Here is a 576,716-nt window from a genome sequence, read left to right as displayed (position 1 = left end):
ACCTCTGAGGAATAGTGGAGAAGGGGAGAGGTGTCACAGGACTGGAGAAGCAAATGCAGTCCCTATTTCCCATAAGGGAAAATAGTAAATTCTGCAATTATGGATCGGTGAACCTGACATTAATCCCCGTGCAAAATTATAGAATGGATTATTAAAATGGATGGGTTTTAAAACAGCATAAAATGAGAGCATGTAAATTCTTACATAAAGGGAAATGGTATTCGCTAAGACCCAGCATGGGCTCATTAAGATTAAGCTGTATCAGACTATCTTCACTTTCTTTTTGGGTAGGTTGACTACCACTGTTAAGAAGAGCTAATATTTCTTCAGTGCTTATTTGATATTAGGCTCTCACTTAAATGCTTTATATACATTTTAAAATCTGATCTTAAGTATTATTTCCCCTCATTTTATAGATGAAGTAACAGAGGTTTAGAGCAGTAAATAGCTCAAGATCACAAAGCTAAAACTAGGGAACAAGAATTTAAGCATAGGTAGTCACGTTATAGGCAGTGCTATAATGCCGCTAAAGAGTACAGGATGAGTATATCCCAAGAATGCTATTGAAATGGTACACCTGGATTATGTTAATGGCGACAAGATAGAAAAGGATGAACTAGCTGATGGTGCACTTGGGGTGATCCATAAATGATAGAATGATCATTTTCAAAGAGCATCGATTAATGTGTCATTGTATATTAAGATAGAAATCTCCAGTGATCTTATTGCAGAATCCCATCCTTGACCTATTGTTGGTTGACATTTTTATGAACTTGGCTAAATAAATAAATGGCATCATATCAAAATATGTGGATGACCTGAACTCTGATTGGCTAGTATCTGATGACAGAATTGGACCCCCCAAAGATCTTAGCACAGGTTCAATAAAACAAGAGGCAGTATATTAGGACTAAATATAAAATCTCTCACTTAGGTTTTTAAAAATCTACCCAATAATACATGGAGAAAAACAGAAGAGCTAACAACAGTTCATGAGTAGCTTCTCCTCATGGGCCAGAGCCATGGTATCACAGCCCCAGGAAAAGGGATCTCACCAAAGCAAAAAGTTCAAGTAAGGAAGCTTAAGATTCAATCACTGAACTGACTCTTTATGGAAAGTCCCCCCTAACAGGTAGAAAAACAGTGCTAAGAGTTAAGTCCAGAGAGTAACACAGGGGAAAATATTAGATAACAAGCAAACAGCAAGCTTAGTAATTGTGAGAATTTGAAGCAGGAGAGGGGGGAAGATTTCAGAAAAGTCAAACTATTTTATGCTCATTTTTTCTTATACATACACTCTTTATTTTCCTCTCCTCTCTTACATGTGTAGTGTAATAGTGGAAGGCCTTCAATTACTGAGGGCTTTGATTATTTTCTTTACCTGTGTTATAAGCAGGCCTTCAGGTGGCTTTTGTAGCAAAAGTTTCTTGATTTATTACTTTAATGTTTAAAAAATTAAATTTTTAGTTTTTTAAAAAAATCTTTTCACATGTGAACTATTTTAAATGATTTTAGGCTTGAATATGCATGTGTCCCTCGATGTTAAGGGAAGCTCATTTTCAGACTATGGCAGCTGTGCTGAAGCTTCTTTTTATTTAGTTCCTGGTAGGTGTTTGGAGAAGTATGTATAGCAGCTCTAAGGAGCTTTGAATCTTGTGAAAAATACATTTGATAGAAATATGAGTAAAGAGTATGATGTGGCTAGCAAAAAAGCTAAGGTGATGTGATACTATGTTCATAAAATTGTATATATAGTAAGAAGGAGCTAATTATCTCTCTCTCCAAGGAACTAATCATCTCTCTCTCTCTCTCTCTCTCTCTCTCTCTCTCTCTCTCTATATATATATATATATATATATATATATACCTAAACCCACACACGGATGAATACCTAGTTCTGACATTTTAAGAAGATGAATAGAAATACCCCTGTATTTCCAGAGGTGACCTGGGTGATGAATAGATTTGAAATCATGTAATGTGAGACACTCTTGAAGAAATTGGGATTTTTTTCCTGGAGAAGGTATTAGTCACTATTTATCAAACTGTAAAAGTGATTGGAGTAATAATAGGTTGTAAGAGCAAATGGAAAAATCAGATCTTTATCACTTTACAGAGTAGTGCAGTGGCTGAAAGCACAGGTTCTAGAGGTAGACTGCCTGGATATATATAGCCCAGTTCCACAACTTACTAGTTGTTGACATGGAAGCAACCTAAATGTCCATCAACAGAGGAGTGGATAAAGAAGATGTAGTATATATATACAGTGGAATATTACTCAGTCATTAAAAAGAATGAAATCATGCCATTTGCAGCAACATGGATGGACCCAGAGATCGTCATACTGAGTAAAGTAAGTAAGACAGAGAAAGACAAATATCATACGATATTGCTTATATGTGGAATCTAAAAGAAAAAAGTGCAAATGAACTTAATTACAAAACAGAAATAGAGTCACAGATGTAGAAAACAAACTTATGGTTACCAGAGGGGAAGTGGGGGGGGAGGGATTAGTTGGGAGATTGGGATTGACATATACACACTACTACATATAAAATAGATAACTAATAAGGACCTACTGTATAGCATGGGGAACTCTACTCAATACTCTGTAATGGCCTATATGGGAAAAGAATCTAAAAAAGAGTGGATATGTGTATATGTATAACTGACTCACTTTGCTGTACACCTGAAACTAACACAACATTGTAAATCAACTATACTCCAATAAAAATTTAAAAAGAAAAACTTACTCAGGTTACTTAACTGCTCTGTGCAATAGTTTTCCCATCTGTATAATGGTCAAGATACAGCTGACCCTTGAACAACTTGGGTTTGCACCACATGGGTCCACTTGTACTTGGATTTTTTTCATCCGTAAATACTACAGTAGTACGTGGTCTGTGGCTGGTTGAATCTGTGGATGTGAAGGAAGCGTGGATATGGAGAGCCACTGTAAGTTAAATGTGGATTAACCACCACATTGTTCAAGGGTCAGCTGTAATAGTACGCACATCATTAGGATTAAATGAATGAAACACAGACAATGTTCACTGGTACATGTCAAGTACTTGATACATTCTAGTTACTAATAAAGCACAATAGAAATTTTCTTCTTGTTGGATAACATAAACTAATGATTAGACTTTTGATGATGGTTCAGTTAGGAAAGAGAGTGACGGGGACGGAAAGAATGGCAATGGTCAGGTTTGAGAATTTGAGTTTCCTTGTGCTTATCATGGAATAAATCTGGCTGAAGAAAAATGGATTGTAATTACTAAAGTTAGGATATCTTCAACTATCTAGTGAGGTCCCATACCTCAGCAAAATCAAACACAAACTGATTACTATTTGATTTTTAAAAATTGGATTGTCAGGGCTTCCCTGGTGGCGCAGTGGTTGAGAGTCCGCCTGCCGATGCAGGGGACATGGGTTCGTGCCCCGGTCTGGGAGGATCCCACATGCCGCGGAGCGGCTGGGCCCGTGAGCCATGGCCGCTGAGCCTGCGCGTCCGGAGCCTGTGCTCCGCAACGGGAGAGGCCACAACAGTGAGAGGCCCGCGTACCGCAGTTAAAAAAAAAAAAAAAAAAAAAAAAAATTGGATTGTCAAGAAGATAAGTAATTTCTCAGGCCTGGGCAAACTTCTTGAGTTTTGTGTAAAGAGGCAGGACAATAAAACCTGTTGAGAATATCCTATTAAAATTTCTATGAAAGTTACCTCTCACTTTACTATGAGCAGAGGTGGCTCATTGGAATGAATTATAGTACCTGTGGATTACCTGAAATAAGGAAAACATGTATATACAAATGAAAATGCTTCTATCATAAAATAAATTTTATTATATCTCTTGGCAATTGACATTTTATGTTCCCTGTGCGCTCTGCCTTAGACCTTCCCCCAAATGACAAATTTTAGAAATAGAAGCCTTTTATTTGACAAAGGAAAGAGCTGGACAGCAGTTAATTGTCTCTACTTGGACTTTTAATAAGGTTTTATGTTGAAACAAGGACACCAATTTGAATAATAATGGGTTTCAATTGTATCCTGGATATTTTGTCAGGCTAGAAACTCTGGGTCCCAGAGGCTCCTGATTCCTTCGTTCCTTTTGCAATTTTTTCTTAAACATCTGCTATGTCCCAAGTTCTTTTCCAAGCCCTCAGAAAAGAACAGGAACAAGGTACACAATGTCAGCGCACCCATAGAGCTTACCTTCTAGTGAGGAAACGCAACAAATAAACAAGAAAAATTCCAGAGAGTGATAAGTATTAGAAGAGAATCAAATAGGACATAAAGATAGGGCAAGGCTAGATGTCTACTTTGTATTGGGTGTCCAGGGAGGCTTCTCTAAGGAGCTGACATCTCACACGAGACACAAATGACAATAAGCATTCAGAAATGTGAGGAGCAAGAAAGAAAATCATTCCAAGGAGAGGGAGTAGCTAGTACAAAGATCCCAAGGGCAGAGGGAAGGCCAGCTTGGCTGACCTTGGTCAGGATAGCTAATATTTATGGGAAGTTCAGAGATGCAGAATCCAGGTCATTTATGACATGGTAGGACAAGGTAAGAAAATTGAGACTTTGACTGAGATCAGAAGCCAGGCATTTGGTGGGTTTTAAACAGAGGAGTGACATGATCTGATTATGTTTTAAATAAATTGCTCTTGCTGTTACATGGCGTTTAGGTTATAGAAAGCAAGAGTGCACACAAGGAGACCAACTGGAATGTTATGGCAATATTCCAGACAAGAAATGGAAATGACTTAGAGGGAAGTAGTAGTAATGGACAGAAAAATAGTCATTTTTGGGGAAACTTTGGGAGTTAGAGGTGAGAGAACTTGTGGTTAGATTGGGGAGAGAGAGAGAGAGAGAGAGAGAGAAAGAGAGAGAGACAGAGCACTAAATTATGGAGCTCTTCTAAGTTTCTGGCCTGAGAAAATTAGTAGAAGTGCCATTTTCTGATATTTGCAATCTTGGGGAAGAAATGGATTTGGGTAGAGAAATAAAAAGTTCTTTTTATAGACAAATTAAGCTTTAGGTGCCTATTAGCCATTCAAGAAGAGCGGAGACGTATGAAGCTGGATATTTGAATCTAAGTTTCGGCGGAGAGGTGACAAATGGAAGATATTGATTTGAAAGCTTAGACTACCTGAAGCCATGAAAATTAGTGATACTACTTGAAAGAATAGGGCCAAGTTACAGAGCAAATGGGTACTCTAACATTTAGAGATTGGGTAGAGGAGGAGGAGAAGCCAGAATACAAGACTGAGAAGTATCAATCAGTGAGTTAGGAGGAAAAGCAAGAGAAATACTAACCAGGAGGCCAAGAGAAGAAATCATTTCAAGGAGGAGGGAGTGGTCAAATGTGTTGAATGCTGCTGAGAAATGAATTAAGATAAGAACAAATCAGAGGCCATTGGATTTGTCAGTCCCAGTGGAATGGTGGATCCCAAAGCTCAGTTAGAATAAACTGATGTGTGAACATGAAATGAGGAAAGAAAGAGAGCAACTACTGACAGGAGAAAGTACCTCCAGATGTTGTAATCCTTAGAGGCCCCTGAAATGGAAAAGGCCCACTTATGATATTGGAAAAGCTCAAAGAAAAGTTTACAATTAAAATGAGGGATTTGTGCATCTGTTTGTGAGTTGGACCAGATGACCTTGGAAATATCTATCATGCAATGATGTTCTAGGATTTTTTTTTATTCTACAGTATTTATCTGATTGCCCTCTTGCTTGCCTAAATTGTCAGTGCAGTGTCCACAACCTGATCCCTCTGCAACCTTGTCAAGGATAGATAAATTATTTTCATTAGACTTTATAAAATACTGGAAATAACTCTTGAATTTTTATTACTTTCTCAGTAGACTCTAGATTGGAAAAAATTGGTCTCATTCAACTGTCTCATAATGTAGATAAGGCAGTTAAGGCTCTGAGAAGTGAAATGATTAGTCAAATATAAAATTCAAAGATAATAGCAAAGCTAGGACTAGAACCCAAGTCTCCTAGTTTCATTTCTCATCATCTTATTACTTCTCCATTTTTGGTTTATAGCTTTCTAATTTTATAAAACTATCCACTTACAAAAAGAACTTTCAAGGTTGTATTGTTTAAAATAGCAAAATAAAAAGCAACCAAAAAACAAGGAACGCGAAATTCTCAGCATCAGAGAACTGAAGTTCCTTCTTTGGGAAGGAGCTGGGGCATTTAATCCTCCAGCTGCTGGAGGACTGGCAGCTGATGGCTGTCAGCCGAGCCCTTCCCTTGGGGTGGCTGCAGCAGCAAACTATCATAAGATGAAAGTGGCAAACCAGCACCAAGCATAAGTGAGATGGAAGGCACAAGTAAGCTGCATTGCACCTCTCCCTCGGCATGAACCTACGGCCACATGAGGGGGCCCTGATAATGAGCTCACGGAGAAGGAAAAAGCCCAACAGATGGTTCAGAGACAGGTCATCCTGATATGAAGTACAAGCTGAAAATGGACTGCTGTTGCACTACAGCCTCACTCAATGGTGTCTCCAAAAGAAAGCTGTGAAGGAAAATCCTTCCAATGGGCAGACCTTCAGGCATTGCATCTGGTCATCCACCTTGCATGGAAAGAATGGTGGATCAAAGTCAAGTATGAGCAGAGGAAAATGATTGAGCTGGTTGTTCAGAAACCTGGAAAAAGAAAAATTAAAAGACTGGTGACAAGGGTGTTTGGAGAAGCTGTATGTGGGGGCCTGTGGGAATGAGGCACACAGGGAATGTATCACAGGTTAATGTTCTCTAGTGTATCCTTCCCTCCATCATCCTTCATAGAAGAGGCACTAAACAACCAAAAATACAGAATGGTATGGAAAATTGCTGTCAGCTAGCCTCTGTCATCAGCCATCTCAGTGCTGATATAATGGTCATGTAAACAGAGAAGCCACAGTGGCAAGGATGGAGGTTATGCATGGACTCAACAGCATGACTTCCACTCACCAAGGCTAATCTAGCTACTGCCATTGCCAAACATCCCAGCAACAGAGATCAATGCTAAGTCCTCATATAGCATAATCCTCAAGGATATCAACAAGCTACTTGGTGACAAACTGACCACTCTGAACTCCTTCCACTCTGCAGGGGGAAGCAATTCATCTTGGCTGGAATCAACACATATTCCAGGTATAGGTTTGCCTTTGCCAATCACAGGACCTCAGACACCACAGCTATTCAAAGGCTTACAGATCGTCTGACCCACTGACATAGGACCTTGTACAACATTGCATCGGTCTAAGGGACCACTTGACAACAAAGAGATAGGGCAGTGAACATAGGACCTTGAGATCCACTGATGTGATCACATACTGCACCATCCAGAAGTTGCCAGTGATAGAAAGAGTGACAGAATAGCCTTTTGAAAGTATAATGGAGGTACCAGCTTGGATATGAGACTCTACAAGAATGGGGGGCGGGCTTCCCTGGTGGCGCAGTGATTGAGAGTCCGCCTGCCAATGCAGGGGACACGGGATCGAGCCCCGGTCCGGGAGGATCCCACATGCCGCAGGGCGACTGGGCCCGTGAGCCACAACTACTGAGCCTGCGTGTCTGGAGCCTGTGGTCCGCAACGGGAGAGGCCGCGATGGTGAGGGGCCCGCGCGCCACGATGAAGAGTGGCCCCCGCTCGCTGCAACTAGAGAAAGCCCACGCACAGAGATGAAGACCCAACAAAGCCAGAAATAAATAAATAAAAATAAATTTAAAAAAATTATCTCTGTAGTCAAAATAATTCTTTAAAAAAAAAAAAGAATGGGAGGCTTATGCGCTTGTACCTAGTTACACCCTAAAACAATGTCTATTATATGATGCTATGTTCCCAATAGGTAGAATGTATGGGTCTGTGACCTAAGAGAATGAAGTAGTATCCCTGCTAACTATCCCTCCAAGTGACCAACCTGTAGAATTTGTGCTTCTCATCTCTACAACTCTAGACAATGTGGGTCTAAATGTTCTACCCCCAGATTGGGAAATGTTCCGTCAAAAGACATAACAAGACTCCCATTAAATATTAAGTTCAAACTACCACTGTCACTTTGGGGTTCTCATGACAAGAAGAAAGCAAAGAAAGTAGTACACAAAGAAAGGTGCCACCACCTGGCATCAGGTGGAGGTAGACAGTTCCTTCACAATAAGGGCCAGGAGGACTATGTTTGGCACCCACCAGTCCACTGGGAAATCTCTTGATGTACTACACTGCCCAATTGCGACAAAGATTGGGCAAGTACAATAGCCATGGACTGAGAAAGTCATGATGACTGGGCTCAGACCCATGAGGGTTGAGGATCTGGGTCACCCTACCATGTAAGCCACCTAGATCAGCAGAGATGTTAGCCAAGAGTGAGTGGAATCTAGATTAAATAGTAGAGGAAGGATACAATGAGCACGTAATAAAAGATAAAAGTGAATTCAAGTGTCACAGGAGATAGACTTTAGCAAACACTATTTTAAGTCACCCAGATTCCCCCTTCAGGACTGAGGAATCAGTTGCTGGTAGCATTGACAACTATGGCTCTCAGCTGAATTTCTATCTGTCAATTACCCTAAGCTGAAAAGAGCAGTTTTGCCCAAAGTCACACCTACTCCTGGGGCACAGTTCCCACTCAATTACTAGATGATAAGAGTATTTGAAGACTCAGCCCCTCTGCCTCAAGGAGGAACAACTCTGAAGGGCCATCCCAGCTCCAGAGCCGCCCAGGTTTTTTCTGCAACTTCACTGTCGTTCTACTCTTCCCTCAACCCAAACCTACTTCCTTTACTCGCCCATATAAGGGTTGGTTCCAAGGCCACTCACCAATACAATTATTGCACACAATACAAATCTTTCTTAGGATCTATTTCTCAGGGACAGCTAGTTCAAAAAGCATATGGCATGCATGCCCATGTGAGATAATATTTGTTAGTCATGAGAATGATATTGTAGAATATTTCATGATATTGAGAAAATTAGATTAGGGCAATTGAGAAATGTTTGATCCCACTTTCATAAATGTATACAAATGTATGTAAATATATCCTGAGAAGAAGCAGAAAGCAGCGAAACATTAACAGTGGCTGTCTTCGGGTACTAGGCTTGTAGCGTTTTTATATATTTTTAATAAGCAACACTAGATAGTTATTTTCAATCAGGTAAAATATTTAGTAATAAAGTTGAGTGTATAATATACTACAAACGTAGAGAAGTATGTATAAAGCAGAAGGAAGTAGAGACAATAAACACAGAGTCCAATATAATTATTGTTTATTCCAGATGACCTTGATTTAAGAATGAAAAACAATTTACCTCTCCTCCCTAATTCATCCACTGGCTTAACTGAAGTTACCCTGTGAGGTGGACAAATAGGAAACTAACATCTAGGAGTGGGATTGGTGAGTGATATTGTTACTCTATGTTTAACCTTTTGAGGAACTGCCAGACTGTTTTTCAAAGTAGCTGCACCACCTTACAGTCAGCAGTTATTATAAACCACATTATTTTTCCACCCTAGTCCAAGCAGGTTTCCCTTATCATCTGAAATATTCTGCCAGATGCAGATTAGTCATTTCTCCTAGATGGGTCTGTGCAGGGTCCCTACCAAGAGAAAGACTTCGAAAAGTCAAAAGAATTTTGTCAGTACCCAAGGCATCCTACGTATGCGAAGAATGAGTCAAACATATTAGTTTTTTTCAAGACTGACACTCAGCTCCTAGTGTATCCCCTCACTATTGCTGTTTAGCCATTTAAGGTGTGCATTCATTAGTCAACCCACTCAAGCATCACTCCATTAAAAGTGGGGACATTCTCATTGTCTTGTCTATCCCTAAGATCCCCTCAAAGAAAGGAGGCTCGTTACTGTCCATTCAGTTGTTTTGCCTTGCACAGGAAGCCAAATTTTAATTAGAATCAGGAATTGTAAAAGTTGCTAATCAGTAGAAGATTGTTTTGCTTGCTTTTTAAAAAATTATGCTGCACAAATTTTATAAACAGGTGATACTTGCTTTTCCTTTCTCCTCTCCCAAGGCTAGATCATTCCAAAATTTGTTAGGAAATTTGCCATATACTATGGTAGAACATCAAATTCAACCCCCAGGTTCTTGGCAGCAACTCCTATCTGATAAAATGAAGTCTACAGTTCTTAAAAACCTTTTCTGGTACAAAAATTTAAATGGGGAAGTTATGATTTATACAAAGGGCATCAAGGAGCCCAACGGTCACAATGTCTTCTAACAGTTTCAGAGAAAAAGCAGAAGTGTTCTTCAAGTGGGTGTTACTTGATCAACTCTCAATAAAAACCCAATGAATCACATCGAAATATTTTTTCTGTGAAGTTTTGTTTGAGGAGGTTAATCAAATGTAGTTCAAGAGAGATGCAGCTGCATTTAATGTGATTATGAAGTTCACTAATTTGATGTGGTATAAAACATTAATAATGTCTGTATGTATATATTTTGAAATAATCTATATCCCTTCCAAGTGACTGAATACATTATAAACTAATGTTTTTGTTATTTTAATTAGGAGGTGGCAAATTAACTGGCAAAAGACCCACCACCCCTTGTCAGGTCTTGAATTATTAGAAATAAGTGAGGTTTCCAGAAATGTATCATTCATATTAATGCAGCTACCCTGTATCTAGCTTTCTGGTGCTCTATCTGCATAGGCGAAATCCTTAATCTCTTAGAGACATGGGTAGGTTACATACTACATATTTACACATTATTACATTTATGTGTCGCATATTATATAATTCTTGGCCAGTAGTTAAAATCCTAGCTGAACATCAGAGTTACCTGGAGGAGTTATTTGTAAGCCATATATTGCCATGAGTATTACAGAAGTAATATATTTCATTTATTTCTGAATACATAATATTTTTACTTGGCTCAAATTTCAAAAGGTACAAAAGGTTATGCTGTGGTAAAATCTCTCTCTCACTCCTATCTGTCAACCACCCAGTTCTCTGCAGAGGCAAAACCAGCATTATTGGCTTTCTGTATAAACTTCCAGAGATGTTTCACACATATATAGGCAAATATGTATGTTCATCCTTTTTAACAGCACTGGTAACAAATGATCCACACTCTTTGCATGTTTCACTTGATAAAACATCTTGAAGATGAGCCTATATCCTCACACAAAGAAGTTCCTCATTCTTTTTTGCATATGCGTTGTATATTACTGTATGCATGCACCGTAAGTTGTTTAGTCTAGCTGGAAAGTTTTAAAAAATTTTTGTTCCTGGGCCCTCTCATAGATCTACAGAATCAAAATCTACAGGCCAGAGTCTGGAATATGTATTTTTAACAAGCTCCCCAGGTGGCTCTCATCCAGTCAGCCCAGCAGATTGGTTCTGGGGATTCACCATTCTATGTTACCTATTCTGAATATCACTATTTCCAGTCGAGCTTTTTACTGAGGCTAGAAAGCAGAGGTCATATTTTCTGGGAAGAGGCTGACTCAGGGTAGTACATGTTTTTATTGTTTGGTTTATAAAACAGTATTTTCAGGAAAAAAAATTTGTTCCTATAGATGGCTGCCGGGATAGTTAAGTCACCTATTGATTTGCCCCATATCACACTCAGCTGAAATGATTCTCAGTGAACTCAACTTTTCTTCTGCTGCATAATTCCCTGCAGCACTTATGTTTTCCCTGATTCGGCGATTCTCAGAGGAGACAGGAGCACAGGAATAATGATGGCCACAGGTTTTGTAACATGGAAAGGCCACAGTAAAGACGCTGATCCAATTCCCAAGGGAAGTGCACCCCCCTCAACCGGTGGAGAAAAACTGATTTTGATTCTCTGAGAAGGCCATAAAAATCTCCTAGGTCATCACTATATTCATTCAGTCAAGAGAAAACGATTTATTGTATTTTTATCAAACAGAAGAATCAAAGGCAAATGATGACATAGCTGTATCTTCACTCTTTTTCCCCCCTCTTACAAGTATTTAACATCTTTTTGCCCCCGCCTGTTAGCTTGCGGTACAGGATAGTACGTCATTCAACTATATCTTCCCCTAAAGGCCCTAACAATCTAATTCAGTAGTAATGAGTTTGGGTTTTCGTCAATGTTTCACGTAGGTACAGATTTAGAACCACACAACTTACCTAACAAAATGTAAAAGTAATTAAAACAAAAATATATACACAGGGTCATTTTGATTTGGGGCAAATGTAAAATGTCTGTGATAACATTGTATAAACCCCCTCTTTCCATCCATCCCTAAAATGAACCTTTCATTCTTTAATATTTGCTTCCCTTCTGATTTTATCAGGCTCATTATCAGTGGGAAGGCATAAACAAAATGGTTCATCAGCTGATTTTGCCTGGAGGCCTTGCAAGTAGATTTAGAGCTCTGGTATAATTAATACATTGGTTTTGTCTGAGCAATTTGAAAAAATAAATCGATTGCTTAAAACAACTAAAATAAAAGATGTGATGCTCCTTACAGCTTTGGATGCTAATGCTTCATGGATTCTCAGCATCTTAATCAATGAAAATGACCTTTGAGATGGATTTTATGAAAGCAGGAAAGGAAGTAACCTGTACTGATTACATTCTACATAGATTACTTAAACTAATTATATAAGGTGTAATCACATGTCCCCATTTTACAGATGAAGCGATGGAGGCTCAAAGAGGTTAAATAACTTACCCAAATCACACATCTGGTGAATGACATAGCTAGGGCTGGAAATTAGTTCTGATTCCATATATCATGCTCCTCCTACTAAAGCATGTTCACTATCTAGACAAATTATACAATTCAGAGACATATTTACAAGAAAAAAATAGTCAACATATTTAGATTAAAAACCTATTCAGTATTTCACTATGAATCCCCAAATTGGATAATTGAGGTGATTCAATTTCCTAGACAAGTATTTCTGTGGCTGAACCAATTGTGCTATCAGATCTTACAGGTCACAGAAGAGCGGCTATTCTAGATATAGTACTATACATATATTGCACGAATTTAGTTTTAGCTATAACTGAGTATAACAGCTTCTTGAGGAAGCTTCCAAATGAAAAAGTGATTTGCACTTTTATCGTTAATGTGTAGTCCTACACTAAATTTAATCAAATATTTAAAAGTGTGCAGATTTAAATATTGGCTTTAAATATAGATCACTGACACACACTATCTAGTGCTTCTGTAACAACATCACACAGAAAGAAATCAACCTCAATAAGAGGTTGATTTTTTTTTTTTTTAAACAAGCCTGCTTACCTGTTCTGGACCTCTCTGAGTTCAGGAACGTTGATGTAAGGTTTACCTAAGTATCTATACTTAAAAAAACCTGGAGAAATTATAGAATATCAGACTTTTATAAAAACAAGAAAAGAGTTTGTTTTAAAAGGATTGAAACTACAGTATTTAATGAGAGTAATATATACTCTACCCCTAATCTAGTCACAAACATATTTATGCATATATGTGTATACATGCATGTGGTATGTGTATGTGTGTATATGTGTGTGCATGTATTACATGGTGGATATTGGTATCATATCACCTTCCAGCCCTTAGCTAGGTCACATCTGCACTTTGGTCTGTTTCGGATTCTTCTTCCATATTCTGCTTTATCCTCTTCCTAACATCTCACCTTCTTGTCCTAAATGGATGGGGTTTTAGGACCCTTATTTTCATTACCTATTTAGCATTTATAAAATTATAAACAGTATCTCTGAGTGTAGTGTTTTAATTTTTTAATATTTTAGTATACATAAGAAACACGCATGTACCCAACTCCAGGACCCATCAAATTTACTATTTTGCTTTACTTTCTTTCATTTTTAAATTACAAAACATAGCTATAGTTGATTTTGAAGCTCCCTTAAACATTTTACTAATCCCATTTCCCTTTCTCTCTCCCCACATGATAACCATGACCCTGAATTTGGTGTCAGTCATTCTCAAGCATGTTTTAGTTTGCTTACTTAAAATGTTTATATATATAGACAATATACAGGACTCCAGTTAAACATGTCAGGTTGAACATACACATTTATCTTCACCCCTTCCTGAAGCCCAACTGAAAATGCAACAAAGGCATAATCACACAAAGGGACCAAGTCGTGCTTTGCCCAGTTAAAGGCAAAGGTGGGAAGTATGTGGAGGGAGAGCTTTTATACCATCAAGATAGAAAAAAGAAATCTAAAATATCTGTCCCTTTTATCAGGAATGCAAAAACTTTCCCTGTTGACTTTTGCTGTTGTGTCACTGGTGAAAACTGAGTCACATGACCGTTACAAGCTGCAACAATCCTAGGACAGAAAGTATTTGCTTTTTCTAACGTTAAGGCAGAAGCAGGCCAGTGCATACGTGTTGACTAGCCAAACTACTGAGTTTGCCATAGGAACCAAGAATCCTACTTGGCTGAGAGGAGAGACTGGAATTATCAGTTCGGTTATAGGAGACTGCTACCTTACATAAGTTTCATAAAATGCAAAGTTCCTGCTTTGCTTATTAACACTGTCTTTAGCTCAGATTTCCCTTAAGGGTTCTCCTTGGAACAGGATTCAGTGGAATGTTTTTCAAGCTTATTTGACCATGGCATTACATAGTCAAATAAGCTTAAAAGATTAGAATTGACTTACTACATTGTTAAAATATATTTGTACAATATTAAGGTGTATGTAATTTCTCTCTGTTTCAAAATTCCTATTTCTAATGTATTCTTTGGCAGGAAGTTACTGCTCATTACTGGTTTTTCTTTCCTTTTTTCAGTATGTAAATTTTAAATTTTATACAAAACCATATCATCTCAGGCCTCAACTCTAATTCTGTTCTTTCATTCTAATTCCCTCAAGTAATATAAATCCAAAACATGATTTTATTGTCATTTTAGATTAAAATAATAGGACTTCATCTTCTTTCCTTCCAACTATTTGTTATTGTTTGACATTTTAATTCTATTTTAATTTATCACAGTAACACATGTACATAGTTTATGAAATCAAATAGTCCTAAAATGTTTATAACAAAAACAGTGGTTCTATGCCTTATCTCTTTCCTCCTCCCATGAGTCACTAATCTCATATTTATACATCTCTGTATTTATAAATAAAATATATATATCTCTTTTCCTCCTTTTCTCCAACTCATTTTTATCTTCTATTTCAGAAAATTTCAAACATGTGTAACAATAACAGGAATAATTGAATTAGCCCCCATGTACCCATCATCCAAACTTAACACATCAATTTATGGCTAAATCTTGTTGCATTAAATCCTCACCTACTCTCTCTTCTCTAGGATTATTTATTTTTCCATTTAAATATTTTTCTTTGAAGTATAACACATATAGAAAAGTGCAAGTATCAAAATGTATTGCTCTCTCAATTTCCACAAAGTGAACACACCCACGGAACCAGTACACAGATCAAGAAACAGAACATTAGCAGCCCCCAGAGCCTCTCATTAGAGCCCCTCACTCATGCCTCTTTCTGGCTAATACCCCTCCAAGAGCAACCACTCTTCTAACAGCATAGATTCATTTCCATTTTTTTGTACGTTATGTAAATGGATTCACACAATATGTACTTTTTTTGTTCTGACTTTGCTCAGTATTACATTTCTTATATTCATTCCTATGGTTGTCTGTTTTAAGTTGTTCTTTCTCGTTACAGTTTAGTATTGGATTATGTAAATATACCACAGTTTATTTAGTCATCCTACTGTTTGTTGATGAACATTTCAGTCAGATCTGCTTTTTAGCTGTTTCAAATAGCGTGGCTACAAACATACTAAAACATGGTTTTGTTGATCACATGCTTGCATTTTTGTTGGGGATATACCCAGGAGTGGAATTGCTGGTTCATAGAGTATGTATATTTTCAGCTATAGTATATACTTGCAAAGTTTTCCAAAGTTGATTGTCTTAATATCAATATATATCCCCACCAGCAGTGTGTGGGAGTACCAGTTATTCCACATTTTTTGACAAAACTTGGTTTTTTCTGTGTTTCATTTTAGCCATTCTGGTGGGACTGTAGTGGTATCTCATTGCTTTTTAAATTTGAATTTCTCTGTAGACTAATGAAGTTGAACATCTTTTCATATTTGTGTTGGCCATTTGGATATCTTCTTCTGTGAAGTGTCTTGTCAAGTCCTTTGTCAGTTTTCCTTATTGACTTGTAGAAATTCTTTAAATGTTTTGAACATGAGTCCCTTTTCGGCCAAATCTCCTCCTACTATTTGGGTTGCCTTTTCAACCCCGTAATGGTATCTTTTGGTGAACAGAAGTTTTAAATTTTAAAATAGTAGCATTACTTTTTAAAATTTTGGCTAGTGTTTTCTATGTGCTGTTTAAGAAATCTTTGCCTATCTCACTGTCATAAAAATGCTCTTTTATGTTTAATTCTGAACTGTTTAACGTTTCACATTTAAAACTGCAATCTAACCAGAAATAAACTAATCCAGCACAACTTATTGAAAAAAATTCCTTTCTCCATTGCACTGAAGTATCATATTTGTCATAAATCAGCTGACTATATGGATCTTTCTGAACTCACCTCTTTTCTGTAGGTTTGTTCTTATTCAAATACCAAGTTTTAGTCACTATAGCTTTATAATAGGTATTGGCATCTGTAGTGTAGGCTTTCTCCTTTTTAAAGTTTGTCTTAGCTCTTCTGGCTTACAGCATTTCCATATTAACTTTAAATTAGCTTTTTAACTGTTTGAAAAAAAAAGTAATAATAACCTGCTGGCATTTTTATTGGATTGAGTATATAGATTAATTTGGAGATGAACCACTTTACAGGATTGAGTCTTCTGACCCATGAACATCTTGTATGTCACCATTTACTTAGGTCTTATTTACTTTAAAAATATCTTGCATTTTTTAGTGTCAATGTTTTGTACTTCTTGATTAGATTTATTTCTAGGTATTGTTGTTTTTGATACTATTGTAAATCATATACTTTTAAAATTTCTGTATTCTCTCTTTATGTGGATGGTGTACAGAAATACAACTGAAATTTGTATATTGACCTTGAGTCAGCAATCTTGTTAAATTTACTGATCATTTAGACTCTCTAGCTTCTTTAGGTACACAATCATGTTATCTGCAAATTACAATAGATTTCGTTCTTTCCATCCTCTTTCCATTCTCCTTTTTCCCTTCTAATTTTCCTGGCTAGGATCTCCACTATAATGTTTTATAGAAGTGGTGGTAGCAGGCATCTTTGTCTTGTACCCAACTTCACAGGAAAAGTTTTCAATATTTCATAAATATCATATTAGTTACAGGTTTTTGTAGTTTAAAAAATCACATTAGGAAATTTTCTTTTATTTCCAGTTTGCTAAGATTTAAATCATGTATCACTAAACATATCTATCTAGATCAGAGGTCATAGGACTATGGTCCGTGGGCTGGTTGCCTCTTTTTATAAATAAAGTTTTACTGAAACACAGCTATGCCCATTCATTTGTGTTACCTATAACTTATTTTGCACTCCAGAGAGTTGAGTAGTTGCAACAGAGATCCATATGTCTTTCAAGCTTAAAATATTAGTAATCTGGCTCTTTAAGAAAAGTTTGTCTCTCCCTGATCTAGATGCTCATATACTTTTACTCCTTTTTCTATTATGGAGAAAATCACTGATAAATTAGAATGGTAAACCAATCTTGCATATGTGGAATAAAAACCCCGTTTGGTCATGGTTATCCCTTTTATATTTTGCTGGATTGGATTCACTAATTTTTATGTATTTAATTTTCCCTTTTTAACTGCACTATAATTTTCATAGACTGAAATGCATACATTTTAAGCATAAGTTTTGAGAAATGTATATATACATGTAACCCACATACCTATCAAGATATAGAATATTTCTATCACCCCCAAATGTTCCCTCTTGTAACTCCCCAGTCAACTTTCACCCTCCCACACACCCCACTAGATGCAGTCTGGTATTCTGAATTCTTTCATCACAAATTAGTTTTGTATGTTCAAGAACTTCATATAAATCATATCATAAAGTATGTATTCATTTGTGTCTGGCTTATTTCACTCGGCATATTTTTTGAAGTTCATCCATATTGTTGCATATAAAAGTGGTTCATTCCTCTTTATTGCTGAGTTGTATTCCATTGAGTACACATATCATTATTTGTTTATCCCTTCTTGTATTGACAGATATTTGATTATCATGAAAAAGGCTGTTATGGACATTCTGGTAGGACTTTTTGTGTCCATATGTTTTCATTATTCTTAAGTAAATTTTAAAAAGTGGACTTGTTTTTTAGTATAGCTATGTATTTAACTTTATGAGAAACTGCCAGAAGTATTTTTTAGATGTACTATTTTATATTTGTACCAACAAAATATGAGTATTTCACATCCCTACCAACATTTGGGACAGTCGGTTTATTTAATTTTAGCTATTCTAGTGAATATGTAGTGGCACCTCATTGTGATTCCATTTGCATCTCTGATGAGTAATGATATCAAGCATTTTCATCTCTTTATTGGACATTTACATGTACTATATTCAGAAGTGTGCCTGCTAAAGTCTTTTTGCTCACGAAAAAGTTTTTTTAAAGTTTTGTTCATAAAAAAGTGGGTTGTCTTTTTATTCTTTAGTTTGAGGAATTCTTTACATCTTCTCAACACAGGTCCTCTGTCAGAAGTTGTGTCTTGCTATTTAATTTCTTAATGGTGTTTTTTTTATTGAACAGAAGAGCCTTATTTTGATGAAGTCCAACTTATCCATTTTTATTTTACTTTATAGTTAACACCTTTTTTGTCCTGTCAAAAAAATCTTTGGCTATCCGAAGGTTAAGTTTTTTCTTCTGTTTTCTTCTAGGAGTTTTAAAGTTTTAGAATTTACATTTAGGTTTATTATCCATTTTGATCTCTTTTTGTATAGTGTGAGTCCAGGTTCATTTTTTTCCCATACAGATATCCAATTATTTTAACACTATTAGTTGAAAAGACTATTCTTTCCCTCACTGAATTGCTTTGGCATCTTTGAAGGAAAGCAGTTGACTGTTAAAGTATGAATCTAAATCTGAGCTCTAATCACTTACATATTAGACTATTTGCTAATGATCTACAAGTCTCTGAGGCTCTATTCATTTTCCACCAACTGCGTTTCTGACTGTTATTCAGATTTGATCATTTCTGTTAATCTGTCTTCAAGTTCCAAGATATTTTCTTCTTTGGTATCTAACTGCTTTTAAACCCATGCAGTGAGTTTTTAAATTTCAGATATTTTATTTTTCAGTTCCAAAATCTCCATTTAAAAAATAATTTCCATTTCTCTGTTAAGATTTCTTATTAGTTCCTTTCATTATGCTTATGTTTTGCTTTGTATCCTTGGAGATATCTGTCTTAACAACTCAGTCGGATAATATACAATCTGTCATTTCTGGGTCTCTGTATTATTGATTGATTTTCTTCTTGGTTGAAGGCCACATTTTCCTTCTTCTTTACATGTCTGGTAATTTTTTATTGGATTCTGGACAATTTTGCTCTCTTTTATAAAGAGGGTTGAACTTTGTTATGGCAGGTAATTAATCTACTTGTGGGTCAGCTTGGTAATTTAGAGGATTGTTTATAAGCTTTGGTATAGAAGGTCTAGTCAAGGGCTAGAATGGTCTACTTATTAGATTTGGCCTTTCTTGAGTGTCAGTTGAATGCCTAGGGGTTCACTGAGGTCTGCCCAATCTAATGAGGCAGAACCCCAAATCTCCCAGCCCTGAGCAAGCTCTGGAATCTCCCTTCAACTCAGTTTTTCTTGGCCTTACAGAGTCTTAACCTATGCTTGCACAGCTTCCCCTTTGGCCAAAGATTCAAGGGGATCAAATTCAGGTTTGTGAAGTTCCTTCTCTCTTTTTTTTTTAATAAATTTATCTATTTTTATCTGTTTATTTTTGGCTGCGCTGGGTCTTTGTTGCTGCACACGGGCTTTCTCTAGTTGCAGCACGCAGGCTTCTCATTGCAGTGGCTTCTCTTGTTGTGAAACACAGGCTCTAGGCGCGTGGGCTTCAGTAGTTGTGCATGGGCTTCAGTAGTTGTGGCTCGCGGGCTCTAGAGCACAGGCTCAGTAGTTGTGGTGCACGGGCTTAGTTGCTCCGCAGCATGTGGGATCTTCCCCAACCAGGACTCGAATCCCTGTCTCCTGCATTGGCAGGCGGATTCTTAACCACTGCGCTACCAGGGAAGCCCAAGTTCCTTCTCTTTGCAGCTCTCTCCTCTTCTCTGCACTTCATATTTCAGCCATCTCAGAAGCTGTTATTCTTCTCCTTATTTTCTTAAAATTGTATTGGATTCAACTGTGATCCCTTTCTATTGCTTGTTTTTTAAGTGAAAATTGTTTCTTTGACTTTCAGAATGTAGAGGTAGATCAGGATAATTTTTCTAGTGGTGTGTCTTTAGGATGCTCTTTTCAATTTTTTTCTGGAATTAATAAAATATGTAACCTTTTACTTATTAAAGTCTGTTGCCTCTCTTCCTCCTTCCACCTTTATCTGGAACTTCTCTTTCCCCTTCCCCACTGTTCCTGTCTTGCTCAATTTGATTTCTATTCCAAGAAGTTTCTCCTAAGTGTGAGTTTGTCCTAATAAAGGGCTTAGGTCTTTTGGTTTTAAGAGGTCTTGGGGCCATACGAGTCTAACATTTCAGAGCTTACATTGACTCCTTTACCCACTCCAGTGCATTGAATTGTTTCAGATTCTGTTCTCAAAATGTCCCCTTCTAGTGAGTACCTGTTTGTGAGTTTGAGGGTCTCCTATTCTCAGGGACAGCCTGATGCCTTCCCTAGTTTTCTCTTTCATAGATGCTGATGGATCTTATAGCTGTGAGTTATCTGCCACCACTTGTTCATATTTTAGGTTCATGGGAATACTTTATCACTTAGTTTTGTCACAGATGTTGTGCTCGGGTTTTTGCTTTGGTTATCCTATTTGCTCATATGTTTTATGATTTAGGGAAGTTCACTGCCAACACAATCAGCCTAGAATTCTCCTTTATTTATTTCTTAATCATATAAATGAATATTTTTGTCATGTAAAAATGGAAGATATACTTCAATTCATGCACTGATTAAACTTTAGAATCACTAATATAGTATTGGGTAATGAAAAAAATCCTATCAGGATTAAGGGATAGAATTGTTTAGTTAAATGTTGACCCAAAATTGTAAATGCATATTCTAAAATAGGATTGGAATGTGTGTGTAGTAAAGAATCAACTTTACCCAAAGAGAGTTCTGGCCTTTGCCCTCAGCTACTGGGAGATCTCTAGGCCCCTGGAATATCTTACTTGATAGGAGTGTCTGTTTGCCTGAGGGTTTTCGCCACTGAACAGTCTAGCAATGTGATTTATGATAGGGGTTTTAAGACTTGCCATATCAGTTCAAATTTCTGGAGGAACCGAAGACTAAAGGTATTAGCCAGAACCTCCAGGGGTGGCTGGAACATAAAGGTCAGTCACATGGGCAGTAAGTGATCAATCCCCAATAAAAACTCTGGTCAACAAAGGCTCAGATGAGCGTTCCTGTTTGGTAGTACTACGTGTGTTATCACAAATGGAGGGCGATGTGTCCCTGAAGCTGACGGAAGCTTCATGTTTGGAACCTTTTCAGACCTTGACCTATGCCTCTGTCCCTTTGGCTGACTTTGATTTGTATTCCTTTGCTTTAGTAAAACTGTAATCATAAATATGGTGCTTTCCTGAGTTCTGTGAGTTGTTCTAGAGAATTATCAAAACTAAGGGGATAGTGGGAAGCCCTGACTTTGTCGCCTGCTGGCTGTAAGTGAGGTTGGCTTGAGGACTCCCAAACTCATGGCTGGTGTCTAAAGGGAGAGTATTCTTGTGGAGGACTGTGGCCTTTACCCATGAAGTTTGGCCCAACTTTCTGGTAGGAAGAATCATGGCTTTTGGTGGAAAAGGTTGGGTATCAATATATTACACAAATAAACACAGATTCATTATGGAGTAACACAAACAAATTAAGGAAGTATATGCTAAAAGGGCATACAAGTATTGCAAATGGAAATATTGGACAATGAGAGAGAATCAAAAACACATGAGAATCAAACATACATATGCTAGTTTTATGGCATTATTGCTATGATTCTAGAATGCTTAAATTATTTCTTGCTAGTCATCCCCAAATCATTCATCATGCATCTCTAACAATAAAGATCAGTAGGAAAATGGGAATCAAATGACAATCCACAGCTACCCTAATGCATATCTAAAGGAAACGAGAGGGTCATTGGTTCACTAATTACATAACTGTCTAGAAGAGCACCAGAGGGGAAAGGATAACCAGGGAGACAGGTCTTGTCTAGCTCTGTTTAGCCTATGGAGAAAAGAGAGCAGAAAGTACAAAAGAAAAAGGATATATATCATGTACCCATGCATCTTAAGTTTTAATCAACTCACAAGTAATCAGAGATAGTCTTTTTCTTGGTCCACTGAGTTATGTTTTCTTCTAACTAGAGCTCTCTTTCCTCTCTTTGGCAAATGTGGTAGGCCATGCCAGACACATTGTACTGAACGCTTAAGTAGGCTCAATGACGTAGTAAGAACAGCAACATGGAAGTATACATTCTGGCACAGCAGATTTCTTATATGAAAACAATGTGCTTTCTACCCAGCCTGAGTAGCACAAAAGACCACAACCAGTGGCTCTGTGGCCACCAGCTTGGCAGATTTTATATTTATTTTGGGCCATACTAATCACCAAACTTCATGTACACCCTCATGAAAAATAGCAGGAGGTACTATACTAGAAAGGCATGACTACTCATTTGCATTTTTTTTTTTTTTTTTTTGTGGTACGTGGGCCTCTCACTGATGTGGCCTCTCCCGTTGCGGAGCACAGGTTCTGGACGCGCAGGCTCAGCGGCCATGGCTCACAGGCCCAGCCGCTCTGCGGCATGCGGGATCTTCCCGGACCGGGGCACGAACCCGTGTCCCCTGCATTGGCAGGCAGACTCTCAACCACTGCGCCACCAGGGAAGCCCTCATTTGCATTCTTTACCGCAGATAATTTTGCACTTTATTTCATATAATTTTGCTGGTTTGGTAATTTACAAAGTGAAAGTCACCTTGGACTAGGTCCAGCTGTCATTATTATGAATATTATCAATATTTGAACTTAGAACACGTGTTCTGGTCTAGAGCTGTGCGTTGTTACCAATAAAGTTAATGGCTGTGGGTGCAGAGTATGACTGTATGATCTTCAGGACATTCTATTTGCTATAATATACTGCGTATAACATGTAGTTTACCTTCCTACCACATCTGAGATTGTTTCAGTTTCTAGTTTAGGACTGATTTATTTTCTGCAACCTAAAGGAATTGGGATAGGTACAGGGTTAGAAAGGAAGGAAATGGGAAGCAATGAAGAACAGTAAGAGATAAGGCAGTAATATCCAGTCTTTATTAGAATTCTTCTAATATTTTGTTAAATGTGCTATTCCAGGATTCAATCCACCTAACTGGGGGATGTAAACTGTTCCTGAGTGGAGGGAAGAAGCTAAGGTCCACAATTCACTGAGTGGTCCTGAAACCTTCATTTCCCTCACGGAGGGTCATACCCATATTCACTTCCCCATCTCATCCATTTCTCCCAGCAGCCATATCTATCACTGCCAGTATGAAGAATGCAAAAATAGGACACTCAGTTTGTAACTCGAGATTTAGTCTTATTACTGAGCTTTATTAGAATTTTATTGGTTTACTAGAATGTTGGTACAAAATTAGGCACTATTTCTATGGGATTTTCTATTCTGCTGAGAATCTTATAGTTCTAATATTTCAACTGAGGAGATGCACTTGAGAACTAACAACCATGATAGGTTCAGCCTCTGAATATTTTCAGAGACACATATTTCCTTACTTCTTTGTGAGGAAAACCTACAAAAAGTTATTCTCTGTGTTAATATTTGCCTTTTCTAAACTTCCCTCTGGAACAATGCATAATAGATCTAATTCCTTTTCCAGAGGGCCAGATTTGAATATATAAAGACAGTTATATACTCTTTTTTTTTTCAGGCATTATAAACGTTTCCAATAACTTTATATGTTCCTTGGAATACTTCTAGGATTCCATAAACATCATCCCGGCAATTTCATCAACTGGTAATTGAGGCCCAGACCAGTTGATAAGGGAGCACTCTACTATAAATGCCAGTTAGTAAATGTAGGAGGAATAACAGAATTAGTAAAACTTCATTTTACAAACTTTAGCTAATTTATCAATTCAGACAAGGTTTATCAAGGTTAAAATCATTAGGTAAATGGTTGATGGGAACCTGGACATTAATTTGGTGCCAAACTAATATCACACAGAATATGTTCTACTCACAAGAAGTTAAATCAAATTATACAATAGAGAGTTCAGACTGCCATCACTCCAGTGCAGCTCAATTTTAGCAAATTAATTGTAGATGAACTAGAAGTTCCATGTCTTCTGATGTGACACAACAAGCATGAATTATACAATATCACCTATGATATTCTATCCATAGTGTTTTACTTGAATCCACCAAGCCTTTAAAATCACTCACACAGGGGTTAGAGTAAAAGAGGATGTAACCAGATAAATCCAAAAAGGTGGAACATTCTGAAGGTCGATTGGCCTTCAGTCTTCAATGGTCATAAAAAAAGGGACTGCTCTAGATTTTAAAAGACATAAGAGATACATATATATTTCAAAGATACATACTAAGATGTTAATAGTGTCAATCACTGGATGGTGGGGTGTGAGATTCTTTTCTTTGTCTTTGTATTCTCTATTTTTCTACAGTGAATCAATTATGTATTCTCTCTATAATAACAAAACATCATTTAAAAAATTGATCAACCTGGCTAAATGATTTGCTCAATCCATGTGAGATGATTTCTAGACTCCTGCCATACTTACCCTCCCCTGGGTTAACTCTTATTAGCTATTATCCTTTTTGAAATATGATACCCATTATTTGGCAATATGCCTCAGATGTAATCATATGGGTACAAGGTAGGAATAAATGTAACCAATGAGGTACAAGACCTATTCTGTGAAAGCTGTAAAAATTGCTTAAGAAAATTGAACACAATATAAATAAATGAAAAGATATCCTGTGTTCATGGATTGGTGAGTTAATATTTTTAAATGCCAATACTACTTAAAGCAATCTACAGATTTAATGCAATCCCTATCAAAATACCCATGACATTTTTCACAGAACTGTAACAAATAATCCTAAGATTTGTGTGGAACCACAAAATAGTCAAAGCAATCTTGAGAAAAAAGAACAAAGCTGGAGGGATCACACTCAGTGACTTCAGACTATACTACAAACCTACAATAATCAAAACAGTATGGCACTGGCACAAAAACAGACACATAGATCAACGGAACAGAACAGAGAGCCCAGAAATAAATCCATGCACATATGGTCAACTAATCTATGACACAGGAGGCAAGAATATACAATGAGGAAAAGACAGCCTCTTCAATTATTGGTGTTGAGAAAACGGGACAGCTACATTTAAAAGAATGAAATTAGAACATTTCCTCATAACATACATAAAAATAAACTCAAAATGGATTGAAAATTTAAATGTAAGATCTGAAACCATAAAACTAGAAGAAAACATAGGGAGTACACACTTTGACATAGTTCTTAGCAGTATCTTCTTGGATGTGTCTCCTCAGGCAAGGGAAACAAAAGCAAAAATAAACAAATGGGACCTAATCAAACTTAAATGCTTTTGCACAGCAAAGGAAACCATCAACAAAATGAGATGGCAACCTACTGAATGGGAGAAGATATTTACAAATGATATGTCTGATGAGGGGTTAATATCCAAAATATATAAAGAACTCATACAACTCAATATCAAAAAAACAAACAATCCAGTTAAAACATGGGCAGAAGACCTAAATAGGCATTTTCCCAAAGAAGACATACAGATGGCCAACAGGTACATGATAATTTGCTCAACATCACTAATCATCAGACAAATGAAAATCTAAGCCACAATGAGCTGTCACCTCACAGCTGCCAGAATGGCTATCATCAAAAAACAACAAATGAAAATGTTGGCAAGGATGTGAAGAAAAAGGAACCCTAGTACACTGTTGGTAGGAATGTGAGTTGGTACAGCCACCATGGAACTCAGTATGGAGGTTCCTCAAAAACTTAAAAATAGAACTACCATATGATCCAGGAATTCTACTCCTGTGTACATATCTGAAGAAAATGAAAACACTAATTTGAAAAGATACATGCACCCCAACCTTCAGAGCAACTTATTTACAATAGCAAGATGTGGAAGCAACCTTGGTGTCCACCAACAGATGAATGAATAAAGAAAATATGGTATAATATAAAATGGAATACTACTCAAACCATAAAAAAGAATGGAATATTGCCATTTGTCTTCACCTGACAATAATTATAACACTGTATTTCTATTTTTCTTATACTGTGAATTCTTTCATTAACTCACCAACACTGGATCCTTTGAATGTTTAGGACAAACAGAACCAGGAAAGCACCCACTTGCATATAGTAACCCCAAGACTTCAGGGTAAAATTTAGGAGTCTTGCACGTGCACTGACATTCTATGAAAATACACAAAAGTTAATGAGTCTCCTGGATGACTGAACGCTCTGAGGAACTCCTAAGGGCCACACAATTTGCTCTGTGTGGGGTTAATATACTCACAATCAGTTAGTGGAATCATGATACTCAAGATGAAAGAGGGAAGAAAAACCTCAGAATTTTTCAGAGTATCCATTAAAATGCAGAAATAGATGGTTTTCTGTGTGAGAGGTACACTGACAGAGAATATTAAGTTTTAAAATAATGGATGCTCCTCCAAATGCCAAATAATTAGCTCAAGAACAGAAAAATACAGAGAAGCTGAATTACTTCAAAGTAAAACATTTTCTTAGAGTTTTACATTAGATATTTTACTAATCTAAATGAAATTGCTAATTTTGCTGTATATTAATCAGGATTCTTTCCACTGCAAGTTACAGAAACTCAAGTTATTTAAACAATAATGAAATGTATTGACGTACATAACTGGAAGTCCAGAAGTATGGCAGACTTCAGGACTATATCAATCCGGCAGGGCTAGCTTTCTGTCCCAGGGATGGTTCTTTTGCCTCTGCCCTCATCTGTTTATTGCCTTCATCAAATGGTAGTCCCAGCTTTACCTATACACAACCTCTTTAGCCCTCATTCTGAGCCAATCATTAAGAAGGAAGTGGAATTACTCCTGAAACACATAGCTTTGGGTAAGGGAGCTGTGGATAAATGAGTGAAAATTGGGGTGTTCTTGGTAGGAGGGGAATCAGTGTTGGGTGGGTAATCAACAGGAGTAACTTAAAATATTTGGAGGCTGGATGAAGCAGGGAATTATTTTATTTTCAGAAAATGTTTTTCATACAAAACTTGGCTTTTAAGCAATTATGAAGGAAAAGAATCCAAACTTTTTCCCATCTAGTTTTCCCCTTTGCTGAAATGATAATAATCATTTAATATATTATAATATATTAATATATATATTAATATATTATATTACATATAATATATTATATGTATATTAATACATATAATAATCAATAATAATTTTGAATGGGAGTAACAATATTACTATATATCCTATCTGTAGCCAGGTTTCAGAATTCCCAAATAGCTCTCAACACTTTCAAAATATTTGGAGTCTGGAGAAACCTAAGTGGTAATTTGCCCTTAATTTTCAGAACATGGGATTTTTAAAAATGGAGATGCAATCTGTACATAATAACCTAGATTTCAAAATGTTGTTATGTAACAGCTATTTGATGTTGACAAGTTTTTGACACTCTTTAATGAGCTTGTTTATATCTTTAATCTTAGAAATAAACTTACCAAGCATAAATCTGAGCACCAAGTGTGATAAATTCAGCATTTTATCCTTGAAGAGGTGGAGTGGCATCTAAATTCAGCAAGCCGCTTCTTAATTTTCTTAAAGTGAAAACACACCTATATGCCTTAATGATTTCCAGCTCGGTGCCTTTTCTTTGGCTTTTTCTTTTTAAACCTAATTAACAACTATTTTCCTGTTTCTAGGAACTTCTAGTTGTTTGTGGAGAATAGTTTAATGATCTGAAGTCAGGAGAGCTGGATACAGGTGTCAAGGTAGTTGTGAGAAAAGCCATTTTCCCCTCCAAATCACAGTTTTCTCCTCAGGTCATTAGACTCCGTGAATCATTCATTCATTAAATCAAGGCATATTTATTGACTGCCTATCATGGTGCTGGGAATTAAAAAAAAAAAAAAAAAAAAAAACTTGGTATGGGCTTTCAAGGAGTTCATAATAAAGTAACACAACTGACATCTAGCACAAAGGAATTTTACTTAGAAGGGATACTTAAGTCGCCTTAAGTCTGGAGATGGATCAAGGGAAAGTTTTCTTGGAGATGATGATATTTGAGCTGAATATTGAAGGATGAGTAAGCATTAGCCAGGCAAAGGCAGGTTGGAGAGAAGATGAAGATATTCAGAAAGAGAAGTGTGATCAAAGGCATGAAGTGAAGACACAGCCTTGTGTGGGGAAAATGATAAGCAATCCATGTTATTGGGGAAAAAAACTGCAAAGCAGGGAGTGGGAAAAGGGAAGGCTGGCAAGGTGTGAAGGAACCAGAGGCCGTGAGAGATATTCTTCCCTGTAGGTAGCAAAGATTCATTAAAGGATGTTATTTAAGGGTTAGACTGAAACAATGTCAGAGTTTTTCTAACCTCTCAATCTAACCGCTTTAATTCTACTTGTGGAATTTATCTTTACCATTTAAAACAATCTGAAGGAAGTGGTCTACGGTTTATTCTATAATTTTCTGCCTTCCCAACCTCACTGCCACTACATCATTTATTAGTATGATGCTAGGATATTTATTGAAGCCAAGCTGCTTTCTCTTATTCAACTGAACCAAAATAGTTGGGAAGCTTTTTTGTTTCAAGCAAACACAATTGTGAATTAGTGAAGGGTTTGTCAAAGGAGTTTAGCAAAGCCTCCACTATTATCGTGGATTGTTCCACCCTCAGTTCAATCTTCTTTCCATTTTCATAAGGTTAACTGTTTCCCAAATAACACAAACTTAAGAACTAGCAGAGTAATCCATTGCCTTTGCACTCTCGGATACATACAAAATTCTGGGTATTAAAACCAACTTTCCTCTTCTTCCCGATCCAGGTCCTCCTTTTTTTACTTAAAAAAGTCCCCTATTAAGATGCAAATTCTTGAAGTGGAATTCATTAAGCTATTATCGGATGATGGCAGCATGAATTGGTTGACTTATTAGATGCCCAGTCTAATGAGTTGACTAATTAGATTGCCCAGAAGGGAAATGTGCTTGCCATCCACAATCAAGTGGCCAGAGGTGGAAAAAGGCCTGGAAGTCCGAGAAGGAAGGACCAAACATTGGCTCTGCCTTTTCACTGAAGAGAGCCATTTTCAGCCAGTATGGTTTTTTTCTAGTAAAGCAAGCCAGGGTCAAGAAGCGCTTAATGCTTTTTAACAAAATAATAGAAGGGTCTATTATTCAGAAGTGGGTGAGTCCAAAGTCACTAAATAGAAGCGTGTTTCCTCGTTATGGCTGCAGTCAGTACGGTCTTGATGCTTGCCTTGTTGATGTGCTAACCTTTCTTAGTGATGTGGTAGGAAAAGTATTTGCAGCTCTCCACGATGGGGAAACTGTCCTGAAATTGGAGCATCCACGGTCATCTTCATCCTCGTTTATAGGGTGGGTTTGTCCACCTCCCAACACTCCCACACTTTAGCTTGAATGAACATATAGATTCCAAAAATCCTGGCAAAAAGTAGAATACATTTCTCTCAGAATTTCCCAGGAGGACAGGTAGGATCACAAGAGGCCCTGAAGAGGGTTCTACATGGAGGTTTGAAAAAAGAGAGAAAGGTGTGGGTTATTTATAAGATAGGGAAGGAGAGAGCATAAAAGGGGAGCATTTTCCTGATGAAGCTAAAATCCGGAAGAGCTTTCCTGTAGGCTGTGTCAAAGAATGATTAAGTCAGAGGGAATTCCTATGATCTCTAGTCTTCTTTATTGCCCTATAAGGCTAGCTTCCCGGACGCGCTACCTGTGCCATCTTACTTTTTTCTTTGTGTTTGATAAGTGACAACGGAGCATATGCAGAGGAGACGTCCAGTGTGGCAATACGCATTCATGCCGCCATTTTTTCGCCGCCCCACTCGCATCTAGTGTTTAGGATGCCCCGTGAAAACAGAATTCCTCCCAACCACAGTGAGTGGGTATTCACTGAGATTTAAAGCAAGCTCAAGGTAAACTTGTTACATTTGTGTCTAAGTAAGTAATGGCTCTGACAACCACAAAAGGTCAGGCTTTCATTTGAACTAGAACTTGCTTCAAATACATGAAAGAAAGCAATGATGTTTAAAGAAACATGAACTACCCAGTATTAGATCCTTTCCTACTCACGTTACTTTCCTGAAGTAGCTAACCACTTATGCTAAAAATGATGTCAGTCCTCTTTACTCATCAATAACTTAGAAAGTGTTGGAAGAATGTGCACAGAGATGAAAATGAAAAACAGTAGTTTTGTGCGGTGATTCCTGTTCTATACATATGCAACTATGAGCTATGAAACACGAATTATGTAATTTCAGTGATTCTGCACACAAGTTCAGTGCTCTTATATTTGCATTTAACACTGGTACTGTACAATATAAAGAATAGTAAAATCCATGCTAATTATTAAAATTTAAAATTTATCTTTAGTTAGAACAACATTAAATAACAAAAAAAATCCACGATGACAATTTGGAAGACTTTCAGAAGAAAAGAAAAAGCCTTAAGTTGTAATACCTTTAATAACACTCTTTTCCTGCTTTTTGAATAAGCAGGAAATCCACATTTCTGTTTTACACTGAACTCCACAAATTATGTAGTCAGCCCTGTAGCTCTCCTTCTAGAGATCTACTTGAATTTTCAGTAAAAAAAAAATGTTGTATATCTTAATAGAACATGTTTGTCTAGCAAGATCTTGCTTTCCAGCATGGCTCACATCACCCATCCCGGTCATCCAGCTTCTTGCCATCAGATATTTCTGATGGTGGGGAAAGCACTGCACCCCAACCCCTACTCTTAGGCATTATAAATTAAGCTGTCTCTCGTTAACTGAACTGTACGGAGATCCCCTTGGCTTAAGAGACAATAGATTAAATTCCTTGATGGCTTCTATAAGTAAGCAAAGTACAACCTTCGAAAAAGACAAAAGGGGAAGCCCAGCCCACCATTCTCTTTATTTAACTGAACATATTTGACATATAACATTGTATAAGTTTAAGGTATACAATGTGTTAATTTAATACATTTACATACTGTAATGTCTGCTGTTGTAACGATATTTAGCACCTGTATTACACAAATATCGTTTCTTCCAGCCCACCATCCTTAACACTTGTGAGTAATTGTCCCCCACCAGCATATAGTGGCCTACATATTTAGCTCTAGATTTTACTAGAAACAATCAAGGCTCATCTGCAACAAAATTCATGCTCCTAGCATCTTGCCTCCAAGTTCAAGAAATGCTATCTCTATTAGTTAAGCTTTTATTCAACTGCAAGTGACAGAAAGCTCCCCCAAATAGTGGCAACAGCAAGTTCAAAGTGCTTTTCTCTCCAATTTATGTCTGAAAGTAAGACTTACAAATTGGAGAGAAAGTGAGAGCCACCCTGGTCCCTTCTATTTTGTTCCTCTTCTACGCACAGCTTCCATCCCAAGGCTACCTTGAGATTCAAGATGTCAGTAGACATCAAGCTTGTCTGCAGAATAGCAGGAATACTCAAAAGAAAGATGGGAATGCTCCCTTTCTTTAAGAAAGTTCTAGAAATTGAACATAACACTTCCACTTACTTACATCCTACTAGACTGAATTTAGACACACAGCTGCACTAGGTGCAAAAGAGGCTGGAAAATGTAATACCATGTTCTTAGCTAAAAATATAGGGTTTTGTTACCGAGAAAAATTAGGAGAATGGAAGTTATGGGAAACCATCACTGTGCCATATTTTCAAGTCACCCATAACCTCACCTTTCTGCAAAGGGTTCCCCTATTAGTAAATCCATCCAGTGCAGTGCTTAATATCAACACATAGCATAGTAGGTAATTAATGGATGCTGTTCACTTGGTTCATAAACAGTGATTGTTTAAATGTATAAAGTTTCCTAATTTCTCTAATGTCTATTCGTTTTGGTTAGTAACTCAGGAGCAGAGAGAAAAGAATATAATTCAAATTCAATAAAAATGTTTTTAAAAATAATCACACTATGTTGTATGTTTTAGAAACCAGAGTATTTTCTAATATCACTTATCTTTAAAGTGAATTGTATCTGAAAATGATAGACAAATAATGTGCACAGATAGTTGTCTTTTTTTTTTTTCCTAGGGAGCTTTCCAGAAGACTGACTTCTGGTTTATTGACAAAGATTCTGATTCAGAAAATCTGGGGTGGGGCCCAGGAATCGGAACACTCAGCGGGTGCCTAGGGTAATTACCATGAGAAAAACTTCCACAAAACGTAGCAGATTGGACTAGGTTTGCCTATAGCTTTACTGCCACAGAGCCCAGCACTGGACCCAATCTTTAAAGGTATGATTATGAAGTCCAGAATATCATCTTTCTTCCTGAACCTGCCGTAAATTACTGCCAACTCCAGGCCCTTGTTTTTGGAGTTTCCTCCCTGTTAGCTACTCCTTCATATTTCTGCTTGATTCCTGATTCTTTCCCACACAACACTCTCAAAGGCCTCCACAGCCCAAGAAAAGAAGTGTGAGATGCCTCGATGACCCACCTGAGGAAGTCCTGGGTTGGCAAAGCCACAAGTGAGAAGGAAGTGGATGCTACTTCATTCTCTCATTTGACCACTAGATCAGTGAAATAGAAATTTCTTTACTCAGTGTATTACTAGTTCAGCTAATAAATATGTATCCTAACGTAATACTTATGCAATATTTCACTTCCGATAGAATATACTACAAAATAGTCTTGATGATTTTATCTTATGATTCGGTGTTTCCTAAAGTGTGCTACACATATCTTATATACATGAGGTGGTTTTAGGTTGTACCTTTGACAGTTTTAAATTCGAATAGTTTCATATTTATTTTTATTCTTACCTTGCATTTGTCAAACAGCTCTGAATTTCTATTAGTAATATAAAGCTTTCTTTTACAATAATTTTTAAGTAAAAATGAGTTAATTTAATGAAGAATACTGAGAGTATTTAACCAAAATTAGAATCAAATTCTAAGAGTTGAATGAATTTATCAATTAATCTCTTTAACCCTGTTTCTTCATGTGTAAAATGGAAATAATGATAACCAGCTCAGAGGATGATTGTATTAAATGAAATGTTTCATGTATATAACATCTTCAGTATTGATAACAATTATTATTGTTATTAATATTATTAATGTGAATCAAATTGTCATGTGCATTTTCTTGATGTTTAATATGAAATCTCGCCGGACATTGAAAGAGGATTACCTGGGCTTGCAAAGAAAAATTGGCCTCTTAAAGGTGGGATATTAGGGCTTCCCTGGTGGCTCAGTGGCTGAGAGTCCGCCTGCCGATGCAGGCTCATCTGCAACAAAATTAGGGAGCTTTCCAGAAGACTGACTTCTGGTTTATTGTGATCTGGTTAGTGCCAGATCACAGAGAAGCTTGATGTCACACTAAGAGATGGGGTAATAGTGTGCCACTAGCAAGCTTCAAGGAAGGAAGTAACATGGTCAGGACCGTGGTCTTGGAAGATCACTTTGATGACAGTGTGGAGGATGGTTAGTTGTGTGAAACAAGAGGTCATTACTACGGTCTAGAGCAGAAATGAGGAAAAACCCTAAGCAAAGGCAATTGCAGTGGGGATGGAGAGGAGGAAGCATGGAGAAGCACTTGGTGATTACTGGAAGTTGAGGAAAACTGAGAAGCCAAGGCTGACTTCAAAAGATGGTCAAGAGACACATGAAAATATGTTCAACATTGCTAACTGTTAGAGAAATGCAAATCAAAACTGCAATGAGATATTACCTTACACTGGTCAGAATGGGCATTATCAAAAAATTGACAAACAATAAACACCAGAGATGGTGTGGAGAAAAGGGAACCCTCCTACATTGTTGGTGGGAATATAAATTGATACGGCTACTATGGAGAACAGTATGGAGGTTCCTTAAGAAACTAAAAACAGAGCTACCATATGATCCAGCAATCCCACTCCTGGGCATATATCCAGAGAAAGACATGGTTCGAAAGGATACATGCACCCAGTGGTCATTGCAGTGCTGTTTACAAAAGCCAAGACGTGGAAGCAACCTAAATGTCTACTGACAGATGAATGGATATAGAAGATGTGGTACACATATACAATGGAATATTACTCAGCCATTAAAAAGAATGAAGTAATGTCATTTGCAGCAACATGGATGGAGCTGGAGATTATCATACTAAGTGAAGTAAGTCACACAGAGAAAGACAAATATCATATGATATCGCTTATATGTGGAATATTAAAAAAATGATACAAATGAACTTATGTACAAAGCAGAAACAGACTCACAGACTTAGAGAATGAATTTATAGTTACCCGGGCAGTGGGGAAGGGGACGGATAGACTGGGAGTTTGGGATTGACGTGTACGCACTGCTGTATTTAAAATAGATAACCAACAAGGACCTACTGTATAGCACAGGGAACACTACTCAATATTCTGTAATAACCTAAATGGGAAAAAATTTTGAAAAAGTATAGATATATGTATAATTGAATCCCTTTGCTGTACACCTGAAACTAACACAACGTTGTTAATCAACTATGCCCCAACATAAAATAAAAATAATAATGAAAAAAGAAACCATCTTTGTGACAGCTGTGGAGATGGTGAGTACAGTTTGGAACTTAGCGTGTCTGAGTGCCTAAGGTACATCCAAATGACCATGAGCCATGTGGGCCTATGGGTCTAATACTCAGGGGAGACAGAGGTATGAGCCTGCTGCCTCTCAGTCTTAAAATCATCTCACATTAGTACGTTCCGGTAAAAGCCTGTCTGATAAAGTGTCTTTAATAATAAATCAATATAAACGTGAAAATGACCTTTTATTTTGGTCTTGTGGCTTGTCTCCAAGTTGCTTTCATCATACTTCAACTTCACAAAGGGGCTTTGGTCTAACTGCTTGAAGAATCATTCATAATAGCTCTAATTTCAGGCCCCTCTGTTTGACATTGATTAGTGGTCCAAATTCTCCCATCTGACCAAGATGTCACAGTCCGAAAGTTATGCCATAAAAGGTTCTGGGACATAATTCAAAGGTTCTGAGAGTGAGATGAGCCTGTTTGAATAGGGTACCAAAATGAAAAAAATCTCGCAATGAACAGCAAATTTGTCTTTCTGGTACCCTGGTCATTGAATTTACAGAAACTCTTGATTTTGTAGTTCTTAAAGAGAAGAACGTTTTTAAAGCAACAGTAAAATCTAGAAGACTTTTTGACAGGCCAGATACATTACAGTGAGGAAACAGTGTGGCATGCCTGTGAAAGCTTACAATTCTACTTGGCTTTGCCTGGTGTTGAAAGTGACCAAAACTAATCAGGTCCAGAAGAGTGTTCAGTAAAGCTGCTTTTCTGACTCTCTGCCTCTGCCCTTCCTGCTTCTGCCGTGGAGCAGATTGCAAGAGACTGGTGCCAACTCTACATCGCTTAATAATAATTCTCATTAGCATGCTGCCTTGGATGTGTATTGCAGAGCAAAATATAGCTCCTCCTCGGTGTGAATCAAGAGAAGAGCCATGAAATTCTCAGAGTGTGCAAAGGTTGGAAGATCTCAGAAGAGGGGACACCGTTGGATGGTCATAGCACCTTTCCCTCCACAACACAGGTGGGATAGACAAAAAAGGAATTTTAATACCAAACTGGGAACCTTGTGTTCTTTTTGCTTCTTCACTTTCTGCCTCCAGGATTTTAGCCGTTTGTGGTTTCTTACTGCACAATCTGATAAATTCCAAAGTCGGCCGCTGGTCCGAGCCCAGCACCCCTGCAGAGTGGATACTATTAGCTCTGGTCTCTGCATTTGACCGCATGGGCAATGGGCAGCATGCACCTGCAGCTCCATGACTTTCCTGAGGTCGTTCACATTAGCTTTCATTCTGAAAGTGAACGGGATGCTGTTTCCTCTCCTGCAGATGCCGGGGTGACTGAATGACACTCTGAGGAGACACGCACAACATTGCACGTTCACAGCCTATTTAACAGGGGCCATATTTCCCACAAAGGCTTTCACATGCCATCTGCTGTCACATGATACCACGTGCCAGGTCCTTATATGAAATGTATCTGATCACCCAGTTTCTCCCTTCTCCTTTAGAGATGGCAAATTGAACAAGACACTAAGTAGGTTTCACACTAAAGGAATTATGTGCATATCAAATGTAGTGAATTAAAAGGGAATTTTTATTGTAATCGCCTGCTGCAAAATGGCAATCACGCACCCTGATGAAAAATTTAGAGAAGTTATCAGACTTAGTGGCTGGCAGCAAAGATCCTTAAATTTTTTGTGAATTTACTTGTCAAACAGAATAACAACAATAAAAGGTTTAGAAGGGGAGTCCAAGGCATCTTGTGCTTCCATATTTTTTTCATTCTCCTGTCGGCATATGATTCCCCTTGTCTGATGGAGTGTTGAGCTCAGTGGTAGGGAAGTGCCACATCGTGAAAGGGTGACAGAACACAGGCAGGAGAGAGAACTGCAAAGTGTCCCAGAAAACAAATGAATTAGTATATCCTGTCGGGTCTCACTCATGAAGGACGGCCCCCTCTTTGTTAATTGAAAAGAAATTTAAAATGGGGGAAATAGCCAAAAAAATAATAAAATAAAAGATTTCTGTCTCTTCTGTCTCTCGTCTCTTTCCTGACCTATGACAGCACTCTGGAATGTTTCACAGGCTCACATTTTCATGTATTATTCTGATACTGTCTGTAGGGAGCCTAGAACTGGCTGCCAGAGAGACCGTCTGTAATTGAAAGTTCTTTCAAGAGAAGCACTTCTATCAGGCCTGCCAAGGGAATAGGAGCTCCACCTGCTGACTTTTTTATGTTTGCCGACTCTGAAAGAATGCAAAGCATCAAGAAATTGAATGCCAGTTATTTCTTTTATAATTTCTCTGTGGAAATATAGTTTTCAAAACTATTGATAAGATGTACCAATCTAACCAGGGCTTTCAAGATGAAATTGCAGTCTATAGCTTGTTTTAAGAGTGGGGATTATGTTGGGCTTCCCTGAGCTAGTCTAAGTAATTACTTTAATCTGTAACAACATATAAATTCGTAAGCTGTTGTCACCATGGCTCTTAGGGAGTACTTGACTTTTCAAATTCTGCATCTTGAAGCCATAAATTTACACTACAATGATGGTCCACGTGTGTGTTGTTTTAAGCAGCTGTAGTCCCTTATTATAGATAGTTTGGGGGAAATGCTAGGTGTTTTTGATCTAAGGAATAAAGGTCAAATCCTAGTGAAAACGTTGTATTTTCAAGAGCCTAGACATGATTTGACTGTTTGTTATCTGCATTTCAGAGAGAAGCTTTGCAGCTTAAAAAACCATAAGCGGTTCATTTGTCTTTTCTTTGGTGAACATTGCCATGAGAAAGCATGGAACGCACTACAAATATGCTTGGTTGCTTAGCTCCCTAGATGGTGAGATCCTTGAGGGCAGACACATCTCCTGGCTCTGTACAATCTCAGTGTGATGGGTTTCATTTCTTATCATTTGTTAATGAACAAAATCTAGATAAGCTAATTCCTTGCAGGATTCAACCAAAAAAAGGAACCCTATATTTATGGCTTGGGTCTTGTGCTTAAAAAGACATCTTTGTATATTCTTACGTGTGAATATTGTAAATCCTTTTCTGTACTCGTATGAGCCACTGGAAGTGGAAAAGGTATCCACACTGAAGTATCCCCTCAGTCCCTACACCAAATAGCCAGGTTCCTGTGGAAATCTTAGTCAGCTGGTGTTTGTCTTTTTAACAGTCTTTCCCATGACCCTTCCTCTGGAAACACACTATGAACCCCAAGAGCTGCCATCTACCCCTTTTTCAGGGATGGTCATATGACACAGACCTGGCCCCATCCTCCTGGTCCAATCAGAGTTCTTCCCTGGGATTAACATATGGACAGTGGGAAAAAGATGCTATCTGCTCTCTCAAGAGTTGCTAGGCTGAGGCTGACTGTGGCCGTGTTCTGTGCCACGTGGTCACAACCTGGCTGAAATGGAAAAAAACAACGCAATCCCCCAAGCGAAGTCAAGACTGACGGAGACGAGGGCCACAGCAGGAGAAGGAAAGCCTCAGCAGGGTCCCTGAGGCTCTGGTTCCTACAGCCTTTTCTTTGTTTCTGTGGGCTACACTCATTGTCTCCCCATGAATCCCATTTCTGGATTACATCACTTTGAGATAGGTTTTTGTTATTTGTAACCAAGACAGACCTGACTACCATAGCTCCATACAACAGAAGTGAGAGTGATGAGGCTGACAATCAAATACTTTTGGGGAAGTGAAGAGGCCTAATTTCCTCTACTGAGACTAGAATTGCAAAGGATGGAGAAAGAGGAACAGAAAAATTTCTCAAGAGTATTAGATAACAACAAAAACCAGCATTTGTGTAGGGCTCTACAGTTTTCAAAGTACTTTCATGATCATTTTCTCATTTGGCCCTCACAATAATTCTGTGAAGTAGAGGAAATACAGTGTGTAATTATACACATTTACAAACATAACAGAATGGCAAGTGGAAGTTTTTCCTGTGGTTTTAGAATTATAGTGAAGGCCCATAGCTCAGCACAAAAGATCCTGAAGTGTTTTACATTCTGAGGTCAGAGGACCCCAGTTTTGGGGGCCAACCCCTCTCTTCACAAGTTTACTGGGAAGGCCAGTTCAGAGAATCAGCGCTGTGAACCTCAAACCTCAGGAGAGCCAAAAGTATCACTTGTGAATATGGGGCATCTGTAAAAAGTAGAGGGCTTCCCTGGTGGCGCAATGGTTGAGGGTCCGCCTGCCGATGCAGGGGACACGGGTTCGTGCCCCGGTCCGGGAGGATCCCACGTGCCGCGGAGCGGCTGGGCCCGTGAGCCATGGCCACTGAGCCTGCGTGTCTGGAGCTTGTGCTCCGCAACGGGAGGGGCCACAACAGTGAGAGGCCCGCGTACCGCAAAAAAAAAAAAAAAGTAGAGACTGGCATACCATTGTCCAGTTGGACATCAGTGTCAGCAGAAGTCCCGCCTTTCTGTCTCTAGTCAGAGAGAGAAAGCAGAGTGGGGAACCCGTGTTCAGTAAGGTTTCTTTCCAAGGCCATAAACCAAGGTCGCAGCTGAGCTGAGGTTTGAATATAAACCACTGATGCTCACACTTCGTTGTGCGTCAGCACCGCGGAGGATGTGTGTGACATGGGGAGAGACTTGTTATAACAGATTGCTGGATCCTACCCCCAGAATCTCTGATTCAGGGAGTTTGGGGAAGGGGCCAAGACTGCATTTTTTTTTTTCCCGGCCACACCATGTGGCTCGGGAGATCTTAGTTCCCTGATCAGGGATCAAACCTGGGCCCCCTGCAGTGGAAGCACAGGGTCCTAACCACTGGACTGCCAGGAAATTCCCCAAGACTGCATTTTTAATAAGTTTCTGGGTAATGCTGATGCTCCTGGCCCAGGGACCCCACTTGGAGAGAACCACTAATATAGATCATCTCATTTCAAATTCTGGACCTCTTATGTATCTTATACCCTCCTACACTGCATCCCTTTAACAACACACCAAGGAGCATTCATTCCCTGTCCTATTGTACTACTGATATCTAATCAATATTCTGAAATATAATTTTCCAAGAAACAATATTTCATATCAAATATACACTTTTAGTATACCTCTGCAATTTTTGTGCTGTATAACAAATGCCATCCTTGATATGAGGTACAAAAGCTCAGGTTGTAAGTAAAAATTCTAAAGTATGAAGTCTATGTTACTTTGAAGTGTACTTTATTTAAGAATAGTATGGTTTAGGAGCAGGGCTAAACAGTAGCAGTATATATTGGAAATGGTAACTTCGGCTTTGCACATGAAATGTACATCAGGAGAAAAAAATAAAGCAGAAAATAAACAAGATGAACTCAAAATACTGTAGCAAATGTTGGGCTGAAACACTGCCAGGTGTGGAGGTGTAGAAAAATGAACACACATTTTGGTGGCAAGGCACAAAACTGTTTAAATCCTTTTGCAGAAGTTTCTGAAAACTGTAATTTTGGCATGGCTCTATGAGCAGAGCTACTGGATTTATCACGTAGGCAAACCGACAATGTTCTGTGAGAACTGCCCTGTCCAGCCTTGAACGTTGCATAACTCCTCTAAAACATCACCTCCACACGTGCCAAAGAATGGAACATAGTGAAATGAGTTTTGAAATTTTTTCTATACAATAAAAATATACCAGAATGTGGAATTGTCAATAAATGGTAACCCTTAACAAAGTAATATTCCTACAAAGGACTCCAACTGATATTTGGGGATATATGAGAATATGTATACATAGATGTCTGTAAATATATTTTTCTTTAAAACATTTTATGAAGTTTAGTTTACTACAAATTCTAAACTTTATAACTTCTGGTCAGTGTTGATGGCCGAGGAAAAGTTTGAGGTGAGAGAAGCCAGCATACACACGTATGGTCGTGACCAGCAACTTTAAAATAATGACATCTCCAATTTTTATTACCTAGAAAATGGCTGATGAAGGGCAGGAGTGGAGGCAGGTGCCCCTGAATACATTTGTTCGGCAAAAAAATTAATGAAGTGTTTTATCCATAATCTAGCAATTGCTACCCTGGGATATGTTCATATTAGCCTCAAACTTCTGATTATTGAACTTAAGGATGCTCAGGAACAAGGGAAGGCAGAGGCCAGAGATCTCTCCCAGGTGCTTCACGCCCCTCACTATGTTTCTGACTCTGGGGTCAAGACCAAACCTTATACAGAAGTGGAGAAAAAAGCCCCTGACTCAGCGACCTATCTTTGTGTCTCCTAGGCCTATCTGGGCAGTAGATTTCCAAACATTGAAACACTGTTTGAAAGGAAAATAGAAAAAAAAAACATGGGATGCTGAGACCATGAGGAAAGGAAGCATGAGAAATTTGCTTACTGGTGAGGAAGTTTAGAAATGCCTTGGAGTTCACCTAAAGCTTTCTCCTTCAGCTATGTCATCTGACTAGGTTTAAATGTAATCCAAAGAGATTTTTACTCTTGCAAGCTTAATAATAATAATAATACCAATAGAGTGTGTGTATATATACATGCAAAGACATATATACACACACTACTGGATGATATTATCATACAATTTATTTATATATAAACAAATTATCTATGTGCAGACTCTTACTGATTTCTAATCATCGCTACAGTGTTCAGAGGGAGGTATTATCTTATACATGAGTGACACAGGGATGATTCAAAACCAGCTCTCTGACTCTGGGGCCCTGATGTTTCCAATGTACAATAGTGCTTCCATATCTTTGGGGGATTTTAATGGGATCTGGGAAGTGAAGGTATTTCTTAGTGGTTAACGTCTTGTGGTGGATTTAGCAACAGCTATTTGAGAGCTGGGACATGGCATAAATCTAGGATAAGGGAAGGAGAGAAAGCAAAGGGAGAACTTAAGAATGACTATGGAGATGGCCCTCCTGGGAGGAAGGAACCAATAAAATTAAACCATTTTTTTAAGCTTGTCTAGGACTGTCTCTGGCTATGCTATCTAGGGCATGTATTAATTAACCAATTCAGCACATCTTTACTGGGTGCTTATTACATATTAAGCCGTATACTTTGGTTTATAAGACATAGTCCCTGTGTTTATGATGGGGTTCTCAAACTATTGCAATCAGAATATTCTGAGAACCTGGTAAAAGGTCTGATGCCAGGGACCCACCTCCAGCTATTTGGATTCTCTTCCTCTGGGGTGAAGTCTTGGTATTTTTTTTTTTTAAGAAAAAAACACTTCCCTGGTGTTTCTAATGTACAGCCAAAAGTGCAAATCTTTCTAACGGGTGAGGTAAATTCCAAATGGTAGGGCAGGAATGGGTTACGGGAACACTGAGATAATGTGACCCTCAGCTTTTGTAGTGGCTATACAAGTATCATTTTCTATGTCTGCTATGATATGTGAAAGGTTGGGAAACACTAAAATTGTTAGCAAATGAACCGTTGGCCTACATCACAGTGTATGGGTGGGTATTTGGGTCCACGTGTTGCTACAGAGAGGTGTTGAAGGAAAATGTGATCCATAATTTAACCTAAGCGTTCAAAGCAGTCTTTTGCAGAATCTTCCTTAGTAGGGCATAAAACAAAATCAGAGAACCAAGGGGTCTTAGAAGTCATCTTCTAGCCCAACTCCTTTGTCTCAGAGATAAGGAAACTGCTTCCGATCACAGAACGGCTCAGAGGTGGAGACTGGCCATGGACCCCATTCTCTCAGACCCTCTCCAAATAGCTTAATGTAAATCACAACCCTGCATAGGATGTAGTATTTAAATGCATAAAGTAAAAAATTAAATATCTGCCCAAGTCACATTTATAACGAAGCATCACCCCATGAGTACTTCGCTTCTGCCTTTGTTCCATATACTGCATTCTAAGTAAAGTGACAGTCCATGAGATAGACACTCAAGTAAAAGGGTCTCCAGAGAGACTGATGATTTCCTTAAGCCTCACAAGAAAAAAAAGAATGACACACAAAGCTTTCCCCAGGTAGGTAAAATGCCAAGTTCCTGCCAAGTCTTCTTCGTTCTCCCTGAGTTGCCTTTCCAGCCCCTCTGCCAGCTGCTGTTTTCGTAGCTATCATTATTTCTGTTTCTCTGAGGATAGCAGAATGCTGCCAACCTGTTTCTGTCCTCCTCAGACTCTCTCATCTCACTGTTTTCTAAAGAGTCTTCCAACCAGCCCCTAGCCCATTTCTTTTCTTTTACATCTTTATTGGAGTATAATTGCTTTACAATGGTGTGTTAGTTTCTGCTTTATAACAAAGTCCCTAGAACATTTCTATCTCATTTTCCCTGAGGTCTTAACTATCACATCACTCACTTTCTGCCACTGTAGCTATTGCTGCTGCTACTCTCAGCTGGCTTTTTGACTTTAAGCACCACCATTTCCAGGGGAAATTCTGGCTATCCTAAATGTAAAATTCTGAACACTGCTCCTCCATCCTCAATTATGGTGGGTCTCTGCTAAAATGGGTTCAGAACACGTATTGGGTGGAAACTCTCATGCTCTGGCTTAGGTACACTTGCTACCACCAACCCCAGGGAGTCTGCTCCCAGGACCTGGCACCCTGCCCTTTCTCTTCTCTTTAATACCCTTCCTTAGTATCTTCTTCCACACATAGTATTTTTAGCTTTTTAAGAATCCCCCAAACTGTTTGACTGCTACCATCTTGCATAATTGTTGACTCTAAGGACTTGGGCATCAAACATCTTAAGTCTGAACGCCAGTTATGTCACATACTGGATGTGTGACCATGGGTAAATCACCAACCTTTCTGAGCCTTTTTAAATGGGGACAACAATGGTACCTACATCGTAGTGTTGGGAGGACTTATCCTGGACTTTTCATTTTTTCTTCTTCTGGAATTTAGACATCAAGATGAAATAGCTTCAACCACGCAGATGAGAGCAACACCCTAGGATGTGGTTAAGTGGGATAATGAACATGAAGTACACAGCATGGTATTTGGCACATAGTAACTGCTCAATAGCATCATCTGTTATTATTTGACTGTACCCTATCAATTATCTGTGTACATATTATGATCTGTGTAAACTATATACAAATTAAGAAGATCACAGATAACCAGACTCTCATCATTCATATGCTTGATGTCAATTAACTGAGAGAAGTTTTGTCATTAGCCAAAAGTTTCACATCAAATTTGCACATTTGCTGCTACTGAGTGCAGCTTGGTAACCTTTAACTCTGTTGATTTTCTTCTCTATGGTTCCACAGGCTATTCCTTAATTTTATGATTAATGGGTATAAGTTTATACACTCCCAGATTCCCATGAATAATTCTGTCATATAAACCTTCTTCCCGAAAATCACCATCCCTCAGAGATCAAACTCACATTTCCTGGAACCATTATTAGTCTTATAAAATATCTTAAAATTTTAACCCAAATATTCCATATTATTTTAGTTATTGTACAGCTAAACTGCTGTAACAAAGAGACCCAAGTACAGTGACCTATATATTATAGAAATGTATTTTCTGTGCTGTAACAGAGGAACATGTGTGGTCAAGGGCACACAAACCACAGGTCTTCCATGACCCTGCGTTCTGTCTGCCTTTTTGTTCTACTACCTCGTAGGGTATTGCCCTCAACTGTGTAGTTGAGGCCACTTCATCTTGATGTCTAAATTCCAGAAGAAGGAAAAAGAATAAGTGATTTTATCTTTAAGGAAGTGACCTTAAGGAAGTTTCACATGTCAGTAATACATCCATTGGCCAAAACTGAGCCCTACCTAGCTGGACACACCTTTCCAAGAGGCTGCACAACATAGTCCCTCTATTACAAAAATAAAAGGGAGAATAGATACTGGGGACACTGAGTGGCCTCTGCCATATGTACGCATGATTAAAAGTTCAACTAGAACAGAGGGGTGAATTATGACGATACCAGTCACCTTCCCTACCTTTTCTTATCCTCAACATCACTCCCCTAAAGAAACCACTAGAGGAATCCAACTCTGTTGCCTTTTAGCTACCTTGATGATTAAGATATCATTTAGAGATAAACAGGTATAGACTTTAAATAGTCTATCAAAGTAATACATATCTCTACCTAATACCTTGTTGATTTCCTTGAACATCTAACTAGGCTTTTTTTTCCCTCTTACTGAAGACAACTAAAGAAGTTGGATGAAGAACAAAAAGCATCTTCTTGAAAGCATCAAAGACTTGGAAGATAGTGAGGAAATTTGTGGTCAAGATATAGAAGACAATAAGAAACCAGAGGGATAAACCTGGCCCTCAAAAATGCGTTTTTGCCTGAGGGCTTTTGCCAGGTCTGGGGAGGCACCTGCAAAGCTGAGCCACCCTTTTGGTGATGCCCCCAGCAATGAACAAACAGAAGTTGAAGACTGAAGTCTGCGAGGAAGAGGGGTTCGATAAATCAAGCCCCCTTTGAGTTGAAAATCTGAAGGGCCAGACTCTCAATATGAAGAGTAACTCTAAGTAAACCAGCCCTTTCATGGATTTGCAATTAGCTTTGCATCATTTAATGGTACAAGTAAACTCAAACTCTTATGTCAAGATATTCCTGGAATGATACCCACTGCTATTTGCGGAAGCAAATGACTATCTTCTCAGGAGGAAGACATCACCATACCAGGCCTCAAAATTTCCCCCAAATAATTTGTAAAATATACCACCCAACATGCAATGAAAAATAACCAGGCTTATAAGACAATAGGATGCACTGGGTGAGTAACAGAAGAAAGACAGACAACAGAAAGAAGACCCACAACTTGAGTTCTCAGAATTATCAGACATGGTTCATAAAATAACCATGCTTGTTACAATTATGATATAAAGTCTAAGTTTAAAAATATCAGAAGTAAACTGGAAACTCTAAAATTTAACGTAGCACATTAAGAAACCCAAACTTTGGGGCTTCCCTGGTGGCACAGTGGTTGAGAGTCCGCCTGCCGATGCAGGGGACGTGGGTTCTTGCCCCGGTCTGGGAAGATCCCACATGCCACGGAGCAGCTAGGCCTGTGAGCCATGGCCACTGAGCCTGCGCGTCCAGAGCCTGTGCTCCGCAACAGGAGAGGCCACAACAGCGAGAGACCCATGTACCGCAAAAAAAAAAAAAAAAAGAAACCCAAACTTTGAAAAACGTAATACTTACAATGAAGATAGGTTTAAGGGCAAATTAAATGTAGCTATATTAAAAATCTATAAAATGGAAGAAGGGGGAAATGAAAATATCCAGAATGTAGCACAAAGGGACAAAAGGAAGGAAACTATAAAAGAAAAGGTAAGGGGTATATGGGATATCAGTGAGACATTGTGGCTGAAAAAGGGTAGAGTGAGAGAATGGAACAGAGGTAAAATTTGAAGAAGAAATAGCTCCGAATTTTTCAAAAGCAAGAAAGACATCAATACAAAATTCCAAAAAACTCAGTGAACCCTAAACAGAATATATTAAGATAAATCCACACTTAGACATTGTTGTGAAACTGCAGACAACCACAGAAGAAGAGAAAATCTTAAAAACAGTCTGAGAAAAAGAAAAATTACTTTCAAAAGAAGAACAGTTAGACTGAAGCTAACGTCTCTACCGTAACAAAGGAATTCAGAAAGCAACAGAATATTTTCAATTAACATTAAAGTTTGATACGGTAAGAAAAGTTATTTGTAGTTAAACCCCCTCAAAAAAATAAAAGATTACAACTTGGAAGCTAGTAGAGAAAAAAATTGGAATGTTAAAAATGGTAATCCAAATAGAACACTTGGAATAAGTAGCACAAAATATGACCACAGATTTAACTCAAATATCAGTAATTATATTGCAAATAAGAGGACCAAATATTCAGTTTGAATGAGTAGATGTGCAGAATGGATTTTTTTTTAACATGTTTACTGGAGTATAATTGTTTTACAATGGTGTGTTAGTTTCTGCTTTATAACAAAGTGAATCAGCTATACATATACATATAGCCCCATATCTCCTCCCTCTTGCATCTCCCCGGGAAGCAGCTGCAGAATGGATTTTAAAATAAAACTCAATTAGATACTGCTTAAAGAGACATGTTTAAAATATAAGGATATGAGAAATTTGAGAGTAAAAGAAAAAAAGAGAAGTCAATTAAACGCTAACTTAAAGAAATCAACTATAGTTATACTATAGCAGAGTAGACGTTAAGGTGAAAAGCATTAGCATAGATTCTATAGCAAAAGGGCCTTTCTACAGAAGGAAAAAATGTCGTATTGTCCATGAGGAAATAAAATTTAAAATTTGAATGTGCCTGATAACATGGGCTAAAAATATATGAAACAAGCATTGACATAACTAAAATGAAAAATAGACAAATCCACAATTATAGTGAGAAATTTTTAGTACATTTTTCTCAGTAACTGAAAGAACAAAAAGGAAGGAATATACAAGACTTAAACAACATAATTAACAAAGTGACCTAAAAGACAAGCTGCAAAATACATATTCTTTTCAAGTATGCACAGCCATAAAATTCTCAATAGAAGGTATTTTCCAATACAATGAAATTATTGTAGATATTAAAAAAATAAGTAGAAAATTCTGCTAATTATGGAAATTAAGAAATACATTTTTAGCTGTTGAGTTTTCCCATCACCACTTATTGAAGAGACTGCCTTTTCTCCATTGTATATCCTTGCCTCCTTTGTCATAGATTAGTTGACCATATGTGCGTGGGTTTATCTCTGGGCTTTGTATCCTGTTCCATTTATGTATATTTCTGTTTTTGTGCCACTACCATGTTAACTTGATTACTGTAGCTTTGTAGTATAGTCTGAAGTCAGGGAGTCTGATTCCTCCAGCTCTGTTTTTTTCCCTCAAGACTGCTTTGGCTATTTGAGGTCTTTTGTGTCTCCATACAAATTTTAAGATTTTTTGTTCTGGTTCTGTAAAAAAAATGCCTTTGGTAATTTGATAGGGATTGCATTGAATTTGTAGATTGCTTTGGGTAGTATAGTCATTTTCACAATATTGATTCTTCCAATCCAAGAACATGGTATGTCTCTCCATCTGTTTGTGTCATTTTGATTTCTTTCATCAGTGTCATATAGTTTTCTGAGTACAGCTCTTTTACACCCTTAGGTAGGTTTATTCCCAGGTATTTTATCATCTTTGATGCAACAGTGAATGGGACTGTTTCCTTAATTTTTCTTTCTGATCTTTCGTTTTTAGTGTATAGGAATGCAAGAGACTTCTGTGCATTAATTCTGTATCCTGCAACTTTACCAAATTCATTGATTAGCTCTAGGAGTTTTCTGGTGGCATCTTTAGGATTTTCTATGTATAGTATCATGTCACCTGCAAACAGTCACAGTGTTACTTCTTCTTTTCCAGTTTGTATTCCTTTTATTTCTTTTTCTTCTCTGATTGACACTCCCTAACACCATGCACAAAAATAAACTCAAAATGGATTAAAGGCCTAAATGTAAGACTGGACACTATAAAACATGGGAAAGAACACTCTGACATAAATCACAGCAAGGTCTTTTTTGACCCACCTCCTAGAGTAATGGAAATAAAAACAAAAATAAACAAATGGGACCTAATGAAACTTAAAAGCTTTTGCACTGCAAAGGAAACTATAAACAAGACGAAAAGACAACCCTCAGAATGGGAGAAAATATTTGCAAACGAATCAATGGACAAAGGATTAATCTCCACAATATATAAACAGTTCATGCAGCTCAATATTAAAAAATAAAACAACCCAATCCAAAAATGGGCAGAAGATCTAAATAGACATTTCTCCAAAGAAGACATACAGATGGCCAAGAGGCACATGAAAAGATGCTCAGCATCACTAATCATTAGAGAAATGCAAATCAAAACTACAATGAGGTATCACCTCACACCAGTCAGAATGGCCATCATCAGAAAATCTACAAACAACAAATGCTGGAGACGGTGTGGAGAAAAGGGAACCCTCTTGCACTGTTGGTGGGAATGTAAATTGATACAGCCAGTATGGAGAACAGTATGTAGGTTCCTTAAAAAACTAAAAATAGAATTACCACACGACCCAGCAATCCCACTACTGGGCATAAACCCAGAGAAAACTATAATTAAAAAAGAGCCATGTACCACAATGTTCACTACAGCACTATTTACAATAGCCAGGTCATGGAAGCAACCTAAATGCCCATCAACAGACAAATGGATGAAGAAGATGTTTTACATATATACAATGGAATATTACTCTGCCATAAAAAGGAATGAAATTGGGTCATTTGTAGAGATGTGGATGGACCTAGAGACTGTCATACAGAGTGAAGTAAGTCAGAAAGAGAAAAACAAATATCGTATATTAAGGCATATATGTGGAATCTAGAAAAATGGTATAGATGAACCAGTTTGCAAGGCAGAAATAGAGACACAGATGTAGAGAACAAACATATGGACATCACAGGGAGGAAGTGGGGGGGGATGAATTGGGAGATTGGGATTGACATATATACACTGATATGTATAAAATACATGACTAATAAGAACCTGCTGTATTAAAAAAATAAAATTTTTTTTAAAGTCCTCATCACAAGAATAAAAAAAGACAAATTTTGTAGCTATGTGCAGTAACAGATGATAACTAGACTTATTTTGGTGGTCATTTTGCAGTGTATACAAATATCAAATTATTATGTTGTACAACTAAAACTAATATAATGTTATATGTCAATTATACCTTAACAAAAAAAAGAAATACATTTTTACATAATTAACAGATAAAAGAAGAAATCACAATGGAGATTAAAAATAATTTGTACTAAACTCTGAGGAAAATTCAATAAATCAAAACTTATGGAAAACAGCTAATGTACTACTTAAAAGGAAATTTATAGCCTTAAATGAATATGTTAGAAAGGAAAAAGGGCTAAAAAGTCAGTGATCTAAGCATTGTATCTTGTAAAGAAATGATTAAATTGAATTAAACTCAGAGAAATAGAAAGGAAAGAAATAATACTGATTAGACCAGAAGTTAATTAAAAAAAGAAGACAAACATACAGTAGAGAGCATCAACAATTCAAAAGTTGGTTCTCTGAACAAGATGTTGAAAGAGATAAGGCTCTGGTAGGACTAATTTAGAAAATAAGAGAAAAAGCACATTTACCAACATCAGGAATGAAAAGAGGGTACCACTACAGATTCTATAGACATTAAAAAAATGAAAAGAGAATTCTATGAGTCACTTACATTGACATATTAAAAATTTTAGATAAAATGGAGACACTCCTAAGCAAATTAAACTTACCATTCAAGAAATAAGGACTATGAATAGTTGTATAAAACTGACAGAAGGATGAAAACCCTTCCTGTAAATAAACCTCTAGGGTCACCCACATGGTTTCAACAGTGAGTTCTACCAAACAATTAAGGAAGAAATTATTACAGGCTTTAAAAACTCTGCCAAAGAATAAAAAATAGGCTGAAGTCTCAATATCACTTTACAAGACTAGTATAACCTTGATACCAAAATCTGACAAGTGCAATAAGGAAATGTTATCAGCCACTCTCACTCATGATATAGATGCAAAAATCCTAAATAAAATATAAGCAAGCATATGACCAAGTTATATTTTCCCAGAAATATGAGGAACAATGTCATCAAATTCAACATCCACTCATAATTAAAACATATAAAAGAAGGAAAAAAGTGAACATTCCTGTGTTGATAAAAGATATTTTCAGTGTGTGGGGGGGAAGAAACCCTTATAACAAAATTCTTAATGTAAAAAGTTAGAAGTCTTTCTGTTAAAGTAAAATGTTGAAAGTTTTCCCTGTAACATCAGGACAAAGTAACAGAAAAAAGATACTGTTTATTTAACATTATGCCTTTTAACATTACCCACTGGTGTAGCAAGGCAAGAAAATGAAATAAAGGATTGGAAAAGTAGGAGAAAAACATTATTTACAGAATATATGATTGTATATGCAGAAATTAAAAAAGAACATAAATTATTCAAATTCATATTTGAGTATTTAAGTTTGCAGGCTAAAATTCAGTACACAAAAATCAACATTTTCTATATGTCATCAATAACAGAGAATGAAATATTTTAAAGGTTCAATTTGAAATTACATCAAAATACTATGTACACAGGAATACATACAAATAAAATGTCTAATGCCTTTCCGGACAGAACTATAAAAACGTATTAAAAGCCATTTAGGACTCCCTCTTGTGAGAACACCAGAATCACAACTAACTGCTGAACAATCATCAACAGGAAGATACTGGAACTTACCAAAAAAGATACCCCACATCCAAAGACAAAGGAGAAGCCACAATGAGACGGTAGGAGGGGCGCAATCACAATAAAATCAAATCCCATAACTGCTGGGTGGGTAACTCACGAACTGGAGAACACTTATACCACAGAAGTCCACCCACTGGAGTGAAGGTTCTGAGCCCCACGTCAGGCTTCCCAACCTGGGGGTCCGGCAATGGGAGGAGGAATTCCTAGAGAATCAGACTTCGAAGGCTAGCGAGATTTGATTGCAGGACTTTGACAGGACTGGGGGAAACAGAGACTCCACTCTTGGAGGGCACACACAAAATAGTGTGCACATCGGGACCCAGGGGAAGGAGCAGTGACCACACAGGAGACTGAACCAGACCTACCTGCTAGTGTTGGAGGGTCTCCTGCAGAGGGAGGGTGTGGCTGTGTCTCACTGTGAGGACAAGTACACTGGCAGCAGAAGTTCTGGGAAATACTCCTTGGTGTGAGCTCTCCTAGACTCCGCCATTAGCCCCACCAAAGAGTCCCCGTAGGCTCCAGTGTTGGGTGACCTCAGGCCAAACAAACAAAAGGGAGGGAACTCAGCCCCACCCATCAGCAGACAGGCAGATTACAGTTTTACTGAGCTCTGCCCACCACAGCAAAAACCAGCTCTACCCACCACCAGTCCCTCCCATTAGGAAACTTGCACAAGCCTCTTAGATAGCCTCATCCACCAGAGGGCAGACAGCAGAAGCAAGAAGAACTACAATACTGCAGCCTGTGAAACAAAAACCACATTCACAGAAAGATAGACAAGATGAAAAGGCAGAGGGCTATGTACCAGATGAAAGAACAAGATAAAACCCCAGAAAAACAACTAAATGAAGTAGAGATAGGCAACCTTCCAGAAAAAGAATTCAGAATAATGATAGTGAAGATGATCCAGGACCTTGGGTAAAGAACAGAGGCAAAGGTCAAGAAGATGCAAGAAATGTTTAACAAAGATTTAGAAGAATAAAAGAACAAACAGAGATGAACAATACAATAACCGAAATGAAGAATATACTAGAAGGAATCAATAGCAGAATAACTGAGGCAGAAGAACAGATAAGTGACCTGGAAGACAGAATGGTGGAATTCACTGCTGCAGAACAGAATAAAGAGAAAAGAATGAAAAGAAATGAAGACAGCCTAAGAGACCTCTGGGACAACATTAAACACAACAACACGCGCATTATAGGGGTCCCAGAAGGAGAAGAGAGAGAGAAAGGACCCGAGAAAATATTTGAAGAGATTAGAGTCGAAAACTTCCCTAACATGGGAAAGGAAATAGCCACCCAAGTCCAGGAAGCGCAGGGAGTCCAATACAGGATAAACCCAAGGAGAAACACACTGAGACACATAGTAATCAAATTGGCAAAAATTAAAGACAAAGAAAAATTATTGAAAGCAGCAAGGGTAAAATGACAAATAACATACAAGGGAACTCCCATAAGGTTAACAGCTGATGTCTCAGCAGAAACTCTACAAGTCAGAAGGGAGTGGCATGATATACTTAAAGTGATGAAAGGGAAGAACGTACAACCAAGATTACTCTACCCGGCAAGGATAGATTGATGGAGAAATTCAGATTTGATGGAGAAATCAAAAGCTTCACAGACAAGCAAAAGCTAAGAGAATTCAGCACCAACAAACCAGTTCTACAACAAATGCTAAAGGAACTTCTCTAAGTGGGAAACACAAGAGAAGAAAAGAACCTACAAAACTAAACCCAAAACAATTAAGAAAATGGTAATAGGAACATACATATCGATAATTACCTTAAACATGAATGGATTAAATGCTCCAACCAAAAGACACAAGCTTGCTGAATGGATACAAAAACAAAACCCATATATATGCTGTCTACAAGAGACCCACTCCAGACCTAGGGACACATACAGACTGAAAGGGAAGGGATGGAAAAAGATATTCCATGCAAATGGAAATCCAGAGAAAGCTGGAGTAGCAATACTCATCAGATAAAACAGACTTTAAAATAAAGAATGTTACAAGAGACAAGGAAGGACACTACATCATGATCAAGGGATCAATCCAAGAAGAAGATATAACAATTATAAATATATATGCACCCAACATAGGAGCACCTCAATACATAAGGCAACTGCTAACAGCTATAAAAGAGGAAATCAACAGTAACACAATAATAGAGGGGGACTTTAACACCTCACTTACACCAATGGACAGATCATCCAAACAGAAAATTAAGAAGGAAACACAAGCTTTAAATGACACAATAGACCAGACAGATTTAATTGATATTTATAGGACATTCCATCCCAAAACAGCAGATTAAACTTTCTTCTCAAGTGTGCACAGAACATTCTCCAGGATAGATCACATCTTGGGTCACAAATCAAGCCTCAGTAAATTTAAGAAAATTGAAATCATATCAAGCATCTTTTCTGACCACAACACTATGAGATTAGAAACGAATTACAGGGAAAAAGCATAAAAAACACAAACACATGGAGGCTAAACAATATGTTACTAAATAACCAAGAAATCACTGAAGAAATCAAAGAGGAAATAAAAAAATACCTAGAGACAAAGGACAATGAAAACACAACGATCCAAAACCTATGGGATGCAGCAAAAGCAGTTCTAAGTGGGAAGTTTATAGCTATACAAGCCTACCTCAAGAAACAAGAAAAATCTCAAATAAACAATCTAACTTTACACCTAAAGGAACTAGAGATAGAAGAACAAACAAAACCCAAAGTTCACAGAAGGAGAGATATCATAAAGATCAGAGCAGAAATAAATGAAATAGAAACAAAGAGAACAATAGCAAAGATCAATAAAACTAAAAGCTGGTTCTTTGAGAAGATAAACAAAATTGATAAACCATTAGACAGACTTGTCAAGAAAAAGAGAGAGAACTCATATCAATAAAATTAGAAGTGAAAAAGGAGAAGTTACAACAGACACCACAGAAATACAAAGCATCCTAGGAGACTACTACAAGCAACTCTATGCCAATAAAATGGACAACCTGGGACTTCCCTGGTGGCGCAGTGGTTGAGAGTCTGCCTGCCGATGCAGGGGACGCGGGTTTGTGCCCTGGTCTGGGAAAATCCCACATGCTGCGGAGTGGCTGGGCCCGTGAGCCATGGCCACTGAGCCTGCGTGTCCGGAGCCTGTGCTCCGCAACAGGAGAGGCCACAACAGTGAGAGGTCCGCGTACCGCCAAAAAAAAAAACCAAAAAAACCAAAATTAATGCACAGAAATCTCTTGCATCCCTATACACTAATGATGAAAAATCTGAAAGAGAAATTAAGGAAACATTCCCATTTACCACTGCAACAAAAAGAATAAAATACCTAGGAATAAACCTACCTAGGGAGACAAAAGACCTGTATGAGGAAAACTATAAGACACTGATGAAAGAAATTAAAGATGATACCAACAGATGGAGAGATATACCATATTCTTGGATTGGAAGAATCAATATTGTGAAAATGACTATACTACCCAAAGCAATCTACAGATTCAGTATAATCCCTATCAAATTACCAAAGGCATTTTTTACAGAACTAGAACAAAAATATCTTAAAATTTGTATGGAGACACAAAAGACCGCAAAAAGCTAAAACAGTCTTGGCGGAAGAAACGAAGCTGGAGGAATCAGACTCCCTGACTTCAGACTATACTACAAAGCTACAGTAATCAAGACAATACGGTTAGTGGCACAAAAACAGAAATACAGATCAATGGAACAAGATAGAAAGCCCAGAGATAAACCCACGCACCTATGGTCAACTAATTTATGACAAAGGAGGTAAGGATATATAATGGAGAAAAGACAGTCTCTTCAATAAGTGGTGCTGGGAAAACTGGACACCTACATGTAAAAGAATGAAATTAGAACACCCCCTAACACCATACACAAAAATAAACTCAAAATAGATTAGAGACCTAAATGTAAGATCAGACATTATAAAACTCTTAGAGGAAAACATAGGAAGAGCACTCTTTGAAATAAATCACAGCAAGATCTTTTTTGATCCACCTCCTAGAGTAATGGAAATGAAAACAAAAATAAACAAATGGGACCTAATGAAACATAGAAGCTTTTGCACAGCAAAGGAAATCATAAACAAGATAAAAAGACAACCTTCAGAATGGGAGAAAGTATTTGCAAACAAATCAATGGACAAAGGATTAATCTCCACAATATATAAACAGCTCACGCAGCTCAATATTAAAAAAACAAACAACCCAATCAAAAAATGGGCAGAAGACCTAAATAGACTTTTCTCCAAAGAAGACATACAGATGGCCAAGAGGCACATGAAAAGCTGCTCAACATCACTAATTATTAGAGAAATGCAAATCAAAACTACAATGAGGTATCACCTCACACTAGTCAGAATGGGAATCATCAGAAAATCTACAAACAACCAATGCTGGAGAGGGTGTGGAGAAAAGGGAACCCTCTTGCACTGTTGGTGGGAATGTAAATTAATACAGCCAGTATGGAGAACAGTATGTAGGTTCCTTAAAAAACTAAAAATAGAATTACCACACGACCCAGCAATCCCACTACTGGGCATATACCCAGAGAAAACCACAATTCAAAAAGACACATGCACCCCAATGTTCACTGCAGCACTATTTACAACAGCCAGGTCATGGAAGCAACCTAAATACCCATCGACCGAGGAATGGATAAAGAAGTTGTGGTACATATATACAATGGAATATTACTCAGCCATAAAAAGGAACGGAATTGGGTCATTTGTAGAGACATGGATGGATCTAGAGACTGTCATACAGAGTGAAGTAAGTCAGAAAGAGAAAAACAAATACCGCATATTAACGCATACATGTGAAATCTAGAAAAATGGTACAGATGAACCGGTTTGCAGGGCAGAAATTGAGACACTGCTGTAGAGAACAAACGTATAGACACCAAGGGGGGAAAGCGGCAGGGGGTGTGGGTGGGGGGGTCGTAGTGTGATGAATTGGGCGATTGGGATTGACATGTATACACTGGTGTGTATAAAATGGATGACTAAGAAGAACCTGTCATGTAAAAAAATAAATAAAAGAAAAAACATAAAGCAACAGGACTGCTAAAAAAAAAATTAATACGGAGTTGACGTTGAGTCAATTACCCTAAAAATGCCAACATAAACACTAGATCAGGACCTCTTTCATTCTCTTTCATTACGTACAATTTAAATATTTCAGTGTATGTTGATGTATTGAGGAACCTACAGATGGCAAAAAAGATATTACCAATTGAATAACACATTTTTTAAAACTTTTTGTTTTGAGAAAACTGTAGATTCACATGCAGTTTTGAGAGATAGTACAGAGAGATCCCATATACCCTTTACCTAATTTTCCACAAATTTTTTTTTTTTTTTTTTTGTGGTACGCGGGCCTCTCACCGCCGTGGCCTCTCCCGCTGCGGAGCACAGGCTCCGGACGCGCAGGCTCAGCGGCCATGGCTCACGGGCCCAGCCACTCCGCGGCATGCGGGATCCTTCCGATCCGCGGCACGAACCCGCGTCCCCTGCATCGGCAGGCGGACTCCCAACCACTGCACCACCAGGGAAGCCCTCCACAAATATTTTTAAATAAAGTCATTTCTATTTATGAAAAAAAAAAATTAAAAGCCATTTAGGAAGACCTAATAGGTATCCTATGAACATAGTCTGGAAACTGAATCCCATAAAAACTGTAATTCTTCCAACATTGACATATAGATTCAATGTAATCTCAATCAAAACCCCAAGAAATTGTTAAAGGAATTGGATAAACTGATTCTAATTTTAATTTGAAATACAAAAGGTTAAAAATAGCCAAGATTTTCTTGAAGATGAAGAACAAGATGGGAAGACTTGCTCTATCTGATACCAAATGAGCGTGGTATCAACATAAGGATAGACATATGGACCTAGGGCAGGATGAAGAGGCAAAGAAACAGACATACCCATATTTGGACACTTCTATTATGACAAAGGAAGCATTGCAGGGCAGAAGGGAAAGGAGAGTCTTTTTGAAAATTGGAGTTAGGGCAATTAGATCTCCAAATGGAAAAAAAGAATGAGATTATAGCCCTACAGCTCAACATAACTAAATCCATACTAGAGGGATTATAGACCTATGTGGGAAATGCAAGACAATAACACTTACAGGTGGTAACCTAGGAGAATATCTTCATGATGTTGCATTAGCGGAAAGGTTTTGCCCCTGCACCCAGAGCGTGTGCTGAGAGTGATGGAGTCGTTGTCGGGGAATTTGGTCAGTCTGTATTGGAACCCTTGCCAGCCCTGTAGGAGCAATAATGTGTCCCATGCCACGCGTCTTTACGTTACCGCCACTTGGCTACTGCCTGAGTATGCTTCCCCGCTGTGCCACATCAGGGCCACTAGACCAAAGGGAGCCCAGGGGAGATGGAGGAGAGCCCCAGCATTTTTATCTGTGGCTAGAACTGGGCTTCTTAATGTATTGGAGCCTGAGAATGTGAGCACTGGATGTCAACTCTACAACAAGGAAAGCTCGCACTGCTGTTACTTCTTTCCGTCGATTCTGCATATTCTGTGTCAGTCGTTTGTTGTTTTGTGTACGGTGTGGGGTCGAAAGCAGAAGAAAATGAGGTCTCTGCCCAGGTGATAATTTAAAAACCTCTTTGGTGGCCTACTTAACTGTAATTTGTTTTAGTTTTAAACAGCATGTAAGCAAAGCAAACGGGATTTAACAGACCTGGAATGCAAAGCACATGGAAGAGTCAGGTTGAGCCTGAGGTGGATTACAGGTTGGGCAGCTTTCCATCATCTGGAAATAACTAGCTATTAAAGATAGGCAACATTAAAGACTGTCTTATTGGAAAGATATAGAAACACCATAAACTATTTCTCTCCCTTTCCTCTTCCCCCATCCCCCATTTCTAAAATGTCTCAGACCTTTTCCATGGTTTTTGAAATTTCACCTTGGAGGAATTTCTTTAAGTTTTGATCCCTGTTACAACATGAGGAAAACCAGCACGATCACCAGCATTTTGGTGTAAATAACTTACTCCAGAAAATAGGTTTTGATGAGGAGAAAGCATGAAGCACTAACAGGAGTGAAGAAATGGGTTTCCAAGGGGCAGAGGCACAAAAGCAAGAAGCAGAACTGAAAGGACAGGTGGCCCAAGAAAAAGATGGGAACAGATGTAGCTCAACCTTGGAGTTAAGCAGGAGGATCTGCGTTAGAATTGTGACTGTATTGGGCTAGTGACTCAACCAATTAGAGCCTCATTTTTCTCAGCTGTAAAATGGGACTATGCACCCTGGGACCCTGTTTAAGAATTAAATGAGATAATGCTGTTGAAGCACCTGATGGAATGTTGGTCCCAGCACAGGAGTTCATTAAGTGTTAGCTCCCTGTTGCCGGGGTTCTGCTTTTTTCTACCAACACTAATCTTTTTCAGTGCCAGTTCCTTCATGGTTATCTATTCATTCACTTAAATATTTTCATGGCTCTATGGCTTGTAGATGACTTAGGAAAACATTCTTTAGAAAAAAGTAGGATGGGCCTATTTTGTATTCCTCATCACTTAATATTTTTTCACATTCCGTTTCAGGAATTGGAAGAAAATGAAAGTATCAATTTGCTTTCACATTCTTTTCCTTACTTCAACTTGACAATGTTTCTTACATCTCTCTCCTGATGAAATGTATGGAAGTATTGATAAAGTACATCATGAACTGAAATAATACATGAATAGTTTGGACATGACTCAAGGACAAGGATATTGAGAATGAAGTCTACCTTCCCAGAAGCAATGACGCTGTCTGAATGAACAAGGCCAAAAGAGAATCTAATTTATTGAAAAGGAACATAGGTATTTCTTTCCTTTTAGAGCAGTGACTTTTAAACGTTTTTCTTTTTTTTAACCTCAACCCACAGCAAGAAATACATTTTACACTGTGACCTGATACACACATATGCATTGCATGTATGTGTCTGTCTGAAATAAGAATTTCATGGAATAAAACTTACTATATTTCATACACTCGGAAATGTTCCTTTCTACTCTAATCTTTTAAAATGCTGTTGGAGACCATCATACGGACTGTATGTTTCCCTTTTCAAAAACCTTTGCTTCAGGGTTTAATTTATTTTGCTTTTTTGAGTGAAAAGTCTCCTCATGTTGGTTTTAAATGCATTTAATTTGGTGCTATTCCCATTTTTGGGGATCTGTGTCTCCAAATATAAATATTAGCTAAGATGGAAGAATACAGAGAAAAATCAGTTTATGACTGGCTTGGTTAAATTACCTGCCACACAAGCAAATGCGATAAGGGAACTCTTACCATCTTCTATATTTCCTGTCCATTCAACTTCCTTTCTTATCCTCTAGTTCTTTCTTATTTTCCCCAAAGACTAGTTTTCAGTTTTTATTAGGCATCACAGGATTATTTAAATGAAGGGAGGGGACTAACATTTAATGAGCAACTTACTATACATTATTTCTTCTCAATAACCGCTCAAGGGATTTTTTATGCATTTCTTTGTACTCATAAGGAAACCAGGATTTAGAAAAGTAAAGTAACTTCCCTAAGGTCAAAAAGCTCAAAAAGCGGGTTCACAGTAGAACTAACGCACAAACCCAGGTCTGGCTAACACCAAAATTACTGCAATGTATTTCCTTTATGTCAACGTAAAGTTAAAACCACACACACACACAATTAGATCTTATGCTTTTAATCTGCTAACTCTAGTAAAGCATGCTTGTATCACTTCCCTTTGAATTGTTTTTGTTGTTGTTGTTGTTAGACTCTCATATTTACCAAGTATTATACAGAACATATGTTGAACTTTCCAACATGTATTCATGCATTCATTCTCCCAGCACACCATTTATTCATTTAGAGCACCCTGGAGCTCACAACCTACTTACGTAATTTTTTCCCACAAGGATTCCATGTTTTCTGTTGGCTTCCAAACCCAGGATTCTAATTTATCTCTGCATTACAACATTTGCTTTTATAGTAACCACCTCAATATTGAAGAGAATATTAAAATAAAAACTGCTTTCTTTTGTAACCTTTAGTTCTCAGCAGAGCCCATTAGGGACTTTAAAATAATCACATTTAAAGCTGATTCTTGCATTGGTAAACACTTTGCATGAAGTTAAATAAGCTTTGCCTGTTCTAGGAGAGAGAGTGGATTAAATTAACCAACAGTGCATGTCACTTGCCTGAAGCGACAAGAATAAAGAAGAGATTGTACCCACTCCTCTACTCCAGTTAAGCTGCCTCTTTCTCCTGAAATTGGATTGAGATTCCAGGGCACCTCTTAGCCTACAGGAGACACTGGATCTAAAGCAGAAGCAGGTACCCAGTGCCTTCTTTAAATTAACAGCTCTATCGAAATGTAATTTACATACTACCACCCAGGACTGTTTCTACCCATAAGAAAATTTCTAACTCTGCAACTTGCAAAGAAAGGAATAATAAACACAAATTTCATGCTTTGCCAGTTCACACTCCACCAGTCTCTGTTATAATTTCACTCACTCCCTCTTTCCCATTTTTCTTTCCCACTGCTCCACTCACAGTATATTGACACATCCACCCTGGTATTTTCACTCATGGCCTTTCAAGGACTCTGTACCAATTATGTTTTATTCCAAGGTAAGAGCAGCTATAAAATAGCATCATTAAACTTGAACATGCAATCATCCCCGTGTTAGGGCAGAACTACAATTACACCTGATGCTTTCTCTTCAGAGAGAAACAAATTGGCAGGAGGAGTGGACTCTGAGATATAATTTTTCATATCACCATTAACCATTAATATCAAGTTTTTCCCTTACAGGATTTGGATGGTTGCAGCAATAGAAATGGACTCCAGTCCAGTGACTAAACAAAAGGTGGGAGTACCATCATACACGTGAGGCCATTACATCAAAGTGAGAACACCAGTGTGATTTTCTGAATAATGTCAACGGTGATGTCTTTCTTAAATTTTGATACTCCTTATGCCAACTTTCTAACTCATTCAAAGCCATCAGTTATATAAATTGTTTTAGTATCCAAAAGATCCTACGAACCCCCCCACCCCCCAAAAATAATGTTCAGCCTTAGCTGCATCACATTTTGAGTTTACGTTATACTCAGGTGACAGTGGGAGATGCCATATAACAGGATGTCCTGCTGGAGATGAATTAACCTGTGTTTTTTACTGTTCTATGGAAAAGGAACACCCAGAAAACAAACTCTGGAGAAGGGAGGTGAGGACGTCCTGGAATCATCTGGAAGCTAGCTTTACTTCAATAGGTTGGGGCAGGGCAGATCATCCTGTTTTGAGGGGAAAGAGTAAAATGAATACCTGTGCACCCAGCAATGATGGAGGAATAGAAGTTGAGTACTCTTTTGTCCCCAAGAGGAGGTTTAATCAGGAAGCTTATGTTTTCATGTCAGGAAAGGGAAAGTTATCTAAACCTTGAGGGTGTAGATTCCTGAAAGGAAATGAGATGAGTGAAAAAGCTGAGCCTCAGTGAAGCAGCTGAAGAACCAAAGTGGAAGGAGCTGTATCTCTTAAAGGACCACAGAAGCCTGGTTGGGAATCTGGACAGTAAGCCAGCATCTCAGAGTGAACCAGAATCTTCTGTGGGACTGCAAAGGGCAAATTCACCATAGTAACATGGCTGAAGAGCCAGAAACATCTCAGGTGTAGAAGTTGTACTGACTGTTTTGGACTATACAAGGTCCAGAATTTTTTTTGGGGGGGGGGGCTCCTTTATGGAGACAGGAGATATTGGTTTTCTATTGCTGCTATAACCAATCACTACAAACTGTAGCGGCTTAAAACAACAAAGCTTGATTATCGTACTGTTCTGTAGACGTGCAGTCTGAAATGAGTCTCCACTGGGGTAGAAGCAAGGTGTCAGAGCTGCATCTCTCTGGGTGCTCCCAGGGAGAATCCATTTCCTCACGTTTTCCAGCGTCTAGAGGCAGCCCACACTCCTTGGCTGGTAACCCTCTTGCTCAAGCACGTCAGACCGACCCCTTCTCTCTGGCTCTCTTTCTTCTGCCTCCCTCTTCCACTTGTAAGGACGCTTGTGATTATATTGGGATCACTTGGATAATTCTCTTATTTTAAGGTCAGCTGATGAGCAACCTTAATTCTATTTGCAACCTAAATTCCTCCTGGCCATGTAACCTAACATATTCACAGGTTCCAGAGATTAGGAGGCAGACATCTTTTGGGAGGGGCCTCATTCTGCCATCCCCCTGGAACTCCAACAGGGAGATGCTGAATGTCCTGATAATATAGTAGGTGGGTAAGGAGTGCAAGCAAGCTGAGGAAAGGACTCAACCCCAGGTCTCACTACTGGCTGTACATAGAATCGTGTGGAAGGAAACCTTCAAAAATACTAATGCTCAGGTCACACCCTCACATGTTCTAATAGGTTTGGGATGGAATCCAGACATAGTGATGTTGGGATATTTAGATCTGAGTGACCCAGGTGATTTTTATTTGCAGGCAGGGTCAAAAACCCCTGATCTAGGAAATGGGAGTTGCTGTTCTGACTCCAGGGGATAAGACAGAAACTCAGATCACACATGTCCTAAAGTCTTGTGTTCTTTTCTGACTTGTCAGTTACTTCTGCTATACATCAAGCCCCACTTCTTGAATTTACCTCTATCAAATTTAATATATGGGTTTTAAATATTCTTAGATGTAAAGAAATCTTCCCTTAGAAAAACTATTAAAGTTTCATTTTATACATTTTAATTTACTTTCCCAATCTGTCTAAAATTGTTTTCTAAAAATACTTTTAACTGAAAAATTACATCATTAAGAGTTCATCAATAATAGTTTATTTCACTATGTATACCTTGCTCATTTGTAATGAAGAGTTAAACCATATTTCATTTACCTTAATGAAACCTACTTTCATGAGTATTCACTCTATAGTGTTTACTTCATAAACACTTCATGGTATTTCAATCAGTTTATGCTTTATTTTGTGACTTTTCTTATTTTATTTTATTTCATTCTTGCATATAAAATTGTTGGTAGTTGCCATGGTAATTCTAATTGATTTCTTTCTGCTGTTTTTGTAGGCTTTTAAAGAGATTTGCACAATACATCATTCACATTGTTATTTTTATCTCTGTAAATTTGTAATGGCCTCTCCAAAAAAAAAGCTGTGTAACAAGAGCATCAGATGTTACTTTGCTCAGTGGTGAAGGCTGTGAAGAACAGAAGGAAACTGAGGAAGAAAAGCCAAGCCGGGGGGCTCCTCTGGTGGCGCAGTGGTTGAGAGTCCGCCTGCCGATGCAGGGCACACGGGTTCGTGCCCCGGTCCGGGAAGACCCCACATGACGCGGAGCGGCTGGGCCCGTGAGCCATGGCCGCTGAGCCTGCGCGTCCGGAGCCGGTGCTCCGCAACGGGAGAGGCCACAACAGTGAGAGGCCCGCGTACCGCAAAAAAAAGAAAAAAAAAAAGCCAAGCCGGGAAGAGAAATGAAGAGGATTAGAATTCAGTACTAAAAGTGTGTGCCATACAAAAGGAAGAGTTCAGGCACCCGAGTGACCAGCAATGTGAGGGCCAGAGATGTGCTTTTTAGAGAGGATTGAACCTGTCAATGTGACTTAGCTCTGGAAGACCAATAAATGAGGGAGGGAGAGGCAGGAGAAGCAACCAGGTGACAATGTTGCCATGTTCTTTGTTTATCCCCTGGTGAATATCAAACCTTCTCTGCTTCTGCCACACACACACACACACACACACATGCATGCACGCACACACCAGCATGCACTCATGGAATGCATCAGTACATCTACTGTCAGAACCAGCTAACATTCTCATATCAGTAAACCAGAGCTATGTTCTCTGACAGATGCTGTGTGTTGTGATTAACTCTCTTCTTCTGGGAATGAGAGACCATACCATTTGCAGCCCTAGAGATCGTCAGAAAATGAGCATAAAGATTCTTGGGGATCTGGAATGACTTGGAGTTGGTATTAGGTTCACTGTAGAATTCCATAAAGTTTACTTTTTTTTTTTTTTACTTATACCACGTCTTTTCCCGAAACCCAATTGTTGTGGAGTGCAAAAAAAAAAAAAAAATCAATACTGTACAAGCAAATAATAAGAAAGTAAAGGTAATTTCAAACCATTATGTTGTACACCTGAAAGTAATATAATGCTATGTCAATTACACCTCAATAAAAAATGTAAAGGTAGAAGAGTAAACTGAAGTAAATTTAGGACACTGCCAGGTGCACTATGTGAGTTCTGTATAATGATTAAAGACCAATTGTGAATTTGCCTCTCAGCTTCCTGGTGGCAAAGCAACGAGGAAAGCAAGATCAGAGTCAAGACGCTAAGCGCCTGTGAAGGAAACATTTATCAGGTGCACTGGAGGAACACAGCCTTTCAAAGAACTGACACAAGTAAGAAATTCCCCAAGTGAAGGGGATATTATAATGTAATGGACAATCACCTCACCAACACTCCTGCAATAAGAAACAGCAAGTTTCACATAGCCATTTTTTAAAAACTTGCATCAGCTGAAGTCAACAGCTATCTGTTGAACATAACGCTGGAGCACAGCTCAGAGAGAGCTCTTTAATGAGGGTGAAGAGTTCTGAAAGCCAGCTATCCTGCTCTCAGATGATGTTGGGGATCCAGGAAGCCACTCTATGTGGAGAGGACTACATAGCCAGCATACCTGTTTTGGAGAAAGTTTATACCCCGTCCCATTGCATGGTAATTTCAAGAGACCCGATGAGATTGTATCCTACAAGCGTTTTCAGATTCTCACCTTACAACAATGAAACATCACCCCATCCTTGTGTACCCATGAGAAAAGATCTTGGGAATAGCAAACGTGATTTATCTGAGGAACCCCTTGTAAAAATTACATTACACAGGCCTATGTGAAATATGCAAAAGCTTTGGAAAACAAATGCCTAGGATAATCCACCATAAAACTTTTAGATAAATTATTATGACCCTGTTCCTCTGGTACAAGCATAAATGTGTTTCCGATAAACGCATTTTATTATGTTTTGCTTCATAAGACCACCCGATTATAAATTCAGGATGGTTAAAAGAAAAATTTAAGATCCTCTCTTCCTTTGGCAGTCAGAACAAGGTTTTTAAAATCAAAAACATATGTTTAAATTTAGCTCCACATGTGCCAGCTAGTTATTGACTGATTACTGACATGTGTTTGAGCTCTAGGGAGCTCAGATCTCTCTCTGCTTCTCTCCCCAGCTCCTCAGCACCACTCATCTCACGCACACGTGCACACATGCACACATGCATGAACATGCACACCACGCATTGGGAATTCTGATATTTAGTAGGTAACTGGGACCTAGTATTCAGAGTAAACATGTGCCTTGATAAAAGAACAGTATGGGATACTGTATGCGGTACCCTACCTTAGGGGGCACAAATGAATGATTCTTGCCAAAATCTAAATACCCTTGAGTTTGTCTTGTTCTTTAGCAAATTGTTTTCCTCTGAATGTTTCTCGGTTATGTCCACGACATACCAGAAACAATGTATTTTTAAATCAGTTCTTCCCTAGGTAAGTGAAAACAACATTCTGCTGGTGGGATCAGCCCAGCAAATTACAGTGGGAATACGGCTTTGAAAACCATCTGGTTTTGTTCCTCTTGGTTGCCAAATCCCAGGTCTGGTGGCAATGGTAATAGGCCTCGCAGACCCCCAACAAGGGGGAGCGAATTGACCAAGGCCCCAGCTGGGACGCTGTGAAATCCATCACCACACTGTGATTGGTGTCACTCTTGTCACGCTGTTCTCAGCCAATGGCTGAGTGGGCAGGGATGCTCAGGCAGGCCCATTCCTGGGAGACCCAGAAATCTTCTGACAGCTCCAGGACTCCCTGACAGCCTTGCGTCTTGGGATGCTTCTATTCCGTCTTTCCTTTTTCTCTCCTTCACTTAGCATCAGACTTGCATCAGGTCTGCAGACTCGTTTTTCAGCTCCCTCCCCATTTTCTCTCACACAGGCAGTTCCCCTAAGAAAACCTTTGCCTGTTTACTCCTGCCTTGGCGTCTGATTCTTGGAGGACCAGGACTGATATAACATACTGTTCAGTTTTAAAGGTAGGTTGTGTTACCTACACCTAAGGAAATAACATCTTCATAGAGTCAAAAACTGTGGCTCTAAATTAGTCTTCTGCTGGAAAAAGATGTATTACATTTTGAGCATCATATTTGGAGCATAATATTGCCATGCATAGATTTGGATCCTGAATTGAACCAGGTTAAAATTCCTTATAAGTGATGTTGCAAAATAAATCTCTAATTCGTTTTCTTGTCCAAGAAGCCACAGTGTTTCCTCTGATCCTAAAGTCATTAATAATCCATCTATTCTTCCCAAGAATGCTGAGATTTTGTTTTCTAGAACCCCACTTTCACATAAATCATACCTGTTCATTTCTTTTCCTTTTCCATTATGGTTTATTACAGGATATTGAATACAGTTCCCTGTGCTATGCTAAGTAGGACCTTGTTGTTTATCTAGTTTATATATATTAATAGAAGTTTGTATCTGCTAATCCCAAACTCCTACTTTATCCCTTCCCCACTCCCTTTCCCCTTTGGTAACCATAAGTTTGTTTTCTGTTTGTAAGTCTGTTTCTGTTTCATAAATAAGTTCATTTGTGTCATATTTTAGATTCCACATATAAGTGATATCATAGTATTTGTCTTTCTTGTACTGACTTACATCACTTAGTATGATAATCTGTAGGTCCATCCATGTTGCTGCACATGGCATTAGTCCATTCTTTTTTTATGACTGAGTAGTATTCCATTGTATATATGTACCACATCTTATTCATCCATTCATCTGTTGATGGACACTTAGGTTGCTTCCATATCTTAGCTATTGTAAATAGTACTGCTATGAACATTAGGGTGCATGTATTTTTTTTTTTTTTTTTTTTTTGCAGTACACGGGCCTCTCACTGTTGTGGCCTCTCCCATTGCAGAGCACAGGCTCCGGACGCGCAGGCTCAGCGGCCATGGCTCACGGGGCCAGCCGCTCCACGGCATGTGGGATCTTCCCAGACCGGGGCACGAACCCGTGTCCCCTGCATCGGCAGGCGGACTCTCAACCACTGCGCCACCAGGGAAGCCCACATGTATCTTTTTGAATTAGAGTTTTCTCCGGATATATGCCCACGTGTGGGATTGTTGGATCATATGGCAATACTACTCATACCTATTAAGTTTGTCAATTAGGATGTGCCAGTTAAAATACATACTGTAGCCTAAATCTCAACCTTTCACATGATTGACAACATTGGCAATATTGAGCTTTATATTGTTGCTTACATGAGAGATCCATCCTGAAATCGTGTGGACAGGTCAGTACTAATTTAAGACCACTCAAGGAAACGCAGCTTTTTGGGGTTCTCTGAAGTAGCAGGCAAACCCTATTCCCTCTCTGAAGTTGGAACCATCTAAAAAATTAGACAACAGAGCCAGATAGAGACCAAAAGATCATCTTTTAATGTTTGGAACATCTTGCGTCTAGACCGTGGGTTGCCCATCCAATCTAGGTAGTACAAATGGAAACCGTAGGACTCCCAGCTGTAGGACTGAGCACAGCAAAGGATGGATTGTTACATGTGGCCAGTGGGAGATTCCAAAAGAAAGAGCAAGTCCTATCCGAGAACAGCTGAGCTCAAAAATAAAACCATCAGTCTGTTCTCTACCTCACAACTGAGATAAGTGGTTTGTCCTCTCTTGGGGATCAGTGAGTGAGGGATAGAAAGAAGCTTCCTAATTCTTCTGAAAAGACAGCAGTTTCATTGTGTGGGTCATGGTGGAAAACCAGAGAGAGAGAGAGAAAAAGAGAAATAGTTTGTCCTACAAAATCCAGTCCTTTATCTACTGACGGGGAGGTCAGTGGCATTAACTCTGTGTGTGAAGGACAGAGCCCACTGGGCCACCTTAGCTACGGGTCAGCCAGAATAGGCGTTACACAGAAAGCAAAGCAAACTCTCCTTTCCTTCATTTCATTACTATTCACATGTTTCAGAACAATTCATTCAAGATTCACATAAAGTTAGCTATGGGCTTTTCTAAATAGAGCTGTTACAGCTTAAAAATAAATCGGAGGTTTTAAAGCTCTGTAATTATCTTGTCTATTATCTCATCTGCTGCTTCATCTTTCATTCCCTCCCTTGATCTTTTATCTGTATGGGGGTTTGCCAGTTTTGCATAGTTTTTAAAGCAAATTCTGGATATTTTCAGAGATGGGGGGTAGGAGAATAGACATGTCACAATTTGTGTTACTCACTTTTTTCGGTAATTAACTCAAGAACCTGATGAGTAACAAGCACCTGGGCATTTGGAATTTGAGGAAGAATTTCAACTGTATCATTTCATTGCTGTGATCATACTTAAAGATGAAAATGCTTACAGTTTCCTGCACTGTGGCATTTATATCTTTATTTAAGTCACATTTAAAAATTGCATATTCTTAGGGACTCCATCCTTAGTGATGTATATAAATAATTTAGAGCTAGTGACCTCTGTAAACTAACTCTTCTGACGGGGAAAATGTGTAGAAAGAACATGATATATTTCAGAAAAAGTTGTGTTTGACTGAAATATCACAAAAATAGATGTAAATTTATGTATAGTTTTCTGATTTAAAAAGTATTACATACTCATGCAAACTTGAGAAATTACAAAAAATATATAAGGTAGAAGAAAAAGAATATAAAGGAGAATAAAACCCATCCTTCTAATTATCATTTGATACAACCATTAACATTTTGGTGTCTTTCTTTACAATATTTTACATCACACATACACACACAATGGATCATACTAAGCAGAGTTTTATATCCAGTTTTTTTCATGTGTGAGCATTTTCCTATATCATTTTGTAGACACTAAAATATGTTTTTTAATGATGGCATACATAAGAATTTATCTTCAAGTATCTTGACAGACCACTCTTAAATATATAACATTTGTTACTCCAAAATTTTCATCATTGTAACTAATGCTGCCATAAATATTCTTATACTAAGTTTCTGACTGTACTGCTGATTCTTTCCATAGGAAATTTTAAAAAAATTACTGAATTAAAAGGTATTAACATTTGAAAGGCTAAGATCAAATAACTTACTTTGAGGGAGAACCCATGGTGACACTTCCTTTCCGGTTTCAGTATAACTGTGAGGCCAAACTAATAGTCAGAAGTTCCCTCAGGGAGTATAGAATCAGGGAAAGAGGTGGCGGTCTTAAAGGATATTTCATTCAGGTCATGGTGAGCCTGATATCTATGACTTCCTCAGTTGAACTGATGTCTTTACACTAAAATCTTTTGTCATCACAAACCTTATTTATACTGCAATTTAGTTGGCTCTTGGCTTGCAATATTTACCATATTATAAAGCACTTTAAAACTCTGCATGTGCACAGATTACTCTACCCAATCAACAAAGGGCTTCATTTGTCCCAACTGAAACACCAGCTAAAGGGCCACTGCTGGGCCTTGGGCTTTCAGACGAGAGCACACTGATATAAACCACTAAGAGACCAAGGCACTCTGGGGAATCAAAGTTAACTAGGAGGACTGAGCATCTAGCCTTGAGGGAGACAGATTCACATGACAAAAATCAAAAAAGAGAAACAGACACTGATTGCTCAGTTGTGTTTATGACAGATACATCTACTGGTAAAAGATATAATTTCTATTTTTTTCACATTTTACATAAATAACCAGTTTGCTATATACTTTTGACTATTCTATTATTCTTCTGACAATTTCAGTATCTTTTCGTTTCTCTTGGGAGTTGGGGGAGTTATGGATGTATTTTCCGCTAACTCACCCGAACTCTCAGCCAAAGGTAGGTCTGGAGTCAGATGTGAAATCAAATTCAAATATATGTGCACATTGAGCAAGAAACTAGCCAGAAAGAGAGTCCAGGACTGTTCACACCTGGGAAGTCCACTGCTGTCTTCCTAGTTCAACACAGATATGTCTGCATGCCTCAGGGCCACACAAGAATGTCAGGCGCTCTGATGTGCCGCTCTTTGGAGGCTAAATTAGATTGATTAACTTGGGAGTTTACAGGCCTTGGGAGTATCCCTCAACTAGACAGATCTTAAAAAATGCAGATAATAGAACCAATATTTAACAAGTACAGGGGGAACAGATATTTGGTGAGATGAGGAGTGTGGAGAATTCCCAGTTCACTCAGTCAAAAACTGTGATTCATTCATTCCTTCAGCAAATATTTACTGAACATCTACTATAGGGTGATACTAAACTAGACACTATGGATTTAGAGATAAGCAAGACAGACAAGACCCTTGTTCTATTTTCTAAACTTATGATGGAGGGGATAGAAAATAAACATACACAAAGGCAGTGCAATTTTGAGTAGTGGTAAGTGTTAGAAAGAAAAATGAAGCAGTGTAAAGGGATGGAGAGTGATGGGCTGCTACCTTAGTTAGGGGAGGTCAGACCTGAATGCAGCGAGGGAGCAAAGCTATTAGGAGGCACAGAGGAAGAGTCTCCCAGGTGGAGGGAACAGCAAGGTCAAAGGTCCTGAGGCAGGAGGAAGCTTGGCATGTTTGAGCTATGGCATAAAGGCCTTTGTGGTAGACAGAGCAGAGAAAGCAAGGGAGAGAATGCTAAAAAATGAGCTCAAAGAAATGGAGGAAGCCAAGACCTTCTACAAAAGGAAATGAACAGAAGTCTAGGTTTTATTTTCATTGCTCTATAGAAAGCCTATGGAGGGTTTGATCTGAATAGTAACATAACCTGATATACTGTTGGAAAGTATAACTCTGCCTGTTCTGTGGAAGAGCAAGAATAGAAGCAGGAAGACCATTGGCGGGTCCTGGTGATGACAGAGGGTGACTGGGATTACAAGGATGGTAGGAGAGACAGAGAGTAGTCAGGTTGATGACAGGTTTGGAAATAGTTAATACAATTCGTTGAAGAATATGGGTTGTGAAGAAAAGAGAATAGTAAGAGGGTGAAGCATACTTTTTTACTCCAGCAGCTGAGATAATGGTGATGTGATTTCCTGAAAGTGGGAACACCCAGGGAAGGATAGGTAAAGAATGGAAGATAATTAAAAGCTCTGTTTTGGACATGTTAAATTTGAGATGCCTTTTAGGCATGCAAATGGAACTACCAAATATGCAGTAAAGGTGAGTTTAGAATTCAGGGAAGATGCCAGAGATGGAGGTATAAATCTGTGAGCCAGAATGTAGATAATATTTAAAGCCATGGGATGAGATGACTTATGGAGAGAGTATGGGAAGAGAAGAAGGGAAGGGAAGGGGAGGGAAGGGGAGGGAAGGGGAGGGAAGGGGAGGGAAGGGGAGGGAAGGGAGAGGTGATTTAAAAGCCTGGCATGTGCCAACATTTAAGAGTCAATGAGAAGCATTGCTGGGAAGTTGAGAAAAATAGTACAGAGAAGTGACCAGTAAAATTTGCAAGATGGAGGTCATTGGTAGGATGATCTATAGTCCATGTAATTTATAGTTCAAGCCATGATTTTTTTTTTAAAAAGTGAAAAGGGGGCTTCCCTGGTGGCACAGCGGTTGAGAGTATGCCTGCCGATGCAGGGGACACGGGTTCGTGACCCGGTCCGGAAAGATCCCACATGCCGCGGAATGGCTGGGCCCGTGAGCCATGGCCGCTGAGCCTGCGCGTCCGGAGCCCGTGCTCCGCAATGGGAGAGGCCACAACAGTGAGAGGCCCACGTACCGCAAAAAAAAAAAAAAAAAAAAAAAAGTGAAATGGAAGTTATTAATAATTCTACCAAGACAATAGGTGTAACCTGGGACTGTCCTGGGCAAACAAGAACATATATAGGGTCCCCCTACCCGCTGGTGACCTCCATAAGACTGGTTTCATTGGAGTTGTAGTGATGGCACCCTGATTGGTGTGGGCTGAGGAGAGATAAAAGGTGAAGAAATGAAAACAGGAAGCATAGGCAAACCTTTTGAAAAAATTCACAATAAAGAAGCTAGTAGAAAAATGGGACATGGCTAGAGGGGATATGAGATCAAGGAAAGGGTTGATTATTTAATGGAGCTATTATAGCATCTATGTATGCTAGTGTGAAGGATCTAGGGGAGAGGGGAAATTTGATAATGCAAGGGGAAAGGAATAGCAGCAGAGGCAGAGCACAAGAGTGGGATTCTCTGCACAAGTGTGCAAGTGGAGTGACATTCGATGTCAATTAATTCTGTTCACCCATTGAAATGAGGAAATGTGGACTATGTGGATACAGTTGCTAGACTGGGCTGTGGGAAAAGGAGTTAGCTTCTTAGCTAAAGCAAGAGAGATTTCACTTTTTGTGAAATCCTCTGTCTCTCCCACAAGAAGTCACAGTTTACCATTTGGGGGCAATTTTCTTCTTAGGCGTTAAGAAGAGATACGTGAGCTATTTCTTCTCTCAGGAAAATGCTCCAGTATGGAGCCATTAATAGTTTACCAGCAAATGTGAAAATTCTCCCAGGTCCAATTTAGATCTGGCAGAGAAGATGAATATTACTAGTCAGTCGGCAACTGCCTATAACAGATGTTTTTGTTGAATGTGAACATTAACAGCTCTATTTGGCCTTTTCAGAACTTGAATTAAGAAATAGAAGAAATAGCCAAGGGTATATTGAGACCCAGGTGGAAAAAAATCCTTTGATCCGAAACACAAAATGTAACATCTAGTGGGAACTTTAGCACCCAAGAACAGTGTGACCCTGGGGAAATCACTGTGCTCTGACTGAGCTGTAAGAGGGAGAGAAAAAAGCGCAAATGTGTAGCAGAATTCAGGGTTTTGTGGACATGTGTAGTCTCTGTCAGATAACCATTAGTAGGAATTTCAGGGAACTGTAAGCTTTTGAGGGGCAGCACAAAATAACCATGCAAATGAGTATTTCTAGTGATTTAATGTCTAGGAATAACTCAGTTCAATTGACTCAGCAGAGAAAACCAGAAGTAAGCGGTTCAGATTCCAAATTACGTTCTTTCCAAAGCTGAACCCCCTTGAATCTGCTCAAGGGCAGGGATAATAATAAAGACCATTCTCATTCTCTTATGAATTAAACCGACATTTCTCTAGCAACCAGGTACAGTTGCTGAAAGATAATTTACTAATCAGGAAAATGGGTCTGAGTAGTCATTTCCAGGTGTGCCTTTAGTCACTGCAGACACTGGCCCACGGCAATAGAATTATAATGCAGGTCACCACTGGCGTTCTCCAGTGTAACAATCATACCTGTTAAGGTACTGCAGGTAGGACCCAGACCTTCACCAATGAGATGCCGCTGCTCACGCTGCTAATCTACTACCTACGCATGCCACTGCCATAGTGAGAAATCAGCTAGACTCAGACAAGATCAGTGCTCTGTACGTTAGTTCATTACATGGTTAGAGTCCCTAAAAACAGGCTTTTTAAAATGGCACAACTGTCACAATTTATGGATGCTGCACTACAAGACAGTTTAAAGAACTGTCTGATGTTCTTAGTTATTGATCCTATAGACCGTTCTGTTATTCAATGATGAAGTTATCTGTACTTCTTATCCATTGCTTCCAAAGCCAGCTTCCCCAGGCTCAGCTGGGTAAAAGCAAAGAGTACAATTTACAAGCATTTGTAGATAAGATCAGCTCATCATCTGATAACGCCAATTAATGAGAAACATTTACTACGTGACTATATGCCATCAAGCATTTGTTTTAACTGAAACTTGTTCTTTAAACGTCCGATTTTTAATGAACACAACATTAACTAAAAAACAAAAGACTAACTAAGGAATATAGCATCTCATGTCGAGTTCTCGTTTACAGTTCAGGCTTGGATGTTTATAAACCAGTGCAACTGTAGCCATTTCCTATGGACACTGACCCACCATTCAGAATTCACCTGTGAGTTGCAGAGATAATGGTCAGCATGATGTGAACCATAACTGAGCATGCAGATGAGGTTGTTTAAATCATTCACAGGCTCTATGAAAACTTACTTTTGGAGGCCATCTACATTTTATTACAGATATTAAAATGCACTTAAATGTAATATACATAGAAGAGCTAAGCTGAGTTGCCCTCAACTAGTTGACCTAAATGCCACAATTTAGAGACATTTAATTAAACCCTTGGTCATTTCACTGCTGCTAACTTCCTTGCATATTGTGGAGCCAAGAAAATATTTTTTATGCTTGAAACATTTTTGTAGAGGTTTAATTAAACATTTGCTGATTTTAATATTGTAATTTTCTTTTCTTATTGGGGAGTCAATGATTTTCTAGGGGGTAATATCTCAAACATGTTTAATAGGCCCCTGACAAACTCAGGGACCCTGGGCATGGCACCTTAGTGCTTACTGGGTAAAATGGATGTAGACAAGGACCTTGGCCCTGAACAGTGTTTGAAGCTTTAGCTATGTCAAATTTCAGAAAAAAATTGTACTGGGATGCAAATTCTTCACATGGCGTTCCACTTTCTAGTTATCAAATGCAATGAAATACTTCTTTATAATTTTTCCATCCAGATTCTTCTTCTACCACCTTTTTTAGGTCTCTATCACGTCAGACACAAACTATTACAAAAGACTTTTGTCTCCCTGCCTGAAGTTCTCCCCTCCTTCAACAGAGGACCAAAAGATTAGGCTTGCTAAAATGTTAGTCAACCAAATGACTAAGTAAAATTCAATTAAACAATTAAGTAATTAATTTAATTGAATGACTTGGATGTTTTGTAGTAATGTTCTATATATTCTTGCTATTTAAACATAAATGTTTGCCTTTAACTTCTAACTTCCCAATAAAGCTTTTCTCCTTACTTTTCTTTGAATATGCTAAACACATTTTCACCCTGTTTGTTAATGAATTCAGTCATTCAAGAAATATTATTAGTACTTACAGAGTCCCAGACATGTAATAGTCACTGAGAATACAATGATGAGTAAGAGTAATCCTTGCCCTTAGTGTATCCCTATTCTAGTGGAAGACAAATAATAAAATACATATACCTGAAATGCTACAGGTGCTTTGATAGAGGTTAAGTATAGGCTATGGTGAAAAGCACAAAGGAAGAGTGGTCAATTCTGCCTGAGGAGAGTGGGTAGGAGTGGGTGACTCAGGAAAAGCTTATTACTGGAAAATGTATAACCATTTACCTGGTGTACATTTGGGCAAGGGCATTCCAGGCAGAAGTAGTAATGTGAGCAAAGCCATCAGGGCAAGAGATGGATTCTGACAATATTGAATTAATGAGTTTGTATTCATCAAAGTCGAGACAGTAAAATTATAATAAATTATGTTTATGGTATAAGCAAACTATTCAAACTTAAAATAATATTTTAAGTTTTAATATGCCTACTCTTTGACTTTTCAATTTTTTAAGCTGTCTTAATGTTCTAGAAAACAACCATTTAAAAATTACATAAAAACTCATATCCAGGGGCACACGTGTTTACTTTTGTCTCAGACTCTAATGTGGTTTAGCATGGCACTGTCAGATTCTGTTTTTATTTAAAATTTTGACATTTTGTTCATCATGGATTTTTTGCATTAATTTTTACTTTAAATTTTTTTATTAAAAACATTATTATCTTGACTATTGAGTTTTCTAGCAGGCCCTTAAATTTTGCACACAAGTGCTTCACTCACCTCACCCTAATCTCATTATAAAGCCATTAGATCTATATTTTAAAGATCACTCTCTCACAGTGCTGAGAATGGATTGCTGAAGACTTTGGTGGGTAATATTGGAGAAATGGGAGGAAAGTTAAAGTCTATTATAATAATTTAGGTAGAAGATGATGGAAGCTTGAACAAGGCAACAAAGGGGATAGAGTGGAGGCGGGGTTGACAGAAGTGTCAGGAATGAAGAATGGGGAGAATGTGATAAAAATTGGGTATATGGCAATGTCCTCTCTCCTGGGATTTGCTCTCCAAATTATGACTATCAAAGCCCAACAGAGTCTCCCTCCTTCAGGAATCCTTTTTAAGCCATTTCCCACCATGGAAAATTTATTTCATCTCCATTTTTTATCTCTTAAGTAGATTATAATCTGCTTGCTACCAAAGACCATATTTGCTTCTCCTACAGTGTTATAAGCACAGTAGATGCTCAATAAATACCTGTTGAAAGAACTAGAATCATCAATGATTTTGAACATTGCTGCAAGGCAAGTGCCCATAATTATTAAGCCAACAAAAGAAGAGTTTCAATCTTCTTTGAATATATTTTTAAGGTTAGGATACTCATTTATGAGTCCAAGATGGCATAAATGACTTCATAGGGCCCTTTCCAATGACATGATTAACAGCCCTTTTTGAGAAGCGTTTTATATATGTTACTCTAATAGGTAGAGAACTTCTCCTGGGGCCTTTTTCCTTTTTACATGATTACACTGGTATTTTAGAGAAAATGAAATTACTGCATCCCAGCTGGGAAGTTCTTTTGAATTTATAAAATGCAGAGATTGCAATAGGACTGTAAAGTTGAGGCAGGTCTCTTATCCAATCGTCAATAGATAATTTTGGTTTTTTATAATTCTTCTTACAAAAGTTCTGTCGCAGTTACCCATGTCCAAAATTTGACATTACTGTTGCCCTTGACAACTGAACCAGAGAGTTTCTCTGGAAATTATTCCAGTTATAGTAAAAAGATAATTATGGTTGTAGAAAATTTTGAACTTAGTATATCTGAGTGTGGCTCTGTCAGATTTTCATTTCTGGTGATTCTTGATCCGTTTTTACCAGAAATTACTATTGTTGTTATTATTATTATGACTATTATTTGGGAAAAGGGGCTTTTAGTAAAACTCTTTCAAAAGGAACTAGATCAATCCTGCATGGACCCTTTGTCCTCTGCCTCTCCCCTTCTTGACGAAGGATAAAATGCTGAAGCAGCCACCTGCCACAGTGGGGGAGCTCTCATACCAGCCTTGTGTTAACTGCATCTAGGCTTCTCACTTCATGGAAAAAACAAAATCATTAATATGTTTATGCTACCATCTTTCAATTTTCTATGATTCAGAGTTGAATATAATTTCTAACTGATAACAGAAATTGGTACCTAAAAATGAGATGCTTTAAGCAAACCTAAAATGTGGAATTGACTTGGCAGAAGAAAATGGGGCTTTGGGCAAAAAGATCTTAGATATTTTAAGAAGGAAAGCTGTAGATCTTTGTTATGAAATGGCAGAAAATTTGATGAAATTATTGTCTGCTTGACTTGGAATGCAGGCCTGGGCTAACTGAGGCTGTACAATTAGGAGAAATGGTAGCAAATATTTTATATATTGGCATGTGCTACTTCTAGCACTTTCAGCAAAATCCTACTGAAGAGATGACATCAGACTACAGCTACTCAGACTGCAAACAGAGAGGGGAGGAAACACCATTTTCCCAGTGGAATCTTTCCCTGCCTGTGGTCTACACGTCATGGTGAAGGGAGTCTTGAAACCAGTGGCTTCTGTTCTTCAAACTTGAAGCAATTATAAATAGTGATGGGCAAACAGTAGCCTAAATACTGGTGCTTCATTGAAAAAAAGAGCACCACCTTCTGGCAGTGATGGGCTTGAGGATGTTGCCTTCCTGCCAGAGCCTGTTGACTCTGTCTCAAGGCGGCAGCTATTGAGTCTAGGACAAAGCAGATGAGCAGAACAGAGAGACCTGTAATTAAAGGAGGAGATTCCTCAGGCTTAAAATCTACATCTGAACAATACCCTTAGCTATTATTTCTTAAATTACCAGAAGCAAATGGAGCAAAACTGTACTAAGTTTATAGGGAACTGTATTTCCAAACTACTTCCCTGTCTCCAAGACTGGCCTGAAAGAGCCTATGGCTAATAAATTCCTAATACAGTCCCTTGTCTCAAACTAGAACAATAGGAAGTTGGCTTTGAGGGCTTTGTAACCACAGGAAAGGCATTTTTATCAAGCCACATCAGAGGGAAGAACCAGAAGATGAGGGGAACAGGGATCAGGGGAACAGGGAGCTCCTCTCAGAGAAAGTAACCAGGTTCAGTGAGATCGACCGAGCAAGGAACTCATCCCATGGCAAGACAGGGAGTCCCTGCTACTCCTGCCAAGTAGAATTGCTTAATTGCTATGGATAACTGATGGTTCTGTATTTCCCATCATCTCTTTTTCGAATGGGACCTTATGGCGGTTATCTTGTTCCTTCTCCACTATTGTATATTAAGGGCACAACATTTGTCCTTTGATTTATAGACCTGTAACAAACCAAACACACCAACAACTTTCTATCTGTATCTGATGGAAAGACTATCACCCAAAGAGCTTGCATTTTGAACTGGATGCAAGAAATGCAACAGACTGAGGTTCTCTCTCTCAGGATGTTTTTTCTGGGAAAAAACTGGTGTCATTGATAAATGTTTAACCACTGGCTGGGGTAGGGTTACATATATTTATATACCTACATACATTTATATAAATTTTATTGATATAAAGGATGTGTAGTATATAATTTACAAACAATAAGATCATACTCTTTATTATAAAATCCTTATAGCCAATTGATTCTTACAGACTTTTTTGACAAACAAAGCAGTTGACAAATGAGTAGAGTTCTGACATGAATGTTGGTTGATATGTTTGTTCATGTTAACAAGTAAAATGAAAGTGAAACGATAAAGAGGCATGTCAGAATTCCACTCGTTCATCAATAATGTGAGCAACTTTCAAATACTGGAAATCTCAAAGACTACAAGAATGTTTCCTCACTTTTTTGTGTTATTCACAAAGCAAGGGCTATTATCACAACATAGTTTTAAGTTTAAGTTGCATTAGTAACATTTTCTTTATCATTCTTAAGTCTAGACAATCAAAAAAACAATAAATCAAGCCCTAATTTATAGCATTTGCTGATTTCCATGGCATAAATACTCCTACTGTGGCTGATATTAACATAACAACTTGATGTCACTGAGGGCAGAGTTGGGAACAGATGTGCTGTATCATTCCATTTTAAAGTATCCCCACCATATAGGTATGATAGGTGCAAACTCCAAGACCAAGGATAAGAGCAAAATGTAGTAAAACAATTAGGAAGTGATGAATTTTAAATATTGCCTTTGCTTTTAGTGTACTTTACATAGTTATACTAAAGTTTATATAATTTCAAGTTTATGTAATTTCATTTTTGATAATGACTGTGTCTAACCATGAATTCACAAAATGCCTGAAATTTCAACAACTGGCTTTTGTGAGCTGATACAAGGCTTATTTCCATACCACTGGAAATAAGAGTGTATCCGAATGATAGGTAACCAAAGGGATGGCAAACAATGCTAGTTATCTAGCCAGTAGCTATTCTTCTATTTTTCCTTACTACCAAAATCTTATTAGATGAAGCATTTGTCAAATTAAGAAATGATATTTAGTAACCTTCCATGTAGATAGGTATGGCCCTATAACTGTCCTGGCTAATAAGATGTAAGTGAATGATGTTGAATGAGAGTTAAAATCTCCTTAAAAATGGGCAGGAGGAAGCTGACATGTGCCTTTTGTCTTTTGCCCTTCCCATTTGTATCAGTGAGGTTAGGCTCAATTATGCTGCAATAACAATTTAATTGCCAAATATTTAGAGCTTCAACACACAAAAGTTACTTTCTCATTTCATGTCCATTGCCAGTTGCTGGGGCAGCTCTGACCCATGTACCACTCAGGGACCCAGGTGCAGTGCCTTCACCAACTTGCTGCTGTACCATCTGGAACACACAGACTCTTCAGGTGATCTGACTGAGTTCTATGCCTTAATTTCCCCATACAGCCTATTGGTCAGAATTATTCTTACAGTTCTGTCTAACTGCCAGGGAGGCTAGGAGTATACCATCCTTAAGTAGGAAAAATAAAACCTCTAATTTGTTTCAGACCATTATTTCTAGACTTCTGTCCTAACTAAATGCAATTCCTAAGCAATTCAATTGGTACCAATTTTTATGACTTTACTGTAGGTACAGTCAATGGCCTATAGAGTGTGTTATATTCTAATCCTGCCGGAAGTTTATACAAGACCAATAAGAGGAAGAAAGTGGGGGTATAGGAAACCAACACCAACACTCCTTTTGTCAGGGAGGAAGACGCACACTCTAACAAGATACCACAGTTCTTGTGGACTCCTAAAGCAGAGTCATGAAGAATGCAGTTTTCACGTGAGAAATAATTTTACACATTAAGGTGGCTTTCTCTTTTGCCTTTCTAAGTGTCTTTACCTAATCTGCCCCGGGTATCCATCTGCCTGAGAAGAGATTAGGAATTAAAGCAGAAGGTATGCAAGAAGAAGGAGGAGGGAATATTCAGCTCTTGACGTTAGAAATCGGACTTGCAACAAGAGAATGCCCTGGGCCAGGTTATTTTCTTGAGAAAGGGTTTTTCCAAATTCCTGCCTACTGCACATAGCATATCAGAGCCAAGCCTGTCCTCAATCCGATCCGTAGTCAGAAAGAGAAAAGACATGACACAGAATTCATAGGAAAACCCACCCACCTGGTCCCTGGAAAATAGTAGGGAGAGGGAAGGAAAGGAGACAGGCAGTGGGAGGGCTGTGACCAGATACGAATGTCCTGCTTTTGTCCTCTCTGGGTTCAGGCTGCCGGGCACAGGGAAGTGCACTGAATCAGTGATGACAAACCTGAAGGTAAAGCTGGGCGCCAGCCACAGAAACACAGCAAACAGGGTTAGACAGGAGCGCCTGTGGTTTAGCATTTCCAAGCTGCCCTTAATTCTTATGGGGTGCAGGTATTGAGTTGAAGCTGGTGGGCATTCTATGGGGTCTGTCACGGCTGGGTGAGATGCTGGGGGTGAACTGCCAAGTTAGAGGACAAGACAGAAGACACAGCTAGGGGCTCAGTGGGAATTGGCGCTGCAGGAACTGAGCAAGGAGGAAGAGGCACAGAACACCACGGGAGCATCACTTGAGTCAAAAGAATGGACCCTAAGTCAAATCAGCCACAGAACGCAGCCTCTGAAGACAGCAGGGCAAGGAATACATAGGTGGGCAAAGAACATCGTCCCAGAGACCCAGTGGATCCTAGCCAGTGCACACCCAAGGAACAACACGTCTCTTCCCTACCCAACTTCACAACCCCCAAGACACACCAGCTTCCTCACCCCTAAACACATGGATGTCATTTCAGAGAAAGGAGCGGAAGAAAGAGCAGGCTCTTTGGAAACATGAACATTTTTTTCCTAGAGAGACTAAATTTTACAGCAAGGAACCATTTAAATGATTGGGTTGGACTAAATTTAATCTAGATCAGATGATTTGATTTACATGCCTACTAACCAGTTAATTTATATTGATCTTCAGGAGGATCACAGGTAACTATAGACAAAATTAAGGAACTAGCCTATCCTCAGTGGTGGTGAGAGCTAAATTCTGTGACCTCACCACAGCATATTTTTGCTGTCAGCCTCTCACAAGAAGAATATTTTGCAAGGTATGCTGCTGATGCTGTCCGGGGTGTAAAATGAACAGATTTGCCCCAACGCAGGGCTGGTTGCTCACTGGCAAAGATGTTCGATTGTGCCCCATACCTCCAACCACTCACTGAATTATCTGGTGAATTACCTGGGATACACCAGTACACAAACACAATTTTGCCCTTAAGTCATGAATAGGGTAAGGACCCCTTCTAGTCCTAACGCATACATATATTGAGAGTGTGTGTGTGTCTGTGTGAGTGTGTGCATATGTGTAAGACTGGCTACATAATTTGCAGGATCTGGTGCAAAATGAAAATGCAGGATTCCTTGTTTGAAAATTACTAAGAATTTCAAGATAGCTGCAGCAGAGCATAAAACTAAGTGTGGGGTCCTTCCAAGCAAGACCCTGTGAGCTGGCCCAGGTTGCTCACCCATGAAGCCAGGCCTGCGTGTGTGCTGTTGAGGACTGCACTGTGCAGTTCTTCTTGAAGAACTGTGTGGTAGAAAGATATTGATTTTTATTCACTTATACTTCATCATTTCTTAGAGTTCAGATAGATCTGCGTATGAGGGCTTTCTAAAAGAAAATAACAGGTGTTAGTCTAGGACAGTGTTTCAAATTTCCACTCACTAGTTGCAGGTTCACGGGTACATTACTTATTTTCTCTGTGCCTCAGCTTCCCAATCTACAAAATGGGGATGGAAAAATATACCTAGCCATGGAGTTATTAAGGAGATTAAAGTAACTGAGCTAATATTTAGGAAGTGCTTGGAGCAAGTCTTGCCATATAGTAAGCACTAGGTAAGAAAAAATTTAGAGGCTTATCGTGTGAGAACTTAAACCTAACTCGCCTCCCCTCTTCCAGACTATGGAACTATTCACTTTCTCCAGGAGGAAACCATTTACGGTTCAAAAACATTATAGTCCAGAGGCTATCTGGGTCAAGAAGGGCATGTTGATCTGAGCATCTCCTAAAATGCTAAGGGATGGGAACAAAAGACTTCCTATTTGGGGAGCAAAGACACCTGGGGCTGACTACCCCCAACCTGCATTGATGCTTCCTGCTTTCATTAAATGTAAAGTAAATAAGTCAAAATAAACAAAAGAAAGCCAACAACAATAAAACACCGATACATTCTTGTAGTTGCCATGGCTCTGAAAGGACTGGAGTATTGCAGGAAAGAAAAAGCCATTTGACTCATAAACCCTTAAATGATGTTATGGATACTGCGGTGCAGGAGAAGCACTAAGGGGTTATAGTGCCTGGCTCAACAGCCTGGAATTTGGCAAAGTTATGTCTTGTAATGTCTGGATAAGGAAGAAGACAGAGTCTATGGCCTGAGAAAAAGAGAGAGACAGAGACAGAGACAGATTGAGAGAAAGAGATTGAGAGAGAGAGAGTCTTACACCTGTTGATTTACACGCGTGTGTGGAGTCCAGATAATTGCCTTAATCTCCCTTTATTTGGATCATCAAGCATCCTTTGATTCCATACAGCCCCAGGTTGGTATCGTCCTTCCTTGTCTCCTCCCTTCACCTTGCCTTGGGTCTTCAAAATCAGCTTTAAATGGCTGATTCTGATGAGCTAATTTTTTCTCTAAAAATTATATTGAAATAAATATACAAATAGTTAAACTTGATAAAAATGTTTTCCATATGCCTCCTAAAATTATCTCCTAAACTACAGGGGTTCTGATCTAAGAGAGGCTAGAATCTACAAAGGTGAATGCAGCTACCTGGTGTCCCGAAGCAAGAAGCATCGTAAAGGCTTAAAGGGGCTGTTGGACTAGGTGTCAGGTGACGGTCACTCTCCCGGAGTGGGGTGTCGGGCAGGTCCCTTCTCCCTTTTCTCCATGAAGAAAGCAGATGGGCAAAGGGTGGGGTGAGAGTTCACTCCAGGCTAAGAATTGGTGGGAGGTGTACTGGGCAGCAATGAGAAACAACAATAACAAATAGGGCTGGATTAAGTCATGTCTAACCACTGAGCTCAGGTCTCAGCAGCAACAACTTGAGGACTTCAGGAAGCTGCTGAGCCTTCACAAAGTTTCACCCTCAGAGCCTCTGCTGCAGTAACAGGAGTGGTGGGAGAGCAAGAGTGTCAGAGAGGTTCCAGAGTCCTAGAAAGGGCGGCATAAAAAAGTGGCTGGGCAAGAAGACCTGGGGATCCACAAGATTCTGATGGACAAGGAGAAGCAAGGGTGCCTCTGGGTCAGTGTGGGACGAGGAAGGTGTTCAGTGAGAATGAGCAAATGAGAGGATCAAAGTAAAGCACACACACCCACCTCCCCACACACTTTTCTCCTTTCCATCTAAGACGATTTTTGAAAGTCGATAGGCCTTCCATTTGATCTTAAATCCCCTCTTAAAAAATAATATAAAGGACATCCTGACTTTTGACATAAGCTCTGAAATGCCTAAGTTCCTTGTAAAAATTTACAGTCTTTTGTAAAAATTTACAGTCATTTTGAATGGATGTTTTTTTAATATTTTCAATTACAGATTTATGGCGGAATTTTTCATAGGCCCGAATAGTCTGTTTAATATTAAAACGATTCTTGTAAGGAGCCATCTGTTATGTGATCAGCCATGGAAATTCTTTACAGGGCTTTACATCAGCACTCGCTCCAATATTTGTCACGCTTCAAATATCCTCAGGCACTTGTGTTTCCACTTAGAAGAGCAAGGTGAAGGACTTAGAGGTAGAACATGATGTCTCCCTGATTATTCAGTGGCTGTTACTGAAAACACTGTGTTCAGCATATGGTTTGCTAAATTGTCTTTTTCCCTAAACTACCCTCAACATTTTCCTTTCTGATGGCAAAATAATACCTTGAGAAAAGGACATTTTGATAGTCTTCGTATCTACTGTCAGAACAAACTTTGCTCATTGCATTAATCAACTCATTTTTTTCTTCGAAACCTATTGTTCTATCTTTTTCAAAAGTAATATATTTCAGCTTACTTTTCCCCTGAGTGTTATTATAGTTGAACTAACTCTATTTTACCAAGTAGGTTTCATCACAGATGCTCGCTCTGAATCACTGAGCTGGGAGCTGCCTAAAAAAGTGTGCTGGGAAAGGTTCTGAGGCTGTGTTCATGCTCAGTGGGAAAGAGTATCATGATTGATTACTTATGTCTGTCATGGGCGTGGGAGAGTGAGGATGGGCCAAGTGAACCATTTATTTGCCATCTCTGGCCTATTCTTTTTCTCTGTCCCCCTATTATTGTGCTCACTAATAAGCATTGTGAAGTGGCTGACCTTGGGGCAAGCATACAGAGTAAGATTAACTCCTTTATCTGGAAACCAAACTTGAACCTGACACCACAATAATATTAACAGTGAAGATGATAGACGCTACATTTGTTGAGCATTTGCTGTTATAGGCATCACTGTAGGTACTTTATAAACATTAAATTATTTAATTTACTCTTCACAAACATTCTACAATAGAGACATTATCCCCCAATTTCAGGGGATAATTTTTGCTCAAAGCATCCTCATCGATTCATCCACATGTTTCCCAGAAGAGGGCTTACACAATTTTTTCCAGTTTTATTGAGATATAATTGACATATAACATTGTATTAGTTTAAGGTGTACAACATAATTTTATATATATATATCTATAAAGTATATATTTATATATTTTTATATATGTAGTGAAATGATTACCGCAATAAGTTTAGTTAACACCCATCACCTCACACACTTACAGTTTTTCCCCCTTGTATACAACTTTTTCAATTGAACCATTTAAAGAACTGTCTAATGTGGAAAAGATGGATGAAGTAAAGCTTGGCTTTTTATCCTTCCTATTCTCTTTCTGAATTGGAAATTGTAGGTCAGTGCATTTCATCTCACCTCGTCAATTCATTCAAGAATTCATTAAGTACTCATTTACTGAGTGTTTCTTCATATGCCAAGTACCAGGGATTCAGATACATGGCAGAGCTTCCTCCCATCTAGCCCACCAGATACTTTCCTGTCCTCAGGAGCAGTCCACACAGAGGAGTACTCCCTCCTGGAAACACCCTTCACATTATTCCTGAACACTACACCCTTCTTATTTTCCTTCTCCCAGACCAGCCACTTTTTCGCCTCTGTTGCTGTCATTTTATCCTTTACCCAGGCTTAGTTAGCCCAGGCCATCTTCTCATCCCTGTGTACATACCCTTTCCAGTGCAGGGCTATCCAATAAAAATATAATGCAAACCATATAGGTGGTTTTAGATTTTCTAGCAGCTATGTTAAAAAAACTAAAAGGGAAAAGGTGATATTAATTCTAACAGTTTTACTTAGTGGAACCCAATATGTCCAAAATATTATCAGTTCAACATTTAACCAATATAAAAATTATTAATGCAATATTTTACATTTTTTGTACTAAGTCTTCAAATTCCTGTGTGTTTTTTAACACTTTGCGCTTCTTGATTTACACGCTAAATTTTCATTGGAAATACTTGGTTTGTATTTAGATTTCATAAAATTCACAGCGGAAAAAGCAGATTCACATACCCAAGTTTTTTCCAACATTTTTACAAGTCTACCAGTAATTGAAATATGTCAGTTTTTATGTTTAAATTACTTAAAATTAAAGGTTCAGTTTCTTAGCCACACTAACCACATTTCAAGCGCTTAATAGCCACACGTGACTAGTGGCTACCATGTTGAATACCGCAACTTTGATTATTCTCATATATTTTCAAGGTTTTGAATACCTCATATGCCGACTAATACAAGAGTTATAGCTCCAGCCAGACCTGTCCTCAGTTCTGAATTGTATACTGAATTATATGAAATACCAACTTGGATGTCTCACAGCCATCTCAAATTGGTATTTCTAAAATGGAACTCTTGATATCCGACCCCAAACCTGATCCTCTGTAGTTGCTTAGGTTGGGTTTCCACAGAAACAGACTCGGAGATGAAGATTCTCCCTGTAGGAGGTTTATCAGGGAGTGTTCTCTAGACCATCACGTGGAAGGGTAATTATCACAGAAATAGGAATGGGCAGGGGGAAATGTTGAACCGTGCTGGCACTGTGACAGGCTTCCCCTAATTCTGGGGAACTCCAGAGCTGGGAGGGCCCTGCAGAGATGTCCCAACCTGAGATGAGGGGGCTAGGCTCTGTACCCCTGCCTCGACCAGGCATTGTCCGTGGTCTGTGCCTGAGGAGGGGTGTTACTTGGGTAAGGGCAAGTCCCAGAGAGTGGTATGGTCGTAGCCCTTAGCAGCGAACGTCCCCTGCAGCTGGGGGAATAAGGGCCAAGTTCAGCAGGGGGTCTGAGAGGCACGCAGCACCCACCACACCAGTCTTCCCCACATGGAGAGTGCCCTGATTCCCCACACATTTCCTAAAGTCAGAATCCTAGGAATCAGCCTTTACTTCCATTGCCAAATACTTATAGAGTGAATGACTGAAACAACATTCAGTCTTCCCCTTTATGTTTACTCTTCCTGCCTCCTGGAACCCTCCAGCCCACCCACCCACATATGCACCCATACATACCCTCTTTCTTAAGTTCCAGGTCTCAGCTTAATTGTCATGTTTTCAGGAAGACTTTACCTGACTTCCTTACCTAAAGTCAGTCGTTTCAGTTTGTAATTATTTTATATTTGGTTTGCTCGTTTATTTTCTGACTCTCCCACTAGAACTGTAACCTTCATGAATGTGGGTTTATTTGTCTGTTACCCCTGCACCTAGTACCATGCTTAGAGCCTAGAGACTCACAGTATGAGCTTGTAGAATGTATCATTATAAAAACAAACAATTTGGCCTTCTCTGGTGGCGCAGTGGTTAAGAATCTGCCTGCCAATGCAAGGGGCACAGGTTCGTGCCCTGGCCGGGGAAGATCCCACATGCCGCGGAGCAACTAAGCTTGTGCTCCACGACTACGGAGCCTGAGCTCTAGAGCCCGCAAGCCACAACTACTGAGCCCACGTGCCACAGCTACTGAAGCCCGCACGCCTAGAGCCCGTGCTCCGCAACAAGAGAAGCCACGACAATGAGAAGCCCGCACACTGCAACGAAGAGTAGCCCCCGCTCACCACAACTAGAGAAAGCCCACACACAGCAACAAAGACCCAACACAGCCAAAAATAAATAAATAAATTTTTTTTAAAAAAACAATTTAAGTAGGATAGGCAGAGGAGAAAGACAGTGGTCATAAATGAACATGACCTGGTAGAGGTAGGTCAAGGTGCTATGAGAGCACAGAACTGGAACATGTAACTAAAAGATTGGGAAGAATGTTCTGCAAAGGTAATGTGTTAGCTGAATATTAAGCAAGTAATGGGGATCTGCTGGACAGAGAAGGGAAGAAGGTGGGCATTCGTGGCAGAAAAAACAACTGCCTCATTTCTTTTTTTAAAAATTCTTTTCCATTCTGTTTATTACAGGATATTGAATATAGTTCCCTGTGCTGTACAGTAGGACCTTGTTGTTTATCCATTCTATATATAATAGTTTGTATCTGCTAATCCCAATCTCTCAATCCATCCCTCCCATGCCCCCCCCCCCGCCCACTTGGCAACCATAAGTGTGCTCTCTATGTCTGTGAGTCTGTTTTTGTTTCATAGATAAGTTTATCTGTGTCATATTTTAGACTCCACATATAAGTATGTATGTGGTATTTGTCTTTCTTTGACTTACTTCGCTTTGTATGATAATCTCTAGGTCCATCCATTTAGCTGCAAATGGCATTATCTCCTTCTCTCTAATGGCTAATAATGCATTGCATATATATATATATGTATATACACACACACACACACACACACACACACACACACACACACACACACCACATCTTCTTTACCCATTCATCTGTCGACGGACTTTAGGTTGTTTCCATGTCTTAGCTATTGTAAACAGTAACTGCCTCATTTCTTAATGTGATTCCTAGGCCTGCTCCTTTCTTATTGTTTTGGATACCTAGAACTACCACCCCCTTCCATACCCACTCAGTCATTTTCCTCCTTACATTCAAATCCCAGCTCAGTCTTGCCCTCTTACATTTCTCCCTGCCTGGAAGACTCCCTTGGTAAAGCAGAGAAATGCCAGTCTCAGCTCAGCCAAGTGGGATACTCTCTGAAGTCATCACGAGCTCTTCTCTGTGGCTATGACATATGACCCCCTATGACCCATTTTGGATAATTCAGCCAAACCAGCTGTCAATTCAGTTCGATTTTTACAATTCATCTTTTAATGATTTTGTCAATTGTCTTCATTTTGAATTTAATTAAATTGTCATATATTTCAATTGAGTAGTTAAGTGGATTTAACCAGAGTTTTTTAGTAGTTTGTCAAAGTAAATAACCAATGCCATCAATCTAAGGGTCCTTCTCAGAAAATTAGTTGTGATCTTAGTGAAGGTAATATGGTGAAATGACCTTATGGTCATATCCTTCCACATAAGAGTGAGGCAAATAATAATTTTTAAAAGGTGGCTCTGTCCAGTTCCCTAGTGCAGCTCTTACTGCCAAGAGAGCGAAAACCTGGACCTGTTGATCACCAGCTTCAAAATCCTCCAGTACAGGTGTGAGTCAATCATAAGGTGATGTAGAGTTTTGACTATAGCCTCCATTTACATCTTGTCAAGAACCAATAATAGTTCACTTCCTCCAGAAAAAAAGTAAGCAAATAGCAAAAGAAAATTGCCTTTATGGGCAGAAGACAGAATTGGATGAGTGGTACACTGTTGTTTATATGCAAATCAAATAACAGAAAAGAAAAAAATCTGCCCAAGCTAATAATTTAGGTTCTGTTTATGTGTCTGTTTTCAAAGCTGTTCATGCTATTTTGCCTAAGCAAAGCTTTTGTTTGCCTTGTTAGGGCTAACTTTGCTTTGAGATGTTAGTACATAAAAGGGTTTGGCAAACTTACCTCTTTGAGGCAAAATTTGAGAAGTAAGAAATTCAAACACTTGTAAAATGCAAAGATATTTGCTTTTACTAAAGTCCATTTCCGAGTCACCCTCTTTTTATCCAACAATTATTTGGAAAAGATGTGTGAACTGACCCAATTCACAACCTGATTTCCTATACTCCCAGGATTCCTATACTCCCAGTGTTTGAGCTTCGGCACTGATCTACCATTAACAAATTAAGGAGGCTAGTTGACTCTGCTGTACTTTTTTTGTGAAAAAATGAAAATAATGCAAAGATGTTTGCATTAATGTTTGCTTTTCTCTATTTCTCTGCTTTTCCCAGGATAGAAAGATATATTCTTTTGTCTATCATTTTAGTGGTGAGTTCAAATTCTACCATCACAATGGCTTTCACTTGAGTTCCCCAGCTTACTGAGAGTCTGGCATCTTTTCTTAATCTCCCATTACCTAGCTTAGTATAATCTAAAGGCTTTTCTCCTCTCAGTTCTAACAATATATGTATTCTTCCAGGCCCAAATAAAAGAAGCTTAACACTGTCTTTTACCCTGCTGCTGCCCACTTCACATATTTGGATCCTTACCAAGTGTTACATCTTATTTTCATATCTAACTAAATTACTTTTTTCCTTTCTCCTCTGCCCACAGACTCATTTTCCATTTATCAACAAGCATGTCAAGTTCTTTCAATCTCTCCCCTTACATTCTACTTCTACGTCCTATACAATTAAAGTATGTTGAAACAGGATTTCCCATCTTTCCTACCACTTGGATTGTGTCATATTTTTGTGTGTGTGTGTGTCATATTTTTTAAAGATACTAGTGACATCTCCAATTGTCTCCACATGCAAGTTACATGCTCTGCTTCAAAGGTCTCAATATTATCCCTTCCCCCACCACATGATCCCAAGTCCTTCTGCCTTGCCTTCATTTCCCTTTAAATTCCACAACCAGACTGTTCCTTGGACAGGGAGGGGGCCATCATTCCCCCCAAATCACCTCGACCTCTCCTGGTATGCCTCTCAAGGCATTCTTGCTTACTTGCCAACTGGAATGATATTAAAAGGATTTTACATGAATAGGGTCTCTCATTCTTTCCAAGTTCTTCAAAGAACTACTTCTGGTTAAATCATTTTTGAATTAGTTTAGTGGTAGCCACTACTCAAAGATAGACTTAAAATCCTTTAATCTATTTTTATCCCTAATTCTTTCCCATTAAAACCTTTGTATAATATGTTAGTACATTTGGTACATTTTTTTGACTTAGGAACTAATTATAAATGTTAGAAAGCAATTTTGGGTTATGCTGCTTGAGGCTGGTGGTCTGTTGCCTTTTGATTTTCCACAGTACATGAAAGAAGAATATAGACAGCTTCCCCCTCTTGGGAGGGAGGTGGGACAGTGTGTCCCCATCATCCGAGGGTGGAGTATCACACCCGAAGAGTCTGTAAATTTTTTGTGTCCGCTACATCATGTACCTGAAAGAGGCAAAAATAGCCCCTCCTCTCTCGAGTTCCACAAAGGAAAGTACTCTGTGTAATTAGCTCACATTCATAGACATTAAATTAGAGAACAAACTACTGGCTCATTCTCTCCTTTTTGCCTCCCCACAGTTGAAATCAGAAGTGTTTCATAGTTTACAATTCAGTCATATTCTATCTAATCAACTGACAACTCTCCTTGCTAATGCTGATAAAACGTCTATCTTAACCCATCTTTGGAAAGTGTTCCCACAGGAGGATAGGGGTCAAGAGAAGGAATAAAAAAAATCTTAGAAAGCTAATGTTTAGCAGTTTTAGAGGAAAGTGAGCCCAGTTCCACTCAAAAAATTATGTGAGAAACATTTCCCCATCGGCTGTTTTCAGCTAATCCCTTTCAGCTTTGTATGGATATTGATCTATAGATTTCTTTCTTTATCTCTTATTTGTCTCTTTTCAGAGACATTATTTGGATAGGAAGGTACCCTTTTGATTTCAAGATAAGTCATCTTCTGAGAATAAAAGAGAAAATCAAATAATGTTGTGGAAAAATATTTCAAGACACAGAATGCTGCACATGCTATATTCAGTGAAAAATATTATAAAGCAACATGTATTGTGCAGTCTCATTTTTATCTATCTATCTAACATCATTCACACACACACACACACACACACACACACACACACACACACATAGGGAGAAAGCCATATAAGGCAATATACAAATTCTTAGGAGGAAGTTGAATTATTATGGCTGATCCTTATATCATTTTCCCCAATTTTTTTTCCAGAGATGATGTATTGTTTGTATTAAAAGTATTTTTAAAAGAAAATAGTAACTTTACTTTTCTTTATCACATGCTGTGGATTGTGACCAGCAGAAACTGTATTAGAAAGCTTCCATCACTAATGATTTTGAAATATAAAGACTGTCCTTTACTGCATGCCTCTCTTGAAAAAAAAAATTTGCAACTGGTAATTTACCAAAATCAACAAGGAAAACAGGCTAACAGAAGGACAAGAGAGAGTCATTTCACTTCTCATAACGCACTAAACAATTAGAGAACACATAGCTCTCTGCCAGCTGTCTGCTCTAGCAAGAGTGGCAGAGAGATGGCTGTTCTGCTCCTGACATGAAAAGAAGGTACATCAGGGTTGGAGTGGATTGGAGCCTCCTCTCCTATTCTTCTGGAGTCCTAGCCTCAGAAATGTGATAAAAAGCTAACATTTGTTGAGTTTACTCTGTGTATACACAGTTCTAAGAACTTTTTATGTGTTAACTCATTTAATCATCCCCTAAACCTTATATGGTGGGACCTATTATTACGTTTAATAAGTAAGGAAACTAGGGCATATAGACACAATAATCTGCCCAACATCTCAGCTAGTGGGCAGCAAATCTGGGGTTTGAATCAGGCAGTGTGGCTCCGGAGCTCATGCTTTTAAAGGTTCCTCCTTTGTGATCCTCTGAAGTATCACAAAGAAACTGTCACAGACCTGCCCCACTCAGGGATGGGGAAGCTTAGGTATTCATCCACCAACAGCATCCCTTGTTGGTCAAAGATTTCCACTGAGAGCCACAGATCCCCAAGCACTTCTGGGTGGCTCTACAGGCAGGCTGAGCAAGACGCCCTGGTGCTGGAGCAAGCCCTTGGGCAGAGAAACTGAGAGGCTTGTGGACTTGGGTAGGAAGTTGTCCCTATGTAACAGCAACTGCCCACGAGAGCCACAGGAAAACTCAGAGGTAAGCCATGAGTTTTGGGGTAGGGCCTCAACAATGCCCCAACAGTGCACTCATCAAACCAATGCTGGGTCAATGTGTCTCAAGATGTTGTTAAAGGAAAGACTGGCGAATACTCAGGGGGTCTCAGAGTAGTCCCCAGACCAGCAGCATCAGCATCACTTGGGATCTTGTTAGAAATGAAAATTCTGGGTCCCTCCCCAGACCTTTTGAACTGGAAACACAGGGAATGTTGCCCAAAAATCTGTGTTTTGAAAACCCTCTAGGTGATTCTGATGAACATTAAAACTCTGCAAACCACAGTTTTAAAGATGGAAAGGGCTCCATCCATAAATTAACTTAAAGATGGAAAGGGCCCCATCCATAAATTGATTTATCTTCCAAGGGAAGATGGAGATTTAGAACTTTTCCAATGCCCAATATCTAGAACCCAGGTCTCCAACCCTAGTTCCTCACAGGAATGATTCAGACATTTCCCCCCCATAGGTCTGTGTATTAGTTATTGTAAATATTAAGCTGCTGTAACAAAAAGAAACCAAAAGACAATGGCCTAAATGAGACAGAAAAGTATTTCCATGTAACAGCCCAGCAGTATAGGCTGGCGGGGCAGTTCTGCTCTACGAAATCATTCAGGGACCCAGGTTCTTTCCTTCTTGGGGGCTCTGCCATCTCCCTGGGTGGTGTCTCCATCTGGGTAGTCAAACTAGGTTGCTGTCTTATCCAAATTCTGGCCATAGGATGTGGCAAATAGAGACAAAGTCCAGAGCCAGAGGCTCATTTTACTTTGCATGTGACACAGTACTTGAAAACATCATATCCTCAAATATACTGTTGTTCCAAATGACCTCACGTAACTGCAAAGGGCACTGAGAAATGTAGTCTCCAGCTTAGTGGCTTTGTTTCCAGGAAAGAAGGATCTGGAGGACAACCAGCAGACGGTCACAGCATGTGCCACAATGTCAGACTGATGTTGAGGTCTTACTGCTGTTACTGTTTTGTTTTGGTTTGGTTTGGTTTTACTTACATCCCACCACGTTCTAGGAAGACCCTAAGGCACTTTCAGTATGTGAGTTAGAAAATCTCGTTCAGATGGCTTACGAAGACACACAAATGATTTTGAACTGGGGGAAGCACAGTCAACTAATATCTTTCAAAGAAATCCATGCTCAGGTGTAATAGACCAGATACCTGTCATCCAGTAAAATGGTAAGTTACTGTGAGAATGGGATTTAGATCAGAGCTGCTCTGAAGGGAACAAAGGTGCACAAGAGCATCAACATTTCTAGGTACAGGGAGAAGGAGAGGGAACAGAGAGAATAAACCCAAAGGAGGATGATAGTATCTAAAGTCAAACCTGTTCTCACTGCGATTTTGCCCAGACTTGGCAGGGTCAAGCGGTGGGTATATCTGTTCCTCATCTATGAATACCAAATACACCCAGCCAAGGCACTTATCCAGCAGGTTAATTCCAAGGTTTGGCTTAGAAGGGACTGAAATTGGATGAGCGAGGTATCTAATTCATGGCATATCAGGGGGAGTCAGAAGTCTGAGTCAGGGCTGAAGTGCTATAGGACCCCAAGGGTCCTTGGATGAAAGCGTAATAAACTGCAAGTCCAAAAGGGGAAAGTTCATCTTAAAAAAAAAAAAAAGGAGGGAGCAAAAACCAAGTAAAAGGCTAGGTGTAAACAGAGCAGAATAAAACGAGGTGGAAAGCAAAGGGAGATGGGTGATTTCTGAGAACGGAACTGGATGGTCACACTTTCTGGTTGCTGGGCAAGTTCTGTGGATGACTTGGAATCTCGACAAGAATCAGGGTTAGTGTGGGAAAGGAAAGCACAGAAACAAGGGTTTTGTGAACTGTGTAACTCTCAGAGCCAGAGGCACAGAACCAGATCCCTACACTTCTAAGGTCATATGTCACCTCAACACACTCTCTGGGCACGGATTTAAAATAACAACTTAGAATAAATCATAATTAGAAAGCTAATTAACTGAGGCGTGCACAATAGAAGACATAGGCCTTCAGTTGTGCCCCCAAAGCCAGCTGACCTGTGCATTTGCATTTTTTTTCTTCCAGGAGTATAGGTTATATCTAAATATATCTCAGTAAACCTAACAACTAAGCATGAGCACAATTAAGCCACTCCACATAAAGCAAAAAGCCTCACCAGGGTCAGCAAGGGGCAACGTCCTTCTAAAGTTAAAGCTTCTATAAAGCCTAAAAGGAAATACCAATCAGCAATCCTTTATCCTTTTAATGAAGGCCAGCAGCTCTCATATTTTTATCTGTCTTTGCTCTACACTACACAGATCTAGCCTCTGAGTGTGTTGTGTTCTCTCTGCTCACTACAGAATCAGCAGATTATATAACCAAAACGATTACTCTCTATTCCTTCCTTTCTTTTGAGAGACAAGAAATCTTCAGCACTATTTAGTTAGGCTCGCCTATAAATATAATACGTGGAGTTTCAGATATGCAAAAGAAACCGAGTTTTCTAGATATTTTAAAGATGCCAGCATGCTGTGTGTTTCCATGACTATGCACAGCTTTGCCCCCTGCAGAGCAGCAGGGTCTGGTCTCTTGTACCTCTCCTCCTCTCCCCTGTGCCGTGTCTTCCTCCTCCACCTTCTGCCTGGTTCATGAGGCTTTCTCAGTGTGATGGAGGGATCTACAGCTGAGACTCCAGAGTTACGCTGCCTGAGGTCACATTACAACTCTACCATTAATAAATTGGTTGGGCGAGTTACCTAAGCTCTCTGGACTCATTTCCTCATCTATAAAATGAGGACAAATCTACTAAAGGTGCTGTGAGGATTAAGTGACTGAATATTGTAAAGTCCTTTAGAACAATTTCTGACACACGGTAAATACGCAGTGTGTTAGATGCTTTTCCATCTCTGATTGCCCGGTACCCACACGAGTGAGACTGGATGGAAGGGGAAAGGGCACAACCATTAAAAGAATGAGGAGGGGGACCCAGCCTGAGAAAAACAGGATACAACCAAAACAGGCTGGAACCAGCTAAAACCAAGATGGTATCAATGATGGCCCGGTCATTAGCTTATTATACCTTCATTATAATACCGATTATAATACAAAGAGTCACCCCCCTTCGTGCCATGACAGTTCTGAGGATGACCATAAAAGGCCAAAAAGTGAGCCATGGCCCAATTCCTGAAAATCTCTGCCCCCTCCCCCAATAGAATATTCCTCCCACTCATTAGTGTATAAAATTACCCGATCCATTTAAAACTACCAACGCCATACCACAGAGCTGATCTCACCTTCTGAGACAGACCACACTCTATATCTATGGAGTGTGTATCTCTCTGAATAAACCCACTTTCACTCTACTTCTGCCCGCTCTTGAATTCCTTCCTGCGTGAAGCCAAGGACCCTCACTTGGCGGCCCCTCCCAGGGACTTGCTGGAGACCTGGGATGTGACCATCCTCTCGCGGCCCCTTCTCCTGCAACACCATGGCACCCAGCCTTACCTGAGCCATGACAGTGGTCCAAGCCCTCAGATTATCCCGCCTGCCTTAAGTTTCAACTTCCTTTAAGTTCTTCTCTCCACCACTTGATGGGAGAGCAAGTTGAGCATGGATCAGAGCAGGCTCAAACTTGTCCACACAAATCACTTGGGGAACTTTTGTTATCAGTCAGGTTTGGATTCGGTAGGTCTGGAGTAGAACCGGAGACTCTGCTCGTGCTGCTACTCCGTGGACCATACTTTGAAGAGCAAGAGGTTGGTGTCATCTAAATCTAGATTCCAATCCTCTCAAGAGCTCTTGGACCGGGGCAAGTTTCTCAGCTTCTGCCAGTCTGTTTAAGCTCAAAGGTACCTAAGCGGATCAATGGGAGGACTAAATGAATTAATGGATGTAAAATGTTCAGCAAAGTACCTGGCAGGCAGCAGTACACTTCCGATGATTGGTACCTATTAAGTTGTTAGGAGCAGGGTTATTAGACATTAACTCCTAAGGGAATTTGTTTTAAAAGAGATGACTTATATCAGTTGAGTTTAACTGCTTTAATTCCCACTTGTAATATCAAGTAAGAAAACTGTAAGATAACCCTGGCCACTGGTATTGCAGCCAACTTCCAGGCCAAGGGCAAAAATATACAAGAAAAGCTCTCTAATGCCTAAACAAAATTTCAGCTCTGCTACCAACAGACAGAATCTATAACTCTTGAATCTCTTTTCAGCCAGCAACACAGAATCCTTCCACTTCCAAACTTTACCAGTGACTTCTGGCCAAAATGGAATAACACGGATAGTTATTTCCCACCTGAAATGTCCAAGCAAACAAACAAAAAGACAAAATATATAAAACAAAAGCTTTCAAGACAGTAGAATCAGACAATGAAAGACAGTAATCCTTGAGAGAAGAGAAACAAATGAGGTGAGATCTATGATTGCTCCAGCTGACTGACTGCCTTGAGAGAATTTCCAGTCCACCGTACAGGGAGTGAGAACCCAAGTGGAGCTCAGGAGCTTCCCTCTTTCGGTTGAGGAGATACGGCTGGAACCCAGGGAGAGCTTGGTGGCTAGAGTTTTCCGAATAGAGTACCAGAGAGGAGAGAGCTGCACAGAAAAAAGATCTCTGGACATCTAGAAAATACAAATTAATCTATATTGACAGAAATTGGATCAAGGAATAACGGGAAAGAAGGGATTACACAGGAGCAGTAGGAATATTTGGGGGATGGTAGCTATGTTCATTGTCTTGGTTCTGGTGTATACATATGTCAAAGCTTTTCATACGTAAACTTTATATGCAGTTTATTGTAGGTCAGGTATCCCTCAATAAAACTATCAAACAAAAAACTTCACCTGCAACCCTGATTTCTGACTGTTTACCTTACAGTTCCAGGACATGGCAGAGATTATGCAGAAGGGGGACGGCCACACAGCTCAGACATGATTCACTCTGTCTTCTTGATTCTCTAAACTCTATTCCTGAATCGTGTCAAGTCTCTGATGCTATCCCTTAAAAGCGACTTCAGGATTACAATTTCACTTCATATTTTTGCCTTTAACAACAGGAAGGATGTCTAGCATTTTAAAAAGTAACTATCACTAAAGAGCCCCAGAAAATACCTCCTGAGAGTGGGCCTGGATCTCATAAATACAACAATAACAATTTTTTCTGGCACACCAGCAAGGGCAGTCTGCCTAAAAGGTCTTAAACAAAGTTTGTATTGACATCCAGGATAGTGGGGCCCTGGAATTTCTTGTGGACTCTTGGGTCCTTGTTATGTGTGCTCCCTCCACTCCTGCCCCCATCAGCCCTAAACATACTTCCCATTATCTTGTTCCATAAACTCTGCAGAAAGATACACCAGATAATTCACTCCTAGAGTTTAAATGTTGGATAAAGTTTAGCTCCAGACGAAAAAGTAAACATCTTGTTATTTGATATGGAGAAGTGGGGAACTAAATACATTTTTTTTGCTTCTCCACACTGTGAGAACATGACCCAATTACATTTGCTGTTCCACTTCATTGCTTTCACCTTGAGCCAAGCAAGCATCACCATTCACCTGATTACTGAAGCAGCTCCTTAACTAGTCTCCCTGGGTCCACCTTTGCCCTCCTGCAGTCTATTTGCAACATAGCTTCCAGAGCCATCCTTTAAAAAACATAAGCCAGATTGTGTCACTTCTCTACTCAAAGCTTTTCCTCCGCTCCCGTTTCACTTTGAGAAAAAATCCCAATTCTTCAGTGTATTCAAAGCCCTTCATGACCTGGCTGTTGTTACCTCTGACCTCTTGTCCTGCCATTTTTCCCCAGTCTCATTCTTCTTAGCCCCTCTGGCCTCTGCCCCATTCCTGGGACTTGCGAGGTACGTTGCTGCCACGGGGTCTTTGCACTTGCCATTCTTTTAGCTTGTGAAATTCTTCCCACAGCCATTAGCACAGCTAACTCCTTCCCCTTCTTCAAGTCTTTGCTCAAATGCCCGACCTCATGAGGCCCATCCTGACCGTTCCAATTTAAATTGCAACCCACACCCCGTTTAATTTATTGATTTGCTGTTTATTGCCTTTCCATAAGGGCAGGGATTTTGATGTGTTTTGTTCTCGGATATATCCCAAGCTGCTAGAAAAGAGCCTGGCACATAGTAGAAGCTTGATAAATATCTGTTGAATGAGTTATGATTATACATTCCTCGATCTAGACATGAATACTTGAATGAACTTGGCCTGCCTATATGTAAATAGGCCAAGGTGACCTTCCATTAGGAGGAAAAAAACCTGAACTCTGATTTTAGGCAGGTTAGGGTGAGTAGAGGTCACCTCTGGTTGAATTTCTAGCAAACCAGGCAGTCAGGCTCTTAGCATTTTAACCATTCTCCTTGACTTGTTTTTACAGTTTTATTATCATGGCTACATTGCTTGTTCCGAGAGGCCCATCTGTCTCATAACTCTTCTCCACTCCATCTGGCTTCTCATTGCATGCTCTCTCTCCCACTTTCTCTTTGACCTTATGATTTGAATAAGAGCAAAATGTCTTTGGCACTATCCAATGTGAATTAAAAGCTGAAGTCTCTGTTGATACAACAAAGGGAAGCCAAGGAAATCAATTAGAGGAATGGGGTTGGAGGGGTGGGGTGGGGTGAGAAGTTTGTTTGCTTGTTTGTTTATTTGTGTGTGTGTTTAAACTTCACTTCATTCTAAAAAAAGAATTAAAGCCAAGCCAAGGATAGGGTTTGTTTTTTTCTTCTTTTTTGAGTCTAAAGCAGGGAACTAACAATTTTTAAACATCTACAAATTGTGAAAGGTAATCCATGCACACGCACATATAAATTAAAAAATATACGTTACATATATAAATATAAAATGTTTTAAGTTCAGAAGTTTTTGCATTATGAAAAATCTCAAGTATGCAGAAAATCAGAAAAATGAACACATGTACTAGCTATCCACAGTCATAGTTTTCAAAAATTGGCCATATTTGTTTTATCTATCTAGATAATTTTTGCTGAGCTACTAAAAATAAATTACAGACATCATGACAGCTCACCCATAAGGATTTTAGCATCCATTTCTAAAAATTAAAGAAATTCCCTGCATAATCCAAGACCATTATCATATTGAAAACTATAATTCCTGATATCCATAAATTTCCCTATTTGACCATTGATCATTATTCTTTTTGATATTCAAATTATTCTAACTTTGGTCTGTGCAAGCTCCTTACATCTGGCCCCTTTTGACATTACTACATTAATCTTTAAAAACTTCTTAGCTTTCAGGTTCACCTTGTACAATTACTGCCACAGACCAGAAATCACTTTTTCTTTCAAAAGCTCTGATTCCTTTTAGTAGGAAATAGTATTTAGCAATGTAAGTGTCCTTCAAGAGACAGACAGACAAAAAAGGATGTGGTATATACATACAATGGAATATTAGCCAGGAAAAAGAATGAAATTTTGCCCTTTGCAACAACATGGATGGCCTTGGAGGGCATTATGCTTAGTGAAATAAGTCAGATAGAGAAAGACAAATACTGTATGACGTCACTTATCTGTGGAATCTAAAAGATAAAACGTACCAGTGAATACAACAAAAAAGAAACACGTACAGATACAGAGAACAAACTAGTGGTTACCACTGGAGGGTAACTGTCTGGGCCCAGATCAGCAGCGTTAATACCACCTGGGGGCTGGTTAGCAATGCAAATTTTCAGGCCCTACCCAAGACAATCAGAAACTCTGGTGTGGGTCCCAGTGATCTGTGTCTGCACAAGCCCTCAAGAGCTTCTGATTCATGCTGAATTTTGACAACAAGTGCTCTACACCTTAAGATTTCTGCTCTGGAAAGTAAAACTCCCAGAAGCTTCCTAGGTAACAAAGGGTTTTTATATTTTTAGTTCCCCACCCCACATGCATATAAACTTATCCATAAATAATACATAGAATTTTTTCTATGAATATATTTTAAATGAACATACATGATACTATTCCATACATCTCATTCCAGTTACGTTTTTTTACCCAACAGTATGTTCGATATATATGAGTATAGGTAACTTTTGTGATAATAAAAGGATCGGAAATGGAGGATATGGAATGAAGAATAGAAAAATAAAATAAAAGAGAAACTTACATGGATCAACAATGATGGTGTACCACAAATTGAGGAATGTGATCATTCTGAAGCACTTAGATTTCAGTTTTTGAAATCCAGCAACACGGAGTTTTCCTTTCAGTGTCATGATCAAGCTTGCTCCTAATGAAGAAACATACTAGTTTAAAGTATGTCAATGATCAGGTTAGTAGTACATGAAGAAGCACTATGGTGGGATCCTAGCATACTTATTTTACCCCTTTAAAGCACCTGCACTTTTTTGTGATAAGACGGTTATTGTTGATTATGTTGTCTCAGCTTGTACATATTTATGTTGCCATGTTGTGTTCTGCTTTCCCCATACTCAGCAGCCCTTGGCACTCAAAATAGTATGACTGGTGAGGAAGGAAGATATTCTGAAATTCTCAAGTATTAGGCATAAAGTCCACCCCCAATAAAAATCAGCCATCACAAATTTTCTGTCCTCATTACTTTTCTTTCTCTACATTTGAGGGGGGGTCATTTAAATCATTTGCATGGTGTCACCCATCACCTCTCTGCTGGTAATTCACAAACTCACATCTCTTGTCCACCTCAGACCCACATATCTGACAGGTGTGTGGACATCTTTGAGTCCCAGTGTCCATCAAACTCAACATTTCCAACACACACCCATTACCTGCCTCCCAGAATCCCCCCATCCTCTGGTCTCATAATTTATATAACATCACTCTTCTCCTAGACAGCAAGGCTAGAAGCTTCTGATTCCTCTTGGCTCACCAACTGGTGATGAAGTTATTTCCAATCTACTTTTAAAATGTCATTTGAATATAATCCCTTTTCATGCCTACAGTCTCTTTCTAAGTTTAGGACTTTATTATCTCTTATCTAGACAATTGCTATAGCTTACTTTTTTCCTTGACTTCCATTTCTTACCTTATTTCTTCTTCCAGAAAATATCTAACTAGGATAACGAACATTCATTGAGTATTTACTGTTTACAGATCACTGTTCCAAACACTTTCCATGTATTATCTCATTTAATCCTATAAGGCATGTATTAATATATCACTTCATTCCCCTGCTCTAAAACCTTCAACATCTCTCCATGACTTCCCCAATAAAATCCAAGGCTTTCCTAGTGCTGCCAACATATGTCTCCAGACAAATCTCCTACCATCCCTTCCCATATTCACTATGTTCCAACCAAACAGGATTGCTGATCATTTCCCTAACACTTCATGTGTTCATGGCTCTACTTTTACCGGTGGGACCACTCAGCCTTTCCAATTTTTACCATCACCTTTTAAACTCCAGTTTAAATGGTATCTCCTCCACCAAACTTTTTCTATCTCTTAAAATAACTCTCTCATCATTGTTCTTCCCTTTGTTATTCATTCAATAAATATTTATTTCCTTCATTATTCTTTCAACAAAAGTTTTACTGCTAGGCATACATACTCCTATAGCACTTTGTATCTCTAGCATATTCCTTAGAAACCTGTCTTACAGTGAAGGTAAGATTAACATGTCTGTTTCCTCCCCGTGATTATAGTCTCCTTGAGGATAAAAGGCATCTCTTCATTTTTGTAGCTCCACCTACCACCCCTTTGATACAGTGCTGAGAATTCATGTATGCACGTGTTCATTCACTCAAAAATATTGCTTAAAAACCTATTATGTTCTAGGAACCGGCAGTGAACAACAAATAACACTGTGATTGCCCATTGGAGTTTATAGTCTAGATGGTTATAAAAACCTGTTTATGAATAATTAGACTGCAATGTAGCATATGCAGGAAAAATGGCGATTAAACATGACTTCGCAGGGCAAAGGCAGGTGGCAAAGGGCATTTGAACCAGGTCTTTAAGAATTGAGTAGGAGTTCACTACAGGAAAAAGACAATCCAGAAAAATCAGTAGCCTGTCAAGGAGGACAGGCATGAAACAGCATGATGGGTTTAAGTAAAGGTCAATAATTCTGAATTACCTGAACTCAAAGGGCCAGCGGAAGGAGATCCTGCAGGCAGGTAGATGTCACTCAGGTTATGGAAGGCCTTAGATACCATGCCAAGTGAACATCATTGTAGGAAATTTAAGGTAACAGTGGATAAACATTTGCTGGAGACCTGAACAATGCTTGCTCCCATATGTGCGGTTCTAGAATCTTACACCACATGATGAATCAGCTCCTTTTATCTACTTGCATTTGTGGTTAAACCCGAACTTTGCAGCCTCTTCTCAGACTCCACAGTGTTCACATGCACAATTCACACCCACCGGCAAAAGCTGTCATGAAATTAAGCAGTCATTCTAAGAAGAGAAAGGGGCGTGTGACAAGCTTGAAATAGGAAAAGGCAGCCTCCTCTCAACCCAGGAGATTCCGATGCAGTCCTCTAAGGATGGCTGTAGTACTGAGAACAGTGGAACTCATGTCACCTTTCTATGTGTAATGTATTGTTGTTTGGCTGCTTGTTTGTCTTAATGTGGGAAGAGTTTGTTTTTTAAGATGGTTGAATTATCAGTAAAATTATTAATTTTCCTCAGCAGTATAATATGCAAGAAATCTAAGCCTCAAGCTCAACTGCTCAGGTCAGCATTATTTTTCCAATTATGTTTGAGCCCCAGACCTGCCCTTTTAAGAAAAGCTAGGATCAATCATTTGATGCACACCCACTCCCCTTCCCCTGCCAACATCCCCAGACATAAAATGTCCAAGCACCTGGAAGACTTATTTAGACAAAGGAGAGATTGGAAAGTCCTTCGGTCTATAGGTGTCAGTCTTCAGCCAGTGTGGCCATTGAAACCTGGTCCTGCCCTGTCCCAGGGGATGCTTCGACACTCCTGTGGAGATGCTCCTGCTTCAACATTATAGTGGGCTTCACAATTAGGTGTAGCTCACTCTCCCGAGCTGTGGCCCCCTTAATCACTACCCCATAAGCAGACCTAGAAGAACTTCAGGTTGTAGCCACATATTATGACAAAACCAATCTCCCTAGCCCCGATGTTGGGCTCATTGGGCTAAATAATCTGCCCAAGGTTACACAGCTAGAGAGAAGAAAGTCTGGATGCAAAGCCAAGTCTTCAGATTTCTACTGCTTTTCCCATTAAGCTCTGCTACCTCCAATAAGAAACGTGTCTTAATTCTAGGGATTGACAACTAGGAAATAAGCCTTGATATCTACAAGGGATTTTGTGAGATACTTGAGCCTTCAGGATTATTAAGACCCGGAACAGGTTACTAAGAGCCTCTTATCATGTCCAACCGATTTTCTTTTGAAAGGAAGGATTCCTTGCGTCAGGAGTGGATAGTCTCACGCTGTATTTGGTAGCTTAGAGCCCATGACCTTGAATTTGAAGACATCTTGGACGTGTCTTCCAACACTTCATGCAAAGCTATGTTTCCACCTCAGTGGCCTGCTGGCATCATGCAGGGAGAGGCTTTTTAATGCTGCATTTGTTCAATCAAAATATGTACTTCATATAAACATGAGGGATGAGCAATCATCAAGATTTCAGAATACATCATATTTAGATGAAAATTCTCAGAAATTACTTTTAGCAGTTGAGATGTATAGTAGTATATAAATCATTAGCAATTTGTTTGTCCTTCAGCCACAGAGTAGAACATACATGCCCAACCACATCAATAAGGATATCATGACAAACCTTTCAAATTATAATGTTCTGTATATAATGTAACTCTTCATTAAAACATATAATGAAATAATAAACATAGATGGATTTGGGGGTTAAGATCAAAGCACACTTTCTCTAATTTGAAAAAGAAACTTTAAAAATGATAAAATAAATGTATCTTCAAATTGAGTTGTTTCTCAAATTACCAATGTTTCAGTATATCCCTTCTCCTGCCTCCCACATTTTAGTCAACAATTTACCCGAAATTCCCAACGGTGATGTGGTCCCCTCTACAAAGACACAGTACATTCAACATGACCCAAGGAGGGCAAAGTGAGGCAAAGGATGGACAGCTGGACCGGGAGGGAACAGACCTCTGTGCTTGGCTTTGCGACATTGGAATTATCAACCAATTCTAGGTTTCAGTTTGCTCATTCGGGAGGAGCAGGCGGTGGAAGAACTGAATTAGACAACATCTAAGATTCTTCCCACCTTTGAAATTTTAGATGTCTGCTTGGCAAGTTGATTAAAGTCTCAGAATGCCAGCCTCCTGATCCAGCAGGTGAGGACTACCTCGTATGGCTGTGCTGAAGATCCCCGCCTTCGCTTATGTGATTGCGCGTGTCTACATGAGCTCCTGTAATCCCAGTGCAGAGACCAAATGGCTTCCCACAAAGCCGAAGCAAACCTTTGGAATATATAATGTTTCTCATGAAAAATTTTTAGTGATTTTTTTTTTTTTTAGAAATAAAGGCATAATTCTTAGTTTTGTGGTGATAATAAAGGGTGAGGGGAGAGAGAATAAATTCAACACCACACATACATCAACCTTAGAGATATAAAAAATATCTCTGGTTCAGGCAACAAAGACATAAAAGCCAGTGATTATGGTACACAAACTACTGATAGGCTAACTGGCAGAATACTATAAACTGTTTAGAATTCGACCCTATGATAACTCTGTCAGGTACATTCCCTTCTGGGTGATTACAAATAGGTACTTGGCATTACCACGTTTATAATCGGATGCCTGGGTGCACCCCCAAAATGCCTCCATCCCCCCCACGTCATCTTTTACACTAACAAGTTTCTTTCCTCTCCTGCAAGCTGACAAAACAAAGCCTGCCTTCTGGGTCACATGTACCACATGCTGGCCACATACAGGGGTTTATGAAAAGGCAGACTTTTGTTGCATAGAAGAGCATTTTAGCTGCTACTCAGGGTTTATACAGACAAGTGATTACCTGTCAACTCTGACTTTAAATTTGGGTTACATAAGAAGGCTTATTTGTCCTTCATAACTCTTCTATAAAACAATATTAAGTAATTACCCAATCTGAAAGAAAGTTACAGACCTTGATTTATGAATCCCTGAATTCCTAAATAACACTGTTTGTGTCTAACGGGATCCTAGCACAGATATAAAAACGTGTAGGCACACACGTTTCTTAATCTACCAACAGAGATCACCAAAATCAGGTTTGTTTAGAGGGCTATGGATGCCTCAAGTCTGTAACGCGAACGAAAAAGGCACTTAGGAGGAAAAAAACCCTTTGCCTTGCTTGAGAGAGGAGCAATCCAGGGGCTAGCCTGCAAGGGAAGTCTGTGGCTCTAGCTGCATTTCAATGCAGTGCTTAGTTTATTCACCAGGGGTCATCAAAGGTCTGGATTTTCTTTGTCTACTTGTTGACTCATATGTACACTGTATACTCAAGAGCTACTGAATTCTTTCCACTTGTGCATCAGGAAATGTGGCCTGCAGTTCCTCCCCACACCATGACAGGCCCACCCCCACTATTTAGCACTGAGCTGTTATTCTTCATAGACCTCCACCAATGCATTGCAGCGAGAAAGTCAGTTAGATGTATAACGAAAATGCCTTTTCTAACTAAAACAATCTATTAAAAAGAAGAAAGAGAGGGCTTCCCTGGTGGCGCAGTGGTTGAGAGTCTGCCTGCCGATGCAGGGGACACGGGTTCGTGCCCCCGTCCGGGAAGATCCCACATGCCACGGAGGGGCTGGGCCCGTGAGCCATGGCCGCTGAGCCTGCACATCCTGAGCCTGCACATCCGGAGCCTGCACGTCCGGAGCCTGTGCTCCGCAACGGGAGGGGCCACAACAGGGAGAGGCCCGCGTACCGCAAAAAAAAAAAAAAAAGAAGAAACATGATATTTAATTTTTTTGTTTTAATAAACTTTGCTTCCATATTTTAAAGTTGGAAAATGGAAGGCTTAGCAAACTACTGTTTTCTGGATCCATGAACTGAATTGCACACTTGGAAAGCAAGTGGGTCATGACACCCTTTCATCAGATCATACTCCGTAGCTGGGTTCCTAGAGGGCCAGAGGAGGTCAACAGAAGAACAAGTTAACGTTATTCTGTGAGACTTTTTCAGCCTCATTGAACAAGTAAATAATGGAAGTTTTTGATGAAGATTTGGCCCTGGCATGAAGGAGAAGGATCCCACAGGTCGTGGTGTTCCTGATGGTGTCTGGACTGAAGACCTCCTTTTGAGCAGCTCAGGGTATTTATCTCAGTTTTTCTGTGGCAACCTTAAATGTCTTTAGCATGAGGCTTTGGAGCCAGATGTATTCTTTCTTACCTGTATCCTCTGAATAAACCAGATTGCATCCTTTGAAAGCTCGAAAGTGAGCCATGCTTCAGCCACAATGAGGAGTAAATTCAGGTTGCAGAATTCTTTCCAGGGCTGCATAGCTCCTATTTAAAAATCGACAGTGGCTTCACATACCCTTCCTCCTGCCCACAAATAGGCAGAAAAACAGCCTTGTTATTCAAGGTATCTGATCTATATTCCTTCTCTGCTCTATTTTAAAATGCAGAAGTCACTGGTCATAGAATGTAAGAGCTGGACGTGGCCTCAAAATCCAATTCAATCCTCTTATCTCACATGTTTGCAAACTGAGTCTCAGAAAAGGGAAAGTACCGCTTCGAGTCAGTTGGTGACAAAAGGGGACCTATTCACTTTATTCTACGGCACTCTTTCCAAATAAAATGTGGGCAAGATTTACAATCCAAAATATATAACCATGGGTACTGTTGAAAAAGGCAGTCCAGAGGATGGAAAGAAAGAGGGGATCAATTCTGACCAATGGCACAGTTGATAAATCTAGCTCTGAGCACCGAGGCCACAAGGTAGCAAAGCAAGACTCCTGACCCCAAGACTGCTGGTCATCCGCTTTTGCGCTCGTCAGTGGTGAAATAAAAATATTATGCGACACATGGGGATCACAGTTGTGTCAACAGAAGAAGATGGCTTGCTAAGGCTTGTTATTAAGAGAGGTTGGGAGAGTTGATTCAAGATGGGGAAACCTGGTTAGGCATAGCCCACTGAGAGTCCAGAAGCCTTTGGAAATCACCACTCCACACCGGTCTAGAACAAACATTTCTGCAAAATGTACAGCAGCATAGTGCCTGGCTTTTACGTTAATGAACCACTACTCATGACCTATTAAACTCGACAAAACAAGGATTTGTGATCCAAAAAAAAAAAAAAAAAAAGTGGGGGGGAGGGGGAGTGGAGGAGGCCAAGGCAAGATGAGTTGTTTTTATTTTCTCTTCACACAAACTCTTTCTTAAATGATGAGCTAGAAAGCCGTTAAGAAGCAGGACTTGTCTGCCGACCCCATGCTGTTTTACACGAAATCATATAACCCAACATCAACTCCTGCAAAAATACTACCTTTTTCAAACATTCTCAAACTAAATAGCAGGGACAGTTATTTCAAAGTGACATTTATACTGTCAATGGGGAATGAATGGCTAAAGGGTAAGATAGTGATCAAGAGAAGATTTAATCCCAGGACCAAGAGGAGGCAGATACCTGTGAAAAAGATAAGAGAGCCTGGAGCTGCCCATAGCTTCTTTTTTTTAGACAATTGGGAAATACTGCAAGTTGCAAGGCTTTACTACTGCATGTGTGTGTGTGTGTGTGTGTGTGTGTGTGTGTGTGTGTGTGTGTGTGTGTGTGTGTGTGTTGGCTTGGTCCAACATTTCTTATTTGTTTCTCCATTATTTCCTCTGACAATGGGTGATTTGCTTATCCTCAGATGCATCAGTTTTTGCCCCAGTCTCCCCACACCCAGAAAACTGTCAGTCAACGTGTATTTTACTGAGGCCAACAGGTTACCAACACTATGGGGAATGTGATCTTTTTTAAAAACTCATATGTCTTATCTCATTTTAGTTTGGAGGATTTAAACACTCTGGAATATATTTCAAAAGTCTGCCCTCTCACTAGCCAAGTTTTTGTTTACTTGCTGGTTTGTTTTTGTTTTGGAGACTGTTTCCATGCCTCCTATTTGATAGAGATTAAATGTTTTTAAGGGGCTTTAAAGAAAGATGCAAAAAAACAGTTAGCTTCTGTTTTGTGAGGAGAAGGCTTCAGAGGGCACTCATGGTAACCATCAGCTATAAAAAGTATAATTATAGCTGATGATGACCCTCTGTTTCCTGTAAGGCACAGCATGATGAAATGGGTTTTTGCAGAGACGACTGCTGACAATTTAGAATGCATCAGTGAGTAATCAGGAGGGTGAGAGGACCGGGAACGACCTCAAAAGAAGAATAATTGAAAGATCTGGGGGTGTTTAGCCGAAAACTGCGAAGATGTTAAGGCAGCACGTTAGCTTTCTATCATAACCCAAAGGGCTATTAAGAGGAAGTTCAGCTCTGTAGAACCATAACCTTGTAGGTGCAAGTTTTGAAGAGCCAGGTTCAAAACTAACACAAGGAAGCCCTTCCCATCAACTGAAGGGGCTGCCATATACCTTTTTTTGTGGTACGCGGGCCTCTCACTGTTGTGGCCTCTCCCGTTGCGGAGCACAGGCTCCGGACGCTCAGGCTCAGCGGCCATGGCTCACGGGCCCAGCCGCTCCACGGCATGTGGGATCTTCCCGGACCGGGGCACAAACCCATGTCCCCTGCATCGGCAGGCGGACTCTCAACCACTGCGCCACCAGGGAAGCCCTGCCATATACCTTTAATACTTTCTTACCAAAGTCTTTTTGCAGAGGCTGGATTGGCCATATTACAGGGATGTGGTAGAGAGGACTCTTGAAATGGACGGATGTAGCATTAGATGATTGAAAAGTCCCTTCCTGTTCAAATATTGTAGACTCGATATAACATTAGATGTGAATAATCTACAATAGCAGCCTACTGAGTGCATTTACACTCAGAGCTAAATCAGATGTGAAACAACTAAATATGACTGCCTTGCTTTTTGTAATTCTATTTAATATCAAACTTGAGCCTTTTATCCTCCCTGTCCCCCCCGCCCCCGACATTGCTGACCCATTTCCCACATCCTCATCATCTAAAGCAATGAGCAAAAATACACTTGAAGAATAACAACAGATTTTCAGCAAATCTTAGACGGTATATGAGACATAATTATGCTATATATTCCAGAAAATGCCAAATAACAGTAGCTTTAATGGGATAATTATTTATTTGTCTATCATGTAAAGAAACTCAAGAGTAGGCATTTTGAGACTGGTATGGGAGTTCCATGGTCATGGCAAGAACCCGGATGCCTAGTTTTCTTTCCCGCCATCTGAGTGTGTGGTTTTCACCTCATGGTCCAAGATGTCTGCTGGAGGCCCTGCCCACATCCCAGACAGCAGGAAATGGGAAAGAAAGAGAGGCACACCTCCGCCCGTTTAAGCAGCTTTACTTGAACCCTCACAGAACATTTTCACCCCACCTCATCAGCCAGGTATAGATTCAAAGAAGGCTAGCAAACAAAATGATCTATCTGGACAGCACTGGCCCAGCTAACACTCAGGCTTCTGTTATTGTGGGAGAAGAAAAGAGCAGATACCGAGATGTGGCTGGCAGTTTCTCCTAAAAAAGGTTCAGGCATTGTAAAAAAACAACATAGTATTACTGTCTGGATTTCTGTCTCCTCAATATTTTAAAGTAAATCCACCTAAAGCAGAAGCTATATTTTTACAGTAAGTAGTGACGGAAAAGTTTCAGGTGCAATTTTACCTTGAAAACTGATACTAAAATTCTGAAAATTAATTTATTTTATTTATTATTTAACATGATTTAGGTTATATTCCTTATTCCTTAGTTTTTTCCAAGAATGAGTGAAATGGTGATCATTTAATCTGACATCATTTTGATGAGAAAATAATATGATCTAATACTTCTTTGTTTCCATTTGTCTTCTGCTATATGATCTTGGAGAGAATCTCTATGTGAAAATATACATCACTTTTACCAAGAGCCTCTCTTAGGCCTTTGATATTCATCATTCTTAAAGAGTCTATCCTAGTATCAAAATTCCAGATGTTTTACTTCAAATTTTTCACTGGTCTACCTCTGCTAGATCCTCATATGCCAGGAACTTTTGAGAGTGGTATGATGAGTTTTTCAACATCACTTTAATTAGCGTCATGAAATCTTGTACCACTTACAAGATATGCAACCTCAATTTGCAATCGATTTTTATTACCAGATGTTCACAATTTACAATCTAGTAGAGACTCATCTACAAATATTAGGATGGATTGGTAGAAACAGACACTACTGTTTAGCAGGGAGGATTTCTGAATGTGTATTGATATTATAAGTGGACAGGTCATTGGTAAATATTTTTGTATTATGAAGACTCTTGTTTCCATTGACAATCTTATAAATACGGGATTTTAGTTAACAAAGTTTTGGATAATGAGGACTTTCTATTTTTCGCCCTGTATGTTGTACTTCAGTTATGAAGTTAGGAAAACAAATAGAAATTATGTTGTGTATAAACACAAAGAGAGAGGGAAAATTAATCTACCATAGAGCAGGTACTATGCTGGAAGAATTCTGCATGTTATTTCATATAATCCTCACAACAAGGCTATAGAATAAAGTCTTAATTTCCATTTATAAATCGGAAAATGGAGAATCTAAATAATTTACAAGTACAGACAGCATTGTAGAGCTCTAATTTAAATCCAGGACTGCTTGCCTCCAACGCCCATGCTTTTTCTTTAGAAACATGTTATGCTTCAAGGTTTTGATCAACTTGTTTTTAAGGAGTGTCATTGTAAATGGAAAGAAAAAGAAGGATAGAAAGTTTCTTTCTGGTTAGCTTAACATAAATCATGCTTGAAACTTCCTGGAAGGCTAGAGGCCTTTACATCTTTATGTGTTTCTCAGCACCTATGAATATAAATTAAGAGGCTTTCAGCAGCAAGTAACTGAAACCCTTGGCAATTGACTTTCAGACCAGTGACTATCAAAGTGGGATCCCCGGACCAGTAACATCAGAATCATCTGGGAACTTGTTAGAAATGCAAATTTTCCAGTTCCACCCAGGGTATACTGAGTCAGAAACTCTGGGGGTGGGCCCAGAAATCCGTGCTTTAACAAGCCCCCTCAGGGGATACTGATGAAGGCAAAAGTTTGAGAGCTACTGTTTTAGACAATAAAGAAATTACTTTCCTCACTGAGCTGGAAGTACAGAGTATCTCTGGGTGCAGCAGGATCAGGGCCAGGTTTTACTTCTCTGTTTCCCTTACTTTTGTCGTTCTTCTCAAGCTGACTCCCCTCATGGCTGAAAATGAGCCATTTCTTCCTTTGTCTTTTTCAAAGAGTGGAGACACCTTTCCCAGAAGTCCTCCCAAGAAGCTTGCCCTCATGGTTCAAAGGCCAGAATTCTGTCACCCAACACCACCTTCGGCCAATTATTGGCAAGTTGAGTGGGACCAACATGATTGGCTGAAACCAATCAAGACTCACCCCCTGCCACATGGCCATGCCAAGGATGTAGCATACCTGAGTAAAAATGAGGTTCTTGCTGGGGGAGGAAAGCAGAGCAAGGAGGTGGTATATGGCAATAGATATTGTATAGACGACCAAGAGTGTCAGCTACAGTCATGAACACGATTGACTCACACTGCAGAAAATTCTTAGCCACGTAAGAACTTCAACTTGGAATCTGTAAATTTGTTTCAATAATCTGATTATCCTAATTTCTTAACCTTTTAGAATTCCAGGTCAAAAGCAGCAACGTACAGGTCATGTTTTAAGTTTTGGTGATTATAGTCTGACATTTAGAATCAGCTAGGCATAATAACGTATTAGAGTCCTTTAGTGGCATCATTTTGAGATCTGTTTTATCTATTTTAGCTAAATGTTCTATATTTTTATACCAGAGCTCTAAGATAATTATAATTAAAAGGACACAAAATTATGATTAAGGTACGTATTTTCCCTCTACAGTCTTTGTGCTTCTTCAAGTGACAGGTGTTTCTTCAGAAAGGAAATTCTGCTCATTGCTATCTTTGCTATCTTTCCTATAGCAAAAATGAATTTTAAATATTGACTTTTCAGAAGAGAGAAAATCTGAAATGATGAGAAGATTGCTTTGATCACTGCTTTGCTGAATAAAACAGACAGTTGTTTGGAGACAGGTTGCAATGCAACAAACATTTAATTTTTGCTTGATTCATAGATGAAGCAATCAGTCAGGAAGGTTAGTAATTACCAAATCCTCAATTCAATCAGACATGAATGCCACACAGCCCTGTGCTTGTTTAGCTGTAATACGGAATTGATCTCAGCAGATGTAGTAAACTAAACTAGTTCATATCCATAACGCCTGAAAAAATTCACACAGCCTGCATTTCATTGTTGCTCTGTACTGTAGCCCTCCCCAGCTCTCCCATTTCTTGAGATTTTCAATTAAGTGCTTTCCTCATTTATATTCTACATCTGATCAAATACCAAAAAATGTGGATTAGTCACATTCCTACATAAATTGAAACATTATGTAACAAGTGTCCCAGCAGTTTGAGAAGGAACCTCAAGGTGGCATGTTCGAAAGAGCCCTGGACTGGCTCTTTCTGGCTTCTCACTCCAACTCTGCCACCAACCTGCTTGGTGATTTGCGGTGATTTAATGTACACTTCTGGACCTCAGATGTCAGCGGTAAAGTTAGAAGACTGGCATTCATTGTCTCTCAATTCTCTGACAGTTCTAACTGCCCCAACTGGAGAAAGATCAGAGCAGAGGCAGCCTGTCATAGTGTGAAAGACCCTTAAGTTCAAATCTCAGCTCAGCTACTTATTAACTATGTGACCTTGAGCAAATTATTTAAAATCTGAGAGTGTTTCCTCATAGGTAGAATAGAGATAATATCAACCTACCTCTCAGGTTGTTATGAGACTTTGAGAAAAATATTAGAAGAGGCTGGCATTGTTGATGCCTGTGGTCATCACTATTATAATTTAAGTGAAGAGGAAGAATTCTACCTTATTTGTTTTTTCTCAATTCTTCACTACTAAAATTCTTGCAACAAAAAAAAGAAAAAAAAACAAATGCACACCAAAAAGCAGGTGGAGCCAATATCTCCATTTTTTTTGCCACCCTCCCATTCATTAATCCTTTACACTCAAGAAATTGACACCTTGGACTAATACAATGTTATATGTCAATTATACCTCAATAAGAAAAAAGAAAGACAAGAAAAGTCTGATTGTGTCAGAGCATACCTTGAAATGCCTTGTCTCCAAGAAAAACTCAGAAAGGTCTCTATCATCTTCACTCTATTAAAAAAAAAAAGAAGAAATTGACAGTTGAGTGCATTTTTCTACTCTGGGCTTTACTTGAATGTACTTCAGAATCACCTGCAGGGCTTGTGAAAATACAGATTGCTAGGCTCCAGCCCAGTGGTTTCTGGCTCAGGGGATCTGAGAACCTGGATTTCTTACACAGTCACAGGTGCTGAGGACCAGTCTGAGAACCTCTGAACTTGTCCACACCAGGCTGATCATCAGAATTTCTTTGAGAAGTTTACAAAAGAATACAAGAGAATCCACCCTTGGAGGTTCTGATTCAGTAAGGCTGGGCTAGACCTTAGGAATCGGTTTCTAAATGCTCCCCAGGTGATTTTCATGTTTAGCAGGTTTGGGGAGGCTGCTCTAGCTGATTTTAGCTCTGTGAACGTGCTTCCCAATGCTACCTGGTGATTTTGGTGGTACAGCAATTTCCTCTTAAGATTGTGAATCTTTCTGGGCCTCTCCTCCAATTTCACAATCAGATTATCATCGTTCAGTGTCACCTCAACTTTCTTGATTTCCAGAGGAACGCGATTTCTTGTTTTGTTCCCTGCTATTACCAGAAGTTGGAAGTCCTAATGACTTATAATACAGTTTCTGCCTCTCAAGGCATTTATCTTTCTACATCGTCCTTTTAATTTAGGTAATTTTGATTTATAACATTATATAAGTTTCATGTGTAGAACACTGTAAGTCGACTTCTGTATACACTACAGTGTGCTCACCACCAAAAGTTGTTTTCGTCCGTCACTGTGCACTTGACTCCCTTTACCCATTTTGCCCTCCCCCACCCCCTCCCTTTCTGGTAACTTCTGTTACTCTGTTCTCTATATCTATGTGTTTGTTTGTTTTGTTTATTTATTTAATATTCCACATATGAGTGAAATCATACAATATTTGTCTTTCTCCATCTGACGTATTTCACTTAGCGTAATACCCTCAAGGTCCATTCATGTTGTTGCAAATGTCAAGATTTCATCTTTTTTATGGCTGAGTAGTATTCCATTGTGTGTGTGTGTGTGTGTGTGTGTGTGTGTGTGTGTGTGTTTATGTGTGTGTATGCCACATATTCTTTATCCATTAATCCATCAATGGGCAGTTAAGTTGTTTCCATATCTTGGCTATTGTAAAGAAACTATGTACATATTTTATTTGTGTTGTTCATTCTTCTTCAACCCGACTCCTCTCCCCAGCAGGACTAATAAGGTCCTTCAGGGCAAGGATTGTGTTCTGTTCAAGGAATACCCTCGTATAAAGCCTTATAAGTAGGCAATCAAAACAAAGATGTTGAACCAAAATGCAAGAAAGCCAGTCCCTATCACCTCCACTACCATTATCATAAACCCGTTTTCCCCAAAATGTTTAGCTAACATTTATTAAGCTGACTTTATGGGCTTTCTGAGTGTGAGACACTGTTCCAAGCACTTAGTCTGTATCAACTCACGTAATTCATTTAATGGGCTCAAAGCATCCTGCAGTCATCAAGTCATTTTCTCCCCTTAAACTACCCCTATGAAGTCAGAGCCGCCACAACCCGCTTTAGCAGGTAAGCAAAAATGAATGGACTACATGAGAGATAAATGAGGAAAAGCCAGAAGTCATAGCTGAGTAAGGAAGCTATATCTCTACCATGAGTCAGCAAATCCTAACTGCTGCAATGTTGACTCAGCACCCCCTAATAAGTCTGAAAAGGCTACCACATGATGAAAACAAGTCTTTTTTTTTTTTAATAAAATCTGAGCATGGGGGAAGATTCTAAACCAAATACAAGAAGATATGGGTCAACACCACTAATTACGATCCATGTGAGTTAGTTAACCTCCATGAGCCTGTTTCTTTACTGGTAAAAAATGAAAATAATAGTCTCTGTCACTGTGATGATCCAATGAGATCATATCATTGGAAAGGGCCATTTTGGAAACTTACTGTACAAAATTGGTGGAATTCAACAGTTGTAGGGGCTTTGTTTTATCACAATGATTTTGGATGCCTGTGATTTAGGGAGCATTGGATTTGGCGAGGATCAGAGATGCCATATATCCTGCAATGTGCAGACAGTCCTGTACAAGGAAAAATTGTTCTGCTTTCAGTCAATTTTCTAAAGTCACAGACTTCAATTTGAGAAGTCAGACATTTGTGTAAGTGAAAAATGTGTTTATAATAATCTGAGTGTAGATCCTTACTTGGATTAATATATAAACACCAAGTAGTTTTTCATGGTTGGAATGTGCACTGAATTTTCCAGATGAAAATTGCCATGTAAATTGAGGAAATACAGAATTTAGTTTTGTTTACAACTTTTCCAGCAAAAGCAGCATTGAGTCACAAATACAATACATGTGTTTCAGTTTACATTTGTAACTGTAGTATTTACAGCAATTTGTATATACATACATATATATAAATATACGTGTATACACACGTATATGCATTTATATACATACACATATATATGTATTGGGTTGGCCAAAATTCGGGTTTTTCCGGAAGATGATACAGAAAAATACCGAACAAACTTTTTGGCCACCCCAATACTTACATAGCCTTTATTTTTCAAATGTGAAAAAAAGTTTAAACAGGAAGACTTCAGTTGAATATTATCTTAATTTCAAATTTGTGAATTTTAAGTTTGTGCAAGCATTTAATTAACTACTTCTTGATTCTCTTAAGTGTGGTGTTCCTCAGTATTTACATATTGAAACACATATTATCTGATTATACATTACTTTTTCATCATTGTCCTTCATGCTACAGTTAGGGCATCTACTGAGATTTTTTATGCTTGTAGATAAGCTATTTTATCTATGAATTTGATTTCAGAATAGTAAAAGGGCAGCAGAGAATATGTGCTTTATAAAGGGAGAGCTGGGACTGAGAAGGTTGAGGACTACTACACGAAAGAAATGTGAATCATTGCTATTTGTCCTTGGTTTTGCACAAGAGACTGACTGAATTCGAATTAGCCAGGGAGAGATGGCTCTCTGCTCTTTATGATGTCAAGGCTGCTACATTAAACATCTCCCTACTGGCTTCTTTTGTCCTCTAGTGTGTGTCCGTTAGTTACGGTTTGCTAGGGTAATCTATGGACAGATCATAGACAGTTTTCTGAAAGAAAAGTCAGCTCTGGGTGTGAGAGGTAATATTAAGGAACCTGGCTGCTGGCACAACTGGACCCTTAATTTGATATCCACATGTGCCTGTGTGCCCGGGGGCTTCATGAGAACGCAGGAGTGTCTTTTGTCAGCAACTCCACTAAGTGCCAATTACTGCATTCTAATGCGGTTATATCCTGGGCTGTGTTTAACATATTGTTCTACTTCTAACCACTCAATGAGAAAACTTTTTCCTTCAAATGTGTCATTAAGTATGTCAAAATGTATCTGAACATTTGAGGAGAGAAAAGAAGACATAAACCAAAAGTCAAGAATGAGACTCATTTCCCAACCTTAGCCCATGTGCTAGAAAACTCCACAGACAATAACTTCTTCACTCTTAATCACTCTATGGACTGTGAATTATCACCTCAATTTATACTTGAGGAAATCGAAATTAAAAATAAGGGGTACAGCTAAAGCTCACAGATACGTGCAACATTTGGGAATCAAAACCATGTTATCTGATTCCAAACCTGACAATCTTTCCAAGATATTTCTCTACTCTGTGTCCCTAGCCTATACAAATGGATTCATTTATCCAAATGGTCCCTGAGTCCCAACTTTGGGAAGAAACAGCAATGGATATGAGCTTGGCTTTGCCTTTTGAGAAGCTCACAGAATTATAGGGTAGGCAGACAAATAATAAGAGAATATTGCGACCATAAATTTCAACACAGTTACAAAGGACTGTCTGTAAAGATGGCCACCATCAATTTCTTCTTCTCTATCTGGGCACGACACTCTTTCCATCAAGAGGTGAAGTCCATCTCCCCTCTCCTTGAATCTAGGCTGCCCCTGTGGTCTGTTTTGGCCTTTAGAATGCAACAGAAGTGCTACTATGTCAATTTAGTACCTAGACCTTAAGAGCCGGAGAGATTCCATTTTCATTCTGCTGGAGCCCTGAGCTACCCTGAAGAAGTTCCTTTCTCCATATTTCTGTTTGTTCAAACTGTTTGTTCATACCCTTCTGGAATGAAGGCTTGACCATCCTCCATGTATCCCAGCTGCTCCAGCTGAGATGTCACACACGGGATGAAGCCTTCTGGGATCCCCCAGCCCCAGTGGATCCACTAATACCACACAGAGCAGAGATGAGCCATCCCTGCTGAGCCCTGCTAAAATTCCTCACCCACAGACTATCAAGCAATGAAATTGTTTTTGCTTTAAACCATCTATTTTGGGATGCTCTATTATAGGGCAGTGGGCATCAGAGATAGAAACACCACAGAACACCTGGAAGTGAGAGAGAGACTACTAGGGGACTCTGAGAGGGATTCACCAAAGAAGTAGAATTTGAGGTGGACTCACAGGCATGAGTGGACCCTCAGGGAGAACTTTCTATAGCCCCGCTCAGGAGCACATGTCCTATCTTAGAAGCAAAACACAACAAACAGCCATTTATAAAAATATAAGAAAAACGCTCAAAGAACCAGAACTTTTGCCTTCGAGACAAGGAAGAATGCCTCCCTTCTGCCACAATCTGAAAGAGACCTTTTAGGAGTAAACAGCCTTATTGCATACATGTATTCAAAGACATCCCCCAGCTCAGTGTTCCTTTTCAAGTTTTCCTCTACACTGAGGTCTGTCCCCTATTTCTCTTCAAAGATTCCCCATCAACCTCACCAAGGTACTTTATTTGCAGCCATAAAAACATGCTAAGACCATTTTTCCCCTAGTTAGTTTCTTAATTTTTATGACTTCCAAAGGAAGCAGTTCCCAGTGCCTTTTCCCTAGTAGGTACTCTTGAAATGGGTGTTGAATTACATGGTACTGACTATACAATTAATTTGTCATAAAGAAAAGAAAAAATTTTTTTGCAAAGGAAGCAATAAAAGTCAGTGACTTTTGCTAAATTTCTTCTCACCATTTCTAATGAGTCAACATGTGCTGAGAAGAAGAAATTAGTTAGCAAAGAATGTATCCTATTATACAGCTTCACTTTGGTGAGGGTGAGTCAGCGATTCCCTTGTTGTGGTGTTCTGGGCACCTGGCTGGGATGAGTAGGGTTGGGGGTGAAGAGAAACTCTTTCTTGAAAGACTTAAAAGGAAACTAGCAGAAGTGTTTAAACAGCTTCCAATTGAGAAAAAGCAAACCATAGCCAGACTTTGGTCCTATTACTATAGAAAAATATATGACATTGTTTTCTCCTATCCCATAAATCATCCCAACTTCTAATTGGCCTGAACAAAGCCACTAACCCACTACACAAGGTTAAACAGGAGCAAGATAAGCATTCAGGGTGGTGATTCATAGTAGACCTGACCAGACAAACCATCGTTTGATCCAGTGTATTCTGCATGTGCTTTGTTTGAGGAACTGCTATGTGCCGAGCACTAAGCTAGGGTGAGGGAGCCCAGGATAAGTAAGCTCAGCAAGCCTTCTGAGGGGGGCGATATTTCAGGGAAAGAGATAAACAACTACGTATTACAGGAATGGGAGTGAAGGGGGCAAAAGAACATGAATTTGTGGAACACAGTCTGAGAATGGAATTCGTCTGCCCCCACTACTTCCAAATTTAAATGAGAGATTTTTTTTGTTGGAGATACTTTTAAACCCTACCCTGACAGTGTAACTTGAGGGCAGGAGAAAGGAATGTGGCTACCTTCTTAGATTTGGACAACCATATCTACATTAAGCATATTTCTGGAACCAAAGATGGAAACCTATTATCTAACATATTCTGACAAAATTTTTGAAGTATGTGCTATAAAGGGAATGTTATGGACCGAATGTTCCCCCAAAATTTGTATGTTGAAACCCTAATACCAATGTGATGGTGTCTGGAGGTGGGACTTTTGCGAGGTAATTAGGTCATGACGGTGGAGCCCCCATGAATGAAATTAGTGCCCTTAGGAAAAGAGGTTGGACAGCTAGCTCTCTCTTTCTGCTATGTGAGGATACAATGAGAAGACAGCAGTCTGTAACTCAGAAGAAGGCTCTCACCAGAACCCAACCATGCTGGCACCCAGATCTCGAAATTCCAGCCTCCAGAACTGTGAGAAATAGAGTTCTCTTCTTTATACGCCATCCGGTCTGTAGTATTTTGTTACAGCAGCCTGAGCTGACTAAGGCAGCATGAGATCAAAGGCTGCAGCATCCATTGTACAATAAGGAAGAAAAAACGTGTTCACTTCAAAGCCGAGTTCAGGGCCCTTGTCAATCTGTGTTACTGCACACAGTTAAAAATGCTTTTAATAAGCCTTACCACTCCAGTAATTAATAATACTAGGGCAAGGACTACAGTGTGTTTGAATGGTGGGTTTTTTTTCAAAATCTTAATTATTAAAAAAAGATTGTACTAGTAACTGGAAGGAGAAACATATGGGAGGGCACAGAAGTGGTAAGCAATTATTTTTAAGTTGGATATATTCAAGCCTCACTTCGGCAAGGACCCAACCAGTAAATATCACTGTGGGAATGCTAACATGGAAACTGGTTTCATCTTTGTTTATTTTGTATTTAATAAACATTTATGGGGAAGCTGTGTGCAGGGTATTGTGCCTCCTACAGACCTGCTCTTCCATCTGCCTGGTCAACCTTTCCACAGAGATAGATTGCCAGGACGCAAGCTCAGCAGGTCCAAAACAAAACTCATCTGGCCCCCAAACCTGTTCCTCCGCCTGTGTTTCTTATCTCAGTAAATGACATCACCCTCCTCCCAAATGTTCAGGCCCCCACCTTTGGAATCATATTAGCCTTCTCCCCTCACTGTTCCCACATATCCCATCCATTGTCAGATATGATCATATTTCCTATTCATCCCTTCTTTCCATTTAATTTTTCTAGCAACTTCTTGTCTGATCTGCTCAACTATCCCCTACACGATCTGGACATGGACAACTCTCCATTTTTGCCACCCACCATCTATTTGCTTTCCCGGTCAACCAGTAGTTGTTGGGGGAAAGAGAAACTCTTTCAGTTCTTTCTGTTCTCATGGATTTGAGGAAAAGAGGCTGTAAGATCTACACTGCTACAGTGGTCTTATGACCATGATGGTGAGCCTTGTCAGAAAGTGGAGCTACTGCAGAGAAAGTGCACTTGGTCCCACTCCTCTGAAAAGGACCCAAATATAGTTGTATACCTACTTTTCCCCTCCCCCTTTCGAGCTGATCCCTGTAATACAGCTTATTATCACTCTACCATAAAGTTCTAGTCATTTCTCTGGTTAAGACTTATCGTGAATCCCGACCAAGCAAAGAATAAATTCTAACCTTTTTGGCATTTCCTAAAATCCTTATACAATCCAACTTTAATCTAATTTTCTATCACTTTTTAATTTTCTTTCAAAATATTTTAAGTGTCTCCTACCAGCTTAAGTCCTCCAAATAGGCACTAAACCCTCATGCTTCTGTCATTTTTCTCCCCAGGCTTTTTTATGTCTATTTGGAATGTCCTTTTTCCATATTTCTGTTTGTTCAAACCGTGAAGCACATCTCAACTGCTACTATTGAGGTGAAGCCTTCTTTGCTCCAACTCCCCATTCTCAGGCTTAATTAATAGTTTCCTCCTCAGTGTATATCCACCACTATGGCACTTACGATGCTGTGCTTGGTGTTGCTTGTTTGTGTACCCGCCTTTCCCCTTAAATTGTGAGTTAGCTCTCATGTCTCTTATCCTTTCAGACCCCATAGTCCTTCAAATGTTTGTTGAATTGTTAAATCAATGAATAAATAAATAACTAATCCTATTTTCTTCCAACACATAAGTATTCTAATCTTTAGCAACACCTGATCCCAGACATGCTTTTGCTTTTACCAGAATAATAACAATGACAAACACTTATTATAACACATAATAATGTTATTACAACACATAATATGTTATTATAACACATATGTTATTATAACACACAATAATGTTATTATAACATATAATATGTTAGTATAACACATATGTTATTATAACATATAATAATATGTTATTATAACATATAATAATATGTTATTATAACATATAATAATATGTTATTATAACATATAATGTTATTATAACATATAATAATATGTTATTATAACATATAGTAATATGTTATTATAACATATAGTAATATGTTATTATAACATAATGATATATTATAACATAATATGTTATTATAACATATAATATGTTATCATAACGAGTATGTTATTATACACACTCGTTATGTGCCACATACTGTTCTAAATGCTCTATGTTTATTAAGTCATTTAATCATCACAATGACCTTATGAGGTTGGGCATTATTACTATCCAACTTACGATAAATGTGAAAAATGAAGCACAGAAAGGTTAAGTAACTTTCCCACAGTCATACAGCTAAACTGTAGAGCTGAGACTTGAACTCAAACACACTAAATCCAAGGTCAGCACTGTGACCACTACACTACCCCACCACTCATGAGACTTTGAGGAAAATATTCTGGCTCACTTTTAACCAATGCAAATCAAACAGTTAAAATTGTGCAAATCATTTGATAATCCCATATTTAAGAGTCTGACGAGTCCAAGTGTTGGTGAGGATGTTCAGTGATGGGAACACTCATTTGCTACTGGTGGTAGTATAAATTGGAACAACCACTTTGGAAAGTTGTTTGGTATCATGAAGTAAGGTTGAAGATTAATAAAACTTATGATCCATCTATACCACTCTCAGCCTCAGATAGCTAAATAAATCTGTGTCCACATGCACCAGGATAAAATGTACAAGACTGTTTATACCATCATTGTTTTTAACAGTCCAAATGTCCCAGGGAGCCTTCAGCAGTAGAATGGATGAATATATTGTGTTATACTCATACAATGGAATGCTACATAGCAATGAAAATAAATGAACTGTGGTTTCACCCAACCACAAAGACAAAATGCTGAGTGAAAGAAGCCAGTTACAAATGAATACGTGTTTGATTTCACTCACATAAAGTTCAAAAACTGGCAAAACTAAACTATACTGTTTATAGGTTCATCTTTGGGTGATAGAATTAAAAACTAGCAAGAGAGTAATTACCTACAGAAGTCAGGCTAACGGTTACCCTGGGGAAGGAGAGAAATGCAGTCAGGAAGGAGTATTTAACAGGAACTTCTGGGTGTTGGCAAAGGACTATTTCTTGACTTGGATGTTCGTTATACATGTGTTCACTTTCAAATAAAATTAAACTTTAAATATAGCACTTCTCTGCTCTTCAACTAGATTTCACTATAAATAATGATTTTTTAAAAGGATAAATTAAAAAAAAAAACAGAAACAAAAACAAACAAACAAAAAAACGCCCAGAGACAGAGAGACAGAGAGAGAGAGGCAGAGAATGGGAGGAAAGGAATTGGGGACATTAGCTATCTCTTGTCCCTCTGTCTTTGGGTCACAATCAAGATGCAAAATCCCAGGAGAGAGCATCCTATTGGTTTAGTCTATGCCATGTGCCTGAAACTGTGCCAGGGCAGGAACAGGGAGGATCTGGGCTATCATGTGGGGTCCTCCAGAAGGCATATTCGGGTATTAACAGGAAGGGGGATTTGAATGCCAGAAGGTCCCCAAACTAATAATAAATACCCTGTAGAAATTCTTGAAACTTCAGTGTTGTTGTTTTTTTTTCTCCTGTTAAGTGGGCGATAATAGTTCATATCCTCATTATCTCATCTTAGTGAGAGGGGAGACCTAAAATTACTCTGAAAATCCAAAAGCTCTGCATAAAACACACGAGACTCGATTCACAATAGCAACCCAGGGAGGCTTAGCCAAAGACGTGCTGCATTATATTTTATGGTAAACCCTTGAGAGAACTAACCCCATTTCTACAAGGCCAGGCTGTGGCCAAATTGGACAAACACACTGACTGGAAAAGAACTGTGAAAACCAGCAAGGAAATTAAAAAAAAAACCAAACCCATTTCATTGTTTCTGTTCTTCTTGAGCAGAGAACAATGAAGCAACAGGCCGGTGAGTTTTGGCAACTCTGCCACAGACCAAACCACAGGAGCACGTTGCCCTCTAACACACACGATTATGGTCGTGGTTGTTTTGAAAGTTGGAACCTGCTGTAACATTCATTTCAAAAAGCTTTTAGGGCTTTTGCTTGTTTTGCTCTCCCTTTCCACAAGAAAATCAGGGAACAACAAAATTCCATAAATTCTTTCATATAAATTATTGACCAGCTTTTAGGGTAACCTTTGTTATGCTAGAGTTATCTGGTACAAATGCACTTCCTGGAAACAAAACAGAAAGAAATCGAATCCCTAGTCACAACTTCGGTGCAGGCACAGTCTGTGGTCATCTAGGTATTGGGAGGCTGGAAGCTTCTCCTCCCACATGTTTCTATTAAAAGGAAAATGATGACATCGATTCAACACCCTTCAAACAAGATCAAGATTTTTTTTGCAATTTTTTTTTAGTATTTTTTGATTGTTTTACTTTTTTTTCATTTCCTCTTCACTCAGTTTGTTCTCCCCTCTTGGGTAAATTTGCCAGTCTGGAATTTGCCAATCTGAAAATTTGCCAATCTGAAAGCATTAACACCAAAGCAAGGTCAGTACCCTATTTAGAAGGAACGCGCTGAGGGAGAATGTAAAAGGCTGGGAGTTTATGAGGCTTATGTTTTCCAGATTGTATCACAGCATAGATACAACAATTTTCCAAAAAATAACATCCCTCTTTGAACAAATAGGTATAGTTTAAGCACAGAATAGTGTAACAATCTTTAAAGGATGACAAGTATTATTATGAGAAAAATATAGATGCATTTCAGCACTGAGGGTTAATGTGTTCACATTTGGGACTTCAATTTTTATTTAGGCATATCTTGAAACTTCCGGTGAGATATGTCTTACAGGGTTAACATTTAAAAGCACATGTGAGAATGAAAAATCGCTTATAAACCTACTACCCAGACAACCATGTAATACTGTGATATACGTCTCTTCCATAATATTTACTCTTTTCTGTTTCAAATTTACCCTGTCCAAAATATCCTGGTCTGTCTTCTACTGGAAAGGGCAAAGTTCTGCCAGCAACTCCTGATTTTCAAAGCCCCTGGATTCACATGCTGAGAAAACACAGGTTAATCCTCAATCACTCCAGCAATTAACCTAAATAAAATAACCTCCCACGCTTGACGGTCCACATGTGGTCAGTCTTGACCATAGCAGAAACGATTGCCACTTGGCGGGGAAGAGAGATACAGTTGTTCCAAATATCCCCCCCAGTATACTGTTTGCCTTTTAATCGGGCTTATATTGTTTTTGGAAGCAGAATTTGATTGAGGTTTTTTTAGCTATAGACATTTTGCTCTGTGATTTTATTCCATTGCTTAAGGTGTTTCAAATTTAATTTTCAGGCAAGTTAGAAAATGCTTATGTGAGGGGTGTTGCTAATCATATCCCAGCCCAGATGTTTCCAACTACTCAATTCAGTGCTCTCATCACCATCAGTACAGGGATCCAACTCTCTCCTACCCCCCACCCCCAGACACAATTTCTGGGCTGAAAACTATGTGACGTTGTAAGGAGGGGGATGCCCATACCGAGTAGCGTGACAAAGACCAAGCCTAGTCTCAAGACACAGATGGGCACAGCCCCTGATGATCAGGCAACTGGTGAGGCCCAAATGGGACCAACTTCTCACCTGCACCTACTGGAGAATTTACTGTCACAGGCCCGCATTCTGGTGATAGGAGAGTCTCATTCTTTGGGCCTGAGCCCAAACATGATTTTCAAAGGGCTAGTGAACATAAGCCCTTTGAATATTGTCCTTCTAAGTGGCCCTTCTCCAAGGCCACTAGCCCCCTTCTATCTTTTTATTTTTTTGGCTACCTTCGCAGGATCAACTCCCAGATTACAGTAATCTGTCATGTGACTTTCTTGCCTTCTCCTTCTTACCCCAAACCTCCAGTCCCCAATTCTCACCTCACAGAGCAAAGAAACTGTCTATTTCACTATCTCTAAATCTTGAAACAGAATCACTAGCAACAGAAAAGCCAATTCTTTGTCCTTAGGGCTTAATCTTCATACTCCTCTGAGGAATATTTGTAAATCAGCCTACAGGGAATGCTGTTCCCTCCACTAACTTAAAATGGATTAGAATCTTCTAATGTTGTAAACAAAGGGAAAAAAAAGAAAATATGTAGGTTTCCATATTAAAATAGGTTAAATAAAAAGAAAAATAAAATTCATCTATGCAGTGCAACTGCATTTATACAGGGTTTGTTTCCAAAGTTAAAATCCAACATTAAAAATTCTTTAAATAAAAGTAAGTGATTTAAGTGATTTAGAGGATTTTAAATCACTCCAAGTAGAGTTTACTTACATTAAACATACTAAAGTTTGAGATTTATTTTGTAAACTAACGGAAGGCATTAAAGGATAATCTATATGCAGACATACAGTCATTCAAAGTATTCTGCCTTTAAAATAACAATGAAATCCCTAGTAATAAATTGAGGAAAGAGTATAGAATTTTAAAGTGTTTCTGCTTTCCTTCAGACTTCATTCCACTCTATTTTGATACTAAACCCTATAATCAGATCCATGTTAATACATGTGTTTCTTACTCTGGAAATTAAATGATAGTGGGGTAGCAGTTTACCAGGAGTTAAATTATTAAAGAAACAAATAAATTAAATATCTATCTATCATCTATATATGTATCTCAATAGAGAGATTAGATAGACAGCTAGACAGACTCTACTGTAACCCTACTAACAAAATATAATTACTGTTAATATATTAGTGTTTTCCTTCTAGATTTTTATACACACATATTGTATATATTGCAATGAACCTCTTGTAGATAAATATTTTCACACTCCCTAATTATTTCTCAGATTCTTTATCTTTGGAATTTGTATATTCTGTTTTGGGACATAAAAACTGAAATTAAAAATTTTTTGTCACCAGATTATAAAATTTAAAATTCATGCCATTTCTGTTTGTGCAATGTTTTTACAATGTCTTTGCACTTTAAAATAAAATTAATATTAATCTATGCTTTCTCCTATTAATTTATTATATCATGTGTTTTTCCATTTATATCCCAGCTTCCTTTTGGTGTAAGATGTATGGTAAGGAATGAAGCCTTTTTCCCCAGAGTGTTAGCTGATTTTTATAATCATTATTTATTTAATAATCTATTCTTTCTCCACTATTTGAAATTTATAAATTAAATTCTTATTCTATTCTTAGAGTTTTATGACATTCCAGATATGACTGTCTATTCCTACACCATATCACATTGTTTTAATTACCAGAGTTTTATAGTACATTTTATTAATCAGGAAAATCTATTTGTTTTTCCTGTATAAATATTTTTCCCTAGATTGTAAGCTTATTAACAACAAGGACCATGTCACTTAAATACTATATTTTTGATCCTGTACATGGGTCCAACACAGTATTAGGCAATAAAAATACCTCTTATATATAGGTTATTTTGGTTTTCAAAGCTTTCTTTATATACTTTTCATATGAGTTCTTCCACATCTCAATTCCCTTACCAGTATGATCAAGGTTAGACCAAGTGGTCTAAAGCTTATTTATGCCTCAAAATACAGGCATATAGTAGGTGCTCAGAGAATTCTTATTTGTTGGTGCATATTGCCTCCTGTCCTGTTCAAGAAGGACAAGCTGAAAGACTACGAGAACCATGACTTATAGCCAGTGACTTAACATTTTGATGGAATAAAGTGTTAAAAAAAAATTCTGTCCTGAACCTAAACAAAATGAGAAAACTCCTAAGACTCTGCTAGATTTGTTGTCCTGAACCGCGAGTGCCCTGAACAAATTGCTCGGTGTCTATGAAACATCACAAAGACAGCAGTGAGTGTAGGAGTCTCCTATGGCCACTGTAACAAATTACCACCAACTCTATGGTTCTGGACACCAGAACTCTGATATCTATTTCCCTGGGCTGAAATCAAGGGCCACACACCCTTCCAAGGCTCTAGGGGAAAATCCACTTCTTTGCTTCCTTCTGTTCTCTAGAGCTACATTTTTTTCATTTCTTAGCACCTGGCCTCTTCCTCCGTCTTCAAAACCAGCACTGAAGGCATCTTGCTTCCATCCTGATACTGGCTTCTTCTTCTGTAGTTAAATCTCCCTCTGCCTCCCTCTTATAAAGACACTTGTGATTATATTCAGGGCCTACTCCAGATAATCCAGAATAATCTACTCATTTTAACATTCTTAATTTGCTCACATCTGCAAAGCCCCTTTGGCCATACAAGGTAACATTCACAGGTCCCAGGGATTAGGAACCTTGTGGGATGATTATTCAGCCTACTACAGTGAGCGATCCCAAGCCCTCTGAGTCACGGGTTTCAGTTGATGCGCCAGGAGAATGTATCGTTCTCCCAAGGAGGCATCTCTATCATGGAGATGCTGCTTCTTCATTTACTACAGAACAGGATATGAGGAGGTATGGAGGTTACAAAAAAAACTGACCTAGTCCCTGCCTTCAAAGGGCTCCACAATTTTGTTGTTGTTTTTATTTTTAATTTTTATTGTTGTTGTTATTATTTAAATGTAGACTCTATATCCTTGGAAGTAGAATTCATTGATGGTATTATTTTTGCTGTAGGGGAGAGAAAAAAATCTTTTTCTCTACCCTTTAGGTTTAGCTGCTAGGGCATGTAAATTGAATTGATGAAAGACAGATTAACAGTAGAAGAGGTTTATTTCATATGCACATAGGGGAGCCTCACAGAAAAGAAGTGAAAACACCCCAAAAACAGTCATGGGAGCTTATATACCATTTTAACAAAGGATGATGAATTTTGGAGCAGTGACAAAACAAAGGGAGAGGGATTCGTGTTTCTCAAGGCAGGAAATTTGGGGAAGGTAAGTATGTGGGGAAAACTGATGAAGAATAAGGGTTGTTTCAGTAAGGTTTGTTTGTGCAGACCCATCTCAGGGCAGACTTTCTGTCTCCAGTAACAAAGGCTGCCCTCCTGGAGCGGGAAAGGGGAGGGGGACCATCTTCACAAAGGGAAATTAATATCCTGCTTTTCAGCAGATAGGAGTAGGGCAGAAAGCTCTTTCTACATTTGCTGCTTCTTAATTGCCTTTAGCTCAAAATAATCCTTAAGCTGAAGTGGTATATTTCGGGGTGGCACATTCTGAGCCCCTTCATTGAAGATGTTTCCAAGTCTCTCAGTCTTGAGGACTTGTTCTTCTTTCCCACTATTCTTATCTATCTGAGCCTTATTCTCTTCTAACTTCCATTCTGGCTGCCAGAGAATGATCTCACACTCTCTCTCTCTCTCTCTCTCTCTCTCTCTCTCTCTCACACACACACACACTTAACCCAATAAATCAGCATATAAAATAACAGGGAGTAGTAAGAACTATTTTTAAAAATTAAAGTAAGGGAGATAGAAAGTGACTGAGCAGGGATGGTGGTACCATCTTATGTAGGAGAGTCAGGGAAGACCTCTCTGATCAGATTACATGACCAAAAAGAAATCTAAAGGAGAAAGTCAGACAGCTAGCTAGGGGAAGAGTATTGTAGGCCAGGGAACTAGCTTGTGCAAAGGCCCTGGTACTTTGCTGTGTTTAAGGAATAGCAAAGGGACCAGTGTAACTTCACCCTCTCTAATACCCCACAACTACCCCCCTCCAGGTTCCCTACTTTTCCCTTCCTGTTTCAGCCCACTCAGTCCTTTACATGCCATTATTATTGTTTTTCTGAGTTAATTCTCACTGATCGCCTATCGTGTGTTAAGTAACATGCTAACCACAATAACAAATTTAATTCCCTTTAACAAGTAGGCGACCCGAAGCAAGAAGAGGTTGAACAACTTGCCTAAAGTCATACAGCCAATCACTGACATAGCTGGGATTTGAATCCAGGCAGTTTGGTTCCAGAGTCTGACCACCTACATCATTGCCTATCATTTCCACAGACGTCAAAGCTTTTGTCTTTCCCTAGAATGCTCTCGTCTACCCATGGGACGATCCTTAAGATTCAGCTTTTCTGGTTCCTCTAAACCACTCCCATGAGATTTTCTCCCAACTCCCTGCTTCATGGCATTGAGCCCTATCCATGATATTTATGTGGTCATAATCTTATCTCTCCCAAAGGGACCATAAGTTCTCTGACACCAGGGCCATGTCTCACATTTTGGCCATTAGCATCCAAAGGGGTGGGCACACAAAGTGCAGGGAAAAAATCGTGGACTAATGACCACTTTTCATCAATTCCAAGGTGCATACTCTTCCATCACATTGAACATCTCTGACATCAGTCATTCAGTTGATGGTTTGTCAGGGTTAATTGGCAGGTTTCTTTTCTTTCTTAGCACCCTCATAGATTTGATCAAATATAATTAAAATCTTGGCCCTGCCCCTTCCTTTGGTGACTTGGTATTATGAGAATTACTCAGCATGGTGGAATGAAGAGGAAGTGACCTTGCTCTATCCTGACCACACCAGAGCTGCACCAGAAAGCTCTTTGCTGCTATGCAACATCCCTCAGTCAAATTCCACTTACTAGGCTATTTATGGGACATCTGAAATGAAGGAAAACCATTTTACATGTAGAAAATAGTGGCGAAAGACTCAGGACTTTGGTTATTCGAGGCCCGCATACAGACAATGCAAAGAGGAGCCTCCCAACCGACAGAAAGTTTTTGAAGGGCACAGATACCACCTCCTACCATTTATTTTCGCTGCTGAGAAAAGAAACTCATGCAGGAAACATTTAAAAACCAAGTAAATAAAACAGAGATGCCCGCGATTTCCTGCACGTCTGATTAAAAATAGGAACTCTGCAATCATGAAAGTCGCTCATCTGGCAGCTGCAGGGCCATATACCTTGGGAAGCTGAAATCACCGGCGGCAGCTGGGGAGAGCAGTGCGCGGCAGGTGTTCATACAGGCCCTTGTTGGGGGAGGGGGAGAGGCAACATTTCAGACGTTTATGTGAGCAAATATATAAATGACTTCTTAACAATAAGAAGTAGGCGCCAAAAAAATTATTTCTCTCCTCATTTCCATCTCCACCCGTCCTCCAGTGTCGCCCTATCCATGTTGGCCAACGTGAAATTATAATTCCTTGCCCCTAAGAGGTAGACTGAAATTCCCCCTAAAAGGGGGGCTGCAAAGAAACATCGGAGTTTTACTCTCCCCTCCTCTACCGTACCAAAAGCATCACAAACGTATGCAGACGTGAGCTCCGTTACAAATATTTATGACTTTTTTTTCCCCCTGCCTGAATTACAGGCGCACGGATTGAATCTTCAAAGCCACGTACAAGGTTCAAGCCGAGCAATTCTCATGCAAGTCTGTGGGAGGCACACAGCAAGAATCCTGTGATATCTCAGAGGATTTATTCCTTTTTAAGTTCTTTTATAAGAAGGCTTTGCTAAGGGATTTACAAGAACTCAAGATTCTTTCGTGATAATAGATGAGAAATGTTGCTGGGAAGTGTAAAAGGCAGCCACATTCCCACCAAAAGAATTCCTGATAAATAATGTCATTATGGTACGAAGAATACCAAACGAGCTTAACCATTTGCTTCTAATTAAAGGGCTCTGTCAAATTTGCTTTCTCTGTGCTACCTTAGCTGTTTTCCGTTCGGCGGGGCTCCGTCAAATGCGGACAAAGAGTAGGTGAAGCAGCGTGATGAATCGCTAAACTGGCGAGACAACGCTGGACCCCTGGCTTGGTGGTGGGAGGTGGATATTGCGTCTTGCACTTGCCTTATGCCACCACACTTGCCCATTAACTCCCAGACGGGGCTCCTAATCAACCGATTTTGGCCAGTGAAAGTCAAATAGTCCCTTATTGAGGGATACCAGGGTAAGATTCTCCTAAACAAAGCAAGAGACAAATAATCCTTGCAGATTGAAACAGAACACTGTCTTTGAATGTTTTCACTGGGGAAAAAAAAAAAGTAACTCAATTACTTGCCACATTTTTTTTTAAATTTATTTATTTATTTTTGGCTGTGTTGGGTCTTCGCTTCTGTGCGAGGGCTTTCTCCAGTTGCGGCGAGTGGGGGCCACTCTTCATCGCGGTGCGCAGGCCTCTCACTGTCACGGCCTCTCCCGTTGTAGAGCACAGGCTCCAGACGCGCAGGCTCAGTAGTTGTGGCTCACGGGCTTAGTTGTTCCGCGGCATGTGGGATCTTCCCAGACCAGGGCTCGAACCCGTGTCCCCTGCATTGGCAGGCAGATTCTTAACCACTGCGCCACCGGGGAAGCCCACTTGCCACATTTTTAAGATAAGCACTTTACAGTCAAATTAACATTTCTAGGAATTTTTTAAAACATCTTTATTGGAATATAATTGCTTTACAATGGTGTGTTAGTTTCTGCTTTATAACAAAGTGAATCAGTTGTACATATACATATGTTCCCATATCTCTTCCCTCTTGACTCTCCCTCCCTCCCACCCTCCCTGTCCCACCCCACCTAGGTGGTCACAAGCACCGAGTTGATCTCCCTGTGCTATGCGGCTGCTTCCCACTAGCTATCTATTTTGCATTTGGTAGTGTGTATATGTCAGTGCTACTCTCTCACTTTGTCCCAGCTTAACCTTCCCGCTCCCCATGTCCTGAAGTCCATTCTCTAGTAGGTCTGTGTCTTTATTCCCGTCTTGCCCCTAGGTTCTTCATGACCATTTTTTTTTTGTTTTTAGATTCCATATATATGTGTTAGCATACGGTATTTGTTTTTCTCTTTGACTTACTTCACTCTGTATGACAGACTCTAGGTCCCTCCACCTCACTACAAATAACTCAATTTCGTTTCTTTTTATGGCTAATATTCCATTGTATATATGTGCCACATCTTCTTTATCCATTCATCTGTCGGTGGACACTTAGGTTGCTTCCATGTCCTGGCTATTGTAAATAGAGCTGCAATGAACATTGTGGTACATGACTCCTTTTGAATTATGGTTTTCTCAGGGTATATGCCCAGTAGTAGGATTGCTGGGTCGTATGGTAGTTCTATTTTTAGTTTTTTAAGGAACCTCCATACTGTTCTAGGAATTTTTTTTTAAGATTTATTTTTATTTACTTATTTATTTATGTTGGCTGCTCTGGGTCTTAGTTGTAGTACACAGGATCTTCTAGCTGCAGCATGCAAACCCTTAGTTGCAGCATGCATGCGGCATCCAGTCCCTCAACCAGGGATCGAACCTGGGCCCCTGCATTGGGAGCACAGAGTCTTACCCACTGGACCACCAGGGAAGTCCCTCTCTTGTTTAGGAATTCTTAAAGAGAACATGTATATACACAACTTTATATATAAATCCTCATAAAGTCTCAATTACCCAGAAAGTTCAGGACCCAAATCAAGTGAATTGTGTAATTAATTAAATAACCAAAATTTTTCTCATTTAAATTTTTGAAAAAACTCACTTGAAAGTGTTTATAAATTCATCACTCCTCTTTCTTGTCTTATTCAGTACAGTAGTAGAATGACCACAGTTGATTCTTTTGATAATTGGGGATTTTCTAGTTACTCATGATTATCTTTTGACCATCAGCTCTATTTCTACAGAATTAGAGGTCTAGAAGGCAGATTGATTCTAAGAAAAGTCTTGGAAATTGTTTTAAGATCCTGGATGTGAGTTCTTAAAGCATCACCCTCCCCCACTCCCCCGTTCTAAAAAAAGAAAGAGGGAACTTCCAGTTAATTGGAGGTCCTGGTTAAAACAGTTGAAGGTGTACAATTTCACACTCTTCTACTCACCCAATTCTTGCCCACACAAAACTACAGTTGAAATTTTTACTTCAGGATATTCAAGTAGACTGTATTCCCTTAACCATGAAAGAGTTCATTGGAAACTAAATCTCTTAAATTTACCTCCTAGGTAACTGTTATTATGAGAAATGGCGAAATGCTTTCATTTTTTCACTGCTGAAGCCAATGCTGAATCAAGATCCTCTGCTGTTTCCACATTTTGCAAGGACTGGGATGTTTGTTTGTGGAACTGAGACAGGATGGCTGGCTCACTGACAGTTTAGGTGAGAGCACAGCATGCCGGAGCCATCTGTTTTGTTACCTCACCGCAGGAAAAAGGGACGCTCTCCTCTGAGAACACGTACTACTTGATAGACCCTAAGATGAATACAGACCTTTTAAGGAGCTTCACGTGGAGCTAGACAGTGGACCTCACTGGGCTCTTGGACAATGAAGTATTACTTACAGAGCGAATTCACTCAGGCCTGTGTACAGCTGGCCCTCTCAGGGAAATGGCAACATTGGACATGCAGAGGAAGATTTAAAGGACCAGTGTTTCTAAAGTAGTTATCTTCAAGCCAGTCAGTGTGTAGGGAAATAATATATATCACATTCCACTCTAGAAATTTCCATCTAAAGCCACCTCTGGGTTCCCTGTCACTCCTTCATAGTCTGGCCTTGCAGAAGAAGGCTTAGTCTGTACAGGTGAGAAACAAAAGAGGGAAAAAGGAGATAAATAAGCAACCTCTTAGTCCTACTTTCCCTTTTTTCTCAGGGCCCAGAGGTGAGTATAGAAAAAATTCAGGGATTTCTCCGGCTATCTCACCCATACTACTTATCCCAGGTAGTTTCATTCTTCTGTTTGATTCTAACTTCACGAAAGATAGAGACACATACAATCTTCATTCCCTTCCTCTAACATGGTGGCCGAGATGTAAAGTCACCCTGTGGGATCCAAAACATTTTGGAATTCAAATGGAGTTGTTTTCAAACAGAAAAGGCAGGAAAAAAGATAGAAGAGTATAAGTAGATCCTGTGAAATCATTCATAATTATATAGAACGTTCTGTTTTCAAAGCGCATGGGGGTTCAGATGCTTGAAGGATACTTGTGGAAGTTGCGTAGTCAAAGGGATGGACTGTGCCATTGATCTGCTTATTGTCACCTCGTCTCCAAATCAGCCTCCTTGTCTGCTCTGTGTAAATGGACCTTTCCCTTTTAAATATTTTTCCTGTGCTAGCTGGCACAATGTTTCTTGATTGTATGGAGGTCTTTTCCATTTTAAAAAATTGAGACAAAATTGATGTAACCTAAAATTCACCATTTTAAAGGTATACAACTCTATGGGTTTTTAGTATAGTCACAATGCTGTGCAACATTAGCACTATGTAATTCCATAACAGTTCCGTCACCCCAAAAAGAAGCCCTGTAAATGTTAGAAATTCCAGTTGCCTCTCATTCCCTAACAACCATTGCCTACTTTCTGTCTCTGTAGATGTGCCCATTCACGCAATATGCTGCCTTGACTCTGTCTGGCTTCTTTCATTGAGCATTGTTTTCAAGTTTCATCCTTGCTGTAACATGTATCAGTACTTCATTCCTTTTTTTGGCTGAACAATATTTCATTTTATGGTTAGACCATATTTTATTTATCTACATTTTTGTTTATTCAGTTGATAGACATTTGGGTTGTGTCCACTTTTTGCCTGTTATGCATAATGCTGCTATGAATATTCATGTTCAAGTTTTTGTGTGACTATTTGTTTTCAATCCTCTTAGATACATACCTAGGAGTGAAATTTCTGTTTCACTGTTTAACTTTTTGAGGACCTGACAAACTATTTTCCACCTTACTACAAGAAACTCAATTTCATTTCTTTTTATGGCTAGGTAATATTCCATTGTATATATGTGCCAGATCTTCTTTATCCATTCATCTGTCAGTGGACACGTAGGTTGCTTCCATGTCCTGGCTATTGTAAATAGAGCTGCAATGAACACTGTGGTACATGACTCTCTTTGAATTATGGTTTTCTCAGGGCATATGCCCAATAGTGGGATTTCTGGGTGGTATAGTACTTCTGTTTTTAGCTTCTTAATGAGCCTGCATACTGTTCTCAGTAGTGGCTGTATCAATTTACATTCCCACCAACAGTGCAAGAAGGTTCCCTTTTCTCCACACCGTCTCCAGCATTTACTGTTTGTAGATTTTTTGATGATGGCCATTCTGACTGGTGTGAGGTGATACATCATTGTGGTTTTAATTTGCATTTCTATAATGATTAGTGATGTTGAGCATTCTTCCATGTGTTTGTTGGCAATCTGTAAATCTTCTTTGGAGAAATGTCTATTTAGGTCTTCTGCCCATTTTTGGATTGGGTTGTTTGTTTTTTGGGTCTTGAGCTGCATGAGCTGCTTCTATATTTTGGAGATTAGTCCCTTGTCAGTTGCTTTGTTTGCAAATATTTTCTCCCATTCTGAGAGTTGTCTTTTTGCCTTGTTTCCTTTGCTGTGCAAAAGCTTTTAAGTTTCATTAGGTCCCATTTATTTCTGTCTTTATTTTCATTTCTCTAGGAGGTGGGTCAAAAAGGATCTTGCTGTGATTTATGTCACACAGTGTTTTACCTAGGTTTTCCTCTAAGAGTTTTATAGTGTCTGGTCTTACATTTAGGTCTCTAATCCATTTTGAGTTTATTTTTGAGTATGGTGTTAGAGAGTGTTCTAATTTTATTCTTTTAAATGTAGCTGTCCAGTTTTCCCAGCATCACTTATTGAAGAGGCTGTCTTTTCTCCATTGTATATTCTTGCCTCCTTTATCAAAAATAAGGAGACCATATGTGTGTGGGTTTATCTCTGGGCTTTCTATCCTATTCCACTGATCTGTATTTCTGTTTTTGTGCCAGTACCATACTCTTTTGATTACTGTAGTTTTGTACTATAGTCTGAAGTCTGGGAGTCTCATTCATCCAGCTCCGTTTTTCTTTCTGAAGATGGTTTTGGCTATTTGGGGTCTTCTGTGTTTCCATAGAAATTGTAAAAGTTTTTGTTCTAGTTCTGTGAAAAATGCCATTGGTAATTTGATAGGGATTACATTGAATCTGCAGATTGCTTTGGGTAGTATATTCATTTTCACAATGTTGATTCTCCCTATCCAAGAACATGGTATTTCTCTCCATCTGTTTGTATCATCTTTAATTTCTTTCATCAGTGTCTTATAGTTTTCTGCATACAGGTCTTTTGTCTCCTTAGGTAGGTTTATTCCTAGGTATTTTACTCTTCTTGTTGCAATGGTAAATGGGAGTGTTTCCTTAATTTCTCTTTCAGATTTTTCATCATTAGTGTATAGGAATGCCAGAGATTTCTGTGCATTAATTTTGTATCCTGCTACTTTATCAAATTCATTGATTAGCACTAGTAGTTTTCTGGTAGCATCTTTAGGATTCTCTTTGTATAGTGTCACGTCATCTGCAAACAGTGACAGTTTTAATTCTTCTTTTCCGAATTGGATTCCTTTTATTTCTTTTTCTTCTCTGACTGCTGTGGCTAAAACTTCCAACACTATGTTGAATAATAGGGGAGAGAGTGGGCAACCTTGTCTTGTTCCTGATTTTAGTGGAAATGCTTTCAGTTTTTTACCATTGAGAACAATGTTAGCTGGGTTTGCCACATACTGCCTTTATTATGTTGAGGTAAGTTCCCTCTATGCCTACTTTTTGGAGGGTTTTTATCATAAACCAGTGTTGAATGTTGTTGAAAGCTTTTTCTGCATCTATTGAGATGATCATCATATGGTTTTTATTCTTCAATTTGTTAATATGGTATATCACATTGATTGATTTGCGTATATTGAAGAATCCTTGCGTTCTTGGGATAAACCCCACTTGATCATGGTGTATGATGCTTTTAATGTGCTGTTGGATTCTGTTTGCTAGTATTTTATTGAGGATTTTTGCATCTATGTTCATCAATGATATTGGCCTGTAGATTAATTTCTTTGTGACATCTTTGTCTGGTTTTGGTATCAGGGTGATGGTGGCCTCGTAGAAAGAGTTTGGGAGTGTTCCTCCCTCTGCTATATTTTGGAAGAGTTCGAGAAGGACAGGTGTTAGCTCTTCTCTAAATGTTTGATAGAGAAGAAGTAGCAGAAGATGGCAGAGTAGAAGAACATGCTCTCACTGCCTCTTGCGAGAACACCAGAATCACAACTAAATGCTGAACAATCATCAACAAGAAGACACTGGAACTCACCAAAAAAGATACCCCACATCCAAAGACAAAGGAGAAGCCACAGTTATACAGTAGGAGGGACACAATCACAATAAAATCAAATCCCATAACTGCTGGGTGGGTGACTCACAAACTGAAGAACACTTATACCACAAAAGTCCACCCACTGGAGTCAAGTTTCTGAGCGCCACGTCAGGCTTCCCAACCTGGGGGTCTGGCAACGGGAGGAGGAATTCCTAGAGAATCAGACTTTGAAGGCTAGCAGGATTTGACTGCAGGCCTTCGACAGGATGGGGTAAACAGAGACTCCACTCTTGGAGGGCACACACAAAGTCGTGTGCACATCGGGACCCAGGGGAAGGAGCAGTGACCCCAGAGGAGACTGAACCAGACCTACCTGCTAGCGTTGGAGACTCTCCTGCAGAGGCGGGTGATGGCTGTGTCTCACCATGAGGACAAGAACACTGGCAGCAGAAGTTCTGGGAAGTACTCCTTGGAGTAAGCCCACCCAGAGTCTGCCATTCAAGGGCCCAGGTAGGCCCAAAGGGCCCAGGTAGGGCCATCAAAGGGCCCAGGTAGGCTCCAGTGTTGGGTTGCCTCAGGCCAAACAACCAAGAGGGAGTGAACCCAGCCCCACCCAACAGCAGACAAGTGGACTAAAGTTTTACTAAGCTCTGCCCACCAGAGCAACAGCCAGCTCTACCCACCACCAGTCCCCCACATCAGGAAACTTGCCCAAGCCTCTCAGATAGCCCTCATCCACCAGAGGGCAGACAGCAGAAGCAAGAACTACAATCCTGCAGCCTGTGGAACAAAAACCATATCACAGAACGGTAGACAAGATGAAAAGGCAGAGGGCTATGTACCAGATGAAGGAACAAGATAAAACGCCAGAAAAACAACTAAATGAAGTGGAGATAGGCAACCTGCCAGAAAAAGAAGTCAGAATAATGATAGTGAAGATGATCCAGGACCTCGGAAAAAGAATGGAGGCAAAGATTGAGAAGATGCAAGAAATATTTAACAAAGATCTAGAACAATTAAAGAACAAACAAACAGAGATGAACAATACAATAACTGAAATGAAAAATACACTAGAAGGAATCAATAGCAGAATAACTGAGGCAGAAGAACGGATAAGTGACCTGGAAGACAGAATGGTAGAATGCACTGCCATGGAACAGAATAAAGAAAAAAGAATGAAAAGAAATGAAGACAGCCTAAGAGACCTCTGGGACAACATTAAATGCAACAACATTCACATTATATGGGTCCCAGAAGGAGAAGAGAGAGAGAAAGGACCCAAGAAAATATCTGAAGAGATTATAGTCGAAAACTTCCCTAACATGGGAAAGGAAATAGCCACCCAAGTCCAGGAAGCAAAGAGCCCCATACAGGATAAAGCCAAGGAGAAACACGCCAAGACACATATTAATCAAACTGGCAAAAATTAAAGACAAAGAAAAATTATTTAAAACAGCAAGGGTAAAACGACAAATAACATACAAGGGAACTCCCATAAGGTTAACAGCTGATGTCTCAGCAGAAACTCTACAAGTCAGAAGGGAGTGGCATGATATACTTAAAGTGATGAAAGGGAAGAACCTACAACCAAGATTACTCTACCTGGCAAGGATCTCATTCAGATTTGATGGAGAAATCAAAAGCTTCACAGACAAGCAAAAGCTAAGAGAATTCAGCACCACCAAACCAGCTCTACAACAAATGCTAAAGGAACTTCTCTAAGTGGGAAACACAAAAGAAAAGGACCTACAAAAACAAACCTAAAACAATTAAGAAAATGGTAGTAGGAACATACATATCGATAATTAAACAGGAAAGGATTAAATGTTCCAACCAAAAGACACAGGCTCATGAATGGATACAAAAACAAGACCCATATATATGCTGTCTACAAGAGACCCACTCCAGACCTAGGGACACATACAGACTGAAAGGGAGGGGATGGAAAAAGATATTCCATGCAAATGGAAATCAAAAGAAAGCTGGAGTAGCAATACTCATATCAGATAAAATAGACTTTAAAATAAAGAATGTTATAAGAGACAAGGAAGGACACTACATAATGATCAAGGGATCAATCCAAGAAGAATATATAACAATTATAAATATATATGCACCAACATAGAAGCACTTCAATACATAAGGCAACTGCAAACAGCTATAAAAGAGGAAATCGACAGTAACACAATAATAGTGGGGGACTTTTAACACCTCACTTACACCAATGGCAAAATCATCCAAACAGAAAATTAAGGAGGAAACACAAGCTTTAAATGACACAGTATATCAGATAGATTTAATTGATATTTATAGGACACTCCATCCAAAAACAACAGATTACACTTTCTCCTCAAGTGCACACAGAACATTCTCCAGGATAGATCACATCTTGGGTCACAAATCAAGCCTCAGTAAATTTAAGAAAATTGAAACCATATCAAGCATCTTTTCTGACCACAATGCTTTGAGATTAGAAATCAATTACAGGGAAAAAAACGTAAAAACACAAACACATGGAGGTTAAACAATATGTTACTAAATAACCAAGAGATCACTGAAGAAATCAAAGAGGAAATCAAAAAATATCTAGAGACAAATGACAATGAAAACATGACGATCCAAAACCTATGGGATGCAACAAAAGCAGTTCTAAGAAGAAAGTTTATAGCAATACAAGCCTACCTCAAGAAACAAGAAAAATCTGAAATAAACAATCTAACCTTGCACCTACAGGAACTAGAGAAAGAAGAACAAATAAAAACCAAAGTTCGCTGGAGAGAAATCATAAAGATCAGAGCAGAAATAAATGAAATAGAAACAAAGAGAACAATAGCAAAGATCAATAAAACTAAAAGCTGGTTCTTTGAGAAGATAAACAAAATTGATAAACCATTAGCCAGACTCATCAAGAAAAAGAGGGAGAGGACTCAGATCAATAACATTAGAAATGAAACAGGAGAAGCTACAAGAGACACTTCAGAAATACAAAGCATCCCAAGAGGCTACTACAAGGAACTCTATGCCAATAAAATGGACAACCTGGAAGAAATGGACAAATTCTTAGAAAGGTATAACCTTCCAAGACTGAACCAGGAAGAAATCCAAAATATGAACAGACCAATCTCAAGTATTGTAATTGACACTGTGCTTAAAAATCTTCCAACAAACAGAAGTCGAGGACCAGATGGCCTCACAGGTGAATTCTATCAAACATTTAGAGAAGAGCTAACACCCATCCTTCTCAAACTCTTCAAAAAAATTGCAGAGGAAGGAATGCTCCCAAACTCATTCTATGAGGCCACCATCACCCTGATACCAAAACTAGACAAAGATACCACAAAAAAAGAAAATTACAGACCAATATCACTGGTCTGAATATAGATGCAAAAATCCTCAACAAAATACTAGCAAACAGAATCCAAAAACACATGAAAAGGATCATACACCATGATCAAGTGGGATTTATCCCAGGGATGCAAGTATTCTTCAATATATGCAAATCAATGTGATACACCATATTAACAAACTGAAGAAAAAAAACCATATGATCATCTTAATAGATGCAGAAAAAGCTTATGACAAAATTCAATACCGATTTATGATAAAACCCCTCCAGAAACTAGGCATAGAGGGAACTTACCTCAACATAATAAAGGCCATATATAACAGACCCACAGCTAACATCATTCTCAATGGTGAAAAACTGAAAGCCCTTCCTCTAAGATCAGGAACAAGACAAGGATATCCACTCTCACCACTATTATTCAACAGAGTTTTGCAAGTCCTAGCCACGACAATCAGAGAAGAAAAAGAAGTAAAAGGAATCCAAATTGGAAAAAAAGAAGTAAAACTGTCACTGTCTGCAGATGACATGATACTATAGATAGAGAATCCTAAACATGCCACCAGAAAACTACTACAGTTAATCCATGAATTTGATAAAGTAGCAGGATACAAAATTAATGCACAGAAATCTCTTGCATTCCTGTACACTACTGATGAAAATTCTGAAAGAGAAATTAGGAAACACTCCCATTTACGAGTACAACGAAAGGATAAAATACCTAGGAATAAACCTACCTAGGGAGAAAAAAGAGCCGTACACAGAAAACTATAAGACACTGATGGAAGAAATTAAAGATGATACCAACAGATGGAGAGATATACCATGTTCTTGGATTGGAAGAATCAACATTGTGAAAATGACTCTACTACCCAAAGCAATCTACAGATTCAATGCAATCCCTATCAAATTACCAAAGGCATTTTTTACAGAACTAGAACAAAAAAAATCTTAAAATTTGTATGGAGACACAAAAGACCCTGCATAGCCAAAGCAGTCTTGAGGGAAAAAAACAGAGCTGGAGGAACCAGACTCCCTGACTTCAGACTATCCTACAAAGCTACAGTAATCAAGACAATATGGTACTAGCACAAAAACAGAAATATAGATCAATGGAACAGGATAGAAAGCCCAGAGATAAATCCACACACCTATGGTCAACTAATCTATGACAAAGGAGGCAAGGATATGAAATTGAGAAAAGACAGTCTCTTCAATAATTGGTGCTAGGACAACTGGACAGCTACATGTAAAAGAATGAAATTAGAACACTCCCTAGCACCATACACAAAAATAAACTCAAAATGGATTAGAGACCTAAATGTAAGACCAGATGCTATGAAACTCTTAGAGGAAAACATAGGAAGAACACTCTTTGGCATAAATCACAGCAAGATCTTTTTGATCCACCTCCTAGAGTAATGGAAATGAAAACAAAAATAAACAAATGGGACCTAATGAAACTTAAAAGCTTTTGCAAAGGAAACTACAAACAAGACGAAAAGACAACCCTCAGAATGGGAGAAAATATTTGCAAACAAATCAATGGACAAAGGATTAATCTCCAAAATATATAAACAGCTCATGCAGCTCAATATTAAAAAAACAAACAACCCAATCCAAAAATGGGCAGAAGACCTATATAGACATTTCTCCAAAGAAGACATACAGATGGCCAAGAAGCACACGAAAAGCTGCTCAACATCACTAATTATTAGAGAAATGCAAATCAAAACTACAATGAGGTATCACCTCACAACAGTTAGAATGGGCATCATCAGAAAATCTAAAACCCACAAATGATGGAGAGGGTGCAGAGAAAAGGGAACCCTCTTGCACTGTTGGTGGGACTGTAAACTGATACAGCCACTATGGAGAACAGTATGGTGGTTCCTTAAAAAACTAAATATAGAATTACCATATGACCCAGCAATCCCACTGCTGGGCATATACCCAGAGAAAACCATAATTCAAAAAGACACATGCACCCCAATGTTCACTGCAGTACTATTTACAATAGCCACGTCATGGAAGCAACCTAAATGTCCATCAACAGACGAATGGATAAAGAACATGTGGTACATATATACAATGAAATATTACTCAGCCATAAAAAGGAACAAAATTGGGTCATTTGTAGAGACGTGGATGGATCTAGAGACTGTCATACAGAGTGAACTAAGTCAGAAAGAGAAAAACAAATATCGTATATTAAAGCATATATGTGGAACCTAGAAAAAAGGTACAGATGAACCGGTTTGCAGGGCTGAAATAGAGACACAGATGTAGAGAACAAACGTATGGACATCAAGGGTGGAAAGCGCCGGGGGTGGTGGGGGTGGTGGTGGTAGTGTGATGAATTGGGTGATTGGGATTGACATACATACACTAATATGTTAAAATGGATAACTAATAAGAACCTGCTGTACAGAAAAATAAATTTTAAAATAAGCCTGCAGTTGACTCAACTGGAAGAACAAAAATAAATAAATAAAACAAATAAAATAAAATAAAATAAAATAAATGTCTGATAGAATTCATCTGTGAAGCCATCGTGTCCTGGGCTTTTGTTTGTTGGAATATTTTTAATCACAGTCTCAATTTCAGTGTTTGTGATTGGCCTGTTTATATTTTCGATTTCTTCCTGGTTCAGTCTCGGAAGGTTGTGCTTTTCTAAGAATTTGTCCATTTCTTCCAGGTTGTCCATTTTATTGGCATAGAGTTGCTTGTAGTAATCTCTCATGATCCTTTGTATTTCTGCAGTGCCAGTTGTTACTTCTCCTTTTTCATTTCTAATTCTGTTGATTTGAGTCTTCTCCATTTTTTTCTTGATGAGTTTGGCTAATGGTTAATCAATTTTGTTTATCTTCTCAAAGAACCAGCTTTTAGTTTTATTGATCTTTGCTATCATTTCCTTCATTTCTTTTTCATTTATTTCTGATCTGATTTTTATGATTTCTTTCCTTCTGCTAACCTTGGGGTTTTTTGTTCTTCTTTTTCTAATTGCTTTCAGTATAGGGGTAGTTTGCTTATTTGAGATTTTTCTTGTTTCTTGAGGTAGGATTGTATTGCTTCCTCTTAGAACTTCCCTCTTAGAACTGCTTTTGCTGCATCTCATAGGTTTTGGGTCATCATGTTTTCATTGTCATCTGTTTCTAGGTATTTTTTGGTATCCTCTTTGATTTCTTCAGTGATCTCTTGGTTATTTAGTAACATATTGTTTAGCCTCCATTGTTTGTATTTTTTTTTTACAGATTTTTTTCCCTGTAATTGATATCTAGTCTCATAGCATTTTGGTTAGGAAAAGATATTTGATACAATTTCAATTTTCTTAAATTTACCAAGGCGTGATTTGTGTCCCAAGATATGATCTATCCTGGAGAATGTTCCATGAGCAGTTGAGAAGAAAGTGTATTCTGTTGTTTTTAGATGGAATGTCTTATAAATATCAATTAAGTCCATCTTGTTTAATGTATCATTAAAAGCTTGTGTTTCCTTATTAATTTTCATTTTGGACGATCTGTCCATTGCTGACAGTGGGGTGTTAAAGTCCCCTACTATGATTGTGTTACTGTCGACTTCCCCTTTTATGGATGTTAGCATTTCCCTTATGTATTGAGGTGCTCCTATGTTGGGTGCATAAATATTTACAATTGTTATATCTTCTTCTTGGATTGATCCCTTGATCATTATGTAGTGTCCTTCCTTGTCTCTTATAACATTCTTTATTTTAAAGTCTATTTTATCTGATATGAGTATTGCTACTCCAGCTTTCTTTTGATTTCCATTTGCATGGAATATCTTTTTCCATCCCCTCCCTTTCAGTCTGTATGTGTCCCTAGGTCTGGAGTGGGTCTCTTGTAGACAGCATATATATGGGTCTTGTTTTTGTATCCATTCATGAGCCTGTGTCTTTTGGTTGGAACATTTAATCCTTTCCTGTTTAATTATCGATATGTATGTTCCTACTACCATTTTCTTAATTGTTTTGGGTTTGTTTTTGTAGGTCCTTTTCTTTTGTGTTTCCCACTTAGAGAAGTTCCTTTAGCATTTGTTGTAGAGCTGGTTTGGTGGTGCTGAATTCTCTTAGCTTTTGCTTGTCTGTAAAGGTTTTAATTTCTCCGTTGAATCTGAATGAGATCCTTGCCGGGTAGAGTAATCTTGGTTGTAGGTTTTTCCCTTTCATCACTTTCAATATGTCCTGCCACTCCCTTCTGGCTTGCAGAGTGTCTGCTGAAAGATCAGCTTTTAACCTTATGGGGATTCCCTTGTATGTTATTTGTTTCCTTTTCCTTTCTGCTTTTAATATATTTTCTTTGTATTTAATTTTTGATAGTTTGATTAATATGTGTCTTGACATGTTTCTCCTTGGATTTATCCGTATGGGACTCTCTGTGATTCCTGGACTTGATTGACTATTTCCTTTCCCATACTAGGGAAGTTTTCAACTATAATCTCTTCAAATATTTTCTCAGTCCCTGTTTTTTTCTCTTCTTCTTCTGGGACCCCTATAATTCGAATGTTGGTGCATTTAATGTTGTCTCAGAGGTCTCTGAGACTGTCCTCAATTCTTTTCATTATTTCTTCTTTATTCTGCTCTGTGGTCGTTATTTCCACCATTTTATCTTCCAGGTCACTTATCTGTTGTTCTGCCTCAGTTATTCTGCTATTGATTCTTTCTACAGAATTTTTAGTTTCATTTGTTTTGTTGTTCATCATTGTTTGTTTGCTCTTTAGTTCTTATAGGTCCTTGTTAAACGTTTCTTGTATTTTCTCCATTCTATTTCGAAGATTTTGGATCATCTTTACTATTATACTCTGAGTTCTTTTTCAGGTAGACTGCCTATTTCCTCTTCATTTGTTTGGTCTGGTGGGTTTTTTTTTACCTTGCTCCTTCATCTGCTGTGTATTTCTCTGTTTTCTCATTTTGCTTAACTTACTGTGTTTGGGGTCTCCTTTTCACAGGCTGCATGTTCGTAGTTCCCGTTGTTTTTGGTGTCTGCCCCCAGTGGGTGAGGTTGGTTCAGTGTGTTGTGTAGGCTTCCTGGTGGAGGGGACTGGTGCCTGTGTTCTGGTGGATGAGGCTGGAGCTTGTTTTTCTGGTGGGCAGGACCGCATCCGGTGGTGTGTTTTGGGGTGTCTTTGACCTTATTATGATTTTAGGCAGCCTCTCTTCTAATGGGTAGGGTTATGTTCTTGTCTTGCTAGTTGTTTGGCATAGGGTGTCCAGCACTGTAGCTTGCTGGTTGTTGAGTGGAGCTGGGTCTTAGCAATGAGATGGAGAGCTCTGGGAGATTTTCGCCATTTGATATTATGTGGAGCTGGGAGGTCTCTGGTGGACGAATGTCCTGAACTTGGTTCTCCCACCTCAGAGGCTCAGGCCCCACACCCGGCCGCAGTACCAAGACCCTGTCAGCCACATGGCTCAGAAGAAAAGGGAGGGGGAACAAAAGAAGGAAAGAAAGAAAACATAAATGAATAAAATAAAGTTATTAAAATAAAAAATATTAAAAAGTAATTTAAAAAAAAAGAAGAGAGCAACCAGACGAAAAAAACAAATCCACCAACGATAACAAGCGCTAAAAGCTATACCAAAAAAACCAAAACAAAATGGCAGACAGAACCCTAGGACAAATGGTAAAAGCAAAGCTTTTGGGAAGTCTGAGGTCTTCTGCCCGTGTTCAGTAGGTGTTCTGTAGGAGTTGTGCCACATGTAGATGTATTTCCGATGTATTTGGGGGGCGGAAGGTGATCTCCACGTCTTACTCCTCCACCATCTTGAAGGTCCCCCTCATTGTGGTTTTGATTTGCATTCCCCTACTGACTATTTGTGTTTGTATGGCTTTAGTTTTGTATTTTGAACCATCTTTAGGCTTACAGGAAATTTTCAGAAATAGTATTTGAGTCAAATTCTGAGCTTTCCATTCTATCCCATTGATCTATAGTATTTGTCTACTCATGTGTCATAGCACCCTGTGTTAATTATGGGAGCTTTACATATGCTTTAATGTCTGTTAGTGCTAGTCCTCCCTTCTAGGTGTTCTTTTTCAATATTCCCTAGTGACTGTTGCATGTTTGTTTCTCCATATGAACTTTAGTATCAACTTGTCTATAAAATAACTTCTTGGTATTTTTATTGGAGATGCATTCAATTTACAAATTAACTTCAGGGGAACTGACAACTTTTTAATGTTTTCATCCTAGCCAAGAACAAGGAATGGATTTCCAATTGTTCGGGTCTGCTTTTGTGTCTTTCAGGAGTGTTTCAAAACTGTCCTCATATAGGCATCACCAAATTTGATGCCATCAGAATTAAAAAGATAGGTTTTGCTCATTTCTGGTTAAATATATTGCTATGCATTTCATCTTCTTGGCTGTTATTGTAAATGGGGTGTTCTTTGCCATTATGTCCTCTGTTCTTTTATATGTGAAGGCTATCGATGTTGTTTGTTAATTTTATATCTTGCCACTTCACTGAATTCCCACTCTTCGAATTGGTTTTATCATTGATTCTCTGGGTTTTTCAGAGTACTGTCATATCATCTTCAAATAGAAGTAGTTTTACCTTTTCTTTCCCATTCGTATACCTCTAATTACTATCTCTTGTCTAACTGCCTAATGTTCAATTCTTGCCTTGTTCCTGGTCTTAATGAAAATACCTCTAGTGTTTCCCCATTAAGTAGAATACTAGCTTTAGGACTAAGGCATACATATTTTATCATGTTGAGAAGGTATCCCTCAATTCCTATTTCCTTAAGTGTTTTTATCATGAATGGGTAATAAATTTAGTCAAAGGTTTTCTCAGCATCTGCAGAAATAGTGCATTCCTTGAGTATATCCTACTTGGCCGTATTATACTATAACATTTAATGTGATGTTGGATTATGTTTGCTAATATTGTTTGTTGGTTCCCTTAACTTTTCCATTCCTCTATAAAGACTCCATTCAGTAAATTTTCTTCAATCCCAGCAGGATTGGGAATTTTTGGATCAGAATTTTTGCCTTTGTATTCACAAGCGATATTGGTCTATAATTGTCTTTCTTTGTATAGTCTTTAGTTTATGCATAATTTTATACTTGCTTCATAAAAGGAATTAGGAATTGTTTTTTTCCTAATATTCTAGAATAATTTTTAAAACATTGGAAAAATCTGGTCTTTGAAGATTTGGTGGAAATAATTTGTGAAGCCAATTGGGTATGGTAGCATTTTTAGTGTGGGCTAGTTCCTTATTAACACTATTTCTTCTGTAGAAATTAGTCTCCTTAAACTTTTAAATTCTGATGGCATCAAATTTGGTAATTTGAATTTCCTTAAGAAGTTATCCATTTCATCTAGGTTTTCAAATTTACTTGCATAGAGATCTTGAAAGTTGTTTCTTATACTGTTTTTAATTTCTTCTGCTTCAATTGTTATTATCTCCCTCGTCATTTTAATTTGTATGTTTGTGCTTACTTTCTTTTTCTTGATCAAGTTAGCTTGTGGTCTGTCTAGTTTGTTAATTTTTTAAATTACAATTTTGATTTGTTGATTAGATCAGCTGTTTTTCTCATCCTTGGGTATTCTATCTCAGCCCTAGGGGTGTGACTATTTTCACACGCCTGCTTTTCCTATATTCTTTAGAGTTCTCCTTACTTCTTACCAGCCAATTCCTCGTTGGAACTGAAACTTTTCCCATTCAAATTATTGTCCGGTTCTGTCTCCTGATTAGACCCTGACTAGTACATTTGCTGTCTCTTGGATTTGTTCACTTTTTTCCACCCACTCAGTGACCAGCTTCCTCCAGCCTTCCCAAGTCTAGATAAATGCAATATTCTTGTAAGAGCTTGGTGATCTCCAAGTCTCTAGTTAGGGCCCCATCTAACCTATGTTTCCTGATGACATCAGATTACTACAAAATGCTACTAATCTAATCATGCCACTCCCCAATTTAAAAGCCCTCAATGGGTACACTACCCTAAATATGAAGTCTAAATTCCTAAGCATGGAACACAGAGCCCTCTATGCTCTGGTCCCTTCTTAACTCTTTTTTTTTTTTTTTTTTTGGTGGTACACGGGCCTCTCAGTGTTGTGGCCTCTCCCGTTGCGGAGCACAGGCTCCGGACGCGCAGGCTCAGCAGCCATGGCGCACGGGCCAAGCCGCTCCGCAGCATATGGGATCTTCCTGGACCGGGGCACGAATCCGTGTCCCCTGCATCGGCAGGTGGACTCTCAACCACTGTGCCACCAGGGAAGCCCGGTCCCTTCTTAACTCTTATTAACCAAATCTCTTGTGTTGTCCCCTTTCTATTTTCCTTCCTTTTGTACTTTAGGCACAATAGACAATTTGAATTTCCTTGAACAATTGGATTATTTCTCTCCTCTTTCAACCATTGTTAAATTGCTCTCTCTGCATGGAATTCTGTCTCTGACCCCTGTCTATTTGGTGAACACACCTATTCATCCCTCAAGACTCAATTCCAGGATTCATTTATTTAGGTCCATCTTCATCTCCTAGAATGGAAAATTTCCTCAAAGATAGGAATTGTGTCTTTCTTGTCTTGAATTTCCAAATTCTTCCCCAAAGTAGAATGTGTTGAATGCTGAATGAATGAATTTTTATAAACGTAACTCCTCTTGGTACAATGCTGTGAAGCTGAGATACTTTCAGATGTCTAAGAAATGGCTAAGGACGCAAGAGGGCATTGTTATTCCAAGACATTTTCTATTCTCCATGAGGTGACTTGATGAGGGCACAGAGTTTCAAGTCTTGAGGCCATTTCCTGGCTCCTCTACATTATAAGTTGGGTGTTATTCTGTAAGCCATTCTGAGAATGATACTTTTACATCACAATTACCTGTAGAACCCAGGATTCCCAGCAAGAAATAGAAAGTGCACTCTGCTTGGATTTTGAAGAAAATTAATTACTGGAGTCTCTGTACAGGTATGGAAGGATTAAAGAAACCAATAGGGGGGTATTGGGCATTTAGAGACTAGCAATAGTGAGAAGCCATTACCACTTAGTCCTAAAGGGACAGGTGAAGAAACAGTGTTCCTGGAGCCTGATGTGAACTGGAGCTATAAAGAGAGGCTCCCTGAAAGAAGGTGTAGACTTAGAGATGCAGTCACTGCCAGAACAAAGCACAATGCAGCAGAGTAGCAGGGGAAGAAATACCCTGACTTCTCTCTCGGTCTGCCCTCCAATCTCTTGCTAGCACTTCCCCCTTGACTCCTTTTCTCAACCTGCAGTTATTGGTGAGGGTGCCTGAATGACACGGTCTGGAGAGCCAGCCCCATCCTCCTCCAAGCATAGAGCAGGGTGGAGAAAGGCAGAGATCACATGGGGGAGTGCAAGCAAAGAACCACCAGCAAAACACCTCATTTATTTCTGTGGGGAGTAAAATACCTATGAAAGTAACATATCAGTTATAAATTGTATGCAAAAAAAGAATATTTCCTAAATTCAACATCATCAGAAATACCAAATATTCAATAGTTTATTTTCTTCCAGAAGGAATGTTTGGGATAGGTATGGGAGCTCTGATTATTTGTGCACAGTCTGTGGTTAATAGCTCTCTTGGTTAGAGCCTGGTGTTGATGAGGCCAAATTAAGAGATTCAGTCACATGAGCACCAGCGTTATGTGGACACAGGCTACAGTCCAGGCTTCGGTCTGGGGTCCTGCCATTATTTCATCCTGAGCACACCGATCACCATCGCTTTTCAAATAATTTGTAGAAGTGTGTGTCATACTGTAGGTCTAAGTCAGAGGTGAGATACTCAGGCATTAGAAACAATCTTTACGCGATATTTCTAAAAGCTTATAAGCCAGTCCAAGTAATTAGCTAAATATCATCCAACCACCCAATCCAATACTTCCCGTAAAAAATGCAAAGAGCAATGCCTTACAGAGGATGTCAGAGTATAATTCCAGGGTATGATCTGAGGACTACTCCAAGGAACTTCCCCCCAAAAGATTCACCTTATGCATTGACCCTGCATGCTAATATGAGAACCTCCTCTTGATTATTTACAATTGCTTCAGAAGTTCCATCCTAAAATATGCACAAGGTACTTAGGATTGGTGACCAATTTGCACGTAGCCCTATGATTTCACTTATCAGATCAGGTAGAGCACGTGTTCATTCATTCAACAAGTGTTTGCTGAGAGCTTACTCTGTGCGTTTACACAAAGTGAGAACAGCACGATGGCAGAGAGATCACAAAATGTCCAGAGCAGGGGGCCTTATCAGAGAGAACACAATATTAGTACCTTGTTAGCCTAATTAGGGAGTGAAGGGAGAAAGTTATGAGACTGGGGCAGAGATAAGTAATGTGACCTCACTTCAGTTTGGCAAAGAGACATGTATGAAGAGGCTGCATAAATATAATGATTTGCACAATTATGTGAGCACTTATGTGCCAACAGAGTGTTAATATGTTAGAGGTTTCTTTATCCTGAATTCTTCCCTTACATGGTGGGTATTGTGAAACCCTTTTTTTTGGATGAGAAAATTGAGATTCAGAAAGGATATGATTCACCTATATCCAAAAAGCTGACACACGGTAAAGTCAGGAATCAAATTCAATTCTGTCTTCAGAATCTGCACTCTTTCCACTCTGTAACATCAACTTGAATTAGTAAAACATCTCCTACATCTAAAATTTGGTCATTAAAAAATTGCTCAGACTTTAGTGGTCTCTTGAAAACAGCAAATAGTAAAGTGAACCTCTCATACTTACAGAAGGCCTGTCATGGTTCTGCCCTCATCGGTTTTGTTTTCTGAGGAAAAACTAAGAAGACCCACTAACAGATTACTCAGCAAATGTTTGGTGAGTGAACAGCACCATAATTAAGCAGTTAGAAGTCACACAACCCTTTCTAACACGTAAAACACAAGAATATGTATCAATTCCTCCCTAAGACTCATTTCTCATTAAATCCTAATTTTCCACTTGAACTGCAGACCCTCCCAGTATCAACAAAAATTAGGCAGTATTTCCTTGCCAGACTGATGCTGTTAAGAAGCAAACTGTAACAAATTGGGGCTGGACCAAGTAAAAGACCAATAAATGAATAACTTTGCTGCATGACCTGCTGTCTTTCTTGGCTTGGCACATTCCACAGAGAAATAAAACAAGGCAGAGAAGTTGAGCAAAGAGTTTCAGGAAGTTGTCTTCTTCCTTGGAATTTGTCAATAGGGTTGGTTCCCGTGGACGGCCTTTCTCTTAATGACGCATTGGCAGGCTCAGAACCGTGCAGTTCCTGAAATAGGTGGGCCTACAGACAAACATTTGTCCCTTCAGCTAGCTGAATGGAAGCCACCAGAACAATGACTACAACAGGCAAGGAACAAAATCCTAAACCAGTCGCTTCTGGACATGTGGCTTGCGTCTCACACCCACTGTTTGTCTCCAAGGCCTGGCTGACGTAACAGTAGCTAGCATCCTCTCAGTGTGAAAGTGACAGAAATAACGAGAACACAATTTTCCCAAACAAAAGTAGCAAAGCTTGAAGATGCCTCAAGCTTGGAGAAGGACCTTGTACTTCTCTGGCCCAGCTGAAACACCATCTCTACTTCAACCCTCTGGAAAGAAGGCCATTTCATGTGGCTTCTCCTGTGTAACCAATTCCCTGAATAATCCACTGTCATCAACTCTTGCAGTAGTTCCTGTTTTCCTGATCAGACATTGACTGATACACGCGTATTCTTCCCTTTATTTTGAAGACATTTAACACAATCTCAAGCCATCTACCTTCTGGCCAGCTAGACTGTGACTTCACGCCAAGAGTGAGGGAAATTGGAATTGCACTTAGAGGGCTCTCAAAGAGCATCTGTCAAGCAAATAAGTCTCTCTGGCATGTTGCAACATCCTGGCTTTCATGTGTCCTCCTGGCCAGAAGGGAGGCGATGAAATTCTGTGAGGAGGGGGTTATAGCTCCATCCAACTCTGACTTGGGGTAATGAAAAAAGCTTGGTGTTCTATAAAATGTTCTATAAATAAAAGTTACGTTAGGACACGTGTTATGACACTTCATTGCAATAAAAGATAGAAACCAAATCAAGTTAATTTAAGCAAAAAAAAACCAACAACACATTATTGGTTCACCTGACTGAGAAGACCAGAGGTTGCACAAGGTTTAGTTACGGCTGGGTCCAAGGGTTCAAACAATGGATTCAGGACTGCTGCATCTCTCTCCATCACTCTGATTTGCTTTCCTTTGCCTTCGTTTCATTCTCAGATGGACTCTTCCCCATGATTGCAACAGGGCTTCCAACAGCTCTAAGTTACATGGGATTTTAGTGCTCTCAGTCTCAGAAGGACAGACATTGTACTCTCTCTGTGTGTCATTACTATCTCTTAAGAAAGGACTCTGGCTGGCTCTGCTTGGATTTCATACCCACTCCTGGCCAATCACTCTGTCCTTGGGTACCAAAGGCTCTGGGAGTACCCTACTCCTCAGCCACCTGTAGCAGGGGAAGCAGAGTCCCTGGACCGAAGAAGGAAAAAGGGAAAAAAGAATACTGGGTAGGTGACAACAATTCCAGGTGTAGAATATCACGAGGCAGCTGGGTACTGAGGGCTAAGTACCTGTATTAAGAGACTTGAAATTGAGCTCTGACTCCATCACTGATTCACTGTGACAGCCCCGGCAAAGTATTTCACCTCTTTCATCCTTGCTTTCCTCGTTTGTAAAATGTGTGGATTAGGCTTGGAACAGGAATCTGTAAGCATTTTTAACTACAAGACTCTCAATTTAAACAAATCATTGTACAAAACACACAGGTCCTTAGTGAAGCTGGCTGGAGAGGTGCTTGGGGGGGCTGGAGCCCCACTTGCTCCCCTCCACCTTCTATCCTCCTGATGGGGCTGCTTGAAACTCCTGGGGCTCCTCAGAACACAGTTTGAGAAACCTTGAGGTAGCTGATCTCCACGGCCTCTTCCAGCCTGAATTTTGAGGAAGTCTATGGAGATGATCCAACGCTCTTTAATCTAATTTTTCTCACTTTCCCTCTTTTTATTTCTGGGCTAAAATCATGGGTGTTGGCTATGTGTGCGAGGCCACTTAGGAAAAATAATCATTTATTCAAATACCCAGCCAATTTACTTTGGCCTGTTTGGAGATTGTTTTTACTCGTGGGGAGGGAATACATTTCCAAAACCCACTTGTAAGTTCAGGCTAGAAAAGGTGAGTATACAAGTGAGGAAAAATGGGCAGCGGAAGTTGCCAACGCTGAGCTGAGCTGGAAGCAGTAAATTCAAACCACCTCAATCTCCCTGACACGTGTGCCCCGCTGGGCACTCAAGGCCAAGTGTACGCTCTGGAACGGATGGCAGAGGAGGATGTTGTAGGTTTTGGCTTCACCACTTGTGAAAACTTACTTGTGGGGAGACACGTTCGGCTCCAATCGGATTGTCTTTGATTGACGCAGAGCGTCAGGCAAGAGGAAGGGGACGGGCCTTCCCTCAGCCAGAAGGCAAGAGGGGAGGGGCTCCTTTGATCAGGCAGCACCGGGGGTGAGAAATTACTGCTGCGGTGATTTCAAAGGAAGCCAGGACCTTTGCATCCCTTTTCCCTGTGACTGTTTAGAAAATATCTAGAGAGAGGCTGGTAGATGTCAGACAGTCCTTTGGGGAACAGGTATAGATAAGTGGTGGTCTCTAGCCTGTGGGACCTTAGAATCAAGAGAGGAGGTGGGCAAGTCAATGCGTGACACTGTACAGGAAGGCTGTATCCAGCTGTCCTGCACCGGCTGCTTATGGCTGGTGTCTAATCTGATAGGTCGGTGTCCTAGTATATAGTTTAGTACCATCCACACTTTGTGATGTGGGAGCAGTCCAACAAGATACATGTGTACACTCTACCATGGTAGCACAGAGTAGGAAAAATAACACTGGGGTAGTTGAAGATAGCTTTCCGGGTGGCAGCATTTGATCTGTGTCCTACAGGAAGAGTAGGACATCACCCAGAGGGGCGAGAAGGGAGGGGGCCTTCCAGAGCCCAGTGGGAGCAGCACATCTGTGGCCTGAATATGCGTGCAGAGGTTGGGAAGATGAGCACAGGGGCTGGCGAACTGAGCGTAAGTTGTTGGGGAATAGCTACTGAGGAGACGAGAGTGGAGTGTGATGGGCCTGTAGCTGCTGCTTAAAAGCCCGGCCTTGCTCGTGGGTGCTGCTGGGAGCCACTGCACGTGAGCGGCTGGGTGTCATGATTAGGCCAGTGTTCAAGAAGCTTCATTAGGCCCCCAGTGAAGCTGCAGGAACAGGAAGTGGGAAGACCACCCAAAATCACTCCTGCTGAAGTGCCCAACAACTGGCTACATTTTTCTCTCTGTTTAGTAAAAGCCAACATTTGCTGAGCATTTACTCTGTGCCCAGGCCTTGCAAAATGCTTCCTCGTACATAATCCTCCGCACAGTCCTGGCTCTACTGACCCCACGTTACAGATTAGGAGACTGAGGCTTAAAGATGCTGCCATTGGCCCATTGGAAGGCCATGTGAGGAGGAAGGAGCAGAGTGACCCAGAGGCTGTTGCAGAGGAAGGGAACCCTTAGTGGGTGCCGACTACGTCTCCGTGGGATGTGCGTCCCATTTAATTCTCGCAAAACAGTAGCATTCTCCCAGTTGCTCAGGACAAAAGCTTTGGAGACATCCCCCCTCTCTCTCTTTCACACCCCATGTCCAGTCCATCCAGCTCGCAGGTTAGTCCTCTACCTCCAAACGCATCCAGAATTCAACCACTTCTCTTCCTTCACGGCTGCCAGCCTGGCCCAGCCTACCATCTCTCTACCCGATTCTGCCCCTACAGGCGGCTCTCCGTACTGCAGCCTGGGTGAGTCATTGAGAGCCCAGGTCAGATCACCTAACACCTCTGCTTGAAATCCTGCAGTGGCTCCCATGTCACTAAAGTAAAGCCGGTGTCCTGACATTTGTCTCTCATGGCCAAGCTAATCCCAGCCTGCCGTTACCTCCTGACCTCCCCTCTCACTTCTCCCCCATTGCTCACTTCACTCTACCACTCCAGCTTCCTTTCTCTTCCTCAAATTCACCAGGCACACTCCTGCCTCAGGACCTTTGCTCCAGCTGTGCCCTGTGCCCGGAACACTCTTCCTCCAAGTAGCCCCCCTCATCTAAGTCTCTCACCTTCAGGTCTTTGCTCCTGAGGGTGGTGCTGAGTACCCTGTTGAATTTTGCAAACTGATCTCCCATTACATGGTGAATCTATCCCCCTTGACCTGATTTATGTTTCTTTCTCATATCAATTGCCAAAGAAGCGGTAGAGCCAGCGTTTGTACTCAGGTCTGCCCAATGGCAAGTCCTGGGCTCCTGCTGTCACACCTGAGCGGGGAGGAAAGCCCACCAGGAGCCTTGATGGATAGCAGTGCGGGCAGGCGGCAGGAATGACGCTAGTCATGCTGACATGGGGCAGCGTGGCAGATGCTGCAGCAAAGAGTAAAGCAAGCTTTTCTCACTCAATCTTGTTGCTGTAGTTTTTTAAAAAAATAATAAATAATGAACCTCATGGCTGAGAAGACACGCTGCACACGTGTGTGTGTGTGTGTGTGTGTGTGTGTGTGTGTGTGTGTGTGTGTGTGGCGGTGCTGGCCTTCATCCTAGAGCCTTACCTCATTCAGCAGGCATTGAACAAAGGCAGCATTATTGAAAACCAACTAATCATCTGGCAACAGAGGGAGAGACTGAGAGATAGATGGGCCAGAGCGCACCTGACGGGATGAAACACAGACATCCTCCAGAAAGAGGCATCGCCAAAAAGTGCTGCTTTCGGAGTGCCCCACAAACCCTTTACTTCCCGTAAGTTTTCTGAACCTGAGAGGCAAGGCTGAATTTTCAGGAAAGAGCCTCAGAAAAGGCAATTCCAGGCTGCTCCTAGAGTTGCTGCCCAGGACCCGTCCTGCCGTCACCACCTGCCATTGGGCTTTGGAGCTGGGGCCAGGTTACCTGTTTCTCTAGGCTCCAGGTTAATATTGTGCTTCCACTCGTTAATACCAAGGACTGTCCCCGAGGGTGGAGAGAATGCCACTTACCACAGTGGCCTTCTCTAGAAAGAAGGCTGGACTGGGGGGAGGCAGGTAGGGCACACACGCAGAGAAATCGAGGTCACTCCTCGCCCTGGCCGAGGGGGTGGGTTTCTTTCCTCAACTTTATGTTCACTCTAAATGTTCAGGCTCAGAGGTGTGCTGGCGGTGGAGAGTGTTTTGCTAAAACACTTGGGCTTTGGTCAGAAATAAACCGCCCCTCCCAGGTGCGGTGAGGCATTAAGTGAACAAGGCCGCCAAGCACTCTGAGCGATCAAAAGAGAAAAGGAGGTACTCCTGGCTTCTTCCAGGTTACAGGCAGCCCTAGAAGGTAGGATGCTGCTGGATAAGCTGCTGTTACGATAGAAACAAAATTTATTTTACACAGACAGCAAATGATGACCTCCCCCAAACCTTCCACATTACTAGACTGAAACCATCCAAGATGACATCAAAATGTGAGCGCCCGAGAAAAGTATTATGAAGCAACTACAAGTGATTTCACCCACAAAAGAAACATCCAAATCTCCACCCCCTCTCTTAGGATCCCAGCTTGCTTGCACTGCTGTGCAGAAAAGTACAGGCGTTCTTTAAGTCCTAACCCTGTTTCGGTCTCCCCACTTGTCATACTTGCTTATTGTACCCCTTGAAATGTTCAGCCTCTGTGTCATGAAACATTCCTGATAAGTCCCCATCCTGGTCTTACTATGGCTTTTTCAAATGTTCTCATTATAAATGCTGGTCATGTCTGCTCTACAGTCTACAACGACTGTGGACACCCTCTATGCCAGGAGTTCTCAAGCTTCAGCTTGTTTTCAAGTCTCCTGGAGGGATGGTTAACATACAGGTCTCTGGGCCCCACCCCTACAAGCTCTGACTCAAGAGATGTGGGGCGGGGCTTGAAAATGTGCCTTTCTGACAAGTTCCCAGGCAGGGGCTGCACTTGCTGCTGCCTCTGGTATCATACACTTTGAGAACTTCTGCCATGCTTTGTACTTGGAAGGCTCCTTGAAGGAAAACCAAACGGTTGTTTCAGAATTGAACCCAGGTGCTGTTAACAAAGTTAGCACGGGTATGAGACCAAACAGCAGCACCAGGACAAGCTGGGAATTGAGGGTTGGGCATGGAGATGAATGAAGGTGGCTGTTCATGTTTCTCATGGTTCCTTGGAAGATCTTTTTTTCATAGGGGAAGAATCCAAACAGTGAATCATCAGTATTGGTTTGAATTCTTTCAGTTGCAAAGGACCAAAAAAAAAAGAGGGCATTTATTGGCTCATATAAATGAAAAGCCCAAAGATGGACTGAATGCAGGCATGGCTTGATCCAGAAGCCCAAGTGAGTTTTTCTCTGTACCTCTGTCCTCTGCCTGTTCTCCATCTGCTGCATTCTCAGATGGACTCTCAGATCCTGGTGGCAAGATGAATGAGAACCAGTTCCTCCCACTGACCAACTTTTTAGGAAGCCTCCTATGTTACAGCTGCTTATGAAACAGCTATGGGGGTCACCCCCTCCCCATGTTCCCAAACAGAGAAGAAGAATGGGAAGGAGTGGACGGATCCACAGTATAGTAACCACAATTGTTATTACTGCTTGAACAGGGAGGAAAGTTGGGACAATGTAAAAATAGCACAGCACCATGTTTATAACCAAAGCTTCCCATTATGCAAACCCAACCCCATCCAACTAAGGAAATGACAACTTTTCCCTTGGGAATTTTCACACAACTTTTACCTCCTTTGCCATCATCAAATGTGAAGTGTTTTATTGGTGGGCTTCGTGGTGGAAACCTGTCATTTTAACGGGAGAGGGGTAGCATAGGCTAGGTGAAATTGTAGCCATCATTTCCTCCAGATTCACAATAATTAAAAAAAAAAAATCTTTCCCTCTGCTGAAAAACACCTGTCTAGCTACAGAGTCAAAGAGGAGACTCGGAGGGGACATAATCCCATCTGAAGTGCTATTTTCAGTCCTGTAGAGTTTTCATTTAGTTCTTCATGTAATAGGCACAGGTACAAAAGCAATTAAACTAGAAGAAAGCAGAAAATAACAGCAGGCAACTTGCTGCCTTCAGTCACTGTGCTCCCAGTTGGGAACACTGTCAGTCACCGGTGGGGCCTGCAGAATTCAATTAGTTGGGGGAGAAAAAAAATTTTTTTGGCCGAGTCAGCATCCAAACATAGGAATCCTTCTGAAGGACTGCAGGTTTCTCAGAGGGCTATGCTGGAGGAAGGGGGTAGACTGATTTTTAAAAGTCTACCCAGGAAGAAAAAATTATTACAAAATGTGCAAGTTTCCTGAGTTGTGGTCTGGAGAAACCATTTCTGGCCCTGGAATCTTGCCTTCCTGTTTGAGACCTAGACTTTGTCTTTATTTCATTTTGCTAAGCCAGTACAGTAATCATGTTCCTAGGATGATATAATCTAAAGGATGGGTTGTGGTTGTGTTTTAGTAAAGTTGGGCTGTTAAGTAATGGGAACTCAAACTCACTTAAGTATTAAGGGGGTATGTTAGAAAGACCCTGGAGGTTAACAGAATCAGAGGGAGAGAAACTGCTGGACTTAAGGGATTTGCTACTGTCAGGGGCCACTCGGACACCTTCTCCCCCATCCTCTCTCTCATCTCCACTCCACACAGTTCTGCCTGGCTTCATTCTCTCCTGCTGGAAACAGATTTTCACAGATGATGGAAGACGGCCACCAACAGCTTCTAATTCATGTCCTCCTGCTTCTGTAACCCGAAATACAAGACACACTCTCCCCCTCTCCACTTGAGGACACAGCCCAGAGAAAAAGGAGTCCACAAAGGAGATGAGAGAGGGGTGACCTGGGAGAGCTATGTCACAGAAACCAGAGCAGGATAGAGTTTCAAGGAGGAGGCATCAGACACCACAGAGGGATCAAGTAGAATGTGATGGAAAAGGTCCTTACAAGATTAGTCACACAAAAGAGTCAGAGTCACACTTATCTGTGCACATAATATTGTGGATGTGTAAACATCACTGTTACAGCCCTCTTCTTGAATTTTGGTGCTCCCGTGCTGTCACATTAATTTGGATAACTGTCGTAAATGTGCGGCTCCATGTAGAGGTGGTTTAAAAGTATTAATTAACATAAAAACAAAATCTGATAAAGGACCCACGAACAACAATGAAATAAATCTCAGAGAAGAACCACAATGGGCCCAGTGTAGGTCACACACCTGCCAAAGTGAAAGAGTAGGTCAGGCTGGGTCACATCATGGCTATTCCTGTGAGCGAGGGGCCAAGTACTGTGACAGGCAGCCCCACCAGGATTATAGAACTGGAGTTGGGGAGAAGCTGTTTCCCAAGGAAGAGAAGGAAGGAAGGTGTGTGGATGACCAACACAAATGGTTACAGGTGCACAGCTAAGTGTAAACACATCCCAAGATCGCCAATTATACCAGTTATTAGTTATACATGTCAACATTTATGTTGTACCTACTACATAAGTGTCATATCTGTGTTAGGTCTTGGGTATCACAAAGATGAGTGGGGGCAAGATCTTTGCCTTCAGAGTTCAGGTAGTTGATGGATAGACGTATGTGAAAATAAACTGGGCACTATGGAATGAGGACTACGGTAGAAGAATTTGGAAAGTAGTGTAGGAGAAGGAGAGAGAAAGGGATGAATTCCGTTGGGGAGGATGACCAGGGTGAGCTTCATGAGGAATCCAAGTTTAGGGGAGGGCTTTGAAGGAGGTGTAGGAGACTTCCAGGAGGACAGACGAATTCCCAAAGAAGACTCCCCAAATGAATTGACTACTAAGCCCAATTTAACTGGAGAGTATTACAGGTTTGCAATACATAGGTCAACAACTGGGAAATACAGAGCTAGTCCCAATTTCACACACAGAAACTAAAGCTTATAGAGAGAGTAAGTGGTCTGACCAAAGTAACACAGCTAGAGAGTGGCAGGCTTAGGGTGAGACACAGACTTCTTGATGACCCGAGTAGTGCTTCTTCCATTCTTCCACGTGAAACCCCGAGTAGCCAAGTCAAGAGGTGGGCTGAGCCCTGCCCTGGTTTTTGATGGGCACAGTCTAGAAGGCCAGATCCACCCACAGCTATGGCCCGCCCACGGCTTGACCAGCTCATCAGCCTCACCTGTGCAAATGTGCTCTGAGTAGGAGTGTCAGGGATAGCACAGGCATCATCTTTCACCATGAAGAGGCTCTGAGAGTAGTGATAGAGGAATACAGACCAAGCATCATGCATTTGTGGATGGCTGGTGAGAGGCAACACGAACCTCCCCAAAGTCTCAGTGTAATATCCTGTCACTCCAGAGAAAAGATCAATGCTCACAATTGTCAGGAGTAGGGGAAAAATTGTCAAGAGCACAATAAACCAGCCATGTAAAACGTGAAACGAACCATCACTCTCGCAGTGGGGTAAAAATTCCAAATTGTCATCAGAACAGAAGAGAAAAACAAAACCTATTAGTGGCACCTCTATATGGAAAGTCCTAACCCAACCAAGCCCAAAGTCTCTGCCAGCCTCAGCTTCTCATCCCTGTTGATTACATATACATTTTTCATGCTACAATAATGTTATTGGTCTGCAATGGGTTGGAGAACTTGGAGCCATTTCCTGAGAAGGACTGGGCTATCTAGAAATATTTGCTTGATTATTTTTTGTGGTTTTATACACAGATTCTCCATGGTATGAATCCTGGCTCTGCCATTTATTGGTTGTGTGACCTTGGATAAGTTACTTAACTTCTGTGAAACACCTCTCAGAAGTCTTGGAAAATGATGATTATATGAGATAAATCTATAAGGTACTGAGCATAGCACTGGAACAAATGCTCAAAATGGTAGCTGTTAATATTGTTTTCATTATTAAAACACAGTCCTTGCCTTTGAATAGCTCACAGTCTAATGGGAAAAGCAGACCTAGTTGTGACTCATGCAGGATATAATAGAACAGCTTTATAAGTGTAGGTTGTAGTTATTGAAAATCACTTCTGTATAATCTGTTCAAGTAGATGGTGACAGCATTTGCAAAAAATCCAAGGAAAAATCACAAAGATTCTCATCAGGCTAGGAGAGTGTTCTAGATTCTAGAACATATCAAGATCTTTCTCTAATGTGGAAAGACAGAGGAGACCTAGCAATGCTAGATGCTAGCACCTTCAGGCAGCTTGGATCTCAACTTTGCACCATGGACACTTAAAATTCCAGTGCCCATTCAACAAATATGCCAAGACAATTCAATGAAGAATAGATAGTCTCTGTAACAAATGGTACTTGAACAATTAATATCAAAATATGCAAAAGCTCACAACATAGATAAAAAACAACTCAAAATGGATCATAGACCTAAATGCAAGAGCTAAAACCGTAAGACTTCTAGACACAACATAGGAGAAAGCCTACATGACCTTGCGTTGACCAAAGAGTTCTTAGATATGACACAAAAGCACAATCTGTAAAATGAAAAACTGATATCTTGTACATCATCAGAATTAAAAGCATTTGCGTTTCAAACAACACCAATAAGAAAATAAAAAGATAAGTCAAAGACTGGGAGAAAATATTCATAAATCACATTCTGATAAAATTCTTGTTTCTAGAATATATAAAGAACACTTACAAGCTACTAATAAGACAATCTGATGAAAACAATGGGCAAAAACTTTGAATAGACATTTCACCAAAGAAAATATACACATGGCTAATAAGCACTTGAAAAGATATTCAATATCATTTGTCATTATGGAAATACAAATTAACAATTAAAAACACTGACAATACTAAGTGTTAGCAAAATGAAACCCCTAATCATCACTGGTAGAACTGTAAAATGGTGCACATTGGAATAGAGTCTGGCAGTTCCTTAAAAAGTTAAACATAAACTTACCATATGAGTCAGCAGTCCGGCTCCTAGAAATATACCTAGGAGAAATGTAAACATATTTCTACACAAAGGCATACACACAAATGTTCACACTAACATTATTCATAATAGCCCCAAACTGGAAACAACCCAAATGTCCATCAACTGCCAAATAAACGAAATGTGGAGTGTTTATAGAGTGGGATACTGTTCATCGATAAAAAGGAACATGCTACAACACAGATGAACCTCAACAATATTATGAAAAGTTAAAGAAGCCAGAGGCAAAAGACTGCACATGGTCTAATCCTGTTTACATGGATGCCCACAAAAGACAAATGCATGGAGATAGAAAGTAGATTAGTGGTTGTCTGAGGCCAGAAGAAGCAAGCATTGACTGCAAACTGGTAGGAGGGAAATTTGGGGGATGATGGAAATGTTCTAAAACTACGTTATGGTAATGGCTGCACAATGCTATAAATATATATTTTTAAATAATTGAATTTATAATTATAATGGGTAAATTTTATGCTATATAAATTAGATGTCAATAAAGCTGTTTAAAAAATCGCAGTGTCCAAGATTTCCTCCAGATCCATTACATCAGAATCTTTGGGGCTGGGATCTAGGCATCAGTACTTTTTAAAGCTCCCCAATATATTCTGATGGACAGCCAATGAGAAACACTGAGGCAGAGGAAAAAACAGTTTGCACTGTTGCTGTTTCTCTGATGAGAACTTGACCTTGTTTTCATCATCAACTACCATGGCCATGAAAGAGAGAAAGTGTGCTACCCAACCTTGGCTGTTGTGTCACTGACTCCCAAGTCAGTGTACTGTGAATCATCTGATTGGTGGAGACTAGGTCAGATGATTTTACCTGGCTGCTAAGGTCTCTGGGAAGGTGAGTATGTGGCATTTTGGGTATTTCTAATGGAAGAAAGTATCCTCAACCAAGACTCAATAATTGGAGAATTCCTGACTCAGATAGAGCTTTAGATACAAAGGAGCTAGAGTGAATTACACATGTCCACCTCATGTTAACGATCTCATCTAATTCTCACAGCCTCCTGCAGTTATCCTCATTTTACCGAAAGAGCAACTGAGGCTCAGAGTTGCCTTGCCACGTCCCAAATCTAAGCTCTACAGAAATATACAAGCAAGCAAAGATTAGTGTCCAAGCATGTTCTCTGTGCATTGTCAGGACAAATTAATTGAAAATAAACCAGACGTCCATCATTAGGTATTTGTTAATAAATTGTGCTACATTTATACAATGGAACACTATGTAACGTTTTAAAAAATGAGGTAGATTTTATGTGCTGATAAGAAGAGACATTCAGGATATATTAAGTAGAAAAAAAGTTTCAAAACAATATGTATAGAACTCCAATACAGTTCTAAGACACTAAAATACATACACACAGACACAGACACACACACACACACACACACACACACACACACACACATATATCCCCATGTCTACCAAACTGTTAACAGTCGTTGTCCCAAGGGGATGTGAATAAGAACCTTCACTTTTTCTATTATCTATTTTTTGCAAATTTAAAATTTTTTACAGTAACTATGTATTATTTTGTAAGCAACAGAACATGTGACAAATGCATTTTTAATTGAGCCAACTGATTAGTTGCTAAACCAGCCATAAAGGCAAGGGTCTCAGCTGTTTAGAGGATGGAAGGGTGGAGATGGGGAGATTGTCCATGTTACTTAAGGGCTTTTTTGCCTCTAGGACAGAGATATTGAAACGAAAATCAATGAGTCACTCAAAGAGTACGGTCAGTGGGAGAGGGAAAAGGCAGGGAGCTCAGCATTCCATGAGAGGCTGGGTCCTCAGCCACTGGGGCCAGAGGGTCTACCTGCAGCTGAAGTCATGGAATAATGAGAGCGTTCCAAGCAGCAGAAGAGTCAGTGGTTGGTCCCAGATTAGGAGATCAGGCAGAGGGATCAGGACCAGTGCCATGTGTTACAGAGGCTGGACCCCCACTGGAGACTGGGCGAGAGGAGCCTGGAAGGCAGGGACTGGGGCCAGGCTGGGGGCAGGGCCAGGTTTTATTCTCAGGCACAGCTGCTCAGGCAGGAAGCTGCAAGTTATGATGTGGAATTTTTCTTTTTAATGGTAAATATTCCTACCACAATTTATTGTTGATGAAAATTGTTTCTAGCTATAGGAATCCTATATTCCATGACCACAGATGGTACAGTTAAATGTACAAACACTGAAAGAGAGGCAGTAAAGCTTAGTGGGGAAGACTGTAGATTTGGATTTGGTGGTTTCTCAGGCAGCGTAGGCAAAGAGTTGACGCTGGACGACTCTAGAGGAGAATCTCTAATCAAATGTTTGGCTTTTGGCAAGTCCTCCTCAGAAGAAATGGCTTCAGTATTGATGGGAACATCCCAACCCAGGCTTCCCCCTGATTGGTGTATGGCCTGGGCTTTAGCTGCGGAGTTGTGGTGGTGGGAATGCCTCATGCTCTAACCCTGAAATGCTCAGGCTTTTGCTATAAAAGAGCAAAGAAAGAATGGCTACTATGAACCGGCTCCAGTTTGTGCTGTAAGTCCTGTTGATGTGTCTAGAGAAAGTCAAAGGAAGCAACATTGCTCCTTAGCAAGTCAGAATGCCTGACTCCTACTGTTGGGCTGCACCCCACAGGCCTGTAAGCCCTGTACTTGCCCAGCCTCGAGATGGAAGAAAGAGCCCAGAGTCGGTGACAGGGACATCAGTGTTCTAATGGATGGGGGAGCTTACATGTCTGAAGCGAGGTCCTGGAGCGACATCCCACAGAGAGCAGACGGCAGACGGCAGCGGGCAGAACATGGCGGCAGCCTTCACGACTCGGGGAGGGGAGGTTACCGGTTACAGGAGGAATTGACTTCAGGCTGTCTTGTTGGTTACCAGGGAAACTAGCAGAGGGGCACGTCCCTCACCGCCCCTTTGATCAGCTATCAGTGGAGAAGTTCTAATTAGAACAATAATTACCTGGGGCTGGAGGCAAGCACATGGGCATTTTGATTAGGCTCTATGATTAAGCGGGAAGGTCAGTTAGGTGAGTAGGGTATAGGTCAGGCAGGGACTGATCGAGCAGGGGATGTACAGAGAGCAGGAGAACAGCCATCCTGGGTGGCCTGATCAGACACCTACTCGAAAGGAAGGACACCCTGGCTAAAGGGTCCACCATATTGTCATCTTTCCCTTTGTTTGAGGCTTGACGTTAGCAGCTCACTCTCCAAACTCCCCGCCGTACTTGTGATGACTGTGAATGCAGATGTCACAAATCACCCGCATTAAGGAGCTGTGCTTACAGAGGCAGAAGTCTAGAAAGATCACTTCAGGCAGTGAAGGAGGACAGTTTCCCCTGGAATGATCCTTCAACACCCATGTGAATTTTTGGCTAAGTCTCCTTGGTCAGTTCCCATGCTAAAGACATGACTTTGGGGCAGTTTACAGAACAACCTGGCATATATCACACTTGGGGTTTTTTCCGTCCCATTTTGTTTTGCTTTGCTTTCCAATATCAAAGCAATTCTAAGCCACCAGACAGAGCTTCTATCCAATGACTTCAGATGAACAATTTCCAGATGTGCTACCTGTAATCTGTCCAAAATATAACAGTTGTAAAGATGTAAATGTCATCAATCCCTGGGGACACTATAGCATAACATTCTAGAGTGTAAGCTCAGGAGCTTACTCAGGGATTGAACCCTGACTCTACCACTAGGGCAAGTTTCTAACTTCTTTGTGTCTCAGTTTTCTCATCTGTAAAGTGATGATAATTACAGTACCAACCTCATAGGGATGCTGTGAGGATTAAAGTAGTTAATTTTCTTTTTTACAAAAGGGTATGTAGAAGAATAGTGCCTGTTGTAAGTGCTCGAGAAATAGTAAGCATTGCTATTACTCAAGAATCCTGTCAGCTGTGTCTACAGTACCTCACAGGGCAGGAGTAAGTGGATGAATGGGCCTTGGGTATCATGGTGCAATGCTCAACTTTATAGATCTAGAAAAGTGACCACCTCAGGGTGATCACAGTTAAAGGGACCCAGGGGGATTATCCCACACAGACTAGGCTCACAAACTCACAAAAGGGTTTCTTGCCCCTCTGCCAATGTGTCTACCTACAGCAAGGCAAGGAGGCCACCCAGATCTTCATGTCATTGTATCCTTCCCTTATATGAAACACTACGTGGGAAAAAAAAGAAGTTTTAACCATATTTCGAGTTTTAATTCGAAGTTTACTTGGTGAACATGGCAGTAGAACTGTGCAGATTTAATGCAGACATCCCCACCACATGAAGAGAATATTGGGTATTTGCGTACAAAAGGGGATGAATCTTCCAGCTGTCTGGTCAGGAAACTTCCTCTTGTGAACAGGGCTGACACAGCCCTCGTTCTGGTTCCACATAGAATGCCTCATTGTGATAATATACTTTCTCTGGGATTGTGGAGAAAAAAAAAAGGGGGGGAGGGTCAAGAGCTTTAGATATGCTAATGCTGGACCCTGGGTACATCTGAAACTTTTTAGACATTTCTGGCAGAGTGGAATTTCCAGTGCACTGAATGAGGAGGTGAAGATTTTGATGTATAGTAGGATGGAGGAATTTGTATTTACCTGAACTCTTCTAAAGGACAGCCTTTTGTAGAGTTGAAGACTGTTTTATGAGCCACTTGACATCAATGTGTGTGTTTTTTTGGGGTGTGGGGAAGTGTGGATACGCTCAGAGAGCAACAGGTAGTCAGTGGACTGCAGTCTGAGCAGTATGGTTCTAGTCACTACAGGGCTTTCGTTTAACAGAGTTGGAAGCCAAGTTCAGACAAGTGAGTGCTATGTTAGGGTCAGAAGAAGTAGGACCACGTACTAAAGAGGTAGCCAGGAAGAGATGGACTTGTCAGATGTACATGTTTGAGGTTGTTGCCATATGGGGTTTGGGGTTATAAAGAGAAAACTTTCTCTTACTTCACGTCTTACCCTCCTCTTCCAGTACAGAGCGCCCTGCAGTGCCCACTGCCCAAGTGTTCCGGGATGCTGCCTGTTTTTTCAGCCCCATTCTCCACCTTTCCAATGATTTTGTGAGCTCAGCTGCTAGTCTTTCTGTGAATTCCCTTTTAAATTAACTAATTAATTTATGGTGAAGCTAATTAGAATTGGTTTCTTTGTTTGCAGCCAAGAATTTTGAATGATACATTCTTATTTTAAAACATATCCTCTTTTCCTTGCTGTCCCTTCCTCCCTCTCTCTTTGTCCCACTCTGTCTGTTTCTCTGTCTCTCTCTGTCTGTCTGTCTCTCCCTGTTGGTGATTTACACAAACACACAATGGCAATAAGGGAGAAAATCATGGCAAAGAGAAAATTATTTAAGAATAGGACACAGCAAGAGGTGACTTCAATACACAAAATTCATGTTACGCATTTCATGCCTTTTGTTTAGGTGGGAGCACATTTGAATCTAAGCTTCCTAGTAGCCAAAGTGATGATAGGAACACAATTTGTTACACAGTTCTGTGCCCACAGGAAAAAAACATAAACCAGTAGCTCCAGGAAGCCATGGTTCATGCTGACACCAAAGAATAATTTCTCCCATGGATCCGCCTAAAGAGGAAACAGTATGAAAAAGTAAACAACATCCTGCACGTTACCTATGCACTAAATACAATACAGGTTCATAAAACTGCAGACGAGAAAAACTGAAGCTAAATCTAGCCCTTTCACCAAAGCATAATTCAGTGAGATCACTTCTGTGTACAATAAAGAAACACATCCCAGTTATTGGGATGGGGTCTGGCTTAATTTAGGGATAGATTTGAAAGAGTAAAGCTTCAGGCAGTTCTCATTTCATAAGGTATGTCTTTCAACTGATCTTTGGAAGGATACTGAGCCACATTAAATTTCAGATTATACTTTCTGACAAGTACCTGGAATGCAGCTATTCAGTGTTTGGAGGTTAATTATAAACTTATATGTTTCAACAGCTAACAGAACTGCGGTGAGGGCTGACATTTTTTTGTGAGATGTTAAAAATCTGAGGAGGCAATGTGCTTGAAGGGACAACCAACCCAGCTATTATCAGAGGTAGATCAAGGCAGTACCTATGCAGAAGGTCAAATCTTCTTAAAAAATAAATTAGGTGTATACACATGTTCACATCGGCACTATTCACTGTAGCCAAAAGGTAGAAGCAACACAAGTGTCCATCCATAGATGAATGGATAAACAAAATGTGGTATATACATACAATGGAATACTATTCAGCCTTTAAAAAGGAAGGAAATTTGAGATATACCACAACATGGATGAACCTTGAAGACATTATATTAAGTGAAATAAACCAGTCACCAAAGGACAAGTGTTATATAATTCCTTTTATATGAGATGCCTTGAGTAGTCAAATTCATAGACAGAAAGTAGAATGGCGGTTGCCAGGGGCTGAGGAAGAGGAGAACGGAGAGTTAGCGTTTAATGGGTATAGAGTATCAGTTTGGGAATGTGAAAAAGTGCTGGAGATGGATGGTGGTGATGGTGAATACAACAAGGTGAATACACTGAATGCCACAGGTCTGCACACTTAAGTATGGTTAAAATGGTAAATTTCATTATGTATATTTTACCACAATTAGGAAATAAAGCATGGAAAAAAGTAAACCAGGAATCCTCCAATAAACGGATGAATGGCCTCAAAATTTGACACCACAGAGCCTCACCATATAATTTTAACTTGACAATCTTTAAAAGCAGGCATTGCCAAACACCCACCTTGGCTATAAAAAATCCTAATAAATCTCCCAGGTTTAGAACGTTTAATTGTGAGCAATGAAGTTTCCTGGTGAGCTCTCCAAGATAAGCTGATTCCAAAACACACATTTGTGTAAATGGATTTATTGGCTTGCTGTCTTGGGCTGTTCACTAGAGCCAGTAGGGGCCATGATCTTATTAATCCTGAAAACAACCCTGGATAAGTCAGGTCCATTTTGCAGATGAGCAAACCAAGACTCAGAAGACCAAATAGCTTTCATAAGGTCACCTAGCTAGGAAGCAACGGATCTTGGATCTTGTCCACATAGGCTACAGGCGGCCCATTATGTTTTATTACACCTAATGAATCTCCAAGCAGTGGAAATTTTCCCCTGTATCACTTTGCTCGGTTTTACAGGGGGCTAGTACAAGACAAGTGAATTATAACTAAAAGTAGCCTGTTCTACCTCTCTGCCAACACCCTCAAAACTTCCATAGGGGGTGAGGACAGACAGGATATGCATGAATTTCCTTCACCATTTCATTTTACTTTAGTTTCTCATTAGTAAACATTACTGAAAATCTACTACGTGTCATACTGGCCTAGAAACTGGGGGATTAAAGCAATTCTCAGAGGAAATATTTGGTACATTTGAGTAGGAAAATCTCCTTTGATTTTCCCATCTCTGTCCTCAAGCTTTAGAGCACAGAGTCCACGGCAAGTCAGTTCAGAAAAGCCCCACTGGCTCACCTCCCACAATTCCCCAGGGAAATTATTACCCAATCAAGCCTGTTCCACATTCTATCCGCTCCCCTCCAGCCCTTGCTAATTGCGCCGAATTACATACCTCAAGAATTTCTCTCTCTCCGGGGCGTGTCCTGAAAACACATTGTGTTTTGTCTTCTCCTAGGCTAATTAGGATTTGCTGAAGGAAGCAGCGGGGCTTGGAGCCCTGTGATCTTCCAGAGAGGCCCTGCCCTCATTTGTGTTCCTCATTGAATTCCCTTGACTCTGTCTTCCTCAGTTTGGACACCTCAGCTTCACTGGGAACCGGGTGCAGCCATCCTGCGGTCGGATATAAAGGGTCTGTCTTCCCTTTGTGCAGGTGCCTTGTACCTCGGCAGCCTAAAGAGTACTTGCTGAGTGTGCCAAAAGCTCAACTTATGCCGCTTTCTCCTTTTTGCTTTGCTTTACAACAAGTTGTACCTTATGAAGTTCCAGTGATATTTTTCAAAGCAGAAAGTAAGTGGTCTCCATGTATTCTTTATATGTGTAATGTGAGCACCTCTGAATTTTTTATACAATGTCTTCTGCCACACTGGTACATGCAATATTTATTAACTAACTGCAAGTTTATATTTGCCCAACTTTTAAAAATTGATTTCCTCGGGCTTCCCTGGTGGCGCAGTGGTTGAGAGTCCGCCTGCCGATGCAGGGGACACGGGTTCGCGCCCCGGTCTGGGAGGATCCCGCATGCCGCGGAGCGGCTGGGCCTGTGAGCCATGGCCGCTGAGCCTGCGCGTCCGGAGCCTGTGCTCCGCAGCGGAAGAGGCCACAGCAGTGAAAGAACCGCGTACCAAAAAAAAAAAAAAAAAAAAAAAATTGATTTCCTCTTGATGGTCATTAGAGGCAAAATAACTAGGTGTTTCATACCTTCTGTGTCCATGTCTTCTTTCTGGTCATGTCTTTTTTGTCTGGCCCTCCTGCTATTCTGCAATAATATTGTAGAAATATCTCAGTGCTGTTAAGAGTTGCTGTGCCGGATCAGATTAGGCGTACTGCCCCAAGTACGTTTAAAACAACAGTGGAGTATATTGGAAAGAGAAGCGGGCGGAAAGTCAGGAACCCAAGGTTCAAGTTATGATTCCATCATCAATATCCTTGGGAAAGTTACTCTACTTCTCTGAATCTCAGCCGTGCCATCTCTACAGTGAAAATGTTTTATCAGATGACATCCTGTTACTCTGTCTTCCTTTTGTTTCATCGACTGCTTGTTTATTTTGAGTTAAGAGATTTGGCGAGTTTTGTTGACATACAAATTGAAGAAATTTCGAGTTGATCATTATTTAGCCTTATTCTCCTCCCAACAAATGGTTGCCTTGAACCACCTACTTCAACCCAGCCAACTTTTTAAATTGACCCCGAATGAAAAGTCCTTTCGGCCCCACCTGGATTTGAGACTTCGCTTCTCTACCCTCCACCTCCTAGACTCTCCTGGCTCTGGATCACTGCCCTTTCTCTTGGAAGACAGGTTCTCTGCTTTTTCTCCTGTGGGAATTCATTCTATCCCTTCTTCAATGTTAATTTTATCCTACTCAATAGCTAAAAACTCACCCATGTTTCTGGGAGAGATCTTTAAAATTCAGAGAGTCCTATATGAAGGTAAAACTTAAAGTAAATTCGTATTAACATTTGATATTAATCACACGAATCCAGAAATAGACTCTTTTTAGACAGAGAGGTACCTGCTATAATTCTGCTACTTGCCTTGGCTTGGAGGTTGCCATTTTGGACAGCAATGTGAGTTTCCTTTCTTTTTTTTCCTGCCTCTGTGAATAAGGAAATGCCAGAGACCTTCCCACCCCCTCAGCCAACCCAGTACTCCCTGTTCAGGTGCTTCTGCCAGCTAATTAACACCTCCTTCGCAAGCTGTAAATTGGACAGCAGATGCACATGAATGCAGAACCCGCTGGGGAATATCATGCTTTCTCTATACATATATTTCATGAAAGGCAGGAAGTGAAATCAAGTAGGCTGATGGGAAATTCATTCTGCCAGAATGGCCAGCCCCAGAATCTTAAATAAGTTTATGGGGCTTTTAATGCAATAGACATTTCTTGTATCTCTGGAGGAGAGACCCTTTTTTGTTGTTGTTTTTCAAATGTAACCCAGTGGGTTCTCGAAATTCTGAAAAATTATTGAACATCTTTGGGCAGCCCTAGGATGCTACCAGAGATGCAGGCACATTTGCACCCCTACCCTGGGTCCATTGAACATTATTCTTCCAGCCTCCAAGAACCAGGGTCTGGATCATTAAATCCCTGCCTCTAGTCTCAATCTGCTCCAATCTATCCTTTATTTTGCTGCCAGTGTTCTGTTTACAAGCCAAAAAGATAATGTTACAGGCTTAACACAGTTTAATACTTCTCCAGATCTCATAGAATATATTCTGAACTATTTAGTAGGGGTCCATGGCCCCTGAGGATCTGTTTCCTGCTTACCTTTCTCTCCTGATACCTACTCACATTGTACACACCAGCCAGACTGAACTATCTGTAGTCCTTTGCATGGGTGATCTCTCACAGCTCTGCATTCTAAATCTGTCCGTGTCCCATTCTTACTCCAGAAGCCATAATTTCCACTTTCTCCAAAGAACATGGAAGTAATTTTTTCATTCACCTGCAATTCAGTTTAATTCAATTCAACAAAGTTTATTACGGACCTTTTCTGTGTCAAACACTCTGCTATGCTCAGAAAATACAATGATGCATACATAAGTCATAAGCTCTCTGGGGAGCTTACAAAATAGTGGAATAGGGCAGACATCAGTAAATAACTATAATAAGCTTCGATGGGTCCTCATAGGGGACATGCCCCAAAGCCTGTGGCAACACAGAAGGATTTATTCTTCAGAAATGGTAGCGAGGGGAGGGGAGGGCAACTGTGTTGGGGGGAAACTTCAGAGAGGGGGTGAACATTCGAATGGGTCCACTGTAGCTTTCTTATCTCTTTGCTTTGGTCTCATAATTCCTGGTGGGTACCGGGCAACTTTTTGTGCAAAACAGGAAGAAAACAACACAGAGATGGATCAACCAGATCGCATGGGAGGATATTAAGTATCATGAATATTGGAAAATGTGAAGAAATAATCCCCCCAATATGTCAGAAATTGGCTAATTTCCCTTTAAGTAGAACTTATCTTCCTTTCTGAGGGAGAAATGTCTTTCTCTGTACATGTGCACATCCATATCTGTAACAAATTGCTAAACAGTCTGTTATGTTCAAGCAAAAATGTAGAGGTTTGCAATCTATTGCTGAAGGAGTTTTAACTAAAATTTCAGAAAATTTTGAACATCTAGATAAATGTGTGAAAAACTGGAATAGGCAGGTGGCAACAAATACAAAGCAGGTGCATTTAAGATTTTACTTTTTCCTTACTAAGTAGCAAGTGATGACCTCAGCCAGGGTGTGCAAGGGAATAGACTGTGTGGATGTGGCCATATGGTAGCGTCCACTCCTGATTTAGGTGCCGGTCTTTGTCTCTGCATGTGGTTCTCGATGTGTGGTCCCCAATTAGCATCACCAGCATCATGTGGGTGCTTATTAGAAATGCAGCATCTCAGGCCATTCCTCGAATCTACTGAATCAGAATGTGTGTTTTATCAAGATCCTCAACTAATTTAAATGCACATTAAAGTTTGGCCATAACCCAAGAGGGGAAGGGGGGTGTGGGATGAATTGGAAGATTGGCATTGACACATATACACTGCTATGTATAAAACAGATAACTAGTGAGAACCTACTGTATAGCGCAGGAAACTCTCCTCAATGCTCTGTGATGACCTAAATTGGAAGGAAAACCAAAAAAGAGGGGATATATGTATATGTGTAGCTGATTCACTTTGCTGTACAGCAGAAACTAACACAACATTGTAAAGCAACTATACTCCAAAAAAAATTTTAAAGAAAGTTTGACCATCACTATGTTACCTCATTCAAACTTCACAACATCCCCATGGGGTTCTCAACTCTGGGCCTCAGGCCTCAAGTACACAGGAAATGCCTGACGAAATCCCTTGCAGTGCGTGCATTCACATGTATAAAGCATCTTAGTTAAGAGAGGTGCCCCAGATTGTACTTACTTGCATATCCTCCCCTATCACATATGTTTACCACACACATTTTGAGAATCAATAAAAAATGTTTTCCCCATGAAAACTTCTCCCCCTGACTCCCCCCCCCCCCCCCACACACACACGTACACACAACTGTTATCAACTTTTAAGTAGCATTTATAAAGTCAGTGGGCAGGAAGGGGATACTTGTCAAAGGGGTACCTGATTTGTCTTGGTGGAATAAAGAAAACTTAAATTCCTGCACACAAATTGTAGTGAGAAGGGAAGCCTATGAGCCCTCACACCTTTATTGTTTGTTTCTGTTGTTGTTGTTTTCTTTTAAATGTTACCTTATCAGTGGAAGACAATTGCCAAACCACTCCTAACCCCACTGAGGGAGACCAGCAGTAACCAGGACAGGCATGCCAGCAGCCCGCATTTCTTGCTTCAGCCCAAAGATACCTCAGTTCTCAGCTGTATTTAGATCGAAGAAGTAATGTATACAGACTGTGAACAGCCCAGTAAATTTGCTCAACAAATTTCATTTCTTCTCGTTCTCAAAATCTCTCTCCCTACTCTTTCCTCTTAAAGCAGCATTACTTATCTCTGAAGGGGAGAATTAAATACTGAGGAACTATTGGAAGAAGCAGGTCTGCCAGACAGTAGTCAACTGGGGCAGGTTTGGAGAAGCATCCTGCTGTCTAAGGGTCGCTACCCACTTATTACTAGTATACGGTAATCCTGGCACGACTGGGCTCCTCTTGATATTAGATTCATGATTTTGGCTTTCAGAGTGCTAGGCTGCCATGGATAACTTTTAGAGCCTATGCCAGGAACACAGAGATCTCCCTTTATTGTCCCCTCACTCATTGGAGGGGGGGGGGGTGCAGTCCAGTTAACTAAACTACCAAGCTCCGGGAGTAATTGATCAGACCAGAGGTGGGTACCTGAGTCAGGATGGATACCTCAGAAGGCCTTCTTTGTGGATTTGAAATCCAGATTGATAGGATACATATCCGCATCTATATGTCTATATCTACATCTACATCTATATTTATCCATGTGTGGAGAAAGGTTGACTGATTGACTCTCTTTCTTTATGCTGGTAAAGCATAAACCTTGAGATGTAGGATGCATGGGCATCATTTGCCGGTTGTGTGGATCAGAGAAGCAGATGAGGCAGGTCTGCAGAGACAGAAGAATAGAACAGCCAGGCCAAAATGAGTAGAGATGAAAGATGAGAGAGGGAGAGAGAGCTGGGTTAGCATTTCAGTTCCATTCCTGGTATCTCCTTATTTTCTACCATGTCTTTTCAATAACTTTCCCTTCACTGCTTAAGCAACTCAGCGTGGCTTTTGTTACTTATAAACAAAGAGTATATAAGTTCCACCCGGCTGTGCAGAGCTGTTCTTTTACCTGACAGCTTGGCTTTAGCCCCCAGTACTCTGCTCTCTGCACCTGTCCTGAGATTGCAGCCCAGAGGAAGGCAGGCCAGGAAATGAAGTCTTGGTATTGTTCTGTGGGCTGCAGCCTCTGAGTAGAGGCTCCCCTGCCTGCGTGATCCCTGTGGTTCCCATGCCTCAGGATGGCATGTCCCATTGACTTCAGAGCTCTCCTGGAACTTCTCTCAGGCAGCATCTTCTGGGTGGATCATTAATAGAGCCAACCGCCAGGTGGATGACTCTGGCTGCAGAGCCCTTCATGGCCTGGGAAGGTGACGGACAACACAATTTCATAGCAAATTTTCCAGTGAACACCGCAGGGCTGAGGTGTGAAACGACCCCAGAAGGAAATCAATCATGGATCCTGGGAAAAATCCTGGAATAGGAAGCCAAGTGACAGCGTGAAAGCATGTCAGAGCTGTACAGATCATCTGCTTCCTCTCCTTGAAGTTTACAGTTGGGGAAGGGAAACCAAGATTTACTAAGGGCCCAGCATGTGACGGGCACATGAATCCCTAAGAAGCCCATGGCTCAGGTTATTATACTCATTGTGTAGATGAAGAATCTGAGGTTCAGAGCAGTCAAGTAATTTGCTTAAGTGGTGAAGATGGAGTGGATTCTGAGGCCATCTCACGCTAGAGCTCAAGCTCTGGTCAGAAGTGACTTGGCCATCATCACCCAGAGGGAGCCCGGTCTCAGGAGCCCAGACCAGTACTCTTCACCTCTCTCCATGCTGCCTCTATCACGGTGCAACTGGCATGGCTGGAGAAACACTGATCTCAGGTCTGATGGTCAGAGCCCAGCCAGGCAGCCTGAGATCTATTGCAAAGAGAAGAATGGAATAAGAGACCATGAGTTCCCAGAGCAGCTTTGCCTCTACTACGAGCAGTGAGCAAGCCTGACCACTAATAGCTCAGCACAGCCCAGTCAGATTTTGATAAGGGCAAAGATTCTAGAAAGCCTGGGAGCAGAGGAAAAGTGACCACAGTATAAACAGAAGAGCCCAGGCTTTCTGGTCTGGTCATCTCACTTACTGGCCTTGGACAAGCTGCTGGTGCTGCATCTTGGTTCCTGGGCAGTAGCAAAGGCACCTGGACCGGATAGTGTTCCGTGATGGAGCTCTGGATTACTCAGGCATCCATGGGGGGCTGGAGCACAAATGCACCTGTTCCATCATGAACCCTAGGCCTCAGACATAAACCCTTCTGTGGACATGAATCTGGCCTTTTGAAAGACTAAGCAGGAGTGAGCACAGGGTACAAGCTAGGGAGAAGGGAGGGGATGGTTTGGAGTTGACGATGGAAGACCCAGCTGTGTGGGTGGGCTACACAGATGTGCCCCCCAGTACCCCAGAGAGACTGTTAGCTTAATGTGCCATGCAGATGTGGAGACAGGGGTGAGGGGCACCCTGTGAAGCAACTCTTCAGTGTAATGGGTCATGAGCAACAAGGACTGAGCTGTACAGATGTTCCATGGACCACACAGGGACATGGTCTAGAGATGTTCACTGTGGACTGAAGAGCACAGCCAAGTCAGGAAGCTCTTGGATTAGAAATAACGATGCATTATTTTGTTTTTAAAAGCGTCAGACTACAACAAATGTTTGCACTGTACACCATTTGCTGTCTGGCAACTGTCTAGGTATTTGTTGAGTCCTGATGCTCTGACATTCCTTAAAGAGTTTTCACGGGCTTTCGAAACTCCACTGCACACCTTCTCTCCTGGTACTTTGGGGGCCTACTGACTCCAGGCTCTAAGCATTCCCCCAGGCCCACCTCTAACATTTACAGGGCCCCAGGGTAAGATTGCAAATGGAAGCCCACAAACTCAGAGATCTAAATATTTTAGAATTCCAAAGAAAGCTAAAACAATTGTTAACAAATATACTTTCATAACGACCTGGAAGGCCAGGTTTGATTTAGAATGATCAGAGACTCCTTGGATTTCTTGGCCAGAACCTGGTGGTACCAGGAAAGCCAGTCCGGCCTCCAGCCTGTAACCCACCCCTCTTCTCTCCAAAATGCTGGTTCTGTTTTCAGCCATGAGGAGGCTTTATGCTCAGTTATGGACAGCCCAGTCTCCATGTCTAGTTTCACCCACAGTCCCTCTAACAGCCACTCTCTGGCTACCTCGCAGGCCCAGGGATGAACACACTGAAGACCTGATCCACTCTTGGGAGGATGGGCTTTAGGGAGAAGACTGTGCCGGCCCTGGAAGCAGCGTGGGACCATTTGGACTGGGAATTCGGAGTTTACAGGTACCTGGGCTGGGTCTAGAAGTGGAAGGAAAGTGGGTTTGGGCTGGAGACATACCTTTGGTCACATGAGCTCCTCACTTTGTGGGGCAGGGCATGGCTGGAGGATGGTCAGAGGGGAGCCTTTGATGCACAGGACCCAGCACAGAAGATCCTCTTGTTTGCTTCCAAAGGCAGTACTATCTATCCTGATGGTCCCAGGAAGACGCCAAAGAGGTGTCTGTTTGTACTACAGGTTGCTGTGAGCTCTAGATACAGAGAGACTTCTGTGGGCAATGTCATCTGGGTGATTTTATGATTTGCTTGCTCTCCAGACTAGCTCATTTCCTTACTGCTTCCATGCACTCATCTCAGAACTATAATCCTTTCTGTGGTCTCCTCACAAATTATCATTCTACTCTGGGTGCAGGATCAGTAATTTTTAAAAAATGGTGGTCACTCTTTAGCAAGTACGTTACATGTAACTGGGACTATGCCAGATATCTGCGTGATCTCACTGCCTGTGAGATGAACGTGATTACTCCTGCTGGAAGAATAAGAAATGGACTCAGGGAAGTGCAGCTGAGGAATTATTTCTGCTGCTGCAAAGGCTGTAAGTGACAGAGAACAAGGTCTGCCTGACACCAAACCTGTGACAGTCCTTGATGCCTCCTGGATGAGAGAAAAAGCAATAGGTCATCTACTTCCTTATCTCCCTCAAAATTTCTCACCACTCTTTCCCAGGAAGGAGTGTGCTAGCCTTGAGAGAAAATAGTCTTGAGATGCTGAAATCCCAGTGACTGTGTGTGTGTGTGTGTGTGTGTGTGTGTGTGTGTGTGTGTGTTTTAGAGCTACCGGGGAAGGGCTGAGTCAGAAAACCATTTTCAATAGTGTGTGTGAATGTATGTCCCCAATACGCTATTTATGACAAACTGGGAAACAAAATGATGGGGGACCTATGCTTTTTCCTAACACCCTCTGTGGCAGGAACAGAGCTATGCTGTTCAGACCCCCAGCTACATTGTGTGGGGTTAGATGGCACTATTAACTTCTTCAGTGTCCTCTCAGCTTTCTGGCTCTCTGGAAGGACCTCAGCCAATGAATGACCAAGACAGTGATAGCCAAGACACACCCTTCTCAGGATGGACTTCAGCAAGGGGGTGGTACAATGACCTAGCTATTCACCTAGCATGGCACTCTTGTAGTGGGTAAGAGCAGTCTCTGGCAGAACGTCTGTCCAGTTAGCATCACAGTCTGATGGTGCCTCATGCCCAATCCAGCTTCAGCCCCTTTCCTTTCACTGGGGTCACTCTTCAAAACTTCTTCAGAATCGTTTCCACTGCCAACTCTGCCTCAGCATCTGCTTCCTGGAGAACCCAACCGTCAACGACCTTCCAGAGCCTCATACTTCACAGACAACCAGAGCAAACCATTTGAATCTCCAGTCCACTGGAATACAATGACATAAGGACAGGGATGATGCTGTGTTTCCTTTCTTGCATTATCACAGCACCTAGAACAGTAAGAGGCACACAGTGAGGGGTATGGAGCTCAGTAAACAATGGTTAGGTGAATGAACAAAACCCAAATCTCTGCATTTGCACACATTGGGATCAGCGGGGTCTATGCCAGTGCCTCCCGTTTTCCCCTCCAGTTCACCACCTCTTCCTTCTGCTACACTGACATCCACCCCCTTCCTTCTGTCTGCCTTTCTCTCCCTTCCTCAGTTACCTGAGAATTTATGTCGGGCACGGTACCCTGCGCTCAGAGCCACCTTCTGCAGTTGCTCCAAACGAGCTGGCCACGTCTTCTTCTGCTTCTCGTCCTCTTCCGCTTTCTCTGCCAGCTGGTACCATTCACAGCACCCACTTCCACCTGTCGGGGGCCAACACCCACCCCGAGGGCTCTACTCACCTGTGTCGACTTAAAAAAATGTATAACATGAGAGTTGTGAGTTAAGTTTTATTTGGGGCAAAATGAGGACTATAGCCCGGGAGACAGCATCTCAGCTCTGAGAAACTGCTCCAAAGAGGTAGGGGGGATGGTCAGTATATATGTGATTTTGGGTGAAAGGGGAGTACATGCAATCAAGCACTTCTTTTTTTTTTCTTTTTTTTTTTAACATCTTTATTGGGGTATAATTGCTTTACAATGGTGTGTTAGTTTCTGCTGTATAACAAAGTGAATCAGCTACACATATACATAATCCCCATATGTCCTCCCTCTTGCATCTCCCTCCCACCCTCCCTATCCCACCCCTCTAGGAGGTCACAAAGCACCGAGCTGATCTCCCTGTGCTATGCGGCTGCTTCCCACTAGCTATTTTACGTTTGGTAGTGTATATACGTCCATGCCACTCTCTCACTTCATCCCAGCTTACCCTTCCCCCTCCCTGTACCCTCAAGTCCATTCTCTGTGTCTTCAAGCACATATTTTTGCAGAAGGTTTCTGCTAGTCTCATGAAGGTTTCTGCTAGTCACGAGGAGCAGTCGTCACCATGAAGGATTTTAGTGCTTTTGTAGATTTGAGGAGATACAAGAATTGGGCTCATAAAATCAGCTCCTGAGAATATCTAACTCTCTGAAGACCTGTTCTGCCAGTTTTCCCCAGAGCACAGAGTGCCTCATTTCCACTCTCCACCCTGAACTCCTTTCAGGGGGTGTTGAAGGTCAGCAGCTGCAGCAGCACATGATGTAATCCTTGTAGAGGTAGATGGCAAGTGCCAGTTTGCAGTTGACACCTGTCTCTGGAGTCACGTTCCCAAACTGTGTCCTAAGGAACACTTACCTAACAAGGCACTTATTTTAAAAATTGTCTTCTGGGTGTCAGGCACCCTATTACGCACTCTGTTTACATTATACTTTTTTTAAAATTGTGGTAAAATATACCTAACATAAATATACCTAACATAAAAATTTACCATTTTAACCATTTTTGAGTGCACAGTTTAGCGACATTAAGTACAGTTGTCCCTCAGTATCCTCGGGGGATTGGTTCCATGGATACCAAAGTCTGTGGAGGCTCAAGTCTATTACATAAAATGGCAGAGTACAGTTGGCTGGCTCCAAACCTGTGGACACAGAAGGCTGGCCGTACATTCAGTGTTGGATAGACCACACTTTGCTTATCCATTCATCAGCTGATGGACATTTAGATTGTTTCTACATTTTGGCTACTGTGAATAATGCTGCTAGGAGCATTGGTGTACATGTATCTGTTTTCAGTCCCAGTTTTCAATTCTTTTGAGTATGTATATAAGGATGGAATTGCTGGATCATATGGTAATTGTATATTTAATTTTCTGAGAACCTGCCAAATTGTTTTCTACAGTGCTAACAAGGTACTTTTTGGAAAAAAAGGGTTCCATGGTCAATAGACTTCATCCTCTAACTCTTTCTTGGAGAGTCACAATGCACTTTAGCATAGTAAAGTCTCTGAGAGGTCCCACAGAAAAGAAAAAACAAAAAGACAACCCCCCCCACCCCGTGAAAAAAAAACCCAACTTTGACCCACCATTCCCCAAACTAATTTGAAAGTGGAACCCTTTTTTTGCAGAGTAACTGGTAACATACCATCCCCTGCTGGTTTGGGAAACAGTACCCTGAGCTCAGTGGGGCTGACACAGGAAGGGCTGGGGCTCAGGGCCAGAGAAGAAAAATCACTCACTGCCCAGAGACGGGACAATCCCCAACTCTCCAACTAGCTTGTTGGGTGACGCCTGCGAGTTACTGTCCTTCCTGGCAGCTCTGCAAACGTGCCATTTTCTGCCTGGTACACCCTTCTCCTGCTTCTTTGCTTCTTGAAGACTAACTTGACCTTTAGGACTAACTCAGGCAGTCATCCCATCCCCCAGGGAACTGACCCCACTCTCCTGTCTCCCCAGGCAGGGATTGGAAGGCCCTCTTTGTTAGCTCTTATTAAACTACGTTGCCTTGTTAAATGGTCAGCCTCCTCCACTAAATCAAGGTCGGGGGGGGGCGGTCAAAGTTAGTTTCCATAGACAGCCACCTGGAGAGTTTATTGAAGAATGCAGATGCAACCATCTTACCCCTAAAAATTCCAACTCAGTAACTCTGGGGTTTGCATACAGAAGCTCTAGAGTGTGAATTTTGAATAAGCACCCGGGCAATGTTCTTGGGCAGATGATTCTTGGAATCTTCTGTTGTCAGCTATGTGAGCATGACAGCCACTTCTACGTCTGTGTATTTTACACAAAAAATGTTAAAAGAATGAATGAATGAACAAATGAATGAAACAACCTCAATTTCCTCCTCTGTAAAAGATAAAGTTGGACTGGATGTTCTCTAAGCTTTCTCTTGGTTAAACTTCTCTTTATAAAGTTCAGATTATTTCACCCAAGACACTGTGTTCCCTGCAGCTTTAGTATCCAAACCATACACAACACACAAAGCCAAGCACACAAAACCGCCAGGGAGACCCGCTGAAGAGGATTTAGTCCATGCTAGTACTTAAAAAACGCCGCAGGACTCGTGAACAACCATACTTTTAAAACTATCGATGTTATCACAAGCTAGAGATACAGAGAGAGTATACACTCACGACCATGTGAATTGAGTCTCATTCTCTATCATGAGCATGAGCGGCTGACAGGCAGCACTGTCAGAGCTGACAAACCCTTAAGTTTGGGAATTGGGGAGCTAGGCATTGCGGAAAACCAGAGGCCAGAGAAGGTGCTGGGGTGTTAAGCCCCTTCTCCTGCTCTGAGGAGAGGGCACAGACTGTTAGCGCTGTCAGTGCCCCCTGACTCTGCTCCAGACATCTCAGTGGAATCTTTGGACATAAAACACTGACTCTCCTCTCCCTGAGAACGCTGCAGGTTTTGAGAGGCAGCTCCAGCTTCTCATAAGAGCTATGGCCTGAGAAAAATGAAGTCTCCCATTACTTATAACCTCTCAGCATTTCAGAGGAAACGGCTGGCTATGGCTGCCAAGAGCCAGCAAATATTTGGTTAGCTTGGAAAGAATGGGTGCTCATTTTCCAATTCTCACAGATTTCTGTATGCCCAGTTCTTTTTATTAAAAACTTCAAATCCAGAGATAAAGTCAAGTGGCACTCCAGGCTCTGAGCATTCATCTGTATCCCAGGGAGCAGAACCCAGAATCTAAACAAACAAAAGCTTAATCAATAGAACTCATGAATTTCCTCCAGGAATAAGACCCAGCATAGCCGAAGAATAGGCAGAGGGGCTCCTCACTGTGGTTTTCTTTGGGCAGATATTTATGGGAAGGGCAGGGGAATGTTCCCTCAGTTGACTAGAGACAGAACACTGTGGCCCATGGCAAATCCTGCCTGCTGCCTTTTTTGTTTCTTTTTGTATGGCCTGTGAAATAAGAATGTTTTTTACATTTTTAAATAGTTGACAAAAATCAAAAGAAGAAAAATATTTCATGACATCTGAAAACGATAGGAAATTCAAATTTGCGTCCATAAGTAAAGTTTTATTGTAACACAGCCATACCCATTTGTTTGTATATTGTCTATGGCTGCTTTTGAGCTACAACAAAGTTGTGTAGTTGAGACAGAGATCATATAGCCCTAAAAGCCTAAAATACGTCCTATCTGGCCCTTTGCAGAAAAAGTTTGCAGACCCTGGGGGTAGAGGATATAAGAGTTGACCTTCCCATGCATTTGAACTAAAAACTAAAAAAATATGTATGCGCAGTTAAATTACAAAACAAACACCTGTTAAACCTAACACATGGGTCAGGATATAAAACACTGTTGGTCATCACCCCGGGAGTACTCTGGGTTGCCCTTTCTTCCTGACCAGAGTTCATCAGTACCTGGACCTTTGTGGTAGTATATTCCTTGCTGTTGTTTATACTTCTGCCCCCTAAACTCCATATTTGAATTTTGTTTGTTTTTGAACTGTGTATAAATAGAATAACACTGTATATTTTCTTTTCTGTCTTGTATTTTCTTTCAACACAGTTCATGAGACTCAGCTCTGAATTACGGCATGTGGCTGCAGGTCTGTGACTGCCTTTGCTGCACTGCATTGCATTTCATTACTTTAGCACAGTTCACTTATTCTTTTTACTGTTGGTGGACAGTTGGGTCATTTCCAGTTTTGGCCATTATAAATAGCATTGGACATCTTATAACTGAGCCACCATTGACTCCCAAGAGAGAAATGGAATTGTTGGATAGCAGGGTATGTGTATCTTCAACTGTACCAGTTAATGCCACACCGTCCTCCAGAGAGGTTGGACCAAATCACCCTCCCACCAGCTGCCTCCCTCTAGGGAGTAGAGACACTTTGTGTCTTGTCAGTCAGCACTATTTTCACCTCCAAAGCCTGAACCACATGAGTTTGCTGCACGTTCCCCCAGCACCTTGAAGAGCCAGATGAGGTGCATGGGAGCCATCATCCCTTCTGCTTTGTATCTTCCGTGAACATAATTCTCGAGTCTTAAAAATTCAGTGAGAAAACTGTCCATTTTCTAAGAATAATCCTTGAGATAATATGATGTCTTTTATTTAGAGTGCTGTGCTTGGCTCACGGGGCAGTCAGATGTGTGAATGTCCTGACAACCCTTTCCCCTTCCCTGTCCCCTAAGGATGGAGCTGAGGAAAGGAGCCGATCAGACAGGACAAGGAATCAGGGAAATGATAACTGCCCCTTTCTCCTTTGGGAAATCAGAGGACTTAAAGGTCACGGTATTAGTTCACAGGAAGCTGATGCTTGTGTCTTTCTTGGCAGGGTTTTAGGAAAACTGGGCAGAAAGGGCCCACTCCAATGGCCAGCATGCCGAAACCCCATCACCTGGAGGACCATGCACTAGAGGCATTTCTGAAGCATGATGTAGCACTACATTGAAAAGGCACAAATAAACCCCAAACCCTAGCACACATTTATCCAGTTTTTGAAGCAGATTAATAGAATAACCAATAAAACATGTATAAAAGCTTTAATTAAATCTGATGAAATAAAACTTCATGTTTTATTTATGGACACTCCCAACATGTAAAGGATTCAGAGACACATTCATTTTTACTGCCATTTCGTCCTCATATCTATAATTAAATCCAGGCTGCAGCTCTGGCCCAAAGCGATGCGTCATTTTAAAACTGGCCTTGGACACTCCCTCCCCCACCCCCATCTGCTTTTAATTATAATTACCAATCCAATATGACTGAGGCGGATGGTAAAACTAAACAAAATAATAAAACAAACAAACAAAAAATGGTTGCTGCCATCATGTTTTAAAACGAAATGCTAAAGGAGGATTTCAGGCAGGTGGGCGCATCCTCTATTTCCAGTTTTATTATGTACCAAGTGCACAATCCCTTCATTTTACTTTCGACATAAAAAAAGGACTTCATGAAACAAGACAAAATAACTTATGATTATATGAAACATAACTGTGACAAATCACAAAACTATACATATTAATAGAAAAAAGTGTACCTAATTCTTTAAAAGATTTATGACAATAAGCACCAGATGTGCCCCTAGAGTAAAATCAGCCCCATATCCAGCATGATATATGCAGTTCACTTCTCTACGTGAGTGTATATAACTATGTACAAGAGTCTGTGTGATTTATGGGAAACAGATTTCCACTTTTTCCCCCCAAAGTGCTTTATGTCAGCAACATTACACAGGATGCTCTGCTGTCTGTACAAAATAAATCTCTTCTTTCCTACACTCGCCATCTCTCCAATGAGTGTTTTTTTTTTCTTTACTCATGGCAAAAAAAAAAAAAAAAAAATGTAACCACAGAAATTCCACACCACCAACAAAAAGTGCCATTAAAAATGCTGCTATAAAATGACATGGTCAAAACAGTCAAATAAAATACCAAATAATTAAATTGGACATTTACAATCACTATTCCCAATACTTCAAGGCAACTGGGAAGCAAGGTTCTTCGATAGGGGGTTGAACACTTACCTCTGTTCTAGTATGCTAATGTCCTTGACAGCTGCTAATTTTAAAACAGAACAACACCAAAGCTCTGTTTTATCAGTGGAGACTTTGCTGTGATTGACTGAAGACCTTTTGTTCATTTTGGAATCACCTAAATAATTTGGGGTAGACATGGGTAATGGGAGATACCCCACAGGACTAGTAAATATTTAAATAATATTTAGCAGCTGATCAGAGGCTAAATTACAGCTTACATTTTGATGCAGTCCCTTTAGGGAATTAAGACAATGCGGCAAATGAAATGTCTCTAGGCATACTGATTTTTTTTTTTTAATGTAATAGGATAATTGGCTTTGCGCTGTATTTTCACAAGCACCAGTCTTTTAAAAAAGGGGAATGACAATCTCTCTTCAGATGTTTACGAAAATGGTTACATATCAAGAGTTAAAAAGACCAGGAAATGCAAGGAAATGAGTTTTTGAAGTTTCTACTTTTACTGCTACAAACATAATGATGAAAGCATATATAAATCTTGTGTAGTGTGAAAGCAAGCAAGGAACAAATTTTAAGGTCAGGCGAGATTCTGGAATCTCAGGGCAGCGTGTGTTGTCTCCAAGGAACCTGGAGGTGTCCTGTCCTGGGGCCCTAAGCTCAAACCTGCAGCTGAGGGGAAACATGGAAGGGGAGTGAGGGGCACCCAGCCTTGCAGGCTGCACTGGGCCTGTTCCCTCTCCCAATTCCTGCTGGGGAAGGAGGCCCCGCAGGTGCGCTGCTGTCTGGCACCCTCTGGTTCCCTGGGGCCTCAGCGAGGCCAACGGGGAGACTACAGATGTGCACGAGGATCTCCTCCAGCCAAAGTTTCTGAGGTTCAGCTTCTGGCTTTGTCCTCCTAACCTGTTTTCACCTGAAATTATAGCAAAAGCCACAGGCAGGCAGACAACATCAGCTGCAGTAACAACCTTGCCTTTCCATTTTTTTTCCTCCTCATCACACAAATGAAATGTGTTTTGAGTTCCCTGTAGAGGCTCCAGGATTTAGAATGAATAGATTGTCTCTCTAAGATACCAGAGCTTTCCCTTCTCCGCAGGGTGTGACAAAGGACATGGTCCCTGTTTAGGCCAAGTGACACAACCCAAAAAGCCTGCCAGAGGGGTGGGACTTTGTGTGCCGTCTGAGAACTCATGTGGAAAGAAAGCCTGACGTGAATTCTTTTGTAAAGCAGAGCAGATTTTTGTAAAGTGAATGACTTGTCTCTTTTGCAGACACGGATGTCTGCATGATGGCTCTCCTCAGATCAGAGCCCACTGGCCAGAGAAACTAGACTGACTGAGTGCACTGTCAGAACGGACCCTGCACTTTGTTCTTTATTCGGCTGATTCTACTTCGTGTCAGAATGAAGTCCGGAATCAGGCAGAACACTACCGACCGTGCGGCCAGACGGGAAGGACATGTCTGTCAGGATAAAAACTGTCACCGGATCCCAAGTCTGACACCAAGCTGTTTAATTGTCTTGTTGAAGATTATAATTATCCCAGTTTGACAAATAGCATTTTCCCTCAGAGAACATTTTTAAAGAGAGAGAAAAGAAATCGTGAGAGGCAAGAGTACTGGAATATCAGAATCTACCAGGTGTTTTTGGGTTTTCGCAATTTTTATAGCCTATGTCATAGGACTCTGGATCCTTTTAATAACTTGGTAAAGGCGTCACAGAAAACGGCATCCTATTCAGGTTTGAGATCAAATGGCCGAGAGCTCTGGGTAAATTCCAGGCCCTCAAAACAGAGTTTCAGACAGAAAGGTTGCCTCCTTCTGGCCACCTTTCCAGAACTGTCCCCTCTACCTGCCTTTGGCCAGACCTTGCTCAGAGGTGGTGAGCAGGCAATGGTGGGTGGTGGGCATGTCTGAACCACAGTCAAGAAGAGGGTGAGAGCGATGCAAAAAGAGGGAGAGAAGGAAGGCAAGGGAGCAACAGACAGACAGGTGAGGGGAGATCCTAACGGAGGGAGCAGAGGCTGTGCAAAGTAGCCAGACATCAGGCATCTCTAGTTTGGTTTTCTGAGAACCCAGGAGCACACGTCCGTGTGTCCCTGCTCTCACAGCTTCTAGCAGGTCCCTGGGCAGAGCACCAGAGCGGAGGCCATGGGTGAGCCCGTCAAGTGACCTTTTCCTTTGAAAAATGTCTTCGAGGTGGAGCCGCTGAAGAGTCAACCCACGAGGGTCTCTGTGGCAGCACTGGGAAGAGGGTGGCCTACCCCATGTCCCTCAGGTAGCCTTTGCTAATGCAACACTAACATTCCGGGCGCTCACAGGTGCTGCAGGGTGCAGGCAAGCAGAGCCACAGCGGAGGCAAGACGTACATAGCTGGGGGCATTAAAATAATTATTTCCATCCAAAGAACAGACCTCTAAACATTGTTTTCCTTTAAAAAGTAGACGTAAGTAACAAGTCTTTAAAATCAAAGAACTAAGATAGGTTGCATGAATATAAAACAAGCTGTAGTGCTTCTCAAGGGCCTGTGCTTGACAGAACTTTCTCATTTTGCTTTTGGAGAAACACTGAAAGCAAATGGTTAGCGTGGGAATATCTAAGAGGAGAGAGGCAGCCAGCTCACTGGATGGCAGGCCGGCGCTGGGAAACCCGGGGTCCTCCAAGAGCTGAGCCCACTCTGTGCTTTGGAAGTGGGTTCCCCTTGCTGTGCCTGGCTCTTGGGTGGGATAGTTCACTGTGCTTTTGGCAATTTGGGTCGCCCTTCCTTGTTTGGAGTTTCAGCAAATCCCCAAATTACACTTTCACGTGCACATCATCTCACTGGTGTCCTTTGAAGGTTGGCAGCCAGGGAGTAACAGGTATCCGGTAGAGTGAGACTCTGAATTCCCTTTGAAAAGAGTCCTGCTGGTCACCGGCAAACCCAGGGAGAAAAAGGAGCAGCTGCAAACACACCTACAAAGCCCAGCTCTGACCATTCAGCCCTGCCCTCCAAAGACACACCTGGGACTCGGCAGGTTCCGCTGATTCGCTTGACATCCTTTTTCTCACAGTCTGTGAAAGTATAAGAAGAAAAGGTGGCAAGGAACGAAAAGACTCTGGATGCCAGTGGTAGTGGAGGCCAGGGGAGCTTTTAGCCTTCAGTATAGACAGAGGAGAGCTGGCTAGGACAGCAATCCACAGCGCTGATCTGCAAGAACGTGGTGTCTTCAGGTCCACTGCGAAGAGACTCCCCAAAAAGGCTTGAGGAACCCGAAGGTAGATCACACACTGGAAGAGAAAGAGCGCACAAGTCAACTGCTACCTTGTCGCAGACGCCGGGCACGCAGGGAGCAAATGCTGACTGGGGCTGAGGAGGAAACGGTGCCGGGCCAGGCCCTTCAGCGGGTCTCCCCGTCCTCGGGCTCCTTAGGTGGGGGAAGAGGCTGATGTGCAGGCAGGTGGCTAAAATAGGACTTGGCACAAGAGATGGGCTGAGTAGCAATGAAAGTGAAGTTCTGTAGGGAAGAGTGAGGGCGGCCTCAAAAAGGAGGTGATATTACGGTTGAGCCATAAAAAAGGATGGGATTCTCACAGACGGAGAGATAAAGAAAGAACATTCCAGGAGGGGGAAAGAGGGAGCGAAGACAGAGAGGGGACACGTGGGGTCAAGTGTGCTGGCAAAGCTCAGGTACAGAGCATGTAGGGAGACATGTGAGGAGGGCACATGAGACGTGAGCGCAGGTCCGGAGAGTTCCATCAGGCTCAACTCCTGGGGGCTTTGAATGCCTTGCTGAGGACAGTTGACTTTATTCTCTGGGAAACTACAAACTACTGAACGTAGCTGAACAGGAAAGTACCTTATTTTATCCTTCATTTTTGGAAGGCAATGGTTACGGTAGCTCGGAGGGCAGAATGGTAAAGATAAGGAGCTGACTCAAGGAACTTGTTGGAAGGCTGTTGCCTAAGTCTGGGAGAGACATGATGGCACCTGAACGAGGGTGGTGGAAGTGGGGCTGGAGAAGGGCTGGAGAGGAAGATAAGAGGAGAGACATTTCACGGGCAGACCGAACAGGATGTGATGTGGTCATGTGCTGGGTCAAGTCTAGTCCAGGCTAGTCAAGGGAAACCCACCTGATCTCACCTGCTTGTCTGCCCGAGTGTCTAAGTCTCAGACACCAACACACCTGTAATGCCCGAGTGAGCGGAGAAGGCTCTGTGGAAAACGTCAAAGCCAGCCTGGCCCATAGATGTGGGGACCAGGCAGTCCTCGAAGGAAGGCACCACACTGCAGGAGCTGCTAGGCGGCATGGTTCTCTGAGAGTCAGGGTAATGTGGGGGGCAGAATGTCTGCAGCTGCCCATAAAATCCTGAAATGCAAGCATGGCATTGAGCTACTGCAGGGCACAAGTTCCGAAGATCATTTCAACCTGGCTAGACCCTCACTCAGCCTGGCTTCATATGACAAAATGCCTTTAACCCTTAAGCCCACCTACAAAACCTTCTGACCAACCATCCATAACGTACTACCTGAGCAGAAGCTCTTCTACCTCCAGGGGCTTTTTATTTCTTGCTCTAGTACCTGAAGCTGAAGGGCTTCACACCTTCCCTAGACTCTCCAAAGAGTCCTGGACACTGAAGGCCCGTCCTTCAGGGGACATTCCTACCCCATGCCCTCTCACCAGTTTTTAAGTGCATCTTCCTTAACTTCTTTTATTTTATAGTCTGTTTTCCACATTTCGTAAAAACCTGAATAAAGCTCTTAACAATGCTCACCTTAAAAAATGCAACATAGATCTATCCATCTGTACTTCCAACAGATACATTCATACACATTTATATTTTTTCTTCCTCATTATTTTCAATAGGTACATAGTATCTCATAGTCAGATATGCAACCATTTACTTAACTATTATTATTGCTGATCTTTGCAGTAAATAGAAAAACTGGAAGTGAATAAACAATATAATGAAGAAATATGTGGAAAGATTTCTTAATATTTGAAATTAATCAACATTTTGCTAATCTTGTTTCATTTATCTTTTCAATTTTTTTCTTACTCAATGGAGTTTTTCCCTTGGGGTCCTATGTGGTCCTTTTCTATGATTCTCCACACCTTCCATGATACCTTACCATTTCCCTCTTCCTCCTTGTCTCATAATAAATTTAAGTAAAAGATTACTTTCTGGAGTATATGGTTTTAAAAATATAATGAAATCTTCATTCAATACCTTATTTCATGGTACCTGTTTCCTCAACTCTAACATGTGAAAGTCACTGTCTATTTCACTGGGTGATTGTGAAGATTAAGCAAGTCATTGGATAAGGAAATCCATACATAACATTTGAAAGTGCTTTATGAATGTCAGTTATTGATATCATGACTCTGTTTCTGGTGAAAAAAACAAGGGATTAGTAGAGGAAGTGCCCTCAGTGTTCCTTCCACAAACATTACACGATGGTGAATACAGAACTAATTCATGGACTTTGGAGCCCTAGTCCTGTGTGCTTTCCTCCTCTAGAACTGCTTCTTCTTATGGAGTCACCTATCAAGAGGTAGGGAAGGTGCTATTTGGGTTGGGTTCTTTTTAGCTCTCTTTAAGTACAACTGAGGCACACTAACACATCCAACCTATTATGCTCACACCCTTCTCATTTCTGATTAGTACTCTCAAGGCAGACTACCCTTGGCCAGGAGGCTTGTTCTATGGTCGCTAGGAATATCACCAAAGAATGTGTGCTGAACTGCTCACAAAGCCACAGACCAGCCCTCTAGGAGCTTATGATACAAGACAGAGGATGGATACAGATATATGAACAGGGTACACTCACAGTAGAAAACAAAATAACATTCTTTGTAAGTAAACAGTAGTATACTTTATGTAGAATCAAGAGAAAAATCCATATAAGGTTTGGGAGGAAGATTAAATTCATGTTAGCAGTATAGACTAGGAAAAAACATAAGGAAATTCCATGTCAAGGCAGGAGAACAAAGAATGGAAAACTACTGGCTCTTCTCTTTTTGACGCCCTAAGTCTTCTGCATGGACTCAGTAGGCAGACGGGCAAAGGACCCAAACAGATCACTCAGATACGCATATAATTTATCAACCAATATGGACAACTGGCAATTCTCTAGCCGTTAAAGCAATAAAAATCAAGACAATGATAAAATACCATATTCTACCTATCACATAAGCAAAGATTTCTGAAAGTCATTCTTGGTGCTGGACTGAGACTGGTGACAAAGGCACCTGTGCAGAGTGTGCAGACATTGCAAAGGAGTATAAGCCTCCGTAAATCACTTGACAACCTGCATCTAGAACCTAAAAGTGTTCATACTTCTGGACAGGGGAATTTTTCTTCCAAGAATGTATCCTAAAAGTGTATTCTGAAAAACAGAAGAAATTCTGCAAGAGGTAGTCATCACAGTGCTAGCTGTCATAACAGAAAACCAACAGAGGAGGAAAAATGGCCACCCATAAGAGAACGGTTGAACAGTGGTACATTTACCTGATGGGAATGTTAAGTAGCCATGAAAACAGTATTTACAAGGAGTTAACATCGTGGAAAGACCATTATAAGGTTCAGTTGGAAAATAAAGCAAGATACAAAACTGAATAGGGAGACTGGGTTCAGTTATGTGGAAGACTATGTATAGGACAGATTGCAAGGCAACATATTTATAGTTGTCTTTGGGGTTTTTTTGGCTTTATGTTTTTCTGAATTTTAGTATCAGTGAAGGACAAGTACTTTGGAGCCAGACTTCCTGGGTTCAAATCCTAGCTCAACTGCTTACCAACTGTGTAGTCTTGGTGAATTATGTAGCCTTGCAGTATTTCAGCTTTCTAATTTGTAAAACGGGATTAAAAGTAGTACCTAGGGGCTTCCCTGGTGGCGCAGTGGTTGAGAATCCGCCTGCCAATGCAGAGGACACGGGTTCAAGCCCTGGTCCGGGAAGATCCCACATGCCGCGGAGCAACTAAGCCTGTGCGCTACAGCTATTGAGCCTGCACTCTAGAGCCCCGTGAGCCACAACTACTGAAGCCTGCTAGCCTAGAGCCTATGCTCCACAGCAAGAGAGGCCACCACAATGAGAAGCCCACGCACAGCAACAAAGACCCAATGGACGCAAAAATAAAAAAATAAAAAGTAGTACCTATACCTTAGTGAGTTATTATGAAGATTAAATTGAGTTAATATTTACATATTATACAATATAATTGGAGAATATAATTAATATTTATATAATATATTTTAATAACACAATTTATATATGTTTGCTAAATAAGAAAAATAAAAAAGTAAAATTACATCACAATAATGTAGCTCTCAAAAGTAAAATGTTTATTAAGAGAAATAAAATTTTCGAAAGGGCAACAAGTAAGTCCTTCAACAATAACCAAATGTAAGAATGGACAAGGCAGTGGGCATGTAGCTCACTTCCAGTTCCCAGGTGGAATCCTCTGGAACATTCTTGGCCCTTGGGACCTGGGCTATATACCTCTTTCCCATATTGGTTCCTAGATCCTTCACTAATTGACACACATTCTGATTTCTTCACTCGTCCCCATGTAGGCTCACAACAGCAACAAACTGGAGTGGGCTGAAAGACCTGGGATGAGCAGTTTCATTTGGGAGGTTTCTTGGACTGATCTTGACTTTGGCTACCCAGTGGCCAGGCACATGTAATCACGGCATCACTATCAGGAGGAAAACATTACCAGGAACCATCACAGTTGGTTTATTAGAATGTAATGTCGCCTCACTGAACAAAATAGACAATATTTGCTATTTATATCCCTATGCTGGCTCTGTTCATATTTGTCACTCATATATACCCTGATAGCATTCCTCAGTGTAATATTAACCCTCCAGGAAGACAGACTCCCACAACTCCCCACATAGGGACATTGATCATTCAGGTATGTCAGGGACAGTGATAGAGACTTCCACTGGCCTTTTGTGAAAACCAATTCATTCTCTCTTTCCTGTCTTCTCCCTGCTTTGAAGACATGGCAGGAATTTCACATGGCTTCAATCTACATTTGAGTGCTGTAAAGTGTAAGAGTACAAAAGGTTCATAATGCGATGAAATACATCCGGTGAAGTTAAATAGTAAACCCAACATCCTGAGCTCCATCTCCCAGTTTCCCCTGTCCATCTGGGTCTGAGTGAGAGGGCCGAGTGAACTGTAGTTCCTGCCTGTGGCTTTCTTGGCTGGCACGAGAAACAGTCAAAACCAGAATGGCCCCACAAGCATGTTTTACCACGCTCACAGCCAACTCAGGGAAAGAAAATCCTCTTTATTAAATCCCTCCCTTCAAGAAGCCAGTTACTAGAGATGCCAAATACACTGGTGTGGATGACTGTGGTCACTCAAATCAAAGAGCTTTAACATAGCCTCTTCCCACTGCTATTTCCATAAAACTAACATAATTTTAAAAGATTCCATTAGGATCTTGCCACACACAAAAAACCAGAGAAAGCCTAATTCATTTTCTGATGAATGGCTCCTGTATTCCAGCTGCTGAATTTCATGTAGTAAGTTTGGAAGGAACACCACGTCAAGGACCCAAAGCAAAACGCAGCAAGATGTTAACACATTTCGTGGGCATAAAACATAAGAGTGATGGCACGGTCAGCCAATCTGTCAGTCAGTCAGTCAATGACAGTTACTGAGTACTGGTCAAGGTGCTTTTGGAGAGACCAAAGAACTAGAAGATAACACCTTGTCCTTGAGGATTGATAATGCAGTTGGAACAAGAACACATACACTTATAGTAGCAGAAGAATGCACACATAAGTTTATGTTGGCAATAAATATTAGTCATCACATTTAGTTAGAAAATCACCCCTCCCCCATTTTAGAAGTTATTTTACCTCCAAGAATGGAGGAGAAGAGGAACTTGCAGATAAACTGACTTTACTCAAGTTGTAGCTCCTGAAGGTCAAGGAGAATCATTCCTCCTCTTGTCAATTTTGGGAAGTATTTTTCCCTTCTAAAAACAAACTTGTTTTTCTAATTATTAAAATATTTTGAATTAATTGTACCAACTAGAAAATGTAGAATAGTATATGCAAAGAAAAGAAAAATTATCTTTATTCCTACAATTCAGACATAGCCAGATATATACACACAAAACTGGAATGTTATACATATTGTTTTGTATCCTGTTTTCTCCCCTAATATTACCTATGAGCTCACATAGTATTAAAAATCATTCTTTTTTTCCCAATAAATTTATTTATTTTATTGTTATTATTTTTTTGGTTGCATTGGGTCTTTGCTGCTGTGCACGGGCTTTTCTCTGGTTGAGGCGAGCGGGGGCTACTCTTCGTTGTGGTGTGCGGGCTTCTCATTGCAGTGGCTTCTCTTGTTGCAGAGCACGGGCTTTAGGCATGTGGCTTCGCTAGTTGTGGCACGTGGGCTCAGTAGTTGTGGCTCGAGGGTTCTAGAGCGCAGGCTCAGTAGTTGTGGCACGCGGGCTTAGTTGCTCTGCAGCCTGTGGGATCTTCCTAGAACCAGGGCTTGAACCCGCGTCCCCTGCATTGGCAGGCGGATTCTTAACCACTGCACCACAAGGGAAGCCCTAAAATTCATTCTCAAAAACCTCTCCTCTTTACTTTGTCATGTGGGGTCACTGACAGCTCTGTGATGATCCGTTAGATCAGGAGTTCATGGTTACTCTTGCTGCTTAATGATGATGAAGTAGCCCCATGAAGCTGAGTGTGGATTTCCTTCCCAACGTGGAAGGGGAGTGGAAAAAGTTAGAGGAGAAAGGAAGCGCATGACTAAATACAGTAATGGAAGGGTATTCTCTAAGGCAGCGCTGTCCAAGAGAACTTTGTGTGTTGATGGAAATGGCCTCATCTCACTGTCCAATACAGTAGCTGCATGTGGCTACTGAGCACTTGAGATGTGGCTAGTCGACTGAGGAACCAACTTCTACATTATATTTAGTTTTAATTAATTCAAATTTAAATGGCCACATGTGGCTTGTGGCTACTGTACTGGACAGCACAACCCTAGGGATATCTGCATTCTCAGGTTTAACAGACTTTCAGTAATGTTTCTGATTAAATTCCTAGAGAACAAACATATGACCCACCAAGAGTTTCAATAAAAGCCAGATAATGATTCTTAGACTCCTGGCCTTCAAGATAAGAAGTATATTAGACTCTTTATTACATTTATCTTTTCCTTACAAATTTACACTCTAGTCTTGGTAGAAGGAACCAGAGTACAAATACTTCAATAAATAAATAATGGTCACCCAACTCACAACCCTCGTGAGGGCTGATGCGCATTGTTTTAAGCTAAACTTCCAGGGCAATTCAGTTCTCCTGCAGGAACCACTTTCCTTTCTGGAAGTAAGAGAAGGAAAAGGAAACACATCACCCACTTTCTTTCCTGCAGACTCTGGGCCTAGCTCCCTGTGTGTATGGGAGTGGCAACAGCATAGGTACGTCTCCAATTTCCCTACGACTTGATGATGAAATAAAGTTCAATACAGAGGCTCTACCTTACACTTATGGGTGGAGATGAACACCGTCAGTCTAAACTTTGTCAAGGTGCTATGTCAGGAGCTGTGCCCCTAATGGGTTTGTTTATATACATAGCAGATGGCTTTGCAAAACAAAATTCTTGTTCTCCTTTATGGTGAGGCTGAGAACCACCACCAAACTCTGGGCACCAGGAAAAGAGTTGGATGGACAACATTCAGAATCAAGACTGACCCTTTCCTGCGGTAGGTTCTGCCCAGACCATGATGCCAACTTATAGATGCAGACAGCCCACCTGTGAAGCCCATCACAGGCATCAGGAAGGGCCCCCAGAACTAATTCCTCAACCAGAGTGTGGCCTGATCAGGCTGGGCAGGACCCTTTGTGAAGCTCCTTGGAAACAATGCTGAGAGCAATTGCTTCCCAAGACCCCTCAATATCTTCAGACAAGAAAGCCCTTCAATTCCCATGTGATCGGAGAGTATCATTTTAGGTATCCAGGCCAAACACTGTTGTTTTCAGATACTGCCCGAATCTCACGAGTCATCTGTCCCCTTGACCTTTCAGAAGAAACACTGGCTAAGCATGTGCTTGCCTTTGTTATTGTATTTTTATAAAATGGGGGTTCACAGTACCTACTTCATAAGGTAACTGCAAAGATTAAAGAGGATTAAGAGATGACCCATGTGAAGGGCTGAGCGTGTGCCTGCACACAGCACTCTACAAATGTTTCTTTTCACTTTTCTTCCCTATTCTTCTAATAACACAAACATTTCAACTTTTATGCCTTCATTTAGTCAACAACTATATGCTAAGCACTTACTCAAGTGCTGGAGACACAGTGGTGCATAAAACATACTCCATGCCTTCTTGGAGTTTATGTTTCAGTGAGAAAGAAAGATAAACATACAAATGAGAAATCAAGTAATACAATTTAATATTATATGTGACAATAAAAAGGAAATTTTCTTTAAGGAATATATAGAGATGCAACTCTTTTCTCTAGACTGCATTCAAGATAGGAAGAGGAAAAAGCTCAAATAAGAAAGAAGTTTGGGCACTCCCAAAACTTTTAAAAAAGAGTAGTGATTATGGTCCCTTTTGTTTGGCCCTGTCTGGTGAGGGTAGATATAATTAGGAGGTCATCCCATAGCTCTGCTGAGGACCAGCCCTGGCAGAGTGGGTTTTTTTTTTTTTGTCAGTGGTACTGATCAATTCGTGCCTGGGTAGGAGAATAAGCAGATGTCAGTGACAGAGGCAGAGCTGGCAGTGCTCAGCTTTTTGGTGGTACAGCTGTTTGCTAGCCAAGTGGAAGCAGGGATGTATGTTTATGAGCTTTACAACTCTTAACCATTTTTCCACAGAGACTATAATTTTGTGGGTTACTTTAGGAATTGTAGAGTTTTGGGCCTCAGTCATGATTGCTGCATGTGCAGGGGCATGGATAAGCCTAAGTGATGAACGAGAGGGCTCAAATCAGAGAGTTCCAGGGACAGGGACTCAGAAAGAAGATGCATGGCCTACTCCCTTTCGCTACCCTTATTTCTTCTTCTCCAACACTCTTATGGCTCTTTGTGCGTTCCCTTGTACTCTCTGGGGACCCTTGCACTCCCCCCCTTTAAATACCTTCTGCAATCCATGATACAAGCCAATGAGCAGAAAAGAGAAAAAAATAGGTAAGTCTCTGGTAAAGCTCTTAAAGGCTCTAAGAATATGATCTCTGGCATCACATCTTCTCAGCATGATTTAATGACCTCCAACTTTACTCAGAGAAAGGCCCAGGGAATCATACACTTATTACTCACATGGTACCTTTTTTAAAAACTTAAAAAAACTCCTTCTTAGGCAGCCTCTGATATACCTGTCTTATAAGTAGGTGATTCAAACAAATGTTCTCATTTTATAGACAAAGAGATGGAAGTTGAATCACATGCCTTTAAACCAATACTATGGTTATATGTTATTGTGCAAATAAGAGAAAAGTGGAAAATTCATAAACTCATTTTAATATTTAAAAACATCCAGCTATTTGCAATTATTCATGGATCTAGCCTTTATCTTAAAACAAATGGGGAACAGAGCTAAAACAGTCATCATATACTTTTCTACTAAGTCCAGAGTTTTCTCATTTGCAGTTCCTTTGCTTTGGCATTTTTATAGACATTTTGATTAGTGTTACACCAACCCCTCAGAGAATTCTTTCAGAAGGAAGGAGAGGAACTAATATTTATTTGCTCTGAGATAGGCATGATCTTAGGTGTTTTAAATAGAAAATCTTCATTTTTACAACTTTTTAAAAAACTGAAATATAGTTGATTTATGATATTGTGTTAATTTTAGGTATACAGCAAAATGATTCAGATATATATATTTTTTTCAGATTATTTTCCATTATAGGTTATTACAAGATATTGAATATAGTTCCCTGTGCTATACGGGAAATCCTTGTTGTTTATTTTATGTATAGCAGTTTGTATCTGTTAATCCCATATTCCTAATTTACCTGCCCCCCACCTTTCCCTTTGGTAACCATAAGTATGTTTTCTATGTCTGTGAGTCTATTTTTGTTTTGTATATAGATTCATTTGTATTATTTTTTAGATTCCACATATAAGTGATATCATAAAATATGTCTGTCTGATTTACTTTACTAAGTATAATATTCTCTCGGTTCATCCATGTTGCTGCAAATGGCAATATTTCATTCTTTTTAAGTTACATCAACTTTTGAGTTAAGTAATATTGTCCCCAGTTTACAGACAAGGAAACAAAAAAGTTCAAATAACTTACCTAAATCCTCATAGTTACCAAGTTTCAGAACTAGGACTCAAACTCTGGTCTGTTTGGTAACAGTTCATAGAGACTATTAGGGCTTAAGCTCACAGACAAATCATTTCAAACAAAATCTTGCCATTTTTGTTGAGGTCTCTCACTGCCAGATTATAGGCAAAGTTACTCAGACTGGATCAACATTTCATGAAGTACATACATTTTCATTAGGGAGAAAAGCATTGAATTAATTAACAAAATTGATGAAATTACCTAAACACTGAAAATTTCGAAAAACCCTGAAGAGTAGAAACAGAGACATTTCAGAAATTTCTCTTGGCCAATTTTCTGATTTAGTCACTATTTTATTTCTATCCATTGCATGAACTACCTGGATCTGGGTTCAAAGCCTGGATAACCCATTAACCAACTGTGTGTCTTTGCATAAATTATTTTCCTTCTTGAGCCTCATTTTCTTTTAAAATAATATCTATTTTATAGGGTTGTGGAAAACATTATACATGAGAGCATTTATAAAAGCATCTAGTGCATTCCCCAGCATGTAGTAGGCCCTCAGTAAATAGTAGCAATTATTACTACCATGAAATAAGCTTAGCTGTATTTGTAGATTCTGTATAATGCACATGCAATTCTTAAGCAATTTATCTCTCATAACCCACCACCCTTAGGTATAAAATGATGCTGATCTTGGAAGTGAAGCCTCCACAGTCTGGTTGTCATTTTTCCCCTTAGCTCCTGGTCTTGGCCAACAACCTCAGTCAGGTCTTCATGTAGTCAGAACTCTACTAAGCTTCCTCCCTGGAAGTGATGGAGAAACCGACTCTTCATTTTAATATGGAGTCTATAAATGGGGAAGCTACAGGAACAGCTCACAGACTGTGTTAGCAAGACAGATTTTTCTTCGGGCTGAGAACTAAACCAGCTTGCAAAGCACTCGAGCTATTTAAGACTGACATTTAAGTAACTACTGTACTAAGAAAAAGGAAAATAATGGAAATAATAACCCTGAACATTCCATTTGGCACATTCCTTTTGAAGGAACCAGGTTACAGTGGTTGGAAAGCTGACCAGTGGAGCAACCTCCTGGTCCCCTAGACCCTGGTCAGATGGGTTGCAGCATGTGGGCTTCAAGTTAGACAAGTCCACCTGGTTCCAAGAAGTGGGGCCATTTTCATCTACAGCTTCTACCACTAGCCTACAGGCCACAGAGGGATGCATTCTGCACACTCTGGGTGCTCTCTTCTGCTAGTGCACCTCACAGAACCTCACCTGGTCTGAAGCAAGCTGCTAACAGCATTTATTACTGTGAGCCACACTCGCTGTCCAAGTTGTATACCTGGGGTAGGGGAAGAGGTAGATGGTCTGCTACTGATGTCTGCAAAGTTTCAAATAAGGGGATGAGAGTGGGCAGAGCATTTTGCTGAAAAGGGCAAAAAGGAAGTGGGAGAAAGCAGAGTGAGAAGGAAGGCATGTATAAAACCCTTTTGGTTAAAAGATGTAATCGATTTTCACTAAAATATCTTCAACCCAACCAAAACACTAATGCGTGGTGGCCTACGGCTTCCAAATTCTCAGAATGATAAGCTGCCGAAGTAAACTAATTGCGATGTGTCTCAGTAATTGCCGTGTGTGGGTATGTACAGTTACAGTACAATGGTTCAGTGCATCCTCATAATGACAATGCGCATATGGCAATTATATAAAACAGAGATGCTCAAAACCAGAAGACCCAAAGATTCTTAGGATGGATATTAAAGCCAGCTTTGCCATTTACTGGCTGTGTGGCCTTGAGGAAACCATAGCCTCTCTGAGCCTATGAGTCCCTATTGATAAAAGGGGGAAAATAATACTACTGTGGCAGCATGATCCTCATGATAGGGAGGGGGAGAAGCACAGGGAGCAAACGGAAAGAGACTCAGTGCCCAGTTGCCCATGATTTGCCTCCTGTACTCCATCACCCGCCTACGACTCAAAAATCCTGGATACATATAAAGCCCAGAATGAAGGGTGGAGGAGTTGGACATTCTTAGTCTGATGGGTGTGTGAAGTAAACACTTTGGCCATGGGTCAAGGTTGAAAGGAATGAGGTGGGGATTTCTCTATGAGAGGGGGTTACTCTGTTGCTGGTGTATATAACCCTCCTAGGTGGCTACAAGGATCAAATGAAATAATAAGTGTGAAAATATTTTGCATACAGTAAAACACACTGAAAATTCCAGCCCCTACTGTCTCATTATAAGCCTGGTGTTACTTATCATCCTACATTCTCTGAGTACAAAGGTAAATTTACCTTCGGTTGTGTCAAGCTCTGTTGCATAAAGTTCACAAGCAACCCTTTGACTCAGGAGTACTTGAGCCAAAAACAGAACAAGGAAAGCACGGCAGAGAATGAAGATTTAATTCTATCTGTCCTTGTCCTTCCAAGCAAGCTTTGCTGTAAGAAAGGTCTGGCAGAGAAGAGGATTCCAGATAGAGACTAAAAGTGACATTAACATGAAACGCTGCAGCCTCCTCTGAGAGCCATCCTGGTTCTCTACAGCTTTTAGGTTGTGCTGCATTTACAGAACTTCCCCGGAAGGTAAAGGGAGAAGGAAGCTGGAAAGTATTCCCTCAGTCACTGGCCAATTGCTTCCTTTGGATTATCTCTGATTGGGGAAGCACGGTGAGGTGGCACTAAGTCCTACACTTAGGGTCTAGGCCTGGGGTTGTTAAAGTGGGGGCCACAGCATCAGCTCCACCTGGGCAGACACAGTGAATCAAATTTCTGGGTGAAGGGCCTGGGAGTGTTCATGTTAACAAGGTGTTTCTTACCCTAAAGGTTTAGAAGCCCTAAGAACATCTTTACATGATTTTCAATCTTTGGCAAGTTTTCCAAATGGAATACCAATAGGAAAAAACAGAACAGCTCTGAGTTCATTTGAAATGGAGGAGGAGAGCTCTTCGTATGGGCATCTCTTCCCCCTGGGCTCACCCCCAGCCCTTTCTGCTGGACTCTGGGGGCTCTTGGGGATAAAGCAATGATGACTGTCCCAAAGTGACTTTAGATTACAGACATAGATCAGGATGATCTCCCTCCCCACCCCAGTACCATTCTCTTCTTGGGCAAGGTGCAATCACGGGACCTCAGTTGAGTGACTCAGAAGTTCTGGGCTTACTGTTGGTCCCACACTGATCTTGTGGCCTAGACTTCTGCTGTCTAGCTGTAACCAAACTCCCATGTTATATCCGCTCCACTAACTAGGTGATTTCTTGTTTCCCTGAATCCAAGTCTATGCCTGTACAACTTTCCAGCATTCTAATCTCGCTAAGAGTGGGCACCAGCTCACACTTGCACCAATGGCTTGACTGTTTCTCCTGCTGAACCTCTGCCTCACAGCTAAGTCCCTGTTACATACTGTGAAGCTTCCCCCAAATCTGCTGTCCAGAATATTATAGTGAGATGAAATCTGGGCTTGAAGTAAAAGAAATCTATATAGGTGGGTTTAAGAAAGCAGAGCGGACTCTGCATTTGTAAAACCTGATGTATGTCATTGGATCCCCAAATTCCTGTCACTCCTTTCCATCTGGCTACCAGGAAACTTGCCTTTTCATCTTGTCAAACCTTGGGGACACTGACTCCTAACGTGGATAACTCAATTTATGATCTGCCATCCTCTGCTCCGCCCCTCCAGCTAGACAGCCTTCTTCCCACTACCACCTGGGGGTCACACTCTGATGAGTATGTCTAGTCTACAGGGTCTTTCCTTTTCTGCTTACTCTCATCCCACTGCCCACCAAACTCTCGATTTTAAAGTATGTATTAGGCATCTCAAATGTGCCATGTACTACAGGGATTAAATAGATGACATGATTCCTTGCCTACATATGGACCATGAAGAATACTGTCTCACGGTTGAGTTCAAAGGTTTTGCTTGCCAAGAACCATTCCTTACATATAAGCTCACGACAGGCAGGGACTTCTATTTTCTCTATTGATGTAGCTTTAGCACGCCAAACAGGACCTGGCACATAATAGGAGCTGAATATTTGAGAATGAATAAATGGATGAGTGAGTGATACTTACACATAGAGCCTTTGGTGAAGATACTGATGGTAAGAGGAACCACAACTGAGCTCAAAGATTTTGATCTATGAACTTTGTACATAATAGCCTATCAGGAGTTTCAGAAAAATAAAGTGACTTCCCTTTCTAACACTGAAATTTTCTTTTAATGGAGGAAGAAACAAAGACAATGGAAATACAATTGCCCCTGTCAAGATGACCTGGAGAGTTTTGCTGCTCCAAGCCACCATTTTCTGCTGGATGCCAGGAGGCCACTGAACCTGAAGAGGAACAAGAGTGGGCAGGAGAATTAAGTGGCTCAACTCATCCACAGAACACTTTGCACTCTTTTAGGAAACCATCCCAAGGTCAAGGAGTTTCTGAGTTTCTAATCTGAGTTTCATCTCTAAATAGGAGCAGAAATATATTTCCTACTCTCTTCATAAAGTTATAATGAGGATCCAGGTATTCACCCAACAAATATTTTATCGAGCAGTTTCTTTATAGCTACCAGGCAACGATAATGATCTTGTACCTAAGAGTAATTTATAAAACATATATTGCAATATAAATGTATGTTCTATCACTGACCTCAATGGTATTGATAAAAACCCTACATCAGCCCAGATCCACAGACACAAACAACCTTGGGGTAAATATTTGGCTAATTCAGATCCCCTGAATCATTCGGCCATTCTGATGACAGGATTTAAGAATCTGAAGTAAAGGGATGTGTGATATGAGATTGGGTTTGCGGAGGAATGTAGGAGAGGAGCGGCTGGCCGTTACACTTAAATGATCTAGAAAAATGCCTGAATGTTTTTACTTCAACAGACTTGCATCTTTAAGGTCTAGTTCTCAAAGCCCTTACAAAAGAACGAAATAGAGTTTAGCCAGAGCAGTCTGGTTAGAAAGCAAAAATTTCTGTAATGAGAAAGAGCACTCACAATTGTAAGTAAATCAACTAGAAATTCTAAGGGAACTAGGACTGTTTTGCAACACGGTCTGAGCCCAGATGACCTGAATGGGCACAGATCAAGCCAATTCTAGTGTTTTATTGTTGTTGTTCTGTTTTATTAGTGGCCTTGCTACCAGTAACAAGATGTTTCTAATGTGTGTGTGTGTTTTCCCTTTAAGGAAACTCCAACCACAGCTATTCATATTTTTTCTTCTAAACGATGAGTTGCTTATCATATTTACAAGGAAAACTGCAACTAAAAATACAAGAATTACAAGACACGGATTGCCATTAGTATGTTCAGACCTGAAGAGTTCAAATGCACAGCCCCTAAAATAGACTTATAAGACAATATTTAACTTGATTTTAAGATCTCTATTCATTAGAGGCTAAACTTCATGAGTTTCAGATATAAGACAAAACATTTGCTTCTGGAAAAAATGTCATTGCTTCCCCCAAAGAATGAAAAAGCACTAAATCTGTAATAACGTTCATTAAATGCTTTTCTATAGTGTGTTTTTTTTTTTTTTTTTTTTTTTTTTTGTGGTACGCGGGCCTCTCACTGTTGTGGCCTCTCCTGCTGCGGGGCACAGGCTCCGGACGCGCAGGCTCAGCGGCCATGGCTCACGGGCCCAGCCACTCCGCGGCACGTGGGATCTTCCCGGACCGGGGCACGAACCCGTGTCCCCTGCATCGGCAGGCGGACTCTCAACCACTGCGCCACCCAGGAAGCCCCTCTATAGTTTTTAAGTTAACTGACAGAGAAGTCACAGTAGTCAATGAAACAGAAATTTTCTGGATCTTTTCCTCCTCTTCAATAAATTTTTGAGTTCCAATTAAGAAAACAAACTGTCATGCTGCCAATGACACAACCTGACTGGCAGGTGAAAGAGCAAGTGAACTACTTAATAAATAATATAGATACCCAAATAGTAGCTCCTGTTACTTAATTCCTATTATAACTGAACTACCTTTAGAGCTCAATAAAAATATTAAAAGATGCTCAGTCACATTACTAACCAAAGGAAAAATCAAAACAACTTTGCTGTACAAACTGGCAAGTATTAAAATGACTGACGGGGGCTGGTGGTGGTGGTGGTGGTGGGATGAACTGGGAGACTGGGATTGACATGTATACACTAATATGTATAAAACGGATAAGTAATAAGAACCTGCTGTATAAAAATAAATAAAAATTTTTAAAAATTCAAAACACTTAAAAAACAAACAAAAATAATAATAAATGACTGACAATATCTAGGGTGGGGAAATGAGCGCTCTAATGCACTGTTGGTGAGAGTCTAAATTGGTACGGACTTTGTGAAGGAATATATGGCATTATCTATCCAGCTTTAAAATGTGCATACCCATCCATCCAGCAATTTCTCTTTCAGAAATATTTCCTAAAGAAAGAATGCAAAGAGATATATATGTGTGTGAGAGTACTTGTGTAAACACACAATATACATAAGGAGATTTAATATAGCATTGTTAATAAAAGCAAAAAGTGGAAAAAACATAAATGTCTTTCAACAGTGGAATGATTAAAAAATGAAAAGTTCCCATAAGTATTAACCTATACAATTAAAAAGGAGTTGATTTACATACATTGACCTAGAAAGCAAAAGCATATATTTTGTTAAGTTAAAAAAAAGTGGGACTTCCCTGGTGGCACAGTGATTAAGAATCTGCCTGCCAACGCTGGGGACATGGGTTTGATCCCTGGTCCAGGAAGATTCCACATGCCATGGAGCAACTAAGCCCGTGAGCCACAACTACTGAATCTGTGCTCTAGAGCCCGTGAGCCACAACTACTAAGCCTGGGTGCCACAACTACTGAAGCCCACGCACCTAGAGCCCGTGCTCCGCAATGAGAGAAGCCACCACAATGAGAAGCGCGCGCACTGAAACAAAGAGTAGTCCCCGCTCGCCACAACTATAGAAAGCCTGCGCGTAGCAACGAAGACCCAATGCAGCCAAAAATAAATAAGTTAATTAATTAAAAAAAAAAGTAAGTCATAAAATAAAATGCAGAATGTGAGGCCACTTTATAACAGGGCACATGTTATGTACATATACATGCATATATTTCATTTTCAGAAGCATTTTTAAAAGTCTAAAAGGAATACTCACCAATCTTAATAATCATTACCTTTGAGCAGTGGAATTAAGGTGAACATAGGCTGGGAAGCAACTTAAACTCTTTATAAGGTTAAGTACCCTAAGTACCTTTAAAAAAATGAACAGGTAAAGATTTTTTTCTAATTTAAAAAGTCAATAATAATTTAAAAACTGCATTTAAGGAATGTGCTAAGAATCCAGTAATCCTGGTTTGATGATTTAGTAATCAGGCTTCCAAACAGTTTCTCCCAGCAGGCGTGTGCTTGAGCAAACATGGCACATGAGAGCGTGGGTGCGTGCATGCACATGGGCACACACACACAGAGACACACAAACACACCAATACACTGTGGGGTAACCTGTGGGGTAACACCTGTGGGGTAACACCACTGGGGGCAATCAGAGGGTGAGCTATCCCTTCCCTACAGGGACCGTGACGGCTCTTAATCCAGTGGTGAAGAGCATAGACTGTTGTCAGATGGTCCTGGGTGTAGTTTCCAGCTCTACCATTTCAAGATTAAGAAATCATGGGCAAGTTACTTAATGTTTTAGCGATTCAGACTCCTCAGCTGTAAAATGGGAATAAACAATGCCTTCTTTATAGGGTTGTTATGAGGACTAATAAGAAAGGCACTGTAAACATGCACCATACTGCCTGACACAGGGGAAAAAAAAGGCAAACATTTTCAGCAATCAGTATGCAAAATACACAAGACAAGTGGTTGGTGGGAAATCACTTTGTCTCATGAATCACAGTACCTGTACTGCCAGCAGAATTTTAGCCCTGTAAGGAACCTCATCTTTAATGGTTCCACATTTAACCTTCACACAAAAATAATTCCCAAGCTAACTAAAAACTCTTACAGTACTGTAGCTACAGGCATCATCATGAAGGAGAATGAGTGCGAGCTTTGGGGTCAGACTGTGTTTATAAAACCAGCTCTGATATTCACTAGGTATGTGACTTGGGGCAAGGTGCTTAAACTCTCAGTCTCACCTGGGAGGCTAGAGTATATTAATATTTTTATTAATGTTATTGTGAGGATTAAACAATACAAGTGGAAGCATCCAGCACACCCAGTATCTGGTACACAGTAGAAAAATGACAACAATAATAATAGCTCTAATTAACTGAGCATATCCTGCAGACCAGGCATTTTCTCTTTCTTACACCAACTCTGAAAGAGAAGTATCACTATCCCCCTATTATACTCAGAATTTAAAAAACAAAACAAAGAATCAAAACAAAATGAAAACAGACTCACAGATATAGAGAATGGGTGCTTTGCAGAGGGGAGGGTGGTCAGTGAAACAGGTGATGCAGACTAAGAGGTACAAATCTCCAGTTATATAAAAAGTCCCAGGGATGTAATATACAGCATAAAGAATATGGTCAATAATACTGTAATCACTTTGTATGGGGACAGATGGTTACTAAACTTGTGGTGATTATTTCATAATGCATGTAAATGTCAAATTTCAGTACACCTGAAAATAGTGTACATAATATTGTACACCAACTGTATTTCAATAAAAATAAAATAGTCGGGAAACTTAGATTCAGGACATTTAATGACTTGCTCATAAGATTCCAATTCAGATCTGCCTGACTCTAAAGTCTTTTTCTACAGACTTTTCTACAGCTTTTGCTACAGCTCACTGTTTCTCTTCCTTTATCACCTTGGGCAAGTCACAACCTCCTCTTCTGCAAATCTCCTCTTCTGAGATACTGTGACCAATTTGGGGGTATGTAAGCTAGTGGCTGGGAATGCTTTGAAAACTGAAAAGTGCTTTCAAAAACAAGGGACTTGCACTTACGAGCCCTGGGAATGCCTCAAAATACCTCTTCCACAGGGCTGCCACTGCTCAGAATTTCACTACTTGACACTCAGTACCAGATGTGCAAATACTCATGAGAAGGAGTATTGCATTAAATTTACCTTAATGTATAAGTGAATCACTAAATCATCCTATTTCCTCTAGGGAGAGGTCCCAGGCAGTTGGTAAGCACTGGATATCTAAAGAGACGAACAGGAAAATAAGAGGAAGTGCCCAGAGAAAAGACGGGCCCTGAAAACCTGATTCCAAGTCTCAATTTTGCCACGGCTGGCTCCACCAACCAGTTTAAGAAACCACGGGCAAAATCCCTCTCTTCCTCCTCCCCTTTTTATTAATTCATATTTATTCAATAAACTTTTATTAAGCATTACCATGTACCAAACATTGTGAGGAGATACGATTCCTGTCCTAAGGAAACTTAGAATTTAGTGATGATTACTTGATTTAGATCTAGTCCCCTAATATCCTTACTGATATATGGGTTTAATCTGTGAGTGTGTGTGCAGATGCTTAATCACATATGTATATTATTCACAGTTCAATTTTCCATAATTAATCAAACAGCTCTTCTGATTAAGATGACCATCTTACACACCTGTCATAAAACCCAACACGTTGAAATTCTGACTGTACTCATATACACACTTAAATTTAACTTTTGTTTTATAGAATTAGCACACTGTCAGAATTTATCAAGTACTAGCAATGTAAAATTGCTCTGGGGATAATTTTGTAGTAATTAAGTATATAAGAGTAATTAAGAATTTCCCTGGATCTAATCATCAATCCCCAGTACTATATAAGCATTAATAACATCAAGGCTGACACCAAAAATTATTCCTGATTATGACCGCTGATGATAATATTCGCTGATAACATCAGAATAACGTGAAGTACACTCATTGGCTCATTCCCCTTGTGAATACGTCACAACTTCCTCAGTGAAGACTATTACACTGTTGATTTATCAATCTTATTTGTCTTCCTGAGATTTCAAGGCAAAGTTGTGACACATGCTTAAGTTCTAAGCAATACAATTTCTAGACTTACTGCTTTATTATTTCACAACCTCACATATGCAGATGTGACTAAATTTCCTGTGGGAGGGAAGTATGTTTACTGTCTCTACAATTTGCCTTTTAAAAAAATAAGCTTTAAACATTTAACACTATAAACTCCCACAAATGAGATCAGTCATGGCTGTAACCCATAGGGCTCTTCTGGAAAGTACCATTGCACAATCACTGTTAAATAAACAGCCAACACAGAGGAAGAAGTTAAGCTTGTACCTGCCACTCCATTTCATTTAATTTATCAATGCTCTGAGGTTTCTTCAGTTTGAAAGATGGTTTGGCTGTTTGGTAGGACAAGCCATTTACAACGTGTTTTGTTCTTGGAGGCCTATTGGTGTCTGGAAACCTTTTGTTGTCGCACTGAGGTGGGAAAATGCTACTATTGTCTGGGAGCTCACTGGCCTGCTTCTTCAGGGCCTGTAGGCACACTTTAAATCATGAGAAAGACAGCTTATGAACCACAGGAGCCAGGACCAGCAGAGAAGGCTCTGCTTTTCCCCCGCTGCTGCCTTGATATCAAACAGCTCAGGCTGGGGAGACAGCTTCATGGTGATTTTCTAATGAAATCTAATGACTGGATCTTGGATGATGGAAATCTTTGTGTTGGCAACTGGCAACTCCAGAGGGGTGAAAATGGGAGCAAGCAGTGGAAAGTATAGAAACCTCAGAGAATAGGGAAGAGGGGCAGAAAATGGGGGCAGAACCCTCAGAAAGAGGTCTCTAGGCTCTACCACTGATTTCCCAGAGGCGATCAATGTGAATGAATCCGTGAGATAGTTCCATTTTACAGATTAGAAGACGGTTCCAGAGAATCTTTGGCACACCCTGTAGTCTGTCTATCCAATAAACATTATTAACAGAAACTCAGTTTTGTCGAGCATGGCAATGAACTAAAATTCCTGTCTTCCCAGACTCCCTTGCATGTGAGGGTGGCCATGGGACTAAGTTTGGGGTACACCTGTCCTTCACTCTTCTCCCTCACTTTTGCCTGAAACTGAAACAAGAAATGAATGGAGAACATCAGCATCCATACTGTGACCAGGAGGATGGAAGCCACGGTTAAAGACGGCAAAGCAGAAAGCAGGAGGAGACTGGTGCACCATTGGCCCCATGGGGCTGCTTCTCCTCCATGCACTGTTTACTTTTAGATGTCTTGTCACATGAGAAGAGTACACTGGGCATGCTGCTATAACATGATAAACAAATCCTGAGAAGCCCTTTGCTCTGTACAAATGTGTATGACAAATAACAGGCTCTTTGGGAAAACCAGGATTGGGACAGACCACTCAAAATCTATGAAACCTACTCATTGCAGGAGTAACAAAATGATCAAGAGAGGATTTGGGCAGCCAGTTCAATGTGGCTGGAGGCTCTTTGGTGGTTATTAAAAATGGACAAAAATGTTGACTGGAAATGATGGCTTGCAGGAACTGAGACAGCAGGTGACAGAACCAGCACTTAGGAAGAACTGTGATCTGCCATCAGCTGAGGGCTGGGCAGGCCAGGTGTGCACCTTTCTGGGGACGCAGCCCCTGGGATCACGCTCATTTCAAATTTTATAGAAAGAGAGCAGAAAGGGATTCTGCTTATGCAGAAGATAGGCTGAGGGCTTCTTCATTTTCTCCTTCTCTTGCCATCTCAGCTCCTCTTGCCTAGGAAAGATTGTGTGTGAACAACCAGAGCTCCACATTATTTTGACACCATTCCCCTATCTACCACTTCTATCTGAGTGAACTGGACTGTTTATTTAAGTCACTGCTGTTTGGGTGTTCTATGCAGGCAGTCCAGTATAATCCCAAGACTTAGGATGTAATGTTCCTACCTCGCCCATTCCATTCTCTACACAGTGCCCTGGCTGACTTTCCTAAATACCACGCTGGCCTCTTCACTTGGCAGCATTACACTCAGTGTGGCCACAGATCCCGTTCTGAGCCGGTCTTGCAGGTTCCTCAGCCTTCTCTCCCTCTACTCCACGACTGAAGCTGTATATCCCAGCCGTACACCAACTGTCTTTGGCTCATCTCTCTAAGCACACACCATGCTGTCATTTGTGTTCTTGCCTGTGTGCTTTGCTTCCCCCTGCCTGGAATGCCTCTCGCCACTTGGCTTACCCAGTGATCTATTTACCATCAAAACTCTATTCAGTGAAAGTGTGGAGTCCTAACCACTGGACATGCAATGGACTATTACTCAGCCATTAAAAAGGATGAAAAAATGCGATTTGTAGCAACATGGATGGAACTAGAGATCGTCATACTGAGTGAAGTAAGTCAGACAGAGAAAGAGAAATATCGTATGATATCACTTATATGTGGAATCTAAAAAGAAATGATACACATGAACTTATGTACAAACCAGAAACAGACTCCCAGACTTAGAGAACAAACTTAAGGTTACTGGGGGGAAGGGTGGGGAGGAGGGATAGACTGGGAGTTCGGGACTGACACGTACACACTGCTATATTTAAAACGGATAACCACCAAGGACCTACTGTATGGCACAGGGAACTCTGCTCAATGTTATGTGGCAGCCTGGGTGGGAGGGGAGCTTGGGGGAGAGTGGATACATGTGTATGTATGGCTGGGTCGCTTTGCTGTGCACCTGAAACTATCACAACATTATTAATCGGCTATATTCCAGTATAAAACAAAACAAAAACAAAACTCTATTCGAGAAGAAACTCTATTCACCTCTAGGACCCCTTCTCTGACACCTTCTTCTGAATAAACTGGGAGCCTCTGATACATTCTGTTATTGCATATATCACATTGCATTGATTAAATGACATTCATGTTTGCCTGACAAAAGTGGGTGACCAATAAACACTTGCTGAATTGAACTTGGCCTCTCCTTGATGGGTCCAGAAGCGGGAAGGTTGTGAAAATCCTGTTCTAGGAATTCCCACAGCATTCTAACAGCTTGGAGTGAATAGAGCATTTAAAAAGAAATTATCCATTAGTACCATAACAAAATGTACAAATATCAACTCTCAGGCAACTAATCCAGGCAAAATTCTGAAGCTTGCCCGGGCAAGAGAATGGTCCTAAAGAGAAAGAAAAGACTGAAGAACAAGCTTAAATGATTGGAAAGAGTTATCCTTCTGTTTACATCTTAAATAAAAGACTAAAATGTACTAGGAAGTTGCCTTGGAGATGCCACCCAGAGACCTGTAAATGCTACCAGTATTCAAACATTAAAAGAAATGACACCTTATCCACCCTTACTAACGAAGGCAGTATGAATGGATGAAGTGGGTGCAGAATCAACAAAACTGAGCTCTGGTCCTGGGTCATCCACTAGGTTAAGGGAACTTGAAAAAGCAGTGCTATTAATCTTTTCAAAGTGTGCCTTTTACAAAATACCTCGTAATAAATATATACATAGAGCACACAACATCTAAGCTCTTATCAATTAGTACACCATGAGCAAAACTCGATGGACCTCATTTCCTTCTTCATCTATAAGACTAAAGCCACTCTGAGTACTAACCTTTCATGGCTCTATGTAATGCAACAGCATCTACATACAAGCGTATATTCCATGGATAGATATAAACACATATTTATTTTGATGTGCCTTTGACTTAAAAATGGTAGATTAAGAATGTGGCTTGGAGATGTGGGCTTCTTGTTAAAGACGCCTGTGTACTTTGCCAAGGCAGCAATGCCTAGACATTTAATATTCTTCTATGTCTCAGTTCCCATCCCTAAAAATACAGTGATGACATTTTTCTCTGACCTCTACCTGCAGTAGGGAGCACAGAGAGGATGGGGGTGACAACACTCATTAAAGCCATGAACTTCTTGAAAGAAAGAACAAATATTCACTGTAGCTATCATGTTAGCAATCCCGACACTGCTTGGGGCTTTAAAAATCTACTTTTAATGGGGGTGAAGTTCCTTGTCACCAAGATGCTATATAACACCATCGAGCAAACTAGTGCAACCAAAGCTGAAAGGCACGGCCAATAACAGCAACTCATTTAGAGGGTCTCTGCTCCCCTCACTCCCAGCACTGTATCGCCCGCTTGAAAAATATTAGATCAATTTGGGCCCTTATCCTAAGGAGTAGTTGAAGAGAAATGCTCATGCCCAGAAAGTATCACAAAAACATTTTCAGAAAAAATGCTTGAGGCTAAGTCTGCATCTGGATCCCTACTCCCTAAATTCTAGCAGTTGCCCAGGGGCTAATGCATGAACACTCTCTTTGCAAGCTCTTCACTGCAGCCACTTGCCCCTCCTCCTGGGAGAAAGTCATGATTTCCAATTTGCATAACTATATCTTGATCTCTTCCAGAAAGGCTTGCTGTATGTATCTATTTTAGAGCTGCTACTGTCACTGGCAAAGTCCACTGGGGTCCCCGGGAAAAATAAGACACAACCTAGGTGATAAGATAACCTCTTCTTTTGTGTTTACTTTCACTTGCCTATAGCGGGCCTTGCACTTAATATGTTGGATTTGAGTTCCCAGTGCAGAACCGCTGCGCCGGACACTTCAGCTTGTTATGCATTGTGCAGAAGCACTGAGCACGACACTGCAATTGAAGATGAAGACGGCATGCTATTTGCAGAAATGCTGCACGGGACCCGCAGGAACTCCTCCCACCCCTCGGCAGGAGAGAACCCTATAAAGCAGCCCAGCCTCCAGCCTTTCTGGGAGAGCCTGTGCTCTAGAGCAGGAGCCGGAGCCTCTCCATTCTTTGATCAAAGCATAAGCTTTCCTTTGCTTCTGAAACGAACTCAGTCTCGTTCTATTGGCTCCAACAACACTGGGCAGAAGGACATTTGTTGGGGAGTAACTAGGGAGGATCGGTAACACTATTAGCAGTTTCTCACTGGCCATGGGAATTTTTAACAATTAAAGTGAAATTAAAAAATAAAACCACAATTTCAAGTTTCAGCTAAACTTGAGAAAATTCATTGTTCAACTAAAAATGAGAAATATGGCAGAAGAGTCTTTTGCCAAGAGGCAGGGCAAAATGATAAGGTAAATCCCATTATCTGTACCGTCCTGTTTCATTATTCATTTGGTGAATGAGAAAGTGTCAATCACTTATTCAGTAAATACTTACTAAATGCCTACTTTGCACCAAGTATTATGCTTGCCCTAAGACTACAAATATTATTCCTATTCTCAAAGAGTCTAATAAAGAAACGGGAGTAGAAGGAAGAACATTAATTAGTTAAGCTCCTGCACAGTACCAGGTGCTCTGCTTGTGGAATTCTCCTAACAACTGATGAGAGAAGGTAGGTAAGACTCCCCTCATTTAATGAAAGTGAACTGAGGCTCAATAATTTGTCCAGAGTCACACAGTTGAGTACATTGGTATTTGCATTCAAATTGGTCTAATTCCAAAATCTCTTTTAGAATTTCTTTAGAAAGCAGAAAAAAGAAGAAAAGGAACCACCCATTATCCTACCACCATGATTAAAAAAAAACTGTCAACATTTTGGAGAATTTCCTTCCCATATTTTTTCATGCAAGTAGGTTAATTTTTGAAATTTTAAAATGTGTTTTTCACAATTGTAATCAAAGTGTGTTATACTGCATTTCACTGGAATTATGACACCATTGACTGTGAAATGCTCCATTGTTCTATATAGCACCAGAAAGAAAAATCACTGCCAGTTACATGATGCCACTGACTGGGATATGTTCAGATTTCAGCAGTGTTAAAACATGAAGGTAAAAATTGTGTGTCTTAGAATCAGTGACCTATTCTGTATTCCACAAACCCCAAACTCATGTTGTTTGCCTCCTGCCTGTAGGTAAGGGTGGCTTCAGAGCACCTGAATCTCCCCCACATTAGGAGAACTCCTTGTCAGGGTTGGGAGGCCCCCCTCAGAAGACAGAGTGCTCTGTTTGTCTTCCTCACACATTCATTGCTTTACGCATAGTAGGCACTCAAGGAATGCTTCTTGGTTGAGTAAACACATAATAAAGCTTGAGAAGAAATTTACTGACAGAAGAAGGTAAAAATTACCAAAGGCCCAAGTTTTGTTGGGGAATGGGGGGTTTGTGTGACTAGTATCAGGGAGAGGGGAGAAGCAATGGATGGAACTTTGAGCCAGAGCCAGTGGCCCTGGGCTTTCCAAGATTCTTCCCTTCCAACAACCTGCCACTCTCTGCATTTTGTCTCCTCGTTGGCTGTCTAGACCCCTGCTTTGATGTTCTTATCCAAACCTAGCTCCATAGTACTGCTTGATTCTGCCATCTTGGGAAGTTATTCACACTTATCCACACAGCTTGAATACTGATTTAGATTTGTTTGGGGATACCATACCACCCATTAATTTCAAGTAATAACTCATAAAGAGCAAACTCAGGAATCAACATGAGACAGATGGAGAAGAGTCATGTTTCTCAGGTGCTGAAACTCTCAGTTTAAATGTATGGTATCCCTTCTGCTTATACAGAAGGTGTGTCTGTCCCTAGGAAGTAAAAGCCTATGTATACTTTGAGTCTATATGATTTGACAACTCAACTTTCTATGGATGTTCACTAAGATATCTGCCTGAGTCAGCAAAATTGGTTTAAGTAAAGAAAAGAAATTAAGCTACACTTAGTTCTCCATGCATGTTCTGGGTTAAACACATTTTGAAAACCATCATGATTTCTCTTGCCTTCCTTCCCTCCTCTTCTTCCATGAACTCATCCAGTATCTATGTGTCTTTACAACACGTGAAGAACTGTGCTAAATTCTCTAAAAGAAAGAACAGTGGGTCAGAAAATTCTGACTTTAGAAAGAAGTTTACACATTACCAGTGAAGACAAGTTTTACTCACAGAGAAGTAAATTACAAGGGAGAGAGAGCATAAGTATCAATAATATCAGAAATACAGGTGATATGCAATCAAGTGTTTAAAGCCAGGAGAGATTACATCCAGCAAGGAGATCAGGAAAGGCTTCAGAGAGAAGGGCCATTTCATCTGGGCCTTGAAGGATGGAGAGGATCTGGGCATATGGGAATGGGGGCAAAGATCTGTGAGAAGAGAGGCATGCGTGGGCCAAAGGACTCCTGTTGTTTCCCTTTTACACTGTTTACTGCTTAGGAAACAAGATGCTATTGTTAGGGCCTAACCATGAGGTGTTAAAAGTGCTGGGTCAATGAATGGATCATCACCTTGGGCTGACCACTTGGCGGTGTCCTAAGTCATACCATCTTAGGGTCAAAGCCAGGAAGATACTGCAAGATTTCATGCTGATTAACTGTGAAATTTTAGAGGAAAGTTATTAAAGCCAAAGCCTGGTGGTGTATAGCAGGACATCTGAAATCCACAACAGGTAACTAAGACACTTGATTAAAAGCAACAGCACAACATCACTTTTCAAAACTCAAGGGACTGTCAGCTACTTGCTTACCATGGACATGGATTCCATTTGGTTGAAAAGAAGAGCTTGTTTCTGGCTGATAAGACTTCAGGTGTGATGCTGAGGGCTGCTGGGTATGGGGAGGCTGTGTTCTCTGCATTATTGAAGGAGGAGCAGGCACTCTCCGGGGGCTGATGTGGTGAGGAGATGGGGCAGAAGGTGCAAACCTGAGGAAACAATTATAAAAAGGAAACATAAGAGATGTAAAATAGCAGGAGCAAAGACAAACTCTTCGGGCTTCCCTGGTGGCGCAGTGGTTGAGAGTCCGCCTGCCGATGCAGGGGACACGGGTTCGTGCCCCGGTCCGGGAAGATCCCACATGCCGCGGAGCGGCTGGGCCCGTGAGCCATGGCCACTGAGCCTGCGCGTCCGGAGCCTGTGCTCCGCAACGGGAGAGGCCACAACAGTGAGAGGCCCGCGTACCGCGTACCGTGTACCGCAAAAAAAAAAAAAAAAAAAAAGACAAACTCTTCAAAGCCAAATTCTAATTCCCTATTCTGGCTATATAAGAGTGTGACAAAAAGCCCTTTAAAAAAAACTTAAGACTTTTCTCTCCCATTTTTAACCACTGACTTCTCAATTGAGATACTGAAGGAATAAAAGAGATTAACAAAGGGAAAATCTAGTCACAGTCTGAGTTTGTCAAGCTTCTTAAAATGCATTTCAAATACTCTGGGTTTGGTGAAATTCAAAGCACATCTTTGCCAGACCCCTTTTCTGCTAATTTTTAGACCCGTTTGCATTTTAAGGGAAATTTAATCTGTGTGTTTCTGATTCATTTACACTTGCCTCATAAACATTTTGTTCTGTAAGACACATCTGAGGTCCAAGAAGTGTTACAAGACTTTATTATAAGCCTCTCTAGTCCTATTCTCTTTAAACTATACATTTTCTTTTGCCAAGAATAAATTAACTTAAACCTCAAAGGTCAAGTGTGGTTTGAAATCCCGAACCCAAAAGATCTGTGTGGGTTCTGTGCTTGGCAAAGAACATTGCCCAGGGTGTAACAGGAACCTCACACACGATTTGGGACATCTCTTGCAGTCACACGGGCCAATCATAATGAGATTATGGCAGTTTCTGAGGTGGGACATACAGGTGTTTAAATAAGGTGACATCATCAACTAACCCGAGATATAAAATGGATAACTACCCATTGATCTTCTAATTGTACAGAAAAATGGCAGGATCTGACTCACTAGGTTTAAAAGGACAGTTTATACTTTCTAACATTGAAGTTCCCTTGAAGTGTACTCGTGCGAACAGTTTTAAAGTTGAACAATGACCACAGACTATCAAAACGACATTCAATCTGCCAGTTCAGTAGGGGGCTGGTGCAAGTGTGGTGGAGAAAGGAGCAGGGACTCTGTCAGTGCAGTGAAAACAAGCATCACAATGATGTGCAGGAAAACTATATTAGCAATGAAGCGTTTAGTCTCCCCGCAAAGGCTCAGGTGATTGAAAACCTTCAATAGGCTGTTTCTTACACTGTATAGAAAGACAGGCTTTGTTTTATGCCAACATGTAGGTGTCACCATCTATGTACACCACTTATTTCATAGAAACAGGTCACTTCATTTTTCTGGGCTTTTTGTGTAGGGCCATAGGTGATCAAAGGGAGGACGAACCAGTCAAGTTTATCAAGCAATTTTCAACATTTTGAACCATAGTATTTAACAAGGCAGAGCTTCTACATTTGTATTGCTGCAGTAAGAAACCATGGGATGAAATCCCATTTGTTTTTGCATTCCCCTTGCTGAGGTCTGATAAGACTATGTAAGATGATGTAGGAGCCAAGAAGGGAGGATTTGGACTGGTTAAGTTACGGAGAAGACAAGTCAGAGGAGGCTTAAAGAAACTAGCTGGGTTAGGATGCCTGCTTAATCAAGAACTTAGATCTTCACTCAGCTGGAAGAGAATAGTAACTGAGTGTCCTGTGCCTGGTAAATATATATTTTCCAAGCACATCATCTTAACTGGAATTAGCTTGAAAAGATGTGCTGAATGGCCTTGAGGAAAAACAGAGCAAATGAACACTGGCACTGTCCTGAGAATATCTATTAAAACTTGTATGCTGGCATTCCCCGTATAGAGGCTATTTTCTTGGGGAACATGTCCTCAATGTGTCTCACAGGCTGCTCTGGGCTTGTGTGAGAGGCAGGAGGAATTGTGAGATCACAGACTTTGGGGCTAGAAGGAGTCCACATCACCAACCAACACCAGAATTCTGTGAACGGAAGATGTCCAGGGAGGGAGGGAAAGGGGTGGATTTGAATTGGAAGGAAACCTATGTCATTGCTAAATAGCCATCTTTGGCATCTCAATTTTGTGTTTTGGGGGCAAAGCAGCAAGATCCTTTGCCTTCTTAATTATATTTCTGTGTTTGGGAATAAAAGATATAACATGCTCTTGGTGTTTTTTCAGTCTTCTCTTCTGATACCTCTGCCACTTGTCCTTTCTCTTAAGGACTGATGGAGCAGAGATGTGTAGATGGAGCAAGTTGCAGTATTTAGAAGTAGGACCTTAGTATCACCAGCTTGATGGAGGAGAATAATTTTGTTTCACAAATCCCTCCCCCACAGCACAGTAAGTCTGACTCACAAATGAAGGTTTGATTAACAAAGAGTAGAAAATGTGTATGGGGAAGGGGAAGGAGGCAAAGATTGTGAGCAATATAAAACCTTACATTTTTATAATTTGGGATGATGTGACTATAGGGTGAATTATGATTACTAGCTATAAAAAAGGGGTGTATTCAACCAACTAAACAGAACTCATCTGAGCATTTTAGGTGTCATCTGGAATGTTAATTTCATACAACAGACCTCTATATCTATATTTAGATGATATATCTATATATAAATTATATATCTATGTATCTATCTACCTAGAGAGTATATAATTATATGCTAATTACAAATCATTCTTATCTATTTATTCACACAAATTTCACACCCTGGCCATTGTCTCTTGGTTACCACATATTACTTAATGTAATAGCAATGTTGAGCAAAGAGAAAAAATGTGGAAGTACATACGCATCAAGATTTTAGCATCATCTATCTCAGAGACCTGGGGGGGATAAAATAATACTTACTGAGCCTTCAACCGACTCTACATTCTGCTTTTTGCTAATTCAGTCTGGATTTTTCACCATGTTATTCAAATAAATAAGATTATATGGTATAAGTTAATATAATTTCAAAATACAGTATGTCACTCCATATAAAGTATTAATAAAAATTTAAATATATACTATTCTAAATGAAATAAATGTACACTTAAAGTAGTCTTTGCTTTGGAAAAGAAAGAATTGGTACAAAAACTCTAACTTTTACATATAGAAAGAAAAGATGGAAAGTAACAAGATGTGATCTTGATTGTGATCCAGACAATTTCTAGGAACAAGGAAATAAATAAGAATTTAGCACTAAAAAGCCCAGTGTAAGAAACGAGTGCATAAATGACTGACTTTCAAGTACAGCACATAGAATCAATTTTGTTACTGCCTAAAAACACTACATTGTATTTTATTGAAAAATCTCTCACAATCTATTAACTTAAATTTAATTTTTATAAACTTGCTTACTTGTTAACTAGCTCATAGAAACAGAAATAGCAAATTAGAATCAGGGATGAGAGGGCAGGAGAGGAGAAGACAAGGAGAGAGCCCTACTGTTCAAGGCAAGGCCCTGGGAGCAACCAAAAGCAGTCACTAAATCACAGCAAGAGAGATGCCAGGAATGTTATTTAAACAGCCAAAGAGACTCAAGAAACTTGAGTAGTTTGAGGCCATTTACTCCAGAAGCAAGCAAACAAACAAAAAACATGCATGCTTAAACAGAAACTTGCTAAGTAAAACATAAAATGTTATTGTTACTGAAGGTAGAGTAGAGGGGGCCTCGAAATTCCATTTTCTTAGTGTCCTCACCTATTTTCCAACATAGTCTTTTTTTTTTTTTTAACCTAGTCTTTTTAACACGCACACACATGGCCAAATTAATATGGTCTGAATTTTCTGCCCCAAACAGGAAATTTTTCTTTAACTCCAAAGAAGATGAATTAAATATTTTGATACTAAAATAAATAAACAAATAATTTTGATGCTGAGTATAAACTGCAGTGATTTATAATTTTTCTCCTAAGGAATATCTCATTCCCCCACTATGTCAGGACAAGACGACATCACTCTCATTCATTCTGAGTGACAGCAGTGTCCAAGAGCCAGAAGACAGACTGTCTGAAGTCTTTCTGGGTCCAACTCTGTTCCCCAGCTGCTGATCTGCAGTTGACATTTCACAGATTTCATTTGATATAGCTTACCAGTCTCTTCTTTGGCCTTTCGTACTTCTTTGAAACAATAGAAGATTGTTATGTAAAAATGCACACAACAGAATTTTTAAAAAACATCACTGCTTACCAGAAGCAGATCACACAAAAGCAAACCAGAGAATTGAGTCAACCATTTCCACTCATTTAGTGGAGGAGTTTATATAACCTTAGCATAAGCCATGGTTTAATGGTTTGCAAAAACAAAAAGAGACAGAGAGAAGGAAACAGGTTTTAAAGTGCTCACCAAAGATCTGCGGAAAAAATAAAAAACCGGGCTTCCCTGGTGGCGCAGTGGTTGAGAGTCCGCCTGCCGATGCAGGGGACACGGGTTTGTGCCCCGGTCCGGAAAGATCCCGCATGCCGCGGAGCGGCTGGGCCCGTGAGCCATGGCCGCTGAGCCTGCGCGTCCGGAGCCTGTGCTCCGCAACGGAAGAGACTACAGCAGTGAGAGGCCCGCGTACCGCAAAAATAAATACATAAATAAAAATAAAAATAAATAAATAAATTTAAAAACCACCTTGGAAAGATTTCTGCAAATATTTATCTATATACACCCTGGGAAATGTCTGATTATTTGGGGGTATTTACTTGGTTATGCTCCTTCTCTTTTGTGGCCTGCTCCCACCCTCTGTTCACATTGAGCTTCCCAACCTTGCAGTGATGTGGGCCAGAAGCAAAGAGCTCTCCTGCTGATGCAGTACTCAATCTTAGATTGTTTCATAGAACAATAGGTCCCAATTGAAACACATACAACTGGTGAGGTTCATGTGCAGAGAAATTGCAAATGGCAGGAGAAGCAGACGGCTGTCGTAGAAGACAGATGGAGTAGAAGTCAGACCCTCCAGCCTTGGAGTGTGGCTCCATCCCTTACCAGCCGGGTAATTTTGAATAAATACCCTGATTTCTCCCAGCCTCAGTTTCAAGTGCAAAATACAGTTAACCTCGACTCTTACTGGGGATCATAAAATCTGAGATAATATATTCATTTATTCATTCAGGAGGTATTTACTGAACACCAACCAAGTGCTCCGAGTGCACTACGGAGAGAGTAACACATGACACAGATCTCCGTTGTTTGTGTGAGAGGAAGCAGGCAATGAACAATTTTAAACCCACAAACTATGTATTGAGCTAGAGGAAATGAGTACTACAGAGAAAAATAAAGGATGCAGGTGAGGGGCGGGGTGGACTATGAACAATTTTAAATTAGGAACACACAGATATCCAAGTACTTTAAACAGAGAATGTCTGACACCTTTCAGATGATTGACACATGTTTATGGAATGACTGCTCTAAACAGAATGTACATTTAAGGTATCCCTGATTTAAAATATACCCAATGCTTGAGAGCTGTCTAATAGCACTGTGTTAGAATATCTATGAAGCTCGAAAAATTATAAAACTCTTAGCACTCTTTTTCTCTCTTGACCATGGAAAGAGGCTCAAAGAAGGTGAGGCTTTTACTCATCTGGATAATTTCCTAGTTCCAGGAGCAGTTAGTTGTGGTCTTCTGTAAGAGTCTCATTTTTTTGGTACTGGCTTTCCCAACGAATTATCCTGAGCTCACAAATCCATACAATCACAGAATATTTGAGCTGAAGGGCAGTGGAGCACCACTGTATCTAGCCCAGAGACATGAAATGATTTGCCAGAGTCACACAGCTAGTTCTCCAGATACCACTTTATCCCAAGAAGGTAAGACACTCTCTAGTGAAGATGCAAAGCAAGGCAGAGAGATGGCTTGAGGGAGGATGGAAGAGGACTCTTGTGGGCGTCTGAGGTTTTTCTCCTCATCACCAGATGATGGGGATGGGGGTACCAGCAACCTACTGCCTTTAAGAATCTGACAATGTGGGCTTCCCTGGTGGCACAGCGGTTGAGAGTCCGCCTGCCGATGCAGAGGACGTGGGTTCGTGCCCCGGTCCGGGAAGATCCCACATGCCGTGGAGTGGCTGGGCCCATGAGCCATGGCCGCTGAGCCTGCGCGTCTGGAGCCTGTGCTCCACAACGGGAGAGGCCACAACAGTGAGAGGCCCGCGTACCGCAAACAACAACAACAACAACAAAAATCTGACAATGGGATTTCCCAGTTTGCTTTGGTGAATTTGCTCATTTCTAAACTGGGGCTCTTTGTGCCCAAGCCAGGCTTATACCTTTAGTCTTTCCAGCTGGATAACGCCTTTCAGTTACACTCTTTCCCTTGTGTATAAATCCAAAGTATTTCTATGTCAACTAACAATTGTATTTCTTCAAACAAAATTTACTAATAGGCTGTGTTGCAAATCAAGCACATGTCATAAATATGTCTCACTTTTCTTCATTCGTACTGTATACACAAGCAGTGCAAGCCATGTGGGACTGTATGTTTTAGCACTGCTTTGGGGGTTGACACTTTGAAAACAGGTGTTTTCATGATCAGCTAGATTAGATGTTGGTTGGTATGTGCTTTGGATAGTTACCCCCCACCCCGTCTTCTTTCTTCCATGGGGGTTACAGACCTCCCAAAGAAGGAAGAATGCAACAGAACAGCTAGTTTCATTGCATTCACATGAAAAATATTATTGATTTGCTGCCAGGGAGTAGAAATAATGAATAGAAACTGGTCTATGGCAGATTTGGGGAGGTATTCTTCATTCCCCCAAAGAATTGTGGGGTATCATCTGTAGTGGTTTTAAAATTCATCTGTGAAAACTAATCAATGAAAAATGGCTTTAGCAGTTGGCTGACTGCAGAGGGGGAAAAAAGGAATCCTTTTCAAAACCTAAAAAGAAAAGCACAGTTTTAAGGATTACACATCTGATTTAACATCTAAAAAAACCCCCCAATGATAATACCCCACTTTGTATAGCCAGACAGTGCTCCATTTTAGTAGTCTTTAGTGGTCTTTATAACGATTTATGAATCACTTCATGAATTCCTGGCTGAATCATCTGGGTGACTATAGTATCTACTTATACTTCCCTTCTGTCTCACAAAAGAGACACTTGGACTCAGTTCAATCCAGATTTGTCCCCGAATGAATCACAGCACGTTACTGGGGGAACTGCAAATTGAATTCTGCTTCTGAGACAATCAAGACCAGCTTTCAGAAATGAAGAAACAGCCTTGGGGAAGTGTGGGTAATTGCAACACTGTCCATCTGGGCAGGACCAAAGCAGGCCAAGAGCTGTATGTCCATCTGCGGACTCTGTTCCAAACTAGTCGAAGAGCTGAAGCCATCCCCAGGAAGGGCTTAGTGTTTCTTTCTCCTTACAAGAGTCTGGGTCAATATTAACTACAAATAATTTATCACATTGGACGAGACTAAGACTCAAAAATGACTGCCTGAGCCTCCACAGAGCATGACAAAATGAGGGCTGTGAAGTTGGCTATAGGTGAAATGATCACCAAGGCTTTTTAAAAAAGACACATATATATTATAATGAGTGAGTACTTGTGGGAAACAGAAAGGGTGGAGTGTTCTGGAGGAACGTTTCTCCACTTGGGTTTAGGGAGTAAGTTGTAAGTCAAGAAAACAAAGTAATCAATGTCCAAGGCAGAGAAGTATATTTTTTCTTGTATACAGTGACATACGGCCCACGGTATCACACTATTATTCCCCTGTGGAAATGCAGAGGGAGGAGGAGAGGACATCCAGGATATGTTACAAAAATGAATTATGCAGGACACATTTAACCAAGAGCCAGGTTTTTTGGAATATCTTGACTGCAGAATTGGCTGTGACTTGGTTGGTTGTCTATTTCAGAATCTGATGTGATGGGGAGAAAGGAAAGAAAAGTCTGATTCTGCCAAATCCTCTTTACAAAAAAAGTGCCAACCAGAAGAAAATTTATCCAGAGTGGTCTTAGACATTTCATGTCAAAAAATTCTGCGGTGAAAAAAAATTCTGTAATGATATCGTCCCTTGGGCAGCTCTGAGTAGGTCAAAGCAAGGGGATTAACTCATAGTCCTGTGGCAAAGGGAAGACTTTCTCTTGTTCAGCATAGTGTTAGGCATAGAGTTCAGTCTGCTTTGAAACAGAACGCATTAGGTGAAAGAAAAACATTCGGAAGAAAGTGTGATGAGAATGCTAGATGAGAAATGAGAAAAAAAGTGTTATTTTTCTCCAAAGGTGAGAAAGAGAGGTATAGGTAGATTAAAAAACAGCTTCTTGCATACCTTTCTCATGGTCACAAACTGAAAACACGAGTCTCTTGACGACATCAGAAGAACTTTTAGAACTAACTTCCAATGCAGTACTCCTGCCAAGTACAGCCAGGTGCCTTTGAAAGCCACTGCCAGATGAGACCTCAGAAGTCAATATAATCCATAAATTTGAAAAGAAACTAGCTGGGTGGTGGTTTGTTCAGTAGTAACATGTGCTGTTTATATGTGCTTTTTTTTCTTCATCTGAAGGATGTCAGGTTACTATTGTAATAACCACAAATGAATTTTCTATACCTTCTCTTGAAGACGAGACTCAACAATTGGCTATAGAAATGAATGAAAAGAAACAGCATATATTTAAAAATTCACAATTAGAGAAGGGCTCTTGGCTCTTACAGATGGAAAGAGCATCAAATCCTCAGATGTTTGCTACCATTTTGTATCTTCAGCACCCCATCCAGTACTATGCAAAGATAATTAATAAATGTTGGCTGTTGCTGTTGAAGAAATACTCTGTTGAAGAGACCACTGGTTCCATAGACATGGCTCCCAAATTAGTGCCAATTCTTTTTTTTTTTTTGCGGTATGCGGGCCTCTCACTGTTGTGGCCTCTCCCGTTGCGGAGCACAGGCTCCGGACGTGCAGGCTCAGCGGCCATGGCTCACAGGCCCAGCTGCTCCGCGGCATGTGGGATCTTCCCGGACCGGGGCACGAACCCGTGTCGCCTGCATCGGCAGGCGGACTCTCAACCACTGTGCCACCAGGGAAGCCCAGTGCCAATTCTCGTGTCCAGGTGGATGGTACCTTTGTCGAATTGGTGCAAATGGCCAGTTGAATATTATTATTGTCCAGAAACCAGTTTCTGGTTCTGAGGGGAGAACACCTTCTTCAGGAGAATGATTCCAACCATTACTCTGAGGAAGATGATTAAAACAGAGAAAAGTTTTTCTCCTTGCAACTAAACAGAAAAGCAACTAAAGATTATTTCTCAGAAAAGGAGGCAAGAAGACTAATCCAAAGAACTTTGTCTCTTGGTTTCTGCTCACTTCAATAGACTCCTCACCACTAATGAACAAACAGTCCTTCCCTTGAAAAAAGATGTAGTTTCTTAGGAGCCAATTTCTCCAACTATCCCCACCTGAGAGGGGAAAAGATGAAGGTGATTTCCAGATCACACTGTTAAAACATTAAGCAGAGGCTTTCCTTGGAACAGCCTTTTCTACATCAGAGATGAGACACTTTGTAATATGCGGGTATCTTGACTCGGGCTAGAATGGCTCGTGGGCTTTCACTTTGGGAATTCTGGCTCCATATGACTTGCTGTCTCAGAGGAAGCATATGAAAAGAACACATTGCCACATTTGAATACTATAATGGCTGAGTGAACTCCATGTTGCTTCACGCTAATGCACTAAAGTAGAGGTTTCAAGAAAAGGAATTCTATTTTACCTCAAGCATTCCTTGTTACTGTCATGACTCACTTTCCTGATTGAAAATCCAAGGGGACTAAAAAAACATCATCTTGGGCTTCTCATGAAGTGGATTTGTTTGGAATGTGGGAACGAAATAAAGATGGCTGATTTGGCATTCAGAGGTGAAACAACTTCATTGGCACTTAAAAATTATAGTTCCTTTTACAGACCTTCTAATAGATGGTTTGTAATGTGCGTTTATAATTAATCTAAAATGATGATATAGTACATTTCAAAATTTAAAATCCATGGAAAACAAACTGATGTGAACGAATACTTGAACCACAAGTCAAGCCATTTGTTTGCTGGAGTGACACGTGTATGCCCACATCAGCATCTCCTGCTTCGCCAGGAAGTGACACAAAGGAGAATGTGGAGATGGAAGTGCATCAATCAGCTGCTCAGGGTTACTGCTGCCTTTCACACTATAAAAATGAGTTTGGACTTTATTCTAAGTATGGTGGGAACACAGATGTGAGCAGAAAGTCCTCAATGATTCAATTTACATGTTAAAGGGCAGCTCCTGTTGTGGTGTGGAGCAAAGTCCAGGCGTGCTGGTAGGGTGAAAGTAGAAGGTTGTGGGTAAGCAAGACTGGATGTTGGGAAACCAGTTAGGGGGCTGTTGTACTTGAGAGAGAAGGGGATACTGGTGAGCTGGGTGTGGAAGAGTGGAGCTGATTAGGCTTAAAATGTATTTGAAGGCAGAGCTAATAGGACTTACAGGTTAATTCTATATGAAAGTGCTTGGGCAAAGGGAGGAATCAAAGTTGACTCCTAGGCTTTTTAGGTTTTTAATAGTAAGCTGAAGACAGCCATGGAGACCTAGCTCATTATTTTCCTCCATTATCAAGAAATATATAGGACTCTGGTAATTAGGCTCATAAAAGTTTCGCAGACCACACTGCATTAAGGAGCCTGGGCTTTATGTAGAGAACAGGCTTTTGTGTATTTGGCTAAGACAGGTGCCCTGGTGACCCTGGCATACATTTCAAAGGCCTCCATATCCTGTTATCCACCCAGAAATTTAAATGAGAGATAGATCAGGGTGGGCTATGGCAGCTAGTTCAGCAATGCCTTGTTGTTGTTCCTGTTCTATTTTTCTTCCAGAGGAGCCATTCACAGTCATTAGGTAGGTGAGAAGAAAGTAACAAATATCACCAATTTCCCTGTACGTGTAACTATTACGATTGAGTCAGGGTGGCATATTTATAAGAAGCTATTAGTAAGGTGAAGATCTCTGTGAGAAGAAAGGTCATTCCAAAGGCCAATAACCCCACTGATATTTTCCAGAGAGGATGAAGCATGGCTGTGGTCATGGATCAATATTTAAGACGTTTTAAGACTGGTGGGCTATTCTGCCCTGGAATAAACATCAAGAAGTACCAGGAATTTTCCACAGATTTAAAGAAAACAGAACAGAAAAAGGACCTCAAGCTTTTCCGTCTAAGATACGATGCTGTATCTCCATTTTCAAGTCTAGGATATTGGAAGTTTCTGCCTCTTTGTGCTCACAGCATCAACATCAGGAGCAACATTCGTTACATTCAGCAATTCTCAAGTAGACGTGTGGGGGGGAGGGGTAGATTTTGGACCCCACCTCTCTTAATCTTGAACATCTGTGGAAGTCTCTTTTCTGGAAAGAAACTGACCCCTTAATGGGATGTTAAATGTGGATAACTGTTTTCTGAATATAAAGTGCTGAAGCCCAAAGAGAAAGAATGATGCTCTTGACCACACGACATTAGGTGAGCATCCTATCAATAGACTCTTAACAGAGGATGATGTAGATGCCAATACTCAGGCTGATAACAATGGATATTTGAGGCTTATATTTATTTTCTGACTATGGCTTTTCTCAATTATTTCAGTGATAAAGATTGACAGGCTTTGTTTGTTTGTTTGTTTTGCCAGTGTTTGTTGCCTTATAAGTCAGCTATCTATGCATGTGGGAAAGGGTCTGTAACACACATCAAGGAGCCTCTGAGAGCAGTGCTGACTGGGTAAATTGCAACTAAATTATGACACACAGCAACGTGGATACTTCGTAATAATACTCAAGTCTTCTCTTTTATAATAAGAACAGAGAGGCCAAGTTATTGATATTAGAGCTCTAACTTTCAGATGTTTGGCACTTTGTCTCTAACATGGAGGTAATTTTTTTTTGACACTGACTCTTCAAAATCTTCTTAAATAGGTCATGACTATATAAACTACAAGCTTGGAATAGCAAGGGACAAAACTGTCTTTACAAATTGTGTTAAAAAGGAAAATAACACAAAACCCATTGTGTTGCCTTATCAGTCTAGGATATGGAAAGGACAGCCTTTGTCTGCTTGAGGACCAGACAAATCATTCATACATTCTTCATCATTTCTTCTTCTGTTGGGCATAGAATATGTTCTGAACTCTTGCTGGGTGGATAACAGGATATGGAGGCCTTTGAAATGTATGCCAGAGTCACCAGGGTACCTGTCTTAGCCAAATACACAAAAGCCTGTTCTCTAGATAAAGCCCAAGCTCCTTAATGCAGCTCATGAGCCTCCTCCTACATTTATTTATGAAGCTCCGTCCTCGCTTGTTCTCTCTCCTCTTAGCTTTTGTATATATGACGTTGCCTGGCCGGGTTCTATAGACCTTCAGATTTCAGGGAGATATTTTTTCTTCTATTCCTCCCTCCCCAATTTTGGGTTAGGTACTCCTTCTGTATGCCTCCACAGCCTCCTGTAGTGCCCCTTCATAGCATCCAAAATTATGATCACCTATTGACCAGGTTAGCTCTTGCTGGACTAGGTGCTTTGAGAGGGCCAGGCTCCTGTCAGCCTCATTGACCACTATGTCCTCAGTGTCCAGTATATTGCCTGGTGCCCAAATACCAGCTGACTGAATGACTCAATAAATGAATGAACCTCAATGTTAGGACTGATTTTGATAAACTTTAATATTTTGTATGATGCTTATGATTTTAGCCATTATTGCACACATACTAGAAGATTAAAAAGAGAGAGAAAAGATTATGTGGAGAGAGAGAGAGAATGTGTATGTGTGTCTGTCTATGGAAAAGCTGAGTGGGTGAAGATATCAGTGTCCCTGTTTACTAAGAAAGTCCTAGGGTGGGAAGGACAGCAAAGCAGCAGGCCTAGTTTTGAGCTGTTCAGATACTACAGATGCAAATATGTGGGAATAGTTAGTATTGAGCATCTAGTATTAAAGACCACAGGAAAGCAAAGGGAACCCCAGCAATGGGTGATGGCAAGAGACTCCTAGCAGTGTGTGTGTGTGTGTGTGTGTGTGTGTGTGTGTGTGTGTGAACATAGGTATTAGAGCAACTACGTATTGTATAGAAGTATGCAGGTTATATAAGATGCTGGAGCTTTGAGGTCACCATCCTTCAGACCAATGAATCAAGGGGAGTAATCCTTTCTAGGAATCTCCCACCTGGGCAGTGGGAGTTGGCAATGACCCCCCATTTCCTAGGCATTCCCCTCACTGGTCCTTTTCCCTTGTCAAACCTGCCTTAGCATCACAGGAACCCTGGAGGTTACAAGGAAATTTTAGGTTCCTGCCCTCAAAGAACTAATAATCCAGTTAGCAAGTGGACATCTGGGAAATGGAAAATAAATGAGACAGATTTAACTGGGGAGCTGCACGAGGCAAGGAGGCTTTCTGGGCTGAAAACTAAGCCGAGCCCCAGGCTGATAACATTTAGTCAAGAATAAGACAATGAGGGAATATCCTTATTTTCTCTTTAGGTAGAGAAAGATCCTGAATTAAGATGCAGAAAACAACCAAGCTAAGTCAGTGAGCAAGTTGGTTTGACTAGAGCTAAAGAACTTTACATAATTGCAAAGACATGACATAGAAAACAATTGCTATTTTTAACCCCTTGGCATCCAGGAAAGCTACAATATGTTCCCAATGGTGAATAAGAAAATGCTATCTGTGAAGACCAGCCCTGGTTACCCAAAGGCATAGAAAGACTGCACATATATCAAAGTCCCTAGAATTCTAGAAGTATCACATCTGATATGAATGGAAAACAGTAAGGCTTCCCAATACTTCATACAGATTCAAGAAACTGACATTCCTTATTTAGCTAAGGTGTTTAGATTACTTTCTCCAAAAAAATTGTCCCTAACATTCTCTGCTGTTGATTCCTGTACTAGAATGCATTCTCCACGGGGAGAGCACATCCTTTCCTTGTTTTCAGTCTTCTCTGGCTCAGAGGTGGGGCTCGTAGGAAGCCCTTTACATGTCGCTCCACTCTGGTAAATCCACAAGTCCCCTAAACTCTGTCACTTATACTACAGAGCACACCATATTTGTGGCACTCTTTAGAAGGGGAGAGGCAGCCAACATGCTCTTGAACAAGATGAGTGACACAAATCCAGCTGACTTATTCTTGGGATTGCAAGATTTCTCCATCTCAAAAAAGGACTTCCATCAATGTTTGTTTTCTCTCGTCTAAAAGACATATTTTGAAACCCAATAAATTAACACTTCCGAAGACGCCGAGTTCCCACTGTCATAAAGTACCACTGGCTCGTTCAATATGACATAGTAAAACACCACTTCCCATAATAATTTTAAATCAACATTAGGTGATGTGGTGTGGTTCAGCTTAAATCACTGAAACGATGTGTCATTCAGATAATATTTCAAAATAAAAATGGAATCTCGTCAAATTGAGAGAACTTGCGTTTACTTTATTTTACGGTGGTAAGGATCAAAGAAACAGATGTTAACTGGATAGATGTAGTGGACCTTTCCTGACTTATGACAGTGGCTCAGCCCATTTTGTTAACAAGTTAAAGCTAAATAAATGATGAATCAATGCCCGCAAAGCAGGAAAAAAAATGCCAGTTTCCCACTAAAAATCGCAAAGTGGATAAACTTATTTCCGTTAGGAAAACTGCTGGGGTTTTTACTGGGGAATTTCCCAGGCAAACAGAGGCAAAGATATATAAACCCAAAGCGGAAGGTAAGCACATTTCCTCTTAGTGTTTTTATGCTGGACATTAGTGCAAACACAGTGAATAATTCAGGGCTGTTTCTCCAGTCATCCTCATCTCCAAACCTGATTGGAAGAGATAAACCTCCACGCCCTTGCTCCTGCCAGTTGGGCTGGCATAGGAACGGGGCTCACATCCTGTGGGGAGAGCAGAGCAAAAAGGCAAAGCCACAAAAGTGAAAATATCCACTTCATTCACCCAGCCATGCAAAGTACACCACCTTCCTCTGCCTCTCCATTTTCCCTTCCATGATTATATTACCAGCGACTGCAATCATCTGACAACATCCTCTGGCTTACAAACCTGAATCTCTCAGCCATGCCAAGGTTGTCTGTCCTCATGCCATGTAACAAGCTAGGTGCTTTACCTGCTTTGGTTCATCTAATCCTAATTCCCCATGAGTGTAAACTAAGGCTCAAAAGAGCTAAGGAACACCCATCACCTATGTGTTATTCCTGCCCAAAACGAACAAGTTTATTAAGGAGGAAAAAATATCAGACAAGTCCAAACTGTGGAACATTCTGCAAAATAAATCTCCTCAGTTCTTTAGAAACTGTCAATGTCATGAAAAAAGCAATAATAATAATAATGAAGAAGAGGATGATTTTTTTTTTTTTTGGCGGTACGCGGGCCTCTCACTGTTGTGGCCTCTCCCGCCGCGGAGCACAAGCCCCGGACACGCAGGCTCAGAGGCCATGGCTCATGGGCCCAGCCGCTCCGCGGCATGTGGGATCCTCCCAGACCAGGGCACGAACCCGTGTCCCCTGCATCGGCAGGCGGACTCTCAACCACTGCGCCACCAGGGAAGCCCCAAGATATTCTCTCAGATTGGTTCAGAAACAACAGGGAAGCAAGCAAACAGACAAATAAAGGATCTCTCAAGTCAGAAAGAGAAAAAGAAAGAGAGAGAGAAGGTGGCAAAATGTTAACAATGGGTGAACATGGGTGCAGGGTATATGGGTGTTCACTGTGCCATTCTTGAAATTTTTTAATATGTTACCAACATTCAAAAGACGAAATTGAAGAAAAAATTATAAAATAAAACAAAATGAAATGTTAAAAACAAAACCAGAAACAACCCAAGCAGCAGGAGCATCCACGGAATACATTCGAACAATTAGCAACTGTGAGAGCTGGGATTTAATCAGGTGTTTGGGTTGTTGTTTTTGACTCTAATAATGGTTAAAATCTTTTTCTACATTGATTCTTTTAAAGGCTGTGTACAAAAAAGAAGACACACAGATTACTTTTTTCTTATATTCTTGTAAAGAGTCTTTATAACTACCAATAAGATGAGACAAAGAGGAGGAAGTCCCTATGGATGGTTTCTTAGCTTCACTACCTTGTAGGGTATGATGCTTGGCCAGGCAGAATGAAATGGGATGATGAAAAGCCCACGGATAATATCATTTAAAACTCAACTGGGAACTAAATAAAATCCTAAAATGAATAAGCTCATCTGAACTTATAGAAATACATCCAACAACTGGCAAGTCTGTGAACTTAATAGATGATTATCATTTGCACTGCTTTGCTGACAGATCCTGTGAGAGAAGCCTAATAAGTTGTTTACACATAACCATGTACATAGAAGTGTTAGGATTAAGTCTAACATATTCTGATCCATGTTTCAATTGCCTACCAGACACATCCACCTGGATGTTTTACAGCCACCTGAAAGTCCAAACCCTAAAGTCCATTTATTATCATTCCTTCTTTCCCACCCTCACCTCTACTCAAAACCCTCTTTTCCTTTGTTAACGGCACCATTTTCCATCTTGATGTCTCGGGGTGTAACTCAGGAATGAATTTTGGTCCCTCCTGTTTACCCCACCATATATTTATAATTAGTGATTCTGCCTCCTAACTAATAGCCCTTGAATAAATTCTCCATCCTTACTGCTTTGCCTTAGCTCAGGTCCTCATATTGTTCACAAGGACTTCTATAATAACCTCCTTCTTATTTTCCCTACCTTTCATCCCTGCTTCAAACCTCAATTACTTTACCATCTTGTCACCTGAGTTGCTTCTCTAAAATGACAATCTGATGTGTTTCTCTCCTAATAAAGGGTCTATAATGGTTCTTCACTTCCAGTAGGATCAGGGGTAAAATCTTCAGCATGGTTGTTCCCCATGAGCCAACCCATTCTCACCTGACTTCATCCGCCATGTCTACCTGATGATGCCACCTGAGTTACTGGCACCTTGCTCCCTCCATGTGTCCTTCCCCCTCTCATGTCTTACATATGTTCCTCTGGCTACCTTGGATGCTTTTCCCAATTTATCCACCTGGAAGAGCCTTAATCTTCCTGTAATGCCTAGATCACTCTTGTCTTTCTTTTCTCCCCCTCCCCAAGGCAGAGATGGAGCTTCTGTGGCACCTCTGTTACATCATTTATCCAACCAGCATTACTATATGTTGTTTGCATGTCTGTCTTCACTACCAAATCCTATAATGGCAGGACCAGGTTTTCATCATCTTTTCATCTTCAGCAAAATGTACGACACATAGCAAGTATTCAACAGATGCTTATTAAATGAACAGATGTATTAATAAAGGGTAGGCATACAATTTAAAAATATGGCTTAGTGGACTTAAAAACACATTAAAAAACTCCTAGACCAGGCCAACACCAACAAAACCACAGACTGCTGGTGAAATCAAAGATTCAAGACTTTTACTCCTGTTGCCTATTCAACCCATTATTTTGTCTACCAAATGCCTACTATTCCAGGATTGCATAGGGGTGCCCACAAGAACTTTTTCCCGTGGATGTCTAGGTCAATTCAAGCCAGATGACAAGTGGAGAGGAGAATGAAAGAAGTAGCATGCTGTCCACACCACTGGAGGGCTGGGCAGTCCAAAGACAGGGACCGAAGTGTCAAGATTGAAAAATTTTCTCCCAGAAACTCTTTATGAGGGTAGTATCAACATAAAGTATTCAGTGAACAGCCCCTTTCTGGTAGTGCGCATAAAATCCTGTGCCCTTTTATGCTATATTCTTAAGACAACACCACTGATCTATGTGCTGAAGGTACCATCTTACATCTGGAAAGCATGTCAACCTGTAGGGACATTACCTTAAAATTGAGTCCCTGAAACAAACTGAGGAATGACAGGAACATTCTGATGCATTTCCCCAGCATCAGACACTTCAGTGGGCTATTGCCAGTATCTTTATTTTTTTTCCCATGGAAAATAAAACAGATAATGAGATATTCGGTTCACGTGTTTTGTGCATGTACCTTTAAAATGTCACCTTTGGGTAATTCAACCCACCAATGGATTATTAATAAACTTCAGCAACTGTCAAAGCTCTTCTTGGTGGAGGGAGGTTTGGCGGTGCCACCTATTAGAAGAGAGAGACGGATGGCCTTACCTCTCAGCTCCCGCGTCCGCAGCTGTGGGTGCAGGTAACTGGGAGGAGGGGTTGCGGGAGCTCCCCTGTACATTATGTCCCGGAGAAGGGTGACTGACAGGATGTGAGGTTGGCATGGCCCCAGCAGCTGTCCCGCTTCGGCCTGAATGATTGCTGGAGAAAACTGAAGCTGAAATCAAGGGAGAACAAGCATCAGACTGCGCCCCAAAGGAAGCACGCACTCTTTAAATACTGAAGGCTGACAGCAAGCACATTTTAGGGGCTTGTTTGTTTTTCTCTTTGGTGGTTTTAAGGGAACAGTTCTCCCCTTATTGGATATACACAGCTTTTGTGTTTATGGTGGAACAGGTTCCCCGGATAATGTGCCTTTACTGCTGTCTGAGGAGTCCATGTTCAGCTCGCTCCAGGCTGACATTCACGGTTCGTCTCATAAAAGCTGCCTTGCCCGGCAAGTTCCCTGTCTGGACACTGTATAATTAGCCAATCTTGTAATGTCTGCACCTGGGCGAAGGTCTCTGTATTAGCACTTTTCAGTCACAGGGGAGGACAGTCAGGTAACAGAATATGCGGTCTGCTGACCCAGAAGGATACAACACAGGCCTTCTTCCTCTTCTCCGTGCTGCAGTGAGGCGCTGTGGGTCATGCCCAGTCTCCGTGTCACTGCTAAATCAATGTAATGAGAACAGAGCTTCCCCTGATCCTAGTACCAATGCAGCATCCTACATTCTTTTAACTTCAGAGTCTAACCGACCCTGGGCATTTCCCAACGGTGTGATGGATAAATGTACTTAGTCTTCAGCAAACATGACTCCTCTCCCAACACCACAAAATATGGAAAAGGGGCCTCAAAAACTGCTCTCGGATCTTCTCCCGCTGTTGTCTATTATGACACAGAGTGTGAGTTACAGCCTCGTTGTTGGGGGCAGCCTAGCCTTTGAGAACTATATGTGACCTCAAACTTAAATATGTGCCCATTTAGATCGGCTAATTGGTACCATGTCACAGAAGAAACTGGGGCTTGTCACTTTCGGAGTCTATCACTATCAGAGAAGCTCTCTCAGTGCCTGGATCTACTCAGCAGACGTCTCATTATGCTGCAATCATACCAGCATCATTATGCTGACTCTCTTTAACTTCCTTCTCTATACAAAGCTATGCCAAGCTTTATACCCATCTTTGCTCTTTTTGAACTTACTCTACTGATATCAAAGAATAAATGGATTTTTAAAAAATTTAAAAAAACAGGTTCAGGATTAAGAAAAAGAAGCCACATAATCAAAGAGATTTGAAGGTTTAAAAGTTCAGGGAGCTGTATTTTTAGACCAGCACCACTTTTCTCCAACCTCTCCAGGATAGAGTTAATACCCCCAAATGACCCAGCCCCTGAAAGCTTAATCCAATGGAACAAGAGTTCAAGTACTTAAAGGAACGTGTGAAGAAGCAGAATTATCATCTTCGCGCTCAAAAAGCTACTGATAGGAGTGTGATCTCATTTGAAGGTTTTGTTTTTGGTAAGTCAGCATTGTGTCAGGTTAACTCTTGTCCTTAGACGCCTGCATCCTCCACAGTCTTCCAAGTCCTGAAGAGGTGGTGAGACTAGGAAATGCTTACCAGCTCAAAAGGGCAATGCAGAGCTTCTGCTGTGTGTCAGCCTCCAGAAAAGTTGCACATTTGCAGACTCGCTAGAGTCACCTTATGGATCACTACCTCATTTATGCTCAGCTTGCTCAAGCAACCACACTCTGCTTGTATTCCAAATAATAATTTTACCCACGGGAGAAGGCTGTTTGGATTGACTGCAGCAACAGTTTCAATACGGTGTTTGTCAGCATGAAGCTTGGTGTTTTATACACTATTCCAAAAACTAATGGAATAATAAGAAGGTCACAGAGACACTGTGGAAACACAGCTAACTTTTTTCTGCCTTAATGTAGAAACGTGAGCTCTCCTATTTATGTTGTTGTAGTTGCTGAATGCACCCATCACTTAGTATCCGCTGGAGGTATTTTTGTATATATGTGTGTGTGTTTTTCACAAAGAAGTGCTGCCTTGCTGTTTACAACCCATGAGCAACAGAGAAACTTGGTGTACACACTCCATGCTCTGCTCTATGCTTCAATAGAAAATGTGCTGCTTCCCAAAGGCCTACATTAGCTATATTAGCCGTGTTTTTGCATTAGTTGCAAAGAAATAGGCTGGGAAATTTGGTATTGTGTGCAGCCTGCCACACACTGAAAGTTAGGCCTGGTTAAGGTCCTCTCCTTCAGCCCGCTTACTAGCCAGGACCAACCATCCATCGTCATGCATCCATCCATCTATCCTCCAACCATTAATTTTTAAATTCAATATTTATTTGGTGCCTACTACATGCTAGCCACTCTACAATATGTGTGCCCCTGTCCTTGCGGAGGTTGCAGGTGAATGAGGGGAACAGACCTCTATAAATCCTTATACCAAAATACTGAGACTTACTAGTATAGAACATCAAACGGTGTTCAACGCTGGCCAAATCAGACAACTGACCACACCTCAAATATGTCATGGCAATTTACGCTATTACGTTTTTGCCTGTAATGTCCTCTACCTTTCTGTACTTATTTTAATATTTTTGCTGTGTGTGCAGAGTTACTTGCGTTCTTCTCATTCCTCTCTCAGCAGCCAATTATTCCACAAATATTTACGGAGTACCTACCATCTGGCAGACACTGAGCCAGGTTCTGGGATAGACTAGTGAACCAGACACCCTTGGTGCCTACTGTCTCCAACACGTCATTCATGTTTGTCAACACGTCATTCATGTTTGTTGAGTAAACAAAGACGAACACAATCTAAATGTCACTGGAGTCCGTCTTGGGCTCCGTGAGTAGGACAAGGACAGAAAGGAACATTTATCCACCAACTCCTGTTCCCCGCTGGTAAAGGGTGTCACTTCTCTCACACTTCCAAGTAGGCACATGCACCAAAGTGGCTAAAGGTTCTCAGAGATGTCCAAGGCCAGGGCATCAGAGAAGCCTGGGGACAGAAAGCCAGTGCAGTTGAGGGGATGCTGCCAAGTTATGCCTGGTTGCCATAGCAATGGCCGCTGGTAGGAACACGTGGTGAAGGGGATGTGATGTGGGACATAAGAGGTGTGTGGTTTAGGGCCGGAGGCTCAGAAACATGCCCTCCAGCTGTGGTGAGGTCACGTGTTGACTGACCAACAGTCAAACACACATCTACAGCCCTTCCTTCCACTGCTACAGCCAGTGAATGACACTGGAACAGGCAGAGACCCTTTGACTGCAGACCCCACAAGAGGAAGAAAGGGAGGCTTTAGGGTTCAATTTAAAGTATATAAAAAATGTGTATGAAACAGTTTCTTACGTAGGGTGTAAGAAATTACCTGTCAGCAAAATGAAGCCTGGGACTTGCCTCTATATTCTAACAAATGGGATGAGAAATGTAAGACAAATTCTCTTCTGGTTAGATAACCTAGAAGACGCTTATAATTTAGTGTCTACACAGAGCACTTTGCATGCAGAGTCCAGGGCAATGTTTGTGGATGTTGCCTGGGACCAATATAATGACCAGAGATTCAGAGGAAGTAACAATAGAGCATGGCTTTCCAACATTCATCCAACTCCCATCTCACATATCCTTCGTATAAAATGGACAAAACTCTGGAGTCAGGTATCAGTGGCTTCAGTAGGATTGCCTTTGACCTCTACCAAAGATCCACATTTCTTAGAAACTGCCACTATGGCACAGGAAATGCCTCTTACTTACACTGACTTCTAGGAACTTCCAGCTATCAAAGTCATACATCCAGGATTCTATCTTACTATAGTCTAAGGATATTCATTCATTCAAACACAATTTTCCAGCCCTTACTCTGTACCAGGCAGGCGCTAGTCTCTTAATGTTTGAAGTCAAATACCTGAGACCTTCACACAGACCCGCCCACCACAACAAAAACTTACAAATACTTACAGATGCTTAGGCTTTGCCAAGTGATTTTTTTAACCTCAGGAAGAAAATCTCCATGTCAGAGTGCAAGTGTAAGGTCATTCACAAAAGGAAAAATTTCCTTCCAAGTGATTTTCCAAACTCCACTAATGGGGCATACAATGAGGCTTATCAGTCAAAGCATAAGGAGGAGAACTGAACCCTCAGCATCTAGGGCAACATTAACAAAGCTGTCGTGATCAAATCAGGCAGCACACACAGGCTACCTACGGGGGCGGCCTTCATTGTCTATGTCACCTCAGGGGTCACTGCTGATCTCAAGGCGGGAAGAGGGCTTTTAGGTGAGCCTCTAGACTGCACTGATGACTGGCAGCTGGAAGAACTGATTAGGCACGGCGGAGCAACATATTGGAAATTCTTATTGCTTTTGTGATTAAGAGATGGTGGACTCCCCAAGGAAATAAAAGCTTGGTCTTGAGATGAATTTGTGAGCCCTACTTCCAGCAGAGGACCAGGAGCTGGCCTCCCTGCTGCTTTAGTCTTTCTTTCTCTCTGGGGCTTAGCTCACTACAGTCCCTCATCCCATCTCCTTATAGAGGTAGGTGGAGGTGACTCAGTTGGGCTTTTTAATTTTGACAAAGCAGCATCTGTTGATCTGTGTGGTCCCCAGATGCCATCTCACCAGCTACTGGGACCAGGGCATTCTAGTCTCGAGCCTTTAACTGGCTCAGGTTAGTTTGCGTTAACAGGCAGCACTCTCTCTACCCAAATGAAAACAATTAATCTATATATCTAATGGGTGTGGACAGGGCACCCTTGGGGACACTTCAGCTGTCATGTATTCACTGTGTGACTAGAGAAAGGCAAGGAGTTTTTCAGGCAAGGAAACTTCCTGAAATGAAGTCTACTTGTCTCAGGCCCATCCCCAGAGACAGGGAAGGCTACCATAGGCATTGTTTCATGACTATGTTTTCATCGTTTTAGAGGGCAGGGAAGAAGACCTCCCTTGTCAGGCTGAGGTATATTAAAAACAGTCAACTGGAGGGTATATTTCTGTTCAAAACTGTATGGGCAGCTAGAATCCTGCTTCTCCAGCTTTAATTTGCAAACAATTCACCAGGGTAAAATATTGATTCTGATTCACTAGGTCCTGGAGGCAGCAAGTGCTGAGATTCTGAATTTCTATCAAATTCCCAAAATCCCAGGCAATGCTGGGGTTGCTGGTTTGGGGACTGCACTTTGAGCAGTAGGTGTTGGACCATATCTCTGCTGTATTTCATCTTCTTGCCTGCCCCATGCCCCAGATTCAATAGATGACATTTATTTAGTACTTTGCAAACCTTTCTCCAGTTTACTATTGAGGAAATTGAGGCCTAATCAGGTTCTTGATTAGGTTACCTGGCGTATGTAGGTCTTGTGGCTGGTAAGTAGTGGACCTGGAATTCAAACTTGGGAGACCTGATTTCAGATCATGTGCCTCTAACCATCACACTATATTGCCTCTCAAATGGAAGATGGATGCAAAAACAAAGGCATAAGAGTGTTGATACCGTATCAGAACCCTTGCATACTCCACTTGTAAAGGCTGCTTGGAGTCACTAGGCACTCCTCCCCCACCACACACAAAGCACACGGGTAGTTTTAACCACCAAAATGCTGGTTAGGATCCAAAAAGTAGATTCCCATTTTTGCTTCTATCCACCCTAAAAGTACTAAAGTGACCTCAACGTGGCTGAAATTTTCCAGCTCTGAAAATTAACTCAAGCAAGAAATTAACTGAATTATTTGGTTTGGAAAACAAACAGCTGGTAGGAGATGGGCTTTTTCTGAAATAAAGATTTCAGATGCTTGTCAGGAGCATGTCGATCCACTGGTGGGAAAGAAGGAAGGCAGGGAGGGGTTCTTCACGAGCAATCAGATATATGCACCTGTTACCACAAGCGAGCACGATGTTGATGTCGTGGGCTGAAAGGCCACTGCCTCTGTCAATAATGCACGAAGAAGAGAAGTACTGGACAGATCTGTTGCCACCTGGCAGTTACAGTAAATATGCTTTCAGAGTCATTTATGATTACTTGAAAAGCCATGGTGTTGCACTTCATAGAGGGCCTGCTCTCATAGGACAAGGGGAACCAATATTATCCATAGATTGTGAATTCACTTATAATCAGTGCCAGAGTTGGGACACAGAGGAATGACATTTAATGCTTGGTGGCTGGTACATGGGAAGAGGTATGGGCTCACTACTCATCTCTTGGGCATTATTTCCAGGGTCTGGGCACAGATGGGTAAACTAATCAATGAAATCAGGCTAAGTCGGCTTTCACAGAGATATTAAAAAAGAATTAGAGGCCCCATTCAAATGGTGAGCTCAATCTTGTCTCTGTCTTTCCTCCTCAAGGCTCCCTCCAGGAGAAATTTGAACCTAGGAAGGATTCAGGAAATGACTGAATTGTAATGAAAATTTTAGCTACTTTGGCCTACCAGAAATTGGGCACTCAGGAGCGATAGTGTCAGGGTGGTTATTAAAGGAACAAAGAGTACACACTGGGAGTCAGATGGACCTAGGTTTGAAAATGAGCTTTACCAATTACTAGCAATGTGTCTTGGGCAAGTCACTTAACCTAAGCTCAGTTTCTTCATCTTAAATGAGGATAATACCTCACAGGATGGCGAGGAGGATTATACAATATATAGGAAACACTTAGCATAGTGTTAAGTATGTCTGGACCATGGTTAAGGGCTCGACAAACCATTGTTGCTATTCCTTGCCTATTTACATTATTGTAATTATTCCTATAATTAACAGGATGGAGAAGACAAAGGCATGTTGCTCCAAAATGGTAAATCTCCAATAAAGAATGGCTTCTTACCTAAAGATGCATGTAAATATAAACTGTGAACTAGAGTCATTTTAAAATGCAAAAGAGCATATACATCGTACTCTCTAATAATAAGCATTTTTTGTTCAACTTTTCTAATGCAAGTTGGTATAAAGTGTTCAGGGCCTGTGAAAGAATCCTCATAGGGTTAAAATGCTGTACTTTATTTTACATGAGTAATACACACCTTTGAGTTACAACCCATAATGCGTTTCAGTTTAAAAGATAAGTCATTTTCAAGCATGACTGCACTTCGTTAAGGAGCGAAAATGGGCTGTTACTAAAATGTCAACACAATTGTCCCCCTTGAAGCTTAGTTTATCTTGAAGTATTTTTACATTTTCAGCACTTCTTTGTGTTTGTTTCTCCAACAGCATAAAGATCCAGCCGTGGTTAATTTTCAGAATTCAAAAAAGACTTCCCTTCAGTCATTCTGAAGAAAATGACCAACACGGGGCGGGGGGTGGGGGTTGGTGACTGGAGTTTTGGTCCTCAATAATGAAAACTTGTGTCCCAATACCTTCTGCAGTTCTTTGTATTTCACCATGAAACCATTCAGTTGCACTGTTGTTCAGTGGAAAATGCTCTCATGACCTAAATCCACAAACCAGAGAGTTTTCTAGCAAGGATAAGGTCCCGGTACGGGCACTTGGAAGGCTGAATTTGAGGTTAATTGGAGAATGGGAGAGAGATGGCAGCTAATCCTTGCCTGCTCGCTATGAGCAGAAGGGGCTAGTTCCTCTTTTTCTTTCCTCCTAATGTCTGGGCACTTCCCCCCTCTTCTCTTTCTCCATCAGGAAGGGTATCATTCCATATTCCATCTGTATTAGGAAAAAGAAGCTTCTTAAGGGTTTGCCCTGTCAGCTCTCTAATCTTTCCCTTCTCCTTGAGGCATGAATAATTTTAACATTGCCAATCCCTAAAAATCTATTCTTTCTGCCTGTCTTTTTTTTCTCCCACTTTGCAGGGTAGAGTATCATTATCCAGCAGCCCTGATAAGAGGATAATGAAACAATCCCTCCTCAACCGGATCGGGTGGCTGTCAGAGTAAAGTGACACTACCTGTACATCCTTGACATGCTACCCCAAGCTAATTGATGGCAAACAATGGTAACTGTCACCTGTGCACTAAGACAAAGAAAACATACTCATGTCACCTGATGGGAGAGCTACCTGGCAACCGATAAACAAATGTGTTAGGGAGATGTCCTATTAAGGTAAGAGAGGGTACATCTCTGAAGAACGTGCCTATTAACTCTGAGCTTAAGAGTGCTGCTGTTCACTGGGGAACAGAAATAAACACGGTAAAATGAAAGTTTATTGATGTCTGGACAGTTACATGAATATTCAGGTTCTCTTACAAATAGATATTCCCACATGAGCTCCAAACATCTATGTAGGCTGCTCAATTACATTTCCACATCATGCAGCTGGATTTATAGCCAGGAAAGAAGTTATTAGTGTTTGGAAGAGGATACATGCTTACATGCCTGTCTGGAATACATGGCAACACAACTAGAAGATAATGGCTGACATCATGCATGTAAATGCCAAAGGTTACCATCAAACATTCTGAAACACCAGGTGTAATTAACTTCATGTTAGGAAAAGCTTCTAAAACATCTGCATTTCAGAACAAAGACAGTTAGCTACAAGTAGAATGGCATCACCTGGCAGCTGTCTCAAATTCTCTGGGACCAGCATTTCACGCAGCCCTCTTGGGTCTTTCCAGACAATGCATGACATATCTAACCTCAAATCTCATACCTTAGCTTTCTTTCCTTCACTTCCCAACCTACACACTTATTCGCTCGCAGAGAGTTAGTTATAGAGAAAGTCATTAAAATAATTTGAACCAGCAAACAACTCAGACTACTCTGAAAAAAATCCAGTATTGCATCTGTGTGTTATGTTATCCCATTCTGAGCAGAGTAGGAGAGCAGAAAGAAAGAAGAAAGATGGAGCAGGAATGGACAACCATTCCTGGAAGTTCTTACAGGAATGTTCCTCATCTCTTTTTTTGGAAATAAAGTCCGACTCAGTCAAAAAACCAGAAATTTTAGTAAAAAAACATACTGGGTTCTCCAACTCCTCATTATTCATCCCTTAGCTATCTCCTACCTGTATCATGTTAACCACAAAAGATGTTTCCTCCCTTTTAGATACTGCTGAGACAACTCCACCCACTCTAATTTCATGTGACTTCTGAAAACATTTCACAGAGAAGGCTTTCTGGAAACAGATTTTTACCACCAATAGCCAACCCAATTTTTAATGCAATATTCTTTCAGCCAACTCAAGAGCTGATTTACCAACTCTGAACTCTCCCAGCACACCTCTCCCTTTCCTAGCTCTGTACAATGGAGTTACATTGCCCTTTTGGGGAACTGTGCTCTAGCGGGAAACCGAAGCCTGCAATTACCACTAACCCTGGGAAAACCTCCATAGATGAAGAATTTGATTTGCTTGTGACTCCAGAGAAACCCTTCCCTCTTTTTTCACACTTTGCCCATGAAGTGGACACTCTTCCCATTTTTGTCTTCAGATACTCAGTATTTCTTCCTAGTTTACTTTCAAGATAGACTCTGATAAGTCATTTACATATTTTCCTGAATTTATGCCCACATACAACTTTTCTCAAGGAATTTAAAGGCTTTTCTCTACCTGTGGAATGGACAGTTCAGTCTTCAGTTACATGAACTTCAAGCATCTTTGTTGCTGGTAGAAAGTTATTTTTGAGGAAGTAAGCATCTTTCCTGTTGGAAAGTGACCACATGGGTTCCTAAAGTTCAATATTTCAACTGCTTTTTTTTTTTTTTTTTTTTTTTTTTTGCGGTACGCGGGCCTCTCACTGTTGTGGCCTCTCCCGTTGCGGAGCACAGACTCCGGAGGCCCAGGCTCAGCGGCCATGGCTCACGGGCCCAGCCGCTCCGCGGCATGTGGGATCTTCCCAGACCGGGGCACGAACCCGTGTCCCCTGCATCGGCAGGCGGACTCTCAACCACTGCGCCACCAGGGAAGCCCAATATTTCAACTTTTTGCTTTTCTCCTGGACATTAACATATATCTACAACAGACCTGGATTTTAGACAACATAATCCTGGATATTCAAGGGTTTGAGACTTTTCTCTTTTTAGGAAAAATAGACCTGGGTAGAATTAAACTATGACTGCTTCCTCTCATTGCTCTGTCACCCTTGGGCTCATCAGAACCAGAACCACATCTTGCCTATCTTCTGGAAGCTTCTCCCTAAGGGGAAGCCACAACACTGAGGGCTTACACCTTCCCACCATGGCCCAGGCTGCATCTGAAGGTGTTTGCTTGCAACGTGAGGACTTTACTGCTGATAATTCCGTTTGAAAGCCAATACAGTCAGGGTTCCACAGAATGCCCAAGGGAGGACTAGGAATGCTAGGCAATAGGCAGTACAAGTAGTCTGGATCCCTTCAACTAAAACAGCTCTGCTGTGATCTGTTTTAAGCACTGGGCCTTATAAAAATCTCTGCAAACCCATGGACTAGAAAACTAAAATATTTGTTACATCTAAAATATTACAGGGATCAACAAAACCTTATGTACTAGAAGATTTTTAAAACAAAATATGATTAAATACATGGAAGCCAGGGACTTCCCTGGTGATCTAGTGGGTAACACTCTGCGCTCCCAGTGCAGGGGGCCTGGGTTGGATCCCTGGTTGGGGAACTAGATCCCGCATGCATGCCACAACTAAAGATCCCACATGCCACAACTAAGACCTGGCACAGCCAAAATAATATGTAAATAAATAAATATTTTAAGAAAATACATGGAAGCCATAAGCTTCCTTGATCTCTCTCAGTAATTGATGAATGTCCCAGATGTAAATATAAAGCAGTGGTTGGCAAACCTTTTCCATAAGGGGCCAGACAGTAAATATTTTAGGCTTTGCAGGCAAGAGGCAATGTCCTCAATTCTTTGAGCAACTGTTCTCACTTAAAGGCTAAAAATCTTTTCTACATTTTACATTTAAAAATCTTAAAACCCTCCTTAACTCTCAGGCCATGCAAAAACAGGCCTAATTCTCACAATTCGTGAGAATGGAATCAGTAACCTTACCACCATTTTACAAAGAGGAAAGGTAATCTCCCCAAACTAAACATTCAGTGAGTGGAGAGGCAGGATTGGGGCTCAGATTTAGCCCCACGTTCTTTCTGTCATAGCACACTGGCCTATTAATTACAAAAACAAACAAAAAACGGTGTTATATTTGAATACACAAACACTGGTACCCATCAAAACAGAATTTGGACTTTGTGATTCTGGGTGCATTGCCACCCAAGTGAATCAGTGGGCTTCTGATTCCAGTTTGTTTTTCTCTAGAGACCTACAGTAGAATTTAAAAAATGCTATGTGTAAAAAAAAAACAATAATAAATAAATAAAAAAAATAAAAAATGCTATGTGAACTACTGGGAAAATTACTGAAATATAAAATATAAAGGACTGTATTTTAGTTTTCTTTTATTCTACTAAATGATGCTTATTAAATTTACAATTTGTTTAGGCTTCCATATTTTCCCCATTCCTTAAACAATGGGAGTGGTGGGTAATTTTTGGCACCTGTTTCCTATCTGCTTTGCAGAGTCATAATATATATTTTTCTAGTATTTGGATAAAAGTAATAATATTAACTATAGATGCTGAACACTTACTGTGTACTAGGCACTGTTCTGAGCACTCTGTATGTCATTTAATGTATGTCAGATCAGTAACTTATCTCAGTAAGAGGGAAATAAATTTGACTTAGAGGAAGAAGTAACATTTCCACTTATAAATGTTCTATTTGAGCATAGATTGGCTACACAGTGATCAGGGGGCTTGTACAAAATGTGGCCAGTAATGTGACTTAAGAAAAGAGATGCTAAATATTGCCTATCCTTACTCTTCTGTAGATATGACCCCCAACTGTCTTAGTACTTCAGAATTATGGAACCTAGATCATTATTTACCAATTGCAAAATCTTCTGGGGCAGCTGATGCAATTCATTTTCATGAAGTGTGTCCATTTCTCAGAAAACTTGATAAGCATCCCTGTGAACCTGTCTGAGGAGCAAACCCTTATGCACGCTGATGAGAATTTATCCCCTTTTCTTTTCAATAATGAATACAGTTGACCCTTGAACAATGCAGGTGTTAATTCATGTATAACTTATAGTTGGCCCTCAGTATCCGCAGTCATCTCCGCAGTTCCTCCACATCCAAGAATTCAACCAACCACACACTGTGTAGTATGGCAGTATTTACTATTTTAAAATGTCCATGTATAAATGCAGCAACACAGTTTGAACCCACATTGTTCAAGGGTCAACTGGGTAGTTTACTTTCTGCAGTCTCTCCTATAACGTGGGAATAGACCTTTTATTAAATCCCCAGAGAAAGGTTCCATGAAGATTATAAATCCCCGGCTTTTTAAGATGTGGCTAGGTGTTAACAGATCTTTAGGGTAGGACTCAGCTCTGAAATCAGTGATGATGAGAGTCAGAGCAGAAGCCAGATGTAAGCAGCTAAGTTCACTAAGAGAGAACAGGATTGGAGTCCAAGAAGCTAAACTCAGGTAGCAACTAGAAACAATGTCATGAAAGTGAGGCTAGAGCAGCCTTGAAACTTAGGTAGGAAAATTAAGACCCCAAGGAGGCAGCTGTAACTTCTGATGGATCAATGCCTACTGTTAGAGAAGCGTTAATGGTTCAAGACATGGCCAGGGCACCTGAAAGGAGCAGGTAATCCTCTGACGACATTGAGGAAGACACTATAAAAGTCAGTCTTCGGAGTCAGTGCTGTTGGTGGCCTGGAATGGGTCAATTCCGCAAAATCCTCTTTATACAATGCCTGCAGTATGCTCCCTTATTACTGTTAACAGCAAAACATGACAAGTAATATTGAAGCTAATGCAGTAATGTCCTTCACTTTAGAGTTTTATGCTATTCCTAACATTCATTTTCAGTGCTCATACAAATGTAAAAAATGAACTTTCACTGTGGCCACAAACACCTTGAAAATGTCCAGTTTCTTTTTTGTTTATTCTCCACATGAAAGAGACATAACTACCTCTATCCCTCTTTTCTTGGAGCAGAAAGTCAGAACTTTGGACCCAGAAGTTTGGCCCATAACTTCCTAATCACAAAAGCTACTAGCTCCTCGGTCCACAAATTCTATCCTGAATTCTATCTTGCCATCTGTCTGCTTCCTAAGACCTGCTTGGGGTACACTTCAAAGTAGATCCAACCTTTCCTTCCCACACCCCATCTGAGCGTCAACAAAATAACATAAACTGAGAGAAAGGAGAAATACTGTATAAAGACAAGGAAGACTTTGCCCAGGGAGAACACAACTATAATCATCCAGCTTCACTACCTTCCTCTCCTCCTCCATAAGGTGTGGAATTGTGTTTGCTCACCCACAAAAATATTTTTACAGCAAAAACTTGTACATACTATATAACTGAGTAATTCAGCTTAATCTTGTGTGAAAAACTAAAATGAATACAAGGGAATAAGTGGATATGGAAAACTGAAGCACCAAATTAGGCGGCCTGTAAACATACAAAGTCACTCACATTAGCTGCATACATACAAATGTGCCCTGTGCTGGCTGGGAATCAGAATTTAATTTTCTTTAACTATAGATGCTGAACACTTACTTGGTTATAGTTGGGTGGTTATAAGATCTTATTCTTAACCAAAATATGAGCAGTGCCATTATAACTCTGGTGTGGGCGGACACGCTTAATATCAATCTATAGGGTCACTATAATAAGAAACAGAAATATATACTGCAGGGCATTTTGCTCCCCACTATTTGATTCTGTTTTATTATCTTTGTAATTATTTAATTGTAAGTACCAGAGCAGCATTATTCCATTTATCATTATAAATATATAGCATATCAGCAATATCATAAAATTCCCTTTTGTGGACAGAGTTCCATCATGCTGTTTTCACGTGATAAATTTGCTTCATCTTTAAATACTTCTTTTTTTGTTTCAGCTTCACTGAGGTATAACCGACATATAAAATTGTAAGATATTTAAAGTGTACATCATGGTGATTTGCTATATGTATTCATTGGGAAAGGATTCCCCCCATCTAGTTAATTAGGGGCAATTCTTATTTTAACTCCACCAGTCAAAGTTCGGATCATGTTTTGCTAAAAGTCACATCCCCACACTTTATGATCCCGGAGCAATGGTTTACAAAGTGTGGTCCCTGGACCAGCAACACCCAGTGTCACCTGAGAACTTGTTAGAAATACCTGGCAAAAAGTTCAAATACTGTGACTCACTCAGACCTACTGAATCAGAAATTCTGGGGGTGGGGCCCAGCAGCCTATTCTCATAAGTCTTTCAGGCGACATAATGCATACTAAAGGATGGGCTCAGGGGCAGGGAGGGCTAAGTCTATAGGTTAAAGCTATCAGTGCCTACAACAGAGAAGGATGAGGCTTGCTCCTACCCTCACGGATCCAATGCAATCTGTGGACAAACCACAGACACAAGAGACGTTACAAAAACAATGCAAGATTTTGAAAGCAGTTCAAGGCAACATCAAAGAGACTTGACAATGACTTTATTGCCAAATGTTTCCCTTTAAATCCTTTCTGTAACCCCAGTATCTGCCTCCTTCTTGGTGTTGGCCCATTAGTGTTGGTCCAACACCGATTCCAAATTGTTCTGTCCCTTTTTCACCTCTTGTGAATTCTAAACAAAGCAGTGCTTTTGAAAATAATGCAATTAATAACTATTGCATTTTTTACAGTGCACTATGCCCTCTTAAGGACTTTTACATAGATCATGTTATTCGATCTTCACAATTCTCCTATAAAGTTTAACCTATTGGGAAATTTGTGTGCCAATTTAGAACCTTCTAATAAAGTCCCTGAATTAACAACCACTTTTTGAGAGTAGACTATATGAGGCACATTTATATGAAACTATTTCTAGCCCCTGAAACTCTGCAAGCTGTCCCAAGATAGCAAATATACTCAACTCAAGAATGTAGAAAATGCATTAAAACATATACCATGCATTAAAATGAAACATTAGCTATTACATTAAAATGAAACATTAACTATTTCTTGAAGTATGCTAAATACTGTATGAAACATTACATTAAAATGAAACTATTTCTTGAAGTATGCTAAATATTGTATGGATTTAATACAGTGCTATATATTAAAAAAGTGATGATATTGTAAAAAAATAAGTGATGATATTGTAAGAGAGAAGCTTTCATTTTCCAGTAACGAGGTGAAGGGAAGGGAATGACAATACAGTCATCCCTCAGTATCCTTGGGGGATTGGTTCCAGGAGCCCCATGCAAATACCAAAATGCTTGGATGCTGAAGTCCCTCTGTATCCTTGAGTTCTGCATCTGAAGATACGGAGGACCGACTATTACACGGCTTCAAAAATTCCTGTCCTAAACAAGTCTTTGATTTTTTTCTACAATGCCCTATGATATCTGAACATAACACATTTTTTTCTCCTGAAAAATCTAGTTACATTCAAAATTGGGATAATTCAATAGGACTTATAAGCTCTAAAACATCATTATTTTATAACCCGATAGAAGTGGTAACAATAAAATCCCCCCATTCTTGCAGATTTCCTTGTTCCAGTTGCATTAGCTCTTCACCTCATGGGTGGTTTCTGTGGGACTCAAATATCTCAACCATACTGGCCTCTATGATGTCTTCATGGCTAAGGGCATTTGCAAAGGCCATGTTTTATTGAGTCTGTAGTACAGTTTCAGTTTGGAGGGAGATGTAATTTTTATGATCACCCATGGGACAGAAATTCTTCCCCAGAGCACGCTTTGTTACTGAATGGACTCTCTGCCAAGACCAGGCACTGGTCCAGGCTGCCCATGATATTGCAGACTCACTAATTATAGGCTTATCCACTTTATTAGCGCATCGAGGGTGCTGATGAGAAGATCTACACAGGCATTTAGGCTTGAGTGTGGCATTCACACCTTGATCTACTGGCTATGAAATACTCCTCCCTCAGATTACCAGATAAATCACCTAAATTTACAGGCTGGCCTGGGGCATTATCTATCTGGGTTACAGAACTTCTGAACAAAAACACAGAAAATATAAGTGAGCCAACCTTGAGAATTACTCATCACTGCCCTGGCCTCCCTGTTAGATCACAAAATTACTCTCAGGTTAACCCAGGAGCGGTGGTGGGGAGCCCTGGGTTTTTCAGAATAGTAGATAAGTAAACACCTCAATTTAAAATCTTCCTCAGTGTGACCTCAAGTAATATTTGGCTGCTTTAACCTGGGGCACTATTTTCTTCCAAAGAAATAAAAGTCTTTTCGTGCAATCCTTTCCAGTCAAACTCTGTCTTATCAACTGAAAAGTTTGCTTCAATAAGGGAAGCCAATATGTTAGGAGACTTGCAAGACTTGTATGTGTCAGAACTGCCATCTTCCCTGTTCACCTTAATGCTCTGCAAACTATTCCTACCTTGGAATCTTACAAATCACTGTCTCCTAGCCACTAAAAATTTCCATTTCGAAACCATGACTTCTTCAAACCACAAGTCCCCAGTCCTTGTGGCTTCTAAAAAAATCATGATATTCATGCTAAACTATTTTTGATCCTTTGCACCCATATACACTCAACAAGTTTCCATCAAAATATTTTTATGATAAATCAATTTACTAGCACTTATAGGTATAAGTTCTTGACAATCTTTAAACAAATATTTTCTTGATTTTGTATAATAGAATTTTAAGGGAACGACTCCAAATTCTTTTTGCCATTTAGCCAACTCTTAATCTTCATCAAATTACCTTAACACTTCAGATTTTACATTTAACTAATTGATGAACAGCTTCCTTTTCTTTCGGTATTTTTTGCTGTTTAGTTTCTTTCCATCAATCTTTAGCACAGGTCTGAAACTGGTGTGAACATGCACTGCTGGTAACTGCATTTCTAGAACTATAAAAGGAAGGCTGAAAATTTTTGTTTTAGTTTCACTGCCTTGTTCTGCTCTGTTTGTTGCCTACTCAGCAAAACAGAGAACATAATCAACTAAAAAAAAAAAAAAAAGTCAAGAGCAAAGAAAGTAAAATAGAGCCTGAAGGAAGCAGGAATAAAGAAAGAAGCAGGCCAGATAAACTTTCATACTTAAAAGCTAACTAGAGAAGTAAAATTCTAGGAACAAAGTTAAGCAAGATGGCCACCTGCCTGTTTCCAATATTCCCAGAGCCACAGAAAATTCGAGTCAATGTGAAGATGCTCTGTTGACGCCGTGGTAACCTAGGCTCCTCGTCTGCTCTGGCAGCTCGCCTGCCACAGTTAGAGGCTCAAAGCTAACAGCTTGTTTTGAAGATCAAATGCAGAAAAGCATCATGAACAAAAAGAGGAATTCTGTCTGGAATGACAAAGCCGTTTCAAACTAAACCTCTTAAAAAAACTTAAACAATACTACCAGACACCCAAAAGCACATATCAAGACGAATGTGACTCCTAAGTTTTGAAAGTGAGCCATATACTGTATGCCACATACAGCAAAGGTACTAATGCTTCTCATAGACAAAGATACCATGGCTTCCCAAATCCATTTCCAAGAAGTTTAAATGCAACAAGACCAGCCCATCACCATATTTTTTTATATTGGATGTTGGATCATTTTTCAATCAATTCTGGTTAGCTCTTACTCTCTAATTGCTGGGTTCCAGCTATTTATAATAGTAAGATCATGGATTTATGGACTAAATAAGTAGGGAAATGCCCTAAAGGCTGTTTTAAACTGATTGCTAATTTAATGTGCTAGAATAAATGTTCACATATCAAATGTTTGGCAAATCAAACAGACATATGTACAAACAAAAGCTAGTCACACTTTTTCATGTATATATCTAATATAAAATATTTGGGTGCTGGTAACATTGTACTTTGGCATATTTCATGTGTTATGTGTACCTGCACCCAAAGTCTCTGTCAGATTTGGTCAGCCTTTCAAATAAGTTTTAATCTAATCTCCTATGGTCTCAAAAAGCTGAGGCTTTGTTTTCTCCAAGAATAAGTACCCAAAGCAATTGATAAAGGGCTACCAACACTGGGACAACATTAAGGATGTCTTGATGACTCTGACCCCCTTGAAATATTTGCTTAATGCCTTTTCCCCTGCATTTGGATCAGCTGAGAACTGTGAAGTTTAAAAAGTTATACAAGCTTGTCTTTCTCCTATTCCACTGTTATGCATCAGTAAATTCTTCATTCTTTACGGCTTATTAGGAGTTTTAAAAAGAAAAAGCAATCTGCTGCCAAAACCTGGCTCTGGAACCAGATGGAGTGGGAGAAGAATTTGTAATTCACAGAAAACAGAAAATTCCCATTGTCTGGAATGTGGAGCTGGTGGGACTTTTGCTTTCATGTTCATAGCATGACAGTAAGAGCTTTCCATATATGAGGATGACTAACCAATCATGTTTGCGCAAGTATATCACCATTATAGAGAGTAGAAAATGCACACAAATCCAGGCTAAGAAAGTAAATGAAAAAAATAACATCCTTATTGCATATTAATCCTTTCTCATTTTTCACTGCATACATAACATTTTTCTAGATGTAGAGTCATCTATTATTCAAACCTAGGCAGAAGGAAGCTATTCTGGGAGTGCCACCCCAACCCTACTCCCCCAGTGGTTGACAAACATTAATGGACATTCTTACAAGTTGATTTACTGATGTGAAATTTTTTCTTAGAGACCTGGGGCTTCCTTTTACAATGCAAAGACAACAATGACTGTTCCATAAGGGAAAACATTTCCTTTGAGTCTAAATCAAATTAATAAATTTAAGATACCTGGGAGGGTTGGGTACACTGAACTTTTGGCAGACGTCCAGAACCTAAAGAGTTAATGCATTATTTTACTTTGTTTCTTTATGAGAAAAAACAGTCTGCTGCCAAACCCAGCTCAGGAATCAAATGCGGAGGACAGGAGGGGGATAATTTGCAGTCTACTGATAAAGTGAAATACAGATGATCTTAGAAGCATTTTTATGTGTGCATTTCCATTAACAAAAGTGAAGGGCCTAGAGAAGGGTAGTTGATGTGGTTGGGTCTGCCTTTGCTGACATTACCTGGATAGAGGTCAGGCCCGGGCCCTGGGGAGCATCCCACCGCCCTATCGGCAGCATCTCGTGGGGAAGTGGCGGGCTGCAGGGGCTGCACGGTGAGGCAATCTGTGAGCAGGTCAGGATGGAGCTCTGCACTGGACCGCAGCTAAGAGAAGGAGAAAACAGAAGACAGATGGAAAAGGAAGGCGATTCCTTGGAATACTTTTCTGGAAAGTCTATCATGCTGTAAGGCTCAGGCAATTCAGTCCACAAATATTTATCAAGCAACAACTACAGGTTAGGCATGGGACTTACAGAGTCAATAAAAGGGTCAGCTTTCTAATTCTAATAACACCTGGCAGGTGTTTCAGGAAAAATGTGGCTAGAGGCAGATTTTACTTCAGTCCTTGATATTTCCACTTCTGGGAACCCAACTTCCTATTATATTTTCTTTCATTTGCTCTGTATCCTATCAGAACTTGTAGTGATAACAAAAACAAACTCACGTGCATTTAGTCTGTATTGTAAAGTGCGCTTTTTCTTTTAGTTTTTTTATTTTATTTTGTTATACAGCAGGTTCTTGTTAGTTACCTATTTTATACATATTAGTGTATATATGTCAATCCCAATCTCACAATTCATCCCACCACCACTTCCCCCTCCGTAAAGTGCTTTTAAAATACAGAGATACTATCATGAAAATATCTTAGAGATAATTAAGAATGTCCATTGAGATTTGATACCTGTAGATTTTACATGAGAGGAAAATACACAAATTAAATTTTAAAATATTATGGAACATGGTAACAAGAAAAAGCAAAGTCATTACAAGCAACAAACTATCTCAACAGTAGGTCACATTAAAAAATTAGACTTCATTTTATCACAATAACAAAATTAATTCTTTGTATATTAAAGAGCCATAAAAATGGCAGAATAAAGTACGGGTGCAAAGTTATCTAATTTCTTTATGAAAAAGAATTTTATAAGTGTAATTTGAATTGAAAAAAATCACAATGGAATATTTAGTTACATAAAAATACCAAACTTCTGTTTGTCTAAAAACATAATATCTTCAAAAAATGTAGAAATCTATTTCTTACAGATATTGCAAATAGTTACCTTCAGTGTTTAAAGAGAACATATAAATTGATTTTGTCTTCATCAAGATAAAACCAACCCTTTAGATACAGGGCTTGAGTCTCATTCAACAATTATTTATTGAGCATTAGACGCTCCTCTAGACTCTAGAGATACTGTCTTATGGAACTTATACCCTAGAGGGGATGCAGATGATGAACAGTAAAATAAATGCCATAGCAGATGGTGATAAATGCTATAGAGAAGAGTGACTCAGAGAAGGGAGACAGTGAGTAGGGATGAGGGATGGCAACCTGACACAGGGGGATCAGAGAAAGTCTGTTGGAGATGGCACTGGTAAAAAGCCTTGATAGAAGTGAGGGAGTGAGTCCTGCAGACATATGGGGGAAGAACCTGTTGCTCTGTGGTGTGCCTGGATTATCTGAGGGATAGTAAGGCAGAAGTGGAGGGAGTCTGGGGCTTGGAGTTGAGAAACAGAAAAAAGCCGAGATGTAAGTGGGGGAGAGAGGGAGCAAATTTAGTGTCCCTCTCTGTCTTCCTCCCAGATGAGTAGACCAGAAAAGGGCCTTCCAGATCATTTAAAGATCCTAAACATTCCCTAGTCCAGGAATTATCAAATGAGTGAGGAGGGAGGCACACAGCAGAATCTCCTAGGAGGGGACTGACTCACTATGCAGCCCTTGACATGAACAAAAATTTTTAAAAAGGAGAAATAGAAATGAAAATAAACATAATGTTTGGCACAATTGTAAAGAAATGCAATGCTAAACTTTTTTTAAAAACTTATCTATTTTACATTTGGTAATGTATATATGTCCATGCTATTCTCTCCGTCTGCATCTTTATTCCTGTCCTGCCCCTAGGTTCTTCAGAACCTTTTTTTTTTTTTTAGATTCCATATGTATGTGTTAGCATACGGTATTTACTTTTCTCTTTCTGACTCACTTCACTTTGTATGACAGAGTCTAGGTCCATCCACCTCACTAGTGGGAAGCAGCTGCAATGCACAGGGAGATCAGCTCAGTGCTTTGTGACCACCTAGAGGGGTGGGATAGGGAGTGTGGGAGGGAGACGCAAGAGGGAGGGAATATGGGTATATATGTATACGTATAGCGGATTCACTTTGTTATACAGCAGAAACTAACACACCATTGTAAAGCAGTTATACTCCAATAAAAATGTTAAAATAAATAAATAAATATTCTACATATTAAAAAAAGAAGAACTTATCAAATTATCCAACACTTTAAAAAAGAAGTAGTTGTAGTGAAGGTAGAGTGAGAGAAGCATTCTTAAACACTGTTGGGTGGAGTGTATACTGTTTCAAACTCTCCAAATGGTACTCAGGAATATTTTTTTCAAGGCCCATAATTGAAATCATTTGTTCTTAGAATTCGCCTTAAGGAAATAGCCAGAAAGGTGAAGGAAGATTTATACCCAGTGCTCTAGTTTGATATATAGCGTTATTGTTACATTAATTTGATGGAATATTATACAACCATTAAAATGATGTTCATGAATATAAAAGCAAAACACAAAATTATGTATACAAAATGATAACAATTACATTAAAACAAAGACAAAATACTGTAAGGAAATGTAATCCAATATTAAAAGTGATTTTTGTTCTTAGCAGCAATATCATGAATTGATTTCCTCTGTTTTCTTTTTATCCTTTCCTCTGCTTTCCAAATTTTCTACATTCCAATGACATGTTGGAGCTGGCTTGCACCAATCCAAGAATACCAATTGTGTGTACTTTTTCCAAACTTTACTTGCAGTGATGTCATATTGATAGCTTGAAATTGGTCATGGTGATAGCATTTACACATTTATGGAAATTGACAAATGCTACAAACTGGGGCTTTTTCATCTGGAAAGCTGGTTGTTAAACACTACGAGCACACCACCAACAATGACTCTGATCAGAAAGAGAAACATACACACAGGTACAAAACAACAGTAAGTTACTATTTAGAGAGCAGTATTTCTTGGAACTGAAAAAGCTTCATGAAGAGACAAACACATGTCCAGGTCTTAGTCCAAGAATATGAAAAGGGCACAGTGACCCTAAGTATAGGGAAGAAGCGTTTAACACATGTCGTGAACAAGACATAATTTCCTCAGCTTAGCCATATTGGAATGTCTGACCAAGACTATCTGAGTTAATGCCTAACCCTCTCAGGGGCTTTGGAAGGTATGTTTGTTATTTTGGTACTAACCTAACACATGCCACGTAAGAAAAACTAGAAAAAAATCAAGGCTTAGAATGAGTTCTGGTGATCACTTTTAATTTATCTTTCATCGTTAAAATGTGATCTGGGGCCCACATGTTCTACTAAGAGTAGACATGAACATCTCTCTGCTTTCTATTACCAACTATTCTAGGGTTTTACAGATATGAGTACTGATGAGGTCTTTCTAAGGCATTTCACAGCCATGGTTACTCCTGGATCCAAAGGCAGGCAATTCTTCCTTAGCTGTGACAAGTATTCATGTGTTCCAAGAGTGTGATTCCATACAGCTTTGTGGTGAGAGTTAATTTGGTTTTCTCTGGGACTAGACATGGTTCTAGAAAGTGCTTCTTAAATTAAGTAAGCCTTGAGGACCTTTTTTTTTGCAGAAGGTCCTCAAGCACCTTATGCAAAATTTCCGAAGGAGGGCCATATGCGTAGAAATGCAGTAATGATATGCAAATTTAGTATCCCTCTCTCCCTCCCAGATTATTAGACCAGGAAAAGGCCCTCCAGATCATTTAAGGCTCTTAAACATTCTCTAGTCCAGGAATTGTCAAATGGGTGAAGCAGGAGGCACACAGCAGAATCTCCTGGGAGGGATATCTTTCAATATACTATGGTTTTATATTTGGAGTAAGAAACCCAATTATTTATATAAAACAACATCTTCTTAGCTCCTAGGAATATAAAAAAGAAAGAGGAAAGTTCTTCAACGGGGATGGTCTCTAATTGTGGTTCTCAAACCTGGACATGCATCAGAATCACCTGCAGGCTCCAATGCACAGCTAATGATCCATTGGGTCTGCAGTTCATTTCTGGAAAGTTCCCAGGTCATGATAATGCTGTTATCTGGGAACCACACTTTGGAACCACTAAGAATCCTGATGAGAAGATTCTCTAAGAATCCTGATTATAGAAGAGCTGAGATTTTTCTGGTTATGAGAAGAGGAAATGAATTGTAGAAATAAGGAATTACAAAAGCCAAATTGTCCTTATGACATGAACCTCATGTAACCATTTCTTATTATGTCTCCCTTCAGACCTCATAATAATAAATGGTTACATGAAGTTCATTTCTTAAGAACAATTTGGATTTTTATCCTTTCACAGGGATAAAAAAGGTTAAAAAATGTCAATCCATTTTAATACCTGCCCTTAGAGGACAACAAGGACTTGCCCTTTATGGAGCCTTTACTGCTCTTTATAGAAAGAAATGGAATTTGAACAACCACTCCCCCTGCCCCACTCATCAGTTCATCTATTTTAAGGGGCTGTTGTGTTGCACAACACCAGGGATGTTTATTCATATTGCAATCTATGTGAATGGCACCCCTGGAGTCGTTCAACTCAGCTGCCCTAACCACACCCTATCAGTTCTTGAGTAGCACCGCCCTTCTTTATCTTTCTCTTTCATTCACTGAATTAGTATTTCTTGGGCCTCAACCATATGCCAGACACTGTTCTAGGGGCTTGAAATACATTCGTAATCAAAACACACAAAGATCCCTACTGAGAAGTCTATATTCTAGAGGAGGGAGTAAACAGTAAATAAATGAACTAAATAAGTAAGTTGTATAGAAGGTGGTAAGTGCTATGGAAAAAAAGAAAAAAGGAGAAGGGTAGGTGGGATTGTTAGGTTGGGGAGAACTGTGATCTTGTTGAGAAGAGACTCAAGCAAAGACTTGAAGAAACTGAGGAAATTAGCTAAGTACATATCAAGGGGAAGAGAGTTCTAGAATTAAGAGGCCAGCGAGGCTGGAGTGGGGTGTGACCTAGAGAGAGAAGTAGGAGATAAGTTCTGAGAGGTGAGGTGGGGGCAGAGCCAGATCACAGGACCCTGCAGCACTCAGTTAGCACTTTGGCTTTTAGTCTTAGTACAGCAGGAAATCCTTATAGGGTCTTCACCATCTACTTCCTGGGAGGCTCATTTCATCCCCTATTATCTATAGCCTCATAGGCACTGTGTCTCCCTTTCTTTGAGAGTCCATATAAGTTGTAGGGTATGGATACACTGATGGTTAGTTTTGTGTCAACGAGGCTGTACTATAGTACCCAATTATTCAATCGAACATTAGGTGTTGCTGGGAAGGAATTCTGTAGATAGGGTTAACATCTACAGCCAGTTGACTTTAAGGAGATTATTTTCTATAAGCTGGGTAGGCCTCATCCAATCTGTGGTAGCAAAAACCTAAGGTTTACCTGAAAAAGAAGAAATTCTTCCTTTGGACTGGAGCATGAGCTCCTGCCCGAGTTTCCAGCCTGTGCGCCTGCCCTACAGATTTCTGACTTGCCAGTTCCCACAACTGAGTAAGCCAATTCCTTGAAATCTATCAATCTCTCTCTCTCTCTATCTGTAACTATAGATATGCATATAGATATAGATACATACATATAGATATCTCCTACTGGTTCTGCTTGTCTGGAGAAGCATGACTGATACAGATCCTATTAGAATGCACTTTGAAAGACACAACCATATGATGATTATTTCCAATCAGCAAGGAAAAGAGGATCATGCACATAAATTCCACAGGAAATGGCTGGATGTACAGAGTCACCATGACACAGTTTTAAAGATTGCATTCCATTTCAATAAACATATATGGAATCCGTGTAGTGTACTTGACACTGTGTGCCTCATAGCAACCCTAAGAGGCACACACTATTGTGATTACCATTTTAGAGATGAGAAAGCTGGAATGACACATCCGGTAAAGGTCAGACTTGGATTTGGGTGTCAGAATCCCAAACCAGGCTCTTCAAAGTTACACTATACCACCTCAAGAAATAACCCACCCCCAACTTCCTCCTTTTCTGTACCACATCACATACATTCATACACTTCCTTCTTCCTCTTAGGACTTTTAAGTATTTTAGCCAGGAGACTGTCATTCAGATTGGTCTAGTTGGGGAAAGAGCAAAGGGCCCCTAGGTTCTCCAGAAAAGTTCCTGGAATATCTCATTATCACTGTGTAGATTCTGACACCATGCCCTTGAGGGAAAGGGGTCTTTGTTGGAGTAGAGACAGAGAAACAAAAAGCACCACTGTTTGGTTTTCATTTCCCCTTCCCCAGAGGCTTGTCACCTGGTTCAGTCCTGGGCCAGTAATATGAATATCTGCAGTTGGGAAAAATAAAGCATGGCACCCAACATTCCTTAAGATCTGCATCCTAAGCACATGCAGAGTGACCTCAGGGCCCCTGAAAGGAGATGATCTTAATCCAGGGGCATCCTGACCTCAGTACCCCTCTCTGAAAGAGGACATCTTACTTCTCTCTCTCCTGAGTCTCTGACTCTATGCTCCTCCCTTGGGTCCTCTTCCCCTTCTCATCCCTTCCCTGATGTTCTCTTTGGCCCTCACTCCTGTTTCTGTGGAGCTCAGCCAGACTTCGTGGGGATGACACTCGTATCTCCATGCTTTTAGACGAGGGGTCAAGGAAGGCCTCTGGGAGGAGAGGACATTATGGACCGTGACCTGAATGAAGTGAGAGAGGCAAGATGGTAGAAAGAGCATTTTATGTGGATGGAACAGAAAGGAAAGAAATCTAAAGAGGGAACAGGCTGATGGGTTCTAAAAACAACCACCTGGAGAGGAGGGAGCAAGGGAGCAATGGGAAAGATGAGGCTCATGGGGCTGGAGAAATAGCCAGAGTCAGGTTGTGTCCAGCCTTCAACACCGGGAGATTTAGCATAGTAATCCCTCAGTATCCAGGGGCACTGGCTCCAGGACCCCTGTGGATACCTACCAAAATCCACGTATGCTCAAGTTTCTTATATAAAATGGTGCAATATTTGCATATAACCTATGTACATCCTCCCATATACTTTAAATCATTTCTACATTACTTGTAATACCCAATAAAATGAAAATGCTATGTAAATAGTTGCAGGCACATAAAGCATATTCAAGTTTTGCTTTCTGGAACTTTCTGGAATTTTTTCCCCTTATTATTTTTTTATTTTTGCGGTATGCGGGTCACTCACTGTTGTGGCCTATCCCGTTGCGAAGCACAGGCTCCGGACGCGCAGGCTCAGCGGCCGTGGCTCACGGGCCCAGCCCCTCGGTGGCATGTGGGATCTTCCCGGACCAGAGCACGAACCCGTGTCCCCTGCATCGGCAGGCGGACTCTCAACCACTGTGCCACCAGGGAAGCCCTCCCCGTATTTTTGACCCGTGGTTGGTTGAATTCAGAGATGAGGAACATGAGGATATCGAGGGCGGACTGATTTCATTGTGACAGCAACTAATGGGAGGCTGTGAGCAGGAAAGCAACTGGTTTGTCTTATAATGCAAAGAGATAACTCTGATTATTGTGTGGAAAACAGACAGTAGGAGGGCAAGAGAGCCCAGTTAGGGGCTATCTCAACAATCCAGATGGGAGATGCCGAAGGCCTAGAGTCAGAGGCGGTGACTTTGTTTTTTGGTTTTGGCTGCGTTGGGTCTTCATTGCTGCGCACGGGCTTTCTCTAGTTGCGGTGAGTGGGGGCTACTGTTCGCTGCGGTGCGCGAGTTTCTCATTGCAGTGGCTTCTCTTGTTGCAGAGCATGGGCTCTAGGTGTGCAGGCTTCAGTACTTGCAGCATGTGGGCTCAGTAGTTGTGGCCTGCGGGCTCTAGAGCACAGGCTCAGTAGTTGTGGCGCACGGGCTTAGCTGCTCCGCGGCATGTGGGATCTTCTGACCAGGGATCGAACCCGTGTTCCCTGCATTGGCAGGCGGATTCTTAACCACTGTGCCACCAGGGAAGTCCCTGGTGACTTTGTTTTGAGGGTGGAGCTGAATGAGGTGTGAAATATGAGAGAAGGAGAGTCAAGGACGGCTCCAAGTTTTGGCCTGAGGAACAGCAAAGGAGAACAGAGAAGTAGGTTGGAGGTAAATCAGCAGATTGGTTTGAGACATGTTAACTCTGAGATTATTCTGGGACATCCTGGTGGAAAGAATCTGCAGGCAGCTGGAATTCAGAGGGCAAGGTTCAGGGAGCAATATGGGGCTGGAGGGACTTCCCTGGCGGTCCAATGTTTAAGACTTCGCCCTCAGGGACTTCCCTGGTGGCGCAGTGGTTAAGAATCTGCCTGCCAATGCAGGGGACATGGGTTCGAGCCCTGGTCCAGGAAGATCCCACATGCCGCGGAGCCCGTGCGCCACAACTACTGAGCCTGCGCTCTAGAGCCCGCAAGTCACAACTACTGAGCCTGCGTGCCACAACTACTGAAGCCCACGTGCCTAGAGCCCGTGCTGCACAAGAGAAGCCACTGCAATGAGAAGCCTGCGCACTGCAACCAAAAAATAGACCCAACGCAGCCAAAAATAAAATAAAAAAATAAAAAAAAGACTTTGCCTTCCAATGCAGCGGGTGCTGGTTCAATCCCTGGTCGGGGAGCTAAGATCCCACCTGCCTCGGGGCCAAAAAACCAAAACAAAAAACAGAAGCAATATTGTAACAAATTCAATAAAGACTTTAAAAATGGTCCACATCAAAAAAAAAAAAAAAAAATGGGGCTGGACTGGTAATAGTGACTGCTAGGCATTACTTCTCTCTCCAGGCCCTCTTTCCTCATCAATCCATACTGGGATTTCAGGCAGACTCTCCTAAAATAGAGTTTATTATGGCATACCCAAGAAACAAATATCCTCTCCTCTCTTAGTACACCAGTCCCAGAAGGCGAAGACAAGAAGAGCTTCTGTGACGTGACTCCACCACATACTAAGGATAGATATTTCCCCTAGGCCTCGACGAAAGCCTCTGCTCCTTTCATGAGCAATATCTTGCTGTCTGCAAATACCCCATTTATTATGTTGTTCATTCCTCTTGCCTGGAATGGCTTCCCTCCTCTCAGTATAATTCCTCCAAGACCCAGTTTATGGCTCCCTCCTGAATGAAGCCCCTCTGACCAGGTCAGCCCACACGGGGCCCCCAATGGTACAGGGAGAGCTGAAGAGTCTGCTTTCAACAATCCTGCAACTGGACGTATGTTCAAGGCTTTGTTTCTTGTTATGAGTTTAGTCTGCACTATTATAAAGTCCATGAGGACCTGGTTGGCTGACTGCCTTTTAAACTTTCAAAACCCTGCAGCACCTGGCAGGGTGGGACCAGCATCCGGGTAAATCATACAGTGCTAACTGGATTTGTAAGAATGAGACACAATTCTTTATCTAAAGGACTTTACAATCTCTAGTGGCCTGTGGATGTGTCTAAAAATACAACGCGGTCGTGTCTTAATTACCTCTCCTGACGGAGAATTTTAAAAGATACAGACAATAGTAGCTATAGCGCAGAGGCTGCTGCTGCTCTGCCAGTTCCCCTCTGATCCCTTTGATTAGCTCTGTACTGCCCCCTCTCCTTGCTTTGTGTGCCCATCCCCCAGCTTCTGCGTACATTACAAGCCAGCAGCTCGCAGACACCCCCCACCAACAGACATATGCATGGCTAACCAGTTCTGCTTAGCGCCAAAGTGGGACAAACTCTGAAGTGTAAATTATGCTCCAGAGCTCCCTGTAGGATCACCCCCCGACACACACCCCGTTTAGCTTTAGCCCCTTCCCTCATTCCTCTCCTGTATTCTCCTGGGAGCCGTTCTTTAACAACTCACAGGCACCTGAATCCTTGGCTCACAGCCTGCTTCTGGGAGCACCCAATTTAGCAAACGCCCCCAAATTCTTTTTATTTGCCTCAGGAAAGCAGAGAGCCAATCAGCAGTACTCATAAGATGCTCAGACATACATTGTTCCCTTTTCTTCAGTTCCTGCTCTGCCCACACACCAGCAGTATAGTAACTAGATGTTTAATGCAAGTGGGGTATTCTGGGCCATTATGGATAATACTAAAAGCATAATTGTGGAGTCTAAATTAAAAATAAAACCCTAATTTACAAGAAGAATTAGCATTCAAAACAGCCTCAGATATCACTGGGGCCAAATCTCTGTCTTATGCACTGTTGCCCTACAGCAACCCCAGTAGGTGGCTCTCAGACTGCTTGTTTCCCTATAGTAACAGGCAACTTACTTCCCTATCTTGGCAGTTAGCTTTAATTTTAGACAGTCCCAATTGTCAGGAATTTTATTACATATTGAGTCCTGATCTAGCTCTCAGCAACTATCAGGATTGCATGTGTCCTTCTATTCATAAACCTGCAGTAAGGCTCATAAACATACTAGAAAGAAATGAGACATCTCTGAGTCTCAGAAACCAACCTGCGAATCTTTGAATGTTAATGATCCTGAGCATTAATGACCCATTTTAGGGCTTAATTTCTTGGCCTATCCAGGTGCAAGTAAACAAATTGGCTCCTTAGCTTCCGTACAATCTGCCATTATGAAATATTTGCTCTAAATGATAGATTTTCAACGTTAATAGTGAAATCACGCATCAAGTCTTGACAAGGTTCCCGCATTTGGAAACTTGAGCTGCTTCCCTAACAATGCAGGGATTTTTTTCTAATATCTAAAAACGAGGCACCGTCAATTGTGATTTGTATTTGTTTTTTGTTCAAGACTATTCTGTTAATGTTTATAAGCTCTTGAAACAAGAGACGGAAATTCTACTCCCATCATTTTCCCATTTCAGATATGATTGAATAATCGTCCAAGATTAAGTGAGTCAAGTGGAAATAATTAGGAAAGGGAAAAAGGCCCAGATTCTTCAATTTTCAGTTCCATTACATTTTATTCCAAGAGCAAAGGCATTCTGTTAGTCTGAAGCAAGACATACTTCCAAAGAAAACGAGGCACAATCAAAGGCCTTTGTTTTCCCTTTCTCCAATGAGCATCCTCTATCTGGGCTGTGATGTTTATACATCACCTTGCAGGGATTCCTTTGTTCTCCAGAAATCAAATGCCACCAAAATATGTTTCTGAAGAAACTCAGCCAGAAGGAAAGACAAATAGCATTTTTTTCAAGAGGGTTAAGGTTTAGTACCAGAACATTCTCATCAAGCATTCTCTATGACACTTTGAGCAATGTGGATCTTGGGGAATTAACTCACTGCCAAAAGGCTTAAAAATAATTACAATGAATTAACCTATTATATTAATTACAATTAATTTCCAGTTGAATCTAAAAATTCTCTCTCTAGGGATTCCTCAGCACTGACATTTATGAAGTGGCTTTGGCATATCATAGGTAATTAATCTCCAACAATCTGCTGTCAAATTCATTTCCTTTGGGAATGACCAATTTGCAAAGAAGGAAAGAAATGAGAGTGAAGACTTAGAAAAATGGTATTGGAAGAAAACTCTCCAGGAACAAGAGGTACTGTCCAATTGGACACCCTGAATTTCTATAATAGGAAGTACTTATTTGGTTAGCACTGACTCCAAAGGCCAAACATTTTATCTATAGCTACTTAATGAACATGCCAAAATATTTGCATAAATACACATACCAGGGTATATCTCAATAAGAGACATGAAAAATCAACTCCTATATAGATACAACAAAACTACTGGTTATTTAGTAAAAAATAGTGATTGATGGGGAACTGTTCACAGAAAGAGAATTTCAGACTAAAAAGGAACCAGAGTCCAGTAATGCTATGCACCAGTGCGACAGCAGTGCTGTCCAACAGAACTCTCTCAGATGATAGAAAAGTTCTGTACTGTACTAATTGGTAGACACTAGTCACATGTGATTAATAAACACTTGAAATGTAGCTAGTGCAACTGAGGAACCAAACTTTATTTTATTTTAGTCTAATTTTAATTAATTTAAATTTAAATGTAGGGTACTGAACTGCCCAACATTACCGCATATCATGGTGGCAGCTCAGCCTTTGTTTAAATCCCTTCGATGACAGGGAACTCACTTCCTCACAACTCATTGCACTCCACTGTTAAACAGGGCTAATCATTAGAAAGGTTTGCCTCAAGTTGATCTGTAATCTGCCTCCCATAATTTCTACTCACTGGAGTTTATTTCTCCCCTCTTCCCCCAGACCACACAGAATAACTTTGCTTGTGGTCTACTTTATATTTCTTTTAATATTTGAGAAGCCTCAAAATGCCACAGTATCACAGAATTTCAGCCCTAAAAGGGGCAGTAGTTTACTTTCTTTGTCAGCCCTCCCTTAGCAGTTTTTTCTCCAGGCTGAATATCTTTAGTTTTTAATATAGACAAGAGTAATCTCAGGTAGAAGGAGACTGGGCCTCTTAGTTTGACAAACTGGTTCAAGTACTGGGTGATCCAGAGCAGATATATTGACTTGCCTGAGTTTAGTCCCCCTTTTGTAAAATAAAGATGATACCACTGAGCTATCTTGGTTGCTTTAATAAATAAATTAGATAAGGTTGAGAAAGTGCTTGAAACCATGTTTGGTACACAGAAGTCACTTACCTAAAATGTCAGTCCCTGCTTTCTCATGTAGCATATTATTCCATTCACCACACCAATAACTCTCAACACTGGACCTCACTGGATGTGTAAATGTGCAAATGATATACCAATACTAATATAGTGAACTAGCTGTGTGACCAAGAGAGAGTGTAACAGAACAAACACATCCCTTGTTCTAGATGTTCTACCTCTATCAATTCAACCTAAAAGAATCAATAGCTTTTTAAAGTCCATGTTACATTATTCATTCATTCATTCATTCCATTTATTGAATCCCTTATTGTGTTCCCCAAACTATGCTAGGCCTAGAAGATAAAGTTATGCCCAAGATAACCTGGTTCCCTGCCCTCATGGAGTTTATAGTGTGGCTAAAATAAAAGCGTGCCATTAAGTAAAATTTCTAGATCTCTTTTCAAATGTGATGCTCTTTATTTCTGATGGCTCTTTATATTCAGAAGCTAACATTTTACATCTCCATTGTCATTTGGTGGTACAGAAGCTCTTGGCTGCCTTTCATTCGACTCTGTCACTCAGCTGGCTACCACATTCCCCACTTTGGGGCCATTTACAAACTTGATGAAAATATCCTCTGGCATCAAAGATGGTATTAAATGATGATGTTAAATCTCTAAACAAGAGTGAGTTATCTCTGAAAAGCAGCCCGTGCTCTATTGATATTAACAGCCATTAACAGCCACTCAAATAATAGTTTAGCATATGGGTCATGAAAAATAAGAGTGTGGGCTCTGGACCCAAAATACCTGGATTTGCGCTTTTGTACCCTTACTTATGAAATGTTAGACAACTGTTAACAAGTAGTTTAACTCAGCTTCCTCTGTACAATGTGGGTAGTTTATAAGGTGGTTGTTGGGGATAACAGATAACATGAGATAATAAATTATTTCACCAATAATGGTATATAGTCAACGTTCAACACATGTAACTACCATTTCTATTCTTACATTTTTCCCATTAATATCCAGTGTGGAAACATTATAACACTGTATAACATGCACCTTTATTTTCTTTTTTCTCCCATCCATCTTTAGTTATTTTTCTCTTTCTTTTTATCATACCATAATATGGCAATAAGACAAAGGAAAAAGAACGGAGACTTTGGGGTCTAGTAGATGCAAGTTCAAATTTCAGCTCTGCTACCTACTAACACGTGGCCTTTGGCAAGATATTTAACCTTGAAAGGCTTCAGTACCATCCTCTGTAGAATGGTGGTGATAACACCAACACTGTGGGGTTATTACAGGATTACATGAGATGACCTACAGAAAGTGGCTAGTGTAGTACATAGTTATTTATTTATTTATTTTTTGCTCAAGAAGAGAAGCTATTATAATTGTTAAGAGTGATACTTGTTAGAACCCCCTGTGGTCTTGCTTAGCCTCATAAATAGAGTCTGGGGCCAAACAGTGCCTTATTCAAGACATTAGCACAGTTTTCACAGATGAATATCACTCTGAAATTATTCTATCTCAGAAGAATGTAGCTAGCTTTTACTCAATTTTTTAATTGGACTTTTCCCAAAATATATTAGAAATCAAAACCAACAACAAAACATTTTCAGAACACTTTGGGGGATGTTAATACTTACCTAGATGCCCTATTTACCAAAGTCTGTACCACTATCTAGCTCTCCTGGACAGAGTTGGAGAATTGAGGTTCAAAAGTATGTTGAAATCATAAAGGCATGCAGGTTGGATTTTCTGCATTGTTTACATTTGTAAAAACACCATTTTCCTCCTAAGTCAGTATTATTCTAAAATTGACACCAAGAATCCTACATTTTGTTTTCTGACTGGAAAATGATATATAAATGAACATAGTTAAAGGTAGATTCAAACTTCATTTGGAGGAACACCTAAAAGGCAGAACATTAAACTGAAGGATGGATTCTTTTTTTAGCCAAATACAGAAATATTAACATGGAATTTCACATGGCATGGAAAACATCCTCCCTCACCCTTTGAGGCCTGGTTATGAGGTTGTAAAGACTCAAGAAGAAGGGTTTCTTCTATCATAGCTTCATAAATTCCTCCTGACACCAGCTCATTGCCCTAATGTGACGACACACATTCCATCCCATCCAGTCAAGTGTAGCATTTTTCTTTCTATTCAAGTATTCTCAAGGTTTAATTAAAGCAGCCAGCTATCTAGTAATTACTTCCCCCAGCTCCTTATTGTGTCCCTTTGAATTGATTTCTGACTACAACCCCTGCCGACGCTATAGTTTAGGAGGAGTGGGGAGAGACTAACTGCAGAAGTTATTTTTTCCTTCCTTTCATTTAATTAAAACAGATTGTCTGAAAAAGATTTAAGGCTGATTTTCATGAAAAGATTTAAGGCTGATTTTCACGTATATCGGTGTTTGGACAATTTTCAAATGCCTACTTCTAAAAGTTGAAGGCTGTAACTTCAAAGGAGAGCACTTGCTTTCTGTTTAATTTTCCCCAAGTACACTGCTGACAGCATTACCCCCACCCCCGCTCCAAAGCCCTTTAGTGACTCTCTACAAAGCACTACCTATCCCCAAACTCACCAGCTTTAACAGGTGGGCTCTCCCCTAGCTGTGTGCTTTCATGTCCCATGCCTCATGTCACACAGAGCCAACATGCTCTCCTCTGTAACCCTTGTTCATTCTCATTCATGTCTTAAGCTGTACTTCTGGCCACAAGTTTCCCTCATCTGGAGTCCCCCTTATGCCAGACTCTGCATATCTATAACACATTCTGCATATTCTTCAAGATCCAATTCAATGTCACCTCTTCCTCAAAGTTGTCCCACATCTTTCCATTCCAAAGTAATTTCTTCCTTTTTAGACATTCCAATAGCAATTTCTCTGTATCACTCTGATAGTACTGTGGTTTTCTACATTCTATAATACTTACTTATACATTATGTGTGTGTGTGTGTGTGTGTGTGTGTGTGTGTGTCACAGAAGATAAAAAGTGTCCTTGTAAACAGAAACCATGTCTGTTTAATCATACAAGCTAAAACAGTGCTTCTTTTCATATGAAAGGTACTCTATATAAGTATTTGGGGAAATGTGTGAACAAATAAAGGAATGAATAACAAATGAATCAATAGCTGCTAAGGATTCATTAATCCATGCTTATCCTTTAGGGCAGCTCCTAAAGGCAGATAAAATCATGTCTTCATTGCAATACAAAAGGAAAATAAAGAGTGAGGCAGTTTAAGCATGCTGAAATTATCAACTGAGAATAAAACAGAAACTAGACAAGTGAAATCTTTTTTTTTTTAAACGTCTTTATTGGAGTATAATTGCTTTACAATGGTGTGTTAGTTTCTGCTTTATAACAAAGTGAATCAGTTATACATATACATATGTCCCCATATCTCTTCCCTCTTGCGTCTCCCTCCCTCCCACCCTCCTTATCCCACCCTTCTAGGTGGTCACAAAGCACCGAGCTTATCTCCCTGTGCTATGCAGCTGCTTCCCACTAGCTATATATTTTACGTTTGGTAGTGTATATATGTCCATGCCACTCTCTCACTTTGTCCCAGCTTACCCTTCCCCCTCCCCGTATCCTCAAGTCCACTCTCTAGTAGGTCTGTGTCTTTATTCCCGTCTTGCCTCTAGACAAGTGAAATCTTAACAGAAGTTTTTTTGTTTTTTGAAGATACTTAGGAAGTTTATTTCCTTATAATGCTCAGTCCCTGTTCATGCCAAATTTCACTAGATAAAAGTATTCACATTTACATGTTGTCTATTGGAATGTGCAAATGAGCAATTTTTCCAGAAATGCTCATTCATTACATTTGTACTTCCTACCTCTTATTCACCTGGAAGGGCTGGGAACAAATTCAACTTTCTACCTTGCTTTTAAAGATTCACTGTCTAGCATATATTTGACAAGCAGAACAGAAATTTCGAGCCAAGTGGACATGAAATGACACACTCTAGCACCCTTTTTGACAATGTACATCGCCAAAACAAGACCCTCCATCTTTTGGACCCTGGCTGATTAAGTGGCCAGCCATGACCCTGGTCTCCCTGGTCACTGCTCCACGTTCAGACTTTAATGCTGTTCCAGGGTCCTTTTCCCCCTGAGGTAATGCCAACCAACATAAGAGCTTGCCCCTGGTGTTATTTTCATCAAGGCACAGAAGCATTTTACTGTAGGTAACTTCCCCTCTCTCGACTGAGGACTGTATATCTAAGAGTGATGCATGAATCACATAAACTTTTAATGCTTTGGAGAAATGAAGCTCTTCTCTTTGGTCATGGGAAAGGAGGCCTGGTTCAGAGAAGTTCTTTACAGTAAAGTCTGAGACAGGAACTGGAGTCTTCCTGAGACTTCCTGTAGTCTCTGCAGCTTCTGCCAAAGTCTTTTTCATGTTTAGAACCTACTATTCCTCCTTTGGACACTGACGTTACTTTGTCTTTCTTCTTGTCATCCACCCACTGCAATGAACTCCAATCCCCTCTCCGAAAACTTAACTGCACCCCAGAACTGCAGACTAGAAAGCCAAAAATCCAAGGAAAGTATGGAAGGATAATGATGGCTGCCAGTAGCCACTCATAGTGCATGCATTACATTTCAGAAGCTCTGTCCTAGACTATGCAAGCCTTGCTGGTTCTGACAGTATGGGGAGAAATGACAGTAGGTCATGATGACGAAGCAGAAACAGGAGTTGTCAATGTTCCACGTTGTCCTCTAAGCTGGAGAACATGATGCTATTTTTCTTCCCCAGATGTCCTGCCGCCTGCAGGACTTAGCATGTATGCTTTTGTTTTCAAGGTCTATAAGGAACTCCAAACTCAGTGTTCTGCTGTGTCTAACTCCACTCTCAAATGCTCTAGGCCTCATGTTGACTTATCTGTCATCATTATTAGCACCCCCTTGGGAGGATGTTATTATTGGAAGTGATTTCACATTCTGACAATGCAGGGAGCTAGGAGAAGTTGTGGCTACTTCAGACCTCTGCAAAGAGTCCTGTGTACTGGTAACTTTTAGTCCCGTAGAAATAAATATATATGTATGTAAGAAAGGGAAAGTGCCATCAAAAGACATGTCCCCTTTCATCCCCAATAATCCTCCAAAGCAGAACAAGGGAAAAGAGATGTGCTGTAGAGTCAAACAACCAATGTTTCAAGCCAGTGTAGGGGGCATATTTTAGGTCTGACTTTAAAGGAAAAGATAACAGATATTTTATTTTAAAACAGAAATTAACAAGTCAGCAGTGCTCTATGTAAAAGAAAATCTTAGAAACAAAAAATAGAGACACTAAGAAGTAATAATTTATCCTTCCGAGGATTCTGTTTTATTGTCCACAGAAAGTAAAGCCTGTGGTTTTTAGCAGAAATCCAAAGAGTCTGTTGACAATGGAAAGCACACATCTTTGTAAAACTCCCATAGTAATCAAACATCAAGGAAAGGTAGTATGTGAAATACAGGAGACTTAATTTTTCCCTGGTATTTTGAAGATCAAAAGAATATCTCTATTCTACCAACAAGACACCCCCCACCCCCAGTCTTCTACCACCCCACTAGGGGAACCAAGCAAATTCCTTGGTTTCTCATGTCATTACCACAGGCTGAAATGATGTAACAATAACAGCAAGCAGAGGTGTCCCCCTGCGCCAACTCTCTAATCAGTTTCAAAGTATGTTTTGTTGGTTCTCATTGACGGCCCTCAAAAGAACTGGTCACTCGTGGTCTCAAAAGTTTTACAACAAATTGTGTGATTAAATTCTTTAAATACGTCTGTCCATTACTAATCCTCTTTTGCCAACATCCTTTTCAGAGAAAAATTGCAGCGCTCCATGGTGCCTGATTTATATTTCATTTTGAGAACAGGAAGTAAAGGGATTAAAGTTAAGGATTAAAACACTTACTCTTTACTGCATTTTTTTCACCTCCTGAATGGCTTCCTGGTTGCCATGGCTACTGTTCACTTGTCCTTAGTCCTGAATACACGTCTTTGCATTAATAAAATATTTAAATGCAACTTCATGGAAAACAATAGGGAAAGTAGCTTTAAGTTCAATTGCTCTTGAAAGAAGAAACTAGAATTTTAAAAAAAAACCTTTTTTCTTCATTCTTTTATTGGTATCCTCAAGAGTGAAACAAACTAAAAGACAGCACAGGGACAGTCTAAAGATACACAAATGATAATCAGAATTATGTAGCAGGGGCACAAGGAGATTACTTTGAGATAGTGAGTTGGCTCTTAGCTTACAAACCAGTGTTTGTAGGAAGATTAAGGGTCCCTGGGAATTTCTCAAATGTTGCAACACCACAGAACATTTTAAAGGCAAAAACACACGTAAATGCAGTGTTGCAATTCCACATTGCAAATACCAGCCAGGAAATGAAAAACTGAGGCTTTTACCACCACAAAGTTAACTTAACCATATCAATGTAAATATCACTGCTTGGTATCCAAGTCATTGAGGGCAGTATCTGCATAGGGGTGTGGCCAAAGAGGTGAGAGCCACGAACAGCAGGTGCTGTCAGGGCTGAAGATGTCTGCACGTACAGTGCACACAGCTGATGCTGAGCTGGGCGTCAAAACGGAAGGGTGACATTGATAGACAAGTGAGCAAACACAACTGCATTTGAGTTATTCCTTTAAAAACACTCCCCTGACATTCATTTTAGAATGTACTGCCTACATTCTTTTTAAAAGCCAAGGAAAACTAAGGAGATGGAATAGCAAAAAACCCATTTTCAGATCTATTCTTAAAGTCCAATAGGAGGATAGGCTCCAGGGTAAATTGTGGAGTGACTTCTAAAACATCACCCCAGCCATCTTTTTCCAATGCTCCCCAATGCTTGGTTTTCCTCTGCCTTATCCTCCGGTGGGTGCAAATTATTCCTTTATCCCCTGGAGACCCTACTGAAAACACCTCCCCCAGATCCAAGTATACCCATCATTTCTCACTTCTTCTGATCTCATACTCCCGTTAAAACCACCTTCCTCTCACAATATCCACGGAAGACAGACCTGCTACTTGAAAATTTGTAACTGAAGCCATATTGATACATTCTGGGAGTGAAGGGACTGTTGCATTGCCTGTGCCATATAACAGAACAAAATTATACAAGATCTTCTGGAGACAATCTGTAGACAGTAACTGGAGAGAATGATTGTAATGGGGGCAATTCTAAGCACTGTAACAAGCTAGTGGTATAGATAATTCCAGGTACAGGTGAACAAATCAAACCATGAGATAATTGGAGCTACCCATGGGCAGGGCTGTAGTATCTGAAACAAATGTGTATGGAAATGGCAAGTTATATACAGACCCACAAGGCATACAATTATTTCTTTCAAACATCCATGTTCCTTCTTTCCTGGCTTCAATCTTTTCTTTTGGGAATCATTTATTTTGGGACAATCCTAAAGATTTAGGGCCATCCCAGGGCAGGCTGGGGTTACTGTTTGGCTGTTCCTGCACATTTGCTATCAAGAGGGAGCAATAAGAACCTACTGTTGAGAGGCAATTCTCCATGGGTCTCTCAAGTTTCTCTACATCTTGGGAACAGAGGCACTGACTCCCTTATTCGACTATCTTTTTTAAGCATGTTTCTATACCAAAGGGCTTTGGAAAACTGACTAGGTTAGTATCTTCCTCCTTAGCAAAGGGCAGGCATACTTTCACCTATTACAAGTATCCCTCGCTTTTCTAAAGTTTGCTTTATGCCACTTTGCTTTTACAGAAGACCTACATAGTACCTGTTTTCTCTAACCAAAAGAAATTTAAGGATTTTTGCTTTTATGAAAAAAGGCGAAAAGAGAAAATAGGGTTCAGCATTTGTTTTGTAGTCAGGTGTTACGGAGGCAGTGTACACCCAGAGCAGTGAGAGTGGCACCACCAACCTCCTTCCCCAGGAACTACACTACACTTGGCATCTCAGCATCAAGGCTCCATAGCATTGAACTGCATCTGTGAGCATCTGTGCTTTATCTCCATTCATTTTGTGCATCTGTTAGCAAGATGTGTCCTAAGGTAATTGCTTCTTTGCTTTATGCCATTTCTGCTGAAGAAAGGTTTCACAGGAATGCTCTACTTTTGGGTAGCAGGATGAATCTATATAAAAGATTTGGGTTCCCTAAGCACAGAACTTCCCTCTTTTAACACAATCCACTGAGTGTGCAAGTGTCACCTGGCCCACTTTGTGTCACCTTGTGGGAACTGAGACTTAAGAAACTTGCACAACAAAAAGATGAGGGACTTCCCTGGTGGCACAGTGGTTGGGAATCCGCCTGCCAATGCAGGGGACGCGGGTTTGATCCCTGGTCCGGGAAGATCCCATATGACGCAGAGCAACTAAGCCTGTGAGCCACAACTACTGAGCCTGTACTCTAGAGCCCGCGCTCCACAACAAAAGAAGCTACTGCAGTGAGAAGGCCGCGTACCGCAATGAAGAGCAGCCCCCGCTCGCCACAACTAGAGAAAGCCCGCATGTGAAGCAACGAAGACCCAACGCAGCCAAAAATAAATAATAAATAAATTTATTTTAAAAAAAGAAAAAGAAAAAGATGATACTCTGGCTACCGCCACTGCTGTGAGTAATAACCTCACCTTTGTCTCTGACCCAGGAGGCTCATGTCTTCTGCCAGCATCCATGAAACTGTGGCAGGCTAATTTACTAGCTTGTACCTAGGGTAAAATCTCAGATGCTTTATAGTTCCTGCCATTTACAAGACTATCCACAGGATGTACAGAGCACTAGGCAAAGATTTTGTAGGGCTTCTGTCAAAATAATCAATTTGAGTCACCCCAAATCAGTATGTCAGCATCACACTAGAGGGCCAATCTCAAGTGATTCAGCAAAAGAAATACCACATTGGCCAGCACAAGTGATCTGCTCCCGAGGCTGCCCTCTTGGAATTAGGTCTGGCCTACAGGTCCTCAGGATGATCTCACAGGCATGTCGAAAAGCTCATTAGGGCACCTAGTTGACCCCACATATGGGGTAGAGGGTGAGAGAATGCCCTGAAGGAGAGAAATTAGGGCTGGCACCTCTGTGGGTGCTAGTCTGGGCTCAGGGTTCCCCACCTGGATGGTACTGCTGGCCCAGTCACCAAAAAAGGGTTTAGAAAAATTTGAGGAAGGTACTCCAAAGCATGGGGGCCTCTAGGGGCAGAGCCTCAGTCAGGGGCCCTGCTACCATCTTCTAACAGAAGGCTACTACAGAACTTCTGGGAATGATCATCATGCCAAGAACTTGCGGACAAATTACAAAATTTCCCGTGTTGGAAAATCAGACAGCCCATAGTAAGAATGGTAGTGTCAAAGGAGCACTGGATGTGGAGTCAGAAAAACTCAGCTGGAGTACGGTTCTCCTACTTACTGAGTGTGCTTTGTAAAGACAGCTAGCTGCTCAGAAGCTTAGGCCTTTCATCTCTAAAATGGGATTACAATAATTGCAACACTGACCTTGTATAACTGTTGTGAAGATTAAAGAGCTAAACAGGCATGAAAATGCCCAGTAAACTGTGCTACACAGGTATTTAATGGCTCTTATTGTTCTTCTTCCCGTTTCCTTTAAACACTTACTTCATAAGGGAAGAGAATAAAAATGGGTAATTACACCCATTGTGTTATTACTGGATATTTTAAATGCCAATTCACCCCTTTTTGCCATCACCGATGGTTGAAGAGATTTAGTGGTACTGAGTTTGTGAGTGTTTTGCTGTGTTGAAGGCTTTAATCAACTTCAAGCTAAATATTCTGGGGTGGGAGGGGGCTCATAATTGGCGTAGAGATGGGAGGTGGGGAAAACATCATGAACATTGCGTTCCTCTGTTCACTTATGCCAAGATTGAGGGCACCCTAACATGTCTGAATCTTTATGACTTGAAAATTGGGGAACTTGTTCTTGACATTTTTCCATATGAAAGAACAAGATTTTTTTAAAGGAGCAGGGGAATGGATCATCCTTGATTGCTAATTTGAGTACAAAGAAATGAAATCTGATTTCTGTGTTTGCTTATGTACATATGAGGAAATATCAAAGATGTCCTTTGTAATACTATCATCTCAAAATACGATTTCTATTCAAAGTCCACAGTGGGTAAATATTATCAAATTCCTATATAGCTGGCGCTTATATGCTAGGCTAGCCCAAAGCATTGTTGTGAAACAGAGCTTCTTGTCTGTTGTGTTCTGTCACCTTTTTAACTGTTTTCCCTTTTGAGTCTCCTTTTTCAGAGATCAGTGATGTTCTTGCCAATATTGAGTGATAAAGGCTCCTCATGGTAGTGATTTTTACTATATGCTATGGAGTAAAAAGAATCAGAACAGAGGGGCCCCATGTTTATATATGATAGAAAAATATATGGAAAGATACGCAGCAGTGTTAAGCCACTTTGATCAACTACATCACAATTCTGCTACTACCTGGCTTCTATATATCCCATAGCTGAGAGTCCCAAATGAGAATCATTAGAAAAACGATTGCTGGAAGTAGGGTGAGAGAGGACAGCAAGGTCTAGCATAGGAGAGAAGACAGTAAGAGAGCCCACTAACTAGTCAGGGAATTCAAGATTCTAATGTTACACTAACTCTGCTACCAAAAACACTGGTAAACATGATTATAAAAATATGTTTTGAGAAAGTACAAAGAGATAAGGCCCAGAAAAATGGAAAAACAGAAATCCATACCTCAAATTCCAACAAGGCAAAAAAAGATAAAGTCTAGAAATGCAACTGATAACCAGAATGCTTAAACTTCATGCTTGGAAAGATTATAGAAATAATATAGGTTGGTGAGCAGTTCAAGAGAAAGTAAGTCAATGGGAGCTAGGATGGGGTTATTGAGAACAACCAGAGAAACGTCATTTCCTTTTTAGATACCATTAGCTGAAAGGCACACATATAATGAGCCTAGATTACAACAACTTATTTAGTAAAGTCTCTCACGATAGCATTTTGGAGAAGACTGAGAAACCTGGAACTGATGATAGCCCTGCTGGATATAGTCATAATTAGATGAGCCACTGTATCTAAACAATATTGATTAACAAAAATATGCCAAACTAATTGTCTTGTCTCCTTTCACCCGAGATCCCTAACTCATGCCCCACATTACCACCATAATTATCTTTCTAAATCAGAAGTCTGACCACGATCTATCTTTAAACATCTTAGTATGATATATAAGCCCCTTTGACATCAGTTCCCTGCCTTTTCAGTTCAGTGCTGCCTCAACAGCCAATAAGGTCATCAGACCACTGATGGTCTCCTGTGACCCTACCTGGAACTGTATCCTATGGCACAAATGCAAGGGAGAGAATAGAAAGGCATGCCATCTGTATGCTAAAAAAAATCCGGAAGCTGGGTAGTAAGTAAAAATTGCTGGTAACAGGAATATTAATGCAGAATTTCTGCATACATCAGTAAGGTCATTGATGGAAACAAGGAAGCATACTTGGAAGACAGAACTAGAGCTCCTGTGTGGGTGTTCCGGGAAGGTAGATTTTTGACTTAATAATATAAAGAATGTTTGGACATATTAGACTTGCTAAATAAAGAAAAAAAATGTCTTAAAAGTCAGAAAGCTTAAGATTTCATGAAGAGTCATCATGAATATCTTTTGGAACTTTCTGAATGTGATTCCCCATGCTGGGTTCCAGGGAAGATGAGGGTCCATTTAAGGATGCTTATAATTCTAATGGACTACAGCTGTGCCCACAGCTGGCCCCTATAATGGCAGCACAGCAAACACCCATCGCCAAAAGAAGAAAAACATCTTTCTATTCCAGTGAAAAGGACAGCCCTATTGAGGCAGCGACTATCTGTAGTCCTTTAACAGTTACTTAAGAGTTAGTCCGGACTCAACAAACAGTGGAAACAGTGAGCATTTAAGATGTCACATGACACTTTGCTAGAGTTTATAAAGAGGGGTCTGGATTGCTGGGAGGGAGAATAATCTTTTGCCAAAATGTTCTGTGGAATGCCAAGATTGCAAACAGTACGTCAAGACTTAACGGACGGCTTTGCGTTAGGCAGTATTAGCTAATTCTGGAGCACATTCTGTGGGCCTTGTAGGAAAACAGCATAACACCTTTGGCATCATACTTGCTTCCCTTTCCACTTCTAAACTTTCTCATTTCTCAGAAACAAACTAAAGAGAGTAGAAGTAGTAATAAAAAATTCATCCTGACTCTAAAGGCCAAAAGAATCAAATAAGATAATGTATACAAAATGGCTCTGAAATGTTAAAGCATTAAATGTGGGCAAAATAAGGTTATCACCATCACTATTAAAACAACTGAGTCACAGAGACTGGATTCCACTTGCTGAACAACTCAAGAGGTGCCTTGCAGAAGGCTCAAAGGTCTATTCGTCAAGTTCCTCTAACTTCTCAAACAAGAATCCAAATAAAACAGCTGAGGCAGGAAATATCTCTTCTCCCCTCAGAAAATTCTTGCCATTATCTGACCTTTGCTCTGTACACCACTAATAAAAGCCAGTTTCCCCAGCAGAAATAGGGGACGACAAGGCACTTTGCTCTTTATCGTAACACCTTCTAACTCCCACCACCGTGGCCACAGCTATACCTCCTCCAAGGATTGAGCTCCGTCTTGTGCAGGCTTGCAACAAGCACTGCACGTGTGTTTCCTCCCTTAGTAGCTACCACATACCTACGGCACTGCTGTTACTGTCCAGATTTCACAAATGAGAGCAATTTAGAAGAGGAAAAGTCAGGAAACAATCAAGGTCTAAAACGGGTATAAAAGTAAAGCTCTTCTGCATGAAATCTATATCCATCCATCTGCCATTCACATAACAATACCTATAGGAAAACTGACAAATGGCAGGGATTTTCAACCCAAAGACATGGATTCTCTCCAGTAAGTTTGTCTGGTTGAGATTTTAAAACAGACAAACATGAACACAAATGTGTTTCTAGTATGAAGAAAAAACAAAATGGATATATAAACAATTCACAATTATGTCATAATCTCAGTTTCCATTAATTGTTTTTAAGCAGCTAAAATCTCCTTGAGGTAAAATAAATTAATGGAGAAGTCTGGAGTGGGGAAAACCAACTCACTAAAATTTCAACAACCCTTGTCTTCTCTCTTAGAAACCCTTAATGGACTACATGATGTAATTCTAGTGGTAACAGCTAACCTTTATTGGCCATGTATAACGTATCAGGCACCATGCTAAGCATTTTACTGTCATTATTTCATTTAATATAATACAAACATACTGTATTAACAAATATTATATGACACAAACTTATGACAAAAATGACTGAATTAAAAGTTAACGTATTATGATTTCTATGATTCTGTAAATTCTCTGATATATAACACAAAATACATGTTTAAAAAAGTATCTGCTTATTTGCTTAAAGCATAATCCTCTTGTACTCTCTTAGCATAGTATCTATAAATTAATTGGCATGAACAAATTTGCTTTGAACCATCACTGGTATAAGAAAAGGGAGTAGAACCAGTATATCCAATAAATAATTTCCTTAAGTTTTCCTAGTGAATAATCAATTTGCACTAATATAAACTACATTTTGAAGTTTACCATGCCCCATTTTTGTATGGCTAGTGTCACCTTCAAATAAAGTAGCCTCAGTTAAATTTTAACATAATGAATTTTAGTTTCTGGGTGTGATGGTCAGTTTTATGTGTCTGCTTGGCTAGCCTCTAGGCCCTAGTGATGCAATAAAACACTAATCTAGGTATCGTTATGAAGGTATTTTTTTTAGATGTGATTAACATTTACAGTCAATTTTTTTAAACATCTTTATTGGAGTATAATTGCTTTACAATGGTGTGTTAGTTTCTGCTTTATAACAAAGTGAATCAGCTATACATATACATATATCCCCATATCTCCTCCCTCTTACATCTCCCTCCCACCTTCCCTATCCCACCCCTCTAGGTGGTCACAAAGCACCGAGCTGATTGATCTCCCTGTGCCATGTGGCTGCTTCTCACAAGCTATCTATTTTACATTTGGTAGCATATATATGTCCACGCCACTCTCTCACTTCGTCCCAGCTTACCCTTTCCTCTCCCCGTTTCCTCTCCCCGTGTCCTCAAGTCCATTCTCTACATCTGCGTCTTTATTCCTGTCATGCCCCTAGGCCCTTCATAACCTTTTTTTTTTTTTTAAGATTCCATATATGTGTGCTAGCATACAGTATTTGTTTTTCTCTTTCTGACTTACCTCACTCCGTATGACAGACTCTAGGTCCATCCACCTCACTACAAATAACTCAATTTCGTTTCTTTTTATGGCTGAGTAATATTCCACTGTGTATATGTGCCACATCTTCTTTATCCATTCATCTGTTGATGGACACTTAGGTTGCTTCCATGTCCTGGCTATTGTAAATAGAGCTGCAATGAACATTGTGGTCCATGACTCTTTTTGAATTATGGTTTTCTCAGGGTATATGCCCAGTAGTGGGATTGCTGGGTCGTATGGTAGTTCTATTTTTTAAGGAACCTCCACACTGTTCTCCATAGTGGCTGTATCAATTTACATTCCCACCAACAGTGCAAGAGGGTTCCCTTTTCTCCACACCCTCTCCAGCATTTATTGTTTGTAGATTTTTTGATGATGACCATTCTGACTGGTGTGAGGTGATACCTCTTTGTAGTTTTGATTCGCATTTCTCTAATGATTAGTGATGTTGAGCATCCTTTCATGTGTTTGTTGGCAATCTGTATATCTTCTTTGGAGAAATGTCTATCTAGGTCTTCTGCCCAGTTTTGGATTGGGTTGTTTGTTTTTTTGATATTGAGCTGCATGAGCTGCTTGTAAATTTTGGAGATTAATCCTTTGTCAGCTGCTTCATTTGCAAATATTTTCTCCCATTCTGAGTGTTGTCTTTTTGTCTTGTTTATGGTTCCCTTTGCTGTGCAGAAGATTTTAAGTTTCATTAGTTCCCATTTGTTTATTTTTGTTTTTATTTCCATTTCTCTAGGAGGTGGGTCAATACAGTCAATTTTTAATACAATCAGCTGAAAGGCCTTAAGAGCAGAACTGAGATTTCCCTGAGAAAGAAGAAATTTCACCTGTGGACTGCTCATCCAATCCTAGAAGTAAGAACTCTGGAGACATCTTGACTCTACCCCTCATCCCTGGCATCCAATCCATCACCACATGCTGTCCACTCTTTTTTTTTTTTTTTTTTTGTGGTACGCGGGCCTCTCACTGTTGTGGCCTCTCCCGTTGCAAAGCACAGGCTCCGGACGCGCAGGCTCAGCGGCCATGGCTCACGGGCCCAGCCGCTCTGCGGCATGTGGGATCCTCCCGGACCAGGGCACGAACCCGTGTCCCCTGTATTGGCAGGCGGACTCTCAACCACTGCGCCACCAGGGAAGCCCCTGTCCACTCATTTTCATCTCAACTGCCACTATCCTTGTCCAGGCCTTCATTAAATCTTGTAAAAGTGCATACCATCCTAAGTGGTGCAATTGCTTCAGACTCCTCCATTAATTTATTGTACCCTCCCCTCCATACTTCAATTCACTATCTATACAATCATCCCACCACTTGTCGAAGTCCTGCTTTAACATCTCTGGTTGTCTCAAGGGAAAGGAGCCTATCTTACCATTTTTGTATTCACAAGTATTTATCAAAATATCAGACACACAGTAAATGCCGGGTAAGTAGGAGTCGATCCCCCAGAACATAAGAGCATAGATTGTTCTTAGTTGGGCAAAGTTTTGGGGGGCGTTATAATTAAAGCCAGGTGAAACAGTCACTAGGCCATCCTGCATTTCTTTTGGCTCAGAGGGTCTTTTTTTAACAGCTTTATTGAGGTATAATTGATATACAAAGAACTGCACATATAATAATATGGACAACTTGATGAGTTTGGACATATGCAAACACTCATGATACCATCACTGCAATCAAGGTAGTAGACATGTAACACACCTCCCAGAGTGTTTCCTTGTGTCCCTTTGTGGGAGTTTTTTTTCTTTTTTTCCCTTTGGTCATTAGAAAGTCTTAATTTCAGAGAATCAGTGAAATCTATGGAGCTTCTCCCTAGAAAAATACATTTTACATAATTTCTGGGATTTCATTAACTTCCTAAAACCCACTCCTCCATGTATTCCCTTATGGTCCATGGATCCCAGATTAATAACCTATGAATAGAACCAAATATCATAGGTTCAAGTTTGATTTTAATCTCCTCTGGTTTGGGTCTCAGCTTCCTTTCCCTCATTTCTATTTTTTTGTTCCATCATCCAAACAACCATATGACCTAGAAAGACTATATCTATAGTCATCACTAAAAGAGGACTTCACCTACAAGAATATTCAGTTCTCACAAAGAAAAAATATTTCCAAGGACACTGTTGTTCTGTTGTCATTCACAATAGACTGCCCTGGATTGTAGGTATGTGTAACAACACTGAAATGATTACCCTTTCACCTTTGAGGCCCCGTGTTTGCCTTTCAAGATAGCTATGAAGATGGGGAAATGGAAAAACTAGGGGACTGTAAATTAAGCTAAGTCACAAAGCAATTCATAGCACTGCATAAAAGGAGCCCATACCTCCTGATGTCCAATCCAAACAGTACTCTGAGACACAGCCACCCGTCCAGCAACCACCACGAAAAGTTTTCACATTAGGCTTATCCAAGCCCTTGTGTGAAGTCACCTGAAAATAAATCTTTAGAGCTCAGAGAGCCAAGACACAAACAAATAGAAACATATTACCCATGGATATCAAAGACAAAACTCAGTTGAACATGAAAAGGAAAGACAAGAGAGAACTAGCAGAGGAAGCAGTAATTCCACGGGGAACCAGTACTTCAGAAGTGGAGACAGAGCAAAAACCCGAGGAGGGCCACGATGAGCTGTGTCATGAAATTTTAGGACATTATGTTTAGGCAGCAGAAAGTCTGGGAAAAATGTTTCTATTCCAAAATCATTTTTATCAAGAATCCACAAAATCTAATAAGAGAAAAGGAAGGAGAAGCTTAGGTTTCTGTCAATCAATCAAAAAAACAATTTTCTAGAAACCATTTCTATAAAATAGCTCACTAAAGCACCTGTCATAACGGTCCTCATTCCTTACATCGTCGGCCAGAGCAGGGCCAAACACTCCTATTTTTTGTTCCAATTAAGAATTTTCAAGGGGGATAGAACAAAAACTACTTTGCCACATATGACAAAGAACTGTAATATAATCAAGAACAATGTAGAACTCCAAAGATCTCCCCATTTCTTTCAAATAATAGAATCTAAGACTTCACTCCTTAAGAATCTCTGTCAGTCACAAAGGAACTCCCAGATACCATGTTCCACAAGCACGCTCTGTGTGACTTTAATCACAGCATTTCTCCTACCATACAGACAGCACGTATCTCCATGTGTCCTTCATTGGAATGTAATCTGTAGGAGGGCAAATTCAGATCTCACTTGTTTTTAAATCCCCAGAGCTGATGCAGGGCCTCACTTGCGCTACCTGTGCTGATTGCTCAGCGAACCACAAATGCTGACCATCTGAGTCATTTTCTTAGGTGGGAGATAATAAGCTATGCTTTTCAATGTCTAGCATCCAGTCCCTCTAATGACACTGCAATTGAGGAAAGGCTGCCAAAAAGTTTGATTACAACAAACTAAGATGATCCTGACATCTACTGCTGTGCTCTTAGTTAGCACCAGAATTATTTAAAAGAAGCTCAAACAGAAAGGTACAGTATTTTAACTTAAGGAGTGCTTTAAAACTTTTTGCAGCTAATACAGTTTTCTCATTTCTAAAGTGGTCACTTGAATGTGTTCCTGACCATCTCACCTCAACAGGCCCCCCTCTTTAATCTCCATATCAACTCCCTCACTGCTTCCTTGCCTACATTTATGCTACTTATTTTCTGTCAATCTTTTTATTGTTGCTGGACTTCATCAAGAAAATGTGGCTCTATGAGAACAGAGAATATGTCTGTCTTATGCACACTTGCATCCATGGGTCTTATCCAATGCCTGACACACAGTAGGTGCTTAATAAATATTTGTTGAATGGAATAAATGAAATTACTTGAGATTGTATTTCTCAAGTAATTTACAGAAGAGTAGTTTGATGAGATGCTCTAGAGGAAAAAGAAGATTGTTTTGTTGGCCAAGTGATTTTGAACAATGCTTAATGTTATTTTCTCTCTGGAATATTGGTACATTCAAGGCTCTGAGAACTCTTGCAAGAAGGAAACCATTGAATATTTTTCAACTCAGCATTTCCCAAATTTATATAACAAAAAAATTTCTAAAAGAATTATCTGAGGGACTTCCCTGGTGGTCCAGTGGCTAAGACCCTGCATTCCCAATGCAGGGGGCTTGGGTTCGATCCCTGGCCAGGGAACTAGATTCTGCATGCCTCGACTAAAAGATCCCGCACACGGCAATGAAGATCCCGAGTGCCGCAACTAAGACCCAGCGCAGCCAAATAAAAAAAAAGAAAAAAAGAATTATCTGATAAGATCCTAAAGATAAGGATCTGATAAGGTTCTAAAGAACATGCTTTGAGAAACACTGCTTTACGGGCTAAAAAAGACACTGGGCTAGGCTCAGAGATGCGAATATTTATTTTTTCTGTATTCACAAGGCTGAAAACAGTTTTTCCATTACCTCCAGAAATGAACAGATGTTTTTTCTCACTAACTGCTTACTCTTATGGACAACTACCCCTACCCCTCCACTTTCCCACACCCAAATGTGAATTCTCAATTCCTTTTTAAAAGCTCCAATCACCATGTAGCATCAAAATGTTCTCAAAATCATAGCTGGTTTCATACTGTATCTACTTAAAATAGAAGCCTCCAGGCAATTGGTTTCAACTCCAAATCAGTATAATCAATCTGGGGTTAACTTGACTTTTTTAAATTTAAATTTAATTATTAGTTAGCATCATTATTTTGAACCAAAATTGTTTGTTTTACAAAAGCATACCTAGTACCTTTCTTGAAATCCATTACCCTCAACTGAGACATCAAGACATTCAGGCAGGTAGTATGTCTCACCATCATTCTGAGGTGTAAAGTATGTAATTTGTCAGCAACAATTGTTAAAGCAGAAAACTTAATGTGACCCACTTAAAAAAAACACACACACTAGTGCCCTTTAAATGTCATCCCTGTAATAGCATCACTATTACTCAAATTCCAATATGACTTCCTAAATGTGAGAGGAAGAAGGGGAGCTACCAGTTCATCTTGAAATAATATATTTGTAATATGTGCCTATGACTGACATTCCATTGAGAGTTGGAATGATTTTTAATTTATTCCTGAGCAGGAAAAAAAAGGAATGAAGGAAGGAAGGCAGGAAGGAAGGGAGGAAGGGAGGAAGGGAGGCAGGGAGGATAGAAAGAGGACTGTCAAAATCTGGGAAGGCCTCTGATTGTGTACCCCATTTGTATATGCCGTATGCCACGTAGATGATGACAGAAAACAACTGATAGAAAAGTGAGCCTCACTAGCTCTTTTATACATGCTTTCATTCAGGGGAAAATGTATTTTTTCACATAGCTTTTTTAAGATTCCAACAACTGCACAAAGCAAGGTGAGCCTATGTTGTATTTAATGAAATTGTTTATAGTTTTGAGTACATATGGGGTGGTGGTGGCTCTGAACAGATTCCAGAGGATCATCAGTTCTACATGAAGAGAGTTGCATTAAATAAGCAGCTCTATTTTAGCCAGAAAGCTATATAAAGCTGTTCCCTAAGTAGGAAATATACATACGTGTTGCATTCACATTATACTTGCTTGGTTTAAAACAGCCCACATAGAGGTCACAAAAGTGAAAGCTATCAACCACGGTGGGTCAAAGGTGAATGTTTAACAAACATTTAAGGAATCACACCCAAAGTCTGGAATCTCTGTGGAAGTGTGAAATGGACGAAAGATTCATGTCATCTCTAACTTCCGGCCCAGCATTCTTTGTATTCACTTTTAAAAAGTCCACGTTGGTAGCAGGCCAGAGTTGAAGGAAACCTCCTTGTTTGTGGCACTTCCAAGGTGAAAATGAAAAATTCTGATAAAGCTCACAGGCTTGAGGAAAAATTCAAGTGGCTTATTGCCTTAGTTTTCTCTTATTTCAACACTCATTATCAGACAGAATTGAAGGATGGATTCTGTCTTTTGCTCGGCAAGCTGAATTCTATTCTGAATTCTACTCTGGAGACCATAGCTGGTGACTTGAGTATTTTGCTGCTCATTTATCTGTGTAGCCCACTATTTAATGGACTCAAGATCTGCAAAGCACATTCGATGGAAGAAGTCTGTATGTCACCTGATGGGATGTGTGGGTGTGCACACATTAGACAAAGAGAAAAGTTACTCTCTGCATGCAATGAGCCAAATTATCCCAATTCTTTTGCAGAGGGTTTTTTTTTTTCCCTTCTTCTTTCTTTTCATAGCTTGAATAATATTAAGCTGAGATTTCAGGTTCTTGGTTTTCAGTAGGATCCAACAGGTGTGGGAAAAGGGCCACATGCCCATGACCAGGGCATCACTTATGAGATCTCTACCCATCCTAATAAACATTTGTCTTATGGGTGAGGATGCCTTGTCACTGGCCATGATTTCACTGTAGGACTTCATAAAGCCGGCCATGTTAAGACCAAAATAATGTCATTTAGTGTCTAGGGGGAGGTTAAAAAGAGGATTAGAGGCAGGCAGGCAGGCAGGGTATATTAAACAAGTCCATGACTAACAGGGTGTGACAGAAAAGGGTTTTATTCTTTTCAACAAAACAATTCCCTAGGGCTGGGACCATTACTCCACAGTGCCTTTATCACCTTGGAATTTTTATGGTTATTTTTGATGAATTCACATTTTTGTAAAGGCTTTTTGAAATGATGCCAGTTTTCAATTTTTAATTAAAGTCGTAAATAATCTTAATTCTGCCTTAAAAGGGTTATTGTTTCTTACTTTTTTTTATTATTGCTGCCAGGAAATATTTCAAATACCAAGCCCTGATGTGAATAGCACTTAGAACCTCTCTGAGGTCTAGTAACAACATTGTACCATGTAAATACTACACACCGGAATACCAGCTCAAGGCTTGAAAATGTGGATTGATTGATTTGAGGTTTATTAGCACTGTTTCTCCTGGGAGTGACATTTCCCCTTTTTATTGGATGGAGCAACTTTCATCATTTTAATTTCCACAAATTAGTCCATTACAGATCCACACAGGATTTTTTAAATTTTCAGATTAAAAGGACAGGTTAAAAGTTGGAAAGTAAACACAGTAACTTGTCACTAAGGACTAAGCAATGAACGTCAGAACGTCAGCCAAATCCAATTCAACCACTCGCAGGAAAAAGAGTGAACATCAAAAGCTAAATCACTGGAGAGATAATACCTCATTTTACATAAGACAAAATTAAGAGAATATTGTAATATCTGACATTAGATTATAATACTGCTCCTTGAAAGCATATCCTTGTTATCTGGATTGCCTGTTGAAGGCTGTCTGCAAATTGTTTATAAATTTGTATTCTGTAGTCTTAAGATCTGATTTTCTTTTTAAATTAGTGCTTCAAGAATCTTTCACATAATCAAAACTACTCTTCCTTTATAAAGAGATTGAAACACACCATGTATGAACAATAGAAACCATTAGTAATTCCTAAAAATATCCCATTATGTTTTCATACCTACTGTCAACCTAGGTTACCCTCTTAAGCTGAATATCATATTATTGCTTACTTGTCTACATGTGAGACTTACATTCTGTCATGCCCATGACAGTTGTTATTCTCTGTGAAGGTGCTCTTCAATCTTACGATAGATTGGCTATTACAGTAAAACCTCATACATTTGGGACAACTTGGAGGTGGAGAATGGTCAGATTTAGGGGGAAGAAACTCTCAGCAAGGTTTATTTTTTAACAAGCACAACTTATTACTTCAAGTTTATAAGATATACATGGATAATGACAAAAAACATTAGACAATGGTCCTCCTATACAATTAACAGTATGCAACAATGGTGTGTTATTTTAAGAATATTAAGCATCCTCCTTACAACTTTATGTATATTATTAATTCACTTAGCAGTTTCTTTGCTGTTTTAAAATACAGGAACATATCCAATCCATGTTGAAGGATCATCTATTATCATCTCTTGATAATGATCATCTGTTATCAGTTTATTGGGATTCCAATTAAAGACACTTAACTATATTTATAGAGAAAAAAATAATTTTAACAATTGACTTACAAGAGTGGGTATGTATGCCGTTAAGAATATCTATCAAATCCTTCTGACTGGCCATTTTTCTAACTCACAGCAAAGGGGTCAAATTGTTTCCATATATGAGCCCTCAACCAGCATTGTGCTAACACCTCTCAAGGAAGAAAAAATCTCAAGTAACAAAAAGATTACAGAGCATTTCCCAACACAAAAGAGTTAAATCCCTATAAATCATAAAAGAATAAAAGATTCTAGTTAACTAGAAGCCATGGTGATCTGAAAACCACGGCCATAGGGTTTAATCACACCATGGGGTTCAATCACTTGAAATAAGCAGAGTCTTAAACTTCCCTTAAATTTGTTATGAAGGGCCCTTAGATGAACCAGGTACCCATCTGAACACAAATGAAACACTCAAAAAGCCAAGGTCAGGTCAACTTATTTTCTGCCATGATCAGAAGATACTTTTTGGTCCAAAAATTTACAAACTCAGTTATTAGAAAATCCCTGAAAGGCAGTAAGCTCCTCATTTCTCGAGGTGTTAAAGCACAGCATGGCCAACCACTTGCTGGAGATTTTATGAGGTCAGGAGAATAAGTCAGGTGGCTTGGCAGATTAATCTTTAACATTTCTTCCAAATCTGAGAGATACTATAATTTCTATGAACTTTGAGAGATGCACTAAGCCCTCATTGATGTCAAAGTAATTTTAGGTTCAATTCCTTTCTCAGACTTTCTTACATAATACTTATTAAGGAATGTGGTTTTTTCTAAGCTTAAAGGGAAGAATGCTCTATACTTACCTTACCTGCTTCATCAGACGTAATTATTTTAGCCAATTGATATTTTATGAAAAAGCACTTATCTCCAGAAAGGGTTTTTGTTGTGCTGTTTTTCCCAATTCAATTTTCTTTAGCTATTTGGACTGAATTTTGTTACTTTCCAGTTTAGGTGACTTTCACTAATGTCCTCCAATTCCTATTATACAAACCCTCCCCAGAAATTCATATCTGGTTACATCAGTTATGAAAATCACAGCCTTGCTACTACTTCATGGATGACTTCTCTACTCAGAGTCTAAAACATGTTATACCTTGAGAAGTATGAGAATTACCAATGCCCTGCAGAAGCTCCCAGTACTGCAAGAGGAATTTAAATGTGCTTGTCCTGGCTGGATAAATTCTCTTTTAAAATTACCTTTTTCCTTGCTTGCTGATCTTTGGAAGAATGTGCCTTCACATGCTTTCTTAAGGAGCTTGGGTCTGTGTAGCGTTTGGTGCATCCTGGAATTTGACAAGCATAAGGTTTCTAAATAAGAAAGAAAGAAAGAAACAGCTGTGGTTAAATCATAAAGGTAACTGGGGAAGGTTTACTCAAAGACGACTGACTTCAGAGCATGAACTGTTACCAACTGACTGATGTGAAATGCTATGTAATACTCATTCATTTTAATTAGAAAGCCCAGAAAGTTTGCAGCAAGGTGAAGAGAAGAGTAAACTTTCAAGAAACAAAGAGATGGCTTATCTTTTAAGAGACTGCTACAGAATGCACTCTTACCGCGAAACCTCCTGTGGCATTTTTCAATATGGAAATTATTAGTATCTTCAGTCATACTTACAGTTATGTTCCCCTGAAAACAATCTTTGGTACTGTCAGAAATTAGGAAACACATACTCTTTAAGAGTTCAGGTATAAAGAAGCTGTAGAAAAGTCCAGAAAAGACTGGGAATGTTTCAGAAGAAACCTGATTCAGAAAGAGAGAGGGAGAAAATTAAAAGGGAAAATTAGTGGAAAGTGAGTAAAAGACAGTAGGTTTCAAACAACAGACACATGAAAAATCAGCCAGAGAAACGTTAATATTATTAGTAGTAGAGGAGTCCTGGTGTTAAGCCTGGGTTAGGCTGAGCATGGCAAGAACACAAGTTTTGGCTACTCCAATTCCCCCATACGCCTGAGAGATGTAAGGTGTAGAGCCTAAGGCAGAGTCTAGAATCGTTTTTATTTTCATGTCCCTGGTGATTGGTAGATGCTAATTAGGAATGATGAATTAATGAATGAGAGCACTACACATTGATTCAAATTTTAGCAACTATTCCTATTGTAACAACGAAATTCAAACCAAAGGTTTGGGAATACGGCTTTTAAATTGTAGAATAAATAAAAATCTGCTTATCCTAAGAACTGAAAAAAATCACAAGATTAACTGTGTTTATAAGATGTATTAACAGTCACTCATCTACTTAGTATCTCATCAGGTGACATATTAAAGCTATGCCTGCATGAGGTGGAATGTAAGGAAGAGAATTAAAACCCTGTCTCTACAATAGAATTCTTTCTTTAGAAACCTGCTGTTCTGTTGACCTAACCCTCGCGAAAACTCAGTTTTTTTTCCCCTACTGTTTATATTTTGTTCCTGTTTTCATGCACTTGCTTGTCATTTTGTAGGCCAACATATATGTGGATTATATTATTTGCCTTGCAGGAAGCCATATATGTGATTCACTTTTTTTGTTGCTACTGTTACCATTTTTGATTCCAAGAACAAGGTAAAGTCATGAATAAATAATTTAGTTTGATACTCCCAATTTGAATTCTAAGTTTGATTATCTGATGTGTTTGTTCATCGACTGACTGATTGATTGAATGAGTAAATCACCCAGCAACTCTTTTGCTCCCATAACACGCTGGACACTGTGTTACATATCAGGGATCTAACAGTGAACAATGGACGAACCAGCCTCTCAATATGTCACAGTTTCTGCAAAATGATGAGCCAATTATGGGCTGAAGTCACTTGCCAAGGAAGTTTCCATTGGGTAAACAAAGGTTTCCTTTAACCTGGGAATCTTTTCTGGGTTCACACAGCTTTCTTGCCCTAGTCTTCCCTGTCCTTCCCTGGTGTTATGGGGGCAATTAGCCAACATCTTTATTGGCAGTCATGCTGTGACCACATAAGCTCATGTTTTGAGCATTAGAGATGTTGCATGTAAAAATATTTGGGAATATTAACGTGTTATATAAATCGATGCCATAATTATCACAATAGTCACCATTACTTGGGTTAGAAAGATAAGAAATGGGTAATGTCATTTTGTATTTGATTTTGAGATGTCACTCTCTCCTCTGCTATCAGCCACCTGGGATCAGTATGCCAAAAGAGCAACATCAGGGGATGGTCTAAGTGTTACTGATATGCTGGTCATTTTAACTCAGATTACCTGAGCTTTAAATGGCATGTTACACTTCATCAAACTATATTCTTCATTATTTTCCATTTGTACTATAAAACTATTTCCCCTGTTGAGACATTAAGATGCTAATAGAGAAATGAATTAATAACACTTTTCAGGGTTAGAATTATGAACTCAGTAATTTTTATGGGGAAATCATTTTCCTATAAGTAAAGAATCCATTTAATTGAAGAAATACTTTATCCAAAATTCTGACAGCATTATTGTAAGGAGTACTTAATGAAAGGGAATGGGGACCTAAATTTAAATAATAAATTCTACAAGCAACTACAGTTTCCTTCTTTAAATAAACGTTTAATTTCTTAAAATTGTAAAAGATTTTAAAAGAACTTACCAATTTGTTAAATGCAATAAAAATTTAAACAGAAGGTAGTTTGGACTTCAAAGGAAAAATGATGGTTTTAAAAGATTTAATAGAGAAATAATTAAAAAAATAAAAACAGCTAAGTTTTAAAAGCTACTGCATTGAACTTAATCATGAAATTATTATCTTAGGTAGCTTTCCTCAAAAGTTTTTAAAAGGGATATATACTTTTTAATTCAAAATGATTTTAGAAAATGCTCTTAGTTTGATTAGCTAAAATTAGCTCCAAGCAAAGGGTATTGTAGAGCCATAACACTTAGCCTTACAATAGTTCTTTCAAACTATAGATAACTAGCTAGAGAAGAAGCAATTTCTCAAGACAATCTTGTCTCATGAATGTTCATTCTTCCATGATAAAGTTTAATGACAAATTGGAAAATTTATTAGATTCTACCAAGACCATTTTAGACATGCAAAATCAGGCATTTTAACATAATTCATTCTTTTTTTTTCCTTCTTCTACCTTTAAAAAATACTGCTATTCACCAAATTTATTCACTTAATATTCCATTCTTTTGGTCCTAAAATCACTGAATTCAATTCAGCTATAGCAGAAAGGGTCCATCTTACACCCATATTACTCTAATTATATGTCAGATACTTACTAGGCAAACCATCCCATTTATATATATATCAGGAGGTAATTCTGTTTAGAAAGGTTATGTGACATATAGCTAAAATGACTTCTATTAATATGACTAATAGAGACTAATATAAAATTTAATAAATATGTCAGCTATAACATCAGAAGAATCTTAAATATGTATGAGAAGGTGTGTAGAAATAACAGTATCTTTTAAAAATTCAAATTCTGGTGTAGTTTAATAATAGACATCAGAATGTTAACACTGAAAAAGTACTGTCATGAATACATTACTTGCAAGAACGTGAGATAAGAGATCTGTGATGTGTATAATACATTTATCCTGATGGCTTTGTTAAGTGAACTAAAATTACATATAATCTACCTGGCCTCATGTAAAGAAAATGGCATCAAAACCTGAGAAATGCAAAGGAAGACAATCAACATAATTTAGAAAATAAAAGACAGAGTCAAGGAAAGGGCATTAGCAAATGAATAAAATGTTTCAGCACTAAGAGAGTTAAGGTTTATGTCAATGGATATGTGGCTGTTAACACATAGGAAGCGTGATGAAACTGAACCCTTGGGAAAGATTTGCTGATTCTTTTTAGATCACTTGAAGGTGAAAATACCAGGTGGTTTCTAAAGCCAAAGGCTAGATTCACTTTCAAAAATCATGCCAGTCTCAAAGTTCTTATGTCAAGAAGAAAAGAACCAGGGTAAGAAAAAAAGTGCTTCCTATTTCTAACAATAGCGTATCTTATCTATCTTAGTATATCTTGATATCTGAACACTTACTTCAATATCCAATCTCTAGGAGTCATTCTCTGTACTAAAATCTACTATATGACAGCCCCTAAAGTGCCTTTGCTTTGTATACAGAGGTAACCAAGGAACCCCCTTTGTCCCAGGCAGCTGTAACATTTAGGATAACTTGTGACTACAGAAAAATGGAAAAGAAAGAACCAAACAGGGCCCCTTCTGGCTCTTTACCAGGTTTCACTGCTGCCCTTGGCACTCTCCCTATAACCTGCAGGTCATAAAGCAAACACCTTCACCGTCCCACTGTCAAACGGGCACTTCCGCACACCGGGGCTTGGGGCTGGAAGCTGGAAAGCTCCTGCCGTTCTTACAGTGTCCAGATGTGTCCTCTGGTGCTTGGCGCGGTCACTGGAGTTACTGAACGCCTTCTGACAGCCCGGATGCTGGCACAAATACGGCTTCTCGCCTGTGTGGCTCCGCAAATGAATCTTGAGATTTTCGAGCCTTGAGAAGGCCTTCTTGCAACCTTCAAACTGCAAAAAAGAAAACAATTTTTGGTTGTTGAGAAGGACCTTGAATGTTTGGGGTTGGGGGACAGGAAAAATAAATGTCCTTAGTTTGTACTTAGCCTAAAACAAAAAAATAAAATGAAATCCAAACAGTAACAATATTACTTCTAAAAAGATCCGTATGTTTATGTGAACTGCATTTTTCCACTGAATATACATGCCACTTTCCATACCAGATTTGGGTCCCAAACTGATTTCTGTGATTACTTATGTCAGAGAAAATTTGCTGTGAGCCATCTGGCTCAGTTAATAAAAATACACTAATGCGTGCCTTAAAGATTTGTTAAAAAATTAACACACTTTTCCATTTCCAAATTGGTCCAAATTGAAAGAATCAGGAAGGAAGAAACTTTTCACAACTAATAAACTAACAAAAAAAGAGTGATGTATGAGAAAAAAAGTAAATGGAATATCCAAGAGTGAGAGATGAAAAGGACATGTGTCTGCTGAATCATTAAGATCATAAACTTTCTTAACTCTATCTTAAGTGGTTTTCAACTCCCAAGAGTGACCCTGTTAATATACAGGGTGATGCCAAGCCTAATGAGATAAAGTTTTTAACATGCTTTTAAAAAGGAACTGGAAGACAATTCATTTACTGCTAAATCATATTCCAAATAAAGTTATAGTTTTATTTACTTCTATTTTTTAAAGAAATTTTGTTACCTGGTTCTTAAAGAGAAGAGCTTAAAATAAAAAGTTGAAGATCTCAAGAAATGCTTCATTGGTTTGTCAATAATATTTATTGATGGTAATATTTACTTACTGTCTTCTGTGGGCAAAATATCAGCTACTATTAGAGGGTCAAAGTGATTTCAATCCTTGAAGTGACTATCTAATAGAAAATGTGTTAGAGAAAGCCTATACATGAAGCATAAATGTGAGATGGGCCTTTATCCTTTAACTTTCTCTTTGATGCTAAGCCCCAGAATATTATGTCCTTTTGACAATTTTAATGCCATTAGAGTTCCCAATGCAAGGAAAACTGCAATTAAAAAACTATCAGGGACTTCCCTGGTGGTCCAGTGGTTAAGCCTCTGTGCTTCCAATGCAGCGGGTGCGGGTTTGATCCCTGGTCGGGGAACCAAGATCCCACATGCTGCGGAGCATGGCCCAAAGAAGAAAGACCCCAAACTATCAGAACAAAACATAGTATGTTTACTGCAATTAAGAAACCTCACTCCTTAGAGAGGAATGTGGGGCTGGTGGGGAGAACAGAAGTAAAGAAGGGTAAATTGAAGATGGTTTTCATTAAAAATTAGCAGGTATAACTTAAGTTTACTACAAGAAATCCTATAAAATTCCTTGGTTCTCTTACTTATTATAACAGATGAGTACATTGTCCATGAAGGGATGACCCAGAGCTGGCCAGGTTTTGGTTATTTGAATTTTCACCTTTAAGTAAAGGATGAACTAAGGAGGAAGAATAATCGAACGTGTCACAACTCCATCTATTTAAGTTGTCCAGATTTTGCATGCTGGAGTATTTTAAGAAATTTATGAAAGTTGCACTTATTTTTGATTGAGAGTTATACATGTTTCACAGACATATGTTGGTTTATTTCAATTTTGATATTTTGCTTAAAATAATTTTGGTGTTTTCCTGATTTCTATTTCACATAAAAATAAATTTAGCCCGAACAGAAGATGATTGCTGACGAAGAGTGAAAGGCATATAATGTTATATCGCTAGAGGGAGAGGGGAATTAAGTGGTTTATTTCTTCAGGTTTTCAAATGGGTCTCAAATCTGAGAATAAAGGGACTCAAAGATAACCCCCAATTCATGGCTAAGAGGCCTCTGCCAACCAAACCTCTGTTTTTAAGGTTCACTCTGAATGATAACTCAGTGCAAACTTCTGGAACTCAGTTCATTTGTCTTAGAATCACCTGGTAGACCACACTTAGGTCTAAAATGAGCTTGTGGTTTTGGACGCATCAAGCCTGTAGCCTAGTTCCTAGCAAGGCTGTTTTGTAGGGTGGGCACCATTCTGGGGCCAACTCCAGGGGTGCATACCCAGACCTGAGTAGGCCCCAACACCCACTCCCTTCTATAGTCACCCTAGCTCTTGGTCAGAGAGAAGGCTGCATTGTCTCAGCACCAACATGGGAGTGGAGAACCACTTCAGAATATATTAATGAGGTTTCTGTGAGCACCAGACAGATAAAACCCCTGGATCTACCACAGAGTGATTAGAGGGGATCCCAAACATGTCCTAGAACTAATTCCAACTGCCCACTTCATCAGATGTAAACTGAATGTAGATTAGCATTTCTAAGGTCTCTCCAGTTAAATGTCCATGTAAATGTCCAGTTGAACTCAGTTAATTGCTAGTGTTATTGTTAACAGGAGTAATGATCAAAGACCAAAGAGCTTGCTACATTCCAAGCAAATCAGTGAAATGTAAACTATAGCTCAGAACATCCTGACCATTTTTTAAAAATAGCAAAGATGGGCTTCCCTGGTGGCGCAGTGGTTGAGAGTCCGCCTGCCAATGCAGGGGACATGGGTTCGTGCCCCGGTCCGGGAAGATCCCACATGCCGCAGAGCAGCTGGGCCCGTGAGCCATGGCCGCTGAGCCTGCGCGTCCGGAGCCTGTGCTCTGCTACGGGAGAGGCCGCAACAGTGAGAGGCCCGCATACCACAAAAAATAAATAAATAAAAATAAAAATAGCAAAGATGGAGGAAAATATGAGCACCCAGACTGAAAATGACAAGAAAAAGATTATCAGTAAAATCATGAAAATCCAAATGATCTCAGATGTTTCCTCTGTAACAAGAAAGGCCAGAAGACAAAAGTATTTGTAGTACTTGTACTAGCATTATACAATTTTCAGGAGAAAAGATTAAGAGTGAAGGGATTTGACCACACTGAGTTGTATGAATAAAGGCAAGAACAAGGCAACCCCATGCATTCAGGGGCTCATAATAAACATCAACCACTCACTCTTGTTGAAGAAATTCACTGGGAAGAAACCATGAACGCCAAACCAATAAAATCCAGCATGGAAGAACTGACAAATGGCTCCATGGGGGTGCGCCTAACACCCAACCCATCACAGGAGTATGCAGAGAATCACACCTGATTGAACGTGCGTGCCACACTAACAATTCTGCAAGAAGAGAAATTAGGTGCTGAGTAAATTGGCTTTGCAGGGAGGCCGGCAGATCCAAGTTCGATGCGATGAGGAAACTGAGGCACAGAAGGGTTAAGCTCACAATGATGGAGTCAGGATTGGCACCCATGTGGCCTAGCACAGTGTTTGTGCTCTGAAACACTTTCTCAATTTCCTGAAGAAATCAAAGAAACCACGATGAAAAGGTTGACTAAACTAATTCTCCATCCTTCTGAGAAGAGGAAAAACATGACCATCTTTGGCATTTCGCATGTTCTCCCACGTTCTTCTAACCAGATCCATGGCTCACAACTAGTGGCTGTCTCCACAAAATTCCAGAGAAGCACAGTTGCTGGGTAGTGCGTGTGGTGTATGAAAGCAAAACGGTCGCCTGCAGTTCCCTTACAAACCTTTAGCAAGCTAGTAGACTACCTCTGATTTCTAAACAAGATGTTATTGAGTTTTCCTTTTGCAACTGAATGAGCATTAACCTGAGTTTTAGAACTTAGTTCAGGCATGGTTCTGCCACACTAAATTTCATCTGGTCAGTGGGGCTCTTCATTTCTCTAAACCTTGTTCCCCGTCTGAAAAATAGGAACAATGATCCCTCTGCTGCCCACCTCACAGGGTCACTCTCAAAATGCAATAATGATGTTTGTTAAAATGAATGAACAAACAAAACACCCGGCAGAGCAGTAGGCTCCAACGTGCGAGGGAACTTTGGCCACAACAAGGACCGAAGAGTTCAGGGCCAGGAGCTCGAGGCCAGGACGTCTCCCGAAGGCTGTTTGTCAAGCTGTACAGGTTTCTGGCCAACCAACTCCACCTTCAGCCAAGTTGTGCTGAAGAAGTTGTTTATGAGTTGCTCTAACGAGCTGCCCCTGTCCCTTTCCTGGATGGTCGGGAAGATGAAGTTTCCTGACTGGGAAGACAGAATGGCTGTGGTTATGGGAGTTATACCTGACGATGCACGTGTCTCAGTATAACCCCCAAACTGATGATGCACACCTGGCCAAAGTTCAGGTGTGCGCTTCAGGGAAGCAGCCGCGCCCAGAGTTGCATCCCCAAGGCCAGAGACAAGATCCTTACTTTCCATCACCCGGCTCTGGACTCCCCCAAGAGCTGCGGCACCGTCCTGCCCTCCGGTCCTCTCAAGGGTTGCAAAGTGTCCAGGTGTCTGGGCGAGGCCCAGGGAACACTGCACAGCTCCACCCATCCTGTCTGCTCTCCAAGCACCAGAGGCCGACCCGCCAGCCGCTGCTACAAAAACGAACCTGCCCTGCTAAAAGATTTCTGGATACTTAAAAAATTAAATTTAAATTAGGAAGCTCAAACTGTTGAGAAACTAGCATCGGTGGCACTGTACACCCTTAGCAGGCTTCCATATACCTCTCCACGCAAAAGCTAATCCACAAGGGTGATCTCACTTTGTCACAAGAGAAAGAAAGGAGAGTCAACCTACTCAAGGACAGTTAGGGAGAAACCAATCGGCTTAACTAGGAAAAAAGTCCCATAGTTTTACTACATAATAGTCTTACAGGCACCAAACCTTTGAATACATGGTCTTGTTAATCCCCAGAACGACTCATAAGGCAGATGTATCACCACCAATTTACAGTTATAACAGAGGTTATCACCTTAGGACCACACAACGTGGGTGCTAATCAGGACCGGCCCGGAAACCAATATCAATTCTTTTATATTACTTGAAACAAACAGGATGATACAAAGGCACCTGATTTAGGGTCTAGATACCCTGTGTTTAGATGATATAATTTTTAGTTTGTTTTTTTTTTACATGGCAAGAGAAATTATTCTTGTCCTATGTCATTAGAACATACTGTGATTCTTCTGAATTGTAATTTAATTATTCATAATTAAATTTAATTATGAATTATTGTACTTATCAATTTATTACACCTTGTCAGGTCTTTCGATGCTGGGTAGCTAATGGCAGAGAAAAGAGCACAGTTATTTAACACAATTAAGTTATAGCTCACCTTCCAACAAACAAACTGGTTTCTCTTAATAGCCAATTAAGGAGCTGCCATGCATGATTTTATATGAACATTTTTTTTTTTTTTTTGCGGTACGCAGGCCTCTCGCTGTTGTGGCCTCTCCCGTTGCGGAGCACAGGCTCTGGACGCGCAGGCTCAGCGGCCGTGGCTTACGGGCCCAGCCGCTCCGCGGCATGTGGGATCTTCCCGGACCGGGGCACGAGCCCGTGTCCCCTGCATCGGCAGGCGGACTCTCAACCACTGCGCCACCAGGGAAACCCTATATGAACATTTTTGAAGTACTTTTTTGTTTTCACATTGATTTTGATGTTAATATTACACATTTTCATAGGCTGATTTGTATTTATATTACTTTATTCTCCTTCCCCCCTAAATCTCACCCATTTTCAAGAATGAATGAATATATGAGGGTTTTTCTATGCAGTTCTCACTACCCTTCTTTGTAACTCCTTGTGTTTGACCATTTGGGACAGAACAACATATTAGGAAAACATATAATGACACAGTTGACACCTCAATGCCCATCAACCCCTTAAGTATAATTCAGGTTATTTTCCATTAAAATATTTCCTTATACTTGCTCAAAGTGCATCTAGTACTTTTTAAAAGAGTTGGGGGGAGGTGAGTCTCACAAATGTATGAGATCATTCCGAGTTCAACCCTTATTGATTGGTATGGAACTCTGATAATGTACTCCCCAAAACTACAGAATTACAGATTTATGGCTGGGTAAACACACAGAAAAAAGGAAAAGGGAATGAAAGAGGAAAACACCAGAGACAGAGAAAAGAATTTCAGGACCCCTGAGTTAAGAAAAAGCTAGAATCTTACTGAAAGTGACTGGACAAATTGAAAGAAAAAAAAAAAGTTATCAGCTATTTTTTTTTATTTTAAAAATCCATAGCACATATTTTATTAGTATTCCAGGAAATTCCATTGTAATCAACAAATGGAAAGGATTTTATTATCAATAAGCCCGTGAAACTTAGTTGTTTCATTTTTCCAGATTATGTGGTATGTAGACAGCATGTAGTCTCTTTACCGATAGAAGGGATGGGATAAGACCAGCAGTGTCATATATGATTCCACATGGAAGTCCAAGAATATCTTGGGATTTTCTAGATTTTACATATCAGAGAAAATGCTCTGTTTATGTTATGAGATATATTTATAATTTTAATACACAAATAAGTGAATGATCAAAATTGTTCAAGCTATAGTATTTGAATACATTCTCATGGTGGATATATATGCCTCAACCACTATGAAACTCAGACTGTTATTGAAAAGAACCTTTCCCTCTTTCTTTACACTGAATTCAGGGTCTTGCAGATCTTTCATAATTTCTGCTTTGAGATCAGGTGGTGCTGTTGTACTAAAGTTGCAGGTTTCTGTCAAAAAATCCCAAAGCAGGTCTTCATTTTCATTGCTGTCATTAAAACAGTCAGATATGTCCATGGTGGACAGAAGGTCATAACACTCATACTTAATCCCCAACTTGTCCAGCATCTGCACGAGGTCAGATGATGTGACATACTGGCAGAGGTCATCCCGGGGTAAGTGAGATCTGTACTTTTTCCATAGCTTGTCCCAGCCACTGGTTCTGGACACAAGAGTAATGAGAATCTTAGCACTGGTAGCTAAGAGACTATGGAAGAATTTCAGGGTGGCTGGGATGTCTTTTACATAATACAGCATCTGAATCATATGAATAAAGTCCCACTTCTGGAAAAAAAAAAAAAAAAAAAATTAGGTGCTGTTCATTTCTCTAAAGGTGTCTGGATGAAACTTGAAAGCAAATGATTTCATAATGAATCATTATCATTCATTATGGGAATAAACCTGTAATTCAACAGAAGAATTTCCTCTCCCTCAGGCAATTTTACCCCAAGATTTATAAGTTCAATTAAATGCCAATGCATTAAAAATAAACTAACATTTAGGTAGAACTACACAAGAGTGTTACAAAATACAGCTAAACTGGATGTTTTGGGTGTTTGAGTAAATGGATGCTTTGTTTTCTACTTATATTTCTTCATGTTTTCAAAATCTTTCAAAATGAGTCTCACCTTGTAAAGGAACATCTAAACATAAAGGTAAGCCAGAATCATAGAAGGAGAGTTTCCTTGAATTTGACCACATACTTTCTCATCAAGATTCCTGAAGTGCAAAGTCTATCCTGAGATCTAAGGTCCAAATTGTCACCTGACTGCTTGTGTCATTGCCACGAACCAACCTCTACACAAAAATTGACCAATATCTTAATCCCTGGTCATCCCCTTCCTGGACTGCCTGTAGAGCCAGGAACCTAAGGCCCAGTGACACACAGCTGGGTCATCAGGCCTGAAGTTGCCCGTGGTTCAAACACAAGCCATATATAGGAAGACGAGAGAAAAACAACAAATAAACAAACTCTCAGAATCCAAGGGGGTAGCAGAAGGAGGAAAAGTGGAACAAAAAAAGAGACAAATGCAGAATGGTAATACGGGAGGGAGTGGTGGTGGGAAATGGGTCTGGTACCCATTAGTAATTTTATCTAAATAGCATTCGTTTTTTTTCCCCTGACCAATACTGAGTAAGCCCTATGAGCATGGCACTATGTGTTAAGCAATGAGAGGAACAAGATGAACTCAAATTTTACTCATGGGACGATGGAAGCAAGATCAATGCATATGGCTGGACAGGTCACACAATGGTGAACCTTGAGCAGTGACTCTCAAAGACACGGTGTGCGGACCAGCAGCATTGGCATACCCTTGGGAACTTGTCAGAAACACAAATTCTCTGGCCCAACCCCAGACTTACAGAACAGAAACCTGGGGGTGCGGGCCCAGACATCTGAGTGTTAAGGGGCCCTCCAGGAGATTCGGATGCTACGGTGTGAGTTTGGAATGCCATTCATTTTGTAATCACTGTTGATGTTCTTAAGAAAATCTCCTGACAGAAGTAAAGTGTCTTGCAGAATTCACTCATTTCTAATTGGGACAAGAGTCATATGGGCTTGCAGCAGCCCTGGACTGAAAGGAAACATCTCCATCCCAGGATAAAGCAGGGTTATCTCCATTTGCACTGCAAATGAGACAAAATTCCAGAATGCCAATGTCATACTAGAGATTCTTTAAACTCCTGATTATTTAATCTGTTGCCAAGCAGATGTCTAGTTCTGAAACAGGTATGCCTAACAGTTCCCTCAGTGGCCTCCTGACCAACAAAACATCCCATGTTTCTAGCGCCTACTACATTTCACCGTTGAGAAAAACCACTGACAGGGAGTCATCATTTTCCAATCGCACATTTCAGTGGCTTTACAGACACATGTAAGAACAATGCATGAAACTGTAAGCAACAGAATTTTAAATCTCATGGGGTTTTGAAAATACTGCATTGTATGAAGCCTCACTCTGAGAAAAATCTCTTTAACTCTGAGGCTGTTTTCAAGTAACAAACCTTAATTAAAAAGTGTAAGTTACCTCAAATCCGGAGACCCTTAGCTTGCACCACTTTGTTAATTTAGGAGATTATTTCATATTTAAAGGATCACAACTGGTCTGTAATCACCATCTCTCTCTCTATATATATATATAGGCTTGATTACAGATTGTTGACATTAAGTGGCATTAAGATGACCTTTGAAATATTACTTTCCCTTTCTATTAGAGGCTTTTGTGTAAGGTTTTGAAAAGGAAAGACTCATTAGACACCATTAAAATAGGATTTATTCCATATGTGTAACCAGTAATCAAGTAGAATATTACTCCCTCCCCTAATCAGCAATTTAGAGTGTTGAGAAGCACAAGTTCATATTCAAAGCAGTAATAACAGCAAACCTTTCCCAATCAGGTTTCTATACCATCACCAGTGTCAACAAAACCAAAACAGAAAGGAGTCTATGATGCTGGACACGCGTTTTAAAAATATACATTTGATTTCAATTAAGCCTCAGTGTTTATGACCCTTGGAAGAATAAGTTTTACAATTTCATCAGTCAAGACCAATTAATCCCATTAGTGACAGCTGATACTGCGTCATGCTGTGCAGCGCTGGGGACTGACTGATGAATTATATGCTAGTTTACAACTTCCAGGTACAGCCCAAAGACAACAGAGATGAAAGGCTTTGGTGGAAAGGTCAGCAAATATTTATAACACTGTGGATATAGTCAAGATGACTTCCACAGTAAGCCCAAGAGTTCAAGTCCACTTGAATCATGGCCATACCTGCAAAAGGTATAAATGAAAGATGGCTTCTTCTGTGACTCAGAAAGAGGGGGCCAAAGGCACAGCTGAGGGCCCAGAGCCACTCCACACATCTGAGAAGAGGCGAGAAATCTGACTCATGTGTTCAGCTGAGATTTATAAGTTTCCTTCCAGGACAGTGCTTCCCATCTTTATGTGCTCATAAGTCACTTGGGCATCTTATTAAAATACAGATTGTGATTCAGTAGGTGTGGAGTAGGGCCTGAGATTCTGCATTTCTAACCATCTCCTAGGTCATACTTCTAAATGTTGAATGTTCAAAGATTCCAGTTTGAGAAGTAAGGTTCTAGGGATCATGAAACCACCCTCAGGTTGAAAATGTACAGTTTGGTGGGATTTAAAGAAAAAAAAAGAGATAAAATTAAAAAAGAACTAGAACAAGAATAAAAAAGTAAAGGGCTTACTTTTGATGAACCAAACTATTGCTGCTTTCTCCTGAAAAGTACAGAAGAGTAAAGTCTAATTGTTAAACTTAGGTTGGGAAGAGAACAGAAAGTGTTGTCTGGGGGAAGAAAAGAAAGAAGAAGAAAAGTCAGGGGGAAAAAAGGACAAGAAATCAAAACAGAAAGACTGCAGAAGCACATTGGGACAATCTGATCTTGTTTCTCCTTCAGTCTCATTCGCATTTGGACATACGGCTTGCCTCGTGCCACCCTGTGGTTTCTGTTCCCAGTGCATTCTTATTAGGACTGGATGCTCCAGCAAATCTTACATATATCTGTACATCAGTTTGTATAAAGTGTTACATAAAGGGAGAAAAAGAAAATAATTCAAATGTTTTGAGGCTTTTAAAAAGTATCTAGGGCTTCCCTGGTGGCGCAGTGGTTGAGAGTCCGCCTGCCGATGCAGGGGACATGGGTTCGTGTCCTGGTGCGGGAAGATCCCACATGCCGCGGAGCAGCTGGGACCGTGAGCCATGGCCGCTGAGCCTGTGCGTCCGGAGCCTGTGCTCCGCAACGGGAGAGGCCACAACAGTGAGAGGCCCGCGTACAGCAAACAAACAAACAAAAAGTATCTAGTTCATGAATTTATTAAACTGAATAATATGGAGTTCCTTCCTCTCCATGCTTCATTCAGACTATTAATTCTGTAACGAGGATGGAGAAGATGTCTCTGCAGGTTCTCACTTTGTGATTTTACTCATGTTTTCAGTCTAATCACCTTCTCATCCATAACGGAAGAAGGTACCCACAGAAAACGAGTTTCTATGTTTCCTTTTGGTTGTTAAAGGTAATAGCTGATTTTAAAATATTTCAAAGTTCTACCAAGAGAAGCAGCGGCCTCACTGGAAAATTATTTAAAATTGTGGTAGGGTAACCCTGGTTAATTTGATATTTCTCTTTACTTCAAGGAAATCAGTGCACTCCCAAGTGATTTTCCAAAGATTCCAAATACCTAAATAGATTTGCACTTGCATTTCCTAGGACAGCCTTCAAAGTTTCCCGGTCCCTTGGCTTGGCTGGGGCAGCCAGAGTGGGGAAGAGACTGACACTTTGGCCTCAATGAGTCAACCGCTTCAGTGCATGCCCCTCATCTGGCATTCTGAAATGGCCTACTATACTCATTTATCCGGATTTTCTGGAACTATTAAAGTTTTGTAGAATTAATATAAAAACCTTTCTGTAATGTTTTCCTAAACTGTAATAAAGAGATCCCAGTTACTATGTTTCTCCTTCTTATACTAGTGTACAAAATGAATCTATTAACTAGCTCATAAATGCAACTTCCTGGCATGTTGTGCTTCTTGTTTTTGATTAAGAAATCTGTATAAAACAAAGGTTACCTAAATGGGCAGTGTGTATGTGTTTCTTATTGGTTTAAGGCAATTTGTTGTTTTTTAACATTTTGGGTCATGGGCAGCAGCTGATCTTTAAAAGGACACTCTACATGAGGCGGCAAAATAAATAAGGGTGTAACATGAAAACTGAAAATGGAAAAAATGTTTTGGAGAAGCTACATGACAATGTAGAGAGAAATATGTTATTTTTGTGCCAACATTTGAACCATATTAAATTTTTATGGAAATTATCAAGTGTCTGGTTTATAAAAATTGAAAGGAGCTGGGGATAAATGGAACCTCATCATGGGCATTATATTCACAACTGGAAAAAGAATACTCCACAGTGCAACACTGATATTTAAAACATATCATATGGCTGTCTCCGGTTATTCAACAAATATAAAGTATCATCTATTATTCATGTTGTGTCAATACAATGCCAGAAAACTACAATGTCAAGCAAATAATTATTCCGTGAGTGGGTAAATAATGGAAAACTGGTTGTTTGGGGGTTGTTTAAACATAACAATAAGTTGCCTGAATTTTGTTGTTGTTTATTAGCATTGATTTCATGCAGTCTGCAAATATATATCCACTAGAGCATGAATCCTTCAGAGGTTCACAATCAGACCTCAATAAATGCACTTTGATTACATGCCAGTAGAGCAAATATATTTAAGGCTATGTCGTTGGCCCTGAATAAATATACCTAAAAGAAATCAAACTATTTAATTTTCTGTGTATCTGTGTTTCTGACCACCACATAGTCATATACAATTCCATATACATGGATCTACAAAAGCACAGTACTTCTATTAAGTATATATAAAGCCTACATACAAAAGCAACTGTCATGTATTTTGCTACTCTATATTAAAGAAAACAATTTTTCCAATTTTTTAAGTATCAGTCTATATACCAATGGACCAGGGAATACTGAGTTTCTTGTACATTCAGCACTTTATAGGCTGTGTGGATTATACAAAAGAACCACCAGGCTCCATCCTACCTTTTCTGCATTCACAGTACATTCCAGGAGATAGACATATACTCAGAACAAATTCTGAATCTGACCCAGCCTACTCCAACACCCTCAGATTATTTTCTATATACTAAAGGTGAGGAAAACAGAGATATTGGAGGAATCATCTTTTGGATTTTAGGCATTATTTTTTGCATTTTAGAAAAATGGCAGAAACATTCTCTAAAACTCTAGTTTCTCTTAAAGGTCTCTCAAATTTCAGAAGACAGATAGGGATAGATGAAGTAAAAGAGAACTAAGTAAGCAAAAGCAAAGGAGAAGTAGAAAAACAGAAACAGAGAAGGAGAGAGAGAGGCTACGGGTCAAAGAAGGTCTTGGCATGTATGCGGTCAGGCCTGTCCCCTCCCCTCTCTCCTCCCACCCTTCCCACTGGACTCCAGGCCAGTCCAGCTGCGGTTCCCTAATTAAGCAGCATGCTCTGCTTTGCCTCTGCCTCCGCTTGTGCTACTCCCTGTGCCTGGTGACATCCTACTGAACCTTTAGCTTGGTGTCACCTCCTCTGTGATGCCTTCCTTTATGCTTTCACCAAGGCACAATGGACCACTCCCTACACACACACACCAAGCCTTGCCCACTGCCTTGGTAATGCCTGGAGATACACTAATTGGATTGTTTGTCTCCCCCAGTAGGCTGTGAGCTTTATGAGGATAAGGGACTGAGTCTTATTAATCTTTTTATGGCCAGCACTGGGTACAGTGCTTGGCATATGCTCAAAGTGACCACAGATTATTTGCTAAATAAATGCTAAATGAAATGGAGAGAATGAACTCTTTGTATAAAAAGCATATTGATTTCCTAGACTTCCTTGTGTAGTAAGCTCATTAAGGCCTTTTAATTAGGTAGGGCCAGTTACCATTCTTGATGACATCAAATGGTCAACATTGCAAAAGCTGTAAAATGCTTTATGGGTTTTGCTCTATTTTAATGTTCTATAGAATTACTGTAAAACATATAATTATTTTAATATCTAATCACATGGGGAAACAATACTAATAACAACATATGGCTGTATTTTTTTGTAGATGCAATGCATTAACTTCTTTACTGATGTTCTGAGAAATCTGTAGCAATACTGGTGAAGGGAGTGAGTGGTCTTCCTACCACACCAACTTGAGCTAAACATACACAGACCCATTGGGAACATGTTATTACCAGTAATTCAAGGCACATAAATGTGTGCCTTCTTCATTCATAAAGGAAAAGAAACTGTTGTAAATTGCCCTAAGCTGAGCTAATATGCTCTCAAATATGCCAGGAAAGAGCCTCGTGCAAAGAAAAAAGATCTTTGGGACCTTGCCCTGAACTGCCTGAGTCAAATATCTCCAAAGAGCAGGTCAATCAATTTCCCATGCCATGCCTCTGCTCACCATCCTATAGCCAGCCTCTCTGAATGGGAGGCAGCCATTACAGCCCCATATAATCCCAGGTTATAACCATGCCTAAACCCAGAGCTTTCTGTATTCAGAGTGCAAGGGGCTGTCGCAAGGCCTTGGCTCTGCCTTTCCTGTTGGCAGTGGACTGGCTCCCCTGTAATTGTCTTTGACTGCAAAGAGGAGAAATGCCACTGCTTGCCTTCAGTTTTATTAAGAATTGGCATGCTTGGTTTAACAGAGCTAAGCAATATATTTATTTACTATGGTGTTTCCCAAAATGATTGCTGAATTCTGTCATCTCTTGACTGAGAAACTGTTTGTGGGTTGCAACAGAATGTATGCTAACATACATACAGCAACACAAACTTCCAAGACAAACTGTTTAAGTCAATTTGCTATCATACAGGCACACAGGTGCAAATATGTGCATATGTACTTGTGGGTACAGCCATGGGCACACACTAACACTTGCACACATATCCCACACAGATTCTGTAATAAATGTGTATATTTAAGATCTGTGTGCAGGGGTATAGAGGCAAGCATGAATTTGCCAAGAGAGAAAAGGAAATTCACACACGAAGAGAATAATTTACCATAAATTGGCCCACACTGAATTTACTCCAAAAAACAGAGTGCAAGATGCCAAATTTTTAATGGCTCTTACTTTTCCAGATCTGGCCCTGACAAGCTTTGGAAGAGATGCAAGTGGGCAGGAAAGATGGGATTAAAAAATTATATCTTAAGCCTTTTCACTTTCAAATGTAAAATTTCCACCACTGTGACAGGAGGAAAGAGTGTGGCAGGGATATTTTCCTGACACCATGCTTTTCTCAACAAAAAGCCGTCGATTTTCATTATGCATTGCTTAAATATAAGTTCTGTACTTGCTAAAAGTCATCTGTGTCTGACTGCTTAAAAAAGAAGCAGATATGAAAATAATGGAACTAAAACCTTGCATTAGCCCTGGCAGCCATTACAAAGGTGTGAGCTCAGAGGGATGCAGCTTCACAGTCCGAGAACTGACAATCCTTTGACAACCCACAAGATTTGTCAAGGCCACTCACTCACTTGCTTCCAAAGTGCATCATCTCCAATATTCTTTCTTTCACAGCTGAGCTTTTCTGCATGGCTTTCCCATCACATGCCTGACTGGCAAGTAGCAGGTGCTCAGAAAATCTCCCAATCCTTCTACTTGCTCTTCTTCCTGGTTCTGATTTTAGACTACCTATCCCATCTCTGAGCCCTTCTCCTTTTTGTTTTGTTGAGAAAATCACCTTCCTATATATATGCCCATGGTTCACCCATGGGCAAGAAACTATCATCAAATTCATTAACCCCTTCCAAGTATGACCTTTTAGGTATTGAGACCCACAGAGTATTCAATCACTGTATGCATGCACTGAGTCTGATCCCCACAATTCTTAAGCAAATACCTTGGCTAAGAATTGTAATCTCAATCCCCTTGACTATTCTACTTAATGCAACTTCAACCCTCCCCTCCCTGGCCCTGAACATGACTCCATTTATCACAAGAATAATAGGGCTACATAAAATATTACCTAAAATTGTCAAGTTTGTGGTGTATGTGGATCATCTCAGATGTTTTAATTTGATGAATTTAAATTACAATTGTTTCTTATTCTCCAAAGAAGTAAAAAAATGAGTAAAAGATATTGTTTCTAAGATATGTTTCTTGCTTTATGTCCTTAGCCATCTTACAGAGCCAACAATCCTGACGTGAAAATACTTAGCACAGAGTAAATTCCCAATAAAAGTTAACCATTATTACCATCATCTTTCGTGTATTCAAATTATCTAGTATTATTATCCCCATTTTACAAGTGAAGAAAATCGAGGCCTAGAGAAGTCAGGTGATTTGCCACAGACATAGAGCTAGTGTCAGGTGGATAACCAGAATCATGGCCTTCTGGCTCAATTATTTAACCATTTCCTCTATACAATGCCAAGGTAATGTTATTTCTCAAGAGGTTAAAGAGATAAAGGAAAAAATATGCTTTGGAAGGAATCCAAACATGCTTTTTCTTTTGCCCCTTTACGAAGTGAAAAATATTAGTAGTTTAAATTCACTACAGAAAATACCATCAACTATCCTAAATTATACCAATCATTCTCACCAAAGTCTGAGCATAAAGGGAAGTCATTGATAATGACTAAAAAGTATTGTGAGCCTTATGTTCTTGGGATAATCTTTTGTTTTAATAACTGTAATTCTCAAATAAAAAAAAAAAGTGGTATGCATCTGTAAATCACTCAGATGCTTATGCTGCTGGAAACAACTACAACATCAGACCTAATGTGAAATAGTCAACCTGAGCATTCTGAAAGAACTTCAAGGCTGCACACTCAGCCAAACAATAAAATACAGCATGAACCCTTAACTCATTTCATCAAATGAAGGGGCTCCTGAATTTACTACTAATTTACCAGTGGTGACAAAACTTAGTCCTTCTTAGATGCCTATGGCTAAGCCTTTCTTCAAAGTAACTTTACTTATGGAGAAAAGAAAGATGTTTTAGCAGTTCCCATAATCTAATAGGTGCCTAATATGTATTAGGTGGTCAATAAATGTTTTTTTTGAAAAATGGTTAATGATTGAATATTTGCCTAAATATTTGTCGTAGCACTTCTAATTTGAAGCAAAATTCATCCAGAAAGAGAAAAACAGTTCACTTTACTTTGTTGGATATATGGATCCTAACTGTATCACATCAGAAATCACAGGGTTATCAACTGTTAAACTTGACCTAGACCTCTCCTCTGAGCTCCAGGTCGCACTGCCTATTCAATATCTCTGTATACTGATGGTCCAAGGTACCTCAAAGTAAATATTCCAACATTTAACAATGACCTTTCCCCCAAAACACAGCTTCACTCCTTGCTATTTACCCAACAGTACAGCCCAGCACGTGGAAGTAACCCTTGACAGCCCTCTTTCACACACCCATCTCTAATATCTAGGTCCTCAGAAGTATCTCTCAAACATGTCTACTTCTCTCCATCAACATCTGACCTCCCCTAGACTAAGCCACCAACTTCTCCCACGTGGTCTACCTCAGTAATCTCCTAATAGGTCTCCCCCTCCCACTCGTGCCCTCATCCACCATGCAGTCTCCACGCTGCTGCCAGAGTAATCGGTTGAAAACTACAAATCTGATCATGTCAGTCCCGTGTCAAATTCTTTAAAGGTTTCTCATTGGTTTTGGGATAAAGACCAAAGCCTAACCATGGCTTCCAAGGACTTGCTTTTATCTGGCTCCTGCCTACTCTTCAGCCTCATCCTCACCTCACCCTCCTCCCCTTCGCTCCTTCGGCTTCAGCCACGTTGGTCTTTCAGTTCCTTGAGCCATCATGCCCTTTCTTACTTCAAGGCATTTGCACATGCTACTTCCTTGGCCTGGAAAAATGTTTTCCTCCTATTTCCCTGGTTAAATATGACTCATCTTTTCGAGCTTAGTTTAAATATACCTTTTCCAGGAAAGCAGTCTCTGTCCCCAAGCTTAGGCTTAGTCTCCCATGTATATGCCCTTATAACATCCTCACGGACCGTGAGCTCCTTTAGGAAGGGGACCAGGATGGTCCTTTTCATGATGCACTAGTGTGCACAGAAAGCTCCTAATGTAGATTTGTTGAATAATGAACAAATGCATTATTATGTATTAAAATACAAGCTATTTATATTAAAATGCTTTCTCTTCCTCCCTCTCTTCCTTCCTTTCTCTTTTTAAAACCATGTTGTTAGGGCTTAAAATCCACTCAGAATAACTATGGACTCATAGGAACAGTGCTTCTTCTAACAAACAAGGGGGAATAATAAAAGATGAGTGGAACTTAAGAACAGACCCTCATGTCTGGAGAAAAAAAATATTTGTGAAACTCTCTATAATTTCGAAGTGCTACATGAAATGCAAATGTTTTCTAGATTCCAACTGCACACACAGAAATATCTCAACTCATTTTGACAAAGTTATCCACCAGGGAGATGAATAAATAGCTTCACTAAATATATATGGTGCAATTATACCCAGCAATAAGTGACAATAGGTCTTGCTTTATAGTAATCTAAAAATTCAAAGCCCAATTATTTCAGCTGCTCAGTAAATAATACTGAAAAGATGTGGTGGAAAGCAACTTAAGAGCAGACTGTATTAGTAAATGCTAATGATCGCTTTATGATCCACAGAGCCACTTCTTTTTCTTCTGAAAGAAAGCTTTTTGTAAATTAAGAAAAAAAAAAATAGACATCCATGAGCTACAGCCAAGAACAAAATGAAAGCAGGGAGTACTCCTTTTGATCTTTCAAGAGTAGTATTTAGTTAAAGAATGTATGCTGGACTACAGAAAAACACCACCAGAAACATGAGCGATTGGGACCTGAAAAATACAGTCGTTGGCAGCTGGCCTTTTAAAAATATATTTTTAAGGAAAAAAAAAAGGACTTGCCTCCATAGCTCCAAATTTCAGGGCAAACTGACACTGACTTTAATGAAAGTGGTCAGTTTCAGACTTCTTTTTTGGAATTCAGAAGCACTGTAAGTAATTGGTACAATTAGCAGTTTAGATATGCAAATCAAATTCAAACTTGAAATGACTGAGATGGAAAAGCAACCTCAACAAGAAAAAAAGAAGGAAGGAGAGGAGAGAGAAGCACGACAAAAACAACACTGGTCCTTCCGGATGATAAGAGGTCAGCTGAAGCCACAGTAAAGATAGATGGGGACACTGCTGATCTCTTTAAGACAAACCCATTGAAGGTGAGAGGCAAAGGGGGAAGCTGCCTAGCCACAGGTCTAACTAGACCAAGATAATCTGGAGAACAATCAACAAGCCTGAGCTGGAACTGCTGCCCTATTTAGAGCTCTTGTTTGCACGCTCTCTGGACTTGTGGTGTTTATTATATTTCTAATTTGAGCAAACCATGTAAGCTTTCGGCACCTCAAAAAAAAAAAATCGTATGGCCAATAAAAATGTTTATTCAAGGGGAAAAAAAGTTAGCTCAAAGGCAACAGCTTCCTACCTTCTTAGCCACCTTACTACTGGGGAATGGTAATCTACCTCGCTGCTCTTCTGCCTATCTGGGATCCACCCACTAGAGGCCCACTTGAACCCAAAGCCTCCAAAGGGTGGCACCACTCCAGGATCCCATAGCACTCTCTGATCTTCTGGACGCAACCAGGCTCACCCAATTTGTATTTTCTTTGCACACTGTATTTCTCCTTCATAATTCTTTACTCATCTGCCATTAAATAAAAATTTCAGTAATCGTCTGCATAATGGTTATCTCCTGAGCTCTTTCTTGTCCGTACCCCTGTTTCCAGAGCCTAGCACAGTGCTTGGAACTTGTCAGGTGCTCACTAAATGAAATGGAAAAATCTGGGATTGATGGGTAATATTAGGTCAGATCATCCAAATGTCAAAGCTACTCTCGATCATCATTTATTCAATGACCAAAAATCAATTACCAAAAGTTTATTAATTATTGTATGGAGACAATGCATAAGACCCGAAGCAATCAGCTACCAAGTGGTATCCTAGGACAGTGCTTCTCAGACTTTAACGTGCTCACAAATCTCCTGAATAATTCATTATAAGGCTGACTCTGATTCAGCAGGTCTGGAATGGGGTCTGAGAGTCTACATTTCTAAAAAAAAACTCCCAAGAGATGCTGATGGTCCTCAGGCCACATTTTGTGTAGTAAGTTCCTACAGGTCAAATTGACAACTCAGACACAGCTTTCCCCCAACATGAATCTTATTTATTCTGCATTAAAAAAGAAATCACATTGTGATTATTACCTAGGTGGTTCCTGGTGTAGGTATTCACAGATGTCGTCTTGGGAGGATGAAGGATCACCACTTCTTGATTTCCTCTGGGACCTGGGGTCTGTACACATATTCTCTGGTGAACTCTATCTCACCAGAAAATTTAGCCATGTCCTCATTATCCCAACAAAAGGTTTACTTGTGTCAAGAGAACTTGGCCAGGAAATAAAGTGAACTTGGATTTTCTATAGGACATACTTTTATGATAAAATCTCTTGAGAATATTTGTCTTTTTTTAGTTCTTTTGACAAATTAGTGCATATGCAGCACTTCAGTGTTTATAAAACACAGAGGGTCCTCTTTATCTATTAGCATTTCTTTCCATTTCTGTGATCAATATTGCATAAAACTTTTTTCCAGCAGTTTCCAAGCCATTGTGGAAAGCCTGGAACAGGCTGACAGATATTGATATTTTGATCTTTCTTTTTTTTTTTTTTTTGCGGTACGCGGGCCTCTCACTGCTGTGGCCTCTCCCGTTGCGGAGCACAGGCTCCAGACGCGCAGGCTCAGCGGCCATGGCTCACGGGCCCAGCCGCTCCGCGGCATGTGGGATCTTCCCAGAGCGGGGCACGAGCCCGTGTCCCCTGCATCGGCAGGCGGACTCTCAACCACTGCGCCACCAGAGAAGCCCCTGATATTTTGATCTTTTATACCAACTTCCACATCTATTAATTTTCAATGATTCTTTTGTAAAGTGACAGAGTTTGGGTTGTTTCCTCAAACAATGACACAATAATGTAGATGTTTTCTGTAGGCAATACCTGAACATCTCTTTGTTCACATGGTCTTGCCTCATACCACAATACAAAGAGCTGATCTATGTTTAATGATTTTTCTATGGATTAAAGGTAAAGAGTTTTAAATATCTCTTTGATAACAATTCTTTTGCTAGTACTTGATGCAGCTCTCCTAGAGGAGTACTGCCAATGGTAATTAGATTTACTTATGTATATCCCTCCTCCACCTCCAAGACACACACACACACACACACACACACACACACACGCACATAGCATGCATTTGCTGAAAAAGTCAACATGTGGCTTTATGTCTGTAGTACACCAATCAACATATCAAAAACCAAATTTAGAATCCTAATTCACAATACCACTTTTTTCCTTTTTTTTCTCCTCTTAGAGTAAATTAAATTCACTCTTTGTTGGAAGGAAATGTGAAATGTGCTTCACACATATATTTAACACTAATCTGTTCTCCCTACTTTAATTATGCTTTGAATTTCTGTGGGATCTTATATCCCAGGGACTCAATTTACTTTTATAAATATTCATTGATTCTTTTCCTCCTGTTTCCATTAGTGCTGCTAAATATTACCTTCCATTTTGCATTTGGAGAAACTGAGGCACCAAGGAGGAACCTAAGGTTTGGAACCGAGGATAGTCACTTACAACTATAGAGATGAAAATATGACTTAGAAGCCCCCTCTAATAAAGAAGCAACCCTCCCGCCAAAGCGCAGAAATAACGGTGCAAAGTTCGGGGATTAAATCAGAGATCGCCTGCTCATTTTCTAGGCACAGCTATGTTCCTTATTTTGTCCTCTCCCTAGTACAAAGTGCAGTAACAGAATAGCTGCCCTGCGGTTAAAGAGAAATGATTACAGAAAAGAACAGTTGGAGAAAACAAGGCAAAAGTACTTGGATTTTAGTCAGTGGGAGTCCATCACAGTAACTAATGGGCTGAGAATGTTTCTATTTTTTCACCAAGTAATCCATATGCAAATTTCCTGCAGTATTCAATATGCACTTCCAAACTCAGTAAATGTTTTCTATTCTTTTCTGCTTAACTCTCTCAGCTTTTTCCAATTAGGCCCTGTTTATTTAGAAAAAAAGAAAATGTCTAAAGAAAGGATTAAGCTCTGTATCTTATAGAGAAAGAATGAATATTAGAAATTCTTTCAGGATCTAGAGGATGCATTCTTTACTCATCCTCCCCGCTGGGATGGGTAATGAGAATAAAGTAAAAGGGGAACGAGGCTTTTTACTTCATTTGGTTTGTTCAGCTGAAAACATGCTTTTGACTATCTGGAATTAAATCCAAAATTCATGACAATTCAGACAATGGTGTACATGGAATAAGACTGTGGGTAAAAATAAATAAAAGAGAGATGTGAAAGCTCAAAAGGACCCACCTGGTGAGCAGAAGTTCTGCAAAAGCAAGAGAATTCACGATGTGGAGGGGACAAGGGGACAGGCTGGAGAGAGAGAGCACGAATGGCTGAAGCTAGCAGTTGTATCAAAGGAAGATGACGGAGGAAACAGAGCTGTAAATCGGAGACATGTCTCAAAACATGGCCTCTCAGAATAGCAGCGAGGGAAGATAGTGCGTGAAAGTCAGCTCTTTCATCTCCAATCACTACACCCACGAAGACATGTGGTGTTCTGCCTGTCTCTTTCAGGAGTTTAAATTAAAAGTTGACGGTCATTTTGTGTGGGAAGGAGGGAGGGAGGGAGGCAGGGAGGGAAAGAAAGACAGTTCAACCAAGGGTTTTAAACAAAAACCCCCTGCACTTGAATTCCATGGAAGACATAAGGACAGAGATATCATGGTGCCCGAGAAGGAATTTCTGCCACAGAGAATGGCCTGCTTCAAGAGGCTGTTGTGAAGCTCAAAGAGATAATATATACACAATATTTTGAAAACTTAAGTGCATCATACGAATGAAAGAGGGGTCATGAGCAGTGGTTATGGCTGGCACTGTATTAAAGAATACAAGATGCTTCCAGGGTCTCAGAACAGATCATTACCAAATAAAGTTGTAAAGAGTTAAGCATAAAAAGTACCAAAATGTCAGGTTTTCTCTCCCAGCATTTAGGGACTCAAAAGCCATAGGGAAAAATAACTGATAAATTGTATTTAAGGATAGACTGTTTACCTGGTGATTGAATAATATACTGAGTTCTTAAAAAATCTCCACATTGAGTTTGGTTGCCTAAGAGATAGAGCATAAAAAGCAAAATCTAGGAAAAGAAAGGTGTCAATATAATCAGTAAAGAGAGGTTTCCCTTTAATGGCAGCTATGGGAAAGGGGAGGAACCTGAATGAGGTAGTATAAATGAACCAGCCATTGGCTACAACCATACCATAGCCTGTTCCCCCCATAAATACTCCCTACTACAATCTACATCTTCTGGATGTGGCAAAAAAAGAAGAAAAAAGAAATGACTTCTTCAACTCTGGTCAAACCACCTGCTTACACTGTCCATGAAAACAAAAACAAAAACCGTTGTGGTTACGTTACCCAATGGTCATTTATAAAAGTTAAATTCTATTCTTCAATGCAGTAGTTGAAAGAAAGAAAATCACTTCCAAAAGCTTTTTAAATTTTAAGTTCCAAGGCACAGCAGTGCTCTCAAATTTCAATTCCTTATGTCTTAAGCTTAGAGAAAAATAAACTAAAGCCTGCCAAAAATCCAGGCTGACTAGTAAAATGTTACAACGAAGTGCCCTGGGTTTGAGACTACAGTTGGTATCCAAATCAACAGAAACATCCCGGACAGAAGCCTTCAGGTCACCATGGAACAGGCTTTGATGTCCTTTGTTTAATTCTGTGGAGACCCAATCCTCAAGCGGAATATTTCTGGCCAGCCAAATAAAGACCTTACCCAGAAAGCCAAAGGGCTTGGAGACATCATTCTGATTCTCAGTCCATGCTTAAGTAACCCGACACACAGGATCTCACCTCTAGCTTTAGGGTGCACCAAAAGACATTACATGCAGGTTTTTTTTCTTTTGATCCCATGGACCGGTTAAATTTTTTTCTCCTTTCATTACCAAAGCGGCTTCTTCCTTGAGCCAACTTTGAATATCCCCAAACAGTAATTATATTACAGAAAGAGCCTCATACACGAGAGCGCTGACCATGCTTTAACAACTTTGGATGTTCAGCCTTTATCAGGCTTTTTCTTCTGCAGCTTCACTGAAACGATGAGAGCTCCCCCAAAAGGAGAGATTTCTGCCTCAACACACAGGCACATCAAACGAGAAGAATAATCTACTCCTGTAGTCACAAACTGATTAAGCCCCCGCATCTTCCCTGGCACTGCGTCTAAGAACTCCGTCCTTGAGAACTTGCCCGGGGACTCGCGACGCGGTGTAAGCAGTTAGAACTAAAACCTGAAAAATCTTTACCAGACCTCCCAGCCACCTGCCTCCCACAGTGCCGTGGAATGGGAAGAAAAATCTCAAAGTGGCTCCGTATCTACATATCTGTTCTTTCTTTGAAGGTGTGGCCTAGGGGTCCCAAATGGAAAAGCAGGATAAAATCATCATCAAGCAGTGGGTTTGGAGTCCTTGCCTGAGAGTCTTTTACACTGCCTACACATCAAACCTGTTCTTGTTTATGCAGTAATCAATATATTTGGATTGAATAACATTTCTCCAGTGTAGCTGCCTAGCCAGTTAACGTCTTTGCTTTCACCTTTATTATCAGCACATTTAAGAGAAGACTGTAAACGTTGCAATTGAGGTGGCAGTGAGGAGAAGGCACTGAGGCTGTGAGTGCACGAGGAACAAAGACCGAAACTACAGGGAGTTCGAGAGGAACCTCCGGATGGAATTTGCATACTGCAGACATGTCAACCAAGAGACTTATCGAGCCGCCCTAAGGCTATACCCCCAGGTCAGTACTGACACTGAAAATGAGATCCTCACCCCAGAGGCAGCACAAGAGAACAGTGATTTTAAATAGAAGCCATATTTAAAACCTTGCTATTAGGCACATACATATACCACGACTCTGGAAAACAGACAAAGAAATCTTAGCACCGACAGACTTCATGGTGAGGTTTCTTGAATTCTCATTCCCAGTCTGGCTCGGATTCACAAAGGAAAGAGCTGCTTAATGTTTTTCCTTTTGTCTCAAAAATTAAGCATTTGCATCTTCTGTTCAGGTCCACACAAAGACTCACACCATCAATGTTGCAAGACTGTGCAAAATGTTCTGCCTGAAATGTCCATGTTGCAAATCAGGCAGCCTCTTGGGAATAGGAAATAAAGCCCCAAACAAAGGGATTATCACAGTTAATGAATCAGGCCTTCAATGCTGGTATTCTGTGGTAGCAAATGTTACACTCTTAAAGTTCTTCATAAAAAGCTGATTAGTAATGAAAAGCTGTGACTCCTCCACCCCTCCAAACCCCCGATTTTCCACCAGAGTGTTGCAACACTGCCTTCCACTCTCTCAGTTTGCTGAAAAACATATTTTTGAGGTAAATATCCGCCATATATATAACTACCAAGCCCGTAAGTGAACAATTGCCCAATTCATAGTTTCAATGAATCTTTATGTGCTTTTCCTTGCGTGTAATAACAATAAGGCTTTCTGAAGATGAGGCGAAGAGAAAGAAAGCACCATTTTATTGAGCATCTAGTTTGTGCCAGGCCATGGACCAGGTGCAGTCACAAAAGTTTCCTAAGTTAAATCCTAGTTTTTTTAAAAAAGGTCAGGAATCATTAGGCTCATTTTACTATTAAGAGAATGGAGGCTCTAAGAAGTTAAGCACCAATGCCCAGAAGTAACCCAAGTTGCAGTTGAATTCAGACTGATGCTGGTGTGCCTATAAAGCCCCTCATTCTCCCCACTATACTCCACTAGTCCAAGAGTTCTTAATGGTTTCTCTTCTTAAGCACACAGCCCTGACTTATAAGTCATTTAGACACTCATTTAATAAGTGGGGTGTTGGGCTCCGACTCTGGGCTGGTTGCTGAGGTAGGCTCTCAGCACATGAAGATGAATGGGGTTGGGGTCCTTGCCCTCACGGAGCTCACCAGTAATTGGTTAAGTGGGCATGTAAACAAACAGATGCAATACAATGTGATACAATAAAAGACATGTGCAAAGACAGAGATGGATTGTGTGAACCTGAGCTGATACCATACAGGAAGTAACTTTTGAGATGGGTGTCAAAGTAGGAATAGGAGTTCAATGTGCAGACTGAGCACTTAGGGAAATCCAGGTAGAAGAAATATCACTGAAAAAGGCCTAGAGGTGGGAAAACAGACAACATAATGTGGGAGCAGGCTGAGAGAGAGCAGCAAGAAGTCCTGGTGATTAGATACAGGGTAAGAGGGCAAGGTAGGCTGTGGTAAAGACTGTAGAAAAGCCTTGAGCCCACTCTGCACTGGACGCATTGCTTTGTTTTCAGTAGGCACTCTATAATCTAGGCTTTAAAATGAAAAGCAGAACATCTAGCTCCTCTGACTAAAATGCTCTACTGGCTTCCCACCATACTCTCAGTAAGATCCAAATTCTTCTTTGCAGTTGGCCAATAAGGCCCATGTGATCTTGTCCCTGCCACACCTCTGACCGAAAGCCCTCCCTCATCTTTACAAGCACTCTAGCTACTCTTCCTAAGACACATACCACCTCTGGGTCGTTTATATATGCAGTTTCTTCTGCCCCCAACACTCTGCCTCCACCTGTTCCAAGGACTGGTTTCTTCTTCTCAGGCCTCAACTCCATTATCACTCCCTCCAGGATGTACTCTGTGATCACTTTCTTGTAGGTGGCTTAACTGCTGTTATGGGTTGAATTGTGTCCCCCTCAAAATTTGTATGTTGGAGTCCTGACCCCGAATACCTCAAAATGTGACCTTACTTGGAGACAGGGTCTGGTTTTTGTTGGGTTTTTTTTTTGAATTTTATTTTATTTAGATTTTTATACAGCAGGTTCTTATTAGTTATCCATTTTATACATATTAGTGTATATATGTCAATCCCAATCTCCTAATTCATCCCACCATCACCCCCCCCCCCCACTGCCACTTTCCCCTCTTGGTGTCCATACGTTTGTTCTCTACATCTGTGTCTCTATTTCTGCCTGAAAACCGGTTCATCTGTACCATTTTTCTAGGTTCCACATATATGAGTTAATATATGATATTTGTTTTTCTCTTTCTGACTTACTTCACTCTGTATGACAGTCTCTAGATCCATCCACGTCTCTACAAATGACCCAATTTCGTTCCTTTTTATGGCTGAGTAATATTCCATTGTATATATGTACCACAACTTCTTTATCCATTCGTCTGTTGATGGGCATTTAGGTTGCTTCCATGACCTGGCTATTGTAAATAGTGCTGCAGTGAACATTGTGGTCCATGACTCTTTTTGAATTATGGTTTTCTCAGGGTACATGCCCAGTAGTGGGACTGCTGGGTCGTATGGTAGTTCTATTTTTAGTTTTTTAAGGAACCTCCATACTGTTCTCCATAATGGCTGTATCAATTTACATTCCCACCAACAGTGCAAGAGGGTTCCCTTTTCTCCACACCCTCTCCAGCATTTGTGGTTTGTAGATTTTCTGATGATGCCCATTCTAACTGATGTGAGGTGATACCTCACTGTAGTTTTGATTTACATTTCTCTAATAATTAGTGATGTTGAGCAGCTTTTCATGTGCTTCTTGGCCATCTGTATGTCTTCTTTGGAGAAATGTCTATTTAGGTCTTCTGCCCATTTTTTGATTGGGTTGTTTGTTTTTTGAACATTGAGCTGCATGAGCTGTTTATATATTTTGGAGATTAATCCTTTGTCCATTGATTCGTTTGTAAATATTTTCTCCCATTCTGAGGGCTGTCTTTTCTAGAGACAGGGTCTTTACAGAGGGAATGAAATTAACATGAGGTCATGGCGGGGGGTGTGTGGCCCTAATCCAATATGACTGGTGTCCTTACAGAAAGGAGAAATTTGGACACAAGAGACTTGCACAGAGGAAGATGATACAAAAATAGAGGGAGAAGACAACAATCTACAAGTCAAGGTGAGGGCCTGGAACAGATCTTTCCCTCATGGCTCTCAGAACGAATCAACCCTGCTGTGCCTCGATTTCAGACCTACAGCCTTCAAAACTGTGAGACGACAAATTTCTGTTATTTAAAGGCGCAGTTTGTGGCACCTTGTTAGGACACTCCTAGCGAACTAATACACCATATCACTTGCCACCATGGTGGCAAGCATCGGATTTATTTCTTACTTGTTTATAACTGTATCTATCCGTTAGAATATAGTCTCCAGGCAGGCAGGGGTCTTTTCTTGGAATGAGATGAACAAAATCTCATTCCCTGATCCCAGAAGCACCCTGACACATAGTAGGTTCACAATAAATTTTTTGTTGAATAGGTTAATGAAAAGATAGCATTTGGCTGGACTGATAATTGACAATCATTTACTTGTCATGCACTCTAAGGAACCTATGTTTCCAGGGCCTCCCCACCCTGGGCAGATAAGAGACAGCTTGTAGTGCACCAGCAGAATCTGCCAACAGTGAGATTAGCATTATCCACTGGTGCCTTACAAAAATTCTCGTTTTGCTCTTTGCCCAAGTTTTTTGTATGAACATAGTTTGAAAGATCCAGTTGTTTCTTTCAGTGTCCTGATGTCCTGCCAAACCAAATTCAATTGATTGAAATATAGCCTGCTGATGCTTTTGTAAGGCTAAAGAAGTGGATGGCAACCTTCCACCCCTGTGCTGAATGGTGTAATTGGCCTGCCATAGAGAATTGGGGAATTTTAACACATTCCCTATTTGGCTGAGCTCACCAATTATTCCCCAGTTGCTATCAGAGCCACAGACTTTTCTTCTTTGGGGTCATTAAGCTTGTCAAAACTAATCTGTCACCACAACTGCTGACCCTCATTGCTCTGACAGCAGCACAGGATCACCCTAAATAGGTTCTTGCATTACAAGAAAGTAAATGGTTCATCAGAACCCACTGTGCTCTTGCTGTATGGTTCGTACTGGCCTTCTGACCCCAGAAGATGTGGAAACAGTATCCTATAAGTGACATAAGTCTCAAAACCCACATACTAATTGCTTTGGTGTTTTATACACACACACACACACACACACACACACACACACACACACACAAGTAAAATGAATATAAATGCTTGGAATACAGGCTTGAATCTGATATATGACAAAAATATGCTATTCTTGGGCTTTGACAAAATCTGAACACATTCCATGTTCTCTCCATGCAACCACCCAATGGAAGTCAGGTGGAATTAAACATGCCATAAATCATGGGTTCCTAATAAGACAGAAAAACATTCTTTGAAAGTTTCTTGATTGTAAATGCAAAAATATTCCAAAATCAAGGTTGCCAACATTCAATAGGAAGAAGGAAACTTGCTGTGAGGAAATAGCATTCAGTTCTGAAAGAGTACCTTGTGTGCTCACCCATATTGAGAATAGTTACTAACCATTTGCTACAGTTGGCAAGTTTAGCAAGTCTACATGCAAATCTCTGCACAATCAGACAAAGGTAAGAACAAGTCTATTAATTTTAAAAGAATGAGGGGATCTGTAGTGACTGCAAAGCAGACAGCATGAAAAGTTGCATTAACACTTTCAGGCTCAAGGGTACCATTTAATACATGGACTAATGTAACCCTCTCCAATAAATTATGATATCAATGTACCTTGACATAAATGTGTAATATGAAAATAGCATTATCAAAGAACTTTGGTTCTTTTCTTCTAAAGAGATTCTACCCTAAATATAACTGAGTTTAGAACAACTGGCTGCTACTATATTTTCTTGGTTGCACTATAGATTAGACACAATGGTAACCTGGGTAAATACTAAAGGGAAGCTGGAAATACCTGACGCTCCTGCTCATGCCTCATTCGTTTCTTCCCCAGAAATATTAATTTTCTCCTTTTAAAAGGGGCACCAGTTCCCTAATGAAAACTAACACTGTAAGTATACAACTGGCAAAAGGATTAAATCTCTTGAAAAAAGGCCAAGTCTTTGGTTGTTTATTTATATTTATTCAAACAAATCTGATAGGCTCATAGTTGGTCTCTGATGTCATGCCTTTGAGCTGTTTTTTGTTTGCTTTTAGTTTGAGAACTGAGTGTATAATGGGTTGAGGGGCAGTGGAGAGGGAAGAAACAAAAAAGGGGTTGGGGGGAGATGTGGAGGCCAGAATTTCACCGGAGCTGCAGATTTAGCTGAGTTCTAATGATGTCACTCCATTTTTACTCTGGCGACAGGGATCCCCCACTCCCAAACTCTGCAGTTTCTGTGAGGAGTAAGCTAAACGCTTGGCAAATCTCATAGTAACAAAGTCCTGAATTGGCAGCCAAGATCTGGATGTGAATTTTAAGTTGTTTTCTCCCCAAATGTCCAACAAGATCTGCTGTGATTTAAGAAGGGGGAAAAGAGAGACTTATTGACGTATAAAAAGCCACATTTGAGTTGCCAGTGCTAATCAATAATTGGAATTTCACAAAAGACCATGTTAGGCTCAATAATGAAAAGGACAGACATATAAAGGCAAGTATAATTACATGGTATAAATAAGGAGAGGTTGCCAGAGTCTGTATGTTGCCAAATGCCTCAAATATTCGTGTTCTTTGAAAGACTTATTTTTATGTCTATGGAGGATGAATAAACCTCGCCAAAAAAATAAGGCTCTTCCCAAACCTTTGCTCATTTCTGGAATTGAACCGTTTTGCAGGTTCTGAAATGTTTAACTTTGTTTTTCATTAATTTGACATGTTCACACATCCCCTGCACTTCTGGTGCTCTGAACAAAACTGGCAGTGAGAGTGCTGGAATAGCGAGCCGAGGACTGCTCCTGCAGTATTTCTGGCCCTGCTGGAGATGTGCTGCTTGTTCTCGTAAGATGTGAGGTCAGACTCCACACCCCTGTGAAATCCGAGTTGCCACAGGAAACCAGAGATGTTTTTGGTGCTTGGCCAAGTGGGATCCCATCTCCAGGTCCCTGGTGACTCAGCCAGAGTTCAAGTCAGCTCTGAGCTCACTGGGACTATCCTTTGAAACAGACATCACACATGAGGAACACTGACTGATGGATAAGGGGGCTTCCTCCTCCATCCTAGGTTTCACGCACACAAAGCAGAAGGGCCATTTAGAAGTCAATTTCTGCTTTGTGGCTCAGCTTTAGAAATGCAGGTAAAGCATAGGGTGGTATCCTTGCCAACCCAGACTGATAATATTGCTGGGGGGCTTTCGATGGTGGGGACTATCCCTTGGGGAGACAATCAAGGACGATGTTCGAAGTGCAGAAAGTATAAAAGGACAAGCCCTTTGGAGACAGTGTATGGACTGGCCTTCTGTATCCCTTAGGTCAGTTTTCAGTTTCATTTTTGAATCTGATTGCCGTAAGGCTGCAATGAACCAAACACTGGTAAGTCGGGTGCCTTTTCCAATCTGAAAGGGTGCGTGAACTGCTTCTGGCTACCACGCACGTTTTAAGTAAACAACGGCATCAGCGCACTAACTGGTAGAAGTTCCTGGCAGCTGGAGGTATTTTCCAAGCAGAAGGCACAGATAGAGTGCTGGACTGCAAAGTATCACTGCTGGCCCCAGCCATTAGCTTCAAGAAGAGGATGTATTATGTTTTTCACAGATTGATGGGACTAATTTACCAAATCATCAGTAAAAGCTATGTAACTCCTCAAACTCTCACATAGACTTTTGTAGACTGAAAGATAAATCTGAAGCTCAGAGCAAGCTCATTTAATTTTCACCTGACAGCCAGTAATAACAGAAGCATCATATAAAGGTTATGTTTCAGTGAAAAAAATCTATTACTGGGCATACAAAACACACTTGCATTAATTACATTCTCTTTGACAGAAGGTCAAGAAATTACCAAAAAAGTGGAGGGGAGGAAACATATGAAGAGAATTCTACTTATTTTCTGAAATTTTCTTTTTCTAATTTCCCAGGAATTCAATCACACATTCTGTACTTTAATTAGTGAGTATGTTTAATTAAATCTGATGTTCTGAAGATGACTAGCCAAAAATATTATCAGGCATATAACAAGGATCAATTATTCTCCAACAAATGATGTTTCTATATCTCTAAAGTTGCCTGTGTCTAGAACATATCTTGCCTGTCATGCTGGAATACTCAAAAAGAAAAAGATACAGAAACAGAACCTTTTCTTATTCTGTCTCCACAAAAGGCTATCAGGTGCAATGATTTATAATAGACAATGTCAAGGCCCTTGTATTTTCAGAGTTTCTGAGTAGTAGTGAGGCATGAGGGTGAAGTATTTTTGTGTTTTTTTAACATCTTTATTGGAGTATAATTGCTTTACAATGTTAGTTTCTGCTGTATAACAAAGTGAATCAGCTATACGTACACATATATCCCCATACCCCCTCCCTCTTGTGTCTCCCTCCCACCCTCCCTATCCCATCCCCTCTAGGTGGTCACAAAGCACCGAGCTGATCTCGCTGTGCTATGCAGCTACTTCCCACTAGCTACCTATTTTACATTTGGTAGTATATATATGTCCATGCCACTCTCTCACTTCGTCCCAGCTTACCCTTCCCCTCCCCGGGTCCTCAAGTCCATTCTCTACATCTGCGTGTTTATTCCTGTCCTGCCCATAGGTTCCTCAGAACCATTTTTTTTTTTTTTTTTAGATTCCATATATATGTGTTAGCATACGGTATTTGTTTTTCTCTTTCTGACTTATGAAGTGGTATCTTTCAAGGAAATTGTGGTGCTTTGACTTCAAAAGTTTTAAAATTGAGGGAGATCTTAAGAGACAAGAAATTTTCCTTAATTAAGAACTTTCCAGCAGGGTACAAGGTTAAGGGTATTGTTGCTTCTTCAAAGTCAGATACAAATAATTCTATTCTAATCTTAGTTCTGCTAACTATCCATTGTGTGATCTTGAGCAAACTAAAAAAAAAAAAAAAAAAAAAATCAGCAGAATACTCTGAGGGCCACAGTTTTCATGTTTGAAAATGAAAATAATAATAAAGACTTCCTAAGGTTTATGCATCACAGAATGCTTAAATGTACAGAGTAGTCACTCAAAAATATTGATATTAGTTTCCCTTCACCATACCTCTTTCCTAATTCAATCACTAGAATTCACTGGTTTGTAACTTTCAGTAGCTTACTATGTTTTAATCATCAAGGGTCTATAGAAGAATTATAGAAGATCTGCAGAAAAATTCAAGCTTCCTAACCTCCAGACCAAGCATGCGGAGAGGAAGGCCAGTGCAGCGGAAGGGGTAGCCAGAAGATGCTACTTCCAAGACCAGCTATGTTCCTACTCTTTGGAGCAGGCAGCACATCTCTCATCCAGCAAAGAATGCTGAAGAGGTACCAGGTGATTATCAAGGCCACCAACATTCCCACCTGTGTTGTTTATCTGGGTCCCAGCAAATGGAGGGAATCGAGGGGAACACAGGGTGTGAAATACAGTACAACCTCTTAAAAGCATGACTGTTGTGTACATACATGTCACTGTATGTTAAAACCTTGCTCCTCAAAGTGTGGTCTTCAGACCAGCAGCATTACCATCACTTGACTGCTTGGTAGAAATCCAGAAGTCCAGATGGCATCCCTATTGAACCAAAAGCTGCATTTTAACAAGAAACCCTGGTAATTCATTTGGGAAGCCCTGCTTTACAATATGAAATAATGGTCTTCTCTCCTTTCTCTGACTTTAAGTTAGAGTACAGGCTCCAAGAGGGCAGGTGTCTTCAACTTTCTTAGACATAGATACATTCCAAATTACTAGAACAGTGCCTGGCATACACTGGTACTCAGTATGTAACTGCTGAGTGAATGACTGAATGGGACTGATAAAACTCATCAGTGTCTAAATAATAAGATCATGGCTTTCTTAAATGTCACCCTGGAAAATGACTACTGCGGTCAGCAGGAGCAAAAAAAGTTTAGTTAGTTAAATGCAGAAAATATTTATTGAGCAAAGTCCAAGAATTCTGAGACTGTAATAAATCAAACAGGTGTTGGTGGGCTGAAATTGCCTTTACTGAAGGAAACCTTTTTTCTCAGATAATGCTAATTAATGATATAAAAAAAAGATGTCCCATGAACTGCTTTAAAAATTTACCTCTTTAAACAACTTTATTGAGGTATAATTTGCATACCAAAATTCACTCAATTTCAAAGTACACTTAAATTACTCTTTAGTAAATTTACTGAGGTGTGCAACTCTCACCATAGTCCAATTTTAGAGCATTCTCAGCATCCCAATGATGAGAATATCAATCAGCTCAGCCCATTTACAGTGAATCTTTGTTCCCATCCCAACCCCAGGCAATCTATTTTCTGCCAAAAATTGACATTTTGAGGACCCCTCAATCATGTACACGATTGATACAGTACGTGCGATTCTTCTTGGGCATTTAGTAAAAACCACCACTAAGAATCTCTGTCTGCCTGTGCCTGGCTAACTCATTTTCAGTTACTACATGCACCTGAAAATAGTCTGGTTTTTTTGTTTGTTTTTGCGGTACGCGGGCAATTCACTGTTGTGGCCTCTCCCGTTGCGGAGCACAGGCTCCGGACGCGCAGGCTCAGCGGCCATGGCTCACGGGCCTAGCCGCTCCGCTGCATGCGGGATCTTCCCGGACCGGAGCACGAACCTGTGTCCCCTGCATCGGCAAGCGGACTCTCAACCACTGCGCCACCAGGGAAGCCCGAAAATAGTTTTTTAAATCCACTTTTCTTTAAAAGTTCTCTACCCAATATTAATATATATGAATAAATATACCAGTGTATTTATTGCTTCATTTGTTATAGGGGCAGAAAAACAGGACATTGCCTGAATCCTCAGTTACAATACATCAATGCTATAGGCTGTGACGTGGCTATTAAGAAGAATGTATTAGGGCTACATGGACTGACTTGGAGAAATGTCCATGATATACGATGTGCTGAGAAATATATATAGTATGATCCCATCCTGTAATACGAAAGAAAAAATCATATGTGTGCATATGTTTGTATGTTTCTATAATCATCAAGAATGTACAGACAGACATCAAATTGTTAACACATTATTTTAAGGGGGAGGGTGATTGGGAGCAGGAGGTGAGGAAAATACTTCGTACATCGTTGTAAGCAAATTTCACTTTGCTCTTTGCAAAGAAAAATCCCATAAATGATATCTTTAAAAACGATAATTACATTTTCCACTAACCCAGGTTAGCTTCTCCTTCTCCTTTCTCCCTCCTCACCATAATTCTGAATTCATATGGTTTTACCAAATGTGTGGGCTAAAATATTATATGGATTGTGGAGACGTCTGGGTTATAACTGAAGAGGTTTCAAAACTGGATTTCAAATTCACAGTGCTGGTTGAAGGGGATGAAGCCCTCGACAATATGATTTTATCATGCAGCAGAAGTGGCATGATATTCAGGATGAAACCTCACCTTTACTGGCTCTCAAAGTTATTCCAACTGAATGGAGCAGTGGAGATACAGTAAATGCTTAGACTAATTAGGGTGCTGATGAAATGATATATAGTCCAATGGTACTGGTCTCAATACCCATTGTAGTCTAATTAAATAATACAGAAATCTTATCAGTAAAGCAACAAAGATTTCTTTTAAAGGAGATAGCATTTACAGCATTACAAAATGAAATCATGACTGTACGCACATATGAAAAATACATATTTCTGTGATAAGCCTCCTATAAAAATGCTTAATAGAGGTACATTTGCAAAGATGTTTGATTAAACTATACAAATGATAGCTGGAAGCTCACTAAGGTGCTGTGATTTTATTTTTTCCACGGGTAAGTTTTTTCCCCTTTTATAAACTTTTGTTAGTCTTGTCAATTTCAGCATGACTCTTTTTAAAATAAATCTTTTCATTTAAGTACTATATCTAGGAAGCCATACAAATGATATGCATACAGCTCAATTAATTATTGCACATTGAACATACCCATGTAACTGCCACGTAGATCAAAAAATAGAACATTTCATCATTATTCTTAAAAGAAATTCAATCTTTAATTCCAGAGGGGAAAGTCTGAATTACTAAATACATTTGGTATATTTAGGCAGTTATCCCATCCATTGGGGTTTAGACTGGGCTGTCTGGGTAGAATTTAAATATGAGTAAATGAGCAAATTCAAATATGACTCCACAGTCTAGAGACAAAACATCCCTTGGAAAATGTGTGAGGCTCCATCAACACGACTTGCCACAGGTCTTTTCCATGTGTCAGAGGACGCACCGTCAGAACCAACGACTTGACCATTTTTGAGCCACAGAGCTCAAGCCAAATGCTTGACTCATCTCTGGGTTCATTTTTACCCCTAAGCTTCCTTTGTCACCAAGGTGTAGTGTAATGAAATGCACGTGACCCGACAAACCAAACAGAACCTCGCTGTTCAAAGAAGGTAAAACAGACAATTAATTTGTCAGCACAAAGTGAAGACTCAGAAGGTTGGAATATCAATCTCTGTTTTAAGCTATCATTCTTTCTTTGAATAAAAGGTTGCCTAGAATCCACATTCAGGTAAGAAATGCAGAAGTTCAAAAGTAAGCAGAGGGACTTCCCTGGTGGTCCAGTGGTTAAGACTTTGCCTTCCATTTCACTTTCAGATTTTTCATCATTAGTATATAGGAATGCCAGAGATTTCTGTGCATTAATTTTGTATCCTGCCCATTTACCATTGCAACAAAAAGAATAAAATATCTAGGAATAAACCTACCTAAGGAGACAAAAGATCTGTATGCAGAAAATTATAAGACACTGACGAAAGAAATTAAAGATGATACAAATAGATGGAGAGATATACCATGTTCTTGGATTGGAAGAATCAACATTGTGAAAATGACTCTACTACCCAAAGCAATCTATAGATTCAATGCAATCCCTATCAAACTACCACTGGCATTTTTCACAGAACTAGAACAAAAAAATTTGCAATTTGTATGGAAACACAAAAGACCCCGAATAGCCAAAGCAATCTTGAGAACGAAAGAAGGAACTGGAGGAATCAGGCTCCCAGACTTCAGACTATACTACAAAGCTACAGTTATCAAGACGGTATGGTACTGGCACAAAAACAGAAATATAGATCAATGGAACAGGATAGAAAGCCCAGAGATAACCCCACGCACATATGGTCACCTTATCTTTGACAAAGGAGGCAGAAATGTACAGTGGAGAAAGGACAGCCTATTCAATAAGTGGTGCTGGGAAAACTGGACAGCTACATGTAAAAGTATGAGATTAGATCACTCCCTAACACCATACACAAAAATAAGCTCAAAATGGATTAAAGACCTAAATGTAAGGCCAGAAACTATCAAACTCTTAGAGGAAAACATAGGCAGAACACTCTATGACATAAATCACAGCAAGGTCCTTTTTGACCCACCTCCTAGAGAAATGGAAATAAAAACAAAAGTAAACAAATGGGACCTAATGAAACTTAAAAGCTTTTGCGCAGCAAAGGAAACCATAAAGAAGACCAAAAGACAACCCTCAGAATGGGAGAAAATATTTGCAAATGAAGCAACGGACAAAGGATTAATCTCCAAAATTTATAAGCAGCTCATGCAGCTTAATAACAAAAAAACAAACAACCCAATCCAAAAATGGGCAGAAGACCTAAATAGACATTTCTCCAAAGAAGATATACAGAGTGCCAACAAACACATGAAAGAATGCTCAACATCACTAATCATTAGAGAAATGCAAATCAAAACTACAATGAGATATCATCTCACACCAGTCAGAATGGCCATCATCAAAAAATCTAGAAACAATAAATGCTGGAGAGGGTGTGGAGAAAAGGGAACCCTCTTACACTGTTGGTGGGAATGTAAATTGATACAGCCACTGTGGAGAACAGTATGGAGGTTCCTTAAAAAGCTACAAATAGAACTACCATATGACCCAGCAATCCCACTACTGGGCATATACCCTGAGAAAACCATAATTCAAAAAGAGTCATGTACCAAAATGTTCATTGCAGCTCTATTTACAATAGCCCAGAGATGGAAACAACCTAAGTGTCCAACATCGGATGAATGGATAAAGAAGATGTGGCACATATATACAATGGAATATTACTCAGCCATAAAAGGAGACGAAATTGAGCTATTTGTAATGAGGTGGATAGACCTAGAGTCTGTCATACAGAGTGAAGTAAGTCAGAAAGAGAGAGACAAATACCGTATGCTAACACATATATATGGAATTTAAAAAAAAAATGTCATGAAAAACCTAGGGGTGAAACAGGAATAAAGACACAGACTTACTAGAGAATGGACTTGAGGCTATGGGGAGGGGGAAGGGTAAACGGTGACAAAGCGATAAAGAGGCATGGACATATATACACTACCAAAAGTAAGGTAGTTAGCTAGTGGGAAGCAGCCGCATAGCACAGGGAGATCAGCTCGGTGCTTTGTGACCGCCTGGAGGGGTGGGATAGGGAGGGTGGGAGGGAGGGAGACGCAAGCGGGAAGAGATATGGGAATGTATGTGTATATATAACTGATTCATTTTGTTGTGAAGCTGAAACTAACATACCATTGTAAAGCAATTATACTCCAATAAAGATGTTAAAAAAAAAAAAAAAAAAAGACTTTGCCTTCCAATGTAGCGGGTGATCCCTGGTCAGGGAGATAAGATCCCACATGCCTTGCAGACAAAAAACCAAAGCATAAAACAGAAGCAATACTGTAACAAGTTCAATAAAGACGTTAAAAAGAAAAGTAAGCAGACCCTACAGATTCCCTATACATGACAAGAAGTATCTCCAAAGAAGAGTAGGTCCTGGGAAACGATTTATTAATGTCCAATGTTTCCACTCAAAGTAGATCTTTTGTTCTTGCACATACCAGATGCATAGCTATTTGGTGACTTGATCAGAATTGATATAAGGTGATCAGGATCAATTCCATGAAAGCAGATATTTCTGTGTTAAAGCTTCTGGGGCTTCCCTGGTGGCGCAGTGGTTAAGAATCCACCTGCCAATGCAGGGGACAAGGGTTCAAGCCCTGGTCCGGGAAGATCCCACATGCCCGCGGAGCAGCAACTAAGGCCATGTGCCACAACTACTAAGCTTGCACTCTAGAGTCCGCGAGCCACAACTACTGAGCTCGCGTGCTACAACTACTGAAGCCCGCATGCCTAGAGCCCATGCTCCTCAACAAGAGAAGCCACCTCAATGAGAAGCCCGCGCATCACCATGAAGAGTAGTCCCCACTCGCCGCAACTAGAGAAAGCCCGAGCGCAGCAACGAAGACCCAACGTAGCCAAAAATAAATAAATGTTTTTTTTTAAAAAAAGCTTCTGAAAGCCCAGGATAGCTTTTTGATTCTTCTGGAGATTTCTTTTTCACAACCAAACAGAACGACTGTGAAGGACTCAGCTTGCTGTGTATGAATTAACCAAAATAACCTGCATCCTTAATTTTTAAGTTCCATGCTCCCGTTGTTAGAAGCCCAAATGGTTGCTTTCAGAGCAACCATTCCTGATGACTGGAAAGTTAGGCAATCCAGCACCTCTGTCCAGAAATTAAGTAAAATTCAAAAAGAAGCATTTTCAGAGTATACTTTTAGGGAAGAAAGCTAGATGAGGGACTTTAAGTTGATTCTGTTATTTCCTGTTTCAGGATATGTCTTGCAACTTGGGGGATAAATGCTACCTACGATAAAATATTTCATTTAGAACTGTACAGTCATTCTGTATTCCAAATTAATAACATGTACTGCATTCACACACCCTCACTGTCAACCAGGAAGCCAGTAATTTCGCTTTAGCTTTCGTATCTGCTTAAGCGCAAAAAGCTGGCACATAAGGTAATTTGAAAACAATTATTAAAGGTGGTTTTCAGAGCTGGTACACACATATAATCACCAAATATCTAGCACAGATCCTTCTGCTTAAGCTCAGAGGTTTCCTAAAGCGGAGAGTAAATAAGACCCTTGTTGTTTCACTAATGCTGGTAAAGATTTGGGACGAAAATTGTCATGAAGAAGATACCTTAATGGTGAAAAAAATGCAAAAGTAATTTGATCTTACAGTTCTTATATTTAGGAGAAGATAGTTTTGATTCTCCTCTAACTGAAAATTCTGGTAATTTATGGGACATGGAGTTCAAAATGGAAATTTTTCTCTTCCCTAGTCACCTTGGGAAAACAAATGCATTATTTGAAGAAGGAGAAGTTATCATTTTATCAACCTGAAAGTGTGGCATAGCCATCTTCTCAAAAAATTTGAAACAGATCACCAGTGCTACATCCTTGGGCAGCAATTCTCAACCATGGGCGATTTTGCCTCCCAGGGAACATCTGTCAATATCTGGAGATGCTTTTAAGTTGTCACAACTGAGTGTGTGTAGGGGGAGGGCAGGGGGAGACATTACTAGTGTCTAATGGGTAGAGGCCAGGGATGCTGTTAAACATTCTTCAATGCACAGAACAGTCCCCCAACAAAGAATTATCCAGCCCAAAATGTCAGTAGTACTGAGGTTGAGAAGCCCTCTCCTAGAATATGGTGATACAAGATTACTTGTGGCAGCAGAAGCTGAGATTGCTTTGATCACTGACATACAGACAAAACCCTCACTCCAGTCAACACAGCTCAACCTTTTCTAAACTTCTGAGAACTTTTGTCAAGTAACCACCCTAATGTGAAGCTGGCAATTAAAGAGAGAAAGATGAGAAGACGAGTATTCCCTAAATTCAAAGCAGACTCAGAGGTTCAAAGTTGGCTATATTTGTCCTGCTGTATGACCTTGGTCTCCTGGGGTAAAATAAAAAAGGAAGGAAGGAAGAAAGGGAGGGAGGGAGGGAGGGAGGTGGGAAGGGGGAGGGGGAGAAGGAGCCTTGTGGAGCCATGGCAAGGTAGCCATGTTACTCCTCTTTAAAGTGAGGACATTTGGGGGGCTCATTTCAGACCCTTCCTGTCCACACGAAGACAACAAACACTTTCTGTCTGATGTCACTTAACATCAGAAGGGGCTTGAGGATGAATTCTATTTTGTATTTTAATGGTGTCACTGACACAAAGTAAGACTGGGTCATGACAAAATTGACCCAGCATAACAAAAGGATTCATTACTCAATTTCTATGCAGTCATCATTTGCACCTAAAAATGGTATTCTTCAGAAATGAGAAAATTCTGAATATGCTATTTGGGGAAACTAAATAACAGGTTTGTGAGAAGAGAGAAAGGGAAATGAAAAGAGATCTATCGCACAGTTAAGAGGCAGACACAACTGACATGCTCAGGCTCTGTTGGCACCATGACTGCCAGGATGCAAAGCTGGGTCTAAACACAATAAATTAATCTGCGGAACACACAGTAGCTGATGGGCATACGGTTATCTGATGGGCGCACTGCAACTACTCCATTTGGTGTATTTACACTTAAGCCTGTGATAACAGTTCCTTGAAAAGGACTGCTGTATATTTAACTGATGATTTGGCTCCAACAATTAGATCCTACTACATTTGAGAACGCCAGTCTATTTCCAGAGTTGGAAAGAGACCAGGTGACACATCTCACCTTCTCCTTCAGGTCAGCAGTCGCCCCTGGAGGCAGTACTGCAGTACTGAGGGTGCCGCTGTTTTGAGTGGCACCTGTTTGCCAACAAGAAACTACTTGAGAAGCAGGCATTGTCCTGCCATCTGTGATACAAGTAGATAGAGGCTTTTGTTCAAAAAGGTGTGTTAGGACCCTTAACTTTCATGGAACACACTGTAGCAGGTTAGCATTTCATATCTGCACTAGTTTTCATATCTAGCTTAGGATGCCATAGAGAGGTATGTTGTTCTATGGAACGCTGAACTTGTACATTATTTACAAAAAAAAAAAAATTCTGTTTTGAAGAGTAGTGCCTGATTTGGGAAGTATGAAAGTCCCCAGTATGACTTTGAGGGCTTTGAGATCATTCTTCTCTGTTTTAGGATAAAATCTGTGCATCTGACAAACCAACCCAATTCTTTTATTTCTCTATCTAGTTTAACTTTAAACTTTCCTCATTCTACACTCTGGTTACTGGTTACACCTCTGGATCCTGTGAACGGGACAGAGGGTGGGGAGTACAGCTGTTCAGTTGTGGAGGGCATGTTAGCTTCTTCAGGCTGCAAGAACCCTGCATTACAGATAATGATGTCCTAGACAAGGGGCTCCCCAAGTAAGCATGAGCTTCTTCAGTACTTAGGGCCAGCAAAAGTCCACCTTATTTCTGGTTTCTTTCATTTAAAAAAAGAATACTTGAAAACAATTTATTATAAAACACTTTAAACATATACAACAGTAGAAAGGATAGCGTGATGACCCTCCAATTCCCTTCATTACCATTCAACCATTATTAAGATTTTTGATGCATTCTTTACCTAATCCTTTTCCTTTTATTTCTGATATATTTTAAAGTAAATCTCATATATCGTGCTATTTAAATCCTACATAATTCAATGTACATTTTAAAAATATATAAATATTTTGTTACATAACCACAATACTATTATCAGATTTGTCCTGGGTTTTTCTAAAGCACTGTCCAAATTTTTAAAACTAAATTAAAAAAATTAAATGTTCTCAATTGTGTCAAAATTATATTTTTAACAGGAGTTGTTTGAATTAGTATCTAAATAAGGTCTGAACCTTGCATTTTGTTGTTATATCTTTTAAGTCTCTTTATTTCTGTTTTATCTTTTTTTTTTTTTTTTTGTGGTATGCGGGCCTCTCACTGTTGTGGCCTCTCCCGTTGCGGAGCACAGGCTCCGGACACGCAGGCTCAGCGGCCATGGCTCACGCGCCCAGCCGCCCCGCGGCATGTGGGATCTTCCCGGACCGGGGCACGAACCCGTGTCCCCTGCATCGGCAGGCGGACTTCCAACCACTGCGCCACCAGGGAAGCCCTCCCAGAGTTTTTATTAGGGCTCCATTACATAGGCATGCTTGATTGACTGAATGCTCTCATGGCTGATCTCAGCTTCCAGGTTGACTGATATCAGGAGACCCCAAAGCCCTCACCCTAACTTACATGATTGTCTTCCTGGTGTGGCCAGCTCACCCTAAATCTGTTGTGGGCAACTCCCACTCTAAAAAAAGACACTCCTATCAGGTATGACATAGGTTACCTCCCAGAAGCTGAAGGCAGAGGAAACTCCTCATTGGGCAAGGCCAAGTTCTTTATTACACAAATAATTTACCTGTTCTTACTGACCATGCTAATCCTAGCCTATTCCTTTTACTATTATACTTCACTATGGAAATAATTTTCACACAAAACTGTTGTGAAAATTTTTAATACGAAGCAAATTAGATCTGAGAATAAATATCTCTGATAACATAAAACTAGGACTATCAAAACGGCAACCTCCAAATAATAGTTAAAAATAAAATGAGAGTCATGGAAGAACAGCTTGAAAAATACACATCGTTTCAAACTATGTAATTAAGAAGGGGAAAATATAAATGTTTCCAATATTTTATTTCTGTAAATTTTTCACATGTTTACTGAACTTTTGCTGTTGAAAGCTAACCAAATTTTTTATTGTAATCCATCTGAAGCCTCGCAGACCTAGGTGAGATATCCTAAGAGAAAGGAAAATTCTTAGAAAAAATCAGCATTTTATGAACTCAGATCACTTGTGATTCCTGTAAGTGCAAAAAATAGGTGGACATATGGTACAAATTCTCACTCATTTCTACTTTATTTTGCAAGTGAGATGTGTAAAGCTCTTCAAGACCTTTTCTACCATACATGAAAACAGTGAAAAGTTCTGGATTCACACCTTTTTCTTCTTTTCCTACATGAAACTTTATGAATTACATACAGTGGCAGGTCAAGAACTGGGTTTGAATAAATTAATGAATGGTTTCTACTGCACTCAAGAAAATCGATGATATGAAGGAACCATGATTTAATTTTATCCTTTCTCTTCTTTACTAATTAATTTCTAGATCCAAAACCTCTCTCTGATACAGAGCTGACAGTGGGGTTATATTTCTATTCAACAGAGCTTCTGGATTACCTTGTCTACAAATATAAAGAAGTAGTTACTTCCATAAAGGATCCTCTGCTCCATTTGAAATTTTTGTTTCTTAGTGATTTTAATGCTTTTAAGGCACCTAGTGAGGGCGGAAAACTTCCCTAAAGAGCCATGTGGCCTCTACTATTCTCTAAAAGTCAATCAGTTCCATTTGCGCCTTCAGAAAAAGCAACTGCTCTCTATTACAGAGGACAAAGAGTATGTGGGGAATTTACAATGAAACTATTACAAGTTTAAAAGAAGAGCATTCGTATGTTTTTTCCACCTCAAAAGTGTTAAAGACTATAGATTGCAGCTGAGGGAAAATTAAGGTTCCCTATTTACACGTTTCACTGTGCCTGTGAAGCTGAAAAAGAAATGAACTTAGCTGCAAAAGTACTCAGTTCACTCAGGCAATTTCATTGTTTTAATGTAGGGAAAATGTCCTTTAATGTCATCAGCTAGAGAAAGGTGATTATTCAGGAATTAAAAGGCAGCCAGAAATGTGAATGCGAAAAAGAAAAAGGAAAAGAAAAGAAAAGGCATTGGCTTAGAAAGCATGCTAATGCATATGGAGGATGAGGAAGAAGCAGCAGCTGGGAGAAGCCTCCTAAATCAGTGATTCCCAGCTCAGGTGGAAAAAGAGTAGAATCTCCTGGGGTTGTGGTATAGTTTTTAAAGGGGCATTAAGTATTATAATCTTATATTTTAAATACAGAACATTTTCTTTCATTTTTGTAACACAAACCTTGCGAGTCCAGCTCTCTTTTATGCCCTTGGTTGTGGTCCATCTTGACAAGTGTCACGGATTCATGAGGAAAAAAGCTATCATGTAAAGATCCCACAAAACACATCAAAACATTCAAAACCTCTCCGCTTTCACAGACTGCATTAACAAATTACACCTGTCAATGAACGCAGATAAATTAGGTGACTGCAAGTGAAAACCTCTAAGGTAAATCAGTAACTTAAAAAAAAAAAACTAAAAGCAAACTAAACTCCACTCAGGTGATACACCATAATTCTGTTGCTGGCTCATCAGATCAGTAGCCAATCAGGTCCTAGCGGGCCATATGTGTATTTATAAATATATCTGCTAATGTAAAGGTCAAGCTGCTCACTGCTCAGGGAAATCAGGCACATTTGGAGCCATCCCTATAAGATTTTGGTTTCTTAAAAAAATATATTTTGACAATTTGTGACAAATGCAATCCTGCCCCTATATGTTTTGTACTATTTAAAGGGAAATGACACTCAGTTGCCTTCACATCACCACGTGAATTTTTTTCTTTTAATAATGAAGTCAGAAGATGGGAAAGGAGGGAGGTTACCTTCCATACATATTTAAAAGATGTAAATATCTTTTCAAACTTCCTATTTCCACACTTGCCCAAGAAAACAGAGCTTCTAATATCTGTGTTACTGTTCATGAATTAAGAAATAACAGGAACTTTTCTTCCAAGTTGGAGGAAGAAGTGGAAAAATAACGATGACAAGAGAGTGTTGGTAGATTCTTGCTATGAAAATGCACTCTCCGGCCCCCTTGCTCATTTTTTTTCTGCTCAGTAATTCCTTCCTCTTTTCTGGGCATGGGGAGGAAAAGGGCTCTGCTTAAATGTTACCCTCTGCCAACCTCTGCAGAAATCTCTTATGGATTAATTTAGAATATCCAGACATCTCAATCAGGACTGAGAATGACATTATAAGGCTGTGAGATCCAGAAGTCCAGGATAAACCTTATACACTACACACTCATCTACTTGCATCCCACTCCATTCTTTAGTACCAACAGGGTGACAAAGTTTTCCCATGGCATGGAAGACAGAAACTTAAAAAAAAAAAAAACAAACCCAAACACTCGAATGACATCTTTGGTGAAAAAAAAAAAGCTTCTGACAAGAGGGAAGGGTATGAAAATATTTTCAGAGAACTTGTTTAATCCCCCAGCAATGCCTTCCGTTCCATTTAGCCCTCAAATCTGAATAACCATGACAGATGGTTTTAAAAAGAAAATTAGCTAAATTTTCAGATAACGCAGGCTTCTGTCATGTTCTCCTACTCCAAGGTTTATGCAGTTTGTTTAGCAGGCTCTGAACTGCGGGCTGCTCGTTGGTGACCAGCTTTCATTTAGTATCTGCAAAATTCACACCACTTGATACCGTATGCTCAGAACTCCAAGGAGGGAGAAATATTGTCAGTTCAGATGACGAAAAGACCTTCAGAGGCCACCCCTCCCCAACTCAGATATTAGATCCACATTTTATGCACAAAACAATGTTTGAAATGCAGAGGGCCGAGAGGAGAGCTCTTGGCTCTATCAGCCTGGCCATCTCTTTGTAGCAGAATAAACTCATATCCGATGCTATAATTACAACCCTAATGGACACACTTAATTTATTTTGGAGAACTAAAGTTGATATCCACTAGTGCTATTATTAAAAAGACTAACGAGAGCTGCTCAGTAAGAAAAGAAAAGATTTATTGAATTCCTTTTGGCACCCGGCACAGCTTAGCAATTTTAAGAGTCCATCAAAACAGCAGATATATACCCTGCTCAGATGTGCTGTATGGGATGTGAGCTGGGTTTGAGATTTTCAATAACAAATCTGTCACTCCGATTTTAATTAGACGGCTTAAAGCAGCTACATCAATAATGGCAGAATGACGGCTTAGTTCAAAGATCATAGAGATGTTACTCTACTTTAATAGTTCTTTTATACAAGTACATATTTCAGAAGTTTGTGAGGCATTCATCTTGACTACCCCTTTCACCAAAGGGGAGAAAAAAATATTCCTAATTGAATTGAACCACGAACACTAGCAGTCATCACCATTTCTACGCCAGGCTGTTGCATCCAGCTGGTTAGGAGGTCTAATTTCACACTATGAAGCAATGAAATGCTGCTAACTTTTATTTGTGAGTGTAAAACAGTAATATTTAATGACAGCAAAAGGCCAGTTGATGCCACTGGGTGCACTCTCCGCTGGTCTAAACCTGAGAGACAAATGGCAGTCTTGGTTGTGTACTGAAAAATGGACCCTTCTTGTGAAAAGCTCACAGGAGGGGAGGATCTGGGAGAAAGGTAGAAGCCCTCCAGAGAAGTTCACATGCAGTTGGGAATACTTCTCAGCCCAAGAGAAGGCAGAGGTGATGACCGCTGGGAGAAAAACTGTTGCCAAATGTCTAGCCATTTCTTAAAGGGGTGGTGCGTATATAATTATCACTGTACTTCTTTCCAGTGATTCTCATTACATGAATAAAAATGTATTGATTGCATAAACAAACACTGTTAATATACATAAACACGGTTAATATAGTGATATATGCCCTTCTGTAGTTTATCCCATGGAAATATATAAATGCTTTATATATATATATATACACACAAATAAACACACACACTTTTCTTTAGAATATGAAATCACACTATTATATATAATATATATATACTTTATATACTATAAGGCGTTTTGCTTAATAACTTAGTTATCTTTCCATGTAAATAAATATATCTCAAAATTGTCACTTTTAACAACTGCATAATATGCCATTATGAATTACCCATATTATTTAATCAGCTCCCTCTTGTTGGACATTTAGATAGTCCCCAATTATTTTGCAATGATATGTGTATATGCATATATACTATTAACAATAATATAGAGTACATAAACATGTACTCTCCATACATGAACATGTACTATACACACACACATATAATTGGATTATGATGTTAGAATTACCTTAGGATAAATTCTTAGAATTGGAACTCTTAGGTCAAAGTATCTTCATTAAAAAATTTTGTTTTGCACTATAGGATAGCCACCGTTTTAATGCCTAGACATGGAACGTTTGTTTTATTTTTATTTTTTTAAATTTATTTATTTATTTTTGGCTGTGTTGGGTCTTCGCTTCTGTGCGAGGGCTTTCTCTAGTTGTGGCAAGTGGGGGCCACTCTTCATCGCGGTGCGCGGGCCTCTCACTGTCACGGCCTCTCTTGTTGCGGAGCACAGGCTCCAGACGCGCAGGCTCAGTAGCTGTGGCTCACGGGCCCAGTTGCTACACGGCATGTGGGATCTTCCCAGACCAGGGCTCGAACCCGTGTCCCCTGCACTGGCAGGCAGATTCTCAACCACTGCGCCACCAGGGAAGCCCGGAATGTTTGTTTTAAAGGCAACTTCTCCTGGATCAGATCCTGACAAAACCCCAAACTTGCTACTATCACTTTCATAGTCATACAGATCCACAGTTTCACCTCTACCTCCTCAGCAATGCTGTTTCTCACTCTCCAGAATAATATGAACTTTCCCTGGACCCAATCCCTGCAAGCCATCCTGTTCTAATCAATCTTCAATGACGTAGGCGTGGTTTTATGACTCCCCATTGGCACAACTAAAGTCCTAAAACTTCTGCAGATTCTAAATATCACATGTTCAGAATGGAGACCAACACCAGTGCTATTTCATTACTTTGCACCAGCTCCTCCACTTTTCAGTCTACCTGATCTTAGGACTTACCATCTATGAGCCTCAGTTTCTTATGTGATCAGGTTTCCTCCTCCAGGAAGGCTTCCTAGACCTCCCATGTCTGGGTCAGAGGCCTTTCCTTGTTTCCCCACAGCACTTCACACTTCACCCAGCACAACACTTAACCACACAGTTCAATGGTTGCCTGACTACCTGTTTTTCCCCAACACGAGACTATCAGAGCAGGAACCGTATGTGTTAATATTGGTCACTACTTATGCACCATTCACTGAAAAGATAATGATTGAGTGCCTACTTTGTTCCAGGTACTAGGGATACCTCTTTGCTAGAGATATAGCACAGAACACAACATGTGATACATATTCCAGTGGGGGAGGAGCAAACCAACAGCTAATAGATCAATGCACTGTATGGCAAATATGGTAACTCCTACGAAGAAAAATAGGACTTGAGTAAGGGGAAAGTAATGCCAGCAGTTGGGGGTGGGCTGGGGAGGGCTTGGTACTTAGGCAGAAGTGGAGTATGAGGAGGTCTCCTGAAAAGGTGACATGTGAATGAAGACCTGAAGATGTCTAGAGTTGGGAGAGGTCACTCTTCCTCCTTTGAGCAGCTAGCTCCTTCTGTTTGTTTCAGACACAAATGCCTTATATAATATTTTGCTTAATAAAAGGGATCTGCTGCTTTTAAAAAAAAAAGATTTTTCAAACACATCCCCAAGTATAATCAGCTCAGTGCTAGGCACTACAAAAAGTGACTTTTAGGCCAGCACCCAAACAACGAAAGCTTCCAATAGGAAGCTTTAAGTGTTTTCAGTTTTAAGCGTTGAAAGAACTGATAACACACACACAGGCCCAAATTCACACTGTAAGTGGCAAAGCCGGGATTAAAACCTTTCTCTGCTGCCTCTAGAGCCCACAGCTCTCTACTCACCGGAGAAGCAAGCAAGACCAGCAGGCTGCCAAGTGGTGTTCGTTCACATTGGACAGAACGCCCACAGCACTGGCACTGCTCTGCTTGAATGTCTTTCCCACACGACCTTGCTGTGTGTTTAGACACCTTTGACAGCCCACGCTGAACATAACCTAAAATGATCTTCACTTTAAGAGTTCCTTGATTGTGCCTCTGTATGTTCCAAGCGGTGATTTCTTAAAAATCATAAGGCAATTTAACGGAAATTTCTTCTCAAAAATGTAGGTAATTCTAACAGTCGATACAAAGTGAGTGTTTTTTAAGGATGTGCTTAGAAAGTGGTGCTCCTGGCTGACTGTCCACATCAGATCACTGTCCAGTTCTGCCTTCTGCTCCTCGCTGCCTTTCTTCTTTTTTTCCTCTTGCTTCCCTACTTCCAGCTGCCAGCAAGTCAGATAATTAAATGCCAAAGTAGTGACACTTGGCATTTCAATGAGCGCTCTTTATTTACTACACAGTCTCTCTCGACAGCCCTCCTGCTCAGCATGCGAGCAAGCTCTATGCTGCTCTGCTGAACTGAAGCACTCCTTTGTTGCAGAGCCGGACCAACTGAAGAAAGATGAACTCGGGCAGCAGCCCAGAACTGAGAGGAGGGGGGCAGCAGATTCCCCAACTTCTCTCCTGGCCACCTCTCAGAGTTTATGTCCTCAATTCAATTAAACAAGCATTTGTTAAGACCTTAGCCCTCTGTGCTCAGCCCTCTGCTGGGATACTTTTTCATGGATTCTGTATTAAACGCGACAGAACTTTAGGTCTTTTCATTTCAAGCAGGTACTGGCAGGATATTGCACTGTACATGCTTGGAAGGTGATTTTACCATGATGGCTCACCCAATTTTATATGAAACCTATTAGTGAGGACAGAAGTAGACAGTGGATATGAAAGTCTGAGTCTAGCTTCCAAAGCTGTAGTTTAGGCCTTGGAAGAACTGGATTCATTCAAAAGTTTCCTCTTCACCAAAGGTATCATTTGTTCAGGCTGCAGCTTAGCCATCACCTCCTCCTAGAAGCCCTCCCTGACTCAATGATTCTGGGATAAGTACGTTCCTAGGTATTCTGACACAACCAGTACTTCACACAATTCTAGACCATAAGCTCGGAGGACAAGAACCATGTCTCACTCATGGCCCCAGTGCCAACCACAATGACCAAAGAAAATCAATGGTGTAATACATAATTTCAATTAAACTGCTTTGCAAGTGAGATGGAAAAGTATCTTCAAATCCCTTCAAGCCATACTGAGCTAAATATGGTCCTAAAATCATCAATATGATTATTAAATTCACAGATAATTTTTATTCATTCAAATAATATGTATTTATTGAGTACCTACTATTTTCCATACATTGTTCATAAGACTTGCTAGTCAAATGTTCTCTTTCTTCCTTTTTAAAAGCCTTTGTTTATCTCATTAAAAAAGGCAACTCATAGGCTATATGCAAGAAATTGACTCACGAGTGCTTTTGGAGAAATTTTCAATCAATGACCACATTATAGCCACTCTGAAGCAAGAACCATCACATCACTCTTTATATTGCTGGTGCCTTGCAGCACATACGGTATCTAGTAGATGCTCAATGAGTATTTGTGAAAAGTGAGTAACTGAGCAACCCTAAACATGCTAGCCACTATTGCATTAAAAAAGATAGAAAGGAAGGAAGGAAGGAAGGAAGGGAGGGAGGGAGGGAGGAAAGAAGGAAGGAAAGGAGGGAGGGAGGGAGGGAGGATGGAAGGAGCACTAATCTACATGAAAATAATTTACTATGGGAATTTTATTTTTGAGTGAAATCAGTAACCAGTATGCAAGGAGAAAAATCCTTGAGTGGTACCCTCTTTATATATGCCATACTTCTCATTAATTTATAGTCAAGATGGAGTAAAAGGGACAGGTTTACTCTCTGATCTGAAATACACACACACACACATCCCAGATAAAATATATAAAATAACACTTTTCAAGACACTGGACACCAGGCAATAAAGACAGGGATCCCCAAGATAAAGAACAAATGAGGTGAGGTCTACTATTGCCCCAACTTACTGCCTTAAGAAAATTTCTGGGTGGCAGCACAGGGAAGAAGGGCCCAGGCAGAAAGCAGTAGACTCCCTAAATTGAGGAAATAGAGCAAGTAGATATAAGGCAGCTAGAGCTTACAGGACAGAATAAAAAAATGTACAGAGAAGAGAACAGCCCAGAAAGAGATTTGCACAGCGTCCTCTCAAGTATTCAGCCAAGAACAGATACATAAGCACATTCATGTGAATAAATTACCTGAGTGCAAAGATAACACCAAAGGATTAGAGGAAACAGTGCTGGGAACTCATATAGGGTCCCTGTTATGCCTACCAGTCAGACTGGAAAACTCAGAGTTCACAGGATGTTAAGTAGAGGACTCAAGATAGTCATCTTCAGTAGTGGAGAATAATTAGCCTTAGATCGAGCACTGCTCCCAGGCTGCCTAGCTAAACAAGACTGGAAAGGATCAAACTATTTTCAAGCGACTTAACCATACCCCAGAGCAGAGTTCGAGAATATTTACAGGAATGCAAAAATATCAGGCACCCAACAAAATAAACTCACATTGTCTGGCATCTGATCAAAAACTACCAGGAATGCAAAGAATCAGGAAAATGTGACCCACAATGCGGAAAAAAATCAATCTGGTTTTGCTGTATTGATAAATGACACAGATGTTAGAGTTATCAGGCAAAACCATTAAAATAGTTGTTATAGGGCTTCCCTGGTAGCACAGTGTTTAAGGATCCGCCTGCCAACGCAGGGGACATGGGTTCGAGTCCTGGTCTGGGAAGATCCCACATGCTGCAGAGCAACTAAGGCCGTGCGCCAAAACTACTGAGCCCATGGGCCGCAATTACTGAAGCCCATGCTCCTAGAGCCTGTGCTCCACAAGAGAAGCCACTGCAGTGAGAAGCCCACACACCTCAACGAAGAGTAGCCCCTGCTCGCCGCAGCTAGAGAAAGCCCACGCGCAGCAACAAAGACCCAACGCAGCCAAAAGTAAATAAAAATAAAATAAATTTTAAAAAAGAGTTGTTATAACTGTATTCTTTATATTAAAAGAGTTAAGAAGAGACGTGGAAGATACCTAAAGAAGCAAACTTCTAGAGATGAAAACTGCAATGTCTCAAAAGAAAATTACACTGGAAGGGATTAACAGCAGACTTGACATTGTAGACGCAAAGACTAGAGAGGCTAAAGACAGAGCAATAGAAAATATCCAAAATGAAACATAGAGAAAAAAGAGAATTTAAAAAAACTGAACAGAGTTTTTGATTGGATGCCAGATACATCTGGCTTTGGAGTCTGTATTCTTCCTACCCTGTCATGCTATTTCTAGCTCCATAAGATCAATGACACCCCAACTATAGCAATCGGACTACCTCGCTGAGGTGCCTACTCAGGGTGTGAAGCCCTAAAAGGGGGGAAAAGTATGTGGGAGTGTTCATGTGTGGGGAGCAGTCTATATTTATGACCTTCCTTGTGAAAATATCAGATCTGGACTGAAATACATGAATAGATGTTGTGAGGTGTGCTGAGTAAAAAACTCAGCCCCACGTGTGTTGGTTATGGCAAAGGTGATGGGAGACTCAGAAAAACTACAGTGGAGCAAAGAGCTGCTTTTACACAATAAATCCTTGTAAAAACCCAACAAATTACGAATTTACTCTTCACATATTAGTATGGCCCAAGGGCATCTGAAAACCCAGCATTTAATTAAAAATAAAATAAAGTTTTTACTATGGCCCATTGCCCCACACATAAAATTCTTTTCCCATGAAAATAGCTTATATTAATATGGTGGTTAGCTCAACTACCTTTTTTTTTTTTTTAAAGGAAAACAGGCTTGGCTTCCTGTATCCTTTCATGTGGTGGGCTCTCCAGGCCCAGGGTGTGGACTCAGCCTCAGTTCCAGCTGCTGGCACTGGACATTTGGCACGGACTCGATCACCATTAATTCATTCAATCGCTCAACCGAGGGATGGCACAGAATCACAAAGTAACAAAATCCCATGGTTGGAAGGGATAATAACAAATCATCAATTCACTTATCATTTTTAGCTGCCCAATATTCATTCTCCCTTCTTAATTCACCCCAACTTCTTTTGGGAGAATTAGTTCTTCATCATGAAGTATAGTATGAGTACAAGGATAAATCCAGGAGCTGGCCACCCTCTAGAGAAACCACAGGGACCGGTTGAGCCAGGGGTCGGGCATGCTATCTATTAAAAGTTGGGTCAATATTGTATAGTCTCTCCTGGGCACTGCATTTGAGTAAGCGATTTAATTGGTTGGAGATTGTTCATCATAGGGAAAGTGTACTGAACAAAATTAAGACTGATTCACAAACTCTGAAAGATGTTTTACTTTTTTATTTTTTCGGCAGCACCGCACGGTTTGTGGGATCTTAGTTCCCCAACCAGGGATCAAACCCATGCCCCCTGCAGTGGAAGCGCAGAGTCCTAACCACTGGACCACCAGCGAATTCCCTGAAAGATGTTTTAGATTCCACTCAACCCCATGCATGGTTCTGAAGCCCTATCCATCCTGTGAGCACCCTACAATTCTGCTTTAGTTTGATGACCTTTGAACTAGGGCTAATAATAGTTCCTACTTACAAAGGACATTATAAAGGGAAGTCAATACACGTAAAGTGCTTAGAATAGTAGCTGGCACACAGCAAACAATAAATATTAGCAATAAATAATACTAATAATGTCATTATTGCTATTATTTTCTATTATTTTACATCTGTTAAATGGAAGAAATATACCTACCACATGAGGGTATTTGGGATAAAATGCTATAATGTATTTCAGAGGTGCCATTAACCATACAGTGCTATACAAATTTACGTAATACTCATCATAAATTTGAACTCTCTAGGTTAGGGAGACTGATTTTTACACTCTGTAGAGATCCCTTGAAATAGCATGCAAAGCTGTGTGATTGTGTGTCTGTGCACATGCATCTCTATATTTGGGGATGGGGTGGGAGGCGTATCCATAGTCTTCATTAGTCCCAAAGCCATCCATATCCCCAAAGGATGCACACTATTGTTTTAGAGCTTCTGGAGAAAGATGTGAGATGTCTTTTGACCTTAACTAGTGCTCTTCCAAAATTCTGGGACAAGGCTTACAATGGAAGTAGCCTCCAGGGTGGCAGCTTTTCACAGCCAATCCCTTGAGCTTGCCCATGAACTTCAAGAACTTGCAAGATCCAAAGTCAACTTGGGGGCCAGACTTAAGGGGTTGGTCGCTCAACTAAGGGCTTGCTGGCAGAAGGAGGAAGCCAGCTCTGGCTCCAGGCTGCACCATCAGCTGTGAAGGAAAGGGGACCACATGGCTTTCTCTTCTTTTTCTTTCTACCAGAAGTGGCCACTTTAGGGTTGTCTTTGAAGGAAAGCAGTGTGGAGGAGATGCATTTATAGTACAGTGATGGCTCCAAAATTATTTCTAGATTAATTAAAGTCCTACTGGCATATAGGATATAAAGATAACTTCACTGTTAGAATAATATGAGAAGGGGTGGGGTCAGAAGATAGTGGATAAGAAAGCCTTGCTTGCATCAGTACAGGGTTCAAAGTGAGAGCTACTTTGGAATTTTTAAAAAGGTACCTTTTTTTTTTTTTTTTTTTTTGCGGTATGCGGGCCTCTCACTGTTGTGGCCTCTCTCGTTGCGGAGCACAGGCTCCGGACGCGCAGGCTCAGCAGCCATGGCTCACGGGCCAAGCCGCTCAGCAGCATATGGGATCTTCCCGCACCAGGGCACGAACCCGTGTCCCCTGCATCGGCAGGCGGACTCTCAACCACTGCGCCACCAGGGAAGCCCCAAAAGGTATCTCTTTTTTACATGGTATCTTGGGGATCTGAAGATAGAGGATCAGGGCTTTTCTACCTTCAAATATTCTTCCACCCTCTGTAACTTGGTTTCCTCATCTGTCAAGTAAGGCATCTGTGACAAGCTTTTATGGTTCCTTGAGCTCTATAATTTTGAAAATTAGTGGAAAAAGGACAATTTTATACATAAAAGGCCAAACATTTTACTCAATGTCAGTAATACTTGCCAGGCCTAAATTACCACAAATCTAAAGCAACAGAATCCTAATTAATGAGTTTTTACAGAATGAAAAATCTTCACTGTAGGCCCGTACTCTGACCACAATTCTGATGATTGAGCAGAAGGCTGGACCCCACCAATGAACACTAACATAGCTGTTTTCAAAAGTGACAGGGAAGGCAAAAATGGAGATCATGTGATGACAGATTTAAAATGATCATTTGATACAGGAGAGAAAAGTTGACAAAATTAAAACTTCACTTGTAAATAAAATTGGGTTATTTCATCATGAAAATAACATCTGCAAATTTTTAAAGTAATTTAATATGAAATTCACTTCCCTTCTTAATTAAAAACCCAGACTATACCACATGTAATTTTAAAATGTAAAGTGAACGAAGAATATAAGAGGGAAAAAATAACACATCCTCTTCTGAGGAATGTCTGGTAATCTAGCATATGTCCCCTGAAGTTGGTTCTCTTTACTCTGATCTGTGGGGGAGGGAGTTGCTGGCTTTGTAGCACTTCATACTCCACACTGGACCTTGAAACTGCCTAAGCCTTGAGTCACGGATAAAGTCCAAATGTTTTTTCCAAGGCCCTCCTACAGAAATCTGCCCTTTTGAGAAGGTCTGGAAACCAATCCTCAACTCTGTCCAACTCATTGATCCCAACTGCTGTTCTCTAGTAAGAGGGGCAGCACACACACCCCCAACTACACTCCCAATTTGGGTTAACACAAAAATAAACGAATAGTAAAGCACAATTAAAGTTTCATAATATAGTTAAAGGCTCTCTTTTTTCTTTATTTTTTCCTGCAGTACGAGGGCCTCTCACTGTTGTGGCCTCTCCCGTTGCGGAGCACAGGCTCCGGACGCGCAGGCTCAGCGGCCATGGCTCACGTGCCCAGCCGCTCCGCGGCATGTGGGATCTTTCCGGACTGGGGCACGAACCCGTGTCCCCTGCACCGGCAGGCGGACTCTCAACCACTGCGCCACCAGGGAAGCCCTAAAGGCTCTCTTGACTAAGTCAATTAGTAAATAATTTTACACTTCTACTGTTGGTAAGACACAGAGAATGTTAGAGCCCATAAAGGCATGCAAAAATGCATATGACATAGTCCCTACTTGTAAGAAGTTTATAACCCAATGGAGAATGTAAGAGAAACAGGAATTCACAGACTGCAAAGCACTTATAAGGAATAGAGGGTTTGAGAGGCAGGGCTGGTTCACAGTGGAGTAACACCTCAACTGTATTTAGGAGGAGACACAGTTCGGGGGTGGGGACTAATTGGTGATGGACAAGAGGGAGACAGAGAAGGTGGAGTCAGGGGCTTTCACATTTTCTAGTTTCAGTAAAACTAGAAAAACCAGCAAAAGAAGTGTTCTCATTAATAACGTAAAAAAAATAATGGAGAATGGAGAGATGCAACCAGGAGTCAGGAGGTTCTGTTTGGAACTTTCTCTTTTTTATACACCTATGAGGAAACCGAGAAATCTTTCTATTGTGCAGTGGGTATGGGGTAAAGAGGATGTGCTCTAGGGTCTGAACCCAAGATTGAAGCCCCAGTAAAACTACTTAGCTTCTTAGGTCTCAATTTCCTCATCCACATAATGGAGGTAATAGTAATACTTACATTATATGGTTGGTCTGCAATAAGGATATAATTATACAGCACCAGTAGGATGCCTGGCAGAGTGCCAACTGCATATTAAACCTTAAGTAAATTCTCTCACTGTTAGTCTGCAGCTGAAGGGAAAAATCTCCAGATTCCAAGTCCCAAGGACTAAAAGGGGTTGGAAGTCACAGCTGATTACAGCTCCTCCAACCATCCTCCGTATTTGGCCTACTGCAATGGACATGCTGTATCTCCCCAGAGTATTTGTTTTCTCTGCTGATAAAGGTTCTGACCCAGATGTCTCCTAAGCTCCTCTTCACTTTGTCCCCACCTGCATTACCCACTGCCACATAAGGCCTTGGGTCTTCAGCATCTGCTATTTCGGCTTCATCATATCTCTTACTGTCTTTGGTTTCTTGCTTGTCATCAGAATTCTCTGAAAAATAAATGTGATTCCATCCTTTGACTACTTTAAAAGGCTGCATTTATCTTCATTTCTTTCAAGAGAAAGTCTGGAGGCAAGCAGATGAAGCTGGCACATCCCCTCACTCACCCTTCCCTGCCACGACCTTATCTTTAGGCACCCCTATCAGCTGCTTCCTACAGATATCGTACCTCTGTGCTTTACCACATACTGCTCCCTCTGGAGAGAAAACTCTTCTTGTCATCCTCTGTGCTCTGGGCATAATCTGCATTTCCTCAAAGATGCAGCTCAAATGTCACCTCCTCAGCAAAGCCCTTCCTAACTCACTGAGCCAGCCATTCCTTCCTGATTCCAGATCTCACATGGGTTACGATTTGGAGTGCTATAGTCCATTTAAAAGCAATTATGCTTGATCCAGGTTTCAGAAACTCATCAAGGAAAGCCCAGATAAAGACCTGTTCCTCTGAACAAAAGATCTGAGATGGCTAAAGCACTGCTACCTGAATACAGTTCCCTCTCTGCACAGAGAAAACTGGCATCAAGCTTATGGATGTGCTACAGACTATTATGATTTTTCATAATGAGCATGATATAATTTCTTACCCTGAGCTTTCCTATGTGGAATTGTGCACAAAATCATATCACCTTGATTGCTGTTGGGAGCTAATTCAAGTCAGGCAATGATGGAAACTTGATGGTGAACTCCTAAGGTCCAGTTAGCTACATAACGAAGATTCACCTTTTGTTTATCTTTTCTTCATAGTCTTCATTTTAATATTCTGTTTGAGCTTTCATTTGTGAATAACATCATTCTTCTCCAGCATAATATATTCTATCTCTCTTTTTTTTTTATTCTCTCTCTTTTTTATGCACACATTTCTGTAACATGCAGTGTCCCAATAACAAGCATCACTGCACTCCTGCTAGTTAGACCTGATATGTATTATTCAGCAAAAATTCTAACAATCTACACTTGGAGGTGTATTAAGAGTCTAAAAAACGGCATGTTATCATCACCATTTAAAAAACACAAACAGAATTAAGCCTCTCAATCAGTTACCAACAACCAGTTCCAAGGTTAGAGGCTTACATATGAGACCAGTTGGCCAGAGAAGTACCTCCAGACTCCAGGGAATCAGAGCTGCTATTGTCTTTTGGCTCACTCGAGATGCTTGTGCTAACAGTGTGCTGTGGGTAGACTAACTCCCGGCATCCTCTGCTATACTGAAACGGAGAGCACAGAATGTTTGGCTTCGGTGCTGCCACAGCCTGCAACCGAGTGTGAGATGTTTCTAGGGAGCAGGCTGTGTTAAAGATGCTGCTTGACAAGTTGACGTAAAAGAGGCTATAAATATGCCATTGGTTCCTGGGGCTGGAAAATTCTTCCTGACGTGACAATGGTGTTTCTCACTGACACCGAGAAAAAGCATTTCAGATTAGTTTCAGGCCAGCTGAATCTTGATGAATCTCTCAGCGAAGCTCCTGAGTAGAAGCCCCCCACCCTTTTAGTACTCTGAAAGCACACTTTTACTTTTCTTTTGTGACTCTTAACCCGTTTTAAGTAAATAATTCTGCATTATTAGTCTGTCTCAGGGGGCTCAGGGCAAGCTCCATGAAAGCAGAGACCTTGTGTATGTTCGTTACAGTTGTACTACTCCTAGTTACTAGCAGAGGTCCTGACACACAGGAGACATTCACTAACTATCTATGGGATGAAAAATTCTGCAAAATACCATCGGCTTTCCTTACCCCAAACTCCTTCCACTTCTCTGTCCTCATCTCCTCTCTATCCTGTCCCATGGATGGAATATAATTAGCTCCAGGCACCTATTGCTGGTTCCAAAATTGAAAAATGCAGTTCGAACACTTACCTTGCTGGCATTTTGAACATAAAATCAGCAGAGTTAGTGACACTAAGAGACACTACTCTCTAAATATTTCTGCCTTCACAGGAAGACCAGTGAGTAGTGTTAGGGACAATGTACAATAAAGAGGCAGGGTCATTGTTCCCACAGAATTTACAACTTAGTAGGAAAAGTGAACCTGACAAAGTATAGTCAGTAGATATGGCCACACATAAAAAGTGCTTAAATAATGCAGAAAGAAGGAATATCTCAAGGAAGCAAGGATATAAGAGATATGAAAATTACTGGTCCAGGAATATCTTGTTAAAAGTTGCCTGGCTTAAGGCTATTTTACATGAGAAATTTTCATGCTTCAAAGGGATCAAAATTGATTCTGATGAGTGAGGTACAATTCAATTCTAATCCTAAATCTCTTGAATTTCAAGTGGGGTCCAAGAATTTCTCTCTTCATTACTACTTAAAAACAATTATCCTTACTTCTCTCCAGGGCCTCCAGAGAGATTAGGGAGATGGGGTCAAATTAACATGTTGGTTCCTCTTTCTCATCAATACAGAGGCTCTTTGGAGGCATGAACTGGGAGCTGACAGGAGATGGGAAGGATCATGAAGGAGTTAGGACTAAGGACGTCTTGAACAATTTGTTAGGCCAGGGAACAAAGGAGAAAGTTCACCACCATTGGGAAGGAGACCCTTGGGCAAAGGCAGGGCTGGGCAGGCACTTACAGTGTGCACGGGGTGAGGGGAGGGTGAGAAGTAGGGTGAGGGGAGGGTGAGAAGTGGCCTAGTTGCAGTGGAGGAATAGGGGATACAAGTTGAACATACAGAGTAGGAAGTCACAGGAAATTTTCAGGATCCTCAACAGAGAAAGTAGGCCCACTGTGGAATTATTTCTGGAAAGAAGCCCCTCCCAGTGTCCCAGGGGCCTTGACTTTCATCCACACTTGAAAGAAAAGATTAAAATGCAAGTAGGAGGAGGCAACATATGGAAACTATGCATAGTAAATGTTTGTCAGTCAAGAAGGCCAAAGGGCTGGTAGCAGAGTCCTTTGGAAAGGGGCTAATAAAACAAACGGCACTGGTTAACTAGAGAGGGGAAAGAGCAGCAGGCAAAGGATCCAATCCCAGAGATAAAATGCAAAGAAGAGAAGAGGCAAGGAATTAACAAGTCAAACTCGGAAGACCTGCTCTTTTGCCCAGGCTCACCTACAAGTGGCTGAGACAAAGCAGTGAAACCAGGGAGATTTTTGTCCTGTTTGCCTGGGTGCAGTTCTGCTTCCCAAGATACATGAAGAGCTGTTTGTCCATTTTAGGGCTGGTTTGGAGTCATACCACTTATCACTTCATCAGTTTATCAGGATATTTACCATTTTAGAAATCAAAAAATATGTAGAAACTAACCTTACATGCTCTTTTGAAAATGTGTCTCATTGATAGTTAATTTGGTGGGGTACTTTCTGTGGGGGAGGGTTAGAACTCCTTCTTCGGTCATTAACAGAGCACTGCAACAGAGGTGACCTAACAGTAAAATCCAAGGCTGTCTGCGGCTCCTTGATGACTTTAATAAAGTTGGTATGAAGATCTTCCCCAACAGTCTGAACAAATAAGGAATTCAAAACTCATTAGATGGATGGTTGGATAGATGGGCAGATGGATGGAAGCTAGCATATTCATGGCTTTTGCTAGCATATGTGCACTTCTTGAAGGTTTTCTAACATGAGACTCTGTAAGAGAACCTTGCTATTCATGGTTTACAACAAACTTAGGTCAACCCCAAGAACACTGATTAGGGGCTGTGATGTGGACTGTGATCTGGTTTTCTGGGCCTGTGGGAGGCATCACATAACCTAATCCTTGTCATGAGATGTCTTCTATGGTATTACCTAACCAGCCAGGTCCAAAAGATGGTATCCTTCCCAGGTAGAGGCCCAGCTACTTGCTGGCAAATTCTTTCACAGAAGGACATTCAAAACCTTGAGAGATATCTCAAAAGCTTCTAGAGAGTTCTGGTAGGCTCTGAGCTCTGCATTTCTGCCACAGAGGGAGGGAGGGAATTATGGAACAGCTTTAATCTTATTCTACCTGCAAAGTAATTGCTTACACTTAAAACAAAGTCCTGGATTGGCCTGTCTGATTTTATTATGTCTTTCAGAATGGCACATTTCAATTCCTTTGTTGTTTCCATGTAGTGCTATTGTATTTACTTGTTAAAGCAGAGAACAGAAAAGAACATAACATTCCAAAATGTACTCTTTCCCATGATTTGCCCTTCCTCTACCAGCATGGGGTACCTTTACTTCACTTTTTTTTCCTACACAGCTGTATAAATTAAGAAAGGAATCAACTGACTACACTGCCTCTTTTTGTCTCTTTCTCCCTCCTTCATATTAAATATGACTCCTATCCAGGGTGATCTTGGCATGGAGACTCCATCTCTCCCCCAGGTCCCCTACCCTAGTAAAGTCATGGTTACTCTGCCAGGCTCTGCACAGCTTGTTACCGCTCTAGTCATTCCGACCTGTAAAGATCAAATGTTCTGCTACATACTACAATGTTTATATGTCTGACTGCATTCCTCTTTAACAAGTGGCCCATGACGGAAAACAAAGCAGAAGTTTCTTGTTTTTTTTTCTTGTTGATATAGTGGGGCCCTTTATGAATTCAGGAAAAGATGCTCCATAAATTTAATGTCTAAGTAAGCACAAACTAATAAATATATAAGGTTCTTACAGTTTTTCCTCAGTCAAAAGGGCTAAGCCTGGCAAAAATAATCTATATCCACTGACATATTTAACCAAAGGATAGTTTCAAACTCTTTTCTTTACCAAGACTTTTCTCGGAAGCAGAAAGGAAACTGGCTTACATCCTAACTTCCTTTATTTTTCCTGTCATTTATAGAAGCCTTCAGGGAGCTAGCCAGAAAGAAGGTAGGACAATCAAGATCTGGGTCACTTTAGGGTCACTGGCTCTTAAATATCATCAGGAATGATACAGGATCCAAACTTTGCTAAATCAAAAGAAATCAGAGTCAAAATAAAGGTGAAAGGCCACAACTAAGGCTCTCTTAGCCAGTAAACAACAGTCTCTTGTACTTGGTACACTCCCTACACACAGAGCTTAATTCACTCAGAAAATTATTCTTCACCATTTTAGTCAAAATTAAATATAATTCTTGTGTCAGAAAGAAAATTCCACAATTTTAGGGATCATTAATTGCAAGGCACTGATTTCTGGTATAGGATGTTTGAGGCCAGAAGGTAGACGTATGTTCTTCTCTAGAATATCATCTTCTAACACAAATTGTGTGGGTATACATCAGCTACTACCAGGTTCACTATTTTTTAAATAAAATATGTCAATCAGTAATAGCAAGAGATTTTTCAAGTAATCAACATTTTAGCAAAGAAAGCAAGATTTGCTTTTCCTGTAAGAAATCCCAAATTAGTCTGGAAAAGAAAGGGTTTATTGATATATAACACTCAACAGAAGCAGAGGTCCTATGTGTTAGTTAGGGGTATTATGTACAAACCCAAAACAATTGCGTGATGCAACAATCTAGTTCTATAAAAAATATTTTTTAATGTTTCCTTCTAGTTTTTGCCATTTCCAATTTAAACTAAAACTTTATAATGTTATTAAACTATAAGCTTCACACTTTGTTCTATCCACATCAATTATAAACTCATTTGTAGAGAAAAGAAGAGAAATAAATCAGTCTTGTTAATTAAAAAAAATTAAGTGAGAAACTGTCAAGAATAACTTCCCTTTTTGTCACAACGGTAAATGGGAGTGTTTTCTTAATTTCACTTTCAGATTTTTCATCATTAGTGTATAGGAACGCCAGAGATTTCTGTGCATTAATTTTATATCCTGCTACTTTACCAAATTCATTGATTAGCTCTAGTAGTTTTCCGGTAGCATCTTTCGGATTCTCTATGTAGAGTATCATGTCATCTGCAAACAGTGACAGCTTTACTTCTTCTTTTCCGATTTGGATTCTTTTTATTTCCTTTTCTTCTCTGATTGCTGTGGCTAAAACTTCCAAAACTATGTTGAATAAGAGTGGTGAGAGTGGGCAACCTTGTCTTGTTCCTGATCTTAGTGGAAATGCTTTCAGTTTTTCACCATTGAGGACGATGTTAGCTGTGGGTCTGTCATATATGGCCTTTATTATGTTGAGGAAAGTTCCCTCTATGCCTATTTTCTGTAGGGTTGTTATCATAAGTGGGTGTCGAATTTTGTCGAAAGCTTTCTCTGCATCTACTGAGATGATCATATGGTTTTTCTCCTTCAATTTGTTAATATGGTGTATCAAGTTGATTGATTTGAGTATATTGAAGAATCCTTGCATTCCTGGATAAATCCCACTTGATCATGGTGTATGATCCTTTTAATGTGCTGTTGGATTCTGTTTGCTAGTGTTTTGTTGAGGATTTTTGCATCTATGCTCATCAGTGATATTGGCCTGTACCTACCTAAGGAGACAAAAGACCTATATGCAGAAAATTATAAGACATTGATGAAAGAAATTAAAGATGATACAAATAGATGGAGAGATATACCATGTTCTTGGATTGGAAGAATCAACATTATGAAAATGACTCTACTACCCAAAGCAATCTACAGATTCAATGCAATCCCTATCAAACTACCACTGGCATTTTTCACAGAACTAGAACAAAAAATTTCACAATTTGTATGGAAACACAAAAGACCCCGAATAGCAAAAGCAATATTGAGATCGAAAAATGGAGCTGAAGGAATCAGGCTTCCTGACTTCAGACTATACTACAAAGCTACAGTAATCAAGACAGTATGGTACTGGCACAAAAACAGAAATATAGATCTATGGAACAGGATAGAAAGCCCAGAGATAAACCCACGCACATATGGTCACCTTATCTTTGATAAAGGAGGGAGGAATGTACTGTGGAGAAAGGACAGCCTCTTCAATAAGTGGTGCTGGGAAAACTGGACAGGTACATGTAAAAGTATGAGATTAGAATACTCCCTAACACCATACACAAAAATAAACTCAAAATGGATTAAAGACCTAAATGTAAGGCCAGAAACTATCAAACTCTTAGAGGAAAACATAGGCAGAACACTCTATGACATAAATCACAGCAAGGTCCTTTTTGACCCACCTCCTGGAGAAATGGAAATAAAAACAAAAATAAACAAATGAGACCTAATGAAACTTCAAAGCTTTTGCACAGCAAAGGAAACCATAAACAAGACCAAAAGACAACCCTCAGAATGGGAGAAAATATTTGCAAACGAAGCAACTGACAAAGGATTAATCTCCAAAATTTACAAGCAGCTCATGCAGCTCAATAACAAAAAACCAAACAACCCAACCCAAAAATTGTCAGAAGACCTAAACAGACATTTCTCCAAAGAAGATATACAGATTGCCAACAAACACATGAAAGAATGCTCAACATCATTAATCATTAGAGAAATGCAAATCAAAACTACAATGAGATATCATCTCACACTGATCAGAATGGCCATCATCAAAAAATCTACAAACAATAAATGCTGGAGAGAGTGTGGAGAAAAAGGAACACTCTTGCACTGCTGGTGGGAATGTGAATTGGTACAGCCACTATGGAGAACAGTATGGTGGTTCCTTAAAAAACTACAAATAGAACTACCATATGACCCAGCAATCCCACTACTGGGCATATACCCTGAGAAAACCATAATTCAAAAAGAGTCATGTACCAAAATGTTCATTGCAGCTCTATTTACAATAGCCAGGACATGGAAGCAACCTAAGTGTCCATCATCGGGTGAATGGATAAAGAAGATGTGGCACATATATACACTGGAATATTACTCAGCCATAAAAAGAAAAAATTGAGTTATTTGTAGTGAGGTGGATGGACCTAGAGTCTGTCATACAGAGTGAAGTAAGTCAGAAAGAGAAAGACAAATACCGTATGCTAACACATATATATGGAATATAAGAAAAAAAAATGTCATGAAGAACCTAGGAGTAAGACAGGAATAAAGACACAGACCTACTAAAGAATGGACTTGAGGATATGGGGAGGGGGAAGGGTAAGCTGTGACAAAGTGAGAGAGTGGCATGGACATATATACACTACCAAACGTAAAATAGATAGCTAGTGGGAAGCAGCCACATAGCACAGGGAGATCAGCTCGGTGCTTTGTGACCACCTAGAGGGGTGGGAGGGAGGAAGACGCAAGAGGGAAGAGATATGGGAACATATGTATATGTATAACTGATTCACTTTGTTATAAAGCAGAAACTAACACACCATTGGAAAGCAATTATACTCCAATAAAAATGTTTAAAAAAAAAAGAATAACTTCCCTGAAGGAAAAGGAAGTCTTTTTTAGTTAAATTATAGAATAATTTATAGAAATGAAAACTACCAAACAAATTCTCAATACTTTGAAGCCACTGGGTCCTGTGACAAGGGACCCTCTGTCCTTTGCTAATTCCACACAGAGTAGAGCAGACCTAAATGCAGTTGCTCAGCAGTTGAGGAGTCAATGAAGACTGGAAATGGATGGAGGCTCTGGATGCTGCTGCAGATAATTTGCTCTGGGGCTTTGATAATTACATGAATCAAACTTTAAATATGGACCGAAGCTTCCTTGTGTGATAATAAACTATTCACAGAATTCCACCCTCATTGCCTGCCCCCATTCTGATCTCTCAAGCAGATTTACTGGAAACTGTGAAATTAGGCCTACCTCACCATTAATCCACAGTCTGATCTTTCGTCCCCAGTACCATATGTATCACTGAGTTACCAAGTAACAAAAGCTATTCCTCACAGCTAGCTGTATTTTGAGGCACAAGATTGGTCTTCCAATGAAATATTAAGTAAGTCTTGAGATCAGGCCCAATGTTCAATAAAATGTGATAACTGGTCAACAAGGTAATGCCTCTTGCATAGACCAGGAAGGAGCTTCAAACTGGTGGGTTACTTGCTCACATGAGGTCATTCAAGTGGACAAGCCATGTACCTCACTCAGGCTGCACTAAGGCCTTGGGGAGGGTAGGGACAGAGAATATGGACAGTTGGGGGTGAACAAACAGGACCAGATCCAATAATACACACACAACCAAAGCAACCAGGGGGCTGAGTTAGCAGGTTATTACACATCAACTTGGGTAAGGTCCTGTAGGCCTAATGCCACTTAATTAACCCAGCACACCACTAATTTCAAAGGAACTTTTGCCCTAATAAGGGAGGATGGAATGAGGCCCAGAAATGCATAAAGAACTGTGATACCAGCACTTATAATACAGGGACAAAAAAGAAAGAAAAAAAATCTTTAATAAAGAGACTATTTATACACTTTATATTGGATACTCTGGTAGACAACTGGAACCAGTAAAAGGGATCCAGGTACAGCAAGTGACCCTATCCGGGAATCCTCTTTGTCCCCATGAGCCTGATACTCTCCTCCCCTATCTGGAAACACTGACAGGAAAAATCCACCACACCCTTCCCTCAATGAAAGGCATCTGGTGGTGAAACCTTCTCTGCCCCCTCAGGCAGCACCGACAGGGCCCAGTGGGAGCCCCAGTGGCACCAGGCAATCTGAGCCAACCAAAATAGCACCACAAGAGCTCTAAAGATTACACTGCTATTGGAACCACAGCCCACTAAAAAGTAGGAAAAGACCTACATGCTAAACCTAAACAGGGTGACTGTCTGCTAAAATAAAAGATTGAAATAGAGTCCAGTGTTTCCAAATACAATAGACAAAATGTCCCCGATATAATAAAAAAATCACCTATCAACCAAGACCAAGAAAATCGCAACTTGAATGAAAAAAAGATAAACAACTAATGCCAGTACCAAAATAAATCAGGTGGATCAGACATTGGAATCATCTGAAAAGGATTTTAAAGCAGTTGTTATTAATATGCTTTAATCAACTATAAATTTTCTTACAAGTGAAAAAATGGAAAATATCAGGAAATAAATAGAAGCTATAAAAAAGAATCAAGTGGAAATTATAGAAAATACTGTATGAAAAACAAAGTAACTGAAATGTAAAAACTAACTGGATAGACTCAGTAGTAGAGACTACAGAGGACAGAATCAGTGAACTTGAGGACAGAACAAGAGAAATCACCCAATCTCAACAAAAAGAGAAAAAACATACTGAAAAAATAACTAAGAGAGCCTCAGGGAAGTGTGGGACAGTAACAGAATATCCAGCACTTGTATCATCAATGTTTGAGGGAGAGAAGGAGAATGGGGCTGAAAGAGTGTATGAAGAAATAATGGCTGAAAACTTCCCAAATGTAGAAAAAGACACAAACCCATATATCCAAGAAACATAGTGATGGCAAAGGGAATGGACCCCGAAAGATACACACTAAGACACAATCATAATTAAAATTTTGGAAACTAAAGATAAAGAAAAGAATAATGAAAGCAGAAGAGAGAAAGGATACACTGCTTACACATGAACATCAATTTAAATGACAGTGGAGTTTTTATCTGTAACCATGGAGGACAGAACAAAGTGGTTTCAAGTGTGAAATGAAAGAACTGTCAGCTGAGAATTCTATATTCAAAGAAACTATCCTTCAGGAATAAAGGGAAAATAAAAATATTCTCAGATGAAGAAAAATGAAGAATTTGATACTAGCAGACCTTCCCTTAATGACTGGCTGAAGAAAGTTCTTCAAACAGAAAGGAAATGAAAAAAGAAAGAATTCTGGGGCATTAAGAAGGAAGAAGATACAATGAAAAAGTGGAAATATTGCTACATACAGTAGATTATCATTTATTCATGAGTTTTACAAATCACATTTGATGATTGAAATTAAAATTATAACACTATCTGATACTCAAGACAATGATATTTAAAAGTGGGGAAGGTAAAAGGACTTAAATGGAAGTGAGGTTTCCATACCTCACTCAAAATTTATAGGAAAGGCACAGGTCCTAGAAAAGCTAAAACATTCTTAACAAAGAAGAATAAAGGGGGAAGAATCACCCTATTTTACATTAAGCCTTACTGTATAGCTGCAATAATCAAGACAGTGTGATACTGATGAAAGGACAGACACATAGATCAATGGTATACAATGGAGAACCCAGAAATTGGACCACACGAATATGTTCAACTGATATTTGACAAAGGTGCAAAAGCAATTCAATGGAGGAAGGATAGCCTTTTCAACAAATGGTGCTGGAACGCCATAGACAAATGGATACACAGAGACAAAAAAATGAATTTTGACCTAAACCGAGTACCTTTTACAAAAATTAACTCAAAATGGATCAAAAGCCTAAGTGTAAAACATAAAGCCATACAACTTTTAGCAAAAGCCCATGGAAAAAGAACGAAAAGACAAGCTATGCTGGAAGAAAATGTTTGCAAATGCATATTCAACAAAAGACTAATATATAGATTATATATTTTAAAAACTTCTCAAAATTCAACATAACAAAACAAACAATCCAATTAGAAAATGGGAAAAGACATGTACAGAAATTTCACAGAAGATGGCAAAGAAGCACATGAAAAGACTTCAACTTCATTAGCCATCGGGAAAATGCAAATCAAAACCACGAGATAGCACTACTTGCCTGTAAGAAAGGCTTAAAATAAAAAATAGTGGTAACAACAAATGCTGGTGCAGATACGGAGAAACTGGATCACTCATATATTACTGGTAGGAATGTAAAATGGTACAGCCACAGTGGAAAACAGTTTAGAGGTTTCTTATAAAACTGAACATAGGGCTTCCCTGGTGGGGCAGTGGTTGAGAGTCCGCCTGCAGCTGCAGGGGACACAGGTTCGTGCCCCGGTCCGGGAAGATCCCACATGCCGCAGAGCAGCAAGGCCCGTGAGCCATGGCCGCTGAGCCTGTGCGTCCGGAGCCTGTGCTCCACAACGGGAGAGGCCACAGCAGTGAGAGGCCCGCGTACCGGAAAAAAAAAAAAAAAAAAAAAAAAACTGAACATAAAATTATCATATGACCCAGAAACTGTACAATTGGGTATTTATCCAGAGAAATGAAAACTTACAACCATACATAAACCTGTATACACATGTTCATAGCAGTTTTGTTTGTAATAGCCCCAAGATGGAATCAGCCTAATTGTCCTTCACCAGGCAAACAAAGTGTAGAATACACATACCATACAATATTACTCAGAAATAAAAAGGAATAAAATATTGATACACACAACAAATTAAATGAATTTCCAGTGAATTATACTGAGTTAAAAAAAAGCCAACCCAAAGGGGTGACATGCTGTATAGTTCCATTTATGTAACTTTTTTGAGCTGAAAAAAATTCTAGCAATAGAAGACAGATTAATGCTAGAAAGGTCAGGGATAGGGAGATGGGCAGCAAGAGTGTATGGTTATGAAGAGGAAACAGGAGAGATCCCTGGGGTGATGGAAATGTTCAGTATCTTGACCATGGTGGTGAATACAAAAACAGGCAATACAATTATATACAAACACACAAACACACACGTGCAAACACACACGTACATTTCTGTATTATTTCTTACAAGTGCATGTGAATCTGTAATTACCTCAATAAACATTTCAATTTTAAAAACCTGAATACCATCACAATTTGAATGATGAAACCAGGTAATATTTCTACCGTGAAGTTAATTTTCAAACACGGCATGTGGCAACCAAGGCCAGGTGTACAGCATGGAAAGGGCCTTGGGCAACCTGCCTTTGTGCATAGTTTTTCATCATCCAGTTAATCATCACTGAAAAGCCACTGCTTTATAAGAGAAAGGAGGAGGGAATATTACATTCACACAGTATAAGAATCAGTCAGGAGGAAGACAGATGTTGTAAACACCCTATCAGTCAATTAACAATTACTGATAACAATAAGTCTTAAATTCCAGAGGGCAATGACACATCTGTTTTATTCACCAAAGACTGATCGGCACCTGGCACAGCCTCTGACTCATGGTAGGCACTCAGTAGGGTTGATTGCTGAATGAAAAACAAATACACACGCAACACAGTGAGACTATAAAAGAAATTCCTGCCAACTAGGAGTTCACAATATTCTGGCTCCGTAGGTCAAACAGGAATTTCCTGGCACTCTAACCATTGCCTAAGCCCATGCCTTCTGCCACAGAGAAGACTGAAGGATATAACCTGAAGCTGTCCAGGCTTAAAGTCAAAATTAGTTGTCAAATATCCAACCATATCCATGCTTATTTTATTTTTTTATTGAAGTATAGTTGATTTACAATGTTGTGTTCCATGTTTATTTTAATATTTTTAAAAATATGTTAAATTTTATACAAGTTAAATGACAGAACTCAGCTTACCCCCATCCCTTCCAAATAAGAAAAGATTCATCCCTGTCAGTACACACAACCCCCAAATTTTAAAAACAGGTCCAAACAACAATGGAGTTCTTTGAAGTATGAAATGTCAAAATGAAACAGTTTTGTTTAACAGGGAACCGAAATGATGTTTCTGATGTAGAAAATCAGGGCTATGGAAATTGACAAGAGCCTTATATCTTTATTCCAACTAGTTCTTAAGCCGAAATAGCTCCTAGCATAACAGCAGAAGCACTCAGCTCCTGCAATGACTTGGATAAAAAGGGTATTGAGAAGAAATTGCACGTCACACATTTTGCAATAGCAAGTTGTGTCAGTTTTTAAAACTGGAAAGTATTTTATTGAGATGCCTTGAAAATTTGTGTACAAATTGGTACATCAGTAGCTATCATTACATCAAATGTCCATTTTGATTTTTACTTTTACCTTCCCTCCAAAAGCCTCTTTAATGAAAATGTCAAAGAGTTTCAGCTGATGTCACTGGGCTCAAATCTGCAGGAAGATTAGTATGTGCAAGGGATAGCAGAAGTAAAACAAAGTGAATCACGTAGTTAAAAAACTCTGGATATAATCATTGAAGTTATGACTTTGCTTGAAGGTTTAATATGCTGAGAACACTTAGGAAAATTATACACATCCTGGAGTCTGTTCACTCCATTAACGATACCTTCATTTGCCATACTTCACATGGTGATAAATGAAATTATTGATACTTTCACTTTTGTTTTAATTGTACTTTTGTATTTTAACTGTAGCTTACCTTGGGAGTTAGCAATATTTTATTACTACATAGTTCATCATGACTTCATGTGGGTTGAATTTTTAATTGAAGTTTTATTGTAACTTAAGGCCAATTACTTTTGGAGGAACTGAAGGCAGATTTTTTAGTACAAAGTCAATGAGAAAACAGGTTTAGGGCAGCTTTAGGGCAGCTTTGCTTTAGGGCAGCTTTGTCTGTTCATGTCACAACCACAACTAATGATGTTAGAATGTGGACATTCAGAGGACAAAAACAGTGGCATTCACTTTAATCTTACATGGTGCCTAGACTAATGCTTAGCATAAAAAACCCCCACATTTTCCAGCAGTAATTTTGGGGAGAAAAAGTGATTTTTGTTTTCAGCTATTCAAAGTGTAAAACATAAAAACCAAAGAAAAGGGATTAGTGAAAATTAGTTTGTGTATTTTATTGTTACTTGCTTCTTTGAGAAAGGGGGCAACAAAGAAATGCTTTTCCTTGTTAAAGTTTCTGCTGAAAAGTGTTCAAAGAAACTGCATGCCCCCTTTCCCCACAGGTAAATGATGAATGTACAGAGGTTCTAAATTAAACCCCTCTCAAAGTAAAAGAAGAGATGCTCATTTATGGGATAAGGTTGATAAGATTAACCCAGAAGCTCAATATATTTTTTCCATTATTAAGGAGTAAATGGTTTTAAAGCAAGGTGATAGGCATATTCATTACAACTGTCCTTTAAACTTTTGACAATTTTTGTGAATTTCCATAATAAAAGTAAGGCTAACAATGGATTCGCTGTGTTTGTGAAGGTATTCCTACTCTCTGAACATTATTCCAGATTTATTTAATTTGGTCAGTGTAAAACAAAGACCAGACAGTGTGATATCTGATAATCTCTACTTTGACCAATTCCCATAAGGTCACTTTTGTCCCCTAGAAGGTGTTAGACAAAACTGTCTTAGTTTAGTTTGATGTGTATGAAGATTTTCCACATGGGAATAAAATCCTCAGCAAATCCAGTGTTTTCCCTGTGTGACATGAAGCCAACTAGCTAAGGCTCAAAGTAAGGCTGGCTGCCAGTGTAAATCGTATCTTTCCTGGCTTCACACGTGAGCCAGATATTGGGGATTTTCTGAGCTACAGGATCGTGGGGAAAAAGGTTTTTGTGTTTCCTGTGTTCTCACTCCAGCTCTCAAACTTTCAGCTTTCAAATTTTTATGGCCGGTCAACAATGTCATGAACTGGCCTGACAATATCCCCAGAGTAAAACCCATTGACAATGCACCTCACTCTGCCATGGCCTCATACCATCTGTCAAATCAGGATCTCTTTGTACTGGTTCTTCCCCTAACTGTTCCACAGAAGAGCAATGAGGCAGGTGTAATCTTTAATCTTCTGAAGTCTGCAATGCAATGCAATTTGACTATAGCTTAAAAAATACTTTATGTCCTTGTTGCTAATATTTACAAAAATAATATTTGTCTGTCATAGACAATTTAGAAATACATAAAGTAGTAATATATATGTATATTACAGTTATATGTAAAAATATCACATAATCTTACTATCTATGGAGTACCAACATCATTTTCATGTATTTCCAAAGACAAGTAAGGAATTCTCTGGGATCCTGATGAATGTCTACATATGCCATTATAAGCATGTTATGTTTGCGTATGCATGTGAACATGTGTTTAAACATTCTATTATAAGCATTTTCCTCATTATTAAATACTCTTAAGTAATTTTGATGACTGCATAATTTCATCAAATGTTTATACCATAATTCATTCTACTAATACTGCACTGCTAGACAATTAGTTTGCTTCCAATTTTTTTGTCTGTTATAAATAATTTGCTTTGTCACATTTTAAAAGTATTTTGACAGTGGGAAAATCCAATGGAAAATGGATTGTCTTCTGAATCACTTCCTTTCTGTTTCAACTCAGCCTTCTTAGGAACAGTAGTTTTCAAACTCTAGTATGCATCAGAATCATCTGGAAGGCTTGTTAAAACACAAATTTCTGGGTCCCATTTCTAGAGTTTCTGATTGAGAAGGTCTTGGGTCGGACCTGAGAATCTGCTTTCTGACAAGTTCCATGTTCTGGACCACACTTTGAGAAATACTGTTCTAGAGATGCACCGGCTGGATTTATGAAACTGATACATCAAAAGGCTTATCATTATGGTATCATCTCTTTTTACCCTCCCATTGAGAAATAAAAAGCTGTTTCAGTTGCCATTTCACAGCACAGTCCATGGCCTGGCATGTGCTCAGGTGCCCTCTTTATGTTAAAAAATGTTTGTCAAATAAGTAATGCTGGCAGGAGAGACTGCAATTTAGATACCTGTACCTCGATTTGGGATTCATTTTTCTCACTCAAGATTTGGCAAGTATATGTCTTCCTTAAGGTTAGGCTGTGAAAATACACTCTGACTCACAAACGTAATTCAAAACACCACAAGGGGTAAATAACTATTTCCATAACTAATGAATATTAAATATCTTGATTTTGAGTTGTTTTACATGCTTTGCCTGTATAATGAGATCTAAGTATTTACACAGGATTTGTGCATTATTGTGAGAATAAATCATCAGAACAAAAAACTTTCTCCCTGCATCTAGACTCTCCCTGCTGTCAGTCTATGTTCAACCCTACCACCTACGTATCTTTCTAAAAATCAAAACTGATTGCCTGTTTACTTCTGTCCCTAGCAATACAGCAAATGAGATGCTCAAAGAAATCATTTCTGAGGCAGCACATCTAAAAACATTGGTGAAAAATTTTTAAAGAATATCTTTTAAAAAATTTTTATTTTATATTGGAGTATAGTTGATTTACAATGTTGTGTTAGCTTCAGGTGTACAGTCAAGTGATTTAGTTATACACATACATATATCTATTCTTTTTCAGATTCTTTTCCCACATAGGTTATTAAAGAGTATTGAGTAGAGTTCCCTGGGCTATACAGTAGGTCCTTGTTGATTATATATTTTATACATAGCAGTGTGTACATGTTAATCCCAACCTCCTAATTTATCCCTCCCCCCCCACCTTTTCCCTTTGGTAACCATAAGTTTGTTTTCTAAGTCTGTGAGTCTGTTGCTGTTTTGTAAATAAGTTCACTTGTATCATGCAACCTAAATGTCCATTGAAAGACAAATGGATAAAGAAGATGTGGTACATATATACAATGGAATATTACTCAGCAATAAAAAGAATGAAGTAATGCTATTTACAGCAACATGGATAGAGCTATAGATTATCATACTAAGTGAGGTAAATCAGACAGAGAAAGGCAAATATCATATGATATCACTTATATGTGGAATCCAAAGAATAACTTTTTTAATGCATGGCTCACCTGGCAATAGAGTAAGGGAATACTTTAGAGGCTGGACACACACACACACACACACACACACACACATACACACAAACACACACACACACAAAACCCTCAGCAATCAAGGGTAAGTAAGAGCTGGGGATAGTCTACTAATTCCAGGCACCCTAAAGCATGGCTTCTAAAGGGCTAGGTGGGGGGTGGGGAAACAAAGCATGGATCCACAGTTTTGAAAGATATCCATTCATAAAGTAGGAGCTTCTGAATGGCAACATAATCAGCAAATGAACTAGGAAAAACAAATAAATAAACCTGACATATAGAGTGAGCCAGTAGGCAAAAATGCCTTTCTTGGCAATTGGTAAAGGAGGGAAAGCTCCCTTAAGAATTCCTAACCACAAAACCTGAATTGGGATCTTGAATTCATGTACTTGTATGGACTAAAACACCTCAAAGCTGATATTTTAGTTGAAAGTGATACAGAGTTGATAGAGTCTTTTGTACTTTCAACCTAGGCCACAAAGAATTCCCGAAGATAAAATTCTAAAGGATGAGCTCACAGTACAAATTTACCACTGAGTGACTGTCAGCAGAAACTACACACTGCAGAAGACCTGAAAAGATTATCAACTATACAAGCATGGAAATATCAGGTCCATAAGTATGATTTAAATGTTTTAAGAAGTAAAAAAGAAAAATTAATGTATGCCAAAGAAACAAGAAATTTCAAAAACTTATCAGGCAGTTCTGAAAAATAAAAACTACTTCTAAAAATGAAAGACGTAATAACTAAAAATAAAAATTTAATTTATGAGTAAAGCAGCAAAGAAGATGTGGCTGAAGAAAGACTTAGCCACCTGGAAAATGGATCTATATAAATTAGGTAGAACACAGCAAAGAGACAAAGGGGTAAAAAATTATGAAAGACAATATAAAAGACATAGAAGGTAAACAGAAAACATACAGTAGCCTTCTAATCAGAGTTCCCGGAAGTGACAGCACAGTGAGGGAGGGAAGGCAATATTTTGAAAACAAAATGAATAAGAACTTTCCTGAATTGAAAAAAAACATAATGTTTTAGGAATCGCAGTGAATTTTAAGTAGAACAAATAAAACCAAATTCATCCCTAGGTACATTGTAGCAAAACACCAAGGTAAGGGGGAGACTTTAAAAGCAGTCCAACAGAAAAGATAGATTATAGTAGGAATGACAGTTAGACTCAAAAGCAACAACGGAAGCCAAAGGACAGAGAATGATATATATCTTCAAATTGCTATGAGAAATGAAATAATTGACTATCTAAAATTGCACACACGGTATAAATATCTTTCAAAAACAAGGATGAAATAAAAATGTTTTCAGAAATACAAAAACTGAGATTCTCACGAAAAACACTAGGGCTTCCCTGGTGGCGCAGTGGTTGAGAGTCTGCCTACTGATGCAGGGGACATGGGTTCGTGGCCCGGTACGGGAGGATCCCACATGCCGCGGAGCGGCTGGGCCTGTGAGCCATGGCCACTGAGCCTGCGCGTCTGGAGCCTGTGCTCCGCAACGGGAAAGACCACAGCAGTGAGAGGCCCGAACACTTCTAAAGGATGTCCTTTAAGAAAGAGTAAAGTTATCTCAGAATAAAGTTCTAATAACAAGAAAAAGAACCAAAGAAAGTAGACCAAAGAAGGTAGAAAAGATGTGGGTTAATACAAATATTGGTCATTAAAATAATAACACTAAGATTTAATTTTAGGGATTAATAAATAATTATTGATAAATTCTGGAGCATCCTCCCCACACAATTATGGTGGGGAATGGATAGCGTGCCATTTGGGAAAAAGGTAAAAATACTGATTGACTTTACTTTTTGTTAAGTTAAATCTGCATGTTATAATGTCAAAATTTGTAGGATATAGCTAAAGCAGTTCTTCCAGGGATATTTAACCTGACATGCTTGTGTTAACAAATAACAAATTATTAAGAGTTATTTAAAAATGCAAATAAAATCAAAGCAGAAGGAAAAAATAATAAAGATAGGAAAAGAAATTAATAAAACAGAAAAAAAATAGGGGATGAATGAAGTCCAAAATTGCTTCATTTAGAAGGATAATAAAATTGATAATCTGGCAAGACTAATAAAAGGTGGGGAGAAGATGACACAAATTAATAATAGGAATGAAAAGAGGACAGAATTACAGATGCAGCAGAGATTAAAAAAGTGATAATATTTTATGTCAATAAATTTGTAAACTGAGTTGAAAAGGACAAGTGTCTAGAATAATACAAACTACCAAGACAGACTTAAGAAGAAACAGAAATCCTGAATGACAATACAGCCATTAAAATAATTACGTCAGAAATTTAAAACCTTCCCACTTGGTCTAAATGGCTTAACACTTGAGTTCTACTAACGTTCAAGAAACAGAAAAGTTCACACTCACATAAAATCTACCAAGAGTACAGAAATGAGATAAGACTAGAACAAGAAATGAAAACTTTAGGTGATCCTCATCATTAACTAAAATGTCAAAATCTTAAAATATTGGTAAACTAACTCATTAAATACATAAAAAATATAACACATCATGAACAAGTTGAACATTTTTTCTAGGAATGTAAGGTTCATTGATCATGTCACTGAGAGATTAAGGAGAAAACAATATAACTACCACTATAGAAGAAAATAAAAAAGGCTTAATAAAGTGCAGCAACCATTCAGAATAAAAACTCTTAGCAAACTAAGCATATAAGGGAAGCAGCTAACCTGTTAAAAACATACAGAAAATGTTATACTCAATTGTGAACTAGTTAAAAGCATGGCCTTAAGGGAATAAGAATAAGAAAAGGTCATGCACTATCAGCATTTCTATTCAATATCAAACTGAAGGTTCTAGTTTATATACTGTAATAAGAAAAAGAAATAAAATGTGCCAGCATTAGAAGACACAAAAATCATTATATGTAGACTATACAGTCTTATACATAAAAATCCCTAAAGAATCTACAAATTATTCAAATTAAAAAGTTTAATGAAGTTTCATTTATTTCCTTTTCATCACTATGTAATAATTAATTCTTGTCATTGTTCTTTTTGATGCTTTAATTGACCCAAATGCCTGTGGAAACTTGTTGAGGCCAGCTCCTGTGTTCTTTTGACATGATCCTGATTACTCTTTGAGGGCTTCCTTGCCTTCTGGCCCAAAAAGATAATCCAGGCTCACCTTGGTCCTTCCCTGCTCCAGATCTGGAATTAGCTATTTCTATAAGAAGTCCTGTTTCCTTTTAGTCAGTAATGATACTTAGAAACCAAGATCTGTGTGCTGAGTGTGCTTATTGCTAATTGTGTGTCATTTCCCAGGTCCTTTTAATGTACAGAGCTAGGAAATATATGATTTAAAGAATAAATTCATCTGATAGAACCAATTCAAATTTAGTATCACAGAAGCTTTTTAATCTTATTTTATTATATATGTATATATATTTCTTTTCTCTTACAGTAAAACATTGTGGTTTATAATTATATTAGTATATTTACTTACCTATTTTATCCTACAATATTTTTTCATAACTATAATACAAACACTATACTAACAATAAACCTACTAAGTAGAGTTTAAGATTTCTTTGCAGTTCTTTTTTTCCTTAGAATACATCCCATGAAAATATATATTCTGAGTACTATGTTTAAAAATACTGTGAATTCATTATTTGTTCTGTGGTTATGTTATCTATTGATATACAGTTAGGATTCTTTTCTTTTTGTTTCCATTCAATTTTAAGATTTGATATGTTTTCATCCTTCATGATTTTAATTTTACCTTTATTAGGTAAAATATTATATATTTCAAAAGTCAGAACTATATAAATAGGTATACTCCAATCCCTATCACCTTCAACCCAATTACCACTCACCCCATCTTATCTATCATTTTAATTACCTTTTGGTTTATAATTCCTGTATTTCTTTTCGCAAAATTAAGCAATACACACCCATACCTACATACATACACACATATATAGATTTATTTCCCTTTCTTTCTTAAACAAAAGGTGGCATACAATACATACTCTTTTGTACCTTGCTTTTTCACTTAACAATTATTCTGGCTATCACACCATAACAGTTTATAGAAATATTACTCATGATACTTTACAGCTTCATAGTACTTACTCAGTTGTATGGATATGCCATGGTTATTCAATCAGTCTTTGTAATTGAACATTTGGGTTTCCAATATTTTGCCATTACAAAGAAAACTACAACAAATAACTATCTTTATGTTACTTCATATTTATAGAGGTGTTTCATCAAGGTAAATTTTTAGAAGTGGGATTGTTAGGTCAAAGGGTAAACAGGTATGCAGATTTGTTAGATACCATGAAATTCCCCAAAAAGGAGGTTGTAACCATTCTGCATTCTCACTAGCAATGAATGAGAATGCTTTTTTTCCTAGACTCTCCAACAGAGTGTATTTTTAAGAGCAAGGCTGCATTTCTAAACACCAGCAATCAATAATTTAAACTGTAAATTTTTAAAGTTATCATTTACAAAATCAACAACAAAAATATATAATATATGGTGGGGGAAAAAAACAAGGATTGTGTGAGATTTTTAGGTAAACAAAGTATTAAACTTTACTGAAAGACTTTAAAGAAGATATAAATAAATTGAGAGACATGACATATTCATGGATCGAAAGACTTACTATTGTAAATATGTCAATGATCCTATAATTTAGCTACATATTCAGTAAAGATTTTTTTAAAAATCTCAATAGGATTTTTCAAGGACCTTGATGAATTTATTCTAAACTGTATACAGAAGAGCAAACAGCCAAGAAAGAGAGGCTAAGACAGGCTTAAAGAAGAACTAGGTTTGGGGACTTGCTCTATCAAGAAACAAGACTTAGTCATTATGTAATTTAATACTTAATCATGGAGACAGAAAAATACACCAATGGAAAAGAATAGAGATCCCATACACAGACCCATACATATATAGAAACCTGATATATGACAGAGCTGGCATTGCAGATCTGTAAGTATGGATTATTTAAAAATGCTTCCAGAACAACTGATCATCCAGAGGAAAAAACTGAAAGTAGATTTCACCATTAAAAAAACTCTCAAATAAATCAAGAACCTAAAAGTGAAAGACAAAAGGTTAACATATTTAGGCAAAAAATATAGGATAATACTTTGAAGATCATAAGGTAGGAAAGGTGTCTTAGATAAAACATAAAAAACATAAACTGGGCTTCCCTGGTGGCGCAGTGGTTGAGAGTCTGCCTGCCGATGCAGGGGACACGGGTTCGTGTCCCGGTCCGGGAAGATCCCACATGCCGCGTAGTGGCTGGGCCTGTGAGCCATGGCTGCTAAGCCTGCGCGTCCGGAGCCTGTGCTCCGCAACGGGAGAGGCCAAGACAATGAGAGGCCCGCGTACCGCAAAAAAAAAAAAAAAAAAAATCCTCAACAAAATACTCTCAAACAGAATCCAACTGCATATTAAAAGGATCATACACCATGATCAAGTGGAGTTTATTCCAGGAATGCAAGGATTCTTCAATATACACAAATCAATCATCGTGGTGCACCATATTAACAAATTGAAGGAGAAAAGCCATATGATCATCTCAATAGATGCAGAAAAAGCTTTCGACAAAATCAACACCGATTTATGATAAAAACCCTGCAGAAAGCAGGCATAGAGGGAAATTTCCTCAACATAATAAAGGCCATATATGACAAACCCACAGCCAACGTCATCCTCAATGGTGAAAAACTGAAACCATTTCCACTAAGATCAGGAACAAGACAAGGTTGCCGACTCTCACCAGTATTATTCAACATAGTTTTGGAAGTTTTAGCCACCCCAATCAGAGAAGAAAAAGGAATAAAAGGAATCCAAATCGGAAAAGAAGAAGTAAAGCTGTCACTGTTTGCAGATGACATGATACTATACATAGAGAATCCTAAAGATGCTACCAGAAAACTACTAGAGCTAATCAATGAATTTGGTAAAGTAGCAGGATACAAAATTAATGCACAGAAATCTCTGGCATTCCTATACACTAAGGATGAAAAATCTGAAAGTGAAATCAAGAAAACACTCCCATTTACCATTGCAACAAAAAGAATAAAATATCTAGGAATAAAGCTATCTAAGGAGACAAAAGACCTGTATGCAGAAAATTATAAGACACTGATGAAAGAAATTAAAGATGATACAAATAGATGGAGAGATATACCATGTTCTTGGATTGGAAGAATCAACATTGTGAAAATGACTCTACTACCCAAGCAATCTACAGATTCAATGCAATCCCTATCAAACTACCAGTGGCATTTTTCACAGAACTAGAACAAAAAATTTCACAATTTGTATGGAAACACAAAAGACCCTGAATAGTCAAAGCAATCTTGAGAACGAAAAACGGAGCTGGAGGAATCAGGCTTCCTGACTTCAGACTCTACTACAAAGCTACAGTAATCAAGACAGTATGGTACTGGCACAAAAACAGAAATATAGATCAATGGAACAGGATAGAAAGCCCAGAGATAAACCCACGCACATATGGTCACCTTATCTTTGACAAAGGAGGCAGGAATGTACAGTGGAGAAAGGACAGCCTCTTCAATAAGTGGTGCTGGGAAAACTGGACAGCTACATGTAAAAGTATGAGATTAGATCACTCCCTAACACCATACACAAAAATAAACTCAAAATGGATTAAAGACCTAAATGTAAGGCCAGAAACTATCAAACTCTTAGAGGAAAACATAGGCAGGACACTCTATGACATAAATCACAGCAAGGTCCTTTTTGACCCACCTCCTAGAGAAATGGAAATAAAAACAAAAGTAAACAAATGGGACCTAAGGAAACTTAAAAGCTTTTGCGCAGCAAAGGAAACCATAAAGAAGACCAAAAGACAACCCTCAGAATGGGAGAAAATATTTGCAAATGAAGCAACTGACAAAGGATTAATCTCCAAAATTTATAAGCAGCTCATGCAGCTTAATAACAAAAAAAAACAAACAACCCAATCCAAAAATGGGCAGAAGACCTAAATAGACCTTTCTCCAAAGAAGATATACAGAGTGCCAACAAACACATGAAAGAATGCTCAACATCACTAATCATTAGAGAAATGCAAATCAAAACTACAATGAGATATCATCTCACACCAGTCAGAATGGCCATCATCAAAAAATCTAGAAACAATAAATGCTGGAGAGGGTGTGGAGAAAAGGGAACCCTCTTACACTGTTGGTGGGAATGTAAATTGATACAGCCACTGTGGAGAACAGTATGGAGGTTCCTTAAAAAACTACAAATAGAACTACCATATGACCCAGCAATCCCACTACTGGGCATATACCCTGAGAAAACCATAATTCAAAAAGAGTCATGTACCAAAATGTTCATTGCAGCTCTATTTACAATAGCCCAGAGATGGAAGCAACCTAAGTGTCCATCATCGGATGAATGGATAAAGAAGATGTGGCACATATATACAATGGAATATTACTCAGCCATAAAAAGAAACGAAATTGAGCTATTTGTAATGTGGTGGATAGACCTAGAGTCTGTCATACAGAGTGAAGTAAGTCAGAAAGAGAGAGAAAAATACCATATGCTAACACATATATATGGAATTTAAGGAAAAAAATGTCATGAAAAACCTAGGGGTGAAACAGGAATAAAGACACAGACTTACTACTAGAGAATGGTCTTGAGGCTATGGGGAGGGGGAAGGGTAAACGGTGACAAAGCGAGAGTGAGGCATGGACATATATACACTACTAAATGTAAGGTAGATAGCTAGTGGGAAGCAGCCGCATAGCACAGGGAGATCAGCTTGGTGCTTTGTGACCGCCTGGAAGGGTGGGATAGGGAGGGTGGGAGGGAGGGAGACGCAAGCGGGAAGAGATATGGGAACATATGTATATATATAACTGATTCATTTTGTTGTGAAGCTGAAACTAACATACCATTTAAAGCAATTATACTCCAATAAAGATGTTAAAATGAAAAAAAAAAAAAAAAAGGTGTCATAAGCCAAGGCATGCAAGTGGCCTCTGCAAGTTGAAAAAGGTAAGGAAACAGATTCTTCCTTCAGAGACTCCAGGAGGAACCAGCCCTGCTGACTTTCACCCAATAAGCCCACGAAGACTCATTTTGGGCTTCTGAACTCCAGAAATGTAAGATAATAAATTTGTATTGTTTGATTTGCCACTAAATTTCTGGTAAATGTTACAACAGCAATAGAAAAGGAATCCACTCACTGATTAGACTGTATCCCTGCATACATTCTCTTGCCCTAACATTTTCCTGGGCCCCACATAATACCCAATTCTCTCATTTCTGAAACTATCATCATGTCTTACTGGTTATCCCCTTGTGCTCTGGTATGATTTGTATTAACCTGATACTTGTTTGTTGCCTGTAGCAGACACTGTTGATTAATTACCCTGAAACTACTTCCAATTCACTCTCCCTTGCTGCCTCATACTGCACTGGCTAGAAAGTCAAACACTCCTTCCCAGCCTTTCTTGCAAAGAGGGATGACAGTATAACCCAGTTCTGAAAAGTGATGCATATATGGATGTCTGCTGGGAGAAAGAAAAAATTTGAGGAAAACTTTTGCTTTTTTGATGAAAAGGAAAGGTGGGACCAGTGTGACCGTTTCCCTTTCTTCCTACCTTGAATATGAGTGTGATGGTTAGAGCTGTGGTGGCTATCTTGCTGTCGTGAGCAAAAGGCAAAGAGAACCACAAAGACATGGGCTCTGATATTGCTGAGTCATGGAGCCGAAGTCAATAGTTGCCTATGTCTGGAAACTTCTGGTTTTATGAGAATAATAGCTCCTTTTTTTTTTAAGCCACTGTAGTATGGTTGGTGTTACTTGCAGCTTGAAAGCACTCCTAACATATTACTTTTCTCTGGTAGCCCCCATTGTACAGCAATACCATAAGCAGCCAGACCACTGAGGCTTTGGAAAGTATAACAGAAACCTCTCTAGCACATAGTTTTGTGCACTGGTATATATAGAAAGGAAAGAAAGAAAAGAAAGGAAGGGAGGAAGGGGGGTGGGGGAAGGAGGGAGAGGGGAAGGGAGAAAAGGAAAGGGAGAAAGGAAGGGAGGGAGGGAGAAAAGGAAAGAGAGGAAGAAAGGAAGGGAGGAAGGTAGAAGGGAGGAAGGAAGGAAGGAAGGAAGAAAGGGAGAGAGGGAGAAAGGGAGGGAGGGAGAGGGGGAGGGAGAAAAGGAAAGGGAAGAAGGAAAGAAGAGGGAGATAGGGAAGGGAGACAGAAGAGAGAGGGAAGAAGGGAAGGAAGGAAGGAATGCAAAATGAAACTTCAGTCATTACTATGAAACTACAAATTGAAAAAGAAATGCTGAAGAATAGATGTATCCACCTTCATTGGCTCAACCTTGCAGAATTACATGTTATAAATACATATTGAAGAACTTGCAATGACAGTCAAATTGAGACTTCCAAGCTCCCAATCACTCCTTCTAACATCAATGTACTGAGTGTCTCTAAGTCTCTCCATCACCATTCTGCAAACCCAAAACCAAATTAACTCAAAATATTACTAAAGGAGGCTTAATTTGCCAGTTCCAAATATAGTACTCCAGTGTGCTGGAGACTACACATAAAATTCCCAGAGTAATAATAAAAATTATAGTGAACTGTCTAGAGGAAATCAGTGCCAAAGAAGACAGAAGATTATTCTGGGAATGAAACTATACCAACTTTCTAAAATTTTCACCTTGGTGCTCATACCATTAATTGTCTTACAAAATTTGAGATTTGTTAAAGTTCCTTGGTAAATCTTTTACGGCAAAGTCAGAGATCTAAAATGGGCTTTTTCATTAGAACATTCCATTTATAATGACTATTACTGTGGTGCCCCAGTGCACCGACACATTCAGAGGCTGAAGTCAACAACCTATGTGGATGACCTACTCAATGGCAGGCACAGAGCTAGAAATGGAGACAGAGAGAAATTATCATTCTTGTGAAGCTTAGTTTCTGGTTAAGTAATAGACAGACATTAACAAGTAAATATATGTTATGAGTTGTAAAAGGGAAATTACAAGTTATTTGAGTGGAATGAGGGAATGGATTAAAAAAAACCTTTTAACTGACCGATTGATTGATTGATTGAAGACCAGAGCAAGGGTGGTAAACAAGAAAAAGACTCCTTGACATTTGATAGGTCAACATATCAGGACTGTTTCAAGTAAAGAAAATAAAAGAATAGGTGGAAATGATGAGGCAGTGGGAGGACTTTAATACACAAATTACTCAAATCCCTCCACAAATAGCAAAAATGTCTTTGGAGACATGATTGGTACTAGCTGTGAACTCGTTCTCCAAAGTCATTCAAAACATGAAGGATTAAATGAGGATCCAGCCAGATACTGTTGTATGAACACTACTTGGAATAGTTGGAAGACTGAGAAGGTTGGTCACAGGACAAGTACATTTCAGGGAAGTTCAATATCACTGAGCACATCTTTGGCACATCCAGCGGCTGCTGTTCATTGTGCGGGTCTACTGGTTTGCGGGAATACTGGAAAGGGGAGCACTGGGATTAGTTATATGGTTTCACAGAACACTGAAAGAGATGGAGACTAACAGTTATTGAACAGATACTGTGTGGTCCTTACACGTTAACTCATTTAATCCTTCCAACAACCCTGTGAGATACCAATTAGTAATCCCATTCTACTAGACTTAGAATATGGATTTTAAACATACTTAGATTTGAGTCCTGGCTCTACCATGTATTATTTATCTATGATGACATAAATTTAAAATGTGACTGAATGAAGAAATGAAGTAACCCTCCCAAAGCAAAGTCAAAGTAGGATTAAAATTGGCAGTTCCTCAATTTACAGGTAGTGGTCTAACCCCTTGAATTACAATGCCCTCAGGGGTGAATTCTCTGGTCTATTCTAAACTGTCATTAGACATATTCAAACTTCAGTGTCTACCTTCACATGTTTTGGTGTCATTTCTCCATTCAGTATTCTCTGTGGCACCTAACAGTGGAAGATATATCTTGAAATAACTGTTGTAAGAGAGTAAATTGGTGCATTCTATTTTGGGGGGTGGGAGTGGAGGAGGCAATTCGGCAATTCTTATCAAAATTTCAAATGTACATACCCTTTATATAACAATCTCACTGCTAAGAATTTAATTTACAATAAAAGTATGTCCTGCCATAAAAGGATGTATATAGCATACATCCACAAATACACACATACACACACAAAAGGCTAATAATAGGAGACAGAGTAATGTAGTGAATAAGAGTATGGCCTTAGGAGCTAAACCTCATGAATTCAAATGATGCTTCTTTCTGCTTCTACCATTTTCTAATGTGACATTAGGCCTCTTGGATCTCTATTCCTCAGTTTTTTTATCTATAAAGTTAGGACATGAAGAGTACCTACTGGGACTTCCCTGGTGGTGCAGTGGTTAAGAGTCCGCCTGCCAATGCACGGGACCCGGGTTTGATCCCTGGTCCGGGAAGATCCCACATGCCGCAGAGCAACTAAGCCTGTGTGCCGTAACTACTGAGCCTGCGCTCTAAAGCCCGCGTGCCACAACTACTGAGCCCATGAGCCACAACTATTGAGCCTGTGTGCTGCAACTACTGAAGTCTGTGCGCCTAGAGGCAGTGCTCCGCAACAATAGAAGCCACTGCATTGAGAAGCCCACACATCGCAACGAAGAGTAACCCCCGCTCACCGCAACTAGAGAAAGCCCGTGCGCAGCAATGAAGACCCAATGCAGCCAAAAAAAAAAAAAGGATAGTACCTACCTCATAGACTTGTTGAAAGGATTAAATCAACTATACATGTAAAGGGCTTAGGCCAACAAGTATAAAGTACTGTACAAATGTTAGCTGCTATTATTATGATTTTCAGTCAAATACTGTATTAGCAAAATAATCTGAAAATAACCAAAACATCTGCCAAGAATAGGATGGTTGAATGCATGATGGGATCCATATAAGAGAAAATGATATTACCACTGAAGGTACTGAAATCTATCGTATCAGCTGCTTGTCCAGGAGAGAAAGAATACACATGCATCAGGCAAAGAATTCTATCTGGGGCTTTGTGGAGTTTTTTCCCCCTCAGTTGTCTCTTAGCCATTTATTGAATTAGTACTGCTATGGTCAGTGCTTCAGGATGAGCGGAAATGTGAGACAATACAAAGGTTAAAGTCATGTGTATCTGCACACGGACATAACATCTTTACAGACCCACATAGGTCCTTCCTTCTTGCTGCTTCACTTCTTCAAGTCGCAGCTATCATGGGAAGAAAACACTTGAACTACCTTCTTCTCATCCTGCTTTCAACAGACTTTCCACAAAAGCTGCCAAAATAATTGGGCAGAATGCAGGTTTTCCTGCCTGGATCTACAGTGTTAGGCTCTTTGCTGTAAATTCTCTCTTTCACACTCCTTGCCTGACAGGTAAATAGCATGAACGCTCCCTTAATGGATTATTCTAAGCACTGGTTTTAACTACAGTTACTCATATGATTCAAGAAAACGGGAGTGTTTCTAAACCACATTTAACCATCCGTATGGAAATTTTGAAAATAGAACAAAGGGGCAAACCAGTAGATGAGAATATAACTTAGTTGCAGGCTAGGTTATAAAAAATATGTGTCATCACTGAATTCAAGTCATACCTTCAGCATATGTGAGACGAGGAAGGTTTGAAGACCTAGGATGGATTGTGGGTGAGGAGCAGAGAAAGGAAGGGGAACCAAGGCATGTTCCTGACTAACAAATGCCTGGCACTATACATACCTTAAGTACTCAGACCAATTCTATGAACTAAGAGTCATCATCTCCACACTATAGATGAAAATACTGAGGCTTGGAGAGCTTAAAAGACTTGCTCGAGGTTATTTAGCAGGAACGTGACAGAGCGTAGATTTAAAAACCAAGTTGGCTGGTTCTAAAACCCATGCTCGCACTTCTAAAGCCCAACATTTTGGGGTAGGACACTATATTTCAGTAATAGTGAAGGCTAAGGGAAAACGTAGGAATAGATAGAAGGTCTATAAAAAACTCTTAATGGTGCTCTTTGACCCAGAGAAACACTGTTAGGTGACAGATCAGAAAGTCCTGGATCCAAGCTGCCCCGGAAAGAGGCAAATGCTAACAGCCAAGGCCCAATGTCATTAATGTACTTCTTTGTGGGCCAAAATGAAATGACAATACATTGGTAACCCGCAGCATTCTGGGAAGTCACTTGGAGGTTCTTGTTTATGGGGCACAAGCCTTGAGACCAAGAATCTGACTCATCTTCCTAGAGGGACAGACTACTGGGAGAAAAGCACAGGAAGCCAGCTGCTAATCCAAACACTCCACAGGGTCTCACAGCCCTCGGTTCAGCCCTGCTTGAGCCTGGTGGGTGTTGTCCTGCTTCAGGGGCCCCCAAAAGACAGGGGACATCCAGGATTTAGGCTGATTGGACAGGAAAACAGCCAAGCTCTGAGCTTTAGGTGGTATGACCCCTACTTCCCACCACTTAGGCTAATGTGAAAAATAAAGTCCAACACTCTCCATGTCCCTCTTCCTCTTCCTGGTTCAAGGACACCTCCCTCATCTCACTGCCGGCTGCACCCCTCTCCCCGGATGCCATCTTCTCAGTCCCCTGCCAAAACTAAGAGGTAGATCAATCCCTACTAAAATGCCAATTATAAAAGAAATATGATGCTAACAGTCCCAGGGATAGTTGGAATTTCAGTGGGGATTTATTGACAATTTAAGAAAAAAATCTAAAGAAACTAAAGGAAATGAATATCTAGTGGTAGAATTTCAGAAACTATGAAAAGCTGATGATATACACAAATTCTTACCTGCACACGTGGGCAGACATACACACATAAGAAAGATATAAAAGAAAGACCACACACATATATAATTTTTTTTTAAGTATATCCATAAGCTACAAATCAAGAAGTACCGATGTATATTCTCACTTTGGAGAGATAAAGACTTCGGTGGCAATCACAGACATTCCTAAGGCTATTGCCTACCTCCAAATGTCGCGATGTACCCAGTGTCCCTAGGGGTATCGCCCCAGGCCTCTGTGAGACAGCCAAGGCTCTGGGACCAAAGGCCAGTCTTTTGTCAGCATGCTTCTGTGTGTACACCAGGGCTGCATGTGCCTGATCCCTCTGCACCTAAGCTCTCACTTGCCCAAAGAACGCCCTTAATTCCACAGCTTCTTAAATTCTCTCTATCCAACAAACCCTCCCAGTCTCTGCAAAGTCTGTTGACTATAAAGGGCCTGGGAGTGGCTGAGAGAAGGCTTGGCCTTATTTTTACATGGCTCAGAAGGGTATGCTCTGAGATTCCTCAGGATCACTTCCAAAGGCCTGACCCAGAGCACAGCGCTTGGCTCACAGTAGGCCCTCATATTACATTTGTTTAGTGGCTCTGAACTGCTCGGCCAGGACAAGTCCAACCTTTCATGTGGGCTCAGAAGTTGTCATCAGCTTCCAACATGAGCACTGATCCCAGCTATAGCGGCCAGTGCCTTTCCCTGCTCTCATTCTATTCCCAGGTGAAGAGGCAGACAGAAGTTGTCCAAAATGCTCCCAGTGTATTTCAAACCTAGCCCCTCACAGTACCTCCCTGGATAAAACAGGCAGGGCCTGCAGAATTCTACGTGGGTTACACTATCTTATTTTATCCTTAACTTGACATCTTTCAACACAGGGGGTAAGGACTGATGTATGTGGCCGGGGGTGACTCTCAGAGCACTCCACGTTCATCTCTTCATCTAGAGCGATTCAGAGGACTGGCTCCACATGTTGCTTATGTGAATTCTGTGACATAGTCAAAAAGGCTACGGGCTGGAGATCTGGAAGCTTCTGACCCTAGTCTAAATGCTGTGAAATGAACTCTAAAGCCACTGATGTTTAAAGTTGGAGGAAAGTTTAAAGGTGATATTGTTCCAATATCTACATTTTACAGAGGAGGAAATCGTGATGAGGAGAAGTGAGGTGAGAAAACCATGGTCATGAACTTGACCCCATTGAGTCATAACTCACAGCCCAGTGCCGTTTCCACCACAGCATTAGAGTTCTTCATGGGTTGATACTCTGTGATACAGAAGAGGCGTTCCTGTTACTCACAAGAAAATGGATGCACCCATAGATGAATCTCACAGAATCTAAGTTAAAACACTGAGTCAGTCTCTCTCCCTCTCTCTCCTTCCAGAGCCGTTCCAGAACACCATGTGTGAGAGAAAACAACAGAATGGAAATTGCTCATATGGAGCGTGAGGAGGCTGCCCACCTCCCTCGCACAGCCCGTGTGCAAAGACAGCCCCTCAGCTGCGCTGCAGACACAAGGTAGCTCATGCTCACTGTTTATTTTGACAGCTGACAAGCCAGCTGGCATGGATCACTCCTCACTTCCAACAGAGATGCCACCAGGACACGTGTGACAGGCACCAGCTGCCGCTCAAGAAGATGGGTAGTGTTCTTGAGGGCCAGCAAGTGCAGCCCATGGCCCAAGCCCTGGATCCCATAGCCCTCCACAAACTTCCCAGCAGAGAGCAGAAGTGGGACTGGCTTCATGCTGGCCATTTGTGGGAAGGGGTAGAAGCACACTCATGCTGCCTGGGTTGTTGGGGCCATGACTGGAGCCTTAGAGTAATCTAAGATTACTCTAAGGCTCCCCGTGGGTCTGTGCTGTATTTGGCAGAAGAATGACAATCCTGGAGCAAGAGGAGCAAGGAGGAGAAGGAAGAGACAAAATGTTGTATCTGAAAAACGCTCTAGGCACCGCCAAAGGTGTGGGCCAAACACTAAGGGACCTGGCAGTCTCTGGAACAGGAGGGCCTCCCATCCTCTGACCTCAGCCAGGTCCACCTGGATTCACTGCAAAGAGAGAAGCAGTCCTTTGTAGAGCTGGGGAAAGGGGAAGGGCCTGGCCACCTCAACCCAGGGCATAGGACACTAGGCTCTCAAGTGGCACACACCAAAGAACAGGAGAAGCCCCTCTGCTCACACTCAGCATGGTGTATAGAAGGGGTTCTCAACCTCACACCATTGACATTTTGGGATGGATCACTCTTCACTGTAAAAAGCTGTCCTGTGCATTGCAGGATGTGCAGCAGCATCCCTGGTTTCTCCTGACTGAACTCCAGTAGCAACCCCCTCTCTCCAGTTGTGGCAATCAAAAATATCTCCAGACATGTCCCCTGTCCCCTAGCACAGCTCCCAATTGAGAACCACTGGTGTCAAGGTCAAGAGCACAGACTCAGGCCCCAGGCTGCCTGGGCTCTTAACCCCAACTCTGCCACTTACAAGATGGATAACTTTAGCCATGTCACTTGATCTTTGTGCTTCAGTGTCCTCAGCTGTAAAATGGGAGGATGGCTCCCATTTATCAGGTGGCTCCAATATTAACTTATTTCATATGTGGAAAACACTCAGAATGGTGTCTGGCCTATCGTAAGCATTCCTCTCCTCCAGAGGAGCTCAGGAAATATTCCATTCTTCCAGAATCCCTACCAGCAGGGCTCCACCTTTACAGCCTACCAGTGAGAGTCATCTTGTGCAAATTTGGAAACAGAAGAGAAGGAGAAGCCATTTTCCCCTCTAGGAATAGCAAACGGAGCCACGTACAAGAACAGACTTGAAATTTGCCTCAGATTCCAGACTTTCTCCTGCAAAGTCCCTGCTGTGGTGCGCTAAAGGACTGAGGTCATCTGTGACTCTTTCTTTTGATTTCTGGACCCTCTTAAATTTGGAAAGCCAGATGCAGTTTTCCCTGAGCCTTTCTCCACTTGCCTGTCCAATGGTTCTATAAGGCATAATTTCCTGTACGAAATCCCCTCCTTCTTAAAGTACCTAGAGTGGGTGGGTCCTGTTTTCCAGACCAGACTCTAACTATGAACCCATTAACTTGATCAAGTTCCTAAAATCCTACTATCAGAAGTGTTCCTGGGAATAGTGATGCACTGATATGCATGTATGGATGGATGGATGGATGGATGGATGGATGGATTGTGTATTTATGCGTGTATCTATATAGAACCTTTATTTGCAAAGAAAATCCCAAAGTACAAAACAGGTAAAAGTGGAGCTTCTCAAGATGGATAGGTGTTGGGTGAAGGGGGTGCCCATGTGGCTTACCACTTGCTCATACTTCTTCCCCACACCTGCAGAATCCTAAGCCTCTGAAACACCTTGTTTGCAAATCCCTGCACTAAGAGAAGAATCCTAAAATATACACCAGTTCCAAGCATACAAAGTGCTAAACTGGAAGTCTGGAGGAAGTACTCCCAGAGCCAGAGAAGGTAGCAAACAACTGTTGATTGATCGCTCTAGAGAAGCAGGTTTGTAAGGTGCACTGTGCCCGGCCCTGGGGAGAGAAAGGGCTCAGTAAGAATCAGGGTCTCTGTTCTCAAGATTTTCATAGTCAAATGGCAGATGAAAACAGAAGCAAGGCCCAGAAGACACAGAAAATAAGGTGACACATCTTGGTGAGAGGCACATGGCATTGGGTGGTCTATAAGTGTCTTTGGTCCTATGAGCAAGGCCTCAGAGAGCAGACGCTGGGCTATGCACCACAAAGTGCTCTCCCTGATTCACAGATATGATAGGTAGCCCACTCACAAAGGGTCTAGAATATAAAGCTTCCCAAGCAGGGGAGGGGGCCAAAGACCTGGCATCCCATCTATCTGGTGAATAACGCACTGAACTGCTCCCAGCCTGCTGTTTCTGGTCCAGTTGCCCTCACCAATTAGGAGGGAGCTGCTGTATGATCATTATTTTTCTAATTGATTTTGGTAATGCTTTCATCTGGTGAGTTTGGTTTGGGTGGGACAGATATCTTGTCCCCATACTTCACTTCATTTGCTATGACTTTCATAAAACTCTAGCTATTCACAGGAAACTGGGCAAATCTTTTAACATTTTTAAAAAATTGTTTTGACGTACCCACCAAGAGACTGGTCTTTCTTTCCAGCACTGATTTCCACAGTCAGATTTTTATGGTTGAGAATTCTCATTAAAAATGATTAATTTTGGCAGAAGTCGGAAAGGTGACAGTAGAGAGGGAAGTACTAGAGGCACTGAGATTTTTTTTGCTTCCATTTGAAGAAAGCCTGCCTGTAAAGCAAACATCATGGGGAGAACAAAGAAAAAGTTTTAAAGTACAACAAAAACCCTTCTAACACTGTTTGTGTCATTCAAAGCAATTTCATAAGTATAGGGGCTAAACCACTGTCCCATTACCTGCTCATACGTACTCTAATATTAGGCTGTAAACCCCTTAAGTATGAACAATGTTTTCTACAACTCCAATCTTTCCACAGCAATCGCTGCAATGTCTGGCAGATAGGAGCATTGAAAAATACACGTAAATAAATGAATCAGTGAGTTACTAATAATTATTAGAAGAGTGTAGATAAAAGCAGTCAATGCACATTATGGAGATCAAAAGCAGGGCCTAGAAATCTAGGCAAACTAGATCCTTTTTGATAATTATTGTATTTATTCTTTCACCTGTGTCATGAGCAAAAAGAAAAAAAAGGTTGATGATCATTCCCAACTCTCCTCCAATAATTCTCCAAAGGAACTGAACATAAAAACCCTTCTTGATGCTATTATTTATATATTTATACAATTTCTTGAGGACATCGAGATTCCTGTTTCTTTAACTACTATGTAAAAACATTCTTCCTTACATTTTTGTGGAAACTATCATGTCCCTTTATGATCTGTCAGGAAATGGGGGCACCTGGTGGGCCCCAGCCACCATTTCTCTTGAACTTTGTTTTCTTCTAATCCTTTTCACATGTTGGAACTTCACCTCTCCCTGGTTTCTTGTACAGGAATAGAGCAAAACTGTGACTATCTTTGGGAACCTTTAGCTCTCTGTGGCAGCTGGGATCACAGTGTGGTGATGCCTGTGAACTGATTTATAATCTCTGGTGGCCCATGATGTCCCATGTCCCCAATTCTCCAAACACCAGAGCACACACTTCTCAGAGGATGAGCTAGTACAGACTTTAAGATACCCTACAAGTTTAAAAATCACTTCCATAGCAAATTCCATTTCTTCCTTATATATTTTCTCTTTTGATGATTGTTGTGACATTTATTCCCAATATCAAAGGAAGCAGTAACAATTATGTTAAGAGTCAAAGCACACTTTCTCATTATATAATAAATTTTCTGTCCTTAGAAATTCATTGTTTCTATATGATTGCTGCATTTAAATACATTAAATAGGAATAAGATGCCTACTCTGTATACAAATTTAGATGTTTATAACAGGTATGTAAGGCCTGACATATAGCAGGTCCTCAATAAATGTTCCTTTGGCTTCTCTATCCAACGGAGAACATAGGCAGGCTCGAGACCTACTATTACTAGCTTATTATTCTGTGGGTATAAAGTATTAGGCCACCTTTACCTTCACTTTTCTAGTCAGTGCTTGATCTCTTGGTGGCAAATGTCTTGTGTGAGGACAAAAAAGACTCCAAGGATTAGTATAGTCACAGGCAGGCCAGATAGACGCAAACCTGGATGACTCAAGTGTGAAGTGGCAAGGCAAGGCAAGGCAAGAGGAACACAAGTCCAGGTAGGCATTTGTCAAAAAATGGAGAGGCCAAGGCCTCAGCACACAACTGGGCAGCACAAGTATGCCCAGCGAAGGGGTGATGGGAGCTGAAATGCCAAACATAGGGGGCATCTTTTACTCTTTCATGCAAAAGTACCATATGGGCATACTACAATTCTGAGAGAGCCAAGGGCAATGAAATGCAGACAAACTTGAAGAAGGAATTGACATGGGGCCCAAGAATCAAGAAGATCTCCATTTGGGGACTTCCCTGGTGGCACAATGGTTAAGACTCTGCGCTCCCAATGCAGGGGGCCCGGGTTCGATCCCTGGTCATGGAACTAGATCCCACATGCATGTTGCAACTAAGAGTTCGCATGCCACAACCAAGGAACTGGCGAGCCACAACTAAGGAGCCAGAGAGCCGCAACTAAGGAGCCAGCAAGCCTCAACTAAGGAGGCCACCTGCCGCAACTAAGGAGCAAACATGCTGCACCTAAGGAGCACACATGCCACAACTAAGGAGCAGGTGAGCTGCAATGAAGGAGCCCACCTGCCACAACTAAGACCTGGTGCAACCAAATAAATAAATAAATAAAATTTTAAAAAGAAGAAGAAGAAGAAGATCTCCATTGGGACTCAACACTTCCTACCAGACAGTAAGCTCTGATACATGCCCTGCTGGTGGCAACACCAACTCCTGGCTTTTGTCTCAACTGAGCCTGAAACATTTCTTAAACCAGCATGAGGAGAGTGGAGCTGTGAAGACGGGAGAATGGAATCACAGAAAGCTAAGTCACAGAATCAAAAAACTGGGAAGGGGCTTTAGAAGTTGTACTGGATTGAACAGTGTCTCCCCAAAGTTCATGTCTACCCGGAGCCTCAGAATGTGACCTCATTTTGGAAATGGGGTCTCTGCAGATTTAATTAGTTAAGATGAGGTAATACTGGAAGTAGGGTAGGCCTTAAATACAATATGACTGGTGTCTTAAGAAGAAGAAGAGCAACACAGACACACAGAGGGAAGAAGGCCATGTGAAAATGAAGGCAGAAATCAGAGTGATGTAGCTACAAGCCAAGGAACACCAAAGACTGCCAGCAATCCCTAGAAGTTAGGAAGAGGCAAGGAAGGATCTTCCCCTAGAACCATCAGAGGGAGCATGGTCCTTCTAATGACTTGATTTCAGACTTCTAGCCTCCAGAATGGTGAAAGAATAAATTTTTGTCCTTTTAAGCCACCCAGTTTATGTTCCTTCATTATGGCAGCCACAGGTAGCTAATACAGAAATCATGTAGTCCAGTGCCTTTGAAGGGCAGATGTACACACAGAGACCAGGAAAGATTTGGATAACTGACCCAGTATCACAGGGCTGAATCATGGCAGAGCTGAGACAATTCACTCACTGTTCATTCACTCCTTCAATAAATATTCATGGACTGCTTTTATACTTAGAAGAGGTCACTGTGCATTAGAAAACACAATGATAGACCTCTCCTTCATGGAACTTTCATTCTAATAGATTTGATTGATAATAAACAACTATTTAAAGAATTATTAAATTATTACAAGTGGGACAAAAGCTACAGAAGAGAAACACAGTGTCTGATGATGAGAGCACATGATAGGGATTCTGACCTAACCTGGAAATCAGGCAAAGGCTCCCTGGAAGTGATATTTGAGAGGAAATCAAAAGGATAAATTAAAGTTAGTTCACCACATCATGGAAGGGTGACGTGTGCAGACATGGGGTTTTTGAGGGAGTAAGAACTAGAAGAGAAAATTCCAGATAAAGATTCTGACTTTTTCATCAATCTTCTTTCCACCACACTGCTTTTCCTGGAAGCTCATACAAAAGCAAGATAACGTCATTGTCTTATCAAGCTATGTTAATGAGACGTTAACCACAAAATACTTACAGCCTAAAAAAGACAAAGGGAACTCTCATTTGCTATATGCACTGAACTGCCACAACTAAAAGAGCCTGCATGCTGCAACTAAAGACCCCGCATGCCTCAACTAAGACCCGGTGCAGCCAAATAAATATTAAAACAAAACAAAACAAAACAAAAACAAAGTAAACTGAGTGCAGTGAATGACTGGCTGACCCCAACCACTAGTCACCAGTCACCCAGAAAGTCAGTGGCCATGCAGCACTGTCATCCAATAAAAAGCTTCACACATCTGAAGCTATTTTACATGGAGTCAACCATGAAGTCAGAATGTATCAGAAACTAGTGAAATTCCCATTGTTACTGAAAAAGAGCTCCTGGTCAAACTATCTCATTTTCTTTCTGGGAACTTAAGTTCTGTGATTCCTTTGTTTTCTCATTTCCACTTTACACTAAATAAATATGAAGAAGTATATCTTCCTAAACAGAACAAAGGGGCTGAATGAACTCACCATAATACATCAGGCCAGAAACACCAAAGGGGCATTTTAGAAGATTTCACGTGAAATGACAGTAAGGTTCCCTAATGCTGAAAAACAATACAACTGCTCTGCCTTGAGATTTCTGAACTTGTTTGCAAAAAAGTGCCTTTGCCCATCTATGCCTTCTCATTTGGGGAAGGCTCTGATATTTTTCTGAAATTGCTCTGCTCTGATGCTGACTTGAAAGAACTCCACATGGATGCACTCAATCACCCAGCATTAAATGAGAGATCTAAGGATTCTGCCACTCGCCGTTTCTGTCATGTTTTCTCAGCCTTCTGAGGACTCCATTGTTGTGCAAAGCCACTACAATCTCATTACAAGCTGGCATATGATCAGATGATAACTAAAGGGAACACAAACACTTAAACCGCACAAGGAGCTGCTGAGGTCTCACTCTTGGGCAATGCAGCCCGAGAGATCTTCTGATACCCGATCCATAAGCTGAACAATCACATTGCAAAATGCTTCCAACATCGAGGAACAACCATTCAATCGGCCATCATGTGCCTGTCATCTGGTCCTGAGTGCTTCTGAAAAAGGCAGCTTGGCCCTTTTTCCCCTCTGAAAACCTTTTACCTTTCAGAAACCACTAAACTGTTTCAGTCTTCTTCCCAACACACCACCACTTAGATATTTGCCAAGACCAGCTGGCTAGACAAGCTAGCCTTATGCTTGTCTCTGAATAGTGGCAGCCGTTTGCTTGGAAAAATAAAAAGAGATGCTGGTTTAGTTCTAGGTTAGTAACTATAACCAGCTCAAGAAGTTGTTTATTCCTTGACTAATCTTCACTCTGCAGCAGGGAGTAGCAGGTGGTATGTACTTCTTCACCCAACAGATGATGCAATTTGGGTGCTGGATGCCATGAAATAAACAGAAGATATGCTGTCTTTACCTTCAAGAAGTCAGCAATCTATCTGTGGGCACATGCATGCACACACACAAACAAGTAACACGGGGAGTATACGAATATCACATGAGGGACAGAGAGTGAGGACAACTGTTTGGAGAAGGTAGAAACCTCCTCTGCTTTCAGGCGGTCCCAGAAATCTTCCCAGAGTAGAGATGATCAGACAGAGGCTGTGAAAGGTGGCTAGGGTTGAGATGCAAAGATCTGAAGTTTGTGGGGATTCCCAATAGGGGAAGTACCACAAGCAAAGACAGAACTCTGTGAATGAATAGCCTGGTGACAAAGTGAGTCAGTGGAAAAGGCTGAGAAGTTGCAGGAGGAAAATACATACCCTCCTCAAAATACATGCTAGCAACAATATTTAAGGATGGGTGCTAAGACTGATGAAAAATATTCAGCAGAAATTGTGTGAATGCAAAGGTCAATCAGTTCAATATGCAGTTGGAACATTAGCAGTAGGACTGTGTGAGGTACTGACCAAACTGACTGAAAGCACCATCTTTTTTTAACATGGCTGCTTCCCGACCAACCAATGTGGCAGGCCTTGTCCCCTGGGCCCAGCCTCACCCCCAGGGAACCTACTTCTAATATGAAAACATGGCTACATGTCAGGGCTGTGGGTAACCTCATAAACACATGATTTTTGCATGCTTGGACTGATAGAGAAGCAGAACTCTTCCTACAAAGTAATCAAAAATTTCAAGTGTATCCTGACAGGAACACAGAAAGGAAGGAAGGGAGGGAAGAGGGAGGGATGAAACTGAAATAAACTTGGCTACTTGTTTGTGACCTTTGTCCTGTCTTAATAGGAGGGATGTTGAATATAAAAATAGGACAATTAGGTTGAGGTTTAGAGGTAAGTTCTTGGCTGTACTTCTTCATCCACCCTCGCCAGTAACAGAAGACCTGGCTCAGGAAGCCCTGGGGAGGATACACAGACCTGTTCCCAGAACCCACAGTTGAAAGAGAAGTCACTGAGGAAGGAAATAAGATGAATCACCTCTTTTGCTGGTTGTTTTTTCATGAATTAAAGGAACACTTGGGATGTTCTTTCTAAGTCACAGTTTATCATCTTTGAATTAAATTAAGCCTGTAAAACAGGCTAAAATATCAGGGCCTTCACAGATTCTTAGCTATAATTGGGAACTTGACTGGGATTAGGGGGCTCAGAGAAGGGAGAAGCTAAGGAGGGTGACTTAAGAGAGTAGCTTTCAAATCAAAAGTGCAATAGCTCTCAAACTATCTTCGACCTAAACCCATAGTCCCCTCAGTAATAGCTGTGGCAATGAGGCCCAATCCCCAGGGAGGCAGGTGTACACACCTGGAAAAAGAGTGTCCCCAGTGATATTGATACATGCCCCTCAGGAATCACTATGATAGGGGGACAGAATATAAACGGCAGTAAGCTAATGAGACCAATTTTTCCTAACTAGAAAAGAAGAATCATGTATTCTCGCTTAGAGGAACAAACATGAAGAATCTGTGAATGACACAGGCTGATGTTCAAATTCAAGACATCCTACTTACTGTGTGTACCCCTCTGGGCCTTTAATTCCTATTGCAGATGAGGTAAGAGCAGGTACTTCATGCAGTGGTGGTGAGGAGCAATGAGGTGACTTGTGGAAGGTACCCAGCACAGTGTCAACTAGCAGGCAGTCAATAAATGCTAGTTTGATTCATTCAATGCAACATAAAACATGATAGTTAAGAATTTGGTGAAAACAGAAATAATCTTGATTCTTTGGAACATTAAAACTCCGTAACACAGGATCAAAGTTCATACAGGATGTTTAAACAGTGCTTTCATACTTGTGACTTCTTTGCCCCTCACAAGAATCCCCAGGGATTATCAGAAAATAATGGTGGCCCAGGAGGTCAAGTCATTTGCCTGACATCATGCATCTAGCAAAGAAATTCAAAGATAGGAACAGACTCTGCCTGCACATCTCTGGGATTACATCAGACAGCTCAGGGTCTGGCAACCTTACCACCCAAGATATTTTTTTTCCCAGTGCTCATACCATAAATTTATTCACTTAGCAAATACTTATTGAGTGCCTATTATGTGCCACTTAGACCCATCTGTGAACAACACAGCAAAGAACTCTGCCCTCAGGGAGAGGTATGGGGAGAAAAGGCCAATAAAAAGCAGGAAGCACAGTAAGTAAGTAAATTCTACAGCATGCTGGAAGTTGGTAAACACTATAGTAAAAAAGGAAAGTTAGAGCAGGGAAAGTGTGGGTTTCCATTTTAAATCAGGTGCTAAGGTATACCTCATGGAGAAGGTGACATTTGAGCAAAGCCTTGAAGGAGGTGAGAGTTAGTAGATGAGGGCAGAGGGCATTTCCACATAGAGGGAGCAGCCAGTGCAAGGATGCTAAGTCAGGAGACAGTCTTGTGTGCAGGAGGAACAGAGGCCCTTGTGGCCAGCGTGGGGTGAGAAGAGGTGGGTAATAGATGGGAAAGTCCATTTATTTGCTTTTAGAACTGGCATAAAAGAGGCTTGTATGTGAGTATACTGCAGTTCTTCCTCGCAAGGACTTGAGTTGTCAAGGCCCCTCTCAAACCAAGCATGCCATTGTCTGTTTACATTTATATCATACCAAAACATCTGGTCAATTTAAGGGAAATTTCACCAAATCCTTTTCTTAGTATTAGAGAAACATAATTTTTTAAAAAAGTCTTTGGGACTTTTCACCCTTTAAACCAATCAGGTTGGCTTCATGTGCAGTCTAAGATCTTTAGGAAGAGAGTCACACACCAAACACTTATTTAGTAACATGGATTCTGATACCAGGCTTTTCACCTTGGTTTTAACCATGAGATTTAATAACTTTCCAATAAGCCTGAGCTTCCAGCTATGAGACACTTTTCAGACTTCTCCCCAGTCATTTACATAGCACCAGATTATAAATGTCTGATATTGTGAGAATTAGTGCCAAGCTGCATTGAACAAAGTAAATAATTAGCAGCAGCACACATGGTGGATTCATTTCAAAATCTTCCTTGCTGTCACCCTGATATAAGCAAATGATACTGGTCACGCATCTCCTGATCACAGCCACAGTAACACTCACCACAAATCAACTTCCACCTGCTCACAGTGCCAAAAATACAGCAGCTCAGAGATTTCTGTGCACTAGAGAAAGCAGTGGGTCGTAGGGATTAAAAAAGACACAGGTCTGATGCAAAGTTTTTTCAAGAGTAACAGGAACTGAGCATCTGCAATTCTTGGATAAGTCCCTGAAAGGACTTGCAGGTTGCTGAGACTGCTACCTAACAATTTTACTATATTATATATAGTGTGTGTATATATGTGTGTGTGTGTGTGTGTATATATATATACCATAATTAGCTATACTAGACTATATATCCTGTATTATCTATGGTAAGAATAAAAATCAAGTTGGGGGGTTGGTTCAAACTGGATAACGTAGACTATCAAAGAATAAACCTGAGAGGGGGCTTCAAGATGGAGGAAGAGTAAGATGCAGAGATCACCTTCCTCCCCACAGATACATCAGAAATACATCTACATGTGGAATAACTCCTACAGAACACCTACTGAACACTGGCAGAAGACCTTAGACATCCCAAAAGGCAAGAAACTCCCCCACGAACCTGGGTAGGGCAAAAAAAATAAAAATAAAAAACAGAGACAAAAGAATAGGGACGGGACCTGCACCAGTGGGAGGGAGCTGTGACGGAGGAAAGGTTCCCGCACACTAGGAAGCCCCTTCACAGGCGGAGACTGCGGGGGGCGGAGGGGGGAAGCTTCAGAGCCAAGCAGGAGAGCGCAGCAACAGGGGTGAGGAGGGCAAAGCGGAGAGATTCCCGCACAGAGGATCGGTGCCGACCAGCACTCACCAGCCCGAGAGGCTTGTCTGCTCACCCGCCGGGGCGGGCGGGGCTGGGAGCTGAGGCTCGGGCTTCAGAGGTCAGATCCCAGGGAGAGGACTGGGGTTGGCTGCGTGAACACAGACTGAAGGGGTTAGTGCACCACAGCTAGACGGGAGGGAGTCCGGGAAAAAGGCTGGACCTGCCGAAGAGGCAAGAGACTTTTTTGGGCCTCTTTGTCTCGCGGTGAGCGAGGAGAGAGGATTAAGAGCGCAGCCCAAATGAGCTCCAGAGATGGGCGCGAGCCGAGGCTATCAGCACGGACCCCAGAGACGGGCATGAGACGCTAAGGCTGCTGCTGCCGCCACCAAGAAGCCTGTGTGCCAGCACAGGTCACTATCCACAACCCCGTTCCGGGGAGCCTGTGCAGCCGGCCACTGCCAGGGTCCCGGGATCCAGGGACAACTTCCCCAGGAGAACGCACGGCGCGCCTCAAGCTGGTGCAACGTCACGCCGGCCTCTGCCGCTGCAGGCTCGCCCCACATCCGTACCCCTCCCTCCCCCGGCCTGAGTGAGCCAGAGCCCCCTAATCAGCTACTCCTTTAACCCCGTCCTGTCTGAGCGAAGAACAGATGGCCTCAGGCGACCTACATTAAGAGGCGGGTCCAAATCCAAAGCTGAACCCCAGGAGCTGTGCGAACAAAGAAGAGAAAGTGAAATCTCTCCCAGCAGCCTCAGGAGCAGCGGATTACATCTCCACAACTTCATGTACCCTGCATCTGTGGAATACCTGAATAGACAATAAATCATCCCAAATTGAGGAGGTGGACTTAGGGAGCAACGATATATACCTATTTTCCCCTTTTTCTCTTTTTGTGAGTGTATATGTGTATGCTTCTGTGTGTGATTTTGTCTATATAGCTTTGCTTTTACCATTTGTCCTAGGGCTCTGTCTTTCCGTCTTTTTTTTTCTTTCTTTTTTTAGTATAGTTTTTAGCACTTGTTATCATTGGTGAATTTGTTTTTTGGTTTAGTTGCTCTTTTCTTTCCTTCTTTCTTTTTTTATTACTTTAAACATTTTTTCAATAATTATTTTTTATTTTAACAACTTTATTTAATTTTATCTTTTTCTTTCTTTTTTTCTCCCTTTTATTCTGAGCCGTGTGGATGACAGGCTCTTGGTACTCTAGCCAGGCATCAGTGCTGTGCCTCTGAGGTGGAAGAGCCAAGTTCAGGACATTGGTCCACAAGAGACCTCCCAGCTCCATGTAATATCAAATGGCGAAAATCTCCCAGAGATATCCATCTCAACGCCAAGAACCAGCTCCACGCAACAACCAGCAAGCTACAGTACTTGACACCCTCCGCCAAACAACTAGCAAGACAGGAACACAACCCCATCCATTAGCAGAGAGGCTGCCTAAAATCATAAAAAGGCCACAGACACCCCAAAACACACCACCAGACATGGACCTGCCCAACAGAAAGACAAGATCCAGCCTCATCCACCAGAACACAGGCACTAGTCCCCTCCACCAGGAAGCCTACACAACCCACTGAACCAAATTTAGCCACTGGGGGCAGACACCAAAAACAACGGGAACTACGAACCTGCAGCCTGCGAAAAGGAGACCCCAAACACAGTAAGTTAAGCAAAATGAGAAGACAGAGAAACACATGGCAGATGAAGGAGCAAGGTAAAAACCCACCAGACCTAACAAATGAAGAGGAAATAGGCAGTCTACCTGAAAAAGAATTCAGAATAATGATAGTAAAGATGATCCAAAAACTTGGAAATAGAAGGGAGAAAATACAAGAAACGTTTAACAAGGACCTAGAAGAACTAAAGAGCAAACAAACAGGGGCTTCCCTGGTGGCGCAGTGCTTAAGAATCCACCTGCAAGTGCAAGGGAGATGGGTTCAAGCCCTGGTCCAGGAAGATCCCACATGCCACGGAGCAACTAAGCCCGTGAGCCACACCTACAGAGCCTGTGATCTACAGCCTGTGAGCCACAACTACTCAACCCGTGTGCCACAACTACTGAAGCCTGAGCGCCTAGAGCCCGTGCTCTGCAACAAGAGAAGCCACTGCAGTGAGAAGCCCGCACACCACAACAAAGAGTAGCCCCCTCTCACCACAACTAGAGACAACCCGTGCACAGCAATGAAGATCCAATGCAGCCAGAAATAAATAAATAAATAAATAATTTTTTTAAAAAAAAGAGCCAACAAACAATGATGAATAACACACTAAATGAAATTAAAAATTCTCTAGAAGGGATCAATAGCAGAATAACTGAGGCAGAAGAACGGATAAGTGACCTGCAAGATAAAATAGTGGAAATAACTACTGCAGAGCAGAATAAAGTAAAAAGAATGAAAAGAATTGAGGACACTCTCAGAGACCTCTGGGACAACATTAAACGCACCAACATTCGAATTTTAGGGGTCCCAGAAGAAGAAGAGGAAAAGAAAGGGATTGAGAAAATATTTGAAGAGATTATACTTGAAAACTTCCCTAATATGGGAAAGGAAATAGTTAATCAAGTCCAGGAATCACAGAGAGTCCCATACAGGATAAATCCAAGGAGAAACACGCCAAGGCACATATTAATCAAACTATCAAAAATTAAATACAAAGAAAAAATATTAAAAGCAGCAAGGGAAAAACAACAAATAACATACAAGGGAATCCCCATAAGGTTAACAGCTGATCTTTCAGCAGAAACTCTGCAAGCCAGAAGGGAGTGGCAGGACATATTTAAAGTGATGAAAGGGAAAAACCTACAACCGAGATTACTCTACCCAGCAAGGATCTCACTCAGATTTGACAGAGAAATTAAAACCTTTACAGACAAGCAAAAGCTAAGAGAATTCAGGCAACACCAAACCAGCTTTACAACAAATGCTAAAGGAACTTCTCTAGGCAAGAAACACAAGAGAAGGAAAAGACCTACAATAACAAAACCAAAACAATTAATAAAATGGTAATAGGAACGTACATATTGATAATTACCTTAAATGTAAACGGATTAAATGCTCCAACCAAAAGACATAGACTGGCTGAATGAATACAAAAACAAGACCCGTATATATGCTGTCTACAAAAGACCCACTTCAGACCTAGGGACACATACAGACTGAAAGTGAGCAGATGGAAAAAGATATTCCATGCAAATGGAAATCAAAAGAAAGCTGGAGTAGCAATTCTCATATCAGACAAACGAGACTTTAAAACAAAGACTATTACAAGAGATAAAGAAGGACACTACATAATGATCAAGCGATCAACCCAAGAAGAAGATATAGCAATTGTAAATATTTATGCACCCAACATAGGAGCACCTCAATACATAAGGCAAATACTAACAGCCATAAAAGGGGAAATCGACGTAACACAATCACAGTAGGGGACTTTAACACCCCACTTTCACCAATGGACAGCTCATCCAAAATGAAAATAAATAAGGAAACACAAGCTTTAAATGATACATTAAACAAGATAGACTTAATTGATATTTATAGGACATTCCATCCAAATAAAACAGAATACACATTCCTCGCAAGTGCTCAAGGAACATTCTCCAGGATAGATCATATCTTGGGTCACAAATCAAGCCTTGGTAAATTTAAGAAAATTGAAATCGTATCAAGTATCTTTTCTGACCACAATGCTATGAGACTAGATATCAATTACAGGGAAAAAATCTGTAAAAAATACAAACACATGGAGGCTAAACAATACACTACTTAATAACCAAGAGATCACTGAAGAAATCAAAGAGGAAATCAAAAAATACCTGCAAGGGCTTCCCTGCTGGCGCAGTGGTTGAGAGTCTGCCTGCCAATGCAGGGGACACGGGTTCGTGCCCCGGTCCGGGAAGATCCCACATGCCATGGAGTGGCTGGGCCCGTGAGCCATGGCGGCTGAGCCTGCGCGTCCCTGTGCTCCACAACAGGAGAGGTCACAACAGTGAGAGGCCCGCGTACCACAAAAAAAAAAAAAAAAAAAAAAAAACCTACAAACAAATGACAATGAAAACACGACAATCCAAAACCTCTGGGATGCAGCAAATCCTTCTAAGAGGAAGTTTATAGCAATACAATCCTACCTTAAGAAGCAAGAAACATCTCAAATAAACAACCTAACCTTACACCTAAAGCAATTAGAGAAAGAACAAAAAAAACCCAAAGTCAGCAGAAGGAAAGGAATCATAAAGATCAGATCAGAAATAAAAAGAAAAGAAGGAAACGATAGCAAAGATCAATAAAACTAAAAGCTAGTTCTCTGAGAAGATAAACAAAATTGATAAACTATTAGCCAGACTCATCAAGAAAAAAAGGGAGAAGACTCAAATCAATACATATTAGAAATTAAAAAGGAGAAGTAACAACTGACACTGCAGAAATACAAAGGATCATGAGAGATTACCACAAGCAACTCTATGCCGATGAAATGGACAACCTGGAAGAAATGGACAAATGCTTAAAAACGCACAACCTTCCGAGACTGAACCAGGAAGAAATAGAAACTATAAACAGACCAATCACAAGCACTGAAATTGAAACTGTGATTAAAAATCTTCCAACAAACAAAAGCCCAGGACCAGATGGCTTCACAGGCGAATTCTATCAAACGTTTAGAGAAGAGCTAAGACCTATCCTTCTCAAACTCTTCCATAATATAGCAGAGGGGGGAACACTCCCAAACTCATTCTACTAGGCCAACATCACCCTGATATGAAAACCAGACAGAGATGTCACAAAGAAGAAAACTACAGGCCAATATCACTGATGAACATAGATGCAAAAATCCTCAACAAAGTACTAGCAAAAAGAATCCAACAGCACATGAAAAGGATCATACACCATGATCAAGTGGGGTTTATCCCAGGAATGCAAGGATTCTTCAATATACACAAATCAATCAATGTGATAAACCATATTAACAAACTGAAGGAGAAAAACCATGATCATCTCAATAGATGCAGAGAAAGCTTTTGACAAATTTCAACACCCATTTATGATAAAAACCCTCTAGAAAGTAGGCATAGAGGGAAGTTACCTCAACGTAATAAAGGCCATATATGACAAACCCACAGCCAACATCGTCCTCAATGGTGAAAAACTGAAACCATTTCCACTAAGATTGGGAACAAGACAAGATTGCCCACTCTCACCACTGTTATTCAACATAGTTTTGGAAGTTTTAGCCACACCAATCAGAGAAGAAAAAGGAATCCATATCAGAAAAGAAGAAGTAAAGCTGTTACTGTTTGCAGATGACATGATACTATACATAGAGAATCCTAAAGATGCCACCAGAAAACTACTAGAGCTAATCAGTGAATTTGGTAAAGTAGCAGGATACAAAATTAATGCACAGAAATCTCTGGCATTCCTATACACTAATGATGAGAAATCTGAAAGTGAAATTAAGAAAACACTCCCATTTACCATTGCAACAAAAAGAATAAAATATCTAGGAATAAACCTACCTAAGGAGACAAAAGACCTGTATGCAGAAAATTATAAGACACTGATGAAAAAAATTAAAGATGATACAAATAGATGGAGAGATATACCATGTTCTTGGATTGGAAGAATCAATATTGTGAAAATGACTCTACTACCCAAAGCAATCTACAGATTTAATGCAATCCCTATCAAACTATCACTGGCATTTTTCACGGAACTAGAACAAAAAAATTCACAATTTGTGTGGAAACACAAAAGACCCTGAAGAGTGAAAGCCATCTTGAGAAAGAAAAACGGAATTGGAGGAAACAGTCTCCCTGACTTCAGACTATACTACTACAAGGCTAGAGTAATGAAGACAGTATGGTACTGGCACAGAAACTGAAATATAGATCAATGGAACAGGACAGAAAGCCCAGAGAGAAACCCACGTACCTATGGTCACCTTATCTTTGATAAAGGAGGCAAGAATATACAATGGAGAAAAGACAGCCTCTTCGATAAGTGGTGCTGGGAAAACTGCACAGCTACATGTAATAGAATGAAATTAGAACACTCCCTAACACTATACACAAAAATAAACTCAAAATGGATTAAAGACCTAAATGTAAGGCCAGACAGTAACAAATTCTGAGAGGAAAACATAGGCAGAACACTCTATGACATAAATCATAGCAAGATCCTTTTGACCCACCTCCTAGAGAAATGGAAATTAAAACAAAAATAAACAAATGGGACCTAAGGAAACTTAAAATCTTCTGCACAGCAAAGGAAACCATAAACAAGCCCAAAAGACAACCCTCAGGATGGGAGAAAATACTTGCAAATGAAGCAACTGACAAAGGATCAATCTCCAAAATTTACAAGCAGCTCATGCAGCTCAATATCAAAAAAAGTAAACAACCAAATCCACAAATGGGCAGAAGACCTAAACAGACATTTCTCCAAAGAAGATATACAGATTGCCAACAAACACATGAAAGAATGCTCAACATCATTAATCATTAGAGAAATGCAAATCAAAACTACAATGAGATATCATCTCACACTCGTTGGAATGGCCATAATCAAAAAATCTACAAACAACAAATGCTGGAGAGGGTGTGAAGAAAAGGGAACCCTTTTGCACTGTTGGTGGGAATGTAAATTGATACAGCCACTATGGAGAACAGTATGGAGGGTCCTTAAAAAACTACAAATAGAACTACCATACGACCCAGCAATCCCACTACTGGGCATATACCCTGAGAAAACCATAATTCAAAAAGAGTCATGTACCAAAATGTTCATTGCAGGTCTTTTTACAATAGCCAGGACATGGAAGCGACCTAAGTGTCCATCAACAGATGAATGGATAAAGAAGATGTGGCACATATATACAATGGAATATTACTCAGCCATAAAAGGAAATGAAATTGAGTTATTTGTAGTGAAGTGGATGGACCTAGAGTCTGTCATACAGAGTGAAGTAAGTCAGAAAGAGAAAAACAAATACTGTATGCTAACACATATATATGGAATCCAAAAAAAAAAGAAAAGGTCATGAAGAACCTAGGGGCAAGATGGGAAAAAAGACGCAGACCTACTAGAGAATGGTCTTGAGGACACGGGGAGGGGGAAGGGTAAGCTGGGACAAAGTGAGAGAGTGGCATGGACATATATACACTACTAAATGTAAAATAGATAGCTAGTGGGAAGCAGCCACATAGCACAAGGAGATCAGCTTGGTGCTTTGTGACCACCTAGAGGGGTGGGTTCGGGAGGGTGGGAGCGGGGAGACGCAAGAGGGAAGAGATATGGGGATATATGTATATGTATAGCTGATTCACTTTGTTATAAAGCAAAAACTAACACACCATTGTAAAGCAATTATACTGCAATAAAGATGTTTAAAAAATTTTTTTATATATTCCAAAGGCTCAAATTATTTTTTGCTCTCTCATTTCTTATGAAGACAAATACTCTTCCTGATCCAGAGGTATGTTAAGATATTAAAAAATATATATATATATATCTTACTTTTACATATGAAAATATATTGAGTAACTGCATGGAAATCTTTAGACTTACTAATTCTAACTTCTGCCCAAGTTAGGCACTATAATTCAGATATCTAACTCTGAACTTTTTGCAATGAAATAAAAAATGATAATTCAAAGAGTAAACCTAACTTAGTAATTCATATTCATTTTTAAATAATTTATAACTTTTTTTGGTGGTTTTGATGCAACTGAATAAGAAATTTATCTCTGTTCTTTGCAAAACCCCTCCTGGCCAAATTTATCTGACTAATGCTTAGTTTAATGAGTTAATGCCACCAGCAGATAGAGACAAGATTTCATCCTCTACACAGCACAACTTCACAGAATACGACAGCTATGGCAATATGTAGCTTCAGATCTGCCTGACATGAGGTAACTTCAGCCTTGGATGGCTACCCATTATTTATTTGTGGTTTACAAATACAAGCTTCAGTTGTGTCCCAGTCAACTTTCCTGTTCAACAATTTAACACAGTTAGAATCTCATTTTTAATTAATATAATGTAACATTGCATTTAACATAAAGAGGCTCTTTCCAGGTTCCTAACAAAATACACCTGAGGGCCTAGAGATTTTCCCTGAGCAAGCTCTAAGGAGCTTCTGGTTTTCTGTCAGAAGCAAGCTGCTGAAGCACTTGCCAAGCTGTCTGTACTTTTTCCTGAACTCAAGATGTGACCAGCTGGGCATCATTTGGATAATTCACAAAGCAACTCAGGTCTTTTCTGTTTATCTGGAGCAACGTGTTTCTACAATTTGAAGCTCCTAAAGTAGTAATTCTGGTGCACTGCTTAGTCAAAGAGCAGAAATCAGATACATATAATCACAAGCAGAACATGCTGAATTGCAGTTCAATTTTTTTTTTTTTTTGTCTCCAATGCAGCTTATGCACTTCTCAGATGGTTTTGTTCAGATACTTTCTTAAATACAACAGAGATGTCAACAACTTAGTATCTGAAGACTTGCTATGCCTAGACATTGTGCTAGTAAGACCATTGGACTTCTGCATTTAATTCTTACGGCAACATTCTGAACTGTCACTCCACTACTATCATCCCCATTTCACAGATACGCAAATGGAGGCCTTAGAGAGGTTGAGCAACTGGTCTGTGTCACATAACTAGGAAACGGAGGAATTCAAGCCCCAGGTCCTGTGCTTGGTTTGATAACTATATGATTAGAATTCACTCTATTCATATCTCAGTTTTCCCTGTTCTGAAAGTCTATTTTATAAGAGCATATTTCAGCATGCATTTTTACAGAAAATCCTTACCCCCCCAACCTGATTCTATCCATTCATGTATAAAAATTAAACTTTCTAAAATGCAAATGTGTATGCATTGCTTGGTGGCTAAATTTACCCAAAAATGCTCTGTCCTGATTTCTTAAAAAGTTAAACGTATACCTACCATATGACCCAGACATTTAACTCCTAGGTATGTGCCCAAGAGAAATGCAAACATATGTCCACATTAAGACTTGTACAAAAATATTCATGGCTATTTTATTCACAATAGTCAATAACTGGTAACAGTTCAACAGGAAAGTGGATAAACAAAATATGTTGTATCCATAAAATGAAATACTACTCAGCATTGTAAAGGAATGAACTACTGAGACGCACAACATGGATGAATCTCAAGGCACGTATAGTAGAGAAAGAAGCCAGACACTAAAGAGTACATACTGTAAGACACCATTCATCTGAAATTCTAGAAAATGTAAACTAATCTATGGTGACAAAACCCAGATCAGCGGTTGCCTAGGATCGCAGACTGAGAGAAGAACAGATTGCAAAGCAGAATAAGGAAACTTTTGGGGGTGATGAAAATGCTCTCTGTATCTTGTTTGGAGCAATGATTTCATGGGCATATACAGGTGTGAAACAACTTGCATTCTCTCTTTAAAAGGATATAATTTATTATATACATAAATTATACCTCAATAAATTTGAAAATAAACTATAAGGGTTTCTAAAGGAAACAATGTGCATACTAAACTCCAGTTATCAAATCTTTTTTTAAAACATACTCAAAATTTTGTGAAACTGCCCGGCCCTTATCTGACACAATATATAGTTTGAGCTATCTACACTGTTTACTTTAGATTCTAAACTCCTGATAGTCAACAGTAAGTTCTCATTTTTAGCTTAAATTCTGTGCAGTTCAGAGCACAGCATTAGGCATTGCAACTCTTCAGAGAATTGTATCTAAATGTAACTCCATTCTGATATTTTTCATTGCTTTTCAAAGACATCCTGGAAGCAGATTAGAGTGAGCCTGCTAGCTTGTCCAACCGACCCTAAAAAAGTGTCACCAAGGAAATGTTTGCATTTGTTCCTAAACACATACAGGCATACCTCAGAGATATTGTGGGCTCAGTTCCAGACCAACTGCAATAAAGCAAAATATCACAATAAAGCAAGTCACAAGAATATTTTGGTTTCTTGTGCATATAAAAGTTATGTTTACACTATACTGTAGTCTACTAACTGTGCAATATCATTATGTCTAAAAGAACACGACATACCTTAGTCTGAAAAGTACTTTTTTGCTGAAAAATGTTAGCCATCATCTGACAGTGGAGGGTTGCCACAAGCTTTCAATTTGTGAAAATTATAGTATCAATACACAGTACAATCAAGCAAAGCACAATAAAATGAGGTATGCCTGTAAGGACTGACAAAAACTCTGGACTCTAAGTCTCAGAACTTCTCCAAAACCCTCTTTGTGCTGAGGAACATGGTACGTCGTGTGGGCCATACAGGTAGTGTTGCTTCTGAAAGCCATGGCAATCCTGAGCTTGAACTTTAGGTTTTCTAAAAGGCAAGGGATTAGGGGAAAGAAGATGAAATAGAGTTTAGCCCACAAGAGGTCAGCAACTAGAAAGTTTCCTCAGCTCTGGATGTGCTCCCACCTCATTGCTCTCTCATTGATACAGAAGCATTAGGATTACTATGCTTGTGACCCAGTGCTGGGTCACAAACTATTTGTTACTGACACTCAGTGAGATAAGTACAGAAATTAAGAGTGTTGAGAAGCTCATAGAGCAGGGTACAGACCAGGTCCAGTGTTGTCAAACACAGCTGGTGAATCCAGCCATGAACAGGAGGGCCATGTTCCATTTACAGTGGCTTAAAATGCAAAAAGAAAAAACTGATCCTCCTCCACACATGGTTTAAGAAGCACAGTTTTATAGTACGTCTTACTCAGTGAAGGTTAATTTTTCCCAAAGTGATGATGGCGAGAGCCAAAAAGAGGTCACTTGCTTTCATCCAGTCAAATCCATGCAGCCCCCCGGCCTGTCTGTAGCTGTTCAGACTGAGATTGTAAAGAGAAATTAAATAAACCTTCTCAAAGAGAAAGTTTATCAAAAGTGCTATGTTTCCATTCTAATTAGTATCATGGTTGTATAAGCTGCAGATATGGTTGTCATCACATCAAGAATCAAAATGAAGGTCGTGGGCTTCCCTGGTGGCGCAGTGGTTGAGAGTCCGCCTGCCGATGCAGGGGACACGGGTTCATGCCCTGGTCCGGGAAGATCCCACATGCCACAGAGTGGCTGGGCCCGTGAGCCATGGCCGCTGAGCCTGCGCTTCTGGAGCCTGTGCTCTGCAATGGGAGAGGCCACAACAGTGAGAGGCCCGCGTACCGCAAAAACAAACAAACAAACAAAAAACCAAACAAACAAAAAATGAAGGTCATGATAGTGACTATGAGGAGTGGATTAATTAATTTTCTTTTCTCCTTTCTTTCTTTTCCTCTTTATTTATTTATTTATTTTCATCCCTGTAGGAACACACTTATTCCTGAATCAGCCCCATTTGTTTTGGAGCAGCAAAGGTAGCAGGCACAGATGGGGCTGCTCCATGTGCTAATGCTTACATTTAATTAGGGTAGAACTAAACGTTGGCCCAGAAAACTCTGTCTCCTCACTTCTCATATTTCTCACAAAGATTAGTTGTGGGGGAACTCAGAGTGTATGGTATAGACAGCCTGCCTCATACTACACAGGAGTGCAGGGGAGGAGGTGTGCTCCTTATAATTGCTGCTGAGACTGTACAGATTCAAAAGGGCAAAATGGAGGCCAGGACTTTGAATTCATAGGCAAGAAACTACTTAACGTTTATTCTTCCTTCGTATCTCAGGTCAACTGTCACTTTTTCAGACGGCCTTCCTCAACTTTCCTGATTAGATTGCTTCCTTCTGCTTATCACAGAGAGGATAAATTTAGTCCAGTGATTTTCTGACTGGTGTTCACGTCCCCTACAGTTTGGTAAGCTCCACAGGGCAGCAGCCATGCCTGTCCTGTTCAGCACTGGATTCCTAGCACTTAAACACAGCAATGAGCAACAGAATATACTCAACAAATGTTTGCTGAAAGAAGAAATGAATGAATAAGTGAATGAATGGCTGAACAAATGAAGTCTCCACATATTAGACCATCTATACAATGCTTTGGTCCACGTTTTTAGATAAAAAGATAAAATTAATCATGAGTCTCATATAATTAAAAATTTAAAGAAGATTCAATAGCCCATGGAGGCCTTATTATCAGCTCAAAAGGAAATAAAAATTTCTAAGAATTCAGGGGTAGGAAATATACTGTGAATACATAATTCATGATTCTTGCCCATGGGGAATTTTATATGAAACAGTTTTCTTTTTTTGAAATAATCAATAGAGAAAAAGACTTGTGTTATCCTGTATTGCAATTAGGATAAAATGTTGCAAATAATTTTTAAAAACAAAAGTCATGGTAGAGAGGAATAAATTTTAATATAATATACCCTTGTTTATGTTTTGGGTCAAATCACAGTTCCCAAGAACATTATCAACTGCAGATAGTAAAAACCAAGAATATGATTAGCCTATGCTATAGACTGAATGTTTGTGTCCGTCTCAAAATTCATATGTTGAAACCTAATCCCCAATTATCATAGTATTTGGAGGTGGGGCCCTTGGGATCTTATTAGGTCATGAGGGTGGAGCCTTCATGGATGGGATTGGTGCCCTTTAAAAAGAGACCCCAGAGAATTCCTGTGCCCTTTCCACAATGTGAGGACACAGTAAGAAGACAGCCGTCAATGAATAAGGAATCGGGCCCTCACCAGACACTGAATCTTTTTTTTTTTTTTTTTTTTTTTGCGGTACGCGGGCCTCTCATTGTTGTGGCCTCTCCCGTTGCAGAGCACAGGCTCCGGACGCGCAGGCTCAGCAGCCATGGCTCACGGGCCCAGCCGCTCCGCGGCATGTGGGATCTTCCCGGACCGGGGCACAAACCCGTGTCCCCTGCATCGGCAGGCGGACTCTCAATCACTGCGCCACCAGGGAAGCCCCAGACACTGAATCTTGATCTTGGATTTCCCAGCCTCCAGAACTATGAGAAATAAATTTATATTGTTTATAATCTACCCAGTCTCTGGTATATAACCACAGTAGCCCAACTGCCTAACACAGCCAAAAAGGCTTTCTTCCAACATCAAGGTTATAAATGCACAAGTACTTCACCAAGCAGGCCCACAACATCCCTGGATAGCTAGGACATCACTATTTTAGTTGCAAAGAGAGGGTTTACCCATTTAGTATTTATTGAGAAACAATAAGCTGGTAGATTCGCTGTCAAACAGTCTCAATTATTAAGCCCCATAAACAGAGGTCCATTAATTTTTTCCTAGCAAATACACAATTACTTTTATCATTGTGTATGTGAATAAATGCTTTTCTGTAATCCTAAAGCAACAATGACTGAAGTCAGTTTTATTAATATGCATTTAAGTGTGAAAGCTCATCAAAAGTATAAAAATCTATGTATTTTAAATTTCTTTATTGTCTTCCATTTTCTAAAAAACACTTGAGGTGGCCCAAAAAAGGATACACACATATTATTTATATATATAAAATATATAATTATAATGTATATTATATATTTTGTATCTATAAAATATATGTATACACAAAGACAAACATGCAAATAAGAAAAAAATCATCAGTATATACAATGCAGTTTACATAAAATAACGCAGTAAAATATTAATCATTTTGTAATGAACTTCCAAACCTAAGAGCCTCCCAACGAGAAGATATTTTAACATCCATTTTCTTTAAGCATACTTATTAGACTATTTTTAAAATATGTGCTAAACTTTTACCAGTATTATTTCATCCATTCAAATTACCAGGGGTGAAAGGAGATGAGTGAAAAAATTAACATTTATTGATCAGGCATTGTAAATATTATCTAATTTCATTCTCACACTCTCTCTTCAACTTAGGTTTTATCACTCTTTTACAAATGAGAAGAGGGAATCAGAGAAAGAGAAAAATCACACAGCTGGTAAAAGGTGGGGCTGGATTCAAAGCTGGGTCTACCTGACTCCAAATGCCTTGGGTTCCCAGGCTTTGAGGACATATGTTGGTGGGTCACACCAGCCAGATGCCTGCAGGGTAGGTGGGGGGGGGGGTCAGCAGTGAGGCTACTTCAAATCTCAAACCTGCCCCATCTTTCTCTCAACAATAAATACAAGTCAACCAATCTTCAGGACACAAACACACACTCATCTGCTACACTATAATCAGTTTCACTGATACGGTAGTTAACAATCCACCAGAATACAATTTTAGTAACCTGGCTAACAGGACACATCTATTTAATTGAACAAACCTTAGTCCTTTCGAAGTCACTAAAACAACTACAGAAGATACTGAAAGATCTACCTAAACAGGTCTGTAAGCCACAAGAAAACAATATAACTCAGCAGTGGTTCACAGCAGGAGTTTTACTAAAATAGTTCACAATTGGATATACTAGAATGCCTTTCCCATTCCCACAGTTGGTAAAGGACAACCAGTTCATTTGAGGACTGAAACATTTTCAAATTGCACTGTAAAATTAGACACATTTCCTCAATCTCTCTTTCTCACTCTGGCTCTTGCTTGTCTCTCCCTCTCTCCTCCTCTAAATTTGAGGCTCTTTCTTATCCTTCAAATCTATTGTTCAGTTAATCTGTGCACGCCAGAATATTCTAATTTAAATCTGAGCCTGGGACATGCTATATTTTGTTTCTAGCTGCAAAAGTGTGAACGCCATAAATAACATGTACTGTGCTTATTCTCTGTTCCTAAACAGTCTGATAAGCTCATACTGAAACCATTTCAGTAATCACATTTGACAGCTCACTAGGATCCTGTTCAATTCAGCGTCCCAACCAGTCCATTATTCCTGCCAGTTTCCAGAAGGTCGAGGCATTCAGACACCCAGCTCTAAATGAGAAGAGCCCTGGTGGAACCCTCACAGGACAGGTACACTCTGGCTAACAGGCCGTCAATCTGTCAGTATCTCTCAAGATTGCTCAGCTCTGTCCAACTGAAGACCAGCTCAGAGTTGAGAGAAAGGGGAACCTAGTGGGTGGGGGTCCTGTCAATTCCATTTCTAAGGACCCATCTGCAAACTGTAGCAGACCAAACCAGCACAAACCAGATCCACACTAGAGGAGCAGCATAGCACTTTCCTTCTCCTAATTAACTCCCTCACCTATTAAGGAGATAGTAATTGAACACTGACTAGATTACAAAGGAGGAGATAGTAATTGAACACTGACTAGATTACAAAGACACCATGTACTGCAGAGAACTTTGCAACATCAGCTCTAGGGCCAATTCCTGACTCCATTACAGAAAGCTATATGAGCCTCCCTAAATTTCTTAAATTTTCTAAGTCTCAGTTTCTCCATCTGCAAGATGGGTATAACATACAATGCCACAGGATTGCTGTGAAGACCAAATGAGATAATGCATTATGTAATATAATGCATGACTCCCCAAAATCAATTTCCTTCCTTTTTTCTCCCTTTATCAGGACCAAAGATTTCCCCATTTTCTCAAATCATGCAGCCTTTATATTACAATCCAGAACATACAGCACATTGAGGAAGAAGCAGGGCTCTTTCCCTCTTTTTGTTTTTTAATAAAACGTTTACTGACGTATAACATACATACAGAAAAGAGCATAAATCATAAGGGAACAACTCCCTAAATTTACACAAAGTGACACACCCATGTAACTTAGATCAGAAAAGATTATAACCAGTCCTCCAGGAGCCCCCTCGTGGCCCAATTCCAGCCATTTCTCCTGCAACAATAACCTGTTTCCTGAATCCCAACACCACAGATTACATCTGCCTGCTTTTGAATCAAGTAACTTTTTAATAATGTTGACACATGCAAAAGGCAAATGGGAATGCAGGATACTGCAGCTAATCAGCTAAGCCAAAGGGACAGTAAGTTATAAAAATAAATACATTGACAGCAATGTCAATATGTTGCTAGGACAGTGTTGGGCTCTCTTTTCTTCTTACTCTTTATCCAAACACTTTAGAACAAAAAGGGGAAAATTTACACATTCGTATCTGAATGAAACTCATCATATCTGCTTTCTAGTGTGGTACTAGATAGTGAGGACATCAAGAAGAAGTGTATTTTGTAGTAAGAAGAAAAATTATTTAACTCTGAAAGTAACTGCCATCACTCACACTTAAAATACAAACCAGTAATTTCCCAAAAATACATCTAAAACTTAAACGGCACTGATATCCTCCTCAGTACTTTAAAAACGATCACAGAAACCCTTAGGATCCTCAGAAAATAAATTTTAAAAATTCTCATCTAGCCAACTCTAATACTATTTGCTCCTCAGGAATAGAAATTAGAAATGACCAACAGGTCTTTTTTTCCCACTGGACCAACATGAGTGGCTCCCTACCATTCTTGATGGCACGGCAGTAAGAATTCACGTAACTCGCACTCCCCAAGAGGTTAACAGCCCATACAGAAAGCTAGGATGAGGCAAGAAATGCTGAGCTGTGTTTCGTTCAAATATTCCACTACGAACTGTATCTTACTCACTGACTTCATAACATCATGTACCGACATCAAGAAACTGCTCATAAAGGTGTTCAACATAATTCGTCATTAAGGAAATGCAGGTCAAAACCACAACGAGATACCGCTTCAAACACCCACCAGGATGGTTATAATAAAAATGGAAAATAAGTGCTGGGAATGGTACGGAGAAACTGGAACACTCATGCATTACTGATAGGAACGTAAAATGGTGCAGCCCCTGTGGAAGACAGTTCCTCAAAAAAGTTAAACATAGAATTACTATATGACCCAGCAGTTCCTCTCCTAGGTATACACTCAAAAGAAGTGAAAACAGGTATTCAAACAAATACTTCTACAGATACATTCATAGCAGCACTACTCACTACTCAACAGCCAAAAGGTGGAAACAACCCAAAAGTCCATCAATGGATAAACAAAATGTAGTACATACATACAGTGGACTATTATTCAGCCATAAAAAGAAATGAAGTAGTGACACATGCTAAATGTGGGCGAACCTCAAAAAGGTTAGTGAAAGAGGCCAAAGATCACATACTACATGATTCCATTTATATTAAATGTCCAGAATAGGTTAACGTACTGCACACTGAATGGTTAATTATATGTTATATGAATTTCACTTCAATATTTTTTAAACATCTTTATTGGACTATAATTGCTTTACAATGGTGTGTTAGTTTCTGCTTCATAACAAAGTGAATCAGTTATACATATACATATGTTCCCATATTTCTTCCCTCTTGCGTCTCCCTCCCTCCCACCCTCCCTATCCCACCCCTCTAGGTGGTCACAAAGCACCAAGCTGATCTCCCTGTACTATGTGGCTGCTTCCCACTAGCTATCTATTTTACGTTTGGTAGTGCATATATGTCCATGCCACTCTCTCACTTTGTCACAGCTTACCCTTCCCCCTCCCCATATCCTCAAATCCATTCTCTAGTAGGTCTGTGTCTTTATTTCCGTCTTACCCCTAGGTTCTTCATGACCTTTTTTTTTTTTTTCTTAGATTCCATATATGTGTGTTAGCATACGGTATTTGTTTTTCACTTTCTGACCTAATTCACTGTGTATGACAGACTCTAGGTCCATCCACCTCACTACAAATAACTCAGTTTAGTTTCTTTTTATGGCTGAGTAATATTCCATTGTATATATGTGCCACATCTTCTTTATCCATTCATCTGTTGATAGACACTTAGGTTGCTTCCATGTACTGGCTATTGTAAATAGAGCTGCAATGAACATTTTGGTACATGACTCTTTGAATTATGGTTTTCTCAGGGTATATGCCCAGTAGTGGGATTGCTGGGTCGTATGGTAGTTCTATCTGTAGTTTTTTGAGGAACCTCCATACTGTTCTCCATAGTGGCTGTATCAATTTACATTCCTACCAACAGTGCAAGAGGGTTCCCTTTTCTCCACACCCTCTCCAGCATTTATTGTTTGTAGATTTTTTGATGATGGCCATTCTGATCGGTGTGAGATGATATCTCATTGTAGTTTTGATTTGCATTTCTCTAATGGTTAATGATGTTGAGCATTCTTTCATGTGTTTGTTGGCAATCTGTATATCTTCTTTGGAGAAATGTCTATTTAGGTCTTCTGCCCATTTTTGGATTGGGTTCTTTGTTTTTTTGTTATTGAGCTGCATGAGCTGCTTGTAAATTTTGGAGATTAATCCTTTGTCAGTTGCTTCATTTGCAAATATTTTCTCCCATTTTGAGGGTTGTCTTTTGGTCTTGTTTATGGTTTCCTTTGCTGTGCAAAAGCTTTTAAGTTTCATTAGGTCCCATTTGTTTATTTTCTTTTTATTTCCATTTCTCCAGGAGGTGGGTCAAAAAGGATCTTGCTGTGATTTATGTCACAGAGTGTTCTGTCTATGTTTTCCTCTCAGAGTTTGTTACTGTCTGGCCTTACATTTAGGTCTTTAATCCATTTTGAGTTTATTTTTGTGTATGGTGTTATGGAGTGTTCCAATTTCATACTTTTTACATGTACCTGTCCAGTTTTCCCAGCACCACTTAGAGGCTGTCTTTTCTCCACGGTATATTCTTGCCTCCTTTATCAAAGATAAGGTGACCATATGTGCGTGGGTTTATCTCTGGGCTTTCATCCTGTTCCATTGATCTATATTTCTGTTTTTGTGCCAGTACCATACTGTCTTGATTACTGTAGCTTCGTAGTATAGTCTGAAGTTAGGGAGCCTGATTCCTCCAGCTCCATTTTTCGTTCTCAAGATTGCTTTGGCTATTCGGGGTCTTTTGTGTTTCCATACAAATTGTGAAATTTTTTGTTCTAGTTCTGTGGAAAATGCCAGTGGTAGTTTGATAGGGATTGCATTGAATCCGTAGATTGCTTTGGGTAGTAGAGTCATTTTCATAATGTTGATTCTTCCAATCCAAGAACATGGTATATCTCTCCATCTATTTGTATCATCTTTAATTTCTTTCATCAGTGTCTTATAATTTTCTGCATACAGGTCTTTTGTCTCCTTAGGTAGCTTTATTCCTAGATATTTTATTCTTTTTCTTGCAATGGTAAATGGAATGGTAAATGGAAAAAATGAGATTTTTCATCATTAGTGTATAGGAATGTCAGAGATTTCTGTGCATTAATTTTGTATCCTGCTACTTTACCAAATTCACTGATTAGCTCTAGTAGTTTTCTGGTGGCATCTTTAGGATTCTCTATGTATAGTACCATGTCATCTGCAAACAGTGACAGCTTTACTTCTTCTTTTCCGATTTGGATTCCTTTTATTCCTTTTTCTTCTCTGATTGGGGTGGCTAAAACTTCCAAAACTATGTTGAATAAGAGTGGTGAGAGTGGGCAACCTTGTCTTGTTCCTGATCTTAGTGGAAATGGTTTCAGTTTTTCACCATTGAGGATGATGTTGGCTGTGGGTTTGTCATATATGGCCTTTATTATGTTGAGGAAATTTCCCTCTATGCCTACTTTCTGCAGGGTTTTTATCATAAATGGGTGTTGAATTTTGTCAAAAGCTTTTTCTGCATCTATTGAGATGATCATATGGTTTTTCTCCTTCAATTTGTTAATATGGTGTACCACGTTGATTGATTTGTGTATATTGAAGAATCCTTGCATTCCTGGAATAAACTCCACTTGATCATGGTGTATGATCCTTTTAATATGCAGTTGGATTCTGTTTGAGAGTATTTTGTTGAGGATTTTTTTTTTTTTTTTTTGCGGTACGCAGGCCTCTCACTGTTGTGGCCTCTCCCGTTGCGGAGCACAGGCTCCGGACGCGCAGGCTCAGCGGCCATGGCTCACGGGCCCAGCTGCTCCGCGGCATGTGGGATCTTCCCGGACCAGGGCACAAACCCGTGTACCCTGCATTGGCAGGCAGACTCTCAACCACTGCGCCAGCAGGGAAGCCCTGTTGAGGATATTTGCATCTATGTTCATCAGTGATATTGACCTGTAGTTTTCTTTCTTTGTGACATCTTTGTCTGGTTTTGGTATCAGGATGATGGTGGCCTCATAGAATGAGTTTGGGAGTGTTCCTACCTCTGCTATATTTTGGAAGAGTTTGAGAAGGATAGGTGTTAGCTCTCACGTCAATATTTTTAAATGTCAAAAAAAAAAAAAGATTAAAGAAAGAAAAAAGGATAAAAAAGAGGAGGCAAAAAAGGAAAAAGAAACTGCTCATAGGTGCCAAAGAAAGAACTACCCCCAGAGATAAAGGTGAAAAGAAAACAAATAAGCAATTCAACTGAGAAATCAATTAGAAATTGCTCCAGTGGTTCCAGTCTCTTTCTCTTCAGTGACCCAATAAAGGTTTGAAATCATTCTCTTTACACTCTCATTTTTCATGCCAATATATAGGAGGCAAGAAGCCTAGACTCAACTAGCCTAAAAAGCCTGGCAGATACCGAATCTAGATAGATAGAAGGTTAAGTTCAGCAAAACCCAAAGAACCCAGGAGGCCCTCTCAACCTTGGCAGGAAGGGTGCGGTGTTCAGAAGCTCAGACAGAGGCAGCACAGGAGCATTGAGCAGCAAGGGATACCTAGGGAGATCCCCATCCGAAGTGCTAGATCCTAGCCTTGACTCCTGCTAAGAGTGCCTGCTGTGCTGGGCCTGAGGGTCCTTGAACACAGATGTTCACTGCATACAGAAGGAGGTTTCAAAAGTGCAGATGAAAACTTAAAGCAGAACACAAGGTGCTGGGTTCAGCAGAAGGCCCTTCACTCCTTTCACTCAGCATCGCTCCTATAATCTGTATCTGTAGCTGGGAACTTCGGTCCTCACTAGTCTAACCAAAAAGAACCAACTTTTACTGAAATCTACCAAAATCATAAAATGTAAAAGCATATCATCTTATTTTCTTCCTCAGAGAATAATTTTTAAAAATTTTGTATTAACTTTTATAACTTTAAAAAAAATCTTACTTTTAAAAGAATTTGTCTGCTGATAAATATATTTAAGGATGGCAGAATGACCCATAAAACAAAGGTGTAGGACTGTATACCATAGAGCAGCATAACAAATATGCATATTTCTAATGTGTATCAAGGAAAATAAATGTATGCAAAATATCAAATGATGAAGGGGTGAAGATCTCTCTCTGTTGGGGTCATAAGGCATCTTCCAGTTAGACCTACCCCAACATTTGTAGGACAGGAGCAAGAGTACAAATGGAGGCCCATATATCATACGCCATGAAGTATCTGCTCACCCCATCCAATTCAAGATAGGCAACTCCTGTCCACAAGATGCCCCCAGTCTCTACTGATAATGGCATTCTCCTTTTAAGTTCCTCAAAGAACCTGAGGCTGGAATCCAGGTTGAACATAGACTTCTTCAACTTCCCAGGGTTCTGCACTAGAATAGAGCCATGCCAGCAGAGCCACCCATACCATGACTTTTTCCCCTTCTTTCCACCTCAGTTCTAGCTTATACCACAAGGGGCACTGAACACACATCCACAACAGCTGCCCCTTAGCAACCCCTCAGACCTGGGGTTCACCCACTTCAGGTGAATGAACCTGAGAAGGAGGTCAGAGAAGACTCTAGAAAAAGGTGCTAGGCCATTTGGGCAGGGAATTCTAGCACTCTAAGTACCTAAAGCAAGGTCTAGAAGCAGGGGGCACAGGCTGTGGGTAGGCACATCTCCTTGGATCTGTGGATTCCTTATCCCACAGGGAAGGGAGAAGATGGAGAAGGGCCAGAGTGGGGTCCTTCAGAGCTATGTTCCTCAAAAGTGTGCTCCACCAACACGAGAGTGAACACCACCTGGGAGCCTACTAGAAATGGAGAATCCAAGGCCCCACTGGGATTTTGATTGGACCCACTCAATCAAAATCTCTAGGTGATTCATATGCACATTGAAGTTCAAGTATGGGATTGGCACAGGGCCCCTTTTGTCCAAATTGAAGGGTGATGTTGTGTCTGGCAGTTGTCAGTCCTTTAATATACTACTTAACCAACTTTGAAAGTGAAGGTAGGCTATTTCAGATGAAATAACATTCCATTCACGTGCATGACAACACAGGGACTTGTTTAGTTCTCCAACAACTCAAGCAAAGGATCCAAGACAAGTGGAATGATATGGGTCCTATCTACACTTCTGGACTGAGACTGAGTCACAGACTTTTTAAAAATTGTAACAGATTCCCAGAAACTTTATTAGTTCTGTCAGGGCATAGTATCATCAGAAAATAAGTTAGACACCAAGGAACATCTGGCTCTATCAATTAAAAGTAGGATTCCACAATCTAATTATTACATTTTCAATTAAAGCTGAGCTCCTGGTACATTCTTCCACCGTTCCTTGAATTAGCAGAGACCTGTGAGCATGTTCAGAGCAGGGATATGTTAATTAGAAAGAGAATTTCCCAATAAGAAGCTCAGCTGACAACGCCTGATAATTAGGAATGTTATAACAAATCACTGACCCATGAGAGACACTCTCCTAGTGTTAGCTGCCCTCAGGGACTCACAGAAGACCACATCACAATTTCTACCGCTTGTCACTTTCGCTGCTGCTTTTGCAGGCTGTCACATTTACATGTCTTCAAGAAGTAGTCTGGGAAACCAAGTGACACTGAAATCCTGGCACTCCCTTTTTCAATCGTGTCTGCTTCTCTGTCCTTAGGGGCACTTTAACTTCACCCAGAGCACTTCTTGGTTGAAGATTTTAGCAGTGCAGACCCTCACATCACAGAGTGCAAAGTCTTGCCTTCAGAACCTGAATGTCACTTGGTATCCTAGAGTGTCTCTCCTCTTTACCTAGTGGTGAGTAAGGCCAAAACACAAATGTTGAGGGTCTTCATCACTTCAGATACTCTAGCAGCAGCAAGACTGTGCTTGACTTCGCCATGCTGCTGTGTGTACTATTACTGCTAGGTGAGCCAGGACACTGAGGCTCTGAATATGTTTTGAGAAATGTATGTTTGCAATAGAATGGCAGATGAGACAACAGAGCAGAAGTACAAAGAGAAGGCCCAAGACCAGCCTGAAAGTACCAGGAGTAGAAATGATCTCAATAAGACTGCTTACTACAGCTGCATGGTGTGCTAAGTGTTTTCCAAATGTGCACATTCTCCCTCAATCTTTACCACACCATTTTATGGCAGATTTTATTCCCATTTTATGAATGGCAAAATGAAGGCTTGGATTGTTTATGGAAGATTACATAGCTAGTGAGACATGATTCAAAACCAGGTTTAGTCAACCAAACTCAAAGTTCTTGACCAGTGTATCATACTGTAACGAAAGTAGAAAAGACTCCAGAAGATTCAGTCAGATCTCTGCATGCTGGATTATCTCAGCACACCCCAAACTTACCTCCTAACTTTCTCCTGTTGCCCTTCCTATCTGTCTCCTAGTTAACCTCCACATTTGGCCAAATCTTTTAAATTTTAGCTCCCATAGATTCTCCATTTTCTACTTTTCATTTCCATTGCCACTGGCCCAGTTGGGACCTGGTCACTTCTCTGTTACTGCAGCAGTGCTCTAACTGATCTCCCTTCATTCAGCCCCTCACTTTTGTGACACAATCTTCACCTTGATGCCAGAATGAACGTCCCCAAGCAAGGTCAGGACACAGCCCTTCCGCAGAAATCATCCAGCTTCCTAAAAGCCACAGGTTCATACTAAGCTCTCTTCTTGTCTTGCCTTCCACACCGGTCTTCTTATACTTGACCCAAATGACTGTCTCTCTGTTCCATCCCAAACACAAGCCCATAACCTTGATCTTGGCTCATTCCTTTCCCTAGGGCTGGAATGCCCATCTTTTCATTCTCTTCAATCAAAATCAAATCTTCCTTCAAAGCTCAACCAGGAATCTCCTGTCAAAATGGATCTTCCTTTCCTAGGCGCTCCCACTGACTTGCCCTTGAGCTGCATTTATTTTATTCCATAGGTTTCAATTTGCCTGACTCACCTGTTAGACTGAAAGATTCAAGATCATCTTTATAACCACAGTACCTACAATGCTTTTCATAGGGAATTACCATCTGAAAGCAGCCTCAAGTGAGAATTTTCCTTTAGAGTTAAAGGGTTTTATCCTCCTCTTCATCAACAAGAATTCTGAAATTCACTGCATTTCACATTTTGTTTTTGTTCTTATTTGTTTTTTTCTGGCTAAAAAGCTAGAAGTCAAATCTCTCTTTATCCTCAACTCCTGCCCTATTCTAATTTCTATTTTCTCCAATCTTTATTTTCTACTTTCCCCTTGTATTTTATTATTTTATGTTTCCTTTAATTTACCTCAACTCCTATGGAACAAGATGGCATATAAATAAATAGACGTATAAATAAAGATTAGGTTTTTGAGAAATGATTGACAACTTGCATTGAAAGTAAGATTCCTATGGGGGAAAAAAGTGGAGAACTCAGCCAAAATTTGTTACAGTTTCTGTCCATAGTCTAAAGGGAAGGATACAGGACTGAAACAAGAAAGCAGTTTGCTCCCTGAGACTCAAAGGGTGACACAGTAAAAAATGGGGGTGGGGGCTATAGTACTCTGAAGCTATAGCCTTAAGCACTGAGGTCCAGATATGAACCAGGTATCCGGTAAACAGAGCACTACCTAAGAATTGTTTACTTAACTTTGACTTCCCAAATCCATTCCCACCGTAAGTGATTGCTAGTTGTGCATGGGGCAGGAGTTGGAGAAAACTATACTAGAGATTGGTGACATACCAAGAGAAAGTGCAGAAAAGCTGGTATTTGGAGGAACCTGCTTTGATGCAAAAGTCCCTCCCCACTCATTTCATTTGAGTGTAACTACTGACCTCAAGGAGAAGTGAAAACCAGTGGAGGGGGCTAGAAATAAAACAGGCAGAGTGCAGTGGACTCTGGTTCATAACAGTTACTACTCCACTGCAGCTAAGGCCAAAAGAAAGCCAGAGCTCAAGCCATGGGCCATCCAAGTTCCAACCTTTTGCCCCCATAACTTACTAGCCAGGTGAGTTTGGAAAAATCATCCACCTGTCCAAGCCTCAGTTTTCTCCATCCTAAAATGGGAATAGCTATGCCTTCCTTACTGGGTACTTTGACAATCAAATGAAATGATATGTGAATTTGCTTTATAAACTCTTCATAGACAAGACTTATTTTTATTTCAACGAAGATTTATTGAGAGAAGCAACACAGCATAGGAGCACAGATCACAGACTCTAAAACCACATGGCCCAGGATTTAAATTCCAGTTCTGTCATTTCCTAGTTTTATGGCCTTAGGCATGTTACTAACCTCTCCAAGGCTCAGTTTTCTCATTTGTAAAATGGGATAAGAGTGACTATCTGATAGGGTTATCATGAGGAATAAATGAGTAAATTTTTTATCTAAAGAAGTAATGTTATACATGTTGCATAAATACATGGATTGTGACTATCCCATAAGCCAGGTACTATGCTGTGTGCTGCAGGGTGCACCCCTGCCCCCCACCACAATAACAATGGATCCTGTCAGAACTTTCACATGCCCAGGCGTAACTTAACCTATGACCCAAGCAACAGGAGATAAACAATAAACAATAAACCTCTCAGGGGCAGAAAATCAGATGACAACCTTGACAAGGGATTCATAGCTGCAATTCTCCTACAAAATCTGAATTTCAAATTTCAGATTTTCATCCTGTCCTTGTGGTCACTTAATTAATTTGTAGTATCTCTCCAAGACTTGCTGTGATTCATTTATGCTTGTGAAATGTTCAAGCAGTTTTTTATACCATTTATTTAATGAACTATTATTATGACTGCTGTGGAGAAATTTCACTTTGGTGTTGAGAAATATTTTATAAACACCTTTCAGCTGCCCACATTCAGGGAAGATATGAAATGCAGGAAGTACAAAAAAAAATCACTTCATTGGATGAAATTTTACAGGGTCTCTCATCCATCTTTTGTGAGCTCTGTAGCTTTTTTGTTTTTGTTTGTATGTTTGTTTTAAGTTGAACATTAATGAAGGAGAAGAACATCTTTTCCCACTTCCTGTTCACCTGGCATGGAGCAGGTAACCTGGTAAAACTTCAATAAGGCCCAAGTAAATTTTGTCACTTTTGGATAATTCATTTTGTAATTAATCAAGGGTTTTATTTGAGGATGATTAGCATCTGGTCATATTCCAGTTCTGACATTCTACAAATATTATCCCATGATTGACTATTTCTTTTGAAGTGCGGCAGAAAAGTTGTCCAACTCATTACCAAGCTCTGAAAATCCTCGCTGTTGACACAGAGGGAAACCTCTACGTGAGTCACTATAGTTTTACAACTGAATAAACTGTTAACTAAATTGGAAAAATTGTCATCAAGATGATAAAGGCCATTTTGGAACTCAATGCCAAAGCACTCCCGACTTGTACCTTTCTGAGAATGACCACTTGTAAAGAGATTGACGTCTGGGAGATTAAAGGTGAAATCTAATACGATTCCCCAGGTCTCAATATGCTGCTTCAACCTGATTTAAGGAAAAGGAATTTCCTGGGTATGTCCCTTTAGTGTTTTTGTCCTAGGAGTATGCATGAGAATCCATTCTGTAAGCCACCGTGCTAGCATGTTATAAAGATGACTGGACCTTTGGCTTGTGACATAGTTTGGCCATATGTATTCAACTTTCCAGTACTCTTGTTCATTCTTTTTCTTCAAAGTTTACATTTGTTCAGCTTCCTTAATCCTGATTTCTTAAAGGCATGGGACCCAGCCTTTATATATATTAAATACTATGCATACAAGTGTTCTTATCTGTGGGAAAAATCAGGAAGAGGACACACCGGACTCCCTCATAACTCTGATCACCTGCTTTTCTCCTCCACTAATCTCCAAGGCAGACTAATTTACACAATTGACGAACTGCCTGATAACCCCATGTCTTCTTTCACTGTGAGCCAGAGCATAGCTGGAGAGCCTGCCACAACACTGGGAACCATTCATCTCTTCAAACTCAGGGAAAAAAGAAAACCAATGTAACGAGCTTGGGCACCAGACCTTACTCTCATCCCTTCTTAACTTCTGGGGAGTTAAGAAGGGATGAGAAGTTAAGAAGGAACATTTTAAAGGACCCTTTTCACACCTAGGGTGCTTCCACACTCTACCTGCTTAACATGGAATTTAATAGGCCACTTAGCTATCCTTTGGAGAGGTTCCAGCACCGTCATTCAGTAAGGTATTTTTGCATATATTAAATTTGGTTGTGAGGACTAAAATTCAAGAGCTTGATTGAAAAACAAAGTTTCTTTTTCCTAGCTGTTCAATGTAGTATTATTCAGGCACTAAAAGGCAACAAGGAGAAGCTGTAAACACTCTCTGTTCATGTCTTTCCCTCCTCCACACAATGTATTACCCTGAGTTACTGACTGTGGAAAGAAGTCCACACTTCACGGAAGCGGTTAGGCTCCCATAGGTCTCTAGCCTACAGAATATCTAACTTCACATCATCACAGGGTAGCAGCACTAGAGAAGAACTTACAGACTGCCTGCTTTAATTCCCTCGATTTTCCTGACCGGAAAGATGAAAGCAGGATAAGTGAAGTGATTTGTCCAAGGTGACACTACTAGTTAGTGCCAGAGCCTGGACTAGAGAGCACCCAGTTCTGGTTTCCCAGTCCAATGTTAATTCTTACTATATTTCTTAAGACATATTTGTTTTCTTTTCGAAATCCATCCAAATGGCTTCTGCTAGGGTTGTAGAAATGCCTATGAGAAATTGACTCTGCAAAGCCAATGGGCAAACACCAAACACAGGGCCAGTCCATCTCAAACTGTCTGGGAAGATCTGCGGGTCAAGAGGCAAGACAAGGGCAGGCAGCCCTGCTTCAAAGGATTCTAAGCAGCTGGTAATTGAGACCTCCTCCTTAATAAAATGACATCCTCTGGTCATCCTGCAGAAAAGCCCCCGGCATAGCCCTGGTACTTAACTGACCAAATATCTACCCATTAACACCATCTCTATTTCTGAATGGGTAGTCATTTTAATGGGAGACATATATAGGGACATGTTAGTCATGGCCTTGGTCTTCAAAGAGTTTGATACTTCTAAAGCAAGACAATCGTGTTTTAAATAATATGTTTGAACTATGGAGCCTTGCATCTAACAGGTTAAAAAAAAAACAACCTGCTACACTGAATATATAGTCTCCTAATTCCAAAGATATTTTGTCAAAATTAATTCATCATTTTAAAATCACGGTTAGATTTCTAAGTTAATCCTCAAAGTCTATTTCAATAACAAAGTATTACAACATGCTACAGTGAAAATGGAAGAAATCCTCACTGACAGTGTATCACCAGATAAGGGCAATCTGAAAACAGTAAAACTAAATAAGAGGTCTTTTCCTAAACTTTTTAAACGCTAGCAAAGGAAGAAAAACAGATTCAACGAATAAGCGTATGGAAGGCATGTGAAATTTCTGAGTAGAAATTCTGAGTACTTCTGAGGACTATTAAGGTTGACTACAATCACGGAGTGCCTTCAGTGGAACGATGTGGGCTGTGAGTTAGGAAAGATGGAAAAAAGGAGAAAACTATAAGAAGATGAAGAGAGATGAAGACTAGTGAAGTTGGGTAGATAGTTCCATGTCTGTCATGGGGTGGTGCTGTTGACTCGGGACAGTTGGACCACCGCTCCTCAGGTAAAAGGGTTGTAGTGATGGTGATCAGCGGTGGTTCTCAAAGGTGGTTCCTGGTCAGCAGCATCAAGACCACTTCGGAATTTTTCAGAAATGCAAAACATCAGGCTCCACCCCAGACCAAATGAATCAGAAAGATTTCTTTCTCAACATCTAGCCCTCCAGCTGATTGTGATGCAAGCTAAAGTTTGAGAACTACTCACCAGTTATGTAGAATGAATAACAGCAAGAAGCTGTTCATTACACAGGATATTTGCAAGTCAGGCAATTTGTCCATGTCCTGCTAGTGACTGTACTTTAAAGCACTGGTTCTCAAATTTGGCTGCACATTGTAAGTTTTCAAAAAACCCTGAGGGCCTGGCTCCACCCCAGAGATTGTGACTTAATTGACACTGCAGTGTGGCCAAGGCATCCAGATTTTTACAAGCTCCCCAGGTGATTCTAATAGGTAACATTTGGAAACCACTGTTTGAAAGCACTTCAATCATATTATGCACTCAATTTAAAAAATCTTATTCTAGACCCTCTCCTCATGGGTCCATGGTTAAGCTTGTGTTTTATAACCTACGTATCACTGGGAAACCCAGACCAGTTGGGGGTCTGCTTCCCATAGGCCAGTAGTTCTCAACTAGAGGCAATTTTGCCCCAGGGGATGTCTGGCAGTGTCTGGAGACTTTTTTGGTTGTCACAACAAGGGTGCAGAAAGCTTGCTACTGAAATCTACTGAGGAGAGAGGCCAGGGATGCTGCCAAACCTCCTACAATGCACAGGACGGCTCCCACAGCAAAGAACTATCTATCCCACATGCCATTAGCGCTGCTTCTGAGAAACCCTGCGATAGACAAATCAACTATTCTCAATCCATTTTAGCTCTTGTACCTTAGACTGGATGGAAGAAAGGGTGGGTTTGCCCCACAGGCACAGCCAGTTCACTTCAGCCTTACCAGAGCCCCCTTTCTTGTGCAGGTGTCTATGTGAGCTTATCAGGTGCCTGCTCAGTTATTAATAAAACGGTGCTTCATTTTCCATTCAAATATGGTTCTTATTGCATATGTTCTGTTGGCCAGAATTCCTCAGAGGGAAGAAATGATAAGTGGAAGGATTTAGGTACCCAAATCCTTTGCCCTAGCAATTCCCATGACTAGCCTTGACTCTTCTTTTGCAACTATCCAAGTTTTTTAACTTATCAAGCTGAAGGGTAGGCAGAATAGAGAAGTGAAATGGGAACAGGGTCATATTTCAGCCAAACATAAACTAGACCTATGCTCTCTGCATCCAGAGAGATGCTGGGAGCTGCTGATGGTTGACCCATTAGTATATAAGACATGCCTGCTGCTGAGAACAAACTCTGCTACTGAGCCCGACACTTATTCATCTGCTTTTATTCTGCCTTAAAAAATGACTAGAGCATAAAATCTCTTACCATCTACTGTGTTTTACCCCAAATCTTCAACATCCACCGTTCCAACGATTTCCACACTGATTCAAAGCAGTTTATGTCAGCCCAGGTGTTTAAAGTTCCAGGTTGAAACATTTGGTTAATTAACATCATGCTGCAAACACTCAAAATCACTTCAGGTACCACTAGAACAGAACAAAACTCCCAAAAATAAAAACTGTGGGGAAATACAAACAAATGACGGTATTCTGTGAAAAACAATGTATGACATTAGTGACAATAAAAGCAGCAAGAGCTTTCTTGAATTAATACCATGTTCCTGAAAGATGATTTTCTGAAATAAATTATACTGAATTTGAGTAAAGACTTGAAAGTACACATAGTTATAAGGAGAATGCAGCTATGTGTGGGATGCCAAATCATTAGCAGTTTCTTGAAAAGAAAAAAGGTGCAGTGAAAAAGCAGTGCAAACCTCAAGAGCAGCAATCTTGGAAATATCCAAAGAAATGGCCATTCTTCTACTGAGAACCAAAAATGGTTTTTCTCCCCTAGTTTCAGCGCCACAATACACTCAGCTATGGTTCTCTTCAGCCCTCTCCACTCCCCACAGCCCCAACTCAAGGTCCTACTTTAACGCCTGCATTTTAATTCTTTTAAACATTCATTTGTGCCTTTCTTTCCAATCATTTTCAGTAAAACTTCACTTCTTTTGGAAACAGGCCTGAGGTGGTTCTGTCAGAATTAATTTTTTAAAGTATAAACTGGAGAGTGTTAAGAAGTAAATGCAGTTTTCTTAGTTTAGAGGCAGGTGTCAGGGTGAAGTGCATTAGGTTTCGATGTATTTTCTTCTTTTCCAAGTACTAAAGAGGGTGGGGAGCAGTCCTGGCTTAGCCTTGGTTGGACGCCCAGGTGGTATTCGGGTGTGGCTGATCTGAGGTGACTGTCAGGCTGACAACTCCACTAGGGTCAGTCTGCAGGAAGGGCTGGAGAGGGGCTCTCACATAAGATCTCAAGGGTAGAGACAAGTTTAGTCCCAAACAATGCCTCAGCTGTTACAGGGCTGAGAAGACACGGTTTTGAGTACAGCATTTTGTCTATTACTCAGACTTCTCCCAGGAAAAACTTCTCACCCAGCAAGTCCTGGCAGCCATGGGCTTGTGAATGAAGCCTGAAGAAACAAATGCAAAGACCTGTTTTCCCACCATGTTTGAGCTGGGAACTGACGCAGTACCTCTTTGGGAGAATGTAACCAAGTAACACAAAAGGGAGAAGAGAATCTCATTCAAGACAAAAATAAGATGAAGCTTCAGTTCATCTGTAGTTCCAGAAATCCAATAAAAATGTGGTGGGTTGAGGGCTGGCAAAGACTCTCTCCTTAACCAAACCTTACAAAGGTTCCGCTGAGCCCTCCTTCAACTAGGCTTCATCCTTGGGTCCTGTCTTCGGCTTGTCTAGTCCAGTTGTAGCAAGAATCCTGCTAAGTCATTTAAGCAAGAAACCCTCCACCCTTGATGTCTCCTTTTAGTAATTTCCATTCATTGACCTGCTCCTCCTCCTCCTTGTATATGAAGTCCCATGTGTCTTCGTATTTAGAATTGTGCCCAGTTCTATATTGGAGTCTCTTTTCCTCTATTACAATAGTTACTGAGTAAAATCAGCCTTCACCACTTTAATTAATGTCGGGATCTGGTACCCTCTGACACGGCTCCCAGGTATAGCAGCTGCAGGAGCAGCAGAACCTAGCACATGGAGCACCAGCCAGCACCGCAGCAAGGTGGTGTCACCCATACTGGAAGGCAGCACGCTGGGCACTGTTAAGAGCACAGGTGAGGGCCAAGAGGCAAAGCAGACAAACATCACCAATAGGGGCTGGCACAGAAGAGGAAACTGGCAGGTATGCTTCAGTATCCCAGAGAAGCTGGGAGACTGCCTGGGGATGCCCAGCAGAAAGGAGATGAGAGAAGAATCTGATCTACTCAAGAGGAGAATGGAGCTCCTACAAAAGAATGAAGTAGGAGTGTGTGTGGCTCCTAACTCTACCTACAACCTCCCGCTCTCCATCCACTCATGCCAAGTTCTATAAAATGGCCATAAAGTATTTATTTATGCATATGATTATATGGATCAGCCCAAAGACTGGGAGAGACATTAAATAATGTCTTAGGAAAACAGCACCTAGTCTTTCTCTTGTCTTTCACAGTCTCTCTGTGGGTTTCCATCTTCTGAGCTCCTGTTTGCCTGCTCCTATTCCCATTTTTCAGTTAGAAATGGAATTCCTTTCCAGATAGAAGGAGTCTGACTGGCCCATTTCACCCTTGTGTGGGAAGAGCTTTTTGCTGGCCAGCCCATGGACTGCTGTCTTTGGGTCAGTTGCGTACCCATAATACAGTCAGCCATATTTGAGCGAGGGTCAAGTGGAGTAAAACATGGTGATCCAGAAGGTGAGCAGTTACCCTCAGAAAGAGACTGTGGGCATGACTGACAAGTTACTGCTCATGATATTGTCACAGAGTTAGACAATTAGCAAGTTTTCGCATCCCTGTTTGAAAAGAAAAGCAAAAACCTGAAGAATATTCGGTTCTACTAGGACAAGTATAGATTATTTAATGTCTTGAAGTCTTTGGGCAGATCGGTTCCTAAATTATTCCAAACACCATCTTAAAAGTCTCCCTGGACAAGAGAATGGGTAAGAAATAGCCCACAAAATGCCATGGGGGAGGCAAAGTTTTGAGCAAGCCAAAAATATGGGTAAATGTAAATTCTGAGGTAAAGAGTCAATAAATTGTAGCACAGAAGTAAAAGATAAAGCAAAGAAAAGAGCTGAGGAAATAAACTATGCCTGAGGTCAGCTCTAGGAAAGGAAGGGAGGGAGGGAGGGAGGAAGAAAGGAAGTAAGGAAGGGAGGGAGGGAGGAAGGAAGGAAGGGAGGGAGAGAGGGAGGAAGGAAGGGAGGGAGGGAGGGAGGGAGGAAGGAAGGAAGGGAGGAAGGGAGGGAGGAAGGAAGGGAGGGAGGGAGGGAGGGAGGCAGGTGGGGGGAGGGGGGAGGGAGGAGGGCAGAAGGGAGTTGAGCCTGTCCTTGGCATAGTGCTGGGGTGGGGAGTCAGTGAACTACTGCTGCTACTGCAGGGTCCAGATAGCACAATCCCTAGAATTGATGTTGATTTTCCAATTCCAGGTCCTGGCCATTTCTTGATTCAACTTTGCATTTCTAAAGAGCCATTTTTGCTATTATTGCCACCTGCAGCCTTACAACAAGCTCTATTACTTGAAGAAGCCCACTTATGAAAGAAACCTACACACACACTGGGACTTGTGCATTTAACATAACTAGAAAGCCTCACGAAGGTGAAGTGTTCTGGACATTTTTTGCTATAAAAATGATTTTTTTTCTTTTGTACATACAATGTAACAACTCCACAAAAAGAAAAGTTGTGTTCTCAACAGTCAAGGCCTGGAAAAAATCAGACAACAGGCTTCAGGTGAAATTAAACATAGCCTTGGAATCACAGCCTAGATATTATGAATCCTCACAAAAGAGATCGCTAATGCTCCAGCCCTGTCAGAAATCCTTGAGTAACTGTGGAAAATGGAAGATGTGCCAAAAACCGGAGAACTGGCAAATGTCATTCATGTTTTCGATCTGAAGAAGAAGGCAGATTCAAAAAATTGTATACAGGTCGCCTTGGTAAAAATCCAAAATGGTTTATTAAAGGGATTGTTCACGAGAAGCCAGAAAGAGAAACTGCCATCACCAGAAGGCAGCAAAATTTTACCCACAATTGGCCATATCTCCCTTCGATTATACCAAAATGTGGACTTCAACAATGCATTTTACAAGGTCTCTTATGATATTACAAATTATGTGTGGGGGAGAGAGGATGTAAACCTTATAAACATAAACCACTCCCAAAGTCAACACCCACCACAGAGAGATTTCCAGCAGCTTGACACAGAACCCTATCCTTGGCCCATCCAGCTAAACATTTTCATACGAAGCTGAATGAAGATAGTAATAATACGGGGATGCCCATAAAATCCTGAGAGGTCACAGTGCTGAGAAAGGTAGCAGATACATCAAATGGCACAGTACGGAGCCAGAGAGGGTTGGCAGGTGTGAGAGACCTAGCAGGATGTAACGTTCTCTACTTGGGTCCAAACAAGCAATTACATAAGTAGAGGCTGAGATACCCAGTTTAAGCAGCAGCATAGGAAAAGACTACGTTTTCATCAACAGAAAGCCAAACGGGATTCAGCGATGGGACCAGGTCATCAATAAAGCTAATAAGGTAAGTTGTGTTTAATGTGCATATGGCTTCTGGGATTAGAGAAGCAATAAATCCTTTCTACTCTGGACCATACGTGAAATATCCCCTTCAGTTCTAGTAATGCAATTTTTGAGCAGTGTTCATTCACTGGAAAATATTTAGAGGATAGCTACTAGGATAATGAAGGAGCCCTAAATTGTATCATATGAGGAATGGTAAACTGGGTGTGTTCACTTAGCAAGTGTGGGCAGGGGGACATGACAATTTTTCTTGAAATAAATGAAGGGCTGTCATATAGAAGAGAGGCAATATACTGTCTAGGTATCTCCAAAGGAAAAATTAGGGATGAAGCTATAGAAGATATTTTAGCTCATTTGGAAATAGAATAGGCTGCCTTGGCAGGTGTTCAAAGGCCCAATAACCACTAAGTTATAGCTACCTTAATATGTGTAGCTGGACTGGGTAATTTTTAAGGTCCTTTTTAATCTTAAGAGTCTATGCTTTTAAAAAAATATTACTTTTTTAGTCTTATATTCCAGTTCCAATCATGTCTTTTCACAAAATATGCTATTGCTCCCAATTACAAAAAGGCTTAAATCCACACCCTTAGACATACCATTTAAAGACCTCTACCAGATGGCTTCATTTGCCTTTCATTTTAGTTTCACAAATATTTATTGAGTACCTACTATAATCTGGGCACTATGCTAAGAGCTAATTTTATATCACCAATGCATGGTCCCTGGCCTCAAGGAGCTCACAATCTAAGGGGAGAAAGAATTTTAACATGATGCTGTCAGAGTGAAAAGAGACGGAGTGGGCTCAGTGTGCTACATTATTATAGCACAGAAGAGGGGCCCCCTAGCTAAGCCAGGGAAGACCTTATGGAAGACTTAAGCTGGCATTATGGCTCTAGAGCCACAACCTGGACCTTTCTGTATACTCTCTCAGTTACATAGAGAAGTAACTCAAAGTAGTTTAGACAAGGCCAATGAACTATTGTCAGATAAACTCTGTTGGGATAGAAGGGGTGCAAGCAGAATCCTACTTCACCAAACTCACGCATCCAAGAATGGATTTCCAAGGCCCTCCTTAGGAGAGAGATTTTCTGTATAAGGCTTCTGGTCCTCCTAGCCATTCCCTAGGGAAGGAGAGTGTGACTAATACTAAGGAGACTCTGACATCCACTGGACCCAGTTAACCAGGGAGTTAGTTATACCCTCCACAACCAGCTGCTATCTGGTAGACCCAGGAAGGTCTTTGTTCTCTAATTCCAATTTTTCCAGAATTTTTCCAATTTTTCCAGATGGGAAGTCTGGGTAAGACTCAAGATTCAGGCAGTGAGGTAAGGGGCACCACTGTGTGCTGCACTCTAACCCATGATCAGAGAACCCTAAATAAAACATACTTTGTCCTATTTACTGCAGTTCTGTGTGTTCATACCGAATTTAGCCAAACCCTGAAGAAGAGGGGTGAGTGGTAACATTTGAGCATCGAACCCTACTCTGACTCTCTAGCAGATTCTATCATACAGGGCATGTTAGAGTTAAACATAATGCAACATTTAAGCTGACAGTATTTTTTAATACTGAATGACGTTCATGAGGATCAAGAGAAGAAAACATATTGAGCAGAAGATGTAAAGGTACAAATCAAGCTGTGAGATGGTTCATGCACTGTAAGGGATCCTGCTGAAAACTTATTTCCCTGTGGATCTATTTCAACAGTCCACCTTAAATGCTGACGTTACACAGGGCTATCATATAGTCACACCATGGCTCAGTATATGCATAATATAACATAAGCCACTCTCATAAATAGAAAAAAAGTTAGCTTGCACAGTCAGAAACAGCTTGCTTAACCACATTATAGTATTCAACTGTGTGCTTATTTTTACATCGCATTAAATCACTTGGAAGGCAATGACCTAATGAAGAGAGAAGTATCTCTTCATGGAGTGTATGAAAGCACCATTTAAGACCAGGATTGAAAGGTGGCAGCATCTCTTCCAACACTGAAGTCCTCTCTGTGGAAATCAGATGTCCCGGTTGCCAACTTTCTTAATACGTTCACCCCTCTCAAATACTGTCCTTCCAGCCACCCATCATGCAACCAGGCCTAGCGTGTACACCTATTAGGACCCCTACACAAACATCTTACCAACAACTTTGTGACTTCCAATATTTTAGCCCTTTTCTGAAAATAGGCAATGTAGTTCTCCTAAAAAACCATCTCTGGAGACTCAGTGACTTTACTGCATCCTATCACTTTGAAATAGACACCACAAAGCAGTAAGGTGAGTACCCAAGTACTCACAGCAAGCCAGTACTCAAAATAGTTTTGGGTTCCTGATGTAGTCAGCAGGCCTCTATCGTACTGAATGTCATAGGCATAGAGACTGCTGAGGACAAAAGGCTGGGTTTTAACCAGGTAGCAATTCAGATGAACACCAAGGATGTATGAGCAAATTATCACATAATCATACTAGCCAAGAAACAAACACCTAACAACAACAGTAACAACAACGACAACAACAACCAGCCATCCTAGATACCAAGTAGGCTACATCTTGATAAGAACTGCTTTACAAGCCTAGGATACAGAGAGATTCACAGACCCGCAGCTTGTGTACTGGTTGTTGAAATATTCAAATGCACTCATACTGGTTGGTAAATAACCACTGCCGTGATACCTAACTTCCCCCTGCCACTAGCATGGCCACCTGGATTCCTCTTATAGGATCCCTTCCCCACAACATGATAGCTAAAGGATGAAAGCCTGGCACAAAATGGGCTGTCCAGGACTCTGCGTCAGCAATATAGTTGGCATCCATTCCAACTGGTCAGTGCCATGCCAGACCAGCTATTAAAGACGGTGACTATCATCAAAGCCCACAGCCCAGGGATGCTAGCGAGAGTGTCCTGTGAGCCTATTAATATTCTGATTCTCTCCCTCATCCTCTTTTATACACATCTCCCTGCTTCCAACACACATATGGACACATAGGATTAAGCTCTCTCTCTCTGCATAAGAATCCTCTGAGAATGTCTTAAGATCACAGAGTATATATCTCATATAGAAGAAGCTATACTAGGTTAGGAGTCTATTGTTCTCATACATTTTTTTAGCAGGATTCAAATCTTTTAGTTGTGACTTTTTTCCATATTCCAACACTAGGTTTCCCCCAAAAGTCACTGGCATCACTTTTACTAGTCTGGCTAGGCTCTAACCCCCCCATCAGAGATAAGCCTTCATGTAAGAGGGGATAAAGAGAGTAAGCCTAGGACTTCCCTGGTGGTGCAGTGGTTAAGAATCCGCCTCCCAATGAAGGGAACACAGGTTCGTGCCCTGGTCTGGGAAGATCCCACATGCCGCAGAGCAACTAAGCCTGTGCGCCACAACTACTGAGCCTGCGCCTAGAGCCCACGAGCCACAACTACTGAGCCTGTGTGCCACAACTATTGAAGCCTGCATTCCTAGAGCCCATGCTCCGCAACAAGAGAAGCCACTGCCATGAGAAGCCCGTGCACCGCAACGAAGAGTAGCCCCTGCTCACTGCAACTAGAGAAAGTCCATGCACAGCAACAAAGACCCAATGCAGCCAAAAATAAATAAACAAATAAATTTATTAAAAAAAAAAAAAGATAGTAAGCCTTTATACCTGCAGGTGTAACCCTAAACCTGCCTTCTGGGTCCTTGTAGTTGGGGGAAGTAGAAAGTTTCACAATAAACTACAAAGATTTGTTTTTCCTCCTGTTTGAGAACAATATACTCCTTCTGGTGAATGTAGGATCCTAGACAAGTAATTACCACTCAGGCACACGTCTCAGAGGACTGCCTGAAAGCATCCATTGATAATCTCCTGTAAGGCCTAAATTTTCCCTGTACTCCCAGTCCCAAAAGAAACTGGGTCAAAATTGAAAGCAGACAATGGGCCTCAGACAAACAGAACAGAATGCACTTCTCTTCTCTCACGTGTTTATGAGGGAATTCAAACACTGCCTAAGAAAGACATAGCACTGCTTATTTCCAATGGTGAGTGTAGTAGGAAGAGTAAGTGAAGAAAAAGGAAAGGTGTATGTGGGGGTGAGAGGCTGCCACTGACAAGTAGACAGAACATTCTGGATTGTTGGAAATTGTGACAATCCTAACATTTTCTTAGGACAGTCTGGTGGAATGCCTTATACCTGAGCCTCAATACATCAAAACCACCTCTTCAATAATATATCTAAATATACCTCCACCTCCCAATAACTATGTAGATCAGAGGAAGTGGTAGAAAAAACAAGGAGGCCTCGGTAGCATTTTATTTATGTCAGTTGAAGAAAGAAAAAGGTCATAACAACTTGAGACACTAAATGAATACTACTTGAGATATAATTTTTTTTTAAAGAGCATAGCCATCATTCTTACCAGAGGTTTGAAACCTCTTTAGATGTTTCATCAATAATCTGGGGGGACTACAGAATTTTCACCAGTTTCTCATTCTAAGAAATGTCAGATGGATGACACACCAAACTCAATGAAGAAATACGGGACTACTGCTATGGCTAATATTCTGAAGTTTGATCAAAGGTGCTTATTTTTCCCCATTTGTGTTTACTTTAGGTGCTAGGCTTGTGAAAGGTATGAAACTTTATAGATAATATATATATACATGTATTGAAATAACATCCTAGATGCACAAGGCAGGTTAGGGAATGCCAGGCCACTGTTCTGCCCTTCCTCCTTTCCCCATGCTACCTCTATCTATGGCCATGTCTTCAACTTGGTCTTGGGAGACCTGTCCAAACCTCCTCCACCTGTTTTATTTCTAAGTCTGGTGTTCTTATTAATGAGTATCACCTCCCCCTGCACCCACTCCTCAACTGCAGAGCCTTCTCTTTTCACTAAGACCTCAGGAACAGTCAGCAAGCTTGCAGGTGAGAATGTTCCTCACATATAAAAAAGTTAGACATTAAAGTACATCGGGGGAGCCCTGTATATAAAACACACCCTATTCACTTCTAAATGGTTTAAGACACTGAAGAATAGATTCATCATTGGAGAGATGTGCGCATCTGCATATTTGTACAATTGTATTTGTGTTCAATTTTACCTTGATAAGTCCCTGAAAGCAATACTCATATCAGACAAAATAGGCTTTAAAATAAGAACCGTTACAAGAGACAAAGAAGGACACTATATAATGATCAAGGGATCAATCCAGATGGTATGGGCCTAAATAAATACAAAACTAAACTTCCTCCCTAAAATAAAGGGCTAAGCCCGACAATCCACAATTACTTTTCAGGATTTTTTCCAACTGTATGTAAATGTCTCTTGGTATGGACTAGTGTCAAAATCACAGTTGGGTTTAATTTGTTTTAATTGTGGTAAAATATACATACTATTTTAACCACTTTAAAGTGTGCAATTCATTGGTATTAAGTACATTCACAGTGTTGTACAACCATTACCCCTATCTAGTTCCAGAACCTTTTCATTACCCTGAAAGGAAACCTCATAGCCATTAGCAGTCACTTCCCATTCCCTGCTTCCCATAAACTAATCAACTACTAACCTGCTATCTATCTCTGTGGATTTACCTACCTATGTCATATAAGTTGAATCACATAATATGTAGCCTTTTTGTCTAGCTTCTTTCACTTAGCACAGTGTTTTCAAGGTTCATCCATGTTGTAGCATCTATCAGTACTTCATTCCTTTTTATGGCTGAATAATAGTCCACTGTATAGACATAACACATTTTGTTTATCCATTCAACCATTGATGGACATTTGGTTTTTTTACACCTTCTGGCTACTCTGAGTAAAGCTGCTATGAATATTCATGTACAAGTTCCTGTTTGAACATCTGTCTTCAATTCTTTTAGGTATACACCTAGAAGTAGAATTGCTGGGTCATATGGTAATTCTACATTTAACTTATTGAGGAACCACCAAACTATGTTTCTCCAGGGCTACCCCATTTGTGTTTAATTTTATAACTATTATTAAATAACATGAACAGTCAGTGCAGGAACAAGCAATTATGCTGGCCTCTCCATGTTGCCCCAATTCAGCTAACTGGGCACCTCCTCACACAGAACCTTTTGGTCACTCAAACTGAAACAGCCCCTCCTCGCCATCCCCAGGTACTTCCAGGCTATTATCCTATTGTACTCTTTTCACAGCACTTTCAGATTCTCTGAAATTATTTATTTATTCATTTGCTTGTTAATTGCCTACCTCTCTCTTCTAGAATGTAAGCTCCATGAGAGCAGCACTCTTTTGTCTTGTTCACCACTATATCCCCAGTGCCTAGAACAGTACCAGGCACAGTAGGCATTTCTTTAGTGAATAAATCTCTGAAGAGTGCTTGAAGCTAAAAAGAATTCCTACAAGACAGAGGAAGAGCCAGACTCAGTGCCTATTAATTTTCTTTCTTCTCAAAAACAAAACAAAACAAAGTAATTCTGGATGGCAACAGGCTCTAAAGCCCAAAGAAAGGAAACAAATGTGGCCTCAAAGGCCACCCAATTAGTGACACCATTGACCAACTAACTGTAGACTGCTTAGTTTCAATTGTGCATTTAAGTCTCGGCCTTTCTTTCATAGACCAGATGTCACTGCAATTGATTGGTTTTGTTCCTGAGGTTAAGACAAAAGAGCTTAGCCCTTAAGGTAAGTTTGCTTCAAGCTTTGATTTTATTTTGTTCTGTTCTGCTTATCAAATAGAAGCCTCCAAGAACTCACTTTAAAGTCAAAGCAAAAAGTCAAGTTACTTTGCAGGATCCCTCAATGTGTACACATTTGCTTTTACCCAACTTGGGTCTTTTTCACAACAATCAGATTCCTGCTGTTTGAGTAAGAGAGAAAGAGGAACAAAAAGAAAATGTTTGAGTTGAGCACAAAGCCTTCTAAAGGTCTCACTCTTTCTTTTAGGAGATGAAGACCCCATGGCTTCATGCAGTAAACTGCTTATTCAAAGACAGAGCTCCCTGGTGGCAGGGCACACTGCCCATCTACACTCGCCAGCAGAACATCAGCTCCATGAGGGCAGAGACCTTGCCTTTCGTGGTCACTGCTTGATTTCAGAATAGAGCAATGCCTGCAGCATACTCAATAGACGTTCCCTCAGCTCCACAGCACCTCCATGTTTCCAAGCTTTCAAAGGCACAAAACAAATAAATGTGTTTTCCCAAGCTCTGAAGAACTACCTGAATTTAAGGATTGACATTAAACACCTTGCTTAGAGTCACATGAGGATGTGCTCTGGAGTAAATTCAACAGTCAGAGCCTGTGGGTTCTACAGGTACAGAAATGGCCTTCTATGGGAGAAGGATGTAAATGCAGGCCTGATCAGGGCTTCAGGTAGAATCAGATCACAGGGAACACTGGTGACAAAGCTGCCTCCATGGCAATTCAGAGTTTGAAGACATGAATATCACTTTTCCTGGGCCTTGGCTTATTTACTTATTTTCTCTATAGACCTGTGCTGTTCCTCAGCTAAAATAATAATAATAATAATGGCAGCACATCATGGATAGCCAAACTAGAACATTTTGAAACCAGAGTAAATTTTTTAAAATTTTGGTGTGTGCTGCCGAGGGAGGGGGGTGGTGGTGGTGGTGTTCTTGACCAAATCACCTGAGAAACGAGCAGTTTTCAACATCTTGCTCCTTGGCACACTTGACCACTATGGGCTTTCAGTGCTTAGAAGATTCTATTTTTAAAAATGAAGATATTGGTCCAATTAATGTGCTCTCATGGCTTTTCCCACAAGAGCTACTAATTTACCTTTCTGGGATTTAACAAGGTTTGCCCTAACATTGATATCTAGGGCTTTTAAAAAATCATTATGATGCTACCTTGATTTTTTAAATTCTATTCTCCTCTCTTCTGGGTCTGTGGGTAAGGGGAAAAAAAGAAAAGATGATGCCAGATATGCTTCATCTTTCTCCCTTCCATTACTTTTTCATCCTGGACCAAGAATGAACAGGGCAACTGGGGCTTCCTTCTTCTTAGCATATGGAGCTGTCATCCTCGACATCAATAGACTTGGCAAGAGTCCCTGTCTTCTCTTTCTTGGACTATTCTGAGACATGTAGCTGCAGATGTAGAGTTTGACTAGGCAGAATGTGACTGGCCTCAGATTATTCTAAATTCTAGGTAAGATGAAATCAAGGGCTCCTCTGTGTATCCCGGTTCCTGATCCTATTTTTTAATATCTCTCAGCAGCACCATAAAGCTCCTATACTTGAGCACCTTCCGTATACAAAGAAAATGGGGGTTCTAAGATGAGGTAGATGAGTAGCTACCTCTCAGGGCTTATAATCTTGAGACACATGAAAGTTTAGAATACGTAAATATGAGATAGAGAATGTGTGCTTTAAAATGAGGATTTAGAACTGAGGATTTTAAATGGAATACTCCCTTAAAGATGGGACAAACTGAATGAAATTCAACCTAAGATTGAATGCCAGTTTCTCAGGAGACTTTCTATGGAGCCAGGCTTTGGGAGCAAAGTAAAGGCTGGAGAAAGGAGCAAAAAAAAAAAAAAAAACCCAAAGAGAAGAAAACAGAGGAGAGGACAGAGAGGAGAGAAAGAAGAAAAGAGAGACAGACATAGACAAGCACACACAAACTGTGAGGTCAAGAGACAGGGAAAGAAAATGTTGACGAATAGGGAAAAGGGAGTTGGCAAAAGCAGCTACTACTTGCCCAAATAATAACTTTGTGTATTAGAAAAGGCTGATCTTCTTCCCCAAGACACTTTTTTGCCACATGCCAGGAAGAAATGCCACTAATTATCTAAATCTATGATGACTAAGAATGTGAATGGTGCTCCCTAGGATTGTTCAGTGCACAACCTGCACAGCCTTACATCCTGGCCATGCAGACTTCATAACAACTAGGCTCCTAGATTTCATCTCATTCAAGACCATGACTCTAGAATATCTGGATGAGCAGCTTCTTGAGAGATCAACGATGTCCTAAGGAACCAGAAGCTGAGATAATCCAAATTCCAGAGCTGGCTCTATGGGCATATAAGCTGTGTAGTTGCACAGGGCTTCACCCTTACAAAGGCTCCACACTTGGAGCCTTTCACCTAGGATGGTGACAGCCTAAAATTCTTAACGATTTTTGAACAAGGAGTCCCATATTTTCATTTTGCACTGGGCCCTGCAAATTATGAAGCTGGTTCTGACTGATTTCAAACTGAATTTTCTCTGGTTGGGTCTGTACCCAAGAAAAATATCTAATGAAGATACAAATTTTATTCTAAAAAGCTGAACAGGAAAGCACAGAGACAGGTGACAAAGAACAATTTTAAAATGGATAATCACAGATAAATAAAGAGAAGAACTTTTTCATTTCCTGAAAAAGGCAGGCACTTGGGGTCTGTTTCAGACTCATTATTTGTTCTCGATTAATAAGCACAACATAAAATCACATTTTGTGTGAACCAGTTCACTCTTCTTCAAATGAAAGAAAATTGAAAAAGAAATAAGAAAGAAAGGTCAACCAACTTCCTAGGGAACAGAAAAATGCAGCATAAAACAAAAACAGTTTACTCAACTTTTTCCATGATATCAAAAGGAGTCTTTGACAATTCTCAGCAAAGACATGACAGTACTTTTAATGCTGTAAGAAAAAATGGTCTTCATTGAGAAAAACCTCAGAAAACAGGCTTTGATGATGGGCTTATGCAAAAAGCCCAGGCCCCTTGCTATGAACTTTGATCTACTTTACAGGTTAAACAAAATTAATTGTAAAAAAATATGTTCTAAAATTATATATAGGTATTTATTGCTATTCTGGGCTTTGGAACTCAGACATTTTCTTCTGGTGCATCTGCCCCTTTGGATGAGTGATTTCTCCAAATAAAGCTAAGGAAAAAGACAAAGAATATCACTTATTGTGTGGATTGTACAGAATCACAAATGTACCTTATTCCTAGGGAAAAGGAAGTGAATCCAGGATTTAGCTATGAGCCTGGCTTCTTGTGCCACTAATTTCTCCAGACCAAGAAATGCTTGTAGGCCTTTGCTTTCTTTTCCTTGTTTTGCTTTTTTTTTGTTTTATTTTTCTTTTTCCACAATTAGCAACTATGAACACACATGTATAATAGGGAGCACAAGAGCATGGCAGAGGATAAGTTGTCACTGCCCTGGGTACAGAATCACATCCCTATTGAATAGGGCCTTTCTCTCCCTATTGAGCTCTTTGACTCTCTAGACTCTCCTGCCCCAACTTTAAAAAAGAAATTGCCATCTCTCCGCTGAAATTCCACATCCATTCTTGCATGTTATCCATTTTTTCCACTAGATCCTTGAAGATACCTAGAATAATCATTTAAAATCCTGCCTAATAATTACAAAACTGGACCATCTTTATGTCTATGACTATTTCCTCTCTTGGGCAAGAGTCACATTCACTTGTTTTTTCATAGGTCTATAAATTATTTTTTGCAGACATTTTGTGTAGGAGAACAATGGAGACTAAGTTAATATTTATCCACAGAAAAGGCCTCATCCTTCTTTGGTGGGGGGAAAGGAGCACTGTGTCATTTAATCTATAGTTGATCTGTGTCTGGATTTACTGCAGCTGTAGTTAAATTCAATTCACCACTGGCTTTAATATTTAGAGGATGGGATCAGGACTCTTTTTTAGTAGGGCTTGAGATCTGAGTACTAAGAAGATTCCAGAAGATCTCCCTATGGTTTACAGGTAAACCATCTACTTTCAAAACTGGTGGTTATCTCTCTCAGCTTTGAAGTCCAGCAGGCATATTTTGGGGTCATTAAGAAATTCTCTTCATTCTCCATTACAGCTCCTGGCTTTCTGTATCTCTAGACAGCTCTCTCTGCCCTACTTTTGGGTGCCCTCAACCTTTGGATGGTGACTACAGAACACTCCAGAGTGCTGTGACAGAATTTCTCTCAGCTCTCCTCTCCTGTCTTCAGTCAGCCTTGACCAAGTCACTGTCTTACTCTTGGGAAAGCCCACATGTGCCTTAAAAGGAAACTATCTGCTTTTCTGTCCTACTCTTAGCCTTTTGCCTGTCACCCTATGCACTTGGTAAAAGCCCACAGAGAAGTTAGTTAGTTAAAATTGGGCTAGTTTCTTCTTACTCTGCCTATAACATATTCCTCCTCTTCCTACCACTCTTCCAGGACTGAAAGCAGCCCTGGGTTTCTTCTCTCCTAGGAAGTATGTCCTTGGCTCTATCACTGGTTTAAAAACATCTATAATTCTATTGCTTATTCTCATTGTTAGAGTAGATGTGAAGGTCTCTTGCAATTTTCTACATCTGAACTAGAACTCAACACCTACTTTTATTTATTTATTTGTTTATTTGTTTATGGCTGTGGTGGGTCTTCATTGCTGCGTGGGCTATCTCTAGTTGCGGTGAGTGGGGTAGGGGGCTACTCTTTGTTGCAGTGTGCGGGCTTCTCATTGCAGTGGCTTCTCTTGTTGCGGAGCACAGGCGCGTGGGCTTCAGTAGTTGTGGTACATGGGCTCAGTAGTTGTGGCTCACAGGCTCTAGAGCGCAGGCTCAGTAGTTGTGGTACACGGGCTTAGTTGCTCCGCGGCATGTGGGAAAGCCCGGAGAAGGGCTTGAACCTGTGTCCCCTGCACTGGCAGGAGGATTCTTAACCACTGTGCCACCAGGGAAGTCCTCAACTCCTACTTTTAAGGCCATGTTGAATTCTACATGCAGCCTTCCTCCTGGAACCTAAGGCTCCTGGCCAGCCCAGGCAGCTTCTTTGAGCCGATTTTTCAGGCCTCGTAGCACACACCGGACACTTTACTCAAAGATGTCTCAGCCAAGCTCCCAGTCTGGAATTCCAGCCTACCCTGAACTTCTCACTTAATGGAATTTTTACCCCTCACTTCATTCTGTTTTCAGTTCTCCAGGACTAACTGCCTTTACTGAGTCTCCCATTTATGTCTTCTCTTCAACTTTCCAATTTAACAAGTATTGTCTTTTTAAACACGAATCTGGTACCGGATTCTCCTCTCAGCCAATCTGTTTACCACCTTGGGTAATGGTTCCTCTCAACTGAATACAATACTTGGTCTCTTTCACCTGGAGGTGCTCCCTGCCAGCTCACCAACGAGTTGTGTTCGGAGTGGTGTTCTCTTTTCTTCTCCCTAAGTCAACCAGGCTCTGCCCCAGAAGCAAGTCTCAGCTCTGCTCACTGGTACCATTCTTATGCCCTACCACCCTCCACCCCCACCTATAGATTTTCTACACTCAGAGCCTGCCCTCCAGCCCTTACTTTCTGGCCTATCCATTCTATGCTCCAGATCCAGTTTCTACCCCAATCCTCTGGTTTTCAGATAGACTTGCACACCACTATTTGCCTGCTTTGTGATGGCTGCTGCTCAATCGTTAACATTACAATGCTACATGGGGGGGGCGGGGGGAGGGCTTTCTATTCTAGACTTGGAACCTTGTGTAACTAGGCACAGAATGGTTTAATTGGACACTTGTAAAGACTGAACTACACAGAGTATATATTATCACAGTTTAGTATAAAAATGAGATGCTAACAAGTTTTTCTAGTCTCATGTTTGCATGACAGTCCAGTAAAGTATCTGAATTATCAAAAACATCATGAAGGCCAACATCATGATATTCTGAAGTGTTTCTAGAGGAAAAAAGCAACATGCTACTCTTTCTGTAAGCTTATATTTGCATATTCCATGGAGAATTATGCTAGACTGCCACATGTGACTTGTAAGGACTCTGCACATTTTAATACTCTGTTCCTTTGATTTTTCAGTGATCAGGGTATCCTGAGACAGCTTCTTCTCTTTGGGACAGCTGAGCTTCTTTAAGTCAGGTGTTAAAAAGGGGGCATGGGAGGTGGAGAGGGGCTGCAGGTGTGTTGGTCCTCTCCATTCTCACTTCATTTGCTCTGAGGTTTTGGGCTGTCCCAGCACCTCTCCCTGACATGACTTCACTACCCACAACATGGAGATTGAATTACGTCCTTGCCTACCCACACTAAGTACCCAGGTTGTGAAAGTTAATGTCTATATAGGACTGTGCGTTCTTTGACCCAAAGGAGCTCAACAAATGCAGTCATATTAAAATGATACACTGCCCCTGTGGCTTAGTGACTTCCTTAATTTAGGAGAGGAAGAAAAGGCAGTTCAAAATAAAAATCTTCATGATGTTGTAGAAATGTTCCTTGAAGATTCCTTGCTAATTTCCTCATGTTGAAATTACTGGAGGGAGTGGGACAGAGGTGGAAGGGAAAGAATGGGTTCTCAACTTTCTTTACTTCTGTGTCAGTTTCTGCCACATAGAGTTTTCATCATACAAAAGGTCCGAGACAGAGATGGAATGAATACTGATTTAGGATTAAGAAGACTTGGGGGTCTAGTCTTAACCGTACCACTCCTTTGCTATGTGACCTCAGTTGAGTCACTAATCTTCTCCAAACCTCAGTTTCGTACCTATAAAACGGGGTGATAATAACTCTTCTGCCTGCCCCCATCATTGCAGTGAAGATTAATTTAGATGGTGTATGTTAAGAATGCTATGCATACAGTAAGTACAGTGTACAAGAGACACAAATTCTTACTGTTGTTATGTTGACTAAGCACTTGGAATAAACTCATTTACACCACTTGAATCTTTACCCCCATCAGATTTACCCTCATCAGATTAAAGTCATTTACATCATTTGAATCTTTATCCTCATCAGATTAATATACTGATGATTAATAAATTAAGTTCCATTTCTGCAAAAAACAAAGCACAAAAGAAAAACGTGTTTCTGAGCCAACACCATCTTAGGTCTGTCTAGGGATGTGATTTGTACATTTTACAATATTCCCAGGAGCAAAATGTATGAGACTTATCCTTTCTTCTTACTTATTCTTCTTTTTTATTCCCCACTTAGTAAAATTCTCTTATAAAACATATAATACAATGGATAACTCACATGGTGTGGAAGAGACTTTTAGAGGTACGTAACAAATTATCCTGGAAGGTGGGGTGATATATTTGGCATGTTGGTGCAGGAAAGAATAATATTATTGAAAACCAAATCCTACCACAACAAATTGTTTACTCCAGGAATGAACAATGAATAAACATCTGGAAATCTATTCATGTAATTCAGTACACTAACAGAATCAGAAATCCAACCAGATGATTGTCTCAATAGATTTTTAAAAAGCTCTTGATAAGATTCAATCCCAATTCATGATTTAAAAACAAAAAAATAAGAATTCTAAAAATGATACTGTATTAGAAGCACCTTCACTAAAATCCGAAGAAAGACAAGCAGGTTTGCTATCATCTCACCACTAAGAACTCAACTATGTATCAAAGGTCCTAAATTAGGCAATTAAACGAGAAAACAAATGAGATGTAAATATTAGAAAGGAATACCTAGAAGATCTAGGAAAATCAATTGAAAGGAAATATTAAGGCAAATAAGAGTTTAATAGGTTGGTCATACACAAGGTCATCAGAGAAAAAATTAACTTTTCTACACACAACCAACCAATTGAAAGGTGAAGATATTCAGAGTGTGTGTGTGTATATTTGACAGTGTGCGTGTCCAATAGTAAACCTACTGATAGAAGTAAAATATGTATGTGAAGAAAATCATAAGACTTTACTACAGGACATAAAGGAAGACATGAAGAAACAGGGAAAATATCAGAATCTAAACAGTGAGATTAAATATTTATCTGTGAATTGAATGCAATTTCAATCAAAATCACAAGATTTTTAATGGAACTTATCAAATTCCTGATTCTGAGGCCCATTAAAATTGAAAGGAAAATCTGTAAGGTCAACAAAATTTTGAACAAGTCTAATAATGAGAGGAAACATCTTATCTGGATGTCAAAACATATTTTAAAGCTATAAGACATTTTTGGAAACTCTGAAATGTCTCTACAATAACTGACAACTAGACCACTGAAACAGATGAGAGAACCAAGTAACAGAATAAGGCAAAAGTTAGAATAGTTTATGCTAAAGGTAGCATATTATCTCAGTAGAAAAAGATAGACCTTAGTGATGCCGGGAGAACTTATATTTATTGAGGGGAAAAAATAACCTATATTTGTACCTTGAACCATACACAGAAATGAATTCTACAACGAATAAAGAGATAAAAGTGAGTAGAAAAATTTTAAGTATTAGAAGTAAATACCAGAGAATTTTTTTCTAATATTAGGAGAAAAGGACCTTCTTAAATAAGATAAAAATCCACAAATAATAGAAGCTATTGAAGGATGTGACTAACAAAAACGTAAAGCTTTTACACAACAAAGCACAGAGATATTACTTACATAAAATTTATACATTAGTTCAAGGTTTTCCTTGACTGTCATATTTTCTGCATTTCTAATTTTTATTCCATAAAATATACATATTGGATTTATAACATTGGTTATGCAAGATCCACATCCCCATTTAGTTCATCCCTTTCCTATCACATTCAATTTCAGACCCTCTGCTCAGAGAAGATGTATAAAATTAACCAATGTCAGAGAGGAAGCTACTTAATTCCCATTTCATTTCCATTTTCTCATATAGGGAAATGGGCTACAAACTGAAATTTAAGATGAATTAGATGAAAAAAAATTAGCAAGAGAACATGTGGTCATGTTAACTGGGTCCCAGAGTCCTGGTGCTGATGGGTCCTAATCCCCCAGGGTGCTGTTAGTAGACATGAGTAGTGCTCCACTATCAATGTGTCTAAGAGTAGAGCAGAGACACCTGAAGATTAAAACTGGCACTGTTCCTAATTTTTTAGAAAAGGAAAAAAGTCTGATTCTGGAAATTATAAAATAATTTATTTTTATTAATAAAATATTTTCAAATTAAAATTATTAATGAATTTTAAAACAATACATTTAATCCCATGTCCCATCAAGAATATAGAACTGGCTATTTTTTCTTCTGTAGGTCTGAATTTCTGTTTTTTCCCAGAACTCCTTCAGGCTGTGGAGTTTGCAAACCAGACCCTTCCTTGGGACAAAGTCTCCTCTGGGTCCCTTCTCAGGTTTTCCCTGACTCAGAGCCATTCTTGTAAAGAGCCACCAGCAACACAAACCAGATAGAAAGAGGAGCATCAGGGGATACTGAACAAAGAATGAGTCAAGGACAAGTGGAATGGCTTATTTTTTTAAGTACTACAATATTTGGGATTTTTTCCACATGCTATATAGAGCCCTCCACTTTTTATTTTACTTTTTGAATCTTTTCATACCAATACTGCACAACAGCCCAGGTGAGAAGTTCTCTGTCATTTTCAAACTTTAATATCAAATTTGTTTGTTTTATACAAATTCCCACCTCTCTGCCTTAATGTATTAAGTAACACAAATGTCATGTTCTACCAATTAGTACAGGTTTACTAAAATAGAACTCTCTGTATTAACCTTATAAATTTCTTACTAGCCAGCAAAAAAAAGTAGCAAAACCCAAATATTTCTCAACCCATAAATCACTGTGATGCTAATTAACTAAACTGACAAGCACAGAATATTCCAGGTGAAGAGGTCTGTTTAAGATGCTAGAATTTGGCTACACTGTATGTATAGATGACACTCATAAAAATTAAATGTTAAAGCATGCAATATATTTTTAGCCCTGAAATAATGTCACATAGTTCTAAATTCAATTAGAAAGGGCATAAGAAATACAGACTAAGACTGGAATTTTTAATATACGGTTAAAACAAGTATAGGAAAACAGATTTGTGGCACATTAAAAATATAAGACTTCCAGGTGTATAAGTATACATATAACTCTGCCTCCTTCCATAATCTCATTAAAATGACCCAAAGAATATAAAAAACTGGGAAAATTTACATCCTTTAAGGAATTTAGAAAGTGTTACATTCACACACCAGAAATTTCACGGTATTTCTATTTAATAAAAGAGCAAATGGTATTTGTCTGTAGGGAAGGCTGACCTTATATACAACTCTCTGGCCCAGAAGTCGGAGAGGCTCCAGCAGAAACTCATTAACACTCATTATTGTGGGGCAGTTGGGAACTTATCTGAACCCCAGCAGGATTTATAGAAGCATCCAGGCAGGGAGGCCCCCTCGGTGGGAAACCCTCTGGTTTCCCAGTTTGCCCTTGATGCTGATACCTGTACCATCTGCAGAACAAGAGCACGGTCCCAGCCTCCTCTTGGTGGTCAAGAAAGAATGACAAAGAAGCTCAACAGCACAAAGCTGATGCTCCTCATCGCCAATGCTATGGCTTCAGCTCTCTCCCTGCTACTCCAGGCTGCTTGATTTCTTACCAGATAATATAAACAATACTAAAAACTCTTCCTTCTTTCCTCTCTCTGTGCCTCAGAGAGACCATCTGTGTCAGTTAGCAGCTTATTGACTGTCAACTCCAGTTCACCCTTCTTTGCTCTGCTTAGTAAAACTAAAGCTGAACCCTGTAAGCATTTCTTCTTTGCCAGCTGGTAAAATATTAGGCTTTGTCAACAGAAGAAACTGGAAGGCCACTGCAAGGCATAGTGGAAGAAGGGGCTTCTCTTTCTAGTTCTGGTGTGCTTTTCTTCTTGCTTCTATTGCATTCCTGCAGCAGTGTGTATGAGGCCCAGTGGTACTTAATTTTCTAGGGAGTTTCTCTAGTACCCCAGTGCACATCATCTCGTGGACCAGCCCCAGCCCACTGGCATCATGGTGGGTGACTTCCTGTTCAACAGCTGTGGTCAGCTGGCACTCCGGCAGGGGCTTCATGTGGAACAGCTCTGGTCAGCTAACACCCAGTGAACTTGTCCACCACACAGCTGCAAACACACCCTTTCCAATGAGGTCTAATTCTCAACCTTGATTGGACAAGAGGGGAATCTCGCTTCTAAATTCTTAGTTTCTTGCTTGCTTAGTCCCCTTCAGCCCTAGAGGAAGCAACTGTTCCCTGCATTTACCACTCAAGTATTCCTCAGAATTCTCTTATCCTTTTTAGCACTTAACACCTTTGATTGGTTAATGATACTTTACATTAAATTGTTCTTCTTCAAAACACTGTCAAGGTTTGTCTCCTGACTGGACCCTGCCTGATGCCCTGTCTCAACACTCTAACAATGCACAAACAAAGAAGCTTCTTCATAGGAGTGAACAAAGGAGAGAGTAAGAGCAAAGAACACAGGAAAAGATGCTGTTTAGAAAGTGCTGTAAAAAGATGCTGCCAAAAGAAGTAAGCAGCCACAAAGGATCAAAGTAAAAGCATTCCTGTGAAATAGTCTTGCTTAAAGAACCAAGAGAATATTTCTGAGAATTTCCAATTTGTCTTTTCAACTAGATTCAAGTTGGTACTTTATATACAAAATTAGAGCAAGGACAGTATTGAGATAAAACAGATTTGCCAAATTTAAAACCACAATTAAGATAGGGTATAGCAGACGGATTCTAGGAGAGAAAAAAAATTAATAACGCCTCATTTCAAGAAAAAATTAAGCATCAAAGCAAGGAAAAAAGATCACTAGCAAAGAATAGATGGATTCCAGACTTCTCCTTCACAATAATTAGAAATAAAATGAAGCAATCACCACTGAATTTTGAAAGAAAAAGCTTATGGTACAGTTGTTCAATATCCTGTAGTCATCATTCTTAGGTAAAGATAACAGAAAAAATTCTCAGGGTGTATAAAGTCAGAAAGCATTACACTATATATCCTTCCTGAAAAGAGTTCTCAAACAACTTCCAACTGGTAGAGAAAGGACTCAAAATTAAGAGCTCAAAAATGGAGAAGTATTAGTAGGAAAAGGCTGGTAGTAAGCATGAGTTCATAAACTAAATTTTCTAATTAAAATTAAATGACATTTTATAAGATAATAAAAAAGGCAAATTCTAAAAATTTTTTGAATTAAAAGTATTAAAAGCAAAATGTAAAAAAAAACCAAAAAATTTTAAATCATTATAATAATCTCATTCTAAAGTTCAGGGAAGATGGCGAAAGATGCTATATTTCTTATGTTGCCCAAATGGAAAATCAAAAGAGTATTTCATTCATGATTTTGACAACCAGAGAAAAAGTTGCACACTATTTAATTATAAAATTAATTTTAACCTAAAAGTAACAACTTCCAAATCACAAATGGTGAAAAGGACAAAGAAATATTATATGTATGCAAAGTAACAAGGCCAACATTATACCCCAAAACATGTTAAGTATTTGAGTGATGGATTTACTATTTTTCTTCCTTTATATTTGTCTGTACTTTCCAATTTGTTTACAATGATGAAGTATAATCTGTATAATCAGAAACAAAATAATAAATATTAGACAAAACCCTGGGACTCAAAGCTAAAATTTCAGAGAAGACATTCCTCCTGTCATTAACTGCAAAGTACGTCAGTCTACATGGTCCTATATCTGCCTCCATAAGACCAGCAGAAGGAGACAAGACTAGTCGTAATATGAAACGTTGAAAGAGAGTGCTGTCAAGGGAGTCTTTTCTTTCTTGACTATAGGTTTTTGGGGGTTTTTGCTCTGTGTGTGTGAGTACGTGTGTACTTAACAGGTCTATCTGACTTCTCGATGGAGACTTGACCAATAAATCCAGGTCTAATCATTAATTAAAGAATATCAGAAAAATAAGGGATTTTTAGAAATCATCTATAATCCAACCCCCTGGTCTCACTCATTGAGAATTAAGGCCCAGAAAAGTAAGTAACTTGTACACATTCAGCCAATAGCATTAGCTCCAATAAATGCATGGGATTAGCAGAATACTATAAAATGCATAGTTTTACAAAGCCTTTAGTGCCTCGGATAAGGCTCAATAAAAATGCCCTGTTGAATATATAGGAACTTACTGAGCAGAGTAGATTCCTAAGATACGAGCCAGCTCTAAAACTTTAGGGTTGGGAAATTAATTGGCTACCTTGTCTTCCAGATTTCAAGACTTGGAGGTTGCTCCTTTGGGTCCTCTTCAGCCTCTGCGCCTAAAACCACTGCAGAGGCTGCCCAGCTGGCAGCTAAACTTGGAATAGCGCCTCAGCCATTCCAAACCTCAGGCTCATAAATATTCCAGTTGCTGTCCCCAGGAGAAAGCAGGATTAAAGATAAGATAATTACAAATAAAAATCATTAATAGATGTAAATGCGCATGGGCCTACAAGCCTACTAAAGGTCCAGTCCGGGTCTGTAAGAGCCCACAGTGGCTCTCACAGATACTTACGATCTAAAAAACCTAAAGTTTCTTTTTAGACTATCTGCCAAAAAGTAGGCTATTTTTTCCCCAGAACATCAAAAGGTTTGCTGCCAACTGCATGCCTACCTCCAGATTGAAGCAGAAAGTACCTTGAAATGAAAGTGTGTGTGGAGAGGTGCTTTTTGCTCTACAGTGCATAATTGCAGGGAAATTAAGCCATTAAATTTAGTCAAGAGCGTTTTACAGCTGTTTTGCTATTTTGCCAAAGCTCTTTTATGAAAGATTTGGGAATCATTCTAAAATACCTCAGTAGATTTTAAAAGAAAACCAACCCCAAGGACACTCTGCCTTCTCCAGTTTGAAGTGTAACTGAAAATTTCCATTTGGGAAGAGAAGCCTATGGGTGACAGGAAGAGAAGCTCTGAATATGCTCCAGCCATCTGTGTCATCACTGTCGGATCCAGGCAGAGACCCACAGAACCTGGTACCAAGGTGCACAGGCAGCCATTTCATGCACATTCTACTCGGTCCAGCTTACATTTGCATGTATCTGTAATAAGACAGTCAAGTGATTCTGACTCAAAACGTTATATATATGTATACACATAGATATAATACACATTGTATTGTATCATATACATATATAATTTACGTGTTGGCTTTTTTTTTTTACTGGAGTATAGTTAGTTTACAATGTTGTATTAGTTTCTGTTGTACAATGAAGTGAATCAGCTATATGTATACATATATCCCCTCCCTCTTGGACCTCACTCCCAGCCCAGCCCCCAACCCACCCATGTAGGTCATCACAGAGCACTGAGCTGAGCTCCCTGTGCTAGTGGTAACAGCAGGTTCCCACTAGCTATCTATTTTACACATGGTAGTGTACATATGTCAATCCTAATTTCCCAATTCATCCCACCATCCCCTTCCCCCTCTGTGTCCACAGGACCATTCTCTACGTCTGTGTCTCTATTCCTGCCCTGCAAATAGGTTCATCTGTACCATTTTTCTAGATTCCACATACATGTATTAATATACAATATTTGTTTTTCTCTTTCTTTTTTTTTAACATCTTTATTGGAGTATAATTGCTGTACAATGGTGTGTTAGTTTCTGCTTTATAACAAAGTGAATCAGTTATACATATACATATGTTCCCATATCTCTTCCCTCTTGCGTCTCCCTCCCTCCCACCCTCCCTATCCCACCCCTCCAGGCGGTAACAAAGCACCTAGCTGATCTCCCTGTACTATGTGGCTGCTTCCCACTAGCTATCTGTTTTACGTTTGGTAGTGTATATATGTCCATGCCACTCTCTCACTTCGTCCCAGCTTACCCTTCCCCCTCCCTGTGTCCTCAGGTCCATGCTCTAGTAGGTCTGTGTCTTTATTCCCATCTTACCCCTAGGTTCTTCATGACCTTTTTTTTTTTCCTTAGATTCCATATATATGTGTTAGCATATGGTATTTGTTTTCCTCTTTCTGACTTACGTCACTCTGTATGACAGACTCTATGTCCATCCACATCTCTACATATGACCCAATTTCATTCCTTTTTATGGCTGAGTAATATTCCATTGTATACATGTGTCACATCTTCTTTATCCATTCATCTATTGATGGACATTTAGGTTGTTTCCGTGTCCTGGCTACTGTAAATAGTGCTGCAGTGAACACAGGGGTACAGGTGTCTTTTTGAATTATGGTTTTCTCAGGGTATATGCCCAGTAGTGAGATTGCTGGGTCATATGGTAGTTCTATTTTTAGTTTTTGAAGGAACCTCCAGACTGTTCTCCACAGTGGCTGTATCAATTTACATTCCCACCAACAGTGCAAGTAGGTTCTCTTTTCTCCACACCCTCTCCAGCACTTATTGTTTGTAAGTTTTTTGATGATGGCCATTCTGACTGGTGTGAGGTGATACCTCACTGTAGTTTTGATTTGCATTTCTCTAATAATTAGTGATGTTGAACATCTTTTCATGTGCTTTTTAACCACCTGTATGTCTTCTTTGGAGAGATGTCTATTTAGATCTTCTGCCCATTTTTTGATTGGGTTATTTGTTTTTTTGATATTGAGCTGCATGAGCTATTTGTATATTTTGGAGATTAATCCCTTGTCAGTTATTTCATTTGCAAATATTTTCTCCTATTCTGAGGGCTGTCTTTTCACTTTCTTTATGGTTTCCTTTGCTTACTGTGCAAAAGCTTTTAATTAGGTCCCATTTGTTTATTTTTATTTTCTTTACTCCAGGAGGTGGATTGAAAAAGATCTTGCTGCGATTTATGTCAGAGAGTATTCTACTTATGTTTTCCTCTGAGAGTTTTAGAGTGTCCAGTCTTACATTTAGGTCTTTAAGCCATTTTGAGTTTATTTTTGTGTATGGTGTTAGGTAGTGTTCTAATTTCATTTTTTCACATGTAGCTGTCCAGTTTTCCCAGCACAACTTATTGAAGAGGCTGTCTTTTCTCCATTGTATATTCTTACCTCCTTTGTCATAGATTAGGTGGCCATAGGTGTGTGGGTTTATCTCTGGGCTTTCTATCCTGTACCACTGATCTATATTTCTGTTTTTGTACCAGTACCATACTGTCTTGATTACTGTAGCTTTGTACCATAGTCTGAAGTCGGGGAGCCTTATTCCTCCAGGTCCATTTTTCTTTCTCAAGATTGCTTTGGCTATTCAGGGTCTTTTGTGTTTCCACATAAATTGTAAATTGTTTTTCTAATTCTGTGAAAAATGCCATTGGTAGTTTAATAGGGATTGCACTGAATCTGTAGATGGCTTTGGGTAGTATAGTCATTTTCACAATGTTGATTCTTCCAATCCAAGAACATGGTATATCTCTCCATCCATTTCTGTCATCTTTGATTTCTTTCATCAGTGTTTTATAGTTTTCTGAGTACAGGTCTTCAGCCTCCTTAAGTAGGTTTATTCCTAGGTATTTTATTCTTTTTGTTGTGACACTAAATGGGATTGTTTCCTTACTTTCTGTTTCTGATCTTTCATTGTTAGTGTATAGGAATGAAGAGATTTCTGTGCATTAATTTTGTATCCTGCAACTTTACCAAATTTATTGATTAGCTCTAGTAGTTTTCTGGTGGCATCTTTAGGATTATCTATGTATAGTGTCATGTCATCTGCAAACAGTGACAGCTTTACTTCTTCTTTTCCGATTTGTATTCCTTTAATTTCTTTTCCCTCTCTGACTGCCGTGGCTAGGACTTCCAAAACTATGTTGAATAATAGTGGTGATGGTGGCCTCTGCAATTTTTTGGAAGAGTTTGAGAAGGATAGGTGTTAGCTCTCTAAATGTTTGACAGAATTCACCTGTGAAGGCATCTGGTCCTGGACTTTTATTTGTTGGAAGTTTTTACTTACATTTTCAATTTCATTACTTGTGATTGGTCGGTTTATATTTTCTAATTCTTCCTGGTTCAGTCTTGGGAGATTGTACCCTTCTAAGAATTTATCCATTTCTTCCAAGTTGTCCATTTTATTGGTGTATAGTTGCTTGTAATAGTCTCCTAACGATCCTTTGCATTTCTGCAGTGTCAGTTGTAATTTCTCCTTTTTCATTTCTAATTTTATTGATTTGAGTCCTCTCCCTTTTTTTCTTGATGAGTTGGATTAAAGGTTTATCAATTTTGTTTATCTTCTCAAAGAACCAACTTTTTGTTTTATTGACCTTTGCTATTGTTTTCTTCACTTCTATTTCATTTATTTCTGCTCTAATCTTTATGATCTCTTTCCTTCTATTAACTTTGGGGTTTTTTTGTTCTTCTTTCTATAGTTGCTTTAGGTGTAAGATTAGATTGTTTATTTGAAATTTTTCTTGTTTCTTGAGGTGAGACTGAATTTATATAAACTTCCCTCTTAGAATTGCTTTTGTTGCGTCCTGTAGGTTTTGGGCTGTCATGTTTTCAATGTCATTTGTTTCTAGGTATTTTTTGATTTCCTCTTTGATTTCTCCAGTGATCTCTTGGTTATTTAGTAGCATATTGTTTAGCCTCCATGTGTTTGTGTTTTCTACAGTTTTTTTCCTGTAATTGATTTCTAATCTCATAATGTTGTGGTCAGGAAAGATGCTTGATTCGATTTCAATTTTCTTAAATTTTCCAAGGCTTGATTTGTGACCCAAGACGTGATCTATCCTGGAAAATGTTCTATGTGCATTGAGAAGAAAGTGTATTCTGCTGCTTTCGCATGGAATGTCCTATAATATCAATTTAATCTATCTGGTCTATTGTGTCACTTAAAGCTTGTGTTTCCTTATTTATTTTCTGTCTGGATGATCTGTCCATTGGTGTAAGTGGGGTGTTAAAGTCCCCCACTATTATTGTGTTGCTGTCAATTTCCTGTTTTATGGCTGTTAGCAGCTGCCTTATGTACTGAAGTGCTCCTATGTTGGGTGCATAAATATTTATAATTGTTATATATTCTTCTTGGATTGATCCCTTGATCAGTATGTAGTGTCCTTCCTTATCTCTTGTAACAGTCTTTATTTTAAAGTCTATTTTATCTGATATGAGTATTGCTACTCCAGCTTTCTTTTGATTTCTATTTGCATGGAATACCTTTTTCCATCCCCTCACTTTCAGTCTGTATGTTTCCCTAGGCCTGAAGTGGGTATCTTGTAGACAGCATATATACGGGTTTTGTTTTTGTATCCTTTTAGCCAGTCTGTGTCTTTTGGTTGGAGCATTTAATCTATTTACATTCAAGGTAATTTACATATTGGATCTTAATTCTGCCCTCACTATCTCTGCTAAAGTTGATATTTCATAGTTGAGATAGCTTTATAGAAAAGTTCTTCAGATTCTACAATTTTCAAATCCCCTCCTTATAAGACAGTTCCATATAGATCCATTCTGTACTGAGTTCCTCTCTCTTGAGTATAACGATTTAATGGATAATGACTTAGCATAAGTTCAGATTTGCACCAAGTAAGAATAATGAGAAAACTGACAAATAAGGGCTATTTCCTGGGAAATTTTGTTTGTTAAGTAAGATCTCTCAGCTATCTAAGACTATATCCCCAGACACGACTACTGACTGTCTAAACCCTCTGGTATCAAAAAAGACGCCAAAGAAGGTGATAGGCGGCAGTAACTCGTGTTTGTGTGTGTGTGTTTATGTGTAAGCTCTATGTAATTCTCTCTCACACACCCAGGTGAAAGAGAATGGGTAAAATTATTTCTCTGCCCCACATATTCAAATTCTTATATACCAAAGCAAGTAATCAGCACTCAAATATTCAAATAATTAAGTAATTAATTAATCTAGTGCCAGTGAACCTCCAATTATTTATGAGAACACTTTTTAGAGTTCTTTTATGGGCCAGCTAGAAAAGCCCTGCTAAGATAGAAAAGAGCTTCACAACATGGTGGCAAGGTTAAACCCCCTGCTTTATATATCTGTACTTTAGCACTCAGAGATATGCACATGTACACTCACAGGAAGCAGGTTTCTTTGTCATTATTTTTTCCTTTCACCACTGGGATCTTTTTTCTTCCTTTAAAATTGGTTTATGATGATTTGACCAATATTATGCAAAGAGATCTATAAGGCCTTTCAACTGCAAAGCATGCTAATACACCAAAAGCTCCCACTCAGGAATCAGCAATGGTCACAAAACATTCCTTGAATTTAAATAAGGAGACAATGCATCATTGGGAGGCATGGGCTTCAAATGCCTATAGGTACATTTCAAAGATACAATGTGACGGGAAATATTCATAGCAGCAATCTGTTATGTAACCACTGGGCCAATATGAATAAGGAAAATAAAATCACAAGTAGATGTCCTTAATCTAAACCTTGCTGTTTTTCTCTTTCTTTTTTCAAAGTACAGAGGAACTCCTTAAACAATCCAGATATGACTCTATGGAAATTGAAAGTAATATCAGTTATAACTATCCCGAAAATAAACTTGATACTAGCTTTGCCAACAGAGTGTGCTGGGGTTGGATTAGAATCAGGGTACGAAATAAGCTATTTCTAAATCACCCATGACCTTGAAGTCTCCACCAATGTTTCCTTTTCTTTCCTGGATCTCAGATTTTGACTTTTAAAAGGAGTACATGGATATCTGCATGTGTTAAGGAACAAAGAACTATGAAAAAGCTTAAGTGACAGCTGCCAACACTGTTACCGTTTAGGAGATCTTACTACTAGTATCTGCTCCCAGGACTGCTAGAACCAACCAGAGGGAAAAGGATAAAATTCAGTTTCCCTTTGTCATACTCCCTGGAGTCCACAATTCCTAATTTGGCATTTTTATTCTTTGGGAGGAGAATTACTAAGGTGGCTTTATAATTTTAAAGTACTTTCTTAATATATCTTTTAAAAAGTCACCCTAAGAGTTTCATAAAAGCCACAAAAATTCGTCCATCACAAAGCAAGAGATAACACAACATCAAGAAACACACCCAAAGAAGAAAGCAACATGTTGCATTTACTTGTCTTGATAACACCCCTTTGGCCAGAGAACGAAGCCCACAGCTCTGTACAACATAAAGGATGGAGCTCTATATATACCCACCTGCTGGGTCATCCTATTGACTCAGATGCCAGAGAAGGCCAGGCAAAGCTGTGGAGGGATGCTTTCTCTAATCATGGAAATAGTCCCCTCATCCTTTATTTCCAGTTCTGTGCCTCTCTCAGTGGTTCTTTCCTCCAAAGAGTGCTTTCAAGCTACTCATCTTCTCTCTTGAGAAGAGTTCATCTTGATAATAATATTTAGTTTTGACCATTTCAGAACATGTGCTCACACACAACTCAAATCCTTCAAAGATGGGCCTTCTGTGTTATTCACAACCATTGCAAAGTTTGGACTATTGTGAAAAGGGCCAGGCTGTAAAGCCCTTAGTTGACAAGTGCACAAGGAAAATCATACAATGTTCCCAACATGGTGAGTGGGTTCTTTCATGGCAGGTCCACTCTTCCATGACAATGGAGTCAGAGTGTCTCCAATCCATCAGTAACCTTTGGGCACTACTGAGTTAATTTTCAGAAGGGGAGGAGAAGAGTTTTCTGTAAAACTTCCAGGGACATTTTAAATAGCCATTATTGAGTTATCAAAATTTAGTTCCTATGTATGAAATACATTCACTGTAAATAAAACATGACATTTCTTCCTCTTTACAATTTACTGAAAAGTCTAGCCAAGCATGAACCTTTTTTTAATGACATCCTGCCTATTACAGAGATTTCTGCACATAACAAGAGAACTGGCTTTCTAGAAAGGACTGTGCTTTTTTGTTGTTATATTATTGTGCTGCTGTTGTGACTGTTTAGTTTGTTTCTTCTCTAAGAGTAGAGTGAATTAAAAGAGAACCTTGTAATATACATGGGCAGCCTAACAAAGCCATGCTCATCAGTGTAAAGTTCACATACAGCCCCAAATAGAAATGAAAGGCCAAATTAGTAGTAAAATAACTCAAATAAAATTATATGCTTTAGCCATAAAGCATGATGCATGTATTTATGATCGTTTTCCACTTGGGTTTATTGCTTTGTTTTTTAAATATCGGCCCCTTAAGTATCTTTCTTTCTTTTTCAAATGGCTACCAATCTCAAATTGGAAACCAGCTTTATAACCTTGCAACCACTACACTTGTGTTGCACACCTATTCCTCTAATACCCACCACCAGATTTCTTCTTCTTCTTCTTCTTATTTTTTAGCAGTATACGGGCCTCACTGTTGTGGCCTCTCCCGTTGCAGAGCACAGGCTCCAGACGTGCAGGCTCAGCGCCCATGGCTCACGGGCCTAGCCGCTCCGCAGCATGTGGGATCCTCCTGGACCGGGGCATGAACCCGTGTCCCCTGCATCGGCAGGCGGACTTTCAACCACTGCGCCACCAGGGAAGCCCTCACCACCAGATTTCTATAGTACAGTGAAGATAGAGATACATTCCATCTGGACTGATTTACAAGAGTGATCATGCAAAAGAGAATTGATGTAAAAATCATCTAAATACAGGATGCTTAAACAGCTGTTCTCAAACTTCTGTGTACACCCAAATCACCCAAGAATGTGTTACACCTTCTAATTGTCAGGTTTCACCTTGAAAGTTTCAGATTCAGAAGATCTTAGGTGGGGCCTAAGAACGAGCACCCAGGTCATTCAAAAAAAATCATGAACTACCACACTTTGGGACTCACTCATAAGAGGAGACTGCTTCTCTACTCCCAGGCTGAAAAAGCTGATAGACAGACTCTCAGGGTATGACAACATGAGCAAAGCTGGCTGAGAAATACAATTCACAGCCACAAAGCAGAAACTCAGGATGGCCTCTACTGGGGAACACAGCACTCTTCCCCAATCCTGACCAGGGCATACAAGGTATAGAGCAACATAACATGGTGGTTCAGAATGTAAATACTGGAGTCAGACTGCCAAGGTTCAAATCCTTACTCCTCAAAGGAATTAACTTCTCTCTGCCTCAGTTTCTTAATTCATGATATGGGAATAATAATGAGCATCTACTTTACAGAATTAATGGGAAGTTTGAGTAAACCAAAACATGCAAGGTATATGAAGCAGCACCTGACATATAGGAGGTGCTCAGTGGTTGAACTGTGTGTGTCTGATGTGTGTAAGTACATAAACCCCTGCTTAAAATGCAGAACACAAAATAGTCATTGAAGAAGTAACTTGCAGAATACCATTATTCAAACTGAGAGCCAAGGGGCAGGTTTACAGTTTTATTCACTCAAATTTGCATAAGGAGCATGCTACAATCATTTTGCCCCACTCTCTGGCATTTCTATCTCTCCATCTCCCTTCCAGCTGGCTGGTTCCTCCTTCCTCCCCAATCCAAGGGAATAGAGTCTTCTTGCTAATTTACCATTGAGCTAGCCCCAGACTGGGGATAATCAATGTCATGAATCAGGAGTCTCCAGAGGAGCAGAGCCATTTCAATATAGGTCTCCCCAAATACTTTGGTTTCAGGTTGAAACTGCTCCACCTAAGCCATGACTGGGCATCCTCATCACCCAGGATTTGTCACAGAAATTCCAGGAATTTAGTTTTCTTTTCTAAACACTTATTTTCTAAGCCTTTTGTGGCTTATATACCTCTAAATACACTCAACTACTCCTGATAATTCTTTCTTGATGATTGGTGTTACCAAACCCCATAACCCTGAGAGATTCGGCCACATTTCAGTCCCAGTTCTCCATTTCTTATCAGCTGTCAATCTCTAAACTCCTTTCCTCCTTTGTCAGATATGGAGGTTACCCAATTGGATTATATTCTCTTATGGTCTATATTTTATACCTTGATCCCTCATTACATCATAGGAGATTTGTTTTCCATATTCCAATGATTTGGAAATGCCATCACCATGAAGAGCCATGTTTAGGGCCCTATCCCTGTACCAAGACATTTTCTTAGATAGCATTAGTTAAAATCATCAACATAGGATCACACATAGGATCTAGCTACATTTCAGTCACCTGGTCTCAGTCATCTGTGTCATCTACAAAGTAAACACGATCTTGGTAAATGTGATTTTGCCTCTATTTGGTAACCAGGCATTTTCACCAAACCACAGAATTCTGGAGCTAAAGCCAATCTAAGAGGATCATCTACAGCAATCTTCTTGATTCTCCAGATACAGACACTTAAGTTTTTGTTTAAGAGACTTTCTCAAAGACACACAGGAGGAGGTTTATAGCTTCCTGGCTGCTCCAGCAATCTTTCTACTGATGCAATTTCACAATGAAGATGTAAAAGCCATATTCATCAAATAAGTAGTTGGCACATGATGAGAAGAATGACAAATACATTAGATGATAGAACTAGCTTTTAAAAGGCTGACATGAGCTGACATGATGGAAATAAACCAAATAAAAGATATTAAATAGGAGCTAACATAGTCTTAGATATAGGTTTTTAAAAGATTTTAGGATGTTCACAGAAGCTTTATTCACAATAGCCCCAACTGAAATGCCCATCAAGTGTATGGACAGACAAACTATGATATATTTATATAAATGCAATACTACTCAGCAATAAAAAGGAATGAACTACTTCAATATATGATAATAAATGAATCTCAAGGACATATACTGCACAAAAGAAGCTAGGAGCAAATTGTACATACTGGATGATTCCATTTCTGTCAAATGATTAAAATGGCAAATCTAATCTACAGTAACAGAAGGCAAAGAAGTGGTTATCTCAATCCAGAGTTGACAGAGGCGTTGGCTGCAAACTGACACAAGGGTACTTAGCAGAGTGATGGAAATATTCTACATATTGACTGGAGTGGCGGTTTCACAGGTGAATGCATTAGTCAAATTTCATGGAACTTTACACTTAAAAATGAGTACATTTTAGGGTTTCCCTGGTGGCACAGTGGTTGAGAATCTGCCTGCCAATGCAGGGGACACGGGTTCGAGCACTGGTCTGGGAAGATCCCACATGCTGCGGAGCAACTGGGCCCGTGAGCCACAACTGCTGAGCCTGCACGTCTGGAGCCTGTGCTCCGCAGCGGGAGAGGACGCAATAGTGAGAGGCCCACGCATCGTGATGAAGAGTGGCCCCCGCTTGCCGCAGCTAGAGAAAGCCCTCGCACAGAAACGAAAACCCAACACAGCCAAAAATAAATAATAAATAAAATTTTTAAAAAAGAGTACATTTTACTGAATGTAAATTAAAATCCAATAAAGTTGATTAAAAATACATTTTAGATCTGTAGAGGGTGAGGAAAGCTTGATTAATAGGTTCTACCTACTATCCCATGAGAACCATGATCCTCATATTAAAAAAATATTGAATTTTAAATGATTAAAACCTTACAATGGAGAAACAAAGTAATATAATTGCAAAAAAGAAAAAAAAAGAGTGCAATCTTAGGTTGTCTTAATAGAACTATGTTTTTCAGATGAAGGGAAACTGTAATTCCATTATGTGTTAGTCAAAAGATACCTATAAAGTCTTAAACTCCAATCTGTGCACCGGATTACTTCTCGGTTTATTACAAAAGGAAATATATTTTAATTGGAAAATAAGTTTAAAATACAAATAACTAGGGGCTTCCCTGGTGGCGCAGTGGTTGAGAGTCCGCCTGCTGATGCAGGGGACATTGGTTCGTGCCCCGGTCCGGGAAGATCCCACATGCCGTGGAGTGGCTGGGCCCGTGAGCCATGGCCGCTGAGCCTGCACGTCCGGAGCCTGTGCTCCGCAACGGGAGAGGCCACAACAGTGAGAGGTTCGCGTATCGCAAAAAAAAAAAAAAAAAAAAAAAAAAATTGTTTGGAATTATTAAGAATCACAATTCTTTACATTGAATTCTCTCTGTTAAAATGACTGGTGTGATTGTGGTCTTTTCAGTGGGCCCTGACTGACTGATACAGTTCCCCATCACTAGAGCTAGGTAAATTGAGAAGGAATTACTTCTGTTCTAGGTTATTGTAAAGGAAATTCCTGGACTAAGAGAAAGTTATACCAGATCAGTAGTCTTAAAATTATTTTTATCAATGCAACCCTTTTTGCAAATATAATTTCATGCCAAACTATATATAAAGCATATAAAAAGCAAATCTGCTTTGGCTAAAATAGGGGTATGGAGCATCCTGCCCCTACTTGCATGGTTCCACTCCACCAGAAGCTTCTACAGAGCCTGCTCCCACCTGCCCTGCCCTGCCCCATCCTTCTGTGGAACTCTTGGGTTCAGTAGAACCCAGTCTAGCAACCACTGATCCAGACAACTTGAGTTCCCTTCCAAATCTTATGATTCTGTAACCATGTAATTCTTCTTGCGTGGCCCCAGGACTCTCTGGAGATCTATGTAGCCCCAATAATAGCTCCAGCAGTGCATAAGACTCCTGCCACAGGGTGCCTGATATACATCTAGCTGTCCCATTTATAGCTCCATCTTTTGACCACAAAAGGAAACCAAGAGATCCTTTTCAGCCAGGCTGGGAGTAATACAGTAGAGAAATCATTATTATTGTACTGCTGCCATTCCTGCTGTTAAGTTAAGGACAGGTCAACATTTTTCATTATAATCCCTCCTCTTTTGGAGGTTTCTAACATGACTTAAAAAATCTGCTCTAGCTTAAAGTTTGGCATGAAAGCTCTTGGCTCCAGGCTGTACTTTCTTTCAGTGAAGCTACTAAAAATGTGTTTAGCTACTTTAGAGCTCAGAGAGGGCATTGAAAGTCCTGAATAAGAGAAATCTGTGCTTTGAAATACCCTCCATTTCCCCCTAGAAAACTATTAAGCTTTCCTTTCTTTAAAAAAAAAAAAATTCCAGGCCATTTGCTAAAAATGTAGTCTTGTTTCTTTAGGAAATTGTTAAATTGAACCAAGTCTTTGTGATACTCAGACTCTTCAAATGTAAAGCAGTTTAATGCAAACAATATATTTCATATTAAAGGTGGTTTTCCTGCACCCATGTCCCACTGCAGTTTGTTTAAGCTTATGTCTTTACCTTCTTTGATCCCCCAAAATAGGGTCATATTGCTTTTGGAACAAATTCCAAACATTCAAATTTTGTATAGGTAACATTTATAACTTGCAAATACTTTTTTCTTTATATCTTTTCAACAATTGTCAATAAAGGTGGTAAGTGGCAGGTATTAGAATTATTCCCTCTTCACAGAAGAAAAGATTGAAGCCCAGAGAGTTTGACTTGCTTAAAATCCCTGTCAAAGCCTGACTAGGAGAAAGACTCCCTGGATGCTTGCCCTGTGCTTGCTCTGAAAGGTATGTTGCTTTCCTAAACTGCAGTATCTGCAAACCAAAGTGAAGAAAGCAAAAAAGGGAGACCAAGCAATCCTGAAACTTCTGCAGACCTGGAGCAACTTGTTCCATTGATGGGATTTTCTTATCTGCCTCTCCAGGAAAGTTTCTCCAATCAGCAGAGGTCAGGGCAGTTTCAAAGTCCTCACCCTGTTCCCCTGCCTTTGGGACACAGTTCAAGTCACAACCAAGGAAGTGTCTTTATTCCTAGGCATGCCCTCAGTGCTGGGAAGAGCATGGGCTATGGAGCCGGACAAACCTAAATTGAAACCCTAGCTTTACCACTCAAAACCAAGATCAGCCTCTATTTCCGCCTTTGAAAGAGGATTTAAAAAAATAAAAACAAACAAAAGACACTACCTCAAAAGACTGCTGGGATCATTAGAAGCAACAAACACACAAGGAAAATTCAATGACTCATAGCTGCTCATAAACATAAACATTGCCCTACCAAAAAAAAAAAAAAAAACAAAACAAACTAATAATGAAAGAGAAGAAAAAAAGAAAAACTAGGTAGTCCACAGATATTTGTTGATAAAATACAGAACACTATGAATACTCTCATCCTAAAAGATGAAAAATATGCACAGTCATTTAAGATTACAAACAAGGATGCATTTGGAAAAATGCTGTTGTAAAAATGTCCATGCAAGAATCTGCCTGCTACTAAGACCTAAGGACTCTGAGCGTACTGGGTATCTGTGAAAACTGGCCTTATGATTCGCCTGGAAACGGTGCACTATAATTCCAAAACTATCCTGTATTCCAATTTCAAGACACCTCATCTGTTAGTTTATCCATTATTTTTTCCAGCATTCCTGCATTTGTAAGCATTTCCTGAGTATCTACTATATCTCAGGCATTGTGCTATACACTGGGGACACAGAAGTAAGTAGGCCAGGGCTCATACTAAGGTTAGCTGGGAGGCATCTGCCTTAGATACACAATTTAACGGGGCTCCAAAAACTCAGTAATCAAGATAAGTAATACTTTGCTGCAATATATTCAGTAACCAATATCATTACAAAAAAATCCACTATGAATAAAATATTAAGATTTTAAATAAAGACAAGATCACAAAGAGTACAGTGCTGAGTCATGCAGGAGCTGAGGCAGAAAGAAAAATTAGTAATAATGTTCTATTTAAAATTTTGATGTTTTGTCCACTATGGATTTTTCTGTATTAATATTGATTACTTCAAATCTTACAGTAAAATTTTATTGATCTTGATTGATGAGCTTTTGGCACCGCCTTAGATTTCTAACTCTAATCCTGGCCCTGAATAAGACATATCTCATAGTTGGCTGAAACCTGAAATTCCATAGTCGCCAATGGGGGAAATCTAGGGACGTTAGTATATATTGCAAATATCGAGGCTGAGAAAAAGCAAGGGGCAAATGACACAAGGCTGGTCAGCAGCAATACCTACAACAAGTCCTTCTGTTGGATCTTCCTATGCTACATCATACAACCTTCATACTCCTTTCATTTCTGAAGAAACAGCCTATGGAACAAAGGCTATTTGAGGTGGCTCTGTTTGTCTTTCACAGTCTGTTTACACACGCAGCTCCATAGGGCAACTGTATTTCCATAGGCAGGGTTTCCACCCCACAGGGCGTTTTTCCAGATTTGCCTGGCTGGCTCTTGGTCAGGACAGTAGAGTCTGCTTCAGAACTGACTGGCCACCATGGATCCCTTAGCTGTTCTTGGGTTATACAACAAGCTTCATATTCAATGCAGGCCAGGCTCTCAAATTCCAACATGGCACTGAGGATTACCATGCTATGTGGGAATGTGACTGCCAGACACAACTGGTACAAAATGACCCACTTGATTTCTTTTCAAAATATTCTTAAGCATCGAGTTCCTCTCTCCCGGGCTTTCCCACTCTGTCCTTACCACATCCAACACTTTCTCCTCTGTTGCACATTCTTATCTCTGGTGGCAGAGGCTGTCAGCTGTTCAGTAAATTGGGCTACATTTCTCAGCCTCCCTTGCACCAACATTTGACCATGTGCCTCATTTCTAGCCAGTGGGACGTGAATAGAAGGGACTTACCCATTTTCAGACCTCCCATGTATAATCTACCTTTCCTTTGCTCCTTATCTAGTTAAATGGAGAGAATACTGTAGATCTGCCAGACAATGGAGTCAAAGGTAGACAGAGCAAGTGTCTCTGGATGAAACAAGGAAAGCCCCAAACTTGGAAATATACTTTGACTGGAAATAAATATCAATAAAATAAGCTCAGTGTATAAGCCACTGATATTTAGGGGTCTGGTATAGCAGCCAGCCTATCCTGACTGATCTACTTCCTCAACTAGACTATAAACTCCTCACTGGCAGGCTCTGTATCTGATGCATCTCTGTATTCTCAACAGTGAGCTGAACATAGTAGGTGTGCAATAAAATTCTATAGTAAATTAACCACCTCTATTTCCCTCTTGAAGCTATTATAAACAAGTGCCTCCACCACCATTACCAATAAAATGACTAATGATGAATTGCCCTCCATTTCTTTATATTCTCAAACTTGAAAATAAAGGCAAAAATATTCCTAGAAATCCCTGTTAATTATGATCACTAGATAGAATGATTCATGCTTCTTAAATGCCACTTCATGTGCATAATCAGCTAATATCTAAATATAAACAACCAAAAACAGAGGAGAGAGTCAGAATGGGAGCCCCAGGCAGAAGCCTGAGTCCTCCTCTGGAAAGATTTCTAATGCACTACAGTGTCTTAGGATATGTTTGTGCTCTGTGAATATCACAGTTGAAATCTTTGTCAAAACCAAGGGAAATAATTGCATCCCTGAGTAAGAGTATCATGCAGGCAGCAATTGAAGCATGGCAGTGATTATCAGCACTGATTTACTAACACTTACTGTATATAACTATGCGTGATAGGAGAAAAACGTATATGTCCTAATCAAGATTCCAGTATAAAAACAAAATTTGTTATGCTTCCAATTCAAAAGAAGATGGAACAAAGGAATGGGGGATAAAATGAGAAGCTGTGTTTCTTCCTTTTAGAAATAAACTTTTAGGGGGGGAACTTCAAGATGGTGGAAGAGTAAGACGTGGAGATCACCTTCCCCACAAACACATCAAAACTATACCTACATGTGGAACAACTCCTACAGAACACCTACTGAATGCTGGCAGAAGACCTCAGACTTCCCCAAAGGCAAGAAAATCCCCACGTACCTGGGTAGGGCAAAAGAAAAAAGAAAAAAACAGAGACAAAAGAATAGGAATGGGACCTGCACCTCTAGGAAGGAGCTGTGGAGGAGGAAAAGTTTCCACACATTAGGAAGCCCCTTCACTAGCGGGGACAGGGGGTGGGCAGGGGGGAAGCTTTGGAGCCACAGAGGAGAGCACAGCAACAGGAGGGCAGAGGGAAAAGCAGAGAGATTCCCACAGAGGATCAGTGCCGACCAGCACTCACCAGCCCGAGAGGCTTGTCTGCTCACCCGCCGGGGCAGGTGGGGGCTAGGAGCTGAGGCTCAGGCTTCGGAGGTCGGATCCCAGGGAGAGGACTGGGGTTGGCTGTGTGAACACAGCCTGAAGGGGGCTAGTGAGCCACAGCTAGCCGGGAGGGAGTCCAGGAAAAAGTCTGGACTTGTCTAAGAGGCAACAGACCATTCTTTCGGGGTGCGCAAGGAGAGGGGATTCAGAGCACCACCTAAACGAGCTCCAGACATGGGTGCGGGCCACGGCTATCAGCTCAGACACAAGAGACGGGCATGAAACGCTAACACTGCTGCTGCAGTCACCAAGAAGCCTATGTGCAAGCACAGGTCACTATCCACACCCACCCCGGGAACAACACACCACTGCCAGGGTCCCAAGATCCAGGGACAACTTCCCCAGAAGAACACACGGCGCTCCTCAGGCTGTCGCAACGTCACACCGGCCTCTGCAATCACCAGGCTAGCCCCACATTCCAATTATAACTACCATACCCCACCCTCCCCGCAGCCTGAGTGAGTCAGAGCCCCCTAATCAGCCACTGCTTTAACCCCATCCTGTCTGGGCGGGAACAGATGCCTGAGGGCGACCTACATGCAGAGGCGGGGCCAAAATCAAAGTTGAACCCCCGGAGCTGTGCAAACAAAGAAGAGACAGGGAAATTTCTCTGTGCAGCCTCAGGAGCAATGGATTAAATCTCCATAATCAAACAGATGTACCCTACATCTGTGGAATACCTGAATTGACAATGAATCATTCCAAAACTGAGGCGATGGACTTTGGGAGCAACTGTAGACTTGGGGTTTGCTCTATGCGACTGACTAATTTCTGATTTTTCTGTTTATCTTAGTATAGAATTTAGCACTTATTATCACTGGTGGATTTGTTTCTTGGTTTTGTTGCTCTCTTTTTAAAATTATTATTATTACTGTAAAGATTTTTTATTTTAATAATTCTTTTTTATTTTAATTATTTAATTTAATTTATTTATTTTTTCTTTCTTTTTTTCTCCCTTTTCTTTTGAGCCATGTGGCTGACAGGGTCTTGGTGCTCTGGCCTGGTGTCAGTCCTAAGCCTCTGAAGTGGGAGAGCCGAGTTCAGGACATTGGACCACCAGAGACCACCCGGCCCACGTAATATCAATCGGCGAGAGCTCTCCCAGAGATCTCCATCTCAACGCTAAGACCCAGCTCCACCCAACGGCCAGCAAGCTCCAGTGCTGAACACGCCATGCCAAACAACTAGCAAGACAGGAACACAACCCCACCCATCAGCAGACAGGCTGCCTAAAATCATACTAGGTTCACAGACACCCCAAAACACACCACTGGACACGGCCCTGCCCACCAGAAAGGCAAGATCCAGCACCATCCACCAGAACACAAGCACCAGTCCCCTCAAACAGGAAGCCTACACAAGCCACTGAACCAACCTTACCCACTGGGGGCAGACACCAAAAACAATGGGAACTACAAACCAGCAGCCTGCGAAAAGGAGACCCACAAACACAGTAAGTTAAGCAAAATGAGAAGACAGAGAAATACGCAGCACATGAAGGAGAAAGGTAAAAACCCACCAGACCAAACAAATGAAGAGGAAATAGGCAGTCTACCGGAAAAAGAATTCGGAGTAATGATAGTAAAGATGATCCAAAATCCTGGAAATAGAATGGAGAAAATACAATAAACATTTAACAAGCAAAAAAAAAAAAAAAAAAAAAAAAAAATTTAACAAGGATCTAGAAGAACTAAAGAGCAAACAAACAATGATGAACAACATAATAAATGAAATTAAAAATTCTCTAGAAGGAATCAATAGCAGAATAACTGAGGCAGAAGAACGGATAAGTGACCTGGAAGATAAAACAGTGGAAATAACTACCACAGAGCAGAATAAAGAAAACAATGAAAAGAATTGAGGACAGTCTCAGAAACCTCAGGGATAACATTAAATGCACCAACATTCGAATTATAGAGGTCCCAGAAGAAGAAGAGAAAAAGAAAGGGTCTGAGAAAATATTTGAAGATATTATAGTTGAAAACTTCCCTAACATGGGAAAGAAAATAGTGAATCAAGTCCAGGAAGTGCAGAGAGTCCCATACAGGAAAAATCCAAGGAGAAACATGCCAAGGCACATATTAATCAAACTATCAAAAATTAAATACAAAGAAAAAATATTAAAAGCAGCAAGGGAAAAGCAACAATCAACATACAAGGGAATCCCTGTAAGGTTAACAGCAGATCTTTCAGCAGAAACTCTATAAGCCAGAAGGAAGTGGCAGGACCTATTTAAAGTGATGAAAGGGAAAATCCTACAACCAACATTACTCTACCCAGCAAGGATCTCATTCAGATTCGACGGAGAAATTAAAACCTTTACAGACAAGCAAAAGCTAAGAGAAGTCAGCACTACCAAACCAGCTTTACAATAAATGCTAAAGGAACTTCTCTAGGCAGGAAACACAAGAGAAGGAAAGGACCTACAAAAACAAACCCAAAACAATTAAGAAAACAGTAATAGAACATACATATCGATAATTACCTTAAATGTAAATGGATTAAGTGCTCCAACCAAAAGACTGGCTGAATGGATACAAAAACAAGACCCATATATATGCTGTCTACAAAAGACCCACTTCAGACTTAGGGACACATACAGACCGAAAGTGAGGGGATAGAAAAAGATATTCCATGCAAATGGAAATCGAAAGAAAGCTGGAGTAGCAATTCTCATACCAGACAAAAGAGACTTTAAAATAAAGACTATTACAAGAGACAAAGAAAGACACTATACAATGATCAAGGGATCAATCCAAGAAGAAGATATAACAAGTGTAAATATTTATGCACCCAACACAGGAGCACCTCAATACATAAGGTAAAAGCTAACAGCCACAGAAGGGGAAATTGACAGTAACACAATAATAGTAGGGGACTTTAACACCCAACTTTCACCAATGGACAGATCACCCAAGATGAAAATAAATAAGAACACACAAGCTTTAAACAACACATTAGACAAGATGGACTTAACTGATATTAATAGAACATTCCATCATAAAACAACAGAATACACTTTCTTCTCAAGTGGTCACGGAATATTCTCCCTGATAGACCATATATCGGGTCAAAAATGAAGTCTTGGTAAATTTAGAAAATTGAAATCCTATCAAGTGTCTTTTCCAACCAAAACACTATGAGACTAGATATCAATAACAGGAAAAAACCTGTAAAAAATACAAACACATGGAGGCTAAACAATACGCTACTAAATAACCAAGAGATCACTGAAGAAATCAAGAGGAAAAAAAAAATACCTAGAAAAAAATGACAATGAAAACATGACAACCCAAAACCTATGGGATGCAGCAAAAGCAGTTCTAAGAGGAAAGTTTATAGCAATATAATCCTACATCAAGAAACAAGAAAAATCTCAAATAAACAAACTAACCTTACACCTAAAGCAATTAGAGAAAGAAGAACAAAAAGAAAAACCCAAAGTTAGCAGAAAGAAAGAAATCATGAAGATCAGATCAGAAATAAATGAAAAAGAAATGAAGGAAATGATAGCAAAGGTCAATAAAACTAAAAGCTGGTTCTTTGAGAAGATAAATAAAATTGATACACCATTAGCCAGACTCATCAAGGAAAAAAGGGAGAAGACTCAAATCAACAGAATTAGAAATGAAAAAGGAGAAGTAACAACTAACACTGAAGAAATACAAAGGATCATGAGAGATTACTACAAGCAACTCTATACCAATAAAATGGACAACCAGGAAGAAATGGACAAATTCTTAGAAAAGTACAACCTTCCAAGACTGAAACAGGAAGAAATAGAAAATATAAACAGACCAATCACAAACAGTGAAATTGAAACTGTGATTAAAAATCTTCCAACAAACAAAAGCCCAGGACCAGATGGCTTCACAGGCAAATTCTATCAAACATTTAGAGAAGAGATAACACCTACCCTTCTCAAACTCTTCCAAAATACAGCAGAGGGAGGAACACTCCCAAACTCATTCTACGAGGCCACCATCACCCTGATAGCAAAATCAGACAAAGAAGTCACAAAAAAAGAAAACTACAGGCTGATATCACTGATGAATATAGATGCAAAAACCTTAACAAAATACTATCAAGCAGAAACCAACAGCACATTAAAAGGATCATACACCATGATCAAGTGGGGTTTATCCCAAGAATGCAAGGATTCTTCAATATATGCAAATCAATAAATGTGATACACCATATTAACAAACTGAAGGATAAAAACCATATGATCATCTCAATAGATGCAGAAAAAGCTTTTGATAAAATTCAAAGTACATTTATGATAAAAACTCTCCAGAAAGTAAGCATAGAGGGAATTTACCTCAACATAATGAAGGCCATATATGACAAACCCACAGCCAACATCATTCTCACCGGTGAGAAACTGAAACCATTTCCCCTAAAATCAGGAACAAGACAAGGTTGCCCACTCTCACCACTAGTATTCAACATAGTTGTGGAAGTTTTAGCCACAGCACTCAGAGAAGAAAAAGAAATAAAAGGAATCCAAATCAGAAAAGAAGAAGTAAAGCTGTCACTGTTTGCAGATGACATGGTAGTATACATAGAAAATCCTAAAGATGCTACCAGAAAACTACTAGAGCTAATCAATTTGGTAAAGTAGCAGGATATGAAAGTAATGCACAGAAATCTCTTGCATTCCTATATACTAATGATGAAAAATCTGAAAGTGAAATTAAGGAAACACTCCCATTTACCACTGCAAGAAAAAGAATAAAATACCGAGGAATAAACCTACCTAAGGAGACAAAAGACCTGGATGCAGAAAATTATAATACACTGACGAAAGAAATTAAAGATGATACAAACAGATGGAGAGATATACCACATTCTTAGATTGGAAGAATCAACATTGTGAAAATGACTATACTTCCCAAAGCAATCTACAGATTCAATGCAATCCCTATCAAACTACCACTGGCATTTTTCACAGAACTGGAACAAAAAAATTCACAATTTATATGGAAACACAAGAAGCCAAAGCAATCTTGAGAAAGAAAAATGGAGCTGGAGGAATCAGGCTCCCTGGCTTCAGACTATAGTACAAAGCCACAGTAATCAAGACAGTATGGTACTGGCACAAAAACAGAAATATAGATCAATGGAACAGGATAGAAAGCCCAGAGACAAACCCATGCACATATGATCACATATGATCAAAGGAGGCAAGAATATACAATGGAAAAAAGACAGCCTCTTCAATAAGTGGTGCTGGGAAAACTGGACAGCTACATGTAAAAGAATGAAAATAGAACACTCCCTAACACCATGCACAAAAATAAACTCAAAATGGATTAAAGACCTAAATGTAAGGTCAGACAGTATCAAACTGTTAGAGGAAAACATAGGAAGAACACTCTTTGACATAAATCACAGCAAGATCCTTTCTGACCCACCTCCTAGAGAAATGGAAATAAAAACAAAAAGAAATAAATGGGACTTAATGAAACTTAAAAGCTTTTGCACAGCAAAGGAAGCCATAAACAAGGCAAAAAGACAACCCTCAGAATGGGAGAAAATATTTGCAAACAAAGCAACTGACAAAGGATTAATCTCCAAAATATAACAGCAGCTCATGCAGCTCAATATCAAAAAACAAAGAACCCAATCCAAAACTGGGCAGAAGATCTAAACAGACATTCTTCCAAAGAAGATATACAGATTGCCAACAAACACATGAAAGGATGCTCAACATCACTAATTATTAGAGAAATGCAAATCAAAACTACAATGAGGTATCACCTCACACCAGTCAGAATGGCCATCATCAAAAAATCTACAAACAATAAATGCTGGAGAGGGTGTGGAGAAAAGGGAACCTTCTTGCACTGTCAATTGATACAGTCACTATGGAGAACAGTATGGAGGTTCCTTAAAAAACTAAAAATAGAACTACCATATGACCCAGCAATCCCACTACTGGGCATACACCCTGAGAAAACCATAATTCAAAAAGAGTCATGTACCACAATGTTCACTGCAGCTCTATTTACAATAGCCAGGACATAGAAGCAACCTAAGTGTCCATCGACAGATGAATGGATAAAGAAGATGTGGCACGTATATACAATGGAATATTACTCAGCCATAAAAAGAAACGAAATTGAGTTATTTGTAGTGAGGTGGATGGACCTAGAGTCTGCCATACAGAGTGAAGTAAGTCAGAAAGAGAAAAACAAATACCGTATGCTAACACATGTATATGGAATCTAAAAAAAAAAAAAAAAAGGTTCTGATGAACCTATGGGCAGGACAGGAATAAAGACGCAGACATAGAAACTGGACTTGAGGACACAGGGAGGGGGAAGGGTATGCTGGGATGAAGTGACAGAGTAGCACTGACATATATACACTACCAAATGTAAAACAGATAGCTAGTGGGAAACAGCTGCATCACACAGGGAGAACAGCTAGGTGCTTTGTGACCACCTAGAGGGGTGGGATAGGGAAGGTAGGAGGGAGATGCAAGAGGGAGGGGATATGGGGATATATGTATACATATAGCTGATTCACTTTCTTATACAGGAGAAACTAACACAACATTGTAAAGCAATTATACTCCACTAAAGATGTTAAAAAAAAAAAAAGAAAGAAACCTTTAAAGAAATCTAAATCTTCAACTTTTCATCTTCATTTGAGATGGGGTGGGCAAGATATAAACCAGTTTTCTCAGGTCTTGAGAGATAAGAAAAACAACCTATCTTATGAGGTTATTAAGCTAGCACCTCAGCAAGCTGCAGGCATGCTACTCATTTATTACACAAAACTGAAATCTTCTGACAGTCCATAATTATGTGCTGAGAACCCTAATGAATAACTCCGCATCAGAAGGATTCACGAAACTTTGATCAGTGTCCCGAGAGGCAGCAGGTCAAGATGAACCTTGAAATCTGATGAACGTCACCCATCTTTACCTAGCATTCTAAAAATACTGTTTTGTAGCTCTTCCACTCTTCATTTGGATATTTTGAAAGCATAATTTTGTCAAACTTCCTAGAGAAGTTATAAAAAATATTAGTTATAAAAGTATAACTAATTATAATTATAAAAATTAAACTTTTGAAACTGACTTAAGATTTAGTTTACATAATTTCCCATACATATTTCTCTACACCTAGCCCATGGCTACTAAAAAAAAGTAACATTTTAGGGCTCAATGATATACTACATTAGGTGGTAACTGGCTATAATTTAGCACCTTGTCCTCTGCAAGTGAACAAGTTTTTAGAACATCTGGGTCTGAAGCAGTGATATATTTAAAATAAGTCACTTACACACCATTTTCTCTATTCCTCTTGGTTTTAAGACATGAGTCAGGGAGCATAAATTTGACTTAACTGAAGCTAAATCATCAGAAAAAGGAATAGAACCCATGCCTGTGGTCTCATCAATGATTTGGTTCAAGTGAGATGTGTATTTGTGTGTGTGTGTGTAATATGAAAACATAATTGCCCTGTGGTGCCTCTTAGTAGGGTTAGAGAAAAAATGGTAAAAACTCAAAACACATACTACCACTACTAAATACTACATTCAAGGCAGACATCACTAATCAATACCTTCCTCTTTCCAACTGAGCCTGGCAGTCTCTAATCCTTACATAGCCCTCTAGGCAGCTGCAACCAGACACATGGAATTGAAATACTAGGTGAAATCCAGTATATGCAGCCCTGAGTTTGTCCTATTATTAATGTATGTTTAAAATGGACAAGACTTTAGAGTTTATGTTGTTCAACTCCCCCATTCCACAGATGAGGAAACTAAGAAATGGAGGTGTTAATTGACTTTTCAAAGGTCAAAAAGTCAATACACAGGGATTTTTAAATTGAAATCTTTGAATTGCTTTTTATATTCTTTCCAGGTATGATTTATACTACTGAAAACATGAACAACAAGATTTAAGAGTAAAGGGGTTCGAGAAAAACATTTCAGGTGTGTTCAATAAACTAAGCCAAAAAAAAAAAAATCCACCACCGAAAGCACAAGGAAAATATAAAAAATCACTCTCTACCTTTAAATTCATGCAACATGATCAGTAAAGCTTACGTCATGTATCATTTGCTTACACCAACAATTCTGATTTCACTTGCTATTTCATGTCAGAAAAAGAAAAAGGCAGTACATGTAGAAATTATCTCTAGAGAAAGAAACTGCCTCTGTTTGACCATTCTGGGTTCATCACCATTTACACCATGGTCACATCTGATTGCCCACCTCTCTTCACAGGGGCACATGTTATTCCAGGGTTTGGATACCATTCAGAGTCTGAGGCCAGGTTTTTAAGAACAAAACACATTGACTTCTCCAGTCCATTTAATAAAGCTTATTCTATATTTTTAGCTTAGTAGCATTAAAAAGACATGGAGTCCTCTGGGAAGAGAGAAAACGACTATGAAGCCCTCAAAACCTCTGATCTCTCTCTTTTTCTCTCTCTCTCTCTCTCTCTCTCTCTCTCTCACACACACAAACACACACACACACACACACAATTCCCAGACTTCTGTTAAACTGAAAAGACCCATATAATATCCTTCATCTTGTGGTTCTCTAAATTTGAAGAACCCTTGAGAGAAATGTTAGTGCAAGGGGAGGGGAAAATCATGGCAAACCGCTAATCTTATGAAGCCAAAAGCCTCCAGCAGGTTTGCTGTGGTGGAGGAGAAACAGCCATGAGGAAGGACTTCACACAAGGAGACAAGGAGGAGCAGCTGGGGAGGAGGTGGAAGTGGGTGACAGAGACAAGGAGCCAGAAACAGAGCTGTGAGGAAGAAGGGGAAGAAAGGATGAGCAGCCGAAGGCTGGTGGTTAAAATAACTTGTGGTAACAGAGTGTTCTTTGTTACCACACACTGCTCTTTGTTATCACACATTACAGAAAGTTATAAACAACAGAAGCATGCCGTACACTAAAGCTGCGCTTCAAGCTCCAGGCTCTGGTGACCTAACAAACTCCTCAGCTTCCCCCTTGTGTAGATAGACGCTGTTTCCAGAACACCACGTCAGGACTGTGGCCATTAATCTGTACATCTCAAGCTACACACAGGGACCTTCTATAATATCTGGCCCCGCGCTGCTTTTTTCCAAGAACCCTCCTGCATTCACATTGATGCAGGTCAGAAAAATGCAGACAGAGTTGGTCCCATCTGTGATGAAAAGCGACTATCAAGTTTTACAAGCAAAAGAATGCGAAAATTTTCCGGGCAAAAAACAAAAAAAAAGCCCAGAGAAAATGATCTCGTTTGAGTTTATACGTAAAATTAGATACTCAACAGAAACAACAAAAGAGCTTGCCAGTGAAGGCAGTGGACAGACACATCCCAGACTCACTGCCAAGAACGGATGCCCCATGGCGGCTCTGCAGAACCTTCACCCTCTCCCTGCCTTGGTCGCCATCTTTTACAACTGCCATCCTTCACACCATAGACAATCAACTCTGTCTCCTTCAGTTCCCACATTTAGTTTCATATTTACCAACCACCCTGGGCAAAATTCACTGAGTAGATGGCACAAGGAGAGATCGTATGCCCAGTCCTACGTCTTTTCATGATGCCCACGTCATAGCCAGCGGTTCATAATTCATCTCCTCTCCCCTCAAGGCCCCCTGCCTTGACCTTTCTTTCCTTGCCAAATAAGTCATATTCTCCCTCAGAAGCCAACACTGACTTCCTAACTGCCTAAGCTCTCTCACAGTCTTCACTCTACCTGACTTCTCAGTATCAGTGGTCAGACACTATGGAACACTTTCTCCTTGCTCAAACTCTCACCACTGCTATTCTAGACTGTCTCATTCTGCTTTATAATCAATCAATTTGCTTCTATCACTGATGACTTTATTCACCCGCCATTTAAATGTTGATGGTTTCTAGGGATTCCCTTCTCATTTCTTGCTCTGAATCCTGAAAATGCTCTGCTTCTCACTAGACTGTTAGACAAAACTATGTCTAATTCATCCATGAGTGTCCCTTAGCAAGAGTACAAATCCTGAGATAGGAACATGGCCAATACGTTCCTATTATCATCAGAGCCTGTCATTTCTCCTTCTGTGATATCTCTCAGATATTTTTTCTCTTCATTTCCACTGACACCATCTCAAGTCATCCTGTCCAGGTAGTAGCCAGAGTTATAATCCTAACTGATCCCCAAACTTACACATTCTCCCCTGCCCATTACAGCCTTCAGAGGACCACCAAAATCATCCTTCCAAAAGACAGATATGCCTTGTGTCCCTACCATTCTCACACACCTTCAACCACTTCCTTTCACCCTCATACAGGATGACATCCACACTCCATTAGATGAGAAATTCAATGTCCCCAACAATTTGGCCTCAACCTCCAGATGCTTACCGCTGCACACATCCTACACTCTAGCCTTACTGATATACTCAACATGTATTTTGTCTTCTATTTCTTTGAACATATGGTTCTTTCTACCTCAGTCTAGCGAAATGCTCATCTCCAAGTCCCAGATGAAAGATCATGACCTCTTTAAAACTGTACCAGCCCCACTCTAGGGCAATGAGTCATTCATTTCTTCCTCTGAGTTATCAGAACACTTATCCCATAACTTTTATCAAATCATTGAACATGTTATATTTCAAGTCATATCTTTATTGTATCATACTGTGAACTCTCGGGAATCAGAATCCCAGTCTTATATTGGCAGTACCTAATACAGCACCTGGCGCATTTGCAGAATGTTTATTATGCTGGATTGAATTCAATGACATTTTTAAAAGGATCTTCCAGAAATAAATCTTTAACAATTAATCAGAAACAGGAAATTGTGAAAAGCGGGTGTCTCTAGCGAGGAAAGATGATGGAATATGTTAAGAGACAGACTTACTTTCCACTGTATACCCTTTTATAGAGTTTTAGATTTTTTTACCACCCATGCGTACTACCTTTCAACATGGCCTGAGGAGGTCCTATAGTATGTACCTGGCACTGTGCACAGTCGGGATTTTAGGCATCATGGAACTTCATTAACCAAAGAAACCTATGATCTTGGATAACCTCTGTGTAGATTATTCTTTTCTCCCCCTCAATTCCTATAAAGTCGTGTTGTTCTTTAGTTATGGCATTCTACACAGTCTAACTGATAATGGAATGATTTATAGACATGTCCTCCATGCTGGGTAATGAGCTCCTAGAAGGCAAGGACTCTCCCCTCCTCACCTCCACAGCATCTACAAGCTTCTAGTATAGTGCTTTGCATACCCTTGACAGTCAACTTGCAATTGTTTCATAAACTTGGATTGACCAAGAAAATATATCTAAGTTTCAAATTTAAAAAACCAATAATTATACTAGTTTGCAGCTAATAATTCATGTTAAGTGGAGGCAAGGAAGAGAAAAATCTAAAATACTGCTAATACGTAATAGCAATAAATTTTAGGTTTATTATGGTCAGACTGAGTGCAGAGGTAGAATAGCTGTAAAAACGTATCAACTGTTTGTTTTTTCATCCATTATTTAGGTCGTGGATAAAACACATATTTTACTTTCAAGTGAGAGCCTTGAATGTATGCACAGCCAAAACTGTACAGAACCACTACTGAGTGAAGGTGATAAAAAGTTTTGAGATAAAAGAAGAAAAGGCAAATGGATTCCAAAATGACATCCTTACAAACAAAATAGGAAAACAATCAGCAGTTTCCAGATAGATCTAAAACCTAACTCCTCTGGTGAAAATACTCCAACTAAATCCTTCAGTGCCTTTCAAACAGTTTGAAAGCTCTGTGCTATAAAGAACAAAAAGTACAGAATGTGAACTCTGTCCTCACAGAGCTGAAAATACACTTATATTGACAACCACATTAAAAGTTAGAAAACAATAGGAGATTTAAGGAAAAAAAGTGCAACAACAGGGCTTCCCTGGTGGCGCAGTGGTTGAGAGTCCGCCTGCCGATGCAGGGGACACGGGTTCATGCCCCGGTCCGGGAAGATCCCACATGCCGCGGAGCGGCTAGGCCCGTGAGCCACGGCTGCTGAGCCTGCGCGTCCGGAGCCTGTGCTCCGCAACGGGAGAGGCCACAACAGTGAGAGGCCTGCGTACCGGAAAAAAAAAAAAAAAAGCAACAACGTAAGATTCATATATGTGAGATAAATATTCATTGAGCACCTAATATGGAAATATGCAGTACCCATATTCCTATGTGGCATGATAGCCCTAAGGTACCCATTTTATTACCCAGCCCAAACCTGACCATTTTCTCCACGAAGTCTTCACTTTTCTTCCTCCAATCCTCCCTTCCCCACTCTGCCTCCACACACAGAAGTGTTCTCTCGGGCCCCTAAACACATGAAGAGATTATCTATCCCTGATTATCCCATTTACCATTATCTATTTTGTATTACAGTTAGTTACAGCCATGTGATCGACCAATGAACTTCAGATCACTTGCAGATAGACTTCACATCTCATTAAATAATAAACTCTCAATGCATTTGCCACAGTGGAACACAGCTGACTGGCCAGACAATGTTTGCTCGTCACAGCATGGTAGATCTGGATTTCTCCTCTACCCCCACAAAACCTACAAGAATTCTACTTCTCAAAAGGAGAAAGAATAGAGAAGATGGGAAAGAAAATGTGATAGAACAGAGCTTAGTACCATGTAGATAAATGCTTCTTATCCAGGCAACTTGCAACCATTAATTTAATTTATTGACCTGCCTCCTTTTGCAAGCGTTACATTTTATTTACCTTTACAGTCCCATAGCCTAGCCCAATCCTTCATATAAAATATATGCCTAATAAATATTTGGTATATCAATTAGTTAATCAAAGGGGAGAGACGGGTTAAGAAAAAGAAATGTTCTCACTTAATTAGTACCTACTGAAATGAGAAATGAATGTTGGTCAACAGAAGAGAAATACAATCCTCCCTTATTTTCCCCGTCCTAAGGTGTCCCAAAGTTATTCAATAAGATGTCTGTCCCTTAAGCCAAATTTGAAAGGATACTTTAAGTAAAAATTCACATGGCAATTATCTTCTTAAAACTGGATACTCACCATTTTAAACTGAATTCACTTCAATAAGTATTTATTGAGCACCAACTATATGTGGGGTATGTTTCTGATATTAGGGAGCAAAGAGATAAATAAGACCTTGTCCTTCCCCTCAACGATCTTACAATCTAGTGTCATGTTCCTTGTAAAGTGCACTGCCTTTTACTATGATGCAAAAAACACGATGACATTTCACAGTATTTATGAAGTCCTATGTTTTAAAACCATGGCCAAAAGAGATATACTAATACTCCTTTTCAAAAAGCCCACGGAAACAAACAAACAAAAAAAAGCCCACGTACTTCACAGCCAAATCCTACATGGCAGCCTGCCAGTCAAAAGGGCCTCACCCCAAAAGGCCTGTAGTCATTCCTCAGAAAGAAAATGAAATAGCTCTTCAAATGGAGTTACCAGTGACTTAATTTTGACAGAAACATCTATATCAATGCGTCTATGTTAAAACAAAGCTGGTAGAAAGGCTCTCCCTCACAACTTTCTTCAAACAAAACGTAAATGTTGGCTTTATTTTTATGGACTAGTCACAAATATTCCTATCTGGGCTAGTTTTTCATGCCTCTTAATAACCCAAATATTAATGCTTGTCACAACTGCAGTGTGGCAATTTAAGCTCAGGTTCTATGAGGATACATCACTCCATTATATAAAGGAGACACTGATCACCTATAAAATAGCTCGGTGTAATGAATTTATCGCAAAAATGAAAAATAAAAATTCCTGAAAAGTCCAATCTTGAATAGTGGATGCAGCTGATAATATGTTTTTCCCCTTTACAAAAGTTTTAAGAGAAAACAAATGTAAGTATATGCGTTTGTTTGTATGAATATATACATATATTTATATATACATATAAAATACTGAAGATAATGCAAAATTGTGTATTTCTATACATGGCTTTAAAATTTAAATATATAAAATAAAGGGGAGATGAAAATATATTACTATTTCAAAGTTATTGGGGAATTACTGAGAAGGAACATTGCCAAAATATAAAAATATTAAAAACATAAAAAAATTAAATTCTCAGGTGTCTTCATTAATCAGGTAGTGAAGAGGGGAAATCCACATTTCCATGTGATCAAAAAGAGGAAGTGGTACCTCCCGCTATGTACCATGTTCCTGGCATAAGAGGTGTGTTATGTCCAAGAACTCTGCTCCTTGTTGGATCCCTTCTGCTCTGTGTGAGTGAGAGCTGTCCTGTCTGGGCTCCCAGGGACTTCAGGGTATGTATCTCACATTTTCATCCCATCTAGGTCAGCTTACTTGTCCCAGAGATAGTATTAGATAGAGCTGTGATACAGATGATCTGCACTGCCTCTTCACTTCTACAGAGGCCCAGTGCCCTCATCATCTTCTAGAGAACACTAGATTTCTTAGTACTAGCTTCTTACCTATAAACTCCAACAGATCCAAAACTGTGGTCTTGGCTTAATCAATATTTGATTCAAGTTTAAGGAAACCTCTTAAATTCATTGAGGATCTTAAACTGACACTCAATGAAAACCAAACCAAACCAAACCAAAAAAAGACTTGATTACAGCTCCTGTTGGTGTGTCACAAGAGAATTTGTATTTTAACCTTCTTTGGGACTTCAAAAAAAAAAAAGAAAAAAATGAGGCTTCCCAGGAAGGATCAGGTAAGAGAGAGCTAAAGGTGGAAGGAAAAAAGAAAGCTTTCAAGTACACTGAACCCACACTGATATCCTGCCTGACATACTCAGGCCACCTGGACCAGGACATGGAATCTGAACTGGAGACATTCAGGGTGGTATTAAGGCCCAGGACACTAGAATCAGACAGGTTTAGGCTCAAACTATGACTCAGATATATGTAGCCACCATGGTAGCTGTGTTCCTCTATTTCCTCATCGGCAGGGATTCTAATAGTACTTCCCTCATAAGGTATGTGAAGCAGAGGGTAATACACCCTCTTACCACTAGGCTGGTATCAGTACTTCTACTGCTATTGCTGGAACTGTTGTTATTACTACTGCCAGCATGCTAGAGTCACTAGACTGTGCGCTCTGTGAAGAGGAGTTTCATGCGCAGCACAGTGTTTACAACTGCAGGCTCTAGAGTCTGACTTCAAATCCCAGCTGGGCCATTTTCGGACTTAGGTAGGTTCCTTGAACAATTCATTTAACCTCCCTGTGCCTCAGTTTCCTTATATAAAAAGAGGATGATAACATCCATGGAGTTATTGAGTGAAGTTATTTGTATAAAATGTTTTGCAGTTGTATATAGCAAGCATTTTTTCTACTTATCCTTACAGTGTCTGAAGTAAAAATAATATTATTAGTAACAATAAGCATACAAGATCACTTATAAGGTAGGCACTTTGTTAAGCTACACACACATACACACACACCCACATATGTATGCATATTTAATTATCCTCATTTACAGATGAGAAAACTGAGGCACAGTGTAAGTGACAGGTTGGGTGGCAGAGTCATGAGAGTCATGATTTAAACCCAGGCTGTCTGGCTTCAGAGCCCATGCTCTTTATCACTATGCTTTGTTGCCTGATAAAAAGTTAAAACAATGAATGAATGTTCCTGCTAGAAAAATACTGAAAAGAGTCAATCACTTTGACACTGCTGTTTTCAATAAGCGTGGACAGTTCTTGCAAAGTGCACAGGAAGGGAAGACAAAGGCACTTGGAGGGCAGAGAGAGGTCAACTCAGTGCTGCCTGGCAGAGGCTTTCCAGCCAAAGTCAGAACAGGAGGGTAGCCTAAAGACACAAAAAGGAACTCAGGGTTTTGGCCCTGAATCCAAAGTCATTTAGTTTATAGCATGTTTTAAACTAACAAGGAACAAATGCTTATTATGAGCTTGGCCTTCCATGGTACCATGAGGGATTACATATAACTGGAAGACTAGATATTGGTCTTGAAGAATCTTATAGGAGGCCAAGGTATCTTCAGCTTCCCTCCAAACCCAGAAGTGAGGTTGACTTGTCCATTTACAACTTCCCTAGATTGCAGTGGGTATACTGGACCTGTTACTGCCCACCCGTTTGAATTTTAGGCCATTTGAGACCAAAGACACATTCATTGGTCACAATAGGACAAGTTCAACAGAAGGCCTTATCAATTCTTCAATATCCCTGAGGCCTCATCTCATAAAATCCCACTCCAAAAACCAAGGAATTTTAGGTCAACCGTGTGTTGAATCAATATTTTGCTATTGACTAATTCTTGGGAATAATTTGTTGCTTTTTTCATCCTCTTTGAATTCAGCTTCCTGCAAATGTCTTAACTTTGGATCCTTTCTAGATCACCTTTTCCATGCATAAAAGACTTCAAGTAATCTAAAATCTCAACCGAAGCCACCAGATGATGAACAGAAAGAGACAAGAAAGGAACACGGCAGGGATGACAGAGAGACTGAGGAACAAGAAAGACAGTCAAAATGGATCACTGAATTCTTAAAAAGATGAACATTTTTCATCTACAAGATTAGCAAATATCAAAGTTTGCTGACATACTATAGCAGTTAGGAGTAGGAGAAACTGGCACTCTCATATATGGCTAGTGAGTATAAATCAGTACAACTGCCTATGGAGATAAAATCTGCCAAGACTTGTCCAATTTTAAATGCACACACACTTTGAATAAGCCATTCCCCGAATATTAACCTTATACCTGGGTGCCATCTCATGCTATGCCAAAAAGACATCCAAATTCTGAGTACTGCTAAATTTCAGGAGAGATTTTAATGAACGGGGTTCACGATAACCACAGACATAAAGTTATTCGTAGTATAACTTCATCTTAATTAATAGTATAACTTTGTCTTTTCTTTTTCAATTTTTATTTATTTATTTTTGGCTGTGTTGGGTCTTCGTTGCTGCATGTGGGCTTTCTCTAGTTGTGGCAAGTGGGGGCTACTCGTCGTTGCAGTGCACGGGCTTCTCATTGCGATGGCTTCTCTTGTTGTGGAGCACAGGCTCTAGGCGTGCAGGCTTCAGTAGTTGTGGCATGTGGGCTCAACAGTTGCAGCTCGAGGGCTCTAGAGCGCAGGCTCAGTAGTTGTGGCACACGGGTTTAGTTGCTCCGTGGCATGTGGGATCTTCCCGGACCAGGGCTCGAACCTGTGTCCCCTGCATTGGCAGGCAGATTCTTAACCACTGGGCCACCAGGGAAGTCCTTAACTTCATCTTAATTAACAAATTATGTTATAACAAATATGATGTCCAAGCAGATAGAGATCATATTTCGCTCATATTCCTTTGGCGATTAGATTGGGAGATTTGTTTAGGTGGATGCTATGTTTTATAGCGTTCAAGGGTAAGGCTTATTGGATCAACGGACAAGCTTTATTGTAAGGAGAAAGGTCTGGGTTTGAGAAAGGGGGACAGGCGGGTTCTAATCTCTCCTCTGCTAATAATTTTGCCTTCTTGAATAAGATACTTCACTCCTCTGATTTCCCTCATCCGTGAATGACAAATGTGAATTAGTTACAAATTTGCTTCACTTTTAATGATCCATCTCTACAACAGCTAAATTAAGCTGAATCTCAATGTGCTGACACAAAAGGAAGAAGGAACTAACACTTAAAAACTGAGTTCCTGGCAGACCAAGATGGCAGTGTAGAAAGATCCTGAACTCACCTCTTCCCTTGGATGGACCAAATCTACAGTTACATATGGAATAATTCCCTCTGAAAAAGAACTGAAAACTAGCTGAACTGCTCCTCCACAACAAAAGATAAAAGGACCATAGGTAGTCAGGTAAGACAGGGAGAAATTTGGTCTTACCAAAAACTCCATTCCTGGTGTGGTGACTCACAACAGGAAGGGATCTCACAAGCCTGGAGCTTCTCTCAGAGGAATGAAGGGTTTGTGCCCCTTATCAGGTACCTCAACCCTTGGGACTTACACCAGAGAGATGAGCCCTCAAAACATCTGGCTTAGAAAACCAATGGGGCTTATGTCCAATGGACCTAAAGGGCTATAGGGAACTGAGATTCTCCTTTTAAAGGGCTCACAGGCAGTCTCATTTGCCCCAGGACCCCGCACCAAAGCAGCAATTTGCAAAATGCCTGGACTATATGTGAAGGAGATTCATTTGCTACTCCAGCATCTGCTGGAGGGGCAGGGGGGACAGCTGGGACTTTCTCCAGAGATGGAGACACTGGCAAATACCATTTTTGCACTCTCACTCTACCGTGCTAGCACAGTGGGTGCGTGAGGACATGACACCCTCCCGCTGCCTTGCTAAGGCCTGTGGGGGCGAGAAGTTGCAACACCATCCTGCTGTCTTGCTGAAGCCAACAAGGGCAGGCAGTTGCCGTACTCCCCTGCTCCCAGGCTGTGGCTAGCAAGCATGAGCAGACATGGCATTCTCTGGCTCCTTTACTAAAGCATGCTCTGCCCCCTTTTCTCTTTAGTTGCCTTGTTAAAGCCAGCAGGCATGCACAGTCATCACAGGGGACACCTCTAGATCACCTGGCCCTGGTAGTCGAGGAGGCTTGTATGCCTGGGCTCCATGTGATTGTAACAATCAGAAAGACAGTTATTTGCAGGCTACCACTCTCAGGGTACCACACAGACAGCAGACTAAAACACATCCCCAGTCTTCCTGCTAAAAAGGCCTATTTACTTGTCCTGGATCCACACAAGGGACAAGCTTCAGGTCTGCCATACGTCTAGAGGCTACAGAGGCACTCCCAGGTAACATAAGCAGGGAGCTATCCTTGAGCATTCCCCTGGTCTCACTCCAGCTCACTGATACCTTCCAGAAAAGAGTTTATATACTCATCTGGAGCTTTATTTTTGCAACTGTCACCCAGGGGTGATCTGGAGATCAGCAGGGTTTATGATTTCAGTCCCATGGAGCTGTACTTATTTACACACTTTAAAAGCTGCTGCTTCTAATCAGCCTGAAACTAGGTGCTAAATGAGATCCCTCCCCTTGGAACACTGACAGGTCTTGGCATACCCTCAACAACAGGGACATATCGAGAATAAATCAGGCTGCTTAGACAATCATAAAGGTTCAAGAGACAACCAAGAGCTAGGGCAAGGCTGAGTGATAAGGTTCACCACCTACACAAGGCCACTCCTTCAAGACTGAGAGAAGAAGCTATCTTGCCTAATACAGAGAAACAGAGTCAAGCAAAATGAGAAAACAGAGAAATATGTTCCAAACAAAAGAACAAGGTAAAACCTCAGAGAAAGACCTTAATGAAACAGAGATAAAAAATTTAAAGTAATGATAAAAAATTTAAAGTAATGATCATAAATATGCTCACTGAACTAAGGAGAAAAATTAATGAACACAGTGAGAACTTCAACAGAGAGATAGAAAATATAAGAAAGTACCAAAAAGAAGTCACAAAGATGAAGAACATGATAACTAAACTGAAAAATATACTAGGGGATTCAACAGCACACTAGATGAAGCAGAAGAATGGACCAGTAATCTGGAAGACAGGGCAATGGAACTCAACCAAAAAGGGCAGTAAATAGAAAAAAAGAATTAAAAAAAAAAGAAGACAGCTTAAGGGACATATGCAACAACGTCAAGCAGAATAACATTCACACCATAGGGGTCCCAGAAGGAGAAAAGAGAGAAATGGGCAGAAAAAATATTTGAATAAATAATGGCTGAAAATTTCCCTAACTTGAGGTAAGACACAGGCAGCCAGGTCCAGGAAGCCCAATAATCTCCAAATAAGATGAACCCAAAGAGATTCACACCAAGACGCATTATAATTAAAATGGCAAAAGTTAAGATAAAGAAAAAGTCTTGAAAGCAGCAAGAGAAAAACAACTTGTTACATACATAAACTATCAGCAAATTTTCCACAGAAATTTTGCAGACAACAAGGTAGTGGCATAATATATTCAAAGTGTGCAAAGGAAAAAACTTCCAACCAATATTACTCTACCTGGCAAGGTTATCATTCAGAACGGAAGGAGAGAGAAAGAGTTTTCCAGACAACCAAAAACTAAAGAAGTTCATCACTACTAAGACATCCTTACAAGAAATGTTTAAAGGTGCTTCTTTGAGCAATGGCACTAATTAATAACAAGAAAGCATATGAAAGTAAAAATCTCACTAGCAAACGTAGTTATAAGGTAATGGTAGTAAATTAATGACTTGTAAAGCTAGTATGAAGACTAAAAGACAAAAGCAGTAAAATTAACTAAAACTATAATAATTAGTTAAGGGATACATAAACTTTAAAAGATGTAAAATGTGATATCAAAAACATAAAATATGGTGGAGGGGAAAGTAAAAATGTAAGGTTTTGGAGTGAGTTCAAATTTAAGTTACTTTCAACTTAAAATAAACTGCTATATACATCAGATGTTACATACGAACCTTACAGTAACCACAAAGCAAAAACCTAGAGCAGATACCCCCTCCCCCAAAAACTGAGAGAAGCATCTAAACATAACACTAAAGAAAGTCATCAAACCACAAGGGAAGAGAGCAAGAGAAGAAAGGAACAGAGAAGAACTACAAAAACAGCCAGAAAACAATTAAAAAATGGCAATAAGTATAGATCTATCAATAATTATTTTAAATGTAAATGAACTAAATTCTCCAATCAAAAGACATAGAGAGGGTGAATGGATTAAAAAAAAGCAAGATTAATCTATATGCTGCTTATAAGAGACTTATTTCAGAAATAAGGACACATATATACTAAAAGTGAAGGGAAGGAGAAAGAGAGTCCATGCAAATGGAAATGAAAAGAAAGTTGCTGTAGCTATACTCATATAAGACAAAACAGACTTCAAAACAAAGACTGTAATAAAAGACAAAGAAGGATATTACATAACAATAAAGGGGTCAATCCAATAAGAAGGTACAACATTTGTAAATAAATATGCACCCAACATAAGAGCACCAAATGCATAAAGGAAATACTAACATACCTAAAGGGAGAAACTGACAGTAATACGATAATAGTAGGGGACTTTAACACCCTACTTACATCAGTGGAGAGATTATCCTGACAGAAAACCAAAAAAGAAACATCAGCCTTAAATGACACATTAGATCAGATGGACTTAATAGACATATATAGAACATTCCATCCCAAAGCAGCAGAATACATATTCTTCTCAAGTGTACAAGAAACATTCTCCAGGATAGATCACATGTTAGGCCACAAAAGAAGTCTCAATAAATTTAAGACTTGAATCATATCAAGCATCTTTTCTGAACACAATGGTATGAAATTAGAATCAATTATAAGAACAAAACTGGAAAAAAAAAGAACAAAACTGGAAAAATCACAAGTAAAAATCATCTCAATAGATGCAGTAAAAGCATTTGACAGAATTCAACATCCATTTATGATAAAAACTCTCAACCAAGTGGGTATAGAAGGAATGTACCTCAACATAATAAAGGCCATATTTGACAAGCCCACAGCTAACATCATACTCAAATGGTGAAAAGCTTAATGCATTTTCTCTAAGATCAGAAACAAAACAAGCATGTCCCCTTCTCCCCACTTTTATTCTACATAGTATTGAAAATCCTTGCCAGAGCAATTAGGCAAGAAAAAGAAATAAAAGGCATCCAAATTGGAAAGGAAGAAGTAAAACTGTCACTATTTGTGGATGACATATTTTATATATAGAAAACCCTAAAGACTCCACAAAAACCTGTCAGAACTAATAAACAAATTCAGTAAAGTGGTAAGATACAAAATTAGCACATAAAAATCTGTTGTGTTTCTAGACACTAACAATGAACTATCAGAAAGAGAAATTAAGAAAACAATCCCTTATAACTGCATCAAAAAGAATAAAATACCTAGGAATAAATTTAACCAAAGAGGTGACAGAACTGTATGCTGAAAACTATAAGCTACTAATGAAAGAAACTGAAGAAGACACACACAAAAGAAGTGGAAAGATATTCCACACTCATGGATTGGAAGAGTTAATATTGTTAAAATGTCCATATTACCCAGAGCAATATACAAATTCAATGCAATTAAAATTCCAATGACATTTCTCACAAAAACATAACAAACAATCCTAAAATTTATATAGAACCACAAAATAACCCAATTAGCCAAAGTGACCTTGAGAAAGGAAAACAAAGCTAGAGGCAACATGGTCCCTGATTTCAAACTATATTACAAAACAACAGTTATCAAAACAGTATGGTATTGGCATAAAAACAGGACAGATCACATGTTAGGTACAAAAGAAGTCTCAATAAATTTAAGAAGACTTGAATCATATCAAGTCATATAGATTAATGGAACAAATAGAGAACCCAAAAATAAACCCACATGTATACAGTCAATTAATTTATGACAAAGGAGGCAAGAATATACAATGGGGAAAAGATAGTCTCTTCAATAAATGATGTTGGGAAAACTGGACAGCCACACAAACAAGTATGAAACTAGACCACTATCTTACACCATACACAAAAATTAATTCAAAATGGATTAAAGACTTGAATGTAAGATCTGAAACCATAAAACTCCTAGAAGAAAATATATGCAGTAAGCTACCTGACACTGGTCTCCGTGAGGAATTTTTGGATCTGACTGCAAATGCAAAAATAAACAAGTGGGATTGCATCAAACCAAAAAGCTTCTGCACAGCAAAGGAAACCAACAACAAAATGAAAAGGTGATGAATGAATGGGAGAAAATATTGGCAAATCATATCTGATAAAGGGTTAATATCCAAAATATATAAAGAACTCATACAACTCAACAGCAAAACAAAAACAAAATAACCTAACTAAAAACAATCCAATGAAACACTGAACAGAGGAGCTGAATAGATATTTTTCCAAAGAAGACATACAGATGGCCAATAGGCACATGAAAAGATGCTCAACATCATTAATCATCAGGAAAATGCACATCAAAACCACAATGAGATATTACCTCATACCTGTTAGATTGGCTATTATCAAAAAGACAAGAAATAACAAGTGTTGGTGAGGATGTGGAGAAAAGGGGGCCTTCATGCACTGTTGGTGGGAATGTTAATTGGTACAGCTACTACAGACAACAGTATGGAGGCTCCTCTTAAAAAGAGAATTATCATGTAATCCAGCAATTCTACTTCTGCGTATTTATCTGAAGAAAACAAAAATAATAATTTGAAAAGATATAAGTTCCTCCTTGTTCACTGCAGCATATTTACAATAGCCAAGATATGGAAACAACCTAAGTGTCCATCAATGAATGAATGGATAAAGATGTGGTATATATATACAACAGATGACTACTCAACCATAAATAAAAGAATGAAATCTTGCCATTTGTGATAACATGGATAGACACTGAGAGCATTATGCTAAGCTAAATACGTCAGCTAGAAAAAGACAAATACCGTATGATTTCACTTATATGTGAAGTCTAAAAAAACAAAACAAACTAAACAAAGTAAAAATCATAGATACAGAGAAGAGAATGGTGGTTGCCAGAAGGGAGTGAGGTTGGGGAGTGTTCAAAACAGGTGAAAAGGGTCAAGAGGTACAGACTTCTAGTTATAAAGTAACTAAGTCATGGGGTTACACCATATAAAGCATGGTGACTATAGTCAGTAATACTGTAGAGCATACTTGAAAGTTGTCAAGATAATAAATCCTAAAAGTTAATTTTGTATGCTGATGGATGGATGGTAACTAGACTTACTGTGGTGATCATTTCAAGGTGTATACAAATATTGAATTGTTATACTGTACACCTGAAACAAATATAATGTTATGTATCAGTTACACCTCAATAAAAAAAAATTTAACAAACAAAACAAAAACAAGAAGTGATTTCCTACTAATTGCTTGCCATTGTAGTTCTCCATTTCTTAACCCTGCCAACAACCTTACAAGGTAAGTATTGTCATCTTCCTTCTACAGGCTAGGAAGTTGAAGCTCAGAGGAGTTAAGTAGTTTTCCAGATTCCAGAACAAGGAAGTGGCAGAGCAAGGGTTCAAACCCAGTTGAATTTAACCCCAAATGTGGGTTCTTTGCTTTTTGCTGTATTTTTTCTATATCCAGTAATCCAGACTTAAAGAAAAAAAATTTCTCTATCATAGATTTTGTCATAATAGGAATACATCTGAATGCAAAAGCAAAAAGAGAAAATATTTTAAAGGAAAATAATGAAAAAGAAAAAAGATAAGTTTGTTCACCAAAGAATTAAATAGATAATTTAAAAAAAAATTCTGAATCACCAAAAGTGACTTAAAATTTGTTTCTACATAGTACTAAAATAACAAGATGATTTGTTGTTAATTGACTGTATTTAGAATAATGCAAATATGAGTGTATGGTTCTTTTTTTTCTACCAGTTGCATTATAAAGACATAGACTGAATCATTCCTACATCTAGTCCAGGAATAGTTTCAACTGAAAGGTCATTTGTATTGTTAACTCACACCCAAAACAAAAGTAATGCATTCATCCTATGAATAACTCCAGAACTCTAAGCTCTCAATGGCCCTTTCTTTAATTTGGTGATCAGTTATAATTTATAAAAATTGGGGTTGGAGGATGAGGGAGTATAGTTGTTACTCAACTTACTTAAATCTAGTGGCTGAAGGACTAAACGAAAAATTATAGTGGAGAATCTTTAATCTGAGGTTATTTGTAGTGGAGACTATTCCCTCTCTGAATTTAGAAGTTATTTGAGATGTAATCTATTTGAAATGTAATCTCTTTTTCAAAACAAGGCTCGAGAGAGAGAGGGGAGGGGAGTGGCAGAGGTGGCATCAGGGGAAGACACCTTATAAATTAGTGGAATAAAGGAAACAAAGGGTGGAGTAAACTAGAAAAAAGTCACTCCTCACTCCACGGGGAGGGTTCTGCTTGCAGGAATCTTTCTCCCAAGAAGGACCTACAGGTTCGGAGAGCAGCACACCTCTAATCCGTTAGGGTAGGAGCATCCTTTCTAGGATTTACTGCCATCCAAAGCCACTTGGAACCAAGACTGCCTCTACTGTAAATTGAGACAAAAGGAAAAGTTTCTTCTAGGTTTGAGAGTAAAAAGGTTTGAGTGAGTCTCTGCTGAGTGAAGACCTATAGCACAAATAGGATGTCTACCCTATGAAAAGGAATAGGGAGAATCAGGGGCCCACCTAAATCCTGGGCTTCAAGGCTCATCTCAGGGCAGAAGAGTGGGCTCACCTGATGCTCTTGTCACTTCCTCTTAGAGGTACACCCATGCAGCCTTCAGTAAGAAGGCAGATGGAGGGAGGCGGCATCTCCTATGACCACTTCCACTAGTTTCCTCCCTGTTCTGGGGCTTTTAACTGAAGATATCATAGTAGGTATTACAATGCAGGACGTCACTCTTACAGCGTCACACAGTGACCAAAATATTTCGTCAGGATAAAATATTTTTTAAAAATATAATCATGGGAGTGTGCTGTGCTGTTGTAGAATGTGAAGCACTTTGTGCATTGTCAGTAATATATCCTCATTATATCCTGACTATGATCAACATGGGGAGTTTACTGGGAGATGATGTCTCAAGAACCCAACTGTCCTGGGGCTGCATCACCCCCAAAAGCAGCGGGAAGACCCACTATTCAGTTAAAGCAGCAAAACAAAACAACACAGAATTCTGAAAAATTAAGCTTCCATTTATTTGTGGGTCATTTCTGGAATCTATTCTATTCCATCAGTCTATTTGAGTGTTCACTGTAATATTCTTACAGGCTTACGTATTCAGAACTAGTTCATAACTTTTTAAAGTCAGGGTCTCAGTATCACACGGAGAGGTCCACAGATTCTTCTACACAGCAGGACACTGGATGATTAAAGAAGGAAGAGCTGGTACAGTTGAGAGATATGAAAATAAAAACAAATTTCTGTCTCTCAGAATTTAATTTCTCACCGAAGCTATGGAAGGACCCACTTTCAAGACTTTGTAACACTTTCTTACTTAAATGCTAATTCCCTCTTGCAATTCTAAGTAATGAATGCCTTTTAAAAATCCTGCAGCAACACACAGAGCCATGTCATTCACCAACCTTGGTATATTCCTAATGAGATGTCCCTCTGTGATACAAGAACTACTGATGGGGGATGGGAATAATGAAGGAGAGAGTGGAAGATGAATGATGTAGAAGGGACACCGTTAACATTTTCCATGAGCATGATCAATATGCTGTGTAATAGAAACATAATAAATCACTTCATCGACGAACTCTCACCCCTGAAGAAAGCAACTTATAGGTTTGGCAGCAGAATCCAGTAAACAAATTATCCTGAGAGATTAACTGGATGTGAACTAAAGCCTCTCTCTGTAACATTTCCTTCTTCCAACTGTATACAGTACAAATGTGCCTTAAAAGTATCAGGGGATTCCCTGGTGGCGCAGTGGTTGAGAGTCCGCCTACCGATGCAGGGGACACGGGTTCGTGCCCTGGTCCGGGAAGATCCCACATGCCTCGGAGCAGCTAGGCCCGTGAGCCATGGCCGCTGAGCCTGTGCGTCTGGAGCCTGTGCTCCGCAACGGGAGAGGCCACAACAGTGAGAGGCCCGTGTATAAAAAAAAAAAAGTATCGGGATGGCTCTAAACTTAATTTCTAAGTTGTTAAAAAATTCTTCTGATCCCTTGCTACAGTGTCATTCTTCTTCACTTTTTTGCTTTTTATTTACAGTGAAAAAAAAAATGATCAAAGTTGAGACATAAAATTCCAGGGATCTTAATTCAAATATAGACAGACTCATGATTTAATTCCTCCTAGAAACTTACTCATTTGTCTCTCCAAGTTAGCTCTCACACACTTCCAAAACACATTAAACAAACCTGCATGCAGAGCTCAAAGTAAGGATACCTATGTCCAGGGCAGGGTGTGATAATACCCAAATTCCCATGAGTTGGGTTTCAGAAAACATGAACTACAAGTGTGCTTGGAGCCCTGATGCATGGCAGACTAGAACATGTACCACAAGACAGCTGGTCCATCCTGCTCTGGCCCACAAGCTAAGAGAGTATGTGTGCAGATGAGGCTGTACTGAAACCTAAGGAATGGATGATACTTCAGTGGGTCCTCACTATAATTTATGCCTTCTTCATCTCTCAACTCGACTAGCATAAAAACCTCCTTACAGGTCTATGGTCTTGCTCCCATCATGCTTCTCAAATGTATTTCTCCACACTGCAGCCAATGTGAACATTTAAAACACAGATTTGATCATTTCCTTCTCCTCTGAAAACATTCCAGTGGCTCCCCACTGCCTTCAAGATGAAGTCCAGCATTCTGCTGCATGGTTTTCTATAGTTATGACACCAAGAAGGAAAAGCAGGACTTCCCTGGTGGCCCAGTGGTTAAGAATCTGCCTGCCAATGCAGGGGGCATGGGCTTGATCCCTGGTCCTGGAAGATCCCACATGCCACAAGGCAACTAAGCCCATGTGCCACAACTGCTGAAGCCTACACTCTCTAGAGCCCGCAAGCCACAACTACTGAAGCCCTCGTGCCTAGAGCCCGTGCTCTGCAACAAGAGAAGCCACCGCAATGAAAAGCCCGTGCACTGCAACAAAGAGCAGTCCCCGCTCACTACAACTAGAGAAAGTCCACGCGCAGCAGCGAAGACCTAACACAGCCAAAAAAAAAAAAAAAAAAAAGGAGGAAAAGCAGCAGTGGCAGTGGCACCTGCAGCAGTTTGTCAAAGGCAGGCACAGAGGAAAGTCTGTATTCGTTTCCTAGGGCTGTTGTAACAAAGTACCACAAACAGGGTGGCTTAAAATAACAAAAATTTTTTTGTCTCACAGTTCTGGAGGCTGTAAGGCCAAAATCAGGGTGTTGGCAGGGTTGGTTTTTTCTAAGGGCTGTGAGTTAGGATTAGTTCCGACTAATCGGTTAAGTGGTTAAGAACCCACCTGCCAATGCAGGGGACAGGGGTTCGAGTCTTGGTCCAGGAAGATCCCACATGCCACGGAGCAACTAAGCCCGTGCGCCACAACTACCGAGCCTGCGCGCTACAGCCTGTGAACCACAACTACTGAGCCCACGTGCCACAACTACTGAAGCCCATGCGCCTAGAGCCCGTGCTCTGCAACAAGAGAAGCCACCAAAATGAGAAGCCCGCGCACCGTTACTAAGAGTAGCCCCCGCTCGCCGCAACTAGAGAAAGCCCGCACACAGCAACAAAGACCCAACGCAGACAAAAATAAATAAATAAAAACCTACTTCTAATACTCCTTGATAATATATGGTTCAGAGATACATACTTTTTGTTTTGGTGGCTGGACATAATTTTATTTTATTTTTATATAGCAGGTTCTTATTAGTTATCTATTTTATACATATCAGTGCGTACATGTCAATCCCAATCTCCCAATTCATCACACCACCACCCCTGCCCCCCGCCGCTTCCCCCCCTTGGTGTATATACATTTGTTCTGAGATACATACTTTTGTAACAAGTAAAAATGTGCCTTTTCCAGAATAACCAAATTCAAAAGAACAAAATTACATCATCTTAAACGAGATGAAATGATTCTGGGTCAGATACCAGGGTGTTTCTTTAACCAAATAAAAAGAAACAGTGGTGGCTTTTTTGGGGTTTTTTTTTTGCAGAACCCAAGTAGCCATTTCCACAAGTCGTACCATAGAGTTATATGATGTTTTAAGTGGTATAACACTGAGGGAAGAAAAGAAGGGCAAAAAATGGTTCTTTTAAAGTTCCTAGGCATAGAGAGCCACTTTACTCACCCACGGTATTGCTGTGCAGTTGTAAATGAACACAGGTAGAAACTCTACTGATGGATGGAATTTCATGCGGCCTATGTACACGGTGCTTCTCCAGGGATCCTCTAGTTGCAATACACCAGGGGGTGTGCAAAATGAATGGTGTCCCGGGTTGTGCAATGCAGCTGTCCTAGTGGAGTAGGGGCAGGAACTAGGATTGGGATCCCAGAAAAAAGCAGAGTATGAAATGGAATAAACATGACTCACAATAGCTTTATGGAAGGCTGTGGTGGAATGGAAAAAAATGCTGGTCCAGGAGTCCAACAGACCTGGGTCTTGGTTTACAATCTAGTACTTACTGGCTGTAAAACTTTAGTAAAGTCACATGAGCTGCTCCCTTATTCTAAAATGGAAATGAAAACTGCAACTACCTTTTCTACCTCTAAGGATTATTGTGAGAATCCAATGAGATTATGCATGGGACAGTGCTTTGTAAACCTGACTTAACAAATGGAAGATGTTATTATCTTGGGTAGAGTTCAGCTTCCCAACAGTCTGTCTCGAACTGTGAAAACTTTTTTTTTTCCCCTCAGGGTCCAAAAGTAAATGTCCAAATACAGCTGTTCTACTTAATTTTCTTCTGTCATAAGCATAGGGTGATTTTTATTATTCTGTATAAACCATACAAGGCCACTTTCATTTGTCAATGTCTATTATTACTGCCACTAGTCATTCTGTGTAAAATATTTCCAAACCCAGTCTTGACTCAAAAAGTCCCCTGGGTGGAACAGGTTAGGTAAACAATCAGTGTCTTATATTTTGAAAATTATTCTTCTAGGATAATACATGTAACTACTGATAATTATACCTATGATTTTCCTGATGAAGCTCCAGAAAGCTGTTTGTTTTAAAATTGCTTCTAATTAGCTGATTTCAAAAAAGTTTAATCTTGTAAGCACTGCTGGCTTGATACAGTTGTAGATCTAAAGGTTCTTTGGCTTTCCTTATTGAAGTCAAGTAGTGATGGAGAGAGCCCTTTCCTGTTAATGAGTCATTTATATCTAGTGCCATCGTGGGCACCAACAGTGCACCCTCTCAATGACTTGTTCTAAATGGGAGAGTGAAATGGGCTTCACTTCTAGAATCAAAAGGCAGAGCATTGCAAAGACAAACACAGTGAAACTGCAAATTTGGGTCTTTAAATTTCTGTATATTTTCAGTACTATGCTTTCGTTATTAATACAGAAATTGAGAAGTTGAATATTGATAGGGATTATTCTCACCTAAGACTGGGATTCTGGCTTAAAATATCACAGTAGTTCTGCTCTAGATAAATCCCCACTTCCCCAACAGAAGAGGATACATTCTAGATACAGCCATTTTTCTGGAACAGGGAACCAACCCTCCATTTACATCAGTATTTCTATAAGAAAAGGCAATTCCGGGTCAAGTAGGTTCTTGGAACAATTTACATCCCTCCCTACTACAATCCTGAATGCATCAAGGACTACTTCTTCATCAACTGGTCATCAGAAGTTGCAGAGGTCATGGCCAGGGTCCTTGGTGAGGCCAGAGAAGAAAAGGTTCCCATAAGCTCTCACTTGGATATGCCAAGTGAAGATTTTTTAAGCCAAATATTTGCATTTCAGGCACTGACTGCAATCTCAAAATAACTGCCCTGTCTCCACATGAATAAGGCAGATAAATTCAGACTCCCCTAGCTCAGCGGTTCTCAACCTGCAGCAACTTTGCCCCCCAGGAGACATACAGAATGCCTAGAGATATTTTTGTCACTACCAGGGATAAAGAGGGTGCTACTAGCATCTAATGTGTAGAGGCCAGGAATGCAGCTAAACATCCTACAATGCTCAAGAGAGGCCCTCATCAACAAAGAGTTATCTGGTCCAAAGTATCAATAGCGTAAGGTTGTGAAGCCCTGCCCTAACTAGTAGAACAGTAAACCCTGCCAGAAAATATAAGACAGTCCCTACAACAGATATAAACTCTATAAAATATAGACTTAAATATTAAATATCACTGTTTTTAAGCACTGAATATACTTTCGCAGTCACTGGATGGAAATACACACACACACACAGATTTTAAGCACTGTTAAAACCTCCATTTTCTCTTTGTACTCACCTTCAATAGCTCTGCGTAGAAAGAAAACATAAAGTGAATGAATAGGTGCTAGAAAATGGGGGGAGAAGAGAGGAAACAGAAGGGAAAAATAAATGTAAAAAAATCCCTATCCCTTCTCTGAATATAGACCTGACATAACACTTCAGGCAAACAAAAGAGGCATCTTGTTGGAGCCAACGAAGTTTTATTGCCAAAGACATGAACATCATAAAATTTTCCAAAAGCTAAAATGTAAGGTTTTGTTCCCTAGCTATCACAATCTACAGTAAACAAACCCAATACATGGTACACAAAAGGTATTTCATTAAGCTGTTTCTAGAGTAGGAAGAAATATAATTGTGTGATCTTAAAATTAAAATTACTTCCACAGACTCCCTGGGCTTCAATGGCCAAGAACAGAATCCCTGAGCCTTTCACACAATGTACACATCTAGAACATGAACCCAAGTACAACCCCTGAAAACCTCAAACACACAGCTCTTTCATATTGCTCCCTATCAACATTATGGAGACATTCATGGAGCTGGCTGTCTAAGCAGAAATCAGCCAGGCTATTGAGAACATGAATTCTGGAACACAAGCTACCATCAAATTCACTGAGAGATTAATTTATTAAAAGACAGAATCTCAGAATCTCACTGTTGGAAAAGGAGAAAAAAATTACCCATTATTTTTTGAATCCCTTCAACAAACTGACCAAGAAGTCATCTAATCTGTTCCTGGATTCCTTGTCACCTCCATGTCACCTCAATGATAGAACTGACTTAAGACTATTTCTTGGAGCTTACACACTGTTAAGTTCTGTATAAACTAAGATATATGGATCCTATTATTAACAACCCCCCAATTTCAAGAGCATAAGACTATGACGGTAGAAACCTATTTATTCTCTTGAATCATGTACTCCTTGTTTTCTGTCTGCTTATCTTCTGATCTGGAAACAGAAATACAGGTATGTCAATGGCAGTCCAACTTGAACCAACCTCTTCAACCCTGTCTTTTTCTCTTCAATGGCACCTTGAAATTCTCCTAGATATATGGAAGGTAGGGTCAGGGCAACACAACAAAGCACGGCAAAGGAGATACAAGTTGTTTGGGAAAGAGGACTTGACTACTACAACTCATCTCTCCTTTCACCCACCCCTCATGGAATTCAGGAGTACAGACACCAATTTTTTCATGACTCTACTTATTTCACTTTCAATCAGGTCAGACAATCTCATAACCTTGAATACTATCTATACATAGGTAACCCCAAAATAGTATCAGTCTAGACTTCCCTGATCTCCAGACTCACCCTGGGACTCACACCACAGGCTCCTCAAACTTAACAAGCCTAAAACCAAACTCTGGGCTTCCCTGGTGGCACAGTGGTTGCGAGTCCACCTGCCAATGCAGGGGACACAGGTTCGAGCCCTAGTCCAAGAAGATCCCACATGCCACAGAGCAACTGGGCCCATGTGCCACAATTGCTGAGCCTGCACTCTAGAGCCTGTGAGCCACAACTGCTGAGCCCATGTGCCACAGCTACTGAGCCTGTGCTCTGGATCCGGTGCTCCGCAGCGGGGAAGGACACCACAGTGGGAGGCCTGCGCACCACGGCGAGGAGTGGCCCCTGCTCTCCGCAGCTAGAGAAAGCACGCGCACGGCAACAAAGACCCAGTGCAGCCAAAAATAAATAAGTAAAATAAATAAAATTTAAAAAATAAAACCAAACTCTCTGTTTTCTCCCCAAACCTCCCACAGTCAGTTAAAGGTAACTCCCATCCTCCCAGACTCCAAACCCTGGGGTCACAGCTGACACTTCTGTCTCCCACATCCCATATCCAATCCATTGAGAAATTCTGTCAACTGAGTTCTGGCTATGTTTATATAGCCAGAACTCAATTGATTATCCTAACTTCTACCTCTGGACATGAGCAGGAAGACCAGAGAGAAGGTTACTGCAATGATCCCAGTTACGGAGGCTTGGTCTTCCTGCTTCTATTCCTAGTTCCTCTTCAATGTACACTCCATACAGCATTCAACAATTATACAAAAACATAATATAACTCATATCATCCCTCTACTCAAAACTATCCTTTCACGGACTACCAGCCCTAAACAATCTAGACCCTAAACATTTTTTCCCTGAATTCCTCTTCTCTTTCACCCTTGTTCACTCTACTCCAGCCACCCTGGACTCCTTGATGTTTCTAGAACAAACCAGGCCAACACTACTGCCTCAAGGCCTTTACACTTGCTGTTCTCTCTGTCTGAAACCTTCTTCCCCCAAGCATCTGCATTATTTACTATCCTTCCCTCTAGAGCTCCAAGAGGACAGGGAGTTTGGGGTCTGATCTCTTCATTGCTATATCCCCAGGGCCTAGAAGAGTGGTTGTTATGAAATAGTTGCTCAATTGCTCAATAGTTGAATGAGTGAAATAGAGATAGTCATCAGAGACCTTTTTGTCTTACACCTGCGGATCACTTTTAGAGACCACAGAGAGCACGCACACCTGCAAATAGAGGAATGACTCAGTATTAAAATGTAAACATAAACCAAATATTTAAAGATCTTTAAGTGAAAAAAAAATATACAAATAACTTTACAACATTTTCCATATTAAGATAATTTTCTTTTATATTATGATCATTTGAATTTTATATAATATCTATGTTAGTAAAAATGAAGGCGGAAACCAAATAATTTAGAAATGATCAGTACAATGTTTTTTAGAAATGCGTGAATTCTGTGTTTAAGAATTTTAAATTGTCCCCCGTTTCAGACACCTTCAATTAAACCTATTCTAATCTTGGCTAAGTGAGAATCCAACTTCAAAATTTCACACCCAGGCACAGCTGTTTGACAAGTGCAGCAGGAGTCTGTCAAGACACTTGGCAGTATCATTCCTTCAGAACACAACGGGCTTTATTTTTCAGGGTGGGGCAACCCCTATTACTCACTGATGGTGATTAGCAAGCCAGTCTTCTGAGGAAATGTACAATCAAGCAACTAGAAACGTCTTCTTTGAAACTCCTCCTTGAGAATAAATCATTGACACTGCAAATGGTCAATATGTACTCTTAATATTGAACTAAACTGTCCATTGATTTACTATGATCTATGTTCCTGACCCTGTGGCCTAGTGAAATTCATTTTTCTGAAGTTCTGAATTCAAGAGAAGTGACAGTGACACAGCTGTGGATTCTGATTTACTACCTCAATGGAGTAAAGCAATTAGAGTGATTTCTCCATTATTTGCTCAGATTATACAGCTCCTTTTTGCCTGGTTCCACCATAAAGACCCCATTCCATGAGCATAGCACAAAACCAGGGTTACAATCTAAAGCTGATCTCCCCAGGACACACGAAGGAGCAGGAGCAGGCTGACCGACAGCCGGAGTCGCTGGAGTCCTCACCAGTGGTGGGTCAATGCACTGGGCTGCTGGGGGAAGTACTTGCTACAGGAACAACTAGAGGTAACTGCTATAAACTCAGTCCTTGCCTCAAGAACCTAAATACTCCGCACCTCAATTTATCATGTAGTTTGGGGCTTTCAGAAAAAATAGCATCTGTCTCACTGTCACCTTTATAACAACTTGTATCCCAGCACACCTCCCACCAACACCTTCAACAAGTTTCGACAAGTGCAGCTGCATTGCTTGAGATGGGCCAAAAGGTCAGGGCCCTGAAACTTTGTCAGCTTCATTATCTAAAGTGACTTGAAAACACTCCACGTGTTTCAGAGAACAGATAGACTTTCCACTACACAAAAGCAGCTTTGTTTCTGTATATGTGACGCCTCCTAATTAGAATCAATGATTTTTTAATTGTCGTTCCTGATAAGCTTGTTTGCCTAGCTTCGTTTTCCTAAAACACTTTAAACGTTTCTAGGAAGGGTGAATGTCGGCAGAACACTGAGACAGGCCTTGAACCACGGCTGTGGTATTGCATGATGTTTACAATTTGTCATCCTTGGGGGTAATTTTGCAAGCTTAAACACACTAAAGGACATATTATATAGAGCCAGGCAATTTCATTTTGTTTGAATATATTTATGGAAACGGACCAAAAGTGTCCATAGAGGCACACTGTCATTTTTTCCTTTTGTGTGTGCCAGTTCATGACCAAAAGCAAGCATTCAGAGAATAGAAGAGCACTTATGACCACACTGTGTGTATCAAATAAGTTACTTTATGAACAGATGGGGAATATTGTGTTTCAGGGTCTTAGTAAAATAGCCCTTCACACCACATTTCTGTTCACGATGGTGTATCTCTCTGTGATTCATTTATGACCTTGCCCTTGATAATGAGCAGATCTCCCTCAAGGGTGAGTGCCTGTGGGACATGAAGACATCACACATCCTCATGACTTAGAAAGATGATGAGCAGTGGGGAATTATGCACCAAGAACATGTAATTTGGACAAGGTGGGAAAAACTGAGTAATTCACTTGAGATAACAAGAGTTTTCCCAACAGTGGTGACTGTATGGCAATGGAATCCTTGGAGAGTAAATAAGAAAAAAATGGTTGGGCTGGGAAAGATTTAGTAAGTTGAAAAGCAAGTTATAGAAGCCAGCACTGATAAGAAAAAAGAAATGGTCTTTTACAAAACCACTTTGATGATATAGGGTGGCCACTCAAGAAAAACTCAAAGATCAAGATTTGAATGTTTCTTCTTTTCAAGGAGATACAGAGAACCAGGATAGGTCAGGGGTGAAGCAGGAGAGGGACGTCTAGTTGCTTGCTGAAGACACAATATTCTGTGTTTAATGTCCTCCTGTGCACACATAAAGACCACATTTCCCAACCCCCCTTGCAGTTAGCTGGGGTCATGTGATTAAGTTCGGGCCAATGGGATGCAGGAAGAAGTGAAGCGTGTCATTTGCAGATCCAGCTTCCAAACCTTCTGCACAATCCTCAACATGCTCTTTCACCCTAGACTCGGATTGCAGAGCTATTAGATTGAAGGTTCCTGAGCCACTGTACAATCACAAGGAGCAAGCTGTATTACAACATGAATAAGAAACAAACCTTTATTGTACCAAGCCACTGAGATTTGGGGCTGTCTATTACAGAAGTCAGATTATCTTAACATACTCCAATAACGCTTTCTTGTTATCGTTTGCCTTTTCAAATATCATGTTATTGCTTAAGAGTATCTCTCATCTCATTTTTAAGCAAAATTATTTCAGAGACCTTTAAGAGCAATGGAAAAAATTAATTTGCTTTCAGATCAGAACACAGGATACCCAAGGGAAAAAATGGCTGGCAACATTTTCTGAGGTGTTGGAGGGAATGAACCAACTGTCCTTTGGCTTCCTAAAAGTTAACTCAAAAACTTTATTTGCTTATTTTTAACATTTTATTATGGAAAATTTCAAATCTTCTCACAAGTAGAAACAATAGAATAATAATAACCTCCATGTACCCATCCTGACTCCAAGAATATATGTATACACACACATACGTGTGTGTGTATATATATATATATATATATATATATACACACACACACATATACATACACACAGATATAGACAGATCAGTTGATTGGTTAGTAAAAAGATAGAGATGTATGTATATATATTTGAGAGATACTATACATTATTCTAATCATTGAGCCAGGTGCCATGGGTAGGACTCAAAGATGAATAATGATGTTGGAATATGTAGTTATAAAGAAGAGAATGTGAATCTCAAGCTCCACAAATTACTTCACTCTGAGGGCTATGGTGAAGATTAAAGCAATCTAGTAGCTCAGAATTTGTAAGACCATTATTTTCTTTCCCTTTTCATTTCCCTAAACGAGTTTCTGTCTAAGGGAGAGGTTTAACACTTTCTTCCTAGTGAAAATAGCAACTACCCCTGGGAAGGCCAGTGCACTGAATCTTTTCTCAGTCATTCACCATTTATTTATATGTATGAATTTTATCTTTGCTGAACTTTTTTCCCAAAAGCAAGCCTTGAATAGATGGAGGGAAAAAATAAGGAGCAAAAGCATGGGCCCTAAGGCAGCATGGAAATTCTGAGGGAAGGAGACAATAAGAGTCACCACAAATGTAATGGAAGACAAATTTCCATTTCAGAATTTTTTTAAGGTGGGGTCCCCCATTTTCCCTTCATTACAACTGCTCTTCCACCTCCAAATCCATTCTCTTGGCTAACAAAGCACCATTTGGTGGTTTCACGCTAGAAACTGACTGGGAATGGGAGATGGAAGTGGCAGAAGAGAAAGAGTTTACTTGTAGCAATATTTCTAATCAAAGGATGAGCTTTCCCAGCTTAAAACTTAAAGCATTTTCAAATAAGCATGGTAAAACACAAAAAAGAAATTGTTCTATAAATACAAGCCTGAGATGCTGCCTCGTAAATTTTAAGGACAAGACCGGTCAGATGCCTTATCTGGAGCACTCTGAACACCTAAGTCTACTGATGTTGGCTCCAGGCTGTGCTCTCTGGTCACACAGGCAAATGGCCCAACATTGGGAGGCTCAAGCCCCAGGTGAGGTGAGCGCTCTAGAGCAGGAAGCTCAAGTAACAAAAGGCCAGTCTCTGCTTTCACTCTGCCTTCCCCTGTCTAAAGAGGCATGAGGCCCTAAGGTGCTCCAGATTGAATCAGCAGGAATGGGTGCCATTTTGATGAGAATTTACTTAATGTGCACTCCTCTAACCATCTCAAACATTTAGCTCTGCTCTGTATTAATTCAGTCTGAGAAGAAAAAAATTCCACAGTAAATCTTAGCAGTCAGAGGGTGGGAGGAAGTCTGGAAAGGGCTGACAAGCTCAACATGACGAGTACCAGTCCAACCTTTGCTTAACAGTACTTCACTACTTTACGGATTATAAAAGGAAATATTTAACTAATAGAAGGCTACTCATACACAGGATAATGTATGCAGCCTCTGTTCACTTCTTAGTCATTCCACATAACTGCTCAAATAGCCTTTGGTCCCTAGTCTTCCTCGGGTTTTTAATTTTCTTTAAAGCCCACCACAGAAAATACTTTTACGTTTGTCTCCATTTATGTGGAGATAAACACTCCATTTATGTGTTTCTTATCATTTGGCATAAGAAAAATTTGTGTTTCATATTATAGCTGTCAAGAGATACATTTCAATGAAGAATGAAACTATAAACTTTAAGAGACAATGAGATGGTTTGGGGGACATCAGAGTTTCATTTCACATGCACTAAAGCACTGTGCTTACTTCCTTCATAATGCTGCCTCCTAAGACTTTTTTTGTTTTAACTGAATTTGCATTTGTATTAACTAGGGTGTGTAATTCTTTCTAATTTTCAAAATATTATCCCTGTTTGATAGTAAAAGTCCTTTGTTATTGGCCCAAGGTGAATTTCCAGCCTCCCTTCACACTCCTACCTAGTCTTGGACCATCGAACTACCTAGGAACTGTTTCTTTCCTGGACTCTTTCACACCCCTGTGTTATCACATATTGTGGTGCTCCATTTGAATGGCTTCCTTCCTTTTCTCTGCAAGAATCACTGTCTTCTTTCAAGATGCAGTCGCTTCCTCTAAGACTCTACAGAGCTGGAAGCTTCTTCCCCTGTTTTCCCATTAAAACAATCTGCACAGACCTATATCACAGCCCTTGTTTCACTACTGTGTAAATAACTATTTTCACAGCTGTCACTGCTAGAAGACTGTGATCTCTTCAAAAGAATGTCCCATTTATTTCCATACCTACTCACCCCCAGCTTCCAGGACAGGGCATGGCACATGGCTTGTACTCAGTGATCAAATAAATGAATGAGCATGCATTGATTGGTTGGACACATCAGTGCAAATACTGTTTGGTTTTTTCTGTTTTTTTCTATTTTTTTGGCCACACCACGCAGCATGAGGGACCTTAGTTCCCCGACCAGGGATCAAACCCATGGTCCCTGCAGTGGAAGCACGGTGTCTTAACCACTGGACTGCCAGGGAAGTCCCTGCATATACTATTTGGGCAGGACAACTATACATCCTGGTTATTCTAGGACAAGCCTGTTTTGCACAGATATTCCAGGGAAAGAGAACCCCTTTCACTCTCAAAATTGTCCCAATTTGAACAATAAACTATACGCTCACCTTAAGTTTGGAGCATGGTGTAATTACTCATGCACATTGCCCCTGCCTGCCCAGAACTAGGTCATCTCATTTTCCAGTTTCTCAGTTACTTTTCAAATTAACTATTTTTTAAAGTCTTCAAAATTCAAAATTATTAGTTATTCTCTGTACTCAAATCCAGCATCCATGGACCAAGAAAATAAAAATAAATACTGTGCTGCAAAATAAGAACACACAGGTTTCATTCCATTTTCTCATCAAATTCCTATCTACACCAACCTCCCATATGAGCGATGACACCCACTAAACCAACCAATCTCCCCTCTGGTTGAGGCTGCCCACAGTTCAAGCCAAGGGGAAATCGAGCCTGCCCACCCAGGTTGTGTGTTTGCCAGCCACACATCCACCACCCAGGGTTACAACATTCATTGTCTTATTGATAGTCCAGAGGCCCTGACTCAGTAATTACAGTAGAAACTAATAAATCTGCCCAGAAAAAAAAAAAATCTCTTTTCCACATCATTCTACCCAGAGCTTGAAGAAAACACTTCTGAAAGATCAAAGAGAATCAGACTACCTCTTTTATGGAAAAATAAATGTGGTCTTTCACTCTACATACTTGAATTCCATTTGGACTCAAAGATGTCAACACGACCACTCAGAGCAAACGTAATCAAGAAATATTCCAAAGGTCACAAAAGACATTTCTAATAAATCACCAAACTAATTTTCCACACTGATGGAGAATGAACTAAGAAAAATACATTTTAAAATCTACATATGAAGGATGCTCAACATCACTAATTATTAGAGAAATGCAAATCAAAACTACAATGAGGCATCACCTCACACCAGTCAGAATGGCCATCATCAAAAAATCTACAAACAATAAATGCTGGAGAGGGTGTGGAGAAAAGGGAACCCTCTTGCACTGTTGGTGGGAATAGAAATTGACACAGTCACTATGGAGAACAGTATGGAGATTCCTTAAAAAACTAAAGATAGAACTACCATATGACCCAGCAATCCCACTACTGGGCATATACCCTGAAAAAGCCATAATTCAAAGAGTCATGTACCACAATGTTCCTTACAGCACTATTTACAGTAGCCAGGACATGGAAGCAACCTAAGTGTCCATCAACAGATGAATGGATAAAGAAGATGTGGTATATATATATACAATGGAATATTAGCCATAAAAAGAAACAAAATTGAGTTACTTGTAGTGAGGTGGATGGACCTAGAGACGGTCATACAGAGTGAAGTAAGTCAGAAAGAGAAAAACAAATACCGTATGCTAACATATATATATATATATATATATATATATATATATGGAATCTATTAAAAAAAGGTTCTGATGAAACTACTAGGGGCAGGACAGAAATAAAGACGTAGACGTAGACGTAGAGAATGGACTTGAGGACATGGGGAGGGGGAAGGGTAAGCTGGGACGAAGTGAGAGAGTGGCATGGACATATATACACTACCAAATGTAAAATAGATAGCTAGTGGGAAGCAGCTGCATAGCACAGCGAGATCAGCTCGGTGCTTTGATCAGCTTGGGAGGGTGCAAGGGAGACGCAAGAGGGAGGGGGTATGGGGATATATGTATACATATAGCTGATTCACTTTGTTATACAGTAGAAACTAACACACCATTGTAAAGCAATTATATTCCAATAAAGATAAAAAAATAAAAATAAATAAAATAAAATCTACATATGAACAAACCTCAGGAGATCTAAAATATATCCCCTTAATCAGATCTTTTAGGAAAAGATTACCACAGTTTTTTGTAATTTTAAAAACATTATTTCAGGGCGTGAAATTAGAGAAAAACCACAAAACAAATATGAACTAAAAGGAACATTAACTGTCATGTAGTTAATGATTTTGCTTAATGAGGATAAAGTCTCAAGTATTCAGCCTCTTAAAGTTTCTCTCATTATCTATTGTTTTTCATTAGTCCTAGAAGTGCCGGGCAAAGAAACATAAACCACGATTTGCTATGAAACGTTTGCCCAAATCTGCTATGAATTTATTTTCAAGACAAAGTTCATGAAAGGCCAGTTCCTCAGGTAAAGTGGATTAAATGCCTTCTAAAGGGAAATAAAATTAAACCACTACCAAATGGAAGGTTTCTAAACTGTGTTTTGGGATGTAAAATCCAATTTGACAGACGCCTTATAAACTGTGGCCAATGCCCCATCTGATGAGAATTTCTGTGGTTTTGTTTTTACCTATACTAACGGGTTTGTAATTTATAGTGACACATATATGTCTACACTATGTTGGATATGTCTATACACAGATAAATATGGTGGCATCTCTTTCTTATGTAAAATCAATGGGAAAAAATCTTGTGATTTAGTTGTATCTTTTTTAAATCACTGAGTTTGCATTAAATACTTGACAGACTGATGCCTTGTGGGATACAATTTGGAAGCTACGCTCTCTCTGATCTTTACCAGATGTTTCACTGGTGGTGTTTCAGCCTCAAGAGACAAAGAGGATATTAATGTTAATTTTATTTATTTAATCACATCAGGCAGATTTGATAAAAGGGAAAATTCAATATTTTAGCAATTTACCAACTCTTCAGAAACATCCATAGTAGCAAAAATGTTTTGAAGATCATTTTATATTAAAAGCAGAAAGGCTGCATTGTAGTTGTTAGGGGAAAGACTCTATTTTACCTTTAAAAATGGGAGCAATGTGACAGATTTGTCAGTTCCACTTTTAACTCAAGAGGCAAGGAGGTGGCAATGACATTCATTACTCAGCACAGATTCATCCCAACCTTTAACTGACTATTAATTGTAGAGAGAGAATACTCTGCATATGAAATGGACACTCAGTTGAAAGCCTTCTGCCACGACCAGCACTGCTCTGTTATCTTCTTATCCCTTGTCTTGAATTTTATTCCAAGGGAACATGAAATTATCCTAATCATTGTCAGGACACCGATGATAATGAAAATGTACTTGCTACTAAACAGTGCCTCCCTACGCCTTAACTAAAATGACAAGGTAGGCTTTCATCTATCTAGAGTTTAGTGTCAGAATGTGGAAGCTTTTAGAGCACTAGTTCTCACCCTTTTGCACTTTAGAATCACCTGGAAGGTTACACACCCCACCAATTACATCACAGACTCTGGGGGTAGGACCCAGGTATGGGTATTTTATAAATCTTTTCAGGCAATTCCAATGTCAGCCAAAGTGGAAAACCACCTCCTTGGAGTAAGTAGGCAATGGCCAAACAACTTTCTAGTCTTAGAAAAATCGCTTAATTTCCCTAGGCTTTTTTCTCCTCTCTGAAAAACTGGTATGTGTGGAAGGGAGTTAAGAGTATTATACTCATTGATTTTCTTTTCTTTTCTTTTTAGATAAAAATATATATTTACAGTTATAAAATATTTCAAACAGGCAGCAAAGCATAGAAAATATTATAAGATACCTATGACAGCTGTATTGCCACCACCAAACATTTTAATATTCTGCCATATTTGTTTCATTTCTCTCCCTCTTTGGATAAAAGATACATCCCGTGTCTTCCTATTTCTTTCATCTCTAGAAGTATCCACTATCCTAAGGTTATCCTGCCTACATGATTTTATTGTTTAACCAAGTAATTATGTATCTACAACAACTGTATAATACTGCTTAGCATGTGTTTAAATATACATAAATTATATTACACTGTATATACCCTTTTGCATGTAATTGTTTCATTCAACATTGTTATCTATTTATCCATGTTGTTATCTATCAATCTATAGATATATCGATTTATATATAGCTTCTTAATTTTAAATTCCTTTATTATTTCATTAGGAATAAACCACAGTTTGTTGACTCACCTTACCTATGGACAGATAGGTTATTTATACTTTTTTTAAAAAACAGAGGCATGGGGACTTCCCTGGTGGCGCAGTGGTTAAGAATCCGCCTCCCAATGCCGGGGACATGGGTTTGAGCCCTGGTCCGGGAAGATCCCACATGCTGCAGAGCAGCTAAACCCATGTGCCACAACTACTGAGCCTGGGCTCTAGAGTCCACAAGTCACAACTACTGAGCCCGGGTGCCACTACTGAGAAGCCCGCATACCTAGAGCCCGTGCTCCACAACAAGAGAAGCCACCACAATGAGAAGCCTGCGTGATGCAACAAAGAGTAGCCCCCGCTTGCAGCAAATGAAGACCCAACGCAGCCAAAAATAAATAAATTTATAACAAAAAACAAAGGCATGTCTTCCTGCCACCAAGAGTTGCTCTAGGATAGACACTTAGACATGGTTTTGTTGGATATGCTCATCTTCACGTTTGCTAGATATTCTCAAAAATTTTTCCAAGTGGTTACACTAGTTTACTCTCACTAACAATGTTAAAACATTCCCTTCTCCATACCCTCCAATACTTGACATTATGAGAATTTATTTATTTTTTTTTTGTGGTACGCGGGCCTCTCACTGTTGTGGCCTCTCCCGTTGCGGAGCACATGCTCCGGACGCGCAGGCTCAGCGGCCATGGCTCACAGGCCTAGCCGCTCCACGGCATGTGGGATCTTCCCGGACTGGGGCACGAACCCGTGTCCCCTGCATCGGCAGGCGGACTCTCAACCACTGCGCCACCAGGGAAGCCCGAGAATTTATTAATTGTTGCCAATATGAAGATTGTGGAGTGATAATTAATAATTATGCCTAGATATTTTCCTGAGGTCCCTTCTAGTCAGGTAATTGTGGTCACCACATCAATGCCAAGTCTTATCAAAATAATAAAATAAAGGGTGTGGAAAAAAAAAAGCCTTCTTCCGTATTTTACAATGAATTTACTTTTCCTCAAGAAATGTCTTACATGGCTAAGGCTGGCCCATAACCCATAAATCAGGCCATAAAAGAGGAATGGGGACATGGCCCCAGCTCTGTATTTATTTTCTTGTATTCCATAATCCAATGTTACTTAAAAAGCAAACGGCCCAATAGTCAAGCCAAAGCAAATACTTTGCATTTTGCCAGGCAAAATGTCTGTGGAGAAATGAGTCAATTCATACAAGATTCAAAGCTGTCTTTGGTCAGTGACATTTTTGTGAAAATCTGTGGGTGGGTAAAAGTTTTACAAAATTCCTTTTTGCTATTGGATAAAATTCATCCAGGAAAAATAAGCAAAATTTAAGTGGCGACCCACATTCCCCCTAATTCCCTCATTAACACTCCCTAACCTCCCAGCCCAACTGCTTTCTTTTGTGCACAAAGGCCAGGATCAGTGTTTCTGATCCTGGCAACAGAACCCTGTCCCTCTGCTCACTCTGCCCTGATCAGATAGGCTTTCTCATGAGAAGTGTGTCTGATCTCATTCAGAGGACACCTTCCTGGGAACGCTACTGAGGTGTTGCATACTCTTCAACTTAATGGCAAAAAGACCTACTACGGTAAAAATATTCTCAGTGTGCACTCAGTGGAACACTTACTATGGCTACTGTTAGGGATGGTTAGTGTACATCTATCGTTTGGGGGTTATTCTTTACATCTTTTAGGAACATGAAACACAGGGTTGGGAAAGAAACTAATTATAAGGCTCCATTACTTGCTCTGACTTGAGAAGTTGAAACCTTATCATCTCAGAAAAACATAATAGAATTCAGCAAAGTTATACCTGGGAATGTTCAAAAGTTCTGATAATTCTGAGATTCATCAATGTTGAGGTTGGTCTAAGCTCAGGAAGGTCTAAATAGAATGATCTGGCACCTACAAATCACTTTATTAGTAGACAGAAGTGAATGGACTCAGGTGTTTTTAATATAATATTGCCATATTCCAGTTTCTGATTTAACTGAGGTCCGTCTGTCTGCCTGCTGAGGCCTTTACTTCTCAAGGCCTTTGCCGATGGCTGGGAATATCTCTGTAATCAAGGCCAAGAGCGGGAAAAGAGCAGCTGGTTTGGCTCTCCACAGAAGTAGTAAGAATGAGATCTACAGAAGGGTGGAGTTGTTTGGGTGGGAAAGGGAAAAGAAACCATTCTCTCCTTCCAGTAAGTTTAACCAAATAATAAATTAACAATCCTCCCCCAGTTCTGCCACCTAAAGTCCTGAGAGATCTGAATCCCAGAGTTCTGGGTAAGGCTGAGGAGTTACAGTCAGAGACTCTGAGAATGTGTTCTCCCATGCATGAGATGGAATTTGGCATCAAGGGAGGACACCAGTGGTAGCCTCTTACTGTAAGCAGGCTGTCACTGAATAGCCCTTTCACACATCCTCCTTTTCACATGACTTCCAGAAGCTCATTGTGCTGCCTGTAGTCATGGTCACCAAACACAATTGGGTCATCACATCTTTCTTGGGTCAATAAGCTAAGTGAGTGAAAAGGATGACTAACTCTAACTATGGTCCACAGAAAATTAACAGCAGTTAAACATACGTAAAACAAAAGTGGACAGGGTCTTATAATTTAAACTGCTCCTAGCCTTTGCAGCATGTGACACAGCCACAAAAACCCAAAGATCACTTCATGTCTCCAAAAGAAGAATGTGGTCATTTTAGTTGGCAAGGATCTTGAGCTTTGAATCAATGACCATCAGTTTCTAAAAAAGTGAGAGATGAAACTGTTCAGTTTTAAGAGTTCTGTGTCTGGATTCCAAGAGTGTAAAGACTGGTTTTGCAAAAGGCAGAAGAATGCCTCTTTTTCAGATGTGCATCCACATTAAGCACAACGTCTTCTCTCCACGGGCTACAACTTGAGAGGCTGCTCAACTTTCAGGGCAAAATTATTTGCTGCCAGTTAGCTACAACCCTACAAATCAAGCAGATGACAGGCAGCAACATAACAGTTTTCACAAGACACGATGCTCATGATATGTACGTCTTATATTCCTGCTAAAAATATACAGTCCCAAGGCAAGAACTGCAGCATTAGTCAGCCCCTAAGAAACCCTGTTTTGTACAATACATTTGCACTATAACATGTGATTTAATGCTTTGTGGGTCTAGATTTGATATGTTATTAAACCTAGCAATCTAAATTTTGCAAAGATTCCATCTAGAAATGGGGAGTAGGCAGACCAGGGGAGAGAGAAAAATCACCTCCCATACCCATCTTGAACAATACCATGAAAAGCTATGCAGATGCCTGCAAACATTCACCTCTCAGCTTATTCTTTCACTGAAGTATTTCTATTTTTAATAGTCATCATGCACTTTAGCAAAAGTCAACTTTATAAAGTTATACGCCTTTTCAAAATCTGGGGATAGTGGGAAAATAGGGAAATCCTTTTGCACAAAAATTAATTTTGCAATGCAAAAAAAAAATTTTTTTGGATAATTCAAGCCTATATGTTTATTTCAGTAAAGCCAAATCCAGCAAACTATTTTCAGCCAGGATTAGTCAGAACTAAAAGGCTGGACTGTTTTCCTTCAGAGACTGAATGTCTTCCTTGCCTGCAATAGGCCGGTGTGTTCCAAACAGAGTAAACGGAATTGCCTTCAATTGCTTGTCTCTTTCTGGCATTTTTAATGCAGAACCTTACTGACAGAGTAAGGTTTTGTTGGCTGGAATGTAATTATTCTTTTCAGTCATATAACCTGGCATTCTTACAATGTATGAGTTTCAAGTTTTCCTTAAGAAGAATCATAACATGGGACATAATGTAAGGACAAGAAATGCAATTTCATTCCTCCAGAAATTATTAAAACTCAAAAATACCTACTGGATGGTGAAAAAGCGCTTCTAATACTTGCCTTACAACTATCACCTGTTTGGTTTGCTTTTACATGAATCTGACAACTTGGCCAATCTATAATCAAGCATAAACATGGTAAACATGGCCCAGATTCTTTATTATCAAGACATACTACAGAAAGAAGGGACTCTGGCTGGGGGAACCACCATCTAAATAAGTTCTTTTTCCAAATGATATATATTTTTTACACACATTTAGTGACCTGTAGCATATTCAATATCCAGGGAATACCTAAAATTCTCAGATTGTTAACTGTAAAAGAAATATTCCTGTCCATCTAAACTAATATAAAACACATGCGCTTCTTTTTCCAAGAGTTAAGCGAGCTGTCTGAGATTGTGCAAAGCCACCCTGGGATCCCAAGGGTGATGTCCTGCTTGTAAACCCTGAGGGTTTCTGTTAGGTGTGAAATGTTTGTGCAACCATCTAAGAGTCATATTATTCAAAAACAGTAAATTCTGCCAAGAAACAGAGATAGTTCCAGGATTGATGTTGTGAAAGGGGGAAGTGGGGAGAAAGCGACACCATGCCCGCTTCCTTCAACACCAAAGACACAGTCCCCTCTGGGTTCTTTCTCCTTATACATTTTCCACCAAACTCCCTCTCCTTAAAGTTCAGGGAGATCCAGTAAGACTCAGCTCCTGTGGTAACCCTGAGTGTTTTCATGCTGGCTATAAATCATTAACTAGTCTTACAACCTTGGAGGGTGCAGTGTGCAGGCGTGTGGGTGTATGCAGCAACACTTTTACTAGCCAAGTTGCTAAGTGTGAGTTCCTTTCTAAATATCAGAACCACCCCTCTAACCCTAACACTCACCCAGTTATTGGAGGGAAGGGAAAATCACTGAATATTTAATTTGGAAAATAGCTAAAGCTTGCTGGTGGTATAGTGTGTGTTCCTCTGCCCTGCACATTTCAGCAACTTCAAGCTGGTGCCTGGTGGGAATCAATTTTCCAAGACTTTGAACAGTGTGGCAGTGTGAACCTCCCCGATCATGTACATCTGCAGAAGAGAATCTAGAAGTGGAGATATACCCCAGCCACTAATAATTAAAGAAAACTTCCCCTTTCTCAGGCTGAAGAGGATACCTAGGTACCATGGATACCTAGACCCCTAGCATCCAAACTCCATAAAAGAAAAAAATGCCGCCTAACTTGTGGCAGCGTTTGTTAAACCACATACACCTTCAATGAACTCCCGTGGGCTTTAGGCGACTCACCGAACACTTGTTGGGCTTCTCCCCCGAGTGGACTCTCATGTGAATCAACAGTTTATAGCGGGCATTGAATGGCTTGTACCTTCGAGGACAACCGGCCCAGAAACAAGTGAAGTCTTCCCCTTTGCGCTGATCTATGTGAACCTTCTCGATGTGCCGCACAAGTTCCTCCTGCTGGTCATACAAGGCGCTGCAGTCAATCCAGCGACAGCAGTGCTTGCCCCCAACGTCTTCCATCTCCCCATCCTCCTCCAGGGCGGCCTGAGGCAGGGCCAGCGGTTGGGTGTGGTGGACGAGCTCTGCGTGATGCAGGTGCGGGTGGGCGTGGTAGGGGGGCGGGGGGCCTTGGGGCGGAGGTGGCAGAGGAGGCAGAGCGGGTGCCGGGGGCAAGTCCAGAGCGCCGCCCGGGAAGTCATCCAGGCGCTCCGTCTTTAGCAGGCCCGCCGGCTGGCCGTCAGAGTCCAGCAGGCCGTGCTGCACCACCATGTTGTTGACCAGGCCGGGCTGCAGGCCGCCGTGCTCCAGTTGCTGCATGCGCTCATACTCCAGCACGCTGTCCTCGTCGTAGGCTGGAAGAGCCAGGCCACCACTGGCCACCCGCACGCCCTTCTGGCTGCTTGGCACCGAGCCTGGCTGGGGAATACAGCTGCCGCGCACCCCCAGGAAATGCCCATAGACCTCTGGCTGTGGGGACATGTTGGCCGGGGAAGACCTTGACCCGTTGATGTAGGCGACCAAGGACGTGGGCGAGGTGCGGATGATGGTATTGAAGTCTATCCCAATGCCATCGGACAACGGGGACAAGGACAGTGCTCTCTTCTTGGAGCGGGCCGAGTGGGACCTGGCCGAAGAGTGCCGGGAACTAGGGTAAGGAGAGTGGCTATTTTCCATCCCGAACAGGTAGGATGGCAATGAGTTAGAGACACTGTTGCTGGGCATGGCTGTCCCAGGAGGAAGGCTGAGGAGGTCCCCTAGATCAATGCCATTCTGAGAGCTGTGGTTGGAGGAGAGCGAAGGGAGAGCCCTGTAGCCGTGAGACCACTCTTGTTTCACGCTCAAGGCTGACTGACTTTCTGTCAGACTCAAAGTTGAGGATGCCAAAGACTCACGCGAAATAAGGGACCTGGAACAGCAGCCAGAAGGCGGGGAGAAAAAAAAAGACAAACATTTTAGCAGGATATGGATTGCCTAAGAGCTAAAAGAACATTGCATTGACAATCCCTTAAGTATTTCCCCTAATTACATTCTCGGCTAAACACACATTCTTTGGCTAAGATAAAACCCAAGGCTTTTAGTTCCAGGTAAATAACATTTTACCAAGAAGAACAATAAAAGCTAATGCTCACTGGAATAATAAAACAAAAAGATCTACTGTTATAAATAATCTTAATACTTTAAATGATAATAAATCGTCCTTGCTTTATTTTTAAATATCTTTTTTTAATACAGGGAAAAAATTAGAGACCTAGGAATAATTATTGAAGCTTGTTATGGCAAACCAAATAAACAAGTATTTATTAAGCATCTACTGTGTGCAGCACACTACAAATAGGCATCACAGAACACAAGTCTAAACAGAGTCCCAGCCTTTGAGTGAAATCTGTTTGGTGAGGTAAAACATAAACCTATGCTTAATTTGAAAAGAAAAAAAAAGTAAATCCTCAAAGTCATCCAGGGGACCTAATAATAATTTCACAAGTTTATTTCACTGAAATTAAGGAATTTTAAATGTTTCTATAAAAGACAGCAATTCACACTGTAAGTACTCAGTCACAACATCAAATTGCCCCAGAAATAAAATATATATAAAATACAGCTGTAATATATATGGGAGTGACAGCCTGAAATCAAGTCATATTTGTAATTATGCATTTGGGCCGTGCAGGGTTTAATCACACCTGCTAGTTTTGTATCTTCCATGAACTGTTGTCCTTGAATCAGAGCAGATTTGGACTGAGAGCAAAGCATTTGCTTTAAGTACTTCACTTTTGCAACAATTCCTCTCCTGTCCTTCTTACCCTTTACAAAACATGCCTCACATGTCACAACAGTTAGCTGAATAACAGAATGCTTTGTAATGTAGTCTGGCCACTTTAAAATTCATTTTGCTTTACTATGACATCATTGCCTTAAAAATCATTGAAGAGAAAAGCTATGCCCTTTGGATGGAAAATTTGTCACAAAGAGGCTGGACATAATTCATAATTCACTGTACTCCCAACTCAGAATAGTGTATTCTGAGTTGTAGTGTATCAGAAAAACCTGACTTCTTTATATGTACTTGCACTGGCTTTCTACAGAGATCTTTTTTCTGACAAAAAATTTAAAATAAAATATTGTATAGAATGTCTATCTTCCCAGAATGAACCCATTTACTACTTCCAGCTGTTAAACAGCAACCTGTTGCAAAAGAACTGAGGGAAAAATAGAAGCATTCTCATCCCATCTGTTCCTCTTCTTTTCACAAAATGGAAGCCAGAAACACTGTTTCCTACAAGCATGAGAAATCAGCAAGAAAACATCTCAGCTCCGAAATGCACAGTATAAGGTGGTAGATAACACCATTGTCGATGTGGTGATTCCATCAAGTGAAGTAATGTTTACCGATGACAAACACAGCAGGAATTTACGTCCAGTTGCCCTTGACACAGATTTCTTTTCCTCTGTCCAGATCCTTATATTTGGACTGAAGTCCTTCTGCAAGCCCCAGAGTGGTTTCTGAACCATCTGTTTTTTTAATTCCCCATGGACACTTCCAATTATTTTCCCAGCATACCTGCAGCTTGTAGCTCTCCCTGCAGAGCTCAGCTGAAGGCTCCTGGTGATAGGATGTCAAGGGCCTTTTGGTCCCTTCCCCAGGGAGATAACAGAATTGCTTTCTGACCCAAGTCCAATCAGTAGTCATGTCATATATGAGGCAAAGACAACTGACTTTGCTTTACACCCTGAGGTTTAGATGGTTTATATAACATTCTCAAATGGTGCATTTGCCTGGTCACTGTCATACTGGAGGATTTCAGATTTTTAAGCAGTGAATGGCAGGCAGAAAGTATTTTACCCATCTGTATATACTTTGCATTTGAAATTATATTATTTGGTTTGAGGGCTGCCTATAGTGAGTGAGACATGTTCATTTGTTCCACTGTCAAGAGATGTTTCTTATTTTTCTCAAAATACACCTAAAGTATCGTTCGATTTAAATTTGAGCATAACCCCATGCAGGCACATTCCTTAACTCCTTGGACATCTCAGTTTTCTAAGACAGTTATCATATATTTTTCAGAAAGCAAATTCTATGTTCTATTCACTAAGGCAGTTATATGAATGGAGAACTCTCTCTTCTATCTTAAACACCTAATAAGAACAAAATTTCCAACAAATGGCCTTTGCCTAGCAGCCTACCTCCCTTCTAAGCAATTACCCCAGATCTTTTAATATTTCAAAGTTCTAATCCATGAAACCTGCCCCAAAGATAGTAGCTCTCAGTAAAAGTCCTCTTTCCAGAAAAATTATATACTGTCTGTACTGAGCCTTAAACAAAGCTAACTTCAAGCATCTGTGGGTGTTATCTTCCTCAATAAAATTCAAAGTCCTCCAAAAAAAGGGGTCATTTTTATCTCCGCCAGTACCCACCAGAGTGTTAAAGTTTTCCAAAAAAATATTGATTAAGGTGAGTAATCAATCAATATAATGATAACCATCATTTTTAATTTATGAAGTATTTTCCCTTTGTATTATTTCATTTAATACAGCCTGTGAAGTAAGTAAATTGGATTGTTTAAATAACCTCTGTTTTACAGAGAATAAAACCAAGGTTCTGTGAAATTCCTCCCAGTGACACCAGAAAAAGGACCAAAACTCCTTAAAGAAGTATAAATAGAGCAGCATTTGATAGGCAGTCACCTAGCTGGATCACATACATCCTCCACTGTTTTCCCCACAACATACCCCACATGTGGTCCATGCCGCTCTGCTTGATTAAAAGACCTGGTGTACGAGGCTTAAAGTCACAAGAGCTACAACTGGAGCACACATTTTCAGTTCTCCTTCTGAAACAATATGCTGAATGACTGTGAAAGATTGCAAAGAACTCTTGCCTATGATCCCTGCTGCTACCCACACCAAGCCTATGGGAAAGAAAGTGACAAAGAGCTGTGGTTCTATCACCATACTTAGAGAAATCTCCATTTCCATATGTTCATCTAATCCTAAGCATATTATTTCTGGTGACTGGTTAATTTGAAGCTATATGGGAAAGAAAGATAACTCAAACAAAATAAAAGCAATATGAAAAACTCAGAAACCAACAGTGAAATAGGTTAGGGTAGCTGGTGAAGCAAGAGCTCAGTAACTCTCACGGGGCCGTAAGAGGTGTAATAACCAAGCTGAACTGCTTGGTTCAATGCCAAGCTCAAAAGAAATACTAACGTATATATGACAAGGAATTCCTCAAAATGATGCTTAAAAGAATGACTACATATATATGTGTACATATATATGCATATATGTCATGAAAAAGAGATGGGCAACAAGAGTTACAGAATTGATCCAATGAAGTATTACTTATCATAATGAAATAAAGGGAAACAAATGCCCAGTAATAAGATACTGATAAAAATTATAGTTTTATTTATATACTTTTTAATAAAATGGAATCTTGGGCAGGAAGAAGTCATTATATGATGCTAAATATATTTTTACCACAAAAGATTATTACAAAGGAAAGTGTTTATATTAACAAAAAAGTAAATATAATACTATGTAGATCATTATAGATCAATTTGATGGAAAGGGAAACCTATGCTTATGATGTATATGTTTGCCTACAGCTAGAAGGATATATGTCAAAATTCCACCCATGGTTGCCTGTGAGTGGTAGGATTCGGGATGACTATCATATACTGTCTTGTGCTTGTCCATATTTTCCACATTTTCTACAATGAGTAAGAATTACATAGATAATCAGGAAAAAACAATAAATTGTACAGCTTTTTATAGGGTGGCCATCACTCAGACTGAACAGTTATATCCTCATCCAGCTCCCCACCCCCCCACCCCCTCCCCCCCGGGCATTCCCCCAATACACAAAGCTGATTCTCTCTCCATCTTCTCTTCATCTCTAGATAGCAAAATGCCTTCAGGTTGAACTGTTGCCTCCTGTCCTATCTCTCCTCTTATGGAACACACAAACCAATTTAAGTATCACAAATAAATGTGACCTTTCCAAATTGCTAAAAGTAAATTCGATATTTCACCAAGCCAGGTCCCAACTCCTGTTTCTTTGCTCATCCTGCAAAAAATTATTTCCATAGAAGGACTCACAGAATACATAATCAAAACATATATATCAGTGCATCTCTAAGATGTTATCTTTTAAGGATAAAAATTTATGCTAACGAATCAAATATGCCAGAAAACACTGAGATAATGACCCTTCCCTGCCCGACCCATGAAAGGGACTGCACTAGATACATGCATGGCTGGAGCAGCCTGTGCCCTGCCTACCTTCAGTTTCTCCATTAATTATGACTCTCTGCCTTCAAGGCATGGGCTGGACTTGCCACAGACAGGAAGCTGAAGGCTTCCCAATGACATCTACCCCACGAGTACAGTTAATTTTACATGCAATACTCAGCAAGTATGAAGAGTCCCTCAAGGCATAATCATCAATAGGAAAATGACAGGAGCAGCTTCCCATCACAAAAAAAATCTCAGGTGAAAAACAAGTTTCCATCTCATGAAAAAATTGGCATAAAAAATGATTCAGGAACTGTGATTTCAGAGTCTCGAATAGCAGCTAGGAGGACAGTGCAGAGACACAAGAAGGGGAAAGGGGGATAAGAGGAAAAGAAAAAGGAAGGGGAGGAAGAAGAGGAAGAAACAGAACCCAGAACTACAAGGCATCTCAGCAGATTCCAGTCCCCCAAGAAGAGGAACAGAGGTCCACAGAAGAGAGGTCCAATTCCTTTGCAAAATCACAGTTACAACAGATCCGGGACTAAGGCAAAAAACTTTGGATTGTATTTCTCCAAGAAGACTACTTACAGAAGACGAAATAATTCATTTCAAACATAGAAATAGACCTTATACTTTGCACAGTATTTTGGTTTTATGTCCCCTGTAATATCAACCTTAAGAGATATAAAAATTTGTTTGAGAAGGTAATTTCCCTATTCAATTATCTCCCATGGAGATAGATGTATAGCATTTATTGGACCTACTTATTCCAGCACCTAATCAGACATTGTGTTGAAATGTTATGTAACTCACACACGAAAGTATGTCTTCCTAGACGCATCATAAAGTCTTGAAATTCATGATTTCTATCTTTACTTTTTCAACTATCTCCCTAAACTTCAACTATTATATTATGCAGGACCATAAATATTTAAGATACTTGGTTAGATGGGTGAATGTATGGCTGGACAGACAAAACAACTGTAAAGCAGCCTTAGGATGCTGCAACTCATTCACTGAAAAACGAGCAGCTAAGATGGATGTGCATGGAACATCTTTATCTTTCTAGGCCATGATATGACCTGCTTCACCAGGAATCAACAGATTAACACACTGGTATTTAGTCACAGAGGCCCCAAAATCTCAAAGTGGGCCTTAATTTCACTCACACTGTAAGCCAGCAGGTGTTAAACCATTCTTCCCAATTAAGATGATATTATGGCACACACAGTTTTTATACACATTCCCCTACAAAGCTCAAATTAAAAGAGCTGCTTGAGTGTGTGTGTGTGTGTGTGTGTGTGTGTGTTGTGTGGGCATGCATTCAGTAAGGAAAGGAAAAACAGTCATGGGTGTGATTATACCGTAAGAAAGGGGAAAAAAAAAGTAACTTGAGACCTGGTATCTGAAGGAGGTATATTCAGGTTGGCTGCATTCATTGCCCTCTGTAAGCTAGGACTGATCTGGTTGCATGCTGTAGAGACCTGGCTTGCTGGTGGTGAAATGGGTCCCAGTCGCTGAACCATCATGGGACTGCTGGTGACCACTAGATTGTTGCAGCTGCCTTTTCCAATGGACTTGCACTGAGGCCCAAAGCCAAGAGCCCCTAAAAACAAACGAATCAGGTTAGCTTTCATGTCCCTTATATCAGAAATCAGTAAATACACATATGTGCACACTTATATCAGGACTCATCTTTAGAGACAGTCCTGGATCACCTTTTTTTTTTTTTTTTTTCAGTATTAGTGATAGAAAAAAGCTTTCTCTAATTCCGATGAAAAATCCATAATGCTACAATAGAAACCCTTCTATAATCACCACTCATACAAAATATGCTTACATTTTGCTTCTTCTATATAGAAGTGTCCAGTTATATTAAGAATCATATTTTATCATCTCTTTACCTAAAGGGTTAAGGTGGTAAGTAGATGGGATTACTTGTATCAAACCATGTTTTTTTCTAGAATAGCTAATATCTTGAATGACCCAGCAAGGAAAGTTGACACTCCTGAAAAAAACTTGTTTAACTGGTTCATTTCATTCCAAGTCTGGTCTTCCAAAATGCCTCTTTAAAAGGATATAGACTGGCTGTGTCTCTCCAATCTTTATTTTTCCTCTTCATCCTAATATATTTTCATTGGACATACACCCAATTTTTTAAAAAATCAAGATGAGAGAACCCTAAACAAAACATTCATTCTAAAAGTAGCATGTTAACCAAATTTGACATAAATTTTTCATTTCATTAGTAACAATCTTCGAACGTAGTAAAATTTGGTACATATCCCAGAAGGGAAAGGAAAAAAAAGAAACCCTCAAGAATCTGTGCCATTACAGAAACGTGAAGAGCAAAGAGGAGAAAGGTAAACACTGCCATGACTCATTTATAAAAAATAATAATAGTGGTTGAATCATTCTAGACATTCTTTTTGCATGGATATACTTTTTCAAACAGTTTTTGCAAACTACCTGGTCCAGTCTCAGTTCCCATTTCAAATAAATCAAAATAAATATGATCTCAGGTTTTTCTGGCAAATTGGCTCTAAAATTTTCTCACCAAATTCCCCATCTTGCTCGTTGATATATCTGGGATCAAAGTAGTAGAAAAGCATCACGGTAACTTTCCTTAGCCCTAAGGAGTATAATTTTTTATTTTGTCTTCTCAAAAATTAGGTTAATAGCCAAAAAAATGACTTCTTCATCTTTTGTAACATTCTCTTCCAAGAGCCCACAAACTAAGGATAAACAAGACCTTAGAGTAATCACCAATGCTCTCATCAATGAAACCACATCTCCAAAGTGCTAGGAGAGTCACAGCATCTTTAGCTAGCAGGAAGCCTTCTCTAGTCCAGCCCTCTGGGAAACTAAAATCCAAGTGGTAACTGACTTGCGTCAGTAAATCACACAGGGATTTACTGACAGAGCAGAAACGGAGTCTACAAGAGTGTATTTTCATGGCACCTGTGTCCTTAAGTTTAGGTGCTGGATGCTTAGTTTCTTCCTTGGATACTTTCCAAGATCCAAGAAAGGTCCAAAAGAAATTTCTGTCTGATTTTTTTTTTCAGATACACAAACCGGAACCTTCCCCTCTCCCTGCAGCTTCTATCTGATGCATCTTCTTGTGCCTTGAAAGATCAGTTATAGATGATAGTCTCTCTGTTTTCATAACTCATATAACACTGTACCATCAGGGCTTCATCTTGACACTAAGAGTAGTGGGTACATTTTTGTGCAATGATCATAGACTTAATATCTTTATAAATTCCAACAAGCTACATGTGATTTGCTTTTCAAACCCCCTTTTTACCTTGGATAAAGGCAGTGTAATGGTTCATACCCTAGCCCAGTATATAAGACACTTGAATTCTATCCCTACCAGCCACTGCTACAAAAGCAACATTAGATGGCAGGTATTCTGTCAAATTCAGTGTCACATATTCATCTAAAGAACTCATTCATTTCATGCCTGTTTCCTTCACCATAAAATGGTATTAATATCTACCTCTAAAACAAAGACATATTAGCAGCTGGAACAGCACACCCAACAAATACTACTTGGTGTCAAAGCATATTAATACATTATTTCATCAAATCTTAGATGCCATATATTATGTCATACCATTATTTTATATACCAGTAAGAACAATAAACTAGTACATGGTGTTAATATTTCAGAGATAATCGATGTGAAAATAATGCACACCTTAGCATAGATAAATACCAATAAGATTGCTGAAAAAATTATTTTAGCCCTTTTCTTGTTCCTGCTTGGCACAGCCTTACTCTAACTTGTCTACCTAGGAGCACCTCTGTCTTCAAGGTCTTGATTCAAAGGTCATCTTCTCTGTGACTTCCTCTCCCCCACTGCCAACTGGGCAAATCTGACCAATTCTTCTTTTCGTTCCCCCACAGTCTTTCATAACACATTTGCCTCAGCACCTTCAGGGAACGGAAATGTTTACATGCCTGTCATCCGTTTATACTTTATTGCTTTTTAAAGACAAAGCTCTTGTCTGAGATATCGCTGCTTCCTCAGCACCTAGCCCAGGGCCTATACAGTAAACAATAAAGTCTGTCAATGAAGCTAAGAATGAAAATAAAAGATAGTTATACATGATATTAAATACACATTATTTCCACTGAAGCCCTCCTGGTCTTCTTGTCTAAAACAGTGCCATTTTTCAAAAACAGACTCAAACTAAGTCAATCCTTTGATGTTTCTCCACAGTGTGGCTAACTAGGTCTGAATGGAAGATGAAGCTGCGGGAGTAGTAACTATAAATCTATCTCCCTGGACTAGAATTTTACACTGGTCAAGGCTGCCCTTGTAACCCTATACCCTAGATCCTCACATTCACAGTATTTTCTCCGTCTGTAATAAAGAAACATTAATCTTCCCCTCCCCAGTGTATCCATCATTTTCACTATAACACCTTCTACTCCCAAATTCACTGGTCAACTTGAGCCTCATCTAACCATAGAGGAGTGACAGCTTCTGACTATCACATACGTTTAGCACGAAGCTATACAGTAAATTTCTTGGGAACACGTTATGTTTGTGGAGCAGCTGTAAGAATGTTCTGTAAAATGGCATCATCACTCTCACACAGGGAGGCAAATAACAGTCTGACCAAGAACCACTGTGCTTAATGCAACCATCTAACTCCAATTTTTTTTTCATAATGCCAGACAGAATGAACACCTCCAGACTGCTCAGAATTGTGTAGTGCATTGTAGTATGGGCTCTGGAGACAGCCTGCTTGGGAACCCCCAACCCAGGTTGGTCGTGTGACTTGGGCAAATTACTTAAACATTTGTGTTTATCTCTATGTGTTCTCATCTGTAAAATGGGAATAAAAATAACACCACTTTATAAGGTGTTATTGTGCATCTAGTATTAATTACACACGTAAAGGACTTCACATGTTGCCTAGGGCATAGTAGGTACTTGATAGATGTTAGCTGCAATTTTTGTTGTAGTTGTTGTTATTATTGTTCATGCCTGTCATCACTTTTTTTTTTTTTTTGCTACATTCTCTTTCTTGAAGTAAGAAGAAAACAGTTCTTTATAATTCCTTGCACAAAACAAGATACAAGTAAATGATACTATTTAATTCTCTACCCATTTCTTTCTGCTTTGAGCCTGGAGCCAACTTTTTTAAAACCAGGTGTCATCACAGATAGAAGAAAAGTTTTCAGCTGGCCAAGTTTGAACATTCCTTGGCTTGTCATTCCCTGAAAACAAACTGTACAACTTTTCTGACTACCAGATGTGCCAACTACTTGTATGCTGGTTTTCATTTTGAAATACTGCTTATTTTTAGAGACTGTACAGTGTTTCTTAAAAATGTGTTTACTGCTCAAATAAGGATTCGAGTGGATGGCATTCTGAGTACTACATACATTCTAGCCAAAATCACTGCATGTTGGTGGGGAGCGCAAACGTTTTGCATTTCCTGAACTGAGAGGTCATCTTAGCAGGGGCATGTTTTTAATTAACATCTTCATTAGTTGAAAGAGTTCTCTTGAAGTCAAATAGTTGACTATGTTGCAATTACCCCTGCTGAGGCTGCAACTTTCAGAATGATTTATGTTTATCCACTGGTTCCTCTAAAAATGACAGAGATATTGGGGGGAACAGAAATAGCATATATATATATATATATATATATATATATGGGAGGGGGGTAGGGAGAAGTAATCAACTTTTTTTTTATTGTATTGTTCATCAACTGACACTAATCAAATGCCAACCATGAGCTGGGCAGTCCTTGGAGACAATGGTGAGCAAGATAGACAGAGTCCCACCCCCCCACAGAGCCCACAGTCTGCCCATGAAGAGGAATACCAAAGCAACCATTACATAAAAGAGATCCCTGCTCCTAGGTTGGGTCATATGAAATGTCTTTCTTTACAGGTCAAACATGATCAAATAAGAGCAGTTTCTAAATAGTTCAACCTAACACATATGCAGAGTATTTTGGAAACAGAAATAACGCATATCAGGATTTGAGTTCTGTCTCACCCACCCACTGGCTGTGCAACACTGAGCAAGGTCCTTAAAAGTCTCTGTGCCTCAGTATCCTGTCCCTAAAATCAGGACAGTTAATAGTACCTAATACAGGGTTGTTATGAGGATTGAAAGGGTTAGTATATATTATTATATGCTTTACCATCTCTAAGGATCAGGGTTTTCTTCCCAATCTTTCACTTTAAAACATTTCAAACCTACAGAATAGTTGTAAGTAGTACATGAATCCTCTTTATCTAATTTATCAATTGATAAATTCCACCTGTTGATCTATCTATTCATCTATCCATCTCTGTATATATAAGATTATTGTTTTAATTATCATTAATTTGTTGAACTATTTAATAATAAGCCATAGATTTTATGCCCTTCACCCCTAAATACATAATCATAACACAATCATCAAATTCAAGACATTTAGCAATGATATAGTACTAGTACATAATACACAATTTATAGTCAAATATTACTAATTATCCCAATAACACCCTTTAGAGCAACTGTTTTCGAATCCAGGATCATGCATTTCAAGGAAAGGTTTTGCTGAGCTGGAACTTCAAGAATGGAATAGTAAATCAATGGACACCCAGGCACTGAAGGTTGATGGAAAAGTAGAAAATCAGAGAAAGAAAAGAAGTGAGAAGTAACAGCGCACAGCACAATAGCTAAAAGCATGGATTTGTACCCTAGCTCCACCACTGAATGGCCACGTGAGCTTGGGCAAACTACTCAAGTTTTCTGTACCTCAGTGTTCTGATCTCTAAAATAGGGTTAATACTAGTACTTACATCATTGAGTTGTTCTGAGGATTAAATGATCTCATATGTGTAATATATTTAGGACCTGGCACTTAATAAATACATTATAAACTCATTTCTGGTACCTTTCTGATATTTCTAGCACCTCTTTTCCTGAGTGACCAAGGACGGCATGCTGATACCTCCTGACCCAAGGCCTTCCACTCAACACACAGTAGACTTATCCTCCCATCGATGGACTCCAGACTTCAGGCCTTTCCTCACTCCCATCTTATCTTACTCTTAGACTCTCCCCAGCTTTCATTCATATTCCTCCTTAGAACTAGAAATAAGATATTCTTGCATACTAGACATACTAGGCTTGCTATACAGTGTTTTGTCAAATTTGTAATGTTTTACTGCTGAAATACAGTAGTGACAACTTCATGAATATATGTGACTGTGTAGTGTGTTACTCTGAAATACAGTTAAGGCAAGGGTAGATGACTAAGAACACCAAAAGATGAGAATCAGAATGAAATAGCTGGCTTCCTTATTCAGGGCCAAAGCATTTAAATTCAGTGTATGTTACAAATGCTCGAAACTGCACAAAACTTATGAGAGGTAAGGACTACTGAGCAGAGCATCCTGTCTCCATGGAGCTTACAGCTCCGTAGAGATAAGATGCACTCATCTAGGAACAATCAGATAATGATACTAGACTGTACAGAATAAAGCATGAGACTGAATCATAGAGACAGGAGTTCAGAAAAGGTGGGAATCACTGTTTACCAGATAATTCACTGAAGAAGAACAAAGGCATTTCCCAAAGGTCTTCAGGAAGTCCAAAGGTGTTCAGTGATAACAAATAAGGTGGGGTCATGGAGAGATCCATAGTCAAATAGCTTTGGGAAACTCTAATATAACGAAGTTAAACATATCTCTTTATTACAGGTCTTCTCAGAGCCTTTAAAAATTGCAAATGCTGATAATAAATCTCCCAGAGGAGCAAATAATATGCAAAATATATTTGTTTAGGGTACTTTTTCCCCCTATGACTCAACCAAGACTCGCATACTAAAGAACACTCTTTAGAAAACAATGAGGTAAAACATGAAGGAAAAACGAGCACACGAATGGGAAGGAAATAGTAAGGTGTAGACACGGAAGCAGAAGGAAGGAGGCGTGGTATGTGCTAGGGAAATGAAGAGAAGTCAGGGTTGCCTGCATGAGGGGGCTTGACCAGAAAAAAGGGAGGAGACAGACTTAGAAGACTTGTTTAGTCAGCCTGGTGGGCCTGATTTAACAACTGGACATTATGTATTCACCAATGGCTCCAAACCTGGCTGCACATTAGGGTCACCAGGAAAGCTTTCCAAAAATGCAAATTCATAGGCTTCACTTCAAACTAACTAAGCCAGATGATGCTGGTGTAACTGGCCTGCTGACATGCACCTGGGACCCTGTGCTATAGATAGTGGTGCATCCCACTAGAATCCAAGTTCACCCAAGATTAATCTGGTGGAGATGGGGAGAAAGGATGGAGGAGTACATGACCAGAAGCTGGACAAACAATGAGGAGAAGCCCATGGGGTAGTAAATGACAGCGTAAGAAGGCAACGGTTAGGGAAGCAAGTTAAGAGTAATTTATGGATTATATAATTGGTTGATAAAGATTTAGAAGATCAAGTTTAAAAAGGAGGAGGAGGTCATATAAAGGCTACTTTTGTAACTCCAATCTAAAATTAATTACTTGATCCCAGATAATAAATAGATTAAATCCTAACCCAGATTAATGAAGATTCCCACGAATTGGGCAATCTCCCACCACTCTGCCCTCAGGAAACCGACCAAGTTTATCCCAGAAACAATATAACTTTCACACTAACACTCTTCTAACCTTAGTCAGTATTCAGGAATGTTGGCCACAAAGTATGGAATCACCAGCATTACTCATTTTTATTTTATCCCTGCATTAAATGGAATCGTATTTATACTCCAAGAGATTAAAAAATATCATATTCCTTTCTGAACCACTCAGTGCCCTGGATTCCTGGACATGAAGTCTCAGTCTTGCTCCCCACCACGGGGCACTCCTGATAACATGTTATTAAGAACACATAGCTCCAAACCACCTCATAAAGATGTAAAGATATATTAAACAGCATTCCCAAAGTTTATATTCTAAAGTCCCATCAGTCAGCTATTGTACATCAATTATCAACTAATTAGTACAGAGTGCTTATGCTGACCCTTCTGTTCTCTCTTGTAATGATTTGCCAAGTTAACTGAAAGCTGCTTTGCTCCATTGAGACTCTTAGTATAGCAAGAGTGTTAAATAAAGTTCACCAACAATTAGCCTAGAAAACCAAAGAGGAAATGTAAGCACATTTTACTGCTTTTCCCTGGATAAATTTTCTAACAATCCCATGAGAAGAGAGTGGATATATTTGTTAAACAAGCAAACCATTACTCTGAAAAACTGAAATACCAGTACTGGCATAGTTCAGTAATTCTGTCTCACTGATCAGGTATTCCTTTATTGTGCCCCTGCTCTGAGCTATAGTGTATACTCTAGGGAGTGTGGATACACAGATGGGTTAAACAATTCTTGCTTACCATCTAATTTAGTAGGCTTACATCAAGGCTTACACATGGGATTAATCTGTGAAAATATATGAATTCAAGGTGAAATTATACTTACTCTATAAAAATAGGACTTGCACAAATATAAGAAAGGATGAGAAAAAAAAGGAGGAAGGAAGCATACTTAATGGGAGAAAACTACCTGAGTTTCCCAAAGCCCATGAACAGGTCACATTTATTAAGCACCACCTGTGAGCTTGGTGCTGTGCTGTACTAATGGAGTCCTAGGCCACTGGGTTTTCCCCTAAAGAGCTTCCGACCAGTTGGAAAGAGTTTTAATCAACATGAAAAGATTAGGAAACACCCAATCTCTTTCTTAATTCAATGAAAGATTCTTTAAAATTTATAGTGTTTTACAATTTTCAAAAGTTTCACACACATAATTTCATATAATCCCATAACAACCTTATTTCCCCTATCCCTATATTGCCCCCCCTTCCTTCTTCCCACTGGTAATCACTAATTTGTTCTCTATATCTGTGAGCCTGCTTCTTTTTTGTTTTATTCACTAGTTTGTTGTATTTTTATATTCCACATATAAGTGATATCATACAATATTTGTCTTTCTCTGTCTCACTTATTTCATTTAGCATAATGCCCCCCAAGTCCATTCACATTGCTGCAAATGGCAAAATTTCATTCTTTTTTATGGCTGAGTAATATTCCATTGTGTGTGTGTGTCTGTGTGTACCATATCTTCTTTATCCATTCACCTGATGATAGACACTTAGGTTGCTTCCATACCTTGGCAGTTGTAAATAGTGCTGCTGTGAACACTGGGGTGCATATATCTTTTCAAATAAGTGTTTTTGGGGTTTTTTTGGATATATACCCAGGAGTGGAATTGCTGGGTCATATGGTAGTTCTATTTTTAGTTTTTTGGGGAAACTCCATACTGTTTTCCACAGTGGCTGCCCCAATTTGCAGTGTAGGAGGGTTCCCTTTTCTCCATATCCTCGCCAACACTTGTTATTTGTGTTCTTTTTGAAGATGGCCATTCTGACAGGAGCAAACACCCAATCTTAAACTGAGTTGCCATATGCTGAGCAAAGAGATAGATCAAACAAGAAAAAGATCTGTTAAACTGGAGGAGGCTTGGTGGAGGAGGTGAAACCTGATCGGAGCCTTTTAATGGCCAGAGGGCAGAGGACGGTACAAAAAGAGGGTTTGCCAAAGTGAAGTGAGGAAATGTACTATGAAGGCATACGGAGGCAGCATGGGGAAGTGGTAAAGGATGGAGATGCTAGAGCCAAAATGGCTTCACTTACCAGCTCTGTGACCTTGGGCAAGTTCCTTAACCTCTCTGTGCCTCTGTTTCCTCACCTAGAAAATGGGGATGATCATTGTACCTACCTTCATAAGGCTGTTTGGAGAACTAATAGGTCAAAATATGTAAGCACTTAGAATAGTGTCCAGCACACAGTAAGTACTCTATAAGCCTTAGGTATTCATGCTCTTATTAAAGCATTCTTAGATTACACAGGCCCTCTAAGGCTAGGCCCTCCAAAAGAACTATAGTAGGCTTTTAAGCATGAGTGTGACGTGATGAGGGACTATGAAGAAGACAATTTCACTATTTTCAGCACATAAGAAAGCAGAGCAAGGTAGGAAGATGTTGCTTTGAGCTCAGGATGCAGTGACAAGGCCTGGACCAGGTTGAGCAGAGGTGAATAAAAGGGACAGAGTAACCCCAAATTATCTTATGAAGAAAACAAATAAGAGGGTTGTTGAAGGAACTGTAAGAAGTACTAGATTCCAGACCCTTCTCCATAAATTAACATTGTGTTTTCCCTAAGCTGCTTTTCCCCTCTAGGTCAACTAAAAACAGAGACTGTAAGAGAAATGGCAAAGCTGCCCACTGGAAAGACCTCTCATTGTATGCAACAATGACTGGGACCTCTGTCAGAGAGGAGGTGCTCAACAAATACTTGTTGGGTGAATGAATAAAGAATATGACTTCTAAGGCAAATATAGTTCAAGGACACAAATAAAAGTGAGAAGTTCCCTCTTAAATGTGAGTTGTGATATATAAGAAAGAAAGACAGAGATCCCTGGTGAACACAACTGTTGATACGTCCTTATCTCTAAGTTCCTGAACAGCTGGAAATATTATTTGTTTGCTGCATCTCTCCTTACTCCCTGCACGTACACATGACTTGACACGAAGGGAGAGTAGTCTAAGGCAGTCAATGCAAACCAATGGAACTTTTTTTTAGGACCTAAGAGCTGGTTCCAAGGGAAAATCCCATTCAATCCTTCATAACAGAGATAACTTCTTAGTATCTAAAAGTCACAACTTACACAGCCATCACTAAAAGCTACTAGACTAACTTGTTTTCCACCAAACAGTAATTCTGCAGAACTGTCCAAAGAGATACATACATAATTTTTTTCTGTTACATATTCTACACAGGCTTGCAAGTTCAGATGAGATGCCCAGAAGCATCCGACCCAAAGAAATGACAGTTATGGAGATTACATTCTCTTATACTAAAAATTAAGTCACCCATATTTCTAAGAACCAGAAAATGCCTGGCTTCCTGCATCCGGAAGTCACACAGGTTGTTCAACTGTCTCATCAACCAGATATCTTTTGCTTCTAGGCTTTAGATTCTTGACTCTGGGCTCCAAAGTCCATTCAGCAGCCCAGGTATATGCAAGAAAATTTGTTGAGCTACTATTTGTATTTTGTGCTCCTTTGTCTCAGGGTAGTTATTATAAAAGGGCTAAAAGTAGACACTGCTTGATTTCGTCCTTTCTTCTAGTCCTGTGGGGAGGCCTAAATCCACTGAGATTACCCAAGTGCTCTGAGTACCTATGAAGAGAAAGCCAGGAGAAGGGAGATTGCCCAAAGTCTGGGAAGAACATCAGTTTGACAGTCCCCCAGGTAGTGAGGCAGCTCTCAGAGAAGGCAGTGAGGGTGAAGAGAATGTCTGCAATGGCAAATGTCCAAAGGCCAGGCTCTAGGTCTAGGGGCTCCCAGCTCTTCAGCTCTTGGCAAAGCTTTCTGTGCCCAAGCAATGCACAAGGAGCAGACTTCTAGAGGCCATGTGGGCTTGGTCAGCAGGCACCTCAGCATCAACCTGGACCAAGAACCAGAAAAGCTCTTGGTATATTCTGCTCTGCACAAAGACCCTGGGATCTCGTCTCTCTGGCAAGGTATTAGGTACTCCAACCGACAATGACTGATATTAAATTTCAGGGTACTGGAGTCTGATTTGTTTTCAATTAAAGGAAATAATTTAAAGAACGCTTTCATTTATACCTGAGTTGGTAGAGTAAGTCACATCCACTACAGATTCAATTAAAACTGGAGAGACTGGAAAGCTGAAATATCTACCCTTTGGCTCAAGCAACTTGAAACTTGTCATTGTGTAAAATTACATAACATTACCCCAACCACCAAAATATTTTAAAAATTTTTAACATCACAAGTCTCAACACACAGACAATCTGACTAAGGCCTACATAGTGCAAGTTCCCCGTGTTTCTTTTATTTAATGACATTTTTGAACTTACAAGAGAACTAGAGTAATCTAAGCACTTCTGTAAATATAATTGGGGCATGAGTTAGCATTAAAGTAATTGTGACTGTTTTATCTCTGTATCCTACAGGTGCTAATTCAGACACTATATCAACAATAACTGAATTAATAATAATGAAATTAGGTCAAACAAAAAAGAACACCAATTCCAACCCAAATTCTTTCTCATCAAAACAAAAAAGCAATCATAATACAGATTGATGCCAGTATGAAAAAGATCTAAATTAAAAGTAGTGCTTATAATTCTTTTTGGGTCCATCTCCTAAAGCAAAGGTAACAAAAGCAAAAATAAACAAATGGGACCTAATTAAACTTAAAAGCTTTTGCACAGCAAAGGAAACCATCGCCAAAATGAAAAGACAATATATTGAATGGGAGAAAATATTTGCAAATGATATGACTGATAAGGGATTAATATTCAACATATATAAACAGCTCATACAACCCAACATCAAAAAAACAAACAACCTGATCAAAAACTGGACAGAAGAATTGAATAGACATGTTTCCAAAGAGGAAATGTAGATGGCCAACAGGTACATGAAAAGACCCTCAACATCACTAATCATCAGGGAAATGCAAATCAAGACCACAATGAGCTATCACCTCACACCTATCAGAATGACTATCATCAAAAAGAACACAAATAACAAATGTTGGCGAGGATATGGAGAAAAGGGAACCCTCCTACACTGTTGGTGGGAATGTAAATTGGTGCAGCCACTGTGGAAAACAGTACGGAGGTTCCCCCAAAAAACTAAAAATAGAACTACCATATGACCCAGCAATTCCACTCCCTGGGTATATATCCAAAAAACCCCCACAAAAAACACTAATTCGAAAAGATACACGCACCCCAATGTTCACAGCAGCACTATTTACAACTACCAAGGTATGGAAGCAACCTAAGTGTCTATCATCAGGTGAATGGATAAAGAAGATATGGTACACACACACACACACACACACACACACACACACACACACACACACAATGGAATACTACTCAGCCATAAAAAAGAATGAAATTTTACCATTTGCAGCAACATGGATGGACTTGGAAGGCATTATGCTAAGTGAAGTAAGTCAGACAGAGAAAGACAAATATTATATGATATTACTTACATGTGTAATCTAAAAATGCAACAAACTAGTGAATAAAACAAAAAAGAAGCAGACTCACAGACATAGAGAACAAACTAGTGGTTACCAGTGGGAACTGGGAAGCGGGGAGGAGCAACATAGGGGTAGGGGAAAAAAGGTTACTGTGGGATTATATGAAATCATGTAACAACTTTTGAAAACTGTAAAGCACTATAGACTTCAGAGAATCTTTCATTCAATTAAAAAAAAAAAGTGGTGCTTATGTTCTCCCTAAAGTAATACTTTTTTTAAGGAGTATTATTATTTATCTGAATTTGAATATGAAAGCTGAAAATAAATGTGAATAAAAAGTTGAATGCTAACTGAATCAAAAACATTTCCTAAATAATTTACAAATTCTTAGAAGAGAATTAATAACAAATCATAAGCAACATAAAAAATTCCTATGGCTTTAAATGTAAATGGGAAGGAGAGAAATAAAATTCCTCCCCAATTCTCCAAAGGTCAATTAAGTAAAGGCCTTGATTTGGTGGTTAGATACCTCCTCTTTTGACTGCTCCAGCTGAACCAAAGTATAAAGTCTGCCAGAATTTGTTCTTCTCTTTGTTCTAAACACCCGTAACAAAACAAAAATAACAAGGAAAGGCAGAAGTCTCACTATGATCTTCTTGCACAACGAGAGGAACATGAACCTTGATACAAATCTACAGTTTGAAATAAAATATTACATAAATACCTGTGAATCACTGGGTAATATTAGCTACTTACAATGAGCAGAAAAATTATAAAGGTATCGCTAAAATATTTTCAATAAAGAAAACTGTTTAGGCAATCACCTTAGTGTGATCATTCTAAGTCTAAATTTTCAAAATGGAGTCTATAATTTGCTTCTAAATAAACCTACTTAGATAGTAAGTTTAATAAAATTACATAAATTTTAGCACTTAGAGATATGCATGCTTCAGAGTCATAGTACTTTGAGAAATCAAGTTAGATCTTAAGGCTGAAGAAAGTGAGAAAATAAATCACTTTCACCAAATTTCAAAGGTATCCCTTTCCTTTCTTCTCTCTTATAGCTATTAGGTACTAGATAACCAAACCTACTCTGCTAGGTACTGATCTTGTGAAGAATCCAGAAAAAATAATAATAAAGGGAGTTATCTTTTCTTTGGTCTTCTGCTTTCAAACACAGCAAGCTAGCTATGGTAAAACCATTGCAAATTTCAGAAGAGATTTTGCTCCATGTTCTAATTCTAGGACCAAGCCAATGAGAAAAAAAGGGAATGGACAACTTCCTTCCTCTTTAAACACAGTAAGCACCTTTGTTTGGAAAGACTTTCCCACTATCTTCTTTCAAAAATGTGTTAGTCATAGTGGTCCGGGGGAGGGTGGGAAGATGTGGCAACTGGTATCCTTGTTATTGTACTTCAGTAGAGAAAGTAAGGGGATGAAGATTGAGAAATCTTGCCTCATGAATACTGGATGCTCTGTCATCTGACACCAGTAGCACAAGGAATTCTAGTAACACCTCCCTCTAGAGGAGGAAAGAATGGAGTCCGAAAAAAAATTGTAAAAAAGACATATAATTCAGCTTAACTGACTTGTTTTTTGACACGTAGCCTTGAAAAGAACAATTTTACCTCAGAAACTTGGCAAATGCAAACTGATTTTTTGATATGTTTTAACACGCATTTTACTAAATGCAAGAATAGAGTGAGGGAGAGAAAGGCCAGGTATCCAAAGACAGGGAGGTTGTCAGGTTTCTCTTTTCTGTGTCAATTTTGTTTAGTTGGTCAAATGAAAATTCAAAACCATATAATTAGATGGTTGTTTATACATGATTAAGCATGAGCTCATTGGACTTTAACATGCCAAAAAGTCAGAGATGTAGTTAAGGGCAAGAAGGAATTATTAATAAAAGGAAATAAAGCTGTAATACATTTTTCACTTACGAATAAAAATAATTCAAAGTTCTCTAGATGGAAAAAGAGGAAGAAAAACATCAACCGTGAGTAGGGGCAAGAAACCAGATAATTTTATAAATGGTTAGAATTCATGACATGTAAAATATAAGACACCGGTACAAAAAAGCTTTTCCTCCTCTATGATTCTAATCCTATTTTTATTTCTTGTAAACATAATTCACAATGAGAACATAAAACTTACCTGTATTATATTTCTTTAGAATTGTTCTGGGAAATATTTAAGCAAGGAACATGCTATTCATTTAAAAGAGTTACTTGTTCTCTTCATAACTGTCTTCACCAGTAATCCTCTCTGGAGAAACCAATAGCTGTCAGCTCCCTTGAAAAAGCCAAGTGTCTCTCATTTTTCACAAATGCAAAATTTTTCTTCCCAAAATGAAGTGAGCCCATCAAAAGCAAGGTTTAAATGGCCATAACCTTCATAAAGGTAAGGCAGACTTTTCCAGATCCCCCAGAGAATCTTAGATTGGGGCTGTGAAAAGTGGTGAATCAATTTCTCACAGAGATCAAACACCAAGCTATGGATGAGGTCAGTGGGCAAGTTTTTCAGATGACAGAGAGAATGAACTGATCCAGGATCAGACTACTTACTCCACCTTAGGTAAGGTTTTCAAGCCACTATTACAACTTCTCCTTACTGGGAAAATACACTGCCAGCAAACCCCAGAGATGGTTCAACTGTGCGTGCTATTTTCTCAATCAAACAACTCTTTGGGTTGCCAATGCTGTGACTGCTATGCTATTACATAGTAGAACCAAATGATCACAATGAGTAAAGGCCACAGGAAGCCCAACACACAGTCCTTAAGACTGAGGCTAAAATGAATCTTAATAACATTCAAAAAGCCTGTAATACCTAAGAATTAAACATTGACTTTTATAGCCTGACTGTGAGAGCAAGGTCTCCAAGTCATATCAATTCCTTTTCTGTCTGAGAGACCTTCAATCTCAACCTCTCTTTCTCTCCTCTCTCTCCTCCCCTCTTCTCCTTCTACCCCCAATTCCCCCCCCACACACACACACATACACAGACTATGATCATCAGCCAGTTCTGACTTGCAGAGCTGTCTTCAATCCTGTACATCTCTGCCCACTGGAATTTGAACAAAATATACTTCACTTAAACCTATATGATAAACTACAAAATATGGAAATGCCTAAAAAGCTCATTTCCAAGAAACTAAGATGATCATAGAATGCATATCTGAAAACGCTCAGATATTTGAGACAAAGCACGATACTCACAACTAATTTGGCAATTTTAACCTACAAAGCCTTATGTATTATCTATGTGTCTTTCATAAAATATATACTTTGTTCTAAAGATACTTTTTAATTATTGACCTAATTTGGTTAAAGTTCTTAACATACTCATTTAGTGTTAAAAGCCACCCAAAGCTGAGGGAAGAGCACACTTTCACAAAAACTCTTTATGAGTCAGAAATTAATGAATTTTTGTCTTTAATGTTGAAGGAGGGGGAAAATCTTGCTAAATTAATACATATTGATTATTTGAAACACTTTAATATCTACTATAGTTCCAGATAAGAAATGTGATAATTTATTCCTAAACAATGTGTGGCATGTAACTCAAAACTGCTTTTCATCAATAATTAATATTAATAATTAACAAGTATAAACAACAAAAATACCTTTTGGAAATGTTTCAACCTGGCCCTTTCCTCATTCCACAGTCTGCCTATTGCACCCCCTTTACCCTCTACGTGGGGTTAATAACTAAACTTCCCTCATCTCTGACATGCAACACTACCCAGCAGCAATCTTCCCAAGAATGCACGCACAAACACATAAGATTGTAAAGAACAAAAGTCTTATCAGAGTCACCTGAATCTGGCAAACGGATTTCTAAATTAGCATCTGCAGTTTCAATCCACTCAACAGTGAATTAGGTTTTTCTGCAGGAAGGACAGAACCCTGAAGAAAGTTCACCTCAAACACCTATTCTCCTACCTACAGATGAAAGGTCTTATGTCTTTAATACAGGGATTAACCTAGTAATAAAAATTAAACAGTACTCTAGATAAGCATAGTGGAAGGAGAGGATAATGCAAAAAACACTCATTTAAAAGAGGCCAGAACCAATGTACCAGGATTCTATTTGGCACTCATTCTGAAGAGCATTCAATTTGACTTTTTAAAACTACATTGCTCTTCTTTCTCCATTGATTGTATGCAGAATAGCATCTTCAGAGTCAAACCCATTCACCGTTATTGGTATAATCAAAGGTGTTTCACCCACCATCTGCCTCTTACTTTTCTAGCCACCTTGCCCTAGCACTCGACATCTCATCCAGCCATTTATCCCTTCACCAAACTGAACGTTATGCAGGTAATATCCTAAGTTCTTAAAGTTCAACACCACGGTATATTTTCATTTCTCACAGCAAATACAAATTCTACAATCCCTAATCCCCTTCCCCTGCATACCTCCATTCCATACTTTACCATTATTCTTCTTGAAAAGTCATCAGAACCACCAGCAAAAGCACCTCATGCTTAAGTTATTCATGTTCCCAGGCTGTTTGGTCACTGACATTTAAAAGTGGTAGAAGTAAGAAGCTCTCTCACTGGGGAGCTTCCATAGGCAGTTTGTGTAAAAGTGTGGGGATAAAGGTGTTTACATCTTTTTCTTGGCTGGGGGCCTCAGACAGCTGTGCAGAGAGTACTTTGCATACATTTCCAGGTCTACCTGCTCTTTGCTTTCATAAAGTATGCGCGGGGCTTGTACATTCAGAGACTGCTAGCACGTTCAGCAAGGGCTGGTGTGCAGAGAGGAAAGCATCTAACAAATGCAGCCTAAGAAACAATGTCTCCCTTCAAGTGGAACTGCTGGTGAAGTCAGCCAGCACTGGCCCGCATGAACAATACTGGGCAGGTCATTAACCTGCCTGGTTCAGAGGGCGATGAGCTCACCCACCTTTCTGGAAATGCTATTTTAACTGCTGAGTTTATACAAATAAAACCCATAATTTTCTAATGGCTAAACTAGGAATGTGTTCGAAAATAGCTAACTCTCTGAGAACCTTGCAGAAGCCACACAGGGAACTTACGAAGGTGTGTCTGCTGTTGTTCAAGTTTGCACACATCTTTATAATCGCTACATATGTATTACCTTGAAAATAAGCAACCACACAAGTAAACCGCAATTTTTTTTAAAAATTAGGTGGTTAATGCATTGTTTTCTCCCTCTCTTTTTTTTTTCTTTTGCATAGGAAAGAATAAGTTAGTCGTTAACTACACAAAGGAGTTAACATTTAACTCTGAATACTGAGAATGCTTTAGCTCTCAACCCCTCCCCCCTTTTATTATAGCAAAAATAGGTTCAGGAAAACTCTTACTAATTATCGCAGACCCTAGATGAGATCTGGCTATATCAGTTTCCTTGATGTACTCACAGGAGGCCCCAGTTCCTTCATACATACTCCATTCCAGGCAGCTGGGAATCCCTGCCCACTGCCCCTCAGGACCCACAACTCCCAACTCCCACCATTAAAGACCAGCTAACATTCTACCCCCTCCTTGAAACAAACCTTCCAGATTCCTGTCTCCTATCCCAAGTTTAAGGTGCTTTTATCCCTCCTCTAAAATCCCAGGTAATGTTATTTTTGAATCTTTTGTGTTACTGATCACTTCTACATTATATATTACCTGTACCTATATCTTACCTTTCCGCCTTATAACTGGCAGGAACCTGAGGATAGAGAACTTACCTTATCTACCTTCACCCCCAACCCCTCACCCCCAGAGTACCAGGCTACAATGATGTTGCGCTCAGGGCAGACACTCACTAAATGTCTATGGACAGGTAATGCCCATACCTTTTATTGTTAACACTGAGCCACTTTCCACAGGTAGGTGGCAGGAAGGCTAAAAGGAAAAAAGTGTTTTATTATTCAAAATAGGGAGATTGCTGGGATGCCCAGTGTTGGGGCGGTGGGGGGGGGGCGGCTCTTTTCTGTTGCCCCTGCCATTCCTAACCTGTCCTCCTCTCTCACTCCCCACAGGCTGACTCTACACCTCATTACAAACACAGTTCCTCCCCATGGACACAGCCCTTTCCAAACTGTGGGACTTGTCACCTTTTCTGTGAAGCCCTCCTTGGAAACAGGAGTATAACAAACTCCTCTCCTCTCCCTCTTCTTAGCTATTCATAAATATCACAAAGGAAACGTAGAGGTTACATAGATATCAACATGGTGATCATACTTCCTCACCAAGAACTTATACTTTACTACTACCACTGTTACTACTACTACTACTAATAATACATCTATACATTAAAAACAAAATGAGAGGGACTTCCCTGGTGGTGCAGTGGTTAAGAATCCGCCTGCCAATGCAGGGGACACGGATTCGAGCCCTGGTCCAGGAAGATCCCACATGCCGTGGAGCAACTAAGCCTGTGCGCCACAACTACTGAGCCTGCAAGTCACAACTACTGAGCCCATGTGACACAACTACTGAAGCCTGCACACCTAGAGCTCATGCTCCACAACAAGAGAAGCCACCACAATGAGAAGCCCACACACTGCAATGAAGAGTAGTCCCCTCTAGCCACAACTAGAGAAAGCCCGCATGCAGCAACGCGCAGCCAAAAAAAAAAAAAAAGAGAGCTGACATTAGTGGAAGATTTACTTGGTACCAGGGGAGGATGCCTGGCTCTATACTTGGATTAACCAGTCAGCTCACACAACAAGCCTGATTATTACCATCCCATTTCACAGAGGAGACAACCTGAGATTCAGAAAACAGTAATTCCATCAGAGTGAGGATTCAAACTCAGGTAGCCCCACTCCAAAAACATGCACAGATGTCCATGAGCTCATACATCCTTGACCACCACCCTCCACACGACTAGACAGATAGTACAAAATGGGGAGAAGAGAGGACAATTGGAAACTGATTCTTCTCTCCCAAAGCTAGAACAAACAGCACCCACAGCCTCCAACATCTTGGTTTCCATATATAAGCAAAAGTGAGGAACAATACCTTAATTTGTTCCCTGTAGGTGCCATAAAAGGTGTCATGCATGCAAGTATAAATAGATGACATTATTTTAACCTTTATGGTAGCAGATAAATGTCCGTTATATAACCCCTCTCACTTTCAGGAATTTTTGATACATAACATCAACTTCATTTCTTCATTCACTCAGCAGGGGTTAAATTGCATAGAAAGAGAAGGTAAAACAGAGATCAAGAGAATTACAACACAAAATGATATCTGTTAAAAAAAAAGGGACGATCAAAAAGTTGTTGGAACGTTGAGGAAACAATGATGCTGATAATGATGACAATATTTAGGAACACAATACGAAAACAAGCATCTCCATGAATCTTACTATAGAAGGTATTGATTTTTCTGTTGATTAATAGTCTTAAGTTTGCACAATTCATCAGGATATATATTAGAGATTAAGAACATGATAGGCACTTGCGTGCACACACGCGCGCACGCACACGCACACACGCACACACACAGAGGAGCACAAAGACAGTTACACAGGGTGTCAGGTTCAACAAAAAATAAACATGAGGTGCTTGAAGGGCAACCCTCCCATGCAGTTCGATAGGGCCCCTTTCTACCAGAAATCTCAACCTTAAAAACAATATAAATGAATCCTTTAAAGGAATCTTTTATAAAATTCTGCCTTAAAATTTCATCTTTCAAAACTGCACTGACCTAAAAGCAGAGTCTAACCAGCCACCAACTATCCCCAGGCATGTGGCTGCTCTCTGTTTTCGCTATGAAATAAAAATATTGACATAAGGAGAAGAAAAACGTGGATGTACGGTGGGTGGGGTCAGCAGTATGGAGATGAAAAGGATCTATGCCTGCTGGAGCCAAGTCATAAGGCCAGGAGGCTAAGTTTGGTCTGTGGCTTTGTAGCTGTGTGAACTTGACCAAATCACTTAGACTAAACCTCCCTGCCAAGCTTAGCTTAGTGAGAACATATAATGAACTATCTAGCACCTGGCTGGCACAAACCAAATACTCAGTAAGCGTTAATTCCCCTTACTACCCAGATCACATCTGAAAACCTTTCACCTCTCATAATATAAAAGACTACCCCCAAACCAGAATAGAGGATGAAATCATTTCAAGAGTTTCCCCCATGAGAAAATGATGCATCCATGCTCCCACCATGCTTTGAATTCACAGATTTATATGTCGAGAAGGAATAACAGAGATCATGTTTCCAATTTCCTTACAGATGGTAAAACTCAAGTCCAGAGAGGTAAAGTGACTTATCCCAGGTCACACAGCTATTCAATTGCAAAGTCAGGATAAAAATCCAGGTAATCAGCACCCAACCAATCCTACTTTCTACTGTATTCTACTACATTCATTGGACTTGCTTAATAGTGCAAATACCTCTGAGGCAGTCAAAAATGTCTTTTGCGGGCTTCCCTGGTGGCGCAGTGGTTGAGAGTCCGCCTGCCGATGCAGGGGACACAGGTTCGTGCCCCGGTCCGGGAAGATCCCACATGCCGCGGAGCGGCTGGGCCCGTGAGCCATGGCCACTAAGCCTGCGCGTCCAGAGCCTGTGCTCCGCAACGGGAGAGGCCGCAACAGTGAGAGGCCCATGTACCGCAAAAAAAAAAAAAAAAAAAAAAAAATGTCTTTTGCATTTCTCCAAAGAAGATATACAGATCTCCAATAAACACATGAAAGAATGCTCAACATCACTAATCATTATAGAAATGCAAATCAAAACCACAATGAGGTATTACCTCACACCAGTCAGAGTGGCCATCAACAAAAAATCTACAAACAATAAATGCTGAAGAGGGTGTGGAGAAAAGGAAACCCTCTTGCACTGTTGGTGGGAATGTAAATTGATACAGCCACTATGGAGAACAGTATGGAGGTTCCTTAAAAAACTAAAAATAGAACTGTCATACGACCCAGCAATCCCACTACTGGTCATACACCCTGAGAAAACCATAATTCAAAAAAAGTCATGTACCACAATATTCATTGCAGTTCTATTTACAATAGCCAGGACATGGAAGCAACCTAAGTGTCCATCGACAGATGAATGGATGAAGAAGATATGGCACATATATACAATGGAATATTACTCAGCCATAAAAAGAAACAAAATTGAGTTATTTGTAGTGAGGTGGATGGACCTAGAGTCTGTCATACAGAGTGAAGTAAGTCAGAAAGAGAAAAACAGATACCATATGCTAACACATATATATGGAATCTAAAAAAAAAAAAACACAAAAAAGTGGTTCTGAAGAACCTAGGGGTAGGACAGGAATAAAGACACAGACGTAGGGAATGGACTTGAGGACACGGGGAGGGGTAAGGGTAAACTGGGACGAACTGTGAGAGTGGCATGGACTTATATATACTACCAAACGTAAAACAGATAGCTAGCGGGAAGCAGCCGCATAGCACAGGGAGATCAGGTCGGTGCTTTGTGACCACCTTGAGGGGGTGGGGTAGGGAGGGTGGGACGGAGACGCAAGAGGGAGGGGATATGGGGATATATGTATGTGTATAGCTGGTTCACTTTGTTATAAAGCAGAAACTAACACACCATTGTGGAGCAATTATACTCCAATAAAGATGTTAAAAAAAGTGTCTTTGGCTTTCAAAATAGAATGAAAATGGCAGATGGTAGACTCCTTCTACACAATGAGTGTCGGGTTTGGGACAGGAATGTTCATGAAGAGATGATACGCTGGAGGAGAAAAGGGGTAAGCACAGAGGAGGGGATAAGGAGTGAAAAGGGACACAGAGACACCCTACTTTACAACTGTGCCCAAAAATCAATTCCATTTCAGTCCACCAATTGAATCTGGAATTGCCCCCAGACAGATTCTCCCTCCTTTTTTTTTTTTTTTTTGCGGTACGCAGGCCTCTCACTGTTGTGGCCTCTCCCGTTGCGGAGCACAGGCTCCGGACGCGCAGGCTCAGCGGCCATGGCTCACGGGCCCAGCCACTCTGCGAGGATCAAGACAGGAACCCGTGTCCCCTGCATTGGCAGGCAGACTCTCAACCACTGCGCCACCAGGGAAGCCCTCTCCCTCCCTTTTATCTGCAAACCTAGAGAATACAAAATCTACCACTCTTCCGGCTCAGACAAAATGCATGAATTTTCAGGAGAAAAGAGAAATGAGATGGTTAACCATCTTTTTCAATAGTTTAAAAAAGAGGTTCAGTTTGAGTTTGCTCAACTCTTCTTAAACCTTAGGTTTCAGTAGAATCACTGCTGAACTACAGGTTTTACTGCAACCAGTGCCTGCTTATTTACCTGCCAAATATAAGTTTGCCATGGAACCAATGTTCAGGCTGCTTGGGGACAGCAAGCACCTTGTTAAGGAAAAGGAAAAAATCTAATTTCAGCATATCAACTTGACAGCATAATTTAAAAGATTCCCATCTCAAAGAAAGTTTACAAGCAATGAGTGAGGCTGTAAGGAGATTATTTCCAGGCATAATAATAATTGCAGAAAATTGTCCAATTAGCTGTTAAGCACTGAGGGAATTCCTTTGCATTGTGGCCTTACTGTCTTTGTCTTTGTTCTGAAGAAGAATTCTGCCTTCAGGAGTCTACAATAATGAAAGAGTTCTTCATTATGTCAATGAGAGTTTGGAGGGAGTCCCCATGGCACAGCGACCTTGCCTGGTAACGAAGCCTGCTAATGAAGCATAAGAATTGCCTGTTCCAAATAAAAAAAAGAATTGTCTGTTCCTAGTTAAACCTGCTCACACCCTCCACAGAGGGGGGAACCTGGCTGAGGCCCCAACAAAAGGAGAGCCTTTGGAAGGTGACAGAACAAGGGGCATTTGGGGTTAACACCCTTAGTTTGCCTTGGGCCAAACTTTTATCTCGAGGCTTCTCAAAAAAAAAGAAGAGAAAGAAGTAGAAAGCGAAATCATCATATAAAATTACATTCTATTCAACAAGTATTTATGGGATGACCAGTTGACACGGGTCTTGTACAGTTGGAAACCAGAACTTTAAACCCTCCCAACCCCGTAGCTCACCTAGTCAACCGACCAGTAACACAATTTTTCCCACTGCCCTTCAAACATCTATTACTTGCCACTTCTGCAGCAGGTAAAAGCTCTGCTTCCTCCAGCACCATTCAACTATAATGGCTGTGTGAGCCTCAAGAAGGCAGAATACAGCTTAATCAAAGGAAGAACCTTCTAGCAAGCAGAAGTGACTTGGGAACTCTTGGTGAGGCAGAGTTCTTGTCCCTGAAAGAATACACGGAAGGGCTGCCAGGATATTGCAGAGAGTGTAGAGGGAGAAGGAACTAGAAGAGAACATTTCTAAGGTCATTCCCCTCTCTATGTAACACGTCAAAAGGCTTAAAACACAGTGTCAAGTTTCATATTTTTATGTAAATTATGAGAAATTTCAATGCCCTCATTCAAAGGCTTTTGTGTGCGTATATGTGTGTGTGTGTGTGCTTCTTTCTACTCTAGGCTTCTACTGTGATGCAAGGCAGGTAAATTAACTTCTCTAGGCCTCAGATTTATCATCACTTAAAGGAAGGCCAGGGATTAAGTAATCTCTCAAATCCCTTCCAGCTCAAACATTTTCTGAGTGAACACTGAGTTTACTCTCTCTCCTTTTTACCAAATTAAATTTAGGAATTCTACCTACCCATACAATTCAACAGAATCCCCTAAAAATCACTATACAGGAAAAGAAAATTCATTAAGGTGACAACACACAACATAAATATGGCAAAAACAATAGATTCCTTATATGCTATCAATTATGAGTTTCAAAATTTAATGGAAAAAAGTTTAATTAAAAATACCTAGGAATAGCATGTAATATGAAAAAAACTACTTTTTGTTCTGAAGACATGAAAAAATATATACATATTTTCAGGTGAGAAAACTAAATATAGTAAGTGTGTTGACTCTTCCAAACTTTTTCATAGACTTAATGTAGGGTTTCTCAGCCTCTGCATTAATGACAGTTTGTGCCAAATAATTCTTTGGGCTTTTATTTGGTGGTGGTCAGAGGGGGGACCCTGTGCATTGTAGGATGTTGAGCAGCATCTCTAGCCTCTACCCACTAGATGCCAGTAGCACTCCCCCAAGTTGTTGATAACCAAAACTAAATGCTGCCCAGACATTGCCAAATATCCCCAGGGGACAACAACGCTCAGGTGGGGAACCATTGACTTAGTGCAAAGTCCTAACAGGCCCTTCCTCATTCACTCAGTACCTTGACAATGGATTCTAAAGTTCATATGGAAGAATATACTATACTAATAGTCAAGAAGACTTTGAAAAAGAAAATAAATATATTATTGAGCTATGAAGGTAAAAATTGTGAAATATAGAAGAGTAGTTAAACTGAACAAAGAAACAGAACAGAAGCAAAAGATCATGACCTCAGATAACTCAGATATATAATAACAACTAGCATATGGTGGCATTACAAATGAGTAGGAGAAAGGAGATCCTTCATTAAATGGTAGTGGGGCAACTGTTTACTGTTTGGGGAAAAATCAAAGCTAAATCCTATTCACATTAGATATGTTCCAATTATCTATTGCTACAAACCACCCCAAAACTTAAGAGTCTTTAAAACAACGACTTCTTATTATCTGTTGTGGTTCTGGGAGTTGACTGGTCAGGAAGGCACTTCTCACTTAGGGTCTCTCATGCACGGCACTCAGATGTCAACTAGAGCTGCAGTTACCTGAAGGGTAAACTGCGTAGACTTCTAAGGTGGTTCCCTCGTATCCTGGCTGTCAATGGGAACATCTAAACATGGTCTCTGCATATGGCTTGGGTTTCTCACGGCATAGCGGCTGACTTTCAGGCCAGTTAAGGGCCACGCCTACCACAGCCACAGCACTACTTCTGCCATATATTGCTGGCCAAAGAAATCTCAGGACTCCCTCAAATTCAAAGGAGTGGAAAAATAAAGAAGGAACCAGCAAAGTCACACTACAGAAAAGCACATGGAATGGGAGAGATGGTTTCAGTCATCATTCGAAAATACAATCAGCCATAACATACCAAAATAAATTCCAGGGAAATTAAGAGCTAAATATTATTAATAAATATTTATCAAAAATAAAAAACAACTAAAAGAAAATATCTGAGATTCTTTTTAAATTTTAGGATGCAGAAGGCAAAGATAAATAGATAGAACTGCAAAAATATTTTAGCTCAGAAAGTACCATAAACAAAATTGAAAAGCAATCAAAAGACTAGGAAAATACCAGCATTCTACATAACAAAGGGTTATGGGCTTAATACGTAAAGAGGCCTTACAAATCAATAATAAAGACAAACATTCCTATGTTCCACAGTTCACAAAAAAAAAGAATCCAGTAGACAAGACATAAAATAGACACTCTCAATTTTCTGCTAGTAGATCGAGTAGAAAGTATAAAATGTGACATAACCCATCTGGGAAGCAACTTGGTAATACAGTCAAGGGTATTTTAAAAAAATGTTCATTTGACCCAATAATCTACCATCATTTAAAAAGATATTTGTGATAATATAGTTTTAACAAAAAAGAAACCAAACTTAATTAAATAAATATAGTATACTTCTCACACACTGAAAATAATGTCTGCTGTACTTTCAAAGAATACTGAAATACATGGGGGAAAGTTCATAACACAAGGTAGTGAAAGAAAAGACAAGAAAACACAAAACTTTATTAAGATATTTATTACCACTATCTCATATCACAGGATATTCACACATATTTATCTCCTAAATATTAACACTGGATACCTCTGTGTTTGGGGAATACTGGTACTGGTAGGTGATTTTACATTATTCTTTTACTTTTATCTTTTTTTCAGTATTTAAAATTGTTTTCTACAGTAAACATGCATTATTTTTATACTCAGAAAAAAAAGCTATTTAAAGAAGAAATACTAGTACTAATGGGTGAAAAACTGAAAAGGTCACATGTTACTAAATTACTGCTGAAAGACTGAAAAGCCAGTAAAAAGCAGGAGAATAAACGTGATTGTGCAGCCAGTGACATCAGGGACAATTACACCTGGAACCACTGACCCATTACACGGCCCATTTGATCTGCAACCGAGTCATTTTCCCAGGCTCATGACCCGGCCATGACACAGATTCTCATGTAATTGTTCAGTATGACTGCATTATAAACTTTATTTTTACCCTTTCAATATTCAGCCCATTTGTTTTCTTTGCAGAGCAGATATATGAAATATCTTCTTCAGAGCTTCATTCTTTTCATTTCACCCCCATTAAAATGTACATATCCTTGTTAAGGACAGCCTTTTAAACTGCCAAGGGTCACTTATACCTAAGTTTGAATAAATTTCGAAGCCTTGTCTGGTGAAGAGGGCCCAGGATGTCTTAGAGAAAAAATGGCAATACTTTTTAAGAAAGAAAAGAATATTAGATGGGAGTCTAGGTGCTATTTGAGACAAACCATATCCTTCCCTGGTTGTGACTTCCCTGAAGAGTGTCCCTGAAATGGCCTTTTCCACCCTAGTCTGCATGTAGTACTGCAATGGTTCTCAAAGTGTCGTGCCTGAACGAACAGCATCAGCATCACCTGAGGACTTGTTAGAAATGCAAGTTCTAGGCCCCACCCCATACCTACTGAATCAGTAGGGCCTAGCTACTGGCATTTTCACAGGCCTTCTGGGGGATTCTGATGCACACTCAAGTTCAATGCTCCAATGTCCTTTAGAGTGCCTGCCTCTATAGCATTAGTATGCACGATTATTATGGGTCTTAATGATCTGTCAGACTCCTTTATTAGTATACGAATATCATTTCAGAAAGGTGCATGAGGAAATTATAAGGTACTCATTGAGAGCTAAACTCTGTGATAATGAGGCAGAGAGTAGGTGTCTATGGCTGAGTAGGTAGCCACTGGATTAAAAAGGAAGATGGTCACTGATAAAGGTCAATGTGAACAGCTCCGTTAGGGTAAGTCATTTGCCTCCCAAATTGGTGCAACTTGCAATGACCGCCAAAGCCAGAGTGGTTTGCTCTCTTTTTAAAATTACAGCCCTCCAACAGGGTATGTTTTCACATGCAGTTGAAAAAAGCCCACAAGAATCCCTGTTGCACAATGAAATGTTCACCTCATGTTATTTAGCATCCTTGGTCTTTCTTTAGAGGGGAAAGGGGAGGGAGGAAGATGTGTATTTTTAGAACCAGGGAACAATTTATCATTCAATGAAACAGCATAGATAGAGGCTTAAATCAAGTGTGTGGAAATAATATGTTGTTATTACTAGTCTTAACTCCGCTAAATTATAACCTATAAACCCTGCAATGCTTGACTTAAATATCCCATCCGCATTTGCAGGAAACCTAAACAGTTATTTCCTCTTTTATTGCATGCATTACAGAAGGATTTACTGTTGCTCCACAAAGCACATATAAGGAGCATGTTATCCAGGATGTCAGTGTAACCAGGCACAATTGATAAGCACACAGCCCACATCACATATGTATGCTGGGAGCCTTTGTGTGCAGTTAATTAGTTTAGCTATTGCTTTCATGGTTCATTTAGAAGCTTCATGCTTCATTAAATATCAATAAATTTTATCCTCAAAAAACCTTTTCAGTAAAAATACGATTGTCTCTTCAAGTGATAATCCTGTTAATGGATGTATATATTGCAAGCAGTCTATCAGGAACGACAAAACTCTGAATTGCCATGGTTGCAGTACCCTGAAGTAATATGCAAATGTTATTCTATAGTTTAAAACACATGCTTCATCCACACATATTTTCTTACAGTAGGGGAAAAAATTCTTTTTTAACTTTCCAAAAATGATGCATCTTTTAAGCTTCTATTTTTATGTTGTCAAGAATGCCTACTTATGTTTCATAAGCTCCTTTTAACCATTACATCCCAAGTTCTCTTTATTGGACAGACAAGCTTTTAGCAACTTCTCATAGCATGAAAGAGAAGTTTTCAGGAAACGTGTTCTTTACTTCCCTGATACATGCATCCAGAGAGGGCAAGGGTCACAATTACTGGGCTTATCCCATCAGGTATTAAGTCAACTCTATCAGTGAATCATCAATTGAGGAGGGTCAGAATGAGGAAGGAAGGGCTTCATCTACCTAAGAGAAATAGTGCCTTCTGATACACTCTCTCCTGCCTTCCTGGTCCAGCTCACATATCTTCTCTGTGGAGCCATCCCCAACCTGCTCAGACATGGAAGTTGTCACTCTTTTCCTTAATTTCCTATAGCACTTTGTTAATGCTTCCATTACAGACTGCATTATAGTGTATTACAGTTATCCATTCATTCATTCATCCACTCATTCAACAAAATGGTAAACGAGACAAGTAAGATCTGCTTTTTCATAAAGTGTACATTCTACTGGTGAGGAGGTACACAATAGAACAAGTGAATGAATAAATGAACAAGATAATTTCAAACAAGGATAAGTGCCATGAAACACAGAAAACAGGTAGATGGACTTAAGAAGCATGGGCAGGGGGTGAGGGTGTTACTTTGGACTGAATGGCAGGAAGGCCTGTGAAAGAGACGGCTCATAAGCTGAGACACAAATGGTGAAACTAGCCATACAACAACACGGGCAGAGTCCTGGGCAGAGGAAGCTGCAAGTACAAAGACCTAAACGCGGATCCAGCTTGGCATGCTGGAGAAAGGAAAAGAAAACCAGGCTGAATGAAATGTACTTTGCAAAGGGGAGCATGGCATCAGACAAATTTGGAGATGACTTGCCAATCTTTTGACTTTAGACTATAGCTCCTAGAAAACAGGGCCTGTGTCTCACTTGAGTTGGCAGCTCTAGTCCTTAGTCTCATGTATGACACATGGTCAACAAATGTGTGTTGAATGAATAAAGTAAATGAGGCATTTCCCAAGATTGTATGTGAAACACTGGGGATTTTTCTGTTGCTTTGTACAATCTGCCTTCTTTCAGCCCCTTCTTTCAACATGGATGATCATGTTCTATCCTATCTATGCAAAGATAACATATCATGGACTCTTAATGCTGGAGAAGGTTCTTTTAGTTACTTTTCCATCAGAGATAATGAATTTGTGCTTGGAGGTCCATATTGTTTCGCGGATGGCTCTTGTGATTGAGAATGAAATATCAAAACGTTCAGGAGAAGAGAACCAGGAATTAAAAGGGCAACCTAATAAGATTTCAAAAAGTAGCTTAGGGCTTCCCTGGTGGTGCAGTGGTTAAGAATCTGCCTGCCAATGCAGGGGACACGGGTTGAAGTCCTGGTCTGGGAAGATCCCACATGCCGTGGAGCAACTAAGCCCATGCACCACAACTATTGAGCCTGTGCTCTAGAGCCCACGAGCCACAACTGCTGAGCCCATGCACCTAGAGCCCGTGCTCCACAACAAGAGAAGCCACCACAATGAAAAGCCTGCACACTGCAACTAGAGAAAGCCCACGTGCAGCAACGAAGACCCAATGCAGCCATAAATTAATTAATTAATTATTTTAAAAAGTTGCTTAGAAAAGCTCAGACTCATGTCCTGAGATTTGTTTATTTATATAGTACTTAAATTCAGCCGATAATGAACAACCAAGAATTAATATTAATGTCATCACTGTCATCATCATCACTTTGAACACGAAATAATATAAATGAACTTTCCCAGTGCACTTCATTATCAGGACGGATAAGGGGAAAGAGGAAAAGGAGATAGCCTACTAGAAATACTTTCATTTCTACTCTACAAAACATTTTCAGTTCTTTCAAAATTGGATTATTTTGCCTCCTCCATTTCTTCCTCACATCAGGCACGGAAGATGGGAGATAATTTTTGAATAATGGATGAATGAACACCTGGTTTCATTTCTTCAGAGTAAGTCCCAATAGTGATGAGGAAATGACCAGGTTGGCACTGACGGGCTTTGAGACCACCACAAATCCAGAAAGCCAAGTGTGACTACATTGGATATGTGTGGGAAATGCAAACTTGCTGGATTTATGCATACCAGTAAAAATTCCGAAGGGGCCTGATGCCAGGAAAATGCCTTATTTTGTCAGAAAGTACATCTCCCACACAGCAGCAGGTCTGGCATAGCTTTAGCCACATGTTAAAAACAAAGTAAAGTGACATGTGATACGGGCCTCACTGCCTGATGACAGAATTCACGAGCTTTTTGGAAACAAACTGAATCCACATAGCCCCAGCCTATTTGACAGTTTTGTCTTATTATCGTGTTGTTTTCTGCAAAGTCCTTGCCTTTTAGGTAACTAAGATTTATTTTTCTTATTACAATTTCAAGATTGAGTCCCAAATTACAACTGATAACCTGATTCTAAGGAACACTGCACTTTCCAATCTATTCTATAGCCAAGTAAATGTTTCTGAAATACTAACCATTTTTCAACCTCTGGAAGCATGCAGGTAACTTCAAAAAATATTCAAATTAATTGACAAACCATGTAGCAGCACTTCTCTTAATATTCACCGAGTGGCCAACACTTCAGTATCTCATTGGTAATCACTGTAGTTTATAGTATATTGGTTTTATGAAAGTCAAATTAAAAAAAATGTTAGCCTACTAAAAATCCAATCTTTGTCAAGTGTTTTGTTTCATCATTTCCATGACACTTGTTCTGACCCTGGACAATACGAGTAAAAAGAGCTTTTACTTACACTGTGCAGAGAAGCCAGGATGACAATAAATGGCTTCCAAATCACGCCTTTGTGGATGCATTGTATTTTCTTTCCCCACTTAGTCAGTGTCTATGTGTCTTTCTCCCTCTCAAGCAGCCCTGATTATTAGTAGTAACAGGTACCTTACTTGCTGTAATAGTTTCCTAGGGCTGCCATAACAAATGTACCACAAACTGAGTGGCTTTAAATGACAGAAATGTATTCTCTCAAAGCTCTGGAGACTAAAAGTCCTAAATCAAGGTGTTGATGGGGTCATGCTCTCTCTGAAGGCTCTATTGGAGGATCTCTCTTCTTTCTAGATTCTGGTGGTTGCCAATAATCAATCCTTGACATTCCTTGCCTTGTAGACACACCACTCCAGTCTCTACCTTTGTCATCACACCATGTTCTCCCTGTGTCTTCTGTTTTCACATGGCATTCTCATCTTGGTATCCATGTCCAAATTTCCCTCTTTTTATAAAGATCCAGTTTTTGGATTAGGCTCCACCCTAATCCAGTATGAAATCATCTTTTAACTTGATTACAACTACAAAACCCAATTTCTAAATGAGGTCACATTCTGAGATTCCAGGCAGGCATGAATTTGAGAGGGACACTATTCGACCCAGTATGACTGCTAAGCAACATCCTTTCAAGGAGTCTGAAGAACACTGCTATCTGAAGAATATGTGCAGATGAAATAACTGCCCAAGGAAGAACAGTGAAAGGAAAGTGATGTAATTCACAAAAAAAAGTCTAACAGTGAAACTGCCAACAGCTTGGTGATTCCAGGTCTGAATTATTCTCACCTATGAGGTCAATTACCAACAGATCCATCATGTAAAAATACCTACCCAGCCACCTATTCAGGAAAATGACCCTTTTGGCTGAACCAACTTCTCTGGACCCAGCTCCCTAAGTGGGGTATCTTCTACTCAACCCTCAGACCATCTACATGAGGACAGGCAGGAGAAGTACCAACAATGCCTGGGCATTATTCTAGGCACTCTGGACACATAGTATCATCATCTCCAACAGAAGAAAAGAAACTAAAGTTCACAGAGATAAAGCAATCAGTCCCAAGTCATACAGGAGAGTCACACAAGTAGAGAGATCTACCTGAATCCAGAGCTGATATCTCATTTTTTTATGTCTGAGCACGTACACACACATACACACACATACACACACACACACTTCAGAAATGACCATTTCATGTACCCTGTATCTAAAACACATCATTTTCTTAATCCTCAGAATTTTAGAAGTGGAAAACACCTCAGCTATCATCTACTACAACAATTTCATTTTATAGATGAACACACTGGAGAATAGAAATGATAACTGAATGACTTGGTCCCTGGGAAAAACTAGTGACCAAACTGGAAATAGAGCCCCAGAGGTTCTGCCTCCTTGTCCAGCCTGGCAATATCTAGCCTATCTAGTAGGTCTATGTAGTAAAACCATATCACAGGTAGGTGGAAGTGGTGGTTTCGAATATGGACACTAAAATTATTAGACTGCACAGATTCGGATCTTGGCTTGTCACTTATATATGTGGGTCAGCCACTTAATATTTTAGTCTCAATATTCTTAAGTATAAAATGGAGGTAATAAAGACATGAGTCACATAATATCTACTGTCTAGTAAGCTTGCTGAGAAGATTAAATATGCTTAGAATAGTGCCTAGTACACATTAAATGCTTAATATATGTTAGCTGTGGTAGCAGTTTTGTTGTAGTTTTATTACTACTACTGCATCATCATCATCATCATTATTATTACCATTCAATAAAAAGCTACAAATGAATAACTTCAGTGTTTTCCATCACTATACATTTCTAGCAGCCACACTGGTTGCAAGCACTCCCTCATTCAAGGACACAATGATACAGTGATTTCCTGGTCCTTCATAATAATTAACTTCAACCTTACTTCATAATTTACTTTATGCCAGGCCAGTTGCCATGTTTTCCTCTAAACCCAAACGTACAAAGGGTCTATATTCTGGTTTTAATTTCCCTGATTGTGTGAGCCCACATTTAACTGACTTCTTCAAATGATGGTCGGTCATTTAGTGTCCTGAAAAGCTAACAGTGTTATTACGTCCTGACTCTGACAAATCCTTGCTCTTGTCTCTCATCTTATCTCTTTCAATTTCAGGAAGGTAAACCTTGGGAAAATTATACAAACAGCCCCAAATATTTGAAATCAGCATTGTCCTCACATGCACACTCCTCTCGAAAGCTTAGAGCATTTCTCTTTCAGTTTTATTCTTTCATTAGCCCACGGCTTGCTAATTAATTGGAATTTTCCAGGGCTTTTGTTGTTGTGACAAAGTCCAACAATGCAAAATCTCATTCTTTCTTGTTAAAGAGGTCCATCCACCCTCCAAAGAGCAGCACAAAGACAGCTGGGATAAGAGGGAGGATTAAGTCGACTTTGAAAGAGTCAGACTTCATGAGTTCCTGTGCCCTCCTCCCCTGTCCACAGCTGCCTTCATCTTCACCAAAACTGATTTATAGGAAGTGACATCTTAACTATGGCTTTTATCCAAAGAAGGGCATTACGTAGGATCTAAAATTAGATGGCAAAGAACATCCTATAAGCATGGAATAAACAATATTGGGAGGCAAATAATACTGTATTAGGTGAGAGGGCTATTTAAGAACAAAAATTTATGGATCAGGGAGGAAGAGAGGAAAATCCAGATGAACACTCCCAAGCAAGGCACAAACCAGACTTAAAAGAAATAAAAAGATGCTTAATCTTGGCAAAAAATAGTGCCACTTAAACCAAAGATAGCAGAGCAGCTGGAGACTAGAAGTAGGGAAGGGGAGTGAAGACAGATAATTCTGAATTTTGCTCTTGGTTTCCCTTTCAAGGTATCACACTATGGTTTGATACACTGGGTTACTGGAACTTGTGGAAACTCTCATGGGCTGTGTCTCATCCACACTGTGAGAGGCTCTAGAGCACCTCTGCCTTTGAGGCTCCATGGATACAGGACAATGGAGGCTGGAGGGGTCCTCAAACATGTTGAGGAAGCCATTTCCAACGTCATCTCGGCAGAGTTCCTTTTTATATAAACACCTACTTGAATATCCAAGGCAAAAAAGAAAAAAAAAATCATCCTATACTTTATAAAACTACATCCTTTTCCATAGGGAAAATAAAAGGTTTTCTAATTTATTTGTTTATAGGTAAATGTTTATAAAAAATATTTTCTAACATCTAGACCTACACATTATGACATAGAGCTACACCTAGAGTTTCACTGTAGCAGAACCTGGGAGGCTTTCAAAATATCTCCCCCTCCAGGCAGATGCCTGAAGGGCAATCACTCCAGTCACCTAAGATGCCACACAGTTTTGAACAAGTTGAGTATGAGGTGCCTGTGTAGAAATCCAGATAGAACTACATAGGCATTTGTAAGGGAGAACCTGGAAATGGGGCAGAATCAGGTCCTGGGGCTATGAATAAGCCTAGAGTCTTCAATGCAGGTGAGATTGCCCAAGGATCACATATATAGGGAATGGAGAATAGGAAAAAGAATAGAACTCTGAGAATCTCCAATGTTTAGGGCTGTAGGCAAAAAGGAATCTGCAAAAGTGGAAGATAAAGTATCTTTGGGGTGGGATGGGGTGAGCAGGAAGAAGCAAGGTGGGAAGCCACAATATTTAAAGACACAGACTCTGGAGTGAAACCACTTGGCTTCAAATCCCGAAACTAATGCTTACAGACTCGGAACCCCAAATAAAATACGGAATTTCTCTATACTTCCATTTCCCCTCTGGAAAATGGAGAAAACAATAGCACATCACAAAGTTGCTCTAATGGAAAGTACTTGACACAGTGTGTTGTTCATATCAAGCATTCAAAAACTGTTAGCCATGATTAATATGTTTATAGGAATAGATATAGAAGGTTATGGGTGACTAGGAGCATCTCAGATCTATTTCTAGAACGGCTCTGAATACATCAAAGAGTAGAAAGGAAAGCTTCAGCCAAGGAGACAGTGGGGAGAACCCCATAAGGTAAAGAGAGACCACAGTAGAATGAAGATGGGGCCCAAGAAAATCTTTACCAAAAAAGAGCCTCATGATGTTTGGTTGCCTAAGAGGTGACGTGGAGAATAAATCATAAAAATAACTATTCTTACAGCAATGGCAGAGTGAAAGAGAGCTGCACTAGAGATGTGAGGTCTAGTTCTGACCTGAGTGCTAACCAACAGCACATCCTTGAAAAGGTTCCTTCTCCTTCCAGAACTTCAGTTTTATACATGCAAAACAGTCAACTAGGGCTTCCCTGGTGGCGCAGTGGTTGAGAGTCCGCCTGCCGATGCAGGGGACACGGGTTTGTGCCCCGGTCCGGGAGGATCCCACATGCCGCGGAGCGGCTGGGCCCGTGAGCCATGGCCGCTGAGTCTGCGCGTCCGGAGCCTGTGCCCCGCAGCAGGAGAGGCCACAACAGTGAGAGGCCCGCGTACCACAAACCCCCCCCACAAAAAACAACAAAAAAACAGCCAACTAAAACCTCTTCCAGTTCTGACCATTTATGATTTTTGGTATTCTACAAGTTAGCCTAAGGGTTTCAATGGCTACAAGTGAAAGCAGTAACACTGGTGAAGACATTAGGGAATCAGAGGGACTTTAACCTCTTGTGTTCTCAGCATGAAACAGAGAACCCAAGAGTTACCTGTAGTTTAAGAAGTGGAGACAGCCATGTCTTACCTCCTCTTCTTTTTCCTCCTCAATTTGCCCCAAAACCAGATATGAGAGGAAAGAAATGATAAAATCAACTGAATCAAGGTTGAAACCAGGGACTTCCCTGGCGGTCCAGTGGTTGAGAATCTGTCGTGCAATGCAGGGGACGCTGGTTCGATCCCTGGTTGGGGAACTAAGATCCCACATGCCGCAGGGCAACTAAGCCGGGGCGTCACAACTAGAGAGCCCGTGTACACTGGAGCCTGCATGCCACAACTAGAGAGAAGCCCGTGCACCACAACAAAGAGCCTGCACACTGCAACAACAGACCCTGCGTGCCACAACTAAGACCCAATGCAGCCAATGAATAAATATTTTTAAAAAGGAAAAATGAATTTAAAAACTGTGATTTATTTACAAACAAAAAAGGTTGAAACCAAGCAGCGTTCCTGTTCATAGCAACTCCAACAAGGCTTTGAGGGTGGGGGAAGAGGAAGGTGGATATAAGAAAGGCAAAAATGCAGGTAACATTGATTCAGGTGGAAAATCAGAAGTAAACCTATTAACGTTGGATCTGAAAGGATAAAGACCAGGCCTAGGACTTCCCTGGTGGTGCAATGGTTAAGAATCTGCCTGCCAGTGCAGGGGACATGGGTTTGATCCCTGGTCTTGGAAGATCCCACATGCCACAGAGCAACTAGGCCCGCAAGCCACAACTACTGAGCCCGCATGCCACAACTACTGAAGCCCATGCTCCACAACAAGAGAAGCCACCACAATAAGAAGCAGGCACACCACAGCGAATAGCCCCCACTCACCGCAACTAGAGCAAGCCCACGCGCAGCAATGAAGACCCAATGCAGCAATCAATCAATCAATAAAAGACAAGGCTTAACTAATTCACAATACTCATTTTAACACTGAACCAAATGACTCCCAAGGTGAAGTGAATCACCCAAGAGCAAACAGTGATGCAAAGCTGGAATAGGAGCTCTTGTTTGCTGGCTCAGTTTAGTACCACAAAAGTATGCATTCCATGGAAATATGCCTCTAACTGGTATGCATCAAATTCCAAATTATGACATCTGCTAATAAGAGGTTTTATGTGGGAGGTAATGGGAATAATTGACTAAAATTGCTAAATTCTTGGGAGATCTTTGGATTTCCCCATTTTCATGGAAAGCTGAGAGGACAAACTGGAAAGGAAAAAAAATACGTTAAGCCCTAACTATGTGCTAGACATTCTGCTAAGTTATTTCATGTATGCTCTCATATACCTCGTGACTCTGTGAGTCTCGTAGGTTCTGAGCTTCCTGAGGAGAGGAGCAGCATCTTATTCATCCATGAACCTCAGTGCTTGACAAAGTGCTGGTACACAGTAGGTGCCCAATATATGCTTGCTGAATTGTTAAGATTTTCCTGATGCATAAAGTGAAGATCAGAGGGATTATGTATTCAAGGTGGGTCATGTTGCTAGTAAAAGTAGCACCACTGGAATCTGAAGTTGAAGTTGGGATTGTCTGAGCCCATAGTACATTTGTGTTCCTTTCACTGCATGGACCACCTTTCGTATACTTTTCTCCAATCCCAAGAAAAACACTTATTTTCTAACAGATGCAGTGGCTGATTTTTATCACGCATATGGCTATTTTATCCTTTTCTTTAAGTCCTAGGTTGCTTTCAAAGTGCTGTTTTTCAAGATGCCACTTTTGGTCTGGTTACTCCTCTGCAATGGCCAAGCATGGTCATTATCTCTAAGGGTGCTGATGAGAACACACTCTCAAGCGCCAGCAGCGAGGAGGCGCAGAACAACAGGAAGAGCACGTTGGTCTTGGGCTCCAGTTTGAAGTCTGTTCCTATTGTGTAGAGATAACATAACTGGCCTGGTTAAATGTAATCTTTCCCTCCCTCCTTGATAGCAAAGGTTAAACACAGCAAGCAAGTCAGACTAATTGTTCTCTTTCTCCTCTCTCCCTCTCTCTCTTTTTCTTTCTCCTCTCTTCCTTGCCAAAGCTTCAGACCAGCTCTCTGTTGTAAATGACTGTCTAAAGTATATCTGAAAATGAAGGGTTTCTTTCCTAATTATATATATATAAGAGAAGTCATGTCTTTCAGATATTTTTTACTTGAGGCTGTTAACTGGACTCTATTTGTTCCATCCAAGAAACTCGAAGAAATGGATAATGACCCAAAACAGACTACATTTGAACAATTCTGTATATTATATGCAAAGAAATGTTCCCACAACAAAGTCACTAAATGAATGTCACCATGCCTGAATAGAGGAATAAAATTGAAATGCGAAAAAAGTGAGTTGTTTAAAGGATCTTTAGTTCATGTCTACCAATTTATTCTGAACATTATGTACTGAACAAAGGATCTGATATTCAGAGTACTAAGTAATAGAAACATTTTGAGAAATAAGCCAACGTTTTTACTTTATAAAAGATTTATGTATCATTTTCTGGTTTTATGGGTGTTGTAATTATCCTTCAAACCTCTGAACAGTGTCAAATTCCTTTCCAGCTCATATGCTGCTTTACTATGTTCTCTTTAATGCTGAAGACCATGTTGGGATGCCTTATGGTAAATTAAGCAAGAAACTCTATGGAAATAGACATAAGCCTTGGACCCTAGTTAGGCCTAATCACTGAAACATCATTCTGTTTAATACAGATTCTCTCACTGGTTTATAAGATTTGGATTAATTGGATTTATTTATTTTAATTTATTTAGAATTTAGAAGATGAAAATCATGGTAGCAACGTAGGAAGATATACATTATTTAATTTATAAGTGATGAGCTATTTAAACTTAACCTCACGGTATTCTGATATTTTTTCCTATGGGGTCAAAGATCATCACCACCATCTTCAATGAGGAAGGAGGAGAAAGCTGATGGTTCTGTCTGTACATTCCAACCCTAGTTAATTGTTGGTCAAGGTTCTGCTGCTGTCAAACATTGCCTACTGGTAGTTCTCTGAGTTTCAATCTCATAAATGAGACCTCTACAGCTTGGCATACACAAGGAAAGCATGACAAGATTTCTTGTCATTCACTGACCTTTAAAAAATAACATCATTACTAGCCCCAGATTCTGGAAGTTACTAAACAGCTTTGAAAGCCCTAAGCAGTTTACCAAGGCTTTCAGATAACTCCATGGTGGCCTCAGAAGAGACAAAAGGAACATGGGAGAATGAGCTGAAAGATCTGGGTGCTAGTCTCACGGATGCCACTTATGTGTGATCCAGGATTTTCCTTTGCTATAAAGGACACTGGGTTAATTGGCAAAATTACTAAGGTCTATATATTAGGTAATAGTATGGATCAATATTAATTTCCTGATTTTGATAACTGTACTGCAATTACCTAAAAGAATTTTCTTCTTTTTAGGAAGCACACATTAAAGAATTTAGGAGCAAAGGGGCACCATGTCTGCAACGTACTCTAAATGGTTCAGAAAAAAAAAAACAGAGAGGGAATAATGGAGCAAATACTGTAAAAAGTTAACATTTGAGAATTCTGAGTAAAGAATATAAGGAAATTCTTTGTACTGCTCTTGCAACTTTTCTGTTAAGTCTTAAATTATTTCAAAATAAAAACTTAAAATAAGTCCTAGGTATATAATCAGCAATTGGTGAATATTCACAGAATGCTAATTTAACAGTATCTTCATACGTACGACAAAAGAGAACTTCACATGTACAACCAGAGGATTTTTTAAAATCCAGCTATCCCCAAGTGGCTCTGATTCTACAAAAAGCAGTGAATCACTGATATAGTAACTTTCCTGAAACACATGGAGAAAATAATAATAGTAGTGGATGTGATTCTAGCCTTCAAAAAGGCTGAAATGATAAAATAAGGATAAGTGTTCAGGATGAGTTAAACCTAACTGGAGAAACTTTCTAGAAGATATGAGTTTCAAGTGGAATCCTAAAAGTAGTAAAGATGATCAACAGTGAAATTATTATAAGGGCCACTCTTTTGAACAGAGGGGTGGCAGCAGGCCTGAGGGAGTCTCCTGCCAGGAAGACCAAGTAAGTTTGTCTGGCTAGGTTGAGGGAAACTGGACTAGTCAACAGATCAGTTTTGCAACACCACATGTGAGGATGCAACCAAGGCATGGGAGCCAGGGTTAGAGGACCCTCCCAGCCTGATAAGAAACCTCTGACTCAATATGCCATGTACAGTGTATTAAAGTCTTTCAGATAATCACCTAGGGGCATGCATGTCTTGTTCTCCAAGTATATACACAATACAACATCCCAAAGATCAAGCACTGGATACAGTCAACACAATGCTCTAACCACAACACAGGAAAATCTCATTCAGGACTAAAACATACAGTGGAACTCCTTTCCCCACTCTGCAAAATCTTCAGAAAAGTGCCTATGTTCTACCCAACATCTGTATGTTCAGGGTGTGTGTTTTACTAGTAACTACCTAAATTCATATAAGTGGGAACATTCCAAAGGCTTCCACTATAAACACTAAGTAAAAACCATGAACCTCTTATAACTGGGGATCACACACAGAGTCAGGCAGGGAACACAATAAGGTAGAAAAATGAGCTGATCAATTAATAATTACTTAAGAAATCACATACCTAGAACTGTGTTCATGATACTTAGCACATACAGATCACACACACGGAGTCATATGAGAGTAATGAAGCTTTTATCTAAGAATAAGATTTATCACCGCCACGTACATGGTGAACACACTTACATTAGCATCATCTGTAAGTCATATTTAGCATACCAGACATTCACTCCTGAAATGCTATGACTTTCCATCATCGAAGGGGTATTTATTATAATTCAATTCTGTAGGGATGAACATGACTATATATATGTATATATATATGTATATGTATATGTATATATACACACATATATATATGTACAATATTCACCAAAACAGTATGGAGATAAAAGAGTTCTTTTTATTCACTAAAAGAGTTTCGGGAATAGCTTAAGTTAAGCCTTCAAAAATGAAATGTGTTGTGCCCAAGCCTAGTAATAAAGATTCCATAGAAGCTGCTTAGAGAGAAATTAGGTTAAAATTTAACCTATTGCATTCTGTTCTTCACCTTAAAAGCTGTCTTCAGGCTTCCATTTTTAGTGTTAAAAAAAAGGAAAAGGAAAGAAACACAGATGGAATAAACCTCATCCACTTAATTTGAAAATCAGATGCAGACTTCAAAATTTGGAATAAGGAAAGATTCTTGCTGGTTGATTGCTTTAAATAATTTATCTTTAGCTATCTGAGACAAGAACTGCTTACATCATCCAGTGTGGCCTTTAATGTATTGATAAGTTATCACATGACATAAAAATTTATGACAAAAGCAGTCATATGGAAGGAATCTGACTAAGATGGTTTGAACTCTTTTTCTTTTAACATAGATTAAGCTTAAAACTGGGTCTACAGTGTTTAGACTCTGCAGATTTTCAACAAGTGTAATTTGGAACTACAGTACCACACATAGAACAAATGCCCAAATGTCAATTGGCTGAAAGATTAAATGACTGGAGAGGGCTGGCTTCTAAAGAATAAAATTTTATAAGTCATTTAAAGAGAAGTCAACAATCAAAGGTTGAGAAATCTTTCTTTTGCTTGTATTTGAGGAAATAATGACCAAAGAGTTTTTGTTGTTTTTTTTTTAAATTCCAAAAATTAACAGATTTGCTAAATATTTATTTTTCATAAAATGCTTCTTTTATATCAAGTACCTTGTATTTAAGGGTTTCTGAATACTGAAGTTTAGCTCTGTCTCCAAATGTTAGGATCTGCGAAAAAAAATATATGTGAACCCAAAATGAATCACATTCAGGCTTGGAATAAATCCATATGAATATATATTTTCTTATTTACTTGGAAAGTCTTGTATTTGCATCTGTCTTTCTTACTATCAGTGAGCTTTCTTTTCTGGAGTAATGGCTCAGCTCCAACCCTTAATATATACAGCCTCTTAGCTGTATATATTAAGCTAAGAGTAAGCTGGGCACTGACAGGGGTGTAGGACTGCCTAGTCCACCAAGGTTATTCAGTGCCCAAACCAAATAACAGATACACTGCAAGTAGTTTCTCCCAGTGAAAACTGACTGTCCATTAGTAATCTCCTACCTAAGTTTTTCTACATATCAATAAGAACTCACTGCTTATTTTTCCCTTATCTTCCAGTCTGGCAAAGGATGGGAGGTGGGAGTAGCATACCAATACCACTGAAGAAATCAGCCAAAAGAGGAATAATGTTTTGTTTGAGGGATGGAGAAAAGACCAGGGTTTCTGATGTATAGTGAGCCCCGGGGAGAGCATACTCTTAGAGTTTGCCAGCTCTGAGTGCAGTTGGAAGAGATCTGTATGGAGGATATATTTGGACGGCCATGTGGCTGACAGGGTCTTGGTGCACTGGCCGGGTGTCAGGCCTGAGCCTCTGAGGTGGGAGTGCCCAGTTCAGGACATTGGCCCACCAGAGACCTCTCGGCCCCATGTAATGTCAAACGGTAAAAGCTCTCCCAGAGATCTCTATAACAACGCTAAGACCCAGCTCCACTCAACGATCAGCAAGCTTCAGTGAGGGACACAAGCCACAAAACTAGAAAGCCACAAAACTAGAAAGACAGGAACACAAACTCACCCATTAGCAGAGAGGCTGTTTAAAATCATAATAAGTTCAGAGACACCCCAAAACACACCACTGGACGTGGTACTGCCCACCAGAAAGACAAGATCCAGCCTCATCCAACAGAACACAAGCACCAGTCTCCTCCAACAGGAGGCCTACAAAACCCATGGAACCAACCTTACCCACTGGGGGCAGACACCAAAAACAATGGGAACTATGAACCTGCAGCGTGTGAAAAGGAGACCCCAATCACAGTAAGTTAAGCAAAATGAGAAGACAGACAAATACACAGCAGATGAAGGAGCAAGGTAAAAACGCACCAAACAAATGAAAAGGAAATAGGCAGCCTACCTGAAAAAGAATTCAGAGTAATGAGAGTAAAGATGATACAAAATCTTGGAAAAGAATGGAGAAAATACAAGAAATGTCTAACAAAGATCTAGAAGAACTAAAGAGCAAACAAACAATGATGAACAACACAAAAAATAAAATTTAAAATTCTCTAGAAGGAATCAAGAGCAGAATAACTGAGGCAGAAGAACAGATAAGTGACCTGGAAGATAAAATAGTGGAAATGACTACTGCAGAGCAGAATAAAGAAAAAAGAATGAAAAGAATTGAGGACAATCTCAGAGACCTTGGGGATAACATTAAATGCACCAGCATTTGAATTATAGGGGTCCCAGAAGAAGAAGAGAAAAAAAAAGGGACTGAGAAAATATTTCAAGAGATTATACTTGAAAAAAAGAAAAAAAAAGAGATTATAGTTGAAAACTTCCCTATCATGGGAAAGGAAATAGTCAGTCAAGTCCAGAAAGCGCAGAGAGTCCCATACAGGATAAATGCAAGAAGAAATACGCAAAGACACATATTAATCAAACCATCAAAAATTAAACACAAAGAAAAAATATTAAAAGCAACAATCAACATACAACGGAATCCCCATAAGGTTAAGAGCTGATCTTTCAGCAGAAACTCTGCAAGCCAGAAGGGAGTGGCAGGACATATTTAAAGTGATGAAAGGCAAAAACCTACAACCAAAATTACTCTTCCCAGCAGGGATCTCATTAATATTCGACAGAGAAATAAAATCTTTACAGACAAGCAAAAACTAAGAGAATTCAACACCACCAAAGCAGCTCTACAACAAATGCTAAAGGAACTTCTCTAGGCAGGAAACACAAGAGAAGGAAAAGACTTACAATAACAAACCCAAAACAATTAAGAAAATGGTAATACAAACATACATGTAGATAACTACCTTAAATGTAAATGCATTAAATGCTCCAACCAAAAGACACAGACTGGCTGAATGGATACAAAACAAGACCCATACATATGCTGTCTACAAGAGACCACTTCAGACCTAGGGACACATACAGACTGAAAGTGAGGAGATGGAAAAAGATATTCCATGCAAATGGAAATCAAAAGAAAGCTGGAGTAGCAATTTTCACACCAGACAAAAGAGACTTTAAAATAAATAGTATTACAAGAGACAAAGAAGGACACTACATAATGATCAAGGGATCAATCCAAGAAGAAGATATAACAATTGTAAATATTTATGCACCCAACATAGGAGCACCTCAATACATAAGGCAAATGCTAACAGCCACAAAAGGGGAAATCAACAGTAACACAATCATAGTAGGGGACTTTAACAGCCCACTTTCACCAATGGACAGATCATCCAAAATGAAAAAAAATAAGGAAATACAAGCTTTAAATGATACATTAAACAACATGGACTTAATTGATATTTATAGGACATTCTATCCAAAAACAGCAGATTACACTTTCTATCCAAAAACAGCAGATTACACTTTCTTCTCAAGTGCTCATGGAACATTCTCCAGGATAGATCATCTCTTGGGTCACAAATCAAGCGTTGGTAAATTTAAGAAAATTGAAATTGCATCAAGTATCTTTTCTGACCACAATGCTATGAGACTAGATATCAATTACAGGAAAAAAATCTGTAAAAAATACAAACACATGGAGGCTAAACAATACACTACTAAATAACCAAGAGATCACTGAAGAAATCAAAGAGGAAATCAAAAAATACCTAGAGACAAATGACAATGAAAACATGACGACCCAAACCTATGGGATGCAGCAAAAACAGTTCTAAGAGGGAAGTTTATAGCAATACAATCCTACCTCAAGAAACGAGAAAGATCTCAAATAAACAACCTAACCTTACACCTAAAGCAATTAGAGAAAGAAGAACAAAAAAACCCCAAAGTTAGCAGAACGAAAGAAATCATAAAGATCAGATCAGAAATAAATGAAAAAGAAATGAAGGAAACGATAGCCAAGATCAATAAAATTAAAAGCTAATTCTTTGAGAAGATAAACAAAATTGATACACCATTAGCCAGACTTGTCAAGAAAAAAAAGGAGAAGACTCAAATCAATAGAATTACAAATGAAAAAGAAGAAGTAACAACTGACACTGCAGAAATACAAAGGATCATGAGAGATTACTACAAGCAACTCTATGCCAATACAATGGACAACCTGGAAGAAATGGACAAATTCTTAGAAAAGCACAACATTCTGAGACTGAACCAGGAAGAAATAGAAAATAGAAACAGACCAATCACAAGCACTGAAATTGAGACTGTGATTAAAAATCTTCCAACAAACAAAAGCCCAGGACCAGATGGCTTCACAGGCAAATTCTATCAAACATTTAGAGAAGAGCTAACACCTATCCTTCTCAAACTCTTCCGAAATACAGCAGAAGGAGGAACACTCCCAAACTCATTCTACGAGGCCACCATCACCCTGATACCAAAAGCAAAGATGCGACAAAAAAAGAAAACTACAGGCCAATATCACTGATGAATATAGATGCAAAAATCCTCAACAAAATACTAGCAAACAGAATCCAACAGCACATTAAAAGGATTTATACACCATGATCAAGTGGGATTTATCCCAGGAATGCAAGGATTTTTCAATATATGCAAATCAATCAACATGATAAACCATATTAACAGACTGAAGGAAAAAAACAATATGACAATCTCAATAGATGTAAAAACAGCTTTTTGCAAAATTCAACACCCATTTATGATAAAAACCCTCCAGAAAGTAGGCATAGAGGGAACCTACCTCAACATAATAAAGGCAATATATGACAAACCCATAGCCAACATCGTTCTAATGGTGAAAAACTGAAACCTTTTCCTCTAAAATCAGGAACAAGACAAGGTTGCCCACTCTCACCACTAGTATTCAACATAGTTGTGGAAATTTTAGCCACAGCACTCAGAGAAGAAAGAGAAATAAAAGGAATCCAAATCGGAAAAGAAGAAGTAAAGCTGTCACTGTTTGCAGATGACACGATAGTATACATAGAGAATCCTAAAGATGCTACCAAAAATCTACTACAGCTAATTGATGAATCTGGTAAAGCAGCAGGATACAAAATTAATGCACAGAAATCTCTTGTATTCCTATATACTAATGATGAAAAATCTGAAAGAGAAATTAAGGAAACACTCCCATTTACCACTGCAACAAACTAATAAAATATGTAGGAATAAACCCACCTAGGCAGACAAAAGACCTGTATGCAGAAAACTATAACACACTGATGAAAGAAATTAAAGATGATACACACATGGAGAGATATACCACATTCTTGGAAATGAAGAATCAACAATGTGAAAATAACTCTACTACCCAAAGCAATCTGCAGATTCAATGCACTCCCTATCAAACTACAATGGCATTTTTCACAGAACTGGAACAAAAAATTTCACAGTTTATATGGAAACACAAAAGACCATAAATAGCTAAAGCAATCTTGAGAAAGAAAAACAGAGCTGGAGGAATCAGGCTCCCTGACTTCAGACTTTACTACAAAGCTACAGTAATCAAGACAGTATGGTACTGGCACAAAAACAGAAATATAGATCAATTGAACAGGATAGAAAGCCCAGAAATAAACCCATGCACATAAGGTCACCCTATCTTTGATAAAGGAGGGAAGAATATACAATGGAGAAAAGACAGCCTTTTCAATAAGTGGTGCTGGGAAAACTGAACAGCTACATGTAAAACAATGAAATTAGAACACTCCCTAACACCATACACAAAAATAAACTCAAAATGGATTGAAGACATAAATGTAAGGCCAGACACTATAAAACTCTTAGAGGAAAATATAAGCAGAACACTCGACGACATAAATCACAGCAAGATCCTTTTTGACCCATCTCCTAGAGAAATGGAAATAAAAACACAAATAAACAAATAGGACCTAATGAAACTTCAAAGCTTTTGCACAGCAAAGGAAACCATAAGGAAGATGAAAAGGCAACCTTTAGAATGGGAGATAATATTTGCAAACAAAGCAACTGACAAAGGATTAATCTCCAAACTATACAAGCAGCTCATGCAGCTCAAAATCAAAAAAAAAACAAACAACCTAGTCCAAAAATGGGCAGAAGACCTAAATAGACATTTCTCCAAAGAAGATATACAGATTGCCAACAAACACATGAAAGGATGCTCAACATCACTAATCATTAGAGAAATGTGAATCAAAATTACAATGAGGTATCACCTCACACCAGTCAGAATGGCCATCATCAAAAAATCTACAAACAATAAATGCTGGAGAGGGTGTGGAGAAAAGGGAACCCTCTTGCACTGTTGGTGGGAATGTAAATTGATACAGCCACTGTAGAGAACAGTATGGAGGTTCCTCAAAAAACTGAAGATAGAACTACAATATGACCCAGCAATCCCACTACTGGGCATACACCCTGAGGAAACCATAATTCAAAGAGTCATGTACCACAATGTTCATTGCAGCTCTATTTACAATAGCCAGTACATGGAAGCAACCTAAGTGTCCATCAACAGATGAATGGATAAAGAAGATGTGGCACATATATACAATGGAATATTACTCAGCCATAAAAAAGGGAAATTGAGTTATTTGTAGTGAGGTGGATGGACCTAGAGTCTGTCATACAGAGTGAAGTAAGTCAGAAAGAGAAAAACAAATACCTCATACTAACACGAACTTATGGAATCTAAAAAAAAAAAAAAAAACAGGTTCTGAAGAACCTAGGGGCAGGACAGGAATAAAGACACAGACGTACAGAATGGACTTGTGGACACGGGGTGGGGGAAGGGTAAGCTGGGGCGAAGTGAGAGAGTGGCCTGGACATATATACACTACCAAATGTAAAACAGATAGCTAGTGGGAAGCAGCTGTATTGCACGGGGAGATCAGCTCGGTGCTTTGTGACCACCTAAAGGGGTGGGATAGGGAGTGTGGGAGGGAGACGCAAGATGGAGGGGATATGGGTATATATGTATAAGTATAGCTGATTCACTTTGTTATACAGCAGAAACTAACACACCCTTTTAAAGCAATTATACTCTAATAAAGATGTTAAAAAATTATCTTTCAGATGTTCATGATATTCTAATTACAGGCAAGTGTATTACTATATTTAGGAGCAATATATTTTTAACACAAGAAGTGATCCCTGAGTGGTGAGATTTTTCTGAAGCAAAAAATGTTATTGGAAAATTCTATATCCAAAATTTTTTACTCGAATAAACTGGAAGATCCTTATTTCAAACGATTTATGTTCTTCAGACTTTCGCAAAGTAAGACAGGAATCCTAGTCTGAGTTAAAATACACACACACACACACACACACACACACTCTCTCTCTCTCTCTCTCTCTCTCTCTCTCGAGCATTTCCATATAGAAAAATATAAATTGAAAAAACACCAAAACCTTAGATTTCCACATCTCTATCTCAGTTTTTTTTTTCTTTTTTTTTCTATTTTTTTTTTTTCTATCTCAGTTTTGACCCTCATGTTTCAGTATGTTTAGGCCTCTGTAGGAAATTCTACGTAAGTAGGTGAGACCATAAAAACCTTTTGCAGTAGGAACCTCTCTCTAGAAGAAGAAGCAATTAAAATAATAGTTTGCTCCTATAGAATAAAGGTAAATACATATATGCCAGGATAAAGCAATAACACGTGAATTTCTTCATATTACAATAAGATGCATTTAAGTTCCTGTTATCGGCAAATTAAACAGGACTCCTATTATTACGTATACTTAGATAACCTGTGAACTTCAGCTAAAAAAGATAACTTGGACATGCCAAGAAAAAAATATACACAAATAGATAATTTTCAATTCACCGATTTAAAGAAAAAAATAAACAAAAACCAAGTTCCGAAATTCCAAAGAGAAACAGCTTACAAAAAATATATATAAATTCTTTCAACTTAGAATATTTAAATCATAAAAAGACATAGAGTATAAGCACTACATTCTGTTCTAAAACAATATCTCAGTGAGGGTCATGAGAGGGAAAAGGGAACTGGATTATGCAAAAACAATTAGCATGCATATATCATAAATCATTTAACTGACATTTTTATAAATCTACCACTGGTTTGCTCTTTATTGCATATGCTAAACAAGCAGCTGCTAAGTCTGTAAACTGTGAATTAACCTCCTTTTTAAATTAATTATTCCTTTGGAATTACTGGCTTTTAAATCCCATAGTGCAGTTGCTTTATTTTTGAGATTTGTACCTATCTTGCATACAGGTTCCCAGGCTATGTTCCAGGTAGCAGTAAACATCAGTAGAGTTTTTAATTGTTTAATGATTCATTTGCATTTTCCTTATATATTGGCATGTGACTTGGTTTAATTTTAGGTCCTTCCAACATGATCCCTCAGACCTGCAACAATCTAGATCTAACCATCTCCACAGCAAATATGGCTGGTGACATTTGGAGTAGTGAGATGACTCAGAAACAGGCCAAGGACACAAAGGAAAAGGAATAAGTGAACAATGCATCAACAGTGGTGACCCTCCCTAAACAACTGGTCTTCTGAACTCAGCCCTCCTTCTTTTAAAGATCAAATAGTCCAAACAGGAGGTTTCTTCAGGAATTACTTTAAGGCCTTTCTGGATGGTCTCTTAACATCCAAAATTCTCTCTTGCTAACTGAACCTTAGAATTCCTCCATTTAGAAACCCATGCTCTTAGCTCCAAGGCTTCTCATTAAAAGCAAGTACACCAAAGAAAGGGAAGAGCAGGCCCTGAACCAAGATGGCAGAGTAGAAGGACGTGCTCTCACTCCCTCTTGCGAGAGCACCAGAATCACAACTAGCTGCTGGACACTCATTGACAGGAGGACACTGGAACTCACCAAAAAAGATACCCCATATTCAAATACAAAGGAGAAGCCAAAATGAGACGGTAGGAGGAGCGCAATCACAGTAAAATCAAATCCCATAACTGCTGAGTGGGTGACTCACAGACTGGAGAACAATTATACCACAGAAGTCCACCCACTGGAGTGAAGGTTCTGAGCCTCACGTCAGGCTTCCCAACCTGGGGGTCTGTCAACGGAAGGAGGAATTCCTAGAGAATCAGACTTTGAAGGCTAGCAGGATTTGACTGCAGGACTTCGACAGGATGGGGTAAACAGAGACTTCACTCTTGGAGGGCACAAACAAAGTCGTGTGCGCATCGGGACCCAGGGGAAAGAGCAGTGACCCCAGGGGAGAATGAACCAGACCTACCTGATAGTGTTGGAGGGTCTCCTGCAGAGGTGGGGTGTGGCTGTGGCTCACCATGGGGACAAGGACACTGGCAGCATAAGTTCTGGGAAGTACTCCTTGGCATGGGACCTCCCAGAGTCCACCAGCAGCCCCACCAAAGAGCCCAGGTAGGCTCCAGCGTTGGGTCGCCTCAGGCCAAACAACCAACAGAGAGGGAACCCAGCCCCACCCATCAGCAGTCAAACGGATTAAAGTTTTACTGAGTTCTGCCCACCAGAGCAACAGTCAGCTCTGCCCACCACCAGTCCCTCCCATCAGGAAACTTGCACAAGCCTCTTAGACAGCTTCATCCACCAGAGGGCAGACAGCAGAAGCAAGAAGAACTACAATCCTGCAGCCTGTGGAATGAAAACCACATTCACAGAAAGACAGACAACATGAAAAGGCAGAGAGCTATGTACCAGATGAAGGAACAAGATAAAACCCCAGAAAAACAACTAAACAAAGTGGAGACAGGCAACCTTCCAGAAAGAGAACTCAGAATAATGATAGTGCAGATAATCCAGGACCTCAGAAAAAGAATGGAGGCAAAGATTGAGAAGATGCAAGAAATATTTAACAAAGACCTAGAAGAATTGAAGAACAAACAAACAGAGATGAACAATACAACAAATGAAATGAAAACTACACTAGAATGAATCAATAGCACAGTAACTGAGGCAGAAAAATGGATAAGTGACCTGGAAGACAGAATAGTGGAATTCACTGATGTGGAAAAGAATAAAGAAAAAAGAATGAAAAGAAATGAAAACAGCCTAAGAGATCTCTGGGACAACATTAAATGCAACAACATTCGCATTACAGGGGTCCCAGAAGGAGAAGAGAGAGAGAAAGGACCCGAGAAAATATTTGAAGAGATTAGAGTTGAAAACTTCCCTAACATGGGAAAGGAAATAGCCACCCAAGTCCAGGAAGCACAGAGAGGCCCATACAGGATAAACCCCAGGAGAAACATGCCAAGACACACAGTAATCAAATTGGCAAAAATTAAAGACAAAGAAAAATTATTGAAAGCAGCAAGGGAAAAACAACAAATAACATAAAAGGGAACTCCCATAAGGTTAACAGCTGATTTCTCAGCAGAAACTCTACAAGCTAGAAGGGAGTGGTATGATATACGTAAAGTGATGAAAGGGAAGAACCTACAACCAAAATTTACTCTACCCAGCAAGGATCTCATTCAGATTCCATGGAAAAATCAAAAGTTTTACAGACAAGCAAAAGCTAAGAGAATTCAGCACCACCAAACCAGCTCTACAACAAATGCTAAAGGAACTTCTCTAAGTGGGAAACACAAGGGAAGAAAAGGATCTACAAAAACAAACCCAAAACAATTAAGAAAATGGTCATAGGAACATACATATAGATAATTGCCTTAAACGTGAATGGATCAAATGCTCCAACCAAAAGACACAGGATTGCTGAACGGATACAAAAACAAGACCCATTATATGCTGTCTACAAGAGGCCCACATCAGACCTAGGGATACATACAGACTGAAAGTTAGGAGATGGAAAAAGATATTCCATGCAAATGGAAATCAAAAGAAAGCTGGAGTAGCAATACTCATATCAGATAAAATAGACTTTAAAATATAGAATGTTACAAGAGACAAGGAAGGACACTACATAATGATCAAGGGATCAATCCAAGAAGAAGATATAACAATTATAAATATATATGCACCAACATAGGAGCACCTCAATACATAAGGCAACTGCAAACAGCTATAAAAGAGGAAATCGACAGTAACACAATAATAGTGGGGGACTTTAACACCTCACTTATACCAATGGACAGATCATCCAAAATGAAAATAAATAAGGAAACAGAAGCTTTAAATGACACAATAGGCCAGATAGATTTAACTGATATTTAAAGGACATTCCATCCAAAAACAGCAGATTACACTTTCTTCTCAAATGCACATGGAACATTCTCCAGGATAGATCATATCTTGGGTCACAAATCAAGCCTCAGTAAACTGAAGAAAATTGAAGTCATATCAAGCATCTTTTCTGACCACAATGCTATGAGATCAGAAATGAATTACAGGAAAAAAATGTAAAAAACACAAACACACGGAGGCTAAACAATACGTTACTAAATAACCAAGAGATCACTGAAGAAATCAAAGAGAAAATCAAAAAATACTTAGAGACAAATGACAATGAAAACACGACGATCCAAAACCTATGGGATGCAGCAAAAGCAGTTCTAACAGGGAAGTTTACAGCAATACAAGCCTACCTCAAGAAACAAGAAAAATCTCAAATAAACAATCTAACCTCACACCTAAAGGAATTAGAGAAAGAAGAACAAACAAAACCCAAAGTTAGCAGAAGGGAAAAAAAACATAAAGATCAGACCAGAAATGAATGAAATAGAAACAAAGAAAACAATAGCAAAGATCAATAAAACTAAAAGCTGGTTCTTTGAGAAGATAAACAAAATTGATAAACCATTTTCCAGAATGATCAAGAAATAGAGGGAGAGGACTCAAATCAATAAAATCAGAAATGAAAAAGGAGAAGTTACAACAGACACCACAGAAATACAAAGCATCCTAAGAGACTACTACAAGCAACTCTATGCCAACAAAATGGACAACCTGGAAGAAATGGACAAATTCTTAGAAAGGTATACCCTTCCAAGACTGAACCAGGAAGAAATAGAAAATATGAACAGACCAATCACAAGTAATGAAATTCAAACTGTGATTAAAAATCTTCCAACAAACAACAGTCCAGGACCAGATGGCTTCACAGGTGAGTTCTACCAAGCATTTAGAGAATAGCTAACACCCATCCTTCACAAACTCTTCCAAAAAATTGCAGAGGAAGGAACACGCCCAAACTCATTCTATGAGGCCACCATCACCCTGATACCAAAACCAGACAAAGATACTACAAAAAAGGAAAATTACAGACCAATATCACTGATGAATATAGATGCAATAATCCTCAACAAAATACTAGCAAACAGAATCCAACAACACATGAAGAGGATCATACACCATGATCAAGTGGGATTTATCCCAGGGATGCAATGTTTCTTCAATATACACAAATCAATCAATGTGATACACCATACTAACTATCATCTCAATAGATGCAGAAAAAGCTTCTGACAAATTTCAACACTCATTTATGATAAAAACTCTCCAGAAAGTGGGTATAGAGGGAACCTACCTCAACATGATAAAGGCAATATACAACAAACCCAAAGTAAACATCATTCTCAATGGTAAAAAACTGAAAGCATTTCCTCTAAGATCAGGAACAAGACAAGGATGTCCACTCTAGCCACTATTATTCAACATAGTTTTGGAAGTCCTAGTCACAGCAATCAGAGAAGGAAAAGAAATAAAAGGAATATAAATTGGAAAAGAAGAAGTAAAACTGTCACTGTTTGCAAATGACGGGATACTATACATAGAGAATCCTAAAGATGCCACCAGAAAACTACTAGAGCTAATCAATGAATAGGGTAAAGTTGCAGGATACAAACGTAATGCACAGAAATCTCTTCCATTCCTATACACTAATGTTGAAAAATCTGAAAGAGAAATTAAGGAAACACTCCCATTTACCACTGCAACCAAAAGAATAAAATACCTAGGAAAAAGCTTACCTAGGGAGACAAAAGACCTGTATGCAGAAAACTATAAGACACTGATGAAAGAAATTAAAGATGATACCAACAGATGGAGAGATATACTGTGTTTTTGGATTGGAAGAATCAATATTTGAAAATGACTATACTATCCAAAGCAATCCACAGATTCAATGCAATCCCTACCAAATTACCAATGGCATTTTCTATGGAACTAGAACAAAAAATCTTAAAAATCTGTATGGAGACACAACAGACCCTGAATAGCCAAAGCAGTCTTGAGGGAAAAAAACGGAGCTGGAGGAATCAGACTCCCTGACTTCAGGCTATACTACAAAGCTACAGTAATCAAGACAATATGGTACTGACACAAAAACAGAAACACAGGCCAATGGAACAAGATAGAAGGCCCAGAGATAAACCCACGCACTTATGGTCAAGTAATCTATGACAAAGGAGGCAAGGATATACAATGGAGAAAAGACAGTCTCTTCAATAATTGGTGCTGGGACAACTGGACAGCTACATGTAAAAGAATGAAATTAGAACACTCCCTAACACCATACACAAAAACCCAAAATGGATTAGAGACCTAAATGTAAGACTGGACACTATAAACCTCTTAGAGGAAAACATAGGAAGAACACTCTTTTACATAAATCACAGCAAGATCTTTTTTGATCCATCTCCTAGAGTAACGGAAATAAAAACAAAAATAAACAAATGGGACCTAATGAAACTTCAAAGCTTTTGCACAGCAAAGGAAACCATAAACAAGACGAAAAGACAACCCTCAGAATGGGATAAAATATTTGCAAACGAATCAATGGACACAGGGTTAATCTCTAAAATATATAAACAGCTCATGCAGCTCAATATTGAAAAAACAAACAATCCAATCCAAAAATGGGCAGAAGACCTAAATAGACATTTCTCCAAAGAAGACATACAGATGACCAAGAGGCACATGAAAAGCTGCTCAACATCACTAATTATTAGAGAAATGCAAATCAAAACTACAATGAGGTAACACCTCACACCAGTTAGAATGGGCATCATCAGAAAATCTACAAACAACAAATGCTGGAGAGGGTGTAGAGAAAAGGGAACCCTCTTGCACTGTTGGTGGGAATGTAAATTGATACAGCCACTATGGAGAACAGTATGGAGGTTCCTTAAAAAACTAAAAAGAAAATTACCATATGATCCAGCAATCCCACTACTGGGCATATACCCAGAGAAAACCACAATTCAAAAAGACACATGCACCCCAATGTTCATTGCACCACTATTTACAATAGCCAGGTCATGGAAGCAACCTAAATGCCCATCGACAGCCGAATGGATAAAGAAGATGTGGCACATGTATACAATGGAATATTACTCAGCCATAAAAAGGAACGAAATTGGGTCATTTGTAGAGACGTGGATGGATCTAGAGACTGTCATACAGAGTGAAGTAAGTCAGAAAGAGAAAAACAAATATCGTATATTAACACATATATGTGGAACCTAGAAAAATGGTACAGATGAACCGGTTTGCAGGGCAGAAATTGAGACACAGAAGTAGAAAACAAACGTATAGACACCAAGGGGGGAAAACCGTGGTGGGGTGGGGATGGTGGTGTGCTGAATTGGGCTATTGGGATTGACATGTATACACTGATTTATATAAAATGGATGACTAATAAGAACCTGCAGTGTAAAAAAATAAATAAAATTAAATTTAAAAAAAAAAAAGAAAAAGGGAACAGCAAAATCTGTTAATACTGATATATTTTCCCAGAATGAAGGATCTGACTGCAGTTTTCTGAAAGGGCAATAAGGCAGATAGAAAGATTTAAGGTACTGGGTACTGGGTAGATGTAGGTGGACTAACGAGACTGAAAAGAAATGTCTCCTCCAGAGTTTTAGAACACATTCTGT

General features: G+C 39.9%; 2 protein-coding genes and 1 pseudogene across 2 annotated transcripts; 1 reads left to right on the top strand and 2 right to left on the bottom strand.

Moving 5' to 3' along the window:
• Nucleotides 1–187,437: 187,437 nt before the first annotated feature.
• On the bottom strand, nt 187,438–562,681 carry GLIS3 (GLIS family zinc finger 3). The gene is made up of 10 exons (XM_049711314.1): nt 562,645–562,681; nt 520,904–521,111; nt 514,052–515,171; nt 294,502–294,663; nt 290,368–290,478; nt 254,356–254,497; nt 235,392–235,560; nt 217,042–217,217; nt 190,538–190,720; nt 187,438–189,641 (listed from the first exon to the last, which is right to left on the bottom strand). The coding sequence occupies exons 2-10, from the start codon at nt 521,032–521,034 to the stop codon at nt 189,505–189,507; spliced, it is 2,331 nt and encodes a 776-aa protein (XP_049567271.1). The 5' UTR covers nt 521,035–521,111; nt 562,645–562,681; the 3' UTR covers nt 187,438–189,504.
• LOC125964750 (ribosomal protein L18-like) lies at nt 297,677–299,803 on the top strand (annotated as a pseudogene).
• Nucleotides 300,816–338,708, bottom strand: LOC101285802 (histamine N-methyltransferase-like). The gene is made up of 3 exons (XM_049711233.1): nt 338,666–338,708; nt 335,444–335,517; nt 300,816–301,557 (listed from the first exon to the last, which is right to left on the bottom strand). Exons 1-3 carry the CDS (start codon nt 338,706–338,708, stop codon nt 301,042–301,044), a joined length of 633 nt encoding a protein of 210 aa, XP_049567190.1. The 3' UTR covers nt 300,816–301,041.
• Nucleotides 562,682–576,716: the final 14,035 nt, after the last annotated feature.

The sequence above is a fragment of the Orcinus orca genome, chromosome 6, assembly GCF_937001465.1.
Source record: "Orcinus orca chromosome 6, mOrcOrc1.1, whole genome shotgun sequence".
Taxonomy (NCBI): domain Eukaryota; kingdom Metazoa; phylum Chordata; class Mammalia; order Artiodactyla; family Delphinidae; genus Orcinus; species Orcinus orca.
The sequence above is the reverse complement of the archived record's forward strand: the minus strand, read 5'-3'. Positions and strand labels throughout refer to the sequence as shown.

Excerpts from the sequence above, each read along its gene's own strand:
- LOC101285802 (XM_049711233.1), bottom strand. The coding sequence starts at position 338,708 with ATGGACCACAACCAAGGGCATAAAAGAGAGCTGGACTCGCAAG. Across the intron at positions 335,518-338,665 it reads AAGAGAGCTGGACTCGCAAG|GTGCCACTCAAAACAGCGGC; the intron begins GTTTGTGTTACA and ends GTTGGCAAACAG. Across the intron at positions 301,558-335,443 it reads CTGCTGACCTGAAGGAGAAG|AAGTGGGACTTTATTCATAT; the intron begins GTGAGATGTGTC and ends TTTTTTTTCCAG.
- GLIS3 (XM_049711314.1), bottom strand. The coding sequence starts at position 521,034 with ATGATGGTTCAGCGACTGGGACCCATTTCACCACCAGCAAGCCAGGTC. Across the intron at positions 217,218-235,391 it reads GCGGACGCGGGAGCTGAGAG|GTTTGCACCTTCTGCCCCAT; the intron begins GTAAGGCCATCC and ends TTGTTTCCTCAG. Across the intron at positions 189,642-190,537 it reads CGCTCACTCGGGCATTACAG|TGTGTGATCTACCTTCGGGT; the intron begins GTGTGTTGGTGT and ends TTTCTCTTCCAG.